The sequence below is a fragment of the Scyliorhinus torazame genome, chromosome 1 (genome assembly GCF_047496885.1).
Source record: "Scyliorhinus torazame isolate Kashiwa2021f chromosome 1, sScyTor2.1, whole genome shotgun sequence".
Taxonomy (NCBI): Eukaryota; Metazoa; Chordata; class Chondrichthyes; order Carcharhiniformes; family Scyliorhinidae; genus Scyliorhinus; species Scyliorhinus torazame.
The window spans coordinates 237,101,503-237,553,355 of record NC_092707.1 but is presented as its reverse complement, the minus strand read 5'-3'; the positions used below and the strand labels follow the sequence as shown (position 1 = coordinate 237,553,355).

At 47.0% G+C, this 451,853-nt stretch overlaps 2 protein-coding genes across 2 annotated transcripts; both read right to left on the bottom strand.

Annotated features, from left to right (window-relative positions):
* Positions 1-19,103: 19,103 nt before the first annotated feature.
* slc22a2 (solute carrier family 22 member 2) lies at positions 19,104-114,357 on the bottom strand. The gene is made up of 11 exons (XM_072503643.1): positions 113,903-114,357; positions 113,113-113,216; positions 112,872-113,026; positions 109,009-109,177; positions 108,807-108,921; positions 93,008-93,108; positions 73,307-73,521; positions 41,283-41,391; positions 40,018-40,130; positions 26,413-26,512; positions 19,104-19,682 (listed from the first exon to the last, which is right to left on the bottom strand). Exons 1-11 carry the CDS (start codon positions 114,311-114,313, stop codon positions 19,583-19,585), a joined length of 1,692 nt encoding a protein of 563 aa, XP_072359744.1. The 5' UTR covers positions 114,314-114,357; the 3' UTR covers positions 19,104-19,582.
* A 68,590-nt stretch (positions 114,358-182,947) lies between these two features.
* Positions 182,948-450,926, bottom strand: igf2r (insulin-like growth factor 2 receptor). The gene is made up of 48 exons (XM_072503630.1): positions 450,671-450,926; positions 408,372-408,502; positions 400,689-400,813; positions 397,105-397,203; positions 391,720-391,849; positions 390,769-390,886; positions 387,723-387,837; positions 382,294-382,453; positions 371,948-372,143; positions 362,578-362,681; positions 360,723-360,887; positions 358,342-358,503; positions 357,399-357,542; positions 348,512-348,646; positions 328,609-328,753; positions 325,328-325,505; positions 317,272-317,387; positions 315,244-315,406; positions 313,359-313,535; positions 305,999-306,097; positions 304,238-304,339; positions 302,240-302,414; positions 301,460-301,630; positions 299,273-299,416; positions 293,843-294,021; positions 290,028-290,115; positions 275,321-275,530; positions 271,509-271,639; positions 268,613-268,716; positions 268,057-268,187; positions 254,122-254,321; positions 252,423-252,549; positions 251,506-251,640; positions 236,553-236,815; positions 236,062-236,283; positions 232,156-232,299; positions 231,704-231,865; positions 223,222-223,429; positions 222,415-222,567; positions 222,104-222,338; positions 216,836-216,972; positions 215,044-215,161; positions 214,212-214,358; positions 211,336-211,520; positions 207,501-207,687; positions 199,899-200,057; positions 186,735-186,804; positions 182,948-184,302 (listed from the first exon to the last, which is right to left on the bottom strand). Exons 1-48 carry the CDS (start codon positions 450,790-450,792, stop codon positions 183,877-183,879), a joined length of 7,497 nt encoding a protein of 2,498 aa, XP_072359731.1. The 5' UTR covers positions 450,793-450,926; the 3' UTR covers positions 182,948-183,876.
* Positions 450,927-451,853: the final 927 nt, after the last annotated feature.

Sequence of the window (451,853 nt, the reverse complement as noted above, 5' to 3'; positions counted from 1 at the left end):
AGCCAGGCAGCCAGTGAGCCACCACAAGGCCACCAGCGACCTTAGGTCATTGAGGGGAGCAGATGCAGGGGTGACTCGAACCCCAGAGGCATGATGTAGGGGACCCGCAAAGAGGGAGAGCACAGAGCCCCCAAAAGTGTAAATCCGCTTCTTAATGGGGTGCCGATCATACTGGTCGTTATGTCCTGGATAGTATTGAATTTCTAGAGTATTACGATCCCAAACCAGTCACCAACATTTGCTAGGATACTGTGCAGGAACCTCATTATAATTGTTATAATTTGTAAAACTGTGAGGAAAGGATACCTTGCTCCAGAAATGATTCCACACAAAAATAGGGATATGTTATATTAAAGCAAACTTAATTATTAACACAATATTAAACCACCTGAACATCACAAAAATATAGCTTAGAATTACTGGTTAAACAATGCTTAACAAAAAAAAGAAGCATTAACTTCTATGTGTTGTCCATGGTGAACACCATGGACAACACTGCCAGGAGCAGCCGGAAGTGCCGTAAAACATTTCACAATCTCCTCAGGACGGCCAGGGTGGGTCGACAGCAATGTGCCCCTGGCACTAACCCTCGGCCCATGCACCCGTAACCCCACAACTCCCCTCCTCCCCACCCGAAGGCTGACTGAACCCCCACCCTGCAACACTTTCCAGCGCCCATACGGCTGGCATGACCAGGTGCCGTGGCCACAAAGGCCATCTGCTACCTACCCCTTGTGCTGCATGCGTCCGACTGCCTAACACCATGTGCTTTCTGTCTCCTTCCCCCCCCCGCCCCCAGAAGAAATCGGCCCACAACGGGCCGAGAGAGGGAAAAGACCTGCGGCCCCTCACCACAGCAGAGTAGCGGGCACTGGATGTGATCAGTGGGCCTGGGAAGAGGGCAGTCACCGAGTCGGCATCACGCGAGCAAGTGAGACCCTCGCTGAGTTGCTGGACCTCTGGCACGTGTGTCGCCACCTCCACACCCATCGCCACCCCACCACCACCCTCTCCAAATCACCTCCTTCTACCACCACCACACCACCACACTCCCTCCACATCAAACCAACCCTCTCCACCTCCACCACCACAACCGCCACCCCAACCCACGATCCCATCATGAGACTTGTCTTGTGTCTTGCAGGATCTGCTGGCGATGAGGCTGGGTAATGAGGTGGGCTCTTCTGGTGCTCCTCGCCCCCGACACCAAGCACAATGCCCATGAGGAGAGCAGTCCAGGGAAATGAAAGTAGCTTATTGTCACAAGTAGGCTTCAAATGAAGTTACTGTGAAAAGCCCCTAGTCGCCACATTCCAGCGCCTGTTCGGGAGGCTGGTACGGGAATTGAACCATCCTGCTGGCCTGCCTTTGTCTGTTTTAAAAGCCAGTGATTTAGCCCTGTGCTGAACCAGCCCCTGAGATGACACTGACTTTCCATCACGGCTGTCTCCAACACTCTCCACCATCCTAGAGACACTCACCTCGTTTGGGCATGTTGGCGAAGAGGCTCCTGAGACACCATCTGGTGCGCACCACACACATGCAGTGGTTCATCAGATGGAGGTAGGAACCATCGAGGGGCAGACGGTTGGTGGACGGCCTGACCCCAGGGACTAGCTGCCGTCCAAGCGGGTTTATGACTTCTGAAAGAGTAGGCCCATCTGTAGTGGAAATGCAGTCACAGAGCCAGGGACTGTACGAGTGGATGTTGGCAACCATCCAGCGCCTGCAGGTGCAGTTAGAACATAAGAACATAAGAACTAGGAGCAGGAGTAGGCCATCAGGCCCCTCGAGCCTGCTCCACCATTCAATGAGGTCACGGCTGATGTTTTGTGGACTCAGCTCCACTTTCCGGCCCAAACACCATAACCCTTAATCCCTTTATTCTTCAAAAAACTATCTATCTTTATCTTAAAAACATTTAATGAAGGAGCCTCAACTGCTTCACTGGGCAAGGAATTCCATAGATTCACAACGCTTTGGGTGAAGAAGTTCCTCCTAAACTCAGTCCTAAATCTACTTCCCCTTATTTTGAGGCTATGCCCCCTAGTTCTGCTTTCACCCACCAGTGGAAACAACCTGCCCGCATCTATCCTATCTATTCCCTTCATAATTTTATGTTTCTATAAGATCTCCCCTCATCCTTCCAAATTCCAACGAATACAGTCCCAGTCTACTCAACCTTTCCTCGTAATCCAACCCCTTCAGATCTAGGGTTAACCTAGTGAATCTCCTCTGCACACCCTCCAGTGCCAGTACGTTCTTTCTCAAGTAAAGAGACCAAAGCTGAACACAATACTCCAGGTGTGGCCTCACTAACACCTTATACAATTGCAGCATAACCTCCCTAGTCTTAAACTCCCTCTAGCAATGAAGGACAAAATTCCATTTGCCTTCTTAATCACCTGTTGCACCTGTAAACCAACTTTTTGCGACTCATGCACTAGCACACCCAGGTCTCTCTGCACAGCAGCATGTTTTAATATTTTATCATTTAAATAATAATCCCTTTTACTATTATTCCTACCAAAATGGATAACCTCACATTTGTCAATGTTGTATTCTATCTGCCAGACCCTAGCCCATTCACTTAGCCTATCCAAATCCCTCTGCAGGCTTCCAGTATCCTCTGCATGTTTTGCTTTACCACTCATCTTAGTGTCGTCTGCAAACTTGGACACATTGCCCTTGGTCCCCAACTCCAAATCATCGATGTAAATTGTGAACAATTGTGGGCCCAACACTGATCCCTGAGGGACACCACTAGCTACTGATTGCCAACCAGAGAAACATCCATTAATCCCCACTCTTTACTTTCTATTAATTAACCAATCCTCTATCCATGCTACTACTTTCCCCTTAATGCCATGCATCTTTATCTTATGCAGCAACCTTTTGTGTGGCACCTTGTCAAAGGCTTTCTGGAAATCCAGATATACCACATCCATTGGCTCCCCGTTATCTACCGCACTGGTAATGTCCTCAAAAAATTCCACTAAATTAGTTAGGCACGACCTGCCCTTTATGAACCCATGCTGTGTCTGCCCAATGGGACAATTTCCATCCAGTTGCCTCGCTATTACTTCCTTGATGATAGATTCCAGCATCTTCCCTACTACCGAAGTTAAGCTCACTGGCCTATAATTACCCGCTTTCTGCCTACCTCCTTTTTTAAACAGTGCCGTCACGTTTGCTAATTTCCAATCCGCCGGGACCACCCCAGAGTCTAGTGAATTTTGGTAAATTATCACTAGTGCATTTGAAATTTCCCTCGCCATCTCTTTTAGCACTCTGGGATGCATTCCATCAGGGCCAGGAGACTTGTCTACCTTTAGCCCCATTAGCTTGCCCATCACTACCACCTTAGTGATAACAATCCTCTCAAGGTCCTCACCTGTCATAGCCTCATTTCCATCAGTCACTGGCATGTTATTTGTGTCTTCCACTGTGAAGACCGACCAAAAAAACCTGTTCAGTTCCTCAGCCATTTCCTCATCTCCCATTATTAAATCTCCCTTCTCATCCTCTAAAGGACCAATATTTGCCTTAGCCACTCTTTTTTGTTTCATATATTTGTAGAAACCTTTACTATCTGTTTTTATATTCTGAGCAAGTTTACTCTCATAATCTATCTTACTCTTCTTTATAGCTTTTTTAGTAGCTTTCTGTTGCCCCCTAAAGATTTCCCAGTCCTCTAGTCTCCCACTAATCGTTGCTACTTTGTATGCTTTTTCCTTCAATTTGATACTCTCCCTTATTCCCTTAGATATCCACGGTCGATTTTCCCTCTTTCTACTGTCCATCCTTTTTGTTGGTATAAACCTTTGCTGAGCACTGTGAAAAATTGCTTGGAAGGTTTTCCACTGTTCCTCAGCTGTTTCACCATAAAGTCTTTGCTCCCAGTCTACCTTAGCTAGTTCTTCTCTCATCCCACTGTAATCTCCTTTGTTTAAGCACAAAACACTAGTGTTTGATTTTACCTTCTCACCCTCCATCTGTATTTTAAATTCCACCATATTGTGATCGCTCCTTCCGAGAGGATCCCTAACTATGAGATCCTAAATCAATCCTGTCTCATTACACAGGACCAGATCTAGGACCGCTTGTTCCCTCGTAGGTTCCATTACATACTGTTCCAGGAAACCATCGCGGACACATTCTAGAAACTCCTCCTCAAGGCTGCCTTGACCGACCTGGTTAAACCAATCGACATGTAGATTAAATCCCCCATGATAACTGCTGTACCATTTCTACATTCATCCATTATTTCTTTGTTTATTTCCTGCCCCACCGTAATGTTACTGTTTGGTGGCCTGTAGACTACTCCTATTAGTGACTTTTCCGCCTTACTATTCCTGATTTCCACCCAAATGGATTCAACCTTATCCTCCATAGCACCGATGTCATCCCTTACTATTGCCCGGATGTCATCCTTAAATAACAGAGCTACACCATCTCTCTTACCATCCACTCTGTCCTTCCGAATAGTTTGATACCCTTGGATATTTAACTCCCAGTCATGACCATCCTTTAACAATGTTTCAGTAATGGCCACTAAATCATAGTCATTCACGATGATTTGCGCCATCAACTCATTTACCTTATTCCGAATACTACGAGCATTCAGGTAAAGTACACTTATGTTGGCTTTTTTACCTCTGTTCTGAATCTTAGCACCTCGATCAGTAACCTCTCCTAAGTTGTATTTCCTCTTAACTTTTCTCCTAATTTTCCTTGTCGTTGAACCCATATCTTCATGTAATAACCTGCCGCATCGCTTACCATTAATGTTTTTACTTCCTGTTTTATTTGCGCCGATTGGGCATAAAGGGGTCCGTGGCGGACTGAATGCACCTGTGCACCGAGATCTGTGAGATTCCTGACAGGCCTCACTCAGCGCCTGTGGCATAAAAGTTCAGGGCGACCGTCACCTTGACGGCGGCCGGGTGTGGGTGTCCTCCCCCACCCCCACATGCCAGGTGTGCCATGATCTTGCAGATTTGTCACGCTGTCTCCCTGCTCAGCCGGAGTCTTCGAGGGCACGCCTGGTCTGACAGGTCTTCAAATGTCAGGCACTGCTGGTACACTCAAGGTTTGATGCGAGCTTCCTTCCCATCTCTTTCTCGGCCAGTTGGGCGGCCGGCACTCCATCCTCACCGGCTGGCTCCTGTTCTTCTGGGGCAGGCTCCGCTGCTGCAGCGTTCTCCTCCTCGGGCAGCGCCAGCTCGTACAACCGCAGTGCATCCCCAGGGCTGCGGGGCCAGGCTGAAGGCCACCATTGCTGATTGGATTCTGAAGTCCATTATCTGCAGGGGGTGAAAGTCAGACATGTTAGCAGGTCCAATGTGCTACACAGTGGCCCCGGTCTGCACTGCAGACCCTGCCCCAACATGTCCCCCTCCCCCTCCTCCCCGTCCCCACACCCAGCCGTTCACTCTGGCACTGTGCCCTCCATACTCCTGGCCCCATTGGTGCCCGGGACCGTGGGGCCCTCTGGCCCTAGAACCCATTCCTGCTGCCACTAGTACCGGGTGCTGGTGTTATCCATGCCAATGATGCACTCGTTGGCCCCCATCTGGCACCTTCCTGCAGGGGCTACGGTGGCCGCATGCTGCCTTGCAGCTGGGTGGCAGCCAGTTGGGGGCGGCGGGAGTTGGTGGTGTGGAGTTGGTGTGTCGGGGGTGGTGAGATGGAGGGTGGGGGCTGGGGTGCGGGGCTGATGGGGTGGGGGCACCCATATGGCCAGTGGCACTCTGCACAACCACGGGCCACGATGGTCAGTGGAGTGTGCAGCAAGATGGCTGCCTTGCAGGCCATGGTAATGGCAGTCCATACCTGGATGCCCTGGTCCCATGGGGGATCACCCCAACCCCATGGCACATCCCCTGGTCACTCCTCATCACCCCCGCTGTCCCCCCTGGGAATGGCAGACGTCCTTCCCCCCAGCCGGCCCTGCCCTGCCTCTCCATGTCCTACCTCCTCGCTCTTCTCATCAGCCACGTTGCCAAAACCCGAAGTTTAAAACCACAAGTGAAACTCCCCCGGTGGAGGTGGAACATCGCAGAGGCCCCGGAGTATAACGGGTCAGGCTTGCTAATGATATGCAAATGGAGTTTACTGTACATGTGGAGTAGAATGTATTGCCGCCGCTGTCAAGGCACCGGAGCATGGCATTTTGAAGGGCGCCCGGTGCCGCCACGATTTTGACTTCACCACCGATAATCCGCCCAATCGCATTCCACGATTCCGGCGTCGGTCGACGGAGAATCCCGCCCTATGTCTCTAATTATCTACTCCCCAGAAATTATAACAAAATTCCATTAAGCCCCTTTTTGTAAAGATAAGCGTGGCTTGAAAAAACAATGATCTCATATTTATTTATTTCCTCAGCACCGCAATCCCAGTACTAACTGCTGCGCCTCATGCTGCCCTATGGTCTCATATTTATGACATCTTAATTGCACCTTCTGCAGCCACAAAGTCTGTCTTTTAAACTCGTATTTTTAAAAATATTACTGCAGCAGCTACATTAACACCCTAACCCAGGTGTTAAAAAACATTATTGCATCAGATACATATAATACTCTAATACTCTAAAGGTGTATGCCAATTTCTTACATTCATCACAGGACTGCACTCATCTAGGCAAGATTAATTATTTTCATTCATGGGATAGACCAGCAAAGATTTCCCATCCCAATTTGCCCTTCAGAAGGTGTGCTACCTTCTTGAACCACTGCAGTCCATATAATGTAGGTACACGCACAATGCAGATCAGGACTGGTTCCACGATTTTGTCCCAGTGACAGTGAAGGAATGACAATATATTTCTATGTCAGGATGGTGAGTGGCTTAAAGGGTGGTGGAGGGAGTGAATGTTTGTGGAAGGGGCGCCAATAAAGCAGTCTGGGTGGTATCAAGCTTCCCCAGGCAAGGAGAGAGTATTCCACCATGCTCCTGACTTGTGTCTTGTGGCTTTGGGGGATCAGCAGGTAAGTTACTTGCCACAGGACTCCTAACTTCTGACCTACTATACTACACATAGTAGTTATATGGCTAGTCCAATTCAGTTTCTGGTCAATGGTAACGCCCAGGATGTTGACAAGGGTGGATTCAGCAATGTAATACCACAACATCAAAGGCGATGGTTAGATCGTCTCTTGTTGGAGGTTGTCATTGCCTGACACTTGTGGTGCGAATATTACTTACCACTTGGCAGCCCAAGCCTGGACAGTGTCCAGGTCTTGCTGCATTTGGACATGGACTGCTTCAGTGTCTGAGTCGTGAATGGTGCTAAACATTGTGCAGTCATCCGCAAACATCCCCACTTCTGACCTTATGATGGAAACTATTAAAGGTGGTTGGGCTTAGGACACTACCTGACAGAACTCCTGAAATAATTCTCTGGAACTGAGATGATTGACCTCCAACCACCACAACCATCTTCCTTCGTGCCAGATATGACTCAACCAGCAGAGAGTTTCCCCCGATTCCCATTGACTCCAGTTCAGCTAGGGCTCCTTGAGGCCATACTCGGTCAAATGCTGCCTTGATGTCAAGGGCAGATACCCTCACCTCACCTCTGGCATTCAGCTCTTTTGTCCATGTTTGAACCAAGGCTGTAATGATGTCAGGAGCTGAGTAACCTGGCGGAACCCAAACTGAGCATCCGTGAGCAGGTTATTGCTAAACAAATGCTGCTTGATAGCGTTAATGACTCCTTTCATTACTTTATTGATGATCAAGAGAATGGTGTGGCAGTAATTGGCCAAGTTGGATTTGTCCTGATTTTTGGGTATGATGCATATTGTAGCAATTTATCACATTGCTGGGTAGATGCCAATGTTGTAGCTGTACTGGAACAGCTTGGCTAGTGACGCCTCAGGTCCTGGAGCACAAGTCTTCAGTACTTTTGCCAGAATATTGTTAGGGGCCATAGCCTCTGCAGTATCCAGTGCCACCAACCATATCTTGATATCACGTGGATACTAAATTGTTTGAAGGCTGATATTTGTGATGCTGGGGATCTCCAGAATGGGCCGAGATGGATCATCCTCTTGGCACTTCTGCCTGAAGATTGTTGCGAATTCTTCAGCCTTGACTTTTGCACTGATGTGCTGGGCTCCTCCATCAATAAGGATGGGGATATTTGTGGAGCCTCTTCCTCCAGTGAGTTGTTTCATTGTCTACCACCATTCATGGCACGACTGCAGAGCTTAGAACTGATCCATTGGTTGCTGCTTATGCTGCTTGGCACACAAGCAGTCCAATGTTGTAGCTTCACCAGGTTGACAACTTAATTTTTAGGTATGCCTGGTATAGCTCTTGGCATGCCTTTCTGCACTCTTTATTGAACAAGTGTTGATCCCCTGATTTGATGTCATTGCTGCTGCTGATGGCCCACACATTTCATGGATGCCAAGTCTTGAGTTGTTACATTTGTTTGAAATATATCCCATTTAATACACTGATAATGCCACACAACACGGTGAAGGGTATCCTCATTGTTAAGATGGGACTCCATCTCCACAAGGACTGTGTAGTAGTAACTTCTACCAATATTGTCATGGACAGGTGCATCTGCGACAGGCAGACTGGTGAGGATGAGGTCAAGTATGTTGTTCCTTCTTGTTGGTTCCCTCACCGCCTGCTGCAAACCCAGTCTAGCAGCTATGTCCTTTAGGACCCGGCCAGCTCAGTCTGTAATGGTGCTAACGACCAACTCTTGGTGATGAACATCTCACCTCTGTCCTGGCAGTGGGACAGGACATACCCAGGGGATACTGATTTTGTGGGGCTGTCACTTAACCAGTCTTTGGGACACCTCTCAGAAGTTTGGCACAAGCCCTCAGATGTTAATAAGGAGGACGTGGCTATGTCGGTGCAGGGTGCTCATCCAATTTCTAACAATTGATACATTTGACTGGCTTGCTAGGCCATTTCAGACAGCATTTAAAAGTCAACCACGTTGCAGTTGGACATATAAGAATTTATTTCCCTAAAGAGCAATGGTTTCATCATTAGACTTTTAATTTAATAGATAGAATTCAAATTTCATCATCTGCCATGGTGCGATTCAAACTCCAGTCTCCAGAGCATTACCCTGGATTGCTGGATTACTTGTCCAGTGACAATACCACCCAACTTACCACCTCCCCAAGAAGAAAGTGGAAAGTATTCCATCAAACTCCCGAGCTGTGCTTTGTAGAAAGACCTTGGGAATTGAGAGTTGAGTTATTCATCACATAATTCCCAGCTTCACCTATATTTATCTGTCCGATCCCGTTAATTTTCTCATCAACGGAAACTCCTGGAATGTTGATGAATAATAAGATAATGTTCAGATTTATGTAGCACCTTATAGGCTTTGGATAAGGACATTGGGCTCAGTATTGATGCCCCACACAGCAAATAATCTGGAGATATGCACCCCTAGAGTCCATCCTCCACACCCATCCTCCCAACCCGCTAAGCATTAACTACTCCAAAGACACCTCAGCAGCTTTTACATGGACAAATGTTCCAAGGCTTTGTTAACATCCCGGACCAGACACCAATACTTGTTTGGGATACCAGACTAGAATCTCAAACACTTTTCTTTAATTTTTAAAACTGAGTAAAGGATACTTCACTCCAGGAGTGATTCCACTGAAAATTGGTATATTTTATATTAAAACAAATTTATTCTTAACACAGGATTAAATGCATTAACATCACAGAAAATAGTTTTTCCATTAACAGCTAAGCAATTACTACTACTGATACCTTATCTACCTTCAATTAAACAAAGGCCATCACAGGTCAAAAGCCACTTACAAATAAAGTTATCAAACATAGAGGTACTTGCTGCATCCTTGTATGGAGATTTCTTGAAAGACTGCTTGAAGAGAGAGAGATGCTTTCAGGAAACCCTGCAGATCCTTCTTACTGTGTCAGACTACTGCTTAACCTGCCAGCATTTGGCAAAAGCTGCTGCTCAGCTTAAAGCTCCCAACAGACTCAAAGCTAAGGTGCCTGTTACAGACCTGGCTCCTCCCATTAATTACATAATATTTATCCCACTCAGATCCCATGACCTGTGTACCTAAATCTAAACACAATATCTCAAATTATCTACTCTCCAGAAATCATAACAAAATTCCATTAGGCCTCTCTTTGTAAACAAATATCTGGTTGGTATGAATGATTTCACTTTTACAACATCTTAATTGGACCTTTTGCAGACATGTCGCGTGCCTGAAGGTTAAACCAGGATTTCAAACAAATATTACTGCAACAGCTGTATGCCTTAACCCAGGTTTTTAATAACATTACCGTAACAGATCTATATAATACAATCTATATACAAAGTTCCTACATTCATCACAATGCTTTACAGTTCACCGGTGTGTCAGAAGGTGGCAGACTACAATTAATGACAGTGTAAACATTCCCTGTAAAAGTTGGTGCCTTCAGCTGGAGAATGATTTGGTTTCACTGGTGTTTTCCATCTGGTTGTCGTCCAGTTGTTTTCAGGAAGTATTTAACCATTGGGCCACAGAATGGACAGGCTGCTGACTGGGTGAGCTGCCAGTCTAATGTCCAAAGTTGCGATTTAGCTGCTGCTCTCCCACTCTTCAAATGGGCTGTAAAAATCTTCAGGAGAGCAGGAACTCTGGATTGGCAGGGTTAGGGTTGCTTTTCTCACTTCTCATACTTTAACATGGCATAATATTACATACCCTGAATGAAATAATTACAAAAAATTACACTGCTTGAAAGTCTGCAAATATTTTAGGAGCTATAAAATGCTCCCTATTAAAGGCTCTTTCAAAGAGCCTCAATCATTGATGTTTTATGTTTCTCATATTGCCATGCTCATGGCCTGAAGAATAGAGAAATTAAATGATTCTTTTCTTCATATAATACCTTTCATTACCTCAGGATATCTCAGAATGTTTTGGCAGTTGTAGTCACTTTTATTGAAATGCAAGAACTGTTGTATAAGAAACTTGGGAGACAACATTTCAAAATTACAATTAGCAAGGTCCACTTTTAATAACGGCCAGATTGTGTGTTCTAAGTGTTGATTGCAGGATAAATATTGCCCAGCATACTTTGAAAAGTACAATAAATTCTTTCACATTCTCAGTTTAGTACCTCACCCAAAAGACTGCACCTCCAACCATGTAGCACTCCCTTAGTATTGCGCTGGAGTGTCAGCCTACGTTTTTGTGCTCGAGTCCTGGAGGGACACCACAATGGGATTCATTACAATGTGTCATAAACAAGCTTCCATGGCTGTGACCATTCTCATGCCAGCTAAAAGGACGGTCAATCCAATGCAGTGGGGGGATTTTATGGGACTCCCGTAACCTAAACGATGGGGAATGCTATCCACACACAAACAGACATGAGTAAGGCAGAGCCACAGCTCGGGTCTCCAGTCACCATGACGACCTGGAATACGGTTCACGTCCAGTAACCTGGATTCAGAGGCAGGAATGTTACCACTGACCCTAAGGATGGTTCCCTGCCATCATTCCTCTGTATTCCAGTTCAGCTATAGCCGAAAAGGCACCAATTTACACAGGCTGCAATACTTTTCTGGAGTTTGCCATCTTCAAACAATGAATTTAAAAGGTTTCTGTGGCTTTTGTCCTCTGCAGACCAGATAATAAAGTATCAGATTGACTCAGTGGTGGTCATATTCTTGCTTAAATGAGATGATTGTTAGTTCAGGCTTCACTCCGTGTGCAGCAGTGAGGGAGTACAGCCTTGGCTGAGATCCAGACCCTGTCTGTTCAGTTTGATCCATTAGCACTATTTGAACAAGATAAAAGAATTCTCCCAATTTCCTGGCCACTGGCCAACACCACCAGAACAGCGCTGTTTGAAATATAAACAGAAACACAATAAAGTAATAATTCACTGAGAACAAAGTGAGTGGGGATGCCCTGACAGGGCTCAGAAGAGGCAGAATAGAAGTGTCTAGTTAACATGCTCCAGCCACCATGATTTTTCAAAGAATTTACAGTGCAGAAGGAGGCCATTCAGCCCATCGAGTCTGCACCGGCCCTTACAAAGAGCACCCTACTCAAGCCCATGTATCTACCCTATCCCCATAACTCGGTAACCCCCACTTAACCTTTATTGGGCACTAAGGGCAATTAAGCATGGCCAATCCCCCAAACCCGCACATCTTTGGACTGTGGGAGGAAACCGGAGCACCCGGAGGAAACGCACACAGACACGGGGAGAACGTCCAGACTCCGCACAAACCCAGCCGGGAATCGAACCTGGGACCCTGGAGCTATGAGGCAACTGTGCTAACCACTATGCTGCAGTGCTGCCCAATATGGGAGAGGCTTAAACAAGTGGCCATTTCCTGCACCTTATTTCCGCAAGTTCAGATGAGAAGTGCTGAATAAATGAAAAGTTATTTCACCCTCACTGCGTTGAACAGATTTTGTCTTCATGACTGGGCTCAGTGACGCTGCACATAAAATACAAAGGTGCAAGTCCTAACAAATAATTGATTTCGATCAAAGGACAGTGAAAACAGTCCAGGACAATGCTTAACCCCAGTGAAGTACCATTAGCCCCGACTCTCCTCAGATTCCCACATGGTGCATCAGGACTCAAGTACAAGAATGCCAGAGGTTGTTGGCTACCTGATAGTCATGTGATGAGGGGGTTGCGCTTTACATACAAATTTTCAGAATCACCAGCAGTTTGCAGTTGGTGTTTTATCTCTTACTATTCAGGTAGGACATGTTATAGAGAATTACCCCGATTAAACACAGACACAATGGCCCAAATAGCCTCCTTCCACTGCAAAGGACTGTGGTTTTATGATTGAAACAACAAAAGAAAATCAGATCTTGCCACTTCTACCAATATTGTCATGGACAGGTGCATCTGCAACAGGCAGACTGGTGAGGATGAGGTCAAGTATGTTGTTCCTTCTTGTTGGTTCCCTCACCGCCTGCTGCAAACCCAGTCTAGCAGCTATGTCCTTTAGGACCCGGCCAGCTCAGTCTGTAATGGTGCTAACGACCAACTCTTGGTGGTGGACATCTCACCTCTGTCCTGGCAGTAGGACAGGACATACCCAGGGGATACTGATTTTGTGGGTCTGTCACTTAACCAGTCTTTGGGACACCTCTCAGAAGTTTGGCACAAGCCCTCAGATGTTAGTAAGGAGGACGTGGCTATGTCGGTGCAGGGTGCTCATCCAATTTCTAACAATTGATACATTTGACTGGCTTGCTAGGCCATTTCAGACAGCATTTAAAAGTCAACCACGTTGCAGTTGGACATATAATGACAACGTAATAAGGTGATTCTCTGTTTTGCATTGTAACCAATGACTCCCTGTATAGTATGTCACATTGTTACGTGGTGACACCATCAGAGGCAATTGGGAGATTTTCCCTCCTCTTCCATCTTAGACTGTGAGCAAGCAACATCTCTGCAATAAGACCATAATACATAGGAGCAGAATCAGGCCACTCGGCCCATCGAGTCTGCTCCGCCATTCAACCATGGCTGATATTTTTCTTGTTCCCATTCTCCTGCCTTGGGCTGCTTTAGCACAGTGGGCTAAATAGTGGGCTGGTTTGTAAAGCAGACCAAGGCCAGAAGCACGGGTTCAATTCCCGTACCAGCCTCCCCGAACAGGTGCCGGAATGTGGCGACTAGGGGCTTTTCACAGTAACTTCATTTGAAGCCTACTTGTGACAATAAGCGATTTTCATTTTCATTTTCTCCCCCATAATCCCTGATCCCCTTATTAAACAAGAACCTATCTATCTCTGTCTCAAAGACACTTGGTGATTTGACCTCCACAGCCTTCTGGGCAAAGAGTTCCACAGATTCACCACCCTCTGGCTGAAGAAATTCCTCCTCATCTCTGTTTTAAAGGAGCGTCCCTTCAGTCTGAGGTTGTGCCCTCAAGTTCTAGTTTGTCCTACCAGTGGACATCCTCTCCACATCCATTCTATCCCAGGCACCAGGCATCACAGTGTCCTGTATGTTTCAATAAGTTCCCCCCTCATTCTTCTAAACCCCAACAAGGACAGACAAAGAGTCCTCAACCGCTCTTCATTCCAGGGATCATTCATGTGAACCTCCTCTGGACCTTTTCCAAGGCCAGCACATCCTTCCTTAGATACCAAGCCCAAAACTGCTCACAATACTCCAAATGACGCCACCCCAGAGTCTTATGCAGCCTCAGAAGTACATCCCTGCTCTTATATTCTAGCTCTCTCGTCATGAATGGTAATATTCCATTTGCCTTCTTAACTGACGACTGAACCCGCACGTTAACCATAAGAGAATCTTGAACAAGGACTCCCAAGTCCCTTTGTGCTTTTGATTTCCTGAGCATTCCTTATTTAGAAAATAGTCTATGCCTCCATTTTTCCTTCCAAAGTGCATAACCTCACACTTTACCACATTTTATTCCATCTGCCACTTCTTTACCCACTCTCCCAGCCTGTCCAAGTCCTTCTGCAGCCCACCTGCTTCCTCAATACTACCTGTCCCTCTGCTTATCTTTGTATCATCTACAAACTTAGCAACTGTGCCCTCAGCTCCTTCTTACAGATCATTAATGTACATTGTGATAAGTTGTGGTCCCAGCATTGACCCCCAGAGGGACACCACTAGTCACCGGCTGCCATCCTGAAAAAGACCCCTTTATTCCCACTCTCTAATTCTGCCAGTCAGCCAATCCTCTATCCATGCCAGTATCTTACCCTTAACACCATGGGCTCTTAACTTATTTAACAGCCTCCTTCTCCTTGTGTCTGCATGTGCTTCCTCTGGGTGCTCCAGTTTCCTCCCATAGTGCAAAGATGTTCAGGTTTGGTGGATTGGTCATGCTAAAATTGCTCCCTGGTGTCCAAACATTAAAGTGGGGTTACAGAGATAGGGCGGGGGAGTGGGCCTAGGTGGGGTACTCTTTCAGAGGGTTGGTGCAGACTCGATGGGCTGAATGGTGGGGAGGCTTTGCCCGGGCTGGGGGTGGGTGGGTGGGGGGCTGTAACGGAGGGAACGTGACTTGCCACGGGACTGGGATGGTGTCCAGGCATGGACCGCCATTACCGCAGCCATCTTGCTGCGCACCCCACTGACTGCCCACCTTGGCCCCTGGTTTAGAGTGACACCGGCCGTATGGATGCCCCCACCCCCTGTACCGCCGCACCTCCGCCACACCCCGCCACTCATCCGACAGCCAGCTGCCGGCAGCCCACCCAGGACAACATCCACAGTAGCCCCTCCCGGGGGCCGCGGTGCATACCCCTGGAGAGGGCTGTACCAGCATTTTCTGTTTATATTGACTCTGCCTGATTGTATTATGATTTCCTAAATGTCCTGTGATGAATTCTTTAAAAATGGATTCTACCATTTTCCCAATGACAGATGTTAGACTAACTGGCCTATCATTTCCCACTTTCTGTCTCTTCTTTCTTGAACAGAAGTGTTACATTTGTGGTTTTCCAATCTTTTCCAGAATCTAGTGTCATGTGAGTGTACCTTTAAGAAATGGGTGGTTAAAAATGGGTGTGTATATAAATATCTGTAGAGTACCTTTAAGACATGGGTGTTTATTACTGCAATGATGTCAGAGAGTGGGCGGAGCTGGGCTGTCTGTCAGCTTTTTACTTTCACTTTAGGCTTTTTGCTGCAGGGTGGGTTTGGTTTCATTTTAGTTTTGGAGAAGCTAAAATCACAGCAGGATGTGTATGAATCAGGTGAACTCCATGATACACTTTGGGGTTCTCTAAACCCTGGCCCATAACACTAGGGAATTTTGGAATATTACAACCAATGCATTTACCATCTCTGCAGCCACATCTGAGACCCCAGGGTGTGGGTCTAGAGAACGTGGCAGCTAAAAGTCCAATCTTATTCCTATTACTTTTTCTGTAGTGATAATAATTGTTCTAAATTCCTTCCTCCCTTTTGACTCTTGATTTTTGACTATTCTTGGGATGCTTTTTGCACTTTTTGTGTGAAAACAGATACAAAATGCTCAAAATCTCTATTGCCTCATTTCTCATGATTAATTCCCCATTCTCACCTTCCAAGGGACGATTGCTCACTGTAGCTATTATTTTCTTTCTAATATAATTGTAGAAGATTGCTTTTTTTTATTATGCTCCATTTTCTCCCTCTATTATCTTTTTTAGTCATCCTTTGTGGGTTTCTGAAACTTCCTTAATCTTCTGCCCTACCACTAATCTTCACAGCATTGTATGCTTTTTCTTTCAATTTTATTCCACCCATAACTTATTTAGTTAGCCACAGATGGCGCATCCTTCTGGTAGAGTCTTTCATCCTAATGGCATATATCTTTGTTGAGTGATAAGAAATACCTCCTTAAATGTCTTCCACTGCATCTTTACATTTTGCCTTTTAACTTATCTTCCCAGTCCACTTCAGCCAACTCTGTTTTCACACCTTTGTTATTGCCTTTTTAATTTTAAGATGCTGGCAATAGTCCTACATCTCTCATTTTCACACCGAGTGTGAACTTCTATCATGGTATGATTGCTCTTGTTTACTATGAGGTCCTTCATAAATCCTGTGTCATTACACATCACCAGAATAGCTGAGTCCCTGGTAGGTTCCAAGAAACTGTCCTGAATACACTCTATGAACCCATCCTCCAAGCTACTGTTGCAAATTTGAATTGTCCAATTAATATGAAGATTAAAGTCACCCACAATTATTGCAGTACCTCCCTTGAAAGCCCTGATTATTTCTTGATGTATACTCTTTCGTACAGTTAGGCGGTCTGTAAACTACTCCTACCAGTGACTTCCTGCCTTTGCTATTTCTTATCTCCACCCTCACTAATTCTACATCTTGATCTTCTGAACCAAGATCATTTTTCACTATTGTACTGATCTCATCCTTTATTAACAGTACTACCCCACCTCCTTTTCCTTTCTTGTTTTCCTTTCTGAAATGTCAAATACCCTTGAATATTCTGGTCCCAGGCTTGGCCATATTGCATTCATATCTATGTAATGGCCATTTTATCATATACTTTTATTTCAATTTTTGCTTTCAATTCATCCATCTTGCTATGAATGCTGTGAGCAATCAGATAAAGAGTCTTTAATTCTGTCTTTTTACTAGATTTGCTTACTCTGACCTCATTTGCTGGTATACACATTTGTATCATGTGTCCCTTCCTGGCACACACTGGTTATTATTTCCTGTATCACTACCCTAAACTATTGCTATTTCCTTTCTCTTCAACTTTCCAAATCTCCCCTCATGTGAATCCATGCCAACCCTGCCCACCTCTCTCTCCCCCCCCCCCCCCCCCCCTCCCCAAATCCTCACAATCGCCAGGGCACTGGTAAGTAGTACTGAAGGCTGTCCTAACGGTATAACTCCCTCTTTTCCCCAGTACTGGTGCCAGTGCCCATGAATTTAAACCCATTTCTTCCACACCAGACTTTGACCCATGCATTCAAATTTGATCTTATTTACTCTATGCCAATTTTCTTGTGGCTCAGGTAGGAATCCAGAGATTGTCATCGTTATGGTCCTACCTTTTAAATTAGACCCTAGCTGCTAATACCCATTATCAGAACCTTCTTCTTGGTCCTACCTATGTCATTGGTATCCATCTGAGCCATGATAACTGGCTCCTCCCCTTCTCCAGTCGCTCTCCAGCCCTGAGGAGATATTTTTAACACTGGCACTGGGCAGGCAACACAGCCTTTGGGACATACATTTGACTGCGGAGAACTGTATCTATCCCCCCTACTACACTGTCCCCTACTGCACTACATTCCTTTCTCCCCCCATGGTGCTATGGGCAGTTTGCTCATCTTCCATGCAGGTCTTCCTCTTGTCCAACAAGCTGCAAGAACCTCAAACCTGGGTGAGATTCCTCCAGTGCTACCGCCTGGATCCTCAGACCTACCTCACCCACAGTAACCCCTCCCGGCCCTAACCAAATCTGAGGTAACTAGCCTGAGGGATGTGGTTGCCTCCTAGAATACTGTGTCCTGTACCGTAGATTCACCAGGTTATCAACTCATTTTCAGGCATACATGCTTATGGCATGTTCTCCTCCACTCATTATTGAACCAGGACTGAATCACTGGTTTAACGGTAATGATGTATATGCAGGACATTATGTTACAAATTGCAGTCAAATACAGTTCTGCTGCTGCTGGTGGTCCACAATACCCCATGAATGTCCAGTTTGTAGTTGCTAGATGTGATCTGAATCTATCCCACTTACCACGGTGATAATGCCACAAAATATGTTGGAGCGTGTCCTCACGGGACTTTGTTTCCACGAGGATTGCGCAGCCAATGGCCATTCTTACCAATACTATCGTGAATAAATGTATTTGTGCCCGATAAATTGGGAAGGGCAAGCTTAAGTATGTTTTCCATCTTGTTAGTTCTCTTGCCACCTTCCACAGACAAAGACTGGTAGATGTGTCCTTCAGGACTTGGTACTGGTGCTACAAAGCCCCTCTTGATGGTGAACAATGAAGTATTCAACCCAGAGTCTGTTCATTACCATTCTAATTAATCTTTCTGAACACTGCTGCAAAGCTTCATAATGTTTAGTATAACTTTCTTGCTTTTGCCATGTGTGCTGCTATTAATGAAGTGCTATGTGCTTTTTTAAATAGCCTTCCCTATTTGTCCTGTCATCTTCTAATATTTCTGTACAGCGTAGACAAAAAAACTGAACTGAAATATGGAGACCAAGGATGAGATGGCTGACACTGGGGATTTGTCTTGCTTTGCTTATGCTAGAGCTCAGAGTTTATAAGAGACAGTCCGGCCTCAAGTTGTCTCTCGGTTACACGCGAAGATTGATACCTACTGGGATCTTCATTCTGTTGCCAGCTCACACCTGGTCATCAGACTGTAACATGAAGTAAGGGCCAAGGGACATGGTGACTATTGATGTTAATTTATAAATCAGGTGTCCCTTTTATCATCTTCTGTACAATCCTTTTGAACCTTCTTCATGTTCTTTGTGCAATTAAACTCAATTAATGAAGGGACACAGCTCATCCAGTCATATCATCGGTGACATGAATGTCCAATAGAAACTCAAATCTCTCCAATTTAAAATTCAAAAATGTATTTTCTCAAATGGGTTTTCTTTTACAACAAGCACTGTTTGAGGACTCATTAAATATTTAGGGCAGGTTTCTCCGTCCCGCCGCACCAGAAATCTCGCCGTCAGGATTCTCCGTTTTGCCAACTGGTCAATGGAGCTTCCCATTGTGGGGCAGCCCCAGGCCATCGGCAAAATGGAGAATTCCGATGGCGGAGAATTCAGCCCTTAATATATAGCAGGTAACAGTAGAAAGAACAAACATAGAAAAATGCACTTTTTATATATTAATTGGCCTCTTATCTGTTTTACTTTGAAAGGCCGACATGCATATTAAAGAAAATGAACACTAAACTTATCCTAAATATTGGCGAATCACTAGAATAAATGGATGTTTATTGCACTAAATTGTGAGCAGGTGAAAGCAAATGTGAAATATAAATCTGAGCAAATGCAGTCAATAGCTGTATAATGCTGGAAGCTAATTCATGCTTCAGCAATCATCTTCACCGATGTTGGATCCTTGATATCTGTTGAATGGAGATCAACTGGCTGGTAGTGTGTCTTCAAAATCTTTTTCTTTGGCCTGGAGAAATAATGTGTTATTGATAGAGCCACTTGCAACACTTTTTCTCAATGTAGGACACCAAAACATTAGGACTGGGATTTGGCCATTCAGTCTCTAGCATCTTCTCCCCGTGTTCTTCAATGCTCGTTAAAAGCACTAACTTCTCATCTTCAGTGATTTCAAATTCCATTTCAACTCCACTTACCTCCTATCCTCTAATCTCTTCCTCACAGGCCAGAAAGTTTTAGCCCCATTGTAGCGGGATCTGCCACCGGAGATTTGGCGTCCCAACCAAAGTCCACGGACTTCCTGTGAGACCAGATGATCCGCAACAGGTGGGGCCAGAACAACCTGCCCACAGTTACGATCTTGCCGCCTTGCATGATCTCTCTATTAGCATTGTGTTAATCATAGATGAGGCCATCTCTGATCACTTCCTCGAATAATCTCCACTCACACACCTTGGAAAAATTCTTCCACGAGTCACTTACAGCTGTTGACCATCCAACGTTCCTTTCTGGCCACTTGGTAGCCGATATTCTGAATGGTTACCCTCTCATCATGTACTGACCCCTCACCTTCAATTCAGCTGCCGTCACCCAAACCGTCAAAAAAACTAAATCTTGACTCCTCTGTCCTTGCAAACGACACAACCCATTTCCAACTCCCCTTTCTTCTCCTCTGTCCTTCAACATGTTGTTACCTCCATGTTCCCGCAACTCCACAGTTAAAGCCTAAGGATCAGATTGCTGTCCTTGCCACTGTACCAAAAACAAAGGCATAGATGATATTCCATGTGACGGTGGTGAACTATCCCCCTCATTCTTATTGACCAGTCTTGCAGCCTTCAACACCTCCCTCCTCTACTGCTTCTCCTCCATTGTCTTGTTCCTTGGGACTGCACTCCCCAGTTTCCATTCTCTTCCCACTCCCACAGTTACCTCTGCTGTGCCCCAGGGATCTATCCTGCACTTGCACTTCTTTCAATTTAGCATACTGCATTTGCTGCTCATGATGTGATCTCTTCTGCACTGGGGAGACCAGGTGCAGACTGGGTGACCTATTTAAGGGACACCTCCATTCAGTCTGCAAGCATGATCCCAAGCTTCCCAAGCCTTGCATTTTCATTCTCCAGCTTTCTCTCACTCTGGCCTTTGTATTCTCAGCCACTTACATCATTCTCATGAAGGTCAACATAAGCCTCATCATTCAGTTCAGCTCTTTCAACCTCTTGGACTCAGTATGAAGTTCAAAAATTTTACATCACAATCTCTGCCTGTTTTGTTTAGTTTTTCTTTGCTGGTTAGATATTTTTCTATCTCTTGTTTCTCTGCTTTTGGATGGATGTTGTATATTATTTTGCCATTTACACCTCCTCTAGACACGTCTAATGTCATAGGAGTATCCCTTTAAGAAATGTTTTTGTCTTATTACATGGCTTCAGTGATGTCATTGTGTGGGTGGAGCTGGGCTGTGGCTCTGTGAGTTTTTACTTTCGCTTTGAAATGCTGGAGCTGGTTTGTGGCTCTGTGAGTTTTTACTTTCATTTTCACATTTGGCTGCTGTAGACTCAGATGGAGATGTATTTTGGCCTGTCTCCCTATTTTCAATGCAATTAATTTTTTCCAATTAAGGGGCAATTAAGCATGGCCAATCCATCTACCCTGCACATCTTTGGGTTGTGGGGATAAAACCCATGCAAACACGGGGAGAATGTGCAAACTCCACACGGACAGTGACCCAGAGCCGGGATCGAACCTGGGACCTCGGCACCGTGAGGCAGCAATGCTAACCATTGCGCCACCGTTCTGCCGCTCTATTTTCAACTTTAAAGAGTTATTCCAAGGAAGAAGCCCAATGATTATAGTTACCTGCTGTTTTTGGTAAAAAAAAAGGTTTTTTGGTTTATAGGATCTTGTTATTCAATTGGAACAGTTAAGGGGGAATTCATCAAGAGTTATACATAGATTATTGTAACTATGTGGGCTCTTTATGTTTGTAGTTGATAATAATTCTTACTGTGTGTGTTTATACAAATGTTAACTAAATTCTTAGATTAAAGCTTGTTTTTTTGATTAAAAGCGCCTAAGAACTCTGTTGAATAACACCCGAAAGGCAGGCTCTTGTGCTCATCCTAGCCAAATTCAATAAAATGTTGTAGGTCAGGTGAACTCCATGATGTACTTTGGAGTTTTCTAAACCCTGGCCCATAACACTATGTTTCTTAACTGTTTAGCACACTGGGCTAAATCGCTGGCTCTGAAAGCAGACCAAGGCAGGCCAGCAGCACGGTTCGATTCCCGTAACAGCCTCCCCGAACAGGCGCCGGAATGTGGCGACTAGGGGCTTTTCACAGTAGCTTCATTTGAAGCCTACTTGTGACAATAAGCGATTTTCATTTCAACTTGTCTCATTGTTACTCCTTTTGGATTTGCACCATGAAATCTTTTATTATTTAAATCTCTCCTGCCCTTCACGCTACCTCACTTACCGATTATATTTCTAACTTTTCCCAGTTCTGATGAAAGCTGAACCTCAAACGTTAACTGGACGCGATTCAGTTCTGGGCACAACGGGTGAATCGCGCGCAAACTCCAAATAGGGGTCAGTGCCAGGCATCGGGCTGATCGCGAGTCACCCGACTTGCTCCGCCCAGCATGATCTGGATCTCACCCTCGTTGGGCTTGATCCAGATCTGAATATTTAAATGGGACTTAGGGCAAACTGACGTTGAATAGCGGGATGTTTCTCGGGACTGCAGCCCGTTAAACGAACCGTTCAGCGGACTTTAACTTGAGTCTGCTGAATCGCGCCCTCTGTTTCTTTATCCACAGATGCTGTCAGACCTGCTGAGTACTTCTAGTATTTCCTGTTTTAATTTCAGATTTCCAGCACCTACAATATTTTGTTTTTGTATTTGTGTTCTTTTTGTTGTTGTTATGGTACCAAGTGTTTAGCGATTGCCTGAATTCTCAGTGCATGACATTAATTGTCTTTAAACCACTCAATGGGGTAGTTAGTTCAGTACAGATAGTTCTCTGCACTCCCACCACCCATGTATTAGGGCGTAGGGGTGGGAACCGGACAAGACGTCGTCAACCCAAGGTTCAGGACTGGAGCTCTGGGGCTGGATCTTCCGTTAGCCGACACCAAAATTGTGAAAGGCGATTGGGCGGAGAATCGGTTCCGACGCCAAAATCGTGGCAGGTGCCGATTTGACGCCAAATCGCAATAATCCAGCACCTCGACAGCGGCGTCAATGCGTTCTGGAACGCACATACAGGAGACACCGTTTGCATATCATTAGCGGGCCCAACCCAGCATTCTCCGGGGCCTGTGCGATTCTCCGCCTCCGCAGGGCCGAGTTCCCGACGGCGCGGTTCACTTGTGCTTTTAAAAATCGTGAAACCAGCATGGCGGCTGCAGAGAGATAGAGAGGAGGTACGTAAAATGTCCAACATCGCAATAGTGCGCTGATAGTTGTGCGGCTGGCCGGGGGGCACCTGCCAGGGCCGGGATAGTAGTGGGGGGTAGCCAGCAGGTGGGCTGTGGGGTCGGGCTGGACTGGCACCGAACACCATTGCCGCAGCCGGCAAGGCTGCCATGCAGCTGCAGACATTGCTAACAGCTCATTTTGAACTTAGTGCCACGGGTCGTATAGGTGTTCCCCCAGGCCACCCACCCAGGTGCCCTCTGGTCCCAGCTGACCCATCAGCTGTATGGCCGCGCTCCAGCTCAACCAGTGCCATCTTGTTGGCTGGGATAAGTGTGTGTGGAAGTGTAATGTGTATGTGCGGCTCCAGCTTGTCAGCCTCCTGTGTGTCAATCACGGACCCGGTGAATCCCACACCGTTTTTCATTGGAATCGACTGTGTTCCACACGGCACCGGTGCTAGCCCCTCAATAGTAGTGGAATTGGTCCAGGTGTAGCGCCGGTTTTCCTGTCGTGAAAGTCCACGAATTCTGCGTTGGCGTAAACACTTAGTCTCAGAAATGGAGAATCCCTCCCCTGGTCGTTACTTGCTGGTACTGACTGGAATGAGGTTCGAACAGAGCTCCTTCAACCTCAGATATAGAGATGCTACCACTGAAGCCAAAGGCTCACCTCTTTCTCACCCCTCTCCCCCTTCCAACCTAGTGCTTATCATGTAAACATCTGTTGTTAGTTTTACTTCAGCGGAAACAAAGGACAGATGACAACTGCAGTTTTAACTAAAAAACAGCAGGGGACAGCATCAATGGAATCACACTTTAGCAACACGTCAAAATAAAATATGAATAGTTTAGATGGATTTCAGCACAGCATTTGACTATGTCCCAATTGCACACGGGATACAGGGGAACTTGATAAGGTGGATTCAAAATTGACTTAGCTGGAGGAGACAGAGGATGATGACAGACGGCTGTTTTAGTGACTGGAAGACAGTGTCCAATGGCGTACCACAGGGATTGGTGCTATTGTTTGTCATTTATAGAACTGACATAGATGACTATGTGGGGGGTAGGATCAGAAAGTTTGCAGATAATGCAAAGATTGGCCGGGCGGTTAACAGTGAGGTTGAGTGTCTTGGGTTACAGGAAGATATAGACGGGATGGTCAAATGAGAAGAAAAGTGGCTGATGGAATTTAACCCTGAAAAGTGTGAGGTGATACACTTTGGAAGGAGTAATGTGACAAGGAAATATTCAATGAATAGCCTGACACTGGGAAGTTCCAAGAAAGTCCCCGAATAAGTACATGGCACATCACAGCATTCAATGGGCCAAGTGCTGGAAAATGGAATTAGATACGCAGGACCGTATCTTTCATGCTTCGGTGCAGACTCGATGGGCCGAAGGGCCTCTTCTGCACTGTATTATTCTGCGATGTGATTCTGAATATAAGATGATAAAAGGTGTTGACAAAGTACACGTTGAGTGGATGTTGCACCTTGTGGGGCAATCTAGAACGAGAGGTCATGGGCTGGATTCTCTGCTAGTGGGATTCTCCATTGCGCCAGCAACACACCTACACCCGGGGATTTCCCGACGGCGTGGGGCTACCCACAATGGGAAACCCCGTTAGCCGGCTGTCGAGACGGAGAATCCCACTGCATAGTTTTTATGTTCCACAAACATCCTATCACTGATCTGAGTTCCAGTTAGAAGTTGAGAAAGAAATCAAACATGCCTGTGCAGTGACAGGTGGCACTATTGCCTCAGTATTTGATATTTTCCGCTGATCAACCAATCCATCATATTTAAAGTTCTCAACCTTTTGTTCCAATCCCTTTAGGGCTTTACCTCTCCTTAACTCTCAATGTCATCCAACCCCACGATCCTCTGAGAGCTCTGTGTTCCTCCGATTCTACTCCTTTGAGCATTCCCAACATCTTTCATCCCACTATTGGTGGCCGTGTCTGCTGCTAAATTTCCTTGCTCAAACCCTCTGCCACTTCTTTAGGACTAAGGTCTGGAGAAATTTCTTCCCTCAAAAGGTTTGAATTGTTGGAGTTATCTACCTCGGAGAATGTTACGTTAAGAGGTAAATCATCAACTATTGAATGGCGGAGGAGGTTTGAAGGGTCATGTAGCCTACTCATGTTCCTAATTATTATATTCTTAAAAACGTCCCTTAAAATCTACCTGTTGGACCAAGCCTTTAGTCATCCACACTAATATCTCCTTCTTTTGATAATTTTCCATTTTTGTTTGATTATGCTCCTGTGAAGTGACTTGAGATGTATTATTATATTAATGGGGCTAAATAAATAAAGGCTACTATTGATTTCAGAGTACCTTGAGCTGTAAGCATGGTAAGGAATTGACTTCAGGTTGGTACTGTTGAAATCTGTGATTCAGCAAAGTCCTAGGAAAGTTAACATGTTGCAGATGCGGTGTTGCAGAAGCTGAAGGTTAAAGGTATCTGGCATAGCAAGGGATAGTGTGGGACTGGGAAACAGTCCGCCCACAGTGTGGCGTAAAGAGACGCATGACTTGAGACAGAGTTACTTGGGGACTAGATGGAGACCTGTGTAGAAACAAGCATGGAGTTAGCTCATAGTTTGGGCTAGACCCTGTATATGCGTAAAAGGTAAAGTCACCACAGTCCCAGATGACCATAGGCTGTTTTCCCCTTTGAGGTGTAGAACTGACTGGTGGTGATTTAACCTGAGGATCACCAGACCTCAGGTGAGGGGCAAGGTTGAGAAGACAGGGCCTTCATGACACAGTAATGCGTTGTCATTAAATGCTTGATGTTCAACCACCCAAGGCTCAGAACTTGTTCCTGAAGCCAAATTGAACATACAACATAGAACAGAAACCTCCTCCACCATACAGAATTCTTGAGGTACCACTCAACTCATGAATCTAGACATTTTGTATTCAATGCTCAGTGCCTAATACCACATTTGTAAAGATAACTTTGGCAACTGTTGAGTGTAACACATACAAGGTGGGCCTGGGTGAATCCAATATCCCACTGGAGTTCAGGATTCCATCCGGGTCCTTAGGTAACAGCACTGAGGAAATGTGGGTTGTTTTTCCACAGGAAGCAAAGTAGTATTGTCACTGGCCACTTTCCTAAATCATCTACCGGATGGTAAGAGTTCCAGAAGAATGCCTGTGGAACAGACTAGAACCCATAGCATGGGTGGTTGAGGAGCTACAAAGGGAAAACATTAACCATAGGCAGTTCAGAGGGGGAATAATAAAATGGGTGGAAGGTTCATGGCAAGAGCTCATCTGGCCTGAATGCTTTACTTACCGGCTGATATTCTCCACATCCTCAATGGTGTCCGGTAAAGTCAATCCTTTTGTTTCAGGCAAAAGCAACACTAAGCTGCCAGCAATTGAACCAATCACCCCTGGGAATGAATGGACAGAACAAGGAAAAATTTAATGCAAACAGATACTAAATTAAATTTGAGGAGCATTCTCTCAGGAATATTACCGAATTTCTCTGACGGATAGTTGAATTGTACATTAGGGAAATACATTTTTTTTTACAATTTTGGGATCAGAAGTTCAGCTCAGGGTCAAATAGAACACCAAGGTTTTGATCAGTCTCTGCTTATAGCCTCAGACAGTTGCCAAGGAGAGGGATGGAATTGGTGGTGAGAGAATGGAATTTGTGGCAGGGACTGAAGACAAGTGGCTTTATCTGTCCAAGTTTAATTGGAGCAAATTTCTGTTCATTCAGCACTGCATGTCAGACAAGCAATAAGCCAAATCAGAGGCAATGGAGAGTTCAAGGGAGATAGCAGAAGACATCATCAGTGTACATGTGGAAGCTGACATTGCTTTTTTGATGATGTCACTAAAGGGCAGCATGCAGGTGAGATATACAATACGATCCAGGACTTTGCCTTGGGAAGCACCAGAATTAACAGTGTGGGAGTGTGAAGTCAGGACTGTGATGGAATTCTCTCCACTTGCCCGGGTGAGTCCAGCTCCAACAACACTCATGGAGCTCGTAAACATTCAGGGCAAAGCAGTTCACTTGACTGGCACCCCACCCGCAAACATTCACTCCCTCCACCACCGACACACAGTGGCAGCCGTGTGTACCATCTACAAGATGCATGGCAAGAATTCATCAAATTCCTGAGACAACACCTTCCAAACCCACGACCTCTACCATCTAGAAGGACAAGGACAGCAGACACACGGGAATACCACCATCTGGAGGCTTCCTTCTAAGTCACTCATCATTCCTTAATTCCTCCACAGTTTCTCAGTCTTTCGCCGTTAAAATAAATTCCAATTTATCTTTTATTGATGCAAAGTGAATAACCTCACACTTGCCGAACATTGAATATTGTCTGCCATTGTTATGCCCACTGGCTTCTTGGAGTCCCTGTCAAACTCCCTCTTCCCAATTGCAAAACTTACTGTGCTTTCTATGTTTATCTGCAAACTTGTATTTACAACTCTCTAGTCTTTCACATAAATTATTCATTTTATATATGGCAAAAAAGCCTCAGCCCCAGTACATGCACCTGGGGAACATTGCTTGTCTCTTGCCAATCCTAGCAAGCTTCCTGTATCCCTATACTGTCCCCAAACACTTATCAGCATGTGTAATAATGTTCCCTCTAATTCTATGTGCATTTATATTTGTTAATCATCTCATCAACCTTTATGAAATGCCTTCTGAAATGACGGCCAAATGGACAACATCCAGAGATACTCCCCTATCCACCATGCTGGTTATCTTCCCAAAGATTCGGCTATGTGAAGTAGAGCAGAAAACCTTGGGTCCCTTGACAAGGGGACAGGTTTGTGCAGCCAAACTTTTCAGGCTTTGGAAGATGACAAGGGTATGTTTGCATGTACTTTTGGTCATTTTTCCCTCCAGAATTAGTCTGCGTGTGTTTGTGAGACAGATGTTATTCTCTATGTTGAAGAGGAGGACTCGCCATGGTTACTGTTAGATCTTCAATCCTGGTATGATCAAATTGCTTTACAACTTCATCGAAGTTTTTGCTATCAAAAACGAACATATTAAATATTTCTATCGCTTGTGGACCTGCCACAGTGAGCAGCACTACTGGGCGCCTGCAGACCAGGGGCTGCAACGTAGAGTGTGAATTGCTGTTTAAAAACACGCCAATCCTCATCTACATTACCAGTGACTCAAAGCTGGTTTGGTGCCTTCAGACTTTCCATCCTGGACTTCGAAGATTAGCAATGCATTGAGTACGAGCTGCCGGTAGTTCACGAGGTTAAAAGATTTTTTTCCTTCTCAGCAGTTACCTTTCGCTGTTCGGATCTTCAAAGAATCTTGTTTTCTTGTTAGATCTTCAAGCCTGGTACCATGTTACGTTCTGATGCTTGGCTACTTGGAATAAATGCTCTAAAGAACGTCTAGTTCTAGACTAGTTAAAGTTTTAGTGTTGAACAATTGCGTGGGTAAGATAACTGTAAGAATATTATCAAAAACTAACTCCAATAAATTAATTACGAGCTACTACAAATTGTGACTATCCACTACAAAGACCCTCTACCAACTCCCTGAGATAACAGTGTCACGTGGTTGTTCTCTACTGCTGCATGCTGGTTGGAGGTTTTATCTATCACTATATACATGACTGCTTATGCATATCATCACATCCCCTTTTCTTTGGAAATGTAAGGTTTTATCTGAATTTACTCTACAATATACATGATACGCATAATGTGTTCATTATTCAGATACAGTTCGTCACAAGTTCAATCCTGTCCGATTTTCTTCTGTGTCTTGTCGACCTTCTGTGCATTGGTTGAACCTGTGAGTTTGCTTGATTTTCATTTGTTGTCGAAGATGATACTTGCTGTTTTTCTTGGCTTTGTACATTTTCGTCTTGTTCTGGTTCTGTATGCTGAGGTATCTCTTGTTCTGTTGTCCTTGAAGTGCTTACAATATCATCTTGTGGTTCCATAACAAAAGGTTGCTGAACCTTCAGCAAGGCTCTCCTGTTTCATCTTAGAACTTGCCTGTCTTTAGTAATGATGATATATGATTGAGGTATGATGATTGTAATACCTTAGCACACTTCAACCATCTGTTTCCATCAGGATCTTCCACTCTGACTGTGTCATCTTTTTCTAGTGGTTGCAAACGTTTTGTTATACCTCTTCTGCCTTCTATTTTGAAATGTGGATTTTCTCACAACTTGTTGATTTTTTTGTTCCAATGGGATATATGGTAAGGTTGTTTGAAGCTGTCTGTTCATCAACAGCTGCGATGGAGATAATCCATTTATCAATGGTGCTGTCCTACAACTCAACAGTGCAAGATAAGGATCGCCTCGGCTGTCCATAGCTTTTTTGAGCATCTGCTTCACAATGTGAACCCCTTTCTCCGCCTTCCCGTTTGACTGTGGATACAGAGGACTGGAAGTCGTGTGCTGGAACTCATATGTCTATGCGAACTCTGTCCATTCATGACTGCTGAAACATGGGTCATTGTCGCTCATGACAACTTGAGGTCTTCCATGGTGAGCTAAAATGTTTTTGGTACGCTTGATGATGCACCCAGCTGATGGGTTGGCTAGTTGTACCACTTCTGTAAAGTTAGAGAAACAGTCGATCACTAACAGGTTTTCTTTTCCTGCCAGATAAAACCGGGTCGGAGAATCGCCGGGGGCTGGCGTGAATCCCGCCCCCGCCGGTTGCCGAATTCTCTGGCACCGGATATTCGGCGGGGGCGGGAATCGCGCCGCGCCGGTTGGCGCCCCCCCCCCCCCCCCCCCGGCGATTCTCCGGCCCGGATGGGCCGAAGTCCCGCTGCTAGAATGCCTGTCCTGCCGGCATGGATTAAACCACCTCTCTTACCGGCGGGACAAGGCGGCGCGGGCGGGCTCCGGGGTCCTGGGGGGGGCGCGGGCGATCTGGCCTCGGGGGGTGCCCCCACGGTGGCCTGGCCCACGATCGGGGCCCACCGATCCGCGGGCGGGCCTGTGCCGTGGGGACACTCTTTTCCTTCCGCCTTCGCCACAGTCTCCACCATGGCAGAGGCGGAAGAGACTCCCTCCACTGCGCATGCGCGGGAATGCCGTGAGCGGCCGCTGACGCTCCCGCGCATGCGCCGCCCGGCAATGTCATTTCCGCGCCAGCTGGCGGGGCACCAAAGGCCTTTCCCGCCAGCTGGCGGGGCGGAAATCAGTCCGGCGCGGACCTAGCCCCTCAAGGTTAGGGCTCGGCCGGTCAAGATGCGGAGGATTCCGCACCTTTGGGGCGGCGCGACGCCGGACTGATTTGCGCTGTTTTTGGCGCCGGTCGGCGGACATCGCGCCGATTACGGAGAATTTCGCCCCAGACCCTTTCCTCCTTCCGGCCATGGACTAATGATTTTGCCCATTTGTAATAATAATAGTAATAATAATAATTAATAATCTTTATTGTCACAAGTAGGCTTACATTAACACTGCAATGAAATTACTGTGAAAAGCCCCTAGTCACCACATTCCAGCGCCTGTTCGGGTACACAGAGGGAGAATTCAGAATGTCCAAATTACCTATTGAATCTTTTCACTATTTGAACTGAAATTTCTGACAATTTTCACAACTTTCGATCATGATTGAATATCTTAATTAATACCCGGCCAGTATACCGTCTCCATGGTTCGTCTCTTACATTTTTCTATGCCTAAGAGCCCTTCATGATACTTTTTCAGAATCATTGGTTGTAACGATTTTTGAATTACTATTCTGTTTTGCATTCGCAAAAAAAACATTAGCTGCACTTAGCTCTGCTCTGATATTATAATAGTTGGAGCAGGATCCTTTTGGCCATCCCTCTATGAGATATTTTATTATCTTCTGTACGATTCCATCTTTAGTGGTTTCATCCCTTATAAATTTTAACTTCTCATCTGAGACTGGAAGGGATTCTGCCCTCATCCAAATGTTGGCCTTCTTTCATGTCTGTAGCACGAGATAGTGCATCCGCTACAATGAGATGTTTGCCTGGCGTGTATATTAGATCAAAATCATATCTTTGTAACTTCATTATCATGCATTGTATCCTGGGTGACATCTCATTTAGATTCTTTGTTATTATTGCCACAAGTGCTTTAAGGTCAGTTTCCACTAAGAATGTCAGTAGACCATACACACAGTCATGGAATTTGTTTAATCCAGTGATTAGGCCCAAGCATTTTTTTTCTATTTGAGCTTATCGGTGCTCTGTGTCGGTCATTGACATTGAGGCATAGGCAATTGGAAGCCAATTCTCGTCATTGTCTTGCTGCAATAACACTGCTCCCAAATCATCTTTCGACGCATTGTCGATATCTTTGTCTTCTTCGTAGGATCAAAACGTTAACACAAGTGCCATAGTGAATGCTTCCTGTATCATTTGCCATTCATGTTCATATCTGTCCGACCACTGGAAAACAGTGTCCTTCTTTATTGATTCGCTCAGTGACAGATTAGGAATAAACTTTCCTACAAAATTTATCATGCAAAGCATCCTGAGGACTCCTTTTTTGTCTGTAGGACATGGCATGTTTAAAATCCCCTTGATTTTTCTTGGTCAGGTTGTACACCTTGAGTAGAATGTTTGTCTCCTAAGAATATGATTTTTTCGACACCAAACTGACATTTGGCTTTATTCAGTTTCAGTCCATATGTTTTGATGCTTCTCAGCTTTTCGTCATGCTCTTCGCTTGTTGAGCCCCATACAATAATGTCGTTGACGTATACTCTGACTCCTGGAATGTCTTCAACAGCGTGTTCCATTGCGTGTTCCATTCCATTCCTATGGAAAATTTCAGGTGCTGAAATAATACCAAATGGCATTCTGAGAAAACAGTATCGCCCAAATGGAGTATTGAAGGTGCACAACTTTATGTTCTCTTTAGGTATTTAGTTGGTTAGATTATTTGCTGCCCTATTTGCTTATTTTGTTTTATGGCTGTGTTTGACGTATATATATATATAAATGCCTCAATAAAATATTTCGGTAAAAAAAACTGTGTTCTCCTCATTAACTGGAGTTTCCAAAAACCCTGTGATGCATCGAGCTTGCTAAAACATGTCACTCCTGACATCTCACGTGATTTCTTCTCTTCAGAATAGGATAGTGCTCCCTTTTAGTGTTTAAATTGAGGTCCTTCGGATCCATAGATACGTCGATCATTATTACTTTTCTTGACGCAAACCATGGAGTTCACCCAGTTTGTTGGTTCTTCGATGTGTTTTATCCCCCCCCAGTTTCGTCATTCTCAAGTCTTTCCTTTGGTGGAGTTGGTTCATGTCTTGGTGCATGTATGACTGGTCGTCCATTATCTTTTAACTGTATGCGATAGGTGAATGGTAACACACTGAATCCTTGAAAAATTTCAGGATTTTTTTTAGGATTGCATCCATTGGTATCTGTTGCATAATTATATTAGAGTCTGCAGTGTTGAATCTTTTCACTAGCTCGAGTGCTTCATTTGCTTCCACTCCCAATAAAGATTCATGCTCAGCGTCTGCGGTTTAGAACTTTACTGAATGCACTTTGTTCTTTACACAGACCTCTAGTTCACAAATTCCCAGCGTGTCAATTCTTTTACCGTTATAATCTGTTAATAGTTTTGTGGTATTTAAAACATGTAGCTTAATCTTCATTTCTTGTAAACTGGATAAACTGATTAAATTGGCTCTCGCTCCCGTATCAAGTTTGCCATTGATTAATGTTCCTTTGATCATCAGAGGAACTGTCCAGTTATCTCATTGAACACCTGCATCTGCATTACTGATACTGTAAATTTGCTTTGACGCCTGTTTAACTTGCATGCTGTCACAATGCGTATCTTCACCAGATATCACGGGCGGGATTCTCCCCTACTCGGCGGGTCGCGGGGTCCCAACGGGAGGGAGTGGTGTGAACCACTCCGGCGTCGGGCCACCCCAAAGGTGCGAAATCCTCCGCACCTTCATGGGCTAGACCCGCCCCGGAGTGGTTTGCGCCCCGCCGGCCGGTGGGAAAGGGGCTTGGTGCCACGCCAACTGGCGACGAAGGGCCTTCACCGGCTGGCACAAGTTGGCACATGCGCGGGAGCATCAGCGCGTGCTGGCTTCAGCCCCGCGCATGCGCAGAGGGCTTCACTTCCGCACCGGGAATGGCTGACCAGTACAGCCTCCAGTGTGGAAGGATAGAGTGCCCCCACAGCACAGGCCCGCACACAGATTGGTGTGCCCCGATCGCAGGCCAGGCCACCATGGGGGCACCTCCCGGGGCCAGATCCCCCGCCGCGCCCCCCCCCAAGAACCCGGAGGCCGCTCGCGCCGCCAGGTCCCACCGGTAAGGGACCTACTCCAATTTACGGCGGGGGGTCGGAGAATCCCGCCCCATATCTATGAAAAAAGAGTCTTCAAGATTTATTTCATCAATCACGTTGATTGTCTTTGGTATTTCCGATTTTTTATTAGAAAAACATTGTTTGGCAAAGTGATTTTTGCCTTTGCATCTGGAACAGATTTTACCAAATGCTGGGCATTGCCTTTGCAAATGTTTGTTGCTACATCGCTGGCATAAAATGGAGGTTTGTTTACTCGCTTAAAATGGCCACCGTTGCTGGGATCCTGCGGGTGCATCACAACACTAATGGTGTTGGTTGCCTCTCCGAACTTCATGCCAAAATTCTTCAGGTTTAGAATGCTAATCTGCTGCGCAGCTCGTTTGCTGGCATGGCAAATCTTAATAGCATTATCAAGCTGCAGGTCATTTTCTCTTAACAGCCTCTCCCATACCTTGTCATTACAAATCCCAAACTCTATTTGATCACGGATCAACGACGTTTGCAAGGTAGTAAAATTACATGAATGAGCCTTCAATCGCAAATCGGTCAAAAGACTATCAAACGATTCCCCTGCCTTCTGGGTGCGCATGTGAAAAATATAGTGCTTAAATGTCTCATTTTATTTTGGTGTGCAATGCCAATCAAATTGCTTTACAACTTCATCAAAGTTTTTGCTATCCAGCTCGCTGTCGAAAATAAACGTATTAAATATTTATATCGCTTGTGGACCTGCTGCAGTGAGCAACATCGCTATGCACCTCTCATCAGGCTGTGCCTGCAGACCAAGGGCTACAATGTAGAGTGTGAATTGCTGTTTAAAAATGCGCCAATTCTCTTCTACATTACCAGTGACTCGAAGTTGGTGTGGTGCCTTCAGACCTAGCAACCTGAACTTCGAAGCCTAGCAATGTATTGAGTACGAGTTGTCAGTAATTCACGAGGTTAGTAGAAGATTTTTTTTTCTTTTCAGCAGTTAAGTTATCTTTAGCTGTTCGGATCTTCAAAGATTTTTTTAGATCTTCAATCCTGGTACCATGTTAGAACTTCAACTTGGTACCATGTTACAATCTGGTGCTTGGCTGGTTGGAATAAATGCACTAAGGAATGTCTAGTTCTAGACTAGTTAACGAGTGAGAATTTGGTAATTTGGTGCAGTGAGGTAACCAGGAAAGGTAAGTAGTTAATATAATTTTGCTGTTTTTCAGTTAAAAGTGCAGTGTAGATTAGTGTCTGATTGGCTGAAGCTGCCCCCACCCTAATTGCTGAGAGGCAGTTATCTGGCAGTCACCTGAGGCCTGTTAAGGGGCACAAAGGTACACATTGTTTTCTTCTCTTTGAAGTTTTAATGTGAGTCATCCTAAAGTCTGTATAAAAGACAGACAGAAAGCGCACATTAGTAAGCATTGCGCAGGTCAAGGAGACACAGCCTGAGTGAAAGAGATACAGACCGAGTGAGAATTTGGTAATTTGGTGCAGTGAGGTAACCAGGAAAGGTAAGTGGTTCATCTAATTTTGCTGTTTTTCAGTTAAAAGTGCAGTGTAGATTAGTGTCTGATTGGCTGAAGCTGCCCCCACCCTAATTGCTGAGAGGCAGTTATCTGGCAGTCACCTGAGGCCTGTTAAGGGGCACAAAGGTACACATTGTTTTCTTCTCTTTGAAGTTTTAGTGTGAGTCATCCTAAAGTCTGTATAAAAGACAGACAGAAAGCGCACATTAGTAAGCATTGTGCAGGTCAAGGAGACACAGCCCGAGTGAGAGAGATACAGACCGAGTGAGAATTTGGTAATTTGGTGCAGTGAGGTAATTCGGTGAAGAGTGGGAGAAGGTACTTTTTCCCTACTGTTTTGTTCTCTCTCTTTCTTCGGGCCTAATTTCGGGAGCGGTTCGGAGGAGGAGGAGCAGTCTCTGTGAGTATAAAAACCTAACGGTAACTTCCTGTTTTCCAGTTTTTTTTCCAAAAGTGACGTCAGAGGGAAGCTGTGATCTGAGTGGTTGATAGCAAATCTGCCCCAAATTTAAAAACAAAACACAGCTAAACTCATAAACTTAAATTAAACTAATTAATTAATTAGTGATGGCTGGTCAGGTGATGTGCTTGAGCTGCTTGATGTGGGAGCTGGCAGATCCCATTGCGAGCTGCAGCGACCACATCTGCAGTAAGTGTTGGCTGCTCGAAGAGCTCCGGCTCAGAGTTGATGAGCTGGAGTCTGAGCATCAAACACTGAGGCACATCCGGGAGGGGGAGACTTACCTGGACACTGTGTTTCAGGAGGCAGTCACACCTGTCAGAGTAAGTAGTTTAAATCCTGCCAGTGGCCAGGGACAGCAGGGTGTGACTGCAAGTCAGGCAGGTAAAGGGAACCAGCAGTCAGGAACTCAGGAGCCTCAGCCCTTGACTCTGTCCAACAGGTATGAGGCACTTGCTCCCTGTGTGGATGGCAAACAGGGCTGCAGGAAGGATGTGTCAGCTGACCAAGGCACCATGGTTCAGCAGGCCATTCAAGGGGAGGGAGTAAATAGGCAAGTTGTAGTTGTAGGGGATTCTATTATCAGGGGGATAGATAGTATCCTTTGTGAGCAGGATAAAGAGTCCCGCATGGTATGTTGCCTGCCCGGTGCTAGGGTGCGGGACATCTCTGACCGGCTTGAAAGGATACTGGAGAGGGAGGGGGAGGATCCAGTTGTTGTGGTCCATGTCGGTACCAACAACATAGGCAAGTCTAGGAAAGAGGACCTGTTTAGAGATTTCAAGAGCTAGGATTCAAATTTAAAAACAGGTCCTCGAGGGTCATAATCTCCGGATTACTGCCCGAGCCACGTGCAAATTGGCATAGGGAGGCAAGAATAAGGGAAGTTACCACGTGGCTGAAAGATTGGTGTGGGAAAGAGGGGTTCCTTTTCATGGGACACTGGCATCAGTTTTGGGACAGGGGGGACCTATACCGTTGGGATGGTCTCCACCTGAACCGAGCTGGGACCAGCGTTCTGGCGAAAAGAATAAATAGGGTGGTCAATAGGACTTTAAACTAAAGATTGGGGTGAAGGGAAAGTCAGGGAACCAAGAGGTGAAGTAATCAGTGGGAAGCGTAGCTGCTTAGGAATACAAAAAAGCACGAAAAGACAAAACTCAGGAGAGGTTACGATAGTCCCCATCCCACAAAATATGACACAGTGTATGGAAATGCTCAGTAAACCAAGGTCCACCACACTAAGAAAACAGAAAGGGACGGTCAATAGAGAATTAAAGGTGCTATATTTAAATGCGCGCAGTGTACGGAACAAGGTAGATGAGCTTGTGGCCCAGATTGTGACTGGCAGGTATGATGTGGTAGGCATCACAGAGACATGGTTGCAGGGGGTTCAGGACTGGCATTTAAACATCCAGGGATTCACAACCTATCGAAAAGACAGGGAGGTGGGCAGAGGGGGCGGGGTTGCCTTGTTAATTAGGAATGAAATTAAATCAATAGCACTAAACGACATAGGGTCAGATGATGTGGAGTCTGTGTGGGTAGAGTTGAGGAACCACAAAGGCAAAAAAACCATAATGGGAGTTATGTACAGGCCTCCTAACAGTGGTCAGGACCGGGGGCACAAAATGCACCACAAAATAGAAAGTGCATGTCAGAAAGGCAAGGTCACAGTGATCATGGGGGACTTCAATATGCAGGTGGACTGGGTAAATAATGCTGCCAGTGGACCCAAGGAAAGGGAATTCATTGAATGTTTACAGGAGGGCTTTTTGGAACAGCTTGTGATGGAGCCCACGAGGGAACAGGCCATTCTGGACTTAGTGTTATGTAATGAGCCAGACTTGATTAAAGATCTTAAAGTAAGGGAGCACTTAGGAGGCAGTGATCATAATATGGTAGAATTCAATCTCCAATTTGAAAGAAAGAAGGTAGAATCAGATGTAAAGGTGTTACAGTTAAATAAAGGTAACTACAGGGGCATGAGGGAGGAACTGACGAAAATCGACTGGGAGCAGAGCCTAGTGGGAAAGACAGTAGAACAGCAATGGCAGGAGTTTCTGGGAGTAATTGAGGACACAGTACAGAGGTTCATCCCAAAGAAAAGAAAGGTTATCAGAGGGGGGATTAGGCAGCCATGGCTGACAAAGGAAGTTAGGGAATGCATCAAAGCAAAAGAGAAAGCCTACAATGTGGCAAAGAGTAGTGGGAAGTCAGAAGATTGGGAAGGCTACAAAAACAAACAGAGGATAACAAAGAGAGAAATAAGGAAAGAGAGGATCAAATATGAAGGTAGGCTAGCCAGTAACATTAGGAATGATAGTAAAAGTTTCTTTAAATACATTAAAAACAAACGGGAGGCAAAAGTTGACATTGGGCCACTCCAAAATGACGCTGGTAATTTTGTGATGGGAGACAAGGAAATAGCTGAGGAACTAAATAAGTACTTTGCGTCAGTCTTCACAGTAGAAGACATGAGTAATATCCCACCAATTCCGGAGAGTCAGGGGGCAGAGTTGAATATGGTAGCCATCACAAAGGAGAAAGTGCTAGAGAAACTAAGAGGTCTAAAAATTGACAAATCTCCGGGCCCAGATGGACTACATCCTAGAGTTCTAAAGGAGATAGTGGAAGAAATAGTGGAGGGGTTAGTTATGATCTTTCAAAAGTCACTGGAGTCAGGGAAAGTCCCAGAGGATTGGAAAATCGCTGTTGTAACCCCCCTGTTCAAGAAGGGAACAAGGAAAAAGATGGAAAATTATAGGCTAATTAGCCTAACCTTGGTTGTTGGCAAGATTCTAGAATCCATTGTTAAGGATGAGATTTCTAAATTCTTGGAAGTGCAGGGTCAGATTAGGACAAGTCAGCGTGGATTTAGTAAGGGGAGGTCGTGCCTGACAAACCTGTTAGAGTTCTTTGAAGAGATAACAAATAGGTTAGACCAAGGAGAGCCAATGGATGTTATCTATCTTGACTTCCAAAAGGCCTTTGATAAGGTGCCTCACGGGAGACTGCTGAGTAAAATAAGGGCCCATGGTATTCGAGGCAAGGTACTAACATGGATTGACGATTGGCTGTCAGGCAGAAGGCAGAGAGTTGGGATAAAAGGTTCTTTTTCGGAATGGCAACCGGTGACGAGTGGTGTCCCGCAGGGTTCAGTGTTGGGGCCACAGCTGTTCTCTTTATATATTAACGATCTAGATAACGGGACTGAGGGCATTCTGGCTAAGTTTGCCGATGATACGAAGATAGGTGGAGGGGCAGGTAGTATGGAGGAGGTGGGGAGGCTTCAGAAAGATTTAGACAGTTTAGGAGAGTGGTCCCAAGAAATGGCTGATGAAATTCAACGTGGGCAAGTGCGAGGTCTTGCTCTTTGAAAAAAAGAATAGAGGCGTGAACTATTTTCTAAACGGTGACAAAATTCATAATGCTGAAGTGCAAAGGGACTTGGGAGTCCTAGTCCAGGATTCTCTAAAGGTAAACTTGCAGGTTGAGTCCGTAATTAAGAAGGCAAATGCAATGTTGTCATTCATCTCAAGAGGCTTGGAATATAAAAGCAGGGATGTACTTCTGAAGCTATATAAAGCATTAGTTAGGCCCCATTTAGAATACTGTGAGCAATTTTGGGCCCCACACATCAGGAAGGACATACTGGCACTGGAGCGGGTCCAGCGGAGATTCACACGGATGATCCCAGGAATGGTAGGCCTAACATACGATGAACGTCTGAGGATCCTGGGATTATATTCATTGGAGTTTAGGAGGTTGAGGGGAGATCTAATAGAAACTAACAAGATAATGAATGGCTTAGAAAGGGTGGATGTAGGGAAGTTGTTTCCATTAGCATGGGAGACTAGGACCCGGGGGCACAGCCTTAGAATAAAAGGGAGTCACTTTAGAACAGAGATGAGGAGAAATTTCTTAAGCCAGAGAGTGGTGGGTCTGTGGAATTCATTGCCACAGAGGGCGGTGGAGGCCGGGACGTTGTGTGTCTTTAAGACAGAAGTTGATAAATTCTTGATTTCTCGAGGAATTAAGGGCTATGGAGAGAGAGCGGGTAAATGGAGTTGAAATCAGCCATGATTGAATGGTGGAGTGGACTCGATGGGCCGAATGGCCTTACTTCCACTCCTATGTCTTATGGTCTTAACATTCCATTGTTGAACAATTGCGAGGGTAAGATAACTGTAAGAATATTATCAAAAACTATTAACTGTAATACATTAATGACAAGCTACTACAAATTGTGACTAACCACTACGAAGACCCTCTACCAACTCCGAGAGGTAACAGTGTCATGTGGTTGTTCTCTACTGCCACCTGCTGCATGGAGGTCTTGTCTATCACTATATACATGACTGCTTATGCATATCATCACAGTTACTGGAAGGTCTTGGAGAGGGAATGGGGTCTCAGATTGGTCCTTCTCTCAAGAATGGGGATGTTTACACAAAAAGGTTACAGAAGTGTTTGTTTTTTAGTGAATTGATATCTTAGCTCTCTGTGACCATTTTTGACGTATTGGAACTTTTGAGAATTGCAATTATATTGCAGAGATATAGTGTGATCTGGTGTGAAAGCAAATTATAAAAACGCAGCATTAAAATAGTTAAATACAAGATCATCACCGAAAACTACAAGAGGCAGCCCGATCCAGGTTCCTGCCAGTCTGTACACGATGAATGGGGCAGCAATCCCTCCAATATCACACAGTGATGAGCACACTGAAACACCAAAGTTCCTGTTAAAATAAAATGCATCTTTACTGCCACACAAAGTATTTCCTTTTCATTTCGCAGGTATTGAATGCATCAGCAGATCAGGTTTCACCATTTTGATATAGTTCAGGAGAATGGATCTGTTATATATGGAGGTTATTGTAGTTGTGGGCAATGTCTCTTTAAGAACAGAATCACATGACATGTGTGACATCATCGGCTACTTCGCAGATTTTTGCACTTAGTCTAGTTCCAGCCTTTGTACAGTGAATACCTATTTAATAAACCTCTGTTAATGTTGCATTCAATCCATGTGTGTCTGCAAACTTTGGAAGGAATAACAGGAATGCGGAATATTTGGCTAATGGTAAAGTTCTTGGAAGTGTGGATGAGCAGAGGGATCTAGGTGTCCATGTACATAGATCCCTGAAAGTTGCCACCCAGGTTGATAGGGTTGTGAAGAAGGCCTATGGAGTGTTGGCCTTTATTGGTAGAGGGATTGAGTTCCGGAGTCAGGAGGTCATGTTGCAGCTGTACAAAACTCTGGTACGGCCGCATTTGGAGTATTGCGTACAGTTCTGGTCACCGCATTATAGGAAGGACGTGGAGGCTTTGGAGCGGGTGCAGAGGAGATTTACCAGGATGTTGCCTGGTATGGAGGGAAAATCTTATGAGGAAAGGCTGATGGACTTGAGGTTGTTTTCGTTGGAGAGAAGAAGGTTAAGAGGAGACTTAATAGAGGCATACAAAATGATCAGGGGGTTAGATAGGGTGGACAGTGAGAGCCTTCTCCCGCGGATGGAAATGGCTGGCACGAGGGGACATAGCTTTAAAATGAGGGGTAATAGATATAGGACAGAGGTCAGAGGTAGTTTCTTTACGCAAAGAGTTGCCCTACCGGCAACAGTAGTGAACTCGCCAACATTGAGGGCATTTAAAAGTTTATTGGATAAGCATATGGATGATAATGGCATAGTGTAGGTTAGATGGCTTTTGTTTCGGTGCAACATCGTGGGCCGAAGGGCCTGTACTGCGCTGTATTGTTCTATGTAATCTATTTCTTTTATGCAGTTAGCCCAAAGAGACAACAGGATCCATTCTACAAATGCACAGTTTAATCAATAGTTGAATTAGAGAACTTCTGTTAGTGTAGAGAATATCAATACAGTACACACCTCATAAAGGTTGGGTACAGTTCAGTATTTACAAATACCACCATTTCGATGCTCATAGTGATCCCTAGCTTACCCACAAAGGCTATTGCTGTTGACAACCAGCTGATATCTGAAATTGAAATATAAATAGGAGAGTGGTTAGCATTTGCAGGAATAAATCTGAAATATTCACATTTTCAATTACAATGTAATCATTTCTAACTAACCGTTGTTCCGAGATTTTAAATGGATTAATTAGCACTGCTAATGTTAGCACTGCTAATGGTTGGAACTGCTGCCTCACAGCGCTAGGGACCCGGGTTTGATTCTGGCATTGGGTAACTGTGTGCAGTTTGCACTTTCTCCCTGTCTCTGCGTGGGTTTGCTCCGGGTGCTCCGGTTTTCTCCCACAGTCCGAAGATGTGCAGGTTAGATTGGGTTGCAGGATTCCGGGGATAAGGCGGGGGAGTGGGCCTAGATAGGGTGCTCTTTCAGAGGGTCGGTGCAGACTTGATGGGCCAAATGGCCTCTTTCTGCACTGTCGGGATTCTATAGGTTCAAATTATCTGTTTGCAACTTGCATTTCCTCTTTGGATTGTCAAAACCTACAGACTGGTAACATGCACTGTGTCATGTGTAGCGAGTGCACGTTGGTGCAGCGCAAATCGGAGAGACAGAAGCATCCTCAAATCAGTTTGGACAGACGCTTGCTGTACAGCTCGGTCAACAGCTAAGAGCCTTCAGCGAGGAGTGGATGGGATGTTAGTTCTCTTCTGACACCAAAGCGATTTGTTACTAAGTTCAAAAAGGGTTTGAGTTCTCCAAACCGTAGAGTATTTGGACAATTAAAAAATATGTCCACTCCTGCAGCCAAAACTCGCCAAATGGCCAGTTTTTAAATTCATTTTGTAATCGCCAAAAGGCCATTTCGTATACGAGTGTATACCAGCCAAATGCCTGACAATAAAGTCATATTTTTTAACCTCACCAAACAGACTACCGATTATCATTAGAAGAGGAAATTAAGAGTTCCATCAATTGGCGAGCCAGAGAATTGGCGAGCCAGCCAGAAGCGCTAGAGGGAAGAAACCGAACACCGAAACAGCGGACCGGCAGACTGGAGGTCAGGGGTGAAATTCTCCATTATCGGCGGAAAGTCCGCCGATCGGCGCAAAGAACGGCGCAAATCCCACTTGCGTCACGTCATAAAAATGGGCCGATAGTCTGCGGCCCGAAATGGGCTAGCAGCGACGTAACGGGATCCGCGCTTGCGCAGTGGTTCACGCCGTGCAGCGTCATACGCGCTGCACGGCGTGACGGCTCATAAGGCCGCGCAGCTCCCCCCCACCCGACCGGAACAGCCGACCGCAACACCCGACTTGATGGCTGGCCGTCGCTCAGCCCCGAGGTTCGAGTCACGCGATGTGGAGGCGCTCCTGGACGCGGTGGAGCAGAGGAGGGACGCCCTGTATCCCGGGCACGGCCGCAGAGTTGCCCCACGCCACAGCCGGCGTCTGTGGAGGGAGGTGGCAGAGGCCGTCACCGCTGTGGCCCTAACACCACGGACAGGCACCCAGTGCCACAAGAAGGTGAACGACCTCGTCAGAGCAGGCAGGGTGAGCCTCCCCCATATCCCCCCTCCCCCATATCCCCCCTCCCCCATATCCCCCCCTCCCCCATATCCCCCCCTCCCCCATATCCCCCCCTCCCCCATATCCCCCCTCCCCCATATCCCCCCTCCCCATATCCCCCCCCTCCCCCATATCCCCCCTCCCCCATATCCCCCATATCCCCATATCCCCCATATCCCCATATCCCCCCTCCCCCATATCCCCCCTCCCCCATATCCCCCCCTCCCCCATTTCCCCCCCTCCCCCATATTCCCCCCTCCCCCATATTCCCCCCTCCCCCATATTCCCCCCTCCCCCATATCCCCCCTCCCCCATATCCCCCCTCCCCCATATCCCCCATATTCCCCCCTCCCCCATATCCCCCCTCCCCCATATCCCCCCTCCCCCATATCCCCAAGTGAATCCAGCCCTAACCTTAACCTCTGCAATGCACGCGCAACCGATGGCGTGCATTCATATACCTGCCTAACACTGTTGCCTTTTACCCCTGCCACCACCCCCCCCCCCCCAGGAGAAGCGCGCACACAACAATAGGGAGCATGTGAGGACTGGAGGAGGGCCCGCTGATGAGAGGCCACTGACCGTACATGAGGAAAGGGCCCTGGAACTGGCTGGCGGACCTGAGGACCGGGAGGTTGCTGATGCAGAGGTCGGGGCCCCACGAGCAAGTGAGCCACCAACAGCCCGTCCCCATATCCCCCCTCCCCATATCCCCCCCTCCCCCATATTCCCATATCCCCCCTCCCCCATATCCCCCCTCCCCCATATCCCCCCTCCCCCATATCCCCCCTCCCCCATATCCCCCATATCCCCCATATCCCCCCCTCCCCCATATCCCCCCTCCCCCATATCCCCCCTCCCCCATATCCCCCATATCCCCCCCTCCCCCATATTCCCCCCTCCCCCATATCCCCCCTCCCCCATATCCCCCCTCCCCCCTCCCCATATCCCCCCTCCCCCATATCCCCCATATTCCCCCCTCCCCCATATCCCCCCTCCCCCATATCCCCAAGTGAATCCAGCCCTAACCTTAACCTCTGCAATGCACGCGCAACCGATGGCGTGCATTCATATACCTGCCTAACACTGTTGCCTTTTACCCCTGCCACCACCCCCCCCCCCCAGGAGAAGCGCGCACACAACAATAGGGAGCATGTGAGGACTGGAGGAGGGCCCGCTGATGAGAGGCCACTGACCGTACACGAGGAAAGGGCCCTGGAACTGGCTGGCGGACCTGAGGACCGGGAGGTTGCTGGTGCAGAGGTCGGGGCCCCACGAGCAAGTGAGCCACCAACAGCCCGTCCCCATATCCCCCTCCCCCGTATCACCTGATCACTGCCTGATGTCTAACCATGCATGCTTCATTGTGTATCGCAGGACCAAACGTCCAGGCACCCATCCCCGCAGATGCAGACCGCCCGCAGGATGCCCCTCGGAGACCACAGGAGACGGAGAGACCCGCACCCTCCAGCATGCGACGCCCGCAGGATGCCCCTCGGAGACCACAGGAGACGGAGAGACCCGCACCCTCCAGCATGCAACGCCCGCAGGATGCCCCTCGGAGACCACGGGAGACGGAGAGACCCGCACCCTCCAGCATGCGACGCCCGCAGGATGCCCCTCGGAGACCACAGGAGACGGAGAGACCCGCACCCTCCAGCATGCGACGCCCGCAGGATGCCCCTCGGAGACCACGGGAGACGGAGAGACCCGCACCCTCCAGCATGCGACGCCCGCAGGATGCCCCTCGGAGACCACGGGAGACGGAGAGACCCAAACCCTCCAGCATGCGACGCCCGCAGGATGCCCCTCGGAGACCACGGGAGACGGAGAGACCCGGACCCTCCAGCATGCGACGCCCGCAGGATGCCCCTCGCACACCACGGGAGATGGAGAGACCTGGAGCAACAGGGAGACGACACCCCCGTCACGTGCGGGAGCGACCACCCAGCGATGAGGGGGGCAGCCACAGGCCCCCGTCACATCCGAGCCAGGACACCACTACCCAGGACACCACTATCCAGGACACCCCTACCCGGGACACCACTACCCGGGACACCACTACCCGGGACACCACTACCCGGGACACCACTACCCGGGACACCACTACCCGGGACAGCACTACCCGGGAAGACGAAATACCGGACAGTGACTCAGAGTGGATGGGTGGAGACGAACCCCCACCCCAAAGTGCCATGGACTCAGAGTGGGACGAAGAGCACGACACAACGCCACTGCTGTCACCAACACCCTCCACCATCGCAGAAACACTCACCACGGTTGGGCACTTTAGTGATGAGGCGTCTGGTACACTCACTGGTGCGCACAACACAGCCGTCCCGGTACAGCAGGTGGAGGTAGGAGCAGCAGAGGGACCGGGCGGTCGGAGGGCAGCCCAGGCCAAGCGAACATCTGCCGCCCAGATGGATCCCGGGTTCCTGCAGTTTCCACACCCACACATAGATCCGATGCAACCACCGACACGGAGACGAGCGAATAGGGTGACGGGTGGCTTGCGGCGGCTGCGGTCGCAGGTGGAGGAGTCCACCCGCGTCCAGGAGCTGGGAGTGGTCCCGGTCATGCGTGCCACCCAGGCTGACACCGCACGGGTGGCGTCCGCGGTGGAGGCAATGGGTGCGACGGTGTCAGACATGGGGAACGGTTTGCGAGGCCTGGGGCCTTCCGTGCAGGCGGCGTCTGTGGCCCAGGAAATGGCTGCCCTCCCACAGGAGGCCATGAGCCAGTGCCAGCGCCAGATGGCAGAGGCGCTCAACGCCATAGCCCAGTCTCAGCAGGCCATGGCCCAGTCTCAGCAGGCCATGGCCCAGTCTCAGCAGGCCATGGCCCAGTCTCAGCAGGCCATGGCCCAGTCTCAGCAGGCCATGGCCCAGTCTCAGCAGGCCATGGCCCAGTCTCAGCAGGCCATGGCCCAGTCTCTGCAGGCCATGGCCCAGTCTCTGCAGGCCATGGCCCAGTCTCTGCAGGCCATGGCCCAGTCTCTGCAGGCCATGGCCCAGTCTCTGCAGGCCATCGCTGAGGGCATCGGCGCCAGTGGCCATGTGCGAGCTGGCGTCGCACTGTCGCAGACAGGGTTCGACAACCCCCTGGGCTCCATGGCTGCAAACCTGCAGACCCCTGTCGATACCAGCACGGGCCTCCAGGACTGGCAGCGCCAGATGTCGGGGGCGCGTCGGATGGCCAGTCCGTTCGCATCCCCCACCCATGTAGAGGCCTGGGGGCCATCGGGCACCCCGAGGGAGGAGGAGGTGGTGTGGTCCATCCCGGCTCCCTCTGTAGGGGAGGTCCCAGTACACAGCGACACCTCGGACTCCCCCCCTTCCGTCCCAGGTGCATCGGGTGGGCAACGGGCAGGACAGGCTGGCAGCTCGCCATCCCAGTCGCCCGGGCCGCAGCCTGGCCCATCTAGGCCAGGACGCCCCAGGAAACGGCCGCCAAAGGGATCCAGTGTCAGAGGGCAGGAATCACAGGAGTCCACCTCCAGTTCTGCTGTACCGTCTGGGGAACCACGTAGACGTAGTCAAAGGGCCCGTAAGGCCAAACAATTAGACACTGAGTAAGTTGGCACGGGTGCAGGGCACAGATGAGTTTTAGGGGCTAGGGCACGTGCATGAACTCCTTTGGTTATTAAAGTCAATGTTACACCTACCGAAGCTGCCTTTGTGCTCTGTCCAAAGTGTGCGGGGGTGTCATGTACGTTGAGCGCAAGTGTGTGTGTGAGGGGTGGTCTTACCTCAGCCCCAGGTGAGTCTGCCCCCTTCCCCCTGGGCCGCCATCAACATCCCCCGGGCAGAGGACGGGACCGTGCGCTGCAGTGTCACAGCCGCATGCAGGGATGGTCCGGGTGGATGGTGGTACTGTGGCCATGGGTCAGACATAGTCCAGCGATGTAGAGCCAGGAGCTCATCGGAGGCGGGTTGTCATCATTCTCCATGGCCTGCGATAGACACGCGTCCACCCGCAACTGGGTGAGCCCGGCCCGTTGTGCCGCCGGTGGATCGGCAATTGGGGGTGGGGGGGTGGTGTGCATGCGGGTGGGGTGTGTGGGGTTGGGGAGGGGGGTGAGGGTGCTGGGTGGGTGGATGGGTGGGGGGGTCGGCTGTTGTCATGGTGTGCGGTCTGTGGCCATACTACCCGATTCCCACGCCCATCTAGTCAGTGAAGCGGGCGTCTATCAGTCTGTCCCGTGCCCGCTGGGCCAGCCGGTAACGGTGGACAGCCACCCGCCTGTGTCTACCCCGTCTGCCCTGACCATTGCCCCCATCCCCCTCATCTGGGGAGGACTGGGCCTCTTCCTGCTGCTCCTCCACTCCGCCCTCCTCTGCCTGCGGCACATCGCCCCTCTGCTGGGCTATGTTGTGCAGGACGCAGCACACCACAATGATGCGGCCGACCCTATCTGACCGATACTGGAGGGCGCCCCCAGAGAGGTCCAGGCACCTGAAACGCATCTTCAGCACGCCAAAGCACCTCTCGATCACTCCCCTTGTCGCTACATGGGCATCATTGTAGCGGTTCACCGCCTCATTGCGTGGCCTCCGTATAGGCGTCATCAGCCACGATCGCAATGGGTAGCCCCTGTCGCCCAGCAACCAGCCCCTCAGCCGGGGATGGCGTCCCTCGTACATGCCGGGGATGGATGACCGCGACAACACGAATGAGTCATGTACACTGCCTGGGTGACGGGTGCAGACGTGCAGGATCATCATGCGGTGGTCGCAGACCACCTGTACGTTCATTGAATAGGTCCCCTTCCTATTAGTGAACACAGCCCTGTTCTCTGCAGGTGGCCGCACGGCGACGTGCATCCCATCGATCGCGCCCTGGACCATGGGGAACCCGGCAACGGCAGAGAAGCCCACGGCCCGGGCATCTTGGCTGGCCCGGTCCACGGGGAAGCGGATGTAGCGGTGCGCCATGGCATAAAGGGCATCTGTCACTGCCCGGATGCACCGATGTCTGCGATATGCCGGACAGGTCCCCACTCGGTGCCTGGAATGACCCCGTTGCATAAAAGTTCAGGGCCACCGTAACCTTGACGGACACGGGGAGAGGGTGTCCCCCGCCAGTGCCACGTGGTGACAGGTGTGCCAGCAGGTGGCAGATGTGTGCCACGGTTTCCCGGCTCATCCGGAGTCTCCTCCTGCATTCCCGGTCCGTGAGGTCCTGGTATGACTGCCGGGGCCGGTACACACGGGGCGCCCTCGGGTGCCTCTGTTGCCGTGGGGCCGCGACGTCCTCCTCCCCCTCCTCGTCCTGTCGGTCAGGTGTCCCTCCAGCCTGGGCGGCTGCCGCCTGCCCCTCTGCGGCAGCATGCGCCGCCTCTCTGGCACGCTCCTCCTCCTCCTCCTCATCCAGGGCAACATAGACATGAGCGGCTGCCACCACGGCGGCCAACATCGCTGGATGGTCTGAAAACATGACGGCCTGGTGGGGGGGAGGGGAACGACGACATGTCATCATTGCCCATATCCCCTCCTCCCCCCAGCCAGGTGGCATGGACCGCATGGGTCCAACTGTTGGAGGCTGGCACCTGGCCAGGTGGACCAACTCATTTGCCCTCCCATCACCCACCCCGGCACGGACCCCAACCCCCAACCTCCACCCCGGCACTGACCCCCTCCCCAACCTCCACCCCGGCACGGACCCCCTCCCCAACCTCCACCCCGGCACGGACCCCCCCCCCCCAACCTCCACCCCAGCACGGACCCCCCCCAACCCCCAACCTCCACCCCGGCACGGACCCCCTCCCCAACCTCCACCTCGGCACGGACCCCCTCCCCAACCTCCACCCCGGCACGGACCCCCCCCCCAACCTCCACCCCGGCACGGACCCCCCCCCCCAACCTCCACCCCGGCACGGACCCCCCCCCCCAACCTCCACCCCGGCACGGACCCCCCCCCCCAACCTCCACCCCGGCACGGACCCCCCCCCAACCTCCACCCCGGCACGGACCCCCCCCCCCCAACCTCCACCCCGGCACGGACCCCCTCCCCAACCTCCACCCCGGCACGGACCCCCTCCCCAACCTCCACCCCAGCACGGACCCCCCCCCCCAACCCCCAACCTCTACCCCGGCACGGACCCCCCCCCCCAACCTCCACCCCGGCACGGACCCCCCACAACCCCCTACCTCCACCCCGGCACGGACCCCCCCCCCCCCCCAACACGGACCCACCCCCAACCCCCACCCCGGCACGGACCCCAACCCCCAACCTCCACCCCGGCACGGACCCCCTCCCGGCACTCCCCCGGAGCCCAGCCTACTCTAACCAGCCCCCCCCCCCCCCCCCCCGCCGCACACACACACACACAAGCCGAGACACACCTCTCCTCACGCAATCAGTCTGCGGCCACGCCATTTCCTGCCCAGAGCCAACCCCCCAGGCCGTCACTCACCTCCTCGCTGGTCGGCGTGAGCCTGGAGCACCGGGTCACGCCGATGAAAAGGAGGTTTGATTGACGTCGACGTGAACGGTCATCACGTCGACGGGACTTCGGCCCTTCCGGAAGGGAGAATATCGGCAGGCCGAAAATCGGCTGCCTTGCGCAGACCCGTGACATTCTCCGTGGCAGCGGCGCCATTAACGCCCCGCCGACTTTTCTCCCTTCGGAGACTTCGGCGGGGGCGGGATTCACGGCGGCCAACGGCCATTCTCCGACCCGGCGGGGGTCGGAGAATGACGCCCCAGAAATCCACTTTAAAGCGTGCAGCCGATAAGAGTCGGTTGACCTTCTACGCGATCGGAAACAAAAATAAACGTCCAGGTTGGTATCGGCCCAAGTCCCAGTTTAGGGAAAAACGACCCAATTAAAGGACACAAAACAGACCTGATGGACCTTGGTAGTAATGGGTCAGATCCGAAAGAGAAACGAGATTATGGCAAGTTCACAATATGATCGCAACCCAAAAAGCAAGAAAGGACGAGCAATCTGTGAAGAGTTAAAGTCAGAAAAATTTAGACTTGAAAAACCAGGAAGTTTTGAAGAGGCCGAGAGACTCAAACATGAAAATGCCGATTCTAAATCGAAAAACGCCGAGCTCCAATCAGAAAATGATGAGTTTGAATCGAAAAATACCGAGCTTAACTCATTACTGACAGAACTTCAATTGGAAAACACAAAGCTTAAAGTAGAAATTGGCGAACTTACATCAGGCGTAAAGGAACTTCTAACCCAGAATAGGGTTAGGGAGACATTACCAGGTAGACCCCTGACCCGGGGTGAACGTGTTTTCAATGGGTCTTCGATGAGCCCACAACCGAGCCCACCCCCCCAAGCATTGGTAGACCCCGCACCAGAATTCCCGCCTGTGACCACAGGTTCTCCCATGGTGGCTTCATCCTCTCCCGAAATTGAAGTAATATCACAGGAGTGCGTAAAAAGCGCAGCCGCACAAGGCAGTCCTCAAAACGGATTTGGAATCCTCTAGAGACTCTAATGGAGAAAGTAGTTTGGGAGACAAAAAAAAAAATCACGTCCCAAAGGGAAACCCCCCCAAGGTATGGCTTGCCCCTGTAAAGAGAAAATGGCTTAAGACCGAGGCAGCAAAGACCACAGAAGCAGACCAAGATATTACCCGAGCCACGTATGAAACACGGATGTTCCATGACCCCGCTGATCTGGAAAAGATTGCTAAATGGTCCAATGAATTACCTCATTCCAAGAAAGGGGGAACAGCGACATGGGAACAGCTTGAGTATTTACAACCTTCACCCAGGTTTTGTTGGTAACAGTCCCTGAGCGGGACAGCAGACTGCTTGCTGCTGATGTTAAAACAGCACGTGGTGATGACGAACAGCTCGAAGCAGGGTGGACTGCGGTTAAGAAGTGGCAGCTATAATACCACCCGCCAAAAATTGATTGGGCAAAAATCACCGCTTGTATTCAGGAAGGGACAGAGGAAGTAGTAGAATTTGAAGAATAATTCAGAGCAATATGGAAGGAGCACGCAAGTGGATAGAGCTGTGAAGAAGGCCTATGGTGTGCTCGCGTTCATTAACAGAGGGATTGAATTTAAGAGCCGTGAGGTGATGATGCAGCTGTACAAAACTTTGGTAAGGCCACATTTGGAGTACTGTGTACAGTTCTGGTCGCCTAATTTTAGGAAGGACGTGGAAGCTCTGGAAAAGGTGCAAAGAAGATTTACCAGGATGTTGCCTGGAATGGAGAGTAGGTCTTACGAGGAAAGGTTGAGGGTGCTAGGCCTTTTCTCATTAGATCGGAGAAGGATGAGGGGCGACTTGATAGAGGTTTATAAGATGATCAGGGGAATAGATAGAGTAGACAGTCAGAGACTTTTTCCCCAGGTGGAACACACCATTACAAGGGGACATAAATTTAAGGTGAAAGGTGGAAGATATAGGAGGGATATCAGAGGTAGGTTCTTTATTCAGAGAGTAGTGGGGGCATGGAATGCACTGCCTGTGGAAGTAGTTGAGTCGGAAACATTAGGGACCTTCAAGCAGCTGTTGGATAGGTACATGGATTACGGGAAAATGATATAGTGTAGATTTATTTGATCTTAAGGGCAGCACGGTAGCATTGTGGATAGCACAATTGCTTCACAGATCCATGGTCCCAGGTTCGATTCCGGCTTGGGTCATTGTCTGTGCGGAGTCTGCACGTCCTCCCCGTGTCTGCGTGGGTTTCCTCCGGGTGCTCCGGTTTCCTCCCACAGTCCAAAGATGTGCGGGTTAGGTGAATTGGCCAATGATAAATTGCCCTTAATGTCCAAATTGCCCTTGGTGTTGGATGGAGGTGTTGAGTTTGGGTAGGGTGCTCTTTCCAAGAGCTGGTGCAGACTCAAAGGGCCGAATGGCCTCCTTCTGCACTGTAAATTCAATGATAATCTATGATTAATCTAGGACAAAGGTTCGGCACAACATCGTGGGCCGAAGGGCCTGTTCTGTGCTGTATTTTCTATGTTCTATGTTCTATGAATGGAACTGCCAGAGGAGCAGGAGACTTGGGTCACGAGTACTTCAGACTGTTGAAATCTGCGTTTGTTGCCGGTTTAAAGCCGGTGGGGTCTATTGCGCTAAAAATGTTTTTCTGATTGGGATCAAGTAGCAACATCATCCGTTGTATTAATGGACCATTGTACCAACTTGACCGAGATACGGGAGCTGTCCCACTTTCTCAATGCAATCCTCCAAACGTGGGATAGGATAAGAGTCTTGGAACTGCATTAACCTTTCTATAGTCCACACACAACTGTTGGGTACCGTCTGCTTTAGGTACCATCACTATGGGTGAGCTCCATTGGCTGCAACCCACTTCAATTATGCCATTTTTAAGCATACTCTCAATCTCTTTGTTACCCTGTGCCAATTTTAAAGGGTTAAGTCTGTATGGATGTTGTTTGATTGGAACAGCATTTCCCACATCTACGTCATGTATAGCCATTTTAGTACTTCCCAATTTATCTCCACAAACTTGCCCATGTGATATCAATAACTCATTCAGGTCAGTTCGTTTTTCCTTTGGAAGGTAACTCAACAATTTATCCCAATTTTTAAAAACATCCTCATTTTCCAATTTAATTTGAGGCATGTCAAATTCACAGTCATCTGGATTTGGTTCGTCACTTTGAGTTAGAATCATTAAAACCTCCTTTTTAGCTCCTTCCCTTTCAAAGTACCTTTTAAGCATATTCACATGACACACTCAGTGAGTCTTCCTTCTATCTGGTGTTTTTACCACATAATTCACCTCACTTAATTTCCTTTCAATCGGATAAGGTCCACAAAACCTTGCTTTTAAAGGCTCACCTATCACTGGTAACAATACTAAAACTTTATCTCCACTGACAAAACTATAAACTTTCGATTTCTTGTCCGCTACCCGTTTCATCACATTTTGTGCAACTTTTAAATGTTGTCTAGCCAATTCACCTGCTCTATTTAATCGTTCCCTAAAATTTGACACATAATCCAATAAAGTAAGTTCTGATTTCTCACTCATCAATTTTTCCTTAATCAATTTAAGTGGTCCTCTTACCTCATGACCAAAAATTAGTTCAAAAGGACAAAATTTGGTTGACTCATTAGGAGCATCCCTCATTGCAAACAATACGAATGGAATTCCTTTATCCCAATCCTCTGGATAATCTTGACAATAAGCCCTCAACATTGTCTTTAATGTCTGATGTCACCTTTCTAATGCTCCCTGCGATTCTGGATGGTACGCAGTTGATATAAATTGTTTTACTCCTCAGCTATCCATAACTTCTTTGAATAACTGTGAGATAAAATTTGATCCTTGATCCGATTGTATTTCTTTGGGTAGTCCATATCTCGGAAAGAATTTAAGTAACTCCTCCACAATCTTCTTAGCTGTAATATTACGTACTGGAATGGCCTCTGGAAACCTAGTAGACACATCCATTACAGTCAAAAGATATTGATTCCCACTTTTTGTTTTAGGAAAGCGGTCCTATGCAGTCAATTAGGAACCTTGTAAAAGGTTCCTCAAATGCTGGAATGGGTATTAAGGGCATTGGTTTTATCACTGTTTGAGGTTTCCCTATCACTTGACATGTATGACATGATTGACAAACTTTAACTACATCTTTATGTAGTCCAGGCCAATAAAAATGTTTCTGGATTTTAGCTTCAGTTTTCCTTATTCCCAAATGACCTCCCACTGGTACCTCATGTGCAACTCGCAACACCTCCTTTCTATACCCTACTGGCAATACCACTTGAACTTCTGCCCACTTTTTATCCACTTGCATCTGTAAAGGTCTCCATTTTCTCATCAAGACATTACTTTTACGGTAATAACACTCTGGTATACACTCAGATTCCTCTTCCGTATATGCTTTCTGATATACCCGTTTTATTTCTACATCTTTCTGTTGTAACTCTGCCAATATTCCTTAACTAAAAGTATCCGCATCATCCTCCACCTGTTCTTGTTCTTTTTCAACTATCTGATCAAAAATCATTTCTGATAATTGCACTTCAACCTCATCTTCACTCTTTGGTTTCTCCTCTTGACTTAACCTGTGACTTTGCGGCCTTGTTACACAATCCGGAAAAATCCCAGGATATTCGTCCTTCAACACTTCAGTTGTCTGATTTTCCACTGGCTTATCAGCCACCGTAGGCATCACTCCCACCTGCGATCCAGCTATATCATTACCCAAGATAAACTGTGTTCCTGGACAAGGCAGTTTCTCTATTACTCCTACTACCATTTCACCACTCTTCACTGGATTTTCCAACCTTACCTTATATAATGAAATGCTACTCCTCTCACCCTGAATTCCACATATTACCACCTTTTCTGGCAACATTCTTCCCAAACTACATAACTCCTCATCTCTTACCATTAAAGATTGACTAGCTCCCGTATCTCTTAAAATTGTGACTTCTTTACCTGCTCCTCCTGATACACATGAATACACTTTACCCACACAAGTAAATTCTTTAAAGACATCTGGCACCTTCTTATTGTCATGTGAGAGTACTTTAAGACATGGATGTTTAAGCAATGTACCTTTAAGAAAACAGTGATGTCAGAGAGTGGGTGGAGCTGGGCTTTAGGTCAGCCATTTTGCAGGTTTTTAGTTTCAGTTTAAAAAGCAGCTTGTGTGTGACTGTGTGTTTCCAGAGAGCTGCAAGTTTTGAAAAGAGTTGGGGAGTGTCTGTGTTTTGCAGTGAGCTGGATCTCTGCCATGAAAGACTATCTCTGGATCATTTGGGTGATTTAAACTTATAATAGTGAAGCCTTTAACCTGATGTGATTTTGTTTAAAGGTGTTAAGTCTCTTGGAAGTTTGAAGGAACATTTTAAGGAATTATTTACTGTTGCAATATTTTCTGAGTTATCTTTGAAGTAAGGGGTGTTTATAGATCTAATGTTTATTTAAGATGTTAAGTTGAGTTCATGGAATAAACAGTGTTTTGTGTTTAAAAACCCACGTGTCCATAATTGTATCCCACACCTAGGGAAAAAGCCATGTGCTCGGAAAAGCAATGAATACATAAAAGAGAGAGGTTGGTTGAACTCCATGATACATTTTGGGGTTTTGAAAATGCCTCGTCCATAACAATTGGGGGCTCGAGGGGGATAAAAGTCTATCTATTGGATTGGCTTTTGTGAACTTAAAGACAGTGAAGGATTGTTGCTTTTTCGGTGTGGTATTTTAGTTTAAATGGGGAAAGTGTTGTGAACAATGGCTCTTTCAGAGGCTCAGATGTTTTTGGGGGTGGAGAATGTCACACGTAGTACTTTACGGACAGAAACGAAAAGCAGACTGTTAGATTTGGCAAGAACATTGCAGTTAACATTACCTGACAAAATGCGAAAAGATGAGGTAATTATGGCGGTGGTTAAGCATTTAAAGTTGCCTGAGATAGAGTTTGACACATTGGAAATGGCAAAAAATTCAGTTGCAAATTAAACAAATGGAACATGAGAAAGAATTAAAGCGGCTGGCATACGAGAGTGAGAGAGAGGAAAAAGAAAGAGAAAGAGAGAGAGACGAAAAAGAAAGAGAAAAAGAGATAGAGGAAAAAGAAAAGGAGAGAGAAGAAAGGAGAAAATAAAGAATAGCCCTAGCAGAGCAAAAATAAAAAGAAAGGGAGATACAGATCAGAGAAAAAGATAAAGAGAGGGAGTTTGAACTTCAGAAAATGGCCATGAAACATGACAATCAGTTAAAATTGGCAGACGTAAAGGGAAACGTACAGTTGGATGATAGTGATGATGATAGTGAGAAAGAGTGTCATAGTCGAAGGCTTGGTGGGAATCTATTTAAATATGTCCAAGCATTGCCAAGGTTTGGCGAGAAGGAGATAGAAGCCTTTTTCATTTCATTTGAGAAGGTAGCTAAACAAATGAAATGGCCACAGGTCATGTGGGTGTTACTGATTCAAACACAGTTGGTAGGTAGAGCAAGTGAAGTGTTTGCATCACTACCAGAGGAGGTATCTAGAACGTATGAGGAGGTGAAGAAATCTATCTTAAGTGCATATGAGCTAGTGCCTGAAGCTTACAGACAAAAGTTTAGAAATTTAAGGAAATAATTTGGTCAAACATACATGGAGTTTGAAAGGCTCAAACAGAGTAATTTTGATAGGTGGATAAGAGCTTTGAAAATAGACCAAACGTATGAAGCTCTCAGAGAAATTATACTTTTGGAGGAGTTTAAAAATTCAATTCCTGATGTAGTGAGAACTCATGTGGAAGAACAGAGGGTTAAAACTGCGAGATTAGCAGCAGAAATGGCAGATGATTATGAATTAGTTCATAAATCAAAGCTTGGTTTCCAACATCAGTTTCAGCCTGTGAGGGATAGAAACTGGGGACATGAGAAATACTCAAGTGGTAAAGGTAAAGGTGATCTGATGGGAGACAATAAAGAGAGTGTACCTCAGATTAAAAAAGAAATCCAGGAGGGTGGAAAAGAAATGAAAAGTTTCAAATGTTTTCACTGTAATAAACGAGGCTATGTAAAGTCACAGTGTTGGTGGTTGAAGAAAAGCACATGGAAGGCTGATGTGGTAAAACAGGATAAGATAGTGGGGTTTGTTAAAGTGGTAAAGGAAAGCCCAAGGGAAGCGAAGGAGGTGCAAACGATTGTACAGCCTGTTCAAGAAGTAATTGTTAAGAAGGTGCCAGATGTCTTTAAAGAATTTTCTTGTGTGGGTAAAGTTTACTCATGTGTATCAGGAGGAGCAGGTAAAGAAGTCACAATTTTAAGAGATACGGGAGCTAGTCAATCTTTAATGGTAAGAGATGAGGAGTTATGTAGTTTGGGAAGAATGTTGCCAGAAAAGGTGGTAATATGTGGAATTCAGGGTGAGAGGAGTAGCATTTCATTATATAAGGTAAGGTTGGAAAGTCCAGTGAAGAGTGGTGAAGTGATAGTAGGAGTAATAGATAAACTATCTTGTCTAGGAATACAGTTTATCTTGGGTAATGATATAGCTGGATCGCAGGTGGGAGTGATGCCTACTGTGGTTGATAAGCCAGTGGAAAATCAGTCAGCTGAAGTGTTGAAGGACGAATATCCTGGGATTTTTCCGGATTGGTCGCAAAGTCACAGGTTAAGACAAGAGGCGAAATCAAAGAGTGAAGATGAAGTTGAAGTGCAATTATCAGAAACGATTTTTGATCAGATGGTTGAAAAAGAACAAGAACAGGTGGAGGATGAGTCGGATATTTTTAGTTGAGGAAAATTGGCGGAGTTACAACAGAAAGATGTAGAAATAAAACGGATATATCAGAAAGCATATACGGAAGAGGAATCTGAGAGTATACCAGAGTGTTCTTACCATAAAAATGATGCCTTGATGAGAAAATGGAGACCTTTACATATGCAGGCGGATGAAAAGTGGGCAGAAGGTCATCAAGTGGTATTGCCGGTAGGGTATAGAAAGGAGGTGTTGCGAGTTGCACATGGGGTACCAGTGGGAGGTCATTTGGGAGTAAGGAAAACTGAAACTAAAATCCAGAAACATTTTTATTGGCCTGGACTACATGAAGATGTAGTTAAATTTTGTCAATCACGTCACACATGTCAAGTGATAGGGAAACCTCAAGCAGTGATAAAACCAGCGCCCTTTCTGCCAATTTTAACTGACTGTTATATTTCATAGCCATTTTCTGAAGTTCAAACTCCCTCTCTTTTTCCCTTTCCTCTCTTTCTCTTTCTTTTTGTTCTGCTAGGGCTATTCTTTCTTTGTTTCTTTCTTCTCTCTCCTTTTCTTTTTCTCCAATCTGTATCTCCCTTTCTCTTTCTTTTTGTCTCATTGCATATTCAAGTTGCTTTAATTCTTTTTCATGTTCAAGTTGCTTAATCTGCAACTGGATCTTTGCCATTTCTAATGAGTCAGACTGTATCTCAGGCAACTTTAAATGCTTAGCCACCGCCATAATTACCTCATCTTTTCGCATTTTGTCAGGTAATGTTAACTGCAATTTCTTTGCCAAATCTAAAAGTCTGTTTTTAGTCTCTGTCCGTAAGATACTGCATGTGACCGTCTCCACCCCTAAAAACTCCTGAGCCTCTGAAAGAGCCATTGTCCACAACACACTCCCCACTTAAACTAAAATACCACACCTGAAAAGCAACCACAATATGCTCACCCCTCACTGTCTTTAAGTTCACTAAGCCAATCCAATAGATAGACTTTTATCCCCCTCGAGTCCCCAATTGTTATGGGTCAGGGTTTAGAGAACCCCAAAGTGTATCATGGAGTTCACCTGACCCACAACTTTTAATAGATTGTGATATGGTGAGCACATGGCCCACTCTACAGGTGTGGTACAGCAGAAAATGGACAGTGAACATCTAAGCAACCATTAATTCAAATACGACCCCAAAGACTACAACACTAAGTGACCCTGTAAGCTGTCCTTTTAACATCCAAAAGACTTAACAAACCTTCAAACAGGAGCACATTAGGTTTACATTCAATAGTGAAACCTTTTACAATTCTGGGTTCACCAAGTGATCCATAGATAGTCTTTGGATGGCAGAGATCACCGTACAGCTCTTTCTTTAAATGTCAGATGCAGCTCACTGAAAAAAACAGACACACCCAAGCTTTTTCTCAAAATGAAACTAAAAAGCAGAAGTAGAGCTCGGCTCCACCCACACTCTGACATCACTCCAGTAACATGAGCAGCTCTTAAACACCCATTTCTTAAAGGTACTCTCACATGACAATGACCTATACATATGCCAAAGAATCCAACCTCTCTAGTTGTTGGGTATGCTCTTTCATTCCTACCCACTCCAAAGGGGGTAGTCTCTTTCAGCCGATTCCTTTCACTACTTCAAAAACAGCGGAATGGTAAATTTTCCAAAACACTGCCTGTTCTTCCTCCTCTCGCGAAGGAGCAGTCACATATGCGAGAAATAGATACCTGATTGATGTAGAAAGTATAGTCAAGAAATGGCGGTCTTTGTGGGTTACTTGCTGACTGCCTTCTCAGAGTGGTACCAGCACATATAAAATCAGAACCTCCCCCCCCCCCCCCCCAAAATAGGCCTTCCAGTCACCTCCACAAAGAAGGAGTCCATGTGTTTGACAAGCCAGCGACATGGGGGACAGGAACTGGGATATAGTAACTGCATTAATTAATTTGATGTGAGTAAGGCTCAAGTATGTCTTCAAACACAGAGAGGAATTTCCACCCAAGGTAGGTCAATTGGTGCTTACCTATTCAAAGGTCTTCATAACTATACCAGCGGTGGTAACTTTTCCGAGCACTGGTACCCAGAGATAGTTACCCACTTTTCCTCCTATAATGGCAGATATTTCATCTGCGGCCACAGAGGCTCTCCTTGGCTTCCACAGTGCTGAACAGGATTGTGTTATTTGGGATATGTTGTTCCCCTTATCCGTCCTTCGTCTTCCCTTCCAGATATGAAAATGGAGAGGGCCTTTGTATCCAGTGTAAAGACCTGGGGCTGGATTCTCTGTTATTGGGACTATGTCCCCACACCGTCCTAAAAACTGTGGATTTTCATGGCAGAAAGACTGGCGTGAAATGGCCACATATTACTAGCCCTGAAGGGGGTTAGCGGGGACCCGGCATAAAACCAGCAGCTTTTTCTGCAGAGACGGGCCCCCACACTTCCGGATCGGAGGCCGCGAATGCGCAGGGCGGCGTCCTCCAGTGGCCGCGCCGTGTTCCATGGCGGACTCAGACTGCAGAGCTGGACATTAAAAATAGACCCCCAGGGCAGCATGGTGGCGCAGTGGGTTAGCCCTGTTGCCTCACGGCGCCAAGGTCCCAGGTTCGATCCCGGCTCTGGGTCACTGTCCGTGCGGAGTTTACACATTCTTACCATGTTTGCATGGGTTTCACCCCACAACCCAAAAATGTGCAAGGTAGGTGGATTGAACACGCTTAATTGCCCCTTAATTGGAAAAAAATGAATTGGGTACACTAAATTTTTTTTTTTAAATAGACACCCCGATCGGCCGCGTGACCGGCCCTGGCCGCCCGCACAAACATTGCCCGGGACATGTAAAAGCACCCCCCCCCCGCCCTCCAATTGGCCCGCCCCTGACAAGGGCAGCCACGGACTGAGTCCGCAGCCACCACGCTAGTTTCCCGGCCGACAGGATTACATTAGCTCCACGCCGTTGGGATTTTGGCAGGTCGGGGGCGTAGAATGGCGGAGTGGGCCTCCAGCAATAGCTCCAGATAGGTGTTATGTGGCGCGGAGTACGCCGCTTTTCGGGGCCCGCAGAGCCGGGGTGCAGAGAATCCAGCCCCTCATGTTCACTCTTAGAATTTCTTACAAGGTTGATATACATTAATCAAGATACGTTTCAAGCTCAAAACTGATGTCATACTGCAGCAATTAAGATCCAATGGGTGTCCAAGAACTTATCACCTAAGTGACAGACATTCTGTTAACCAAACTGAAGGGTTACTGCTCAAGGGAGGAGCCAATAGGACACAAATAAGGTGTCATGATATGCAGACACACACATAATGATATACAGACAAGCAGCTAATGGACACAGAGAACAGGACATGACCAATAAGCAGGCAGGACACTCAGGGGTGGGATCTGACTATAAAAGACACGAGGCACTCACACTCCACCTCTTTCCACTGATGAACATCTAGAGAGTCAGTCAAGGGTGTTGTTACAATCTCACACCTCCACCATGTGGCTAAGAGCTAGTCTGGTTCAGTCAGACAGAGTAACCACACTTAAGTTAGCAGAGAGTCAAACTCACAGAGAACTGTGCTAACTGCTATTAGTTCAATAAACCTGATTGAACTAACTTCAAGGTCTGGAGTATCTTTCTGATCTAAGCTGCATCCAGTTGCAGCCAGTGTTAGACCAGTGTACCTAACACGACATGATACCAGGAGACTACTAATTTAAGGAGGCTTACCTCAGTCCGTTCCGTGACGACCAGCAAATATATCCCGGCACCATGGAGAAGATTCAGGGTCGTCACCAGCTCAGGACCTCCGCCAATCTCAGTGCCAACTGGCGGACATTCAAGCAAAAGTTTTTGCTGTACATCGAAGCCTCAGACCTCGTGGGTGCGTCTGATGCAAGAAAGATTGCGTTTCTCCTCTCAACAGCGGGTGATCAAGCCATTGAACTCTTCAACTCGTTTAACTTCACCGAAGGCCAGGACAAGACAAAGTTTCAGACCATCCTGGACAAGTTTGACAGTCACTGTGAAGTGGACACCAATGAAATCTTCGAGCGCTACATATTCAAACAACATCTTCAAGGTAAAGATGAATCTTTCAATGCCTTCTTAACTAACCTCCGCCTGCTAGCGCTGTCCTGCAACTTTGGTGATATTGCTGACTCCATGATCAGAGACCAAATCATGTTTGGAGTTCACTCTGACCCTCTGAGAGAGCAGCTCTTAAAAATCAAGCATATGACCCTGCCGGTCGCGATTGAAACATGTACAGTGCATGAGCACGCAAAAAATCGGTATGCCCAGTACAAATCAGCTGAAAATGAGAAACTTGCCTCCCACGAGGCAGAGAGTGTGCAGGCCATCGCCCGGATGCAGCGCCTCAACATAGAAGACAGTGGCCATCTCGCACGCTTTTCCCGGATCCCCACACATGCGCGATGCGAACGGGATAACAATGCAGCCGACACCCACACTGCACAGGTGCAGACTGCACTGCGCATGTGCGCCGACGTCATGACGTGCCCACACTGCGGCAACGGCCACTTAAAGGGACACTGCCCTGCAAGAGGCAGGCGATGTTTAAACTGCGGGAAGCCTGGACACTATGCAGCCTTGTGTAGGTCTGCATCACCAGTCATCAGAGGGCGCGTCCAGAATGTGCAACGGCGGTTACAGGATTCTGATCCTGGCAGTACAACGGATCCAGAGGACGAATGCCTGGAGTCCGCCTACCGAGTGGCCATCATTACCACACGTGAACATGCCACACCTAACTCATCTCGCATTCAGTCCATCCTCGCTGTGGATTCGGAGGACGAATGGTGTGCGGTGATGCAGGTCAACAGTGGCTCCATCCAGTTCAAGCTGGACACAGGTGCTTCTGCCAACCTCCTCTCACAGGCAGACTTCAAACGCATCAAGAAGCCCCCCAAGGTCCATCCAGCAGCTTGCCAGCTCCTGGGCTATAACGGTAATGCCATCACGGCACTGGGGTCCTGCCATCTACTCGTCTCCAACCGGAGTACCCATGCACGGCTAAGGTTTGAAATTGTCAAGCTGGACAGGGCATCCCTACTGGGCGCGCATGCCTGCAAAAAGCTAAACCTGGTGCAGCGGGTTTATTCAACAACATTCTCCAACGTGGATCTTCAAACTGGCATTGACAACATCCTCGTTCAGTATCCAGATGTGTTTGACGGGATGGGCACTTTGCGATATCGGTACAAGATCCTACTGCAACCTGATGCCAAGCCAGTGGTCCATGCACCACACCGGGTCCTGGCTCCGCTGAAGGAGCGCCTGAAGGAACAGCTCAAGGAGCTGCAGCAGCAGGGGATCATTTCCAGGGTAACCGAACCGACTGACTGGGTCAGCTCGATGGTGGTGGTTAAAAATCCCTCTGGAGACCTGCGCATCTGCATTGATCCCAAGGATCTCAACCAGGATATAATGCGTGAACACTACCCCATCCCGAAGCGGGAGGAACTCACCAGTGAGATGGTTTTTCACGAAGTTAGAGGCATCACATGGATTCGGGCAAAGCCAGCTGGATGAGTCCAGCAGAAGGCTCTGCACCTTCAACACACCGTTTGGCAGGGACTGCTATAACCGTATGCCATTCGGCATCATCTCGGCATCAGAGATATTTCATCACATCATGGAGCAGATGATGGAGGGCATCGAAGGGGTTTGTGTGTACGTGGACAACGTCATCTATTGGTCCACGGCCCCTGAGGAGCATGTTTCCCGTCTCCAGCAGGTATTCTGCCGTGTTCACGCCAATGGCCTGAAGATGAACAGGTCCAAATGTTGCTTTGGCATGTCGACATTCAAGTTCCTAGGTGACCAGATCTCTCAGCAGACCGTGAACCCCGACACAGACAAGGTCAAGGCCATCGCAGCCATGAAGGACCCAGAAGACAAGAAGGCGGTATTGCGCTTCCTGGGCATGGTCAATTTTCTGGGCAGGTTCATCCCAAACATGGCCTCACACACCACGGCCCTATGAAACCTAGTGAAAAAGTCTACTGCCTTCGAGTGAAAGGCGGCCCATCAGGCAGAGTGGTTGGAGCTGAAAGCCAAGCTCACCACTGCACCTGTATTGGCAGTTTTCGACGCAGGCAGGGAAACAAAAATCTCGACAGATGCGAGCCAGGATGACATCGGTGTGCTCCTGCTGCAACGCGATGACACTTCATCCTGGGCACCGGTTGCCTACGCATCAAGGGCAATGACGCACACCGAACAAAGGTATGCACAAATCGAGAAGGAATGCCTGGGCCTTCTCACTGGCATTCTCAAGTTTCACAACTATGTCTACGGCCTGCCGACATTCACAGTCGAGACGGATCACAGGCCCCGGTCCACATTATCCACAAGGACCTTAATGACATGACGCCTCGGTTGCAGCGCATCCTCCTCAAACTCAGAAGGTACGACTTTGACCTGGTCTACTTGCCTGGCAAGGAGCTCATCATTGCCGATACACTGTCCCGCTCCATCACCGTGCCTAGTGAACCACTAAACGTCATCCGGCAAATTGAGTCATAGGTTGAGTCACAAGTGCAGCTGTGTGCTAGCACCCTCCCGGCATCTGATGAGAAGGTGATTCGTATCCGTGAGGAGACAGCCAAAGACCCCCTCTTGCAGTGTGTTATGCAACACCTAGCCAATGGCTGGCAAAAAGGGCAGTGCCTTCAATTTTTCAATGAAAAGGACGACCTGAAGATGGTTGATGGCATCCTCCTCAAACTGGACCGAATTGTAATATCACACAGTCTTCAGAGCTTGGTGCTCCGTCAAATCCATGAGGGCCACCTGGGTGTGGAAAAGTGCAGACGTAGAGCCAGGCAGGCTGTCTACTGGCCCGGGATCAGCCAGGACATCGCGAACATGGTCCTTGACTGTGCGGCCTGTCAATGCTTCCAGCCAGCGCAGAGTAAGGAGACACTTCAGCAGCATGAAATCGAAACCTTTCCGTCGTCCAAGGTTGGCATCGACCTCTTTCATGCAAATGGTCCTGTTTCATGCGGGTGCAATTGTGAGACTAGCTGAGATGAAAAAGGAAGCATACATAAGATCTAGGCGACTTAAAACTGTTGAAGCTTTGGAGGAATATCGGGAAAGTAGGACAAATCTCTAAAGGGATGGATGTTTAAATACTCCAGGTCAAGTTGGCATAAGGAAGGGGGAAGTTTTGGGTATTCTAAAAGGCATTAAGGTGGACAAGTCCCCAGATCCGGATGGGATCTATCCCAGGTTACTGAGGGAAGCGAGGGACGAAATAGCTGGGGCCTTAACAGATATCTTTGCAGCATTCTTGAGCACGGGTGAGGTCCCGGACGACTGGAGAATTGCTCATGTTGTCCCTGTGTTTAAGAAGGGTAGCAGGGATAATCCAGGGAATTATAGACCTGTGAGCTTGATGTCAGTGGTAGGCAAACTGTTGGAGAAGATACTGAGGGATAGGATCTATTCACATTTGGAAGAAAATAGACTTATCAGTGATAGGCAACATGCTTTTGTGCATGGAAAGTCATGTCTTACAAACCTACTAGAATTCTTTGAGGAAGTGACAAAGTTAATTGATGAGGGAAAGGCTGTAGATGTCATATACATGGACTTCAGTAAGGCGTTTGATAAAGTTTCCCATGGCAAGTTGATGGAAAAAGTGAAGTCGTATGGGGTTCAGGGTGTACTAGCTAGATAGATAAAGAACTGGCTGGGCAACAGGAGACAGAGAGTAGTGGTGAAAGGGAGTGTCTCTGTAGTGAAGCACTGTATTAGGAGATGTAAGGTAGGACCTGCACTACAGGTTCGCCAGTAGCTCCTGCCGGCTGGCTCCGCCCACAGAGAACTGTATAAATATGCATCACCTCCAGTGCCCTGCCATTTCGCCAGCTGCAGCAGGAGGCCACGCATCTGACTGTAATAAAGCCACAGTTGTACCCAACTGTTGTCTTTGTGCAATTGATCGTGCATCAATTTATTAGTCAGATTTTCCACAGAATTGATATCAGAATCAAGCCCGATCACCTGCAGCTGGATCCGCACTCGCCCGATGCCAGAAAAGACTTTACTCACTGGCTAGCATGTTTTGAGGCCGACATCAAGGCTCAGAAGATAAACGTCCTGTACTCCAGACTGAGCTCCAGTGTGTTCCCGTTGATCCAAGACGCCACAAATTACACAAAAGCAATGGAACCCCTTAAGGAACACTACGCGCAGAAGGCGAGCATGCTCTTTGCCAGGCATGTACTCGCCACCCGCTCGCAACTACCTGGTGAGTCCATCGAAGACTTCTGGCGGGCCCTAATTCCACTCGTCCGGGACTGTGACTGTCAGGCCATTACGGCCGCCGAACACGCAAATCTCCTCATGCGCGATGCCTTCGTGACGGGGATTGCGTCGGACCGCATCCGAGAACGATTACTGGAAGGGGCCACGCTCGAACTGGCGGAGACAAAAACCTTGCCGCTCTCCATGACGGTCGCATCCCATAATGTACAATCGTACCCCTCCCGCCGCGCTGCCCACCCTTCTACTCCTTCCTACCCCTCCGGGACCCCGCCGACGACCTCCTCAGCCGGGGCCCTGCCTTCCCAATACGTCTGCGGCGCACACCGATCCATGCACCCCGGGGGTCCCCGCTGCTACTTCTGCGGTCAGCAGAAGCACCCCCGCCAACACTGCCCGGCCCGCACTGCAGTTTGTAAAGCCTGCAGTAAAAAGGGCCACTTCACGGCGGTGTGCCAGGCCCACGCAGTCACTGCGATCGTGCCCGCTATCGCCCCCTCCCCCACGCCAGACGCACAATGGCAGCCAACATCTTCTCCTCCCGGGTCCATGTGCGACCAATGGGCGCCGTCATCTTGTCCCCCTTCGGCCACGTGCGCCGCATGGGCGCCGCCATCTTGTCCCGACCCCGCAATGTGCACACCATGGGCGCCGCCATCTTGTCCCCCACAGGGTCTTCGGACATCCCGACATCGGATCCGCACACACTCGCCACCCAAAACATCCGATGGCTATCCGCAGCTCGCTTCGATGACGCTGGACCAATCACACCCGCACAACCTGGCCATCGCGTCGACGACGGTTAAAATCAACGGCCACGCGACCTCGTGCCTGCTGGACTCCGGGAGCACCGAAAGCTTCATTCACCCAGATACGGTAAGGCGCTGCTCCATCGCGGTCCACCCTGCCAAACAAAGGATCTCCCTTGCCTCCGGATCCCACTCCCTCCCGATCCGAGGCTTTTGTCCAGTCACCCTCACGGTCCAGGGCGCAGAATTTAGTAACTTCCGCCTCTATGTCCTTCCTAATCTCTGCGCTGCACTCCTGTTGGGCCTCGATTTCCAGTGCAACCTCCAGAGCCTCACCCCACCTTACCGTCTGCGGCCTCGCGACCCTCAAGGTCGATTCCCCCTCCCTTTTTGCCAATCTAACTGCGGATTGCAAGCCCGTTGCCACTAGGAGCAGATGGTACAGCACCCAGGACAAGACTTTCATCAGGTCCTAAGTCCAGCGGCTGCTAAAGGAGGGTATTATCGAGGCCAGCAACAGCCCCTGGAGAGCCCAAGTGGTGGTGGTTAAAACTGGGGAGAAACATAGGATGGTCGTGGACTACAGCCAGACCATCAATCGGTACACGCAGCTCGATGCGTACCCACTCCCATGCATATCTTATATGGTCAATCAGATTGCGCAGTACCGGGTCTTCTCAACAATTGACCTGAAATCCGCCTACCACCAGCTCCCCATCCGGAAGTCGGACCGGCCAGACACTGCCTTCGAGGCGGACAGTCGCCTCTACCACTTCCTTAGGATCCCTTTCGGTGTCACAAATGGGGTCTCGGTCTTCCAAAAAGAGATGGACTGAATGGTTGACCAGTACGGTTTGCGGGCCACCTTTCCATACTTAGATAATGTCACCATCTGCGGCCTTGACCAGCAGGACCACGATGCCAACCTCGATAAATTCCTCCGCACTGCCACTCTTCTCAACCTGACCTACAACAAAGAGAAGTGTGTTCAGCACGACCCGGTTAGCCATTCTTGGCTATATAGTCCAAAAAGGACTTCTCGGGCCCGACCCCGACCGCATGCGCCCCCTCATGGAACTTCCCTTCCCCCACTGCCCCACGGCCCTCAAACGCTGCCTGGGCTTCTTTTCCTACTTCGCTCAGTGGGTCCCAAACTATGCGGACAAGGCCTGCCCACTCATTCAGTCCACCCAATTCCCCCTCGCGGCCGAGGCACAACACGCTTTCGCCCGCATCAGAGCAGACATCGCCACGGCCGGGATGCGCGCAGTGGACGAGTCACTGCCTTTCCAAGTAGAAAGCGACGCTTCAGACGTCGCCCTTGCCGCCACTCTAAACCAGGCAGGCAGACCCGTGGCATTCTTTTCCCGCACCCTTCATCCCTCCGAAATTCGACACTCATCCGTTGAGAAGGAGGCCCAAGCTATCGTTGAAGCTATGCGGCATTGGAGGCATTACCTGGCCGGTAAGAGATTCACTCTCCTTACGGACCAACGGCCGGTAGCCTTCATGTTCAATAACACACAGCGGGACAAGATCAAAAATGATAAAATCTTGAGGTGGAGAATCGAGCTCTCCGCCTATAATTACGAGATCTTGTATCGCCCCGGTAAACTCAACGAGCCCCCAGACGCCCTCTCCCGAGGTACATGTGCCAGCACACAAGTGGACCAACTCCGGGCCCTACACGACAGCCTTTGTCACCCGGGGGTCACTCGGTTGTACCATCTGGTCTAAGCTCGCAATCAGCCCTACTCCGTTAAGGAAGTAAGGACAGTCACCAGGGACTGCCAGGTCTGTTCGGAGTGCAAGCCACACTTCTACCGGACGGACCGTGCGCGCCTGGTGAAGGCTTCCCACCCCTTTGACTCCTCAGCGTGGATTTGAAAGGGCCCCTCCCCTCCACCAACCGTAACACATGCATTCTCAGTGTGGTCGATGAGTACTGAGGATTCCCCTTCGCCATCCCATGCCCCGATATGACGTCTGCCACCGTCAGCAAGGCCCTCAGCACCATCTTCACTCTGTTCGGTTTCCCCGCCTACATCCACAGTGACAGGGGATCCTCATTCATGAGCAATGAGCTGCCTCTCGCTGGCAGGAGATCCTCCCTGACGCTCTGCACTCCATCCGGTCACTATTGTGCACCGCCACTAATAACACACCTCATGAACCTGTTTTTACCTTCCCCAGGAAGTCCACATCCGGGGTGTCGCTCCCGACTTGGCTCGCTGCTCCAGGAGCGGTCCTTTTCCGTAGGCACGTCCGACTCCACAAGGCGGACCCCTTGGTGGACAGGGTTCACCTGCTCCACGCCAACCCTCAATATGCCTCCGTTGAGTTCCCCAACGGTCGCCAAGATACTGTCTCACTCGGGGATCTGGCACCGTCAGGTTGCACCCCAACACTGCCCCACCGCGCCGCCAATATTGGCCCCACCAGACCACCCCCCTCCCCTTTTCCGCACAAGAGGACGAAGAGGACTTCTGCACGCTCCCGGAGTTCCCCGATGACTAGCCAGCATCAGCACCGCCACCACCGCCATCGGTGCCACCTCCACCACCGCCAGCACCGACTTCGCCGCCACCGTTACGCCGCTCCCAACAAAGCACCAAAGCACAGGACCGGCTGAACCTTTGACGGACTCCGGACCGTCAACATGGACTTTTCTTTCCCTACCACTGTTCATAATTGCACTAATTGTATATAGTTTCACGTCACCCCCGCCGGACTCATTTTTAACAGGGGGTGAATGTGGTGAACCACTGTAATAGGAGATGTAAGGTAGGACCTGCACTACAGGTTCGTCGGTAGCTCCTGCCGGCTGGCTCCGCCCACTGAGAACTGTATAAATATGCATGACCTCCAGTGCCCTGCCATTTCGCCAGCTGCAGCAGGAGGCCACGCATCTGACTGTAATAAAGCCACAGTTGTACCCAACTTTAGTCTTTGTGCAATTGATCGTGCATCAGTCTCAAAATGGAGAAAGGTGACTAGTGGTGTTCCACAGATATCTGTGCTCAGACCACTGTTGTTTGTGATATACATAAATGATCTGGACGACGGTATAGGTGGTCTGATTAACAAGTTTGCAGATGATACTAAGATTGGTGGAGTTGCAGATAGCGAGGAGGACTGTCAGAGAATACAGCAAAATATAAATAGATTGGAGAGTTGGGCAGAGAAATGGCAGATCGAGTTCAATCCAGCCAAATGCGAGGTGATGCATTTTGGAAGATCTAACTCAAGAGCGGAGAATACGGTCAATGGAAGAGTCCTGGGAAAATTGATGTACAGAGAGATCTGGGAGTTCAGGTCCATTGTACACGGAAAGTGGCAACGCAGGTCGATAGAGTGGTCAAGAAGGCATACAGCATGCTTGCCTTCATCGGACGGGGTATGGAGTACAAGAGTCGGCAGGTCATGTTACAGTTGTATAGGACTTTGGTTAGGCCACATTTGGAATACTGCATGCAGTTCTGGTCGCCACATTACCAGAAGGATGTGGATGCTTTAGAGAGGATGCAGAGGAGGTTCACCAGGATGTTGCCTGGTATGGAGGGTGCTAGCTATGAAGAAAGGTTGAGTAGATTAGGATTGTTTTCTTTGGAAAGACGGAGGTTGAGGGGGGACCTGATTGAGGTCTACAAAATTATGAGAGGTATGGACAGGGTGGATAGCAACAAGCTTTTTTCAAGAGTGGGGGTGTCAATTACAAGGGGTCACGATTTCAAGGTGAGAGGGGGAAAGTTTAAGGGAGATGTGCGTGGAAGGTTTTTTACACAGAGGGTGGTGGGTGCCTGGAACGCTTTGCCAGCGGAGGTGGTAGAGGCGGGCACAATAGCATAATTTAAGATGAATCTAGACAGATATATGAACGGGCGGGGAACAGAGGGAAGTAGATCCTTGGAAAATAGGTGACAGGTTTAGGTAAAGGATCTGGATCGGCGCGGGTTGGGAGGGCCGAAGAGCCTGTTCCTGTGCTGTAATTTTCTTTGTTCTTTCTTTGAAACAGACGGGCACTGGGCAAAGCTGCCTGCCCGCAACCACATTCTTCTCCGTTTCCTTCTGTTGTTTTGCCACCTCCTGATACCTCGACTCACAAGGCCACCAATCAGGCTTCAATCCCGCCCATCAAGGCGCTGTCGTCCCCACCACCACCTCTCCGGCGGTCGACCAGGATCAGACAAAGCCACAGAGACTGGACTTATGAACATTTGTTCTGTTTGCTATGTTCTGTTTTTCGCATTAGACACCTGTTTTCACATGTACATATGTTCACATCCACTGCATGTATATATGTTAACATTGGCCTATTCTTGTAAATACCTTCACATGTGTCATCCAAACATACAAAAAAGGGGAGATGTCATGATATGCAGACACACACATAATGACATACAGACAAGCAGCTAATGGACACAGAGAACAGGACATGACCAATAAGCAGGCAGGACTCTCAGGGGTGGTACCTCACTATAAAAGACACGAGGCACTCACATTCCGCCTCTTTCCACTGATGAACATCTAGAGAGTCAGTCAAGGGTGTTGTTACAATCTCACACCTCCACCACGTGGCTAAGAGCTAGTCTGGTTCAGTCAGACAGAGTAACCACATTTAAGTTAGCAGAGAGTCGAACTCACAGAGAACTGTGCTAACTGTGCTATTAGTTCAATAAACTTGATTGAACTAACTTCAAGGTCTGGAGTATCTTTCTGATCTAAGCTGCATCCAGTTGCAGTCAGTGTTTGACCAGTGTACCTAACACGACCGAAGAGGTTGAACCAAAAACAAAATCCTTTAAAAAGAGTGCCTCTTGCTACATGCCTTTGTTCTAAACCAGCTTTCTTTTGTGTATGTCCAGTCCTTTGTTTGTGCTTATGCTTTGCAATGTGTTTCCATGTTGTCGATGTATTTTTTGATGTTTATTTTCTAAGGTTTTATTCTTTGTAATCGCCAAAAAGCCATTTCGTATACGAGTGTATACCAGCCAAGTGCCTGACAATAAAGTCATATTTTTGAACCTCACCAACCGAACTACCGATTCTTATTAGAAGAGGGAAATAAGAATCCCATCAAGTATATGTGCGCAATTTTGGCGCCGGCATCAAATGGGTCCCGGGCGTGGTTCACCGGGCCACAGGTCCAGTTTCGTACTCGGTCCGGGCGCTGGGACATGAAGCAAGCTGCCACATGGACAACATGTGCTGCCGAACGCAGGAGCCACCAGAACACCGGACGCTCCAGTCTAGGTTCGCCCACAATCCTCGTCGCCGCCTAGAGAGCCACGCCAGTCACCGTCACCTCTGCCTGTCGAAGCCCAAGAGGCTGAGATGCCTGACGCCTCATCGGAAGATTCGGATGACTCGAACATGGACACCAGCCCGTCCGCCGTGGTCTTCCAGTCGCCTGCAGCGCCGACACCATCTCCGGCTATGCCATCCCTGCCTCGATGATCCACTCGAAAACGTTGGTCGACGGTACGTTACACAACTCCCAGACCCATTCCATCAACACCAGACCGCCATCCACTCCCAAAGCGGACAAGAGGGCCTCAGCCCGAGGACATGGACCTTTCTTCAGATTTGGGAGGGGGGGCAGGGTCGAGAGGTGTTACGACCCCCTTAGGGACCAAGGACTGTACTCCACTCATTTCCCCCCTTACACAGCTGAATATCAGCTCCTCTGGTTATTGGGGACTGGGTTTCCCCTTAACAAGAGAAATCCACACAGTATAAAAACCCTGAGCGGGAAGAGGAGTTGTAGTCTTTAGTAGTTTTGTGTAGAATGTCATAGAATTTACACTGCAGAAGGAGGCCATTCAGCCCATCGAGTCTGCACCGGCTCTTGGAAAGAGCACCCTACCCAAGGTCCACACCTCCACCCTATCCCCATAACCCAGTAACCCCACCCAACACTAAGGGCAATTTTGGACACTAAGAGCAATTTATCATGACCAATCCACCTAACCTGCACATCTTTGGACTGTGGGAGGAAACCGGAGCACCCGGAGGAAACCCATGCACACACGGGGAGGATGTGCAGACTCCGCACAGACTGTGACCCAAGCCGGAATCGAACCTGGAACCCTGGAGCTGTGAAGCAATTGTGCTATTCACAAGGCTACCGTGCTGCCCAACCGCTGTAATAAACCTGTTGTTAAGTCCTATCCTACCGTGTGTTCCTGTCATCTCTCCAGTTCGGGTTCTACACATAGCACAATGCATTGCAGCCTCTTACCACATTACTGGAACCAAGTATTCATCGGGAGGAGTTCTCCACACCCCATCCTCAAGGCGGGTTTTTTCATGGCTCGCTATCGACTGCTGACGGGATGTTCTGGTCCCGCTGAACTCGATGCCGATTTGCGTTCCTTGCTTGCGCTGCTGTCGGGGAACCTGCGGCGGGGCTCGATTGTGACAGGACCAGAAGATCCCGCTGGCAGGAAGGAAGGGCTGGAGAATTCCGCCCAACGTGTTTGCATCGATACTTGACAAGAACGGTACCAGAGATGAGTGACTTCAGTTATGTGGAGAAATTGGAGAAGGGAGGATTATTCCCCTTCGAGTAGGGAAGATGAAAGGGAGATTTAATAGTGTTATTCATAATTGTGAGGGCTTTTGATGTAGTAGAGGGGAAAAACAGTGAGCGGAGTTCTCCGGTCCACCAGCTGCATGTTTCTCGGCAGTGCCTTTTTCTGATGCGGGATTCTATCTTCCCGCCGCTTGTCAATGGGATTTCCCATTGTAACCATCCCACGCGGGGTTCGCTGCTGGCGGGAAAATTGAATCGCAACGACCGGTGAATTCCGGCGAGTAGCAAAGATTTAAGATAATTAACAAAACAACTTGGTTTTTTTCATACAACTACTTCTTAAGATAATAAAAATGACTACATTTTTATGAATTAAAATGAATATGTACATGCCTTGAATATGTTCAGTGATTGTAATGCGCTGTCTGAAAGGGTGGTGGAAGCAGATTTGATAGTAAATTTCAGAAGGGAATTAGATAAATACTTGAAACGGAAATATTTGGAGGACTATGAGAAAATGGCAGAGTAATTGGACATCTCTTAGAGAGGATGGGTTCAACTACCTGCGTTCAGTGCTGAATGATTATATCCTAATCACATGGCAGACACCTAATTAGGTGCATTAGTCTGGGACTAGAATCCCAATGTAAACCATGGTACTTACTCTCAGGAATGAACGCCGCTATCAGACAGGAGCCTCCTGCCAACAGGCAACCTGCTGCAAAGGGGAGGCGCCGTCCAATCCGCTCAATGGTTAATAGGATGATGATTGCTGCCGGTATTTCTACCGCTCCTGAGATGAAGAAGTCAAGGAAAATATTTCCTCCCAGCGTTCCCAAACGCATGACAAGACCTTGGTACACCAAAGTTATCGCAAACCTGTAATGGAATTGCATGTGAGTTAGTCCAGTGAGATTAACGTACAGAATCAAGTTTGATCTAATGGAGTGTGTGTCATTGTTAAGATCACCATACCATATCCATAGAATCCCTACGGTGCAGAAGGAGGCCATTCGGCCTATCGAATATTGGAGTATTGTGGGCAGTTTTGGTGTCCTTATCTGAAGAAGGATGTTCTTGCTATGCATGAGTGCAGCAAAGGTTTACCAGACTGATTCCTGTGATGGCAGGACTGTCATAGAATTATAGAATCATAGAATTTACAATGCAGAAGGAAGCCATTCGGCCCATCGAGTCTGCATCGGCCCTTACAAAGAGCACCCTACTCACATGTGGAGAGACTAAATTGGTTAGGATTATATTCATTGGAGTTTAGAAACATGAGAGGCGATCTCATAGAAACTTACAAAATTCTAACAGGATTAGACGGGGTAGATCCAGAAAGAATGTTCCTGATGGTGGGGGAGTCCAGAGCTAGGGATCATAGTTTGAGGATAAGGGATAAAACCTTTAGGACTGAGGTGAGGAGAAATTTCTTCACCCAGAGAGTGGTGAATCTGTGGAATTCACTTCCACAGAAAGTAGTTGAGATGAAAACATTGCATAATTTCAAGAAAGAATTAGACATAGCTCTTGGGGCTAAAGAGATCAAGGGATATGCGGGGAAGGCGGGATTATGAAATGAAAATGAAAATGAAAATCGCTTATTGTCACAAGTAGGTTTCAAATGAAGTTACTGTGAAAAGCCCCTGGTCGCCACATTCCGCGCCTGTTCGGGGAGCTGGTACGGGAATTGAACCGTGCTGCTGGCCTGCCTTGGTCTACTTTCAAAGCCAGTGATTTAGCCCTGTGATAAACAGCCCCTGATTAGGGTATTCAACTTGATGATCAGCCAAAATCATAATGAATGGCGGAGCAGAAGTGAAGGGTCGAATAGCCTCCTTCTGCTTCTATTTTCTATGTATGTTTCTATGTACGTATGAGTCTGCACTAACTCCCCGAAACAGCACTCTTCCGAGGCCCACTCCCGCGTCCTATTCCCGTAACCCCGCGCATTGAACAAGGACAATCCACCTAACCTGCACATTTTTGGACTGTCGGAGGAAACCGGAGCACCCGGAGGAAACCCACGCAGACATGGGGAAAACATGCAAGCTCCACACAGACAGTCACCTGAGGCTGCAATTGAACCCGGGTCCCTGGCGCTGTGAGACAGCAGTGCTAACCACAGTGCCACCGTGCCATCATTGCTAAGATCATCATGGCCTGGATTTAACCTAGGGGCACCTGAAGTCAGTGCAGGTGGGAGCCGATGTGAAACCCACTCCCAGCCGAAATATTATGATGGGGATGCATGGGCAGGGTCTGTCAGATGGCAGGGGATGTGGGGGAGGGGGGGGAAGGGAGGAGCAATGGGGATAGGGGGGAGCAATGGGAGGGAGAAATGGGGAATAAGGGAGAGGAGGGAGCAAAGGGGGAATGAGGGGGAGGGGAGAGCAATGGGGGAATGGAGGATCCCAGGGTGGAAGACACCGGCGGTTGTCAGTCTCACACCCTCCCCAATTCCTTACAGATATTACACACAATGGACGATATATTGGACCCCACGGAAGCTGCTCTAGTGGTGCTGCTGGCGGGCTAGGTGGCCAGACGACAGAGAAGACAGCGGTGTCGGCAGAGACTCGAGGCAGCGGCCCATGTGCAGTGCCCTGCCCCACATCCTAAGGACCTGGCAGCCCATCAGGCCAGGGAGGGACCCAGAGGGGGAGGCCGGTGACGGCCCAATGTGTACAGGCGTCACTGGTCTTTTGAACAGATGACAGACAGCTCCGCCTCAACAAGGGACAGTGCGGCAGCTGTGCAATGTTCTCGGACCTGGCAACACGTGGAGGAGGAGAATACCCTCTCTTGGTGGCCATCAAAGTCACCGCAGCCCTGAACTTTAACACCTCAGAATTATTCCAGGGCTTGAGTGGGGACTTGTTTGGCATCTCACAAGCTACAGCCCATGAGTGCATCCATGAGGTCAAGGATGCCCTGTTTTCCCGGGCAGCGAACTATATAAACTTTGACATAGGGCTTTAAAATAAATAGTGGGGGTGAGGATTCAATTGTATAAAAAATTTGAAAATCAAAGTTAAAGATGAGAGTGCAGGTTAATGATGAGGACTTTAGACGAGTTAAAGGGGCCAAGGGCTCAAGAGAGGTTAGTAAAGTTTCCACAACATGTAATAGAACAGAGAAAATAAAGTAAGCGGCAGGAATCTAACTTCAGAAACAGCAAATAATGGACAACTATGAGAAGGGGAGTGGTCAATGCAGGACTGAGGGCGTTGTACCTAAATGTGCGTAGTACACAAAACAAGATAAACAAGCTTATTGTGCACTTTGAAATTGGCAGGTACGATGTGGGTATCACAGAGACTTGGTTGCAAGTGGATCAGGGTTGGGATCTAAATTTCCAAGGATATGTGTCAAGGACAGACAGATGGGCAGAGGAGACAGGGTTACATTGTTAGTAAGAAATTAAGTTAAATCGAAGCAAGAAGCGAAATAGGGGCAGAAGGCATAGAATGTGTGTGTGTAGAGTTGAGGAATCACAAAGGAAAAAGACCCTGAAGAGAGTTATGTACAGGGCCCCTAACAGTAGTCAGGATGTGGAGCAGAAAATAAATCAAGAAATGGAAATAGAAAAAAGAAAGGAAATATTACAATAATCATGGGGACTTCAATATGCAGGTGGACTGGGAAAATCAGGTTGTTAGCGGATCCCAAGAAAAGGAATTTGTGCAATGTCTACAGGATGGATTCTTGGGCAGCTTGTGGTAGAGCCCACTAGGGAACATGTAATTCTGGATTTGGTGATGTGTAATGAGACAGACCTGATTAGGGAACTGTGGTATTATCAGGTATTACAGTACCCAAGAGGCCGAAGACCATTGGTTAAACCTAGGCGTTTACCATTGGCTGTTGGTATGTAGCTCCGCCTTCACAGGTGGGGTATAAGAACCGGTGCCGTCCCAGCAGCCCTCACTTTCTGTACCGAAGCTGCTGGGGAACAGTTCTAGTCGATTAAAGCTTTCAGTTATGTTACAACCTCGTCTTTGAGTGTAATTGATCGTGCATCAATTTAATCGACTACACTTAAGTTGAAAGAATGGATCTTCGAATCAAGCCGGAGTGTCTACAACTCAGCCCCCATGCGGAGAACTCGGCGGCGATATTTAAGCACTGGCTGGCGTGTTTTAAAGGCTACCTCGAGACGGCCGGAAGCACCCCCTCAGGAGAACAGAAACTGCATCTCCTGCACTCAAGAGTAAGCCCTGGGATCTTCACCCTCATCGAGGAGGCGGAGGACTACGATGCTGTGATTGAACTGTTAAAAGGACATTATAGCCGCCCTGTAAACCAGGTCTACGCAAGTCACCTGCTCGCAACTAGACGGCAAAGCCCCGGGGAATCACTGGAGGACTTCTACCGGGGCGTTACTGGTGCTGGGCAGAAACTGTGGCTGCCCGCAAGTTTCGGGGAGCGAACACACGGAACTTCTAATCCGGGATGCCTTCGTAGCAGGAACGAGCTCCTCAGAGATCTGCCAAAGACTCTTAGAAAAGGACACCCTGGGACTGAGAGAGGCACGAGCCCTGGCACGGTCCATGGATGTTGCCTCCAGAAATGCGCAGTCCTATGCGCTCGACCACGCGGCGGCCCCCTGGGCTGTGTGGCATCCCGCAGCGGCAGCCCCACTGACTTTCCCCGTGTCCTCGCAGGCCTGCGCTGTAAGACGGCCCGCTAACTCCCTCGGGCCCCGCTGTTTCTTCTGCGGGCAGGCGAAGCATCCCCGCACGCGCTGCCCGGCCCGCACCGCCACCTGCAAAGGGTGCGGCAAGAAGAGCCATTTCGTGGGGGTCTGCCAGGCATGAGCCGTGGCCGCGGTCTCCAGCGACTCCGGGCCACCGCGGTAATCTTCCCCCCGGGCCCCAGGCGGCCAGCACTCACCGCCACCCCCCCTATCCTAGGGCCACATCCAACCCACGGACGTGGCCATTTTGCCCCTCGGACACCACGCTGGATGGATGGGCACCGCCATTTTGTCCATCCCCGCCACCATTTTGTCCATCCCCGACCACCATGTGCGATCCATGGGAGACGCTATCTTGGATGGGGCCCCAGCACGGCCGACTACACGCTGCCTGATCACAACCCGCAACTGCTCCATCTGGCCTCGGTGACGGTGGACCAAAATCGACCTCGGACACTCGCAACTGCAACGACGACGGTGTTCATCAACGGCCACGAGACGTCTTGCCTGATGGACTCTGGGAGCACGGAGAGCTTTATACACCCCGACATGGTAAGGCGCTATTCACTTGTTACCCACCCTGTAAACCAAAGAATCTCCCTGGCCTCCGGGTCACACTCGGTGGAGATAAAGGGGTTCTGCCGTGCAGACCTCACTGTCCAAGGCAGGAAATTCAACAATTTCCGCCTTTATGGCCTGCCGCACCTATGCGCGGCTAAACTCCTGGGGTTGGACTTCCAATATAACTTGCAAAGCCTCACCTTCAAATTCGGTGGCCCTATACCTCCCCTTACTGTCTGCGGCCTCGCAACCCTTAAGGTCGACCCGCCTTCCCTGTTTGCGAACCTCACCCCGGATTGCAAACCCGTCGCCACCAGGAGCAGACGGTACAGTGCCCAGGACCGGACCTTCATCAGGTCTGAGGTCCAAAGGCTACTGAGGGAAGGGGTCATCGAAGCTAGCAACAGTCCCTGGAGAGCTCAAGTAGTGGTGGTGAAGACCGGGGAGAAACATAGGATGGTCATTGACTACAGTCAGACCATCAACAGGTTTACGCAGCTGGATGCGTCCCCTCTCCCCCGCATATCCGACCTGGTGAACAGGATCGCGCAGTACAAGGTCTTCTCCACGGTGGATCTCAAGTCCGCTTACCATCAGCCACCGCTCCGCACTAGTGACCGCAAGTACACTGCCTTCGAAGCAGGTGGGCGGCTCTACCAATTTTTAAGGGTTCCCTTTGGTGTCACTAATGGGGTCTCGGTCTTCCAACGCGAGATGGACCAAATGGTTGACCGATACAGCTTACGTGCAACGTTCCCGTATCTGGATAACGTCACCATCTGCAGCCATGACCAGCAGGACCACGACAGCAACCTCCGGAAATTTCTCCAGACCGCGAAAATCCTTAACTTAACGTATCATAAGGATAAATGCGTATTTAGCACCGACCGCCTAACCATCCTTGGCTATGTGGTGCGAAATGGAGTTATAGGCCCCGACCCAGAGCGCATGCGCCCCCTTATGGAATTCCCCCTCCCTCACTGCCCCACGGCCCTGAAGCGCTGCCTCAGGTTTTTCAGTTATTACGCACAGTGGGTCCCCAACTACGCAGACAAAGCCCGACCCCTAATCAAGTTCACAACCTTCCCCCTGTCGACGGAGACCCGCCAGGCCTTCTGCCGCATGAAAGCAGACATTGCGAAGGCCACGATGCGCACCATCGACAAGTCCCTCCCCTTCCAGCTCGAGAGCGATGCGTCCGACGTAGCTCTGGCCGCCACCCTCAACCAAGCGGGCAGACCCGTGGCCTTCTTCTCCCGTACCCTCCATGCTTCAGAAATTCGCCATTCCTCAGTTGAAAAAGAGGCGCAAGCCATAGTAGAAGCTGTGCGACATTGAAGGCATTACCTGGCCGGCAGGAGATTCACTCTCCTCACTGACCAACGGTCGGTGGCATTCATGTTTGATAATGCACAGCGGGGCAAGATAAAGAATGACAAGATCTTACGGTGGAGGATAGAACTCTCCACCTACAACTACAAGATCATGTACCATCCTGGGAAGCTAAACGAGCCTTCCGATGCCCTGTCCCATGGCACGTGTGCCACTGCACAAGTTGACCGCCTCCGAGCCCTCCACGAGGACCTCTGCCACCCGGGGGTCACTCGTTTTTTTCCACTTCATTAAGACCTGCCCTACTCCATCGAGGAGGTCAGGACAGTCACCAGGGACTGCCAAATCTGCGCGGAGTGCAAACCGCGCTTTTACCGGCCAGAGAGGGCGCACCTGATAAAGGCTTCCCGTCCCTTTGAACGCCTCAGCATGGACTTCAAAGGCCCCCTCCCCTCCACTGACCGCAACACGTATTTCCTGAACGTGATTGACGAGTACTCCCGGTTCCCATTCGCCATCCTCTGCCCCGACATGACCGCAAACACCGTCATCAAGGCCCTCCAGGGTATCTTTACACTGTTCGGGTTCCCTGCGTACATACATAGTGATAGGGGGTCCTTCTTTATGAGCGACGAACTGCGTCAATTCTTGCTCAGCAAGGGCATCGCCTCGAGCAGGACGACCAGTTAAAACCCCCGGGGAAACGGGCAGGTAGAAAGGGAGAACGGAACGGGCTGGAAGACCGTTCTACTGGCCCTACGGTCCAGGAATCTCCCAGTCTCCCACTGGCAAGATGTCCTCCCGGAGGCCCTCCACGGCATCCGGTCGCTGCTCTGTACAACTACCAATCAGACACCTCATGAACGTCTCCTTGTCTTCCCCAGGAAGTCCTCCTCCGGGACCTCGCTCCCAACCTGGCTAGCGACACCCGGACCCATCCTGCTTCGGAAGCACGTGCGGGCGCACAAGTCGGGCCCGTTGGTCGAGAGGGTCCACCTGCTGCACGCTAACCCCCAGTATGCCTTCGTGGTGTTCCCTGACGGCGGGCAAGATACAGTCTCCCTCCGGGACCTGGCACCCGCCGGAACCACACGCGCACCCAAACCATTACACCCCCCACCCCCCACAGCACCTCACTGGAGGGTCAGTCCTCCCGCCACTCCTACCTAGGCCATCCCACCCACCGACGCCCCCTACAGGCGCCCCCCTCTCGGCCCAACCGTTGGCCCCACCAGCGCCGTCTAGGAGTGACGAAGCTTCCATGGAGACCGACGCCACGCTCCCGGAGTCGCAGACGGCCGGAACCCCACCAGAAACACCACCAAAGCCCAGACGATCCAGGAGGATGACCAGGCCACCCAACCGACTGATTGTTTCACTGTAACTATAACCGTAAACGTACACTGAATGTATATATCTTCCACGCTTGTAAAATATTCTCGACAACTCTGTAAAGAGGTATCACGGTACCTCCATATCTGATCATACCATGTAGATGCAATTGTAACCACTGGCCACCACCCCCGTTGGACTCTTTTTTTAACAGGGGGTGAATGTGACATTATCAGGTATTACAGTACCCAAGCGGCCGAAGACCATTGGTTAAACCTAGGAGTTTACCATTGGCTGTTGGTATGTAGCTCCGCCTTGACGGGCGGGGTATAAGAACCGGCGCCGTGCCAGCAGCCCTCACTTTCTGTACTGAAGCTGCTGGGGAACAGCTCTAGTCAATTAAAGCCTTCAGTTATGTTACAACCTTGTCTTTGAGTGTAATTGATCATGCATCAGGAACTTAAGGTGAAGGAACCTTTAGGTGGCAGTGACAACAATATGGTAGAATTTACCCTGCAGTTTGAGAGGGAGAAGCTGCAATCAGATGTAATTGAATAAAGGTAACTACAAAGACATGAGGGAGGAGCTGGCCAGAGTTGATTGGAAGGGGAGCCTAGCAGGTAAGACAGTGGAACAGCAATGGCAGGAGTTTTTGGGGGTTATTCGAGAAGCACAACAAAAATTCATCCCAATGAGGAGGAAACATGCAAAGGGGAGGACAAGGAATCCATGGCTGACAAAGCAAGTGAAGAACAGCATGAAAGCAAGGAAAAAGCAGACACAATGGCGAGGATTAGTGGGAAGCCAGAGGATTGAGAAGCCAAAGAAAACAGAGGACAACTAAAAAAGCAATAAGGGGGGAGAAGATGAATTTTAAATTACTAGTGTAAGCTAGCTAGTAATTTAAAAGAAGCTTGCAAGACTTTTTTTGATCTATAAAAGGTAAGAGAGAGGCAAAAATGGACAGCAGATCACTGGAAAGTGAAACTGGAGAAGTAATAATAGGGAACAAAGAAATGGCAGAGGAACTGAATAGTTACTTTGCACCAGTCTTCACAGTGGAAGACACCAGTGGCATACCAGAACTTCAGGGGAATCAGGGGCCAGATGTGAGTGGAGTGGCCATCACTGAGGAGAAGGCTCTGGAGAAACTGAAGGATCTGAAGGCTGATAAATCACCTGGACAAGATGGACTACACCCCAGGGTTCTGAAGGAGATAGCTGAGGAGATTGTGGAGGCATTGGTGGTGATCTTTCAGGAATCACTGGATGCAGGGAGGGTCCCAGAGGATTGGATAATGGCTATTGTAACACTAATTAAGAACGGAGGGAGGCAGAAGAAAGGAAATTATAGGCCGGTTAGCCTGACTTTGGTTGTTGGTAAGATTTTAGGTCCATTATTAAAGATGAGATTGCAGAGCACTCGGAAGTGCATAGTAAAATAGGACAGAGTCAACACGGCTTCGTCAAGGGGAGGTCATGTCTGACAAATCTGATAGAATTTTTTGAAGAGGTAACGCGGAAGTTAGACAAAGGAGAACCAGTGAACATGATTTATTTGGATTTCCAGAAGGCCTTTGACAATATGCCATATAGGAGGCTGTTAAATAAGATAAGAGCCCATGGTGTTAGGGACAAGGTACTGGCATGGATAGAGGATTGGCTGACTGGCAGAAGGCAGAGAGTGGGGATAAAGGGGTCCTTATCAGGATGGCAGCCGGTGACTAGTGGTGTTCTGTAGGGGTCAGTGTTAGGACCACAACTATTAGACCATAAGACATAGGAACAGAATTATGCCACTAGGCCCATCGAGACTGCTCCGTCATTAATCATGGCTGATAATTTTCTCATCCCCATTCTCCTGCCTTCTCCCCATAACCCCTGATCCCCTTATTAATCAAGAACCTATAGACAGAGTGGATAGTCAGAGGCTTTTTCCGAGGGTAGAGGGGTCAATTACTAGGGGGCATAGGTTTACGGTGCGAGGGGCAAGGTATAGAGGAGATGTACGAGGCAGGTTTTTTTACACAGAGGGTAGTGGGTGCCTGGAACTCGCTGCCAGAGGATGTGGTGGAAGCTGGGACGATAGTGACATTTAAGGGGCATCTTGACAAATGCATGAATAGGATGGGAATAGAACATAGAACAGTACAGCACAGAACAGGCCCCTCGGCCCTCAATGTTGTGCCGAGCATTGTCCGAAACCAAGATCAAGCTATCCCACTCCCTGTCATTCTGGTGTGCTCCATGTGCCTATCCAATAACCGCTTGAAATTTCCTAAAGTGTCCGTCTCCACTATCACAGCAGGCAGTCCATTCCACACCCTAACCCTGGGGAGAGTTCACTGAGTGAGGGCTAGACTCTGGGGAGAGGTCACTGAGTGAGGGTCAGACCCTGGGGAAAGGTCACTGAGTGAGGGTCAGACCCTGGGAAGAGGTCACTGAGTGAGGGTCAGTGACTGACCCTGGGGAGTGGTCACTGAGTGAGGGTCAGTCACTGAGTGAGGGTCAGTGACTGACTCTGAGGTGAGTTCACTGAGTGAGGGCCAGACTCTGGGGAGAGGTCACTGAGTGAGGGTCAGATCCTAGGGAGAGGTCACTGAGTGAGGGTCAGTGACTGACCCTGGGGAGAGGACACTGAGTGAGGGTCAGACTCTGGGGAGTGGTCACTGAGTGAGGGTCAGTGACTGACCCCGGGGAGAGTTCACTGAGTGAGGGTCAGTGACTGACCCTGGAGAGTGGTCACTGAGTGAGGGTGAGTGTCTGACCCTGGGGAGTGGTCATTAGTGAGGGTCAGTGTCTGACCCTGGGGAGAGGTCATGGAGTGAGGGTCAGTGACTGATGCTGCGGAGAGGGTCAGACCCTGGGGAGTGGTCACTGAGTGAGGGTCAGTCACTGAGTGAGGGTCAGTGACTGACCCTGGGGAGAGTTCACTGAGTGAGGGCCAGACTCTGCGTAGAGGTCACTGAGTGACGGTCAGACCCTGGGGAGAGGTCACTGAATGAGGGTCAGTGACTGACCCTGGGGAGAGGTCACTGAGAAAAAAAAAGGGCAGCATGGTAGCATTGTGGATAGCACAATTGCTTCACAGCTCCAGGGTCCCAGGTTCGATTCCGGATTGGGTCACTGTCTGTGCGGAGTCTGCACATCCTCCCCGTGTGTGCGTGGGTTTCCTCCGGGTGCTCCGGTTTCCTCCCACAGTCCAAAGATGTGCAGGTTAGGTGGATTGACCATGATAAATTGCCCTTAGTGTCAAAGATTGCCCTTAGTGTTGGGTGGGGTTACTGGGTTATGGGGATGGGGTGGAGGTGTTGACCTGGGGTAGGGTGCTCTTTCCAAGAGCCGGTGCAGACTCGATGAGCCGAATGGCCTCCTTCTGCACTGTAAATTCTATGATAATCTAACCACTCTCTGAGTAAAGACCCTACCGCGGACATCCCTCCTATATCTCCCACCCTGAATCTTATAGTTATGCTCCCTTGTAACAGCTACATCCACCCGAGGAAATAGTCTCTGAACGTCCACTCTATCTATCCCCCTCATTACCTTATACATCTCTATTAAGTCGCCTCTCATCCTCCTCTTCTCCAAAGAGAAAGCCCTAGCTCCCTCAACCTTTCCTCATAAGACCTATCCTGCAATCCAGGCAGCATCCTGGTAAATCTCCTTTGCACCCTTTCCAATGCTTCCACATCCTTCCTACAATGAGGTGACCAGAACTGCACACAATACTCCAAATGTGGTCTCACCAGGGTCATGTATAGTTGCAGCATAACCCCGCGGCTCTTAAACTCAAACCCCCTGTTAATAAACGCTAACACACTATAAACCTTCTTCACGGCTCTATCCACTTGAGTGACAACCTTCAGAGATCTGTGGACATGAACCCCAAGATCTCTCAGTTCCTCCACATTCCTCAGAACCCTGCCGTTGACCCTGTAATCCGCATTCAAATTTTTCCTACCAAAATGAATCACCTCGCACTTATCAGGGTTAAACTCCATCTGCCATTTTTCAGCCCAGCTCTGCATCCTATCAATGTCTCTTTGCAGCCTCCAACAGCCCTCCACCTCATCGACTACTCCACCAATCGTGGTGTCATCAGCAAATTTACGACCCACCCTTCAGCCCTCTCCTCCAAGTCATTGATAAAAATCACAAATACCAGAGGACCCAGCACTGATCCCTGTGGTACTCCGCTGGTAACTGGTCTCCAGTCTGAAAATTTTCTATCCACCACCACTCTCTGCCTTCTATGTGTTAGGCAGTTACTTATCCAATTGGCCAAATTTCCCTCTATCCTACACCTTCTTACTTTCTTCATGAGCCGACCATGGGGAACCTCATCAAACGCCTACTAAAATCCATGTATACGACATCAACTGCTCTACCTTCATCTACACACTTAGTTACTTCCTCAAAGAATTCAATCAAATTTGTGAGGCAAGAACTACCCTTCACGAATCCATGTTGACTATCCCGGATTAAACTGCATCTTTCCAAATGGTCATAAATCCTATCCTTCAGGACCTTTTCCATTATCTTCCCGACCACCGAAGTAAGACTAACTGGCCTATAATTACCAGGGTCATTCCTATTCCCTTTCTTGAACAGAGGAACAACATTCGCCACTCCCCAGTCCTCTGGCACTATCCCCGTGGGCAGCGAGGACCCAAAGGTCAAAGCCAAAGGCTCTGCAATCTCATCCCCTGCCTCCCAAAGAATCCTTGGGTATATCCCATCTGGCCCAGGGGACTTGTTGACCCTCAGGTTTTTCAAAATTGCTAATACATCCTTCCTCAGAACATCGGACTTGTTGACCCTCAGGTTTTTCAAAATTGCTAATACATCCTTCCTCAGAACATCTACTTCCTGCAGCCTACCCGCCTGAATCACACCCTCATCCTCAAAAACATGGCCCCTCTCCTTTGTGAACACTGAAGAAAAGTATTCATTCAACGCCTCTCCTATCTCTTCTGACTCCATGCAAAAGTTCCCAGTACTGTCCTTCACCGGCCCTACCCTCATCCTGGTCATTCTTTTATTTCTCACATAAGAGTAAAAAGCCTTGGGGTTTTCCTTGATCCGACCCGCCAAGGACTTCTCATGCCCCCTCCTAGCTCTCCTCAGCCCTTTTTTCAGCTCATTCCTTGCTACCTTGTAACCCTCAAGCGGCCCTACTGAACCTTGTTTTCTCATCCTTACATATGCTTCGTTTTTCCTCTTGACAAGACATTCAACTTCTTTTGTGAACCATGGTTCCCTCACACGGCCATTTCCCCCCAGCCTGACAGGGACATGCCTATCAAGGACACGCAGTATTTGTTCCTTGAACAAGCTCCACTTTTCATTTGTGCCTTTCCCTGACAGTTTCTGTTCCCATCTTATGCTCCCTAATTCTTGCCTAATCGCATCATAATTACCCCTCCCCCAAGTATAAACCTTGCCCTGCCGTATGGCCCTATCCCTCTCCATTGCAATAGTGAAAGACACCGAATTGTGGTCACTATCTCCAAAGTGCTCTCCCACAAACAAATCTAACACTTGGCCCGGTTCATTACCCAGTACCAAATCCAATGTGCCCCACCCCTCTTGTCGGCCTATCCACATATTGTGTCAGGAAACCCTCCTGCACACACTGTACAAAAACTGCCCCATCCGAACTGTTCGACCTATAGAGACTCCAATCAATATTTGGAAAGTTTGGAATAGAGGGGTACGAACTCAGGAAGTGTAGAAGGTTTTAGTTTAGATGGGCAGCATGGTCGGCACAGGCTTGGAGGGCCGAAGGGCCTGTTCCTGTGTTGTATTTTTCTTTGTTCTTTGTCTTAAAGACACTCCATGATTTGGCCTCCACAGCCTTCTGCAACAAAGATTTCCACAGATTCACCACCCTCTGGGTGAAGAAATCCCACCTCATCTCTGTTTTAATGGAGCGTCCCTTTAGTCTGGGATTGTGTCCTCTGGTTCTAGTTTTTCCTACAAGTGGAAACATCCTCTCCACTTCCACTCTATCCAGCGTATCAGCCATGATTGAATGATGGGGCAGACCCAAAGGGTCGAATGGCCTAATTCTGCTCCTATATCATATGGTCTTATGGACCAGGCCCAACAAGATGCCTGGGCAGCAGGATTCTCCACCGTCAACGGAATGCCCCAGGTCCAGGGGATAATAGACACCACACATGTTGCTTTGCATTCATCTTGCCATCTGGGAAGTCGTCGATATCAACAGGAAGAGGTTCCACTCCTGGAACGTTCAGCTCGTGTGTGAACACCACCTCAAGATAATTGCCACATGTGTGCATGTTTCCCAGGGAGTGTGCACGGCAGCTACACGCTGGAGCAGTCAGACATCCCTGGCCTCTTCGAGGAGCACCCCAGGATGGCAGGTTGACTCTTGGGGATAAGGGGTACTTGCTAAGGACCTGGCTAATGACGCCAGTAAAGAGGCCGGTGACCGATGAGGAGTCCCGATACAACTAGCCCCTCATGGTCACCTGGGCTGTCATTGAGCGGTGCATTAGATTCCTCAAGATGCAGTTCCAATGTCCCGACTGCTCTAGGCGCAGTACATCGCCCAGAGGGTCACCCTCTTTGTGGTGGTCTGCTGTGTCCTCCACAGCAGCGGAACGACGTGCTGGAGGTGAAGGGGGAAGAACATGTGGCCACCTCCGAGGAGCAGGTCGAGGGCAAGGAGCACCAGACCCTTCGGGGGGGAAGCTCGGGAAGGACAGGCCCCAGCAGCAAGGGTCCGGCAAGCCCAGAAGGCCAGTGGGTCTTCATCCTCACCTGCTGCACATAGGACATGCCTCAACCCTCATTCCCCCCCCTCCCCACCGACCCAACCCCTTCCCCTGTCGCTCAGCCTTCCCCCTCCCGTCCCCTACCCATTCCCCATCCCCTTTTAACCCCCCCCACCCGCCTCTTCCCACCTTGTCCCACCATCACAGGGTCTGTGTAATTGCACTCCAGGGCGGTGTGAATGTCGCTCACAGGGGTGGGTGGCTGGGGGTGCAGCATGGAAGAGGCATCCAGGACTTCCATGTCCAAGGAGCTGGGCATAGGATTGAGGTCAACGTTTTGGAATGTTATACACATGTGTCCTCAACTGCCCCAATTCCTCGATCATGCCGCCCCACACTCCCGACTCCCCCCCCCCCCATCCCTTCCCCCCAACACCCCTCACCACCTTACCCACTTCCCCCGTGCCCTCTCAGGGATTCTCGCCCAATGGCCCCCAGAGGATGCTCGCCAGGGGCATTGAAGACCATGGGACGCAGTAAGCAGCAGGCTGCATCCACCTATGTTGTCCATCCTGGGACACACCTAGGAGCAGTGGGAGATGAACACCCGAGCAGATCTTTTTGGAATGCTTCCATTGGAGTGGATGGGATAACCACCTCAACAATTCTGTCTGGTAGCTCTGCATTTAAATAATCACAATACATACCTTTTCTCTGTATCTGCTAACAAAGTGGATTCTGTAGGTTGTTGTCAAAATGGCATGAACACTAGTCTCTGAATATGGCAATTTAACCTCATTTTGATCCAGCCTTGCAAGGTGGTCCATATATTTTGGGTGATGCTTTCAGAGTTCTGTTAATCCTGATGCATTCAGCCTATATAGACCTTCATTTCTAATTTTGACAGGAGCTTTAATAGAGTTCACAATCATGAGGAGTCTAGACAGAGAAGATAGGAAGAAACTGTTTTCATTGGTATGAGGGTTGAAAACTAGAGGAAAGTAGCATGAGACGATAGGAAAAAAGAACCAGAGGCAATATGAGGAAAAACCTTTCTACATAGCCAAGAATTAGGACCTGGAATACCCTGACTGATAATAAGGCAGACTCAATCATGGCTTTCAATAGGAAATTAGAAAATCATCGATAGAAGTATCAAGAACTCTTACAGAAGGCTGGCACAGACATGGTTAGCCGATGGTGTCCTTCTGTGCTGATATCGTTCTGTGATTCAATTGCTAGGCAAATCTTTACGGGTTCAGACACACTTGAATCAAGAAACAATGGTCGGGATTCTCCGATCCAGCGCCGGGTCGGAAAATCGCCGGGGGGGGGGGGGGGGGGGGGGCGGGGGGGGGACGTGAGAATCACGTCACACAGCTCCGAGGCCAAGCCGCCGATTCTCTGGCGACCGGAAAATGTGCAGCAATTACGCTCGCTGGTCGCAGCCGCGCCGGTCGGAGGCCGTTGAAAGATCCCCCGCCCCGGCGATTCTCCATGCTTCGATGGGTCGAGTGCCCTCCGAGTTCCGCCGGCGTGGGATACGTATGGTCCTACCCGGCGGGACCTCGGAGTTCTGGCTGCGGGGGCCGTCCTGGTGGGGGGGGGCGGGGAGATACGACTCCGGGGGGTTGCCTCCATGGTGGCCAGGCCCGCGAACGGGGCCCTACTGATCGGCATGCAGGCTACTTCCGGGGGGGGGGCTATGTTCCTCCGCGCTGGGCCCCTGTAGGGCTCTGCCATATTGCCCGGGGGCCGGCGCGGAGGCGACAACCCATGCACATGCACGGACCCGTGCCGGCCGTGGTGTGCATGCACGGACCCGTGCCGGCCGTGGTGTGCATGCACGGACCCGTGCTGGCCGTGGTGTGCATGCATGGACCCGTGCCGGCTGTGGTGTACATGCACGGACCCGTGCTGGCCGTGGTGTGCATGCATGGACCCGTGCCGGCTGTGGTGTACATGCACGGACCCGTGCCGGCCGTGGTGTGCATGCACGGACCCGTGCCGGCCGTGGTGTGCATGCACGGACCCGTGCCGGCCGTGGTGTGCATGCACGGACCCGTGCCGGCCGTGGTGTGCATGCACCGACCCGTGCCGGCCGTGGTGTGCATGCACGGACCCGTGCCGGCCGTGGTGTGCATGCATGGACCCGTGCCGGCCGTGGTGTGCATGCACCGACCCGTGCCGGCCGTGGTGTGCATGCACCGACCCGTGCCGGCCGTGGTGTGCATGCACGGACCCGTGCCGGCCGTGGTGTGCATGCACGGACCCGTGCCGGCAGTGGTGTGCATGCATGGACCCGTGCCGGCCGTGGCGCGCCGGCTTTCGAGCGCCGGAGCAGCGGACAGCACTCCGGCGCCGTACTAGCTCCCTAGGAAGGGGTGAATGCCTGGGCCTGGAGGTCCGTTGACGCCGGAGTCGCTCGCGTCGGTTTTGACACCGGCGTCAACACTTGGCCAGGATTTCGGAGAATCCTGGCCCAGAGCTCTGCATGCTGTTGAAACATTTTGAATTTGGATAGTGTGGTGGTATGAATTAGGGGTAATACGGTACACCACGTGTCGACAGGCTATTGGTGGAGGGATGCCTGGTCCTGATAGGATCTGCCACCTACTGGACTCCACCCAGAAATGCCGGTATAAGAACCCAGTTTTTCCCTCCATTTCCCTCAGCAGCTGCATTCTGTAACCACGCTGCTGGGGATAAAGTTCTGCTTGATAAAGCCTTCAATTGACATTACCTCAACCTGCCTCGCGTCATATTGACGGTGCTACAGATAGTAAGCCAGTTGCATCCCAATTCAAACTGGGGAATTTTGCAGACATTCTGACAATATCACTTTGACCTCCCTTCTTCAGTAGATGAGTGTCACTTTAGCTGATTTCTCATTTTTTCCAAAGCTTGTAGCAGGAAAGCACCAGAGTAATGGCATCGCACCCTGAGGGCCTTCTATTTATCATAGATTATCATAGAATTTACAGTGCAGAAGGAGGCCGTTCGGCCCATCGAGTCTGCACCGGCTCTTGGAAAGAGCACCCCACCCAAGGTCAACACCTCCCCCCCATCCCCATAACCCAGTAACCCCACCCAACACTAAGGACAATTTTGGACACTAAGGGCAATTTAGCATGGCCAATCCACCTAACCCGCACATCTTTGGCCTGTGGGAGAAAACCGGAGCACCCGGAGGAAACCCACGCACACACGGGGAGGATGTGCAGACTCCACACAGTCAGTGACCCAAGCCGGAATCGAACCTGGGATCCTGGAGCTGTGAAGCAATTGTGCTTTTCCACAATGCTACCGTGCTGCATTACTTGAGCATTCGCTCAGTGCTGTGTCGTCAAACCTTTCTTTCCAGTCGTGCTGCAGTGTTTTCAACATGCTCCGACGCTGGGACTTTGTTGCAGACTGACAAAAATATCTCAGGGCTTCTCATGCCATGCAACATGATAGAAGACCTTTCGCCATGTTGTACCTGTACTTAATCTTGCTGGCACCTGTCTTTTTTTAAAGTCCTTTTATTGGATCTGCATTTATAATATAGTAACATTGCGAGGAACATCACACAGTAATAACAAGATATTTACAGAGTGGGTATATGAGGCAGAAAGAAATGAAAAAATTAGGAATACAGACATACATATACAAAGGTAAGGTGTGCACAAATGAAAGGGCCCTCACTTTGGGCCCTCAGTGATTAGTTGCCACAACCATGCCGTATTAACTTTATACATGTTGTTTCCTGGTATTAAAATATACCAGGGATGTGGCGGCACGGTGGTGATTAGTAATGGAACTCTGGCACTGAGGACTCGAGTTTGAATCCCGGCTCTGGGTCATTGTCCGTGTGGAGTTTGCACATTCTCCCCGTGCTTGCGTGGGTTTCGCCCCCACAACCCAAAGATGTGCAGGTTAGGTGGATTGGCCACGCTAAATTGCCCCTTAATTGGAAAAAAAGATTATTGGGTCCTCTAAATTTATATATTTTTTAAATATACCAGGGATGTGTTTGGTGCTGCCTGGGCGCACCTTGTTGCTGGTGTTGTAATCACACCCACATCTTTCCTTACCCTTCGCCGCCCTGCTCCCCTGCCTTTCCTGCCCTGTATCCTGGTTGGTGTCCTTCCCCCTTTCTCCTGCCCCTTCCTACCCTACTCCCCTCTATTCTTTCTCCGGTGTCCGTTTTTATCAAGGCTTTCCCCTCCCCCCACCCCGCTGCTGCCTGTCTTACACATGCTGATCACCATGTCATGTTATTATAATTATACATTTAATACCTTAGGCACTGTCCAAGACACAAGGCACCAATCACAAATTTTGCATTCATTTGTTAAGACTAGACACATGAAAACAGTTCTACATAGGTATAAAGCTTGGAAAACAGAGCTGTGTGTGTATTCTGTTCAAAGCAAAAGTGAAAGCAATTTTGGATCACATGACTCATTTTCCTTCTAGTGATGCCATGCTGATATCCCTTGAAGACATACTGCAGAATTTCATAGAATTTACAGTGCAGAAGGAGGCCATTTGGCCCATCGAGTCTGCACCGGCTCTTGGAAAGAGCACCCCACCCAAGGTCAACACCTCCACCCTATCCCCATAACACAATACTAAGGGCAATTTAGGACACTAAGGGCAATTTTGGATGCTAAGGGCAATTTATCATGGCCAATCCACCTAACCTGCACATCTTTGGACTGTGGGAGGAAACCGGAGCACCCGGAGGAAACCCACGCACACACGGGGAGGATGTGCAGACTCCGCACAGACAGTGACCCAAGCCAGAATCGAACCTGGGACCCTGGAGCTGTGAAGCAATTGTGCTATCCACAATGCTACCGTGCTGCCCTTGTTATATCAGCACATGGAAGTTATATCAGCACTGAATACTGCTAGACACAAATCTTATCTCAATCTCTGAAACGGTCCTACTTCCTTGCATTTTGCACACAGCCCTGTAATTTCTTCTACCTTAAGGAGATTCATTCCTTTTAAGGTTACTTTCAGGCTGTGCATTCCAGATAGTCAGAAATGAAATGAAATGAAAATGAAAATCGCTTATTGTCACAAGTAAGCTTCAAATGAAGTTACTGTGAAAAGCCCCTAGTCGCCACATTCCGGCGCCTGTTCAGGGAGGCTGATACAGGAATTGAACCGTGCTGCTGGCCTGCCTTGGTCTGCTTTCAAAGCCAGCGATTTAGCCCTGTACTAAACCAGCCCCTCAGTGAGTAAACCAGAACTCAGTGAGTAAAGAAATTCTTCATTTCTACCCTTCCATCTCCAGTTCACCCACCCTGGCCTTTTTGTGAATTGTTTTAAATATGTCCTCGAGTTACTGAGGCATCTGACAGTGGGAGCCATTTGTCCCCATTTTCTCCAACAGAAGTCCTTGTAATTAAAAAATATATATATTGCTTTGATATCTCAGCATTGCATTTATTAACTTTGGTGATTACAAAGAAATTTGGGGAACTGAAATGAGTTGTGAAGCTTCAATCGTGAGCATACCATACAAAGGGAACAAGCACAATGGTCAAATGTTTTTTCCTCATTCATTGCTCTTATGTTCTTAATATTAGTCGTTTATTCTTTTTTCTAATTAATGTACATCAGATTCTTTGAAAGAGTAGATTATTTTTCCCAGTGAGTCTCCCAAGATTAAATATTTACAGAAATAAAATCTTACCAGTTAAACATCAAGATAAGGGTGTGTTTCCTTATCTGAGGTGTCCGTACTAAGTCTACAAAAGAAGGGCGGTCCAAGTCCTCACTGCACTCTTCAACTATCTAAAGCAAGAAGAAAAAAATCATACCTCAATTCATAAATGTTCCATTATATAAAGCCCCAACCAATATAAAACAATGTGCCTGGTGTTCAACTGACTATTGCCAAACTGCAATACTGACCATCAGTTATAACCCAAGAGGTTGGTCAACATAAACTCATATTCCAAAAAGAGTTGAAGTTATCCCCAAAGAAGAATCAAGCAAATATAATTGTTCATTTAACTTTAATATTTACAAAATCAATCAGTCTGACAAGTGTTCTGAACATGTTCTGTTTCACTCTGAAGAAATGAAGAGCATATAGAGGAAATTTACGAGGATTTGCCAACTATCGCGAATTTTAGTTATGAGGAACGATTGAAATGTTTTTGAAGTTGTTTTCTTTGGAACAGAAAAGGGCAGGTGAAGATTTAATTGGGATGGATAAAATGATGAGGGGTTTAGATAGAAAATATAGGAAGGACATCTCTCCCTTAGAAGAGATCAATAACCACAAGCCACAGATATAAAGTCATTGGCAGAAGGCTAAGAGGAGAGTTGAGGAGGATTCTTTTCACCTAGAGGGCATTGACATTCATGACCTGAAAGAGTGGTAGAGGCAGAATCGCATTTAAAATTACTCGGAAATGCACTTAGAACCATTGAATTCCTACAGTGCAGAAGGAGGCCATTCGGAACATCGAGTCTGCACTGGCCCTCTGAAAGAACACCCTACCCAGGCCCACTCCCCGCATAACACCATCTAAACTGCCCATCTTTGGACTATGGAAGGAAACCAGAACGCCCAGAGGAAATCCACGTATACAGGGGGAGAGCGTACAAACTCCAAACAAACAATTACAGGAATAGGCCGGAATTGAACCCGGGTCGTTGGCACTGTGAGACATCAGTGTTAGCCATAGTGTTAACGTGCCATGGTGGCACAGTGGTTGAAGTAACATACCCAACAAGGCAATAGACCAAGTGCTGGAAAGAGGGATTGGGTTGGATATTCAGCCGGGACAGACATAATGGGCCGAATGGCCTCCTTCTGTGCCATAAATGTTCTATGTTTACCTGATGACTGATGATGTTTCTCTATAATAGTCTACAGCTTCAGTAGCTTCTAATTCCAACTGTCTATGGAATTTTCCATCTGAAAATAATTACTCCTTTGAAAGAAAACAGAAGAAATGTACTAAACAGAGGTCTTGTTGTGCAGTGGGTAGAGTCCCTGCATCTAAACCAGAAGCTTTGGGTTCTAATCCCATCCCAGGACTTGATGGCAAGGAAGGTGCATGCATAACGCAGCCAAGCACGTTGTGTGTCAACCTGCAAATCCTTCCAAACATGCCAATGGCTGTCGGTAAGTGCAGGAGAGACTCCTAGTCAGCCATGTTTGATGCAGAGTGGCACCCTTCAAGCTATGCAAGCCCCTGGCAACAGACTAGCGACCTGTTCCAGGAATTACTCGTGGAAACAGACAAAAGTCTGCCTTGGTGCACCTCCACTTGCGGGAAGAGAATTGGAATTGGAATGTAATAAGTTGGACAATAATATTATGTACATAATTAAAGCTTTCAAGATACACTATGAAACAGCTGAGCAAATGTGTGGTGACATGAGACCTCAAAGAAGGTAGTCAAATGCATTGCTTAAAAGGAATTACTTTATATAAATAAGTAATTAAGTTCAAGAATAACAGTAACTCAGCAAAACAGTAGTAACAGTATGAAAGCAGACAGTCCACGATGAGGGTGTGGAACCACCTGAGGAGACCTTTAGGAGGTTGAGGGGAGATCTAATAGAAACTTACAAGATAATGAATGGCTTAGATAGGGTGGATGTAGGGAAGTTGTTTCCATTAGCAGGGGAGACTAGGTCCCGGGGGCACAGCCTTAGTTTAAAAGGGAGTCACTTTCGAACAGAGGTGAGGAGAAATTTCTCTCAGCCAGAGAGTGGTGGGTCTGTGGAATTCATTGCCACAGAGGGCGGTGGAGGCCGGGACGTTGAGTGTCTTTAAGACAGAAGTTGATAAATTCTTGATTTCTCGAGGAATTAAGGGCTATGGAGAGAGAGCGGGTAAATGGAGTTGAAATCAGCCATGATTGAATGGTGGAGTGGACTCGATGGGCCGAATGGCCTTACTTCCGCTCCTATGTCTTATGGTCTTATGTCGGTGTTAACACCGCTGTGTGAGAACCACGGGTACGAGCCGGGGGAGACAGATGGCATGTACAGGAGGTGGAGAGCGGTGGGGCTGGTGAGGGCGAGGGGTTTATTATTGGAGGAGAGGTTTGCAAGTTTGGAAGAGCTGCAGGAGAGGGTAGAGCTCCTGCAGGGAAGTGCATTTAGGTATATACAAGTGAGGGACGGAAGGTGTGGAAAGGGCTTCTCAGGCTGCCGAAGTATGCCCTATTGGAATGGTTGCTGCTTTTGGACGTGGAAGGGGCGGGTAGGATTGGGGACATGTACAGTTGGCTGGGGGAGCAGGGGTGAACACAAGTGGCTTGGATCATGGAGAAATGGGAGGAGGAGCTGGGGGGGAGATAGGTTGGGGTCTATGGAGTGAGGCGCTGCGCAGGGTGAATTAGACCTCCTCGTGTGCGAGGATGAGTTTGATATAGTTTAAGGTGGTACACATGACTCAGACGAGGATGAGTGGGTTCTTCCAGGGGGTGGCAGACAAGTGTGAGAAGTGTGGGCGGGGACCAGCAAACCACGCACACATGTTCTGGGGGGGTGAGAAATTGAAGAGATGCTGGGAGGGAGTGTTCGGGACGTTAACAAAGATTGTGGGGGTGGAGACCGGGTCAGACCCTCTGGTGGCGATTTTCGGGGCATCGGAAATGCCAGAGCTGATGGAGGGGAGGAAGGCTGATGTCGTGGCCTTCGCCTTCTTGGTTGCCCGGCGAATAATTTTGTTGGAATGACGGTCAACAACAGCGCCGGGGGTGGCTGCCCGTCGAGGGAACCTGTACAACTTCCTCCGGTTGGAGAAGATTAAGTTTGAATTGAGGGGATCAGCGGAGGGCTTTGACACACGATGGGGATTGTTCTCAACCTTGTTTGAGGATTTGTTCGTCATGGGGGGGGGGAGAGAGGTGTGAAAGAGGAGAAAACCGTGACAGACTGTAAAATTGTGAGTTGGGGAGAATGTTCCCCAGATTATTTATGTTTTGTGCTTTTTGATATATTTGGAATAAAACACATTAAAAAAAGAGTATGAAAACTAGCACGGTACCACAGTGGTTAGCACTGTTGCTTCACAGTGCCAGAGACCCGGGTTTGATTCCCAGCGTGGGTTTCTGTCTGTGCAAAGTCTGCATGTTTTCCCCGTGTTTGCTTGGGTTTCCTAAGGGTGCTCCAGTTTTCTCCCACAAGTCCCGAAAGACGTGCTGTTAGGTGAATTGGACATTCTAAATTCTTCGTCAGTGTACCCGAACAGACGCCGGAGTGTGGCGACTGATACACCATCAATAACACACGACGAGTGATGAACGTAACTGAGGCTTTGATACACTATACAGCAAGCCTCCTGCCTCTCCGGCCGAACTGGGTCGGAGGTGGAGATTTGCCACATTTCTACATAAGCCCGAGGGGAGGAGCCACAGGCGGAGCCAGCCTGGACAAGCCCAGGCATGCACAATATAATACAGTACATGTAATGCAATAACGTGGTTTACCACATTGACTATGGGCTTTTCACGTAACTTCACTGTAGTCTTAATGTAAGCCTACTTATGACAATAATAAAGATTATATGTGACCAAAAAATGACCAAAACCCGCACATGCTCAGAACCCTCAACAGATGCCGATAAAACATGACAAAGAAGAAAGGCTTTAAGAACACTCTGCATTCAAAATGACACTCTGTAACACATGTCCCTGCTTAAATTTCAATCCCTCATCGTGACAGGAATACAACAAAAATAATGTCTTGACTATACCAAAGTCTGTCAGGAGCTTAGCGACTGCGTTGCGACTTATACCATACCACTGGTGAATCTTCTAACGGTTGATCTGGTGTCTCAGGTAAAGAGGTAGATTTAGAATGTGAACATGAACTTTCATCTTCCACACGCCCTCCCCCCTCCCCCCACCCCAGTCCCCGGCAGAGTCAACTAGCAAAACTGGACAACCAAAAACAACTTCCTGGTGAATTCTCACAGCAGCATAACCATCTGCCATGTTATCTGTAACAGTTGTTGAGTCTGAAACTTTACAGGACATAACATAAATGAATACAGTCTTGGTGTCTGCAAAGAACCATGTTGCACTCTCATGACCCAAGGTACTGGGCCACTTTGGTTTAAAATTGTTCCTGGTAAACACCCCTGGTAGCGACCAAAGTTCCGAATGTAAAGCTGATGATCTGGTTTGAACTGTCTCTCTTTGGGGTGGCTGTCATATCCCTCCTTCTGCTTCTCTTGTCTTCTGCTCACTTTTGCTCCGAGATCCGGACGAAGCAGATCCAGATGAGACCGTGGCCTTCTACCTAACAACAATTCCGCTGGAGAGAGCCTGGTTGTGAATTGCGGTGTGGTAAGATACTGGAATAAAATTCTTGAGAGCTTCATATTCAAAATATCACTGCCATTCTCTTCACTCGCTCCTTCAGAGTTTGAACAGCTCGCGAAGGCACACCAGGGGCGTCATTCTCCGACCCCCCAGAGGGTCGGAGAATGGCCGTTGGCCGCCGTGAATCCCGCCCCCGCCCCCGCCGAAGTCTCCGAAGGGAGAAAAGTCGGCGGGGCGTTAATGGCGCCGCTGCCGCGGAGAATGTCACGGGTCTGCGCAAGGCAGCCGATTTTCGGCCTGCCGATATTCTCCCTCTCGGATGGGCCGAAGTCCCGTCGACGTGATGACCGTTCACGTCGACGTGAATCAAACCTCCTTTTCATCGGCGTGACCCGGTGCTCCAGGCTCACGCCGACCAGCGAGGAGGTGAGTGACGGCCTGGGGGGTTGGCTCTGGGCAGGAAATGGCGTGGCCGCAGACTGATTGCGTGAGGAGAGGTGTGTCTCGGCTTGTGTGTGTGTGTGTGCGGCGGGGGGGGGGTGGTTAGAGTAGGCTGGGCTCCGGGGAAGTGCCGGGAGGGGGTCCGTGCCGGGGTGGAGGTTGGGGGTTGGGGGGGGGTCCGTGCCGGGGTGGAGGTTGGGGGTTGGGGGGGGTCCGTGCTGGGGTGGAGGTTGGGGGTTGGGGGGGGTCCGTGCTGGGGTGGAGGTGGGGGAGGGGGTCCGTGCTGGGGTGGAGGTTGGGGGTTGGGGGGGGTCCGTGCCGGGGTGGAGGTTGGGGAGGGGGTCCGTGCTGGGGTGGAGGTTGGGGAGGGGGTCTGTGCTGGGGTGGAGGTTGGGGAGGGGGTCCGTGCTGGGGTGGAGGTTGAGGGTTGGGGGGGGTCCGTGCTGGGGTGGAGGTTGGGGGTTGGGGGGGGTCCGTGCCGGGGTGGAGGTTGGGGGTTGGGGGGGGTCCGTGCTGGGGTGGAGGTTGGGGAGGGGGTCCGTGCTGGGGTGGAGGTTGGGGGTTGGGGGGGGTCCGTGCCGGGGTGGAGGTTGGGGGGGGTCCGTGCTGGGGTGGAGGTTGGGGGTTGGGGGGGGTCCGTGCTGGGGTGGAGGTTGGGGAGGGGGTCCGTGCTGGGGTGGAGGTTGGGGGTTGGGGGGGGTCCGTGCCGGGGTGGAGGTTGGGGAGGGGGTCCGTGCTGGGGTGGAGGTTGGGGAGGGGGTCTGTGCTGGGGTGGAATTTGCGGGTTGGGGGGGGTCCGTGCCGGGGTGGAGGTTGGGGAGGGGGTCCGTGCTGGGGTGGAGGTTGGGGGGGGTCCGTGCTGGGGTGGAGGTTGGGGGTTAGGGGGGTCCGTGCCGGGGTGGAGGTTGGGGGTTGGGGGGGGTCCGTGCTGGGGTGGAGGTTGGGGAGGGGGTCCGTGCTGGGGTGGAGGTTGGGCGTTGGGGGGGTCCGTGCTGGGGTGGAGGTTGGGGAGGGGGTCCGTGCTGGGGTGGAGGTTGGGGGGAGTCCGTGCTGGGGTGGAGGTTGGGGGTTGAGGGGGGTCCGTGCCGGGGTGGAGGTTGGGGAGGGGGTCCGTGCTGGGGTGGAGGTTGGGGGTTGGGGGGGGGTCCGTGCCGGGGTGGAGGTTGGGGGTTGGGGGGGGGTCCGTGCTGGGGTGGAGGTTGGGTAGGGGGTCCGTGCTGGGGTGGAGGTTGGGGAGGGCGTCCGTGCTGGGGTGGAGGTTGGGGAGGGGGTCCGTGCTGGGGTGGAGGTTGGGGGTTGGGGGGGTCCGTGCCGGGGTGGAGGTTGGGGGTTGCGGGGGGTCCGTGCTGGGGTGGAGGTTGGGGAGGGGGTCCGTGCTGGGGTGGAGGTTGGGGGTTGGGGGGTGTCCGTGCTGGGGTGGAGGTTGGGGAGGGGGTCCGTGCTGGGGTGGAGGTTGGGGTTGGGGGGGTCCGTGCCGGGGTGGAGGTTGGGGAGGGGGTCCGTGCCGAGGAGGGTGATGGGAGGGCAAATGAGTTGGTCCACCTGGCCAGGTGCCAGCCTCCAACAGTTGGACCCATGCGGTCCATGCCACCTGGCTGGGGGGAGGAGGGGATATGGGCAATGATGACATGTCGTCGTTCCACTCCCCCCCACCAGGCCGTCATGTTTTCAGACCATCCAGCGATGTTGGCCGCTGTGGTGGCAGCCGCTCATGTCTTATGTTGCCCTGGATGAGGAGGAGGAGGAGGAGGAGCGTGCCAGAGAGGCGGCGCAGGCTGCCGCAGAGGGGCAGGCGGCAGCCGCCCAAGCTGGAGGGACACCTGACCGACAGGACGAGGAGGGGGAGGAGGACGTCGCGGCCCCACGGCAACGGAGGCACCCGAGGGCGCCCCGTGTGTACCGGCCCCGGCAGTCATACCAGGACCTTACGGACCGGGAATGCAGGAGGAGACTCCGGATGAGCCGGGAAACCGTGGCACACATCTGCCACCTGCTGGCACACCTGTCACCGCGTGGCACTGGCGGGGGTCACCCTCTCCCCGTGTCCGTCAAGGTTACGGTGGCCCTGAACTTTTATGCAACGGGGTCATTCCAGGTACCGAGTCGGGACCTGTCCGGCATATCGCAGACATCGGTGCACCAGTGCATCCGGGCAGTGACAGATGCCCTTTATGCCATGGCGCACCGCTACATCCGCTTCCCCGTGGACCGGGCCAGCCACGATGCCCGGGCCGTGGGCTTCTCTGCCGTGGCCGGGTTCCCCATGGTCCAGGGCGCGATCGATGGGATGCACGTCGCCGTGCGGCCACCTGCAGATAACAGGGCCGTGTTCACTAATAGGAAGGGGACCTATTCGATGAACGTACAGGTGGTCTGCGACCACCGCATGATGATCCTGCACGTCTGCGCCCGTCACCCAGGCAGTGTACACGACTCATTCGTGTTGTCGCGGTCATCCATCCCCGGCATGTACGAGGGACGCCATCCCCGGCTGAGGGGCTGGTTGCTGGGCGACAGGGGCTACCCATTGCGATCGTGGCTGATGACGCCTATACGGAGGCCACGCAATGAGGCAGAGAACCGCTACAATGATGCCCATGTAGCGACAAGGGGAGTGATCGAGAGGTGCTTTGGCGTGCTGAAGATGCGTTTCAGGTGCCAGGACCTCTCTGGGGGCGCCCTCCAGTATCGGTCAGATAGGGTCGGCCGCATCATTGTGGTGTGCTGCGTCCTGCACAACATAGCCCAGCAGAGGGGCGATGTGCCGCACGCAGAGGAGGGCGGAGTGGAGGAGCAGCAGGAAGAGGCCCAGTCCTCCCCAGATGAGGGGGATGGGGGCAATGGTCAGGGCAGACGGGGTAGACACAGGCGGGTGGCTGTCCACCGTTACCGGCTGGCCCAGCGGGCACGGGACAGACTGATAGCCGCCCGCTTCCACTGACTAGATGGGCGTGGGAAATCGGGTAGTATGGCCACAGACCGCACACCATGGCAACAGCCGACCACCCACACCCCCCACCCATCCACCCACCCAGCACCCCTCACCCCCCCTCCCCAACCCCACCCACCCCACCCGCATGCACACCACCCCCCCCCCCCCCCCATTGCCGATCCACCGGCGGCACAACGGGCCGGGCTCACACAGTTGCGGGTGGACGCGTGTCTATCGCAGGCCATGGAGGATGATGACAACCCGCCTCCGATGAGCTCCTGGCTCTACATCGTTGGACTATGTCTGACCCATGGCCACAGTACCACCATCCACCCGGACCATCCCTGCATGCGGCTGAGACACTGCAGCGCACGGTCCCGTCCTCTGCCCGGGGGATGTTGATGGCGGCCCAGGGGGAAGGGGGCAGACTCACCTGGGGCTGAGGTAAGACCACCCCTCACACACACACTTGCGCTCAACGTACATGACACGCCCGCACACTTTGGACAGAGCACAAAGGCAGCTTCGGTAGGTGTAACATTGACTTTAAATAACCAAAGGAGTTCATGCACGTGCCCTAGCCCCTAAAACTCATCTGTGCCCTGCACCCGTGCCAACATACTCAGTGTCTAATTGTTTGGCCTTACGGGCCCTTTGACTACATCTACGTGGTTCCCCAGACGGTACAGCAGAACTGGAGGTGGACTCCTGTGATTCCTGCCCTCTGACACTGGATCCCTTTGGCGGCCGTTTCCTGGGGCGTCCTGGCCTAGATGGGCCAGGCTGCGGCCCGGGCGACTGGGATGGCGAGCTGCCAGCCTGTCCTGCCCGTTGCCCACCCGATGCACCTGGGACGGAAGGGGGGGAGTCCGAGGTGTGTCGCGTGTACCGGGACCTCCCCTACAGGGGGAGCCAGGACGGACCACACCACCTCCTCCTCCCTCGGGGTGCCCGATGGCCCCAGGCCTCTACATGGGTGGGGGATGCGAACGGACTGGCCATCCGACGCCCCCCCCCGACATCTGGCGCTCCCAGTCCTGGAGGCCCATGCTGGTATCGACAGGGGGTCTGCAGGTTTGCAGCCATGGAGCCCAGGGTGTTGGCCAACCCTGTCTGTGACAGTGCGACGCCGGCTCGCACATGGCCACTGGCGCTGATGCCCTCAGCGATGGCCTGCTGAGACTGGGCCATGGCCTGCAGAGACTGGGCCATGGCCTGCTGAGACTGGGCCATGGCCTGCAGAGACTGGGCTATGGCGTTGAGCGCCTCTGCCATCTGGCGCTGGCACTGGCTCATGGCCTCCTGTGAGAGGGCAGCCATTTCCTGGGCCACAGACGCCGCCTGCACGGAAGGCCCCAGGCCTCGCAAACCGTTCCCCATGTCTGACACCGCCGCAACCATTGCCTCCACCGCGGACGCCACCCGTGCGGTGTCAGCCTGGGTGGCACGCAATGACCGGGACCACTCCCAGCTCCTGGACGCGGGTGGACTCCTCCACCTGCGACCGCAGCCGCCGCAAGCCGCCCGTCCCCCTCTTCGCTCGTCTCCGGGTCGGTGGTTGCATCGGATCTATGTGTGGGTGGGGTAACTGCAGGAACCTGGGATCCATCTAGGCGGCAGATGTTCGCTTGCCCTGGGCTGCCCTCCGACCGCCCGGTCCCTCTGCTGCTCCTACGTCCACCTGCTGTACCGGGACGGCTGTGTTGTGCGCACCAGTGAGTGTACCAGACGCCTCATCACTAAAGTGCCCAACCGTGGTGAGTGTTTCTGCGATGGTGGAGGGTGTTGGTGACAGCAGTGGCGTTGTGTCGTGCTCTTCGTCCCACTCTGACTCCATGGGCACTTTGGGGTGGGGGTTCGTCTCCACCCATCCACTCTGACTCACTGTCCGGTATTTCGTCTTCCCGGGTAGGGGTGTCCTGGGTAGTGCTGTCCTGGGTAGGGGTGTCCTGGGTAGTGCTGTCCCGGGTAGGGGTGTCCTGGGGTAGTGGTGTCCCGGGTAGGGGTGTCCTGGGTAGGGGGTGTCCTGGGCAGTGGTGTCCTGGGTAGTGGTGTCCTGGGTAGTGGTGTCCTGGCTCGGATGTGACGGGGCCTGTGGCTGCCCCCCTCATCGCTGGGTGGTCGCTCCCGCACGTGACGGGGGGTGTCGTCTCCCTGTTGCTCCAGGTCTCTCCGTCTCCCGTGGTGTGCGAGGGGGGCATCCTGCGGGGCGTCGCATGCTGGAGGGTCCGGGGTCTCTCCGTCTCCCGTGGTCTCCGAGGGGCATCCTGCGGGCGTCGCATGCTGGAGGGTCCGGGTCAATCCGTCTCCCGTGGCGTGCGAGGGGCATCCTGCGGGCGTTGCATGCTGGAGGGTCCGGTCTCTCCGTCTCCTGTGGTCTCCGAGGGGCATCCTGCGGGCGGTGTGCTTCTGCGGGGATGGGTGCCTGGACGTTTGGTCCTGCGATACACAATGAAGCATGCATGGTTAGACATCAGGCAGTGATCAGGTGATACGGGGGAGGGGGATATAGGGGAGGGGGGATATGGGGACGGGCTGTCGGTGGCTCACTTGCTGGTGGGCCCCCGACCTCTGCATCAGCAACCTCCCGGTCCTCAGGTCCGCCAGCCAGTTCCAGGGCCCTTTCCTCGTGTCCGGTCAGTGGCCTCTCATCAGCGGGCCTCCTCCAGTCCTCACATGCTCCCTATTGTTGTGTGCGCGCTTCTCCTGTGGGGGGGGGGGGGGGGGGGGGGGGGGGCGGGGTGGTGGCAGGGGTAAAAGGCAACAGTGTTAGGCAGGTATATGAATGCACGCCATCGGTTGCGTGTGCATTGCAGAGGTTAAGGTTAGGGCTGGATTCACTTGGGGATATGGGGGATATGGGGGACATGGGGGAGGGGGGGATATGGGGGAGGGGGGATATGGGGGAGGGGGGGATATGGGGGAGGGGGATATGGGGAGGGGGGATATGGGGAGGGGGGATATGGCGGAGGGGGGGGTATGGGGAGGGGGGGGATATGGGGGAGGCTCACCCTGCCTGCGCTGACGAGGTCGTTCACCTTCTTGTGGCACTGGTGCCTGTCCGTGGTGTCAGGGGCCACAGCGGTGACGGCCTCTGCCACTTCCCTCCACAGACGCCGGCTGTGGCGTGGGGCAACTCTGCGGCCGGTGCCCGGGATACAGGGCGTCCCTCCTCTGCTCCACCGCGTCCAGGAGCGCCTCCACATCGCGTGACTCAAACCTCGGGGCTGAGCGACGGCCAGCCATCCAGTCGGGTGTTGCGTTCGGGTGTTCCGGTCGGGTGGGGGGGAGCTGCGCGGCCTTATGAGCCGTCATGCCGTGCAGCGTGAACCACTGCGCAAGCGCGGATCCCGTTACGTCGCTGCTAACCCATTTCGGGCCGGGAGACTATCGTCCCATTTTTATGACGTGACGCAAGTGGGATTTGCGCCGTTTTTTTGCGCCGATCGGCGGACTTTCCGCCAATAACGGAGAATTTCGCCCATGGTGTATACTACTCCTTGAAAACATTCTTGAAACAATTTACTGTAAATGTAGTGCCATTGTCCAAAACACATGAATCTGGTACACCATGCGTTGCGAAAATTTGATGTAGCTTCTCAATTATCACAGAATCTCACGATATATTCTTCCAACTATTTAGATTGTGTATTAACAACAACCAAATCATGTGGTTCATGACAGATCTCGCAAAGTCCACGTACAGTCTGGACCACTGCCTATCAGGCCACTCCCAAGGACGAAGTGGTGCTGGTGACTCCATCTTCTGGTTTAGCTGACATGAACGGGATTTCACCTTGTTCTCCAAGTCCTGATCCACATTAGGCCACCAAACATACGATCTGGATGGACATTTCATTCTAGAAACACCTGAATGAGCCTCATGAATTTCATCTTTGACTTTCAAATGACCAGGGGGCAGAACAACCACTCTTGACCCCCAGAGAATGCAGCCAATCTGCACAGTTAACTCATTCCTCCATTTCACATGAGATTTTCATAGAATCATAGAATTTACAGTGCTGAAGGAGGCCATTTGGCCCATCGGGTCCGCACCGGCCCTTGGAAAGAGCACCCTACCCAAGGTCACATCTCCATCCTATCCCTGTAACCCAGTAACCCCACTTAACCTTTTTGGACACTAAGGGCAATTTATCATGGCCAACCTACCTAACCCACACATCTTTGGACTGTGAGCGGAAACGGCACCCGGAGGAAACCCACGCAAACACGGGAGAAGGTACAGACTCCGCACAGACAGTGACTGAAACAAGGAATCGAACCTGGGACCTTGGAGCTGTGAAGCAACTCTGCTAACCACTATGCTACCGTGCTGCCCCCATTAACTCATCATCTTCTATGATAGTCTGCCATGTACAGAAATCTTTTAACTTGTGACAGAAAAGAATATCAGTCCGTTCACTGCTTAATCTGCTTTGCGCTTACTGGAGAATGTGCCTGTCTTTTGAGTAACAAAATTGTCTTGGATGGCAAATCCGGTAAAGGGAGACAACTCAATGCATCCGCATTGGCGTTGTCTTCCCCTGCTCTGTACATAATATTGTACTGATAAGCTGACAATGTAAATGCCGAGCGTTGCGTTTTGCTGAAGCCCATGGGAGGAATACATTTCAACTCACTGAAAAGACTCATCAATGACTTGTGGGTCGGTGTAGATGGTGAATGAATAACTATGGAGGTACTGATAGAATCTTTTCACCATTATTGAAACTTACAGAATACTGAGAGGTCTAGATAGAGTGGATGTGGAGAGGATGTATCCACTAGTAGGAGAAACTAGAACCCGAGGGCACAGCCTCAGACTGAAGGGACGATCTTTTAAAGCAGAGATGAGGATGAATTTCTTCAGCCAGGATGGATGGTGAATCTGTGGAACCCTTTGTCGCAGAAGGCTGTGGAAGCCAAACCACTGAGTGTCTTTAAGACAGAGATAGGTAAGTTCTCGATTAATAAGGGGATCAGAGGTTATGGAGAGAAGGCAGGACAATGGGGACGAGAGAAATATCAGCCATTATTGAAAGGCGGAGCAGACTCGATGGGCCGAGTGACCTAATTCTGCTCCTATGTCTTATGGTCTAAAAAATGACGGTTAAACCCTCTTTGCCTAACTGTGAATATCCATTTTCAGCCTTTGTCAGCATCCTAGATGCAAAACCGCTGGGTTTTCGGACCCGTCCTCCATTAAATGAGAAAGTACTGCCTACACACCATAGGATAAAAGTAAATTCCCTGGATCAAAATGGACCAGTCGATTAGCCTATTGTACAAGCGCTTTCATATTCTTCTGTGCAAACTCCCACTTCCATTTGGTTTCTTTGTGTAGAAGTAAGAACAGGGGAGCCAACACTGTAAACAAAATCACAGAATCACAAAAAATACAGCACAGAAGAGGCCCTTCGGCCCGTGGAGTCTGCACCGACGTATGAAAAACATCTGACCTGCCTACCTAATCCCATTTGCCAGCACTTGTCCCATAGCCTTGAATGGTATGCCGTGCCAAGTGCTCATCCAGGTACTTTTTTAAAAATATATTTTTAAAAGTTTTTTAACAAAACAATTTTTCCCCCTTACAAACAATAAACCCCCCCCCCCCCCGTAACAAAGTAACACAAAATTGCCCTGAGCAAGATATATACATGGTAAGATGATATATTTACAGAGCTTTATACACTGGCTCTCGCCCAATCGTGCCAGTTTCCCCGACCCTCCATGTTATCCCCCGCTCATCCGTCCGCTCAAGCAATCTCTCATTCCCCCCTTCCCCCCCCACCCCCCCCCCCCCCCCCCCCCAACCAGGGTTGCTGCTACTGCTGACCGACCTTCCTCAAACGCTCCGCGAGGTAGTCTAGGAATGGTTGCCACCGCCTGTAGAACCCCTGCACAGACCCCCTTAAGGCAAACTTAATCTTCTCCAACTTTATGAACCCAGCCATGTCGTTTATCCAGGCCTCCACGCTAGGGGGCTTCGCCTCCTTCCACATTAGCAAGATCCTTCGCCGGGCTACCAGGGACGCAAAGGCCAGAATGCCGGCCTCTTTCGCCTCCCTAGGTTTGGCAGCGCCAACCCTCCTCGGTCCCTACTGCATTCCAGGAACCCTCTCCTTACCCTCGGGGTTTTGTTCGCCCACACAAACCCCATAATACTCCTACCTACTCTCTTGAAAAAGCCCTTGGTAATCATGATGGGGAATCCAGGTACTTTTTAAAGGATGTGAGGCAACCCGCCTCTACCACCCTCCCAGACAATTAATTCCAGACCGTCACCACCCTCTGGGTAAAAAGATTTTTCCTCAAATCCCCCCTAAACCTCCTGCCCCTCACCTTGAACTTGTGGCCCTCGTAACTGACCCTTCAACTAAGTGGAACAACTACTCCCTATCCATCTGTCCATGGCCCTCATAATCTTACACACCTCGATCGGGTCCAGCAAAATCAACCCAAGCCTATCCAACCTCTCTTCACAACTTAAATGTTCCGTCCCAGGCAACATCCTTTTGAATCGCCTCTGCACCACCTCCAATGCAATCACATCCTTCCTATAATGTGGCGACCAGAACTGCACGCAGTGCTCCAGCTGTGGCCTCACCAAAGTTCTGTACAACTCCAACATGACCTCCCTGCTTTTGTAATCTATGCCTCGATTGATCAAGGCAAGTATCCATATGCCTTTTCGCCGTCCTATTAACTTACCCTTCAGAGATCTATCGACAAAGACGCCAAGGTCCCTTTGTTCCTCTGAACTTCCCAGTGTCATGCCATTCATTGAATACTTTCTTGTCACATTACTCCTCCCAAAGTGTATCACCCCACACTTTCCATCTGCCACATTTCTTCTCATTTGACCATCCTTCTATATCTTCCTGTAACCCAAGACACTCAACCTCACTGTTAACCACCCAGCCAATCTTTGTGTCATCCGCAAACTTACTAATCTTACCCCCCATATAGTCTTCTATGCTGTTTTAATTATGAATAATAGGGGACCCAGTGCAGATCCCTGTGGTACGCCACTGACTTCCAGTCACTAAAGCAGCCTTCTGTCATCACCCTCTGTCGCCTACAACTAAGCTTATTTTGAATCCACCTTATCAAATTACCCCGTATGCTCACCGGTTATCTTATGAGGAGCTTCTGTTACCTACTGTGTACTTGATAAAGGCTCAAACTGCCTTTGTCAATTGTCTAATTATCAGTGAAGGACTATCCTCCTTTTGGGACCAAGGGTCCAATGGATTTTATTGAGGTTGAGGAGCTAAAAAATGCTATGCTTGGTGGAGGATGTTTCAAACCACGTAAACCATTTTATGACATGCCCTGTGATCCAAATGTTGAACCAGGCAAGTGCACAGTTCATCAGGACACAATTGATTAAACAGTCAACTACAAGTTAAGTACAAAACCTGGAGGCTGGGATATTTCCTATTTGGCTCCAAGCCAAACATTGTAGTACAATGCAGGATGGATGGGGCTGGCTGGACATAGACTGGAAAGTCCATCAGTTCTTCAGGAAGTAGCAGCGTTTTATCTGGTTAAACTCCAGCAATATCTCAATGCCCCATTGAGGATCCATCAGCTTGACTCTTGCCAACCCACATCTAGGCTTTCTGAGCTGATAGAAATGGAGTGTCCCTACAGAAAGAAATATGTGGAATCCACATCAGACATTCTCCATCTAATGGATTTTCTATTTGCTTGGTGGAGGTAGGTTAGCACTCATGTCAAACGCCCAGCTAATTAATGCAAAAACTTTGAAAATATTACTATATTTTTGACCAATTGTGTGAGATATTCATGTTAATCACCTCAAAATCTTTTGAAAAAAATTTCCCATTCATTTTTGCCATTTTCTGTATAACATTCATGGCTTCTGTGTTTTTCTTCTGAGATAGCATCCACCTGGGAGACTCTGGGATCAACCTGTAAATGGAGCACAATCAAGTTTTTTGCTATGTCTGATGTACTTTGACTACTGTCTCAAATAACACCAGTCGTTCTGGACATTACCAATAGTAGGTCAGGAAGAGGAAGCTTGGAATGGTAGTCACCAGTTGCAAATTTCTCCAGTCCGGTATAAAATAAGCAACAGCCGAAAGTAGCATCATCCCCGTACTGAAGCACATTTGGTATAAAATTCCCACTGTTTTTCTGTACTCTAGTCCAACAAGTTCTGTAACTGAAACAAAAACGTAATAATAATAATAATCTTTATTGTCACAAGTAGGCTTGCATTAACACTGCAATGAGGTTACTGTGAAAATCTCCTAGTCGTCACACTCCAGCCACTGTTCGGGTACACAGAGGGAGAATTCAGAATGCCCAATTCACCTAACAAGCATAGCTTTTGGGACTTGTGGGAGGAAACCGGAGCACCCGGAGGAAATCCACACAGACATGGGGAGAACGTACAGACTCCACACAGACAGTGATCCAAGCCAGGAACCGAACCCGGGACCCCGGCCATGCTAAGCAATAGCACCAACCACCGTGCTACCGCGCCACCCAGTGCTACCGTACTGCCTGTCATAATATACACCAGTATATTATGGTGCAGACACACACACACACACTGATGGACATGCAGTGGGACCAATCAGCATACACAACACCGCAGCCAATCACCAGTGAGAGCACACGCACTATAAAGACAGGGGACAGGAGAGTTCCCGCTCATTCTAGTAGCAGCCAGCTCGGAGCACAGAGCTCACAGCCTGCATCACAGACATTCACCATGTGCTGAGTGCATCACCTGGTTAGGACTAGGCAAGGGTCAACAGTTAAAGCTGGTATTACATTTACCCACAGTTCAAGTATGTTAATATAGTTAACCTTATAATAAAATAGAGTTGCACCACTTCCAGTGTTAGTGACCTGTTTGTGATCCAGAACACCCAACACATCATGGTACAAGGAGTGGTTGCATACTAGCACTTCTGAGACCCACCTGCAATTAATCAGCATTCCGGCATCCTGAAGTATGGAGAACATCAACCCGCCACCGCCGCTCCGCATCGCTGGCAATCTCGGGGTCAATTGGAAGATTTTGCTCTGCTCCTCTCCACGGCCGGGCAACACGCCATCCACATCTTCAACTCCCTTACATTCGCAGACGACGAGGACAAGACAAAGTACAAGACGGTTCTCCTCAAATTCGATACACACTTCAGCATAGAGGTCAATGAAAGCTTCGAAAGATACCTGTTCCAGCAGCGCTTGAGGGTAAGGACGAGCCTTTCCAATCCTTTTTAACACACCTCCGCATCCTTGCGCAGCCCTGCGGCTACAGGCCCTCCTCCGACTCCATGATACGCGACCAGATCGTATTTGGTGTTCTATCAGACCCCTGCGTCAGCAGCTCCTCAAAATTAAGCAACTCACCCTAGCGACTGCCATTGAGACCTGAGTCCTGCATGAAAATGCACCACCCGGTACTCCCACATACAGGCGGCTGAAACGGCGTGGCAAGGTTCCCACGAGGCAGAACAGGTCCAAACAATTGAATACCTCCAAGGCTGCAGCCTGGATGAGGGCGGCCATTTTGCGCGCTTTTTGCGGCCTCCCGCGCTTGTACGCGCCAAACGAGGTGACGTGGAGGAACGTGATGCGCAGGCACGCACCACGCAGGACCGCACCGCGCATGCGCGGTGGCGCAATGAGCGTACTGACGTCACGACGTGCGGCAACTGTGGCTCCGCCCATTTAAAGCGGCAATGTCCTACAAAATCGCGACAATGCCTACGATGTGGCAGACTTGGCCACTATGCTGCCTGCTGTCGAGCAGCTCAGCCTGTCAATTTGCATCGCTTCAGCCAGCCTCGCAGGAACGTTCGGGCAATTCAACCCACGTTCACCGAGTCTGATTCCGACTCCCCGCAGATCAGTGACACCGAGGACCAGAGGGAACCTTTTTGAGTCGCTGTTATAACAAAGAACAGGCTGTCCCCGAATCAAAACCACCATCTGCTGTCGGTGCACAGCATTGATCCAAACAACGAGTGGTGTGCCACCCTGACGGTCAACCGATGCCAGATACGATTCTGCCTGGACACTGGTGCTTCCGCTAATCTCCTAGAGTGGTCAGACTTTCAGACCCTTGGGGTTAAACCAACCATTCTTCCGTCGACCTGCCAACTAGTGGACTACAATGGCAACGTCATTCCTGCTACCGGCTCATGCCAACTCGAAGTGACGCACAACTCGCGAAAAGCCATCCTTCCCTTCGAGATCGTGGGCTCCTCGAAGGACTCTGCTAGGCGCACAGGCGTGCAAACTCCTAAAACTCGTCCAACGAGTACACTCTCTCTCTCTCTCCAGAGGACACGTCTGCCTTCTAGGATGCGGACTTCAGGGCACAACTCAACGCCATCATCGACCAGCACCGCAACGTTTTCGAAGGCATGGGCACGCTTCCATACACTTACAAAATCCTGCTCAATCAAGATGCCACGCTTGTGGTTTATGCACCTCGCAGAGTCCCAGCACCCCTCAAGGACCGCCTCAAGCAGCAGCTGCAGGACCTCCAGGGCCAAGGAGTGCTCTCCACAGTGATGGAACCAATCGACTGGGTCAGTTCCATGGTGTGCATAAAGAAACCTTCCGGCGAGCTCCGGATCAGCTTTGACTCAAAGGATCTGAATCGCAACATTATGAGGGAGCATTACCCTATCCCCAAGCGCGAGGAGATCACTTGCGAGATGGCTCGGGCCAACATCTTCACCAAACTTGAAGTATGTTAATATAGTTAACCTTATAATAAAATAGAGTTGCACCACTTCCAGTGTTGGTGACCGGTTTGTGATCCAGAACACCCAACACATCACCGCCCACTGCTACCCACCTTTATGGTTTGGTTCTTACCACAGAGAGGAGGGAGATTTAGTGAGATGCGAATTTACAGCTTTGGGTAATTGGAATAAGACAATGAAAGTGCAATTGTCTGTTCTGAATTTTATACAAGGTATTAAACAGCAAAATTTGCAGATGAGGAACTCAAACCAAACATCACATTGAGGGCTAATGGTTATTCAATTCATTAGAACCTGAATGTCACAGACCTTTGAATGTTAAGTCTATTCTGCCCATGGGCAAAGATTTCAAATATTTTTCTGACTTGAAAAGTGCCGATACACACCCACCCAAATAAGAGTGTTCCAGTGAACGAGTTTGACCTAAGAATCCATTTCCGACACTCTACAGCCCTCTCTAAGGCACACTTGTCTTCTGATGCTTGGATGATGGCATTTGTCTCTGGACTCGGCAGGAAAAGCTTTCATGTCCCCAATTGCCATTACATTTCCAGAAAGTTAAGTTAATTTGAATTGACTTTTTTTAAACCCAGTGTGACATAACTGCAACTAAAAATCCTAATGGTGTTACAATTTATTAAATAGTCACATAAGTGTGGCAACTCACCAAAAAGGACTTGGCATCATTAGTTAACATCGAAACATATAGAAGCACTTGGTATCAACAAGTACCACAACACAAGGAGCATTTGCTTATTATTGGAAGATTATATACTAGAACAAAGTATAGCACGGTGATGGCTGTTATTGTAATAAAAGTTAGTGTTGGGCAGCATGGTGGCGCAGTGGTTAACACTGCTGCCTCATGGCGCCGAGGTCCCAGCTTCGTTCCCAGCTCTGGGTCACTGTCTGTGTGGAGTTTGCACATTCTTGCCGTGTTTGCATGGGCTTCGCCCCCACAACCCAAAGATGTGCAGGGTAGGTGGATTGGCCACGCTAAATTGCCCCTTAATTAGAAAAAATGAATTGGGTATTCTAGATATTAAAAAAAAAATAAACAAAAGTTAGTGTTACTACTGAGCACCTAAAACATGTTATAACATGAGGTAGGAGCATAATTCTTACCAAAGACATATGCGCACAACCAACTCCCTTTGCTGAATAAGCCTTGTAAAGTTCGGAAAATCAGAAACCAATTGTAATTTGGAAGGAATGATACAACAAGTCCCAGTACTGAAGTCACAAATGTTGCAAACAAGAAGCTCGATTTTCGACCAAATCTAGAAAGGAAAGAATTTTTAATTAGCAAGAAAATACATTGCTGATACGTTCAAAACCTTTGATTCGTGGATGACAGTATACATACCTGTCCGCCGCGTAGCCCATGATTATCGTTCCAAGCGTAAACCCGAAGTTTAGACAAGCTTGAGTCAGGTCCAGTTTCCAGGCATCAGCACACACCAGTTCAAACTGTGCAAATGGTATTCATGAGTGGTTTCATGTTTGAGAGATATAGGAAGACACAGACTACTTATTGCATCTTATATTCATCAACTCATAGAATCATAGAATTATCTAACACAGACGATGACCATTTGGTTCTTCCTGCATGTGTGACTTCTATGGTAGAGGTATAGATTTTGAGCCATCATAAAGAGAGAGTGAGGAGAAAAGGTAAAAAGGCTTGGGAAGAGAATTCTGAGTTTAGAACCTTGTGAGCTGAAGGCCTAGAGATACAGGTAAGCACAAGACCATAAGATGTAAGAACAAAGTAGGCCATTCGGCCCATTGAGTCTGCTCCACCATTCAATGTGATCATGACTGATCTGATGTGATAATTCTCAACTCCACTTTCCTGCTTTATCCCCATCACCCTTGATTCTCTTACTGATTAAAAATCTGTCTATCTCATCCTTGAACCTCGACAGCTCCCTGCGGTAAAGAATTCCACAGGCTCACTATCCTCCTGAGAGAATAATTCCTCTTCATCTCTATCTTAAATGGGTGCCACATAACTCTGGGATTATGCCCCCTGGTCATAACTGTATCAACTGTGGCATTTCTCTCCCACTGTTCAGATTTGAGATGCTTCTGTTGTCTACTGCTAACCTTCCAACATAATCAGCATTTGATCTCTGACCAGAATTAAAATGTACCTCAGTCACAATGCTGGAGGGTGAGCCATTTTCAAACACCCACCCATCCTGGCATGTTGTAAGTGGTAAATCCCGGGCACCATTCTGGACAAACTGCAGTGGATTTTCACAGCTGCCTGAGGAGGAATTCCAGTCTACATCGTATCTCTCACACTGACTGTATGAGGAGCTGCCGGACCGTCCCAGAGGCAGTGTGTAATTCTTCTCCTGTTCCAGAGACCAGCTGCAATTCTCTCTCAGCTCAGAGACCCCAGGACTCTGACACCAATGGTCAGGGGTAACTGCTAAAAAAACAAATCCAACATACAGATAGGCGAACGCCGCCGAGGACAAGCACACGAGAAACAAAATTAACTTCTGGTATACCCCAAATCCTCCTACTTCCTCTAAAACATCATCAAAGGTCGGCATTGCAATGTATCTATTCAACTGGTAAGTCGAAGGAGTGAGTTGCTACTGATTGATCGTCCTGCTTGTCTACTTGCATTATCAGATAAATTCCAGCAATGCAATGTGGAAGATAGGTCTGCCAATCATCTGTGTAAACTGAGGAGTTAGCCAGGTTAGTAAATGAGTGAACAAATGAAATGTGACAGTGAATTATTCAGTGTGGTTACAAACTAACACCGGTAACCATTTATCAAAACTTCAACTTTAATACACAACTAAAACATCCCTACGCTTTAGTGATTTAAAGATGTTGTCGTGTTGGGTGTTCCGCTATACAAATGAACCAACACGGTTGTAGATGGTACAACTCTGTTTTATTACTCTTGATAACAACATCTGTTAACTCATGGCTGTGGTTCGTACTTTACCCGTTAACCTGTGGACCCAGCCCTAGCACTACCTTAGAGAGGCACTCAGCACATGGTGTATGTCTGAGTGGCACGCTGTGAGCTCTGTGCTCTGAGCTATCTCCTGCTGGAAAGCGCGGGAACTGTGGTGTTCCCTGTTTTATAGTGCGTGTGCTCTCACTGGTGATTGGCTGTGATGTTGCGTGTGTGTTGATTGCACCATGATATGTTTATATGAATATCATGACAGATGTTCGGCAGAATTCTCCGTTCGAGAGACTAAGGCCGGGAGTCTCCAATCCCGCAGCCAAGTTCTGACGCCGGAGTGAAAAGCGACGCCAACCACTCCGGCGTCAACGGTCCTCGATCATCAGGTATGCTCCCCTTCCTAGGGGGCTAGGTCGGCGTCGGAGTAGTCTCCGCAGATCCAGCCGGCGTGGCACGGCCGGCGCGAGTTCGCACATGCGCGCTACGGCCGGCGTGATTCCGCTCATGTGTGTGGGTTCCCGTCTCTGCGCCGGCCCCCGGGCAATATGGCAGAGCCCTACATGGGCCCGGCGCGGAGGAACATAGGACCCCACAGAACCAACCCGCCCACCGATCAGTAGCCCCGATCGCGGGCCAGGCTACCGTGGAGGCCCTCCCCGGGGTCGGATCCTCCCGCCCCCCCATCAGAACACCCCCCGCACACAGAGCTTCCAGGTCGTGGACCATACGTGACTCACACCGGCGGGACTCGGCCGAACACGGCAGCCACTCGGCCAGTCAGGGCCCGGAGAATCGCCGGGGGGGGGGGGGTGGGGCTCTTTCAACGGCCCCCGACTGGAGCGGTGGCGATCTCGCGGGAGCCGGAGAATCGGCGATCCGGCGTCGGGGTCGGAGAATCCCGGCCTAAGTGCCTCTGCCAGCACTGAATCGCTTGAGCTCTACAGCCCCAAAAGTGGCATTGGTCCCGGAGTGATTCAGGACATCCTAAACGGCTAAAACTGGTGCCACGGGGAACTAGTACAATTCCAACTAATGTTGACAGGTGGTTCACTGGGGTCGGAATTGGCACTCGAGAGCCTGACAAATTGCAGCCGCATATAAGCACCCCACTCCCCACACACTCTTATTCCAGCCAAGAAGAAGCCTCCCCGAAGAGCGCACCGAGGTTCGCTGATGCTGAGCCAAGACACTGTTGGATGCCATGGAGGAGAGGTGGGACAGCATATTTCCCAGGAGTGGGAAGGGGGCCGATACCCACAGACATCAACTGGGCCTGGCACAGGAGGCCATGAGCGCCTTGGGCCCCACCGCCAGGATCGGCCAGCAGGAAGGCGCAGCACAACCTCCTCCAGGCGGCTGGGTGGGTAACCACCTCCCTGCCCCTTGCTCCATCCCCATCCTACACACCGCACACCTATAACCCCATCCCCCCCACCAGGCGGACTGGTAGGCAGTGAGGGTGAGCAACCCTCCAGGCCAGCCAGGGTGTGCCACCCCCACCACTGTGCCCCTGGCACCAACCCCCATCTTATATACCCGTAACGGTCTCCCCCCCCCAACTTAGAGAGCGATGAAACAACCACCCCTTCCTCACGGAGAGGGCAATCGAACCCCACCGCCGGCAGGCAGTGCGCACCCCACCCTGCACCGCATGCCTACACCCATGGAGCTGTCCATGGCCGGGTGCCCCGCACACACAGACCACCAGGCCCAGACCCCCGCAGTTGCCCACGTCCGAGTGTCTTACACTGTCCCTTATTTGTCCCCTCAGGGGAAGGTGGCCCACAACTGCCTTGAGCAGCACAAGACTGGAGGCGGCCTGCTGGGCATGCAGTTCCTCACTGCCGCAGAGCAGAGGGCATTGGACCTGGTCGGTAGAATCGGAGAGTGGGCAGTGGTCGAGGCAGAGGTCGGCATCAGAATCCAAGTGAGCCCACAATAAATAGCGATGACCTTGCGGCATGTGTGGCAGCCCCCACCCCCCCACCCCCCCCCCCCCCCCACCCACCCACCCCACCTCCATGCAACTTGAGGTTTTTAATTAATATACGGAATGTGGGCGTAGCAGTTAGGCCAGCATTGATTGCCCATCCCAGTTGCCTTCAGAAGGTGAAGGCGAGTTGCCTTCTTGAAATGCTCCAGTCCCTGAGGTGCCACAGTATTGTTAGGGAAGAAATTCCAGGATTTTGCCCCAGCGACAGTGAAGGAACAGCAATATATTTCCAAGTCAGGGTGGCGGGTGCCTTGAAGGGGAACCTCCAGGTGGTGGGGTTCCCAGATATCTGCTGCTCTTGACCTTCCAGATGGTCGTGGTCGAGGGCTTGGAAGGTGGTGTCTGTCATGATATGCAAACATGCAACCAATGAACACTCAGAGGTGGCATCACCACAAGGGGGCATGACGTAAACACTATAAAAGGGATGAGGCACTCACACCCTGCCTCTTTCCACAGTCAGACATCTAGAGAGGTAGACAGGGTTGATCAGCAGCATCACACCCCAGCACGTGGCTTAGAGCAAGCTGGTACAGTTACACTGAGTTACTACAGTTAGATTAGCAGAGAGGCAAACTCATTTGAGAACTGTGTTAATAGTTCAATAAACATGTTGAACTCATTTCAGAGTCTGGAGCATCCTTTAGTTAAGACTGCATCAAGTAGCAGCCTGTGTTATCCGAAGCAGCATAACAAAACATGATACCAGGAGTGACTGTTCAATCTACTTAGTTCAACTCAGCAAGATCCGTAACAACCAGCTACTGAATACAGGCACAATGGACAAGATTCAGGCTCCTCATCAGCACAGGACCATCGGCAATCTTAGTGCCAACTGGCGATCATTCAAGCAGAAATTTCAACTATACGTGGAATCATCCGACCTCAATGGCACGACCGATGCTCGGAAGGTAGCTCCTCTACTCACCGCTGCGGGTGACCATGCGATAGAGATCTTCAACTCCTTTCACTTTTCCGAAGGGCAGGACAAAACGAAGTACCAAACCATCCTGGACAAATTCAACAGCCGCTGCGAGGTGGACACCAACGAAATCTTCGAGCGCTACATCTTCAGGCAGAGGATGCAAGGTAAAGACGAATCCTTCAACTCCTACCTAACTAACCTTAGACTGCTAGCGCAATCCTGCAACTTTGGTGATATCACTGACTCCATGATCAGAGACCAAATCTGGAGTCCACTCTGATCCTCTGCGAGAGCAACTGCTGAAAATCAAACACATGACCCTGCCAGTCGCGATTGAAACGTGTACTGTGCATGAGCACTCTAAAAATCGCTATTCACAGTACAAAACGGCAGAAAGTGAAAAACAAGCCTCCCACGAGGTGGAGAGTGTTCAGGCCATCTCCCGGATGCAGCGCCTCCACACTGACGAAAGCGGCCATTTCACGCGCTCTTCCCGGGGCCGACGCATGCGCAATGCGATCGGGAACATGAAGCAGCCGAAAACCGCACTGTGCAGGTGCAGACATCCGAGAACCGCACTGCGAATGCTCAACAATGAACTGAGCGTCATGACACCGACGTCATGATGTGTGCGAACTACGGCACTGCCCATTTTTAAAAAACTGCCCTGCAAGAGGCAAACGCTGTTTAAACTGTGGGAAACCAAACCACTATGCAGCCCTGTGCAGAGCTGCACCACCAGTCAGGAGCCAGCGCTCCCAATTCCGACAGCAGCGCATCAGAAGTGTGCAACACCGAATGCATGACTCGGATCCAGGCAGTGCGACGGATCCAGGTGATGAATACCTGGACAACACTTACCGAGTGGGCATTATTACGAAGTGCGAATACGCCACGCCGGACACATCGCGAGTCCAATCAATCCTGGCCGTGGATTCCGAGGACGAATGGCATGCAGTGATGAAGGCCAACCACTGCCCCATCCAGTTCAAACTGGACACAGGTGCCTCCGCCAACCTGATTTAGCAGGTGGACTTCAAGATAATCAAGAAGCTCGCCACAATCCTTCCAGCTGCCTGCAAACTCCTGGACTATAATGGAAACGCAATCAAGGCACTTGATTGGGGTCCTGCCATCTGCAGGTGTCCAGCCGACACACACAAGCAAGCTTACGCTTTGAGATTGTTAAACCAGACAGGGCGTCCCTGCTAGGTGCGCACGCCTGCAAGCAACTGAACCTCATTCAAAGGGTCTACACCACAACGCCGTCCCATTCGAATCTTCAGGCCGGCATCAACGACATCCTAACTCAGTACCCAGATGTATTTCGCGGGATGGGCACGCTGCCGTACAAGTACAAGATTCTACTGCGGCCTGATGCCAAGCCAGTGGTCCACGCACCACGACGTGTCGCTGCTCCGCAGAGAGCACCTGAAGGCAGAGTTCACGAGTCTACAACAAAAAGACATCATCTCCAAGGTCACTGAACCAATCGACTGGGTCAGCTCGATGGTGCGCGTAAAGAAGCCTTCGGGGGAACCTACGCATCTGCATTGACCCCAAGGATCTAAACAAAAACATTATGCAGGAACATTACCCCATCCTGAAGAGGGAAGAAATCACGAGTGAGATGGCACACGCGCACTTCTTCACAAAATTGGACGCATCCCAAGGATTTTGGCAAATCCAACTTGAAGATTCCAGCAGAAGGCTCTGCACCTTCAACACGCCTTTTGGCAGATTCTGCTGCAACCGAATGCCATTTGGTATCTTCTCGGCATCAGAGATTTTTCATTGCATCATGGAACAAATAATTAAGTTATAAACCTTTCCAAGGATACTTGGATGGTTCTTAAAACAACCTTTGTTTTAAGGAATAGAAGGGGTTTGTGTCTACGTTGGCAATATCATAATCTGGTGCACAACTCCAGAGGAACATGTGTCGCAACTCAAGAAAGTATTCCGATGCATACATGAACATAGCCTCAAGCTAAACAGGTCCAAGTGCTGTTTTGGGACATCCACGCTGAAGTTCCTGGGCAATCAGATTTCGCAACACGGTGTGCGCCCGGACACAGACAAAATTAAAACCATCGAGGCAATGAAAGGCCCCGAGGACAAGAAGGCAGTACTGCGCTTCCTGGGAATGGTCAATTTCCTTGGCAAGTTCATCTCGAATTTGGCCACACACACCACAGCCCTACGCAATCTGGTGAAACCAGTAGCATACGCGTCACGGGCAATGACACCCACTGAGACCAGATATGCACAGATTGAGAACGAGTGTTTAGGTCTTCACACCGGCATCCTCAAATTTCATGATTATGTCTACGGCTTGCCAACATTTACTGTTGAGACGGATCATAGGCCTCTGGTCCACATCATCCACAAGGACCTGAACGACATGACGCCTCGTTTGCAGAGAATTCTGCTCAAACTCCGGAGGTATGATTTAAATTTGGTGTACACACCTGGCAAGGAGCTCATCATCGCCGATACATTGTCCCGCTCCGTCAACTCACCCAGTGAATCACTGGAGATCATCCAGCACATCCAGAATTGCAGGTACAACTGTGTGCAAGCACTCTCCCGGCAACAGATGAGAAGATCGTTCTCATCCGGGAAGAGACGGCCAAAGATCCCCTGTTGCAGCGAGTCATCCATAACCTCAACAATGGCTGGCAGAAAGGGCAATGATGCGCGATCAATTACACTCAAGACAAAGTGATTTCGTAACTGAAGGCTTTAATCTACTAGAACTTGTTCCCCAGCAGCTTCGGTACAGAAAGTGAAGGCTGCTGGGACGGCACCATCTCTTATACTCCGCCTTCAGGGCGGAGCTACGTAATACAGCCAATGGTAGACTCCTGGGTCTAACCAATGGTCATCAGCCTCTTAGGTACCGCAATGCCTGGTACTACCACATTCACCCCCTGTTAAAAAAGAGTCCGGCGGGGGTGGTGGCCAGTGGTAACAGTCGCCTTTAGCATGGTATGACCAGGTATGGAGGTACCGTGGTGTCGAGGATATTTACAAAGTGTTCACAGTGACGCAATCAGTCGATCGGGTGGCCTGGTCGTCTTTCTGGAGCGTCTGGGCTTCGGTGGTGATTCTGGTTGGGGTCCCGGTGGTTGCGACTCCGGGAGCCTGGTTTCGGCCTCCCTGGCAGCTTCGTCACCCCTAGGCGGCGCTGTTGGGGCAAACGGTTGACATGGGGGGGGGGCGCCTGTAGGGGGCGTCGGTGGGTGGGCGGGCCTAGGCAGGAGCGGCGGGAGTACTGACCCCTCCCACTGCTGTGGGGGTGGGGGTGGGGGTAATGGTTCGGGTGTGCGTGGGGTTCCGGCGGGCGCCAGGTCCCGAAGGGAGACTGTATCTTGCCGGCCGTCAGGGAACGCCACTTAGGCATACTGGGGGTTAGCGTGCAGCAGGTGGACCCTCTCGACCAACGGATCCGACTTGTGCGCCCACACGTGCTTCCGAAGCAGGATGGGTCCGGGTGTCGCTAGCCAGGTTGGGAGCGAGGTCCCGGAGGAGGACTTCCTGGGGAAAACAAGGAGACGTTCATGAGGTGTCTGATTTGTGGTTGTACAGAGCAGCGACCGGATGGCATGGAGGGCCATCGGGAGGACTTCTTGCCAGCGGGAGACTGGGAGATTCCTGGACCGTAGGGCCAGTAGGACAGTCTTCCAGACCGTTCTGTTCTCCCTCTCTACCTGTCCGTTTCCCCGGGGGTTGTAACTGGTCGTCCTGCTCGAGGCGATGCCCTTGCTGAGCAGGAATTGACGCAGTTTGTCGCTCATAAAGGAGGACCCCCTATCACTGTGAATGTATGCGGGGAAACCGAACAGTGTAAAGATACCCTGGAGGGCCTTGATGACGGTGGTTGTGGTCATGTCTGGGCAGAGGATCGCGAATGGGAACCGGGAGTACTCGTCAATCACGTTCAGGAAATACGTGTTGGGTTCGGTGGAGGGGAGGGGGCCTTTGAAATCCATGCTGAGGCGTTCAAAGGGACGGGAAGCCTTTATCAGGTGCGCCCTCTCTGGCCGGTAGAAGTGCGGTTTGCGATCTGTGCAGATTTGGCAGTCCCTGGTGACGGACCTGACCTCCTCGATGGAGTAGGGCAGGTTGCGGGTCTTGACAAAATGGAAAAAGCGAGTGACCCCCCGGGTGGCAGAGGTCCTCGTGGAGGGCTCGGAGGCGGTCCACTTGTACGGTGGCACATGTGCGCAGGACAGGGCATCAGGAGGCTCTTTTAGCTTCCCCGGGCGGTACAAGATCTTGTAGTTGAAGGTGAAGTGTTCTATCCACCACCGCAAGATCTTGTCGTTTTTTATCTTGCCCCGCTGTGCATTATTGAACATGAAGGCAACCGACCATTCGTCCGTGAGGAGAGTGAATCTCCTGCCGGCCAGGTAATGCCTCCAATGTCTCACAGCTTCTACTATGGCTTGTGCCTCTTTTTCGACCGAGGAGTGGCGAATGTCGGAAGCATAGAGGGTGCGGGAGAAGAAAGCCACAGGCCTGCCCGCTTGGTTGAGGGTGGCCGCCAGAGCTACGTCGGACGCATCGCTCTCGACCTGGAAGGGGAGGGACTTGTCGACGGCGTGCATTGTGGCCTTTGCAATGTCTGCTTTGATGCAGCTGAAGGCCTGGCGGGCCTCCGTCGACAGGGGGAAGGTTGTGGACTGGATTAGGGGTCGGGCTTTGTCCGCGTAGTTGGGGACCCACTGTGCATAATAGCTGAACAACCCGAGGCAGCGCTTCAGGGCCTTGGAGCAGTGAGGGAGGGGGAACTCCATAAGGGGGCGCATACGTTCAGGGTCGGGGCCAATAACTCCATTTCACACTACGTAGCCTAGAATGGCTAGACGGTCGGTGCTAAACACGCATTTATCCTTATTGTATGTCAGGTTAAGGATTTTTGCGGTCTGGAGAAATTTGCAGACGTTGGTGTTGTGGTCCTGCTGGTCATGGCCGCAGATGGTGACGTTATCCAGATACGGGAACGTTGCGCGTAAGCCGTACCGGTGAACCATTCGGTCCATCTCTCACTGGAAGACCGAGACCCCATTAGTGACACCAAAGGGAACTCTTAAAAAGTGATAGAGCCGCCCATCTGCTTCGAAGGCAGTGTTCTGGCGGTCACCATTACGGAGGGGTAGCTGGTGGTAGGCAGACTTGAGATCCACCGTGGAAAAAACCTTGTATTGTGCAATCCTGTTTACCAGGTCGGCTATACGGGGGAGAGGGTACCCGTCCAGCTGCGTAAATCTGTTGATGGTCTGGCTGTAGTCAATAACCATCCTATGCTTCTCCCGGTCTTTACAATCACTACTTGAGCTCTCCAGGGACTGTTGCTCGCTTCGATGACCCCTTCCCCCAGCAGCCTTTGGACCTCTGACCTGATGAAGGTCCGGTCCTGGGCACTGTACCGCCTGCTCCTGGTGGCGACGGGTTTGCAATCCGGGGTGAGGTTCGCAAACAGGGAAGGCGGGTCGACCTTAAGGGTCGCGAGGCCGCAGACAGTAAGGGGACGTATAGGGCCACCGAATTTAAAGGAATTTGCAAATGGCATTGGAAGTCCAGCCCCAGGAGTGTAGCCGCGCAGAGGTGCGGCAGGACATACAGGCGGAAATTGTCGAATTTCCTGCCTTGGACAGTGAGGTTTGCTAGGCAGAACCCCTTTATCTCCACCGCGTGTGACCCGGAGGCCAGGGAGATCCTTTGTTTTACAGGGTGGGTTACAAGTGAACAGCGCCTTACCGTGTCAGGGTGAACAAAGCTTTCCGTGCTCCCAGAGTCAATCAGGCAGGACGTCTCGTGGCCGTTGATGAAGACCGTCGTTGTAGCTGTTGCGAGTATCCGGGGTCGACTTTGGTCCAGTGTCACCGAGGCCAGATGAAGCAGTTGCGAGTTCTGATCGGGCAGCGTGTAGTCGGCCGTGCTGGGGGCCTGGGGCCCCATCCAACATGGCGTCTCCCATGGGTCGCACATGGTGTCCGGGGATGAACAAGATGGCGGCGGCGATGGACAAAATGGCGGCGCCCACCCGTCCAGCGTGGTGTCCGGGGGGCAAGATGGCCACGCCCATGGGTCGCACGTGGCCCTAGGGTGGCGGTGAGCGCTGGCCGGTCGGGGCCTGAAGGAGGAGTTGCCGCGGCACGCCGGAGTCGGTGGAGACCGCGGCCACGGCGTGGGCCAGGCAGACTCCCACAAAGTGGCCCTTCTTGCCGCACCCTTTGCAGGTGGCGGTGCAGGCAGGGCAGCGCGGGTGGGGATGATTCGCCTGCCCGCAGAAGAAACAGCGGGGCCCGGCGGCGTTAGCGGGCCGTCTCATAGTGCAGGCCTGCGGGGTCAGGGGGAAGGTCTGTGGGACTGCCACTGCAGGGTGCCACGCAGCCCAGGGGGCCGCCGCGCAGTCGGCCGCATAGGACTGTGCGTTTTTTTAGGCAACGTCCATGGACCCTGCCAGGGCCCGTGCCTCTCTCAGTCCCAGGGTGTCCCTTTCTAGGAGTCTTCGGCGGATATCTGAGGAGCTCATACCTGCTATGAAAGCATCCCTGTGCTCGCTCCCCGAAACTTGCGGGCAGCCACAGTTTCTGCCCAGCACCAGTAGCGCCCCGGTAGAAATCTTCCAACGATTCCCCGGGGCTTTGCCGTCTCGTTGCAAGCAGGTGACGAGCGTAGACCTGATTTACAAGGCGGATATAATGTCCTTCTAGCAGTTTGATCGCGGCATCATAGTCCTCCGCCTCCTCGATGAGGGTGAAGATCCCAGGGCTTACTCTCGAGTGCAGGAGATGCATTTTCTGTCCCTCTGTGGGGGTGCCTCCGGCCGTCTCGAGGTAGCCTTTAAAGCACGCCAGCCAGTGTTTAAATATTGCAGCCGAGTTCTCCGCGTGGGGGCTGAGTTGAAGGCACTCCGGTATGATCCGGAGATCCATCCTTCCAGCTTAATTCTAGTAGATTAAATTGATGCGCGATCAATTACACTCAAGACGAAGTGATTTCATAACTAAAGGCTTTAATCTACTAGAACTTGTTCCCCAGCAGCTTCGGTACAGAAAGTGAAGGCTCCTGGGACGGCACCATCTCTTATACTCCGCCTTCAGGGCGGAGCTACGTAATACAGCCAATGGTAGACTCCTGGGTATAACCAATGGTCATCAGCCTCTTAGGTACCGCAATACCTGGTACTACCACAGGCAATGCCCTCAATTCTACAACGTCAAGGACGACCTGACACTGATCGACGGCATCCTGCTCAAGCTGGACAGGATAGTCATCCCGCTACGTCTCCAGAGCATGGTGCTGCGGCAGATTCATGAGGGACACCTGGGCGTAGAAAAGCGTAGACGCAGGGCCCAGCAAGCTGTCTACTGGCCCAGCACCAACCAGGACATCACGGGCATGGTCCTGAACTGCGAAACCTGTCAGAGGTTCAAACCAGCGCAGAGCAAGGAGACGCTCCAACCACATGACCTAGAGACCTCTCCGTGGTCCAAGGTTGGCATTGACCTATTCCACGTGAATGGTCACGACTATATCTTAATCATCGATTACTTTTCGAACTATCCTGAGGTGCTGAAGCTGCCAGTCCTCACCTCACAGACCATCATCAAAACGCGTAAAGAGACATTCTCACGGCTTGGCATCCCGAACACCGTCATGAGCGACAATGGCCCGTGCTTCCACAGTCGAGAATGGTCCACGTTTGCCAAGAGCTACAATTTCAGGCATGTCACCTCCAGTCCGCACTGTCCGCAGTCCAATGGCAAAGTCGAAAAAGGGGTTCACATCGTTAAGCAGCTCATCCGCAAGGCCTCGGACTCCGCTTCCGACATACACCTTGCACTGGTGTACCGGGCGACTCCCTTGTCCACTGGCTGTCACCAGCTCAACTGCTGATGAACAGGGACCTGCGGACGGCGCTTCCAGCCATACACCTGCCGAACCTTGATCACCTCCCGGTGCTGCAGAAGATGCAGCAGCTTCACAACAGCCAGAAGCAGGGCTATGACGCACATGCCACTGATCTGGACGTGCTATCCCCGGCAGACACGGTCAGGATCAAGATACCGGATGGTGGGTGGTCTGCTCCGGCTGTCGTTGTTCGACAGGCAGATCCTATGTCATACGTATGGCTGATGGCTCCATTGTGCGAAGGAATCGAAGGGCACTGCGAAAGGTTGCTTGCCCACAACCACTTTCCCCTCCATTTCCACATGTCGAATTGCCACCTCCAGACACCTCGAACCACGAGGCCACCAGTCGTGCTTCCCACTCGTCTGTCAAGACACCGTCATCCCCTCCACCACCTCTCCGGCGGTCGACGAGGATCAGACACAAGCCTCAGAGACTGGACTTATGAGCATTTGTTTTGTTTGTTCTGTTCTGTATTCCTCAGTCAGTCACATTAGACAGACACATTCACATGTATATACATCTAAAAAAATAAAGTGGGCGATGTCATGATATGCAACATGCAACCAATGAACACTCAGAATAAGACACAACCAATGGGCAGTCAGGACACTCAGAGGTGGCATCACCACAAGGGGGCATGACATAAACACGATAAAAGGGATGAGGCACTCACACCCTGCCTCTTTCCGCAGACCGACATCTAGAGAGGTAGACAGGGTTGATCAGCAGCATCACATCCCAGCACGTGGCTTAGAGCAAGCTGGTACAGTTAGACTGAGTTACTACAGTTAGATTAGCAGAGAGTCAAACTCATATGAGAACAGTGTTAATAGTTAAATAAACACGTTGAACTCATTTCAGAGCATCCCTTAGTTAAGATTGCATCAAGTAGCAGCCTGTGTTATCCGAAGCAGTATAACACATTGTCTAAGGAACATTAGCAAGTTACTGCAGTGCATTTTGTAGATGGCACACACGGCTGCCACTGTTCATCGGTGGTGGAGGGTTTGAATTTTTGTGGAAGGGGGAGCAATCAAGTGGGCTTTGTCCTGGATGATTTTGAGCTTCTTGAGTGTTGTTGGAGCTGCACTCATCCAGGCAAGTGGAGAGTATTCCATTACACTCCTGACTTGTGCCATGTAGATGGTGGATAGGCTTTGGGGGGTCAGGAGGTGATTTACTCGCCGTAGGATTCCTGACCTTTGACCTGCCCTGGTAGCCACAGTATTAATACGGCTAGTCCAGTTCAGTTTCTGATCAATGGTAATCCCCCGGATTGTGGGGGATTCAGTGATGGTAATGCCATTGAATGTCAAGGGGCAAGGGCCTGGACTTGTGTGGCATGAATGTAACTTGCCACTTGTCAGCCCAAGCCTGGATAATGCCCAGGTTTTGCTGCATTTGGGCCTGGACTGCTTCATTATCTGAGGAGTCGCGAATGGTGCTGAACATTGTGCTGTCATCCGCAAATATACCCACTTCTGGTCTTATGATGGAAGGGAGGTCATTGATGAAGCAGCTAAGATGGTTGGGCCTAGAACACTACCCTGAGGAACTCCTAAAATGATGTCCTGGAGCTGAGATGATTGATGTCCAACCACCACAACCATCTTCCTTGGTGCCAGGTATGACTCTAACCAGCGGAGAGTTTTCCCCCTGATTCCCATTGACTCCAGTTTAGCTAGGGCTCCTTGAGCCCATACTCGGTCAAATGCTGCCTTGATGTCAAGGGCAGTCACTCTCACCTCACCTCTGGCATTCAGCTTTTTGTCCATGTTTGAACCAAGGTTGTAATGAGGTTAGGAGCTGAGTGATCCTGGAAGAACCCAAACTGAGCGTCCGTGAGCAGGTTATTGCCGAATAAGTGCTGCTTGATAGCACTGTTGATGACTCCTTCCATTACTTTGCTGATGATGGCGAGCATACTGATTGGGCAGCAATTGACTGGGTTGCATTTGTCCTGTTTCTTGTGTACAGGACACACACTTGAGCAATTTTCCACATTGCCGGGTATATGCCAGTGTTGTAGCTGTACTGGAACAGCTTGGCTAGGGGTGCGGCAAGTTCAGGAGCACAAGTCTTCAGTACTATTACCGGGATATTGCCGGGGCCCATAGCCTTTGCAGTATCCAGTGCCTTCAACCGTTTCTTGATATCACGTGAAGTGAATCGTATTGGCTGAAGACTGACATCTGTGATGCTGGAGAGGTCTGGAGGAGACCGAGAAGCATCGTCCACTCAGCATTTCTGGTTGAAGATTGTTGCGAATGCCTCAGCCTTGTCTTTTGCACATTTGTGCTGAGCTCCTCCATCATTGAGGTTAAGGATATTTGTGGAGCCTCCTCCTCCAGTGAGTTGTTTAATTGTCTGTCACCACTGAGTCCTGAAGAACATAACTGCCAGACTGGATCTGCAGCAGATGGCATGAGAAACAAGAGGCCTACTTGGCCTCACCCCCTGTTAGCAAATAGAGATAGTTTTAAGTCAGCTATATTTCTATTTTGTGGGTCTTAGGAAAAGACATGGCTTTAAGTTTTAAACTTAATTTATATTTCTACAGTTGCGTGTTAAGGAAACTTGAGTTTTAGTTTCACTTTAAAAGATGTCTGCATTTTAATGAGGTTCTACAATTCTAAAGTGGTGGAAAACGACACGATTGCCCAGAAACCCAATGCCCACAAAGACACCAGAAACAGTTTTCCAGTTCAATTTGAAGATGCCCAGAAATAAGCAGCTTTTCGGTCTTGACGGTAGAGGATTAACAAAAATTCCAAAACTGCATTAATGCAGAGGAACTTGGTGCAATAACCATCACTGGGGGGAGAATATTGAATAAACTATTGGCATTAAAGGCAGATAAGTCTGCGGGACCTGATGGCCTGCACCCTAGGGTATTAAGGGAGGTGGCAGCAGACATTGTGGATGCCTTTGTTATGTTATTTCAGAATTCCCTGGACTCTGGAAGAGTCCCGATGGATTGGCTCCACACTAATTTGACGTGCCTGTTCAAAAAAGGAGAGAGGCGAAAAGTAGGAAACTACAGACCGGTTAGTTTGATCTCTCGTGGGGAATTTGCTGGAATCAATTATGAAGGAGGAGATGATTGAACATTTGGAAAGACAAAGCTCAATCCACCATTGTCAGCATGGTTTTAGGAAGGGTAAGTCATGCTTGACAAACTTGCTGGAATTCTTTGAGGGCATAACCAGCAAGGTACATAATGGGGAACCTGTGGATGTGGTATATCAAGACTTCCAGAAGGCGTTTGACAAGGTGCCGCATAAAAGACTGATCCAGAAGGTGAGATCACAGGGGATTGAGAATTGGCTCACTGACAGAAAGCAGAGGGTCGGGATAATTTGGTCTTTCTCTGTTTGGTGAACTGTAACTAACGGGGTGCCGCAGGGGTCAGTCCTCGGACCTCAAATGTTTACAATTTATATAAATGATCTGCAAGCAGGGACAGAGTGTAACATAGCAAAATTTGCGGATGATACTAAAAAAGGTGGGAAAGCAGGCAGCGAAGAGGAGGTAGAGATTTTACAGATGGATATAGATAGGCTACGAGATTGGACCAAAATGTTGCAGATGGAGTTTAGTGTGGATAAGTGTGAGGTTATCTATTTTGGCTGAAAAAATAGAAAGGCAATTTATTATCTAAATGGAAAGCAGATTCAAGATGCATCTGGACCGAGGGAGCAGGGTGTCTTTGTTCAAGAATCGCAGAAAGTCGGTATGCACTTACAGCATATAATTATCATAGATTATCATAGAATTTACAGTGCAGAAGGAGGCCATTCGGCCCATCGAGTCTGCACCGGCTCTTGGAAAGAGCACCCTGACCCAAGGTCAACACCTCCACCCTATCCCCATAACCCATTAACCCCACCCAACACTAAGGGCAATTTTGGACACTAAGGGCAATTTATCATGGCCAATCCACCTAACCTGCACATCTTTGGACTGTGGGAGGAAACCGGAGCACCCGGAGGAAACCCACGCACACACAGGGAGGATGTGCAGACTCCGCACAGACAGTGACCCAAGCCGGAATCGAACCTGGGACCCTGGAGCTGTGAAGCAATTGTGCCATCCACAGTGCTACCGTGCTGCCCTAATTAAAAAGGTAAATGAAGGGTGGCACGGTGGTGTAGTGGTTAGCACTGCTGCTTCACGGCACCGAGGGTCCAGGTTCGTTCCAGGCTCTGGGTCACTGTCCGTGTGGAATTTGCACATGCTTCCCGTGTTTGCGTGGGTTTCGCCCCACAACCCAAAGATGTGCAGGGTAGGTGGCTTGACCACGCTAAATTGCCCTTTAATTAGAAAAAATGAAATGGGTACTGTAAATTTAATTTTAAAGAAGACAAATGGAATGTTAGCATTCATTTCAAAAGGACTGGAGTATAAAAGTGTTGTTGCAATTGTATAGGGTGCTGGTGAGACCACACCTGGAGTATTGTGTCCAGTTTTTGTCTCCTTATTTGAGGAAGGATGTGGTGGCATTGGAGGCAGTTCAGAGGAGGTTCACCAGATTAATTCCAGGGATGAAAAGGTTGGCATATGAAGAGAAATTAAACAGTTTGGGCTGAAACTCGGTGGAGTTTAGAAGGACGAGAGGGGATCTGATCGATGTATATAAAATGCTAAAAGGGATTGATAAAGTAAACGGAGACCAAATGCCCCTTGTGGGGCAAACTAGATTGAGAGGTCACAGATATAGGTTGAGAGGCGGTAGATATGGAACTGAGATGAGGAGGAACTACTTCTCGCAGAGGGATGAATTTGTGGAACGCGCGGCCCCATAGCGCGGTGGAATCTGAATCATTAAATGGTTTCAGGAAGGAGAGATATGTTTGATTTTAAAAATGGGTTAAAGGGATATGGGGAACAGGTGGGGAGTTGGATTTGAGACCAGGAAGAGATCAGCCATGGTCTGATTAAAAGATTCACAGGGCTGAATTGCCTCCTTCTACTCCTATATTCGCAGAATCTACTGGAAAAGTGTACTACAGATCCAAAACTTAAGAACAGAAAGGTCCAAAAACCAGGGAAAGAGCCAGAAGGGAGTCCCAAGAAGATGTTCTAGACTTCCGGTTGCGGCCATGCCTGGGTAGGTCGTACGTTCGGCAACTCCGCCGTGAACGGACTTTTGGGCCCTTTCAAGGAGCCTCAGCGGCACTTGGACGACGATTCCCGGTGTGGGAAGGCAGCAGTGGTTCCTCCAGCACTGTATGGAGTGGACCAGGAGTGGAGCGGTCAAAAAAGCGGCACTGGAAAAGAGAGGAGAGCGGGTGCGGAAAAGCAAGATGGCGGCGGGTGGAGACCAGGCAGCGTGGGCCCAGTGGTCACGGGAGCAGCAGGAGTTTCTGAAAAGCTGCTTTGCGGAGTTGAAGGCGGAGATGTTGGCCTCTATGAAGGCGTCGATCGAGAGGCTGGTGGAGACCCAGAGGGCGCAGGGGACGGTGATTCAGGAGGTGCAGCAGAAAGCCTCTGATAACGAGGATGAGATCCTGGGCCTGGTGGTGAAAGTGGAGGCGCACGAGGCGCTGCACAAAAAATGGCAGGAGAAGTTCGAGGACCTGGAAAACAGGTCGAGGAGGAAGAATCTGCAGATTCTGGGTTTCCCTGAAGGCGTGGAGGGGTCGGATGTCGGGGCATACGTGGTTACGATGCTGGACACGCTGATGGGCGCGGGAGCCTTCCCGAGGCCCCTGGAGCTGGATGGGGCACACAGAGTTCTGGCAAGGAGGCCGAGGGCGAATGAGCCGCCGAGCACTGTGGTGGTGAGGTTTCACCGTTTTACCGACAGGGAGTGTGTCCTGAGGTGGGCGAAGAAGGAGCGGAGTATCAGGTGGGAGAACGCTGAAATCCGCATCTACCAGGACTGGAGTGCAGAGCTGGCCAAGAAGAGGGCAGGATTCAACCGGGCCAAGGCGGTTCTCCATCGGATGGAGGTGAAGTTTGGGCTGTTGCAGTCGGCGCGGCTGTGGGTCACGCATCAGGACCGACACCATTATTTTGATATGCCGGACGAGGCGTGGACCTTCATCCAAAATGAAAAGCTGGACTCGAATTAGTGGTTTGCAGCACGTTATGGGGATGCTGGGGAGTGGGAAGGGGCGATTTGATTTGATGTGCGTGTTTTCTGGGTATGTGTATTGATTTGGGAGGAGCTGTTCACCGTGTTTGAAGGGGGACTGGGGGCCGGAGGTCCTGGGTCTTTGGGGGTCGGGGAGAGGCTGCAGGAGAAAGGAACTGCGCCACAGAGGGTGGGCACAAAAGGGGTGGGTGTGGCCAGACGCGGGGGGCGGTACCGGACGGGAGCTCGCACTGGTTTGTAGGGGGAGTGGGGTGAGGGGGTGCTTTGAGAGGGAATTCAATCGGGGGATCGTCAGCAGAGGCGGGAGCGGCCGGGGTCAGCAGGAGTCAGCTGACTTACGGGGAGTGCAATGGGGGGAGCAGGGGGGCTAGGCAATTGCCTGGCCGGGGGAGAGGGCGTTTGGGGGGAGGGGTTCTGGGTTGCTGCTGTACTGACTGAGGGGGAGCTGGAAGTAAGAGGGAGAGTCAGGGTGGGGGTCCTCCACCTGGGGGGGCTGGAGAGTGCGGGAGGCGTGGGCACGTGGCTGGCCTAAGAAAGGAGATGGCTAGTCAGCGGGGGGGTGGGGGTGGGGGGGATGGGGGAGGGTAGTTCCCCGATCCGGCTGATCACGTGGAACGTTCGAGGCCTGAATGGGCCGGTCAAGAGGGCCCGGGTGTTTGTGCACTTAAAGGGACTGAAGGCAGATGTCACTATCTTGCAGGAGACGCACCTGAAGGTGGTGGATCAGATCAGGCTGAGGAAGGGATGGGTGGGGCAGGTCTTTCACTCTGGGCTGGATGCGAAGAACAGGGGGGTCGCAATCCTGGTGAGCAAGCGGGTGACTTTCGAGGCGGTGAGTATTGTGGAGGGTAAAGAGGGCCGTTATGGGATGGCGAGTGGTAGGCTGCAGGGGGCCCGGGTGGTGCTGCTGAATGTATATGCCCCGAATTGGGACGATGCAGGGTTCATGAAGCGCATGCTGAGCCGGATCCCGGATCTGGAGGCAGGGAACCTGATAATGGGGGGGGGGGACTTCAATACGGTACTGGACCCGGCACTGGATGGATCTAGGTCGATGTCGGCCTGGAGGCCGGCTGCGGCCAAGGTTCTGAGGGGGATTATGGATCAGATGGGGGGAGTGGACCCGTGGAGGTTTGCCAGGCCAGTAGCGAGAGAGTTCTCCTTCTTCTTCCATGTGCACCAGGCCTATGGATGCGGCGGTTCCTGGACCAATTGAGGTTCCCGAGGGTGGAGGAGGGACAGGTCGAAGGTTTGGGGGCCCCGATCGGGATGGAGGAGCTGGTTAAAGGGTTGGGGAACGTGCAGGCGGGCAAGGCCCCGGTGCCGGATGGGTTCCCGGTCGAGTTCTATAGGAAGTTTGTGGAACTGTTGCGTCCGTTGCTGGTGAGGCGAAGGAAGAAGGATTCTTCCCCCGACGATGTCTTGGGCACTGATCTAGCTCATCCTCAAGCGGGACAAGGACCCGCTGCAGTGTGGCTCGTATAGGCCGATTTCGCTCCTCAATGTGGACGTTAAGTTTCTGGCTAAGGTACTGGCCATTAGGATTGAGGATTGTGTCCCGGGAGTGATACACGAGGACCAGACGGGGTTTGTGAAGGGCAGGCAATTGAATGTAAATGTGCAGAGGCTCCTGAATGTGATCATGATGCCCTCGGAGGGGGGGGAGGTGGAAGTGGTGGCGGCAATGGACGCGGAGAAGGCCTTTGATTGGGTGGAGTGGGAGTACCTGTGGGAAGTAGTGGGTAGGTTTGGGTTCGGGGAGGGGTTCATAGGGTGGGTCAAATTGTTGTACCAGGCCAGCGTGGTGAGCGTATCGACAAATTGGCTGAGGTCAGAGTACTTCAGACTGTACCGTGGGACGAGACAGGGGTGCCCCCTGTCCCCCCTGCTCTTTGCCTTGGCAATTGAGCCGCTGGCCATGGCACTAAGGGAGTCTAGAAACTGGAGGGGGTTGGACCGGGGAGGGGAGGAGCATCGGGTCTCATTGTATGCGGATGACCTGCTTTTGTATATTGCGGATCGAGTGGAGGGGATGGCAGAGGTCATGCAGACCCTTAGGTAGTTTGGAGACTTCTCGGGATACAAGCTCAATGTTGGGAAGAGCGAGCTCTTTGTGGTGCATGCGAGGGGTCAGGAGAAGAGGCTGGAGGAGCTGCCGCTCAAGAGGGTGGAGAGGAGTTTCCGGTATTTGGGTATCCAGGTGGCCAAGAGTTGGGGGGTCCTGCATAAGCTCAACTTGGCGCTGTTGGTGGACCAGATGGAGAAGGACTTTAAGAGATGGGACGTGTTTCCACTCACCCTGGCGGGCAGGGTGCAGTCCGTTAAGATGTGGTCCTCCCTAAGTTCTTGTTCGTGTTCCAGTGCCTGCCTATTCTCATCCCCAAGGCCTTTTTCAAGCGAGTGAGCAAGAGCATTATGGGGTTTGTATGGGCAAGTAAGACCCCGAGGGTTAAGAGACTGTTCTTGGAGCGCAGTCGGGGGGACTGGCACTGTCGAATTTGTGTAGCTATTACTGGGCAGCTAATGTGGCAATGATTCGGAAATGGGTAATGGAGGGATAGGGGGCGGTGTGGAAAAGACTAGAGCCGACTTCATGTGTAGGTACTAGCCATGGGGCACTGGTGACGGCACCGTTGCCGCTACCGCCGACGCGGTACACCACGAGCCCAGTGGTGGCGGCGACATTGAGGATCTGGGGGCAGTGGAGACGGCACAGGGGGGCAGGTGGGGGCCTCAATCTGGTCCCCGATACGGAACAACCATAGGTTTGCACCGGGCAGGATGGATGGCGGATTCCTAAGTTGGCATCGGGCGGGAATTAAAAGGATGGGGGACTTATTCATTGATGGGACTTTTGCCAGTCTGAGGGCGCAGGAGGAGGAAAATTGGGTTACCCCCGGGAAATGCCTTCAGGTATATGCAGGTTAGGTCGTTTGTGAGGAGGCACGTAGGGGAATTCCCGCTGCTGCCTGGCCGGAGGATACAGGACAGGGTGATTTCGGGCGTGTGGGTCGGAGAGGGGAAGGTCTTGGCGATATACCAGGAGCTGCAGGAGGTGGAGGAAGCCTCGGTGGAGGAGCTGAAGGGCAAGTGGGAGGAGGAGCTGGGTGAGGGGCTGGATGAGGGCCTGTGGGCTGACGCCCTGGGCAGGGTCAATTCCTCCTCGTCTTGCGCCAGGCTCAGCCTGGTCCAGTTTAAAGTGGTGCACTGGGCGCATATGTCAGGGGCGAGGATGTGTAAGTTTTTTGGGGTAGAGGACAGGTGTGTGAGGTGTTCGGGGAGCCCAGCAAACCACGCCCATATGTTCTGGGCATGTCCGGCGCTAGCAGGGTTTTGGAGGGGCTTCGCAAAGGCTATGTCCAAAGTCTTGGACACTCGGGTAAAACCGAGCTGGGGGCTAGCAATATTTGGGGTGTCAGACGAGCCGGGAGTGCAGGAGCCGAAAGAGGCCGGAGTTCTGGCCTTTGCCTCTTTGGTAGCCCGGAGAAGGATCTTACTAATGTGGAGGGACGCGAAGCTCCCAAGCGTAGAGGCTTGGGTCAGTGACATGGCGGGATTTCTCAGGTTGGAGAGGATAAAGTTTGCCTTGCGAGGGTCTGTGCAGGGGTTCTCCAGGTGGTGGCAACCGTTCCTTGACTTTCTCGCGGATCGTTAGGTGGAGGTCAGCAACAGCAGCAACCGGGGGGGTTCTTGTTTTGGTTTATGTAAGGGGCGTTTGCCCCATTTTGTTCTTAATTTGTTAAATTGTTTAAGGGTTAGAGGATTAAGTTGCTTTGTTTGTGGGTGTATTGCCCTTTTTACTTTTCTTTTGTATATTTTCTTTCCTTTTTGGACTGTTCTGTAAAAATTATTGAAAAACTTTGAATAAACATATATTCTTTTTAATGATTTTCTAGTCAAAGGGAAAGAACAGGAATTTGGGAAAAGGTTTTGTTAAGTGAGGTTAAGAGTGAGAAGAAGAGGATTCAAATTAAAAGACAGGGTTGCAGGGTGAGGACCTGGAATCATAGAATCATAGAATTTACAGTGCAGAAGGAGGCCATTCGGCCCAGCGAGTCTGCATCGGCCCTTGACAAGAGCATCCTACTTAAGCCCATGCCGCCACCCTATTCCCGTAATCCAGTAACCCCACCTAAACTTTTTGGACACTATGGGTAATTTAGCATCGCCAATCCACCTAACCCGTACACCTTTGGAGGAAACCCATGCAGAGACAGTGTGGTAATCACCGCTGTTGTACATATTAGACGATGTGTGGTAAGACCCTGTACTACAGGTATGGGGGTAGTCCCTGCCTGCTGGCTCCGCCCAGTAGGCGGAGTATAAATATGTGTGCTCCCTATACAGCAGCCATTTTGCCAGCTGCTGTAGGAGACCACACATCTTAGAGTAATAAAGCCTCAGTTGTATTCAACTCTCGTCTCTGTGCAATTGATTGTGCATCAATTTATTACTCTAAGATTTTCAGAAGATGGACCTGTGCATCAAGCCGGATCGCCTGCAGCTGGATCCGCAATCAAGCCAAGAAAGACTTTCAACACTGGCTAGGCTTGTTTCGAAGCTTACATCAGGTCTGCACCAGACCCAATCCCGGGAGCTCAGAAGATCCAGATACTCTACTCGCGGCTGAGCTCCAACGTCTTTCCCCTTATCCAGGACGCACCGAACTACGACAAAGCCATGGCGCTACTGAAAGAGAATTACGCCCAGCAGACGAACACGCTCTTCGCCAGACACGTACTCTCTACTCGCAGTCAACTCCCTGGTGAGTCTGTAGAAGATTTCTGGCATGGTTTAATTCCCCTGGACAGAGACTGTGACTGTCAGGCCGTCACGGCCACGGAACATTCGAACCTCCTCATGCGGGACGCCTTCGTTACGGGGATAGGGTCAGACCTCATACGCCAGCGACTTTTAGAGGGGGCCACGATCGACCTCACAGCAACTAAAAAACTGCCGCTATCGATGACGGTCACCTCGCGTAATATTCAGGCCTACACCCCTAGCCGCACGGCCCACCCCTCCTACACATCGTGAACTCTGCATACTCTGCCCCACCGGGGCCTCACCCAGCCAATGTGACACGCGCCAACCAGCCAACCCCGGTGTCCCCAGATGTTACTTCTGCGGGCAACAGAAACACCCCCGCCAATGCTGCCCGGCCCGCACCACCCTTTGCAAGGCCTGCGGCAAGAAGGGGCACTTCGCTGCGGTGTGCCAGGCCCGCTCAGTCACCGCTTTTGCCCCGACCCCCCTCATGGACGGACAATGGGTGCCGCCATCTTCACCTCCCCGGATCATGCGCGGCCAGTGGGCGCCGCCACCTTCGCCCCCTCAGACCACGCGCGGCCAGTGGACGCCACCATCTTCTCCCCCTCAGACTACGCGCGGAAAGTGGGTGTCGCCATCTTTTTCAACCCCCACCACGTGCGGCCCATGGGTGCCGCCATCTTGTCCAACCCAAGACCATCAGGCGCCACCATCTTGTCTTCCCCACGGCACATGGGCACCACCATTGTTCCAGTGTGGTGGTATGTTTTAGGGGTAATACGGTTCACCACGATGCCGACAGGCTATTGGTAGATGGATACCGGGTCCTGATAGGATCTGCCGCCTACTGGGCTCCACCCAGAAATGCCGGTATAAGAACCCGGATTTCCCCCAGCAGCTGCATTCTGTAACCGAGCTGCTGGGGATCAAGTTCTGCTCAATAAAGCCTTTAATTGATGTTACTTCAACCTGCCTTGCATCATATTGACGGTACAACAATTTATTGAGCAGACTTAAATGAAAAAACGACGTAGGAATATGGAGCTCCGCATCACCCTGGAGTGCCTGCGCATCGCACCCCAAGCAGCTAACTCGACCTCTATCTTTAAACATTGGCTGGCGTGTTTTGAGGGCTACCTCCGAACGGCCCCCGGCAAACCAACGGACGAACAAAAGATGCAAGTCCTCTATTCCAGGGTGAATCCCGACGTCTACTCACTTATCGAGGACGAGGACGATTTCCCCGATGCCATCGCCGCGCTGAAAGACATCTACATCTGGCCCGCCAACCAGGTTTTTGCACGCTACCAGCTCGCCACACGACGGCAATTTCCAGGAGAATCGCTGGATGAGTTCTATAACGCCTTGCAGATCCTGGGAAGAAACTGCAACTGCCCGGCGGTAACGGCGACACAGAGCTCCTGGTCCGCGATGCGTATGTGGCAGCTTCATCCCAGATCCGCCAGAGGCTTCTGGAGAAAGAATCTCAGGGTCTCCCAGTAGCTCGGGCCCTGGCGGCATCCCTCGATGTGGCCTCGCGTAATGCCCACGCCTACGCCCCCAACCTCTCTGCAGCCCCTTGGGCTCCATGGACCCCCGCCGCGATTGACTCTCCGGCACCCCCCCCATCCCCGCAAACCTGCGCTGCCAAAACACCAGACCAACCGGGGGTACGAGACGCCGTGTCTTATTGACTCTGGGAGCACGGAGAGTTTCATTCATCCGGACACGGTAAGACGCTGTTCCCTCGTAATTCGGCCAAGCACCCAGAAAATTTTCCTGGCGGCGGGGTCCCACTCCGTTGAGATCAAAGGGTTCTGCATCGCTAACCTAACGGTGCAGGGGAGGGAGTTCATAAATTATCGGCTGTATGTCCTCCCCCATCTCTGTGCGCCCACACTCCTAGGTTGGACTTCCAATGCAACCTCCAGAGTTTAACATTTAAATTTGGCGGCCCTATACCCCCACTGACAGCCTGCGGCCTCGCGACCCTTTAGGTTGAACCGCCTTCCTTGTTTGCGAACCTCACTCCGGATTGCAAACCCGTCGCCACTAGGAGCAGACGGTACAGCGCCCAGGACCGAGCATTCATCCGGTTCGAAGTCCAGAGGCTGCTGAAGGAAGGCATCACCCAGGCTAGCAACAGTCCCTGGAGAGCACAGGTGGTAGTCGTTAAGACCGGGGAGAAACAGAGGATGGTCAGCGACTATAGCCAGACCATCAACAGGTACACACAACTAGACGCGTACCCTCTCCCCCGCATATCCGACATGGTCAATCGGATTGCACAGTACAAGGTCTTTTCCACCGTGGACCTCAAGTCCGCCTACCACCAGCTCCCCATTCGCCCCGGTGACCGCAAGTACACTGCCTTCGAAGCAGACGGGCGGCTATACCACTTTTTAAGGGTTCCATTCGGCGTCACGAACTGAGTCTCGGTCTTCCAACGAGAGATGGACCGAATGGTTGACCAGCACGGTTTACGGGCCACGTTCCCGTATCTCGACAGCGTCACCATCTGCGGCCACGACCAGCAGGACCATTTCCCGGGGGTAACTCAAACTTCTCATCCAGTGCCCCTCGGCTCGCAAACGTTCCGTCAATGAACAGGTCCCCCATTCTTCTGATCCCCGCCCGATGCCAGCTCTGGAACCCCGGGTCCATCTTCCCCGGGGCAAACCGATGGTTACCCCTGATCGGGGACCACACCGATGCTCCCATTGCACCCCTGTGCCGTCTCCACTGGCCCCACATCCTTAGCGTTGCCGCCACCACCGGGCGTGTGGTATACTTTGTCGGCGAGAGCGGCAGCAGTGCCGTCACCAACGCCCCCAGACTCGTTCCTTTGCAGGACGCCATCTCCATCCTCTTCCATGCCGCCCCCTCTCCCTCCATAACCCACTTGCGGATCATCGACACATTTGCTGCCCAGTAGTAGCTCCCCAGGTTTGGCAGCGCCAACCCTCCTTGGTCCCTACTCCATTCCAGGAACGCTCTCCTTACCCTCGGGGTCTTATTCGCCCACACAAACCCCATAATACTCCTGCCTACTCTCTTAAAAAAGGCCTTAGTGATCACGCTGGGAAGGCACTGAAACACAAACAAAAACCTCGGAAGGACCACCATTTTGACCGACTGCACTCTATCCGCCAGCGTAGCATGTCCCATCTTTTAAAATCCTCCTCCATGTACTCCACCAACCTCGTCAGATTCAGTTTATGTAGGGCCCCCCAACTCCTGGCTATCTGGATCCCCAGATACCGAAAGCTCCCTTCCGCCCTCCTCAGCGGTAGGTCCCCTACCCCTCTTTCTTGGTCCCCCACCTGTAATACAAAGAGCTCACTCGTCCCTACATTGAGCTTATAGCCTGAAAACTCCCCAAACTCTCTTAGAGTCTGCATGACCTCCACCATCCCCTCCATTGGATCCGCCACGTACAGCACCAGGTCATCCGCATATAGCGACACCCGATGCTCTTCTCCCCCTCGGACCACCCCCCTCCATTGATTAGACTCCCTCAATGACATGGCCAATGGTTCGATCGCCAATGCGAACAACAGGGGGGACCCCTGCCTCGTCCCTCGGTATAGCCGCAAGTACTCCGACCTCCGCCGGTTCGTCACTACACTCGCCACCGGGGCTCTGTAAAGGAGCTTAACCCAACTGATAAACCCTCCCCCGAACCCAAACCTACGCAGCACCTCCCAGAGGTACTCCCACTCTACTCGGTCAAAGGCCTTCTCCACGTCCATAGCTGCCACTATCTCCGCTTCTCCCTCCACCGATGGCATCATTATCAAGTTTAAGAGCCGCCGCACATTGGTGTTTAGCTGCCTTCCCTTTACAAATCCTGTCTGGTCCTCGTGAATCACCCCCGGGACACAGTCCTCGATCCTCGTGGCCAGCACTTTTGCCAGCAACTTTGCATCCACCTTAAGGAGCGAGATCGGCCTGTACGATCCACATTGCAATGGGAAGAAGTGCATATTCAGCACAAACCGCTTGGCCATCCTCGGCTATGTGGTCCAGAACAGAGTTCTGGGGCCCGATCCCGACAGCATGCGTCCCCTCATGGAGCTCCCCCTTCCCCACTGCCCCAAGGCCCTCAAACGCTGCCTGGGATTCTTTTCATACTACGCCCAGTGGGTCCCAAACTATGCGGACAAGGCCCGCCCACTCATCCAGTCCACCCTTTTCCCCCTGACGGCCGAGGCTCAACAGGCCTTCAACCGCATTAGAGCCGATATCGCCAAGGCCGCGATGCACACAGTAGACGAGACGCTGCCCTTTCAAATGGAGAGCGATGCATCAGACGTAGCGCTAGCCGCCACCCTCAATCAGGCAGGCAGGCCCGTGGCATTCTTTTCCCGCACACTTCATGCCTCCGAAATTTGGCACTCATCCGTCGAAAAAGAGGCCCAAGCTATCGTTGAAGCTGTGCGGCATTGGAGGCATTACCTGGCCCCACAGGAGATTCACTCTCCTCACTGACCAACGGTCGGTAGCCTTCGTGTTCAATAACACACAGCTGGGTAAGATCAAAAATGATAAAATCTTGAGGAGGAGGATCGAGCTCTCCACCTACAATTACGAGATTTTGTATCGCCCCGGCAAGCTCAACGAGCCCCCAGACACTCTATCCCGAGGTACATGTGCCAGCGCACAAGTAGACCGACTCCAGACCCTGCACGACAACCTTTGTCACCCGGGAGTCACACGGTTGTACCATTTCATAAAGGCCCGCAATCTGCCCTACTCCTTCGAGGAAGTACGGACAATCACCAGAGACTGCCAGGTCTGTGCGGAGTGCAAACCGCACTTCTACCAGCCGGACCGCGCGCGCCTGGTGAAGGCCTCCCGCCCCTTTGAACACCTCAGCGTGGACTTCAAAGGGCCCCTCTCCTCCACCGACTGTAACACGTATTTCCTCAGTGTGGTCGATGAATACTCCAGATTCCCCTTCGCCATCCCATGCCCCGACATGACGTCTGCCACCGTCATCAAAGCCCTCAACACAATCTTCACGCTGTTCGGCTTCCCCGCCTACATCCACAGCGACAGGGGATCCTCATTCATGAGTGATGAGCTGCGTCAGTTCCTGCTCAGCAGGGGTATCGCCTCCAGCAGGACAACCAGCTATAACCCCCAGGGAAATGGACAGGTGGAGAGGGAGAACGGGACGGTCTGGGGGGCCATCCAACTGGCCCTACAGTCCAGAAATCTCCCGGCCTCCCGCTGGCAGGAGGTCCTCCCCGATGCACTGCACTCCATTCAGTCGCTATTATGCACCGCCACTAACGACACACCCCATGAACGTCTCTTTGCCTTCCCCAGGAAGTCCACATCCGGGGTGTCGCTCCCGACTTGGCTCGCAGCTCCAGGACCCGTACTCCTCCGTAGGCACGTCCAACTCCACAAGGCGGACCCGTTGGTTGAAAGGGTGCAGTTACTCCACGCTAACCCCTAGTATGCCTATGTAGCGTACCCTGACGGCTACCAGGATACTGTCTCCCTCAGGGACCTGGCACCAGCAGGTTCCACACACACACACACACCCCTCCGGCCCGGCTCTCCCCCCCCTCCCCCGGCGCACCCAGCAGCAACCCCCCCAGGATCATCCGTCCTCCCCTGCCCACGCCTGAGGATGAAGAGGATTTCGGCACGCTCCCAGAGTCACCAAGGATCAGACCAACACCGGAATCGCCGCCACCACTGCGTCGCTCCCAACGCCACATCAAGGCCCCGGACCGGCTAAATCTATAATTGGTTCGGGACTATCAAACCACCTTGTACTGTACTTCAGAAAGAAATATTTTTTCGCTTCTGTATATTAAACTTGCTCTGTATACAGTTCTCCACCACCCCCGCCGGACTCAATTTTAACAGGGGGTGAATGTGGTAATCACCACTGTTGTACATATTAGACGATGTGTGGTAAGACCCTGTACTACAGGTATGGGGGTAGTCCCTGCCTGCTGGCTCCACCCAGTAGGCGGAGTATAAATATGTGTGCTCCCTATACAGCAGCCATTTTGCCAGCTGCTGTAGGAGGCCACACATCTTAGAGTAATAAAGCCTCAGTTGTATTCAACTCTCGTCTCTGTGCAATTGATTGTGCGTCACACAGGGAGAACGTGCAGACTCCACACAGTTAGTGACCCAAGCCAGGGACCTGGGTTTGATTCCCGCTTGGGTCACTGTCTGTGTGGAGTCTGCACGTTCTCCCTGTGTCCGCGTGGGTTTCCTCCGGGTGCTCCGGTTTCCTCCCACAAGTCCCGAAAGACATGCTGTAAGATGATTTGGACATTCTGAATTCTCCCTCTGTGCTGTGCCGAAATGTGGTGACTGGGGGTTTTCACAGTAAATTCATTGCAGCGTTAATGTAAACCTACTTGTGACACTAATAAGATTATTCTTGGCATGGCTGGATATCTGAGAGATTGCATAGAAGTTGAAGCTTGAATGCATGTGGCACTCCAGGGAAAAAGAACATCAGAAGGAGAAGATGAAACTGTGGTGGTGAATCCTTGGTGAAGACATAAGAGAAAGCGTTGTTTGGGAGAAGACTCCAAGGTGCGCTCTTTAAGAGTGGAGATTAGAAACCCTTGTGTGAAAGACTCAGAAACAAAGAAAACAGGAATAGGCCATTTGACCCATCGGGCCTACTCCACCATTCAATGTGATCATGGCTGATCCGTTATTTCAATGCCATACTCCTCCTCTCTCCTCATAGTCTTTGAGGCCTTTATTGTCAAGAAATCTATTTCTTCCTTAAATACATACATTGGCTTGGCCCCCGCAACCTTATATGATAGCGAATTCCATGGGTTCACCACCCTCTAAGTGAAGAAATTTCTCCTCATCCCAGTCCTAAATGGCCTCTTCTATATCCTGACTGTGACCCCTTATTCTGGAACTCCCAGCCAGGGGAAACACCATCCCTGCATCCAGCCTACTCAGCCTTGTCAGGATTTTCTACGTTTCAATGATATTGCCACTCATTCTTCTAAACTCCAGTGAATATAGGCCTACTTGACCCAATCTCTCTTCACACAACAATCCTGCCATCCGAGGAATCATCTGGTGAACCGTTGATGTACTCTCGGAGTTCCAGACAGAGTTCCCATGATACCAGTTGGCTAACACTGTGACAAGCGTCGGGGGTAGGGGAGTTGATGAGAAATCCATGGAAGGTGTCCGAGATACTAAGATGCAATGATAGAGATCCAGAGTGAAGAGTGGTGATGATTTCACTATGGCTAGAAGAACTAATAGAAAAGTGGGTGAGTGGCAATGGGGGTCAATACTTAAGAGTCCAAGCTTGACGAGCTGGCAGTACTACCAGGAAAGGTTCAATGGCTTCATGTTGGTGGTCAAGGTCAGTGGTGATGTTTACGTTTCAGCAAATATCTCAAAATATGCAGTGGCGAGTGGCATTTTCCACCAACAGGATGCTGCTGTCAGGCCAATAAGATGCTCTTGCCCACCATGCAATTTAGCAATGTCACGTATATATTTTAGTGTCAGTGCTCAGCTATACTCCCCAGATATTGACTGATTGAATTAAACTGCACGTTCCTTCACTCGTTTATAATAGGTAGAGTAGAGACTGGACTCAATCAGTCTGCCTGAAAACTTCAAAACATTATTAGGCAACACCTCCCCTAAGGTCTAGCATCACTCCCTTATATAGTTGTATTTGTAGCTCCCTCTAGTGGCTACTCTCGACACTACATTAACCCTTGTAATGCTGATAGTTATGATGTGGAGATGCCGGCATTGGACTGGGGTGAGCACAGTAAGAAGTCTTACAACACCAAGTTAAAGTCCAACAGGTTTGTTTCAAATCACTAGCTTTCGGAGCACTGCTCCTTACTCAGGTGAATGAAGAGGTATGTTCCAGAAACATATATATAGACAAAGTTAAAGATGCTATGAATGCGAGCATTTGCAGGTAATTAAGTCTTTACAGATCCAGGGGTAGGGGTGTGGTATTAGAGGTATTACAGTACCTGATAGGCTGGAGCACCATTGGTGGAAACTGTATGCTTTCGATTGGTTAGGATGTATGGTAGCTCCGCCCTGCGAGGCGGGGTATAAGAGCCCGTGCCGCCCCAGCAGCCTTCATTCTGTACCTGAGCTGCTGGGGGAAACATCTAGCTTATTAAAGCCTTCAGTTGGACTACAACCTCGCTTTAGTGGTCATTGATCGTGCATCAATTTAATAAGCTAGTTTTTTAAGAAGAAAGGATGGAGCTCCGAATCAAGGCGGAGTATCTGCAACTCAGCCCCCACGCGGCGAACTCAGCGGCAATCTTCAACTACAGGCTGGCATGCTTTAAAGGGTATCTCGGGACGGCTGAAAACACATCCACGGGAGAACAGAAACTGCAAGTCCTGCACTCAAGGGTGAGCCCGGAGATTTACACCCTCATCGAGGAAGCAGAAGACTTTGATGCAGCAATAGAGCTGCTGAAAGGACATTATATTCGCCCGGTAAACCAGGTCTACGCCCGGCACCTGCTTGCAACAAGGCGACAAACCCCTGGGGAATCGCTGGAAGAATTCTACCATGCACTCCTGGTGTTGGGGAGAAACTGCAGCCGCCCGCAGGTTTCGGCGAGCGAACACACTGACCTCTTGGTCCGGGACGCTTTCGTGGCAGGTATGCTATCCTCACAACTCCGCCAGCGACTGCTAGAAAAAGACACTCTGGGTCTCAAGGAGGCACGGGCCCTTGCAGGCTCCCTGGATGTGGCCTCCAGGAATGCCCGCGCTTACGTTCCCGACCGCGTGGCAGCCCCCTGGGCAGCGTGGAACCCCTCAGCAGCCGACCCCGAGACTTCCCCCATCCCCCCACAAGCCTGCGCTGCAAGGCGGCCTGACAACCCCGGGGGGCCCCGCTGCTACTTTTGCGGGCAGGCCAAGCACCCCCGCCAGCGCTGCCCGGCCCGGGCATCCAGCTGCAAGGGATGCGGCAAAAAGGGCCATTTTGTGGGGGTATGTCAGGCCCGTGCGGTTGCCGCGGTCTCCGGCGGCGAATGCGGACCGCAACCACAAGCCTCATCACGCTCCCCGTGCGGCCAGCGGTCGCCGCCATCTTCCTATTCCAGGGCCACGTGCGGACCACGGGCGCCGCCATCTTGTTCCGCGGACGCCACATTAGAGGGATGGGCGCCGCCATTTTGTGCACCCCCAGCCATGTGCGACCAATGGGAGCCGCCATCTTGGATGAAGGCCCAGGACCCCAGCTCGGCTGACCGTGCACTGCCCGAAGAGAACTCTGAACTGCTGCGATTAGCCCCGGTGTCCCTGGATCAGTCCCGGCCTCGAACACTCTCAACTGCGACAACGGCCATATTCATCAACGGGCATGAGACGTCCTGCCTAATCGACTCTGGGAGCACGGAGAGCATCATACACCCCGACACGGTAAGGCGCTGTTCTCTCCTCATCCACCCCGTTAACCAAAAAATCGCCCTGGCCTCCGGTTAACACTCAGTGGAGATAAAGGGGTTTTGTGCAGCAAACCTCACAGTCCAGGGAAGGGAGTTCAAAAATTTCTGCCTCTGCATCCTTCCCCACCTCTGCGCGGCTACACTCCTGGGTTTAGACTTCCAGTGTAACCTCCAAAGTCTAACCTTCAAATTCGGCGGCCCTATACCCCCCTTACTGTCTGCGGCCTCGCGACCCTCAGGGTTGACCCGCCTTCCCTGTTTGCGAACCTCACCCCGGATTGCAAACCCGTCGCCACCAGGAGCAGACGGTACAGTGCCCAGGACCGGATCTTCATTAAGTCAGAGGTCCAAAGGCTACTGAGGGAAGGGTCATTGAAGCCAGTAACAGCCCCTGGAGAGCTCAAGTAGTGGTGGTAAAGACCGGGGAGAAGCATAGGATGGCCATCAACTACAGTCAGACTATCAACAGGTTTACGCAGCTGGGCGTGTACCCTCTCCCCCGCATATCCGACCTGGTAAACAGGATCGCGCATTATAAGGTCTTCTCCACGGTGGATCCCAAGTCCGCCTACCACCCCAGCTCCCCATCCGCACTAGTGACCGCAAATACACTGCCTTCGAGGCAGATGGGCGGCTCTATCACTTCCTAAGGGTTCCCTTCGGTGTCACCAACGGGGTCTCGGTCTTCCAGCGCGAGATGGACCAAATGGTTGACCGGTACGGTTTACGAGCAACATTCCCGTATCTCGATAATGTCACCATCTGCGGCCACGACCAGCAGGACCACAACACCAACCTCCGAAAATTCCTCCAGACCACAAAAATCCTTAACTTTACATACAACAAGGATAAATGCGCGTTTAGCACCGACCGTCTAGCCATCCTCGGCTACGTAGTGCGAAATGGAGTTATAGGCCCCGACCCTGAACGCATGCGCCCCCTTATGGAGTTCCCCCTCCCTCACTGCTCCAAGGCCCTGAAGCGCTGCCTAGGGTTTTTCAGTTACTACGCCCAGTGGGTCCCCAACTATGCGGACAAGGCCCGTCTCCTGATCCAATCCACAGTCTTACCCCTGTCGATAGAGGCCCGCCAGGCCTTCAGCCGCATCAAAGCAGACATTGCAAAGGCCACGATGCACGCCATCGACGAGTCCCTCCCCTTCCAGGTCGAGAGCGATGCGTCCGACCTAGCCCTGGCGGCCACCCTCAACCAAGCGGGCAGACTAGTAGCCTTCTTCTCACGTATCCTCCATGCTTCCGAAATCCGCCACTCCTCAGTCGAAAAGGAGGCCCAGGCCATAGTAGAAGCTGTGCGACATTGGAGGCATTACCTGGCCGGCAGGAGATTCACTCTCCTCACTGACCAACGGTCGGTTGCTTTCATGTTTGATAATGCACAGCGGGGCAAGATATAAAATGACACGATCTTGCGGTGGAGGATCGAACTCTCCACCTACAACTACGAGATCTTGTATTGTCCCGGGAAGCTAAACGAGCCTCCTGATGCCTTGTCCCGCGGAACATGTGCCAACGCACAAGTGGACCGCCTCCGTGCTCTCCACGAGGACCTCTGCCACCCGGGGGTCACTCGCTTTTTTCACTTTATCAAGACCCGCAACCTGCCCTACTCCATCGAGGTCGTCAGGACAGCCACCAGGGACTGCCAAATCTGCACGGAGTGCAAACCGCACTTCTACCGGCCAGAGAAAGCGCACCTGATAAAGGCTTCCCGTCGCTTTGAACGCCTCAGCATGAACTTCAAAGGCCCCCTCCCCTCCACCGACCGCAACACGTACTTCCTGAACGTGATTGATGGGTACGCCCGGTTCCCATTCGCCATCCCCTGCCCCGACATGACCGCAACTACTGTCATCAAGGCCCTCCATAGCATCTTTGCACTGTTCGGGTTCCCCGCTTACATACACACTGATAGGGGGTCCTCCTTTATGAGTGATGAACTGCGTCAATTCCGGCTCAGCAAGGGCATCGTCTCGAGCAGGACGACCAGTTACAACCCCCGGGGTAACGGACAGGTAGAGAGGGAGAACGGAACGGTCTGGAACCTCCCAGTCTCCCGCTGGCAGGAAGTCCTCCCGGATGCCCTCTACTCCATCCGGTCACTGCTTTGTACCACCACCAACAAGACACCTCACGAACGTCTCCTTGTTTTCCCCAGGAAGTCCTCCTCTGGGACCTCGCTCCCGACCTCGCTGGCAGCACCCAGACCCAGACCATCCTGCTCCGAAAACATGTGCGGGCGCACAAGTCGGACCCGTTGGTCGAGAGGGTCCATCTGCTCCATGCTAATCCTCAGTACTCCTACATGGCGTACCCAGACGGCCGACAAGATACGGTCTCCCTATGAGACCTGGCGCCCGCCGGAACCCCACGCACATTCCAACCACCAGTCCCACCCTCCCTCCCACCAGTGCACCTTATAGGAGGATCGGTCCTTCCGCCGGCCCCGTCTAGGCCCCCCCACCCACCGACGCACCCCGCAGGCACTCCCTCCCCAGGTCAACCATTTTCCCCACCAGCGCCGTCTAGGGGTGCCAAAGCTGCCATGGAGATCGAAGCCACGCTCCCGGAGTCACAGACGCCCGAGCTTCCACCGGAATCACCACCGAAGCTCCGACGATCACAGAGGACGACCAGGGCCCCCGATCGACTGATTGCTTGATTTAAAATTGTAAACTGTAAATGTAAATCATCAATTGTAAATAGCCATCAGAATTGTAAATAGCTACAAAACACTGTGCGGAGGTATTAGGATACCTCCATAACTAATTCTACCACGTTGCCATGTTTGTAGTATCAGGCCACCACCCCCGCCAGATTTTTTTTTAACAGGGGATGAATGTGGTATTAGAGGTATTACGGTACCTGATAGGCTGGAGCACCATTGGTGGAAACTGTATGCTTTCTATTGGTTAGGATGTATGGTAGCTCCACACTGCTAGGTGGGGTATAAGAGCCCATGCCGCCCCAGCAGCCTTCATTCTGTACCTGAGCTTCTGGGGGAAACATCTAGCTTTTTAAAGCCTTCAGTTGGACTACAACCTCACTTTAGTGGTCATTGATCGTGCATCAAGGGGTAACCCCAGATTAAAGAGGTGTGAATTGTCTCAAGCCAGGACAGTTGGTAGGATTTTGCAAACACAGGCCAGATATTTTAGTAAGCTCAGGGAAGGTGGTAAAAGAAGGGGAGGGGTGGCATTGTTAGGCAAGGACAGTATTACGGTGGCAGAAAGGACGTTTGATGAGGACTCATCTACTGAGGTAGTATGGGCTGAGGTTAGAAACAGATGCAAAGATGATTCTGGATAGGAGCGAAAGCAACAGGGTAGTTGTTATGGGGGACTTTAACCTTCCAACTATTGACTGGAAACGCTATAGTTCGAGTACTTTAGATGGGTCCGTTTTTGTCCAATGTGTGCAGGAGGGTTTCCTGACACAGTATGTAGATAGGCCAACAAGAGACAAGGCCATATTGGATTTGGTACTGGGTAATGAACCAGGACAGGTGTTAGATTTAGAGGTAGGTGAGCACTTTGGTGATAGTGACCACAATTCGATTACGTTTACTTTAGTGATGGAAAAGGATAGGTATATACCGCAGGGCAAGAGTTATATCTGGGGGAAAGGCAATTATGATGCGATGAGGCAAGACTTAGGATGCATCAGATGGAGAGGAAAACTGCAGGGGATGGGCACAATGGAAATGTGGAGCTTGTTCAAGGAACAGCTACTGTGTGTCCTTGATAAGTATGTACCTGTCAGGCAGGGAGGAAGTGGTCGAGCGAGGGAACCATGGTTTACTAAAGCAGTCGAAACACTTGTCAAGAGGAAGAAGTAGGCTTATGTAAAGATGAGACTTGAAGGTTCAGTTAGGGCGCTCGAAAGTTACAAGTTAGCTAGGAAGGACCTAAAGAGAGAACAAATAAGAGCCAGGAGGGGACATGAGAAGTTTTTGGCAGTTAGGATCAAGGATAACCCTAAAGCTTTCTATAGATATGTCAGGAATAAAAGAATGACAAGGGTAAGAGTAGGGCCAGTCAAGGACAGTAGTGGGAAGTTGTGCGTGGAGTCCGAGGAGATAGGAGAGGTGCTAAATGAATATTTTTCGTCAGTATTCACACAGGAAAAAGACAATGTTGTCGAGGAGAGTACTGAGATTCAGGCTACTAGACTAGAAGGGCTTGAGGTTCATAAGGAGGAGGTGTTAGCAATTCTGGAAAGTGTGAAAATAGATAAGTCCCCTGGGCCAGATGGGATTTATCCTAGGATTCTCTGGAAAGCTAGGGAGGAGATTGCTGAGCCTTTGGCTTTGATCTTTAAGTCATCTTTGTCTACAGGAATAGTGCCAGAAGACTGGAGGATAGCAAATGTTGTCCCCTTGTTCAAGAAGGGGAGTAGAGACAACCCCGGTAACTATAGACCAGTGAGCCTTACTTCTATTGTGGGCAAAATCTTGGAAAGGTTTATAAGAGATGGGATGTATAATCATCTGGAAAGGAATAATTTGATTAGAGATAGTCAACACGGTTTTGTAAAGGGTAGGTCGTGCCTCACAAACCTTATTGAGTTCTTTGAGAAGGTGACCGAACAGGTGGATGAGGGTAAAGCAGTTGATGTGGTGTATATGGATTTCAGTAAAGCGTTTGATAAGGTTCCCCACGGTAGGCTACTGCAGAAAATACGGAGGCATGGATTCAGGGTGATTTAGTAGTTTGGATCAGAAATTGGCTAGCTGGAAGAAGACAAAGGGTGGTGGTTGATGGGAAATGTTCAGACTGGAGTCCAGTTACTAGTGGTGTACCACAAAGATCTATTTTGGGACCACTGCTGTTTGTCATTTTTATAAATGACCTGGAGGAGAGCGTAGAAGGATGGGTGAGTAAATTTGCAGATGACACGAAAGTCGGTGGAGTTGTGGACAGTGCGGAAGGATGTTACAAGTTACAGAGGGACATAGATAAGCTGCAGCGCTGGGCTGAGAGGTGGCAAATGGAGTTTAATGCAGAAAAGTGTAAGGTGATTCATTTTGGAAGGAATAACAGGAAGACAGAGTACTGGGCTAATGGTAAGATTCTTGGCAGTGTGGATGAGCAGAGAGATCTCGGTGTCCATGTACATAGAACCCTGAAAGTTGCCACCCAGGTTGAGAGGGTTGTTAAGAAGGCGAACAGTGTGTTAGCTTTTATTGGTAGAGGGATTGAGTTTCGGAGCCATGAGGTCATGTTGCAGCTGTACAAAACTCTGGTGCGGCCGCATTTAGAGTATTGCGTGCAATTCTTGTCGCCGCATTATAAGAAGGATGTGGAAGCATTGAAAAGGGTGCAGAGGAGATTTACCAGAATGTTGCCTGGCATGGAGGGAAGATCTTATGAGGAAAGGCTGAGGGACTTGAGGCTGTTTTCGTTAGAGAGAAGAAGGTTAAGAGGTGACTTAATTGAGGCATACAAGATGATCAGAGGATTGGATAGGGTGGACAGTGAGAGCCTTTTTCCTCGGATGGTGATGTCTAGCACGAGGGGACATAGCTTTAAATTGAGGGGAGATAGATATAGGACAGACGTCAGAGGTAGGTTCTTTACTCAGAGAGTAATAAGGGCGTGGAATGCCCTGCCTGCAACAGTGGTGGACTCTCCAACACTAAGGGCATTCAAATGGTCATTGGATAGACATATGGACGATAAGGGAATAGTGTAGATGGGCTGTAGAGTGGTTCCACAGGTCGGCGCAACATCGAGGGCCGAAGGGCCTGTACTGCGCTGTAATGTTCTATGTTCTATGTTCTTTGTTCTAGATGGTGGGGGATGGATGTCATGCGACATGAATCCCAGGTCCCGGTTGAGGCCGTACTCATGTGTGCGGATTGGCTATAAGTTTCTGCTCGGCGTTTCTGCGTTGTCGCGCGTCCTAAGGCCGCCTTGGAGAACGCTTACCCGGAGATCAGAGGCTGAATGCCCTTGACTGCTGAAGTGTTCACTGACTGGAAGGGAACATTCCTGCCTGGGGATTGTCGCGCGATGTCCGTTCATCCGTTGTCGCAGCGTCTGCATGGTCTCGCCAACGTACCACGCTTCAGGACATCCTTTCTTGCAGCGTATGAGGGAGACAACATTGGCCGAGTCGCACCAGTATGTACCGCGTACCTGGTGGGTGGTGTTCCCACGTGTATTGGTGGTACCCATGTCGATGATCTGGCATGTCTTGCAGAGATTGCCATGGCAGGGTTGCGTGGTGTCGTGGTCGCTGTTCCGAAAGCTGGGTAGTTTGCTGCAAACAATAGTTTGTTTGAGGTTGCGCGGTTGTTTGAAGGCAAATAGTGGGTGTGTGGGGATGACCTTGGCAAGATGTTCATCTTCATCGATGACGTGTTGAAGGCTGCGAAGAAGATGTTTCTCCGCTCCGGGGAAGGACTGGACGACGAAGTGTATTCTGTCGGTTGTGTCCTGTGTTTGTCTTCTGAGGAGGTCGGTGTGGTTTTTTGCTGTGGCGTGTTGGAGCTGTCGATCGATGAGTCGAGCGCCATATCTCGTTCATACAAGGGCATCCTTCAGCATCTGTAGATGTCTGTTATGCTCCTCCTTGGCTGAGAAGATCCTGTGTGTACGGAGGGCTTGTCCATAGGGGATGGCGTCTTTAATGTGTTTAGGGTGGAAGCTGGAGAAGTGGAGCATCGTGAGGTTATCCGTGGGTTTGCGGTAAAGCGAAGTGCTGAGGTGACCATCCTTGATGGAGACGAGTGTGTCCAAGAATGCAACCAATTTTGGAGAGTAATCCATGGTGAGTCTGATGGTGGGATGGAACTTATTGATGTCATCTTGTAGTCGTTTCAGTGTTTCTTCACCGTGAGACCAAAGGAAAAAATGTCATTGATGTATCTGGTGTATAACGTTGGTTGAAGGTCCTTTGCGGTGAGGAGGTCTTGTTCAAACTTGTGCATGAAGATATTGGCATATTGAGGTGCGAATTTGGACCCCATGGCTGTTCCGTGCGTCTGGGTCTGGATGAAGAACTTGGTGTCGAAGGTGAAGACGTTGTAATCCAGAATGAAGCGGATGAGTTGCAGTTTTGCATCTGGAGATTGGCAGTTGTCGGTGTTGAGTACTGAGGCTGTTGCAGCAATGCCGTCGTCATGGGGGATGCTGGTGTAGAGTGCCGACACGTCCATTGTGACGCGGAATCCAGTTCAACTGGTCCATGGGTGCTGAGTTTCTGTAAGAGGCCCGTTGTGTCACGACTGAAGCTGGGTGTACCTTGCACGATGGGTTTCAAGATTCCCTCGATGTAGCCAGAGAGGTTCTCACACAGGGTCCCATTGCCTGAAACGATAGGGCGGCCTGGTTATTACAATGAAATGCCAGATGGAGTCATTTGCTCTGCCATTGGCCAGAACGTTGGCAAACATTCAATTCACAACTAAACAGTGGTTTTAGCCAATGGATGAACAATAGTTAAGGCCCCCCAATGAAGATTAGAGATAGTGGTCATGTTATCTGCCAGTTTAGACTTTATAGGACAAGATATCCAAGTACCAACTTTGGAAATTGGATTTCAATTGAAGCAAGGAAGAGAATCTCACAAATCACTCTGATGCAACTTACAGCAATAATTTACGATAGCTTTGGCACCTCGTCAAATAATGTGCCCTGTGAGCCAAAAACACTTTGTGTTTAACTTTGGTGCGGTTTAATGCAGAAACAAAGGTTGTAAAAGGCTGTGAGAACAATGCAACCATTTGGAATACCAAACTTCCAATCAGGAATTTCAGATTACAATTCTCTTATTTCCACCGAGTTTTAACACTTGTGCTTTGACCTGTTTGCCCATAACACTGGTGCCAGAATTGCTACTTGAAAAGTAGTATTGAGATCATCGCCTAGTCCACGCTATACTAAGCCCAGTTGGCATTTGCACCTTTTGATTATACTTTTCTGCCTAACACTTGAGAATTTAACATTTCAAGCTGTTCCTCCTGCCAACCACCACCACTCCTCCCGCGCAAAACAAAAATCAGAGCGGAAAAGGTGTGGACGATAGGCACTAAAAATTAAATAAAGACCGAAAAGCTAAATATGTCTCTACATCTCAAACTGAAGCAACCTAACCTGTGCTACGAAAAAATGAATAGGTACCACACTCCCACTGATGTTTGTGTTCAAAGGTTTTAAATGAACCTCTAGACTTGTATCATCTTCCCAATTTTCAAATTATGATACACAAGGAAGTCAAGGGACGAGGCAGGAAAGTGGAGTTAAGGCCACAACCAAGTCTAACAGGCTTGATAGGCAAATGGTCTACTCCTGCTCCTATAATTGCATGATCTGTGGGCAACCTGAAGCAGAATAAAGTATTACGTACAGGATATGGCTACTGACCAGCTCAGTATGAATGTACAGCATGGGATATCACAGGCGATTTAATTCAAAACAATTATATTTGGCCTGAATTATGAAGCATGACTAAGGATTCCACTAGTAATACATTAAAAAGTGAAAACATTGTGAATAGACATCTATAGATCATTCATCAGGGCGCTTTCTCTGCAAATTACACAATGTGCACAGAGGTAGTTCAAAACAGTTTTTTGCACAATAATTTGCCACATAACAGGGCAGGCTATTAAGAAACATGCTTTACCACTAAGCCTTCCTCATTCTTTTCATAGAATATCTTGCTGATATACCTGAAACTGGACAGCCAGAAGGAAATCTTGACATAAGTCTTCAGGAGTTCTCAATGTAATCTTGATGCCTGTACTAATCCCTGAGAATCCCCACTCCTGCCCCAACTCCTTCACTTCTCAACCCCTGAAGAGGACATTAAGGACAAAGCAGGACAGATTGTCAGTATGTAAAAAGGCCTACAAAAACAAGTCAGAAAGAAGATGCAGATAAATTACACAGAAATAATATCTAAAATTTTGTTAACGTGCCAAATTAATTGGATTAATGTATCATTGTGCTAATAATATGTCTAGCGGTTTTCCAGTGGCGGCCATGGGGGGAGTGGTCGTACACAGGGCAGCTCCTGCTCGAAAGCGTAGAACTGAGCTCTTTTTACCCGAAAACAGGAGAAATTTCGACGGGAAAGTGCAGTTGAAGGTGTGCAGGAGAAGTTCCCCCCCCCCCCCCCCCCCCCCCCAAGAGTGGTAGGTGAAAGACCTGGCCAAGGCGTTGGAAGAGCCCTGTGGCACAGCAGCTATTGGAAAGATGGCAGAGAGGGAAGGGTCGGCGCAGGTTGGAAAATCCCAGATGGAGCAGTTGATGGCTTTTATTAGAGAAGACTTTCGTCAACAAAGAAAGGAAATGCAGGAGGACCGATCGAAGGAACGGCTGCACCCCTGAAAGGCTCGATGGAAAGGGTCGAGAAGTCTTTGGAGGCACAGGGGTCGCCGATCCGGGAAATGGAGAGGGCGATGTTTGATCACAGTGATCGGGTGGTGGTATTGGAGGTGAAGGTAAGGCTCCTGGGGGACCTTTACAAGTCGTTAAGAGCAAAGATGGAAGAGCAGGGGAACAGGTCAAGAAGGCAGAACCTGCATATGGTCAGCTTGCGGTGGGCCAGGGAGAAACAGAACTGTGAATGGGAGGGGAACAAGGTCTCAATATACCAGGACATTGGATTGGAGCTGGCAAAAAGGCATACTGGATTCAACTGGGCCAAGGCAGTGCTTTATTGAAAGCTGATTGGGTTTGGGGTGCTCTACCCGTCAAAATTGTAGGTGACCTTCAAAGGCCAGGAGTATTATTATGAAACCCCAGTGGCGGCCAATGACTTTATTAAAGAGCATAAACTGGGGAAAACTGAACTTTGATGGGAGAAGTAGGAATTAGCACATCAGAGTTTGGTGGCTAAGGGCAGTGTGGGGGTTGGAAGGTAGGGGTTTCTTTTCTTCCTAGGTGGAAGATTTCCTTTGGGTCGACTATTTGTTGCGGAATAATTGTAACAAATGTGAAAGTGTACAAACTCAGCAATAGCATGATGGGAAAAATAGCCAACTTATGTAACCATGTATAAGAAAGCTGTGTCAGCTAGTGCCAAGACCAGACCCTGACAAACTAGACAAAGCTAAGAATCCACATAATTGTATCATACAAGGCCAGAAGAGGGAAAATAGTGCCTGACCTTAGTAAAACCTGATAACAAAGCCACGATCTAGGAATGCCCTAATAACACAACCTCCTCATGACCTAGGTCCATCTGCGTCAAGGCATCATGAAGGCAGAGGTGAAAAACAAAATAGGACCACGTCTTAAATCCTCTAAAGACAAAATACTGCAAATAAGCCGAGTCAGGGTCTTTCCATGACAACATGGTTGGTCAGAGGTTATGACTGTATTGACATTTTTGAACAAGGTCTGTTTTTGTAAAATGATACAGCTTTTGTATAAATATTGAACGTTTTCTCCATGTCTTTGCGTTCTTGAGAAAGAATGAGCAGGTTTGCCTTAACAGCTCTCTCTCTCTCTAACCTGTAGCCATACTGCATGCAGACTTTGGTCAATAAAGACAAAGTTAGTTTTATCGAAACCAAGTTGTAAAGTTGTTTTCTTCACAGTCTTGAAGTAGGAAAGATTTTAAAAGACGACAAAATTATCTTCTCCAGACTGGCGAACCCTTCCTCCAAATACAGATCCCTCACCTTGACCAGCCCCACTTCCCTCTACCTCCTGTATATACTATCCATCTCCCTCGGCTCAAACCCATGATTCTTGCACAGCAGCGTTAGCACCGACATCCCTTCCACCCTAAAGTTTTTCTCAGCTGATTCCATATCTTCACCGTGTACTGCACCACTGGGCTCCCGGAATACTTACTCGGAGCCATTGGCAACGCTGCCGTCACCAGAGCCCTCAAACTAGACCCCTTACAAGATTCCTCTGCCATCGTAACCCACTCTACCCCTTCTCCTTCCCACCACCACCGCACCTTGTCCACATTCGCCGCCCAATAATAATGAAGCAAGTTCGTCAATGCCAACCCCCCTTGCTACCTCTGCCTCTGTAGCAGAGTCCTCCTCACCCTTGGCCCATACAAAGTCCGAGATGATCATGTCCACTTTCCGAAAAAAGGCCTTTGGTATAATGATCGGGAGAGCCTGAAAGGTAAACAAGGACCACAGGAGAATATTCATTTTCACCACTTGGACCCTCCCCACCAGTGTTAAGTGCAGTGTATCCCACCTCCTAAGATCCTCCCTGGCCTCAACCACTTATGGAGTCCCATCCATTCCTTCGCTACCTGAATCCCTAAATACCTAAACCTGTCCCTCGCTACCGTAAATGACATCCCCCCCTAAATTAGCCGCTATCCCAGCTCATTCACCGGGAATACCTCGCTTTTCCCCTACATTCAGTTTGTACTCGGAGAACCCTCCAAAACTCCCCAACAGGCCCATAATCCTTCCCATACTCTCCAATGGATCTGAAACATACAGCAAGAGGTCATCGGCATAGAGCGACACCCATTGCTCCCTCGGTCCCCTCATAATCACCCGCCACTCCGCCAACCTTCTGAGAGCCATCATCAACGGTTCTATAATCAGCGCAAGCAGCAATGGCAACAGTGGGCTCTCCTGCCTCGTACCCCTCTTAAGTCAAAGCTTTGTGAGCTCTTATCATTCGTCCTCACCCTCGCCCCATGTGCCACATACAGCAACCGCATCCATGCCACAAATCTCGGCCCAGACCCAAACCTTCTCAAAACCTCGAACAAATACCGTCACTCCACTCGATCATGCGTCCATGGACCCACCACCTCCGGTACCAGAGCCCCTGACGGATTCATTACCACATTCAACAGCCGTCTTATATTACTCACGAGCTGCCTGCCATTCACGAAGCTTGTTTGATCTTCTGCAACCACCCCGGCGACACAGTCCTCCATCCTCCCTGTCAACAACTTAGCCAATACTTTCACATCCGTGTTCAATAGTGATATGGGTCTATACAACACACATTCGGCCAGATCCTTTCCTATTTTTGAGATTAGTGTGATCAACTCCCCCTTCTCCAGTGCTTCATTAAACACCCCCAACAGATGTAGTGCCAGGTCCGTTGCGAATTCCTTATAAAATGCGGCCGGGTACCCATCCGGCCCAGGGGCCTTCCCCGACTTCATACTCCTGATACTATCCAGCACCTCCCTCAGCCCCAGAGGCTCCTCCAACACCTGCCCCATGTCCCCCTCCTCTCGCCCCAAGTCCGCCTCGTAAAGTCCCTGGTAGTACTCCCAAAATGCCTCATTTATCTTCCCTGGCTCTGACACCACCTCTCCAGCCCCAGTCCGTATCTGCAATATTTCCCTGGACGCAGCCTGCTTCATAGAACATAGAACATAGAACAATACAGGCCCTTCGGCCCACGATGTTGTGCTGACCATTTATCCTAATCTAAGATCAACCTAACCTACACCCCTTCAATTTACTGCTGTCCATGTGCCTGTCCAAGAGTCGCTTAAATGCCCCTAATATCTCTGACTCCACCACCTCTGCTGGCAGCGCATTCTTCACTCCAGTGAGAAAAGCCCGAGCTCCCTCAACCTTTCTTCATAAGACATGTCCTCCAGTCCAGGTAGCATCCTGGTAAATCTCCTCTGCACTCTCTCCAAAGCATCCACATCCTTCCTATAATGAGGCGACCAGAACTGGACACAATATTCCAAGTGTGATCTAACCAGGGTTTTATAAAGCTGCAGCAAAACCTCGCGACTCTTAAACTCAATCCCTGTTAATGAAAGCCAACACACCATACGCCTTCTTAACAACCCTATCAACCTGGGCAGCAACTTTGAGGGATCTACGTGCGTGGACCCCAAGGTCTCTCTGTTCTTCCACACTTCCAAGAATCCTGCCTTTAATCCTGCATTCAGCAGTGCACCAGCATGCGGTTCACCTTCTCCCCATACTAATATTGCATCCCTCTTGCCCTACGCAGTTGCCCTACCGCCCTCCACATTGTCAGCCTGTCAGATTGCCCCTGCAACTTTTTCCTGCTCGCCAATCCTTCCACGGTGGCCACCCTCTAATATTCCCTGTCCATTTCCACTATCTTTCTCATGAGACAATCATGTTCTTCCCTCCTTTCCCTATCCGCACGAGCCTTGAACAAAATAATTTCCCCCGGACCACTGCACTCAGTGCTTCCCACAAAATGCACGCCGACACCTCCCATTCTGATTCAACTCCACATACTCCTTAATTGCCACCCGCACCTTATCACAAAAACCTCCATCCGCCAACAGCCCCAAGTCAAACCTACACTCTGCTCTTGTCCCGATCTGAACCGATTCTCCAGCCAATGGGGTGCATGGTCCGCGATAACGATCTCGGCATACTCTGCCCCCTGCACCCCAACCAAAATCTCCCGACTCACTACAAAGTAGTCAATCCTCGAATACACCTTATGGACATGTGAAAAGAAGGATGCTCCCTTCCCCCTGGGTTCTGAAAACGCCATGGGTCTACCATACCCATCCTCTCCATAAACCCCCCCCAGCTCCCTCGCAATTCGTACCCTACCCATCGACCTGGGGCTCGACCTATCCACCCTCTGCTCCAGGACACAGTTAAAATCTCCTTCCATGATCAACTGCTGCGTAGCCAAATCCGGGATTGCTGCCAGCAACCCTCCCAGAAAACCCAAATCATCCCAATTTGGGATGTACACATTTACCAACACCACCGATGCCCTTCCAATACCCCACTCACAATCACATATCTCCCACCCGGATCCCTCACCTCCTTCGAATTCACAAATACCATTATTTTGCTCATTAAAATCGCCACTCCCCTCGATTTCAAATCAGACCCCGAGTGAAAAACCTGCCTGACCCACCCCTTCCTTAACCTAACCTGGTCCTTCACATGGAGGTGCGTCTCCTGCCGAAAGACCACCCCGGCTTTCAGACTCCCGAGATGCGCGAACACCCGTGATCTTTTAACCGGTCTACTCAGTCCCCAGATGTTCCATGGTACCAGCCTAACCGGAGGTTTACGCCTCCAATCCCCTCTACCATCTGTCATCTTCCCTACTTAACTCCTGCCCCCTTAATTCCACCCTATACCTAAGCCCATCCCAGAAGGTCCCTTTCTCCACCCCTAACTGACCATGTTAAAAAAACAATTTAATCTATTTCTTACTGCAGTAAATTTAGGAGATCATTGTGGCGAATGATAATTACTGATAATTCCCCAGTGCACTGTGTTGTTATTAACCCTGTGGGCTCTACCTATGGGCGATTGAGTGGCTTCACCCACAGGGCATATGTTGGGGCATGTACAGGCTCCGCCCATGGCTCCACCCCCTTTACAAGAAGTATAAGAGCTGCTGACCTGCGGGGCCGCCTTCAGTGTTGTACCGGTCACAGGCAGGCTCAGTTCTAAACTGATTAAAACCACAGTTTACTTCTCCACGTGTCTTCGAGTGAATTGATGGTCGCATCAATCATTCAGATTCGCACAAGGTAGCGATGCTCCGAGCAGCAGCAGAACCCGAAGCAATTGCTGTGTTTAAGACGTTTAAAATTGCAAACGATAAAAATAGTAAAAATTTTAACAAAGTAATTTGATGATTTGATGAACATTGCACCCCCAGAAAGAATGAAATTTATGATGGCTATGTGTTTAGCTCATGTTTATAGAAGACAGAAGCGTTCATAGATCATTTCACCACCGATTTAAAGTTAAAAGCTGAAACTTGTATTTTCTTCTGCAGTGAATCTTCCATGATTCAGGACCAGATTGTGTTTGATGTCAATGAAAATAAGCAGAGGGATTTTTTTAACTGAGGGAATCGGAGCTGTCTTTGGAACAGTTAAGATTTGTCAGGCTCACGAGTTAGCAGCACAGCATTCTAAAATGTATCTCAGTAATGGTGGTGTCTTCTTGGATTAAAGCACTCAGATTGCCGCCCATTTTCCAAAAAGGCAGGAAACCTCTGAAAAAAGGCAGGATAGTTCCTGCAGCTCCTCGGACACCAACAAACAGGTAAAAGATCAGGGCAACGTATTTCTACGTAAAAAATGTGGTCAGAGGCACAAATTAAGGCAGTGTTCAGCGTTTGGCAAGTTTTGTTGCAGATGCAAAGGAAAAAAAAAACTTCTCAGAATTGTTACTCTAAGCTCAACCCCAGATCAATCAGCACAGTGGAAATCAGTTTGTTGGAGCAATAACAGAAGAATAATTTTTTGGAGACATCAAAAGATACTCCAGCACTTAAAAAAAATGCAAACTGATACTCCTTTTAAAATAAATGCGGTTGAGGACGACAAATGACTGCTACCGCGTGAAGTGAACAGGGCAGTGGTGCAATCAAAGTTAGACATTGGTTCCAAAGCCAATTTAATCAACTTGACGGATTCAAAAAAATCTTAAAATTCAGCCTGTTAGAAGAATTCACAAAATATCTGAGATTATAATGGTTCAAGCATTAAATGTTATGATGCTTGTGACCTGTGTGTGGTGGTGAAGAACACAGTTCATTCTGTCCCATTCTGTATTGCATCCGAGGGCTTGGATTCATTATTAGGTGATCAGTCCTGTGAAGAAGGTCTAGTGCAGTTGGTATACAGCATCCATAAAGGATTGGATCAACACTCCGATGATTCAGAGAACATTCTCAGTAAATTCAGTGATGTGATCACTGATTTTAGTGCACTACCATTTGCCGAGACACAATTTAAAGATGATGCATTATCTAAAGCACTGATACAATTATTAGTGAAAATTGCCAAAAGATGTAGATCTGCATGCCAATCTTATTTCTACTCTACCACCTGTATCAGATATGAAACCACAAGTTATCAAGATAGAAGAGCCTGCCAATGGAGTAAATTCCATGGTGTTAAACAAAAAATGGTGATGCTCATATAGGCATGAATCCCAAACATCTTTTAAAACATTTCTTTTTTTATATAATAGAGTGCCCAATTCATTTGTTCCAATTAAGGGGCAATTTAGCATGGCCAATCAACCTACCATGTACATCTTTGGGGTGTGGGGGCGAAACCCATACAAACACAGGGACAATATGTAAACTCCACACAGACAGTGACCCAGAGCTGGGATCGAACCCGAGACCTCAGCACCGTGAGGCAGCTATGCTAACCACTGCACCACCGTGCTGCCCTCGATCCCAAAGATCTTAACGAAAAAAGTGTATATATTGTAAAACAATTACAGAAAGCAATGGATAGCCAATCTGATCAATATCTCTCAAAATTTCATTACAAAGTGTCATCGTCACATGGTAGATCGGCAGCAGAGTTACTCATGAATAGAAGGTTGCGTAACACACTTCCATACTTGGCAAAGAAGGAGAAGAATGCAGTGGTACTGCAGGAACTGCAAAGTGAAACAAGAGCATTATATGATAATGTGTCTGGAACTTTACCACCTCTGAGTAGTGATGACATTGTGAGAGTAGAAGATTTAGGCAACTGGTCGAGAAAAGCCATTATGCTTGAAGAAGTAGCACCTTGTTCCTCCAATGTACAGACAGAGGAAGGATGGTTTTATGAAGAAATCATTGCGCACTCTTGAAAACCAGAGAAGACTTTCACAACGTGCTGGATGACGAATGTACATCAGAATCAACACAAGCTGCAGTGTCAGATAGTTCAGCAGTTCCCGAGCACGAGAATGTCATGGAGAACATTGAATCTACAAGTTCTCAGCAGCAAGGTCAAACTTTGAGAAGATCAACCAGAGTCAGAAGAAAACCTGATCGACTCAATTTGTAGATTTGGGCTGTTTGTACATACCATGCTTGATATATATATATATATATATATATATAATATATATATATATATATATATATATATACACACACACACACACACACACACACACAACTCACAGGCTAATACCACATGTAAATATACAGATGATAATATATTAATTTATTCCTTCAAAAGGAAAGGGGATGTGATGTCATGGTTGTGTTGTAATTCACCGACTGACTAGGGAGCTGGGAGAGAGGTTGCTTGTGCATGTTCATACTATTATTCATCTGTTGTTTGTATATATTTGACCCACAGGTAATGTTAATAAATTGTTTAAAGCCTTAGCTACAAGTTGTTTTGTAATATAAATCAGGCATCCAACAAGATTACACCTAGATGTCTCTGCATCTTAAATGTTTTCCTACCGATTTTTGTATCATCAGCAAATAATAATAATCTTTGTCACAAGTAGGCTTACATTAACACTGCAATGAAGTTACTGTGAAAAGCTCCTAGTCGCCACTTTCCGGCGCCTGTTTGGGTGCACAGGAGAGTTCAGAATGTCCAAATTACCTAATTGCACATCTTTCAGGACTTGTGGGAGGAAACTGGAGCACCTGGAGGAAACCCACCAGACACAGGGAGAACATGCAGACTCCGCACAGTGACTCAAGCTGTGATTTTGAACCTGGGACCCTGGCGCTGTGAAGCCATAGTGCTAACCACTATGCTACCGTGCTGCCCACTAACTACAATACACACTGTTCCTTCAGTCATTAATGTAGATTCTAAATAGAAGCCTCAAGCAGTGATCCCTGCGGTACAACACTAGTCATTTTTGTCATCTGAAAATGACTCAATTTATCCCAATACCATTTACTCTTAGTTTGCTAAGCCTCGATCCATTCATATTACCCCCAATACAATAAGCTTTACCCCGTTTAACTTTGATTTAACACATCAGATATGCCTTTTTGAACCTTTCTTCACCTGCTTGTTACTACACCTACTGGCTCCCCTTGCCTCACCCTGTTTGTTACATCCTCAAAGAACTCCAATATATTTGTGAAACATGATCTTCCTTTCATAAAACCATGTTGACTCTGCTTGATAGTATTTTGATTTCTAATGTTCTGCTACCTGCTTAATTGATTGCAGCATTTTCCCCAATTACAGGTTAGGCTGTCTAGTCTTTAGCCTACTGCTTTTTGTCTCCCTCCCATCTTAAATACAGATGTTATATTAGCAGTTTACCAATCCACTGGAACCTTTCCATAATCAGGAATTTTGGGATTAAAACCAATGCACCACTCCCTCTGTAGCTACTTAAAAGACCCTCAAAATTGGCCTTAAGATCCCAGGGAATTGACAGCTTTTAGACTCATTAGTTTTTCTAATACTTTTCCTCTGGTGAGGGATTATTTTCCTCCATCTCTTTTGCACTTGATTTCCCTCCTGCGCTTGGGAAGTTTTGCAGGTTCTACCTTGAAGACAGATACAGGGCACCATACAAACAACTGTTCGGAGTCTCTGTCATTTCATCTCATTACCCATTATTGATTCCCCAATCTCATCTTCTAAAGGTCCAATTTTTACTTTAGCTACTCTCTTCTTAATACTTGCAGAAACTCTTACTTTGTTTTTATATTTCTTGCTAGTTTATTCATCTTCTAATTAACTATAGTCACCCGTTGCTGGTTTCTAAAGTTTTCCCCAATCTTGTGACGCATCACTAATTCTTGCAGTATTGTGTGCCTTTTCCTCTTTTTGGTACCATCCTTAACCTTAGTTAGCTGGGATGGTGCATTCATCTCGTAAAATCATTCTTGCTTAATGGAATATATATTTGTTGAGAGTTATGAAATATCTTCTTTAATGCTTGCCATTCCTCATCTACCATCTTCTTACCTTTTAAACTATTTCCCCAGTTCACCATAGTTAACTGTGTCTTCCTACCTTTAGAATTGCCTTTATATTTAAGACAGTAGCTTCAGACCCTTTCGCAATCTCAAACTCAATGTGAAATTCTACCATCATACGATCACTTTTGCCTACAGGATCCTTTACTTAGAGATGATTAATTGATCCTGCCTCAATACCAACAGGTCAAAAAGAACCGGCTCCCCGATTTGTTCCAGAACAAATTGTTCTAAGAAACTGCCCAAATACACTTGTGAACTCATCATTAAGGTTACTTTTGACAATTTGATTCACCCAATCCACAAGATTATTGTGGTACCTTTGTCATGAGTCTGCAAGGTCTCCTTAAAATGTGGTAAGAACGGTGTAAAAAGCCTTGAGAAACAGAACATATTTAATATATTTATTACATTAGACTACAAACAAATATCATGAAATTCCTCAAAGGTGGATGATTTTCCAAGATTAAAACTGTATTTATCACAGCAAATAGTAACTAATCCTGATATTTCCACTCATGAAGACCTGCTTCCAAGATCACTTAAATTCATCTTGCAGAATCTCTAGAAACCGCAATTGCAATATTGGTTGTCGATCAACCACTCAATAATATGCAATGTGTATGATTAATGTGGTAATATCTGTACAGAGTTTAAATGAGGATGGATATGTTTATGTAATGAATATCCATATCAAATACCCCAATGAATTGTATTTATTTCAGTCAAAAGGTTCATTATCTTTTACCAAGACACAAATTTTTATTACGCCAATACGTGGTCCTCAGTTGTTTCAAACCACATCTAAAGACAATAGCACCAACATGGATTGTGCCAAGTTTGAAACACAAGATGACATGAAGACAGCCTCCCAGCCTTGACAACCCTGCTTAACTTATTATCAAGATACATTACTCTGACCAATATTTCATATCGTTACAATCCATTTTGTTGTAATGAGGTAATCAAAGATGGAGATTATTGTAGAAAGTGGAGACACAAATAAGAACAGCTGCAAACCAAAAAATCAAGTCCAGATTATCGGCGAGACACCTGTATAATAGGAAAGAAAGAGAAATGGGCAACCTATGGGTTAGCTGAAAAATAACATTTGATGAATGGGACTATCGTCTAGATTCAAAATGGGGTCCTGAAAGCAGAGCGAAGCAAGCATCAACAGGAAGTTCCACTGATTTATGCTGCATTAAAACAGAACTTAACAGTACATAGAGCATGTGAGAAATGAACATTCGATGTTGTTTTTACATGTATAAACTCTGGTTCACAATTAAGATGTCAACAATGAAGCATGATGGGAAAATTAACATGTCAAATTCTGAGTAAGCTATAGTGAGCGAATTATTATAACGATGTACCAGGATGACCTTCGGGGAAGAACGGGATGTACACTAACAGAACTTGCTAAGCAAGGGGGAGATAGCAGGTGCAAGCAGGGGGCCTCGTTCTTATCTTTAACTGCCGGTCCAAGGATGTACCAGGAGCGGACAGAAATCACCATGCAAGGGGGAGACCAAATAAGGGATCACTAATAAGGGAACTGCCCTGTCTATAGTTTGTGGGATGTGTTTCTCACAGATTGTTTCCCACGGATTGTATTTTCATGGATTGTATATAACAAAGTGATGCTGTGTGAATTCTTTGTGTCTGCTGTTGCTTACTGGAGGCACCCGCTCTTGCAAGATCGATAATAAATACTTCTTCAGAATTTGACTAAGTGTAAATCTTTTATTAAGTGAGCGGTGTTTCTCACAATTGGGGGCTCGTGGCCGGGATAGTTTTCATTGATCGGGGGGACGGCTCAAGAGGAACCGAGAAGACGCACCCCGTTATTTTAAACGGTCTCGTACTTCATCTTGAGTAGTCACCCACGGTCAACTGAACACGTTCCTAGGGTAGTCATTCTGAAGAAGCAAGTAACGGATTATAGTGGCAGGCACGCCGTGAGTGAAAGTCAGGCAACTCTGTGCACGGAGCAAGGTAAGAAAAACGGCTTTTAAGTATTACCTTGTTGACTTGGGTTCGTATCTAAACATCCGCAGGGGCGGGTTGATGATATAAGGACTCTGGAGTTTTGTAGCGCACAAAGACTCCATGAGACGAATATAGTGAAGTCGATGAGGCTTTATTAAGCGTGTCTGTTCCCCAGCAGCTCGATAGTAAACTGGCCTGCGGGGGAAGACACCGGCTTCTTATACTCCGCCTTCAGGGCGGAGCTTGAGGTCAACGGCCAACCAGGACCCGGGATCTGTCAGCCAATGACATTAGGGCTTCCAGTCCCACATGACCCCCAATACATACTACCACATTCACCCCTTGTCAAAAATGAACCCGGCGGGGTGATGCTTCGTATGGTGGTAAGGGTTTACAGGGCTGGTCCTGGGAGGATAGAACATTCACATGGTAGTACAGTATTGGACAGTTTTGTCCTGTTGCAACTATTTACAGAGGGTATAGGAAAAAAAAACAAAATGTTCTTTGAACAGTCCATCTTTGTTTTACATCGACGCCACGAGTCGGTCGGGCGGTCTGGTCGTCCGTGTCGATCGCCTCGGCCCCGGCGGTGGTGGTGGTGCTTGTACCAGTGTTGTCGCCTCCAGGAGCCGTACGCTTTCAGCTGTCGGTGCAAAGGGGAGGGGGACTGATCCTCCTGGGAAGGGGGCGGTCGCGGGGTGCGGCGGTGGCAGGAAGGGGGGCGGTTGGGTTGATGGTGTCGGGGGGGTGTGCGTGGTGCCGACGGGCGCCAGATCCCGCAGGGAGACCGTGTCCTGTCGGCCGTCGGGGTACTCCACGTAGGCGTACTGGGGGTTTGCGTGGAGGAGGTGAACCCTTTCGACCAACGGGTCCGCCTTATGTGCCCGCACATGCTTTCGGAGCAGGATGGGTCCTGGGGCCGCCAGCCAGGTCGGCAGCGACGTTCCAGAGGAGGACCTCCTAGGGAAGACAAGGAGACGCTCGTGAGGCGTTTGATTAGTGCTTGTACATAATAACGACCGGATGGAATGGAGAGCGTCCGGGAGGACCTCCTGCCACCGTGAAACTGGGAGATCCCTGGACCGTAGGGCCAGTAGGACGGCCTTCCAGACCGTGCCGTTCTCCCTTTCTACTTGCCCGTTCCCCCGGGGGTTGTAGCTGGTCGTCCTGCTTCAGGCTATGCCCTTGCTGAGCAGGAACTGGCGCAGCTCGTCACTCATGAAAGAGGACCCCCTGTCGCTGTGGACGTATGCGGGGTAACCGAACAGTGTGAAGATGCTGTTCAGGGCTTTAATGACTGTGGCCGCGGTCATGTCGGAGCAGGGAATGGCAAAAGGGAAGCGGGAGTATTCGTCCACTACATTAAGAAAATATGCGTTGCGGTCGGTGGAGGGGAGGGGCCCTTTGAAATCGAGACTGAGGCGTTCAAAGGGGCGGGAAGCCTTAATCAGGTGCGCTCCATCTGGCCTGAAAAAATGCGGCTTGCATTCCGCGCAGATGTGGCAGTCCCTTGTGACTGTACGGACCTCTTCTAAAGAGTATGGGAGATTGCGGGACTTGATGAAGTGGTAAAACCGAGTGACCCCCGGGTGGCAGAGGTCCTAGTGGAGGGTTTGGAGGCGGTCAATTTGTGCGTTGGCACATGTGCCGCGGGATAGGGCATCGGACGGCTCGTTCAGCTTTCCGGGCCGGTACAAGATCTCATAGTTGAAGGTGGAGAGCTCGATCCTCCACCTTAAGATCTTGTCATTTTTAATTTTGCCCCGCTGTGCATTATCGAACATGAAAGCTACCGACCGTTGGTCAGTGAGGAGAGTGAATCTCCTGCCGGCCAGGTAATGCCTCCAATGTCGCACAGCTTCCACTATGGCTTGGGCTTCCTTTTCCACTGAGGAGTGGCGGATTTATGAGGCGTGGAGGGTTCGGGAGAAAAAGGCCACGGGTCTGCCCGCTTGGTTAAGGGTGGCCGCTAGAGCTACGTCGGAGGCGTCGCTCTCGACCTGGAAGGGGAGGGACTCGTCGATGGCGCGCATCGTGGCCTTTGCGATGTCCGCTTTGATGCGGCTGAAGGCCTGGCAAGCCTCTGTCGACAGAGGGAAGGTTGTGGTCTGTATTAGGGGGCGGGCCTTGTCTGCGTACTGGGGGACCCACTGGGCGTAGTACGAAAAGAACTCCAGGCAGCGTTTCAGGGCTTTTGGGCAGTGCGGGAGGGGAAATTCCATGAGTGCGCGCATACGTTCGGGGTCGGGGCCTATTATCCCATTGCGTACTATGTAGCCCAGAATGGCTAGCCGGCCGGTGCTAAAAACGCACTTGTCCTCGTTGTATGTGAGGTTCAAGGCTTTGGCGGTCTGGAGGAATTTTTGGAGGTTGGCGTCGTGGTCCTGCTGATCGTGGCCGCAGATGGTTACATTGTCGAGATACGGGAACGTGGCCCGTAACCCATGTTGATCAACCATCCGGTCCATCTCCTGTTGGAAGACCGAGACCCCGTTTGTGACGCCAAAAGGGACCCGTAGGGAATGGTATAATCGCCCGTCTGCCTCGAAGGCTGTGTACTTGCGGTCACTTGGGCGGATGGGGAGCTGATGGTAGGCGGACTTGAGGTCCACGGTGGAGAAGACTTTATACTGGGCAATCCGATTGACCATGTCGGATATGCGGGGGAGAGGGTACGCGTCTAGTTGTGTGTACCTGTTGATGGTCTGGCTATAGTCAATGACCATCCTTTGTTTCTCCCCTGTCTTCACTACTACCACCTGCGCTCTCCAGGGACTATTGCTGGCCTGGATTATGCCCTCCTTTAGTAGCTGCTGGACTTCGGACCGAATGAAGGTCCGGTCCTGGGCGCTGTACCGTCTGCTCCTAGTGGCGACGGGTTTGCAATCCGGGGTGAGGTTCGCAAACAAGGACGGGGGTTGCACCTTGAGGTTAGCGAGGCCGCAGATAGTGAGTGGGGGTATGGGGCCGCCGAATTTAAACGTAAGGCTCTGTAGGTTACATTGGAAATCTAATCCCAGCAAGGTGGGGGCACAGAATTGGGGAAGGACGTTAAGTTTGTAGTTTTTGAACTCCCTCCCCTGCACCGTTATGGTAACTATGCAGAATCCCTGGATCTGTACGGAGTGGGATCCTGCAGCTAGGCAAATCTTTTGTGTGCTGGGATAGGTGGTCAAGGATCAGCGTCTTACCGTGTCGGGGTGTATAAAGCTTTCCGTGCTCCCGGAGTCGACTAGGCATGGCGTCTCGTGGCCGTTAATTAGGACCGTTGTCGTCGTCGTTTGGAGTGTCCGGGGCCGAGCCTGATCGAGCGTAACCGAAGCGAGCCGTGGTTGTAGTAGTGGGGTGGGGTCCATTGTTGCCATCCGGGGGGGGGGGGTAGGGGGTTTGCCGCGACGGGTACGTACGGGGCCCAATGGCCTGCCGCGCGGTCGGGGCCGTAGGCGCGGGTATTACGCGCGGCCACGTCTAGGGAGGCTGCTAGGGCCCGTGCCTCTGAGAGTCCTAGCGACTCTTTTTCTAGAAGTCTTTGGCAGATTTGGGAGGATTGCATACCTGCCACAAAAGCGTCGCGCATTAACATGTCCGTGTGCTCGTTTGCATTCTCCGACGGGCAGCTGCAGGCTCGTCCCAAAATCAGCAGCGCGGCGTAGAACTCGTCCATTGATTCTCCGGGAGCTTGCCGTCTCGTCGCGAGCTGGTAGCGAGCGTAGATTTGGTTAACTGGGCGAACGTAGAGACTTCTGAGTGCTGTGAACGCCGTCTGGAAATCGTCGGTGTCTTCAATGAGGGAGAAGATCTCCGTGCTCACCCTCGAGTGCAGGACCTGCAGTTTTTGTTCGTCTGAGACCCGGCCGGTGGTCGTTCTGAGGTAGGCCTCGAAGCAAGTCTGCCAGTGTTTGCAGGCTGCTGCCGCGTTCACTGCGTGGGGGCTGATCCTCAGGCATTCTGGAATGATCCTGAGCTCCATAGTCCTTTTTAAACACGCTTAATAAATTGTAGCGCACAAAGACTCCATGAGACGAATATAGTGAAGTCGATGAGGCTTTATTAAGCGTGTCTGTTCCCCAGCAGCTCGATAGTAAACTGGCCTGCGGGGGAAGACACCGGCTTCTTATACTCCGCCTTCAGGGCGGAGCTTGAGGTCAACGGCCAACCAGGACCCGGGATTTGTCAGCCAATGACATTAGGGCTTCCAGTCCCACATGACCCCCAATACATACTACCACAAGTTTATATCTAGACATCCGTATATGTGTATGGGCGGATTGATGATATAAGTGCTTTCAGGATTGTGATTGTTGTGACAGGGTCATAACTTGACACTTTACTTAGAAATAAGTGAAAGTTGAGTACATTACAATGGGAAGTAAAAACTCGAAACAAGGAGACGGCGTTGATAAGAGAATCCCTAAGAATATCCCATCAGAAAGCCCAGTGGGTCAGATGTTAGTGAATTGGGATTCTGAGAGTTGTACAAGAAATAAGGACAGGAAAACAATGATAAAATTTTGTTGCTTCATATGGGTCAAAGAAGCAATCCGTAAACACTCAGTCTTTTGGCCGAAATACGGTTCGGACGAAGATTGGGTGTACCAAATTTTGAATATATATGTCAATGATAAAAAAACCTGTTCCGATTATGAAGTAAGCTACGCGAGTTGTTGGCTTCCCGGCAGGAACGCCACCCGAATATATCCATTAATCCCACAGGGCGAAGACGTTCGCACAGCCCCTCTTAAACAATGGGACGTCTTAGATAATTTGCCACCCCCTTATAAGAATAAGTCAAACGACAAGGACTCGCCAAATGACCAACAAATGAATAAAGGCAAATCAGAGAAAGTCCCTAAAGAAGAAGGAGGGAGTAAAATGATATTAAGATCCACAAAAGGACAGATAAAGGAACCAGAAATAACGAAACTGAACCCCCTTCGGGAAGTCCCGATTGGAGATGGAGACATAGGATTTGTAAATTCTCCCTTAAATTCAGGAGAAGTCAGAGCATTCAAAAAAAGAACAGAAAACGAAAATGATGGTTGCAACTGTAAATGAGGTAGTGAGCAAACACAGACAGACAGAGAGATACAGAAAGAGAGACAGAGACAGAGAGTGAGAGAGATACAAAGACAGAGAGAGAGAGATACAGAGAGAGAGAGAGACAGAGAGAGAGAGAGAGAGAGATACAGAGAGAGAGAGACAGAGAGAGAGAAATAGGCACAGAGAGAGAGAGATACAGAGACAGAGAGAGAGAACGGAGAGACAGAGACTGAGAGAGATACAGAGAGAGAGATAGAGAGAGACAGACAGAGATACAGAGACAGAGAGAGACAGAGAGATACAGAGAACAGAGAGAGAGAGAGAGAGAGACAGACAGAGAGATACAGAGAGAGAGAGAGCCAGGCAGAGAGAGATACAGAGACTGAGAGAGATACAGAGAGAGAGACAGAGAGAGACAGAGAGAGATACAGATAACAGAGAGAGAGAAATACAGGGAGACCGAGAGAGACAGAGAAAGAGACAGAGAGAGATACAGACAGAGAGAGACAGACAGAGAGAGATACAAAGACAGAGAGAGACAGAGACAGAGAGAGAAAGAGACAGAGAGATACAGAGACAGAGAGAGAAAGAGACAGAGAGAGAAAGAGACAGAGAGAGACAGAGAGAGAGATACAGAGAGAGAGAGAGAGACAGAGAAGGCTGCAACATGCCTGGAGTCACTGTTTCAATACAGAGAGAGAGAGACAGAGAAGGCTGCAACATGCCTGGAGTCACTGTTTCAATACAGAGAGAGAGAGAGAGAGACACACACACACACAGAGAAGGCTGCAACATGCCTGGAGTCACTGTTTCAATACAGAGAGAGAGAGACAGACAGACAGAGAAAGCTGCAACATGCCTGGAGTCACTGTTTCAATACAGAGAGAGAGAGACAGAGAAGGCTGCAACATGCCTGGAGTCACTGTTTCAATAGAGAGAGAGAGAGAGACAGAGAAGGCTGCAACATGCCTGGAGTCACTGTTTCAATACAGAGAGAGAGAGAGAGAGACAGAGAAGCCTGCAATATGCCTGGAGTCACTGTTTCAATACAGAGAGAGAGAGAGAGAGACAGTTTGTTACAGAGAAGGCTGAAAATACTGAACTATCACCCGTGGGAAGGCTGAAATAAGAACCACCGCCACCGCAGGCGGAGTCTCTAAAATCATTCTGGAGCAAATAGTTCCCCGATACGGGTTGGTAGAAAATATAGACTCGGACAGGGGAAGTCACTTTACCTCGAAGGTCTTATCAACCGCAGCGTCAGTTCCCTGTCCGGCAAAGTTCCCAATATAGCATACAACCCTGCCAACCGCAGGGGCCCGACAACCAGGCATTTCAAAATAATTATTATAATTAATAAATTAATCAAATTTGATACTACTGATTCAGTATTAATAAATTATACAATATAATACAGTCAAACAGTTGATTGATCAGTAACATTTCAATAATAGTATGGGAATGAAAGTACAACATTCTGCAATTTGACATCTTCTGGATTATACACAGAAGCTTGTTGAAAGGGTTGGTTTTCTTGCAGAGACAAAAAGAGGCGTATAGCTTGGAATGATGCCATTCGCATCTCCAAACTTAAAAAAAAAAAAAAATATATATATATATATATATATATATATATATTTGTCACTCAAAAGGACTGGGAGTAAAAGTTGGATTGCTGCCAAGTTCCCGTTATCAGGTGTCCTTGAACGATCTGTTCTTTTTAATCAAAGTCGTTTTAAAAAAAAATTTTTTTTTTAAATATTTTATTGAAAACTTTTGGTCAACCATCACAGTACATTGTGTATCCTTTACACAATAATATAACAGTATAAATAACAATGACCTGTTTTATAAACAAAGAATAAATAATATAACAAAAACGAAAACTAAAACTAAATGGCAACTGCCTTGTCTCAGATAAACACTCTCCAAAAATATGATTTAACAGTCCAATATACAATTATTTATAGCAACGACCTATACATATTATACATATATATTAACAACCCTGGGAGTCCTTCTGGTTCCTCCCCCCCCCCCCCCTCCCCCCCCCTGGGCTGCTGCTGCTACCTTCTTCTTTTCCATTCCCTCTATCTTTCTGTGAGGTATTCGACGAACGATTGCCACCGCCTGGTGAACCCTTGAGCCGATCCCCTTAGGACGAACTTAATCCGTTCCAGCTTTATAAACCCTGCCATGTCATTTATCCAGGTCTCCACCCCCGGGGGCTTGGCTTCCTTCCACATCAACAGTATCCTGCGCCGGGCTACTAGGGACGCAAAGGCCAAAACATCGGCCTCTCTCGCCTCCTGTACTCCCGGCTCTTGTGCAACCCCAAATATAGCCAACCCCCAGCTTGGTTCGACCTGGACCCCCACTACTTTCAAAAGCACCTTTGTCACCCCCATCCAGAACCCCTGTAGTGCCGGACATGACCAGAACATGTGGATGTGATTCGCTGGGCTTCTCGAGCATCTCGCACACCTATCCTCTACCCCAAAAAATTTACTGAGCCGTGCTCCAGTCATATGCGCCCTGTGTAACACCTTAAATTGAATCAGGCTTAGCCTGGCACACGAGGACGATGAGTTTACCCTACTTAGGGCATCCGCCCACAGCCCCTCCTCAATCTCCTCCCCCAGCTCTTCTTCCCATTTCCCTTTCAGCTCATCTACCATAATCTCCCCCTCGTCCCTCATTTCCCTATATATATCTGACACCTTACCGTCCCCCACCCATGTCTTTGAGATCACTCTGTCCTGCACCTCATGCGTCGGGAGCTGCGGGAATTCCCTCACCTGTTGCCTCGCAAAAGCCCTCAATTGCATATACCGGAATGCATTCCCTTGGGGCAACCCATATTTTTCGGTCAGCGCTCCCAGACTTGCGAACTTCCCATCCACAAACAGATCTTTCAGTTGCGTTACTCCTGCTCTTTGCCATATTCCAAATCCCCCATCCATTCTCCCCGGGGCAAACCTATGGTTATTTCTTATCGGGGACCCCACCAAGGCTCCAGTCTTTCCCCTATGCCGTCTCCACTGTCCCCAAATTTTCAAAGTCGCCACTACCACCGGGCTTGTGGTGTATTTCTTCGGTGAGAACGGCAATGGGGCCGTCACCATAGCTTGTAGGCTAGTCCCCCTACAGGACACCCTCTCCATCTCTTCCACGCCGCTCCCTCCTCTTCTCCCATCCACTTACTCACCATTGAGATATTGGCGGCCCAGTAGTACTCACTTAGGCTCTGTAATGCCAGCCCCCCCCTATCCCTACTACGCTGTAAGAATCCCTTCCTCACTCTCGGGGTCTTCCCGGCCCACACAAAACTCATGATACTCTTTTCGATCCTTTTGAAAAAACCCTTCGTGATCACCACCGGGAGGCACTGAAACACAAAGAGGAATCTCGGGAGGACTACCATTTTAACCGCCTGCACCCTCCCTGCCAGTGACAGGGATTCCATGACCCATCTCTTGAAGTCCTCCTCCATTTGTTCCACCAATCGCGTTAAATTTAACCTATGCAATGTACCCCAATTCTTGGCTATCTGGATCCCCAAGTAACGAAAGTCCCTTGTTACCTTCCTCAGCGGAAAGTCCTCTATTTCTCTGCTCTGCTCCCCTGGATGCACCACAGACAACTCACTTTTCCCCATGTTCAGTTTATATCCTGAGAATTCTCCAAACTCCCGAAGTGTCCGCATTATCTCTGGCATCCCCTCCGCCGGGTCCGCTACATATAACAACAAATCATCCGCATATAGAGATACCCGGTGTTCTTCTCCTCCTCTAAGTACTCCCCTCCACTTCTTGGAACCCCTCAATGCTATTGCCAGGGGCTCAATCGCCAGTGCAAACAATAATGGGGACAGAGGGCATCCCTGCCTTGTCCCTCTATGGAGCCGAAAGTATGCAGATCCCCGTCCATTCGCGACCACACTCGCCACTGGGGCCCTATACAACAGCTGCACCCATCCAACATACTCATCTCCAAAACCAAATCTCCTCAGCACGTCCCACAGATAATCCCACTCCACTCTATCAAATGCTTTCTCGGCATCCATCGCCACCACTATCTCCGCTTCCCCTCTGGTGGGGGCATCATCATTACCCCTAGCAGCCTCCGTATATTCGTATTCAGCTGTCCCCCTTCACAAACCCAGTTTGGTGCTCATGGACCACCCTCGGGACACAATCCTCTATCCTCATTGCCATTACCTTGGCCAGAATCTTAGCGTCTACATTTAGGAGGGAAATAGGTCTATAGGACCCGCATTGCAGCGGGTCCTTTTCCTTCTTTAGGAGAAGCGATATCGTTGCCTCTGACATAGTCGGGGGCAGCTGTCCCCTTTCCTTTGCCTCATTAAAGGTCCTCATCAATAGCGGGGCGAGCAAGTCCACATATTTCCTGTAAAATTCAACTGGGAATCCATCCGGTCCCGGAGCCTTCCCCGCCTGCATGCTCCTAATTCCTTTCACTACTTCCTCTATTTCAATCTGTGCTCCCAGTCCCACCCTTTCCTGCTCCTCCACCTTGGGAAATTCCAGCCGGTCCAGAAAGCCCATCATTCTCTCCCTCCCATCCGGGGGTTGAGCTTCGTATAATTTTTTATAAATTGCCTTGAACACTCCATTCACTCTCTCCGCTCCCCGCTCCATCTCTCCTTCCTCATCCCTCACTCCCCCTATTTCCCTCGCTGCTCTCCTTTTCCTCAATTGGTGGGCCAGCAACCTGCTCGCCTTCTCCCCATATTCGTACTGTACACCCTGTGCCTTCCTCCACTGTGCCTCTGCAGTACCCGTTGTCAGCAAGTCAAATTCTACGTGTAGCCTTTGCCTTTCCCTGTACAGTCCCTCCTCCGGTGCCTCCGCATATTGCCTGTCCACCCTCAGAAGTTCTTGCAGCAACCGCTCCCGTTCCCTACTCTCCTGCTTTCCTTTATGTGCCCTGATTGATATCAGCTCTCCTCTAACCACTGCCTTCAGCGCCTCCCAGACCACTCCCACCTGGACCTCCCCATTACCATGGAGTTCCAAGTACTTTTCAATGCACCCCCTCACCCTTAGACACACCCCCTCATCTGCCATTAGTCCCATGTCCATTCTCCAGGGTGGGCGCCCTTCTGTTTCCTCCCCTATCTCCAAGTCCACCCAATGTGGAGCGTGATCCGAAATGGCTATAGCCGTATACTCCGTTCCCCTCACCTTCGGGATCAACGCCCTTCCCAAAACAAAAAAGTCTATTCGCGAATAGACTTTATGGACATAGGAGAAAAACGAAAACTCCTTACTCCTAGGTCTGCTAAATCTCCACGGGTCTACTCCTCCCATCTGCTCCATAAAATCTTTAAGCACCTTGGCTGCTGCCGGCCTCCTTCCAGTCCTGGACCTCGACCTGTCCAGCCCTGGTTCCAACACCGTATTGAAATCTCCCCCCATTACCAACTTTCCCACCTCTAGGTCCGGGATGCGTCCTAGCATACGCCTCATAAAATTGGCATCATCCCAGTTCGGGGCATATACGTTTACCAAAACCACCGTCTCCCCCTGTAGTTTGCCACTCACCATCACGTATCTGCCCTCGCTATCCGCCACTATAGTCTTTGCCTCAAACATTACCCGCTTCCCCACTAAAATAGCCACCCCCCTGTTTTTCGCATCTAGCCCCGAATGGAACACCTGCCCCACCCAACCTTTGCGTAGTCTCACCTGGTCTATCAGTTTCAAGTGCGTTTCCTGTAACATAACCACGTCTGCCTTAAGTTTCTTAAGGTGTGCGAGTACCCGTGCCCTCTTTATCGGCCCGTTCAGCCCTCTCACGTTCCACGTGATCAGCCGGGTTGGGGGGCTTTTTACCCCCCCCCCCCTTGTCGATTAGCCATCCCCTTTTTCCAGCTCCTCACCCGGTTCCCACGCAGCTGTGTCCCCCCCCAGGCGGTACCCCCCCGCCCATCCCACCCCATGCCAGCTCCCCCCTCTCCCCAGCAGCAGCAGCCCAATAATTCCCCCCTCCCACCCCCCCCGCTAGATCCCCCACTAGCGTAGTTACACCCACCATGTTGCTCCCAGAAGTCAGCAAACTCTGGCCAACCTCGGCTTCCCCCCGTGACCTCGGCTCGCACCGTGCGACGCCCCCTCCTTCCTGCTTCCCTATTCCCGCCATGATTATCATAGCGCGGGAACCGAGCCCGCGCTTCCCCCTTGGCCCCGCCCCCAATGGCCAACGCCCCATCTCCTCCACCACCTCCTGTGGAAGAAAGAAAAGTTACCACATCGCAGGATTAATAACATAAAACTCCTCTTTCCCCCCTTATTACCCCCCTCTTCGCCCCCCACTTTGTTTCAAACGTTCTTTTTTTTTTTAATAACCCGCTCATTCCAATTTTTCTTCCACGATAAAAGTCCACGCCTCATCCGCCATCTCAAAGTAGTGGTGCCTCCCTTGATATGTGACCCACAGTCTTGCCGGTTGCAGCATTCGAATTTTATCTTCTTTTTGTGAAGCACCGCCTTGGCCCGATTAAAGCTCGCCCTCCTTCTCGCCACCTCCGCACTCCAGTCTTGGTATACGCGGATCACCGCGTTCTCCCACCTACTGCTCAGAGTTTTCTTTGCCCATCTAAGGACCATCTCTTTGTCCTTAAAACGGAGGAATCTCACCACTATGGCTCTAGGAGTTTCTCCTGCTCTCGGTCCTCGCGCCATCACTCCGTATGCACCCTCCACCTCCAGCGGACCCGCCGGGGCCTCCGCTCCCATTAGCGAGTGCAGCATCGTGCTCACATATGCCCCGACGTCCGCTCCCTCCGCACCTTCAGGAAGACCAAGAATCCTTAGGTTGTTCCTCCTCGCGTTGTTCTCCAGCGCCTCCAGCCTTTCCACACATCGTTTATGGTGTGCCTCGTGCATCTCCGTCTTCACCACCAGGCCCTGTATGTCGTCTTCATTCTCGGCAGCCTTTGCCTTCACGACCCGAAGCTCCCGCTCCTGGGTATTTTGCTCCTCCTTTAGCCCTTCGATCGCCTGTAATATCGGGGCTAACAGCTCCTTCTTCATTTCCTTTTTGAGTTCTTCCACGCAGCGTTTCAAAAACTCGTGTTGTTCAGGGCCCCATATTAAACTGCCACCTTCCAACGCCATCTTGGTTTTTGCTTGCCTTCCTTGCCGCTGCTCTAAAGGATCCACCGCAATCCGGCCACCTTCCTCTCCTTTTTTCATCCGTATCCAAGGGGCATTCCCTTCTGGTTCACTGCACAGTACTTTTAGCCGTTAAAATTGCCGTTGGGGCTCTTATTAAGAGCCCAAAAGTCCGTTCCACCGTGAGCTGCCGAAACGTGTGACTCAGCTGGTCATCGCCGCACCCGGAAGCCCGTTTTGTTTTTTTTAAGACCAGCTTCCACATCGTTTGAAGTTTTAATTTCCAGGCTAATTCTAAACATTTATTTTAAAATATCAAACACAATAACTTATTAAACATAGAAGTTTTCTGTAGATGAATTCGTCGATTCTATTAAAGAAGGCACTACTAGAAGTTTGGAGATAAATTGGGACTTCCACACTCCTTGGCACCCCTCCCCCTCATCGGGACGGGTGGAAAGGATGAATCAAACTCTTAAAAATCATTTGTAAATAAATGATAAAAATAATACTAGAAACTAGGCTCCCCTGAACAAAATGCTTACCGATAGCCCTTCTTAGAAAAGATTTGGGGTTATCCCCATACGAAATGTTGTTCGGATTGCCATACATTGGAACAATGGGAGAATGGCCCATTGCAGAATGTAAAGATATCTATGTAAAGTAGTATATACTGGCACTGTTCCTCATTATCATTCCTCAGGAGACAAGGGCTGCTAGCGCAGACACCTCCCCTAGAATTCGCAGTCCACAAATTTAAACCAGGAGATTGGGTACTGGTGAAATCGTGGAAAGAAACCAAGCTTCAACCCACTTGGGACGGACCGTTCCTGGTTTTGTTAACCACAGAAACTGCCATACGAACCGCGGAAAAAGGTTGGACTCATTACAGCAGAACGAAGGGTCCCGTTAAATCACCACCTGAACTGGAACAATGGCATGTGGAGGCCACTGAGGAACCATTAAAGACAAGATTGAAAAGACAGTAAATCCTGAATTGTTCAATAATATGACGAAACGACAGCTAAAATGGACTTTGCAATGTATAATAATATTAATGATGTGGGAGTTCGGAATCGGTCATATGATTACATTGACAATCCCAGGAAGTCGGTACCCTCAGGTAATACGGACTGATCTGTGCACCCTCAGACTGCGAGTCAGCGGGGAATGGAAAGGAGTTTAGGGTAGATTCTCTTCATTATCACCGAGGGGGGATGATTACGGAGAGGGAGGGTTGGCTGAAAAGGTTCTGCCAATTGCCTAGAGGGACACCACCGGTCGTCTACATTCACCAGATTAATGGTTATTCCCCCTCAACGTGCAATGCTGGAACTTGTCACCCCGTATACATCACCGTAAAACACACGGCCTGGATTGAGACAGGCAATAGGGTTTGTTCACTTAGAAATGAGATATTCGAGGTGATCATGAGAAATGGCAAGACTGAATGCTGCTTCAGTATTTTATTAGACCAGGTAGCAACTCCCACTAATGACACTAGGGGCGACACGGCGGAGAAAGAACAGGGAGTCAAAATAATTGAAGTAAAAGATTTAGAGCAAGCCTTTGAGATAGAGACCGGCTATGAGGAACAGAATGCGTGGATTGAGTGAGGTATTCGTCCCAGACGCAGAAGAAAGACAATGGTTATGCTTGCGCATCAGGTAGACCACAGGCCCATATGGAGCCCTTTCCACTGGGGTGGACAGACAATAGAGGGAGCATGGAATGCATGATGGCCTTGTACCAAGATGCGACAGCCTGGGGCAACAAGACCTGCACTGCCCTATCTCTGATGTTTCCTCCTGTTAATAAGAAACTATCAGCAAACCCTCCCTCCTTCTTGGTTACCGTGACGCATCACAAATCGTGTATAAGTCGTTCTGATACGGGGCTAAGTAAAGATATGGGAGACCTCAAGACTTGTATTGAGACTAAGAACGTGACCACCCAGGGCAATTATTCATCACTAAAAATACCACGTGCGGATATATGGTGGTATTGCGGAGGAAAGATTCTAAGACCCACTCTACCCCCCCAATGGAAAGGGACATGCGCATTAGTTCAGCTCGCCATTCCGTTCAGTATAGCCTATGAAAGACAAGTGGAAAGGGGAGTGTAAAAGGGGAACGATCTAAACGGGGCATACCCATCTCATTTGATGGACAGTATTTATCTGGACCCCGTTGGCATTCCCAGAGGAGTACCAGATGAGTTCAAAGCCCAAAATCAGAGTGCAGCTGGGATCGAGTCCCTCTTCTGGTGGGTTACGATCAATAAGAATGTGGATTGGATAAACTATATATACTATAATCAACAGAGGTTCATCAATTATACCAGGGACGCCGTGAAGGGCATAGCAGGCCAACTGGATGCAACCAGTAGAATGGCCTGGGAGAATAGATTGGCTCTGGATATGATTTTAGCTGAGAAAGGTGGTGTATGCGTTATGCTCAAAGGACAGTGTTGCACGTTTATCCCCAACAACACAGCACCCGACGGATCGATTACCCGTGCGCTACAAGGGTTAACCACTCTGGCTGTGGAAATGGCAGACAACTCAGGGGCAGACACATCCATGACTGGGTGGCTTGAATCATTGTTTGGGAAATGGAAAGGGTTAATTGTATCCATCCTCACCTCCATCATCGTGGTGATAGGAGCATTGGCGGCAATAGGCTGCTGCATCATCCCGTGTGTCAGAGGCTTGGTGCAGAGGCTCATCGAAACAGCCTTGACCAAGCAGATGCCCCTGGGTCAGGATACCATTTGCCTACTAGAAAGTGGGGAGACTGAAGGGGAGGATGGCCCCATAGAAAGGGAAGTTGAGAGGATGTTGGACAATGTTGGGGTAGATTAGAAGAGGCTACGAAGTGTAAAAAGCAACAACAGTAAAAAGAAAAAAAAAATGGGGATTTGTGAGAAATGAACATTGTGTTGTTTTTACATGCATATACTCTGGTTCACAATTAAGATGTCAACAATGAAGCATGATGGGAAAATTAACATGTCAAGTTCGGAGTAAGCTATAGTGAGCGAATTATTATAACGATGTACCAGGATGACCTTCGGGGAGGAACGGGATGTACAATAACAGAACTTGCTAAGCAAGGGGGAGATAGCAGGTGCAAGCAGGGGGCCTCGTTCTTATCTTTAACTGCCGGTCCAAGGATGTACCAGGAGCGGATAGAAATCACTATGCAAGGGGGAGACCAAATAAGGGATCACTAATAAGGGAACTGCCCTGTCTAGAGTGTGTGGGATGTGTTTCTCACGGATTGTTTCCCACGGATTGTATTTTCATGGATTGTATATAACAAAGTGATGCTGTGTGAATTCTTTGTGTCTACTGTTGCTTACTGGAGGCACCCGCTCTTGCAAGATCGATAATAAATACTTCTTCAGAATTTGACTATGTGTAAATCTTTTATTAAGTGAGCGGTGTTTCTCACAGAGCATACAGTGCAGAAGGCCAGTCGGCCCATCGAGTCTGCACGACCCACTTAAGCCCTCACTTCCACCCTATCCCATAACCCAATAACCCCTCCTAACCTTTTTGGACACAAAGAGCAATTTAGCATGGCCAATCCATCTAACCTGCACCTCTTTGGACTGTGGCAGGAAACCGGAGCACCCAGAGGAAACCCACGCAGACACGGGGAGAATGTGTAGACTCCGCACAGACAGTGACCCAGCAGGGAATCGAATCTGGAACCGTGGTGCCGTGAAGCCACAGTGCTAGCCATTGTGCTACCATGCTCCCCTAAATGTAAATAAAGCAATGTAGATAAATAACTTATAATTGACATAATACCATTGTCTGGGAATAAGGTTCAGCTGACGATGTGCAATTATTTGGGGTGGAGGGTGAAAGTTAAAGGTTGTTTGAGCAGAACGTACATGGATGCATTCAAAGCTCGTTGTTGCAATTCCCAAAATCTGGATCACGTCACTAACACTAACAAATGCATAACCTGCTCCCATCTGAACACAACTGGACCGCATAGAAAGGTGCAACTGTTTTTTTCCACCCCATCAAAATATTACCCAAAACTGCATGAAATTAATTCAGGCTTTGTAAAATTGAATGTGCCGACAACTATTTTATTAAGAAAATAAATTCAGAAATTCGGGTTTCAAATGCTGCAATTTGAGTTTTGTTCTGTTCTTAAAAATGTCTTAGGGTTTGAGAAGATGGGGCATTTTTGTGAATGCACTGTAGAAATTACCAGACAAAATGTTACATGAAGCACAAGAATGGGAATATTTTCAACTTTTATTGAAATGGTTGTTGTGCTTCATATTACAACAAAATTATCAAACCTTTTGTAGAAACAAAAATCACATATCTTTGATTTGAAAATAATTAAAAAAATCTTTGAACCCAAACCTGAAATAGATACAAAAAAAAGAACACCTGCCCAACACATTGTTGCACTTTGGTACCAACCAAATATGGACAATAATATTGTAGAATATACTTTAGAGGAGGGACATGCAAAAGGACTAGAGCTGACACATCTTTAACATATCCTGTCAACTTTTATACCTGCATGTAGCACAGTTTTCACAATATTATATAGTCTTTTGTCAAATGTTTCCTTTCTACATATGAATCAGAAACAATTTTTCCAAAAAATAGTTCTGTCCAAACCCTCTGCATTTCCCTACATCACTGTACCTTTTCCTGGTTGGGAGGATGAACAAAGTACCAGTATTTACTCATTCTCACCACTTAACTTCCAATAAATATTAATGCAAAAAGAGCAGTGCTTCATGGAAGCTAATCGAAGATACTGAGCTGCAAAGTAACAGATATTATTTTACTCTGTTCCCCTTCCTTTTTGTTGTCAAAAGTGTCAGGTCAAAGTTAAAGAAAGCATCACAGAGCTCTTTGCAATACATGGGTGCAATAATTATTGCCCCAAAGAAATGGCCATGTGCACAAGCTTTATTATTTAAGATATAAATACCCTTTAGGCAGTTGCTAGGAAATCAAAGATTTGTCTCTTTACACATCATTGTAAACAATCAGGAGTGTTTATGCAGTTCCCTTCTTGCGTTTAATTTGCAAAAATCAGCAGGGTTATTTAAACATTCAGCAGAGTAATGACAGGCAGGCTCCTCCCATCCAGGTCTGCTGGGCTGGGTGTCCCATCAGGCTGTCAATAGATAGGCACAATGGTTAAACCTTTAGCATGTCCTCATCACTGTCATCATGAAATGTTAGGTTTGTGGAGTCATTTGCCGGCTTATTTCGCTTCGTTTGCGGTTTTGATTTTCCTTTTCCCTCCTTCCTTTCACTATGTAAGCCAAGCAAATCTTCATCACTCTCATCATGAAAGTGCTTGTTCTCTGAATGCCACTGCTTAGGTTTGCCCGTGGTCTTGGTCGAGTTGATTTTCACTTGTGGCATTGTCAAAACCTCATCTTCACTATCCTGATCATCCAACGGGAATGAACTGAAAACATCAGCATTTACAGCTTTAGTGACATGGTTCAAGCCATTTTGCTGGCACTCTTTTGCTGGTTTCAGTCCACTCTCAGACACTGTGATTTCTTCCATCAACCATTCGGTCTCATTTTCATCACCCTCCTCTTCCCCGTTAATCTGATTGAGGGGGAAAAAAAAAGAAGTTAAATTACTGCTCATCCTTGTTTTACAAAGATACTTGAGCATTTTGGAGCACTATTCCAGCCTTGCCTTTCAATGTGTGCTAGAATTCTAATAAAGCAGCCTCAACTAATCTCATTTTAATTTAACTTCTTCTTGGTTTATTTTGATTTTCTGACCACCCCCCACCGCCTCAATAACTGCAAGTCTCATTACCATATTGATCTGCCCTACAATAGGACAACACGGTGGCACAGTGGTTAGCACTGCTGCCTCAGTGCCAGGGATCCAGGTTCAATTCCGACCATGCGTGGAGTCTGCACATTCTCCCAGTGTCTGCGTGAGTTTCCTCCAGGTGCTCCGGTTTCCTCCCACAGTCCAATGATGTGTAGATTAGGTAGGGTTACTCCGATAGTGCAGGGGAGTGGGCCTAGTGTGGTGCTCTTTCAGGGGGTTGGTGCAGACTCGATGGGCAAAATGGCCTCTTTCTGCCCTGTAGGGATTCTAATACTGGTGCCAATCTGGTTTACATAAAGTTCATCCACACCCTGTTTCAACAGTTTTTCTCTTGCCCCTGAACCTCTGACTTCTAGTTTCTGAAGTGAGTCTGGAATTTGTGACATGGTGACTTAGATGATCATGTTATCACAGCAAAGGCTGACACAAGTCAAAAGATAACAATGGATTTCTGATTTAGTTGCCTGGTGGTACAGATCTGGAGGGTTGTTGAAAAAAGGCTCATACTATCAAAGCTTTCCAACTTGCACTCACCAGAACTCAAGAATGCTAAATGTAAAGGGAACAACCATTGATACTGCACAAGAAGAGTGTGCTGGTTGGTTGGCAAGAGAATCAGAGTCCACTTGCCAACTAACCAGCACTTTCTTTTCATGCAGTATAAATTGTTGCTCCCTTTACAGTCGCGAGTTGTCCTGATGAGGCAGGATTAAAGGCTTTGACAGCATGCATCTTTTTTGATCAAAATGAATGGGTTTGTGCTTAGAAAGGAAGGAAGATTAACATCAACGGTTTGTGCCTGAATCTACAATACTAGGCCAGCGGAACAAGGAAATTGGCTCAATGTAGAATTTGAGTAAGGGGGGGGTGGGGGTGCGCTGGTGAGATCAGGAGCTGGATCCTGGTTTGCTGATCCAGCTCCCGTTCTTATCCCACAAACCTGGATCAAGCTCCCAATCTCTCCCTCCCCCCCCCCCCCCCCCCCCCCCCCCCCCCCCGCAAACCTGGATCCAGCTCTCGATCTCCACCTCCCCCTCCCCCGCAAACCTGGATCCAGCACCTGATCTCCATCTGCAAATCTGAACCTGCATCCAGCTCTTGAATGCTCCCAACATTTCTATAATCTCAGCGACCATAATACTCGAGTGCCAAATCTAACTAAATTTTCTTGTTCAGTTGGGTCTAGTATTGTAGATTCTGGCCCAACCCCTTTTAGTGTTAAACGTTCTTTACTTACTTTCCAAGCATAAACTCAATATGACCTTTTTACTTGGTTACCTTGTGTGCCAGTTTTGGCTGTGAGAATATACTCACCTCAGTCAGCACACGAGTTCAAACCTCACTTTAGAAACGTGAGCTTGTCATCTAGGCCAATTTAGTGCAGTATTGAAAGAGTGCTGCAATATCAGAAGTTTAGTCTTTTGAATAAGGCACTAGGCTCTACATTATCATCTTTATTTGTTTAGCTGAACAGTAAAGGTGGACAGGGTTTTGAAGAGCAATGCTCTGATAATTATTTACCTCAACCTGAAAATCAAAAATAAAATCAGTCGATTTATATTTTCCCTGTTGGATTATGCTTTGATAAATTGCCTGCTTCTCTGGGCTGCAGAACAGTAACACACTTCAAAGTTAATGTAAAGCAAATTCCCGCGGATGCTTGAATCTGAAACCAAATGAGAAAATGCTGGAAAATCTCAGCAGCTCTGGCAGCATCTGTAGGGGGAGAAAAGAGTTAACGTTTCGAATCCAGATGACCCTTTGCCAAACTTTGGACTCGAAACGTTAGCTCTTTTCTCTCCTACAGATGCTGCCAGACCTGCTGAGATTTTCTAGCACATTCTCTTTTGGTTTCAACGTTAATATAAACCATTTAGGATATTTAGAATGCAGGAGTCAAATTCTGTCACCGAGTCTACTAAAGATAAACCAGCTTTTTCACTTTTGCATCATTTATTGTAGCCTTTACACCTCCTTACCAGAAAATTGTAGCTTTTTACCTCCTTGTCAGTTATGCTTGGTGCCTTTCTGCTTCCACTTACTAATTGGTACCTCAATATATTTCAAATATACCCCCTTAAATATCTTGGTTTCAGTGCAATGGCCAAGACTGTCTTCTATACTCACCTTAAACACATTATTTCTTCCAACTTGAGCAAAGTGTACACAGGAAATGTATAATAAAGCTTTACCTTTGTGTATTTGTATGCAACTCCAGATCCCCTCCTGCAACAACCAGTCACTTTCTGTAGAATAATTTCCCTGGAAAAATTAAGAGAATTCTTAACAAATGAGTTGTAAAGGGGGGGGGGGGGGGGGAAACAAGCCTTACATTCACGTCCGATCTTCAACACTACAAATAAAAGAACATGGCTTTATAATTATTGCAACTTGCATTCTATAGCGTCTCAGCAAAAAAAAAAAAAAAAGGTGCTTCAAAGGAGTATTACCAAATGAAATTTAAACATCATGCACATCGGGAGATATTTGTCCAAGTGACAAAGGGCATGGTTTAAGGATTGTCTTGAGTGGCAGAGAGGCAGAGGGAGGAATTTCCAAGTTTAGGCATTAGGCAACAGAAGGTATGGCCACCAATAATAGCAGGATGAAAATCAGGGATATGCAAGAGGCCAGAAATGGAAGAGCTGAGATCGGAGGGTTGCAAGGCTGATAGAGGGTACAGAGATAGGGAGGGACAAGGCTGTGGAGGAACTTACAATTCAAGGGCACAGCTTGGATCAAGAGCCAATGTGGATCAGCAGGCAGAGATGATGGGTGAGGGGCTTGGTGCAAATGAAGATACTGGGAGCAGAATTTTGGATGAGTCCAAGCTTACAAAGGGTGCAAGGTGTGAGACCAGTCAGAAGAGAATTGGAATAGTTGGGTCTCCAGGTAACAGATATGCTTGAGGTTTTAACAGTTGGTGGACTGGGGCAGTGGGTGCAGATTGACAGCGTTAAGAGTGGAAATAGGTTGCCTTGGTAATGGCAAGAACACAAAGGTGGAAGCTCAGATCAGGTCAAATAAGACAACGGTTTTGAACAATCTGCTTCAGTTTCAGAAGGCAACAGGGAGAAAGATGAAGTGACTGGCTAGGGATTTGAGTTGGGGGGAGATGCATATTAAATTTGGAGAACATTTCTGCTCATTTATTACTGGATTTTGGTCAAAAGAAGTGGCAACGAGGTCGAGCTGGTGTTGTTAATATATGTGTGGATGATTTTGCCAATGGTGTAATCACGAGAAATAGGAGGCGGCCAAGGATAGATCCTTGTGGGGACTCCGGAGATAACTATGTACAATTGATAAATTCTTTTCAGATTTTCTTACACTGCAGAATAAATCTCCTGAGCTTTAACCAGTGCCACTGGAGTCTACAACTAAGTCCAGAAGTGTACAGACTGACTTGTGATTCAAGGCTACTTTATCGACAGTAAAATTAAAGTGGAAACTCCCCTACAGAATTATGGTGAAAACCAGCACCCTGCCATGCTTTTTGGTAACCTTTAAAGAACAGTTTCCATTTACATATTTATTTGTTGCAAAATATTTCATGTATTCTTTGACGACATTACGAGTGCAGTGGACAATGCGGAACCGATGGGTGTGGGTGTATCTGGATTTCCAAAGGCATTCGACGTGTTATGGGCCAGGGTTTAGAGAACACCAAAATGTATCATGGAATTCATCTGACCCACGACTTTTAATAGATTGTGGTTATGGGGAGCACAAGGGCCTACTTCACAGGTGTGATGCAACAGAGATCTAAAGTACTTTTTAAACAAAACTATGTTTATTTATGAATCCGGTTAACACTTTATAAACCCACAGTAAACATTTTAACAACTATCAACACCAATAATCCCCACAGATACGATATTCAATAAGTAACCCTTCATAACTTTCCGAACAATATCCATAGGACCAAAAGATCCTTTTTACAGAAAGACAGCAGGGTTAAATTCTCTACAGAAGCAGGTATTACTTTGAAATCTCAAATGATTTGGTCTGTAGCTTGAAGAGTGGGATCATTATACAGCTGCTTGCTTTGCCTGCAGCTATCCAGCTCTGAAAACAAAACTAAAACACACTGTAGCTGCCTGCTCAAAAACGAAAGTGAAAGACAGCCAGCCCAGCTCCACCCACACTGACATCACTACAGCTATTTGATAAACACCCAGTTCTTAAAGGTACTCTCACATGACACAATGTGCCACGCAAAAGGCTTGCATAAGAAAAGGGTGCATGGCATTACAGTTAATGTATTAGGATGGATAGAGGATTGGTTAACTAACAGAAAGCAAAGAGTGGTGATAAATGGGTATTTTCTGTTTGGCGATCAGTGGCTAGTGGTATGCCTCAGGGATCAGTTTTGGGACCACAATTGTTTACAAAGATGATTTGGAGTTGGGGACCAATTGTAATGTGCCAAAGTCTGCAGTGGGATATAGATAGTTTAAGTGAGTGGGCAAATGGAGTACAATTTTGGTAAATGTGAGGTCATCCATTTTGGTAGGAATAACAGCAAAATAGACTATTATTTAAAATGGTAAAACATTTCAGTATGCTGTTGTGCAGAGGGACCTGGGCGTCCTTGTATATGAATCGCAAAAAGTTGGTCTGCAAATGCAGCAGATAATTAAGGCGGCAAATGGAATTTTGTCCTTCATTGCTAGAGGGATGGAGTTTAAAAGCAGCGAGGTTATGTTGCAGCTGTATAGGGTGCTGCTGAGGTCACACCTGGAGTACTGTGTACAGTTTTGGTCTTCTTACTTGAGAAAGGATGTACTGGCACTGGATGGGTGTGCAGAGGAGATTCACTAGTTTGATTCCAGAGTTGAGACGATTGGCTTACGAGGAGAGACTGAGTAGGCTAGGACTATAATCATTGGAATTTAGAAGAATGGGGGGGGGGGGGGGGGGGGGGGGGGGGGGGAGATTATGAAGGGAATAGGTAAGATAGAAGCAGAGAGGTTGTTTCCACTGGCAGTTGAAACTAGAACTAGGGGCATAGCCTCAAGGTAAAGGTGAGCAGATTTAGGACTGAGTTGAGGAGGAACTTCTTCACCCAAACGGTGGTAAATCTGTGGAATTCCCTTCCCAATGAAGCAGTTGAGGTTACCTCATTGTATTTTTTTTTTTTATAAATATTTTATTGAAAATTTTTGGTCAACCATCACAGTACATTGTGTATCCTTTACACAATAATATAACAGTATAAATAACAATCACCTGTTTTATAAACAAAGAATAAATAATATATAACAAAAACGAAAACTAAAACTAAATGGCAACTGCCTTGTCTCAGATAAACACTCTCCAAAAATATGGTTTAACAATCCAATATACAATTATTTATAGCAACGACCTATACATATTATACATATATATTAACAACCCTGAGAGTCCTTCTGGTTCCTCCCCCCCCCCCCTCCCCCACTCCCCCCTGGGCTGCTGCTGCTACCTTCTTCTTTTCCAATCCCTCTATCTTTCTGTGAGGTATTCGACGAACGGTTGCCACCGCCTGGTGAACCCTTGAGCCGATCCCCTTAGGACGAACTTAATCCGTTCCAGCTTTATAAACCCTGCCATGTCATTTATCCAGGTCTCCACCCCCGGGGGCTTGGCTTCCTTCCACATCAACAGTATCCTGCGCCGGGCGACTAGGGACGCAAAGGCCAAAACATAGGCCTCTCTCGCCTCCTGTACTCCCGGCTCTTGTGCAACCCCAAATATAGCCAACCCCCAGCTTGGTTCGACCTGGACCCCCACTACTTTCGAAAGCACCTTTGTCACCCCCATCCAGAACCCCTGTAGTGCCGGACATGACCAGAACATGTGGGTGTGATTCGCTGGGCTTCTCGAGCATCTCGCACACCTATCCTCTACCCCCAAAAATTTACTGAGCCGTGCTCCAGTCATATGCGCCCTGTGTAACACCATAAATTGAATCAGGCTTAGCCTGGCACACGAGGACGATGAGTTTACCCTACTTAGGGCATCCGCCCACAGCCCCTCCTCAATCTCCTCCCCCAGCTCTTCTTCCCATTTCCCTTTCAGCTCATCTACCATAATCTCCCCCTCGTCCCTCATTTCCCTATATATATCTGACACCTTACCGTCCCCCCACCCATGTCTTTGGGATCACTCTGTCCTGCACCTCATGCGTCGGGAGCTGCGGGAATTCCCTCACCTGTTGCCTCGCAAAAGCCCTCAATTGCATATACCGGAATGCATTCCCTTGGGGCAACCCATATTTCTCGGTCTGCGCTCCCAGACTTGCGAACTTCCCATCCACAAACAGATCTTTCAGTTGCGTTACTCCTGCTCTTTGCCATATTCCAAATCCCCCATCCATTCTCCCCGGGGCAAACCTATGGTTATTTCTTATCGGGGACCCCACCAAGGCTCCAGTCTTTCCCCTATGCCGTCTCCACTGTCCCCAAATTTTCAAAGTCGCCACCACCACCGGGCCTGTGGTGTATTTCTTCGGTGAGAACGGCAATGGGGCCGTCACCATAGCTTGTAGGCTAGTCCCCCTACAGGACGCATTCTCCAATCTCTTCCACGCCGCTCCCTCCTCTTCTCCCATCCACTTACTCACCATTGAGATATTGGCAGCCCAGTAGTACTCACTTAGGCTCGGTAATGCCAGCCCCCCCTATCCCTACTACGCTGTAAGAATCCCTTCCTCACTCTCGGGGTCTTCCGGCCCACACAAAACTCATGATACTCTTTTCGATCCTTTTGAAAAAAAACCTTCGTGATCACCACCGGGAGGCACTGAAACACAAAGAGGAATCTCGGGAGGACTACCATTTTAACCGCCTGCACCCTCCCTGCCAGGGACAGGGATACCATGTCCCATCTCTTGAAGTCCTCCTCCATTTGTTCCACCAATCGCGTTAAATTTAACCTATGCAATGTACCCCAATTCTTGGCTATCTGGATCCCCAAGTAACGAAAGTCCCTTGTTACCTTCCTCAGCGGAAAGTCCTCTATTTCTCTGCTCTGCTCCCCTGGATGCACCACAAACAACTCACTTTTCCCCATGTTCAGTTTATATCCTGAGAATTCTCCAAACTCCCGAAGTGTCCGCATTATCTCTGGCATCCCCTCCGCCGGGTCCGCTACATATAACAACAAATCATCCGCATATAGAGATACCCGGTGTTCTTCTCCTCCTCTAAGTACTCCCCTCCACTTCTTGGAACCCCTCAATGCTATTGCCAGGGGCTCAATCGCCAGTGCAAACAATAATGGGGATAGAGGGCATTCCCTGCCTTGTCCCTCTATGGAGCCGAAGTATGCAGATCCCCGTCCATTCGTGACCACACTCGCCACTGGGGCCCTATACAACAGCTGCACCCATCCAACATACTCATCTCCAAAACCAAATCTCCTCAGCACCTCCCACAGATAATCCCACTCCACTCTATCAAATGCTTTCTCGGCATCCATCGCCACCACTATCTCCGCTTCCCCCTCTGGTGGGGGCATCATCATTACCCCTAGCAGCCTCCGTATATTCGTATTCAGCTGTCTCCCCTTCACAAACCCAGTTTGGTCCTCATGGACCACCCTCGGGACACAATCCTCTATCCTCATTGCCATTACCTTGGCCAGAATCTTAGCGCCTACATTTAGGAGGGAAATAGGTCTGTAGGACACGCATTGCAGCGGGTCCTTTTCCATCTTTAGGAGAAGCGATATCGTTGCCTCTGACATAGTCGGGGGCAGCTGTCCCCTCATTAAAGGTCCTCATCAATAGCGGGGCGAGCAAGTCCACATATTTCCTGTAAAATTCAACTGGGAATCCATCCGGTCCCGGAGCCTTCCCCGCCTGCATGCTCCTAATTCCTTTCACTACTTCCTCTATTTCAATCTGTGCTCCCAGTCCCACCCTTTCCTGCTCCTCCACCTTGGGAAATTCCAGCCGGTCCAGACAGCCCATCATTCTCTCCCTCCCATCCGGGGGTTGAGCTTCGTATAATTTTTTATAAAATGCCTTGAACACTCCATTCACTCTCTCCGCTCCCCGCTCCATCTCTCCTTCCTCATCCCTCACTCCCCCTACTTCCCTCGCTGCTCCCCTTTTCCTCAATTGGTGGGCCAGCAACCTGCTCGCCTTCTCCCCATATTCGTACTGTACACCCTGTGCCTTCCTCCACTGTGCCTCTGCAGTACCCGTTGTCAGCAACTCAAATTCTACGTGTAGCCTTTGCCTTTCCCTGTACAGTCCCTCCTCCGGTGCCTCTGCATATTGCCTGTCCACCCTCAGAAGTTCTTGCAGCAACCGCTCCCGTTCCCTACTCTCCTGCTTTCCTTTATGTGCCCTGATTGATATCAGCTCCCCTCTAACCACTGCCTTCAGCGGCTCCCAGACCACTCCCACCTGGACCTCCCCATTATCATTGAGTTCCAAGTACTTTTCAATGCACCCCCTCACCCTTAGACACACCCCCTCATCTGCCATTAGTCCCATGTCCATTCTCCAGGGTGGGCGCCCTTCTGTTTCCTCCCCTATCTCCAAGTCCACCCAATGTGGAGCGTGATCCGAAATGGCTATAGCCGTATACTCCGTTCCCCTCACCTTCGGGATCAACGCCCTTCCCAAAACAAAAAAGTCTATTCGCGAATAGACTTTGTGGACATAGGAGAAAAACGAAAACTCCTTACTCCTAGGTCTGCTAAATCTCCACGGGTCTACTCCTCCAATCTGCTCCATAAAATCTTTAAGCACCTTGGCTGCTGCCGGCCTCCTTCCAGTCCTGGACCTCGACCTGTCCAGCCCTGGTTCCAACACCGTATTGAAATCTCCCCCCATTACCAACTTTCCCACCTCTAGGTCCGGGATGCGCCCTAGCATACGCCTCATAAAATTGGCATCATCCCAGTTAGGGGCATATACGTTTACCAAAACCACCGTCTCCCCCACGTGATTAGCCGGGTTGGGGGGCTTTTTACCCCCCCCCCCCCCTTGTCGATTAGCCATCCCCTTTTTCCAGCTCCTCACCCGGTTCCCACGCAGCTGTGTCCCCCCCCCAGGCGGTGCCCCCCCGCCCATCCCACCCCATGCCAGCTCCCCCCTCTCCCCAGCGGCAGCAGCCCAATAATTCCCCCCTCCCACCTCCCCCCGCTAGATCCCCCACTAGCGTAGTTACACCCCCCATGTTGCTCCCAGAAGTCAGCAAGCTCTGGCCGACCTCGGCTTGCCCCCTTGACCTCGGCTCGCATCGTGCGACGCCCCCTCCTTCCTGCTTCCCTATTCCCGCCATGATTATCTTAGCGCGGGAACCGAGCCCGCGCTTCCCCCTTGGCCCCGCCCCCAATGGCCAACGCCCCATCTCCTCCACCTCCTTTCCTCTCCCCACCAACTCCTGTGGAAGAAAGAAAAGTTACCACATCGCTGGATTAATAACATAAAACTCCTCTTTCCCCCCTTTTTACCCCCGTCTTCGCCCCCCCATACTCGCCCCACCACTTTGTTTCAAACGTTCTTTTTTTAATAACCCGCTCATTCCAATTTTTCTTCCACGATAAAAGTCCACGCCTCATCCGCCGTCTCAAAGTAGTGGTGCCTCCCTTGATATGTGACCCACAGTCTTGCCGGTTGCAGCATTCCGAATTTTATCTTCTTTTTGTGAAGCACCGCCTTGGCCCGATTAAAGCTCGCCCTCCTTCTCGCCACCTCCGCACTCCAGTCTTGGTATACGCGGATCACCGCGTTCTCCCACCTACTGCTCCGAGTTTTCTTTGCCCATCTAAGGACCATCTCTTTGTCCTTAAAACGGAGGAATCTCACCACTATGGCTCTAGGAGTTTCTCCTGCTCTCGGTCCTCGCGCCATCACTCGGTATGCTCCCTCCACCTCCAGCGGACCCGCCGGGGCCTCCGCTCCCATTAACGAGTGCAGCATCGTGCTCACATATGCCCCAACGTCCTCTCCCTCCGCACCTTCAGGAAGACCAAGAATCCTTAGGTTGTTCCTCCTTGCTTTGTTCTCCAGCGCCTCCAGCCTTTCCACACATTGTTTATGGTGTGCCTCGTGCATCTCCGTCTTCACCACCAGGCCCTGTATGTCGTCCTCATTCTCGGCAGCCTTTGCCTTCACGACCCGAAGCTCCCGCTCCTGGGTATTTTGCTCCTCCTTTAGCCCTTCGATCGCCTGTAATATCGGGGCCAACAGCTCCTTCTTCATTTCCTTTTTAAGCTCTTCCACGCAGCGTTTCAAAAACTCGTGTTGTTCAGGGCCCCATATTAAACGGCCACCTTCCGACGCCATCTTGGTTTTTGCTTGCCTTCCTTGCCGCTGCTCTAAAGGATCCACCGCAATCCGGCCACCTTCCTCCTTTTTTCATCCGTATCCAGGGGGGATTCCCTTCTGGTTCACCGCACAGTACTTTTAGCCGTTAAAATTGCCGTTGGGGCTCTTATTAAGAGCCCAAAAGTCCGTTCCACAGGGAGCTGCCGAAACGTGCGACTCAGCTGGTCATCGCTGCACCCGGAAGTCTCATTGGATGTTTTTAAGGCAAAGATAGATAGATTTTTGAACGGTAAAATAATTAAGGGTTATAGTGAGTGGACGGGTAAGTGGAGCTGAGTCCACAAGATGATCAACCATGATCCTATTGAATGGCAGAGCAGGCTTGAGGGGCCAGATGGTCTACTCCTGTTCCTAGTTCTTAAGTTCTTACTAATGGCATAGTGGAAACATTCGCCTTGTTATATTTCCCTTCCTTGTTTTGGATTAGTTTTGGATTATGAGTTTTCACATTAAATGTGCATGTTTAAACATGCAAGGTGACAAGTGCAGAACACACCAACATATTTTTAAAAAATCACTTGACAACAATCCAAAATTAGCTTTTATGTGTCTATAATCTTCACCAGGTATCAGTTGTCTAGATTGTATACTGACTATTCTTACAGAATCATATAGTCATGCCTCAACACCCAAAACCCAGTAATCACATAATGTTACTTATTTCCTATTAAGTTACTGAAAAACAAGGCAGAAATGGTTCAAATCTAAGATTACAATACAAAATGGACAAAGTCAAATTGTCAGGATAGAGAAGTCTAATAAGTTAAAACAACTGGATAGAGTAACAAGAGGAAAATGGGCAAGGAAAAGTAGCAAAGTTAATCAATGAAAGAAAATCAAGGAACAGATTGACCCTTTTGAAATGCTGGAATAGGTTACAAACAAGAACTACTATAGCAGGTATTTTACACTTAGATTTGTGAAGGCAAAGGTTTGTCCACACTTTGGTTAATCAGTAAAATAGAAGTGACATTGCAGTGGTATTAGCTTATTGTAAATGGATTTAATGAACAGCATTGCAAGATCCAATTCAACTTATTGAAGAAATGGGGGAATCCTGTCTGGGACTCTGCTCGACTCAAATGTTAGTCACATTTTCAAATGGAATTAGATCAGGTCAAGGGGATAATTCAGCCTTATTATTGGGAAGCCAATGGAGTGGACAGGGAATTAATTATAATGTATGTGAATAGGAGTATAATTATTAATAAGGGGTCAATAGGAGCCACTCTGTCCTTTATGCTTTTCATTAAATTTTGGAGGATATTAAATTTGAAGATACTGCTAACCCTTTCACATTTCTGTCAGGGGATCAGTAGATTGTAAGCATTTTTCCACAATTAAATGGGTTTATAAACATTCAATAACATTTAAATGTAGAGAAATAACATTATCCGCATAAGGCCATGTTATGTCGGCATCCATTGTCAAGTTGGCAAGTCATGTTGCAGCCGCATGGAAACTTAGTTTGGCCACACTTGGAGTATAGTGTTCAATTCTGGTCGCCACACTACCAGAAGGATGTGGAGGCTTTAGAGAGGGTGCAGAAGAGATTTACCAGGATGTTGCCTGGTATGGAGGGCATTAGCTATGAGGAGCAGTTGAATAAACTTGGTTTGTTCTCACTGGAACGACGGAGGTGGAGGGGGCGACGTGATAGAGGTCTACAAAATTATGAGGGGCATAGACAGAGTGGATAGTCAGAGGCTTTTCCCCAGGGCAGAGGGGTCAATTACTAGGGGGCATAGGTTTAAGGTGCGAGGGGCAAGGTTTAGAGGAGATGTACGAAGCAAGTGTTTTTTACACCGAGGGTAGTGGGTGCCTGGAACTCGCTGCCGGAGGAGGTGGTGGAAGCAGGGACGATAGTGACATTTAAGGGGCATCTTGACAAATACATGAATAGGATGGGAATAGAGGGATACGGACCCAGGAAGTGTAGAAGACTTTAGTTTAGACGGGCAGCATGGTCGGCGCGGGCTTGGAGGGCCGAAGGGCCTGTTCCTGTGCTGTACTTTTGTTTGTCCTTTGTTCCATTAGAAGTAAAAGAGGAAAGCGACTTTGATCAAGTCAAAGGTCAGTAATAGATGCTTTCTACAATACAAAGTAGTTATTGAGTAATCAAGTGGGTCTAATAAACCTCAATTGAGTAATTACGTACAAAAAGCAGTGTATATTATTTGAGACTTCACTCTAAATTTGTCCCCATTTTCATGCCCATATGGGCTGAGCATTCAATTTCAAGGAAAGTGCAGTGAAATTAATTACCTCAACATATTTCTTGTGACATGTTGAGAGAGTTGGTGTTGGGATCACTTTGGAAAATGTAGGTTCAGAGAATGAATGATTGAGGTTTAAGTTATAAAAGGACTGACTATAGTTGATTTGAATAAATACTCATATGAAAAGCTATGATTGGATTTGAGGACTTGTAGCTGAGAATCAAGTTGGATAACAGAAAGTATATTTATTTCAAGTATTGTCAAACACTAGTATTTCGCGTGCGTGGATATCCCTGTCTACGGCAAAGATTATCTGCAAGTTTGAATGGGGAGCCTTACATCAAATCAGGGATGGACAGCGAGAGGGAGGGGGGTGGATGAAATATCTAACTATGAGTTATGGATAGTCATGGTCATCTGCACTTAATGGAAAATGAATTTTCCTGGCCCTCCTGAAATTTGTCATTTCCCCCCCTCCCTCACCATTTCTTGCTGAATAGTTAAGGAGATTAGGAGCTGGGTTTAAAAAAAAATTGTTCTTGGGATGTGGACGGTGCTAGCTAGGCCAGCTCTAATTGCCCTTTTACCAAGTGGCTTTGCTAGGCCATTTCTGTGGGGGACAGTTAAGAGTCAACCACATCGCTGTGTGGGTTTGGAGACGCATATAGGCCAGACCGGGTAAGGACGGCAGATTTCCTTCCCTGAAGGACATTAGTGAACCAGGTAGGTTTTTACGATAATTGGCAATGGTTTCATGGTCATCATTAGGTAATTTGAACATTTCTGAATTCTCCCCGTGTACCCGAACAGGCACCGGAATGTGGCGACTCAGGGCTTTTCACAGTAACTTCATTGCATTGTTAATGTAAGCCTACTTGTGACAATAAAGATTATTATTAGACTATTAATTCCAAATTTTTTTTTTTTTAATATAAACATTTTATTGAGGTATTTATGGTTTTATAACAGTAACAGAAGAAACAGTGTAAATACAATTATAAACATAGTGCAAAAGCCATCTTCCTCTCTCACAGGTCCCACCTTTTCTAGCCTCCTATTCTACACTAAACTACACCCCTCCCTCCCCCACTGCTGACGGTTAATTCTCCCTAAATTAGACGACGTACAGCTGCCACCTCCGGGCGAAAGCTCACATTGACCCTCAAGGCAAACTTGATTTTCTCCAAACAGAGAAAGCTAGCCATGTCAGATAGCCAGGTCTCCGACTTTGGGGGCTTCGAGTCCCTCCATGCTAATAATATCAGTCTCCGGGCTACCAGGGAAGCAAAGGCCAGAACGTCTGCCTCTTTCTCCTCCTGGATTCCGTGGTCTTCCGACACTCTGAAAATCGCCACCTTTGGACTCGGTGCCACCCTTGTTTTCAATACTTTGGACATGACCTCCGCAAACCCCTGCCAGAATCCCCTAAGCTTCGGGCATGCCCAGAACATATGGACATGGTTCGCTGGTCCTCCCGCACATCTTGTGCACCTGTCTTCCAGCCCAAAGAACCTGCTCATCCGGGCCACTGTCATGTGAGCCCGGTGAACGACCTTAAACTGTATCTGGCTGAGCCTGGCACATGTAATTGATGCGTTGACTTTATTCAACACATCCACCCAGAGACCATCCTCCAACTCTCCTCCCAACTCCTCTTCCCATGTGTGTTTCAGCTCCTTGTCTGAGTTTCCTCTGACCCCATACGCTCCTTATAAATGTCCGAAACCCTCCCTTCTCCCACCCACACTCTGGAAACTACCCTGTCCTGTGTCCCCCTTGGTGGTAGGAGTGGGACGGTTGAGACCTGTCTTCGTAGGAAGTCTCGCGCCTGCAGGTACCTAAATTCAGTCCCTCCCGCCTGTTCAAATTTCAACTCCAGTTCCCTCAAGCTGGGAAAGCTGCACTCTATAAACATATCGCCCATCCTCGCTATTCCTGCTCTCTGCCATCTCCGGAACCCTCCACCTAGCCTCCCCGGGGCAAATCGGTGATTAATGTAAATTGGGGACCAGACTGATGCTCCCTCTGCTCCCACATGCCCACCTCGGGGCTGGTGGAGTAGCATGCTGGCGGGAACGGCAGAGGCGCCGTTTCCAATGGCCCCAGACTAGTGCCCTTACAAGATGCCGCCTCTATTCGCTCCCCCCACCCACTTCCTAATCATGGATATATTCGCCACCCAGTAATAATTACTAAAGTTTGGGAGTGCCAGCCCGCCCTCCCTCGGCTGCGCTCCAACATCCCCTTTTTAACTCACGGGGTCTTCCCCGCCCATACAAAGCCCGAGATCACCTTCTTGACCCATTTAAAAAAGGAACAAGGAATAAAGATGGGGAGACACTGAAACACAAACAGGATTCTCAGGAGAACTGTCATTTTCACTGTCTGTACCCTCCCAGCCAGATTAAGCTTGTGTAGCCGTTCGCATTCCCGCGCCACCTGGATGCCTAGGTACCGGAAGCTTCACCCTACCACTCTAAAACGGCAGCTCCCTAACTCCAAATTTTTATTGAATTCAAATTTTACCATCTGCCATGGTGGAATTCGAACACTGGACCCCAGAGCATTACGCTCGGTCTCCTGGATTACTAATCCAGTGATAATACCACTATGCCACCACCTTCCCATCGTGCTCCATGTTGCACTGTCCAGGGCGAGCACTAATAAGGCCAACTGCATTTATTCTCTCTTCCAATCCATTCAGAAGTTAAGCAGGTAGGGAGGGAGTGAGGGTGCAGTGTTCCAGTTAAGTGTTTGCATTTAAAAATTTTGAATAAAATCCAACAACTTCATCACTATTTTATTCATACCTTCTTTCCTGCTTGTAAAGTAATAAAACGAGTAGGCACACAGTCAGCACCACCAAAAGCACACTGAGAACTGCCCCCACAGCTCGGCTTCTTCCAGACAAACCCATGGCATCGCTTCCACTCTGTGACTTATCATCTGGAATCACAGAATTGACAGACCTGCATAGGTAGGAAGAGAAATGAGTTAGGCAGTTCACACTGAGGACTTTTCTTTGGTGCATCCAATTGTTAAAGCTCCTTGCCTGCACTTCCTCTCCACGTCTGCATTATAAAGTTTTCTTGATGAACAAATACTTCTGCAAACTGCAACAGCCTTGGAGCAAGTACTTTATCTTGTACTTCAGCCTTTTCAATTCTGGAGTACATCAGCAGTAGGTTCAAAGTGCACAAAACACACTTGTATTCATGCAGCACTTTACATGGGCTCAAAATATTCCAAGCACTTCACTCAATGAAGTACTTCTCCAGAGTACTCCCTGTTCTCACACATGAAATGCAGAACCAATCTGTATATCGCAGGGTTCCACAAACAGCAATGTGAAACTGACCAGGTAATCATCTTAGCGAGTGAAGTTAGTTGAGGGAGAAATATTGGCCAAGTCTCCAGGGAGAACTGCAGTGCTGGTTTCAAATAGTAGCACGAGATCGCTCGAGTCCACTTTAGAAGGCAGGCATGCCTTCGATTTAACATCTCATCTGAAAGATGGCACCTCCAATAATAGAGCACTCACTCCCTTAGCACTGCACTGGAATGCCAGTCTGGATATGCGGTGGAGTTTCTGGAGTGGACTTCCGGTGTTGACCATGGGGTGGGTGGTCTCACACAGGGCGGCTCCTGTTTGAAGGCACAAAAAAATAGCTCTTTTTACCCGATACTGGGTGGAACTTTGATGAAAAGGCGTAGAATGTTGGAGGATTAGTTTCCCCCAGGAATGGCATGTCTGCTGGTCACCAAACCCAGCAGAAAACAGTGAGAGATTTGGCTGAAAAGTTGGAACAGATGTGTGCTGCAGCAACAGCCAGTTAAACATGCAGGTGGGGAAGGGCTGATGCAAGCTGGAAGGCCCCAGATGGAGGAGCTGATGGCTTTTATTAAGGCGGAATTCCATCAGCAGAGGAAAGTAACACGTGAGGATCGTGCAAAGGATATTGAAGAAGTGGTGGCATCCCTGAACAGGACTTTGGAACGGGTGGAGAGGTGTTTGGAGGTGCAGGGGTCATAGATTCGGGAGATCGAATGAGTGATCTCGGACCACAGCGATCATGTGGTAACACTGGAGACACAGGTGGGGCTCCTAGGAGACCTTTGTAAAACGTTGAAGGCGAAGGTGGAGGAGCAGGAGAATACCTCAAGAAAGCAGAACCTGCGAATAGTAGGCCTGCCTGAAGGAGTGGAAGGTGTTAGTGCCACGAGGTACGTCTCGAAGGGGTGTACCTAGGGTAGGGTGCTCTTTCCAAGAGCCGGTGCAGACTCGATGGGACGAATGGCCTCCTTCTGCACTGTAAATTCTATGTAATCTATGCTGGCAAGGCAGGTGACAGAAGGGGTGCTAGATAAGGCACCTGAAGTGGGCCGAGCACACAGGTCCCTGAGGCAGAAGCAGAGAGCTGGGGAGCCGCTGCGGGCGTTGATCGGGAGGCTCTAGAAAGTTGTGGAGAAAGAAAATATTCTGCGATGGGCCATGTAGAAGCGTCCCTGCGACTGGGAGGGGAATTGCATCCAAATTCATCAGGACATTGGAGCAGAGTTGGCGAAGCGACGGGCAAGCTTCAACAAGGCCAAGATGTGGCTGTACCGTGGCAGATCAGGTTTGCGGTGCTCTACCCGGCAAAATTATGGGTGCTGTTTGGAGGCTAGGAATATTACTTCGAGACCCCAGAAGTGGCCGAAGACTTCATTAAGGAGCATAAACTGGAGGAAAACTGAGTGGACAATGTTTGGGAACCGTGGTGCTGGCACTTTGTAATGGTTAGGAGCATGTTTGAAGTGGGGGTAGGGAGTGGGGAATGTTCATCTTTTTTTTGGGGGGTGGGGGGGGGGGTCTGCTGTTGGTATTGTAAGGGGTGAACATTTTATGTGGGGATGGATGTTCCCTTCCCCCCCTCCTGTTTTCTGGAACTGTTCGTGTTTAACATTTGTTTGTTTGCTTTTGGAGAAGGCTGCCTGGAGTTCAGGAGCAGTCTTTGTTTGTGTGGGAGAGGGCAAGGTCAACAGGGAGCCTTCCTCCTTGAGCTGAGGAGTGGGGGGCTGGGGGGGGGGGGGGGGGGGGGGGGGGAGAGGAGGTCATTGGTAAGTGTCTTTGGGCAGGGCTGCTACGCTAGCAGGTTATGCTGGTGAACGGAAGTGAGGTGGTGGGGGAGAAGGCCGAGGGGGGTGGCCAGGAAGAGGTTGTTGCGACGTACAGGGGGTAAAAGATGACATGGTCATGGACAGAGAAAGGGGCCATCTGGGATGGGCTAGGTATAGGGTGGAATTAAAGGGACGGGAGTTAAGTGGGGACGATGACGGACGGTAGAGGGGACTGGAGGCACCAGCCTCCAGTAAGGCTGCTAGCGTGGAACGTCCAGGGACTGAATGGGCCGGTTAAGAGGTTCGTGCACCTCAGGAGCTTGAAAGCTGGGGTGGTCGTTCTGCAGGAGATGCATCTGGAAGGTGAAGGGCCAGGTTAGGTTAAGGAAGGAGTGGGTTGGGCAGGTTTTTCCACTCGGGGTTTGAGTCGAAATCGAGGGGAGTGGCGATTTTAATGAGCAAAAAAATGGGATTTGTGAATGCGAAGGTGGTGAGGGATCCAGGTGGGAGATATGTGATTGTGAGTGGGGCATTGGAAGGGGTACCGGTGGAGTTGGTAAATGTGTATGCCCCAAATTGGGTGATTTGGGTTTTCTGGGAGGGTTGCTGGCAGCGATCCCGGATTTGGCTACGCAGCAGTTGATCATGGAAGGAGATTTTAACCATGTCCTGGAGCAGAGGGTGGATAGGTCGAGCCCCAGGTCGATGGGTAGGGTACGAATTGCGAGGGAGCTGGGGGGGGGGGGGGGGTTTATGGAGAGGATGGGTATGGTAGACCCATGGCGTTTTCAGAACCCTGGGGGAAGGGAGCATCCTTCTTTTCACATGTCCATAAGGTGTATTTGAGGATTAACTACTTTGTAGTGAGTCGGGAGATTTTGGTTGGGGTGCAGGGGGCAGAGTATGCCGAGATCGTTATCGCGGACCATGCACCCCATTGGCTGGAGAATCGGTTCAGATCGGGACAAGAGCAGAGTGTAGGTTTGACTTGGGGCTGTTGGCGGATGGAGGTTTTTGTGATAAGGTGCGGGTGGCAATTAAGGAGTATGTGGAGTTGAATCAGAATGGGAGGTGTCGGCGTACATTTTGTGGGAAGCACGGAGTGCAGTGGTCCGGGGGAAATTATTTTGTTCAAGGCTCGTGCGGATAGGGAAAGGAGGGAAGAACATGATTGTCTCATGAGAAAGATAGTGGCAATGGACAGGGAATATTAGAGGGTGGCCACCGTGGAAGGATTGGCGAGCAGGAAAAAGTTGCAGGGGCAATCTGACAGGCTGACAATGTGGAGGGCGGTAGGGCAACTGCGTAGGGCAAGGGGGATGCAATATGAGTATGGGGAGAAGGCGAGCCGCGTGCTGGTGCACCAGCTGCGGAGGTAGGCTGCGTCCAGGGAAATATTGAAGATACGGACTGGGGCTGGGGATGTGGTGTTGGAGCCAGGGAAGATAAATGAGGCACTTAGGGAGCACTACTAGAGACTTTATGAGGTGGACGTGGGGGGAGAGGAGGGGGACATGGGGCAGTTTCTGGACAAGCTGGAATTTCCACAGGTGGTGGAAGCAAAGAGGCAGGTGTTGGAGGAGCCCTTGGGGCTGAGGGAGGTGCTGGATAGTATCAGGGGTATGAAATCAGGGAAGGCCCTTGGCCGGATGGGTACCCGGTGGAATTTTATAAGGAATTTGCAACGGACCTGGCACCACATCTGTTAGGGGAGTTTAATGAAGCACTGGAGAAGGGGCAGTTGCCGGAGATGATGGCAGTAATCACACTAATCCCCAAAAAGGTGAAGGACTGGGCGGAATGTGGGTCGTGTAGGCCAATATCACTATTGAACACAGATTTGAAAGTATTGGCCAAGTTGTTGGCAGGGAGAATGGAGAAGTGTGAGGGTTCTGCAACCATGAGTGGTTGCAGAAGATCGAACAGGCTTTGTGGGGTGTATTATAAGACGGCTGTTGAATGTGGTGATAAATCCGTCGGGGGCTCTGGTACCGGAGGTGGTGGTCTCCATGAACACGGAGAAGGTATTTGATCAGGTGGAGTGGCGGTACTTGTTTGAGGTTTTGGGAAGGTTTAGGTTTGGGCTGAGATGTGTGGCATGGGTACGGTTGCTGTTTGTGGTGGCGAGGGAGAGGAAGAATGATATGAGCTCACAAAGCTTTGACTTACACAGGGGTATGAGGCAGGGGTGCCTACTGTCGGCGTTGCTGTTTGCACTGGCCATAGAGCCGTTGGCAATGGCTCTCAGGGGGTTGGTGGAGTGGCAGGGGAGTATGAGGAGACAGAGGGAACATCGGGTGTCACTATGCCGATGACCTCTTGCTGTATGTTTCGGATCCGTTGGAGAGTATGGGAAGGATCATGGGCCTGCTGGGGAGATTTGGAGGGTTCTCGCGGTATAAACTGAATGTAGGGAAAAGCGAGGTATTCCCGGTGAATGAGCTGGCACAGCGGGCTAATTTAGGGGGGGGAGAATGCCATTTACAGTAGCGAGGGATAGGTTTAGGTATTTCGGGATTCAGGTAGCGAGGGAATGGACGGGGCTCCGTAAGTCGAACTTAACCAAGCTGGACGATGCTGCCAGGAATGAGCTTAAGAGGTGAGATGCACTGCACTTAATGTTGGCGGGTAGGGTCCAAGTGATGAAAATAAATATTCTGCTGAGGTTGTTGTTTATCTTCCAGGCTCTCCCGATCTTTATACCAACATCTTTTTTCAGAAAGTAGACACGATATTTCGGACATTGTATGGGCGGGGAAGGTGCCGAGGGTGGGGAGGACCCTGCTACAGAGGCAGAGGTAGTAGCGGGGGTTGATGTTGCCGAACTTGCTTCATTATTATTGGGCGGCGAATGTGGACAAGGTGCGGCGATGGTGGGCAGGTGAAGGGGTAGAGTGGGTTAGGATGGAGGAGGAATCTTGTAAAGGGTCTAGTGTGAGGGCTATGGTGACGGCAGTGTTGCCAATGGCTCCAAGTAGGTATTCAGGGAACCCGGTGGTGCAGTACACGGTGAAGATATGGAATCAGCTGAGGTGGCATTTTAGGGTGGAAGGGATGTCGGTACTAACGCCGCTGTGTGAGAATCATAGGTTTGAGCCGGGGGAGATGGAGAGTGTATACAGGAGGTGGAGGGAAGTGGGGCTGGTCAAGGCGAGGGATCTGTATTTGGAGGAAGAATTCACCAGTCTGGTGGAGCTAAGTGAGAGGGTAGAGCTGCCGAGGGGGAGCACGGTAGCATGGTGGTTAGCACAATTGCTTTACAGCTCCAGGGTCCAAGGTTCGATTCCCGGCTTGGGTCACTGTCTGTGCGGAGTCTGCACATCCTCCCCGTGTGTGCGTGGGTTTCCTCCGGGTGCTCCGGTTTCCTCCGGGTGCTCCGGTTTCCTCCCATAGTCCAAAGATGTGCAGGTTAGGTGGATTGGCCATGCTAAATTACCCTTAGCGTCCAAAATTGTCCTTAGTGTTGGGTGGGGTTACTGGGTTATGGGGATATGGTGGAGGTGTGGGCTTGGGTAGGGTGTTCTTTCAAAGAGCCGGTGCAGACTCGATGGGCCGAATGGCCTCCTTCTGCACTGTAAATTCTATGAAATTCTATGAGTTCAGGTATCTGCAGATTAGGGACTTTGCGCGAAAGGTCTGGAGGGGATTCCCTAGGTTGCCAGGATACACCCTGTTGGAGTGACTGCTGCTTCCGGATGTGGAAGGGGTGGGAAGAATTGGGTATCTATTCACAAGTGGCTGGGGGAGCAGGGAGGCGATTGGGTGGTGAAGATCAAGGAGAAATGGGAAGTGGAGTTGGGAGGGGAGCTCAATTGGAGAGTATGGAGTGAGGCAATGCGAAGGGTAAATGGGACCTCCGCTTGTGCAAGGATGAGCCTGATACAGTTTAAGGTGGTGCATATGACTCAGGCGAGAATGAGTGGGTTCTTTCAGGGGGTAACAGATGAGTGTGAAAGGTGTGGCGTTTATTCACTTAAACCTGTTTTAATACATGTTTCATAGATTTCATAGAATTTACAGTGCAGGAGGCCATTCGGCCCATCGAGTCTGCACCGGCTCTTGGAAAGAGCACCCTCCCCAAGGTCAACACCGCCACCCTATCCCCACAACCCAGTAACCCCACCCAACACTAAGGGCAATTTTGGACACTAAGGGCAATTTATCATGGCCAATCCACCTAACCTGCACATCTTTGGACTGTGGGAGGAAACCGGAGCACCCGGAGGAAACCCACACACACACGGGGAGGATGTGCAGACTCCGCACAGACAGTGACCCAAGCCGGAATCGAACCTGGGACCCTGGAGCTGTGAAGCAATTGTGCTATCCACAAGGCTACCGTGCTGCCCCAGTTTGTAATAAAATAACTTTTAAAAAGTCTCTGGAGTGGGAATTGAGCCAACAATCTTCTGATTCAGAGTGCTGCACACAACAACACTATGAAGATCTTAAACAAATTGATAATTTCCCCTGGAAAGCAAAGAATTTCATTCTTACACTTTCATATTTTGCATTGTGCTGGTATTGTTTACAATGTAGACATTGTGGTATATAACTTGGTGGCTCAACACAACATCAATCACGTGGTTATGAAGCCTTCATTTGTGAAAATGTATCTTTCCTTCGGGCCGAAGCATGGAATGTGGAAGGCCATTATCTCAATGTCCTCCTTTTATCCCCACTATGGACTCTACCCATTTATTTAATCATTCGCGTATGAGCTTTACGATGTTTCTTCTGAAGTAGTATTCACAGATAACCTTAGAAACAGTCAGCCATTTTAAGGGCTAAATTTGTACTTAATAGGCTGTTGAATTTAGAAATGTTAGTTTGCACAAAGGAATTTTTTTTTTTTTTTTACAAGCGGGAATCTCCATTTCTCCAACATGATCTGGACTTCTGACTTGTTCGTGCTTTTTATCTACCCACCTCAGTTATTCTACAGGTCAGTCAGAAAGTTGTCCTGCAGACTTCTTCTTATATGTATCTTCCCAGTTGTATCAAATGTTTTAAAATAATGAAAGTGACCTGGGGCTCAAAATGAATCATAACTCTTGAAATGCAGAGGAGGCTTGAGTTTGATCTTAGGCTGTTAAGTGCATGTTTTTTGCAAAACAAAATTCTCAAATGAATATATATGCTGGATGAGATGAGACTTTGAACTTTTGAAAGCCTACATAGAATTCTCAACGTATCAAGTTGGCTGTTTGCAGTTCAATTAAAAATTCAGCAACAAGCCAAAAACGTAAATGGATAAATATTGAAAATCAGTCCCCTGCAGCTTAAATCTTTAAAGCGCTGGAGAAACTCACGTAAGTGCACAGACTGTTGATGTGTACCAGGTAAACAGGTACTGGCAGTCGGACGTCTCATGAAGGAAATCTGGTTTCCCTTCCCCTGTTGATTCACTGCAGTGAATTAGTATGGTGGAGGAAGCATTCTTGGATTTATCACGGCCACACACCGAGTTAGAAGAGAAAACTACATCCAGGTCATCATCTGGAAACAAAAAATAAACAGCAATGCAAAATCATACCACAAGATCAATATGACCTCCACATTATAAACAATCATGTGTTGGGAGCACTGTTAATAAACAGGCCACAAAGATACATACTAGCGCATGGATTGAAGGGAGGAACAACTGGATTCAGAGCAGGAAGGGGACCAACGGAATATTTGGTACAGGAATGATTAAATGAAGGTTAAGATTAAACTTTTGACAGAGTGAAGCAAAAATTAACACTCTGAAAATTGGAATTGGTTGGAAAAACATGATATTCATTAGGATGTTTTACTGTAAAGATATTACATGAAACAAAGCCTATAAAGTGCAATAGGATGAAGGTGTATGACATTATCATTTTTCTCAAAATATTGGGCTGGATTTTAAAAGCACCGATGAAGGTACTCAGCAGGGCTTAATTTGCAGCAATGACATTTTACCTTCAGTAGTGTTCAGTGCATGGTACTGGACCGCAACGCTTGTTCTGTACCATGCACTCATCAGGCTGTTCGATCAGTCAAATAAATTAAATCGACACCCCACCCAAAAGAGGAAACTAAAACAAAATCACTTTAATTTGGTTTATGTAAAAAGTTAAGATCAGGACATTCATGTGGGGTAACAGCTAAAATATTCTGAGTTTCAAAAACATTTTAATTTCTAATAATAGTTGAAAATTCAATTATAAACTTATTTTTACAGGGTCAGTTGTTGTTCATGAAAGTTTTATGAATCACATTGGTGTTAAAAACCCAGTTACGCCTGATTGAGCAAGTTGTAACATTTTAAATGGTTTGAAATGGCAATGTGGGAGGTGGGAAGGTTGACATTCTCACTAATTTTAGCAATTCCTGGCCCTGAGGGTGGCACAATGCCACTTGTGTCAGAGCTGAGTGATAGACAGCATATCTCTAGGATTTCTGCACTAACCACACGTGCCTGACATTTTCAATTACAATCGGTTTCAATGACGGCAAATGGCAACAGATTTGTCAACTATCCCCACCTCACAATACCCCCAGCAAAATCCAGCCCAATTAATTAATTGACATATGGCTTGGATGACTAATGTTGCATGTCAATTTTACATTGACTTTGAACCCAATCTCTTAAGATAATTAAATGTTCTGCACATATATTTGGAAGATACGTCAAGATGATGATAGGTATGGATTGAAATCAATTGCAAAGACAGACACTGGGAATCATTAGCCAAGAAGATCTTGCAAAATAAAAACACCAACATGAAACAGAGCAAACTGTCATTTATTTGGGGTACACATTAGATGGGCAAAGTAGAAATGAAGTTAAAAGGAGGAAACCAATTGTAGCACAGATGTTTCTAAAGCGTTTTTATGCATCATAAAGTCAAGCTGGGCGAGATGTAGAATGTTTAAGATGTGTGGTCAATGATATTGAGTGCGCGAAAACAATACTTCGAAAAATGTTGGATGCTACAGATGTTACAGAAATTTAGTTGGATAGAAAGACTGGTTAATAAAAACCTGAGTTAGCAGAAGACATTTAAGAAAGCTCATTAAGGGAACAATCAGGAGTATATTTTTCAGGAATCATGGGAAATTATTGGGATTGTTACTGCCTGGGAAAACAGGAAGCAGAGCAAGGAGGAAGGCAAAGAACATTTCTTGGTGATGTGATGGACAGTGCAGTTGTGTAAAGACACAAAACTGTAGAGTGCACTAGTCATCAGCCTCCAGACCAGAAGCAAATTATAGGTTAGACAAGCTTTAGATAAATAAGCCCAAAGGTCATTTTAGAAATCAATGGCCTGTACACCATTTTTAATATGCTTTTGGCTGAGTTGAGATCAATTCTAGTGCTCAATTGACATTCTGGGCTTTTAAGATAAATGACCATTTGCAATTCATTCACTCTTTAAAAACAAAACTCTGCACTTGACTGTCACCCTCGAGCAGTCGTCTTTGCTTTTATTGTGCCATTAACTACAAGTTGACAAGAGTAGTTTCTGTCAGCAATAAGAAAACATTTCCTCACAGATGGTGGTTAGCCTTTGGAACAGTTTACTTCAAAAAAAATTGTTCATGGGATGTGGCGTCGCTGGCTAGGCCAGCATTTACTTAGTTGACCTTGAGAAGGTGGTGCGAAGTCACATTCTTGAATCCCTGTGGTCTAGGTACACTCAAAAGTGCTGTTAAGGAACATCCAGGAGTTTGATACAGTAACAGTGAAGGAACAGTCAAGGGGCAAGTAGTTTAGATCTCAAATTAAACAAATACCATAGGAAACGCACGCGTTGTAAATGATAGTCAGAACATGGAAGAGAGAACACAGCATTGTTTCCGGACATCGAAATTTTCTATATTCCCTGGACTCTCAAATCAAAGGTCCAGGAAACTGCAGTAAACCTATTCCTGCTTACTCCTAGCTAATCTCTCCAGGTGGAAATGTGTTCCTCTGTTGCAAATTTGTTCAACTCGGTCTTAAGGGACTATAAAGAATCCAAAATCCATACAAACCCCATGCTTAGGATAGCCAGGTAAGGAACATGGAGATAAGCAGACATAGCGATATTCTATCCTTATATTCCCGGTGACAGATTCCTTCAACCACCATCAGCTCCTGATCTGTGTTCATTCACAAACTCTATATAAGGAACTTACTTGTGCACTAATATCAATTTCTACATGTTATAGAAAGCCACTTGTGTCCACTGCACATTCTAAAATTCCCTTTTCCATGTGGAACATCCTTCAGTCCTTCTCTGCTCCTTAGTTGCCCTTTTCTCCACAAGCAACATGTATACCTTTCTCTATCTCTGACCAAAGCTTCCATCTCTCTATCACAATTCATTTGCTAGGATTCTTCTCCTGCTGTCCGAGGATGGGATCCTTTCTGAATAGCCGATAACTTTTCATTGTTTCAGTTCGCAGAATTTCGGTTTGATTGTTACCTTCTTACCCTTCATATAATCCAATCTATTTCATGTTTTTTTTTATTGCAGAAAAGTATCGAGAAAAATTAATATTTGGATAATTAGACAGTTTTTAATTAGATAGTACAAGCAGGTTGATGCTAAACAAGTTACAAACACACCAACAGCAAAGTGAGACTTTTAATTAAACAATAATGGTTATAGAAAAAAAGGACATGCATTTAGGAGTGTATTATATAATATATAGTTCTATTCATGAACTCAGACATCTCAAAGTACTTTGCAGCCGAGTAAGTAATTTTGAAGTATAGTCACTGCTGTAATTTTGGAAACGTAGCTGCCAGTTTGAACACAGCAAGACCTCACGAACAGTAATGTGATCATGGCTGGATAATCTCTTTTAGTTATGAGGGAGAAATGCTGGCCATGACACCAGGGAGAACTCCCCTGCTCTTATTCAAAACAGGGCTTTGGATATTTTACATCTAGCCGAGCTGACTGTGCCTTGGTTTTTGTGTGCCATCCGAAAGATCGCATATCTGATACTGTACTGAAAGTGTCAAGAGAAATTGTGCTGAAGCCTGGATATTTTACAGAGTGAAATATTCGAGGAAGGTTACAGCAGGTTTATATCAACTTTGTTGTAGGAGGTCAATGGCAGAAGCCGATCTTTCAGGAAACAAACTATTAAAGAAACCAAGGAAATTAATGACTAAGAAGTATTTACCTTCAAGATAGTATTTTGCTTTAGACGCTATGCCAATGCGCCTGAAGTAAGGCTGGTTAGTTTTGACCTGGCAGATATTGGATCCTTGGCACGGAGTATGTTCAGGATCCGCGATTCCAGAAAGCTGAATATCGTAGATATACGAGTCACCATTTGATCTAATATCACCTAAAGCATGGTACAACCTGTAACACAGTATGCTAAATGTGTCATCTGTAGTCTTCAGTGCGAAACCCGATCAGCAGAAACAATCTGTACACTAGAGTTCTAAAAATGGGTCAAATACGTTAATCACGTGAAGATTATTCAGACCATTCAGAGCCAAATTTTGTTCCAATATTTAATGGTTTACAGAAACATTTTTTTAAAAAAAAAAAATGTATTTCATTCCAAACTTATTCAAAAAATACAAAAACATAAATAATCCTGGGAACACTCTCCCCAACTCAGTTTTACAGTTTTCCCCCTTTTTCAACACCCCTCCCCCCCCCCCCACAATGAACAACTCCTCGAACATGGTCACGAACAATCCCCACCATGCCTCAAAGCCCTCTGCTGAACCCCTCAATTCAAAATTTATTTTTTTTCAACTGGAGGAAATCATACAGATCCCGTAGCCAGGCCACTGCCCCCGGCGGAGTAGCTGACCACCATTCCAGCAGAATTCTTCACCGAGCAACCAGAGACGTGAAGGCCATGCGTCAGTCTTCCTCCCCTCCATCAGCTCCCGCATATCCAATATCTCAAAAATTGCCACCATTGGGTCCGGCCTGACTTCCACAATCTTTGCTAACATCCTGAACACTCCCTCCCAGTACCTCTCCAACTTCTCGCAGCCCCAGGACATGTGTGCGTGGTTTGCTGGTCCTAGCCCACACTTCTCACACTCGCCTGTCAGCCCCCAGGAAGAAGTCACATCCTCATGAGTCATGTGCACCGTGTACCACCTTAAACTGTATCAAATTCATCCTAGTACACGAGGAGGTCGAATTCACCCTAAGCAATTCCTCACACCACAGCCTATCTTCCCCTCCCCCTCCTCCCATTTCTCCTTGATCCTCACTTTTTGCATACCCCCCTACTCTCCCAGCCATCCATATATGTCCCCAATCCTACACTCCCCTTCCACGTCCAGAAGCAGCAACTGTTCCAAAAGGGCACATTTCGGCAGCCTGGGAAATCCTTTCCACCTTCCTTGCAAAGTCCCTTACTTGTAAATACCTGAATTCACTTACCTTCAGGAGCTCTGCCCTCTCCTGCACGCAGCTCCTCCAGGCTTGTGAACCCCTCTTCAAAATACAAATCCCTCTCCCTCACCAGCCCCATCTCTATACATACCATCTGTCTCCCATGGCTTAAACCCTTGGTTCTCTCACAACAGCGTTAACACCGACATTCCCTCCATCCTAAAATGTCTCCACAACTGGTTCCACATCTTTATCGTGGACCGTAAAACCGGGCTCTCAGTATATCTCCTCGGTGCCAGAAGTAGTGCCACATGGCCCTCAGGCTGGACCCACTACAGGATTCTTCCTCCATCCTAACCACTCTCCTTCCCACCACCGCCTCACTTTCTCTACATTTGCTGCCCAATAGTAGTGCAGCAGGTTTGGTTACGCTAACTCCCCCTCTGCCTCTGCAGCAGGGCCTTCTTCACCCATGGCATCTTCCCCACCCATATAAACTCTGAAATGACTGTGCCCAACTTCTGAAACAAGGCCTTTGGAATTAAGATCGGGAGCATCTGGGATATAAATAAGAACCATGGCAGGACATTCATTTTCACCATATGCAACCCAAAACTCCATGAGCTCATCTGGTCATGGATATGGTCCATACACTCGCCACCGGGGCCACGTACCGCAGAAGCACCCATACCACAAATTTTGGCCCAAACTTTCCCAGGACCTTGAACAGGTACCGCCACTCCACCCGATCAAATGCCTTCTCCCCGTCCATAGACATCACTACCTCCAGTGCCCATCGTCTCGATGGGGTCATGATCACATTCAATAGTCGCCTTATATTACTCCAGAGTTGCCTGCCCTGCACGAAACCCATTTGATCCTCTGCAACCAACCCCGGAACGCATTGTTCCATCCTCCCCACCACTAACTTAGCGAACACTTTCATGTCTGTACTCAACAATGGTATGGGCCTGTATGACCCACACTCCAGCAGGTCGTTCTCTTTCTTTGGTATTAGCGTAATTGTGGTCTGTGTCATCGTCTCAGTGAGCTCCCCCTTCTCCAGGCACCTTGCTAAATGGCCCCAGGAGGTGTGGTGCCAGTTCTGCTGCAAACTCCTTCTAAAATTCCACCGGGGCCTTCCCTTCTTTGAGTTAAACGCAGAGTGAAATATCTGACCCAACCCATCCCTTTCTCTGCCTAACCTGATTCCCTCATCCGGAGGTGCATCTCCTGCAGAAAGACCACCTCTGCCTTCAAACTCTTTGGGTGTACAAAGACCCGAGACCTTTTCACTAGCCCGTTTAGCCCCCGCACGTTCCATGTTCTCCGCCTTATCAGAGGTTTGCGCCTCCACTCCCCTACCGATTCGGTCCTCTTTAATTTCACCCTAAACCGGGCTCATCCAAGATGGCCCCCTTCTCCGCCCATAACCACGCTTCTCCTCCAACACTGCCATGTCGGATCTCCCCATCGCCCCCCCCCCTCGAGGTTTACCGAAACATAGCCAAAAGACATTTTTTTTTTAATTTCTCACTGTCGGGATTTACCTTATTTTAAGAGTAGACAGTGTGACAAGACACAACAAAACAGGTCTTCTTCACAGCAACTGCTTTCAAAGGTTCATGTGCACAAACAAATGAAAGTTGAATGAAAAATATGAAACTAATCAAAATGTACAACACTTACTTAGAATAAATAGCTGACAAATTGACTTTTTGGCCAGTTGTTGGGCTTTTAATGGCTCCATCTACCACATAAACCTCTTGTGGTTTTCTGGCACATGCTGCACGAGTCTCCCATGTGATTAAAAATTCGCATTCCTTTTCATCAAAGCTGTGAGGAAAAACATTTGAGTATTGCATTGGGCAGGCACATGGATGTACACCATTCGAAGCAAAGATTAAGAATCCACAAAATGTATTCAGCAGAATGTAAACATGCAAAACAAATTGAGATACGATTGCACAATTTTGGACTCAAAGATTAAAGTGCTGGCCAAAGTGAAATGTTTTGCTCCTCACCCCAAATAGGTTTCCCCTTCAAATTTCCTCCAAAATTCACACCAGTTACCAAGGCACAACCACTGAAATACTTGGGGCCGCATTTCTGGGAAGCAAAATCTAACTTCAAGTGGTTTATTCACGTTGAATGATCATTCGATTTAGGAAAAGTATGTATCATGCAACGCAAGATCATTTATGTTGAACCTGAATGTAACAATTGAGTGGATTCCATAAAGTTTATTGGAAATACTATTTTGCTGTGAAGTCTTCACCGCTGAGCTTAGTGACACCGCTACCTTTTCTCAGGGTGGGTGGGCAGCCAATGCCCATCACTTTCTATGTGTAAAGGAGCAGTCTAGATTAATTTGTATTTCAAATATGCTACCTTCCTTTACTCCTGCCTTGGTCTGCTCTCCCAATGTTTCAGAAGAAGTCAGTGATCTATGGAATCATGGAGATCCCATTTAGATAGCAGATTATAATATTTCAAATAATTGGAGTAAAGGTCTCCTCACCTTTTCAACTCTGGTGCTCCACCTGTTGACGAGCATTGCATTTGTATAGCAGTCTTTGCATGCTTGCCTGTGCTACATGCAAAATAGCCATTTGAATAATTCACAAAAAAATATTTGTCTGGAAAAAATAGGGGAAAAAAGCTAAAATTAACATGTCGCATACTCTTCACGGCATGCGTTACATTGAGCAGTGTTCATTTGTCCGTTTTGCCAATTCTACCGTACAATTTAGATCCCATTATTTTGACTCCAAATATCACCCTTGTTTAGAAAACTGACCCGAACCCAACTGACTGATGTGACCACAGGACAACCAGAGCAACCAATTATCTGTTTCTTTTGTAGATTAAGCCAAGAACTACTGCACGTTAGAACTTGCCAAATTTCCATGGGCCTGAACTTCTGCAGAGTGGCAGAGTCAGATTTCTTTATGGTCTAATATTATTTGGGTATTGATGTAACCCAGCAGGAACCATCTGAAGTTTGCAATTTCACATGGCTCCCAGTGCAGGGCAATTGCTCATTGGAACTTTACACTTCCTGGACAATTGTCCAGCAAACCTTATCTGAGAAATTATGGGATGCTGTTCCCTAGCACATCTGCAGGATACCCTCAAACACACTTCCCTGGAGTTTGGAAGCTACAGGCTTCTGCATCCCAATTCTTAGCAAAAGTGATATCACTTCATTGACATTATTTCTAAATATGCATGCGCAAAAATTGGTGCAGACACAATTAAGCTTAATTAACATAATATTCTGTTAACAGTCACTAAATGGAAAGTAGCGATGCCCTCCAATATGACCTTTCAAACTAAAGGGATGAGCTTAGTGTGATGCAAGGACATTTGGAACACAGGTAAAACATTATTGGGACACCGGTAAAACATTAATTTTGCTAAACTGCAATTATGCAGTATACATCACATCACCCTGCTCTTTCCACTTAGAATGTAAATGACAAAGGGAAAAAAAGTAGCTTGTCCTACGGATCATTTTGAGATGAATTTAAGGGGCAATTTAGCGTGGCCAATCCACCTAGCCTGCACATAATTGGGTTATGGGGACGAGACTCATGCAGACAAGGGGAGAAAGTGCAAATTCTACACGGACAATGACCCGGGGCTGGGATTGAACCCGGGTCCTTGGTGCCGTGAGGCAGCAGTGCTGACCACTGTGCCACTATGGTGCCCCTGATATATATTTATACAACAAAGTCAAGATGATCATCAATAACAGAGAACATGCATTAGGTCTGTAGTATAGAGGTGGCTGAGTCAAGGAACTGTGAAGTGTTCTGTCTGCATAGAGTGCAGGCTTGGGGATTTGATTTGGGCTCTAGGACAGTCAAATGGAAGGAAATGGCATTTGCACAAAGAGCCAGCAAGCAAAGTCCGAGAGATAACATGGGAGAGAGAATGAATGAGAGAAATTAAAAATTAGGAAGATCTCAAAAGTTTCCAGAGTCTGTAACATCACCTGTTCACAGCATATATCTTAGAGATATTTTGCCTTAAGTGGACTGTACTTGAAAGGTTAAGGAAATAAAAATGTATATTGTGACTAGGGGGAGGTAGTGCACATACGGGTACCTGTTTTTTTATTAAATCTAGAAAGTACATGGGTTTGGATGTCTGCTTCAAAATAGGATCACAGGCTGGAGATTCTGACTTTTAAAAATATTACATTATTTCAGGAAATGTAATCGTTTAATTTTATGTAAACTCGTACGAGCACTGCACTGTGTATTAATACTGCACTGTGTATTAATACAAGTGACAAGACATCATACCTTGAATGTCCATTTTTTGGGTGTGAACAAGGCTTAATACCTGGGTCTGACCATTTTTACTCTTTCTGCACATGCTGGCATGTGCAGGGCAGCCAGTGGGTCCTTCATGAACTCCTTGACAGAGATTCATGTAATACCTAAAAGATAAAATTGGAATGAATTCATAACACAAGGAATAAGAGAAGTAGGCCACATCTTTCAAGTCTGTTCAGAATCTCACAATTACTTCAGCTTAGGAGGCAGCCATTTGGCCCATCATGTCTGTACCAGCTCCCCAAACAAACATCATGACAAAGTCACATTCCCCTGCAACCTTGCACATTGTTAAGCATCTTTTGACGTCAAATATTCCCAGGATAAGGAGTCCGTCTTTATTCATAGGGTTGTGAATCTTTGTAATTCTGTACCCAGAGGTTTTGTAGAAAGGAAAGTATTTGACAAAATTATTACACGATTTATGTTATAAACAGGGTGGATAAAGGGGATCCAGTATATGTAGTCTATTTGGATTTCCAAAAGACATTCAATAAACTGGTGCACAAAAGGTTATATTTGGGTTAATATATTAGCATGAATGGAAGACTGGATAACCAACGGGAAGCAAAGTGTCAGGATAAATCAACTGCACATCCAGTCAAAATACATGAGAAATAAGATGTAATTTGGTCCTTCAAGCCTGCTCCGCCATTCGATCAGATCATGGCTGATTGGATTGTGGCCTGAATTCTCTTGCTGGCCCCGGTATCTCTAGGCTCCCTTGTAGATCAAAAATCTGTGTAACTCAGCATTTACCCAGTCAAGATCCCTCAGAACCTTATATGCTTTGATAAGACAACCTCTCATTATTCAAAACTCCAAAGAGTACAGGCCCAACCTTCTCCCTCCTTCTTCATAAGACAACGCCTTTCATCCCAGGAATCAGCATAGTGAATCTTTCCTGAACGATTTTGAATGCAAGTACATTAGTAAGAGACCAAAACTGATATTACTCTAGGTGCATTCTCGTCAATGCCCTGCACAGTTGTAGCAAGAGTTCCACATTTTTATACTCCCCCCCCCCCCCCCCCCCCCTTCCCTCCCCCCCTGCAATAAAGGCCAATATTCCATTTGCCTTCCTAATTACTTGTACTTGCATGCTAGTCTTTTTGATTCATGCACGAGGAGATCCAGATCCCTGTACCGCAGCAGTCTATTTAAATATTCAGCTTTTTTATTCTGCCTGCCAAAGTGAACCTCACATTTTCCTATTCCATCTTCCAAATTTCTGCCACTCACTTAACCTACATACCCATTTAACCTATGTGCCCAGTGACCCCCTCACAACTTGCTTTCCTACCTTTGTGTTGCTGCAAATTTGGCCACAATATACTCAGCCCCTTCATCCAAGTTATTATTATAGATCTAAAAAGTTGATCCTCTGCACTGCACTGGTCAGTGTGCCAACCTGAAAATGGTTCATTTATCCCAACACTTTGCTTCCCGTTAGTTATCCAGTCTTCCATTCATGCCAATATATTAATCCAAATATAACCTTTTGTGCACCAGTTTATTGAATGTCTTTTGGAAATCCAAATAGACTACATATACTGGATCCCCTTTATCCACCCTGTTTATAACATAGATAAATCGTGTAATAATTTTGTCAAACACTTTCCCTTCCACAAAACCTCTGGGTACAGAATTACAAAGATTCACAACCCTATGAATAAAGGCGGACTCCTTATCCTGGGAATATGCTCCCCATCTCCGCATCTACCCACTATGATCTAGGGGGACAATTTCAGCAGATACATGGGAATACCACCACCCGGAAGTTGCTCTCCAAGCCACTTACCACCGTGACTTAGAAAGATATCGCCATTCCTTCACTGTTGCTGGGTCAAAATCCTGGAACTCCCTCCTTCACCAACACTGTAGATGTGCCTACCACGGACTACTGTGGTTCAAGGTTGGTCACCACCCCCATCTCCTCAAGGGCAATTAGGGATGGGCAATGAATGCTGGTCTAGCTAGCATTGCCCACATCCCTTGAATGAAGACAAAATAAAAATCCTCTCAGTATTATTCAATTGGATCCCTGTGATTCTTCTAAATACCAGAGAGCACAGGTTTATTCTACTCAATCTTTCCACACAGGACAACCCTCTCTCCTCCCAGGACCCAAACCAGCAAAAATTTATTGCATTTCCTCCAAGACAACAATATCTTTCCTTGGGTACAGAGACAAAAAGTGCACCTACACAGTAAATGTATTCTCACAAAAACCCTGGACAATCCCAGCAAGACTGTTTTACTCTTGTACTTCAACCTCCCTGCATTAAAGATCAATCGCACATTTGCCTCCTTAATTGTTTGCTGTTCTTTCATGTCAGTCATGTTTCTTGTACAAGGACTCACCATTTCAAACGTTGCGTTTCTATTCTTACTACCAAAGTATTACGATACATTATACTCTTATCTTCCACATTCACCTTATTGTCCACTCACTTAATCTAGTCACATCCCTCTGCACACTTAGTCACGTCGAAGATTACTTCACCACCTAGCTCAGTATTGTCAGCAAACTTGGATATATTATACAGAATCCATTCATTTAAATCATTGATATATATTGCAAATAGCTGGGGACTCCCCACATAGATGTTTGTAGAACTCAACTAGCACCAGCCTGTCAACCTGAAAATTACCCATTTATTTCTGCGGTTTTATGTCCTTTAACCAATCCTCTATTCATGCTAATATATATCCCTAACCCTCAACTGGTGTGGTACCTTACCAAATGCTTTTGAAAATCCAAATACACTACTCTCACTGGTCCTCCTTTATTCAGCCTGCTAGTTAGGTTTAACTATGCTGACACTGATATGATTTCCCAAGTGATTAGTTACCATTTGCTTAAAATGGACTCCAGTATGCGACAGAACAGAGAGAAACTTGTATAAATCGGCAGAAATGTCGAAAACTAGAGAGCACAGATTTAAGGTGATTGATAAAAGGGCCATGAGAATGGACGAGGCTCCATAAGTGGAACTTAACAAAGCTGGTGGAGGAGGCTAGGGAAGATCTTAAGAGGTGCGATACACTGCACTTAACGCTGGCGGGGAGGGCCCAAGTGGTGGAAATGAACATTCTGCTGAGGTTCTTATTTATCTTTCAAGCTCATCCGATCATTATACTAAAATACCTTTTTTCGGAAAGTGGACACGCTCATTTCTGACTTTGTATGGGTGGGGAAGGTGCCAAAGGTGGGCAGGACCCTGCTACAGAGGCAGAGGCAGCAGGGGTGGGGTGGGGGGTTGGCATAGCCGAATTTGCTTCATTATTATTGGGTGGCGAATGTGGACAAGGTGTAGCGGTGGTGGGAAGGAGAAGGGGAGAGTGGGTTAGGACGGAGGATGAATCTTGTACGGGGTTTAGTTTGAGGGCTATGGTGACGGCAGCGTTGCCAATGGCTCCGTGTAAGTATTCAGAGAGCCCATTGGTGTAGTCCACAGTGAAGATATGGAATCAGTTGAGGAGGCATTTTAGGGTGGAAGGGATGTCGGTGCTAATGCCGCTTTACGAGAATCATGGGTTTGAGCTGGGGGTGTGGATAGTGTATACAGGAGGTGGAGGGAAGTGGGGCTGGTCAAGGCAAGGGATCTGTATTTGGAGGAAGGGTTCGCCAGTCTAAAGGAGCTAAGGAAGAGGGGGAGTGAGTTCAGATATCTGTAGGTTAGGGACTTTGTGCTAAAGGTCTGGAGGGGGTTCCCTAGGTTGCCTGATAACACCCTGCTGGAATGACTGCTGCTTCCGGATTTGGCAAGGGAGGGAAGAATTGGGGATATATACAAGTGGCTGGGGAGCAGGGGGTGAAGATCAAGGAGAAATGGGAAGCGGAGTTGGGAGGGTAAATCATTTGGGGAGTATGGAGTGAGGCATTGTGTAGGGTAAACAGGACCTCCTCCTGTGCAAGGATGAGCCTGACTCAGTTTAAGGTGGTGCACAGGGTTCATATGACTCGGGCGAGAATGAGTGGGTTCTTTCAGGGGGTAGCAGATGGGTGAGAGATGTGTGGGTGGGGGCCAGTGAATCACACGCACATGTTTTGGGGTTGCGAAAAATTGGGACGATTCTGGGTGGGAGTGTTCACGGTCTTAGCCAGGATAGTGGAGGAGGAGGTGGACCAGGACCCTTTGGTGCCGATATTTGGAGTCTCAGAGAAGCTGGAGCTCATGGAGAGGAGGAAGGCCAATGTCGTGGCTTTCGCCTCTCTGATTGAATGGTGGCGAATTTTGGAGTGGCGGTCAGCATCACCACCGGGGGTAGTGGCTTGGTTGGGTGATCTATACGACTGCCTGCGATTAGAGAAGATAAAAAATATTTTCCTTGGTGCTTATTCGCTGTGACCTGTTTTGATACACATTTGTAATAAAATACATTTTGTTAAAAAAAAGTGGCCATGAGAAAATGGTCATCCATTGCATGGTTAAAATCTGGAATGCTCTGTCTGAAAGGGTAGTGGAGCCATATTCAATTATGGCTTTCAAAAGGTTTTAGGGAATACTTGTAGGGCTATGGACAAAGGATGGATGGCTTGCTGGATTGCTCTTGGAGAGCTGGCATGAGCTTGAAGGTTTTATACATAGAAGTTAGTTTTTAAAATAAACAATTTTATCAACAGCATTTTTTCTCAAATCTAGAAATCATTTAGAAATTTTATGTATTAGCATTTATTTACACTGCCAAAATAAATGTCAGCAAAGTGTGTCTTTTTAAAAAAAAATAGAAATTTACTTTCCAAATTGTTTTTCTCTCAGGTTTGATTTTTCACAGGTAGAGCATCATTCGGTATCATGCTCAGGTTATTATTAGAGTGTTCAAGATGGAAAGACGCATTATCTGTACAATATCTGATCAAGGCATAATCGCAGCTAAATTCGACCTCAACAGGCATCGGCAGATACACAAACCCAGCATAAGGTGGGGGCTGGCCATTAGGAGAAACAACTATCATTTTCCTATTTCAAAAACAGGTCACGAACGAACTGCAGCTCCAGTTTTTGACCCTTCCTGACATTCATTAAACAGTAAAAACAAGAAATCAAACCTAGTACCCTCCTAAGCCTGCAAGGGTCAGCTACTCAGTTATCAGGCAGCGTCCAAAGTTCAGTATATATTAAAATAGTATTGAATTTGAGAAATAAGATTACAACAATGCAAATACAGTGCAAGCACTATACTAAAGCAGAAGCAATCTCTATAAATGGTGAGAAAATTCTAACTTACGTATAACCATCAGACATGAACTTCCATGATCCGGTAAGGGAAGAAAGCATTCTCAAATCATAGGTCTTATGACTGTGAACTAGCTTGCATTCCATCTGTTTGGGTGGACAAACTGTGCTCGTCTTCCATTCAAATGTTGTTGAGCAATCAAGGGTTTCGCTCAGCACTTCTGGGCTCCCATCTTCAACGGCTTCATTACATCTGAAGATGATTGTCGATCTTCGAGTTGCAGTTGCTGAAACCATTGAATTTAAGCAGTTTAATAACAAATCATTAGCTCATCTACAAAAGCTCTGGTGTTTGTTACATACCATTACTACAGAAGCCCCATGCTTTGTCCCTGTCATAGTCATCGGTTGTTCCACACCACAGGTATCCATCTGTTCTCCCTTCAGTCGTACATGCATCGTAAGATTTCTTGGAAAACTTAAATGGGAATCTGCAAAGCTCTCCTCTTTCAGTCACTGTTAAATACATAGAGGGAAAAGCACACGAGTCACCCCAAATATAAGAGCTAAAGTCGAAGCTGGCTGATGTAACGCAATCCCATCTGTTGCTGTTTAAACAAATGAACTCTGCCATTGTCTGTTTCGCTTCATCTTCCTGTAGACCATTCACTCTTTCTCTTTATTGTGGGCTTCCAGTACCCACCCAGGTGGGATCCTCATGCATGAGCGGAGGCACTGACCATGTCCATCCATTCAACTATAGAGATCATAATAATCCAGTCAGAACGTGGCTCCATGTGAGATTCACACAGGCATTTCCAGCAGGACAATGCTACATGAACTGGAAATCACCAAAATTTAGTTCCTTTCCCCAGCCCAGAACACCGATGCAATTTGCAGCTTCCTCTATTCCTGCCCTGCTACGGTCGGCTAATTCAGAACAACCCAAGAAAATGGGGTACGCTGGTACTCCAAGGGTGACATCTTTACCTAGTCAGGATTCAGGCAAAATAACTGCATAACATGTCACTTTCAAGCATACATGTCACTTTCAAGCACAAGGTGACTGATTGTGTACCAAAATACATTTAAAGAATTATGATTCACACTATTTGCTTCAAAGTATTCTTGACACTTGGTAAAAGAAATTAAATTAACTTTACCAATTACCTTTTGGGCACAGATCACTACTGCTGTAGTGCAAAATTAAGGCCTGCTCCTGGTGTTTGTATTCCAGGGTCATTGCTTTTGGATTACCGAATGAAGCTGCTTCATCTCCTGAGACCAAACAGACAGCACTGTCTTTACATTTGTTGCCAGGTACATCGGTCACTGCTGCACATATATTAAGGTAATATGTCCTCTTTCCAGACTGAACCTGAAGGATCAAGAACATTTGTCAATTATTTCAAGAGCACCATGATAGCAAATTATAATATCATTCTGCGCAAAAGAGAATTATTAAATGCGAATACTCCTTGCATGTTAAAAGTAACAAATCTGGACTTCCGGGTGCGGCAATGACCAGCTAAGTCGCACGTTTCGGCACCTCCCGTTTCAACGGACTTTTGGGCTCTTATCAGGAGACCCAACGGAAATTTTCAAAGGCTAAACCCAGTGTGAGGCGACATAGGAAGGAGTCCCCCCGGGTGTGGATGGAAAGAAGTGATAGTAGTGGCCAGATTGCAGAGGATCCTCTGGAGCAGTGGCAGAGAAGGGAAGGCAAGATGGCGGCTGAGGGAGCCCAGTTGGTATGGGGCCTGGAACAGCAGGACTTCCTCCGGCGATGTGTGGAGGAGCTCAAGGAGGTGGTGCTGGCGCCGATGCTGCAGGCGATTGAGGGGCTGAAGGAGACGCAAAAGACCCAAGAGATGGAGCTCCGTGGAGTGAAGGCAAAGGCTGCCGAAAATGAGGATGTGATACAGGACTTGGTGGTGAAGACGGAGACGCACGAGGCACTACACAAGAGGTGTATGGAGAGATTGGAAGCCCTGGAAAATAGCTCGAGGAGGAAGAACTTAAGAATCTTGGGTCTTCCCGAAGGGGCAGAGGGAGCGGACGTTGGGGCGTACGTGAGCGTGATGCTCCATACTTTAATGGGAGCCGAGGCCCCGACGGGCCCACTGGAAGTGGAGGGAGCGTACCGGGTCCTCGTGCAAAGACCAAAGGCAGGGGAAATACCGCGAGCAATAGTGGTGAGATTCCACCGCTACAAGGACAGGGAGATGGTCCTGAGATGGGCTAAGAAGACACGGAGCAGCAGATGGGAGAACGCAGTGATCCACGTCTACCAAGATTGGAGTGCGGAGGTGGCGAGAAGGAGGGCGAGTTTCAATCGGGCCAAGGCGGTGCTCCACAGGAAGAAAGTGAAATTCGGAATGTTGCAGCCGGCAAAGCTGTGGGTTACACACCAGGGCAAACACCACTACTTTGAGACGGCAGAGGAGGCGTGGACATTCATTCAAGAGGAGAAGTTGGACTAGATTTGGGAAAGGATGTTTGGAATGAAGTAGCGAGGTGGTGGCAAGGAATTGTAAATCAGATGGGGGAATTTTTTTCCCCTCGAAGGGGGGGACACACGAAGAAATGTGGGCGCCGGTGGGGAAGGGGATGGGGAAGGAGAGAGGGAGCTGCGCCATTAGGGGCGGGGCCGAGAGGGAAGCGCGGGCTTTGTTCCGCGCTATGGAAACTGTAGCGGGAAAAGGGGGCGCAGGAACGAGGGGGCCTCACACGCAGGGAGGCTAAGGATAAACGGGGGAAGCTGAGGTCAGCCAGAGTTTGCGGACTCAGAAGCAATATGGGGGGGGGGGTGCAATCAAGCTAGAGCGGGATCTAGCAGGGGGGGGGGGGGGGGGATATTAACTGGGTTGCTGCTGCTAAGGGGAAGGGGTAGCTGTTACGGGATGGGATGGTCGGGACGGGAGGGCGCCGTCTGGGGGACAAGCGGTTGCGTGGGAACCGGGTGAGGAGCTGGTTAAAAAAGGGGATGGCTAGTCGACGATGGGAGGGGGGGGGGGGGGGTAAAGAGTCCCCCAACCCGGTTGATCACGTGGAATGTGAGAGGGTTGAATGGGCCGATTAAGAGGGCAAGGGTATTTGCGCACCTAAAGAAGCTAAAGGCAGATGTGGTTATGCTTCAGGAGACGCATCTGAAACTGGCGGATCAGGTCAGATTAAGAAAAGGATGGGTGGGACAGGTATTCCACTCGGGCTTGGATGCGAAAAATAGAGGGGCGGCAATACTGGTGGGGAAACGGGTATCGTTTGAGGCGAAGACCATAGTGGTGGACAGTGGGGGTAGGTACGTGATGGTGAGTGGCAGATTGCAAGGTGAGGCGGTGGTGCTGGTGAACGTATATGCCCCGAACTGGGATGATGTGAACTTTATGAAGCGTATGTTGGGGCGCATCCCGGACCTGGAGATGGGAAAGTTGGTAATGGGGGGGGACTTCAACACGGTGCTGGACCCAGGGCTGGACCGGTCCAGATCTAGGACCGGGAGGAGGCCGGCAGCGGCCAAGGTGCTTAAGGGCTTTATGGAGCGGATGGGAGGAGTGGAGCCCTGGAGATTTACTAGACCGAGGAGTAAAGAGTTTTCCTTCTTCTCCCACGTCGATAAAGTGTACTCCCGGATAGATTTCTTTGTCCTGGGAAGGGCGCTGATCCCGAAGGTGGCAGGAGCGGAGTACTCGGCTATAGCCATTTCAGATCATGCCCCACTTTGGGTAGATCTGGAACTAGGTGAGGAAAAGGAGCAACGCCCACATTGGAGATTGGACATGGGACTGTTGGCGGACGAGGGGGTATGTGGAAGGGTGAGGGGATGTATTGAAAGATACCTAGAGGTCAATGATGACGGAGAGGTCCAGGTGGGAGTAGTCTGGGAGGCGCTGGTGAGAGGGGAGCTGATCTCCATAAGGGCCCATAAGGGGAAACAAGAGGGTAAAGAAAGGGAGAGACTGATTGGGGAGATTCTGAGAGTGGATAGGCAATATGCGGAGGCTCCGGACGAAGGGCTATACAGGGAAAGACGGAGGCTACACACAGACTTTGACTTGTTGACCACGGGTAAGGCGGAGACGCAGTGGAGGAAGGCACAGGGAGTACAGTATGAATACGGAGAGAAGGCGAGCCGACTGCTGGCCCAACAACTTAGGAAGAGGGGGGCGGCGAGAGAGATCGGAGGAGTTAGAGACGAGGAGGGAAGGATGGAAGAGAGCGGAGAGGGTGAACGGGGTATTTAAGGTATTCGACGAGAGGCTGTATAAGGCCCAACCCCCAGTAGGGAAAGAGGGAATGATGCATTTCCTAGACCAGTTGGAGTTCCCGAAGGCTAAGGAGGAGAGGACAGGACTGGGAGCGCAGATTGAGGTAGAGGAGGTGGTAAAAGGAATCGGGAGCATGCAGGCAGGGAAGGCCCCGGGACCAGGTGTGTTCCCGGTGGAATTTTATAGGAAATATGCGGACCTGCTGGCCCCACTCCTGACGAGAACCTTCAATGAGGCTAAGGAAAGGGGGACACTAACCCCGACGATGTCGGAGGCGACGATATCGCTGATCCTGAAAAGAGACAAAGACCCGCTGCAGTGCGGGTCATACAGGCCTATTTCCCTCCTGAACGTAGATGCCAAGTTATTGGCCAAAGTGATGGCGACAAGGATAGAGGACTGTGTCCCTGGGGTGGTGCATGGTGACCAAACAGGATTTGTTAAAGGGAGGCAATTGAATACCAATATACGGAAGTTGTTGGGGGTGATGATGATGCCCCCACCGGAGGGAGAGGCGGAGATAGTGGTGGCTATGGATGCAGAGAAGGCATTTGATAGAGTGGAGTGGGACTACCTGTGGGAGGTACTGAAGAGATTTGGATTTGGAGAGGGGTTCATTAGATGGGTTCGACTCCTGTACGGGGCCCCGGTGGCAAGTGTGATTACGAACAGGCAACGATCCGACTACTTCCGACTATATAGGGGCACAAGACAGGGGTGCCCCCTGTCCCCGTTACTGTTTGCGTTGGCAATTGAGCTATTGGCCATAGCGCTGAGGGGCTCTAGGAAGTGGAGAGGGGTACTTAGAGGAGGAGAAGAACATCGGGTGTCATTATACACTGATGATCTGCTGTTCTATGTCGCGGAGCCAGTGGAGGGGATGCCTGAGATAATGCAGACACTCAGGGAGTTTGGAGAGTTTTCGGGATACAAACTGAATATGGGGAAGAGTGAACTGTTTGTGATGCACCCCGGGGAACAGGGCAGGGGAATAGACCAGCTGCCGCTGAGGAGGGTAACAAGAGATTTCCGGTATTTAGGGATCCAGGTGGCCAGGGACTGGGAAACCTTGCATAAGCTTAACTTGACACGACTCGTAGTGCAGATGGAGGAGGACTTTAAGAGGTGGGATATGGTGTCCCTGTCATTGGCGGGCAGGGTGCAGGCGGTTAAAATGGTGGTCCTCCCGAGGTTTCTTTTTGTGTTTCAGTGCCTCCCCATACTGATTACAAAGACCTTTTTTAAGAAGGTGGGCAGGAGCATCATGAGCTTTGTGTGGGCCGGAAAGACCCCAAGGGTAAAGAGGGGGGTTCCTGCAGCGCAGTAGAGATAGAGGGGGATTGGCACTGCCGAGTCTGAGTGATTATTATTGGGCTGCTAACGTGTCTATGATATGTAAGTGGATGAGGGAAGAAGGAGTGGCGTGGAAGAGGCTGGAGATGGCGTCCTTTCGGGGAACTAGCTTAAAAGCACTGGCGACGGTGCCACTGCCGTTCTCCCCGAAAAGGTACACCACAAACCCAGTGGTGGTGGCGACTCTGAAGATTTGGGAGCAGTGGAGACGACATAGGGGAGTGACGGGTGCCTCAGTGTGGTCCCCGATAAGGAACAACCACAGGTTCGTCCTGGGAAGGCTAGACGGGGGATTTCAATCTTGGCAGCGAGCAGGAATTGCGAAACTGAAGGACTTGTTCTTGGACGGGACGTTCGCGAGTCTGGGAGTACTGACAGAAAAATACGGGTTGCCACCTAGGAACGCATTTCGTTATTTGCAAGTGAGGGCATTTGTGAGGCAACAGGTGAGGGAATTTCCGCAGCTCCCGGCGCAAGGGATCCAGGACAGTGTGATTTCGGGGGCATGGATGGGTGACGGTAAGGTGTCCGATATATACAGGGAAATGAGAGACGAGGGGGAGACGATGATAGAGGAACTGAAAGAGAAATGGGAGCAGCAGCTGGGGGAGGAGATTGAGGGGCTGTGGGCAGATGCCCCAAGTAGGATAAATTCCTCGTCCTCGTGTGCCAGGCTCAGCCTGATCCAATTCAAGGTACTACACAGGGCGCATATGACGGGAGCAAGACTGAGCAGGTTTTTTGGGGTGGAGGATAGGTGCGTGGGAAGCCCTGCGAACCACACCCACATGTTTTGGCCATGTCCGGTATTGCACGGGTTCTGGGTGGGTGTGGCAAAAGTGATTTCAAAGGTGGTGGGGGTCCGGGTCGAACCAAGCTGGGGGTTGGCTATATTTGGGGTTGCAGATGAGCCAGGAGGCGAGAGAGGCCGATGTTTTGGCCTTTGCGTCCCTAGTAGCCCGGCGAAGGATTCTACTTGTGTGGAAAGAAGCTAAACCCCCGGGCGTGGAGGCCTGGATAAACGACATGGCAGGGTTTATAAAATTGGAGCGGATAAAGTATGCACTAAGAGGTTCGGCTCAGGGGTTCACCAGGCGGTGGCAACCGTTCCTCGACTATCTCGCAGAGCGATAATGGAAAATAGGAAAGACAGCAGCAGCAACCCGGGGGCGGGGGGGGGGGGGTGCATTCGGGTCTTCGGGTTTTTTTTTGTGTTGTTACATATTTGCTGTTCATATTTATCTTCTCAATGTTACTATTTCTTTCTTTTTGTTTCTTATTTTGTTGGCACTTGCCGTTAGTTAATATATTATTTTAAAAACGATCAATGTATATACTGTTACAAAGTTGTAAAAATGGAAAATTCTTGGTTGATCGATAAACTTTTAATAAAATATATATATTTTTAAAAAGTAACAAATCTGGCCATATTCCCAAGAGCACTTGTTTCATTTAAAGTGTAATCAGAAGCAGGACTGGCAGAGTATATATTTTAAATGCAGGCTTAAATAAATTAATATTCATTGTAAAGTTCCCAATTAAACAGAAACATGCAATGCTAGCTTCCTTTAAGTGATATTGACTGAGGGGTATTACTTACTTGGCAGAACAATTAATTTACAGGAAGAAGTCTTGTAACACCAGGTTAAAGTTCAACAGGTTTGTTTCAAATCACTAGCTTTCGGAGCGCTGCTCCTTCCTCAGGTGAATGCCTGGGAGGAAGGAGCAGTGCTCTGAAAGCTAGTATTTGAAACAAGCCTGTTGGACTTTAACCTGGTGTTGCAAGACCTCTTACTGTGCTCACCCAGTCCAACACTGGCTTCTCCACATCACAATTAATTTACAGTACAGGTTTGGCATTAGTGCACAGCACTTTCAATTTTGCATCAACTCCTAAAGCAGGTGTCAAGGCAAAATTACTCAGACACTTTACCAATATGGAGCCGGCTTCCAGCTTGGGCTGCATGCAAGGCAGTAGGATCAGCAAACTCACATTTATAGCACCTTTCAAGACCTCAGCATGCCACAAAGCACTTTACAAGCAATGAAGAATTTTTGAAGTGTAGTCACATTGTCATGTGGTAAACAAAGCAATCAACTTGCACACATTAAGCTTACTCAATGACACAACCAGATTTATTTTTAAAGTGGGGTTAATTGAAGGATACAAATTGGCCAGCAGTCCCCTGCTGCTCTTCAAAATAGTGCCATATATTATATAAAAGAAATATAATAATCGTGTCAAAATAGTGTCAACGTCTGGGGGGATAATTGGATCCTAGGTTCATGTGTCATCAGATACTACAGCACTGACCATGATTGCACGCTGGTTAGCTGGTTCATGATGCAGAGCATAGGCCAACAACGCAGGTTCAATTCCTGTACCAGCTGAGGTTATTCATGAAGGCCCGCCTTCTCAACCGTGCCCTTGCCCAAAGTGTAGTGATCCTCCGGTTAAATCACCACCAGTCAGCTCTCCCCCTCAAAGACGGAAAGCAGAGTATGGCATCTGGGATCGTGGAAGACTTATTTTACAGTGCAATACACAGTACTCTTATAAGCTCTTAGGGGGCTTCCCATGGCTCATTTACAATTTTACCTGTCAATCTCAAAACCACAGGAACAGATCCCCTTCCAAGTCACTAAATTGATCTACCTCTAGCTAAATGTTTCCACATTTGCCTTTTACTTTCCCTTCTCCTTAATAATCAAAACCTAACATTACAATTACTGTTCCCCAAGTGATCACTCATGCTCAATTTCTCTCTCCAAAACTAGATCCACCACTGTTACTTACCTTGTTGACCTGGAAACCAGATCAAGAAAACGTCTGTACATATTTCAGGAATTCTTCCCTCTTTCTGCTTTACACTGTTTTCTCCCCAGTTTTATCAGGAAGTTAAACATTCTCAGTGCACCCTTGTGCAATTATAGAATCATAGGTAGAAGTTACAGTGCAGAAGGAAGCCATTTGGCCCATCGAGTTTGCACCGGCTCTTGGAAAGAGCACCCTACTTAAGCCCATGCCTCCATCCTATCCCTATAATCTAGTAACCTCAACCAACCTTTTGGGATATTAAGGGCAATTTATCATGGCCAATCTACCTAACCTGCACATCTTTGGACTGTGGGAGGAAACTGGAGGACCCGGAGGAAACCCACGCAGACACAGGAAGAACATGCAGACTCCGCACAGACAGTGATCCAAGCCGGGAATCGAACCTGGGACCCTGGAGCTGTGAAGCAACTGTACTAACCACTGTGCTACCGTGCTGCAAATTTACTCCTCTATTGCCTTCCCATTATTTGGTGACCTATAGCATAGGCCAAGTGGTGTAATAGCTTTTCTATACTTTCTCAGTTCTAAACAAATAAATTCTGTTGCTGAATCCTCAAATACAGAACTCTTTTAGTGCTTTCTCATTGATCGATATTGCTCGGGTGGCACGGTAGCACAGTGGTTAGCACTGTTGCTTCACAGCTCCTGGGTCCCAGGTTTGATTCCTGGCTTGGATCACTGTGTGGAGTCTGCACGTTCTCCCGGTGTCTGTGTGGATTTCTTCCAGGTGTTCCGGTTTCCTCCCACAAGTCCCGAAAGACGCCCTGTTGGTGATTTGGACATTCTGAATTCTCCCTCTGTGTACCCGAACAGGCGCCGGAATGTGGCGACTAGCGGCTTTTCACAGTAACTTCATTGCAGTGTTAATGTAAGCCTACTTGTGACATTAAAGATGATTATTATTGTCCAGCAGTGGAGTCATGAGTGGAGCTGCTGTGAAGCTTGGGATTGAATGTTAACAGTTGAGGTCCCTTAAATGATCATGTTTTGTTCTGGGGCATTAAGACAGGGTCAGAGCAGGGAAAAGGTTTGAGAAGCACTGCATCTGCCCTCTACTTAGCCACACCCTTAGTTGTCTTCGTTCTCTCTGTAGTCGAAGAGATCCTCCATTTTTGTGGTGTCTACAAACGTTAATAATGTCTCATGCAAAGTGCCAGCTCGCCACACTTAGTCCTATAATCAATGTGATTACCTGGTATCTTCCACCTGTCAAAGGAGACAGATTGAACGTGTAATGTAACTGCTCATCAGTTAGTGAACAGCCAGATGCAATCACTGAATCTGGACAGACCAGTGGAGTTGCCCATTCAAAGACAAAGCTGCAGTCTGATTTTCGCATCATCTTTGGTCTTCCCTGGAAAGAAAAATTGCCACAGTATGGATTACCGTTTGAGCACTTTGCATTTAACACCATCTTTCCAAATTGTTACAACATACTATGTAATTACGTAGTCATTTAAAAGGGGGAAAACAACACAAAAGCTAAGCTTTGCAAATGGACTGGCTATCTCATACAATTACGAAGCAAGTCCATCTCAGTCATTGTTTACAAATGACAATACACGCCTTTTACTGTTACCTGCTCTATTTTGGTAAACTCTAGAATTTACAATCCATTTGTAGAACAGTCAACAGGTTTCTTACCAAGTCTATACCTCTGACGCAATGAAATACAATGAGAGAGTCATAATTCAAATTGGCTTTGCAGGTGGTGTTGCTATTAAAAGACATGTAGACTTCCTCAGTTGCTGAATTAATTTGTGGAGGTCCAGAGATATAACCAATTGCCTAAAATGAAAAAAAGCAAATTATTGAAATCAAGATTTCAGCATTAATTTTTTGAAGCCTCATTTACTTCAGCTGCATTACTTTGGTCTGAATACTTCTTCAAAAAAATAAATGTAAAAATAAATGTTTAGAAGATTAAAAAATATTTCAAGGAAGATAACCATTTTGTTTTCCTGTTTTGAAAGGAAGAAACTAGCTAACTCTCCACATCTATGTAAATAACCATCATCCCCAGTGGAAAAAGCTAAAGACAGTCCCTTTAACAACTTGCATTTATGTAGGGTCTTTAACATAAAACATCCCAATGCACTTCTCCGGAGCGTCAAACACAATTTGACACTGAGTTACAGATATGCTAAATTGGATGATCAAAATCTTGAACAATGAGCTATGTCTTGAGGAGCATCTTAAAAGATATATAAATCCATATTTAACATAGAGAGACAGAGAGAGATAGCAAGCACAAGCATGCATGCGTGCTCAGGGTCTAGGCCGAAGGCACAGCTGCCAGTGGAGTGGTGAAAACATGATATGCTCAAGAGGCTGTAAATGGATCAGCTGCCTGATTTGAGCACTAAGGCTGGATAAAGAGGGGAAAGGTCATGGAGAGATTTGAAAATAAGGGTAAGAATTTTATCAAGACAATTCTGGATATGAAGCCTTTTGGTCAGCGAGCATAGGTGTGGGAAGTAAGCAGGACCTGATGTGAGTTAACCTATGTGCAGCAAAGCTATGGACGAGCTTAAAGTGAAGGACAGTGGAAGTTGGGAAACTGGTCAGGAGAGCACTGGAACTGCGGATCTAGAGATAACAAAGACATGGACAAGGCTTTCAGTGGGAGAGTTGAGACATCAACAGGGATGGGTGAGGTTACATGAAGTGGAAGTAAGCTGTCCTGGGGATAGAAGATATGGGGTTGGAAGTTCAGCTCAGAATCAAATAAGATACCAATGTTGTGAATAGTATGGTTTAGCCTTAAATAATGATGAAGGAGAGGGATTAGTCAGTGGCCTGGGAGTTCACAACAGGGAATATGCAATTCATTCTAGTCTTCCCAAATCATAGCCTTGTCAATCAAATCACCCAATTCTAGCTTAGAGGGACACAGCGATATTAAGTTTCAAGGGAGTAAGACGAGGCTGGATGGCCTCTACTTTAACGCTAGGAGTATTTCAGGTAAAACAGATGAGTTAAGAGGGAGGGATTGACATGTGGAATTGTTAATATAGTCGCCATCACTTAGACATGGTTGAGGGAGGGGCAGAATTGGCAGCTCAACATCCCGGGATATAGAATCTTCAGGCGAGACAGAGGAGCAGGTAAAAGAGGAGGATGCATTGCATTATTAGTTAAGGAGTCAGTTTCCGTAGTAAGGAGAGATGATATCTTGGAGGGGGCATCAAATGAAGCTTTGTGGGTAGAGCTTAGGAATAAAAAAGGGACAGCCAATTTGCTAGGTGTTATCGGCCAGGGTTTAGAGAACCCCAAAAAGTGTGTCGGAGTTCACCTGACCCACAACTTTTAATAGATTGTGGTTATGGGGAGCACAAGGGCCTACTTTACAGGTGTGATGCAACAGAGATCTAAAGTACTTTTAAAAGCAAAACCATGTTTATTTATGAATCCAGTTAACACTTTATAAACCCACAGTAAACATCTTAACTATCAACACCAATAATCCCCACATATACAATATTCTATAAGTAACCCTTAATCTTTCCTTGCAACATCCACAAGACAAATACCCTCTTCAACACAGACATCAGGTTTAAATTCTCTACTGAGAGCAGTTATCACTTTTAAATTAGCAAGTGATTTGAAGACATTCCTTTCATGCAGAAACAAATCAGAATTATACCTGGTTTTGCTGGATGCAGCTCCCAATCTGCAAAACGAAACTAAATATACCCTGTAGCTGACAGCCCAAAGCAAAAGTAAAACAGACAGACAGCCCAGCTGCACACTCACTCTGACATCACTGCAGCTATTTGATAAACACCCATTTCTTAAAAGTGCACCCACTACAGCTATTTGATAAACACCCATTTCTTAAAGGTACTCTCACATGACATAGATGTTTATTATAGACCTTCAGATAGTCACAGGAAATTGACAGCATGGGTTAACGGACTACTGACATGATAATCATTTTGTTGAGCTATTGGAAAATTGCTTGGGTACTTGCATCCAAAATCCAGCAGGAATCAATAACCTACAAGGGCAGAAAAGCCAGTTGGGGGAAAAGTGAAAAGTTCAAGTGTTGTATGATTGCCTGTTTATCTGCAGGAAATAAACTAATGAGAGATAGAATTAAAAACTATAATGCAGTTTTAGTTTAAAAAAAAAAAAAGGCTACTCGATATATTTTAAATAGAACTTTTAGATAAATAGATCTACAATTCATCCACTCAAAACAGCACCACACAGAAAGTAGCACTGCAAGAAACTTCACAAGAAAGAGGCAGTGAAGAAATTAAATAGTGACGGAACAATATTTAGATGAGAAATGGATGGTTGAAGGGAGCAAGGATTGCCATACCCATTTCTTTTGCATCCTGCTTCATGAATATTTACTCAAATAAAAATCAACAGGATACAGAACATCAAAGCATCAGCTGCTACCCTAAACAAATTCACAAGTAACGAAGTGCAGAGGAAGGAAGGAATTGCGAACTGGATTTGTCAGCCATATATAGAAGTAATATATTTATTGAAGAACAAATGAAAGGTAAAAATATTTGCACAAGAAGGGACAATGATGTGTTGCTCCGAGACAGCGTGGGAATTCCAAACATCAGGTCTGACATGGACACACACATCCAGGATGAAGTGTCACCTCAATGCCAGAGTTCAGAATTTCAGAACTGATGGACATGAAGGCAATCCGACACATCAGGAATGGAAAGTAGTTTTTAAAAAGAGTGAACATATTTTGGAATCTTTAAACCAAAAGCAAAATACTGCAGATGCTAGAAATCCGAATTAAAAACATTAAATGTTAGAAATACTCAGTATCTGGCAGCATATGTGGAGATGGAGCTAATGTTTCAGGTTGGCTTTTGGAATCATTAAAAAGTGGAAAAGTCTCAATAAGGAGAAAACAGGTTCAAGATGTCCCAAAGTACTTGACAGTCAATGAAATAGGTGAAGTCACCGAAGTCCCAGATGACCAGAGGTTGCTCGTTCCTTTGAGGGGAAGCTGACTGGTGGTGATTTAACCCGAGGATCACACTTCGGGCGCAGTGTCAGTGAAATACTATTGAAATGTAATCTGGGAAGCAAAGCCCATAACTAACAGACAGTTAGATCCCACAAGTAGGAATGTGGCAATGACCAGATAATCTATTTTTAGGTGTTGGTTGAAGGGTAAGCACTGACCTGCTCTTGGTCCAACAGTGCCAAAAGATTTATTTTTTACTTCTCCCTAAGGGGGAGGCCAGGGCTTCAGTTTAACAAGTCAGCCTAAAGTGCACCCCCATAGTGCAGCATTCCATCAGCTGGAGTGTGGCTTGAACACAACCTCCACCCCTCGATTTAAAAATGACTTGGGCAAATGTAAAATGTAGCAAAGAGAGAACTGTTCTGATATTCAGCCAGAAGCCGTAGCTAAAACCACAATATAAACTGAGAAGCCCGTCAAAATAGTGTTTATATCTGTACAGTTGAATCTTAAGGACATTCCAATATACCACATTTTCAGATTTAGCATTACGAGAACATGTATAACTAACAATGTACAGAGAGTTGCACATTTCAACCTACCACAGGAGGCCCATTCACAGGATCCATGCAAACAGCAGAACCAGGGGGACAGGTAACCCCTGGGACCGGATTCAACGGCTGGCAAATATTGATGTAAAAATCAGGAGAGTCATCATGACCATCACCAGCAATATCTTCATCCTCTGCAGAATAGTACCCAGTCTTCCGGATCAGAGGACTTAGGTCAATAATCGAGCTTCCATTCTTCACTGAGCATCTCACCTAGCCATCAACCAGAAAGGGCAAGAATATGTCAGCCAAGTTACTTTATAATAGGAAAGAAAACATAGTTAGTTTATTTAAGGAACAGAACCATTCCTACTTATCTAAGCAATTTTCATTTAAGTGACAAAAGTGAAAAATTCACCCAAGTTAACGATTAGAGATTGTGTGTGAATAGGTTTAAAGAAACAAATTGACTGAACTATTAAAAAGAGAAAAATGTGCCTATTTCTAAGTTACTGCTGATAAAGTTGCTGTAAAAACTCTACCTCATGTTCACAGGCCAGCTGGGTGTGCCAAGAAAAATAATGAGTGCACGTCTTCTCATCCGAAGCTACCAGAACAGGTCCACTACCTGCTCCCGCTACAGGGCCACAGACAAAGCTGAAGATGCTTCTGTGATGCAGATTAGGGTTGCTGGCGCAGGCATCACCCCGGTCATAAGTGAGCCTCAACACTTGATCTACATAAGTCACTTCTTTGTTGACATGTCCTGCATTGATTACAGTCTGACCTTCGTGAATACACACACCTGCAAAGTACATGAACATGATTACTTTTAAAATTAAACATCAGATCTTAAAACAAGAGTTCCCAAATATGTTAACTGCCTTAAGTCTGAAATGTTTCCTGCATTAAAATGTAATATTCAGTGCACAGTACCACATCACATCAGTCAAGGGATTGCCTATATGCAGGACAGGAAAGTGTATACCTGCATCAGCAGCTTGGACCAGAAGACAGTGTCCAAGCCTATTGCACATGTATATGATGAATGTACTCTCCAAAATGGGGTTTGGGGAGGAAATATACAGACTTCTCTACACAAATATCAGTGGCAAATAACAGATTTTCAGGCAAAATTGAAGTTAGTGGGATTTTCAGGGCCAGTGGCAGTTTGAATATGAAATCTGCAGTAAGTAGAGTGGCACAAAACAGCGGTTTATAAATCTGCAGTAAGTAGAGTGGCACAAAACTGTGGTTTATCAGTCAATGAAGTATTTTCCAAGGCTGGGATATCAGCATTTGGCCACTGCTCTTTTGATCTATACATTAATCATTTGAACATGAATATATGTGGCATGATTTTAGCTTGCACAAGACAAAACTCAATGTAGTAGGCACCCAGGAACAACAAAATCCCCTATTATATAACTAAGAGGCCGTTAAAGTTGAAACCCATGGAAATAAAGGCAAATATTGACCTGGTTAAGAACTTGGATGAGCGGGAGACAATAATAGGTTATAATAGACAGGTACCCCAACTGTCAGGATGCAATTAAAGGTGTTCTGAAGAGATTAGTATGGGGGCCTTAACTGTTCACAGTATTCCTTAATGACTTATGATTAGATAGAAAGCCACTTTTCAACATTGCCGATGACAAAAAGATAGGCAGCATTGTAAATAGTGTAAATGGAAGCATAAAGTCACAAGGATTTTGACAGATCTAAGTGGACAAAACTGGATTTCAATGTGGACAAATGTAATGTCATCTACTTTGGACTAAAAAGCATAAAATGGGGTACTTTTTGAATAATGTGTCTAGAAACAACACAACTCCAAAGACACTTGGGAATCCTGGTATATAGTTCATTAAAATCCCGAAAGACCTGCTTGTTAGATGAATTGGACATTCTGAATTCTCCCTCTGTGCAGCCGAACAGGTGCCGGAGTGTGGCAACTAGGGGATTTTCACAGTAACTTCATTGCAGTGTTAACATAAGCCTACTTGTGACACTAATAAAGATTATTAAAATACTATTCACAGAAAATAATGAAAAGGGCCAAAAGATGTCGGCCTTTACAGCTAGAGGCCACAAATACAAGTTGGTAGCTTCAACTATATAAAGCCTTGTTGAGACCACACCTGGAGGACTGTAAGCAGTTCTGTACACACACCAAGAAAGATGCAGAGGCCTTGGGGGCAGTGCAGCATACATTTACCAGAATTATACATGGATTCCCAGGTTAAATTAAAACAAGGAGAGGGGAAATTAGAAAGCTAATGAGGAATATGTTCAATTACTTCAGGATATTGAGGAACAGATAGAGTAGATGGAAACCATTTCCACTGATTGGGGAGATAGTAAGCACAGTCTAAAAATTAGGTCCAGATATTTCAGGAATGAAATTAAGGGAACATGAAGGGTAGAAGATAATTGGAACTCTCTTCCATGAATAGCAATGGGCTCTAACTCAATTGCTAATTTTAAATCGGAGATTGATATTTTGTTAATCAAGGCATGTAGGGGACAGGAAGGTGGTGCAGTGGTTAGCACTGCTGCCACACGACACCGGGATTCTATCCCGGCTCTGGGTCACTGTCTGTGTGGAGTTTGCACAGTCTCCCCATGTCTGCGTGGGTTTCACCCCCACAACCCAAAGATGTGCAGGGTAGGTGAATTGGCCATGCTAAATTGCCCCTTTAACTGGAAAAACTGAATTGGGTACTGTAAAACTTTTTAAAAATTAAGGCATGCAGGCTGAAAGCCTATGGAATTGGGTTGCAGGTTAGCCATGATCTCATTGAAAGGCTGAGTAGGCTCAAGGGTTCAAATGGTCTACTTATTTTGCTTTTATTTTGAAAAATACTTTATTGGAATCGCTTTCAAACATATACACACGGGGAAAGACAAAAACAAACAGTGGCAACAGCAAACAGCCACAACCCCCTTACACAACCCTCCAGAAATCCACCCCACCGCACTGCCTTTTTTTAACCTTTTAACGCTCCCCCCCGCCCACTCAATACTCCTTAAAGAAGTCGATGACAGCTTCCACCTCAAAGAGAACCCCACCTCTGCACCTGATGGTGAACTTGATTTTCCCCAAGTGCAGGAACTCTGCCAAATCGCTCACCCATACCCCCGTGCTCGGCAGCTCCAAGTCCAGCCAGCACAAGAAATTCCGTCTCTGGGCTATCAGGGAGGCAAAGGCCAATACATCGGCTTCTCACCCCAACTGCGTTCTCTGATCCTCCGCCACTCCAAATATTGCCCCCTCTGGACTCTGTCACCCTCCCCAAAATCTTCAACATTATATCTGCAAATCCTGTCCAAAGCCTAAACCATGTGGACATTGTTCACCGGCCTTCCTGCACACACCTATCCCCCATCCCTGGAAAGAATCAACATCCTGGATACCATGTGGGCCTTATGTACCACTTTGAACTGGATGAGACTTAATCTCATGCACAACGGGGATGCATTTACCCTCCTCAAAGTCTCACTCCACTCTCCAGTCCCCAAAGCACCACCCAGCTCTTCCTCCCACTTGGATTGGATTTGTTTATTGTCACGTGTATCGAGGTACAGTGAAAAGTATTTTTCTGCGAGCAGCTCAACACATTAAGTACATGAAAATAAATGAAAAAAGAAAATATATAATAGGGTAACACAGCATGTACAATGTAACTACATAAGCACTGGCATCGGATGAAGTATACAGGGTGTAGTGTTAATGAGGTCAGTCCATAAAAGGGTCATTTAGGAGTCTGGTGACAGTGGGGAAGAAGCTGTTTTTGAGTCTGATTGTGCGTGTTCTCAGACTTTTGTACCTCCTGCCCGATGGGAGAAGTTGGAAGAGTGAGTAAGCCGGGTGGGAGGGGTCTTTGATTATGCTGCCCGCTTTCCCCAGGCAGCGGGAGCCAGAAGCAAAGGAACCTCCTTCCTCATGAAGTCCTAACATGAACCCATTCCCCTTTGGCAACTGGTATGTCCCCTCCAGCTCTACCAAGTCTGAACACATCCCTCTAACAAACAATTTCTACAATATTCTATCCCTACCTGCTATCATCCCCAGAACCTTGTATCCAACCCTGCCTGGGCAAACCTTTGATTGTCACAAATCAGCACCCACAGGTACATGCCTTCCATTCTAAAATGCTGCCGGCACTGGTTCTGCACCGTTACCACCACTGGGCTTGTGGCGTATCTGCCTGGCAAAAACAGAAGTGGCAATAGTGCCCTCAAACTGGTCCCTTTACACAAGGCTGCTTCCAGTCGCCCTTACACCGACCACCCATTTCCTAACTATTGCAATGTTTGCTGCCCAACAATAGTTTTGCAAGCTAATTTTCCTATTTTGTGGGGTGTAATGACAACTTGAGAGATAAGGTCACAAAGGCATATTGGTGTTATCAATAAAAGCATGGAGGGGGACTTCCGGGTGCGGCGATGACCAGCTGAGTCGCACGTTTCGGCAGCTCCCGGTGAAACGGACTTTTGGGCTCTTGATAGGAGCCCCAACGGCAATTTTGACGGCTAAAAACACTGTGCGGTAAACCAGAAGGGAATCCCCCCTGGATACGGATGAAAAAAGGAGGAGAAAGTGGCCGGATTGCAGTGGATCCTTTAGAACAGCGGCAAGGAAGGCAAGCAAAAACCAAGATGGCGTCGGAAGGTGGCAGTTTAACATGGGGCCCTGAACAACAAGAGTTCTTGGAATGCTGTGTGGAAGAGCTCAAAAAGGAAATGAAGAAAGAGCTGTTGGCCCCGATACTACAGGCGATCGAAGGGCTAAAGGAGGAACAAAAGACCCAGGAGCGGGAGCTTCGGGTCGTGAAGGCAAAGGCAGCCGAGAATGAGGACGACATACAGGGCCTGGTGGTGAAGACGGAGATGCATGAGGCACATCAGAAACGATGTGTGGAAAGGTTGGAGGCACTGGAGAACAACGCAAGGAGGAACAACCTGAGGATTCTCGGTCTTCCTGAAGGTGCGGAGGGAGCGGACGTCGGGGCATATGTGAGCACGATGCTGCACTCGTTAATGGGAGCGGAGGCCCCGGCGGGTCCGTTGGAGGTGGAGGGAGCATACCGAGTGATGGCGCGAGGACCGAGAGCAGGAGAAATTCCCAGAGCCATAGTGGTGAGATTCCTCCGTTTTAAGGATAGAGAAATGGTCCTTAGATGGGCAAAGAAAACTCGGAGCAGTAAATGGGAGAACGCGGTGATCCGCGTTTATCAAGACTGGAGTGCGGAGGTGGCGAGAAGGAGGGCGAGCTTTAATCGGGCCAAGGCGGTGCTTCATAAAAAGAAGATAAAATTTGGAATGCTGCAACCGGCAAGACTGTGGGTCACATACCGAGGGAGGCACCACTACTTTGAGACGGCGGATGAAGCGCGGACTTTTATTGTGGAAGAAAAACTGGAATGAGCGGGTTATTAAATAGAACGTTTGAACAAAGTGGTGGGGCGAATGTTGGGGGCTAAAAAGGGGGGAAAGAGGAGTTTTATGTACTAATCCTGCGATGTGGTAACTTTTCTCTCTTCCACAGGTGGTGATGGGGAGAGGAGGGGAGGTGGAGGAGATGGGGCGTTGGCCATTGGGGGCGGGGCCAAGGGGGAAGCGCGGGCTTGGTTCCCGCGCTATGATAATCATGGCGGGAATAGAGAAGCAGGAAGGAGGGGGCGTCGCACGGTGCAAGCCAAGGTCACTGGGGGAAGCAGAGGTCGGCCAGAGTTTGCTGACTTCTGGGAGCAATATGGGGGGGGGGGGGGGAAGAGTAATTACGCTAGCGGGGGAACTAGCGGGGGGGGGGGGGGAAATTACTGGGTTGCTGCTGCTGGGGAGAGGGGGGAGCTGGTATGGGAGGGGATGGGCGGGGGGGCACCGCCTGGGGGAGATACAGCTGCGTGGGAACCAGGTGAGGAGCTGGAAAAAGGGGATGGCTAATCGACAAGGGGGGGTAGGAAGCCCCCCAACCCGGCTGATCACGTGGAACGTGAGAGGGCTGAACGGGCCGATAAAGAGGGCACGGGTACTCGCACACCTGAAGAAACTTAAGGCAGATGTGGTTATGTTACAGGAAACGCACCTGAAACTGATAGACCAGGTTAGGCTATGCAAAGGATGGGTGGGGCAGGTGTTCCATTCGGGGCTAGATGTGAAAAACAGGGGGGTGGCTATATTAGTGGGGAAGCGGGTAATGTTTGAGGCAAAGACTATAGATGCGGATAACGGGGGCAGATACGTGATGGTGAGTGGCAAACTACAGGGGGAGACGGTGGTTTTGGTAAACGTATATGCCCCGAACTGGGATGATGCCAATTTTATGAGGCGGATGCTAGGACGCATTCCAGACCTAGAGATGGGAAAGCTGATAATGGGGGGAGATTTTAATACGGTGTTGGAACCAGGGCTGGATAGGTCGAAGTCCAGGACTGGAAAGAGGCCGGCAGCAGCCAAGGTACTTAAAGATTTTGTGGAGCAGATGGGAGGTGTAGCCCCGTGGAGATTTAGCAGACCTAGGAGTAAGGAGTTCTCGTTTTTCTCCTATGTCCATAAAGTCTACTCGCGAATAGACTTTTTTGTGCTGGGAAGGGCGTTGATCCCGAAGGTGAGGGGAACGGAGTATACGGCTATAGCCATTTCGGATCATGCTCCACACTGAGTGGACTTGGAGATAGGGGAGGAAACAGGAGGGCGCCCACCCTGGAGAATGGACATGGGACTAATGGCAGATGAGGGGGTGCATTGAAAAGTACTTGGAACTCAATGATAATGGGGAGGTCCAGGTGGGAGTGGTCTGGGAGGCGCTGAAGGCGGTGGTTAGAGGGGAGCTGATATCAATAAGGGCACATAAAGGGAAGCAGGAGAGTAAGAAACGGGAGCGGTTGCTGCAAGAACTTTTGAGGGTGGACAGACAATATGCGGAAGCACCGGAGGAGGGACTGTACAGGGAAAGGCAAAGGCTACATGTAGAATTTGACTTGCTGACTACGGGCACTGCAGAGGCACAATGGAGGAAGGCACAGGGTGTACAGTACGAATATGGGGAGAAGGCGAGCAGGTTGCTGGCACACCAATTGAGGAAAAGGGGAGCAGCGAGGGAAATAGGGGGAGTGAGGGATGAGGAAGGAGAGATGGAGCGGGGAGCGGAGAGAGTGAATGGAGTGTTCAAGACATTTAAGAAAAATTATATGAAGCTCAACCCCCGGATGGGAGGGAGAGAATGATGAGCTTCTTGGATCGGCTGGAATTTCCCAAGGTGGAAGAGCAGGAAAGGGTGGGACTGGGAGCACAGATCGAGGTAGAAGAAGTGGTGAAAGGAATTAGGAGCATGCAGGCGGGAAAGGCCCGGGACCGGATGGATTCCCAGTCGAATTCTATAGAAAATATGTGGACTTGCTCGCCCCGGTATTGACGAGGACCTTTAATGAGGCAAAGGAAAGGGGACAACTGCCCCCGACTATGTCTGAAGCAACGATATCGCTTCTCTTAAAGAAGGAAAAGGATCCGCTACAATGCGGGTCCTATAGACCTATTTCCCTTCTAAATGTAGATGCCAAGATCCTGGCCAAGGTAATGGCAATGAGAATAGAGGAATGTGTCCCGGGGGTGGTCCACGAGGACCAAACTGGGTTTGTGAAGGGGAGACAGCTGAACACGAATATACGGAGGCTGTTAGGGGTAATGATGATGGCCCCACCAGAGGGGGAAACGGAGATAGTAGTGGCGATGGATGCCAAGAAAGCATTTGATAGAGTGGAGTGGGATTATTTGTGGGAGGTGTTGAGGAGATTTGGTTTTGGAGAGGGGTATGTTAGATGGGTGCAGCTGTTGTATAGGGCCCCGATGGCGAGCGTGGTCACGAATGGACGGGGATCTGCATATTTTCGGCTCCATAGAGGGACAAGGCAGGGATGCCCTCTGTCCCCATTATTGTTTGCACTGGCGATTGAGCCCCTGGCGATAGCGTTGAGGGGTTCCAAGAAGTGGAGGGGAGTACTTAGAGGAGGAGAAGAACACCGGGTATCTTTGCATGCGGACGATTTGCTACTATACGTGGCAGACCCGGCGGAGGGGATGCCAGAAATAATGCGGATACTTGGGGAGTTTGGGGATTTTTCAGGGTATAAATTGAACATGGGGAAAAGTGAGTTGTTTGTGGTGCATCCAGGGGAGCAGAGTAGAGAAATAGAGGACCTACCGCTGAGAAAGGTAACAAGGGACGTTCGTTACCTTTGGATCCAGATAGCCAAGAATTGGGGCACATTGCATAAGTTAAATTTAACGCGGTTGGTGGAACAAATGGAGGAGGATTTCAAGAGATGGGATATGGTATCCCTGTCACTGGCAGGGAGGGTGCAGGCGGTTAAGATGGTGGTCCTCCCGAGATTCCTCTTTGTGTTTCAGTGCCTCCCGGTGGTGATCACGAAGGCTTTTTTAAAAAGGATTGAAAAGAGCATCATGGGCTTTGTGTGGGCCGGGAAGACCCCGAGAGTGAGGAAGGGATTCTTACAGCGTAGCAGGGATAGGGGGGTGCTGGCACTACCGAGCCTAAGTGAGTATTATTGGGCCGCTAATATTTCAATGGTGAGTAAGTGGATGGGAGAGGAGGAGGGAGCGGCGTGGAAGAGATTAGAGAGGGCGTCCTGTAGGGGGACTAGCCTACAGGCTATGGTGACAGCCCCATTGCCGTTCTCACCGAGGAACTACACCACAAGCCCGGTGGTGGTGGCTACACTGAAGATTTGGGGACAGTGGAGACGGCATAGGGGAAAGACTGGAGCCTTGGGGGGGGGTCCCCGATAAGAAACAACCATAGGTTTGCCCCGGGGGAATGGATGGGGGATATGGAATGTGGCAAAGAGCAGGAATAACGCAACTGAAAGATCTGTTTGTGGATGGGAAGTTCGCGAGTCTGGGAGCGCTGACCGAGAAATATGGGTTGCCCCAAGGGAATGCATTCAGGTATATGCAACTGAGGGCTTTTGCGAGGCAACAGGTGAGGGAATTCCCACAGCTCCCGACACAAGAGGTGCAGGACAGAGTGATCTCAAAGACATGGGTGGGGGATGGTAAGGTGTCAGATATATAGAGGGAAATGAGGGACGAGGGGGAGACTATGGTAGATGAACTAAAAGGGAAATGGGAAGAAGAGCTGGGGGAGGAGATCGAGGAGGGGCTGTGGGCAGATGCCCTAAGCAGGGTAAACTCGTCGTCCTCGTGTGCCAGGCTAAGCCTGATTCAGTTTAAGGTATTACACAGGGCACATATGACTGGAGCACGGCTCAGTAAATTTTTTGGGGTGGAGGATAGGTGTGCGAGGTGCTCGAGAAGCCCAGCGAATCATACCCATATGTTTTGGTCATGCCCGGCACTACAGGGGTTTTGGATGGGGGTGACAAAGGTGCTTTCAAAAGTAGTGGGGGTCCGGGTCGAACCAAGCTGGGGGTTGGCTATATTTGGGGTTGCACAAGAGCCGGGAGTGCAGGAGGCGAGAGAGGCCGATGTTTTGGCCTTTGCGTCCCTAGTAGCCCGGCGCAGGATATTGCTAATGTGGAAAGAAGCCAAGCCCCCGGGGGTGGAGACCTGGATAAATGACATGGCAGGGTTTATAAAGCTAGAGCGGATTAAGTTCGTTCTAAGGGGGTCGGCTCAAGGGTTCACCAGGCGGTGGCAACCGTTCGTCGAATACCTCGCAGAAAGATAGATGGAATGGAAAAAAGGCAGCAGCCCAGGATCGGGGGGGGGGGGGAACCAGAAGGACTCACAGAGTTGTTAATATATATTGTACAAGATGTATAGGTCGTTGCGACAGATAATTATATATTGGACTGTTAAATTATATTTTTGGAGAGTGTTACTTGTGATAAGGCAGTTGCCAATTAGGGTTAGTTTTCATTTTTGTTATTTATTATTTATTCATTTTTTGTTTATAAAATAGGTCATTGTTATTTGTGTTGTTATAATATTGTGTAAAGGATGCACAATGTACTGTGTTGGTTGACCAAAAATTTTCAATAAAATATTTATAAAAAAATAAAATAAAAGCATGGAGTACAAAAGGAAGTTATGCCAATTTTTAACAAAACTATGTTTAGGTACCAGCTGGACTATTGTGGCCAACTCCGAACATACTTAAAGAATGTCAAGGCCTTGGGTAGGCCTACACGCCAAGAATGAAGGACTTAAATTATGTGGAGATGCCAGAGAATTTGTAGTAGTTCTGTGAGAAGGTTAATGGAGCAATTTACCAAATTAAGTATGGTTTTGTTGAGTAAAAAAGGAGAAACTGTTTCCAATGACAGAAAGGTCGATTACAAGAGGCCAGAAGTTCATGATTGATAACAGAGCCAGGCGTGACATGCTGAAACATTTTTAATGTCACCGATTGTGGCTATCTGGAATGTACTGCTTGAAAGAGTAGTGAATGCAAATTCAATGACTGTCAAAAGTTAATTAAATAAATAATTGAAGGCTTAAAAAATTCACTGCACTACAGGGAAATTGCAAGTGGGTGATACTGATTGGATAACTCTACTAAAGAACGTCAAGGGCACAATGTCTAATTGGCCTCCCCCTGTGAGATATCAGATTATGATCTTACTTATTACAGAGGGCTGATCTTTCACTTAACTAACCAGGGTGGCACAGTGGTGACCACTGACAGTGCTGAGGACCTGGGTTCATTTTTTTTTAAACTGTATTTTATTCCAAACATATTAAAAAATACAAAAACATAAATAATCTGGTGAACATTCTTCCCAGCTCACAATTTTACAGTCTGTACATGTTTTTCCCCCTTTTCGCCCCCTCCCCGTGATGAACAATTCCTCAAACATGCTCGTGAACAATCCCCACCGTGTGTCACAGCCCTCCGCTGATCCCCTCAATTCAAACTTAATCTTCTACAACCGGAGAAAGTTGTGTAAGTCCCATAGCCAGGCCACCAAACCCGGCAGCATTGTCGACCGCCATTCCAGCAAAATGTTCACCGGGCAACCAGAGAGGTGAAGGTCACGACATCAGTCTTCCTCGCTTCCATCAGCTCCGGCACTTCTGATACCCCAAAAACCGCCACCAGAGGGTCCGGCCCGGTCTCTACCCCCAGAATCTTTGTTCGGAACACTCCCACCCAGTACCTCTCCAACTTCTCGCAGCCCCAGAACATACGCGCGTGGTTTGCTGGTCCTCGCCCACATCTCGCTCACCTGCCAATCCCTGGAAGAACCCACTCATCCTCGTCAAGAGTCATGTGCACCCTGTGTAACACCTTAAACTGTATCAAACTCATCCTCAGTGTATAAAACTCATCCTCACACACAAGGTCAAATTCACCCTGCGCAGCTCATCACTCCACAATCTATCCCCCCCCCCCCACCCCCCCAACTCCTCCTCCCATTTGTTCTTAATCCTCACCACTTGAGACTCCCCCTGCTCCCCCAGTATATGTCCCCAATCCTACCCTCCCCTTCCACATCCGGAAGCAGCAACCATTCCATATTTTGACAGCCTGGGAAGTCCTTTCCACACCTTCCGCGCAAAGTCCCTCACTTACATGTACCTAAATGCACTTCCCTGCAGGAGCTCTAGACCAAGCTCTTCCAGATGTGCAAGCCTCTCCCAATAATAAATCCCTCGCCCTCACCAGCCCCACCTTTCTCCACCTCCTGTACATGCCATCAGTCTCCCCCAGCTTGAACCGGTGTTTCTCACACAGCGGTGTTAACACCGACAACCCCTCCTTTCTAAAGGTCCCCTCAGTTGGTTCCACACCCTAATCGTGGACTGTACAACCGGCCTCTCAGTATATCTCCTCAGTGTCAGCAGTAGCGCCGCTGTCACCATGGTCCTCAGGCTGGACCCTCTACAGGACTCCTCCTCCGTCCTAATCGGCTCTAAACCCTTGCACCCCCCCCCCCCCCCCATTCTCCCCCGGCCAACCATGACGGCCATCTCTCCCACCTCACTTCCGTTCACCAGCATTACCTGCCAGCGTGGCAGCTCCTCCTATCTATCTCCTCCCCCACCGTTTCCTCCTTGATCTGTGTGAATGGCTTTCCTGTGGACCTCGCCCTCCCCCACCCAAACCCACAGGTCACCTCCTCCAAGTAAAAATCACCATCACAGGTGGCTGGAGTGTCATAGGGCACAGTTGCCCCCATACAAACTTATTGTCCCTTAGGAAATAATCGCCAAAGCGCTCTATCCATCTCGGAGGCCTTGTTCAGCAGTCCCTCCGCCACCAACCCCAGCAGTATCTTCGAGACGTATCTCGTAGCACTCATGCCTTCCACACCTTCAGGCAGGCCAATGATACACAGGTTCTGCCTTCTGGATCTGTTCTGCTGTTCCTCTGCCTTTGCTCTTAATGACTTGCAAAGGTACCCCAGGAATGCCGCCTCCACCTCCAACACCTGGTTGCTGTGGTCAGACATCACACTCTCCCAGATCTGCGACCAGTGTCTCCAAGCACTTCTCGACTCTCTCCATCGAGCCTTTCAATGGTGCAACCGCTCCTTCGATCGGTCTTCCTGCATCTCTCTTCTTTGTTTGCGGAACTCCTCTCTAATAAACGGCATCAGCTGCTCCATCTGATGTTTTCCAACCTGCGACAACCCTTCCCCCTCCGCCATCTTTCCAACTGAGGCTGCCGAGAAGGCTTTCGACCGGGTGGCGTGGGAATATTTGTGGGAGATGCAGGGGTAGTTTGGTGGACTGGGTCCGGTTGCTGTACAAGGCACCAGTCACAAGTGTGCAGAGGAACCGGGTGAGTTTGGGATATTTCGGGCTTCATCGCAGGACAAGGCGAGGTGCCCGCTCGCCCTGTTGAGTTTTGCCTTGGCAAAATTTAAGGGATTGGAAAAGGATTGTGCGTGGGGGCATCGAGCACGGAGTTTCTCTGTACGCGGATGACCCTTTTGTTATATCTTTTGGACCCACTGGGTGGCATTGGCAGCATTATGGGGATTTTGGAGGACTTTAGCCAGTTCTCCGGGTACAGGTTGAACATGGGAAAGAGCGAGATGTTCCCGATTGAGACCAGAGAGCAGGAGAGGTGGTTAGGGGAGCTGCCGTTTAAGGGAGTGGGGGTGAGCTTTAAATACGTGGGCATTCAGGTGACGCAGGGCTGAGCACAGTTGCAGAAGTTAAATTTTACTCAGTTGGTGGAGGAGATGAAGGGGGACTAAGGTGGGGTGTGCTGCCAATGTTGTTAGCGGGACAGGTGCAGATAGTGAACATGACGGTGTTGCCAAGGTTCCTGTTGGTATTTCAGAACCTACTGATTTTTGTCCCGAAGTCTTTCTTTAAAAAGGTCAACATGCTGATCTTTGGGCTTGTATTGGCAGGGAAGACCCCGCGGGACAAAAGGGCTTTTTTTGGAGCATGGGGGGGGGGGGGGCTTGGCAACGTTTTGGGGCAGCGGCAGGCAGGGATTAAGCAATTCGAGGAGGACAGATTATTGATTTATTGGATTTGGTGCCTTTAACGGTGATCCCGGAGTGTGATAGGGAATGGAATTATTCAGAAAGTCATGGCTGGAAAAATAGTCCGAGTTTCAGATAATCTATGGCCAAGTTTACAGAAATTGTTACATAAAAAGTTGCATAATGTAATGAATAAGATCATTGTATTCCAGTACATTTAGTAGTGAAAATGTATCAAATACTTAGCAACAGCAAGGTTAATGCAAGCACCTTATCTTTGTGAGATTGGCCCACGTGGCTGGTGCACGTAGACACTGAATTAAATTGATGGACATTAGTAAATCTTAAGTAATAGACAATGTTTGATTAATAAATCATTTTCTAAGTGACAGACATTTATTTGAATAAATCAGGTGGTCTCATCTGAGAATTAGAAACCAATGAGGGGATTTGACCATCGATAAGAATTTCTTTAATAAGAGTAAGACTTTGTGGTTAAGGTTTTGTTCCGAATTTATGCTTATGAATTTCTGAACCATCTATTGATTTTTCTCTGAATTCTCTTTATACTTTCCTTAACTATTCGCTCTGCTCTGACCAGTTTTATGTATTAATTTGAACAATGTTTTTGATTCAATTTTATGCGTGTATCAATGTGAATGATTAGCAATAAAGTTGCATTTTGGACACCTCCAATCAACCAGACTTCAGACACTTATTTGAAAATAGAGATTGGATAGGGGATCTGTTTGTAGGGGACAGTTTTGCGAAATAGAGGGCCTGGAGGAAGAGTATGAGCTGCCCTGGGGGAATGGTTTCAGGTACTTGCAGGTTCGGGATTTTATGAAGTGAGAGGTGCCGCACCTTCCCAGATTGCTGCCCTTGGGGTTGCAAGACAAGGTGCTGTCGAAGGGGGAGATACAGGAGGGGAAGGTATTTGAGGTCTACAAAGAGCGGATAGAATGGGAGGGGGCCCCAGTGGGGAATATAAAGTGGAAGTGGGAGGAGGAGCTGGGCGAGGAGGTGGAGGCCGGGACATGGGGAGGAGGCCCTGCGAAGGGTGAACGCGTCCTCGTCGTGTGCGAGGCTAAGCCTCATTCAGTTTAAAGCAATTCACAGGATACATGACAGCTGCACAGATGAATAGGCTTTTTGAGGGTAGGTGTGGGGGGTGCGCGGGGAGGCCCGCAAATCATGTCCATATGTTTTGTGATGTCTGAAGCTAAAGGGGTTCTGGCAGGGGTTTGCAGACACAATGTCAGAGGTGCTGGGGGTAAGGTATGAGGTAGCGATATTTGGGGTGTCGGAAGACCCGGGAGTCCATGGGCGAGAGAGGCTTATGTCTTGGCCTTTGCCTCCCTGAAGCCCGGAGATGGATTTTACTTGGGTGGAGGGACTCGGAGCCCCAAAAGTGGGGGTCTGGGTGAGCGACCTGGCAGAATTCCGGAGACGGGAGAAGGTCAAGTTCGTCTTGAGGGGGTCAGTTGATGGGTTCGCTTGGAGGTGGAAGCCGTTCATTGACTTCTTTAAGGATTGAGGTGTCAGCAAAAGGGAAGGGGAGGGCTAGAGGGGGTTAAAATCGGGAAGGCAGGACGGAAGAAGGAGGCATGATTGGGGAGCAGGGAGGTGGCAATGGGTGGTGAATATTTATAATGTTGTATAATTTGATTTCTACTTCGGTTTGCTTTTTATGAAAATGCCGGAATAAAACACCTTTAAAAAAAAAAATATATGGCACTGAGCCATGTAAAGAGATTAGGTTAGATGAAGAAAATCTTGGTCAGAGGTAGATTTTGAGGAATGTGAGGTTGAGGAGTACGGAGGAATTCCAGAGCTTGGGGCCCAAGCAACTGAAGACATGACCACCAATGAAGGACCAACTATGTTTGGGAATTGTCAAAAGGTTGGAATTAGAGGAATACAGATATCGGGGGGGGGGGGGAAAAGAGAGAGATACGTTGGAGGGGTTCACAAAAAGGTAGGGAGGGGAAATTCCCAAAAGGAATTTAATATAAGGATGAGAATTTTGAAATCAATATAATGTAGGCATCTCTCCAATACATACCAACGTCGTCGCCTAAACATCCTGTGTTTTGCACCTTATTGCATACATTAAGACGAACAAACTTTCCCCTGATTTTCCGGTCATACACAATGTAGCCTTGATCATTTTGTAGCGGGTTCAGGTTGAATAAATGGCCTGAACAGATAAATATGCAGAATTAGAAACAACATTTGCAGGTCATTTTTGTAACAAATTCATGTACAATCTTCAGTTAGATAAGTGAAGTACAATATTTTAATGTGATAACTGAAGAAATATCAGCTCATAAAATAGTAAAAGGATTCCTATGCAAGACAATGCCACGGTGAAACAGAAGGTTCTAAATTTATCTCTAAAGAAAACATTTTGAATATAGAGCACAGCCAACAAACCCTGCCGTTTGGTGGATGGTATCTGACTAAGTATTAAAAGTGAGGTAGCACCCGGCTTTAAAAGAGCCAACACATTGCAGATGCTGAAAAACGAAAACAAATGCAGATAATATCCAATTGCCCAGTCAGGATCTGCGGTGAGAACTTTAAGAGTTCATATTTCAGATGTGGATCAAGTTCTGGTGAAAGCTGCACACAAAACATCAATTCATCCGTTCTCTCCACAGCTGCGAACTGACCTCAAATGTTTCCAATTGTTGCTTCTTGCTTAGGATTGTCATTTTTATTTACCCTGGGTGCTATCTAGGAGCAGGGTAGTCTCAATATGGATTTTGTTCATCAGGTTAGGTTTCCAATTAACAATCTTTTTCATTTATCTCCTGTTGTTTTCTGGGCTTTACATTACATTTTCCAATTCAGATAATCTATTGCAATTAGATAGTTTAATTGTCGACAAGAGTTCAGTGTGGAGCTTAGATTTACAGTAAATTTGTCGTTACTTGGCCAATTGAGAAGTGATGCTGCCCCATAATGCATATTACTGACCTGTAAGTGGATTAGTCACAACACAGTCATTGTGGACGTTCTTGGTCACAGGGCAAGCGACAGCTGTAAACCACAAAAACGTATACTCGCAATCTTGAATGGCAGTGATCAAATCTGGCTTTGTGTTCTACAGAAAGATAGATTACTTTTAAAAGGTACATCGTATGACCATACAATGCCAGTAAACATTTGGTGACTAAAGTTATTTTTATACTAGTTAGGTCAAAACAGGTGACAAAGCTTTCTAATGTGTATTTACATATTTGACACTTACGAGATTTACTATCATATTACAAGTCAATTATTTGGGACAAGACTCTGTCCAAGTTCAGTGTAGCTCAGCATATTCCACTTACACAGGACAAAATTTACTTTGAACAAATCCAATACATCAAAATAAAGTCAGCTATCCTGAACAGAAATATCTGGCACGTATTTAGCTTCTTCACTGTCTACATGTCTGACCTATTCTGTGAAAAGCTACACCTCTCACGGCCTTTCTACACTGCACAAAAGTGATCAGGGGACTTGTCTTGAACTTCTCTACACTTTTCTTCTTCTAATGTTCTTTTTTTGTGCTTTCAAACCTTTATTTTTCCTCTTGCATCAAAAAATACCCATTGGTATATTTAAGCATATGGTATGGTAACCTGTAGCTTTATAAATTCAGTTGAAATGGATTTATCATATAAAAGCATTTTCATTAAGTAGAGGAAGAATACAAAAACAAGAATGCTAAACCTTTATAAAACATTTGTTAGGAATTAGCTGGGATATTGTGAGTTTTTTTTTCTTTTAATGTTCCTGATCTTTGCTCGACACCTGCAGTGGAGTAACGGAACAGTGTGTGTATAACAGTATATAGAAACAAATAATCCATTACTGCTGGATAGTGGTATTTATCTTCTTAAAGGCTCATTTTAGTCTGCAGTTCACAAGCTCTGCCTAATACATTGAACATCAGTGAGTGAGCCCACAGCATTGGACTATGCCCATTCCACCACAAGCAGCTACAGGAGGCATAATCTGCAGGAAAAAATGCAACTCAAAAGTTACTTTGACAGCACCTTGCTTTCTTATGGCCTCTTATGGGAGGTCAAGAACAGTAACACTGAGGGAACACATTCCCATGTCTCTCAGAATTCTGAACTGGACACTTTGCCACTGAATCAGTACCCTGGAACTTAATAATGGCCTTATGGGAGTACTGTCCCACAATGATATCAGCAGCTTGAGTAGAAGGCCAACCAACAACTCTCAGAGAAATTAGGATTGGGTAAAAAATGTCATTTTGCCCAGCATCGTCCACACCCAGAGAATACAGAGTAATTTACTTTAAAATGAAGGGTGCTGAGAATCTAACCAAGTGAGTGTTTGTCTGTGCGCGCCTGTATGCGATGTGCAGTGTTCCCTGTGACATGCATCTATATTGTCATGATGATTACCAGAGGACAATGGTATATATCATGGTGGTGACTCCTGGGCATCGACATGAAAGTATAGGTTGTCAAAGGTTAAACATTCAAGCTATAAGTTAAACAGACATGACTTCAAGCATTACACATGAAACAAGCAAAAATGAAGTCAAACAAGGGCCGAAGATGGAACTCCCATAATATCATTCTATGTGTCCTATAGTTTTTTTGTTCCTTACTTTTACTGAACTCAATAGAAATCCTGTTCCCAAGCTATGACTTACAATTGCATCTTTATCACATTTGAAGCGTATGATTGTGGTCTTGTTGCGCCTTCCATCAGGACATAGGTCACCATTTTGATACTGTAGGACAAGCAGACCATGTGCTTCCCACCTTGGCCCTGCGACTACATCACCAAGGCTTGTGTACTCGCTGCCATTCTTCAGGCAGGCGGCTGCATTCAAGGGACACGCCCAGCTGCCTACAAAAGGTGAAAAACAAGTCAAACTATTCCATGATTAAATAAAAATGCAATCCACTGAATAATTTCAGAAAAAAACTAACCAACATCAATATACCAGACGAATCCTAACTATATGATGTGTTCTTGTGGAGAACAGAGCTGGATTCCAATCACAATGTAGCTCAGACACAAGTTCTCATTCTCAATTCTTACTCAAATCCTCGCTAAATTATTTCAGCAAGTCTCTCAAAAACGTGGCCGCTACCTACAGATTTGCATTCCAGAATTGCACATTCCCATCAGATTTTGGATAACTTGAATTTCCAAATTAATAATGCAACACTTCAGCCTTAAACTGGTGCACACAGCACAAAAACATAAAATAAAGTTTGGGTCACCACTCAAAATCCGCGCAACACCTTCCTTGCCATTCCAGATATCGCAATAAAAAGGGATTTTTACATTATTTATCTTTTTTAGGTTTTATTTGACAGATTATTTATCTTCCAGTAAACCTTAGCAAGGATCATAATCAGAATTATTATGGCTCAGGAGGATAATTAGCCCATCATGTCTATACCAACTCTCTAAATGGGTATGATGACTTTTTCCCCCGTTATTCAAATAATCATCTAATGCTCTCTTGAACGCCTCAATTGAACCTGCCTCCATCACACTTTCATGTAGTGCATTCCAGACCTGAACCACTCGTTATGGAAAAAGTTCTCGTATCACGGGTGCAACAAACTGTTACTGGGTCATTCCTTTACTGGACAGACAACCGGTGAAAATGGAGGTGGACACTGGAGCAGATGTTTTGTTGGGACCAGAAACTGTTCACCAGGAAAAACTATGATATATTGCCTTAAAACCCTCAAAGATAATACGAAAAACCTATACTGGGGAAGTGGTTCCTGTGCATCTAAACGGACCAACCACAGATCTGTCCCTGCACATGGTTAAAAGTAAGCATCCATCCCTAAGAATATGGCTGCCATGATTGAACGGTGGAGGAGATCCGATGGATTGAATGGCCTAATTCTGCTCCTATGTCTTATGATCTAAACTGGGCCGAGGTGAATCTCATGTCGGAATCCGAAGCAGGTTTACCGAAGGTTTTAAAGAAATATGCCACTGTCTTTAATAGAGAACTGGGAAGCATGAAAGAGATCTCAGTTAAGCTAAGGAATAAGGATGAAAGCCAAGCAAGATGTTTAAGGTTAGGTCTGTGATACACCATCAGGTCGAGGCAAAATTAGAGAGGTTGGTAAAGACAGGTGTCTTCAAACCTGTTAATGCAGTGATTGGGCCACACCAATAGTACCTATGATGAAGGAAGATGGTTTGATACATATGTGGCAATTTTAATAATAATAATAATCTTTATTAGTGTCACAAGTAGGCTTACATTAAAACTGCAATGACGTTACGGTGAAAATCCCCTAGTCGCCACACTCTGGCGCTTGTTCGGGTACACAGAGGGAGAATTCAGAATGTCCAATTCACCTAACAAGCACGTCTTTCGGGACTTGTGGGAGGAAACCGGAGGAAACCCATGCAGACACGGGGAGAACATGCAGACTCTGCACAAAGTGCAGATAAGCCGGGAATCGAACCTGGGACCATGGTGTTGTGAAGCAACAGTGCTAACCACGGTGCTACTGTGCTGCCCATCTAAAAAGTACTCAATGTTTCAAGTCACTATCAATCTAGTACTGTGTTCAGAACAGCACCCTCTATTTTTAATTGATGATATATTTACTGGATTGGCTGGAGGCCAGCTTTCAGTAAAGTTAAGCTTAGTCAAGCTTATCCCCGTATAAATGTGGATCTAGATTTACAATAATATTTGACAATAGTGACACACAAAGAGCCATCCAGATATAAAAGACTTCCACTTGACATCATGTCCACACCAGTGTTGTTCCAATGTGCCAAGGATCAAATTTTAAGTGGACTAGGAGTCCAGTGCTACTTAGACGATATCTTAGTTACTGGAAAGAATGAAGAGCATCTTCAAATTTAGGTGTGAAGATCCCAGCCCAGACCCCAACATTTGTTAGGATACCAGACAAGAACCACAAACAATTTTCTTTAATTTTTAAAACTGAGGAAAGGACTTCACTCCAGGACTCCACTAACTGATAGGTATCTTTTGTATCAAAAACTTTCTTCTCAACACATCACCCCAGAAAATAGCTTTTCAATTAGCAGTTCAGCAATTCTGAAAATAAAAGGAAATCCCTTTTGCGACTAACTTATGCCTTCTCTATCTCCAACTAAGCAAAGCCCATCACAGGGCTATTTGCTGTACACTTATAGTGATTTCTTGATAGGTTGCTTGGAGATACCCTTTCAGGAAACAGCCTGAAGATCCTTATATCTATGTCAGACTACTGCTTAACCTGACAGAATTTGGCAAAAGCTGCTGCTCAGCTTTAAGCTCCCAACAGACTTGAAGCTAAAACTGTCTGCTATAGACCTGGGTCCGCCCATTAATTACATCTTTATCCTACTCAAATCCCCTAACCTGCTTACCCAAGTCTAAATACAATGGCCAGAATTCACCAGTTATAGGGCCGCACGGTGGCGCATGGTTAGCATTGCTGCCTCATGGCGCTGAGGTCCCAGGTTCGATCCCAGCTCTGGGTCACTGTCCCTGCGGAGTTTGCACATTCTCCCCATGTTTGCATTGGTTTCGCCCCCACAACCCAAAATGTGCAGGGTAGATGGATTGGCCACGCTAAATTGGAAAAATTAATTGGGTACCCTAAATTTTTTTTATTAAAAAAGCATTCTCCAGTCATTGCATTTACTTTTCCAGCTGCCCCCCCCCCCCCCAGGGGTTTCCCGTCAGTGAGGGGCGGTTTCAATGGGAAATCCCACTGACAAGCGGTGGGAAGATAGAATCCGCCGCTGCTAGTGAATGGCATGTGGCCAAGAAACACGTGGCTGGTGGACCAGAGAATCCCACCCAATGTCTCAAGAAAATTGTCTACTTGCCAGGGAATCTCCAGCAATCATAACAAAATTCTATTAGGTCTCTCCTTGCAAAAGCATGGAATGATTGATGATCACACTTTACGGCATCTTAATTGCACCTTTTGCAGCCAGAGAGTCTGGATACCTTAACCTAGATTCTTTAATAGCATTACTGCAACAGATATATATATATATATATATATATATATATATATATATATTATATATATACACACACACCCAAACTCAGGCTTTTAAAGTATTACTATTAAAGTACAATCAATATATATATATATATATATATATATTTATATATATATATATATATATATATATATATATTATATATATATATATGTTGCAATTTCTTAAGTTCATCACAGATGACACACTACAGAGCCTAGAAGATTACGGACTAAGACTACAGAAGGATAAAATGTGAATTCTTCAAATCGTCTATTGAATACCTGGGGCATATCATAGATGCCACAGGACTACATAAATCACCTTTAAAAGTAAAAGCCATAACTGAGACACCTGCACCTCAAAATGCAAGTCATCTTTAATCATTTTTACGCTTATTAAACTATTATGGAATGCTTGTCCCTAACCTATCAATTTTTCTCAAGCCTTTACGTAACCAGTGTCAAAACAGGAAATGGAAATGGATGGATCAGTGTGAGAAGTTCCTCATACAAGCTAAAGAGGCATCACTAAAGTCAAAAGTCCTGACACACTTTGATCCGAAGTTACGCTGGCAATGCATCACTATGGGGTGGGAGCAGAGATTTCTCACATAATGCCCAGTGGTGAAGAGAAGCCAATAGCATTTGTATCAAGATCCTTGAACAAATCAGAAATGAACTATGCATAGATAGAGAAGGTAGCTCTAGGTACAATTTTCAGTATTAAACATTTTTACCAACAGCCATGTGGAAGGAAATTAACTTTACTAATGGATCAACAACCACTGATCACAATACTTGGGCCGTCCATCAGTATTCCACCTCTAGCAGCGAATCGGATACAGAGATGGGTATTGCTGTTGTCAGCACATACATAAATGATTAAATGGTAAAATATATTTAGTCAATCAAATCTCCATGGAACACTGATGGACTCTCTAGATTACCTTCACCTAACGAGCAGTCAACGAATAGTTTGAGCGGTGATATTTTCTATTTCAAAGTCGAGAATACCCCTGCAATCGTAGGACAAGTATACCAGAAATATTCCACTACTGTCAGAAGTCTTGGCAAGACCACAGGAGTTGAAGCCATATGTTACCGAATGATTTGCACCATCTGTACAGGCTGGTTGCCTCCTCGAGGGAATGAGGGTAATCATTTTTAAGGAAATGCGTCCTAAACTAGCTTCATGAAGGTCATTGTCGGATAGCAAAGATGAAGGGGATAGCCAGAAACTATTTTTGGTGGCCAGGACTCAACAATGAAATTGAGGCGAAGGTTGTGTTTGGCTTGTGAGAAGGTTAAGACAGCTGCCGCCATTAGCATTGTTACATCCATGGGAATGAGAAGGGCCATGGCAATGAGTTCATATAGATCATGCTGGACCATTTGAAGGATGAATGTTTTTCATTGTGGTAGATGCACACTCAAAATGACCTGAAGTTGCCATTATGGTTGGCACGTTAGCACAGTGGTTAGCACTATTGCTGCAAAGCGCCAGGGACCCAGGTTCGATTCCCAGCTTGGGTCACTGTGCAGAGTCTGCATGTTCTCCCAGTGCCTGCGTGGGTTTCCTCCAGATGCCCCCAAAAATCTTTATTATTGTCACAGGTAGGCTTACCTTACACTTCAATGAAGCTATTGTTAAAATTCCCCAGTCGCCACACTCTGGCGTCTGTTCGGGTGCACTGAGGGAGAATTCCACCTAACAGCACATCCTTCGGCACTTGTGGGAGGAAACCGGAGCACCCAGAGGAAACCCACACAGACACAGGGAGAATGCGCAGACTCTGCACAGACAGCGATCCAAGTGGGAATCGAACTCAAAACCCCGCCGCAATGAAGCAACAGTGCTAACCACTGCGCTACTATGCCGTCCAATTGACTTGCATCTCAAATCTGAAGACATAATTAAAGGACTATATGCCTTATTTATTTTCTGCAAGTCCTTTACTATGTAAATCTCAAACTAATATGAAGACTATGTCGTCCGAGAACAAAAGAAAGATTGGGCAAGATTTTTGCAAACTTTAGTTCCCCTGAACAACATGTTAGGGACAATAGATCAGAGTTGAATTCAGACTATCTAAAGGAGAACATAATCCAACATATCCGACCCGCTCATCACCCTGCAAAAAATGGCTGGCTGAAAGGTTTGTTCAGACAATGAAGCATTCATTGAAGGTAACTCGTGAGCAAGGATTATTGTCTAAAATGGCTAAGCCAATTCCAGATGTCATACAGGAATACAAAACATTCAACTCAAAGTTCTCCGGCATTTCTCATGGTAAAAGGTCAGTTCCGCACAGCCTTTGATTTGCTGAAGCTGCCCAAGAGGAATTGCTGAGAAGAAACAGTTAAATCAGGTTTTGCACAGTGACAGTGGTTAGCACTGCTGCTTACGGGGCTGAGGACCAGGGTTCGATCCCGGCCCTGGGTCACTGTTCTTGTGGAGTTTGCACACTCTCCCCATGTCTGCAAGGGTTTCACCCCCACAACGCAAAGATGTGCAGGGTAGATGGTTGGCCATGCTAAACTGCCTCTTAATTGGGAAAAAATAATTGGGTACTCTAAATTTGTAAAATGAAAATGAGGTTTTGCAGCTTGAGAACAGGGCTTAACGCTATGTTTTAGGGGATGTATTGGTACTGTACCACCAGTGAGGAGTGGATACCTGCCATCATCCACAGACAGACCATTCTCCTACACTATTCAAACTCAGGATGATTTAGTCTGGAGGAGACATCCCGATCAACTCTCAGCAACAAAAACTAATTTGCTAGAGACAGAGTCAACTGAGAGTCTGCAACAAACTGCTAAGTGAAGGCCTAGACATTCCTGAGAGCCTGACAATAGCAGAAACAAATTCAGAAGACTGTACCCCAGTTGAGGACACTTCAACACAGTCAAGCTGCTGACATGACGTTGACTCTGGTTGAACAGTTATGGACAATATCCAAACTAAACCAAAAACACCAGTGGCTGTAGTCTACACAAAAAAAGCAAACGCCTGAGGTTCGCCAACAACCACACAGAAATCGGTGTCCTCCGAAAAGTCTGAAATTTACTGACTGTTGTGTTTATTAATTGCTCGTATTTCAAATTGCAAATTTTGATTAAGTTATATTGTGCGGGAACCTCAAATGTAAAGGGGAAGAAAATGCTGTGCAATCATGTTTGTTCCTCGTTGGAAGAAGGTCACTTTACAAGTCCGATGATGTGCTGCATTGGCTATGTCACCAGCTGTTTGTGCGGACAAATGGGCAGTCTATCCTGACAGCTTGTAGAGTAAACATCTTTCCAATAAAGCTCTTGTTTGTTTGTACCTTTGTGGTCTGCAAACCTATCCTTTAAGAATAGCACACTTGGTTCTATACTGTCCTCACAATTTACAATACTTCGAAAGTTTTGTGTCACTGCAAACTTTGAAACTGCACCCTGCACACCCAAGATCGCTGGCTTTGAAAGCAGACCAAGGCAGGCCAGAAGCACGGTTCAATTCCCGTAACAGCCTCCCCGAACAGGTGCCGGAATGTGGCGACTAGGGGTCACAGTAACTTCATTTGAAGCCTACTTGTGACAATAAGCGATTTTCATTTCATTTCATTAGCAAGGATCCCAATACCGACCCCTATTATTCAGCTAATTTTTCATCCATACATTGCAGCTGTCCCTTTTATTCCATGGACTATAACTTCTCAAGTCTTGTTGGTTGTTGATTATGGAATGCCTTTGAAAGCATTTTTTTTTATTCGTTCATGGAATGGGGGTGTCGCAGGTTTTGCCAGCATTTATTGCCCATCCCTAATTGTCCTCGAGGGGGGAGTTAAGAGTCAACCACAATGCTGTGGGTCTGGAGTCACATGTAGGCCAGACCAGGTAAGGATGGCAGATTTCCTCCCCTAAATGACATGAGTGAACCAGATGGGGTTTTCCGACAATAGTTTCTTGCTCATCATTAGACTTAATTCCAGATATTTAATTGAGTTTTAAATTCCATCATCTGCCATGGTGGGATTTGGACCCAGGTCCCCAGATCATTATCCTGGGTCTCTGGATTACTAGTCTAGCGACAATACCACTATGCCACCACCTCCCCTACATCAAAAGCATTAACCTCACCTGTTCTCAAAAAACAAAACTCCAGCAAGTTAAACACGGTTTCCCCTTTGGAAATCCATGCTGACTCTTCCTAATCAACAATCAACCCACATTTTTCCATTCGACTACTAATTCTATCCGGAAAAGCTGTTTCTAGAAACACCCCGCCACTGAAGTTAAACTGACTGCTCTGTAATTGCTTATCCTCAACTTTTTTGAACACGAGTGTAATATCTGCAATTCTTCAGTCATCTGGTACTTCACCCCAGTCCAGGGAAGACTGAAAGATTTTGGCTAGTGTCCCTGCAATTTTCACACCCACGTTCTTGAATCTCCTTGGATACATCTCACCCGGTCCCAGTGCCTTGTCAACTTGAAGTACCAACAGTCTATCCAACTTTCTCTCATTAATTTTAAACCCGTCTAGAGGCAAGAGCTTCCTCCTTTGTCACCGTGGCCTAGGTGGCATCTATCTCATTATTAAAGACAGATGCAAAGAATGCTCACTGCCTCCATGTGTAAATCCCCTTCAATTCCCTAATTGGCCCCATTGTTTCAGTATTTATGATGTGGAGATGCCGGTGTTGGACTGGGGTGAGCACAGTAAGAAGTCTTACAACACCAGATTAAAGTCCAGCAGGTTTGTTTCAAATCACTAGCTTTCGGAGCACTGCTCCTTCCTCAGGTGAATGGAGAGGTTGGTTCCAGAAACATTTATATAGACAAAGTCAAAGATGCAAGACGATACTTTGAATGCGAACATTTGCAGGTAATTAAGTCTTTACAGAGCCAGAGATAGGGGCAACCCCAGGTTAAAGAGGTGTGAATTGTCTCAAGCCAAGACAGTTGGTAGCATTTTGCAAGCCCAGGTCAGATGGTGGGGGGGTGGTGAATGTAATGCGACATGAATCCAAGGTCCCGGTTGAGGCCGTACTCATGTGCGGAACTTGGCAATAAGTTTCTTCTCTGCAATTCTGTTTTGTCGCCTGTCCTGAAGACCGCCTTGAAGAATGCTTACCCAAAGATCAGAGGCTAAATGCCCTTGACTGCTGAAGTGTTCCCCGACTGGAAGGGAACATTCCTGCCTGCCGATTGTAGCGCGATGTCCGTTCATCCGTTGTCGCTGCGTCTGCATGGTCCTGCCAATGTTCCAAGCTTCGCGACATCCTTTCCTGCAGCTGCAAACAATGGCTTGTTTGAGGTTGCACGGTTGTTTGAAGGCAAGTAGTGGTGGTGTGGGGATGATCGTGGCAAGATGTTCATCTTTATCGATGACATGTTGAAGGCTGCGAAGAAGATGGCGTAGTTTCTCCGCTCCGGGGAAGTACTGGACGACGAAGAGTACTCTGTTGGTTGTATCCCGTGTTTGTCTTCGGAGGAGGTCGGTGCGGTGTTTTGCTGTGGCGCATTGGAACTGTCGCTTGATGAGTCGAGTGCCATATCCGTTCGTACGAGGGATTCTTTCAGTGTCTGTAGATGTCGGTTACACGCCTCCTCGTCTGAGCAGATCCTGTGTACACGGAGGGCTTGTCCATAGAGGATAGCTTCTTTAATGTGTTTAGGGTGGAAGCTGGAGAAGTGGAGCATCGTGAGGTTATCCGTGGGCTTGCGGTAAAGCGAAGTACTGAGGTGACCGTCCTTGACGGAGATGTGTGTGTCCAAGAATGCAACCAGTTTTGGAGAGTAGTCCATGGTGAGTCTGATGGTGGGACGGAACTTATTGATGTCATCGTGTAGTCGTTTCAGTGATTCTTCGCCGTGGGTCCAAAGGAAAAAAATGTCATTGATGTATCTGGTGTATAACGCCGGTTAAAGGTTCTGTGCATGAAGATGTTGGCATATTGAGGTGCGAATTTGGCCCCCATGGCTGTTCCGTGTATCTGGATGAAGAACTTGTCGTCGAAGGTGAAGACGTTGTGATCCAGAATGAAGCGAATGAGTTGCAGAATTGATTCTGGAGATTGGCAGTTGTCGGTGTCGAGTACTGAGGCTGTTGCAGCAATGCCGTCGTCATGGGGGATGCTGGTGTAGTGCCGAGACGTCCATTGTGAAGAGGAATGTTCCTGGTTCAACTGGTCCATGGGTGCTGAGTTTCTGTAAGAAGTCCGCCGTATCACGACAGAAGCTGGGCGTTCCTTGTACGATGGGTTTCAAGATGCCCTCGATGTAGCCAGAGATGTTCTCACACAGGGTCCTCATTGCCTGATACGATAGGACGGCCTGGTATGTTGGCCTTGTGTATTTTCGGGAGGCAGTAGAGATGTCCAACATGGGGAGTATGTGGGATGAGAGCACGGAGGGTGCTCTGAAGGTCTGGATCCAAGGTCTTGATCAGTCTGTTGAGTTGGCGAGTGTGTTCCTTGGTCGGATCTGCGGTAACTGTCTGTCGTGTTCCTGGTTGTTGAGTTGTCGGTACACTTCTTTGTAGTAGTCCGTTCTGTTCAGTATGACGGTGGCCCCTCCTTTATCTGCTGGTTTGATGACGATGTTGCGGTTGGTCTTGAGAGCACGGGTGGCGCAGTGTTGTGCTTGGCTGACTTTCGGGGCTGTCTTGTGAATGCGACTGATGAATCAGGCATTGACGCGACTCCTGACAGCTTGAGCATACGTGTCGAGTCTAGGGCAGCGACCTTCTGGAGGGGTTCAATTTGACTCTTTCCTCTTCGGTTGCTGCACCGCAGATCTCTCGGTCTGCAGTCCTGGTTCATTGGTTGTCTCATTGGGTTTGCTGTCAGCCTCTTGTGGTCTGTGGAAGTACTCCCAGAGCCCCATTCGCCTGATGAATTACTCAGTGTCTGCCGCGGGACTGATGGGGTCCATTTTGGTGGTGGTGCAGTAATTGAGCCCTCTGCTGAGGACTTCGATTTCGTCTGGTTGAAGGGTGTAGTCTGACAAGTTGACAGTAGATTTCCCTGTATTGTTTTCTACTGTGGTACCTGGGAGGCTTGGTTGCTACTGGTGCTGATGCAGTGTTTCTCAAGCTTCCTGTTCTTAGTATGCATATAGGTGGCATAGTGTCATTGTCTCATCGGTTTGCCGGTGTTCCGCAGCTGGTCTGCTGCGTCCTGAGCACAAGTTGAGAATATGGACTCTATCTTGGTTTTGAGGTTGCAGCGTCCGCTGTAGAGCTGGTGTACGAGGTGGTTGAGGAGTGAGAGAGAGGTGCGACGGCAGAGTCTCTCAGCGTAGTCTGTGTTGTAGGTCAACTAGAGTGGGTTTGTGATCTGTAGCCCTTTCGTGATGTATTTAGACATAGGAATTCTCCTTCACATCAGCTGTCAGTCTTTTCTCATAACATTGTTTCTCTAATCTTTTTCTTAAACCTCCATTCTGAACTTTGTAATCCTCTTGTTTCTCTTTTCGAAAAAATTAATAAATTTAGAGTACCCAATTCTTTTTTCCAATTAAGGGGTAATTTAGCGTGGCCAATCCACCCACCTTGCACTACTTTGTGTTGTGGGGGTGAGATTCATGCAGACACGGGGAGAATTCACAAACTCCACAGGGAGAGTGACCCGGGCCGGGATCGAACACAGGTCTTTGGCACCGTGAGGCAGCAGTGCTAACCACTCTTTTCTTGTTCTCAATTGTATTTTCTACCCGGCACCCGTCATAAGCACAGTTTTCATTATCTTAATTTCTACTTCCTTTCTCATCCAGGGAGCTTCGATTTGTTTACCTTACCATCGCCTTTTGGAGGGAACATATCTTAGCTGTGCCCGAACCATTTCTTTTTGAAGTTAGCCTATTGTTCAGCTATCGTTTTCGCAGCCAAACCTCCGTTCAACCTTCTAGCTGGCCCAGCTCCATTCTTGTCCCATTAAAGTGGGCTCTCCACCAGTTAATTATTCTTACTCTGGATTTGCCCATTGGCCTTCTCTTCCATGTTCCTAAACCTTATGATACAATTTTCACCCTCTTAGCCTCTCCTAATTGTTCCCCCACTGACATTGGATCTCCTTGGCCCTCATTTCCAACCACCAAGTCCAACACTACATCCTTTCTTGTTTCACTGGACCACATACAGTTATAGAAAAATTTCCTGAACAATGTAGGAACATTTGCCCCTCATACCTTTCACAACAATTACCCCAATGTAGACTTGGACAGTTGGCACAATTACCCCAATGTAGACTGGGACAGTTGTAAAGTCCATTATAACTATTCTGTATATAATGTTTGCATCTCTCCAAATTCCTGCAGATTTGTTCCTCTACATCCTTCCCTCTAGTTGCTAATTTATAGACTACACCAAGTAATGTAATTGCACCCTTTTTGCTCCATAGCACTAGTCAAATTAATTTGGTCCTTGAACCCTCTGCGACATCTTTTTCCAGCACTGCAATGCTTTCCTAAACCAATACTGCCTTTTCCTACCTTTTCTGAATACCTTGCACCTAGGAATATTTAACACTCAATCCTGCCCTTCCTTAAGCCAAGTCTCTTATTGCCACAACATATTTACAGTGCAATTTGCTATCTTATTTACTAAATTCTGTGCATTCACATACATACATAGTAACCATGATTTGGACGTCATTACTTTCTCCCTTATTCCAACTCCACCTATTAACTTACTGTTCTCCATACCAGTGCTATCTGTCTCTCCCAGTATTTTGTGAACCCTGGTATCCTTCTCCAATATTTTATCTTGGTTCTCACACTTGTTGACAGCACTAGCAAAACACTCCACCAATGAACGCATGTCCAGGAGGCCCCTGCCCAGCCCCATCCAGGTGCCATCTTCCCCAGAGCTGGTCCTAATATTGCACAAATCTAAGGCCCTCCCTCCTTCATCATCTTTCCAGCCATGCATTCATCTGCTTTATCCTATTTCTGAACTCACTTACACACAGAATTGGGAGTAATCTGGAATTTACTATATTTGAGATCCTGCTTGCTAATTTTCTACCTCTCTAAATTCTGATTGCAGGACCCCACCCCCCTTCCTACCCAAATCGTTGGTACCAACGAGGACCATGACCTCTGGCTCACCCTCCCTCAGAAGAATGTCTTGTAGTCACTCGGTGACATCCTTGACTCTGGCACCAGGCCAGGAAACATATCATCCTTGAGTCACACCTTTGGCTAGAGAAAGGCTGCCTGTTCCCGGAACTAACAATCTTCAATAAGATAGAATCCATTTCAGCAAACTGAGTGCAATTGGCATGAAAAAAAAAAATGAGGGGAAATAACAGAAGGGCAGGAAGAAAGGACATTGCATTTATACAGCTTCTTTTACCACCTTGGTATCCCAAAATACCAAACAACCAAATAATTACTTTAAGTGCAATGTAGGAAATGCAGCAGAAAATTTGCACACAGCCTGGCTCCATAACCAGCAGAGATATCTGTTTTAGTGATGTTAGATGAAGGGTTAATTATTGAGCAGGACATCAGGATGCCTTTAATAATGGAACGATACAGCACAGAAGGTGACTGTTCAGCTCATTGAGTCTATGACAGCTGCTTGGAAGACTTCCAGTTTGGTCCCTGTTGCTTGCTCCTTCCCATGCCGTGCTATTCTCTCCTATCAGCTGCACCATTCTTTCATACAAAACATTCAAGATACCAAGCTGCATAAATGCAGTTTCATCTCACTTCTTGTCCTTTTGGTTAAATATGTCTTCTGGTTATCAACCTTTCTGCGAGTGGAAAGTTCTTCCTTATTTACTCCAACAAGACCGGTCATTATTTTGAACATCCCTACCAAAATCTCCCCTAGACCCTCTGCCCTAAAAGTAAATAACCCCAACTTCACTTGTCTCATTGGTGAAGTCTTTCATAACTGGTACGATTCTAACAAATCCAAATCTTTCCTGTTTTCCCTTTCTGCAGTTGCACCTAGAGTGCCAGCTTAGTTCTAGTTTGGTTGTCCACTTGTCAATGCAAATAATGGGAGGATACAAATATTTCTTTTATTCTGTAATTATCCTGCAGGATAAGAACAAGCCCAAAGATACGCAACCATCTTCTCTTACCTCTCCCTTCTATGAGTTTAAAAAAAAAAAATCAAACACCAAATTCAAAAGATGGAGATTACCACCTTATTTAGTCAGCTTCTACCTGCACTGTCAGACTTGCTTTCCTACCCTGTACCATGAACTGTCATTTTGCCCATGGCATGTTAAATTATTTTACTGTAGTACAGGCACTCTGAACAGGTTTAAGAGTTTGCCACTGTAAATTCCTAAAGAGGGTAAGTCGTCAAATCTTGCTGAAACCAAGGTAAATTAACTTTTATTCTTCAGGCAGAATATAAAAATTGAACTTTTAAACTAGTTTGTATTAGTTCTCAAACAGGGAATTTATGGAATTGAACTTTCCTGTTCCTTTGCTCCACCTTGTCCGAAAATTTCAGAAATACTTATGGTCACCAACTTTGATCAATTCATGGAATGCATTTGCACTTTACTTTAATCCAAAGAATGGCTTTGCACCAAATGCCACGTGGTTATATACTCCTGTTGGAGTGCACTCACCATTTTTTGGGACTAGTGACTTGCAGATGTTGATGTAATACTTCTGCACACCATTTGGTTGCTGTTCAATCTCCCAGTTCACTCGGGACTGTGATAAAGGAGTGAGATCATAGGAATTTCCATCACTATCCCTGAAAGGTAAGATTGGAGTGTTAAATTAAACAATCTTGCAATGGCTTTTTTTGTGTCTTTCCTAAACTACCAATAAGGATATCACAGCTGCAGTGAACGCCAGGCCTGCAACGTAATTAACCTTTTATAGATTCACATCACGGTACAATCGAACACATCAGTAAAGAAATGGAAACAATGAACATGAAAAATGCATTGTTAGGCATTCTTCCGATTGTGAACGTGATCACATTTCTCCCCTGGATGAACCATTGCTTGCTGTTATATTACCCATTGCATGCCCTGGGAATGCACTGCAGCACCAACTTGGTTCTGTTCGCAATTCATACATCAATTATGTTTTAGCAATTACACAAGCTATTTTAACATCTACTTCACTAAAAGTTTATCAAAAAAGCAAACCTATCTCAAAAATCAAACATACCTCAACGTGCAATCAATGGATCTGAAGGGCAGGCATGCATATGACGTATGCCATTCAAACAGGTATGTGCAGTCTGGAGTTTCCCTCAAATATACTGGCTTGCTCTGAGAGAGGAGAGGAAAAAATGCAAATTTACATATATTCCCACATTTTAAGCGCGAATTATAATTGAGGGATGTCATTTTATAATGTATTTATGCCAACTACTTTTAAGGACAGTATTGGCATTACATTGTTTCTTTCCCCTCCTATGGTCCTGAACAATCCAGACATCATCCACAGAACACAAAATAAATGATCGTTTTTCTGAAGGACAACATGTTATGTTATGAATTTACACCATAAGAAATAGGAACAGGAGTGGGCTGTTCGGCCCAGAGAACCATAGAAGGGGAAAGAAACAATGTAAATGCCAATACTGCCCCTAGAGCCTGCTCTGCCATTCAAAGAGATCATTGTTGATCCAGCATTCCTCACATCCACTTTCCTGCCCTTTTCCTGTTACCCTGGATTCCCTTACTCATCAAGAATCTATCTCAGCCTTAAATATACAACAGGAATCTGCCTCCACAGCTCTCTGTGACAAGGAGTTCCAAAGACTCTCAACCCTCAGAAAATAAATTCCTCCTCATGTCAGTCTGAAATGGGCACCCCTTTATTCTGAGATATGCCCTCTGGTCCTAAACTCTCCCATGAGGGGAAACACCCTCTCAGCATTTACCGTCAGGTACATTAAGAATCTTACCATCCTGAGAATTTTAAAATTGATGCCCAAAGGGGAAAGCAGTGTCCTGTGTTAATGTCACTGGACTGGCAACCCAGAGACCCAGGTTCATACTCTGGGACACTGGTTCAAATTCCACCACATCAACTGGTGGAATTAATTTAAGCCATTAAATCTGGAATTAAAATGCTAGTCTCAGCACTGGTGACCATGTGCCCATCGCTGTAAAAATCTATTTAGTTCACTAATGGCCTTTAGAAAAGGAAATCTGCTGACTCCAGACTGGCAACAATGTGGTTGACTCTTAAATGTCCTCTGAAGTGGAACAGCAAGGTATCAAGTTGTATTAAACTGCGATAAAGTCTAAAAGAACTGTACTGACCAACCAACTTCGACCTAGACACCGGAAAAGACAATGGCAAACCCAACCCTGTCAATTGAACAAAGGGCATGTGCCAAAATTGGGAGAGCTGTCCCACAGACGAGTCAGGCAAACTTGGAATCATACCTTACAGACAATGTCCCAGATATCAATATCACCATCCCTAATTACGTCTTGCCCCACTGTCCAGACAGGCCCGAGGTGACGGCACAGTGGTATACTGTCAGGAGAGAGTCCAAAACAGTCTCAGGTCAAACATGGGCAAGGAAACCTGCTGCTAATTACCACCTGCCAGAGTCGATCGCCCCATTTCTGACTAAGCTCGCCGAGTCCTGAAGAAAGCAGCTGCTAGACTGTTTCAGTGCAGGTGGGGAGAGAACAAATAAGAGCGAAAATCCTGCAGGAGCTCATCCTCACCAATTCACCTGTCGCAGGCAGTATGATAGTTTTGGCAGAAGTGATCATTTAGTGTGGAGACAAAGTCCTGCCTTCACATGAAGGACAGCATGTTTTGCATTATGTGGTGCTACCACCATGATAAATGGAATAAATTTTGAACATATCTAGCAACTCAAAACCAGGCATCCATGAGGGGCTGTGGGCCATCAGCGGCAGCAGAATTGTACACAGCCACAATCTGTAACCTCAATCTAACATCAAGCCGGGGGATTAACCCTGGTTCAATGAAGCGTGCAGGAGAGAATGCCAACACGAGGCATACCTCTAAAAATGTGGTCAACCTGGTGAAACTACAACACAGGACTACTTGCGTGCCAAACAGCAAAAGCAGCAAGCGACAGACAGAGCTAAGTGATCCCACAACAAACGGTTCCGAGCTAAGATCTACAATCCTGCCACATCCAGTCTTGAATGGTGATGAACAATTAAACAACTCACTGGAGGAGGCACCTTCACAAATATCCCCATTCTCAATGATGGGGGAACTCAGCACTTAAGTCCAAAGGACTAGTCTGAAGCATTTGCAACAATCCTCAGGACAAAATGTGCAAAGTGAATGATGCATCTCAGCCTCCTGCTGGGATCCCCAACATCACAGATGTCAATCTTCAGCTAATTTGATTCACTCTATGTGATATCAAGAAACTACTAAAGACACTGGATTCTGCAAAGGCCTTGAGCTCTGGCATTTACCAACAATCGTATTGATGACTTATGCTCCAGAACTAGCTGTGTTCCTAGCCAACCAGAGGGAGGACCCTCATCGCTGGAACAAAATCTAACCCAGTTTCCAGTACATCTAGGCTCACATTTACAGTAAAATCGCACATGCCATTACACCACAACATTCTGAATCAATTTGAAGGGGCTACATGGCATGTCAGCTTTGTATGCTGCTGGACCAATTTGCACATGCCACTAAGGCAAACACTCAACTCATGAGCATGCCATACAAGAAACCATTTTGATTAAAACAGTTTAAAAAAAAAAAAATAGAATTTAGATTAAAACGTGGATCTAAATACTCCATGATAAAGTTCCACTAAATGTCAAAAATGCAACTTTAATATCCATGGACATAATGTCAGGAGATTTCTTCTTCAGATAGGAAGCGTTTCTAGAGATGTGAAAAATCAATCTTTTTTTCTTGCAAGGCATTGGTTTTAAAATTAGACAACACAGAATGCACGTTTTGAATTTTAAAAATGTTTGAAGGAAACATTCCGCCTTAATATTCAGGAATGAGTTTTAAGGCTGGCGATGCACTGGTAACCTTCATGCAACAGAATATTAATTGACAGCTCTAAATCACACATTAGTATTTCACTGACCTCAGTTTGGCTGTGATCACAGTAGAACAGGATGGCTGTTGACCGTTCATAAATATTATGGCAAACATCACCTCTTGTGTAGTTTATCATTATCAATCCATCTTCATAGGTTAAGTTCTGGGTAAAGCGTCCTTTTAGAAGGCATAGCAAACAATAACATGATGTTTTAAAATGTAAACTTTCAATTACAATTCAGACACTGCACTGCTAAAATAGCCAGAATGAGCTGCCATTTAACAGGATAAAATTTGAATTGTCCTGCTAATTAATCACATCAGACAACTTAAGTTCTGTCTGCAGTCAAAAGAAAATTGCAATTGTCCTCTGAATTAATACCATTAGGAACTTCAGTTTCCCTAATACAGACTGGGATAGTAAATGAGCAGGAGTTTCCAGAGTGTTCAGAAGACCTTTTCACACCATTATTGTTAGTCTAACAATGAAGGAGGCATTGCTGGATTTGGGGACCAAGTCGATCAATTGTCAGTAGGGGCACATTTAGAGGATAGTGGTCATATCATCATAAGGTTTAGGTTGGCTCGTAAAAAGGGACAAAGAGAATTCAGTGTAAAAGCAATTAATTGGGGAGAGCCAACTTCAACGGTTGCAAATGGATACAGCCCAGGGAAAATAGAATCAAAGATTGTCAGGCAAAACTATGAAGGCAGCCCACTGTTCTGCTAAAGAGAAAATATTTCAGGTACAATCAGGGTACATTCCCATGACAGGGAAAGGTAGGACAAACAAGTGTAAAACTTCCTTGAATAACAGATAGGGTAAGAAGCTGAAAAATGATCGATAGGACAGTTATGAGGAAACTACAATCGAGATCCAGGCTGAATTATAGTAGGTTCAGTGGAGAAGTTTTAAAAAAAAGCAAAGAGAGTATGAGAAGAGACTGACAGCCAACACAAAAGTGAATCCAAAAGTTTTCTATAGGTATAAAAAGAGCAAAGTGTGGCAGCAGGAAGAGTGGCGCGAGTTAGGGACCTAGAGATGGTGGGGCATAGTCAAGGCACTAAATGATTACATTGCATCCATCTTTTTTTAAAAAAGCAACAAATGGTTAGAATCTGAAATGTACTACCCTAGAGCACAATGATGGAGGGAAATTCAATCGTGACATTGAAAGGGGAATTGGAAAATTATCCATAGAGAAAACTATTTGAGGGTTACAAGGAAAAGGCGGGGAAGTGGGAACAGCAAGTTGCTCAAAAAGCCTCGTGTAGTAAATACCGAATTCATGATTCTTATTTTGCCTTTCACAGAACTGGTTTATAAAGAAACCAGAGAACATGTTTCTGCTCTGAAGAATAGCCATGACGACTCGGAACGCTAACTCACTTTCTCTCTCTCTCTCTATGCACAGATGCTGCCAGACCTGCAGAGTTTTTCCAGTGTTTTCTGTCATGTCCAGATTTACAGCAACTGTGGCATTTTGCTTTTAGTTAAGTTTCTACACCTGGTCAGTTGAAAATGGAGAGACCATGGAGCTATATCAAGTGTGAGAAAAGGTGTGCAACAGCAAAATGTCAGAAACTGAAAGTAGCATCCAAAAGCGCTGCTAGTACTCAGAAGATAGAGAGAGAAATAGTGTTAATGATTCAGGCCACTGACTTTGCATCAGAAGTGTACAGGTTATGCAAGCAAAGATTAGACATTAGAAGGATTTTCATTTCCCAGATTATCACTGATCTTTTGAACATGTTGCTGACCCAGGACGTGGATACAGCTTCCTGTCGAACACCCTCTGCAAACTTGAGCACATTTTAACTTTGCTGTTCACATCCTTACTCACCCCAAATCATGCACACAATTCTCTCCTATATATGGCCTGCGTTGGCTTTCGAATGGAGATTTATTTTAGAATTCACATCCTTTTAAGTCACTCCATTACTGTGCCCTTCCTTCTGCCTTGAATCTCTGCCCTCCCCCAGTTCTAGCCTCTGGCCTTCTGCAATTTGCAGTGGAATTCTTCCCCCCTCCTTCAATAATTTATCACTCCTCTGTTGAGATGTTCTTTAAAACTTACCTCTTAAGTTTTTGGGGTCTCCTGTCCTAATATTTCACATTACTCAGTGTCAAATGGTACTCAATGACCCTGCAGCATTATGGGATGTTTTACTAATTTAAAATCACTATATAAATTTAAGTTAATTGTTGCCGGACTAGGTCCTGGAGAAAACTGGTCTGGTTGCACATAAAATGGTATATGATGGGGATGGGTAATAACCTCATTGCCATTATCACCTGGCGTTCACTTTTTAAATTGCTTTCAGGGGCTGGAGAGGAATGATCCAAATGAATTGTATTCCCCCTAATTTGGTCACGGGAATGCTTGCTTGTCATTTCTCCCAGGTGATTAAATGGGTGCTGGTAGGTGGTGAATATAGGAACAGGAGTAGGCCAGTCAGCCCTTCGAGCCTATCCCACCATTCAATGAGTTCATGGCTGATCTGTGACCTACCTCCATATACCTGCTATTGGCCCATGTCCCTGGATACCTTTGATTAACAAAAAACTCAGATTTAAAATTAACTGATCTAGCTTCAAATGCTGTTTGTGGGAGAGAGTCCCAAACCTCTAACCCACTTTCAGTGAAGAAGTTTTTTCTGACATCTCTCCTGAACGGTCTAGCCCCAACATTTAGACTATACTGGGGAGCCAGGTTTGCCTGGTTGAAACTCAGCTGAATGGGACATATTCAATAAGCCAGCTGGTCTCTTTCTGACAATTTTTCTCTTCTGTAAATAAGAAAAATGGCACACAAAAGACAACTAGTGGAAATGAACAGGAAGTTCAGAAACAATTTTTTTGGTCGGAGTGCAGATAATCTGCATGACATTCAAAAAGCAAACTCATGTTTATTGGTGAATTTGTATTTGGGGAAAGCTGAATTCTGATTTGAATCCTGCGTTATCTATAGGGGGGGGGGGGGGGAGATCACTACACTGATTTCAATTTAGTGAATCTGGACTTCATGGTGGCATATACATTCTAATTATATTCAGCTATGGAACTAAACTCAGCCTCAACAAAAATTATGAAGAAACATTTCTGCAGAAATGCAAAATGTTGAGTACTTTTATACATTTGACTTTGCCCATTTGCAAGGTGCTCTGCTCAGGTTGGCTCATACAGAAAATTACTTGGGAACCCTGTAGCTACAATATCATCCTCTTAAGATCACTGGTCACTTGGATCTCTCAAGTCGTTCTGGACTCAAAATGATCACATGAAACAAGAATAGGAAAATTAAAATTTAGAAAAGCACATATTTTTACCGCTTTAGTATTAGGTGACAAGGACACATTACAAAGGGGAGATGAAGTAGCTAACAGAACACAACATCGCAAAGAACATGGCCTTCGTAAAACTGATGAAATCAAGGATAGCGATGAATACATGATTATCAGTCTTGGGTATTGCCAAGATATCTCAATAATTATTGCTTTGGTCATATGGCTCTGTATTACTTTAGATTTCTGCTGGGAAGCTGGTATTGCAAAATGTCAATATTATCGGTACTAGTGCTTCTGTTTTACCAACATACAGTCACACTTGGTGTATTCAAATAAACACAGCTTAATCAAGTTAATTTACGCTATAAACTACCAAAACATTTCTTGACATACTCTGCAAGTATCAAGAGCGCTCCCAGGGAGAGAAGGGGATTTTAAAATCAATTGCTTGCCTCCAGTTATTTAATCAGAATATTGCTTATGTCGAGAGAAACCTGGGTATGTAGACTCCTTCCTAAAAAAAAAGAAACATTTAATTCATATCACTTCATATTGAAAGGGGAAACATACCTGCTACCTTACTGAAGGTAGTCGTTGTCTGACATGCTGATACTGAATCTGCCCGACTGGTTGAAGCTGCTCCACAGTTAAAGCTCAATTGGTCACATACTCTGAAGTGATATATATATTCATCAACCTTCACCACCTGATCCTCATTGGCAAGTGGGTGCAGATCGATCACAGAACCATATTTGGGATCCTTAATTTGGCAGTTTTCACCTTGGGAAGAAAGCATATTTATGGTTAAAATGTCTTGACTTGACAATATTAAAAAATATTCCAAATAAGACCTGTTCACTGCAGCTAAAATAAAAAATTCTCTAATGGTTATTGGAATCACTGTTTAACTATGCATTTAGTAATTCCTTCAATATCCAGAATATTCAACTTCTCCAAGGAAGTACCATCCTAAGTGAGTGGTGGTAATATATCATACCTCAGCCTTCAAAGCATTTGACAAAGTTTCACACGATTAATTAAAACCTAAGCGTGGGGGTTCAAAGTAAATATTGGGGATAGAGAAGAAATTGCCTGAAGGGTAAAAGACAGCAGATCACTTCCGGTGGCAACCATGAGCTAATCGCCTGCACAAAAGGTGGCACGAACCTGGAAACTCATTTTTGCACCTTTCTAACCCGATGAATGGGAACCAAAAGTGAAGTAAATAGGATTGACCTGATCCTCATCAACGGCACTATCAGGTGGGAATGTTGGCAGGCTGCCGGGCGAGATGCAAATGGAATAAAAATATACAGAGCAAGCCCCCGTGTCGGAGTCAGTGGGCCCAAGTGGCGGCACAAAGTCGAACATAGCAGACCCTGGAGAGGCTTCCCATCCCATTCCTCGGAGAGGCTGATGGAGTTCATCGCAAAAGCACAGGAAAGCAGCTAAGGAGGACCCGTTATGATGGAAATGGCTATTGAAGCATCAGTGGCCCCCCTCCGTGGCTTGATGGACAGGGTGGAGCGGTGGCTGGAGTCACAGGGAGAAACAATCCTGGAATTGGAGGGGACGATCACAGAGCAGGACTAGCATGGAGCAAGATGGATAAATTACCTCATTAGAGGCCGAAATAACCATGCTAATGGCACCCAAAGAATATTGTCTGTGGATGTGAGGTTGGAGGCAGGCCGGGCCCAGCGCTCCCCTCATACAGGTTGGAAATGGCTCACCTCGCCAACGAGGCTTTTTGTGAAAAGACAGCACTGGCCATCGGTAACTATGTGAGCTGCGACCAGGATGGGGGAAGTCTCATCCGCCACATTATGGAAAGAACTGAAGGTGGCGATTATGGGAGGGAAATCAAACAGGACCCACAGGGAATTTGGAGGAGGGCGAGAAGAAAGAGGACAGTGTGCACTTAGACAGCGGTTGATAGACTTCATTTTGGAGGTGGATTGGCAGAGAGGGAGATGGGTTCCAGGTGTACTTCTTCAAAATGTTTGTAGTAGTGCTGGCACCACACTTGCTTGGGATATTCAACGAGCCATGAGGGGGGCCTTGCAGCCCACATTGGCACAGGCTTTGATCTTATTGATTCTGAAGAAAGACAAAGACGCGGTGGAGTGTGGGTATCTCACTTCTGATCACCAATGCAAAGGTTTTAGCCAAGCTTCTCCATGGATGCAGAGAAGGCCTTTGACCAGGTGGAATGGAAGTACCTCTTTGAGGTACTGGAACGGTTTGGGTTTGGGCCAATATACATCTCGTGGGTGAAAGAGTTGCACACTGTTCCCACGGCAGGCATCTGGGCGTACGCCATGAGCTCAGATTACTTCCAGTTGTACAGGGCACAAGGCAGAGATGTCCGTTTTGCCCATTGCTGTTCACTCTGGCAATTGCATTCAGGTCATCAGGTGAGTGGAGAGGCATTGAGAGAGGAAGCAGAGAGCAAAGAGAGTGTCCCTCTATGTTGACAATCTACTGCTCTATGTCTCGGACCCACTAGCCAGCTTGGGAAGGATAATGGAGCTCCTGAAGGGAGGATGAAGCCTTCTCAGGATACAAACTAAACCTGTGTAAGAGTAAATTCTTCCCGGTTACCCCCCAGGAGGGGGAGCTAGGAGTACTGCCATTCAGGTTGGCCCAAACTAAGTTCAGGAACTTGGGGGATCCAGATGGCCCACGACTAGGCAGGGCTCCAAAAACAGAATCTGGCTAGCTTGGTGACCTGCGGATGTGCGACTCACTCCGCTCTCCCTGGCGGGAGGAGTGCAGATGATAAAAATTAAAGTCCTATTGAGGTTTCTGTTTGTGTTTCGGTCACTCCCCCGATTTTCTTCCCCAATAGTTCTTCGCCACGGTGGATAAACTGATCTCGGCCTTCGTGAGGTCAGAGAAGAATCCCAGGATTCGCAGCGGAAACGGCGCTTGGGGGGTATGGCACTGCCAAATTTTATGGTCTACTACTGGGTAGTGACCATGAAAAGGGTGCAGATGGAGAAAGCATCGTGTGGAGGGACGTTCTTGTGGCAGCTGGGTGCTGCCCATCGCCCGCTCTCCCCAGCCAGGTTTTCGAAGAGCCCAGTGCTGGTAGCATTGTTGAAAGTCTGGAACCAATTCAGGCACCATTTAAGGTGGAGGAGCATATCCGCCTCAGCACCAATTTGTGGCAACCATAAATTAATCCCACTCGGAATGGGTGGAGGTGGTGAGGTTTAAGGACATGTATGTGGATGGTAGGTTTGCAAGTCAGAAGGAGTTGACGGAGAAATTTCAACTCCCGAGAAGGAATGAGTTTCTCTGCACGGAGGCCCCCTCATTTCCACAGCTATCAAAGGACACCTTGCAGGACAGAATGCAGGATGATTGGCAGAAGAGAGATTTCAGACATATCCGGGTGGCTGCTGGAGGAAGAAAGGGCCCCGTTGGTTGAGACAAGGGAGAGGTGGGAGGAGGAATTGGGCCTTGAGCTAGCAGGGCGGCTTTGGAGCGAGATCCCACACACAGTTAATTCCATCTCCACTTGTACTAGACTGGGCCTGATATAACTGAAGGCAGTGCATTGGACACAACTGACCAAGGCACGCATGAGTGGGTCTTCCTTGGGGTGAAGGAGAGATGCGAGGGATGCCAGAGAGGGCTAGTGAACCACTCCCACATGTTTTGGTCATGCCCAAAGCTGGCTGAGTTCTTTGAGACCATGTCGGGAATCGTGGGGGTCAAGGTGGAACCCTGTCTGCTGGTGGCGATGTTCAATTATTCAGACTTGCCAGAGCTGGTGAAGGGAAGGGGGCAGACATTTTGGCCTTTGCCTCTCTGGTAGCCCGGCGACAAGTCTTGCTTGGTTGGAGATCGGCAGTGCCACCTAGGGCGTCGGACTGGCTGACAGACCTGGTTAGGATTGGAGAAAATCAAATTTGCTGTCAGAGGGTTGGAGCAAGGTTCCACTCTAAGTGGAAGCAGTTCATAGTCATCTTTAGGGATCGGTGCGACTAGCAACATTTTGGGGGGTGGGGGTGGGTGGTGGGGGTGGAGAAAGCACAAGTTTTGTCGTCTTTGTTTGTTACATTTGGAACAAAAATATATGTTTAAAAAAAGACAGGTTTTACATGGGGAAAGAAATGATAATGAGTGGGGTGCCCCAAGAATTGGGCTGAGTCAACTTCATTTTATAATTTACATTAATGACATGTCTTGCAAAACTCAAAGCAAACTTTGGCTCTCAGATCCAAATAGTCCAGATGGTCAGATCTCAGACTGGATTAAAAATAGAAGAGGAAGTAGAATCTGAGAAACAGATGTTTCGCTACTGTGGCAGGGGCCTGATTGGAGGATTCAAGCACTGAATTCAGAGAAAGATGGTACGGAGTCAACAATACGCTCAAGGACTTTAGAGGGCAGCAGGGGTTCGAGATGAGCAGCATGGTAACACAGTTGCTTCACAACTCTAGGGTCCCAGGTTTGATTCCCGGATTGGGTCACTGTCTGTGCAGAATCTGCACGTTCTCCCAGTGTGCGCGTGGGTTTCCTCCGGGTGCTCCGGTTTCCTCCCACAGTCCAAAGATGTGCAGGTTAGGTGGATTGGCCATGATAAATTGCCCTTAGTGCCCAAAAATGTTAGGTGGGGTTACTGGGTTACAGGGATAGGGTGAAGGTGTGGGCTTAAGTGGGGTGCTCTTTCCAAGGGTCGGTGCAGACTCGATGGGCCGAATGGCCTCCTTCTGTACTGTAAATTGTTTGGGATGGTAGTTTACAAAGATTCTGGGATCAAAGGCTGGCAGTTTGAGGAGTGGTGTGACGACTGGAAAGTTAAAAGGAAAGGACAATGCCATAAAAGAAAGAACCATTAACAATATCGGCTAACATGGTAGCCAAGTTTTCAGCAGTTAGTAGGAATAGGTTCAAGGGATCAGAAAGTGGATGTCATGGACAAGATAAGCTTGGAGAGGGTTTGAGGGGAGATAGGACAGAAATGAGAGAAAGAAAGTTACAAGTTCAGGATAGGTGGTTTGTCCTGTTGGGCTAAAGAGTGACACAGCGGAAGCACCCATTGGATGGTCTCAATCTTTGTGACAAATTGTTCATGAACTCATGAGGGAAGAGTTCAGGTGGCAGAAAGGGGTTTGTGAATGCAGTTTGTAGTTAAGAAAAGACGCTGCAAGCTAATTTTCCATTCCAGGTTGATCCTGGAATAGTGAGCAATAGATAAGTGCAGGATGCAATCATGTTTTATGCAATCCAGCTAAATATGGCAGTGGATGGTCATGTGAGAGTGCCTTTAAGAAATGGATGTTTAAGCAATGTACCTTTAAGAAAACAGTGATGTCAGAGAGTGGGTGGAGCTGAGCTCAGATCAGCCATTTTGCAGTTTAGTTTCAGTTTTGAGGAAAAGAGCTTGGGAGTGTCTGTGTTTGCAGTGAGCTGGATCTGCTGTGATCTCTGCCATGAAAGACTATCTTTGGATCATTTGGGTGATTTAAACTCAAAAAAGTAATGCCTTTAACCTGATGTGTTTCTGTTTAAAGGTGTTAAGTCTCTCTTGGATGTTGAAGGGAATAACTGAAGGATTATTTAGTGTTGTAATATTTTTGGGGTTATCTTTGAAGTAAGGGGGTGTTCAGAGATCCAATGTTTATTTAAAAGGGGTTAAGCTGAGTTCATGGAATAAACATTGTTTTGTGTTTAAAAACCCACGTGTCCATAATTGTAATCCCACACCTAGGAAAAAGGCCGTGTTCTCGGAAAAGCAACAAATACATTAAAGGGGGAAGTTGGTTGAACTTCATGATACATTTTGGGGTTCTGAAAACGCCTCGCCCAAAACAATGGCCAGACCAGTCATTCACCAACCTGTCAAGTCTCTTGGATTTAAGGGTACGGAGAGGAGGGCTGTATCAGGGGAGTTACAGGGTGAGAGTGAGGAATGGTTTTATTGGGGGCTAAAGCTAATGTAGCTGCAGGGCTGCAGTTGAGAAAACCAGCAGCCACAGAGGCTGTGGCAAATGGAGGGCCAAAGGCCATACAGTTGGAATTTCTGACGGTGCAGTTGTAAGTGAACTGGAGGATAGATTTTTTTTCCAGGGACAGATTCAGGCGACAGTACAGTTAGGATGTGGAACGGCATGCAAGACAAGTGATCTTATCTTTGACTGATACAAGAGAGAAGTAAACGCAAGAGGAGAGAACGACAATTTGAGATGGAGGTTAAAAATCATAGAATTCGATACTTCCGGTGGCGGCGATGAGCGAGTGAGCCGCACATTCGGTGGTTCTCACTCCGACGGGATTTGAGGACCTGGTTCCCCGGTTTTGCGGGACTGCGGAGCGCTGGAAAGATGGCCACGGAGATGCTGAGGAACGGGCAGAGCTGCATGGAACCGCGGGAGAGCAGAAAGCAGCGAAAACGGGAGAGGAAAGGACAAAGGCAAGGTGCAGGCGAAGCTGACCCGGGAGCAAAGATGGCGGACTATGGACCTTGGACCCAGCGATCCAGCAGGCGCTGGAAAACATGCTGCAGGTGATAAAAAGCAGTTTTGAATCGTTGAAGCGGGATAACTTGGACCCACTTCAGAAGGCAGTGGATCAATTGAACCAGAGATTGGATGCCCAGGACAAAAAAGTTAAGGAGCTGGGGGAGGCGGTGGAGGAGGTGGACGCTCAGACGATTGCTGCGCTAGAGGTCGATGGGATGAAGGAGAGACAGAGAAGACTGTTGGACAGAGTAGAGGAGCTGGAACATAAGAGTCCGCAGACAAAATCTGAGGATCATCGGCCTCCCGGAGGGGGTGGAGGGAGCTGATGCCACAGCGTTTGTGGTGGACCTGTTGATGCAACTGATGGGGGCGGACGCCTTTTCGTGACCGCAGGAGCTGGAGGGGGCACAGAGTACAGGCTAGACAGGTGCATCCGGAGGGCCCCCCCCGTCCAATGGTGATTAGGTTCCACAGGTTTGTGGAAAAGGAGCGGGTGCTGCAGTGGGAAAAGAGCGCTAAGAGCAGCACGTGGAATAACAGTGTTCTTCGCATTTATCAGGACCTAAGCCAGGAGGCGGCCAGGCGTCGAGCAGCCTTTAAACAAGTTAAGGAGGTGTTAAAAAGCACGTGAAGTTTGGTTTGCTCTTCCCGGCTCGTCTTTGGGTCACTCATCAGGGCCAACAACACTACTTCTCCGAGCCCGAAGAAGCGATGGGCTTCGCGAGGGATCAGGGGCTAGTCCCGAAAAAAGGACCCACGGACGCAAGCTAAGGGTCCGAGAGTTATCATTTGGGGGGATGCTTACTGTGCCTGGACTGATGGTCGACTGTTTACGGTCTTAAAGGTGGCACGTGGGCAGCACGGTAGCATTGTGGATAGCACAATTGCTTCACAGCTCCAGGGTCCCAGGTTCGATTCCCGGCTTGGGTCACTGTCTGTGCGGAGTCTGCACGTCCTCCCAGTGTGTGCGTGGGTTTCCTCCGGGTGCTCCGGTTTCCTCCCACAATCCAAAGATGTTCGGTGGATTGGCCGTGATAAATTGCCCTTAATGTCCAAAATTGCCCTGAGTGTTGGGTGGGGTTACTGGGATAGGGTGGAGGTGTTGACCTCGAGTAGGGTGCTCTTTCCAAGAGCCGGTGCAGACTCGATGGGCCGAATGGCCTCCTTCTGCACTGTAAATTCTATGATTCTATGTGTTGTATTTTTGGGTAGCTTTTGCCTACAGGGGGGAAGGGGGGGGGGGGGAGAAAAAAAGAGAGGATCCCCCTCTCGTATGCTCTTTTTTCCCTTTTCTCTTTTTTCTGCTGTTGTTGATTCCTTTTGTCGTGTTCTCTGGGTGTGCTGGAGCCTTCATTGTAACATAAAGGTGGCCGGTAAGCAATGGGGATTAAAGATGTTGGTTGGGGTTTTTTTGATGTCTATGGTTTTTATGTTTGGTATTGGGTGGGTGATATACGGGTACTGTGTTACTGTGTTGCTATTTTATTAATGCTCAGAAAGGGATGTGGGTTAGCACTTGTGTACACAGCTGGAACTGTATTGTACCTGGAGCAGCCTCGCGGTGCTGTTTGATGTTTCCAGCTTGTTGTTTGATCTTTCCCATCTTAGTGAGACTGCTCCAGTGGGTCGGAGTGGGGGACGGTGTGCTGGGGAGTGGGAAGATGAGGTCAGGGAAACAATGGGAGTGAGACAAGGGGACGCCGGAGCGATGAGTCACCGGGCTAGCAGATTGGGGGGGGGGGGACTTTATTAAAAGAGTGCTGGGGAAGATTCCAATCCTAGACTCACGCAAGTTGATGATAGGGGGGACTTTAATACGGTCTTCGACCCGGGGCTAGACCGGTCATGTCCCAGAACGGGTAGGCTCCCAGCAATGGCAAGGGAGCTGAAAGGGTTCATGGAGCAAATGGGGGCAGTGGACCCCTGGAGAGCCAGACAGCCGACGGGAAGGGGCTACTCGTTCTACTCGCATGTTCATAAAGTATACTCTAGGATTGATTTCTTTATCTTGAGCAGGGACTGTGTGGGGGAGGTAAAGAATACGGAATACTCGGCAATCACTATTTCGGACCATGCCCCACATTGGGTGGACCTGCAGGTCGGTGGGGCGAATTACCAACGCCCGCAATGGAGGTTAGACGTAGGATTGTTGTCGGAGGGGGGGATATGTGAGAGGCTGCGGAAGTGTATGCAAAATTACTTACAGGTGAACGATACAGGGGAGGTCTCAGCACCGACCCTGTGGGAGGCGCTGAAGGCAGTAGTGAGGGGGGAGCTGATCTCAATTTGGGCTCACAGGGACAGAGCAGAAATGGTTGAGGAGATTCACTGGATAGACGAGGAGCATGTGGGGACCCCAGGGGAGGACCTACTCAGGGAAAGACGGAGACTGCAGGCGGAACTGGGGGTGCTATCCACGAGTAGGGCCGTGGAACAACTTAGGAAGGCAAGGGGAGTGGTGTATGAGCATGGGGAGAAGGCCAGCAGATTGCTAGCGCAGCAACTCAGGAAGAGGGAGGCGGCCAGCGAAATAAGTAGAGTGGTGGACGGGGGAAGGGGAGCAGAGTGGAGGACCCGTCAGGACTGAATAAGGTATTTCGGAACTTTTATAGTAAGCTTTACACTTCAGAACCCCCGGAAGAGCCGGAGAAGATGAAACGGTTCCTGGACAGACTAACCTTCCCAAAAATAGGCGGGGGACTAGTGGACGGGCTGGGGGCCCCGATTAGAGTGGAGGAGGTACTGGGGGGCCTAAAGGCCATGCAGTCGGGGAAAGCCCCGGGACCGGATGGATACCCAGTAGAGTTTTACAAAAAGTTCTCGGAGATAGTGGGACCGGTCCTGACTAGGGTTTTTAATGAGGCGAGGGATAGAGGGACCCTGCCTCCAACGATGTCGCAAGCCACCATCTCGCTGATATTAAAGCAGGACAAGGACCTGGAATCCTGCGGGTCATACAGGCCAACCTCCCTGATCAATGTGGATGCCAAGCTCCTGGCGTCTGGAATTGTGGACTGCGTACCGGAGGTGATTGGGGATGACCAAACAGGGTTTGTGAAAGGCAGGTAGTTGACAGCCAACTTGAGAAGATTGCTTAATGTGATCATGATGCCCCCGACGGGCAAGGAGGTGGAGGTAGTGGTGACAATGGAAGCTGATAAGGCCTTCGACCGGATGGAGTGGGACTATTTGTGGGAGGTACTCGGGCGGTTGAACCTTGGATGACGAGTGATATTGTAGGCCTCGTCAAAAAGAAAAAGGAGGCATTTGTCAGGGCTAAAAGGCTGGGAACAGACGAAGCCTGTGTGGCATATAAGGAAAGTAGGAAGGAACTTAAGCAAGGAGTCAGGAGGGCTAGAAGGGGTCATGAAAAGTCATTGGCAAATAGGGTTAAGGAAAATCCCAAGGCTTTTTACACTTACATAAAAAGCAAGAGGGTAGCCAGGGAAAGGGTTGGCCCACTGAAGGATAGGCAAGGGAATCTATGTGTGGAGCCAGAGGAAATGGGCGAGGTACTAAATGAATACTTTGCATCAGTATTCACCAAAGAGAAGGAATTGGTAGATGTTGAGTCTGGAGAAGGGGGTGTAGATAGCCTGGGTCACATTGTGATACAAAAAGACGAGGTGTTGGGTGTCTTAAAAAATATTAAGGTAGATAAGTCCCCAGGGCCGGATGGGATCTACCCCAGAATACTGAAGGAGGCTGGAGAGGAAATTGCTGAGGCCTTGACAGAAATCTTTGGATCCTCGCTGTCTTCAGGGGATGTCCCGGAGGACTGGAGAATAGCCAATGTTGTTCCTCTGTTTAAGAAGGGTGGCAGGGATAATCCCGGGAACTACAGGCCGGTGAGCCTTACTTCAGTGGTAGGGAAATTACTGGAGAGAATTCTTCGAGACAGGATCTACTCCCATTTGGAAGCAAATGGACGTATTAGTGAGAGGCAGCACGGTTTTGTGAAGGGGAGGTCGTGTCTCACTAACTTGATAGAGTTTTTCGAGGAGGTCACTAAGATGATTGATGCAGGTAGGGCAGTAGATGTTGTCTATATGGACTTCAGTAAGGCCTTTGACAAGGTCCCTCATGGTAGACTAGTACAAAAGGTGAAGTCACACGGGATCAGGGGTGAACTGGCAAGGTGGATACAGAACTGGCTAGGCCATAGAAGGCAGAGGGTAGCAATGGAGGGATGCTTTTCTAATTGGAGGGCTGTGACCAGTGGTGTTCCACAGGGATCAGTGCTGGGACCTTTGCTCTTTGTAGTATATATAAATGATTTGGAGGAAAATGTAACTGGTCTGATTAGTAAGTTTGCAGACGACACAAAGGTTGGTGGAATTGCGGATAGCGATGAGGACTGTCTGAGGATACAGCAGGATTTAGATTGTCTGGAGACTTGGGCGGAGAGATGGCAGATGGAGTTTAACCTGGACAAATGTGAGGTAATGCATTTTGGAAGGGCTAATGCAGGTAGGGAATATACAGTGAATGGTAGAACCCTCAAGAGTATTGAAAGTCAAAGAGATCTAGGAGTACAGGTCCACAGATCACTGAAAGGGGCTACACAGGTGGAGAAGGTAGTCAAGAAGGCATACGGCATGCTTGCCTTCATTGGCCGGGGCATTGAGTATAAGAATTGGCAAGTCATGTTGCAGCTGTATAGAACCTTAGTTAGGCCACACTTGGAGTATAGTGTTCAATTCTGGTCGCCACACTACCAGAAGGATGTGGAGGCTTTAGAGAGGGTGCAGAAGAGATTTACCAGAATGTTGCCTGGTATGGAGGGCATAAGCTATGAGGAGCGATTGAATAAACTCGGTTTGTTCTCACTGGAACGAAGGAGGTTGAGGGGCGACCTGATAGAGGTATACAAAATTATGAGGGGCATAGACAGAGTGGATAGTCAGAGGCTTTTCCCCAGGGTAGAGGGGTCAATTACTAGGGGGCATAGGTTTAAGGTGAGAGGGGCAAAGTTTAGAGTAGATGTACGAGGCAAGTTTTTTACGCAGAGGGTAGTGGGTGCCTGGAACTCACTACCGGAGGAGGTAGTGGAGGCAGGGACGATAGGGACATTTAAGGGGCATCTTGACAAATATATGAATAGGATGGGAATAGAAGGATACGGACCCAGGAAGTGTAGAAGATTGTAGTTTAGTCGGGCAGTATGGTCGGCACGGGCTTGGAGGGCCGAAGGGCCTGTTCCTGTGCTGTACATTTCTTTGTTCTTTGTTTTGTTCTTTGGTTGGGGTTCGGGGAGGGACTGGTTAATTGGACTAATTCAGACTATTGTACCAGGCCCCAAAAGCTAGCGCAAGGACAAACAGGATAATGTCAGATTACTTCAGACTACATCGCAGGACCAGACAGGAATGCTCACTCTACCTGTTGCTGTTCGGGCTGGCCATAGAACCATTGGCGATTGCGCGGAGAGCTGCAAAAGGGCGGGGGGGGGGGGGGGGGGGGGGGGGTGCGCACACAGGGTCTCTCTCTATGCGGATGACCTGCTCCTGTACGCGTCGGACCCACTGGCCAGGATGGAAAATATACCGGAAACATTGAGGAAGTTCGGCCGGTTCTCAGGGTACAAATTAAATATGGCCAAGAGTGAGATGTTTGTAGTGCAGACAAGGGGCCAGGAGAATAGGCTGAAGGAGCTTCCATTTAGGCGGGTTGGGGAAAGTTTCTAGTACTTGGGGATACAGGTGGCATGCGACTGGGGCAGGTTACACACATTAAATTTGACTAGAGTGGTGGAACAAATGAAGAGGGAGTTTCGGAAATGGGATGCACTCCCGCTGTCACTTGCGGGAGGGTACAGACGGTAAAGATGACAATCCTCCCTTGATTCCTGTTCATCTTCCAGTGCCTCCCGATCTTTATCCCACGGTCCTTCTTCAAAAGGACCGGCAAAATCATCATGAGCTTTGTCTGGGCGGGAAAATCCCCACGGGTGAGGAAGGCGATGCTTGAAAGGAGCCACAGCGAGGGGGGACTGGCATTGCTGAATCTGATCAACTACTACTGGGCGGCTAACATAGCCATGATAAGGAAGTGGATGGTGGGTACGGGGTCCATCTGGGAGCAGGTGGAGGTAGCTTTGTGCAGGGGCACCAGCTTGGCAGCCCTGGCCACGGCTCCCCTACAGCTTGCGCCGGCCAGGTACTCCACCAGCCCGGTAGTGGGGGCGGCCCTGCGGATTTGGGGCCAGTGGAGAAAGCATGCAGGGGAGGTGGGTGCGTCGGTCTGGGCTCCAATTTGTGATAACCATCGATTCGCCCCTGGGAACATGGATGGAGGGTTTCGAACATGGCGGCAGGCGGAGGTGAGGAGGGTGGCCGATATGTTCATGGAGGGGAATTTTGCGAGTTTGAGGGAGATGGAGGAAATGGGCTGGAAAGGGGAAATGACTTTAGGTACTTACAGGTGCGGGACTTTGTACACAGACAGATCCCATCCTTCCCACACCTCCCGCCAATAAGGATCCAGGACAGAATAGTCTCTAGAGGAGAAGGAGGAGAGGGTAGAGTCTCGGATATTTACAAGGTGCTCACGAAGGGGGAAGAGTCTCAGACGGAGGAACTTAAACTCAAATGAGAGGAGAGGCTCGGTGGGGAGATGGAGGACAGGGTATGGGCGGAAGCCCTCAGTAGGGTAAACTCAACCACAACATGTGCCAGGCTCAGCCTGATTCAGTTTAAGGCTGTTCACCGGGCCCACATGACGGTGGCTCGGATGAGCAAATTCTTTGGGGTAGAGGACAAGTACGCTAGATGCGCGGGAGGACCAGCGAACCACGTTCACATGTTTTGGGCATGCCCTAAGCTTAGGGGGTACTGGGAGCGATTTGCGGGGGTCATGTCCCGAGTGCTGAAAACAAGGGTGGTGATGAGTCCAGAGGTGGCAATTTTCGGGGTTTCGGAGGACCCGGGAGTCCAGTGGGAGAAAGAGGCAGATGTTCTGGCCTTTGCTTCCCTAATAGCCCGGCGGCGAATACTGCTGGCATGGAGGGACTCAAAACCCCCGAAGACCGAACTATGGCTTTCGGACATGTCAAGTTTCCTGGGTATTGAAAAAAATCAAGTTCGCCTTGAGGGGATCTGTATTGGGGTTCGCCCGACTGTGGCAACCATTCATTGGCTTCTTTGCGGGAGAGTGAGCGTCAGCAGGGGGCGGGGGGGGGGGGGGAATAGAGTAGGAGGGATAAATAGGCGGGTAGTCTATGGAAGAAGAGCGGGTATGTGCATTATGGTTTGGTTGAAGTGTTGGTTTTCCGTTGATGTTTGCATATTTATGTCACTGTTTACCACGCCAAAAAATACCTCAATAAAATTGTTTGTTTAAAAAAAAAAAAAATCATAGAAGTCATTCAGAGCAGAGGCTGCAGGAGGAAAACACTGTTGAAAGCTATTTTTTTTAAAAAACATCAGAGAGTAGAGAACGATGATATTGAAAATAATGAGAGTGGTGGAACAAAGCCAAGATACGCAAACAGGAAGAAAGTTCAAGGGGAATAAGTGGTCGGACCAAGGTGTGGTTTGGTAATAAGTGCGACATGACAGTATGATGAGGCAGATGATGAAAGATACAGTCAGGCAGGGATGCTTCATTAAGGGGAAAGATATCATCACCCATCATCCAGGTTTCTGTTATGGCCATGATGCTGATGTAATCATCCATAATACGTATATGGATGACAACGCTCTTGGGAACAAGTGACCAGAAATTCAGGAGATATTCATGGAGGGTGAAGAGAGCTGATCTATTGGCAGAGCCAAAGGGTTTGCAGTGGGAGGGGTAAATTGGACAAGGAGGATATTGGTATGGCCCAGTAGGTAAATGGTAATTAGTCCAATCCATTCAATATGGCACTTAGTCACAGATTGAGAACAAGTAACAAATTTCATTCCCTCTTCTGTACAGTAGGAAGTGATTTTAATTGACCTTCGCTTGTGCATTGCAGGGAGACGAATGAACACCAGAAAAACATGATTAACTAAGCTGTAATGCTCACCTTCCCATGTCAAGTAGCCTGCCAACATCTCAGGTTCAAAGTGAAGAATAGTCACTTAAGCAGAATACCAGTGAAACTTCCAAGAGTTTCCTCTCCAAATTACATGAGTAAGAACCCTGGGCAGCATTTAAATATTTTCAAGGTGATGAAACTAGAATATTCCACTTTGGTGAATTGCACATAGCAAACAGTTCAATATTCCTTCCAAAATCCCGAAAGACGTGCTGTTAGGTGCATTGGACATTCTGAATTCACCCTGAATTCTCGAACAGGCACCGGAGTATGGCGACTAGGGGATTTTCACAGTAGCTTCATTGCAGTGTTATTGTAAGCCTACTTGTGACAATAATAAAGATTATATCGAGCATCTTCCAAAGGACTCTTTTAAATTAAAAAGGATATGTATTGAATTTCACTTTTCAGCACTGTTCCAATCTACACAAAGCCAATTTAAATCCTTGTAAGTTTCACTTCCATTTTTGAGATGGAATTTTCCCCTCATGTCCCAGTTACACCATAAATCACTCTGACTTCAACTCCATTTGTAGCTTTAAGGGAAAGATCAAAGATTGGCAGGGCTGAGCTGGATGCTGATCAAAAAGGCCACAGAAAGCCAGCACAAGCTGCCATTGATCTTTGATTTGGATACTGCCTGACTGGGTTCTGAAGATTTCCTATGGAGTTGTTTCCTGATGGGACAGGAATAAGTAGCATTTACAGACAGGAATACAATTAAACTATGGTAGATTCTCGTCATGTGTTTCCCAGGTCCACCTATATTGACAAATACCTTGGGCTCTACGAATTGGACATGCAGATGGAGTTCTCCACACAAAGAGAAATTCACACTCATTCTTTTCCTCAAATATTGGGGAACCCTGCAGAGAAAGAGAATACAGCAGTTACCATAAATTTCAGAAAGGTTACTATCAAAGGTGGTTAGGAGCACTGCCCAAAAATAACAAAACAGAAACTTATAAAATCAAAATGTGAAAAGACTCTCGGGGAACAAGAGCTCCCCAGTGAGGGGGATGGGGCAATTAGTAGTTGCGCCTGTACAAAGAGTGAACCAGCAAGAGAAGGATGCAGTGGTGAACTACTGCTGCTATGTACATATTGTTGTAATGTTTTCTGTTTGACTCTACAAACTCACGCTGGATTCTACGTGGCCCTCACAAAACCTTGCAAACTTGAATTAGATAGAGTTGAAAAGGAAAGAACCAGAGCTATTGGGAAAGAGATGGGCAGTGGGACAAATTAAAGAGTTGACACAAGCATAATAAGCCCAAGAACCTCCTCTTGTAATAGAACCATAGAATTCCTACAGTGCAGGAGGAAGCCATTCAGTCCATTGAGTCTGCACCAACCCTCTGAAACTCCCCGCCCTATCCCCATAATGCCACAACTCCACATAACCTGCACATCTTTGGATTCAAAAACAGCTTCTTCCCTGCTGTTACCAGACTCCTAAACCACCCTCTTATGGACTGATCTCATTAATACTACACTCCTGTATGCTTCGCCCGATGCCGGTGTCTTTGTATTTATATTGTGTACCTTGTGTTGCCCTATTATTTATTTTCTTTTCATTTTACTTTCTTTTCATGTACTAAAATGATCTGTTTGAGCTGCTCGCAGAAAAATACTTTTCACTGTACCTCGGTACACGTGACAATAAACAAATCCAATCCAATCCAATCCGGGGCAATTCAGCATGGCCAATCCACCTAGCCTATACAACTTTGGACTGTGGGAGGAAACCAGAGCACCCAAAATAAACCCACGCAGACACGGGGAGAACGTGCAAACTCTACACAGACAGTGACCCAGGACATGAATTGAAGCCAGGTCTCTGGCGCGGAGAGGCAGCAGGGCTAACCACCATGCCGCCAAATGAACCTAGAGGAGAACTCAATTCCCCTTCCTCAAAAGCAAAAAAAAGGAAGAAACCCAAAAGATTATATTCATATACCCAGGAAGAAATTAAGTTTGGCAAAGCTTAGAATCAGTTTGATACAATGATACATTGTTAAAACACAGAAGCATAGAAAATAGGAGTAGGCCATTCAGAACACCTGCTTCGTCATTCATTATCGTGGTTGATCATCCAATTCAATAACCTGTCCCCGCTTTCTCCCCATATCCTTTGATCCCTTTAGCCCCAAGAGCTATATCCATCTCCTTGTTGGAAACATATAACGTTTTGGATTCAACTGCTTTCTGCAGATGTGAATTTCACAGGCTCACCACTCTCTAGGTGAAGAAATGTCTCCTCATCTCTGTCCTACATGGTTTCCCCCATATCCTTAGACTGTGATCCCTTATGCTGGACTCCCCCACCATCAGGAACATCCTTCCTGCATCTTCCCTGTCTAGTCCTGTAGATCCCCTGCTTATTCTTCTAAACTCCAGTGAGATCCTCCCTCATCCTTCTAAACTCAGTGAATATAATCCAAACCGACTCAACTTCTCCTCGTACGTCAGTCCCACCATCCCAAGAAATCAGTCTGATGAACCTTTGCTGCACATTCTATAGCAAGAACACACTCTCTCAGGGGAAAAGGAGACCAAATATTCACACAATATTTCAGGTGTGGTCTCACCAGGGCCCTGTACAATTGCAGGAAGACATCCCTGCTCAGATACTCAAATACTCTCACTATGAAAGCCAACATTACATTTGCCTTCTTCACCACCTGCTGTACCAGCATGTTTACCTTCAGCGACTGGTGTACAAGGACACCCAAGTCTTGTTGCAATTTCCCCCCTCTCAATCTATAGCCATTTAGATAATAAACTGCCTTCCTGTTTTTGTTATCAAAGTTGATAATCTCACAATTATCCAAATTATACTGCATTTGCCACATTTTGCCTCACAGCTCACCCACCCACCCAGCTTGGCGTCATCTGAAAATTTGGAGATATTACATTTAGTTCCATCATCCAAATTAATATATATTGTGAATTGCTGGGATCCGAAGCACTGATCTTGCAGTACCCCACTAGTCACTGCCTGCCATTGGAAAAAGACCCATTTATTCCTACTCCGTTTCCTGTCTGCTAACCACTTTTCTATCGATCTCAATACACCAAACCCAATCCTACGCGCTTTAATTTTACACACTAAACTCTTGTGGGATTTTGTCAAAAGCCTTCTGAAAGTCCAAATAAACCACATCCACTGGCTCCCCCCTGCCAACTCCACTAATTACATCCTCGAAGAATTCCAATAGATTTGTCAAGCATTATTTCCCTTTTGTAAGTCCATGCTGACTCTGTCTGGTCCTGCCACTGTTTTCTAAGTGCTCTGCTATTAGATCTTTTATAATGGACTCCAGCATTTTCTCTACTGCTGACATCAGACTGACTGGTCTATAATTGCCCGTTTCTCTCTACCACTCTTTTTAAATAGTGGGGTTACGTTAGCTACCCTCCAATCTGTAGGAACTGTTCCAGAGCCTATAGAATATTAGATGACGACCAATGTATCCACTATTTCTAGGCCACTTCCCAAGTACTCTGGGATTTATAGGCCTTCAATCCCATTAATTACCCCAACACCATTTCCTAACCAATACTGATTTCCTTCAGTCCCTCCCTCTCACTAAACCCAATGTTCCCCAATATTTCTGGTATGTTATTTGTGTCCTCCTTTATGAAGGCAGAACCAAAATATGCATTTGGTTAGGCAAACAGTTCTTTGTTCCCCATTATAAATTGCAATTTCTGTCTTCACCAATCTTTCTCTCTTCTCGTAATTTTAACTGCCAGTTTCTATGTTCCTTGCAAGCTTACTCTTGTACTCCCATTTTCCCCCTTCTTAATCAATCCCTTTGTCTGTCTTTGCTGAATTCTAAACTGCTCCCGGTCAGCAGGGCTATTTTTTCTGGCCAATTTGTTAGCCTCTTCCTTGGATCTAATACAGTTTCTAATTTCCCTTGTAAGCCATGGTTTGGTCACCTTTCCAGTTTTATTTTTTGGCAGGGTCATTCAAGTGGAATCTAAAAATATAACCTCAAATCTTCCAGATGGTTTTATTACTTCTCTGCCATGAGAATAGTACATCAGGAAGATTATGTTCTGTCAGCGAATTTTAAAAAAGCCTGCTCATCCTCTTTTATTGTTGGACAGAGTGTACAGAGGACAGCAGTACTAAAAGTGTTATATTAAAAACAATAAATATGCTTTTAGAACACCAAAATGAACCATGTTAATACTACCGCAGTAGTATTTTTGCAAGTCACTAAACCATAGCTGTCATACCTGGATTTTGTGAGTCTAGGCAAGTCAGCTGTGTTCTGAAGGAAGTGTACACATTACAGCAGGCAAACAAACTAATGCAGATTTGAATAGCTTGATTCAGAGGTTCAAGAAAAGTTTTGCGTTTGAATGTCAGGCACCCATATATCACACACAAGCACTTCAAATAACTATAATAAGATCAGATCTTCCCAAAGATCAGTCTCTGACTGTTAATAGCAAATAATAGCTCATGTTGAATTATTCATTGCATATGAAAATAATAGTGTATTTCTTGCAATGGTTAAAACATTGTTAGCATGACCATTATTAGTCTTCATGTATTTTTTAAAAATACAAACTTACTGTGATTTCATCACACTGGAAGAGAATGCGTGTGGAATATTGCTGATGGTCATTGCATTTATCACCATTCAGATAGACAGTACTGAGGGAACCATCAGTCCCAGCCTGTGGACTCATCTGAATATAACCCAGATTCTGGCTTTTGTCAGCATACTTTACACAAGATCCTATAGTACCACCTGTAGAGCAACATAATTAAATTTAAAATCCATCCTCTTGTTTGCACACTTTTTTTCCACAGACGGATGAGATCTTTTCAGAATAACGGCTTGCATAAGCTGGTGGAAGCTGCAGATCCCAAACGTGAGAGCGGTTTGTGACAACCATTAGTTTTTGCTGCACAGGGTCATAAGATAACAAACGTATACAAGTATTGCATATTCTACCATTAATCTAAATGTAGCCCACATTATCCAACTTGGGAAACATTGAATAAATTGAAAATATATTTTCCATTGCGCTACACGACTTCTAGAAAAGTACCATCTACCTTTGGATATTCAACAGGCAGAAAGGGATTGCTTCTACAAAGAAAGAAAAGTAATATCCAAACACAGCAAATCAAAGAAATAATCGATCGGAGGGATGAACAGTAAGAATATAAATGAACCACAATCCAAGTATGTGGAAGATCAATCTTAAAGGTACATGCTACACTGAAGTCACAGCAAGAAAGATTAACCAAGGGCCAGCATGCTTGGATCTTAGTAGCTTAGCAAAATGAAGCAAGAGTGACGTCTTCCATCATGGAAAGATAGGAAATAGGAGGCGGCTATTTGGCCCTTCAACCCTGCTCCGCCATTATGATTGCGGCTGATCATCCAACTCAATAACCTAAGAGCCCAGGGCTGGTTTAGCTCAGTGGGCTTGACAGCTGGTTTGTGATGCAGAACAAGGCCAGCAGCGCTTGTTCAATTCCCGTACCAGCATACCCGAACAGGCTCCGGAATGTGGTGACTAGGGGCTTTTCACAGTAACTTCATACTTGTGACAATAAAAAGTTATTATTAATCCTGCTTTCATAGATTATCATAGAATTTACAGTGCAGGAGGCGGCCATTCGGCCCATCAAGTCTGCACCGGCTCTTGGAAAGAGCACCCTACCCAAGGTCAACACCGCCACCCTATCCCCATAACCCAGTAACCCCACCCAACACTAAGGGCAATTTTGGACACCAAGGGCAATTTATCATGGACAATCCACCTAACCTGTACATCTTTGGACTGTGGGAGGAAACCGGAGCACCCGGAGGAAACCCACGCACACACGGGGAGGATGTGCAGACTCCGCACAGACAGTGATCCAAGCCGGAATCGAACCTGGGACCCTGGAGCTGTGAAGCAATTGTACTGTCCACAATGCTACCGTGCTGCCCCAAATATCCTTTGATCCCCTTCGCCAAGTGCTATATCTAACTGCTTCTTGAAGACATATAATATTTTGGCCTCAACTACTTCCTGTGGTAAACAATTCCACAGGCGGCCAGCCGCCTACTGGCACACCAGCTGAGAAAACAGGCGGCCACATGAGAGAAATGAAAAAAAATGAAAATCGCTTGTCACGAGTAGGCTTCAATGAAGTTACTGTGAAAAGCCCCTAGTCGCCACATCCCGGCACCTGTTCTGGGAGGCTGGTACAGGAATTGAACCGTGCTGCTGGCCCACCTTGGTCTGCTTTAAAAGCCAGCGATTTAGCCCAGTGTGCTAAACCAGCCCAGAGAGAGAGAGAGAGAGAGAGAGAGAGAGAGAGAGAGAGAGAGAGAGAGAGAGAGAGAGAGAGAGAGAGAGAGAGAGAGAGAGAGAGAGAGAGAGAGAGAGAGAGTGCAGAACTGGGACGCGAAGGGGCAGGTGGTCACGGCCCCAGAGGAGATCAATGGAGCCTTTGCGGCCTTCTACTGGGGACTGTACATCTCCGAGGGGGATTCGAAGCGGTGGCAGTTGCTGGATGGGCTAGACTTCCCTGCTATTTGGGGGGGGGGGGGGGGGGGGGGGAGAAAGAGACGAGGACTGGAAGCATCACTGGGTCTGGAAGTGGTCAAGGAATGCATCAATTCCATGCATTTAGGGAAGGTATCCGGACCGGATGGGTTCCTGGTGAACTTCTACAAAGTTCACGGCAGTACTGGCCCCGCACCTGCAGAGTTCAATGATTCGTTGTTCAGCAGGGTCCCTGCTGCCCATGCTGGCATGGGCCTCAATCTCACTGATCCCAATGAAAGCCAAAGACCCAGCAGAGTGTGGATCATACAGACCCATATCACTCCTGAACACTGACGCTAAAGTCCAGACAAACATCAAGGCGACTGGAAGATCAGACTGGGTTTGTCAAGGGTAGACGGCGGCAACATCAGACGCCTGTTGAATGAGGTCATGACCCAACCGGGGAGGAGACACCAAAAGTGATCATCTCCTTGGATGCAGAGAAGGCCTTCGACTGGGTGGAGTGGAAGTACCACATTAAAGTATTGGAACTGTTTGGGCCAGTGTTCACCTCCTGGGTGAAACTGCTGTACGGCACTCCTACGGCAAGCATATGGCCAAACCACCAGCTCAAGCTATTTCTGGCTGCACAGAGGCCTGAGGCAGGGATGCCCATTGTCCCTGCTGCTGTTTGCTCTGGCAATGGAGCTCAGATTAGAGGAGGGTTGGAGAGGCATTCAGAGAGGAGACCCTCTTTATGCGGATGACCTGATTCTCTGTCTCAAACCCCTTAACCAGCATGGGTAAGATAATGGAACTCCAAGTTCGGAGCCTTCTTAAGATACAAACTTAACCTGAGCAAAATCTTCCTGATAAACCCCCAGGATGGAGAAGTAGAGCTGGGGTACTATCGTTCAAATGTTTTGTTATGCTCTTGACGTAGCATAAGCTGCTTCCTTGATGTGCACTCTGACAAAGGAAGGTTCAGACTTGGAGATAGCATTAACACGTTTATTAAACTATTAACAATTCTCCTACTTGGATTCGACGCTGCTCTTAATCCTGCTATAGCTACTCAGACTGATGAACCAGTCTGCTACAATCCACGTGGTGGGAGTGATGTTCAATCAACCCTGTCTGTACTCACTCTTCACTGGAAAGAGGAAGATCCTGTGTGTTGTGTCCTTTTTATATGGGTTGGTGTAATGCCCTCCTGTGGTAATGTCACCCGTGTGTGTGTCGTGAATGCCCATTGGTCGTGTCCTATCTTACTGACCTATTGGTTGACGGTCTGTGTGTCGTGTCTCTGGTGCTCCCTCTAGTGTCTAGCTAGGTGTAGTGTATGTACATTAAACCTTTGTGTACTTAGTGATGTATATCACCACACGGTCCAAGCCAAGTTCAGATACCTGGGATCCAGATAGCCCACAACTGTGCCTGGCTCCACAAGTGAACCTGTCTAGCCTGGTGAAGGAGGCAAAAGGGGACCTGCGGAGGTGGTACTCACTCCTGTTCTCCCTAGCAGGGAGAATGCAGACAATAAAGATGAACGTTCTGCCAAGGTTCCTATTCATATTTAGATCATTCCCGATCTTCATCCCCAAATCCTTCTTCACTAAGGTGGACAAACTAATCTCGGCCTTCGTGTGGATGGAGAAGAACCCCAGGATCCGCAAAACCGATCTGCAGAGGGGGCAGTGTTCAGGAGGCCCAGCACTGCCGAACCTCCTATTCGACTACTTGGCAGCAAATATAGAAAAGGTGCAGGGTTGGCCGGGGAGGAATGGGTACAGCTGGAAGAGACCTCCTGTATTGGGGCGTCCCTGCAGGCACTGGCCTTCACCCCACTCCCATTTTCCCTCAGCCAATAACTCTACAGGCTGGATGGTGGTAGCCGTAAGAACCTGGAACCAGCTCAGACACCACTTCAAACTTAGACATGTCCGTCGCAGTCCTATCTGCAAAAACCATCGACAAACTGGATGGCATGTATAAAACCTGGAGAGGGTCAGAGACTTAGATGACAGAACAACAACCTTGGGGAACTAACGGAGAAGCTCCAGCTCCCAGGAGGGAATGAGCTCCGATATCTTTGATTGCGGGTCTTCCTCTGCAAGGTCCCATTGTTACCCAGACACACCCTGCTGGACAGATTGTTAGCACAGGAAGAATTGGGGGGAGGGGGAGATGGAAGGGGTAAGTGCACAGACATGTACAGACTGCTAAAGGAGGCAAGGGCCCCATTGAACAAAACGGGAGGTAGGGTGAAGAATTGGGCATCAAAATAGGGGGAGGGCTCTGGAGAGCGATACTACACAGGGTGAACTGCACCTCCTCGTGCACAAGGCTGAGCCTGACACAGCTAAAGGTGGTGCACGGGGCACACCAGGACACGCATGAAAGGGTTCTTCCCAGAGGTGGAAGATCCGAGTGGTGTCAGGGGGTCTAGTTAATCACATCCACATGTTCTGGTTCTGCCCAAGGCTGACCAGATTCTGGACCACCTTCTTCAAGATCATGTTCAAAGACGTAGGGCGGAGCCATGTGGCAGTCTTTAAGGTGCCAGAACAGCCAGATTTCTGAGAGGTCGGATGGAGATCGGCAGCACCACCCAAGGCCTCAGGCTGGCTGGATGACCTGGCGAATTCCTGAGGCTTGAGAAAATAAAATTTGCCATCAGGGGTCGGATGAAAGGTTCCACTTCTGGTGGAAGCAGTTCACCTTCAAAGACCAGTTTGTGACCAGCAGCTGGGCGCAGAGCTAGTGGTATGGCGTGGGTCACGAAGGTTGGCCGGCGGTCAAAAGTGGGTCCCAGGAAAAAAAGTTTGGAAAACACCGGGTTAGGTTACGGGGATAGGTCGGGGGCCAAGGCCTAGGAAGAGTGCTCTTTCCGAGGGTTGGTGTAGACTCGATGGGTTGAATGGCCTCTTTCTGCACAGTAGGGATTCTATGGATAACGTTGGAAGATATGAATTTATTCCCTGTCAGGTAGAATTCGGAGGGAGCTTGACAGCAGTAGATACCGAAAGGGTGCTTGCACTTGTGGGTGAGACTGGAACTAGGAGACACAGCTTTAAGAATAAGTGATCTCCCTTTTAAGATAGAAATGGGCCATTTTTTTTCCCAGCTATGTGGAACTTCTTTCCCCAGAGAGCAGTTGAAACTGGTTTTATTCAAGATAGAGATATAGACAGATTTTTTTTAAGGGGAGGTGGGGCCTCAGATAGGTAAGTGGGGTTCGGACCACACCCAGATGTACCATGGTCTAATTGAATGGTGGAGCACACCTCAAGAACTGAATGTCAACTCTTGTTCCTAACTTCTATACTGTTATAATAAGCATAAACTTATTGATTAGGGCTCCTTCCGAAAAAGGATTTTTCATTTCCAAAATTTTTATTCCTATTGATATCTTACTGCACCCGAGTGCTACACTGCATCAAGAAATAACACCAGATACGTTATTCATCAATGAAGACAATGATCTTTGCTCTATCTTTATACACTGACCTGGACAGCCCTCAACTGGAGGCAAAGGTTTGCAAACATTTAGATAAAATGTACGTTTTTTTCGATCTTCAGCTGTGTCTACTGCAACCCAAGGATCTCTGTCCCTTGCAAGGTCACTCAGGTCATATTCATTACCTGCTGCATCTGAAACAAAAATCAAATCATCTGATAGTACGGAGTGAATTCACCAAACAATTCTTTGATTCAAAGAGAAATGTTTTATCTACTGATGAACATCATATTGTTTGGCAATACAATAAATTTAGAATATAAATTAATTTTTATACAGAGGTTCCCACTTGAGTTCAGCAGTGATTCAGCAAGATTAAACCACACTGTTCTCACAAGGCACACAAACGCTTAATTGCCTAGATTTTGCAATAAGAGCGATGGTGTGACTAACAGAGCTAACCATTATGGACTAAATTGTGCAGCAACGGACAGCAAGCTCAGCAGCGCAGTTAAATGCAGAAAATAGGAAGTTTATATACAACTTTCTCTGCTCCTCCACAAATTTGGTACACTGGCACCTTGCCAAGAGATTTGCCATTAAAACAATGAAGTGAAGTACTAACCCTATATAGTCACTAAAGACAACAGGAAACGGTAGGGCATGGCCATCCTAACTATAAGCAAATGTTTTATGGTGTCAAGTCCTAACTACTTACAAACAACCTCTTTGGTATTGAAAATCTACTTTTACCTACATGGAAATTTTATTCCTTCTGGTTTCATCATTGTTGAGAGTTAAAAATAAGTCACTTTAAAAAACTTTAGGCGGCATGGTGGCGCAGTGGTTAGCACCGTTGCATCACGGCACCGTGGACCCAAGTTCGATCCCAGCCCTGCGTCACTGTCCGTGGGGAGTTTGCACATTCTCCCAATGCCTGCGTGGGTCTCACCCCCACAACCCAAAGATGAGTAAGTGGATTAGCCATGCTACATTACCGCTTGATTGGATTTTAAAAAAAAAATAACTGGGCGCTGAGGATTCTTCAATCTTTGGTCGAGGAGTTCACATTGGTGCTTGCCCACTTCATACATGCCCCAGATTTGCTGCAGCTGAAAGGGATTTCTAATAGCCACAGGTTGTCGCACAAAAGTCCACTTAAAGACGGTGAGCAGCTGTGACTATAACTGAGTGCCATTCGTTCATGGCTGACAGCAAAAACGGGACCAGAATGTGTACTCATTCAGTACACTAGGCACATTTTGTCACACAACCTGGTAGCAAAGTTATGGACCAGTCATTTATGATACTTCTGCATTCTATCAAGCATGATATTCATTGTCAATGGAGGAGCTTGCATTTTCTCTGGCAAGGAAACCATACCTGCCAAGGAGACACAAGGCAACAATATCTGATACTTGCACTATTGATGCACCATTAAGCAAGTTACCCAGTTTCGCAAATACCCTTTTGAGCTATTAGGTCAGTCTCCTGCCACATTTTATAGATATGTTTATTGCGGAGGGCTGTTTCAAGATATTGTCTGTTGAGAGATTTCAAAGCAGTCCTACAAACAAAACTACACACTTATATGGGAAGAAAAGCTACTTACAATCTGGCAATGTTTTTTAAAAATATGTATTGGTGAACTTTAGAAAATACAAGTTACAAGTGTTAAAAGCAGTCCTTCAGCTCATGCCAAGCTGCTCAGCCCAAGGGGAGGCACCTAACCAACCCTGTGTTAGCGGCCATTTGCTAGCTGAATTTTCCAATGGGAACATAGTGTAAATGTCAGGCACTCCGAGGCGAGGGAACCGTCAAATTGGCAATTCAGCAGATTAAAGAAAGGAGTCTATACTGTAACCCCTCCCCACACCAAGCTAAATGAAAGGATAACATTTTTAAAAAACTGCTGTGTAAATTTCTATTTACATTACATTGTGACCTAAATGCCTGAACAAAGTTATGCATGGATTCTCCATACATTTTTATAAATTGATGCTTTTATTAAACACTCCAACAAATAAATGGCGGTTCCACCTGTATTTGCAAAATGTTTCAACAGTATGAAATAAAATGGAAAGTAAATTTTTCCATTACTTTGCAATGTAGCAAACCTCAACAAATCAAATAGCTTTTAAATTATTTGGATGTACTAACAACACTATTTACTAGTCCCAATGGCAGACTACTTTGGTGAATGAATGAATTTTACAGGATTAAAATCACTTACTTACCACTAACAAGGCAGTTCACAGGAGCCGGAAAACAAGCCAATGCAGTATAAAATTCAAAGTAAGTGTCATGAATTCGTGAGGAGGCACTAATTTCTTCTCGCAGAAACTTGAGCTTCCCAGGATATGAGTTAGTGTCACAGACAAAACGGATAATAAATGTATCCCGAAGTCCTGCAGGTTACAATAGCAACAATTTTTCAGATTCTGGAAGCATTTACATCACAAGTCAAGTTCTCAACTTGTACAAAACCAAAAAATTTCTCTTGTTGGATATATCCAAAAACACGGAGGGCAGTGTTAACCAGCACATTTAATTGATACCAGGATTCATTCATATATATATTCAAATTTAAGTTGAATTTCTAGTAGCCCAATGCTAATGGATGAGTGTATTAACAGACACAACAGACTGGGAAGGGGGGGGGTTCAGAACAAACAAAATGATTAACTATGAAGACGAGGCAACTTGGAGGACAGGCCAGTTAGTTGGTAGGATTAATGGATAAAATTTCCAAATGTGGGGAAATGCAAAATAATAAAGGAAATGGGATAACATTTGTAACAAATTAATGTTGCCTAATAGAAATTGATCATGCCAGCACCATTTTAGCCACACATACTAATTTTGTAGAAAGGACGAGAAGGTTATGCCGAGAGTTAGAGAAAAAAGGGTGAAGGGGCTTGAATGGAGCATTAAACTCTCATGGACCAATTGGGCCGAACAGTCAATTTCAGTACAGTTTATATAATATTCTGCAACTCTGTCTGAACAAGCCCTACCTGAAAGTACTTCCAGTGCACCCTTGTACATGAGAGTTAGAAGACCGTCAGTGGAAACCTGCAGTGAGGTTTCCAATCCAACCAGACGTCTTGGTTTCTGTCCATCCATTTCACATCCAGTTGCTGGCTTGTTGCCTATTTTCCCACATTCTTTTAGACCCTGGCAGATGTTAAGCTTTAAAAGAAGTGGATTAATCTAGGTTATTAGGCCAGAATAGGTACAAAATACATTGTTTTGGCAAAACAGCAAGAAAAATTGGTAGTAGAGTTCAGCCTTTTTCCACAAACAAAAGCATTAAACTAGCCAGGAAATTAAATTAGGTGTGCTGCTGTATGAAACAGGACTGAAAGCAGATGAGGAATGAACAAAAAGCAGAAAATGCTGGTAATACTCAAATGACAGTATCTGTGGAAAACAGAGTTAACATTTCAGTGTCAATGACCCCTGACTACATCTAGATGCAACAGCTTGTAGTTTATACAGGAAGGAATGAGTGGCAGGAGGGAAACATTCAGCAAATTGTCACTGCCATTTGTTCTACACTCAGCGTGATGCCACCACCAAACACCGCTTTCCCTCAATCACAGATTCCTCAAGAGGCCATTCCCATTGTGAATAATGCAGTGGCGCTCCTCAGCAGGTGGTAATGGGAACAATGTTATTTTTGGTAACATATTAATGACCTGGACAATAAGTTTGCAGTTCACACAAAATTCAAATGCAGTATGCAATAAGGAGGATAGTGAGAGACTTTAAGAGAACAGACTCGTGACTGACACATGACAGATGAAATTTACTGCAGGGTTGCGCAAAATTATACATTTAAGTACAAGGGAGGGAAGGAAATTTAAACTAAAATACACAATTTTAAAGGCAGCGAAGAAGAGAATCATAGAATTTACAGAGCATAAGGAGGCCATTCGGCCCATCGAGTCTGCACTGGCTCTTGGAAAGAGCACCCCACTTAAACTTAAACCCACGCTTCCACCCTATCCCAGTAACCCCACCTAACCTTTTTGGAAACAAAGGGCAATTTAGCATGGCCAATCCACCTAACCTGCACAACTTTGGACTGTGGGAGGAATCCAGAGCACTGGGAGTAAACCCCCGCAGACACGGGGAGAACGTGCAGGACTCTGCGCAGACAGTGACTCAAGCCGGGAATCGAACCTCGGACCCTGGAGCTGTGAAGCAACAGTGCTAACCACTGTGCTACCGTGCCACCCTCCACTGTGCTACTGTGCCGAGATAGTGGTTTCATATTAAATGTAGAAGTTGAAAAATGCTCCCAGGGTGCCCTGCCCCTCTAAAGATTGCTCAAGAATAGTATCTCATCAAAAGACTCGGTGTTAAGTTCATGATATGATGTGAAAGTTATGTACTTAACTGATAAATACACACTAAACTCCCCTTGTCCATTCCAGCACAGGTATGCTTTTAACAGCATGAGAAGTCTTAATTTCTGCCTAACCACCTCTCTGGCACTGAAAATTAACTTCAATGTGGAATTTTAATTTTCAGATCGAATTAGGAATGGTTTTAATTAAAATAATTTTATTTTATGCCCTTTATTCTCCCTTTATCTAATCTTTCTTTACTCCTCTATTTGATACTTTTTGTACCTGAATGGACATTAAATATAAAATTTTCTAACTGACACATGACTCAGATATATGCTGCTTACCCTTACCCACAGGTCCCAAACGCTTTGTAATGTTCACTGCTGATAAAGGTACCACCAGTGCAAAAGCCATTAGAAAGTCATGGGGAAAATGTAAATGAACAGCATTCTCAAAATCCAGCCCATTTTACTTGAAAGTGATTCAAAGACAGATATATGGAGAACCTGCCATATTGTAGCCAGTTGACTAACTTAACATAAATGTTTGACATTCTTTATCCCACTCAAAGTACACGTGCCTCAGAATAGTATTTCATATCTTCAATATTTAAAAATAAAAATATAATAGAAAACAGTTAATGTTCAGCATTCTAACCTTAAATGTTACATGGTTCCCAGTCACTGAGTAACCTGTGTCGGAAGCCAGGGGCAGAAAGTTAAAGACAAAACCAGTATTAGGATCTTTTGCGGTGCAGTTCTAGAAAAAAAAAAAAAAAAATCATACAGATGCTTCAATTCAGCAACTCATTTACAAAAATACACCATTTTATGTAGATCGTCATTAACATTACCAGAGATCACCGTCACTCTGGAGCATCAATGCGTATTGGAATTTTGCATCAAAATTAAATTAATCATCGGTTACATCAATGAAAAGGTGAACGAGTTAGGGAGCTGTTGGGGAAGAGTTACGTAATGGTATGGATCAAGAAGGCAGCAAGTCAGCCTTTACTTTTTAAAACAAGTATGAAGTCTCAACACTGCCATGTGTTAAACATCAAACTTTCTGCTGATCAAGGACAACTTGGAGAATTTAGCACGTTTTCTTGGATGCAGCAGCAAAATACAATTCATATACCTGTTGCAGATTAATCTGCTACTAGATAAGTTTACATTTGAAGGGCTGGATTCTTCAGCTGCGCCCGCCGCAAGATCACCACGGCAGGACGCATTAAAGGTCCATTGACGCCAGGCGGGAATCTCCAGTCGCCGGGCGAGCGCGGCCGGAGAATCCTGCCCGAAGAATCTATGCCGTGAAAACAATGAATCTGTATTAGAACTAGCCAATATGCAAATATTTAAAACATGGTTAAAACATGGACCATTCCTCCACCCATAGCTCTCCTACCTACCCTTGCGGCTGGTACAAGAGTAGATAGAGGATTAGGACCAGACTATTCGCTCCTTTAATCTGAGAAATCGCTACTTGGATACAGAAAGTATGCAGGTTTGGGTGTAAAGTGATGCCTTCCTGTGAAATTGAGGAATCTGTTAATTAAGGGTATAGAGAGTCCACTAACAAACTGCATTTATACAAAACTTTAATATAGTAAAGCATTATCAGGCAAAGGCTTTAAAGTACAAAGTAGGAGACAGGTGGATGGCTTCACAAAAAGGGAATTATAGGTCTCAGGGGCCTAGGCAGCTGAATGCGCAACCACCAATGATGAAGAATATCAGGATGCGCAAGAGCCAAAGTAGAAGGTGCCAGTGATATCAGACTGTTGTAAGGCTGGAGAGTGTTAGAGACAGGAAGGGGAAAGGCCATGGGGCTAAAGTAAGGTGGTGCAACAATGGGAGTCAATGTAGGTCTGAGAGCACAGGTAGATGTGAACCGGCCTTGGTGCAAGTTAGAATGGAGGCAGTATACTGTAAATAAATACATAATTCTGAAAGTGGTTAAACACAGAATGCAGCAGAGTGGTTAACACTGTTGCTTCACAGCGCCAGGGACCCGGGTTCGAATCCCTGCTTGGTTCACTGACGGTGCGGAATCTGCACGTTCTCCCGTGTCTGCGTGGGTTTCCTCCGGGTGCTCCAGTTTCCCTCCCACAAGTCCCGAAAGGTGTGCCTGTTAGGTAATTGGACATTCTGAATTCTCCCTTGGTATACCCGAACAGGCGCCGTAGTGTGGCGACTAGGGGTAACTTCATTGCAATGTTAATGTAAGCCCACTTGTGACACTAATAAAGATTGTTATAACAGCCTTTAAGAAACATTGGGCAAACATTAAGTTCAGAGAAAATCACATTTTCCTCAAAGAATATTTCATTGTAAGAATGATATTCTCATGGTAGGATTGGTATTCAAATCGTAACAAAACAGATTTTTAGTCAGCGCAATCACTTTTGTTTACCTCTTTTGTTTCTTCAGTTGTAATAGGACACGCTGCTCCAGTTTCCCACAAAAAGGTCACCACACAGTCCTTGAAATCAATAAACCTTGGGCCAGTGGACTATAAAAAATGTACATAAAACCAATTAGCACACTGACCACACAAGGAATATGTTACTATTTCCAATACACTGTCATCCTGACATATCATACAAGAAATGATTTCCATTTATACCATTGGAAGACTGGATTCGATCCAAGGGATAACTTTCTGACTTGGCACTTCTGCCGGGACCTTGCCTACCTGAAATTTCAATGTTTTGTACACCATTTTCCAAACATTTGTGACCACCCGATTGAGAGTGCTTTTCCACTGGTGAAGCATTTCCATCCAAATGAGTAGGATGATTAGTTTGGTGGAGTATAAACTCCTTTTAAATGTATGGCAAACTCTCACTACCACCTGCACTGGAGATTCAACATTGAAACGAAGCTAGAGCGAAAAAGAAATTTTGTGCAGATGGGGGACCTGGGTATTTTGGAAAAGATAGAGATGAAGTGGACTTGTGTTATCTTCAAAGCTTTCTACATCTTTCCTAGCTATGCATTACTTGAAAAAAAAGCATTTTAGAAGAATACAATTCAGACAGAATTATTATATACATTGTTGGCATTTCCCATCAATTACAAGAATTAGAACTTAGAAAATGCAATATTAAAGCAATAAACATTACTTGTGATGGGATTGTGAAGAGGCACAAGGCCACAATCACAGTCAAAGCTAAAATAATTGTCTGTAGGTTCAAGCCTCGCACTAGAACTAGAGTACATAATCTTAGTTTACACTTTGGTGCCGCAATGGCAATATATAGCACTGACAGAAGCGGCATCTTGCATATGAATGTTAAATTAACTCTTACCAACTTTTACAGATGCACCATAGAAAGCATCCTATCTGGCTGCATCACAGCTTGGTATGGCAACTGCTCGGCCCAAGGCCACAAGAAACTTCAGAGTCGTGAACACAGCCCAGTCCAGCACATGAACCTGCCTCCCATCCAGTGACTCCATCTACACCTCCCGCTGCCCGGGGAAAGCGGGCAGCATAATCAAAGACCCCTCCACCCGGCTTATTCACTCTTCCAACTTCTTCCAACAGGCAGGAGATTCAAAAGTCTGAGAACACGCACGAACAGACTCAAAAACAGCTTCTTTCCCGCTGTTACCAGATTCCTAAACGACCCTCTTAAGGACTGACCTCATTAACATTACACCCGACTTCCGGTTGCGGCTATGCCTAGGTAGGTCGCACGTTCGGGAGCTCCCGCCGGGAACGGACTTTTGGGCTCTCCAGAGGGGCCCCAACGGCAATTGTTCGAGAGCTGGTTTCAATCGGGCTAAGGCGGTGCTTCATCAGTAGGGGGTGAAGTTCGGTATGTTGCAGCCAGCGTGATTGTGGGGAGAGAGAGAGAGAGAGAGAGAGAGAGAGAGAGAGAGAGAGAGAGAGAGAGAGAGAGAGAGAGAGAGAGAGAGAGAGAGAGAGAGAGAGAAGAGAGAAGAGAGAAGAGGGTTGCTGCTGCATTGGCCAGAGGGGAGCTGGAAGTAGGGGAGGTGGTCGGGGCGGGGGTCCGCCGCCTGGGGGAATAGTGGGTGCGGGAGGCATGGGCACGTGGCTGGCCTAGAAAAGGAGATGGCTAGTCGGGGGGGGGGGGGGGGGGGGGGTAGCCCCCCCAATCCAGCTGATAACTTGGAATGTGAGGGGCCTGAACGGGCCGGTCAAGAGGGCCCGGGTGTTCACGCACTTAAAGGGACTGAAGGCAGACGTGGTTATGCTCCAGGAGACACATTTGAAGGTGGCAGATCAGGTTAGGCGGAGAAAGGGATGGGTAGGGCAGGTCTTCCATTCAGGGCTGGATGCGAAGAACAGAGGGGTTGCAATACTGGTGGGGAAGCGGGTGTCGTTTGAGGCAATGAATATTGCAGTGGATTTGGAGGCCGATATGTGATGGTGAGCGGTAGGTTGCAGGGGGTGCGGGTGGTACTGGTGAACGTATATGCCCCGAATTGGGATGATGCCGGATTTATGAAACGCATGCTGGGTCGGATTCCGGATCTGCAGGTAGGAAGCTTGATAATGGGGGGGGGGAAAAAGACTTCAACACGGTGCTGGACCGCTCTAGGTCCAGGACGGGTAGGAGGCCGGCTGCAGCCAAGGTGCTCAGGGGGTTTATGGACCAGATGGGGGGAGTAGACCCATGGAGGTTTGTCAGGCCACTGGCCAGGGAATTTTCCTTCTTCTCCTACGTCCATAGAGCCTACTCCCGGATAGATTTTTTCATTTTGAGTAGGGCGCGAATCCCGAAAGTGGAGGGAATGGAATATTCTGCCATAGCCATCTCGGGCCACGCCCCGCATTGGGTGGAGCTGGAATTGGGGGAAGAGGGGCCAGCGCCCGCTGTGGCGCCTTGATGTGGGACTGTTGGCAGATGAGGTGGTGTGCGGGGGTGCATTGAAAGATATTTGGAGGCCAACGACAACGGGGAGGTGCAGGTGGGGGTAGTCTGGGAGGCGCTGAAGGTGGTGGTCAGGGGAGAGCTAATCTCCATTAGGGCCCACAGGGAGAAGAGAGAGGGGAGGGAGAGGGAGAGGTTGGCGGGGGAGATTTTAAGGGTGGACAGGAGGTATGCAGAGGCCCCCGAGGAGGGGCTACTCAGGGAGCGATGGAACCTCCAGACGGAGTTCGACCTGTTGACCACAAGGAAAGCAGAGGCACAGTGGAGGAAAGCGCAGGGGGCGACGTATGAGTATGGGGAGAAGGTGAGTCGGATGCTGGCACACCAGCTTCATAAGAGGGAGGCAGCGAGGGAGATTGGTGGAGTTAAGGATAGAAGGTGGAATACGATGCGGAGTGCGGTGAGAATAAACGAGGTATTTAGGGACTTCTATGGGGATCTGCACAGGTCTGAGCCCCCAGCGGGGGAGGAGGGGATGCGACGATTCTTAGATCAGCTGAGGTTCCCAAGGGTGGAGGAGGAGGTGGTGGCTGGTTTGGGGGCGCCAATTGGGGTAGAGGAGCTGATTAAAGGATTGGGGAGCATGCAGGCAGGGAAGGCCCCAGGGCCGGATGGGTTCCCGGTTGAATTCTACAGGAAATACGTGGACCTGCTGGGCCCGTTGCTAGTGAGGATTTTCAATAAGGCGAGGGAGAGGGGGACCTTGCCCCCGACAATGTCTGGGGCGCCGATTTCTTTGATCCTGAAGCGGGACAAGGATCCACTGCAATGTGGGTCGTATAGACCGATCTCGTTCCTCAATGTTGATGCTAAGTTGCTGGCAAAGGTGCTGGTTACGAGAATTGAGGACTGTGTCCCGGGGGGTGATCCATGAGGACCAGACGGGATTTGTGAAGGGTAGGCAATTAAATACAAATGTGCGGAGGCTCCTCAATGTGATTATGATGCCCCCAGTGGAGGGGGAAGCGGAGGTAGTGGCAGCTATGGACACGGAGAAGGCCTTTGACCGGGTGGAGTGGGAGTATCTTTGGGAAGTGTTGCGGAGGTTTGGGTTCGGGGAGGGGTTCATCAGCTGGGTCAGGCTGCTATATAGAGCCCCGGTGGAGTGTGTGGATACGAATCGGCGGAGGTCGGAGTACTTTCGGCTGTACCGGGGGACGAGGCAGGGGTGCCCCCTCTCCCCCTTGTTGTTTGCACTGGCAATTGAGCCTCTGGCCATGGCACTAAGGGAGTCCAGGAAATGGAGGGGACTGGTTTGGGGGGGCGGGGGGAGGAGGAGGAACACCGGGTGTCATTGTATGCTGACGACCTGTTGCTGTATGTGGCAGATCCAGTGGAGGGGATGGCGGAGGTCATGCGGATCCTAAGGGAGTTTGGGGACTTTTCGGGGTATAAACTCAACGTGGGGAAGAGCGAGCTCTTTGTGGTGCATTCAGGGGACCAGGGAAGGGGGATAGACGAGCTACCGCTGAGGAGGGTGGAAAGGAGCTTTCGGTACCTAGGGATCCAAGTAGCTAGGAGTTGGGGGGCCCTGCACAAGCTCAATTTGACGTGGTTGGTGGAGCAGATGGAGGAGGATTTTAAAAGATGGGATATGCTGCCACTCTCACGAGCGGGTAGGGTGCAGTCGGTCAAAATGACGGTCCTCCCGAGGTTTCTCTTTGTGTTCCAGTGCCTTCCCATTATGATCCCCAAGGCCTTTTTCAAACGGGTAAGTAGGAGCATCGTGGGTTTTGTGTGGGCGAATAAGACCGAGGGTGAAGAGTGTGTTTCTGGAGCACAGCAGGGACAGGGGGGGCTGGCACTGCCGAATTTGTGCGGCTATTATTGGGCAGCCAATGTGGCGATGATCCGTAAGTGGGTAATGGAGGGAGAGGGGGCAGCGTGGAAGAGGTTAGAGATGGCGTCCTGCATGGGCACGAGCCTGAGGGCGCTGGCGACGGCTGCCGCTTTCGCCGACAAGGTACACCACGAGTCCAGTGGTGGCGGCGACGTTGAAGATCTGGGGGCAGTGGAGGCGACACAGGGGCGAGGTGGGAGCCTCGGTTTGGTCCCCGATTAAAAGGTTCGTTCCGGGAAGGATGGATGGGGGGTTTCGGAGCTGGCATCGGGCAGGGATTAGAAGAATGGGGGACCTATTCATCGATGGGACGTTTGCGAGCCTAGGGGCGCTGGAGGAGAAGTTTGGGTTACCCCCAGGAAACGCTTTCAGGTACATGGAAGTGAGGGCATTTGTGAGGCGGCAGGTGAGGGAATTCCCGCTGCTCCCGGCACAGGGGATTCAGGACAGGGTGATTTCGGGTGTATGGGTTGGAGAAGGCAAAGTTTCAGTGATTTACCAGGAGCTGAAGGAAGAGGAGGCAGCCTCGGTGGAGGAGTTAAAGGGCAAGTGGGAGGAGGAGCTTGGGGAGGAGAAAGATGAGGGTCTGTGGGCTGATGCCCTGAGTAGGGTTAATTCTTCCTCCTCTTTGCCAGGCTCAGTCTAATACAGTTCAAAGTTACTCACAGAGCGCATATGACAGGGGCGAGGTTGAGTAGGTTCTTTGGGGTGGAGGACAGGTGTGGGAGGTGCCCGGGAAGCCCGGCAAATCACGTCCATATGTTCTGGTCGTGCCCGGCGCTGGATGGGGTTTGGAGGGGTTTTGCGAGGACTATGTCCAAGGTGGTGAAAGCCCAGGTCAAGCAGAGCTGGGGGTTTGCATTATTTGGGGTAACGGACGAGCCGGGAGTGCAGGAGGCGAAAGAGGCTGGTATTCAGACCTTTGCGTCCCTGGTAGCCCGGTGGAGGATTTTGCTATAATGGAAAGATGCGAAGCCCCCTAGTGTGGAAGCTTGGATCAATTACATGGCAGGGTTCATCAAGCTGGAGAGGATAAAGTTTGCCTTGCGAGGGTCTGTGCAGGGGTTCCTCGGGCAGTGGCAACCGTTCCTAGACTAGATGCGGAGCGTTAGGTGGAGGTCAGCAGCAGCCCAGGGGTGGGGGTTTCTTTTGGGGGGGGGGGGGGCTTCCCTATTGGTGCTTTTAAATGTCATATGGGGGGTTATTGTATATGGGGGAAATCCAATGTATAATTTTTGATTGTTGTGTTCTTGTTTCTTTCTTTCTGTTGGGGGGGGGGGGGGGGTTGTTGAAAAATTTGAATAAATATATATTTTTTTTAAAAAACATTACACCCGATGCTTCACCCGATGCCGGTGTTTATGTAGTTACATTGTATACCTTGTGTTGCCCCATTATGTATTTTCTTTGATTTCCTTTTCTTTTCATGTACTTAATGATCTGTTGAGCAGCTCGCAGAAAAATACTTTTCACTGTACCTCGGTACACATGACAATAAACAAAATCAAATCAAATCAAAATGAGACCCCATCCACCCTGTACATGTGGATGCAAACAAAGCCAATACACTATCCAAAGAACAAGAATTCTGGCCGAGATTTCTCCTTCAGATAATTATATAATCTAATTTGTTGCCTGTAGAATATCACGTGTAGAAATTGACTGTTGCATTAATTTGCTTAACAACCGTCAGTAAGAAGTCTTACGACACCAGGTTAAAGTCCAACATGTTTGTTTTAAATCACTAGCTTTCGGAGCACTGCTCCTTCCTCAGGTGTGTCCAGAAACATATACATTATTTATATATATATATATATATATATATATATATATATATATACACACACACACACAAAGTCAAAGATGCAAGACAATGTTTTGAATGCGAGCATTTGCAGGAAATTAAGTCTTTACAGATCCAGAGATGGGGTAACCCCAGGTTAAAGAGGTGTGAATTGTTTCAAGTCAGGACAGATGGTAGGATTTCGCAGGCCAGATGGTGGGGGATGAATGTAATGCGACATGAATCTCAGGTCCCGGTTGAGGCCATACTCATGTGTGCGGAACTTTGCTTTCAGGACTCACGACAACGCAGAATCGCCGAGCAGAAACTTAAAGCCGTCTTGGAGAAAGCTTACCCGGAGAACGCTTACCCAACGCCGGCATCTCCACATCATAACAGTCAGTAAAGTAGCTTATTCATTATGAAGTGCTTTGGGACATACCAAGAATGAGAAAAGGAACTAGGTCAACTCTCTTTCTATAACATAAGGAAGTGCCATTAGAATGAGAAGTCACATTTTGGGGAGCAACAACAGGCTTGGAGTATCACAATGGGATTTTCGCAGAGTGCTAATGCAGAACTCTACGAAGTCTTTTTTTATAGACTACTTCCTCAGGCAGGAGATACAAAAGTCTGAGAACATGGATGAACAGATTCAAAAACAGCTTCTTCCCCACTGTTACCAGACTCCTAAACTACCCTCTTATGGACTGACCCGATTAATACTACACTCCTGGATGCTTCACCCGTGCCGGTGTCTATGTATTTACATTACGTACCATGTGTTTGCCCTATTATGTATTTTCTTTTCATGTACTAAATGATCGGTTTGAGCTGCTCGCAGAAAAATACTTTTCACTGTACCTCGGTACACGTGACAATAAACAAATCCAATCCAATCTGGCTGGTAGCTGAGGCTGTCGCATTGCTTACCCTAACTGAAGGATGACACTAAGTTACTGGTAAACATACTAAACAAAATATTTAGCAAATGATGTTTAAATGTTCAGGGCTGAGGCAGGCAAGTTTAGGATCTTAGGAAAATTGGTGCACATTATCAATTAATGCAAATAGTAAATAACCAATTAGAAAGAAGAGATTGAAGGGATACGATTATTAGGGGAAGCAAACTAACTGAAAGGAAAACAAAGACAAATCTGCTGTAAAGGAAAACTCTCCTCCTTAGGGCAACCAGCAATTGGTAAAATCTGGAACGGACGAGATGGCAAGAGGGAGATTTCCTTACCAGTTCTTTTGAACAACTCAAGTGAATACGGGTAGTGTAAGAGGTTAGATGACCATCTGAATTGATACAAGCAGAACCATTTGTATATTCCAGAACAATCCGTCCATCTTTTTCGAGCTTGGGGCCATTTTTGGCAATTCCCAGATTGCTAATGGATACTTTTTCATAAAGTGCATCCTAAAGATAAATCAAACTTTATATAAGCAATTATACATGTTAATATGCAAGCTTATGACAAGTTTGCTAAGCTATAAGGGAAAATCAAACTTATAAATCAGCATTTTCAGAGAATGTCACCGAAAGTAAATTGTGAATTGCTCAACTATTGTTAACATTGAAATAGAAGGGAACTTCTGAATAGTTGGATATTTCAAGTGGATTGAAATACCAATTTCGAATTCCACTCAGATGTGAAAAACATTTAACACACTTGATCCCGTTACAGGAGTCATGAATAATCTGCCAATCTGCACCGCTGATTCTGGGAGGTCGAGCACTTCCAGAAAAGGGTCAAGAATAGAAATCAAGTCACCCAAGACCGTACTGAGGAATAGGTGGAGCCTGAGAAGTTATCATTCCCACTGATGTCTGAACTGATACATGACACTGAATAACTGCTTAATTTTCAGATGAACAGCAAGCAAGATGCCCCACCCAGTCAATTGCATTAATAAAGTTTTTAAACATCAGGTTTACACCAGATAGAGCTCAATACATTGGTATGGAGCCACGGCATTTATCACCTGGCGATGATCTCTCACTCAGAACCATGTTATTGCAAACTGCTCATCAGTTAACAATTCCTGCACTTGCAGCTGGCAGTAAATCATACAACTAATATTTTGTTGGGACGTTATTACTGCAATATGAAGATACAGCAACTTAAAATCTTCTCAATTTGACCAACAGTTTATGCTTGAAGTACTACGGGCACTATTCTCTCCCCCCACGCCGGGTGGGAGAATCGCCAGGGCGTCGCGTGAATCGCGCCACGCCGCCCCGACCCCCGCACGCGATTCTCCCACCCCCCGGAAACTAACGGCGCACGATTTGCACCGGGCCACTCGGAGAACCGGCAAGCGGCGATTCTCCGGCCGGATGGTCCGAGCGGCCGGTATGACACGCAAGGTTCCCGCTGGCACTGTCCACCCCTGGTTGCTGCCGGCGGGAACTCTGCCGGGGGGGGGGGGGGGGGGGGCTGTTTGGGGGGGCTCCTTCACCAGGTTGGCTTCCGATGGGGTCTGGCACACCAATCGGCGGGCCGGCCTCTCTTCCCTCACACACCCCCCACGCCTACCTCCTTCCATGCGCGGCCCCAGAACACCGGCTCCATGTTGGAGATGGGCCGGCGTGCGCAAGACGTACTCCGCGCATGCGCAGGATGGCGCGGCCCAACTGCGCATGCGCGGGTAGGCGCGGCGCCCATTTGGCACCACATAAGGACTCTGGAGCGGCGTGAATCACTCCAGTGCCGTGCTGGCCACGTGGGGGCCAGAATAGGCCGTGTCCGGGCCCTGTTTGCACCGTTGTGAAACGCGACGGCGCGAACACCTGGCCTCAATATCGGAGAATCGCCCCCATCACCCTTCCATTCATGATACAAACATCCATCGTGGATCCACCAAATACAATATTTATCCAATAGACCAGATCTTGCATCACCATGCTTGTGTACAAGTATTTTTGAAGTGCCTCCATTGAACACTTGTTTAAATATTTTTTCTATAATGGAAAATTAAACTTGTTCAACTTGAACTTCATGCATGTTAAAGTTCTGCTAAATATATTCCCAATTTTGTTCACTTAGTTTAAAACTGAACAATACAGAAAGTTGACAGTTGACATTATATACAACTTGTATAGGTATTTACATGTACGCCCTTACTATCTCTCTTTCATAATGCATCTGGCACACAGCTGCATATCGATCACATCCTTTAACTGGATTCAGAGGTCGACAGACATTGATATAATACTTCTTATGGTTACTCGATGATGTGTCCATGGCGAACCAGTTACTTCCATCGCTGTCTTCAGACTTTGATAAGCTGAGTGGAAGGGATTTCAGAAACCACAAAATAATCACGTCATTATAACAACTTGCATTTATCCAGCGCCTTTAACAATAAAGCTTCTTGCAAAGTTATTCTGAAGCATAATCATACAAAAATTAATGTCTCCTTTCTGCAAGTTGGAATGTTTCCTTTGGAAAATCAAACTTTTATTCCATTGCATTTTAAGAAACAAGCTAATTTGCAGGCTACCGAATGAAAACAATTTAAAAACTACAAACTCTTATTTTTCACCAAAATTGTAGTGGTTTGACATGTAACAGTTCACATGAACATATCAGGAATAAACCACAGGACCATGGGGTAGAATGCAAACCTTTCCAGCTGGTATCCATGATCTTTCGAGATAATTGACTTATCATTTCTTTACCTCACGTGAAGTAGAATTTCAAGGCACCTAATTGCTGAAACCATCCTTCAGGGTATGAGATAAGTCATATTCAGAGGGTGGTGAACCTGTGAAATTCTCAACTGCCAAAGACTGTGGAGGCCAAGTCACTGAATATATTTGAGGAAATAGATAGATTTCTAGACTCTAAAGATGTCAGGGGCTATAGGGAGAGTGCAGGAGTATGGCGTTGTTAGGTGAGCCGTGATCATATAGAATTGTGGAACAGTCTCGAAGGGTCAAATGGCCTTTTTCTGCTCTTATTTTCTATGTTTCTATTTTTCATGCCATTGTTGTCAACATTTTAACAATGAATGCACAGAACAAATTTAACTTTGGTGAAAAAAACGGCTCCTGCTTTGAAGTGACACCCAAAAGAAAATCGGGTGTCAACTGGCTGAGTGGGCTTCTGAGCCAGTAAGAGAGGTGGTCTTTTTCAGAACATCTCACTTGACTTTCCTCCACTGTCAACTCGGGCCTTCTGACTTCAGGCTACATCTGTACCAATTCTGAGCACGGTGCTGTATAAGAGCCCATTGCACAGCCAGTTTTGAGAGAATGTATGCAAAATGATTAAGCAGAGATTGTAAGCACTTTCACACACAAGTTGCTTAATTAAAAAGGTGATTACTTGCAAATTCATCAATTTTTTTAACCCAAGGAGTAATTGCTGCGGAACAATTTATTTCAGTCAGATGGGCAAATGATGCATTTTTTAAAAAAAATTAAAACTGCATTCTTTAGATATTTAATTCGATTTTTCTTCAAACCTCGTGCTTCTCAAATTCAGCCCAGATTCAGCAAAATTGTAAATATTTATTAGATGAAATGAATCCACCATCAGGCAAAAGAAAGTTCAATTCCACCTAGGCAAGCACGTGCCTGCAAGCACAATAACTTAATTAAGAAAAAAAATCAAATGGAAAATAAATTGGGTGCACCCACAGGTCTATCAGGCATTGCCAAAACTGCAGCAGTTTCAAAGTGCAGAATTGCAGTACTACATTATTGCCACAATGGGGGCTCAGTGAACTTTCAGAACCCGTTCCAGGCACTTCAGCACTCCTATGACAATACTTGACTTGGGGGAGGGAGAAAGAGAGAGAGAGAGAGGAAGTTGGCCTGGTCTGGCCTAGATGTGATCTTTCAGAGGGTGAGTGCAGACTCGATGGGCCAAATGGCCTCCTTCTGCACTAAGGATTCCGCCACAGGAAGGGAAGGAAGCAACCCCCAAATTGGCAAGATTATTTCTGTAATTATTTGAATTGAAAGACTTGTACAAGAGATTAAGTTAACACAGGTAGACTTTATTCTGACAATCCCCCACTCTGCAAGAAAAGCTTGTTCCTAAAAATTGCAATTGCATTTATCAATATCTATTTTTGAAGATGGAACGTTTAAGCACAACTTAAATATACCAATATAAAAAGTATCAAAATGCTGCATTTCTCACCTTGACAAATCATACTGTTGGTTTGTAACTCTGTTAGTCACCATACATTCTAACGGCATTTCAGGGCAAGCATATTGTGTGTACCACTTGAAATTATAGGTGTGCTCATCTTCCTCCTAATTTTAAAATGCAGCTAAGTGTTAACTTCATAATTGTATTATTCATCACTTCATTCAAATGAAAAGTTTTGATTTCAGAATAAAACTATTTAGGAACTAAGGTGCAAAACTTGCCATTTTCTTAGCATCGCCTATCCAAATACAGAAAAAAATTACCCTTTCATAATAAAGGAACATGGAATGTCCTCCTTCTGAAAACAATCATTCTTTCATCCCCGCATTCAGATTTCAGTGGCCTCCAATTGACATTCCTCTTAGTTAAATCAATCTTGTCTATTCAATCACTAATTCAGCGATTCGCCAAGTTGACAAATTTATCTCACCAATTCAAAAATGCACCAAGATCCATGGTCAAACCTATAATTCCCAGACTTCCGGTTGCGGCTATGCGGAGCTAAGCCGCACGATTCGGCAGCTCCCGCTACTACGGACTTTCGGGCTCATTGGAGGAGCCCCAACGGAATTTTGTTAACGACAGCCCGTGGGGAAGTGAAGAGAGAGGTCCCCCTCCAACTTTTATGGACCGGACCAGAAGTGCAACGGCCAAAAAAGCGGCACTGGAGCAGCGGGAGAAGCAAGGGAAAAAAATCGAAATGGCGGCGGCCGGGGACAAAGCGGAGTGCGGGCCGGAGCTGCAGGAATTCATCAAGCGCTGCTTCAAGGAGCTGTGCAAGGAGATGCTGGCGCCTATGCTGGCGGCAATTGAAGGACTAGGGATAACCCAGAAAGTCCACGAGGTGAAGATCCAGGAGGTACAGAAAAGAGTGAGTGAGAATGAGGACGAGCTCTTGGGCCTGGCGGTGAGAGTGGAGCGGCACGAGGCGCTACACAAGTGGGCGGGAAGACTCGAAGACCTGGAGAACAGCTCGAGGAGAAAGAATCTGCGGATCCTGGGTCTCCCAGAAGGAGTGGAGGGGGCCGATGCCGCGGCATACGCGGGCACGATGATCGGGGCGATGATGGGCGCGGAGGCCCCTTCGAGGTCGCTGGAGCTGGACGGGGCACACCGGGTGCTGGCGAGGAAGCCCAAGGCAAATGAGCCTCCAAGGGCGATGGTGGTGAGGTTTCACCGGTTCACGGACAGAGAGAGGGTCCTGAAATGGGCCAAGGTGGTGCGGAGCAGCAAGTGGGACAATGCAGAGATCCGAATATACCCGGACTGGAGCACGGAGGTTGCTAAGCGGAGAGCAGGTTTCAACCGGGCCTAAGCGGTGCTGCATCGGAAAGGAGTGAAATTTGGAATGCTGCAGCCAGCGCGACTGTGGGTTACATATAAGGACCAACACTACTACTTTGAAACGCCTGAAGAGGCGTGGACCTTTATACAAACTGAAAAGTTGGACTCTAACTGAGGGTTTGTGAGGGTGGGGGGTGTTTGAGGGTTGATGTGTGATGGTTGTTGTATATAGGGGGTCAATCACACGCAGGAAATGTTATATGGGCAGGGGGAAGAGAGACAAGGCCGCAACAGGAGCTGCGCCAGAGCGGGGCAGGTTTTGGAAAGCGCGGGGTTTTTTCCCGCGCGCGGGAAGAAAGGCGGAAGGGGGACTTCCGGTGACGGCGGGCGGGAGGCAGCCGCACATTGGAGGGTTCCCGTTCAGAACGGCATTTTCGGGGATGGAAGCGGCTGGAAGTCCGTTGGAGAGGGGAAAGGTCACCGCGGGGTCAACAAAGAAGATGGAGGCTGGAGCACCAGGTGAGGCCGCAGTGCTTACAGCTGAAGAACTAACTAAGGTGATGGCTGCGGAATTCCAAAAGCAGTTGGCACAGATTGAGAAATGTATCGAGATGGTGAGGAAGGAGATGTGGGAGGTTTTGAATGTGCTGGTGGAGGAGGCGGTTTCCCCAGTGAAGATGGCGGTGGCGAGCGCAATGGCTGAGGTGCGAGAGCAAGGGGAGGCGTTGAAGGAAGTGGAGGAGACGGTATTGCAGCACGGTGATCAACTTGCGTTGATGGGGAAGGAGATGCGGACGGTGATGGACACGAACAAGAATCTGCGAGGAAAAATGGAAGATCTGGAAAACAGATCCAGGCGACAGAATGAGGGTCATGGGGCTGCCCGAAGGAGTTGAAGGACCGAAGCCGACTGAGTATTTTGCCGCGATGCTGACAAAACTACTGGGGGAGGGGGAGGACCCCTCCCAATATGAACTGGATCGGGCTCATCGGTCGTGGAGGCCTGTACCAAAGGCGAGTGAGCCGCCAAGGGCAGTGACTCTGTGCTTCCGTAGGTACAGTGTGAAGGAGAAGGTCCGGAGCTGGGCCAAGCAGAAGCGGGTGGTGCAGTGGGCTGGAGCTGGTATACGTGTATACCAGGACTTTACGGTGGACTGGCGAGGAGGCAGGCTATGGCATTGTATATCCAGCAAAGCTGAGGGTGACTTACAAGCTCAGGGACTTTTATTTTGGAACGGCGGAAGCAGCGGAGGAGTTTGCGAAGGCAGAAGGACTGTGGCAGAACTGACAAATTGAGGAATGGTCATGTGCCGATGTAACCGCATGACTGTATTTTCTTCTTTTTTTTTGTATCACTGCGCGCGGGGGTAGAGGCTAAAGGAGCCAATGTGGTATATATTTGGACAAGGGAAGGGACGGGACTTTCATTCGAAAGGAGGGCTCTTTGGGGTGTAGGTGGATATGCGGGATGTGTGCGCTAAAAGGGGATCTTTGGGCTTTCCTAGGGCCGGGCAAGTGGGAAAGGGACCCGGGCGGGGGCCTCCACGCTGGCCGGTTTAAGCCAGCCAGTGAACGGGAGTGAGGTTTGGGGGGGGGGGGGGGGAGCAGCTGCGGCCATCGGAGCCTGACCGAACAGGGTCCGAGTGGTCTAGCCGGGGTGGAAAGTTGGGGGGAGGGAACAGAGGTTGGGAGGAGGAGGCAGTTGACGGGAGGAGCTGGAGACTTTTTTGGGGGGGGGGGGGGGGGGGGTACAACTGTGTGGTATCATGCACAGTACTCTCTTAAGAGGCTGGATGGCGTTGGTTGGGTGGGTGGGTGGGGAGCCGTGTAGATTAAGGGTGACTACGGGTAATCCCTGATTCCTTTTTGTCATTTGTTTATGTAAACATACGGGTTGAGGTTTGGGGGTTGGTGGGCGGATGGGATCGTTGTTATTATGGGGATTGACATATCTTGTTGATTATTGTTTATTGTTGATGGGCGTAAATGTGGGAGAAAACTTGAAAAAAGAGAATAAATTGGGAATGGGACACAGAAGAGGTGGTCGGGACAGAGGTCCCCCGGCTGGGGGACTGGAGGGTGAGGGAGACGCGGACACGGGACTGGCCCAGAAAAGGAGATGGCTAGTCGGCGGGGTGGGGGGGGGGGGGGGGGGGGGGGGGGGAAAGAGAGAGGAGGAGATCCGGCTGATAACGTGGAACGTTAGGGGCCTAAATGGGCCGGTGAAGAGGGCTCGAGTGTTCGCGCACTTGAAGGGACTGAAGGCAGACGTGGCTATGTTCCAAGAGACACACCTGAAGGTGGCGGACCAGGTCAGGTTAAGAAGGGGATGGGTAGGACAGGTATTCCACTCGGGACTGGACGCGAAGAATAGAGGGGTGGCAATTTTGATGGGAAAGCATGTGTAATTTGAGGCCAAGACTATTGTAGCGGATAATGGAGGGAGATATGTGATGGTGAGCAGTAGGTTGCAAGGGACGTGGGTGGTGTTGGTAAATGTATACGCCCCGAACTGGGATGATTCTGGATTCATGAAGCGCATGTTGGGGTGCATTCCGGACCTGGAGGTAGGAGGCCTGATAATGGGAGGGGACTTCACTACAGTGCTGGACCCAGAACTGAACCTCTCCAGATCAAGGACGGGAAAGAGGCCAGCAGCAGCCAAGGTCCTTAGGGGGTTTATGGATCAGATGGGGGGGGGGGGGGGAAAGAGAGAAAAGAGACCCATGGAGGTTTGCTAGACCGCAGGCCAGGGAATTTTCTTTCTTCTCCCACATGCACAAAGCCTACTCCCGGATAGATTTTTTTGTTCTGGGCAGGGCACTCATCCCGAGGGTGGAGGGGACGGAGTATTCGGCCATAGCCGTTTCGGACCACGCCCCGCACTGGGTGGAAATGGGGCTGGGAGAGGAGAGGGACCAACGCCCGCTGTGGCGGCTGGATGTGGGACTGCTGGCAGATGAGGTGGTGTGTGGGAAGGTGAGGGGGTGTATTGAAAGGTACTTGGAGGCCAACGGCAATGGGGAGGTGCAAGTGGGGGTGGTATGGGAGGCGTTGAAGGCGGTGATCAGGAGAGAGCTAATCTCCATCAGGGCTCATAGGGAGAGGACAGAGGGCACGGAAAGGGAGAGGTTAGTGGGGGAGATTTTGAGTGGACAGGAGATACGCAGAGGCCCCGGAGGAAAGATTACTTGGGGAAAGACGACGGCTCCAGACAGAGTTTGACCTGTTGACCACGGGAAAGGCGGAGGCACAGTGGAGGAAGGCGCAGGGGGCGACCTACTAGTACGGGGAAAAGGCGAGTCGGATGCTGGCACACCAGCTCCGTAAGAGGACGGCAGCGAGGGAAATAGGGGGAATCAAAGATGGAAGGGGAGCCACGGTTCGGAGTGTAACGAAAATAAACAAGGTATTCAAGACCTTCTATGAAGAGCTGTACAGATCCCAGCCCCCAGTGGGGGAAAGAGGGGATGAGACGATTCCTAGACCACTGAGGTTCCAGAGGGTGGAGCAGCAAGAGGTGGCTGGTTTGGGGGCACCAATCGAATTGGAGGAGCTGAGCAAGGGTTTGGGGAGTATGCAGGTGGGGAAGGCCCTGGGGCCGGATGGGTTCCTGTTGGAGTTTTACAGAAAGTACGTAAACCTGTTGGCCCCGCTACTAGTGAGGACCTTTAACGAGGCAAGAGAGGAGGGGACCCTGCCACCGACAATGTCGGAAGCGACAATTTCCTTGATTCTAAAGCAGGACAAGGACCCACTGCAATGTGGATCGTAAAGGCCAATTTCGCTCCTCAACGTGGACTCTAAGTTGTTGGCAAAAGTGCTGGCCACGAGGATTGAGGAATGTGTCCCGGGGGTGATCCATGAGGACCAGACGGGATTCGTAAAGGGCAGGCAATTAAACACTAATGTGCAGCGGCTCTTAAACGTGATAATGATGCCATCGGAGGAGGGAGAGGCGGAGATAGTGGTTATCATAGAATTTACAGTGCAGGAGGCCATTCGGCCCATCGAGTCTGCACCGGCTCTTGGAAAGAGCACCCTACCCAAGGCCAACACCGCCACCCTAACCCCATAACCCAGTAACCCCACCCAACACCAAGGGCAATTTTGGTCACTAAGGGCAATTTATCATGGCCAATCCACCTAACCTACACATCTTTGGACTGTGGGAGGAAACCGGAGCACCCGGAGGAAACCCACGCACACGCGGGGAGGATGTGCAGACTCCGCACAGACAGTGACCCAAGCGGGAATCGAACCTGGGACCCTGGAGCTGTGAAGCAATTGTGCTATCCACAAGGCTACCGTGCTGCCCCTAAAGTGGCAGCTATGGACGCAGAAAAGGCCTTTGACCGAGTAGAGTGGGAGCATCTCTGGGAGGTGCTGCGTAGGTTTGGGGGAGGGTTTATCAGCTGGGTTAAGCTCCTTTACAGAGCCCCGGTGGCGAGTGTAGTGACGAACCGGCGGAGGTCAGAGTACTTTCGGCTGTACCGAGGAACAAGGCAGGGGTGCCCCCTGTCCCCCCTGTTGTTTGCATTGGCAATCGAACCCTTGGCCATGTCATTGAGGGAGTCTAATAAATGGAGGGGGGTGGTCCGAGGGGGAGAAGAGCATCGGGTGTCGCTATACGCGGATGACCTGTTGCTGTACGTGGCGGACCCAATGGAGGGGATGGTGGAGGTCATGCAGACCCTAAGGGAGTTTGGGGAGTTTTCGGGCTACAAGCTCAATGTAGGGAAGAGTGAGCTCTTTGTAATACAGGCAGGGGACCAAGAAAGAGGGGTAGGGGACCTACCGCTGAGGAGGGCAGCGGGGAGTTTTCGGTATCTGGGGATTTAGATAGCCAGGAGTTGGGGGGCCCTACATAAACTGAATCTGATGAGGTTGGTGGACCAATTGAGGTTGGTGGACCAATTGGAGGAGGACTTCAAAAGATGGGACATGTTACCGCTCTCGCTGGCGGGTAGAATGCAGTCGGTCAAAATGGTGGTCCTGTCTGTGTTTCAGTGCATTCCCATCGTGATCACCAAGGGCTTTTTCAAGAGAGTAAGTAGGAGTATTATGGGGTTTGTGTGGGCGAATAAGGCCCCGAGGGTAAGGAGACGGTTCCTAGAACGCAGTAGGGACCGAGGAGGGTTGGCACTGCCAAACCTAGGGAGCTACTACTGGGCAGCAAATGTGCCGATGATCCGCAAGTGGGTCATGGAGGGAGAGGGGGCGGCATGGAAGAGGATGGAGATGGCGTCCTGTAAAGGAACGAGCTTGGGGGCATTGGTGACGGCACCGCTGCCGTTCTTGCCGTCAAAGTATACGAGCCCGGTGGTGGCGGCAACGTTAAGGATCTGGGGCCAGTGGAGACGGCACAGGGGTGCAGTGGGAGCCTCGGTGTGGTCCCCAATCAGGGGTAACCACCGGTTTGTCCCGGGGAAGATGGACGGGGGGGGGGGGGGGGGGTTCCAGGGCTGGCATCGGGCGGGGATTAGAAGAACGGGGGACCTGTTCATTGACGGGACATTTGCGAGCCTAGGGGCACTGGAGGAGAAGTTTGAGTTACCCCCAGGAAATGCTTTTAGATATATGCAGGTGAGGGCTTTTGTGAGGCGACAGGTCAGGGAATTCCCGTTGCTCCCGGCACAAGAAATTCAAGACAGGGTGATCTCGGGTGTATGGGTCGGGGAGGGCCAGGTGTCGGCAATACACCAAGAGACGAAAGAGGGGGAAGCGCTAGTAGAAGAGTTGAAGGGTAAATGGGAGGAGGAGCTGGGGGAGGAGATCAAGGAAGGTCTGTGGGCTGATGCCCTGGGTAGGGTTAATTCCTCCTCCTCGTGTGCCAGGCTCAGCCTGATACAATTTAAGGTGGTTCACAGAGCACACTTGACAGGGGCGAGGTTGAGTAGGTTCTTTGGGGTAGAGGACAGATGTGGAAGGTGCTCAGGGAGCCCGGCGAACCATGTCCATATGTTTTGGTCATGCCCGGCACTGGAGGGGTTCTGGAGGAGCGGCGGGAGCAATATCTCAGGTGGTGAAAGTCCGGGTCAAGCCAAGCTAGGGGCTAGCACTATTTGGAGTCGTGGACGAGCCGGGAGTGCAGGAGACGAAAGAGGCCGGCATTCTGGCCTTTGCGTCCCTAGTAGCCCGGCAAAGGATCTTGCTAATGTGGAAAGAGGCGAAGCCCCCTAGCGTGGAGGCCTGGATAAACGACATGGCTGCGTTCATAAAGCTGGAGAGGATTAAGTTTGCCTTAAGAGGGTCTGCGCAGGGGTTCTACAGGTGGTGGTAACCGTTCCTAGACTATCTCGCGGAGCGTTAAGAGGAAGATCGGTCAGCAGCAGCAGCAACCCTGGGGGGGGGGGGGGAACGTCTTGGATGGGGGGGGGGGGGGGGGGGGGGGGAATGGAGGATTGCTTGGGGGGATGGATGAGCAGGAGATAACATGAAGGGTGGGGGAAACTGGCACGTGCGGGAGAGAGCCAGTGTATAAAGCCATGTAAATATACCATTTTGCCATGTATATCTTGCTCAGTGCGATTTCGTGTTATTTTGTTACGTTGGGGGGGGGGGGGGGGTAATTGTTTGTAAGGGGAAAAAATTGTGTTGTTGAAAAACTTCAATAAATATATATATTTTTTTAAACCTATAATTCCTTAACAAGATCTTGACCTGGAAGAAGTCATCGGGGAACCATAGTAAACAGATGTCTGTAGTGAAATGATATGGTGTTATAATATGACCTCATCTGTGCAGTCTAATAACTGACCTCAAATTCTGGATGCCCTTTGCCTGCATCCCGATCACACAGGAATGTTAGGAGGGTAGATCGTTGAGTGTGCTGCCCATTGTTGTATTGTGTTCCATTTGTGTAGGCCAGATGTATAATCCCATCATAGTATGACAATCTGGAGTTGGACACTCCCAGGCTCCAAAAAGTTTTATGCCTAAGGATCAAGCAGAGCATTAAAACCCATTGAATAAAATTGGGATGATCAACTTTAGCTTTATGCCAAATACACAATGCAGCTAGAAACTGAATGACAAGGATGGATTTCAACTACTGTTTTTGGCCCTTGCAACCGTATAAACACAGGGATGGGAAAGATAACAAAATATAGTTTAAGTCTTACAGGAACAGTAGAAATACAAACCTCATGCATGTTTAACATAACATCCAGGGTGTTGCTTCAGATTTAATATGAAACAAAATAAGACACCAAGCCAAATACAGAGATTGATCAATGATTTGGACAGAGGTATGTTTTTAAAAGGAGAAAAGCAAGGTAGAGAGACAGGGATTTAGAGGTGGGAATCACAGGGCTTGGGGCGGAGGTAGCTGAAGACAGCCAACAAATGGTAGAGTAACTAAAATCAGGGATACTCAAGGCCAAAATTACAGGTGCACATATATCAGAGGATTGCATGGTCTGTAGAATATTAAAGGTAGGAAGGGGTCAGGCTTTTAACATTCTTATCCATGTTTTCAAACCGACGCTGCTAAATTGTCAGTCAGTGCTTTGCAGAAGCACAGGGGTATGGATGAACGGCACCTGGCGAGTTAGGATACCAGCAGCAGGCTTTTGGATGACTTCAAGGTTATAAAGTAGAATATTGGAAGCTGTCCAGGAATTCATTACAATAGTCAAGACTGAAGGTAACAAAGGAATGGATGAGAGTTTCAGCAGAAGAGATGAGGTAGGGGTGGATACAGGCACTGTTAGAGGTGAAAATAGATTACCTTAACGATGGCATGGATGTGGCGTTGAAAGCTCGTCGGGGTGGGGGTTAAACTTCAGTTGCCAGGGATGGGGGTGGAATTCATGGGCAGAGTGTGGAGTTTGTGACAGGGTAAAAGACAACAGCTTCAGTCTTCTCAATATTTAACTGGAGTCAATCATTTCTCATTCAATCCGACAATTCAGTGGAGATGTTAAGAGAGGTGGTGGTGAGTTAGAGCTAGATGTCACCAGTGTACACTTGGAAATGTACTCTTTGCTACTCAGCAATATTATCTGAAAACATGTACATGAGAAATAGGAAGGTACAAGCATAGATTCTCGAGGGACCAGTGGTAACTGTGCAGGAATGGGAAGAGAAGTAAGTAATTGCGATTCTCTGGTTACAAATAAACATAAGAATGGAACCAGTTGCGTTAAGTCCCACTCAGTTGGACGATGGCGGAGGCTGGTGTGATCAACTGTACCAATGGATGTATTTGAGATTGATGAAAAGTGTCCCTTTGTCACAGTAAAATAGGGTGTCATTTGGATCCGGCTGTCGTGGGGGAGGGACAGGATGACCCATGGCAATCAACAAGATGTTAGTCAGAAAATTGCAAAAAATAAAGTGAGCAAAGTAAACTGAAAAGAAAGGATGATGGTTTATTTACTATAGCTGGAAAGCAGAGGGATACGGAAATAATGCAGCAGAAACAAAAAGGAAATAACAATTCTGCAGCACCTGCAGGAACTAATGCAGAAACTTAAAATTAAGGCCGACACCCTTGGTACTCTGCCTAACGTTCCTGGATGGGAACATCTATCGAGCAACCCAGCTTGGTCTTCAAAATAGCGAACATATTTAAAACATTGGGTTCTGATACTTCTGAAAATTGCAGGTTGTATCTTTTCTATGGGACTATCCTATGTTTAATGCAAAGGAAGGTGTCTTGCTTGTAGAATTGGTACTGATGCAGCATTAGACCTGGTACTGTAAAGGTGCAACTCCTGCATGAGCATAATTCACTAGTATTTCCAGTACCAGCAGAAAACATGCTTGCATTGGGAGTTGTGTGACCAGTCTTTTATTTTTGTACCAACACTATCCTTTTAAATTCTGTTCCAATAAAGACAGCATTCAAGTTGGGAAAATTAAGAATCATTTCAATGCAGACCAGGATGGAAACCTGCTTGGAAGGATTCAGATTAGGGAAGGCGGTGGCACAGTCACTGGATTAGTAATTAAGAGACCCAGGGTAATGTTCCAGGGACCCAGGTTAAAATACCATCACTAAAGATGGTGACATTTAAATTCAATTCATTAAAAAATCTGGCGTTAGGAGTCTAATGATGACCACAAAACTTTTGTCAACTGTCATAGAAACTCATCTGATTCACTAATGTCCTTTAGAGAAGGAAATCTTCTGCCTGGTTTGGCCTACATGTGACCCCAGATACACATCAATGTGGTTGACACGTGCAAGCCACACAGTTCAAATGCAATTAGGGATGGACAATAACTGCTGGCTCAGCCAGCGACACCCACATCCCCTGAATGAATGAAATACGGAATCTGCAGGAACTATGGGCACGAGGTCAGGAAAGGACAATACGTTCAAAAACTTGAGGGGAAAGGATGTTAGAGTTGAGGCAGTAGTTTGCAAGGACACACTAGTCAAGTTTTCTTTTGAGGAGGGAATGATGATTGCAGATTTGAAGGAGAGGGGGATGGAACTAGAGAAGAAATAACATTTACTGTCAGCTAACATGGGAGTCGAGAAGAAAAATTGGGTGGTCAATAGTTTAGCCGGAAAAGGGTAGGGAGAGCAGGAAGGGCATTTCATGGACAAGATGAGCACAAAGGCGGCAAGATTGGAGACAAACTAGAGAAGGACACAAGTTCACAGCTAGGGCAGGAGGGCCTCAGAGGAAATCTGGTCCAGTCGGCTTGCAGGAAGGACGGGCAGTACAGAAGCGGTTCAATCTTAGTAACAACTCAATCATTCGTCACTGAAGATGAAGATGGAGGAGACAAGAGCTTGCTAGAGAAAAGGGGTCACCTTTGTATCCCAGGATGATCCTGATGGCCCAGCCAGATCTGGCAGTGAACGGCTACACCAGTTTAGCAGGTACTCCAGGGTAACACTAAAAACCAACCCTAAATTCTGTAACATTTTTATAAACATTGTCATGAAGTACCACTTCCCTATATTTAGAAAAAGTGGTTTACAATACTAAACTCCTATATTTACAATATTCAATTCATTCATTCTGCATTTAGTGCACCAACATTCATGAACTGAGCCATGCAAACACTCTGGTTACTTACACTGGATCTTCCTGACAAGCACCAGAATTTGCCTCACAGACACCAGATGCGTTGCCACAGACATTTATATAGAAATTGTACTTCTCAGATTTAATTTGATAAGTGCCATTTTGCTTGGTCAGAGGCGAAAGGTCAAATAAGAAACCTAAAAATTAAAAATAAGTAAATTCAAGGCAACTAATAAATGGTTTTAGTTACACAATCTTACCTCCAAAACAAGTGGAAACTAAACTAGTGACCAATGTACCAATCACTAGAAAATCTGTTAATGGTATGAAAATTGTATTAAGTTTAAGGATATACAGTTGAAGAGCATTAAGTACCTTAAACAGACATAAAGAGAAACCTCTGGGACACTGAATAAGGGGCAGGCAGATATTTGTAATGCTACATTCAAAACGATTGGTGCCTGGTTTCCTATTTCACCAACTGGTTTCAGAATTAATTAACTTGGTAGTAGAAAATAGTTTTCATGCTTCACCTTTAGGCAACCAAGATATTGTTTCCCTCAGATAAAAGATTGTAATTGGAGTTAGAAGTGAAGAATTACTGAAACCAAATGTAAATTGTCAGGTATGATTACCCAACATTCTCCAAATCCCAACCTTATGACCAGTGAAAAGGTGAAGTGCATATGTGGACATGGGTTATGGCCATACCGAAGATAAAGAAAATTGTGACTTTGGCATTATGGCTTCGTAACAGTAAAATAAAGTCAGAAGCGAAGTATTTTGTGAGCTGGCTGTTTGGATCTACCATTAAGCTGCATGGATAACATTTATACAAAATGATCCATCAGATGCCTACGAGGCATGGCCAAAATAGAGAGATTTCAAGAGACCATTATTTCATACATTATGGGACTTGAACGGAATTCCTAAAAATTGCAGAAATCCAATTTGGAGATTCGTTACTCGGTTTCCACTTAAATTGCTGGATTGAAATGTCGCATGTGGATAGGATTCTGGTCTGAACTGGCATTCGGTTCTCATAGAGACACCCTTTAAACGTCTGCTGCTTTCAAAATATTCCTGGGGAGGCAGTCATTTCCAGCTGTTCTGATATCACACATGGGACATTCCAGTGTGACAAAGACTGGAGGATTCAACAATTGTGGCCTTTCGGAATCATTCAGAAATGGAGCACAGGTGTCAACACAAGAGAGCTACGACAGAAAGGAGGAACATGAAGGCGCTTTTAGCAGATCTGAATATCACAGCAGCTAACAGGATTTGAGTAACAATAATAGAGGAACAAACCCTCAGAATGCCTGCAGAAGAGTTGACAGGTGAAGCTTCATAGAACAGTACAGCACAGAACAGGCCCTTCAGCCCTCGATATTGTGCCGAGCCTTGTCCGAAACCAAGTTCAAGCTATCCCACTCCCTGTCATTCTGGTGTGCTCCATGTGCCTATCCAATAACCGCTTGAAATCTCCTAAAGTGTCCGACTCCACCATCACAGCAGGCTGTCCATTCCACACCCTAACCACTCTGAGGAAAGAACCTACCTCGGACATCCCTCCTATATCTCCCACCTTGATTCTTATAGTTATGCCCCCTTGTAACAGCTACATCCACCTGAGGAAATAGTCTCTGAACGTCCACTCTATCTATCCCCCACCATCACCTTATAAACCTTTACTAAGTCACCTCTCATCCTCCTCCACTCCAAAAGCCCTAGCTCCCTCAATCTTTCCTCATAAGACCCATCCTTCAAACCTCAAAGCATCCTGGTAAATTTCCTTTGCACCCTTTCCAATGCTTCCACATCCTTCTTATAGTGAGGTGACCAGAACTGCACACAATACTCCAAATGTGGTCTCACCAGAGTCATGTACAGTTGCAGCATAACCCCATGGCTCTTAAACTCAAGCCACCTGTTAATAAATGCTAACACACTACAGGCCTTCTTCACGGCTCTATCCACTTGAGTGACAACCTTCAGAGATCTGTGGACATGAACCCCAAGATCTCTCAGTTCCTCCACATTCCTCAGAACCCTGCCATTGACCCTGTAATCCGCATTCAAATTTTTCCTACCAAAATGAATCACCTCGCACTTCAGGGTTAAACTCCATCTGCCATTTTTCGGCCCAGCTCTGCATCCTATCAATGTCTCTTTGTAGCCTACAACAGCCCTCACCTCATCCACTACTCCACCAATCTTGGTGTCATCAGCAAATTTACTGACCCACCCTTCAGCCCTTTCCTCCAAGTCATTGATAAAAATCACAAATGGCAGAGGACCCAGCACTGATCCCTGTGGTACACCGCTGGTAACTGATCTCCAGTCTGAAAATTTTCCATCCACCACCACCCTCTGTCTCAGATGTGACTCAGAATATAATTTTGTAACACTATGCAAGAAGATGGGGGGCAGGCTGTTTCAGGGTTATGTTTGTACAGGTGTTTTACTCTCTCTTATTGTTTTGTACTATTGTGTATTATATATAATGAAAATAAAAATATATTTAAAAAAATATAATGTTGTCAACTTCCCAAAGCGGAACAGGTTTATCAAAGTCACGCCTGAAGCAAACCCAGAAATTGATAATACTCATCAGTCTAAGGAAATTAGTCAAAAGTAGTTGTTCTAATCTGACAAAAAGTGCAATTAATTGTGTTGTGTTTGATAGTCATTACTCCTCGACAATCTATGGAACAGATTGGTTAAAATGTTATCAAGATTTACTCAGTCATGAGGAGCCTAGTCAGTTCAGGAAGTGTAAAAATTCTACTTGCTTCAGGTTCCGGGATGATAACAAGAGCTCACTTAAAAGGTGGTGATTCCATGCAAAATAGCTGGAGTAAGTCACTTCAGTACTGATATTGTCTCCAGTGAAATACCCATGCTGAAAAAGGCATAAATTAAACTGGATATGGAACATGTTAAAGCACTTATTTTTAGTCAGTGGTTCTGCAGTTTACCCAATAAGGGCATTCTTGCATCCCCTTGACAAATTTGTCATTTCTAATCAGAAATTGGTGGTAACGGTATCAGGCAATAAGAATCACAGAAGGAAAGCAAATAGTCTCCAAATTACACAGAATTTTCTCACCCTTCTCATCATAGTTTAAAAATCCGACCAAACGGTGTGGTTGATGATGAGCACACAAGGTTCAAAGAGATTAGTGCAAAATGAGACATGTGTAAAACGTATCCTTTGTAAGTCTTCCAATGGCATAGGACTTTAATGAGTAGCCATGGATTTAAAGGTGTGGCACAAGGAAGGAAATATTTTCATTTTACAATTTATAGACATGCCAAACAGATTCAGTCTTTCTGCAGTAAAGCATGGGAAGGACGAAAGGGTGAGTGTAGAAAAATAACAGAAAAATGGAAAGGGAACGGACTTGGAGCACTGCTTAAATTCGGACTGACAATCAGCAATTGGAGGAGGAGGGGATTTTCTAATGAAGAGTTTGGAAAGGTGTTAAAATATAAACCTTGTGGTGATGAATACGCAGCTGAAAGACCTTTCAGCAAAGGACTCAGTGAAAGGTATCACTGTGATTGATGAGATGCTCCATATGATTTTAGTCAAATTAATAAAACTGCAAATTATGTAGAGAAATTTGTACTCGGTTTCCAGCGTCGAGGGACCCAAAGGACATGAAATTAATCATTTTAATGGCTTTTCTAATGCCAATCTTCTGAATGGGCAGCTGGTTTTATAATATCCTTGGTGGGTGAAAATGTTGCCCATTGTCAATTGTCGTGAAAACCCATGTAGTTCACTAATGTCCATTAGAGAAGGAAATCTGTCATCCTTACCTGATCTGGACTACATGTGACTCCAGACTCATAGCAATGTGGTTGACTCTTAAATGCCCTCAGAGATAGGCAACAAATGCTGGCCCAGCCAGCGACACCCACATCCCATAAACAAACAAAGGGGGGAAAAAAAGGAAAATTACAGGTGGAGGGCAGTGATTGATGTACCAGGAGTACATACAAAGAGATGTTTGCGACTGTTGGGCCGGATCCGGGGGCTGGATACATCACCACCCCCAGTAATGACATTTTGATTTAATTACTTAAGTTTCCTCACGATTTCAGTTACAGTGTCCCACTTTTATGTTTAATTTAGTGATTTTGAAAGTATAAAGAAACTTGGGTTGTGTTTTGTGTTACAGTGCCCCTCACGAGGGCTGTCAATTAATTAGTTTAACTTTAATTGACATACAAGAGACTTGTGCCACTAGCTCATTGGTCCAGGGGTAGGATGCTTGCTTTGGGACTCATTGTCTGAATGTACAAGAAATCCAGGTGCAAATTGCCAGATGAGCCCTGCTGTGCAAGAATCAGGCAATAATTAAGTGTTGAGTTCATAATCTTACTGGTAGGTCATTACATATTGAAGTTGCTGTGCGTTTTTATTCTCCCCCCCGCCCCCCGCCCCACCATGTGCATCTCAACACTTTTTTAAAGTTTTGTTTTGAAGGACTTTTCCCCCCTAGAGAAAAATGGACTACAGGGACATCAGGTACAAGCTAGGGATGAGGCATATATTTGTGATGCTACATTCTGTAAATAAGCCTAATATGGAGCAAAACGTTTTCCGGTTTCTACTTCAATTGGCTTCAGAATAAATCGACAAGCTCTTTGGTTGCAGAGTACAGTTGAAGGGATTATTAACCATTGTGAAAGCAGTCTAAAAATATGCCTAAATGCAGCGCAGGACAAATACACATCTTTTCCAAAGGCCACATACTAAATTAGAAATCTCCTACCTATGAAAGGCCTAGGTGTGCTGTCAAGACACTATTCACTCCATCGACAGACAAGCAATTGCATTATGGTGCAGAACACACAAATTCACCTGTGTTCTCTGAAAGAGTTGGTTCAGAACGTGAAGCCCTGAACATGACTTTTTTTTTTTACTTGCACGACCTATTATTTTCCAAATCTAAAAATGCATTTTGAAAAAGAACCCTACAAATCTTAGAAATCTGAACAGCAAATTACTTCATGTAGGTTAGTCAAACTTTCCTGCTCCTGAAACTTAGAACAAGGACAAAGAACAAAGAAAAGTAAAGCATAGGAACAGGCCCTTCGGCCCTCCAAGCCCGTGCCGACCATGCTGCCCGACTAAACTACAATCTTCTACACTTCCTGGGTCCGTATCCCTCTATTCCCATCCTATTCATGTATTTGTCAAGATACCCCTTAAATGTCACTATCGTCCCTGCTTCCACCACCTCCTCCGGCAGTGAGTTCCAGGCACCCACTACCCTCTGCGTAAAATAATTTGCCTCGTACATCCCCTCTAAACCATGCCCCTCGCACCTTAGACCTGTGCCCCCTAATAATTGACCCCTCTACTCTGGGGAAAAGCCTCTGACTATCCACTCTGTCTATGCCCCTCAATTTTGTAGACCTCTATCAGGTCGCCCCTCAACCTCAGTCATTCCAATGAGAACAAACAGAGTTTATTCAACCGCTTCTCATAGCTAATGCCCTCCATATCAGGCAACATCCTGGTAAATCTCTTCTGCACTCTCTCTAAAGCCTCCGCATCCTTCTGGTAGTGTGGCGACCAGAATTGAACACTATACTCCAAGTGTGGCCTAACTAAGGTTCTAGACAGCTGCAACATGACTTGCCAATTCTTATACTCAATGCCCCGGCCAATGAAGGCAACCATGCCGTATGCCTTCTTGACTACCTTCTCCACCTGTGTTGCCCCTTTCAGTGACCTGTGGACCTGTACACCTAGATCTCTCTGACTTTCAATACTCTGGAGGGTTCTACCATTCACTGTATATTCCCTACCTGCATTAGACCTTCCAAAATGCATTACCTCACATTTGTCCGGATTAAACTCCATCTGCCATCTCTCCGCCCAAGTCTCCAAACAATCTAAATCCTGCTGGCTGTATCCTCGGACAGTCCTCAACGCTATCCGCAATTCCACCAACCTTGGTGTCGTCTGCAAACTTACTAATCAGACCAGTTACATTTTTCTCCAAATCATTTATATATACTACGAACAGCAAAGGTCCCAGCACTGATCCCTGCGCAAAACCACTAGTCACAGCCCCCCAATTAGAAAAGCACCCTTCCATTGCTACTCTCTGCCTTCTACGACCTAGCCAGTTCTGTATCCACCTTGCCAGCTCACCCCTGATCCCATGTGACTTCACCTTTTGTACCAGTCTGCCATGAGGGACCTTGTCAAAGGCCTTACTGAAGTCCATATAGACAACATCCACTGCCATACCTGCATCAATCATCTTTGTGACCTCTTCGAAAAACTCTATCAAGTTAGTTGGACACGACCTCCCCTTCACAAAACCATGCTGCCTCTCACTAATACGTCCATTTGCATCCAAATGGGAGTAGATCCAGTCTCGAAGAATTCTCTCCAGTAATTTCCCTACCACTGATGTAAGGCTCACCGGCCTGTAGTTCCCTGGATTATCCTTGCTACCCTTCTTAAACAAAGGAACATTGGCTTTTCTCCAGTCCTCCGGGACATCACCTGAAGACAGTGAGGACCCAAAGATTTCTGTCAAGGCCCCAGCAATTTCCTCTCTTGTCTCCTTCAGTATTCTGGGATAGATCCCATCAGGCCCTGGAGACGTATCTACCTTAATATTTTGCAAGACGCCAAACACCTCGTCTTTTTGGATCTCAGTGTGACCCAGGCTATCTACACACCCTTCTCCAGACTTAACATCCACCAAATTCCTTCTCTTCGGTGAATACTGATGCAAAGTATTCATTTCGTACTTCGCCTATTTCCTCTGGCTCCACACAGGTTCCCTTGCCTATCCTTCAATGGGCCAACCCTTTCCCTGGCTACCCCCTCTTGCTTTTTATGTACGTGTAAAAAGCCTTGGGATTTTCCTTAACCCTATTTGCCAATGACTTTTTGTGACCCCCTTCTAGCCCTCCTGACTCCTCAAGTTCCTTCCTACTTTCCTTATATTCCACACAGGCATCATCTGTTCCCAGCCTCCTAGCCCTGACAAATGCCTCCTTTTTCTTTTTGACGAGGCCTACAATATCTCTCGTTATCCAAGGTTCCCGAAATTTGCCGTATTTATCCTTCTTCCGCACAGGAACATGCCGGTCCTGAATTCCTTTCAACTGACACTTGAAAGCCTCCCACGTCAGATGTCGATTTACCCTCAAACATCCGCCCCCAATCTAGGTTCTTCAGTTCCTGCCCAATATTGTTATAATTAGCCTTCCCCCAATTTAGCAGATTCACCCTAGGACCACTCTTATCCTTGTCCACCAGGACTTTAAAACTTACTGAATTGTGGTCACTGTTCCCGAAATGCTCCCCTACTGAAACTTCTACCACCTGGCCAGGCTCATTCCCCAATACCAAGTCCAGTACAGCCCCTTCCCTAGTTGGACTCTCTACATATTGTTTTAAGAAGCCCTCCTGGATGTTCCTTACAAACTCTGCCCCGTCTAAGCCCCTGGCACTAAGTGAGTCCCAGTCAATATTGGGGAAGTTGAAGTCTCCCATCACAACAACCCTGTTGTTTTTACTCTTTTCCAAAATCTGTCTACCTATCTGCTCCTCTATCTCCTGCTGGCTGTTGGGAGGCCTGTAGTAAACCCCCAACATGGTGACTGCACCCTTCTCATTCCTGATCTCTACCCATATAGCCTCACTGCCCTCCGAGGTGTCCTCCCATAGTACAGCTGTGATATTCTCCCTAACCAGTAGCGCAACTCCGCCACCCCTTTTACATCCCCCTCTATCGCGCCTGAAACATCCAAATCTTGGAACGTTTAGCTGCAAATTCTGTCCTTCCCTCAACCAGGTCTCTGTAATGGCAACAACATCATAGCTCCAAGTACTAATCCAAGCTCTAAGTTCATCTGTCTTACCTGTTATACTTCTTGCATTAAAACATATGCACTTCAGGCCACCAGACCCGCTGTTTTCAGCAACATCTCCCTGTCTGCTCTGCCTCAAGAGCCATACTGGCCCTATTCCCTAGTTCTCCCTCAATGCTTTCACCTTCTGACCTATTGCTCCAGTGCCCACTCCCCTGCCATACTAGTTTAAACCCTCCTGTGTGACACTAGCAAACCTCGCGGCCATGATATTTATGCCTCTCCAGTTTAGATGCAACCCTTCCTTATCATAGATTATCATAGAATTTACAGTGCAGGAGGCCGCCATTCGGCCCATCGAGGCTGCACCAGCTCTTGGAAAGAGCACCCCTACCCAAGGTCAACACCTCCACCCTAACCCCATAACCCAGTAACCCCACCCAACACCAAGGGCAATTTTGGACACGAAGGGCAATTTATCATGGCCAATCCACCTAACCTGCACATCTTTGGACTGTGGGAGGAAACCGGAGCACCCGGAGGAAACCCACGCACACACGGGGAGGATGTGCAGACTCCGCACAGACAGTGACCCAAGCCGGAATCGAACCTGGGACCCTGGAGCTGTGAAGCAATTGTGCTATCCACAATGCTACCGTGCTGCCCGTGCCCTATACAGGTCACATCTGCCCCGCAACAGCTCCCAGTGGTCCAGATAACGGAAACCCTCCCTCCTACACCAGCTGTTTAGCCACGCGTTTAGCTGCTCTATCTTCCTATTTCTAGCCTCACTGGCACGTGGCACAGGGACTAATCCCGAGATTACAACCCTGGAGGTCCTGTCTTTTAAATTTCTGCATTGCTCAATGAACTCCTGCTGCAGAACCTCATGCCCCTTCCTGCCTATGTCGTTAGTACCAATATGTACAACGGCCTCTGCCTGTTTGCCCTCCCCCTTCAGGATTCCCACTACCCGTTCGGAGACATCCTGGACCCTGGCACCAGGGAGGCAACATACCATCCTGGAGTCTCTTTCACGTCCACAGAAGCGCCTATCTGTGCCCCTGACTATAGAGTCCCCTGCTACTATTGCTCTTCTGCGCTTTGACCCTCCCTTCTGAACATCAGAGCCAGCCGTGGTGCCACTGCTCTGGCTGCTGCTGTTTTCCCCTGATAGGCTATCCCCCCCGACAGTATCCAAAGGGGTATACCTATTCGAGAGGGGGACAACCACAGGAGATTCCTGTACTGACTGCCTGCCCTTTCTGGTGGTCACCCATTTCTCTGCCTGTACCTGTGACCACATTTATATACGCTTTCCGCCACCTGCATGCTCATAAGTGCATCCAACTGCTGCTCCAACTGAACCATGCGGTCTGTGAGGAGCTTCAGTTGGGTGCACCTTCTGCAGATGAAGCCATCCGTGATGCTGGAAGCCTCCCGGACCTGCCACATCTCAGTCAGATCACTGCACCCCTCTAATTGACATTGCGTCAATTAATTAGTAAATTTAATTTAAAAGTTTTTTTTTTTTTTAAAGTTACTGTTAACTGTATGTTTCCTAGCACTAGATTTCTACTATAAATGTGAAAGCTAAATACAGTACTCTCCGATCTCTGGCTTAGATACCCCTCTAGGGTGAATATGCACACCCATAATTCTGATGAAGCATCTGCACACATGAAACAGGCTTTCCCCACATCAGATGATGAAACATGCTGTGTATTTATAGTATTCGCTATATTTATCGTTGTTTTAGGATGTTGATTCCAGTTTATCATTGGTTGAGGAAGTTATTTCCAGTTAAACACAAGGGAGACCAAATTCACCAAAATCAGTGAGCAACCAAGATATTTTAAATTAAGGGGCTTTTCTGGGTGGAGCACCAATACAACTACAACTGCTGTTGATCACTAGAAATTTTATCAGAAGTAGTGTTGTGATAAAATTATTCCACTGGCGGTTAGCTGAGGTGCGAGTGGGTGTGGAAGAATTTGTGGCTTCTACATCCTTCGACCATTTTTAACGCCTCCTTTTCGGTTGAATGACTTTTCTTGACTGACTAATTGTTTCTGATTACAATTGCAGCTCTCGTATTTTGGGAACATAACACCATAGTTAGGTTAGTAATTTGATATACCACGTTTTGCAACCGCAACCTTTTTGCACATCCCAAAGCACCACAATGCTATTTGAATTCTATTTGTTCAAACTTATCAATGCATACAAGATTAAATCCCAGTTTCTAAAAATAAAATTCCTGAAAATAGCCACGTTGAATGAATGACCTGGAGAAGCCCAAACTGTTCGCCTTCCAGCAAACATTTTTTTGGAGGGTTGTGAAAGAATAGTGGTCAAAACTCTGAGCAATTTTGAAAGAGTAGATTAGGAGAAACAGTTTCCACTGGCAGGAGGGTCAGCAAATCAGAGGGCCCATCTTTAAAATAACTGAAAAACAGCTTGGGGGAAATTTCTAATCATAGAGTTATGATCTGGGAATGTGCGTCATGCTCACAATATAGACATTTTAAAACAACATGGAGAATAGACAAACAAAATGGAATTGAGGTCAGGTGACCTTTTCTTTCCTGTCAATACACATGAATTTCCAAAAGGTTGATTTAATCTTCATGTCTGGATAAATCCTTAAACTTTCAGGAGATACCTTTGAGAAGGCTTTAAATGCAACAGAGCTTTCCTGTGGTCAACAGGTGGCCTTCAAATAATTAAAGAAACATTTTCCCACATACTGTTTGCAATCTTTGAGTGGAGGTAAAATCCAGAGAATGAATGTAAAGAAAACCTATTCTATCAGAGGTGTATGAATGGGTGAAACTTGGATCCCATTGTTTAGTCGTGGCCCAACCATCAAAAACCATTTTTGGGGACCATGGACAGAAACACTCTGGTTACATGACAGAAACTGGGCTTCACATCAGGACATTTAATAAAGTACTTTTGGAGCAGCAAAGGAAAAAGATCCAGACCAAAGAAACAAGGCCCTGCCTAAGAACCATCAGTGGGCAGAGAATTTGAATTGGTTTTGACTTCTGTTTGAAGAACCTACCAGAGATTTGCTAGAGATCTTTGATTGTATCACAATTGGAGTGGAAGAGAAATCCTGTTATGTAAACAATGAAGCAGTGAATTTATAGTCATAAACCTCCTGACTCTATTTCTCAGTGGTTCAAAAAGGAAGTACAGACCTGCACATTTCAGGAGAAACACATGAGACAGAGGACTTTTAAACCTTTAAGATCTAAGTGCATGCTACTTTTAGTAGTCACAATGTTTTCTTGAGTGCCTCGGAGTGCATGAGTCGGTGAGTGGAAATAGGCAGTCAGTCCATAGAATTACTAGTGCAGAAGGAGGCCATTCGGCCCATTGAGTCTGCACCACCCTCTGAAAGAGCACCCTATTTAGGCCTACTGCCCGCTCTATTTCTGGAACCCTCCCGGACCCCCATTTAACCTACACATCTTTGGAAACTAAGGGGCAATTTCTCATGGCCAATTCACCAAACCTGCACTTCTTTTGACTGTGGGAGGAAACTAGAGCACCCAGAGGAAACCCACATACACACTGAAAGAAGGAGCAAACTCTACACAGTCACCAAAGGCCAGAATTGAATCTCTGGCGCTGTGAAGCAGCAGTGCAACCACTGTGCCACCATGCCGCCCATGACACAATTACATGGCACTATTACATAGTTGGAAGCAAATCTCAGGTTCAAATATGACACCATGATTGCAAACAGTCAGGTTTCATCTCAACGTTGCTAAGGAGCGAGATGGAATCAGTAGCTAGGGAACTAGCTTCCCAATATTTAATTGGAGGAAATTTCTGCTCATCTAATACTGATGTCCAATAAGCAGCCTGATAATTTAGCAGCAGTGAAGGAGTCAAGCGGGGTAGGGCTGAGGTACAATTGGTTGTTGTTAGAGTACAGGTGAAAACTAAAGTTGGCCCATTAGGGGCCAAAGTGGCAACCTGCGTCTAGAGCCGAAAGATGTAGGTGAGGCATTAAATGAGGATTTTACATCTGTGTGGAGAAGGACAATGTACATATATAAAGCAGGGAATGGGACTGTAATGGTTAAACAGATCAGAGAGGGAGGTGCTAGCAGTTTATCCTTGGCTACTGTGAGGCATGAGAGAAAATTGCAGTGCTCGAACTTTAATTTTCAGATCGTCTCTGGCCACAGGAGATGTGCCAGAGGACTGGAGGACAGCTAATGTGGTACCATTATTCAAGAAGGGAAGTAGGAAGAAGAAAAAAAGAACCCAGGTAATTATAGCCAGTGAGTCTAACATCAGTGGTAGAAAGATTACTGGAAAAGATTTTGAGGGACAGAATTAATCTCCACCTGGAGAGGCAAAGATAAGGATAGTCAGCATGGTTTTGCCAGGGGAAGACTATGCCTATCAAATTTGATTGATTTTTTTGAGGCGGTGACTAGGTGTGTAGAAAAGGGCAGTGTAGTTGGATGTCATCTACAAGGACTTCAGTAAGGCTTTTGAGAGACTGATCAAGACGGTACGAGACCATGGTATGCAGGACAATTTGGCAAAATGATTCCAAAATAAGCTTAGTGGCAGGAAGCAAATAAGTGTTTTTATGACTGGAAGCTGGTGTCCAGTGGTGGACTGCAGTGATTGGCGCTAAGTCCCTTGCTGTTTGTAGTGTACATTAATGATCAGCACATGAATATGGGGGGTATGACCAGCAAGTGCATTTTTTTTTTTAAAAAGCACAAAATTGGGGGCGTGGTAAATAGTGAGGAGGAAAGTCTTAGATTGGAGAATGATATAAACAGGCTGATCAGATGGGCAGAACAATGGTGAATGGAATTTAACCCTGAAAAGTGTGAGGTGATGCATTTTGGGAGGATTAACAAGGCAAGGGAATACACAATGAACGGTTGAACATGGAAATACAGACGATCAGAGGGACCTTGGGGTGTATGTCCAAAGATTCCTGAAGGCAGAGGGCAGATAGGCAAGGTGGTTAAGGAGGCATTTGGGATACTTGCCTTTATTAGCTGAGGCATAGAATAGAAGAGCAGGGAGGTTGTGATAAAGCTGTATAAAATGCTTATTAGTCCACAGAATACTGTGCAGTTTTGGTCACTATACTATAGGAAGAATGCAATTGCACTAGGTACAGAGCAGATCACCATGATGTTGCCTGGGCTGGAGCATTTCAGCTATGAAGAGAGGCTGGGGTTGCTTTCCTTAGAGAAGAGAAGGCTGAGGGAGAGCTGATCAAGGTGTACAGAATTATGAGGGTTAGGGTAGATAGGAGAAACATGTCTTCTTAGTACAGGAGTCAATAACCAGGGGGTATTGATTTATGGTAAGGGTCAGGAGATTTGCAGGAAATCTTTTTCATCGAGGGTGGTGGGTATCTGGAACTCATCTACAAGGGTGGTAAACACGGGAACCCTCAACATTTAAACAGGCACTTGATGTACCATAGCATACAAGGCTGCAGATCAAGTGCTGGAAAATGGGATTAGAATAGGTAGGTGGCTGATGGCCGGTACGGACACGATGGGCCAAAAGGCACTTCCTGTGCTGTAAAACTCTATGACTGTGCATCTATTACAATGTCTTAGGACAATGTCACCGAGGAACAGCATGTAGATAATACATTTGAGGGGTTCTAGCATAGATCCTTGGAGGAGCACCAGGGGTAACAGAGCAAGAACAAATAGAGAAACCATTGATATGATTAGATAAGAAGGAAACCAAGCGAGAACAATTCCACCCAGCTGGACAATTGTGGAAAGATATTGAAGTTGGGTCGTACTGTCCCCTGTGTCAAGATGCGAGACTTCCGGGTGCGGCGATGACCAGCTGAGTCGCACGTTTCAGCAGCTCCCGGTGAAACGGACTTTTGGGCTCTTGATAGGAGCCCCAACAGCAATTTTGACGGCTAAAAACACTGTGCGGTAAACCAGAAGGGAATCCCCCCTGGATACGGATGAAAAAAGGAGGAGAAAGTGGCCGGATTGCAGTGGATCCTTTAGAACAGCGGCAAGGAAGGCAAGCAAAAACCAAGATGGCGTCGGAAGGTGGCAGTTTAACATGGGGCCCTGAACAACAAGAGTTCTTGAAATGCTGTGTGGAAGAGCTCAAAAAGGAAATGAAGAAAGAGCTGTTGGCCCCGATACTACAGGCGATCGAAGGGCTAAAGGAGGAACAAAAGACCCAGGAGCGGGAGCTTCGGGTCGTGAAGGCAAAGGCAGCCAAGAATGAGGACGACATACAGGGCCTGGTGGTGAAGACGGAGATGCATGAGGCACATCAGAAACGATGTGTGGAAAGGTTGGAGGCACTGGAGAACAACGCAAGGAGGAACAACCGGAGGATTCTTGGTCTTCCTGAAGGTGCGGAGGGAGCGGACGTCGGGGCATATGTGAGCACGATGCTGCACTCGTTAATGGGAGCGGAGGCCCCGGCGGGTCCGTTGGAGGTGGAGGGAGCATACCGAGTGATGGCGCGAGGACCGAGAGCAGGAGAAATTCCCAGAGCCATAGTGGTGAGATTCCTCCGTTTTAAGGATAGAGAAATGGTCCTTAGATGGGCAAAGAAAACTCGGAGCAGTAAATGGGAGAACGCAGTGATCCGCGTTTATCAAGACTGGTGTGCGGAGGTGGCGAGAAGGAGGGCGAGCTTTAATCGGGCCAAGGCGGTGCTTCATAAAAAGATGATAAAATTTGGAATGCTACAACCAGCAAGACTGTGGGTCACATATCGAGGGAGGCACCACTACTTTGAGACGGCGGATGAAGCGTGGACTTTTATTGTGGAAGAAAAACTGGAATGAGCGGGTTATTAAAAAGAACGTTTGAACAAAGTGGTGGGGCGAATGTGGGGGGCGAAGAGGGGGGTTAAAAAGGGGGGGAAGAGGAGTTTTATGTACTAATCCTGCGATGTAGTAACTTTTCTCTCTTCCACAGGTGGTGATGGGGGGAGGAGGGGAGGTGGAGGAGATGGGGCGTTGGCCATTGGGGGCGGGGCCAAGGGAGAAGCGCGGGCTTGGTTCCCGCGCTATGATAATCATGGCGGGAATAGAGAAGCAGGAAGGAGGGGGCGTCGCACGGTGCAAGCCGAGGTCACGGGGGGAAGCAGAGGTCAGCCAGAGTTTGCTGACTTCTGGGAGCAACATGGGGGGAGTAATTACGCTAGCAGGGGATCTAGCGGGGGTGGTGGGAGGGGGGAATTACTGGGTTGATGCAGCTGGGGAGGGGGGAGAGCTGGTATGGGAGGGGATGGGCGGGGGGGCACCGCCTGGGGGAGATACAGCTGCGTGGGAACCGGGTGAGGAGCTGGAAAAAGGGGATGGCTAATCGACAAGGGGTGGGGGGTAGGAAGCCCCCCAACCCGGCTGATCACGTGGAACGTGAGAGGGCTGAACGGGCCGATAAAGAGGGCACGGGTACTCGCACACCTTAAGAAACTTAAGGCAGATGTGGTTATGTTACAGGAAACGCACCTGAAACTGATAGACCAGGTTATGCTACGCAAAGGATGGGTGGGGCAGGTGTTCCATTCGGGGCTAGATGCGAAAAACAAGGGGGTGGCTATATTAGTGGGGAAGCGGGTAATGTTCGAGGCAAAGACTATAGTGGCGGATAACGGGGGCAGATACGTGATGGTGAGTGGCAAACTACAGGGGGAGACGGTGGTTTTGGTAAACGTATATGCCCCGAACTGGGATGATGCCAATTTTATGAGGCGGATGCTAGGACGCATTCCGGACCTAGAGATGGGAAAGCTGATAATGGGGGGAGATTTTAATACGGTGTTGGAACCAGGGCTGGATAGGTCGAAGTCCAGGACTGGAAGGAGGCCGGCAGCAGCCAAGGTACTTAAAGATTTTATGGAGCAGATGGGAGGTGTAGACCCGTGGAGATTTAGCAGACCTAGGAGTAAGGAGTTTTCGTTTTTCTCCTATGTCCATAAAGTCTACTCGCGAATAGACTTTTGTGCTGGGAAGGGCGTTGATCCCGAAGGTGAGGGGAACGGAGTATACGGCTATAGCCATTTCGGATCACGCTCCACACTGGGTGGACTTGGAGATAGGGGAGGAAACAGGAGGGCGCCCACCCTGGAGAATAGACATGGGACTAATGGCAGATGAGGGGGTGTGTCTAAGGGTGAGGGGGTGCATTGAAAAGTACTTGGAACTCAATGATAATGGGGTGGTCCAGGTGGGAGTGGTCTGGGAGGCGCTGAAGGCGGTGGTTAAAGGGGAGCTGATATCAATAAGGGCACATAAAGGGAAGCAGGAGAGTAAGGAACGGGAGCGGTTGCTGCAAGAACTTTTGAGGGTGGACAGACAATATGCGGAAGCACCGGAGGAGGGACTGTACAGGGAAAGGCAAAGGCTACATGTAGAATTTGACTTGCTGACTACGGGCACTGCAGAGGCACAATGGAGGAAGGCACAGGGTGTACAGTACGAATATGGGGAGAAGGCGAGCAGGTTGCTGGCACACCAATTGAGGAAAAGGGGAGCAGCGAGGGAAATAGGGGGAGTGAGGGATGAGGAAGGAGAGATGGAGCGGGGAGCGGAGAGAGTGAATGGAGTGTTCAAGACATTTTATAAAAAATTATATGAAGCTCAACCCCCGGATGGGAGGGAGGGAGAGAATGATGGGCTTCTTGGATCGGCTGGAATTTCCCAAGGTGGAAGAGCAGGAAAGGGTGGGACTGGGAGCACAGATCGAGGTAGAAGAAGTGGTGAAAGGAATTAGGAGCATGCAGGCGGGAAAGGCCCCCGGACCGGATGGATTCCCAGTCGAATTCTATAGAAAATATGTGGACTTGCTCGCCCCGGTATTGACGAGGACCTTTAATGAGGCAAAGGAAAGGGGACAACTGCCCCCGACTATGTCTGAAGCAACGATATCGCTTCTCTTAAAGAAGGAAAAGGACCCGCTACAATGCGGGTCCTATAGACCTATTTCCCTCCTAAATGTAGATGCCAAGATCCTGGCCAAGGTAATGGCAATGAGAATAGAGGAATGTGTCACGGGGGTGGTCCACGAGGACCAAACTGGGTTTGTGAAGGGGAGACAGCTGAACACGAATATACGGAGGCTGTTAGGGGTAATGATGATGGCCCCACCAGAGGGGGAAACAGAGATAGTAGTGGCGATGGATGCTGAGAAAGCATTTGATAGAGTGGAGTGGGATTATTTGTGGGAGGTGTTGAGGAGATTTGGTTTTGGAGAGGGGTATGTTAGATGGGTGCAGCTGTTGTATAGGGCCCCGATGGCGAGCGTGGTCACGAATGGACGGGGATCTGCATATTTTCGGCTCCATAGAGGGACAAGGCAGGGATGCCCTCTGTCCCCATTATTGTTTGCACTGGCGATTGAGCCCCTGGCGATAGCGTTGAGGGGTTCCAAGAAGTGGAGGGGAGTACTTAGAGGAGGAGAAGAACACCAGGTATCTTTGTATGCGGACGATTTGCTACTATACGTGGCAGACCCGGCGGAGGGGATGCCAGAAATAATGCGGATACTTGGGGAGTTTGGGGATTTTTCAGGGTATAAATTGAACATGGGGAAAAGTGAGTTGTTTGTGGTGCATCCAGGGGAGCAGAGTAGAGAAATAAAGGACCTACCGTTGAGAAAGGTAACAAGGGACTTTCGTTACCTGGGGATCCAGATAGCCAAGAATTGGGGCACATTGCATAGGTTAAATTTAACACGGCTGGTGGAACAAATGGAGGATTTCAAGAGATGGGATATGGTATCCCTGTCACTGGCAGGGAGGGTGCAGGCGGTTAACATGGTGGTCCTCCCGAGATTCCTCTTTGTGTTTCAGTGCCTCCCGGTGGTGATCACGAAGGCTTTTTTAAAAAGGATTGAAAAGAGCATCATGGGTTTTGTGTGGGCCGGGAAGACCCCGAGAGTGAGAAGGGATTCTTACAGCGTAGCAGGGATAGGGGGGGGCTGGCACTACCGAGCCTAAGTGAGTATTATTGGGCCGCTAATATTTCAATGGTGAGTAAGTGGATGAGAGAGGAGGAGGGAGCGGCGTGGAAGAGATTAGAGAGGGCGTCCTGTAGGGGGACTAGCCTACAGGCTATGGTGACAGCCCCATTGCCGTTCTCACCGAGGAACTACACCACAAGCCCGGTGGTGGTGGCTACACTGACGATTTGGGGACAGTGGAGACAGCATAGGGGAAAGACTGGAGCCTTGGGGGGGTCCCCGATAAGAAACAACCATAGGTTTGCCCCGGGGGGAATGGATGGGGGATATGGAATGTGGCAAAGAGCAGGAATAACGCAACTGAAAGATCTGTTTGTGGATGGGAAGTTCGCGAGTCTGGGAGCGCTGACCGAGAAATATGGGTTGCCCCAAGGGAATGCATTCAGGTATATGCAACTGAGGGCTTTTGCGAGGCAACAGGTGAGGGAATTCCCGCAGCTCCCGACACAAGAGGTGCAGGACAGAGTGATCTCAAAGACATGGGTGGGGGATGGTAAGGTGTCAGATATATATAGGGAAATGAGGGACGAAAGAGAGACTATGGTAGATGAACTAAATTGGAAGAAGAGCTGGGGGAGGAGATCGAGGAGGGGCTGTGGGCAGATGCCCTAAGCAGGGTAAACTCGTCGTCCTCGTGTGCCAGGCTAAGCCTGATTCAGTTTAAGGTATTACACAGGGCGCATATGACTGGAGCACGGCTCAGTAAATTTTTTGGGGTGGAGGATAGGTGTGAGAGGTGCTCGAGAAGCCCAGCGAATCATACCCATATGTTTTGGTCCTGCCCGGCACTACAGGGGTTTTGGATGGGGGTGACAAAGGTGCTTTCAAAAGTAGTGGGGGTCCGGGTCGAACCAAGCTGGGGGTTGGCTATATTTGGGGTTGCACAAGAGCCGGGAGTGCAGGAGGCAAGAGAGGCCGATGTTTTGGCCTTTGCGTCCCTAGTAGCCCGGCGCAGGATACTGTTGATGTGGAAGGAAGCCAAGCCCCCGGGGGTGGAGACCTGGATAAATGACATGGCAGGGTTTATAAAGCTGGAACGGATTAAGTTCGTCCTAAGGGGATCGGCTCAAGGGTTCACCAGGCGGTGGCAACCGTTCGTCGAATACCTCGCAGAAAGATAGATGGAATGGAAAAAAGAAGGCAGCAGCCCAGGATCGGGGGGGGGGGGGGGGGGGGGGGGGAAGAGAGGAGGAACCAGAAGGACTCTCAGGGTTGTTAATATATACTGTATAATATGTATAGGTCGTTGCGACAGATAATTATATATTGGACTGTTAAATTATATTTTTGGAGAGTGTTACTTGTGACAAGGCAGTTGCCAATTAGGGTTAGTTTTCATTTTTGTTATTTATTATTTATTCACTTTCTGTTTATAAAATAGGTCATTGTTATTTGTGTTGTTATAATATTGTGTAAAGGATGCACAATGTACTGTGTTGGTTGACCAAAAATTTTCAATAAAATATTTATTTAAAAAAAACTGTGTCAAGATGCATTTTTCTGAGATGGGTAAACTATCAGATGAACTAGCATTTGAAAAGCAAGAGCCCAAGGACCAGTCTAGCACTAGTCGATACAATATTTGAATTTGTTACCATTTGGTGGCAAGTGTGGGTATCTGGTAGAATCATGGTAATGAAGCTTGCTGAAAAATACATTAGAATTGCTTTTGGATTGGGCAGCACGGTGGCACAGTGGTCAGCATTGTTGCCTCACGGCATTGAGGAACCGGGTTCGATCCCGGCTCTGGGTCACTGTGTGCACATTCTCCCCGAGTCTGCATGGATCTCACCCCCACAACCCAAAGATATGCAGGGTAGGTGGATTGGCCACGCTAAATTGCCCCTTAATTTGGAAAAAAAGAATTGGGTACTCAATTTAAAAAAAAGAATTGTTCTTGCATATGCTTTGGCTGAGCTTCCAACAATATCAATACTGGACATTCAGTGGCAAAGACTCTTAGTTATAAATGACCCAAGAACTGCAACCATTTTAAGCTGTAGATCATTGTTCAAGCTTGCTTACATTTGTGCAGGAAAAATTAATTCAGAAATCCAAGACGCAGTCCAGGTTTCAGAAGCTTACCTGCCTCTGGATCTGAAACCCTGCAATGATCTCCCTGAGTTTTTGATAAAGCACAAGCAGCAGCTGTATGCCATTCTATTTCATGCAAACACACATCAATTCCAGACTTCAGAATAGGAGGACTCTCCAGATCCCCTGTGGAGGAACACAATGCCCATTAGAAAAACAGCAACCTCATTTTAGAATATTTTCATTTTCCACAAAGCCAGTGCATTTCAAAGAAAAATGCTTAGCTATTTTTTTTAAAAACTAAAACCTTGCTATGATATTAGTACTTTAGAGTCACATGCATTTGGAGAGTTGAATGGTTGAATAATTACTCATAGGTTGACTTAAATAGGCTTGAGGTTCACTTTAATACATCAGTTTCATTGTTAAAACCTTTAGAAAAGCTTCACCCCATTGAACGAGTGGAGTGGGTGGATTTTAATGGCATATTAAGTGCATAATTGATTTTCAACAACCTCTGGGCTTGAAAAGGATTCATTTCGGAAGACAATTTCTCCATTTTGTTAGATTCCATTTAATTTTTAATTAACTTTTTGATATTTGATTTCTACCTTAATCTAACCAGTATGCACCAAATGTCATATTTCTCTCCATCAGGATCAAATTTACATCAGGAAGGTTTGAATCCACATGAGATGGCAATCTTTGGGGACAGCTTTCTTCAACGTCTTTACTACATCCCACAAAATTCAGGCCAATGGTTTCTTCCTGCGTTCTTTGCTCCAAAAAGGCTTCTGAAATTAATTCTCAAATTCTCAATGGGGCAGAGACTTCTGTTAAGCTGTATCCTGGAAACTGCAAATGCTCAGTGCAGATTCATTATTGGGAATTTACTGCACATGCACAGGCGATTAAAAGCTCAGATTAAAATTGTGACGCTGAAATCTGGTTTTTGAGGTTTCTCCAATTTATGGTGTCACATTTCTGATTTGGGCAACTCTTTCTACATTTCGGAGACGTCTTCAAGTATTCTGGTTTTGAATGACAGCAGTAAATCCTTTAATGGGATGCTATCAAAGGACTTGAATTATGTATCATTTGAAATTGTCTGCGCTCTAGAAGTAGCTGTGCCCTTAGTCAAGCTGTTCTAGTACAACAACACTGGCATTGGTGTATTAAAGTGAACCTCATGCCTATTTAAGCAATAAAAGATTCAAATCCATGGGGGTCTTCATTAGCACTGCATTGAAGCTCAGCATGAGCTAGGAGGTCAACAAGAAAATAGACAGTTGAAAGAACAGTTAATCATCAAATACCAAATGCAAGGGGTACATAACCCTTCAGCAGCATGAAGAAATGAAGACTGCCTCAAGAAGTAGAATGGAGGAACAGCAAAAGGTTGGAAAGACTGCTGAATTGCAAGAAAACACAAGACTAAGCAAATGAACTGTGCAAAAAACTGTTGAAGGACCTTTGCATGTCATAGTGTTGTTCAGGTCAAAGTGTGTTGCTTTGGAAGGCTACCAGAGAAGCAAAATGAATTTAATGTCACTCAAAAAACATGGAGAACCAGTTGGCAGAGAAGATTCAGCAATATTCAATATTCCAAGAGAAAGCAAAGAGGTACAAGAAAGACTGCAGAGCTGAAGAAAACAGTTGAACATTTGGAAGAAAACTTGGAAAAACATTACGTTTCCAAAGATATGCATGAAGAAATGGAAAGCAAAAGTTTGTTAATGATTTGTGTGTAAATGATGAAGTGTGGAAAAAGTGCAGAGGCTGAACTGCAAAGTGAAAGACTGCATTAGGAATTGGAAAATATGAAGAATTCCTTCGCACAGGAACAAAAGCTTGCAGTTCCAACTGACAGTCAGGAAAAAAAAAAAAGTTCTCTCTAACAGCATGCCGAATTAAAGAGATGAACATAGATATTGCTAGGCTGAATAACCAGCTAAATGAAAAAAAAAGAGAAGGCATTCATAGAATCCCTACAGTGCAGGATGCCATTTGGTCCATTGAGTCTGCACCCACCCTCAGAACACCTACCTAGACCCACTCCCCTGCCCTATTCCCATAATCCCACCTAACCTGCACATCTCTGCACAATAAGTGACAAGTTTCTTTTAGCATGGCCAATTCATCTAACCTGCACATTTTTGGACTGTGGGAGGAATCACCCAAGGTCAGAATTGAACCCGGGTCCCTTGTGCTGAGGCAGCGGTGCTAACCACTGTGCAATCTGGAATTGAAAGGAAAAGCCGGAGAGCTTTCCAAGCGGTGGGTGTATAATGAAGTAATGAGTATCACAATCACAGAACTGAAAGACAAAACTAAGGAGACGGATCGGGCCAACAGCGAAACTAAAGGACAAGCACACAGCTCTACTGCAGGAAGAGAATGGAAAAGAAAATAAGATCTGTAAATCCGACGCTGAAGATCAAAGAACTAGAAAAAATACACCGATGCTTCATACTCACTGAGAACAATTTAGTTGTTAAAAATGACATGGCTGAAATGAAAATCAAGAACTGAGAACACCAAGAAGTTAAACAGTTACAAGAGAAAGTAGAAGCTCCCATAAAGGAGTATGAAATGTCTCAAAAATAACAGTGAAATTTAAAACTCTGAGCTCAAAGGATAGCACAGTGGAATCCGGCTCTGCTAAGGAGAAATCTTTCAGTGTGAAGAACCAACTCTCACATCAGGAAGATGAGTTTGATGAAAAATTATAACTTGAAGTGTTAGAAGTCTCTATTAAGAATTGTGTCCAAAGCCTGGAACAGGAAAATAAGTTGCTGATAATTCAGAACAGTTGGCTGGATGCAGAATTATCAACCAAAACCAATGACATGTTGGAGCTTCATTGTGAGATGGGAAATTAAATTCTTGAACTTCGATCAAATCTAACAACATGAACGAGATGTGCAGTATGGAAGTGCAAATCTGGACTTTAAAACCAGACAAGGGAAATAGGAAGGACCAGGTTGAAAAAGAGTTGAAGTGTTACAACACCCTGGGCTAGTGCGCGGTCAATTCCAGCCTCACGTGCCCAAGTCACAACACAAGTGAATCGACCAATAATTCTTAAAAATATCCATGGTCTTGGCCCATGGCTGCCCAATAGTTAGTCGCCAGCTTTGTAAATGGAAACACAATTACTGTTTATTTACAACTATCAGGAAATATGCAGTAAACAACTCTTAATCGATAAGCTAATACCTACTTTAACTACACACACACAAAAAGGGTAAAAATCATAAATGGAGGGGAGGAGGAGTCTTTTTGTTCAAGATGATGATTTTAATCACACTTTTCTTCACAGCAAGCATGCAGATTAAATTCTTGTGTTCGTATACTCTGGTTTAAAAATGCATTACTCACAGCTTTTCCTGGAAAGGTCGCTTGCTTTCAATTTGTGGTTTTTCTTCAGGCCACTATTGTCAGAAACTCAGCCCCCCATAAGCACTCTGAAGAGGAGAGCCAGGTGGATCTTTCCCAAGAGGAGAGCCAGCTGGATCTTTCCAAAGAGGAGAGCCAGCTGGATCTTTCCAAAGAGGAGAGCCAGCTGGATCTTTCCAAAGAGGAGAGCCAGCTGGATCTTTCCAAAGAGGAGAGCCAGCTGGATCTTTCCAAAGAGGAGAGCCAGCTGGATCTTTCCAAAGAGGAGAGCCAGCTGGATCTTTCCAAAGAGGGGAGCCAGCTGGATCTTTCCAAAGAGGGGAGCCAGCTGGATCTTTCCAAAGAGGGGAGCCAGCTGGATCTTTCCAAAGAGGAGAGCCAGCTGGATCTTTCCAAAGAGGAGAGCCAGCTGGATCTTTCCAAAGAGGAGAGCCAGCTGGATCTTTCCAAAGAGGAGAGCCAGCTGGATCTTTCCAAAGAGGAGAGCCAGCTGGATCTTTCCAAAGAGGAGAGCCAGCTGGATCTTTCCAAAGAGGAGAGCCAGCTGGATCTTTCCAAAGAGGAGAGCCAGCTGGATCTTTCCAAAGGAGGAGAGCCAGCTGGATCTTTCCAAAGAGGAGAGCCAGCTGGATCTTTCCGGAGAGGAGAGCCAGCTGGATCTTTCCCAAGAGGAGAGCCAGCTGGATCTTTCCCAAGAGGAGTGCCAGCTGGATCTTTCCGAAGAGGAGAGCCAGCTGGATCTTTCCGAAGATGAGAGCCAGCTGGATCTTTCCGAAGATGAGAGCCAGCTGGATCTTTCCGAAGAAGAGAGCCAGCTGGAACTCTGAAAAACAATGCAGTTAAATTGAATCTAATCACCACTTGTCATTCGGCAGAGCACAGACTTTTGGCCCAATTCATTGGCCACAAGCCAAATCAGAGTCCCAACCCATCTCACTGTCGGCCAGTCTGCAGTCAACATGCAGGAAGGACATGGCAGGCGCCATGGAAAAAGAAAACCCGTCCACCTGATGAATGAACAAAGTGAACTTTCCTTCCAGAAAGAATGGGATTCTTCTTCTCTTCGCCTCCCTGTCTTGAGAGACAATGGGTACATACCAATGGGTCACTGGTTGTGTCTGGCTATAAACCAGCGCCTGGCTCTCTCTTTGCAGTGTCGTCTCATACTTTGCTGGGTGCTGCGTCTCTTCACCTCTTTTTCACTCCCTCTTTCATTGCTATCCATCAGTTTTGATGATCTCTGGCAACTTGCTCCCAATGCTAGTGGTCCACCTCACAGGACTCAAGTCATGTTTTCAGATGTCTTTGAAGTGAATGGATTGGTAGCAAGTGGGTCTGATGTCAGTGGCGTACTCACTGGAAATCTTACCATCCTCCATGCGGCTCACATGTCTAAGCCATCTCAAGCCCCACTGGCTTAGTATGGCGTACATACTGGGGTTGTTAGTTACCCAGAGGATTCTATGTTGGAGATGCGGATGGCGTCCTGCCACCTGATGCTGAGGATTCGTCGGAGGCAGCGAAGATGGAAAAATGTTGAGGCATCGCTCTCAGCTGGCATACATTGTCCAGGCCTCACTGCTGTAAAGCAGGATACTGAGGATGCAGGCTTGAAACAGTCAAACGTTGTGTTCCGTGTGAGTATACCATTTTCCCACACCCTTTTGCTTGGTCTGCACATAGCAGCAGACAACTTTCCTACGTGCCTGTTAATTTTTGTTTGTTGGTAATGGTTGAGCCCAAGTAGTTAAACTCTTGGGCCACTTCCAGAGTGTGGTCACCACTGTTGAAAGACGGAGCATTTCTAAAGCTCTGTCTCATGGTGTTCATTTTTTGGAGCTTGATGGTCAAGACAGATTTGTTACAAGCAGTTGCAAGCCTGTCAATAGGTCGCTGCAGACAGTCCTCTATGTGAGATGTTAATGCATGATAGTCAGCATAGAGGAGTTCCCGAATGAGAACTTTCCGTACATTTGTCTTAGCTCTAAGATGGTCAAGCGGTTAAACAGGATGCCATCTGATCTTGTGTGAACTAAAATTCCTTTTGAGACTTAAACACATGGGAGAGCAGCAGTGAGAAGAAAATGCCAAATAGTGTGGGTGCAAGGGCACATGCCACTCAAGATGGGGAAGGGGGCTGATGAGGCACCATTGTACTGGACTGTGCCTTGCACATTGTAATGGAACAAAGTGATGATGCTTAATAGCTTTGGCGGACATCCGATCCTTGCTAATAAACTGAAGAGACCATGTCTGTGGGCGAGGTCAAAGGCTTTGGCAAGATCTATGGAGGCGACAGAGGGGTGCCCATTATTCACGGCATTTCTCCTGTAGCTGGCAAAGGGACAGCAACATGCTAATAGTGGATCACTCTGCACAAAAGCGACACGGTGCCTCAGGGTAGACACGATCTGCCAGCTTCCCACGTCTATTTAAAACAACTTCGGCAAAGGCACTCTCATCTGTGCTGAGCAGGGAGATTCCACAGCTAATTGTTGCAGTCACCACCTTTTCTTGTAGAGGGTGATGCAGTAGGCATTGAGCATTGCCTGTGATACTGCTCCCTTATCCTAGCAGAGACAGCACAGTTTATGGAATTTTCAGAGTACAGCTGGCTTGGAACACTTAATTGTTTCATGGGTAATACCATCCTTTCCAGGCACCGTTCTGCTGACGAGAGAATCAATGGGGCAGAGCTCTGGTTCAGTTGACTATTTGCCTAGTTCGCCCACGACTGGCAGAACTGCATTAAGGGTGTCATCAGTGACTATGTTTTCTCTGGACTGCTGTTCTACATAGTGCTCCACCCAGTGGTTCATTTTCTTGCTTTCGTCAGTGATCGTTTCTCCTGATTTAGACTCGAGGGGGCAATCTCCTTGATGGGTGGCCCAAAAACTCTCGATGCTGTCATACAGTCCAAGGGGCTCGCTGAATACGACAGCATAGATGTTGCCAATAGTCATTTGTACAGCACCCAGCTATTCTTTGCACGGTGCTTCTGGCAGCTTTATGTGCTAAAGATATTTTCTCACAGGGTGCTGCTTATAGTTCAGCAGTGCAGTACGCTTGGAGACTATGACTGATTCCATCTCTTCAAAGCGGGCTTGAAACCAGTCTGCATTCTCTTCTCGCGGATACCAAAAGGTACTCATTGCTGAGTTACAGAGGACATCTCTAATGTGGGCCCACTTGGTTTCTGCATCCCCTTCCTGTAACAGTAGGGAGTGAGTATTCTGTAGTATCGATGCACGGGTGATCATTTTTCTTGGAATTATGTATCTTCTATGGTTGGTGTCTAACTTTACTGCACATGGGGAGTGGTGGTTGGTGTCACAGTCCACACTGTGGAAGCTGCATATGGTTAGAACACAGTTTATAATGCTCTCCTGGTGATGAGGTCCAGCTAGGGTCATCGGCATGAACTTGGATGTCTCTAAAACCTGGTAACAGGGTTTGGTTTTGGTAATGTAGAGGCTGTCAGATGGACAGTATGCGTTCAGAGCCATTAGTGGGTGGCTCTATCAGGCTGAGCAAGGAGTTGCTGATGGCAAAGTCCACTCCACGCTGTCTTGGCTCTTTGGGTCTCCTCCCAGCCACTAAAAAAAGTGTAATCTTGCTCCCTTAGTGATCCTCTTGCAGGGAGGTGCGACTCCTGAATTGCTGCAATGTCCACATTAAGTCTGTACAACTTATTGTTGATAATAGCAGTATTCTGGGCGTCGCCAGATCTTCTGACAGGCCCAGACCCATGGTTCTGATGTTCCAGTTTGCAAAGGGAAGGACTGGTACCTTCTTCTGTTTTTGTCACATTGCTTGGTGCAATGTTACAGTCCACTTGTTGAGCAATAAACCCAAGCACCAAGCACCTAACTGGAGCAGATGGACTGTGGCAGGACAGCACCTCACTGACTGGAGGCTGCCCAGTTTGAGGCAGGTGGTAGCTGTCCAATGAGTTGAGATGATCTCTCCCACCATCAGAGGCCGTCCGTGGCATGCATTCTCTACAGCAATTGAGCTGGGCTCCTAACTCGCAATTCCTCCTGTCGTGTTGTTTTGGTCGCTGTGAGGCGACGATGGAGTGTCCTCTCCATGGCACATGCCTGGGCAGAATATATGGGGGTTTTGGGCTGCACAAGCATCAGAACCGACACCCCCCCCGGCCTTCCTGGTGGGTCTGAAGGAATGCAGAACATGCCGTTTGGCACCTGTTTGGCTGCAGGAGCTGCCAGAACGTGCCAAAGATGACACATGACCACCTTACAGGGCTCCACTCGGGTTTACTCAGTTAGCCCCTCCCGAGACGCCATGGGTAGTGGGGTTCATATCATTGAGCGGGGCCCTGACAGGGAGTTGTCAGCCAGAGCCAGCTGAGCCTGGGTTACACGAAGGCAAGGTCGATACTCTCTGAAGTAGCTCCACTTCACAGTCACTACCATTAAGAAACGGGATAAGTCCATGCTATCCAATCAAAGGCGACGGATCATCGACAATGAAAAACATCAACATTGTAGAGTACAAGAAGCAAATCAGATGCTGAAACCGGAGCATTACAATTAAGAAATTTCACCTCAGAACCAAAGCCAGCTCAAAGCAACTGAAAGTACAATTCTTCCAAATGGTAAGAGAATGAAGTCTGGAAAGTTGTAAAGCCTTCAGACCATCTGAATTTGTAAAGTCGGGGCTGGTGGTGTGCGTGTGCACGCGCGGGGGGATATTATATTGGAAGCTTATTCAGCTAAGGACTTGGGAAGGGTGTTCGAATTAGTAACGGTCAATGTGGGACCAAGGAAACCATCTAATACACATTGTGTAGAGAGTCACATAATGGTAGACTGTGCATAGAGAGTCTGAGAGAAGTTGGCATGAACATAGCACCTAGACAGGGCTATACCTTGGAGATATGTATACTGTTACATTAACAATAAACAATTTATGTTCAACCATACAAGTCTACAGACTTGTTAGTGAGACACCAAACAACATTACAATATTCCTCACAGGTTCTGTCCCCCATGTTCACTACTCCTCCAATCAAAATACACAGAGGTGACCCATCTTGAATTCTTTTGCCCGTCATTGAGTTTACATGGGCTATTCGAGAGATTTCCAGGTAGAAGCTGCCTGCAATCCCAGAGTATTTTGAACCATGACTGGATCATTAGACCCATCCCAGTATTGCTAGACTAAAAGCAGCACTTCTCAATGTTATCATCAGTGCTGGTAAATCAATGTCTCAATTTGGCACAATACAATACACCACTGCTCCACAAAACCTCCACCTCACTGAAATTGCAGAAAATCAGCTAATCTATTTTCAGTAGACTGGGCTTGGAAAAGTGCATCTGTTTTCAAATGTTACTATAGATGGTTCCACTTTGATGAAAAGTATAATAAAACTCCCAAAATCTGTAATGTAATACCCACATTAAAAGTGTGTTAGGAACATCGACAGCACCTTCTGGTACATTCAAATTCCCCCAGCAGTTTCCAATACTGGACAGGGAGCCACCTAAAACAGGATCACGGCACACTAACTTACCGGGTGTACATATAAAAGTGATGATCGTTTGGCTTTGATCATTTCCTCTGCATTTATCACCACCCGAGTATATCAGTTGAATATTATTGCCTTCCTTTTTAGGGGATGAAACAAATTTTCCAAGGTTCTTCTTTTGACCTTCAACTAGATGACAACATTTAAAACAAAATAGTAATGGGTTAATTTGAATATCTTCAATTTTTAAATAACTTGGCTGTGTTCAAACAAAGAAATCTCTGCAGTGTTCTTTCCACAACAATGTACTATTTTACTACATATAGGAGAGCAAATATATTTAAATATATGATCAGCTTTTCCTGTACAATATGCAGTGAACAGATAGTGGACTGAAAGTCTAAGATATATTTTTCTTCAAGCTGGTGAAGGAAAGCCCCATTTCTGCAGCTTAGAAATAGAAAATGCTAAAGAAACAGATTACCGTGGACCTGTACTGATAAGGTTTACTGATATAGAATGTAGACTCCATCAGAATATTGATGAAAGATGCCCTGTCTGTACTGACCTGCAGTGTGTTTGCACATTTGCTCGTTACATCTTGCATTTGCAATTTGTCCATTATACTTGCATCTCTTTCTTCTAAACTGTGCCCTAATTGAGGTACAACATCCTTAAAGTAAATACAAGGCTACCATTTAGAAATGGGCTTCCAACTTGAACAAAACTTCAGGAAGTGCCACCCAGAAATATAAACGTATCTGCCCTCTCCACAGATGGGAGCTACATTATTGTTTCCAATATGTTTTTGTACCTATATTTTCGCAGTGTGTTTAATGTCAAATGCAGTCATTTATTTTTGGGGAGCCCTCCATCTAGTGCAAAACACTACAATACATTTTCAATCAATTTTAGTGCCTGCTCAATACAATGATTATGCAATGAAGCACAGATTTTTTGTAAAAACACAAGTGGCTTATTGACTTACCAACAGCACAGATTGCTGCATCATCAGGACATCCTGCAGCTCCACCATCCTGAAGCACTTTGTGGCACACATTAATATAGATTTGCTTCCCATCAGATTTCACGAGGCTACTGTCCAATGCCTCCCAGTTGTGGGTATTGTCAGATTCAGGAACTTCTTTTGCTGCATATTAACGCAATCCCAACATTTTTTTTTTTAAAAAAGGTATTAGCTGTGGCAATTCAAACCAACACAAATTCATACTGAAAGTGAATCATCACAGCCTGTTGCATAACAGCTTAAACTTGAGCACATCTTTCATGTACAACAGCAGTCTTCATCTGTAAAACATGCTTAAATTATAGACCACTTAATGGTCACCTCTCAGATCCAGCTTCATATTCAATCATTTCACCAGGATTAATTTTATGTTGTCAAATGACCAGTACATTCAAAGGACAGAGAGAGTGAAATATTGGGTGGAATAAACAGACAGGGGAAAACATTCAAGGATTTGATACCTTTGCAAAAAAATAAACCACCAAGCCTGGATGAAATATATTCAGAGTTCTTAGAAGGGAGGAAATTGCAGGGTCAGATCATATTTCAATTCCCCCGTTACAAAAGTGGAAGCAGAGGATTAGCGAACTGGCAATAATGAACCACGTTTAAAAGGGAGGAAGGGATAATCCGCATAATTATAAGCCAGTTAACCTCCTTTGAGGACAGAAGGGAAAGGTAAATTGCTTCCAAGTTTGCTTAGTGACAGGAAGCAAAAGGTAATGATTGACAGGTATTTACAACTGGAAGACTTACCAGTGGGATTTTGCAGGGCCCTGTACTCAGCTCCTTGCTTTTTGTAGTTTCTATCAATGATTTGGACTCTAACGTTACAGGGCATGATAAAAAACACAAACACTGGCCACATAGTTGGCAGTGCGGAGGTAAACTTTAGGCTGCAGCAAGATAAAGATAGTTTGATAGATTCAGCAGAAAGGTGGAAAATGGAATTCTATTCTTAGAAGTGAGGGGTAAGCAATGCATTTTGGGAGGCGCAACAGGGCAAAGGAATTCACAACAAATAAGGACAACAATCAATTGGACCAGAGGGACCTTGGAGTGTACATCCACAGATACATAAACAACAGGTTGGTAAGGTAGTTAAGGAGATATATGGCATGCTTTCCTTTATTTGCCAAAGCATAGAATAACAAGAACAGGGAAGTAATAATGCTAATAATCTTATTGTCACAAGTAGGCTTACATTAACACTGCAATGAAGTTACTGTGAAAAGCCGCTAGTCGCCACACTCTGGAGCCTGTTCGGGTACACTCAAGGAGAATTCAGAATGTCCAAATCACCTAACAAGCACGTCTTTCGGAATTTGTGGGAGGAAACCGGAGCACCCGGAGGAAACCTTAAGACCACAGCTTGAATACAGTGTGCAATTCTGGCCACCACTCCAGGGATTATAGTGGAGAGCGCAGATATATGGGAATGTTACTAGGGTTGGAAACTTTTAGCTATGAGAAACTGGGGTTCTTTTCCTTGCAACAGAAGTTGTTGAGGGGTTACTTAATTTGATACGGACCCTGGAAGTGGACAAGATTTTAGTTTAGACGGGCAGCATGGTTGGCGCAGGCTTGGAGGGCCGAAGGGCCTGTTCCTGTGCTATATTTTTCTTTGTTCTTTGTTTGAGCTGCATAAAATTGGAGGGCTCAGATAGAGTAAATAGGAACAACCAATCTTCTATCCCAGCAGTGGTCAAAAGCCAGGGGCCATAGGTTTAGGTTGAGGGAAGGGAAGGAAACATTTTTTAGCCAAGTGTGTTAGGAACCTGGGCCTTCAAAAAAGTGTGTAGAGGCAGAAATTCTCCACATGTTTAAAAAAGTACTTGGATGTTCACTTAAAGAGCCAATACCCGCAGTGCTACAGAACCAGTGCAACAGAACAGAACAAGAAAATGGGATTTGGCAAAGTAGGTTTCCGTCGACTGACATGGACACTAAGGGCCAATGTCACCTTCTGTGTTGTAAATTTTCTATGATTCCATATTTCTAAAAAAATATTGCGAGACGGAGTGAATAATTTAAAAGTAGCCTGCTGTACAAATTTTAAACCTGCATCAATAGGAAACATGGAAGTATACCTAAACTGAAAACAGAATTTTGGAATATTTATTGGGCTCTCCTTTAGATCAAAACATCCTATTTCTCCTTTTGTACACTGCAGTGGCACTTTGTCCAGTACATAACAGTCAAATCAACAGAATTAAAATTTACTTTTGATGTACTAATTCACAACATCAAGAACTGACAGTAGACAAGTACTACAGGCAAACAGACCTTTGTTAAGGGTTGATTTTATTCATTTCAAAATGGCTGAAACTAGGAAATCTCACCTGCATATCGAGTTAAAGGGGAAAGGTCATATCGTTTCCTTCCATCCGATGTCCGACAGAGCAAGTCTTCTTTTTCTTTCACACAGGCATACTTTGTACCCCAGTCAAAAATGTATGTGCAGTCAACCTCAGCACTGAATTCTGGTTTACCCTTCCCTTCATCAACTGTAGAAAAGACATAAATACAGTAACTAATGCAGGTTTAGGCTATTCAGCAAACAGATTCACAGCAAAGGTTTTCACCTATTGCTTGTCCACATACATACAACACATTCAATTTAAACTCTTGACTTGCTAAAATATACAAAATCCAGTTCACCATATGTTTAGAGAAATACAATACTATAATAAAATGATAACTAATGCACAAGAATATTAAAAAGCTGTTTTTTTTTTAAAGAAACATGTCGATAAATCTAGGGCCAAATTAAACAGAACAAAAGAACTAGGAGTAGGCAATTCAGCCCCTCGAGCCTGCTCTGCCATTCAATATAATCATGGCTGACCTCATCTTCGCCTCAACTCCAGTTCCTTGCTCGTTCACCTTCAACCCATCACTAATTACAAATCGGTCTATCTTCTCCTTAAATTTACTCAACGTCCCAGTATCCGCTGCAATTTGGGTAGTGAATTCCATAGATTCGAGAGAAATAATTTCTCTTATCTCGGTTTTGAATCTGCTACATCTTATCTTAAAATTATAGCCTCTCGTTCTTGATTGACCCACAAGAGGAAGCATTCACTCGTGTCTACTTGTCAATACCTATCATCTTATATACCTCAATTAGATCTCCTCTTATTCTTCGAAACTCAAGAGTGCACAGGCCTAAACTGCTCAATCTCCCTTCCCAAGACAAAGACAGAAATTGAACAGGGGAAGAGGATCTGGTAGATTAGACAATGCATCAAGCTTGTAGGACTGATTAACGTGTTCAAAAGCACATAGCTTTCTGTAATGACCTCCCATCCTTAGTAAATTCATAAATTCTCACCAACTTTAAAAAAACATTTATCCAGAAGGTGCAACATTAAATTTCAAAAACAAAGAATTTATGAGAAATCTCTTCTCAGTGGTGAGAATGTGGAAACTGGAGTAATAGAAACATACAGCATTGGAAGATTTAAGAGAAGGCTTCAGGCATCCATGAGAGAAGAGGGTCAAGGAATATGGGGCCAGTGTGGGAAGAAGAGTGGAAGAAAGCTTCTGTTTTGCATAAAAGCATGTCAATTAGGTCAAATGCCTAATTTCTATGCTGTCGATTCTCCAATTGTATTTTCATTCCCTCCAACAACTTAACTGATGATATACGAGCATAAATGGTCTGCTTGAGCTGCATGTAGAAAAATACTTTTCACTGTACCTTGATACACGTGACAATAAGCAAATCCAAATCCAACAATCAGTAACATTGGCTTAGTCTAGCACACAAATCAACCCAGATGGAATAAATTTGAAACTGGCAGTTAAGATTGTATCTGGATAAAACCAGCTAAAATACTGATCATTAGGATCTCAGGCTGGAAAGTAGAAATATTCTGTTCAACAACAAATGAATATCAAATGCCCAACCTTCTCATTGGTTCTACATTTTGGACTCCTAACCTACCAAGCAACCACAAAAAAAAATAAAAAAAATTAACTCAGGCATGTAGAAAATAGGCACAAATAAAATGGAAATTTAATTTTGACTGGGAAACTTAGTATTAGAACAAGCTTGACCAGTTCACAGCAGCTAATTGAAGTGTCATCTCAATAATGTGTAACAGAATAAACTAGAGATAAAATAAACCTACCTCAAGTTTGTATATTTGGTATATGCCTATAAAAAAAGCACATATTTTGTATTAACCTTACCAGCTGATTCATTACAGCGAAAGTTTATTATAGTCATTCGCCGGAATCCAGAACTGCATGAATTGCCATCAGGATATGTCAGCGTCAGATCACCATCCGAATACCTGGTGTACAAATAAAAATACCTGAACACACAATCTAAAGAATAAAGGTATTGCATTTCAAATTACAGCAACATTTCCAAGCAGGAAACAGGCTACTTAACATATTTCTATACTGTGCAACCAGCGCAAGTACAATTAATATTGCACATCAGAATTAGACAATTAATTCTAAAGTTGTTACGGAGTTATTTATCTCTGTGGCAGAGATACCTCAAGGGTCCATGAAACACTGGCAATCTCCTATGAATAAGTTAACATTGCCTGATTTTATTTTTTCATGGGATGTAGTCATCACTGGCAAGGCCAGTATTTGTTGCTAATCCCCAAATGCCCTTGAAAGGAGTGGCTTGCTAGTCCATTTCAGAGGACAATTAAGAGTTAACCGCGTGGCTGTAGGTCTGGAGGCCAGGCTGCGTTTGACTGGCAGATTTCCTTCCCCAAAAGATATTAAAGAACCAGATGGGGTTTTTATGACATTAAATGACAGTTGTTATAGTCACCATTACGGAGAGTAGCTTTATATTTTTGAACCAGCTGCCATGGTGAGAGTTTAACCCATGTCCCCAGAAAATTAGGCTGGGCCTCTGGATTACTAGTCCAGTGACAATAGCACTGTGTCAGCATCTCCCCACTGCAACTAGTTTTACATGGTCTCGGAGTAAACAAATCAAGGCTGCAATTCAACAGCCCAGGCAAAGCTTTTCATCCCAGTTTTACATCACCATGTTACTTAATTTTATTTAAAACAGAATTTTGACCCAATTTTCTTCACACCACTACTACTAACAAATCAAGAGCTATTAATCTATTGGGTCTGTTTGCACGCTAAGAAATCACTGATGATGCAATGATGATGGTAGGTCTGCTAGAATCTATAATTAAATTCAGCTGAATTTCATTTAAAACAAGTTTGTTCAAAAAGGAACTTATTAATAAAACTACTTATAGGTTTAAACACTGAATGGCCCAACATATTTCATAACTAAGGATTCCACAATTTTATCTCCCAGATAAGAGTGGTGCGGTGCCACAGTGGTTAGCACTACTGCCTCACAGCACCGAGGACCCGGGGCCAATCCCGGCCACAGGTCACTGTCTGTGTGGAGTTTGCACATTCTCCCCGTGCCTGCGTGGGTCTCACCCCCACAACTCAAATAGATGTGCAGGGTAGGTGGGTTGGCCAAGCTAAATTGTCCCTTAATTGAAAAAAAAAGAATCAGGTACTCTAAATTTATTTTTAACAAATTTTTAAAAAATAATAAATTTTATTACCCAAATTTGATCCCGAGGCTTGAATGAACTTTGAGGATCTACGGTCCAAATTAAAATGTAGAACCGCAAAAGTTAATAATCTGAGGATTACTATTTGGACCATGCACAAATTGGCATAGGGCAAACAGGTTCACGTGTGTGGCATAGGTGTATGAGGCAGGGATTTCAATTCACAGGTCACTGGTAGTAATTTGGGAAAATTAATTTGGTCCATTCCACATGAACAAGGGTGGAGCCACTGTCCTGGTGAACCAAATAAATAGGGTAGTGCTTTAAAATAATGGTGGGGTGTGGGGAAGAAAAGGGTTCAGCTAAGGATGATTGACAAGTCTAAAGAAAATGGTCAAACCAGTAGAAATTGGTGATGTGTAAAGATTCAGTTGTGAGTCAGGAAAGGGCACACAACACACAAGACAGGAGCCATATAGCCCATCAAGCCTACCCCACCATTCAATATGATCATGGTTCGTCTTGAGCTTCCAATTCCACTTTTCCACCAACTCCCCATATCCCTCGATTCCTAGACCCCCCAAAATTAAATATATTCAACAATGGACTATCCATAATCTGCTGGGGTAAAGTATTCTAAAGATTCACAACTTTGAGTGAACGGATTTCTCCTAATCTAATAAATTTAAAGGTTTCATCAGGGATAAATCTAAGAAGGTAAAACTAAGGGTTCTTTAGGAGGATTATAGATGAATTAATGGAACAAAAGTGTAATGGCTGCACGGTGACCAAGATTGGAAACTAAATATTTCAAGGTACTTCACTTTTAGAAAAGATGAAAATATGGAAAAAGTGGCGGGTAGCCCCGAGAATAAATAGCAAATAAAACTGCATCAAGGAAGTCAGAAAATTATGATGTTGATTCAGGTGAGTGTACTTTCAGGTCCTCCTAACGCAATACAAATCAGATAATTAGAGGAATGTGTAACGGGATTAATGTAACAATTGTGGGTGACTTTAATCTTCAGATACATTGGACAAGCCAAATTCACAATACGTAGATTGCAGAAAAGTTGATGCAAGGCTTTCAAGTCTTCTCCAAAAGACTGTCAAAAAATCAACAAGGGAACAAAATATTTTGGATCTAATGTTATGTAATGGTTAATTAGTAACAAACCTCCTCTGGAGAAGACCGATCACAATAATATTTCATAATTAGAGTAGTATACTTCAGATTAAAACTACGGTTTTAAATTTAAACAAAGGTATGAGGGGTAGGTTTGCAGAGGTAAATTTGGAAATTTAATTGTGACAAAGGCAAGCAATGGCAAAGATTTAAAGAAATAATTCATGTTTCTCCAAGAGCATATATTCCTTCACTGAGTAAAAACAAAATTGGAAAAAATAGCTCCATCCCTTGTTAATCAGGTGGTCAATTAAAAAACGGAGAATATTCCAAATAGTAAGCTTAATTTTGGGATGGCTTTTAGAAATCAAAAGGTGATAATTAAGAATATGCCAAATAGTAAGCCTGATTTTGATGACTTTTACAAATCAAAAGGTGATCAAGACCAGAGGACTGAGGAGAAGTAGGCCATTTGGCCCATTGAAGCCTGCTCTGTCATTTAAAATCATGGCTGATCAGATTGTTGTCTCAACTCCACTTTCCTGTCTAGTACCCTTTACTTCCTTTGTCTATTAAAAAATCTATCCAACTCAGCCTTGAATAAATTCAATGAACCAACCTCCACTACTTTCTGGGGAAGAGAATGCCACACACCAAGACCATCAGAAGAACATTCTCCCCATCTGTCTTAAAGGAGAGACCTCTTATAGTGTTCCCTATTCCCAGTCTCTCCCATAAGTGGAAACATCCTCTCAGCATCCATCCTGTCAAGCCCCTCAGTTTCTAGTATGTTTCAATAAGATCACCTCTCGTTTTCTAAACTCCAATGGGCATAGGCCCAAAAAATAAGAGGAAGAAAATATGTCAGGAAACTGGCATTAGTTTATGCAGGTTGCAAGAGCTTCTACAAGTATTTGAAAAAGGAAGAGGTCAGCAAAAGTAAAGATGGATTCATTGGAGATAGTAAAGGAGCTGGCATAATTGGGAACAAAGAAATTACGGCATTAAATATTGTCCAGCTGTCTTCAACATGGAAAACAAAAACAAACCTGGAAATAGTGGGAACAAAATGTCCAATGACCACAAGTAATTTAAAATAATTTTTAACAATACTGGAAAAATTATGGAACTAAAAGCCAACATGTTCCCTGGTCCTTCAGGTGTTAAAGGAATAGATGGCTGAAAAGGTAGTGATCGCATTGGTTTTCATTTTCCAGAATTTCCCAGATTCTAGAACATGTCATCATCCAATATAGAGCCACGGTCTTCCAATCAACAAGAGGGAGATAGGGCAGAGGGTTCATGAGAAAGACACTTAAGTCAACAATCTGCCACCATCTTAACTGGTTGACAACAAACGCCCACAGTTTGCAAGGCCAAGATCTAGCTCATAAGCAAACACAGCTAGCACCAATATCTCACTCCCCCACAGCTGTCTGAAAGAATGAATCGCCATGAACACAAGAGAATATTGCTGATGAGATGAGGAGCAATTTGTGGATGTAGTTATAATTGGATTTCAAAAATTTTTGATAGGATGTCCCACAAGAGGTTGTGCATAAGATTGTAATGAGATTGGGGGATAATATTTTAATATGGATAGAAGATCAATTAGCAGACAGAAAAACAAACTGGGAATAAGCAAGTCAATTAGTGGGCTGCTGCAAGCATCAGTGCTTGAGGCTCAGTTGTTTACAATCTCTATGAATTAGAATGAAGGGAACAGTGTTAATAAAATTAGTTGGGGCAATAAATTGTGAGAAGGAAGCAGAAGTTGCAAAGGAATACAAACAGATCAAGTAATTGGCAAGAAGGTGGCAGATGGAATATAATGCGGGGAAATATGAAATTATCCACTTTGGTCAAAAGAACAGAGAAGTTGTACTTTTTGTAACAAAAGGCAGGCATGAGAAAATATTGGGTGCATGTCCTTGCACATAAATCAAACAAAGTTGCAAAGCAGGTGTAGCAAGTAATTAGAAAAGTAAATATTATGTGAGCCTTCATTGTAAGTGGGTTGGGCAGGTCAAGAAATTCTTCTGGCCATTATATAGGCCTTTTGCAAAACTACAGCTGGAGCAATGTAAACAGTTTGTGTCTCCCTGCTCAAGGAAGGCTATACTTAAGGTGGTGCAATGAAGATTCAGTAGACTGATTCAGAGGATATTGGGGGGGGTCATTCTGTGAGGAATGTTTTGCAGAATGAGCTCATTGAGAGAAAAATGAGGTGATCTTGTATATAATTCTTCAAGAACTTGAACAGATCAAAGAATCCCTTCAGTGCAGGAGGCCATTCGGCCTATCGACTCTGCACCAAACCTTTGAAAGGGCACCCGACCTAGGTCCAATCCTCCACCCTATTCCTGCAACCCCACCTCTAAGGGGCAATTTAGCATAACCAATGCACCTAACCACATCTTTGGACTGTGGGAGGAAACCGGAGTATATGGAGGAAACCCAAGCAGATACGGAGTGTGCAAACTCCACAAAGCCAGTCATCCAAGGTCGGAATCAAACCCAGGCCCCTGGCATTGTGATGCAGCAGTGCTGGTCACCGTGCAGCCCTAAGGTACACAGACACGCACAGGCTGTTTCCCTGGTGGAGGAGTCTAAAATTAGGGTCGTAATCTCAGGATAAAAGGTCAGTCATTAATGACAAAGACATTTCTTAACTCGGAAGACTGTGAATCTTTGGGATTCACTACCCCAGAGGGCAGGGGATGTTCCAGTCACTGAGTACATTAAAGACTCAAGAGATCAATTTTTGGATACCAAAGAATCGATGAATATATGGATAGGGCAGGAAAGCGTCCCATTCATCTGTGTCAAGTATGAGTCAGGAGGGTCAGTGCAGACTCGATGGGCCAAATGGTGGGATTCCATGGAAACTATTAGCTTTGCTGTTGAAACTAGTATTCAACACCTATGTGAGCCAGATTTTCTGAATGGAGAGGTTTTAAGATGAAAGGGACTGAATACAACAGTGATAATGTCTTGTAAACTTGTGCCTCAGCACCAGAATGCTCACACCCATGTTCTACCCTGGGCTCATCAATCTGTTCACTTCATTTGTTGTTTTCCAGGCATAGCTTAGGTCAAAGTTTTCCAAAGTCAAAATAAACAGTGAATAGAATAATCTGGAACTCCCTCAGTCAAAGCACTGCATGAGCCACCGCAAGGAGGTGTATAATTTCCCAAATATAACACTCTCAGTATGTACCAAGAGTGATGATGTAGAACATTTCCACCATCTAAGAACATAACTAGGAACAGGAGTAGGCAATCCAGTCCCTTGAGCCCACTCCGCCATTCAATGCATTCATGGCTGATCTCATCTCCACCTCAACTCCACTTTTCTGCCCGTTGTCCAAACCCCTTCAACCCATTACTAATTAAAAATCTACCCCCTGGGCAGCATGTTGGCAAGAGTGGTTAGCACTGCTGCCTCATGGCACCGAGGTCCCAGCTTCGATCCCAGCCCTGGGTCACTGCCAGTGTGGAGTTTGCAGTCTCCCAGTGTCTGCGTGGGTTTCACCTCCACAACCCAAATGTGCAGGGCAGGTGGATTGGCCATGCTAAATTGTCCCTTAGTTGAAAAAAAATGAATAGGGTACTCTAAATTTAAAAAACAAATCTACCTCCTCAATCCACTGCACTCGGGTATGACCCTTCGAAAAAAATAATTTTTCCTCACCTCAGTTTTAAATCTGCTACCCCTTATCCGAAAACTATGACCTCTTTTCTAAATTGCCCCACAAGTGTTAGCATCTGCTCTACGTCTACTTTATCAATGCTTATCTTATATACCTCAAATAGATTGCCTGTCATTCTTCTAAACGCAAGAGTATATCCCAAAACTGCTCAATCTCTCTTCATAAGAGAAACCCCTCATCTCTAGAATCAATCTAGTGAACCTCTTCTGAACTGCTTCTAATGCAACTATACCTCCCTCAAATAAGGTACCAAAACTGTACACTTACTCCAGGTGCGGTCTCACCAACGCTTTGTACAGTTGCAGCACCACTTCCCTACTTGTATATTCTATTCTTTTAGCTACAAATGCAAAATTTCCATTTGTCTTCCTTATTACCTGCATACTAGTTTTCTACGATTCATGCATGAGGACACCCACATCCTTCTGCACCGAAGCACTCAAGTTTCGTTCCATTTAGATAATAAGTGGCCTTTCAACTTTTCTGACCGAAAGATAACCTCACACTTATCCACGTTAAACTCCATCTGTCACATTTTGGCCCAATCACCTAAGCTATCTATATCCATTTGAAAATATCTCATTTCCTCATTGCAACTTATTATCCCACTATTTTGGTGTCATTTGCAAATTTGACTATAGTACCTTCTATCCCTGCATCAAAGTCATAAACATATATTGTAAATAGTTGGAGTCTGAGGACTGTGGCACTCTGCAACAATCAACGTCCCTGCATTTTAAGAAAAATCTTTTTATTCCCCTCATTTTCAACATTTCCATCAATAAACAACCAAAGAAAAAACAAACAAATAAATACAATAGTGCCCCCCCACTCGATATACAGACCAAAACATCCACCCGTACATTCCAGGTTAAAAAAAAACCCACAAATCAGTCCGCAAACAGTATAACCAAACACAATAATACTGCCAACCCCCCTTCCACCACTGCCCACCCCCCCCAATGTTCAATGGCAACCAATTCTTGGGAGTGCATAATAAACAACCCCCAAGAATTGTGAAATCCTTCCTTAATCCCCTTCAGCTGAGACTTCATCTTCTCAAGAGTCAAAGAAATTCAAGTTGGTCTCTCTCTCTCTCTCTCTCTCTTTCCTCCCCCTCCCCCCGCCCCCCCAAGCAGTAGCACAGGATGGAGAAGCTGACCTTCACCCAAACAGGACCCACATCCGGACAATCAGCGAGGGGAAGGCTAAAACATCTGCCCCCGCACCCGCCTGCCGCCGGGGCTGGTCCGATCCCCGCAAAGGCTTCTAGGGGCCCCGGTTCCAAGTTTACGAGCACTACCCCGGAGATGACCTTGAAAAACCTCCCTCCAACAAACCCCTCACATTCCACGTGACCATCCTAATCACTCACCATCACCCCCCTATCCACCATCCTCAACTCCAGGCCCTGCCCACTGGGCTTGGCCCGCCCCATCCCATTGTTACCATAGAGCCCCTCCCAGAATCCTCCCATCCACTTCCTCTCAAAAACACCTCGGCCAGTATCGGTCCCCTCCCCCAACTTCACACCTCCTAGGCCCGTCGAAACCTGTTCTACCAGGCTGATGGCCGCAGCCCCTCCACCCACCACACTCCCGTTCACTGGCCCACCTCCGCATCCTTGCGCAGTCCTGTAATTACAGGTCCACCTCCGACTCCATGATACGCGACCAGATCGTTTTCGGTGTTCAGTCGGACCCCCTACGCCAGCAGCTCCCCCTAGCGATTGCCATCGAGACCTGCGTGCTACACGAACACGCCACTAGTCGGTATTCACACATCCAAGCGGCTGAAAGCAAGGTCCCCACGAGGCAGAACGGGTCTAAGCAATCGAGCAAGTCCAGGGCCTCAGCCTGGATGCCATTTTGCATGCTTTTTGCGGACTCCCGCGCTTGTGTGCACCGAACGAGGGGACGAGGACGTCGACGAACATACTGTGCAGGCACGCACCACGTACGACCGCACCACCCATGCGCGGAGGCGCAGCGAACGTACTGACGCTACAACCTGCGGCAGCTGTGGCTCCGCCCACTTAAAGCGGCAATGTCCTGCCAAATCCCGACGATGCCTGCGATGTGGCAAACTTGGCCACTATGCTGCTTTATGCAGATCAGCTCAGCCTGCCAACTCTCATCGCTCCAGCCAGCCTCGCAGGAATGTCCGGGCCATTCAACCCACAGTCACCGAGCCCGATTCGGACCTGCTACCCGATATTGACACCAAGGACCCAAAGGCGCCTTTTCCAGTCGGTATCATTACAAAAAACAGGGTGTCCCCAGAGAAAAGAATCTTGCCTCTATCGGTATACAGCATCGATCCGGACGATGAGTGGTGTGCCACCCTTACAGTCAACCAGAATTCGTCACCCACCTCAGACTAGATTCATGAACTTTTCGAATTTATGGACTCTTTGAACTGTTTCGTTGTTTTGTTTGAACGTTTCCCTGGTTTGTATATAGTGTTGATCTTGTTACTCTTGTTGCATACTGCTTCTCTGCACCAGGCACCTTCCCATGTAAATAGCTTAGTTCTCAGGGACATAGTCCTGTAAATATGTCTTCGCACCCCACACGTAGTTCGGAACATTATCACCACACACTATTTATTGCCACACACATACATTCTTTTATTTAAAAAAAAGGGAGGGGGGGGAGAAAGAGTCATAATCTACACCAGTATATCATGGTGCAGACACACACTGATGGACACACAGCAAGAACAATCAACACGCACACCGCAGTCAATCACCAGTTAGAGCACACTCTAACATCGTGTTAACCCACAGTGAAAGTATGTTCAACAGTTTCTAGCTTAATAAAATAGTGTTGTTCTATTTTAAGTGTTGGTAGCCTGTATGTGTTCCACGGATCCAGAGCACCCAACACATCAGAAGTATGAAAGGAATTTCCAGATGATTGTGAATCCAGATTATATGTACAAGTATTCTGCATTTGGAACATGAACCTAAAATCTAAACCTCAGGACATCTCAAGAGTGCTTTACAGATAATGAAGCTCTTTCCAAGTGTAGTCACTGTTTCAATGTTGGAAATGCCAATATGATAACATTATCTCTTTCGATTCAGGAACTTTTGCTGAAAGTCACTCCTGTCAATTTCCAGAATCTCTGATCAGGCCCAGCATTTACAATGGAACTGACATCTTGAACCAAATCAATCAACTGAAACAAGACAACTTACATACCTGAGGGTCTGATTTTTATATCGTCCTGCAACCTTATGGAAAGGTTCCTCTTTTTTTGTTTGACATGATGCTACAAAACCCTTTGCATCACTGCAGCCCCCAGAATTGATCGGTCCACACACGTTCAAGTAGTAATAGTAGTCATCAGTGGCGTCATCGCTCTTCTTGGGCACAACAACATATGGATTGCTAGAGTCTGGATAGAAACAATGAAACATGCGAAGGTATATATATTATATATTTAAAACTATGGCACCAAAGAAAAGCCATTAAAATGAGCAACAAAATGGCTGTCATCTTAAATCCACTTGCTTTAAACAACATGTAAAACGCAGCCTGCAACAGGCAGAGAAAATAACTAATGATCTAAATCCTTCAAAGCCTTTTTTTAAACCAACAATTTGTCAAATGTGCCTGGGACCTCTCAATTACTTAAAGCATTCATGCAAGTGCCTTTACACTAGATTTTAAAGAATGGCTCAAATAACTAACATTTTTGAGAAGTCTCTCAAAAATCTCAGAGCAAACTTTATGATTATCCCTTGTGAAAAATCTAGAGCTGAAGGTATTTGGTCAGATGTCAAAAGTTTTAACTTGGGAATTAGTTTATTTGACTTCAAAATCCATGCATTACTGTTCACAATTTGGTATTTGCAGCCATTACCATATCCTGCTCTCCCAAGTGTTGTAATGTTGATGGTTCAGTTATCCCCATTTGCAGGGTTATAAGTATTTGTTTTGTTCTTCTGTAAAAGGAGATGTAAATTATGTTTACCCTACCTGAAAAGTAATGCACCATTATGGAAATTCAAATATTCAGATCAGGAATTTCTGCTAATTGTCTGCTACAACCAAACCAGTGTAGAAGACGGAGACATTTTAAGCTCAGGTTATGCTGGAAAGTTGTGAAGTTTTATGAACTACACTGGAAGCTGGCCCCTCTTACAAACCACACCCCCAGGTTGAATTAATGGAATGGAGTGTTCCTGCCAATTGCCCCCAAAACTGACCAGTGGGTAGCAATGAAATTAAATGATAGCAGAATTTTATTTAAAAGGTGTTTTCAGATATTTAAAATTGGGTTACCCATTGATGATGTGCCATCACCAAGGTTACTTACTATGATCAACTCATTTTGATCGAGATTGTTAAAACAGCAACAGGTTATCACTCTGTACATTAAGGATTATTTTTTAAATTGCAAGAATAAAAAAAGCATCATATAAAATTGCCCACTTGATTCATGGTAGATTCTGCTTCCGATGATAAGCAAATAAACAAACATAAGGACCCGGTGGAATGTGGGTTGTATCGGCCAATATCTCTGCTAAATTTGGTTGCCACGATCCTAGCCAAGGTGTTGGCACTTAGGTTGGAGGACTGCCTCCCGAAAGTGATGGGGAGCATCAGATGGGGCTCGTAAAGGGTAGGCAGTTGTCTTTGAACGTGCAGCATTTGTGAAGTATGGTGCTTTCCAAAAGAAGGGAGGGAGTCGGAGGTGGTGCTGGACATGAAGCCATTTGATCATGTGGAGTGGCGTTATTTGTTTACGATGTTGGAGAGATTTGTAATTGGGCCTAAGTTTGTGGCATGGGTTAAATTGTTATATCGGGAACGAGAAAGCAAGTGCCCGCTCGAATGAGGTGAATTTGGGGTTTTTTTCAGTTATAAGGGAACGAGGCAGTCGTGCTCCATACCACTCCCCCTCCCCCCCCTTGTTTGTGCTAGCGATAGAGCTTTTGGCCATAGCGCTGAGGTGCTCTGATAAGTGGAAGGGGATAGTGAGTAGCGTGTCTCTGAATGCTGATGATTTGTTTTTGTTTTTTAAAAATATTTTAAAGTTTTTACAATAATAACAATAACATGGTATAATAAACATTTCCAATCCCATCCCAATCTTCACACACCCCAACCATAAAATAACAATCCGGCCCTTTCCCCCTGGGAATACTGCATCTGCTGACATTTTAATTTTCCCCGAGAAAGTCAACGAACAGCTGCCACCTCCGGGTGAACCCAACCTTTGACCCTCTTAGGGCAAACTTTGTCTTCAAGACTGAGAAACCCAGCCATGTCACTAACCCAGGTCTCTACACTCAGGGGCTTCGAGTCCCTCCACATTAACAAGATGCGTCTCCGGGCTACCAGGGAGGCAAAGGCCAAGACATCAGCCTCGTCCGACACTCAAGATCGCCACTTCCGGACTCAGCACCACCCGTGTTTTTAGTACCGTGGACATTGCCTGAGCAAAACCCTGCCAAAACCCTCTGAGCTTCGGGCATGCCCAAAACATGTGGACATTATTTGCTGGGCTTCCCGCGCACCTGTCCTCTACCCCGAAAAACTTGCTCATCCCAGCCACTGTCAGATGTGCCTGGTGGACTACCTTAAATTGTATCAGGCTAAGCCTGGCACACCATGAGGATATATCAACCCTGCTTCAGGCATCCGCCCACAGACCCGCCTCTATCTCTCCTCCTAGCTCGTCCTCACACTTGCTCTTAAGCTCCTCCACCGAAGTATCCTCCGCCTCCGAAAGCTCCTGGTAAATATCCGATACCTTCCTCTCCCACCCAGGTACTGGAAACTACTCTGTCCTGTAGCCCCTGTGGCATGTTGATGATTTGTTGTTGTACATTTCCAACCCGGGTTCTTTGGCGGGATATAGTGTGGCTGCCGAGGAGATTTGGAGCTTTTCAGGTTTATAAGTTGAATCGGGAAAAGAGGGAGTGTTCTTGGTGTCCTCTCTGGGGGTGGGAGCTGTTTTTTTTTTTGGGGGGGGGGGGTGGTTTCAGGTGGCAACTACTCACTTTCGGTACTTGGGTGTGCAGGAGCTCGATATTGGGGCAGGCTCCGTAAGTTGAATTTCACAAGTCTGGTGAGGCAGGATCAAGGGAGCACAAGTGGATAGCACTGTGGCTTAACAGAGCCAGGGTACCAGGTTCGATTCCCCACTGGGTCACTGTCTGTGTGGTGTCTGCACGTTCTCCCAGTGTCTGCGTGGGTTTCCTCCTGGTGCTCCGGTTTCCTCCCACAGTCCAAAGACGTGCAGATTAGGTGGATTGGCCATGATAAATTGCCCTTAGTGACCAAAAAGGCTAGAAGGGGTTATTGGGTTACGGGGATTGGGTGGAAGTGAGGGCTTAAGTGGGTTGGTGCAGACTCGATGGGCCGAATGGCCTCCTTCTGCACTGTATGTCCTACGTTCTACGTTCACTGGGATGGGACAGCCTTCCCTTATTGTTGGCAGGCCGGTGTAGGCGATAAAGATGAATATTTTGCTGCGGTTTTTATTTCTATTTCAGTGCCAGCTGGTCTTTTTGGCAAAAGTGTTTTTACGGGAGTGGAATAGGTGATTTTGTCGTTTGTTTGGGCAGGTAAGGGAGAGAGAATTCAGAAGACGGTGCTTTAGAGAGGTGGGCAGTCGGGGGTCCTGGCTCTTCCAAAACTGTTGTATTATTGGGCGAAGAAAGCAAAAAAGGTCCAGGGTTGGTGTAGCGAGCCTGAAACCTTGTGCGTGAAGGTGGAGGCAGGCTCTTGTAAGGGGTTGGGGTCGCGGGCACTGGCAATGGCACCGCTCCCATTCGCCCCAGGGAAATATTTAGGTATATGCAGGTGTGGGATTTCAATGAGGTTTTCCCGACTTTTCCAGTGGAGTTGCCATCCTCTCCGTTGGAGGGGGTGTTGTAAGTGATGTCATGTCAGCGATCTTGCACGTGGGTTTAATGCTCAATTCTCTGGGGGCCATATTTGGGGCATCGGACTTGCCGGGGCTGCAGACGTGAGCCGGGGGGGGGGGGGGGGGGACAAGAGATCTGGGGTCTTTGTTGCTTTTGCTTTGTTGTATGTTTAAATTGTTAAAAATATTAAAAACAGAGGGCAGCACGGTGGCGCAGTGGGTTAGCCCAGCTGCCTCACGGCGCCGAGGTCCCAGGTTCGATCCCGGCTCTGGGTCACTGTCCGTGTGGAGTTTGCACATTCTCCCAGTGTTTGTGTGGGTTCGCCCCCACAATCCCAAAATGTGCAGGTTAGGTAGATTGGCCACGCTAAATTGCCCATTAATTGGAAAAAATGAAGTTTGGGTACTCAATTTTTTTTTTTTTTTTTTTAATTAAAAACCTGAATAAAATATTTTCCCCCCAAAATGTAAATAAATGATAAGTTTGAACCAAAACCTTACTGTAGCAAACCAGCACAATTTCAAATTGTGCCCAGATTGATTGCGCCCAAAGTATAAAATCTAACCCTCCGTATTTAAAGTCCAAAGTTTAGAATTACACAAAATGTACAAAGATATGCCGGCCATTCAGGCCAACTGGTCCATACCAATATTTTTGCTCCACTCAAGCCTTTCCTCATCATTTTGCAGCTAATCGATCACCAAACCTACTATATTCCTTTCTTCCTCTTAGCTGATCCTAAGTGCAATTATGCTATTCGCTTCAACCAGCCAGTGGCAGGCAGTTCCAAATTCGCTCCACACAGTTTTTTCTGAATTCTCCGTTACATGACTATCTTATATTGATGGCCTTAATATTGCTGTTCTCCACAGCGGCTTTGTGGCTCAAAAGTAGAGATTCTCCCAGAAGTTCTGGGTTTGAGTTCCACTCCAGGACTGATGGCCAAAGAAGGTGCATTTATAATGCAGTAAAACAGGTCGAGTATCAAGCTACAAATCCTTCCAAAACCTGACAATGGCAGACAATAAGAGTGGAAAAGATGTTTGGCTGTGATGGAAGAAACGTTGGAGCCACTACCATCATTAGAACCCAAAAAAAAGCTGGAAAATCTCAGCAGATCTGGTAGCATTTGGAGGGAGAGAAAAGAGCTAATGTTGAGAGTCCAGATGACCCTTTGTCAAAGGCCCCTTGAAGACATGTTGTTGCAGAGTTTCAACTAGCGCCAAAGAGTCTGCTGAGACTGGATTGTGGCAGCCCTGAGATCACCTATACTTTGTTGGCTGGGAACTTGCTTGACGTCCATGAGAGTTCTCCTTTTGATTGCAGTGACTGTCTCTCTGTCCAATCAGCCACAAACCAGTCAACATTTCTCTTACCTCTTTTCCCAAAATGCAGTGAATGTAGAGGTATAGATTGTGTTGAACCTGATTAAGCATGTTGAGGAACTCTTGGGTTCTTTTTGGGTCAGTGGTCTGGTAAATGTTGATCCATGAACACCTTGCATCTTGGTGTGGTGTAGTTTGCTTGGCTGAAGCTACATAATCAGAGAATGTGGGCAGGTGTGGTTTGGAAGTAGCTGTTTGTCAAGAATCTGTAGTAGCAGCATAACTCCAATAACCTCCATTTTTACTCATCTTGTTGATTCCCTGGTGCCCTATGCATGTTGACCAAGCTGTGTAGTCGGTGTCCACCATTGCATTGAAGTCCCCAAGAAGATACAATCCCTAAAGCTGGGAATTTTGCTGGTAGCAGCATTAAGTACCTCATAGAATTAATCCTTGACGCCTGGGTTGGAAGTCCGCGCAAAGATGTACAGTGGTTAACACACGTGTTGACGAGTGAAGAGTAAGAAGTCTTCGTGAGCCTTCCGTGGGGTGTTTAAACACTGCAAGCAGAATGTTAATTCCCTGCAAATTGGCCAAATTTCCCTCTATCCCACACCTCTTTACTTTTTTCATAAGCCGACCAAGGGGAACATTATCAAACGCCTTACTAAAATCCATGTATATGACATCAACTGCTCTACCTTCATCTTCACACTTAGTTACCTCCTCAAAGAATTCAATCAAATTTGTGAGGCAAGACTTACCCTTTACAAATCCGTGTTGACTATCCTGGATTAAGCTGCATCTTTCCAAATGGTCATAAATCCTATCCTTCAGGACCTTTTCCATTAACTTACCGACCACCGAAGAAAGACTAACTGGCCTATAATTACCAGGGTCATTCCTATTCCCTTTCTTGAACAGAGGAACAACATTCGCCACTCTCCAGTCCTTGGATAGCCCATCTGGCCCAGGGGACTTGCCGACCCCAAGGTTTTTCAAAATTGCTAATACATCCTTCCTCAGAACATCTACCTCCTCCAGCCTACCCGTCTGAAGCACACCCTCATCCTCAAAAACATGACCCCTCTCCTTGGTGAACACTGAAGAAAAGTATTCATTCAACACCTCTCCTATTTCTTCTGACCCATGCACAAGTTCCCACTACTGTCCTTGACCGTCCCTAACCTCACCCTGGTCATTCTTTTATTTCTCACATAAGAGTAAAACGCCTTGGGGTCTTCCTTGATCCGACCCACCAAGGACTTCTCATGCCCCCTCCCAACTCTCCTAAACCCTTTTTTTTTTAGCTCATTCCTTGCTACCTTGTAACCCTCAAGCTACCCAACTGAACCTTGTTTTCTCATCCTTACATACTCTTCCTTTATCCTCTTGACAAGACATTCAACCTCTTTTGTGAACCATGGTTCCCTCACACGGACATTTCCTCCCTGCCTGACAGGGACATGCCTGTCAAGGACACGCAGTATTTGTTCCATGGACTTGATAGAGTTTTTCGAGGAGGTCACTAAGATGATTGATGCAGGTAGGGCAGTGGATGTTGTCTACATGGACTTCAGTAAGGCCTTTGACAAGGTCCCTCATGGTAGACTAGTACAAAAGGTGAAGTCACACGGGATCAGGGGTGAGCTGGCAAGGTGGATTCAGAACTGGCTAGGCCATAGAAGGCAGAGGGTAGCAATGGAGGGATGCTTTTCTAATTGGAGGGCTGTGACCAGTGGTGTTCCACAGGGATCTGTGCTGGGACCTTTGCTGTTTGTAGTATATATAAATGATTTGGAGGAAAATGTAACTGGTCTGATTAGTAAGTTTGCAGACGACACAAAGGTTGGTGGAATTGCGGATAGCGATGAGGACTGTCTGAGGATACAGCAGGATTTAGATTGTCTGGAGACTTGGGCGGAGAGATGGCAGATGGAGTTTAATCCGGACAAATGTGAGGTAATGCATTTTGGAAGGGCTAATGCAGGTAGGGAATATACAGTAAATGGTAGAACCCTCAAGAGTATTGAAAGTCAAAGAGATCTAGGAGTACAGGTCCACAGGTCATTGAAAGGGGCAACACAGGTGGAGAAGGTAGTCAAGAAGGCATACGGCATGCTTGCCTTCATTGGACGGGGCATTGAGTATAAGAATTGGCAAGTGATGTTGCAGCTGTATAGAACCTTAGTTAGGCCACACTTGGAGTATAGTGTTCAATTCTGGTCGCCACACTACCAGAAGGATGTGGAGGCTTTAGAGAGGGTGCAGAAGAGATTTACCAGAATGTTGCCTGGTATGGAGGGCATAAGCTATGAGGAGCGATTGAATAAACTCGGTTTGTTCTCTCTGGAACGAAGGAGGTTGAGGGGCGACCTGATAGAGGTCTACAAAATTATGAGGGGCATAGACAGAGTGGATAGTCAGAGGCTTTTCCCCAGGGTAGAGGGGTCAATTACTAGGGGGCATAGGTTTAAGGTGAGAGGGGCAAGGTTTAGAGTAGATGTACGAGGCAAGTTTTTTACGCAGAGGGTAGTGGGTGCCTGGAACTCGCTACCGGAGGAGGTAGTGGAAGCAGGGACGATAGGGACATTTAAGGGGCATCTTGACAAATATATGAATAGGATGGGAATAGAAGGATACGGACCCAGGAAGTGTAGAAGATTGTAGTTTAGTCGGGCAGTATGGTCGGCGCGGGCTTGGAGGGCCGAAGGGCCTGTTCCTGTGCTGTACATTTCTTTGTTCTTTGACAAGCTCCACTTTTCATTTGTGCCTTTCCCTGACACCTGTTCCCATCATATGCTCCCTAATTCTTGCCTAATCGCATCATAATTACCCCTCCCCCAAGTATAAACCTTGCCCTGCCGTATGGCCCTATCCCTCTCCATTGCAACAGTGAAAGACACCGAATTGTGGTCACCATCTCCAAAGTGCTCTCCCACAAACAAATCTAACACTTGGCCCGGTTCATTACCCAGTACCAAATCCAATGTGGGCCCCCCCCTCTTGTCGGCCTATCCACATATTGTGTCAGGAAACCCTCCTGCATACACTATACAAAAACTGCCCCATCCGAACTGTTCCAACCAGTATTTGGAAAGTTAAAGTCACCCATGACAACTACCCGGAGACCTCCACACCTATCCATAATTTGTTTTGCAATTTCTTCCTCCACATCTCTATTACTATTTGGGGGCCTACAGAAAACTCCTAACAACGTGACCGCTCTTTTCCTATTTCTAACTTCGGCCCATATTACCTCAGTAGGCAGATCCCCTTCGAACTGCCTTTCTGCAGCCGTTAAACTACCCTTGATTAACAATGCTACTCCTCCACCACCACCTTCCCTACTCTTACTGAAACATCTATACCCCGGAACTTCCAACAACCATTCCTGTCCCAACCATGTCTCCGTAATGGCCACAACATCGTAGTCCCATGTACCAATCCACGCTCCAAGTTCACCTACCTTATTCCGGATGCTCCTTGCATTGAAGTAGACACACTTTAACCCATCTTTCTGTCTGCCGGTACTCTCCTGCAACCTTGATACCCTCCTCAGTACCTCACTACTCTCAACACTTGCTTCTGGACTACAGCTCGATTTCCCATCCCCCCGACAAATTAGTTTAAACCCCCCCGAAAAGCTCAGGTGCTGCCTCTTGACTTTTCTCTTGCCAGAGAACGCAGTGCTTCTCTTCAAGGCATCCATTTTGAGCGAGACTAGTTTCTTGCAGCGCTGCAATATTGACATTGAGCCTCCCAAATTTGTTGCTGATCGCAGTGGTTTTGGATTTGTCTACCTCATACGCTGCAGGATAGGATGTCCCGAAGCGTGGTACATTAGTGAGACCATGCAGACGCTGCGACAATGGATGAACGGACATCGCGCGACACTAGCCAGGCAGGAATGTTCCCTTCCAGTTGGGGAACACTTCAGCAGTCAAGGGCATTCAGCCTCTGATCTTTGGGTAAGCGTTCTCCAAGGCGGCCTTCATGACGCAGAATCGCCGAGCAGAAACTTATAGCCAAGTTCCGCACACATGAGTACGGCCTCAACCGGGACCTTGGATTCATGTTGCATTACATTCATCCCCCACCATATGGCCTGGGCTTGTAAAATCCTACCTACTGTCCTGGCTTGAGACAATTCACACCTCTTTAACCTGTGATTATCCCTCTCTCCAGTTGCTCTGTTTGGACCTGTAAAAGACTCGCATTCAAAGTATCGTATTGCATCTTTGACTTTGTCTATATATGCACGTTTCTGAAACCTACCTCTTCATTCACCAGAAGAAGGAGCAGTGCTCTGAAAGCTAGTGATTCGAAACAAACCTGTTGAGATTTTAACCTGGTGTTGTAAGACTTCTTATTGTATTCAATTTAAAATCAGTTGGGCTCACTTATGCTAGAAGCTACATATATGCATAAGCTGTCCTCTGCAGACAAAATTAGTATGTCCAAAAATTGCACCTTTTTTGAATAAACAAAAGCATGGTTGACAATAGCTCCTTCCTGCATTTGCCATGGCAATGTTTTATCCAATCAGAGCCAATTTGCGAACCAATCAGCTCCCCTATTCTCATGCACTATAAATTGTCGGTCCCTGATGACTGCAAGATGGAAAAGATTCAACAGTATGCCTCTTTTTTGGCAATCCTCAAACCTCTCTAGAGTACATCTCAGAATCCAAAAAGAACATCTTTCTATCTAATTTTAGTTCACTGTACAGGTTTTTGATCACTGCATTATCATTTCAATTAAGAAAAAGAGGTGCACAAAAATCACCAAATGTCTGTGAGCTTTCAGCAAGTTGGTAAAACAAAATTTACATCCCTAAGCCTACACAAGAAAGCACACTGCACAGACCAGGAGAGGTCCAGATTTAACTTCTAAGATATTTTCAATATTCTTCAGTCAGCAAGAGGGGAAGAAAAGCAATAGCTCCTACTCTATCCTGCTGTATGTGCGGAGATGTCAGCAACAGCTTACCAACATACCAAGTGGACCCATGGCACTCACTTCAGTTCATACACAATGGTCACTCACTCACGACACCAAACAGTGATTAGCACCATACCAACAGAGAAAGCATTCAACCCTTTCCTAGCCCCACGCACATATATGTTTCTCTCAAGATTTAAATCCGTACTGTTCCTGAAAGACGTAGTTTGTTTTTATATATATATAGTATTTTGCTTATTTCAATTAAATATAGGTTAATAACTTACAGCGTACATTTCTACCAGTATTTATTTCACTGCTCTAGGCACTCTGGTAATGCCAACTATTACAGTTGCATTGCCAATGATAAAGTTCAATTAAGAAGTACTTTTCTCACCAGTCAATGTGAGGGGAGTCAGGTCAATGGCGATGTCATGCTGGTCACTCATAAGCTTACAGCTATGACTTTCTAGGTAATCTCTGGGACAGGCATATTCAGTAACCCATTCAATTTCATAGCGACAGTTAGTACCAGCAATTAGCTTGGGCTCTGTACCCTATTAAAACAAAAGCATATTTTTCATTTTTACATCAAGATCATAAAATTAAAAATGCAAATTCTACAACAGTTCATAACAATGCTTGAAATTATTGTAAATGTTTAAAAAGCTTTCATGGGCACTGACATCAAACCAATTTTAATATTAGTTCTAATAAGTTAAACAGGCCTTGCATTTATAATGCAAGATGGGCTTTGAACGTTCTCAAATTCAGAAATATGGCAAACCTTAAGATCTCTAAAAATTCAAATCCAAGAGAAGAGATGGAAGAGAATGTCTAGCCCACTGCCATCCAAAGCAGCAAGTTTAGAAATGGCTGGATTACAGAGGCAGACTTGTACCATAAAAAAATAAAACAAAATGAAAAACATTTGTCCTGAATTTAAGAATTTCAGCTTCATCTTTCTGCAGAGTATTAAACTGGCATTGGCAATTTAAGCAAATGTTCACTTCTCCACAATGTCACAAGTAACACTCAGTGCTGTGTTTTTGAAAGATTCTACCTTTCAAATTCAAGTTTGTACAAAATTCACAATTTTAAATACCAGGATTTAGTAATTGCATATTACAAGTCTACATAACTTCGCAATTTAAAAAAATTAATTTAAATGAACAATGGTGATGTTCTGTAGAAACACCACAGAAAGCATAAAAATTTAATTAAAACAAATTTAAATGAATTTAAATGCCCACGTAAAGAACAAAGGCTAAGAAATCAAATGAAAGACCTTCACCCGAATGCATGAAGCATTCAGAATTAGTTAAGTAACAGCACAAAACAGCAATAAATGTGTTTGATTTGATCACCATTAAAGAGGCAGAGGGCAAACTTTTTGCCTGATATGGGACTGGAAATGTAGGTGGGTGGACCAGTAATGCTGCTTCACCAGCCACAGAATGCTGGTACCACCTCCGAGCCATTTTCCTGCAGGCCAGATTGAAGTCGGAATTGCTACCCACTTACAAGCAGTGGGTAGCTTGTAATTAAGGCCAATGCTCACAGGCCGACTGGATTTCTCTAGACAGCCAGTGTGTCTGGATAGTGTTGGGAGAACAGAAGCTGCCTGGAGGGTGGTGCCTAGAGAAGGGAATAATAGGTTATTCGGATCGCAAGAAAGGATCTCGATTCTGAAGACTGTCTCGAGGATATGCATTTTGAAGATAGAATTTCTGACCTTTACTCTGTTGGCTGGATTTTAAACTGGAATCCATAGAGATAACTTTTTTTGAGTCGGTACAAAACTATTTTGCATTCTACTAAATTGGGATGAAGACAATCAACTGCTGATGAAGTGCGAGAGACCCAATCTCCTGACTGTTTACCCACATAGACTTTGCACATATTCCTGAGATGAGACATCACAATTCAATTACCTCTTCTGAAATAATAAATGCAGCAGATACAAACTAATTAAGCCTCCCTGGAATATGCAACCAGCAAGATTTTTCAAGGGAGCCCCTGTCAAAAAGGGGAAGAGGAAGAAGTGAAAGGACAATGCTGTACTGAATCAGGCAGCTGGAGTCGTATGCCTTCTCTCTGCAAGTACTGCACCTGGTTTGAGAAGTGACCAATTTATGAAAACTGCAAATCAAGATCTTTTAAAACATAGAAATCTGTTCTGTATGACTGCACCCAAGAAAACAGCTGAGCCAAACTGCCGCAACATTGAATTATTGCATCTGGACCATCACAAAACAGCTAACCAGATACTCCATTTTTTCTTTTTTTGACTGTAAAATCCTGACAAACCTATCCTCTTCCTCAGCCATCTGTAATTGTGCATGTATGGGCCCAGAGAAATGAGACCACATGAATGGCATTGCGTTATGTTGAGTAGCTCAGGAATAGTTTCAAAAACTTGTTCATCTAAGAAAACCAGAGTCATTTTGGACTACTAGGACACAAATAATGGCACATTTACAGAATTGGCAAAGCACATCCTCTCCAAACTCTTAAAAATAATAAACCCCATTATGTATGGTCAAACGAGGAGTGGGAGAATAGGAGAGTAATTTCACCCCACTCACCTGGTTGCAATAAAATCAGGAAGTAGATTCAATATTAGTGGAAACTAGGAATAACGAGGGTCAAAAACACTGGAAGGAGAAGTTTATATACCCACTCATGTTAGTTATGCTGTTGGGCAGGCTATTATGCCTGCGGTTACTGGGGCTTGTATCAAAGACAATATAATCACTTGGGACATAACATAGAACATACAGTGCAGAAGGAGCCTTTCGGCCCATCGAGTCTGCACTGACCCACTTAAGCCCTCACTTCCACCCTATCCCCGTAACCCAATAACCCCTCCTAACCTTTTTGGTCACCAAAGGCAATTTATCATGGCCAATCCACCTAACCTGCATGTCTTTGGACTGTGGGAGAAAACCGGAGCACCCGGAGGAAACCCACGCAGACACGGTGAGAACGTGCAGACTCCGCACAGACAGTGACCCAGCGGAGAATCGAACCTGGGACCCTGGCACTGTGAAGCCACAGTGCTATCCACTTGTGCTTCCGTGCTGCCCAATCACACCTTATCCTTTATATAGATTGGGCAATCAAATGAAATCGCCAAAGGTTGTCTGGAAGATAAGTTTATCGAATACCTGCAAAGGCTTCCTGGAACAATTCATTATGGAACCAACTAGAGATAAAGCTATTTTAGATCTAGCATTGTATAATGCATTAGGGTTATTTAGCTACTCTCAGTAAGAAATTCTCTGGGGGGAAAAATTGTGATAATATGATTGAATTGTATGTCCAGAGTGAGAGCATCATCATACACCAGTCCAAAATAAGAATCTTAAACTGAAACATACACAAGGGAGAGCTGGCTACAATTGATTGGGTAAATAGGATAGAAGAAATGGCAGTGAATGAACAGCGGAAAATATTTCAAGACTGATAATAATGAAAATACATTCCATTAAAAAGCAAAAACAAAATCTGCGGTTTACTAGGGAAGTTAAGGATAGTATGAAAATCAAAAGAGGCTTAGAACATTGGGAAGGTAATAAGCCTGGGAAGTTTATAAATCAGCAAGGTACGGCCAAGGAGTCGGTAAAAAGGAAATGACTAAGCTATCCAGGGATATAAAAGCAGATTGTCTGCACTTTTTTTTTTTTTTAATACATACTTGTAAAGACTCTTACAAAGTAAACACTGGTCCTATAGGGGCAGAGACAACAAATTATGGGGAATGAGGATATCATAATAATCGCTTATGGTCACAAGTAGGCTTCAATGAAGTTACTGTGAAAAGTCCCGTAACTTCATTGAAGCCTACTTGTGACATCTTATATGCCTGTCTTCACAGTGTCTGACTTCACAGTAGAAGGGACACATGTTTAAATATGTACATGCAAATAAAGAGTAGGCCAGTCAGCCTCACGAGCTGGCTCCACCATTTGATAAGATTGTGGCTGATCTTTGACTTTGTTGTCAGTCAAAAATCTAATTCCAAATCACAAGTCAGAAAATAGAGGATAACAAACAGGCATATAAAAGTGTGGAATTTAAGGTTCTTAATATCAGCACAGAAATGGTATTAGAGAAACTTAAAGGCAACGAGTCCCTGCCCGTCTTGTAGAGATAGTGTATGCACTGGTGAACATTTTCCAAAATTCCCCAAATTCTAGAGTGATCCCAGCAGATTGGAAGTTAACAAAATAGTGTACCACCATTATTCAAGAAAGGAGAAAAAACAAGAAACTACAAATCAATTAGCCTGAGTCATCATAAAAATGCTGGAATCTCATAGCAGTTTTAAAACACGCAACTATAAAAAGTTGTAGTAAGATCAGGCAGAATCCAGAAATCATGTTAGACTGTAACGGGTAGTGTAGATAAGGGGGGGGGGGGGGGGGGGGGAAAGAGTAGATGCATATTATAAGGTGCCAAATCAAAGGTTAATATGCAAGATAAGTGCCCATAGAGTTGGGGGTAATACATTCACATGGATGAAAAATTGGTGAACGGACAGAAAGCAGAGAGTAGAGATAAAACGGGAGTACTGTCAAGTTGACAGGCTGTAACTAGGAGTGCCATAAGGATTACTAGGCCCTCTTCTATGTACAATCTATATTAATCACATAGATGCGTATTAAAGTTGACTAATAAAACAAAGCTGGTGGGAATGTAAATTGTGGGGAAGACACAAAGTGGCTGCAAAAAGAATTCAAACAGGCTAAATGAATGAGCGACATGGTGGCAGATGGGGTATAAATGTGGGAATCTGTGAGGCTGTAAACCTTTGCAGTAGCAGAAACAATGTTTTTTTTAAAAAAAAAGACATGAAACTTTCAAATGTTGATGTTGAGAAATAATTGGGTATACGTCCAAGGTGGCAAGTTGGTCTTTATTGCAAGGACATTAGAATACAAGAATAAAGAAGTCTTGTTAAAACTGTATAGAACTTTGGTGATTCCACACCTAGGGTACTGGGTTCATTTTTGGTCTTCACATCTAAGAAAGGAAATAATTGTATTGGGGGTGGTAAAGCAAGAGATCACTAGATTGGTTCCTAGGATGAGGCACTAGCCCATGATAAGAGGCTGGGTAAATTCAGCCTTACAGGCTGAGAAGTGATGTCATTGAATGATAGAAGATTCTGAAAGGGATTGACAGGGTAGATGCAGTGAGGTTGGTTCCCCTGGCTGGAATTCAGAACACAGGGACATAGTCTCAGGCTAAGATGTTGATCATTTAGGATGGAGATGAGGAGAAACTTCAGAGGACTGTGAATCCTTGGAATCTTCTATCTCGGAGGGCTGTGGATGCTCTACCACTAAATGCATTCAAGGCTGAAACCAATTTTTGAGCTCCCAGAGAATCAAGGAATTTGGGGAGTAGGAGGAAAGTAGAGCGAGATAGAAGTTCATTCATGATCATGAATGGCGTAGCAGGTTTCAGAGGCCATTTTGTCCACTTCTGTTTCTCATATTTCTTAAGTTCCTATCTTATTAAGAATCCAAAACTCCGAAAGACAAGGTCACTAAATAATTCTGGAGATATTTATCACTTCACAACAATAAACATCTTGTAGAAGTACGATGTTCTAGTAGGGAAGCAGAATTAGGCAGGTATCAAATGGTTTTATAAATTAACAGCAATCACTTAAAATCTTCAACAAAAATCCTGCCTTCAACTTGTGATGGTGGAGTTGATGAACAAACAAAATTGTGCTTTTCCTCCATCATCCTCACTCACACTGAAAAGACAACTTTTTATTTTAATATAAACGTTTTCCGCCCGTCTACAAACCTCTCTTCTTCCAGAAGGACAAATTAAGGTAATGGTGACTGCAGGTCTATGATCGCCACAAAATGCTGGTGCCTTCTCATCTCCAATATATTCTTTGGCATAGTGAAGTACTAACCTGAAACAAATTGAAGGATGTGTTAAAAATCTCACTAAAACTTTTTGCACTATTGTACAAGGTGATGATAAAATAACTTTAAATTTGGAAAGAGGGTTCTTGATGTGAAGACCAAGGCAATTATTTGAGAAAAATTAAAGCCATAAATGCTGTTTTTTTTTGATTTGCAAAGTTAGCACAATTCTTTCACTTTACAATTCTCTCTCTTTCAGGAGAGATTGATTTCTCTTTGGTTTGCAGTTCCATAGATACCAGTTCTCCAATGTTATACTGAGAATACCATTACGACTTTACAGCGAGAACAAAGGATATTTCGGTGTATGTTGCATCAACTGGTGTAATCCAGTCCTCACCACCTAGATCACACATACAAACGTTTGACAAGAGTCACCAGATACCCAGAAGTGGGTAATTTAGGACATTTTCTCAGAAGTGCTGAAGCCGAGCTTAACACCTCTTCAGCCATCCCAGCCGAGATAAGCAAATGACAGTCCTGATATTTAAGTTGTACTTTGCTTGAATAGTCCCAATGCTCACTTGCTAAAACGTGCTTAAAAAGAACATGAGTGGGTTTAAAGTTGCCTTTCCAAAAGTTTACCGAATCTCTCAAAAGTACCAATATTGAATGCAGAAGTGGGTAAAAATAATGAAGCTGCAGAAAGCCTGACACTGCATTTGTGACTGCTTAGATATTCTACAATGTAGCAATAGTGTAAGAGGTCACCAGGACCTTGCAAGGTGAGAAGTGTATGAGAATGTTCCTTTGTGTGAAAGAGAGGAGAAATTTTTTTTTTTTTTAAAGCACAGAGAAAAAGTAAAAGAGAGTGAAAAAATATATCAAGAAGCAACTGACAAGATTTCATTGGTCGTGGTTCCAGGCCCAAGGACCAGGTAGCAAAATGCATTCTCAACAGATGTATAATGATAAAAGTATTAATTGAAGAAGTGTAATCTCTCCGTACAAATTTAAAAATACCATCCAAACTAGAAATCTTCAAAAAGCTCATTGCATTTCTAGAAACATTTGAGAACATGTCATGCCCAATATATAAATGCAAAATACAGAGGATTTTCGAACGGTAACCCTGTGTTCGGTCCTAAATTAAGTTTACGACTTTCATTTTTTTTGCGTGTTTAACATAGAAAAATCATCAAGCCGAATCAAATTTACTTCAGATCAGTGTTGGACAGGCTGGATTTAATGGGAGAAGTAATGGCGATTGGCTGAGGAACCTCCAGTGCAAAAGCCCACACATAGCCCATGGGGAAACAGTGTTTGGCGCTGACCATCACAAATCCAATACATTTACACCTTTCATCATGAACTATGCAGTTCCAGGTAATACAAGATATAATGAACATTAAAGCACAGGAACAGGCCCTTTGGCCACCAAGACTGCCCACCAAGACTGCACTGAACCAGATTTGTTACTTAGACCTACTACTTATTGCCCACAATCTGTATCCCTCCATTCATGGGTCTATCAAAATACATATAATGTTGCTATCATACCTGCCCCACCACTTCCACTTGCATCACGTTCCAGGCACTCTGCGTGAAAAACTTTCCCCTGCACATCCCCCCCTAAACTTTCCCCCTCTCACCGTGAACCTATGCCCCCTTGTAATCAAGTCTTCCACCCTGGGAAAAAGCTTCTGACTATTCGTAATTTTGTGGACCTCAATCAGGCCTCCCCTCAGCCTCAGTCTTTGCAATGAAAACAATTTGCATTTATTCAACCTCTCTTCATAGCTAACATCCTCCAGACCAGGCAACATCCTGGTAAACCTTCTTTGCACTCTCTTCTTGGCTATATTTGTCTTAGTTTCAAGCTCTTCCTCAGTCTCTACACTTGGTGGACTGCTGCTTCGGTTCTCACTCCCCTGCCATACTACTTTAAATCCTCCCGAACCACATTAGTAAACCTCCTGGCCAGAATATCGGTGTCCCTCCAGTTTAGGTCTAACCCATCCTTCTTGTACAGTTCCCACCTTCCCTGGAAGACATCCCAATGATCCACATATCTGAAGCCCTCCCCCGTACACTAGCTCTTTAGCTATGTGTTCAACTATAGTATCTCTGTTCCTAGGCTCACGAGCGCAATGTGGCTCATTATCTTGGACATCAAAATTCATTAGCCAAGCTACTAGAATTGTTGGTGACAAGCTGATAGCTATTCCTGCTCGAGGAACCAACTGCTAGTTAACAACCAGATAACTAATAAGTATTGCCATGGAATACATTGTCAATCATTTTTGCGAGGTGTATTACTTTAGCATCTCAATTTGGAACCCATACCCATTTAGAGAGCATTTGCAACCTGACCTCTGCCTGCACCCAAAATATACTCCAGAATGAACATCTATGCATATACCTTGTATTTGAATCTCAAAAAAGTGGAATAATTTTCTCACCACCACCCCAATATCAACTCCATATTTATTTCCTTTTCTTTTGATCTGTACATCTATTATGGTAGGTTGGAGGCAATGTTTACCTTTCTAAATAGAGAAGGTTAAGACTAATGGAAAATAATGTTAATAAATATATTGAATAAAGTTTGTGATCATTGACCCAAAGATAAAATGCAGCTTCAATGAGAAAAGTTGCCGAGCAATTACCTGACCAAAAGTATCTCAGAATTACATAAGAATGCAGGGTTCTAAATGTGTTAACAAACCTAATCTGGTGTTCTTTCAGTTGAACATCCAACATCAAGAAATTAAATGATAAATTTAGAATCATTTAAGTACTGTAATTTTCACTTAATTATACACCAAATGGCTCACTTAAAAGGATGATTAAGGTTACAGTGGAACTTTCACACAAAATGATTTCAACGTCATCATCAGCTCTTAAGTTTAAAATATATTTTGCTAAGTGTATGCAATCAAAGGTGGCACTTGGAATTCTAAGATCTACTCCCATACCTGTCTTTACCAACTAGTTTCAAAGCATCTTTTGGTTGGCCAACATCAAATGCAGTGGAACCTTTCAATAAGCAGGCACTGCTGCCAGGTTTACATGCGGAGGTCTTGCCTGAAGGAGCTGGCAATTAAACAGACAAGAGGTTATTAAAATTAGAACTGAATACTCTTCCCAGGCACGACTTAACCTAGTATTTAAAGTATTTACAGCATAGAAATGGGTCATTTGACCTTTTGCAAGCAATAATTGAGTCTGAACCGAGTTAGTAAAAGAAAACTTGACTTATTGCAAAGCAATTATGTTTACAATATACATTAGATCCCAGTTGGGTCTGCTCTGTCATTTCCATACCTGGCCGATTTCATACAGATCTTAAAATCACGAGTGATCTAGGGCAGGGAAGCTTGTATTTGGCAACACTCAAGGGGAGACAGATTGCTCCAACCCCATAGGACTCGTGCGGGTTGTAACATGACCCAACAGTCCCACACCAAACAAAGCAAAATGAGTGAAAGAAGAAGTGTAACCTAACTTACAAGTTTAACCCAACTTCCATTTTTCAATTCTATCCCTCCATAAATAAACCAATAGTGTGTTTACTTTTTTAAACAACCTTATTAACCTGCATCACTACTTCTATGGTGTGTCTGCACTGCAGGATCCTCTGTTCCTCTACCCTATTTGGACAATAAAATTCCCTATCCAATAAATATCTCTTCCTTAACCTCAATACATGCAGATGCAATACAGTCGGACCAGTGATTTCATCTTTAAGTTTAAGTAGTTTATCAATTTTTGCCCTTACTACCTTAAATGGCTTCACTTTATTTTGCAATTCATGAAGTGCTCAGTGGTTCAGCACAATTGCAATTCAGTGGCAAAGTAAATGGGCTACAAAGTTTATAAACTAAATGCATGCTATAGAAATTAATTGAAAAGAAAGGTTAACTGACCTATATCTCTACAAATGTTGATATACAAATCCTCCTCCTCAGGGGAATCAACCAAATAGCCTCCTGACATCTTTATGAGTGGATTTAGATCATGTTTCTTCCCAGCTTCATCAAAGACGTAACATGGAACCTTAAAAAATGTAATTACGTGATCATTAATAAACATGCTTTTACAGATTAAATAAGAAACATCTAGGAAATATTTAGCAAACATGAGACAATCAAGACCAACGAATAAACAAATATAAAACAAACAATTGCTGATTTGATTAGTACTCATCCCCTGCAGGAATCCAAATCCAACAGCTTCACATTGTGAGAAACCAGTGTAATACCTGCATTTTTCCATCCATTTCAAGTGGACCAAAATGAGGGAAACAGGCCTTCAATTTTCTATGTACATTCCCAACGAATATCCCTCCCCCCAAAAGGCAGCCTGATCGATTTTGAGCAAACTAATGTCGATAAAACAATTAATCATGCAGGTGTGGGAAGGGTGTGCGAGACCAACCAATTTGCTGATGGGTACAGAGAACCTTTTTTAAAAATAGTCATTCACTGCCTAATTTTCTTCATTGAGGAATGAGAAAGTCTTCAAGCAATGATGAGAGGGTAGATGGGCCTCAGTGCAGCAAAGCACACAAGTGGTGCAGAACAAAGAGAGCTCAAAGTTAAATGCCCGGTGCTTGTATATCAGTGTCTGCTGTACATGCGGTTTTACACTGTTGGGCATTTTACTATTACCAATATAGACCGACCTGCCACATCAGAAGCTGCACATTTTAAAGAAAAGTTCTAAAATACTATTCACCTAAGCTTGGGTGTGGATTATTACAAGTTCTATCCCTCAGATTATTCCTTTGTGAATGACCAAAATTGTGTTGGGTTGGGGATGGTGCAGGGTGGAGGAAGAGTACTAGGGTTTGTGCAGTACTTGTGAACATAAATCAATCACTAAAAACTGATGGACAGTGAAAAACATTACAAATGCACAAGTCCACATTTTTGCTTGGAGTAGAAATCAGTACACAATAGAGAAAAGGTGAATCCACAATTTTTATCTTAAGTCGAACACAAATTTATCGTGCTCAGCAGAGTTGCCTAAATCCCTCTAAATATAGAAATGCTCCTTCTCATGAAATAGTTCTTGCCACCTCCAGAATACTAATTCTCCATTTGAAAGGCAAGTGGCCATTAAATCACTCTGGGGTTGAAGCAGAATGAGACAGAACACAGAAATGGGGTACTGTATTCAGCAGGAAGCCAATAAGTCTCTAGGCAGGTCGACAAAGCAAAATACTGTGCATGCTGGAACCAAAAGTAAAAACCCAAAATACTGGCAATACTCAGGTCAGGCAGCTTCTACAGAGAGAAATAGGTCAGTGACTTGCATCAGAACTGGGAAAAGTTAGAAATTTAACAATGTTTGAGTAAAAGGGGGAGATGGGGGGGAAAAAAACAAAAGGTTTGCGATAGGGTGGAAATCTGGAGAGGACAAATGTTGGTGCAAGGCAAAAAGCAGTACCCTGACTACATTTCCTCACACACTGCTTATTGCAAGGGCACCATTCCATTTTCCTAGTTACTCCAGTCTCAAACAGAAGAGGCAACACCTGCTCTGTTCCACCTCCTCACCAAAGGTCCAAAGCAATTTCTCATTGGAAACAGAAATGTACAGGTGCTTCTCTTTATGTAGTATATCGTCTTGCTGCACACAAAGTAGCACTTCTAATTTGGGCGTCCAAATGCAGATTGGGTGACTGCACTGTTGAACACTTCCATTCATTCACAAAGGTGACCCCGAGCTTCCAGTCGCCCAATATTTTCATTTTCTACCTTGCTTCCACGCTGATTTTTTGTCCTCAACTTCCTATGGAGTTCCAACAAGGCTCAACACAAGCTGAAGAACAGGTTGTCTTTCAATTGGGTACTTTACAGCCTTCCAGACCGACTAAGCTCAACAATTCTGCATCATAACTTCTGCCCCCATTTTTTTTATTTTGCTGATTAATTTTGTTTTCCTCGGCTGGTTTATCTCCCTTTATTTTGCTTTGCTTTTGGTCAGATGTTCAAGATTCTGTGATTCATAGCTCCTCTGGACACATCTTTTGTTCCTTTTTGTTGTCACATCAACTTTAGCCTTGCACCATCATTTACTTTCTCATTTATCTCTACGATCTCCCACACCATCAGGCGCCTTCTGTTGTTGTTCTTTTTCCCACCCTTCCCTTTACGCTTACTTAAAACTTGTCACGCCTCCAATTTTTCTCCATTCTGATGGACTGTTATTTACCCGAAGTGCCAAATTTCTCTCTCCAGGGATGCTGCCTGATCCAGAATAATACCAGCATTTAAAAATGAACAGTATCATTGTCCACCAAACGCAAGGATGGAAGGTTCTCAGTTTAGAAGTATTCAACTTTATAATTTGATTTTAAAAAATCTGATCTGATCAAGTTGAACAACTAGAAAAGGTAAAACTCAAAATTGTTTTGTCACGGTCATTGCTTCACTGATCCTCAAAACCCGTGTTTGCTAATAAAAGAACACTGCAGATGTTTGGCAGGATTCAGATAAACCCCTCATTACTGAACCCGTTATATTCCAAAGCAGTACATTTGAAGATGGCTTACTCCATGTTGAAGTTTGTCCATGACCATATTCCAGAAATTTGGATAAGTAGTCAGTCCTCTACAACAGGCATAGTCAAACTCGGGGCGCGACTCGCAGGTGGGTCGCGGGCGGGTGTCGAGAGGGTCGCGGAGCCGTCCATTGCGCCGTTCCCGATAGCACAAATCCACACGCAGCAGCCGGCTTTTAATAATGCCGGCTGCGAGCGGCCTTCAAAATAGCCAGGAACAGATTTTTAAAATTTGGCCGCACTGCGCATGCTTGCGCAAAACTATGCACATGCGCGCTGATGATCGGGCACGCATGTGCAGTGCGGCCGCTTTTTTTAATATGGTCGCAGCCCACACAAACACGGGGAGAACGTGCAAACTCCACAAGGACAGTGACCCAGAGCCGGGATCGAAACTGGGACCTCGGCGCCGTGAGGCAGCAGGGCTAACCCACTGCGCCACCGTGCTGCCCTCACAATTCCAAACCTATTTTGTTCCTAGTTATCATCCTGACTCGTCAGCATAACAGACCCGATGATAACCGTACCATGTATTCAAGTGTGTATATATGGGATGGGTCATGGCGATGTGTAGGGGAAAGAACATGAACTCCTGAAATTGCTAGCATTCCGTACCCACTGGATATTCCACTCCATTTCATGACCGTGATTCAGATTTCAGCTCTAAGAACATTCCACTCCGAATTAAAACCACATGATTAGCATGTAAATTAACATAAATAGGACAACACACTCACCAAAAATGCATGTATAGAGTAGGTTACTGAAAATAATTTAATCCCTTTAGCGGCTCATGTAGTTTACTGCCTTAAGCAGCTTTAAAAGTTATTTAAAAACATCATTATGTCTCAGCAGTTAATCAGAAAAGGGGATCTGTTAGCACTGAAGTAAGGAAAAGCATGGGGATTGCACGTGGAATTCAGTGTTTAGTGTAATTCCTCATTCAGCAAATTCAGAGCTTGGAATGTTCTTTGACAACAACGGAGGGAATAGAGAAAACCATCTAAAATAGATCACAACACCAAGATATTCCTCAGCTATAGAGCTGGAAGATATAATTAGCATCTCTGTTCAAATAAAAAGTTGGTTTTTTTTTTTTAAAACATACCTTCAGGTATATTTTGATCCCTTTGAAAGGCATTCAAGCCTCTACCAAATGGCACATACCTAAACGGAGAAGAAACTCACCAACTAAGTGGTCCTCACGCCTAAAACTATCTAACTTTTAACCAATCCAAGTTATGTTCAATATCATTCATTACACCACATAATTTTAACTTTAAAAAGTGCTATTTTATTAGCTCAGAAATACTCAAAACGAGCCTCGGTGTGGTTCCCGATCAGGGGTAACCACCGGTTTGTCCCGGGGAAGATGGACGGGGGGGGTTCCAGGGCTGGCACCGGGCAGGGATTAGAAGAATGGGGGACCTGTTCATCGACGGGACATTTGCGAGCCTAGGGGCACTGGAGGAGAAGTTTGAGTTACCCCCGGGAAATGCTTTTAGATATATGCTGGTGAGGGCTTTTGTGAGGCGACAGGTCAGGGAATTCCCGCAGCTCCCGACACAGGAAATTCAAGACAGGGTGATCTCGGGTGTATGGGTCGGGGAGGGCAAGGTTTCGGCAATACACCAAGAGATGAAAGAAGAGGGGGAAGCGCTAGCAGAAGAGTTGAAGGGTAAATGGGAGAAGGAGCTGGGGGAAGAGATCGAGGAAGGTTTGTGGGCTGATGCCCTGGGTAGGGACAATTCCTCCTCCTCATGTGCCAGGCTCAGCCTGATACAATTTAAGGTGGTTCACAGAGCGCACTTGACGGGGGCGAGGTTGAGTAGGTTCTTTGGGGTAGAGGACAGATGTGGAAGGTGCTCAGGGAGTCCGGCGAACCATGTCCATATGTTTTGGTCATGCCCAGCACTGGAGGGGTTCTGGAGAGGAGTGGCGGGAGCAATATCTCAGGTGGTGAAAGTCCGGGTCAAGCCAAGCTGGGGGCTAGCAATATTTGGAGTAGTGGACGAGCCGGGAGTGCAGGAGGCGAAAGAGACCGGCATTCTGGTCTTTGCGTCCCTGGTAGCCCGGCGAAGGATCTTGCTAATGTGGAAGGAGGCGAAGTCCCCTAGCGTGGAGGCCTGGACAAACGACATGGCTGGGTTCATAAAGTTGGAAAGGATTAAGTTTGCCTTAAGGGGGTCTGCGCAGGGGTTCTACAGGCAGTGGCAACCGTTCCTAGACTGCCTCGCGGAGTGTTAGAGGAAGGTCGGTCAGCAGCAGCAGCAACCCTGAGGGGAGGGGAGGGGGGAAACGAGAGATTGCTTGAGGGGACGGACGAGCGGGCGATAACATGGAGGGTGGGGGAAACTGGCACGAACGGGCGAGAGCCAGTGTATAAAGCTCTGTAAATATATCATCTTACCATGTATATATCTTGCTCAGGGCGATTTTGTGTTATTTTGTTACGGGGGGGGGGGGTTTATTGTTTGTAAGGGGAAAAAATTGTTTTGTTAAAAAACTTTAATAAATATATATATATTTTTTTTAAATACTCAAAACGAGATAGGAATATATTTTATACAATCGCATATACTTAACACCACCCGTATGAACATGTTGAGAAGTGTTTTACACAACAATGAACATAATCTACTCTTCCGCCAGTTTTCTTTATTTATTGCAGCCGTATTGGGGATTAAACGTCAGGTGGGGATTTTAACAATTTGAAATTAACCAATGTAGGGGTTTGCATTTACCTCTTTTTTAGGGTTGAAGGTGCTCTTCTTGCAAGCTACAAAAGTCTTCCATTCGAAGTAGTGCACACAGTCGGAAGTCGCCACAAACTCAGGGCTACCCTGATCAAACAATTAAAATAAATTAGGATCACAACAAAAGCTGCTTTTTTTGGGTCAGCAGTTTGATATACAAATCAACAATAAGAAAGCATTAAACACATATTAATTTAATACCAGCAAATGGGCAACAGCAGAATCCTTACAAAATGTGCAACAGCTCTGATTAAATGAATGGAGAGGCAGTAGCCTAGTGGCATTGGCATGGACAAGTAATCCAGAGACGCAGGGCAATTCTCTGGGGGCATGGGATTTAAATCCCACCAGGGCAGATGGTGGAATCTGAACTCAATAAAATTCCAGAATTAAAAGTCTAATGAAGACCATGAAACCATTGTCGATTGCCGTGAAAACTCATCTGGTTCACTATCGTCCTTTAGGGAAGGAAATCGGTCATCCTTACCTGGTCTGGTCTGCATGTGACTCCAGACCCACAGCAATGTGGTTGACTCTTAAATGCCCTCAGGGATGGGGAACAAATGCTGACCTGGCCAGCAACGCCCACATCTCATGAATTGATAAAGACATTTACAGTCAAGACAAGCATTGTGATTTCTAATAATTTCTCAAATTTCTGAAGGAGAACATTTTCCATTTTTGTTCTCTATACAGTAAAGCCAGCAGTGTCAGCCAAACAATCCCTATTGAATAAATGTAATATTATTCATCTCCTCCAGCCAAATCATTCTAATGTCCTCCGTATGAGGTTAGTTAGTAATTTTTTATTTTTTTTCCAAAATAAATTTAGAGTGCCCAATTAATTTTATTTTTTTGAATTAAGGGGCAATTTAGCGTGGCCAATCCACCTACCCTGCACATCTTTGGGTTGTGGGGGCAAAATCCACGCAAGCACAGGGAGAATGTGCAAACCCCACATGGACAGTGACCCAGAGTCGGGATCGAACTTGGGACCTTGGCGCCATGAGGCAGCAGTGCTACCCACTGCGCCACCGTGCTGGCCGCTAGTCAGCAATTTAATTCCAGTTAGAGGCAGTTTTGTGCCGTGGATTCCGATCCATTCCGAATTTGGTCGAGCATGCAAAAACAATAGCAGCGCGACTACAAAAGCAAAAATACTGCAGATGTTTGAAATTTGAAACAAAAACAAAAAATCTGGGTATGAAAGATCACAGACCTGAAAGGTTGAGCAGAATCTTCTGCCCTTGCTGGTGGGAAGCTTGGAGCAGGAAAGTCATGTATTTAGGCGGGATGGTGCTTACCAGAACCCTGCCTTCGGCAGAATTAAGTTCTGGGCGATGAAAGACACTCAGTGCCTGATCAAGGGACCTGACATCGGGATGCGGGGGGCCCACTGAGAAATACTCTGGTGCCTTAACTGCCGAACATCCCCCCCCCCCCCCCCCCCCCCCCCAACCCACCTACCCATCGCCTCCACTTCGTAAACCCACATCTCCCACCACATTACTTACCTGTGCCATGGTCACAATATATATTAATGATTTTGGCATGGGAACAAACTAACAATTCAAAGTTTGCAAAATATACCAAGCTGGGTGGGAGGGTGACCTGTCGCGAGGATGCATAGATCCTTCAGCAGGATCTGACAGGTTGGGTGAGTGGCCAAATCTATGGCAGATGCAGTATAATTTGGATAAATGGGAAGTTATTCACTTTGGAAGTAAAAAGAAGGCAGATTACTATCTGAATGGCTGTAAATTGGGAGAGGGGAGTAGGCAGCGGGACCTGGGTTTCCTTGTGCACCAGTCGCTGAAGGTAAACATGCAGGTGCAGCAGGTGGTAAAGACGGCAAATGGTATGTTGGCTTTCATTGAGAGGTTTCGAATACAGGAGCAAGGATGTGCAATTATACAGGGCCTTGGTGAGGCCACATCTAGAATATTGTGTGAAGTTTTGGTCTCCTTTTCTGAAGGAGGACGTTCTTGCTCTCAAGGGTGTGCAGCAAAGGTTTACCAGACTGGTTCCGGGTATAGCGGGACTGACGTACGGGGAGAGATTGACTGGGTTAGGGCTGTTTTCACTGGAGTTCAGACGAATGAGGGAGGATCTCAGAGACATAAAATACTAACAGGACTAGATTGGGTGGATGCAGGGAGGATGTTCCCGATGGTGGGTGTGGCCAGAAGCAGGGGTCACAGTCTGAGGATTCGGGGTAGACCATTTAGGAGAGTTGAAGAGGCATTTCTTCACCCAAAGAGTTGTGAGCCTGTGGAATTCATTACCACAGGAAGTAGTTGAGGCTAAGACATTGAATATATTCAAGAGGCGGTTAGATATGGCACTTGAGGCGAATAGGTTCAAGGATTATGGGGAGAAAGCAGGATTAGGCTATTGAGTTGGACAATCAGCCATGATCGTGACAAATGGCAGGGCGGGCTCGAAGGGCCGGGTGGCCTCTTCCTGCTTCTATCTTCTATGCTTCTACGTTTCTATGTATCCTGGGACTCCAACCAATGCTTTTCCTGCAGCAGGCCACAATCTCCCATGATGCAAATGAGCACAAAGGTTGCCAGGCTCCGATTGGCCAGCAACTCTCAGAAGGCAAGACTGCCACCCCAGTATCGTGATTTCAGGGAAAGACCCACTACTGGCCTCGTCACTGCCTGTTTGGCAGGCCCTCCCAAAAAGAGGTCCCCAGCCGTCACTGGAGACACATGGTGCCTCAATAAGATTCTCCCCCACAAACTCGACCTCTCCATTTCTCTACCTCGGACTCTCGCCACAGATTCTGCCAGATCTGTCAAGTAGCCCAGCATTTTCCAATTTTATTTTATATTAAAAACAATTTCAATTTGGGCAATTACATCCTGGTGACACTTGGCCTGCCTTGGCTAAAGATGCTGCAGATGCTGTGCAACCAATCTCTTCCAAATAGTTGAAATCTATTTCTAAACTTTGCTATTCATGACACATTTGACTCAGCACGTGCAGCTCAAATTTCTATGTGAATCTAGTAAAAGGTAAATCATTTCAACTTCATGGTTACTTAAAATCAGCCGTGATCGAAATTTATTGCAAACTGATCCTCATACAAGAGATCAAATTTCAGAAGACTCTGGCTTGAGCTTCACACGTCAGAAACTCCTCCTCATGGAAGGCACAGGTTCTAAAATGTCTGCCAGAAATGCATAAAGTCTATCATGTGAATTCTGTTTTGGTTTTATTTCAATATGAATTTAAAAGCTTTACCTTTTACCTAAATTTATGTCCACGATTTCACATACCACTAGTGTTCAGCAGCCTCATCCAAAATAATCAGGTGTGGGGGTGGGGCAGAATATTGCCACAATAAAATATTTTTGCCATTATAAAAGCTATTTCAGGATAGAAATAATAATGCAAACTGCAGCTCTGACAATAAAAACACTGATGATACATTGATGTTATCTTTAAAACCTACAGTTTATATTCAAACAGATCAACCTCAACATCCAACTTAAATGCTGGCTAATGTTCCAAACTGATATACAGCAGTTATATGAAGGTAACACAGCAAACCACATACTCACCAAAGATTTCCCACATAAGAAATTAATGCTACTTTGGACGGTCTGAGCAGAGTTTTGTTCTGTACATTTCTGTGTAGTGTTGTACTCGAAATGATGCACACCGCTGCTTCGGAGAGCAAAATCGCCTATATGAAGTAATAGACACATTAACTAAATTAATTCAGCCTTATCAATATAAGAGTTAAACTTACATTCACTCAGCATCTTGAAAGCTGAAAAAAATCATCTGATGACCAACGCTAGGCTCAGCAAAAGGAGCCTCCCAATACCTTGGGTCCCTTCCATTCAGAGTATGCTGATTTATGTGCACAACATGAATGGATAAGACAGACAACCTTGTATCTCTGTTTTGAGATTAAACCTCTTTAGCCTCATTGGACATGTCTACCACAATCTGCTAGCTGAATTTTGTACAAGTTTATTCCTGCTTAAGCAGTTTAAGATTAAAACAAAAGTGAGTTTAAACAATAATTGTTGAGAAACAGCTTTTTATAAGACACAGCAAAAATACCCAGATCACCACCTCAGTCATGCAATTTTGGTCTGAACACTCTTATCAAGCAGTTTATAACCAGGGGAACCATATACCAGTTAATTGGTTAGTAGCATTTATGAACCAAGGTAAAATTCATAAGCATGACACATATAGGTTAAAAGTGCAGACAGTACAGATTTGGCAAAAGCAAATAGTGTTTGACAAATACAAGAGATGTTTGAGGAATGCACAGTTGGATAAAGAAAAGGCTAGACTGTGCCTATGGTTTTTCAGAAACCATTCATATCATAGAATTTACAGTGCAGAAGGGGGCCCTTCAGCCCATCGAGTTCACACCAGCCCTTGGAAAGAGCACCCTACTTAAGCCCATACCTCCACTCTATCTTTGCAACCCAAAGTCACCTAACCTTTTAGCACTAAGGGGCAATTTATCATGGCCAATCCACCTAACCTGCACATCTTTGGACTGTGGGAGGAAACCATCCAGTACGGTTTCACAAAATAGCAGTTCATCAGTGAACAAACCAGAAACAAAAAGGGAGGGTAAATAGATATTAGTCAGGCGAAGAGTTGGAGGTGGCATTCCATACGGATCAATAGTGGCTTGATTGGGGGGGGGGGGGGGGGGGGAGAAAGAGAGACGGGACACTGGTGGATGTCCATAAACAAGAGACCACAGGAGTATAAGAGTAGGCCATTTAGTCCTTCAAGCCTGTTCTGCCATTCAATTGAGACCATGTATGATCAACTCCAAATACCCATCTTTTCCCATTCCCTGAATTTCTGGCCAACAAAAATTTATTAATCTCAGATTCAAAATTAACAATTAATTGAGAATTAACAACCTTATATAGAAGAGAATTTGAAAAGTACAATCTTGTGTGAAGTGTATACTAACCTGAAAGGTCTGGCTCTAATTTATAATGCTATATTCCAGATTCCTGGTTTAGATTGAACATCCTAGTTTTGGATTTAGCTAAATCACTTGCAGACTCAGGTTTAAATGTCTACCATATTATGCTCACTCTTGCCGGAGGCGCCTTCACTATGAGAATAATTAACCCTTTCTCTCATTCCACGGTGCTAGATCGAAAATTGCCCATTCCTAGTTAGCTCCTTGACATAATGATCGAGAAACTTATCTTCTATACATTCAATAAACTTGGCTCCAGATTATTACTGCAAATTTTGTTTTCCAGACTTTGATTAATGTCCTCCATGATTACATGTGCCTCTAATTTCCTGATTTATCCTCTGTCGTACACTAAAATTACTGTTTGGAGGCCTATAACAACCCAATGTTTTTGGCTTCACATCAATTGATGTATTTGATTTAGTGAGCCTCGATCCTTTTTCTACTGTCATTATCCCATCTTTAATCAGGGCGACCCCTCAACCTTTTCCATTTTGTTCAAAGTTGAGTATCGTGAAATATTTAGTTCCCAATCTCGGTCACTATGCAACCATATCGCATAATGGCCATTGGATCAAACCTATTAAATTTTTATTTGTATAATAATTCATCTGATTTGTTGTGAATGCTTCACATTCGGCTAGTGCCTTTAGTTGTGACTATTTTCCAATTTTACCTAAGTCACAAGTGTCCTTTTACCTTTGTTACTTCGGGCAACAGTGGTTAGCACTGCTGCTTGTGGCGCCGAGGATCCAGGTTCGATCCTGGCCCCGGGTCAGTGTGTGTGGAGTTTGCACTTTTTCCCCGTGTCTGTGCAGGTTAGGTGGATTGGGCACACTAAATGGCCCCTTAATTGGAAACATAATAATTGGCTAGTCAAAGTTTTTTTTCAAAACAACTTTTGTTACTTTCATTGTCATTTTCTGATCATTCTACTTACTTTAAATCAGAATGCTACTCTGTTCTAGAGCCTTTATATTTCCCTCCATTTACCTTTTCTTGAATCCTTCCACTCATCCATTAAATATCTGTCTACTGCCCGAGTTATTTGATTAACTAGGTCACTGGCCAAGTCTAATTTGAGTGGAAAAGCTCCATTCTTCCCTAGTACTGGTGCCAGTGGCCATTAGAAACAAAGCTGAAAGAGAAGTTATGTGCATTTAAGCACTCCTACAGTCATTCCTCATTTTAGTTTAACTGTTCTCTATAAACCGGATGCGCAGGGTTCCAAAAATGTTATTTACAATTACAATTCATTGTCAAGGCCATCAATACAGCTGATATCAGGAATGTTTGTGTGAAGTGTGTGAAATGAGCTCAAATCATAAAACATCACGAATGGTGTCCAAATAGCGGAGGTCATTCAGAAAAACCTATAAGTATTGTTGAATTGCCATTTAATATTTCCAGTGCACAGCGCATTGAGCTATATAGTCAAAAGATGCGAGTGCAAGTTGGAGAGACTACTGCTTTAACTACCCTTTGTCAGACCACACCAAGTTCTGTTGGCCATTTTCTACATAGTTCAGCTATCTGAATGTGCGGGCAATGAATATCTTGATTATGAACCTAAACATTTTTAGTAAATTACAGAATGTTTCTTCCAAATATTGGAAGATTCTCTTGATAAAAGAAAACCTATCGAAAGGAAGTGACAAAAATATATCTGGACCTGAAATTCACTACTAGTGCTTAAAGACACGTGTTTTTATTTACCCTTCAGTAAATCTATTTGCACTTTTGGCATTGTTCATGTAGTCTGACTCTGAAGCAGAGTTGCGCTATTGAACAACCTGGTCTGTCCCTTCAATATTCTTTACAGGATGGAATTTACAATTGTTTTGCCTCTGCAATGGAGTGCGACACAAGGCATTTGTGTCTCCAGTTGCACATTTAGATTGTGTAAACAAACCCCAATGCTGTCCCATATGAATTTAACAGCAATAGTCTTTCTTTCCCTGAAGGAGCAACACCTACATTTCTAGCAGAAAAATACTAGTTCATTTTTGTTCGGTACAGCATTCCTGTCCATGTAAAACTGCGCATTCTCTAACTTATGATGCCTCAGGAAACTTATATTTTTTGCTTTGACAAGTTGTGGGCTTTGCTGAAGATGCCAGCATTTATTGCCCACCTCGAATTGCTCTCGAGAAGATACTGGTCAATCGCCTTCTTGAACTACTTTTCTTTGGCAGACCCTCGGAGTCGCAGATGAATTGCTGCCATGTTAAAAATGGCCAGGTGACTGAGTCCAATGCACGACCTACAAGTCTCAGTCACAGGTGGGGGGTAGACCGTGATTGGAGAAGCGTGTGGCTGAGGAGAAGCGTGTGGCTGAGGAGAAGCGTGTGGCTGAGGAGAAGCGTGTTGCCATGTGCTCCTTATGCAAGGCTTCAGCTTGCTCTCAGCGATAATTCTGCTTTCCACATGCTTTTCCTCCACTTTGGATGGTCTTGGGTCAGGGATTCCCAGGTCTTGGTGGGGATGTTTCCCTTTTTCAAGGAGGCTTTGAGCCCATGCAGTCCATGCGTTTGTAGGAACATCCAGTGTTGTTCAGGAAGGGGTTCCAGGTTTTGGACCCAGAGAGTGATGGAATGGCAATATAGTTCCAGGTCAGGATGGTGTCTGCCTTGGAGGAGAACTTGCAGGTGATGGTGTTCCCATTAATCTGCTGTCTCTGATTCTTCTAGGTGGCAGTGATTATGAAAGGTGCTGTTGAGGAGCCTTGGTGAATTGTTGCAGTGAACTAGTAGATGGCACACACTACTGCCACAGTGAGTCAGTTGTGGAGGCAGTGGAAGGTGGGGAACCAAACAAACAGGCTGCTTTGTCCTGGATGGTGTTGAGCTTCTCAAGTGTTGGAGTTGCACTCATCCAGGCAAAAATCCATCCGTATGACGATCTCGCTGAAGGCAAGCATGCAGGTGCAGCAGGTGGTGAAGACGGCAAATGGTATGTTGACCTTCAAGAGGATACGAGTAGGGCAGCACGGTGACACAGTGGATTAGCCCTGCTGCCTCACGGCACCGAGGTTCCAGGTTTGATCCCGGCTCTGGGTCACTGTCCATGTGGAGTTTCCACATTCTCCCCATGTTTGCTTGGGTTTCGCCCCCACAACCCAGAGATGTGCAAGGTAGGTGGATTGGCCACGCTAAATTGCCCCTTGGTTGGAAAAAATGAATTGGGTAAAATTTATATTTTTAAAAAGAGGATACGAGTACAGGAGCAAAGATGTCTTGCTGTAATTATACAGGGCCTTGGTGAGGCCACACCTGGAAAAGCATGTGCAGTTTTGGTCTCCTTATCCGAGGGAGGATGCTTTTGCTATAGAGGGAGTGCAGCAAAGGTTTACCAGTTTGACTCCTGGGATGGCAGGACAGATATTCGAGTAGAGATTGAATCAGTTGGGATTGTATTTGCTAGAGTTCAGAAGAATGAAGGGGGAATCTCTTAGAAACCTATAAAATTCTAACAGGACTAAACAGAGTAGATGCAGGAAGGATGTTCTGGATGGCAGGGGTGCCCAGAATCAGGGGTTACGGTCTATGGATACAGGGTAAATCATTTAGGATTTAGATGAGGAGAAATTTCTTCATCCAGAGTGGTAAGTCTGTAGAATTTGCTATCACAGAAAGCAGATGAGGCCAAAACATAGTACATTTTCAAGGAGGAACTAGATATAATTCTTAGGGCTAAAGAGATCAAAGGATACGGGGGTAAAGCGGGAACAGGTTACTGAGTTGGCTGGCTATCAGCCATCATATTGAGTGGTGGAGCAGATTCGAAGGGCCAAACTGACTCCTGCTCCTATTTTCAATATTTCTATGGCATTACTCAAGTAATGTTTAAAAGTTGTGTTGTGTCATTGGGTTCAGGTAGTTGGAAGGAGCTAGTACTTTAAGCAGAAGTCCCTCCCTGGACTCCAATACACTCCCGATTTCTGTTCTTTCACTGCACCCAACCCACATATCTGACTACCTGATAAACAAAACAATGCACAGCTGCAATTCACTAGAACAATCATGAGGTCTTTATAGATGTGTGAAGGAAAACAATTTCTTAACACAACATTGTGTTCCTGCGTTTGTGATCCCTCCCTTCTCTCTGCTTGCATCAGCTCCCCAAACTCCATCCCTTTCCACCTTTGAAGCTTTTATTATTCTGCCTAGAAGTGCAATTTACCACAAAGGCAAACTGAGGATAGAGGGGTTTTGGAAAAAAAATTGTAGAAGAATTGGAGAAGGCAAAAAGAATGTGAAAGGGACAAAGGGAAAGACCAGGAGTCAAAGAAGAGAGAGGGGGCTTGGGTCGGTAACGGGTGTGGGGTTGGGGGCGACGACAACAAAAGAACAGAGCAATTGGTTCAGAAGGAGATTCATTTCTGAGTTTTGGAGCACCTACATCCATCTGACAAGAATTGAAGGAGGACAATGTATTTTGGAAACATTGGAGATAGAGGATACTGATTATACAGAGCAAACGTTAGATGGTTTATAAGGGGCATACTGACACAGGTTAGAGAAAGTGAAGAGCATAGGAAATAAATAAATAAAAAGCAGCTATGAGAGTGAATTCAAGAGCAGGATTCCATATCAACAAGGACAAGAAAAACAGTTTTTCATTTTAGTCTGAGCAGTGATATGGAATCCAATGTCTTGCAATAAACACTGCTATAATTCTCTTGATTTAACAAATGGAAAGATTAACCATCCTTTCAATATACTGTATAGTTTGCACTGTTTGAACGATTCCTTACTAAGAGGCCCTGAATCATTGCTGCCTTGCTGAATAGCGATCAGCTGCTGATTACAAAGTAGGCCGAGGGGATACGTTGGAAATATTGGTTTATTTGCATAGATTGGATTATCACTTCTTAAAACATTACTTTCAGGCTAACCAGAACAATTTTTGTTTTGCCAGTGTTAGATCTTCAGGGGATAGTGAGGGGAAACAAGTTTTCTTCTAATATTTTTAAAATAATCTTTATTGTCACAAGTAGGTAATTAAGTTACTGTGGAAAGCCCCTAGTCACCACATTCTCGTACCTGCTCGGGTACACAGAGGGGGAATTCAGAATGTCCAAATTACCTAACAGCACATCTTTTGGAACTCGTGGGAGGAAACCGGGGCACCCGGAGGAAACCCATGCAGACACAGGGAGAATGTGCACAGACAGTGACCCAAGCAGGGAATCGAACTTGGGACCCTGCTGCTGTGAAGCAACAGTGCTAACCACTGTATTACCGTGCTGCCCTTGAATGACTGACCACACTGCGCTACAAACCAGGTTTTAATATGGTGGGTGCATCTCACTTTCAGCGAAAAGGTCAGCTTTTAAAGCTAAACTGCAACTGAGTGAAACTCAGAATTGTGGTTGATGTCTCATTTTAAAAGAAAGGAAGTGGACCTTCCCAAAAGTGGCAGAATCTGTTACAAACTTAGTAGTCTTGCAACCGGTTGTGAATTCTATATTGGTTATTATTTGAGACATAGACCTATATTCCAAGTGAAAACAAAATGCTGGAAAACATTGAGCAGTATATATCTTTATACTATATAGGTCAGGTAGTGACAGTACTGAATTCGGAGGAAAAGCAATTTATTGAAAATGTTAATTGTTTCCCTCTACAGATGCTCCCCTACCTGCTCAGAATTTGCCTGTGCTTTATTTTTCTTTCAGATTTCCTGTACTTGCTGTGGTTCACTTTCGTTTTAGTGCTAAGTTCCACGTGTTGTGCAGAGAAATCATTTCATGCACTTTTATATCTTGGATGTGCAGCTGTAGAAATGGCGTGGAGGTGATTCTTTATAATCTGGTCAGCTGTGTTTCAGGTACTGGCAGTGGCAGTTGTATCACAGCTGTTCGGTGTTGAATTCCTACGCTTTTGATTTCAGCTCTCATAAATATACTTGTGACCATCTGGTGGAGTTTCTGCCTGATACATCATGAGGGTAATTCTTTGCTTTACAGTTTGAATGGAAAAGGGCACAAAAATCTAGTCCATCTTTTGGTCACCAGTTTAGATCGGTTCAACTGTAGATGGGACATTGGGACATGGTCAACAGCATTGTGTTTCTGTCTATAAACATTCTTATTTGACAGCTTTAAGTAGAATTGTATGCTCCACGAGTGGAATTCCAATTCATTAAACGCCATTTAAAAAATCAAATCAGTGTGCAACACCAACATTCAAAATAATGCTTCTGAGAGAATCAAACATGAAAATGTACTTTTGAAAATAAACTTATACAATGCAAAATCTGTTACACTCACCTACTGACTGGTTGGTCTTTTGTGAAGAATTGAAAGCACAGATGGCACTCAACTTCCCACAATTTAGAGGGGTGCATAGGTTTATTTTGTAAATTATTCCCTTTTCAGAATCTATCGCCTCCCAAGTATACCTGAAAGAAAGAAAGTAATGTTAATTCCAGGTACAATTCCACATCTCCCCCATGTTATTCCATGTTCTTATGCATTCAGTACAGGTTTTTCTAAAAATTAAAACTGCGATTACTACAAAATTACACAAGTTTAATATTTTTGGGGTCAGCTTGGCCCATTGGCAGCACACGCCCCAAGAGTTTGGGTTCAAGCCGCATTCCAGTTGCAAGCACATAATCTGGACGCTATTTCCATGGAGTATTGAGACAATGCTGCCTCCTTTAGACAAAACTGCAAACCAAAGCCTCGGTGGATGTAAAAGATTCCTTGGCATTTTTCCCAAAAAACAAGGTGTCCTCTATAATATTCACCCTTGACCACAGCCAAAAACAGATACTAATAATAATCTTTATTAGTGTCACATGTAGGCATACATCAACACTGCAATGAAGTTACTGTGAAAACTGATCAACTCCTCATTTAATGCCTCTGGGGCCTCCATGGGTGCAAATTGGCTGCTGCATTTGTACACAAAACAATGGACCAATGGCAACTTCAATGGCCTGTTTGTGTCTCTGGCCCTCTCCCTTATTGCAAAATTATCCATCTTCAGTTCTTCACAAAGTCCTGCTGCTTGCTTGCTGGCACCTACAAAAAGGAATCTTTCCTCCATGATTTCACACCCAAAGCATGGGCCTACAGGGCATGTGACGTCAGTGTACGTACCGGCTGCGTGACCTTTCTACTGCCGCTTCTGGTGGGAAGACTCCAACGTTAGCGTTTAAAGGCCAGTCACAGCTGGCATTCGAAAAGCCGGTCAAAGCCGTTGGGTGCTTCTCCAGAGATCGGGAACTCCGCGGCGGCGATCCTTCCGACTCTCCCCCTCTCTTCTTCTCCTCTCCACCCCTCCAATCGTCCTCCACAAGACCCACTCACGGGTTGCGACCCTGGAGTTTGGAAACCCCTGATCTAAATCATGTGTATACTGTTCTACTAACCTGAAACAAGATGTGCAGGGAAGAGATGGTCGAGTGAGGGAACCATGGTTGTCAAGAGAGGTTGAATGTCTTGTTAAGAGGAAAAAGGAGACTTATGTAAGGCTGAGGAAACCAGGTTCAGACAGGGCATTGGAGGGATACAAGATAGCCAGGAGGGAACTGAAGAAAGGGATTAGGAGAGCTAAGAGAGGGCATGAACAATCTTTGGCGGGTAGGATCAAGGAAAACCCCAAGGCCTTTTACACACGTGAGAAATATGAGAATGACTAGAGCGAGGGTAGGTCCGATCAAGGACAGTAGCGGGAGATTGTGTATTGAGTCTGAAGAGATAGGAGAGGTCTTGAACGAGTACTTTTCTTCTGTATTTACAAATGAGAGGGGCGATATTGTTGGAGAGGACAGTGTGAAACAGATTGGTAAGCTCGAGGAAATACTTGTTAGGAAGGAAGATGTGTTGGGCATTTTGAAAAACTTGAGGATAGACAAGTCCCCCGGGCCTGACGGGCTATATCGAAGGATTCTATGGGAAGCAAGAGATGAAATTGCAGAGCCTTTGGAAATGATCTTTTCGTCCTCACTGTCAACAGGGGTGGCACCAGGGGATTGGAGAGTGGCGAATGTCGTGCCCCTGTTCAAAAAAGGGAATAGGGATAACCCTGGGAATTACAGGCCAGTTAGTCTTACTTCGGTGGTAGGCAAAGTAATGGAAAGGGTACTGAAGGATAGGATTTCTGAGCATCTGGAAAGACACTGCTTGATTAGCGATAGTCAGCACGGATTTGAGGGGTAGGTCTTGCCTTACAAATCTTATTGAATTCTTTGAGGAGGTGACCAAGCATGTGGACGAAGGTAAAGCAGTGGATGTAGTGTACATGGATTTTAGTAAGGCATTTGATAAGGTTCCCCATGGTAGGCTTATGCAGAAAGTAAGGAGGCATGGGATAGTGGGAAATTTGGCCAGTTGGATAACGAACTGGCTAACCGATAGAAGTCAGAGAGTGGTGGTGGATGGCAAATATTCAGCCTGGATCCCAGTTACCAGTGGCGTACCGCAGGGTAATGGAACCTACCCACCTCGACAGATCCTGGTTATAGCTTTGCTCATCCACAATTCCAGAAGGCAACTACTGCTACTTTTTATGGTGGAAAAGCACAAAATGAGGACAAATTTTATTTAAACAATCGCAAGTGATGATGGCCTGGAACTTACAAGGTGGTGGAAGCAGAAACAATGATTTCAAGAGGAAATTAGGTAGGCATGTGAGGAAACTAAACTTAAGAGCTATGGGGTTAGAATAGGGGATGGGGCTGATTGTATTATTCTTCAGAAAGCTGCCATGGCCTCGATGGGCCGAATGATTTCCTTCTGTGCCATAATGACTGACTCTTGTCCAGCAACTCATTTGATGGTCTGATGTACTGAATGGAGAAATGAGGTACCTCACGCAATAGATCTTAAATAGGCAGGAAGAGATGTGTTCCATATTCTGGGACTCAGACACAAATCACACTTCAGGTCATTCCTCATCTTCCATTTATGGAGCAGGTGGCCACATTGTTCATGCCCTGTGCAGATTCAGAGGAGTGCTGTCCACTGTCTTCAAGAGAGGTCTCATCGAGAGACCTCTGCTGTTGGTTCAGTGATGAAGCTTTTTTTGTTAAATGGTACATGTGCCCCATGATTCTGTCCATGTGGCTAGCCGTTTGATACCAGTTGCATGAATATTAGCTGCTGTTTTACAAAGTGGTTAGTATGAATCTCCAGAACTTGGTAGGTTGTTCACGTCTCTGTGAAGGGGAAGGTTAGTACTATGCACAACCTTTATCATGTCAACACACGATGGGCATTCACAGAAATCTGGGAGCTACTGACAACCTACATGTCATCTTCTAATTCATAAAGAACTTGCTGGCTAAACTATCTGGCTAATTTTACCGAGAAGGCAAATGAATGCTCGAAAATGACCTTCTGTGGCGGTGGACATCCGAGGGAGAGCCTGGAGGGGCGTGTGATGCGGGCTAGCCCGAGAAGAGGCATGGCTGATTGGCAGAGGAGGGTGGCAGGGAGCCCCCCAACCAGGCTGGTCACGTGGAACTTGCGAGGGTTGAACGGGCCGGTTAAACGGTCGCGTGTGTTCGTGCATCTGAAGAACTTGAAGGTGGACCTGGTGTTTTTACAGGAGACACACTGAAGTTGGGGGACCAGGCGAGGCTGAGGAGGGAATGGGTGGGGCAGGTGCTCCACTCAGGGGCTGGATATGAAGACGAGGGGAGTGGCGGCGTTGGACAATAAGAGGGTGGTGTTTTAGGTACAGAGCATTGTGGCTGATCGGGGCGGGGGGGATGGTAGGTATCTGGTGGTTAATGGGCAGCTGAAGGAGATGCCGGTGGTCCTGGTAAATGCTTATGCCCCAAATTGGGATGATGCGGATTTTATGGATGATTATTTGGGGGGGGGGGTTTGGACCCATGGAGGTTCGGGAGGCCGATGGCAAGAGTTTTCATACTTCTCCCATGTGCACCGGGTGTATTCCCAGATCAACATTTTCGCCATGGACAAGGCATTGCTGCCAAGGATGGCCGTCTTGGGGTATTCGGCGATTGTGTCCTCTGACCACACACTGCATTGGGTGGATTTGCGGGTGGTTCAGTGGAGGTCCAACAGCTGAGATGGAGGTTAAATGTGGGGCTGTTGGCGGATGATGGGGTGAGTGAGTGGGTGAGGGCTGTCATACGGGGCTATGTGGAGGGGAACAGGGGAAGTCACAGCCACCACATTGTGGGAGGCACTAAAGGCTATAGTCAGTTGGGAATTTGTTTCGAGTCGGGCGCATAGGGAGAGGGTGGAATGGGAGGAGAGGCAAGGCTGGTCGATGAGATTTTGAGGGTGGATAGGAGATACTTGGTGGCACCGGAGAAAGAAGAGACAGACTCCAGATGCAGGTGCGAGTTAGTGTCTACGGGAAAGGCAGTTGAGCAGTTGCAGAGGGCCAGTGGCAGTTTACAAGTAGGGGGAGAAGGCGAGTAGTATGTTGGCCCATCAGTTGAAAAAGTAGGCAGCGACAAGGGACATGAATAGAGGGAAGGCCCCGGGCCCGGTCAGTTTCCCAGTCGGGTTTTATATAAAGTTTGGGGCAGAGCTGGGGACACTGCTGGTGAGGGCTAATAATAAGGCAAGGAAGAGGGGGAAACTCCCCCTACTTTATCACAGGCTTCCATCGCCCTGGTTTTAGAAAAGGAGAAGGACCCGGAGCAGTGTGGGTCGTATTATTGAATGTCGATGCCAAGCTTTTGGCAAAGGTGCTTGCATTGTAGATTGAGGACTGTGTACCGGGGTTGGTTGGGAAGAATCAGGCAGGTTTTATGAAAGGAAGGCAGTTGTCGATGAATGTGCGGACGTTACTTAATGCAATTATGATGTCCTTTTGGGGGTGGGTGGGTTGCTGTAGAAGGCACCGGTGGGATGAACCGAGTAAATTCATGGTACTTTGGGCTACATTGTGGGATGAGACAGGGATGCCCGCTCTCCCCCATTGTTTTTCGCCTTGGTGATGGCGCTCAGGGCGTCACTGTACGTGGACAACCCATTATATATTTTGAGCCCGTTGGGCTGCTTGGGGGAGGGGGATTATAGGGAATTTGGGGACACAAATTGAACATGGGAAAGAGGGAGGTGTTTCTGATCAATGCCAGGGGGCAGGAAAGGAGGTTTGGGGAGTTACCGTTCAGGGTGGTGGGGACAAGCTTTCGATACGTTGGAATCAAAGTGGCACAGAGCTGGGCCCAGCTGTCAGGCTGGTGGGGACAAGCTTTAGATACCTTGGAATCAAGGTGGCAGAGAGCTGGGCCCAGCTGCATAGATTGAACCTAGCCCGATTGGTGAACTTGGCCCGATTGGTGGAGGGGATGAAGATGGATTTTAAGAGGTGGGATGTGTTGCCGTTGACGCTGGCTGGGTGGGTGCAGACAGTGAAAATGACAGTGCTGCTGAGGTTCCTGTTCGTGTTTCAGAATTCTTTGTCCCCAAGTCGTTTTTCAGAAAAGTCAATGGGTTGATCTCGGGGTTTGTGTGGGCGAGGAAGGACCCACGGGTGCGGCAGGCTTTTTTGGAATGGAGGCGAGGAGGGTTGGTGTTGCCAAATTTGATAATTGGGTTGCAAACATTACGATGGTGAGGAAATGGGCCGTGGAGGAGAGGTTGGTTTGGGGATGGGTGAAGGCTGCACCGTGTTGGGGAACGGAATTGGGGCCTTTGTTGTTGGCGTCTTTGCCATTCTCGCTGGCCAGGTACTCAGTTAGCCCAGTGGTGGTGTTGGCTTTGAGGGTGTGGGGGCAGTCTAGGCAGCACTTGGGGTTAGAGGATGTGTCATTGTGGGCGCCTATTTATGACAACCATAGGTTTGTGCTAGCAAGATTGGAGCGAGGTTCCGGGAGTGGGAGCAGATGGGGATTGAATACTTTAGGGACTTGTTTACAGGGGGCTAATTTGCAGGCTGGAGGAGTTGGAGGAATTGTATGAGTTTCCCAAGGGGAATGGGTTTAGGTACCTGCAGATTCAGGATTTTGTGAGGAGGGAGGTGCTGTCCTTCCCGGGTCTGCTGCCTGTGGTGCTGCAAGATGAGCTCTTGTCGGAGGACGAATTAGGGGAGGGGAAGGTGTCGGATATTTACAAGGAACTGATGGAGCACGAGGTTGGTCTGTTGGAGGATATGAAGTGCAAACGGGAGGAGGAGCTGGGAGAGAAGGTGGGGGCTGGGACATAAGCTGACGCTTTACAGAGAGTGAACATGGCCTCTTCATGTGAGAGTGTAAGCCTCATCCAGTTCAAAGTGGTACATAGGGCTCACATGACGGTGGCGAGGATGAGCAGGTTTTTTTTGAGGGGGTGGAAGATAAGTGTGGCCGGTGCGCAGGGCACAAATCTCATCCACGTGCTGGGCATGTCCAAGACCGAGGGGGTTCTCGGGGGAGGGGGGGGGTTTAAAATGAGAAGGCGGGGCGTGGCTGGAGATCGGTGTCCGGGGGGGGGGGGGCTGGAGGGGATGTTCTTCGGGTGTTCTTTTGACATTGTATTTTTATATTTTTGTTGAAAAGCCTTAAATAAAAAAAATATTTGAAAAAGAAAATATCCTTCTGATCAGAAAGTCTTGAAAAAAACCATGTCAATCAATGACCAATCAAGAAAATTGGTCCAGCATTCTGCATTTATTATTGAAGGTCTATTGGGAGCCAAGTGCAAGATTTTGTTGAAGTAATTTACAACACAAATGATTCCAGAAGACAGCAAAGCCATTCTAACTTGCTTATCCAAGTAACTGTAAATCATGACTCAGACTGAAAGCTTAATAGGGAACCGCACCAGGCCTCAATTGAACAAAGTACTTAGTGCAACTGTGGGCTTTTGCAAGAATATACATGAACAGTCACCAAATGACCTGCAAGTCTCCCCCCCCCACTTCTTCCTTGAATTGAAGCCCTAACCCATCCTTATCCACACTGTCTTTCTCCTCCATCTGACAGAAAGTGTGTTTTTTTATAGTGAAGAACTTTTCCTTTGACTCCACTCACTTCCTCCAAATAAAAGAGGTTATTGTAGAAACCCATGTGGACCCGAGCCCCTTCTGTGTAGTGTGTAATATTCTTTTTTTTTAAAGTTTAGAGTACCCAATTATTTTCCCCGATTAAGGGGCAATTTAGCATGGCCAATCCACCTATCCTGCACATCTTTGGGTTGTGGGGGCGAGACCCACACAGACACAGGGAGAATGTGCAAACTCCACACAGACAGTGACCCTGCGCCACAGTGCTGCCTGGTGTGTAATATGCTTGTTGCCTGCTCTCAACACCCACTGGAAACTTCCTTCAGCTTTGCTTCCAATTCCCAGCCTTTCCTCACCTACTTTCTTCCTTCAACTTCGCCATCTCTATTTTTGGGGATAAGCTGTCCATCAATATCCACTATTATCCCCCCCTACTCCCAGTTATCTGCATTACAATTCATCCCACCCTGCATCAGAAAAGGACTTTTCCACTTCCACTATATTTATGTTTTCCTACCTCCTCAACTGCAGCTGACGAGTCCTTCAACTGCTTTCATCCCAGTTTCTGCACTTCTGTCCTCACCCATTCTCATTTCTCCCAGAACCACAATGGGATCGCTCTTGTCCTCACCATCCACATTCAATGGATTGTCCTCCTCCATCCCCAAAACAATAATCTCCCCTTCTCAGCATTCCAAAGAGACTCCCTCCAAAAGGCTTGGTCTACTCTTCCATCACCTCAACACCCCCTCTATTCTTCCCCCAACCCCTCCAGCCATCTTCCCATGCAAACATAAAATTGCAACACCTGCCCTTTCACCACCTATCGCCCTGGGTCTCAAACACCTCCTTCCAAATTAAACAGTCATTTACTACACTTCTTCCAATTTGATACATTGTATGAACTGCTCACTTTGCATTCACCATTAAATTGGTGACATCAAATGCAGATTGGGCGATTGTTTTGTTGAAAACCTCCATTCTGTTTGCAAATACAACCCTGATCTGCCGGTCACTGGCTTCCATTTTTCTGTCCCACTCTAACCCATCTTGAATCTCCCTACACTATTCCAATGAACTGGGGCTGGTTTAGCAGTGGGCTAAATAGCTGGCTTGTAATGCAGAACAATGTCAGCAGCGCGGGTTCAATTCCCGTACTGGTCTCCCCGAACAGACGCCGGAATGTGGCGACTAGGGGCTTTTCACAGTAACTTCATTGAAGCCTACTTGTGACAATAAGCAATTATTATTATTATTATGAAGTTTGAGGAACAGCACTTCTCTTTCAATCAGGTACTTAACGTTCCGGACTCCAATTTCAACAACTTCAGGTCGCTGTTCCTTTCATTTCCCCCTCAGACAGCGGGTAGTGGGATTATATCAGCTCATCCAGGCCGATCTTTTATTATTTTCTGGTCCAATTACCCAGTCCTTTTCCTCATTTATTTCCTCAACACTATACAACTCCAAAAACAAATATCAAGTATAGTATTAGATTGAAATAAGAGATGTGAAGTATGTCTGAGAATTGGGGTAAAATAGAATGAGAGCTAGCCAGGAATATAAAAACAGATTGCAAAAACATTTGCAAGTATATACACAAGATAGAAGCTGAAGTAAACATTAGTCCCCGAGAGGCAGAGATAGCATAAATCTTCACAGGAATGAGGAAATGGCAAGGAATTTGTGACCGTCTTCGCAGTAAGGCAAATTACCAACCAGAAATACAGGGTAACCTAGGGCTTAATAAAAGTGAGGAAATTAGGATAATTGATATTAGCAGAGGAAAAGATACCAGAGAAATTAAAATCTGATCAATTCCCAAGACCTGATGGCCTAAGCCCAAGGATTCTAAAAGAAGTAGCTGAAGAGATCATAGATTATGATTTTTCAAATCCTTTAAGAAATGGTCTGAATATGGAGTCACCTTCCTTCATCAGCTATTTCAACAGGATACTCTGAAACCATTTGAACAGATCAGAGGGGAATTCGGTCTTCCAAATACTGACTTTTAAAAAAAAAGATAGCTAAAGATAAAATAATTTCTTTTAAAACATGAAGACCTGAAATCCATCCCAATAGTCATATTTTGTAAACATTCAGAGAGGTGTCAAACAAAGAACAAAGAAACGTACAGCACAGGAACAGGCCCTTCGGCCCTCCAAGCCCGTGCCGACCATGCTGCCCGACTAAACTACAATCTTCTACACTTCCTGGGTCCGTATCCCTCTATTCCCATCCTATTCATGTATTTGTCAAGATGCCCCTTAAATGTCACTATCGTCCCTGCTTCCACCACCTCCTCCGGTAGCGAGTTCCAGGCACCCACTACCCTCTGCGTAAAAAACTTGCCTCGTACATCTACTCTAAACCTTGCCCCTCTCACCTTAAACCTATGCCCCCTAGTAATTGACCCCTCTACCCTGGGGAAAAGCCTCTGACTATCCACTCTGTCTATGTCCCTCATAATTTTGTATACCTCTATCAGGTCTCCCCTCAACCTCCTTCGTTCCAGTGAGAACAAACAGAGTTTATTCAACCGCTTCTCATAGCTAATGCCCTCCATACCAGGCAACATCCTGGTAAATCTCTTCTGCACCCTCTCTAAAGCCTCCGCATCCTTCTGGTAGTGTGGCGACCAGAATTGAACACTATACTCCAAGTGTGGCCTAACTAAGATTCTATACAGCTGCAACATGACTTGCCAATTCTTATACTCAATGCCCCGGCCAACGAAGGCCTATTTTACCAATGAAGAACTATTTTAGATAGTTACATGGGTAAGATGGGTATAGAGGGTTATGGGCCAAGTGTGGGCAACTGGGACTAGCTTAATGGTAAAAACTGGGCAGCATGGACTGGTTGGGCCGAAGGGCCTGTTTCCATGCTGTAAACTTCTATGATTCTAAGCATGCCGTATGCCTTCTTGACTACCTTCTCCACCTGTGTTGCCCCTTTCAATGACCTGTGGACCTGTACTCCTAGATCTCTTTGACTTTCAATACTCTTGAGGGTTCTACCATTCGCTGGTGGAAAAGTAATATCTTGTATATATATCAGACAATGGTCTCTATGGTGCCCTAGCAATTCATTACACATTAAGAAAATGAGAGGTTGGACTGCAATAAGAGATACCCATAGAAGACTGGAATTCTGAAGCCCATCTGGAAGCTCATTACTAGGTACCTCAGAACACCACATATTACTGTAAAAATTGGTTTCTCCCCCACAAGATATTGCAGGAGATACTACAGGGAACCAACTGGTCATTGCTTACACACATTCTGGTCATGCCCAAAGTTGAGAGCATTGGGATAAGATCTTTAAAACTTTGGCTGATGTATCATGGATATCCCACAAACCCCCCGCACCCCCCACAACTGCTTTATTAGGTACAATTCCAGAAGAGATGGAAGGAATAAAACCAACTATATTTTACAAATTTTGCTTATAGCTGCCATTAAGGGCATCACTCTCCATTGGCTGAACCCATATCCCCAACCTATGAAACTTGGTTATCCAAAGCCAGAGAGCTATTCGAGATGGAAAGAATCATGCAAGAATTTTGCTTACTTAAAGCGAAAGATTATTTCAAAGGTGGATCCCAGTAATGGAATATCGTTCACAAACTAGGCCACAGAGAGCCCCCCCCCCATTATAATATTTTATTTCTCCTCTTTTTAAAAAAAAAAGTACATTTTCACTGTACTCTATGTAAGGGAGCAACTTTTAAATGGACCAGTTATCAAATTCTTGTTTATCTGCTACATCAACACTTGCCTGTATGTGTAACTTGATTTGCTAAATTTGAAGTGCTTTGTAATATTGTTTCTTTTATATTTCTGTCAACAATACTGAAGATTAATGTGATAAACAATTTCAACTCTTTTACAATGCCAATCTTTTGTTTCTGTACGGAGAATAGAAAAATAAAAACAAGAAGTTCCCAAAAATAACTCCCCATTTCTGAAACAGTCTCAGCAGATTAGAAATCAGCAAATACAACTCTGCTATTCAAGAAAGGAGGGAAAGGAGAGAGAACTTAAGACCAGTTAGCCTACCATCAGCTGTCAGTGCTGGAATCTATTAAGCCAACATTACAATAAGAAAATCATAGTATGATCATACAAAGTTGGCACAGTTCGACAAAAGGAATATGTGTTGACAAATTTAGAGTGCTTTGAGAACATAAATAATAGGGTAATGGGGAACTAGTAGAAGTCATATGCTTGGATTTCCAAGAAATTTGATTAAGTGCCTCACAAAAGGTTAATACGCAAGAAAAGGACTCATGGCACTGGGGGTAATAGGTTAGCATGAATTGGAGATTGGTTAATGAACAGGAGCAAAAACTAGTAATAAACAGGGCATTTTCAAGTTAGCAGGCTGAACTGGTGAAGTGCCACCAGGACTAGTGTTTGAGGCCTCCGATATATACAACCTGTATTAATGACTTAGTTGAAGAGACCAAGATATTCCATGACTGGGATCCACCAGGTCGGGAGTGCTCTCTGTGGTTTAGTTTGTGAACGATATCTAAGCTTACTGACAAAGTCAAGTGGGAATGTCAGCTGTAGAGGACACAAATAGGCTGCAGAGGTATAGATGGGTTAATCCAAAGGTGGCAGATGGAATATAATGTGCAGAATTCACTTTGGTGGCAAGAATAGAAAAGCAGAAACCTTTTTTAAAAAGGGATCAACTTGCAAATGTTAAATTTCAGGAGGGACTTGAGTGCACCTGGTCATGGAACATAATGTTAACATGGAAGCAAGGAAAATGGCACAACAGCCTTTTGTGAAAGAGGGTTGTCGTACAACAATAAAGAAAGTCTTGCTACACAATTGTACAGGGCTCTGGTGAGAGCACATCTGGAAATTACAGCGCACACTTTTGGTTCGGTATTTGAGGATATACTTGCATTGGAGATGGAGCAGCAAAGGTATACTAGGCTGGTTCCTAGGATGAGGAGATTGTGCTTTGATGACAGCGGAGTAAATTGAGTCTATAATCTCTGGAGTTCAGAAGAATGCAGGGTGATCTCATTTTAACATACAGATTCTGAAGGGACTTGGCAGGGTAGACACAAGAGGTAATTTCCCCTGACTGGGGAATTTAGAACATCGGGGTGCAATCTCAGGATGATGGGGCTGTCGTTTCAGACTGAGGTGGGGAGAAATATCTTCACTCAAACTACTGCAAATCTTTGAATCTCCTCACCAAAGAGAGTTGCAAGGAACAGTGGACCATTCAGCCCCTTGAGCCTGTTCTGCCATTTAATTGGTTGATCTGATAGCAACTTCAAATCTGTATCCCTCCTATCCCTGTTACGCAATCACCCTCTTGCTTCCCAAGAAACTATCCACCTCCATCTTAAAAATATTCAGAGAGGATACTCTATCATTGAATATATTTCAGGCCGAGGTGGGCAAATTTTTGATTTCCTCAGGGAATCAAGGGATGTATGAAGTGGGTGGGAAAGTGGAGGTGAAAGCACAAATCAGCCATGATTGTTTTGAATGACAGGACAGGCTCAATGGAGAAAATGGGCCTACTCCTTCTCTTATTTCTTATGTTCTTAATACTTTGTACTCATGGTACTTTGTACTTCAAACTTTATTTACTTGCAATCTGTCACGACTGCCAGTCGTGCAATCCAACACAAACAGATGAAAAATTTAATTCCCAAGGTCTATTTTTTTCAAATGCTGAATCTAAAAGGAGCTAGAAATTTCCTAGGCCAGTAGGAAGAATCTTTCCTATTTAATCGTGCTACAATGGTGCACTTTGGATATTGCATCAGGTGTTCTGCTGGCAGGTGTCAGCCGGTGCTGACTTTATAGTATCTCAGATACCGATCATTATTCAAATAGCTGCAAAAAGTCAATATCTCTGCAATTGCAATAGCCTTTGTCTAAGCATCTACAATCCTACATTTTTCTATTTGACAGCAAGAATCTGAATGATTTTGTACAATATTTTTTAATATGGGATGGCAGTGGTCTATAAAAACATTCCTTTAAATAAATGCTTTTCATCGGTATACAAAGCAGAACTAAGAAATTTACACCATTTCTTGTGCATCAGGTGTGGTTTTATATTGATCTTGACTGATCACCCAGCAACAGGGCAGTTTTATTATGACCAAAACAGAATCAGACACATCACACAAGCTGCCCAGAGTTTTATCCACTCCTTTGCTACTGCAATTACTTGTTACAAATTGCATGCGACAAGTTGCTCGACTCAGCGGATCGGTTTCATATTAAGCCCTATGCATATTGAGCAGACTAGAGCTTATTTTCAACTCATAGTAAAGTAAAATTTCTGTATCATTCAACCCAATATCATTCTCAAATATAAAAAATATTAGTTTGCTAGCTGTTACTATAAAAGAAATACAATAAACTGCGTTATCCCATGCTCTACCATTCTCTGAGCACGAGAATTTCTGATGTTCATGATACACATTTTCACGTTACTAACCCGAAACAATGAAGTTATCCAAAACCCATATCTGTACATGCCATTTTGTACTTTAACGCTTTAATGTATTGAAGATTAGAAGTAAAGACTATATATCCCGAGTACTTGCATATTAGTTCATGCCACAAGTATTGCACTGCATTCCATTGGTAATTGGAGCTCTTCCTTATCTGGCATTTTTGATTAACCTTCACCACCCATTCCCTGTGCATGCCAGAAAATAAAGATTTTACTGTATTACTTTAGATTTAGTTTGCAGCAACCAGCTTTCCCAATTGTTCAATTCAATATCTATAGGTTTAGTTATGCTTAGCTGCTTAAACCAAACATGTTCATAATACTGGTGCTAAGTGCAACAGCTTTGGTTTCTCCCACTTTAAGTTGCAGATGACATGAAACCCAGGAAGTAAACATGAGGGAGGTAGCAATAGACTTGAAGAGGATATATATAGGCTGGTGGGATGGGCAGGTACTTGGCAAATGAGCCCCGAGGGTGTTTACACATTATCTTTGAAGGTGGCAGGACAGGTTTTCAAAGTGGATAATACATACTGGATGAGCTGAAATTTCCTTCAATTAAACATCAGAACTTTTCAGGAGCAATTCCAAACTTCCTGCCCTAGCCATCAACTTCATCCCTCTCTCTCTCGCAACCTCGATGTCATATTTAGGCCCCAAGATGAGATTTCAACCGTATATTACACCGCAACAAAGGCTGTCTATTTCCACTTCAGTAATATTGCCTGGCTCCATCCATAAGACCCCAAGACAGAGGAGCATAATTAGGCCACTCGGCCCATCGAGTCTACTCTGCCATTCAATCATGGCTGATATTTTTCTCATCTCCATTCTCCTGCCTTCTCCCCATTATCCTTGATCCCCTTATTGATCAAGAACCTTTTCTACTCGGTCTTAAAGACACTCAGCGATTTGGTCTTCACAGCCTTCTGCGGCAAAGAGTTCCACAGATTCACCATCCTCTGGCTGAAGAAATTCCTCCTCATCTGTTTTAAAGGATCGTCCCTTTAGTCTGAGATTGTGTCCTCTGCTTCTAGTTTTTCCTAGAAGTTGAAACATCCTCTCCACGTCCACTCTTTACAGGCCTCGCAGTATCTTGCAAGTTTCAATAAGATTTCCCCTTATCCTTCTAAACTCCAACAAGTACATACCCAGAGTCCTCAACCATTCCTCATACGACAAGTTCTTCATTCCAGGGATCATTCTTGGAAAGGGTCCAGATGAGGTTCACAAGGCCAGCACATCCTTCCTTAGATACGGGACCCAAAACTGCTCACAATACTCCAAATGGGGTCTGACCAGAGCCTTATCCAGCCTCAGAAGTAAATCCCTGGTCTTGTATGCTAGCCCTCTCAGCATGAATGCTAACATTGCATTTGCCTTCCTAACTGCCGACTGAACCTGCACATTACCCTGAAGAGAATCGTGAACAACGACTCCCAAGATCCTTTGTGCTTCTGATTTCCTGAGCATCTCTCCATTTAGAAAATAGTCTATGCCTCCATTTCTCCTTCCAAAGTGCATAACCTCACACTTTTCCACATTGTATTCCATCTGCCACTTCTTTGCCCACTCTCCCAGCCTGTCCAAGTCCTTCTGCAGCCCGCCTGCTTCCTCAATACTACCTGCCCCTTTACAGATCTTTGTATCATCTGCAAACTGAGCAACGGTGCCTTCAGTTCCTTCTTCCAGATCATTAATGTATATTGTGAAAAGTTGTGGTCCCAGCACACCACTAGTCACCGGCTGCCATCCTGAAAAAGACCCCTTTATCCCTATTCTCTGCCTTCTGCCAGTCAGCCAATCCTCTATCCATGCCAGGATCTTACCCTTAACACCATGGGCTCTTAACTTATTTAGCAGTCTCCTATGCGGCACCTTGTCAAAGGGCTCTGGAAATCTAAATAAATCATGTCCACTGGTTCTCCTTGGTCTAACTTCCTTGTTGCCTCCTCAAAGAACTCGAACAGATTTGGCAGACATGACCTCCCCTTGATCAGTCACAGCTCATCTGCTCACGAAACAATTGTTCACGCTTTTGCTCCAACTCTACTCTTCATTAATCTAATGCATCCCTGGCTGGTCTCCCATGTCACCCATAACTGCTGCCTGTGCCTCAGCTCACATAAAACCCATTCACCCATGCTTACTCATCTACACTGGCTCTCTTAAGCAATTAACTTGATCTTAAAATTCTTTTTCCCCCAAATCCCACCATGGTATTGCCCTATCTTTACAATCTCAAGCTCTACAACCTCAGATATCTGTGCTCCACTAATTCTGGCCTCTTGAGCATACCCTATTAATTGCTGCAATATTAGTGGCTATACCTTCAATTGCCTGGACCCTAAGCTCTAAAATTGCCTGGGCCCTAAGCTCTAAAATTCCCTCCCTGCTTTCCCTTCACTTTCAGATATTCCTTAAAGCTGGACTCTTTATCCAAGCTTTGTCATCTGACCCAATATCTTATGTGGCTCAGTGTCATATTTAGTTTTAATGGGACGGAATTTTACAGCAGTGAGCCCTTCTGGTTCTGCTGAAATCGATGGACTTTTCAATGACTCGCTACATTTTTCAAACTTGCCCCATTGCATCAGGGCCGTAAAAATCTGCCATACCGTTCCTGCAAAGCACCTTAGGATATTTATTACATTTAAAGGTTTTATATTTAAAAAAGTGATGTTGTAGTTTTATAAATAGAGGCAAACCAGGAAGTTAGGTTAAGCCAAAATAAACTCCTGTTCAGTGTCAGCTTTAAGTACTGTGTCCAATTCTACACACTACAAATTAAAGGTGAAGGCTTGCGAGGGCACAGAGATTTATTAGAATGGTTCCAAGGATGAGGGGTTAGCTATTTGGTTAGACTGTTGAAGTTGGGGTAGCTCTCGAGGATAGTGAAGGCCAAGATATTGGATAAAGGTATTTAAAATGATGGGTTTAAACAGATTAACCAATGGAAATGTCTCCAATGGCTGAAAGTTCATTGACCAAAGAGAACAAATTTAAGGTGAATGGCAGAAAAACAAGAGGCCTCATGAGAATTAGTTTTTGTGCAATGGGTGGTTAGGATTTGGAATGTGATGGGGTGGTGGTGGATACAGATTCTAGAGTAGGGAATTCAATAAATATTTGATGGATGAAAGGGATATGGGTCAAGAACAGGGAAGGGGTGGTGGTGGATACAGATTCCAGAGTTGCTTTCAGAAGGGAATTCAATAAATATTTGACGGATGAAAGGGATATGGGTCAAGAACAGGGAAGTGAGACTAACTCAATTTTTCTTCAAAAGAATCATGGCTCGACTTCCGGGTGCGGTGATGACCAGCTAAGTCGCACGTTTCGGCAGCTCCCGGTGGAACGAACTTTTGGGCTCTTAATAAGAGCCCCAACGGCAATTTTAACGGCAAAAAGCACTGTGCGGTAAACCAGAAGGGAATCCCCCCTGGACACGGATGGAAAAAGGAGAGGAAAGTGGCCGGATTGCGGTGGATCCTTTAGAGCAGCGGCAAGGAAGGCAAGCACGAACCAAGATGGCGTCGGAAGGTGGCAGTTTAATATGGGGCCCTGAATAGCACGAGTTTTTGAAACGCTGCGTGGAAGAACTTAAAAAGGAGATGAAGAAGGAGCTGTTGGCCCCGATATTACAGGCGATTGAAGGGCTAAAAGATGAGCAAAAGACCCAGGAGCAGGAGCTTCGGGTCGTGAAGGCAAAGGCTGCCGAGAACGAGGGCGATATACAGGGCCTGGTGGTGAAGACGGAGATGCACGAGGCACACCATAAACGATGTGTGGAAAGGCTGGAGGTGCTGGAGAATAATGCGAGAAGGAAGAATTTAAGGATTCTTGGTCTTCGAGGGTGCAGAAGGGGCGGACGTCGGGGCATATGTGAGCACGATGCTGCACTCGTTAATGGGATCGGAGGCCCCGACAGGTCCGTTGGAGGTGGAGGGAGCATATCGAGTGATGGCGCGAAGACCGAGGGCTGGAGAAATTCCCCGAGCCATAGTGGTGAGATTCCTCCGATATAAGGACAGAGAGATGGTCCTCAGACGGGCAAAGAAAACTCGGAGCAGTAGGTGGGAGAACGCGGTGATCCACGTATATCAAGATTGGAGTGCGGAGGTGGCGAGAAGGAGGGCGAGCTTTAATCGGGCCAAGGCGGTGCTTCATAAAAAGGTCAAATTTGGAATGCTGCAGCTGGCAAGACTGTGGGTCACACATCATGGGAAGCACCACTACTTTGAAACGGCGGATGAGGCGTGGACATTTATTGTTGAAGAGAAATTGGAATAAGTGGGTTATAAAAAAGAACGTTTGAGACAAGGTGATGGGGCGAATATGGGGGGCGAAAAAGGGGGGAGAGATGATTTTTATGTTGTTAATCCTGTGACCCGGTAACTTTTCTCTCTTCCCCATGTTGTGGGGGAGGGAGGGAGGGAGGAGGAGCTGGGGGCGTCGGCCATTGGGGGCGGGGCCAAAAGGGAAGGGCGGGCTTTGTTCCTGCGCTATGATAATTATGGCGGGAATAGGGAAGCAGGAAGGAGGGGGCGTCGCACAGTGCGAGCCGAGGTCACGGGGGGAAGTCGAGGTAGGCCAGAGTTTGCTGACTTCTGGGAGCAACATGGGGGTGCAATTACGCTAGTGGGGGATCTAGCGGGGGGGGGGGGGGTTTTACTGGGTTGCTGCTGCTGGGGAGAAGGGGGGGACACGGCTGCGTGGGAACCGGGTGAGGAGCTGGATAAAATGGGATGGCTAGTCGACAAGGGGGGGGGGTAGGGAGCCCCCCAACCCGGTTGATCACGTGGAATGAGAGAGGGCTGAACAGGCCGATAGAGGGCACGGGTACTCGCACACCTAAAGAAACTTAAGGCAGATGTGGTTATGCTACAGGAGACGCATTTGAAACTGATAGACCAGGTCAGGCTACGTAAAGGATGGGTGGGGCAGGTGTTTCATTCGGGGCTAGATGCGAAAAACAGGGGTGTGGCTATATTATTGGGGAAGACCATAGTGGCGGATAGTGGGGGCAGATACGTGATGGTGAGTGGCAAATTACAGGGGGAGGCGGTGGTCTTAGTGAACGTATATGCCCCGAACTGGGATGATGCCAACTTTATGAGGCGCATGTTAGGACGTATCCCAGACCTAGAGGTGGGGAAGTTGGTAATGGGTGGAGATTTTAACACGGTGCTGGAACCAGGGCTGGACAGATCGAGGTCCAGGACCGGAAGGAGGCCAGCAGCAGCCAAGGTGCTTAAGGACTTTATGGAGCAGATGGGAGGAGTAGACCCATGGAGATTTAGTAGACCTAGGAGTAAGGAGTTTTCGTTTTTCTCCTATGTCCACAAAGTTTATTCGCGAATAGACTTTTTTGTTTTGGGAAGGGCGCTGATCCCGAAGGTGACGGGGACGGAGTATACGGCTATAGCTATTTCGGATCACGCTCCACATTGGGTGGACTTGGAGATAGGGGAGGAAAAAGAACAGCGTCCACCCTGGAGAATGAACATGGGACTAATGTCGGACGAGGGGGTGTGTTTAAGGGTGAGGGGGTGTATTGAAAGGTACTTGGAACTCAATGATAATGGGGAGGTCCAGGTGGGAGTGGTCTGGGAGGCACTGAAGGCAGTGGTTAGAGGGGAGCTGATATTAATCAGGGCTCATAAAGGAAAGCAGGAGGGTAGGGAACGGGAGCGGTTGCTGAAAGAACTTCTGAGGGTGGACAGGCAATATGCGGAGGCACCGGAGGAGGGACTGTACAGGGAAAGGCAAAGGCTACATGTAGAATTTGATTTGCTGACTACGGGTACTGCAGAGGCACAGTGGAGGAAGGCACAGGGTGTACAGTACGAATATGGGGAGAAGGCGAGCAGGTTGCTGGCCCACCAACTGAGGAAAAGGGGAGCAGCGAGGGAGATAGGGGGAGTGAGGGATGAGGAGGGAGAGATGGAGCGGGGAGCGGAGAGAGTGAATGGAGTGTTCAAGGCATTCTATGAAAGATTGTATGAAGCTCAGCCCCCGGAGGGGAAGGAGAGAATGATGTGTTTTCTGGACCAGCTGGAATTTCCCAAGGTGGAAGAGCAGGAGAGGGTGGGACTGGGAGCACAGATCAAAATGGAGGAAGTAGTGAAAGGAATTAGGAGCATGCAGGCAGGGAAGGCCCCAGGACCGGACAGATTCCCAGTTGAATTTTATAGGAAATATGTGGACTTGCTGGCCCCGCTACTGATGAGAACCTTTAATGAGGCGAGGGAAAGGGGGCAGCTGCCCCCAACTATGTCAAAGGCAACGATATCGCTTCTCATAAAAAAGGAAAAAGACCCGCTGCAATGCGGGTCCTATAGGCCTATTTCCCTCCTGAACATGGACGCTAAGATTCTGGCCAAGGTAATGGCAATGAGGATAGAGGACTGTGTCCCAGGGGTGGTCCATGAGGACCAAACTGGGTTTGTGAAGGGGAGACAGCTGAACACGAATATACGGAGGCTGCTAGGGGTAATGATGATGCCCCCACCAGAGGGGGAAGCGGAGATAGTGGTGGCGATGGATGCCGAGAAAGCATTTGATAGAGTGGAGTGGGATTATTTGTGGGAGGTGCTGAGGAGATTTGGCTTTGGAGAGGAGTATATTAGATGGGTACAGCTGCTGTATAGGGCCCCGATGGCGAGCGTGGTCACGAATGGACGGGGGTCTGCATATTTTCGGCTCCATAGAGGGACGAGGCAGGGATGTCCTCTGTCCCCATTATTGTTTGCACTGGCGATTGAGCCCCTGGCAATAGCATTGAGGAGTTACAGGAAGTGGAAGGGAGTACTCAGGGGAGGAGAAGAACACCGGGTATCTCTGTATGCGGACGATTTGTTGTTGTATGTGGCGGACCCGGCGGAGGGGATGCCAGAGATAATGCGGATACTTGGGGAGTTTGGAGAATTTTCAGGATATAAATTGAACACGGGGGAAAGTGAGTTGTTTGTGGTGCATCCAGGGGAGCAGAGCAGAGAAATAGAGGACTTACCGTTGAGGAAGGTAACAAGGGACTTTCGGTACTTGGGGATCCAGATAGCCAAGAATTGGGGTACATTGCATAGGCTAAATTTAACGCGGTTGGTGGAACAGATGGAGGAGGACTAAGAGATGGGACATGGTGTCCCTGTCACTGGCAGGGAGGGTGCAGGCGGTTAAAATGGTGGTCCTCCCGAGATTCCTTTTTGTGTTTCAGTGCCTCCCGGTGGTGATCAAGAAGGCCTTTTTCAAAAGAAGTGAGAAGAGTATCATGAGTTGTGTGTGGGCTGGGAAGACCCCGAGAGTGAGATGGGGATTTTGCAGCGTAGTAGGGATAGGGGGGGGCTGGCACTACCGAACCTAAGTGAGTACTACTGGGCCGCCAATATTTCAATGTGTGTGTAAGTGGATGGGAGAAGAGGAGGGAGCGGCGTGGAAGAGGTTGGAGAGGGCGTCCTGTAGGGGGACTAGCCTACAAGCTATGGTGACGGCGCCGTTGCCGTTCTCATCGAAGAAATACACCACAAGCCCAGTGGTGGTGGCTACACTGAAAATTTGGGGGCAGTGGAGGCGGCATAGGGGAAAGACGGGAGCCTCGGTGCGGTCCCCGATAAGAAATAACCATAGGTTTGTTCCGGGGAGAATGGATGGGGGATTTGGCTATGGCAAAGAGCAGGAGTAACACAATTGAGAGATCTGTTCGTAGATGGGACGTTTGCAAGTCTGGGACCGCTGACCGAAAAATATGGGTTGCCCCAAGGGAATGCATTCCGGTATATGCAACTGAGGGCTTTTGCGAGGCAACAGGTGAGGGAATTCCCGCAGCTCCCGACGCAGGAGGTGCAGGATAGAGTGATCTCAAAGACATGGGTGGCGGACGGTAAGGTATCAGACATATATAGGGAAATGAGGGACGAGGGGGAGATTATGGTAGATGAGCTGAAGGGGAAATGGGAAGAGGAGCTGGGGGAGGAGATTGAGGGGCGGCTGTGGGCTGATGCCCTAAGTAGGGTAAACTCATCATCCTCGTGTGCCAGGCTAAGCCTGATTCAATTTAAGGTGTTACACAGGGCGCATATGACTGGAGCACGGCTCAGTAAATTTTTTGGAGTAGAGGATAGGTGTGCGAATTGCTCGAGAAGCCCAGCGAATCACACCCACATGTTCTGGTCATGTCCGGCACTACAGGGGTTTTGGGTGGGGGTGACAAAGGTGCTTTCGAAGGTGGTGGGGGTCCAGGTCGAACCAAGCTGGGGGTTGGCTATATTCGGGGTTGCAGAAGAGCCGGGAGTGCAGGAGGCAAAGGAGGCTGATGTTTTGGCCTTTGCGTCCCTAGTAGCCCGGCGCAAGATATTAATGTGGAAGGAAGCCAAGCCCCTGGGTGTGGAGACCTGGATAAATGATATGGCAGGGTTTATAAAGCTGGAACGGATTAATTCGGAATTCTTCCTCAGTGTACCCAAATAGGCGCCGGAATGTGGTGACTAGGGACTTCATTGCAGTGTTAATGTAAGCCTACTTGTGACAATAAAGGTTATTTATTTATTTTATTTGAAGTATATTACAAACCAGCAAAACGTGACGTAAAACTTGACAGGTAGAGATGGAATGAGCACAAATTCGTAAGAAATATAAACATTGTAAAATGAAATGGAAAGCTGCTTGAACTGTCCAAAAAAGGCAAAAGTAAACATGAATCCCTTAGAGGCTACGACAGGAGAAATTATAGGTGAGGAAGAAAATGGCAGAGACTTTAAATAGTTTGCATCATCTCCACAACTGAAGACACAAAGCATACCAGAAATAGCAAGGAACCAAGTTGAATGAGTGGGGAAGCTAAAATAATTCAAGAAAAACTACTGGAGAAATTTCTTGGACTCAAAAATCAACAAATTCCCTAGGCCATGTGGCCTAGATACTAGAGTTCCAAAAGAGGTGGCTCCAGAGATGGTGGATGCATTGGTTGTGATCTTCCAAAATTCCCTGGATTGTGGAACAGTTCCAGTGGATTGAAAGTTAGGAAATGTAGCAGCACTATTCCCAAAAGGGGAGGAAACAGGGACTATAGGCAGTTAGTTTGACATCAGTTGTCAGGAAAATGCTAGAATCCATTATTAAGGTGGTAAAAACAAGGCACTTAAAATGGCAGCAACAAATTGGTTTTACCAATAGGAAATGGTATTTGAGAAGTTTGAACTTAATACATCTGCCACTGAAGTTGGGCAGTGGCAATGTTTTTATCCCCTTTTTTGGTCTATTTGCTTCTTTGTAAATATATATTTTTTAAACTAATATATGCATTTCAATGCAACTTGATACAAGATTGATACAAGATTGGCCTGAGGAAGGGTCACTAACTTAATTTCTGGGATGCAAGGACTGTCCTTTTGCGGACATAATGGGTAGGATGGGCTCTACTCTTTAGCTTAGAAGGTGGTCTGACAGGCATTATAGGAAGGATGTGGAAGCATTGGAAAGGGTGCAGAAGAGATTTGCCTGGTATGGAGGAAGATCTTATGAGGAAAGGCTGAGGGACTGGAGGCTGTTTTCATTAGAGAGAAGGTTAAGAGGTGACTTAATTGAGACATACAAGATGATCAGAGGATTGGATAGGGTGGACAGTGAGAGCCTTTTTCCTCAGATGGTGATGTCTCGCACGAGGGGACATAGCTTTAAATTGAGGGGAGATAGATATAAGACAGATGTCAGAGGTAGGTTCTTTACTCCGAGAGTAGTAAGGGAGTGGAATGCCCTGCCTGCAACAGTAGTGGACTCACCAACACTAAGGGCATTCAAATGGCCATTGGATAGACAGATGGACGATAAGGGAATAGTGCAGATGGGCTTTAGAATGGTTTCACAGGTCGGCGCAACATCGAGGGCCGAAGGGCCTGTACTGCGCTGTAATGTTCTATGTTCTATACAGAGCAGTTGTTTCCCCTGGCTGGACAGTCTACCCCTGGAAGACAATCTCAGGTTAAGGGCGGCCATTTAGGATTGAGGTGGAGAGAAATTTCCTTACTCATAGGGTTAGGAATCTTTGAAATTTTCTACCCCAGAGAGCTGCAAATGCTTGGTTAGGGGTACATTTAAAGTCAGTAGATATTTGGAATCTTAAGGCAATCAAGGGATATGGTGATTAGGGAGGAAAGTAGGATGAGGTTGAAGATTAGCCATAACCTGAATGAATGGCAGAGCAGACTTCAGGGGCCATATGGACTATTCCTGCTATCATGTGAGAGTGCCTTTAAGAATTGGATGTTTAAATGAAGAAATGAAGCTGATCATATTACTGAAGTGATGTCACGGGGGGGGGGGGGGGGGGGGTGGTGGCTGAGCTCACTTCTGCTTTTTGGGAGTTTTAGTTTCAGTTTGAGGAGAAAGCTGGGAGTGTCTGCATGTTTTGCTAAGAGCTGCAGGACGAAAACACATAGCTGGTCTGTTGATGTCTGCAAATCCAAAGACTATAACCTCATGTCTGTTTTGAAGGTTTGAAGCCTTTTGGATGTTTAAAGGAACAGTTTGCAGGATTGGGTATTGTTGTATTATTTTTGGGGTTATCTTTGAAGTAAGGGGTGTTAAGAGATCCAATGGTTATTTAAAAGATAAATTTGAGTTCATGGAATAAACATTGTTTTGTGTTAAAAACCACTTGTCCATTATTGTAATAATACACCTGTGGAACAAGCCGTGTGCTTCAAAAGCAACAATCCATTAAGGGGGGGGGGGGGCGTTGGTTCAACTCCACGATACATTTTGGGGTTCGGAAAACACCTCTCCCATAACACTGCTCTTATTCCTCATCTTATGAAATTATAGCTGGAAGAGGAGGCTATGCAAATATAATCAAGTGCAAGCAGCATTGTTTTTGGATATTGTGTGACCATACCCACAAAAAAGACAAATTTCAGGATACTGAATCTTTGTTTCAGGTTGTTATTTAGTGCAATCTGTTGAAGAAATATTCAAGGCTAGAGGAGCTTTGGTTCTGAATCGTTGAGCTGGAGAAAGAGCTGCAGACACTACGATGCATCAGGGAGGTGGAAAGTTACCCGGACATTTTATTGCAGGAGACAGCTGGACTCATTAGAATCAGGCCTTCTGATTTGGTCAAGAGGATGTGAGACGATGTGTGACTGAGGGAGGCAGGCAAGGGGACCCAGAAGGTAGAAGTGGAGGAGCCTTAGACTTTGAAATTGTCCATCAGGTTTGAGGTTCTTTCAGCTTGCACAAAAACAAAGGCTGCAAGGTGGACAAACAAACTGACAATGGCACCATGGTACAGAAACCACTCGAGTGGACAAAGTTAATAGAAATGCAGTGGTAGTTGGGGGCAATATAGTCAGGGGGATAGGCACAGTTCTCTGCAGCCAAGAAAGTCCAGGGCATCCATTTGGGTTTGGAGACCAACTTGCAGTGAGAGTGGGAGAATCCAGTGATCATGGGCCAAGGACGGAAAGGACGAGGAAAGAGGTTCTGCTTGGGGGATTATGAGCACCCGAGGGTAACCTGAGCCAAGAGCAATCAGCATAGGGTAAATAATATTGAGAGAGATGAATGCATGACTCAAAGACTGGTGTGGGAGAAATGAGTTTTGATTCATGGGTCTGGAGCACCAGTAGAAGCTGTACCACTGAGATAGTCTTCATCTGAACCATGCTGGAACCAGTGTTCCAGTGAATCATAACTGGAGTAGAGAAAACAGTTAGGTTTAAAAACTGACAAGTCTCCGGGATCAGATGGCCTGCATCCTAGTAGCTACAAAGACAGTAGATGCATTGGCTATAATCTTTCAAAATTCCTGAGATTCTTAAAGGGTCTTGGCATTTTGACAATCCCTAATGTAACACCTTTATTCAAGAAAGGAGAGCGCGACAGAAAGCAGATTTCCAAAAGACATTTGATAAAGAGTCACAAGATTACATTACATGGCACAAGGGGTAACACATTAGCATGGATAAACAATTAGTTAGCCAACAAAAAAAACAAAACAAAAAAGAGTAGGGATAAATGGGTCTTTTTTTAGGCTGGCAAGCTGTAACTAGTGGGGTGCCACAGGAGGCAGTGCTGGGACCTCCCAACTATTTATTATCTTAATCAATGATTTGGACGAAGGGACTGAATGTATGGTAGTTAAATTTGCCAATAGGGTCAAGGTAGGAAGGGTCAAGGTAGGAAGGAAAGTAGGTTGCGAAGAAAAGGTCTACAAAGGGATAGAGATAGGTTAAGTGAGTGGCAAACATTTGGCAGATGGTGTATAATGTTGGAAAATGTGAAATGTGTCCACTTTGTCAGGTGGAATAGAAACAGTATATTATTGAAAATGAGAGAAATTGCAGAACTCAGTGGTACAGAGGGATCAGAGCGTCCTGGTGCATGAACCACAAAAAAAAGTTAGTCTGCAGGTATTTAGCTATTCAGAAGACAAATGGAATGTTGACATTTATTGCAGGGAGAATGGAATATACAAGTTGGGAAGTTTGACTGCAGCTGTACAGGACCTTGGTGAGGCACATCTGGAATTTGTTGCACAGTTTTGGTCTCCTTATTTGAAAGACGACTAATTACAATAGTAGTTCAGAGAAGGTTCACGCAAGTCATCCCTGGCATGAGGGGCAGATCTGAAGAAAAGTTGGGAGTTGGATCTATGTCCCCTTTTAAGAATGAAAGGTGATCTTATTGAAACGCAAGATCCTGAGGGGACTTGATAGAGAATTTATCAGGAGGATGTTTCCACTTGTGGGGGGTCACAGTTTCAAGAATAAGAGATCTCGCTCTTTTAAGGGAGGTGCAGAAAATGTTTCCCCTCAAGAGTCAATGGTATGTGGCATCCTCATACCAGAAAGCAGGGGTCACTGAAATTATTCAGAGTTAGATTTTGGATAGACAAGGGAGTCAAGAGAGGGGTGGGAAAAACAGAAAAGTAGAGGGGCCAGCCAGATCAGCCATGATCTTATGGAATGGAAGAGCAGGCTCAAAGGGCTGAATGGCGTCCTCCTGCTCCTAGGTCCTATGTTCCTACTGCTTCAAGCCTAACTTGGCAATGAAACCCTCTCCCCCTCACTTTCTACATCTCTCCATCACAATCTTTCATTCCCATTGAGGTTTTATTTACTTCTACTAGGGTCTGAACTGCTCGGAACTTTAAGCTCGTGTAAAATTTTAATTTCAAAATCATAAGAGGTCTGGGCGGAGTAGACAGGGAGATGTACTGCCACCTGTGGAAGTATAGAGGATGAGGGAGCATAGATGTAAAGTAATTGGAAAAAGCAAAGACTTCACAGAGCAAGTGATTAAGGTCTGAGATGCACTGACTGGAGTGTGAAACCAAAGAGAAAATGCTGGAAAATTTCAGCAGGTCTGGCAGCATCTGTGGGGAGAGAAAAGAGCTAACGTCGAGTCCAGGTGACCCTTTGTCAAAGCTAAAGGGCAGAGAAAGTGGGAAATATTTATACTGTGGATATTTATACTGGACTCTTTTCTCTCCCTACAGATGCAAGAGTCATCTGGGCTCAAAACGTTAGCTCTCTTCTCTCCCTACAGATGCAGGGTCATCTGACTCGAAGCATTAGCTCTTTTCTCTCCCTACTCATCTTTCATTCTCACTCCACAGTATAAATATTTCCCACTTTCTCTGCCTTTTAGCTTCGACAAAGGGTCACCTGACTCGAAAAGTTAGCTCTTTTCTCTCCCTACAGATGCTGCCAGACCTGCTGAGATTTTCAACCATTTTCTCTTTGGTTTCAGATTCCAGCATCCGCAGTAATTTGCTTTTATCCACTGACTTGAGTGTGGCGGAGACAGGTTCAATCAAGGCATGCAAAGGGAACCCGATTGTTCTCTGATAAGGAAGAAAGTGCAGACTTACAGGGAGCAGACCAGCAATTGGCTCTAAGTGAGTTGTTCATTTGGAGAGCTAGTGCAAACACGATAGGCCAAATGGCCTCTTTCTGCAGTGTAACAGCTCTGTGAATTTGCAAATATGGAAAGTACTGAAAAGCAGGTTTTCCGATGTGCAATTTTGAACGAGGAATCATTGGTCTACAGGCCCATAATCCATCTGAACTCCTAAATTAATTTTCAGCAGCTGTCCCAAGTCCCTCAATGATACAAAAAACATTACAGCTCAGGACATGCCGCTCATTGATGTATTGAATACCAAATTAGTAAAATACCACAATGACTTGATGGGCAGAAACTTTTTCCAAGTTTTCACTGGCTGCAGTTTAGCTATAAAGACTTGCTTTCCAACTAATAGAAAGTCCAGATTCTGCGCAGTAATCTTTGTGGGAATAGCACTCAAACAAGAACTCCTGTTGCTAATATACAGATATGGCAACATGGATAATTGCAAACAATTTTTCTTCTAAAAAGTGATTACTAATCATTTATATCCGTCTAGCTAAAACGTGTAAGCTTTTTAGCACTACTCTTTCCAAAACCTATGATGGGGTAATGGTTTTAAGATAGATAGATCAGAGTATTTGCTAAATTGCAATATAAGCACAGAACTTCTAGCCATTTGATCCTACTTTCTCAAATAATCAGGTTACTCTGTACCATTTTGAACAGCCAGTGACTTTTTGAGGAGAATGAAGCCGATTACACTTCTACATAGAAATGATAAAACGTAATAACATTAAATGATTGAGCAGCACAATCTCAATCTAAAAAAACAACAAAGAAATTGAACACAAACAGCACTCGAGTCAACCGTGGCATTAAGCAGAAATTATCCTGACTCAGCCAACTGAGGGGACCAGTGGCCAAACCAGATTCCGGAGGTACTGCACAGTACTTAACCTGAATATATCAAGGCCACCTAAAGTGGCTATGATTCTATCAGAGCTTGCAAAACTAAAAGACCTTACATTAGAACAAATTGGTGTATTCAGGGAATTGGAACTACAAGCCAAGGTCCTTTGTAAGCCATTAATAAAGACCAGAAATTATAGACATTTTAATGTTATGATCCCAATAGAGACGATTAACATTCAGAGAAATTCGAGCACCACATTTACGAAAAGAATTAAGCCACAAGATCCACTGATTTTACTACACAAGAATCAAACTAATAAAACTGAACACCATCTTGGATTATAAATTGAACTTTACAACTTAAAATTTAACATTGGAACGATCTGCCTGGACTGTACGCAGAACACTTCACTGTACCGTTGTACACGTTACAATAAATCTAAATCAATTGAAATCTTTACGTGAGCCTTCCCCATTCCACGAGCCACCAGCCCACGACTCGACCTCAGAAAAAGTAATTAGCTACTTATCGGGTTCTTGAAGGTTCCCTCACTTTCTGGAACAAAGTCCTAAGTTTTCCATAGCTATCTTTTACAGTTAAGATTTCTTGGACCTTAGTATAATAATAATCTTTATTGTCACAAGTAGGCTTACATTAACACTGCTTACATTAACACGGCAATGAAGTTACTGTGAAAAGCCCCTAGTCGCCACACTCCAGCACCTGTTCGGATACACGGAGGGAGAATTCAGAAAGTCCAAATTACCGAACAGCATGTCTTTCGGGACTTGTGGGAGGAAATCGGAGCACCCAGAGGAAACCTACGCAGACACAGGGAGAACGTGCAGACTCCGCACAGACATTGATCCAAGGTGGGAACCAAACCTGGGACACTGGCTCTGTGAAGCAACAGTGCTACCCATTGTGCTACCATGCTGCCCTAGTATTTGGTACGGTAATCCCTTGTATATCTTCAACCCCATCACAATTGGGATTCTTCAGTTCAAGCATAGGCCACCCTTCACGCTTGCTCAGTGTCTCCACATCAGAAATACCCTTCATTTCTGATGGACCTTTTTCCACTTATCATAGAATTTATAGTGCAGAAGGAGGCAATTCAGTTCATCGAGGCTGCACCGGCCCTTGGAACGAGCAGCCTACTTAAGCCCACACTTCCACCCTATCCCTGTAACTCCACCTAACCCAATTTGGCCACTAAGGGACAATTTAGCATGGCCAATCCATCTAACCTGCACATCTTTGGACTGTGGGAGGAAACCGGAGGTCCGGAGGAAACCCACGCAGACACGGGAAGAACGTGCAGACTCTGCACAGACAGTGACCCAAGCCGGAATCGAACCTGGGACTCTGGAGCTGCGAAGTAACAATGTTAACCATTGTGCTATCTTGCCGCCCATTTCTGGTCAACCGCTGCCTTGAAACACTTGGCAGACTTTGTCTGTCTGATATTAAGCTGAACTACTTGTTTTCACGGAGGGTCACTGTAGATTTCTTCCTCCAGTTCCAAGCGAGGCAAATCTCCCAGCCTCTATCTTCACTGAATCCATCTTCAAACTAAGCATAAGCTTCAACCCACATTGCACACGATGAATGATAAAGTTAGTACTTTCTCTGTTTAAGATGCATGCCTGGCTAACGTTTATCTCTTTGCTCACTTGACTCCTTAAGCTGCAGCTGTGTGTTTCCAAACTGAACTATTGACTGCTTGCTCCTAAGAAAACGAATGCAAATTAAACAAAAGAACCTTCCTAGGCCCACAGCTCAACTCCATAACAACGCGAGGATGTTTTGAACAGAAAGATAAAATGCTCTTACCTTCAAAATGACGCATTAGATTTTGTGACTCACGTAATCAATTCATATGTTTAATGGATATAATCATCCTCTCTCCAGACTCCCTAGTTCCACTAAGGAACTCCCTTATTTACAAAAGTGCTTTTTGTGCCTTTTGTCCATCTACTACACTCAATTTTAAACAAGGGTTTAAGCTCAGAGCAGTAAGGTGGCACTGGCAGTGGTCAGCACTGCTGCCTCATAGCACCAGGGACCCAGAGTTCAATTCTGACCTTGGGTGACTGTGTGGAGTTTGCACTTTCTCCCTGTCTGCATGGGTTTCCTCCGGGTGCTCCGGGTTCCTATCACAGTCCAAAGACGTGCAGTTTAGATGGTTTGGTCATGCTAAATTGCCCCTTAGGTTGGGGTTGCCCCTTAAGTTGGGGTTGAAGGAATAGGGCAGGGGATTGGGCCTAGGTAGGGTGGTATTTTCAAAGGGCAAGTGTAGACTCATGGGGCAAATGGTCTCCTTCTGCACTGTAAGGATTCTATGAGTACTGTATATAGTAGAAGTAAAATAAAATTCTGACGAGACAAACAATGCGAGGGCGCAGAGGAAGTGATCGTCAAGTTAATCTTTTTTGTATCCTATCAAAAAATCAGAAGTTACAGATGTCTCCTCAATATTACACAACATTTCACTATAAACCACAGATTCAACAGCACTTACAACAAAAGTACAAACCTAAACTGTAACTCAGGCCTTCAAACGAGTTAAAAAGACGCAATCAGCATAAAGTACTATTCATAGAATCCCTAAAGTGCAGGAGGCCATTTGGCCCATCGAGTCTGCACCAACCAGTTGGTGGGCAGCACGGTAGCACAAGTGGCTAGCACTGTGGCTTCACAGGTTCGATTCCGCACTAGGTCACTGTCTGTGTGGAGTCTGCACGGGTTTCCTCTAGGTGCTCCGGTTTCCTCCCACAAGACATGCAGGTTAGATGGATTGGCCATGATAAATTTCCCTTAGTAGCCAAAGAGGTTAGGAGGGGTTATTGAGTTGCGGGGACAGGGTAGAAGTGAGGGATTAAGTGGGTCGGTGCAGACTCGATGGGCCGAATGGCCTCCTTCTGCACTGTATGTTCGATGTTCCAAGTTAACCCTCTGAACGAGCACCCGCACCCAGGAACCCCCCCCCCACCTATCCTCGTAACCCCAACCCCACCTAACCTTTAGCATGACCGATCCACCTAACCTGTATATCTTTGGACTGTGGGGGGGAAACCCACACAGACACTGGGGGAAAGTGCAAACTCCAGTCACCAGAGGCCAGAATTGAACCCGGGTGCTGGCGCTGCAAGGCAGCAGTGCTAACCACTGTCGCTCATAAACTATTTTCCCTCAATTGTCAAAATTTTGTTATATACATATTATTGTAGCAACGAGTAGCGAGATCATTTGTTATAACATTTAACCAGTGGCAAGATAAAAGCATAGATTTTTAATTACACACAATCGTACTTTTTCTTTAAAAAAAATTCCCTCGAGTATTAAAAGGGCAGACACATTGCACATAAAAACATTAAACAGTTTAACCGATGCTATGAATCTAATAGCTTAAGGAGGCATCAAATTATGCTGGACAATCAAGCTCAGGATATCAACCTTCAAATGCACTGTTAAAATGCTACTTTAAAAAAAGATGCTTTTAAATGTTCTAGATGCTTGCAATGTGTTTAAATAAATAGTTTAACACTGTGCAGGGACAAAATGTATCGACTGAAACCTTGCAGTAGCAAGATCATAGATTGGTAGGGTCAATTAGCTGTTACGGTGTTTGTAGCAGATAACTTAAAAAGGGTCAGCTACACTTTTCTCTTTCCAAGATCCACCTCCACAAATAATAGGTATTTTCCAAGTAGCATGTGGAAGCTTAGCAAAGAGTGATGATTCTACAGAATCGCATTGTAAATCATTTCATTTGTTGAAGAAAATCGTCACAACAATTTTATTCCGACCATTACTGAACACTTTATATGACTTGTCATCGGAGGTCTATCACCATCGGTTTTCATTTTCTAGAACCTTTTACTTATTACACTAAGTAAGCTGGACACAAAAGAAAACTTGCCTCTCTGCCATAACCACATAACCATATCATACTGTCAATCAGCGAGTAATACCAAGACTATTTGAAATTAAGAGCCATTGTACACAAAAGAAAAGAGCAAGGCAAATGGAAGGAAAGCTTTTCCCACCAGTCCAAGCACGATTTAACTAAACACCAAGAGTGATCAGCACTGAGCTCGGTTGCTGTACGTCACCATCCTCCAGGTTAATTCAGAACAATTCAAACCTCCGATTGACTGAGTTAACTGAATCAGGCATTCCATTAAGATGAAACTCGGAGTCAAAATTCATTTAACACCAGGTATCGTTTACATTTTTATTTAAACAAGTCCAGCATAACAGGAAAGCCTCAGGATTGAGGGGTGGGGAAAAGGGGCAGGCTAAAGGAATTCAGGAGAATCAGGAGTCCCTAAATTGTAGTCTTGTGTTGTCACTGTTGGCTCAAGACAAGCAGAGGGTGCGTAACAGTAAATTTGATCTTTCGGATAAAATTTCCTGTTTTTAAGGCCAGAGGCATGTGTAATCAAGGCCTAAAGTAAATATCTATTACAGGAGATTCAAGTTGCAAGCATATTATGCAAGCAATTCTGACAAATATCTTTTACCACCAGACCCTGAACTTACCCGAGCTCCTTATAATAGCTCCACTGCCAGGCACAAGAGGTGCAAGCTTTTTGCACTGTTTTGTCTTTGGATTTGTCTTGAAAATGATTATAGTGTCAAAAACAGAAAACCACCATGTCTCCCAGATTTTTAAACAAGCTGTGCCTAAAGAATGACCAATGGATAGTCTGAAATGTAATTTTCATACTTAAGGTGCAAGTTGAGGCATTTTCCCTGGACCCTGACTGACAACACTGCATTGTTCTTTAGATGGTAGCCATGATGTGGAGATGCCGGCGTTGGACTGGGGTGAGCATAGTACGAAGTCTTACAACACCAGGTTAAAGTCCAACAGGTTTGTTTCGACGTCACTAGCTTTTGGAGCGCTGCTCCTTCCTCAGGTGAATGAAGAGGTATGTCCACAGAGAGCACCCCACCCAAGCCCACACCTCCACCCCATAACCCAGTAACCCCACCTAACCTTTCTTGGACACCAAGGGCAATTTAGCATGGCCAATCCACCTAACCTGCACATCTTTGGACTGTGGGAGGAAACCGGAGCACCCGGAGGAAACCCACACAGACACGGAGAGAATGTGCAGACTCCGCACAGAGTGACCCAAGCCGGGAATCGAACCTGGAGCTGTGAAACAACAGTGCTAACCACTGTGCTGCCATGCTGTCCAAAGTGTTTTTTAGTCTCCTTCTAACTCGAGTCAAGTTGATAATTGAGCACTTGAAAAAAACCGAGTTGTGAATTGATGAAATCTTTCCTAAAGGGGCACTGACAAAAGTGAGTTCCTCAATGACAGTGGGCAAAAATATTAATGAGCCATACAACAACACAAAAACAGGTTTAATTCTTGGCTGCTGTGCTAGCCTCACTGTTCCCATTGCCACCCCCCTGACTGATCTTAAGAAAAGTGGAACAAACAGGTTTCACTTATTCCTCCTCTTCCCAAATGGGATGCACGTGTGGATGTGATCTGACCTGGTCGCCATTTCCTGTGGATAAAATAACCTGCTAACAGTCACCCTTTTTAGCTGATTCTCTAAAGCGTAACCACTTGAGCAAGGCACTGAAGGACTGACACCATCAGGTGAACAGTACCCCAGCGTTTAGACATGGATCACAACCAAAGAATGAGGAGAAACAAGCTACGAAGGAAATACATTAAATACTAAATAAAGATCTGAGACAGGAAATCAGCAGACTATTGACAAACAATAGGAAATGTCAAGGATGGTCTAGCTATCGCTGAACACTACCCGCACTGCAATCATTGAATCCATAGAAACCACAGTGCAGGAGGCCGCCACCCGGCCCTTGGAAAGAGCACCCCATTTAAGCCCACACCTCCAACCCATCCCCACAACCCAGCAACTCCACCCAACCTATTTGGACATTGAGGGCAATTTAGCATGGCCAATCCACCTAACCTGCACATCTTTGGACTGTGGGAGGAAACCGGAGCACCCGGAGGAAACCCATGCAGACACAGGGAGAACGTGCAGCATCCGCACAGACAGTGACCCAAGCTGGGAATCGAACCTGGGATCCTGAAGCTGTGAACGGTGCTGCCCACTTTCAATCACTTGAAAATCTGCATAGCAGAGCTTAATAGAAGAAGCCAATTGTAATGGTGAATAAACTCAAACACTGGTTTCCTTTTCCAAAAAGGGCCAACTGAATTCAGAAAGATCAACAGTTTAGTCCAGCTGCCGGTCTGAAGCAGAAACAAACCAAAAGAGGGAGAAGGATTGAAGCCGGAATCTCCTGCTAACAGGCAAACCTGAGAGAACAGTCACTATTGTGCCACACTCCCGCTAACAGGCAGGCTCTGGGTTCAACAAGACAGACAACAGACAGGCATTATTTAGCTTCTATAAATTGATAAACAGCCCAGAATGTTCAGATGGCACATCACTTAAATTACTTTGTGGTTAAGCACTTTTACCAGCAGCTCTTATCTCAAATTACTGTTCATCAGGATAAACAATCCATTCATGTAGTTTTGCACAACAAGAATTATAACATGAAAGCTGATGTCGATCCAGTTAGCTAGTACCTCAATACTGTAATAGGCAAGCATACATGTCTACAATAGTGGGCCACAATAGTGTGAACATGTTACATTTGATAGGATTTTATAGTATTTCCCTGATAGTTAGCATCTCAAAGCTGCAGTTATAAAATACAAATTAGATACAAATAGCTTTGTAGATAAAAGTGCAGTGAGTTAGGTCAAAAACACACCTTACTGTGTGTCCAATAAGATCAATATAGCCGTTACCTTTCGTCAGAAAAGGGTGGATAGCATGTTTGCTGCAGCATTGGAAACTGCATGGGGAAACCAATTACCTGCACTTTAGCCAAAAGATTTTAAATGACAACTTCAGATCAGACAGTACTTGTACTCCAGCCGGTGCCAAGCCCAGTGGTGTACCACCACCTTTCAAACTCTCTCACACCTTCATTTCAGTGAACTTATAAGTTCTGCTGATGACCTATTGGAGAAATACTGTTAAGCGGCTTCGCAGGAGAACAACAATTATTGCAGTCCAACCGAAAATTTAAGGGTGACAGTTTTATGACTCAGCAACCACAGATCTGGGTGGTTAACATATTTGTATCGCACTTTTTAACCTAATGAAACACTCCAAGGTGCTTCACAGGAGGCATTATAAAATCAGATATGATACAAGGAGGTATTAGGTCAGATAGGTAGGTTTTAAGGATGAAAACAAAGTAGACTTGGGGAGTGGAGTCAGGAAACAGTTTTGAAGGGGATGCTCAAGAGACCAGAAATAGAGGGTGGCATTTATCACGGAGTTGTGTGGCTGGAAGAGATTAATCAGAGAGACTGGGCAAGGCAATGGAGGAATTCGAAAATAAGGACGTCAATCACAACAGTCACAATGGCCTCCACAACCCAAAGATATGCAGGGTAGGTGGATGGGCTATGCTAAGTTGCCCCTTAATTGGAAAATTTAAAAAGGAATTCACTAGCCTCATCTCAATTTAGTTGGAAGCAGTGTTCAAGGTCAGCTCAATCATTCCTTTCTTTCAAGAATGAAGCACCAAACTTTTCCATGGCTTTCCTCATGCTTAGTTCAATCATCTGACACTAAAGGCAAGTCACATCGTAGTGAGGTTACACTCCTATGGTGCCAAGGAAAATGTTATGCACAGCCTCATCAACTGGATCACAAGCCTATATGGAAAAACAGAAATCACAACAACAGGAATGGTGGCATGGTTGCAATGTCTCCTGACACTCCTTATTCATGCTACACTTTAACCTTTCTGGTTAGCAGAAAACTGTAAGCAATCAACCTGTGAAAAGGTCCCTCCAGGGCAGCATAATGAATGGAGAACATTGTCCATTTGTCTCCATTCATGATACAGTGCAGGAGTTTTACCTGTTTTTAAGTCACAAGGACCGACAAAATAGTTGCACCATCTGGGCAAACAGCCCAGTTATAACAGGAGAATAAAGTGCACTTCAACAGGAAGTGACTGCACCACAAGTAGCAGATGCTCAGAGGTTAGTTTCAAACCTCTCAAATCTCCGAATAAGACGCTTTGGGTAAAACAAAAATACATTTTATAAAAGTACTAGAACGTGTTTCACAGTGAGTGCAGTAATTTACATTGGAACACAGCACCAATTTTATGTGAGAAACCAGTAACACCAAAGAAATGGGTAAGAAGTGAATCATTTTTGGTGGCGCTGGTTGAGACAAAATTCTCAGAATAAGGCCATGATATTATACTACATCAACCTGAACCAAAACAAGCATGGCTTCCATTCAAAATTTCATCTCTGACAATGAAGTACTCCCTCAGAACTGCAGTGAAGCATTGGCCGAGACCTATACTCGAGACCCTAATAGGTCATGAAACCACAATATTTAACAGTGCAACACACATGGTCATAGCTCACATATCAATCTACGCGAAAATTTAAAAAAATTCCAGAGCATGCTTACAGTCAGTCACAATAAACCTCCAAACAATCTGCTGCACATTTCATGACTGCAAAAGCCAACAAAAACAAAAGTCCTGCGTCATACTAGTGCCCTAACAGAATAATAATAATAATCTTTATTAGTGTCACAAGTAGGCTTACATTAACACTGCAGTGAAGTTACTGCGAAAATCTCCTAGTCGCCACATTCCGGCACCTGTTCGGGTACACGGAGGGGGAAATTCAGAATGTCCAATTCACCTAACAAACATGTCTTTCTGGACTGGTGGGAGGAAACCGGAGCAAAGCCGCGCAGACACGGGGAGAATGCTGCATCGAGCCTAAATGTGATGTCACAGAATTATAAGTTGACATATTATTGGTCTGACTTTTGCATAGAGACTACTGGTGATACGGACAGTACTCAGCATTATTAGGGAATGAATAAAACAGCAACTTCCGTACGCACATGCAGAGCTAAACTACAATTTGTACAGCATCTCCGTTTATAAATTTCTTCACAAGATCTTCCCTCACTAACAGTTTCCTGACGTACGACCTTCCGAGTTCTATACTCTTCCAATTATGCCCAATTTTCCTTGCTTCACCACTGTCAGTCATGCCTTCAGCTAGCAATGTCACAAGCTCTGGAATTCGACTCTAAACCTCTGGACCTCTCAATAATATTCCCAGAACGGGCCTTGGTGCTATATAAATGCAAGCTGTTGTCGAGGACAAGATATCCAAGCTTTGAATAAAAAATTATTACAGCAGTAAAACTCCTGGGCCATGTGATTTTGTACATGGGGGAAACCTTCAAGGAATCTATTTATACTGTGAACAATGGCAGTCTGCTTGTAGCTGACATAAGTTAGGGGGCTGCAACGTCCTCGGAATGGCAATCAGCATTGATTGCATTGCCACTACGTTACCCACTTGCAGCAAATTACTTCTGTGCCTGACTTTCCCACTCAGGCCAGGCGAGATTCAGGCAGCACAGGACGCCCCCATGGACCCAGCAGTGAAGTCCAAAAGAGTCGGAATGAAGGAGGCCAGGCCCCTTTTTCACAGCACTAGCTGCCGTAAAGCAGGCAAGTTTAAATGTCCCATCAGGAGAGAAGAGAGATTCTGGAGGTTCTCAAGGGGGGTTGGTGAGTGTGGAATACCTTTGGTGAGTCCCCTGGGGATTGGTTTGATTATTTTAGTTACTCAGTAGTTCCAAGAGGTTTTATTTATTTTTTTACATTTTCAGAGTATATTAGCGTAAGCTGTCAGAAACATCAGATGCTAGCAATTTAAATCATATTTTCGGATGGTTTGCAGCACAGTACAATTGGCCTGGGGAATTTAGCAAATTGACGTGCAAACGCTTCCCTTGGAAGTTCTGAGAGGGGTTCCCCAATGCAACTTTGGGGCACCCCCCAAATTCAATGCTAGGGAGACCGGGGGTTAATTCCCACTGTTTATTCGTATTTTTATTCCTTTGGATTTTCAACTTTAAAGCCTAAAATTGAGGTAAACTAAAATAATTTATTCAGCACCATTTTTATACTTTACTATGCAATAGAGTTATCTGTTGAACAGTATTCCATTGAAAATAAGCTTTCAAACTATACTCCACTCAAATGCAAAATTATAGGCCAATCGCAACTGATATTTCATGTCATTGAAAGCTACTTTTGATCTAAAACTTATTATTAAATTATGCAGTATATAAATAGCCGTTTAGTAGAACTGAACTTGGAGTACTGCTGAACGAAGACATGTTGTCACAGCTTTTCATCTTGCACTCAAGATAGATATGCAAAAATACTAATTGTAAAGGGAAAAAGAATTTATACTGCATAAAAGAGTGATTGGTTAGCAAGTGGACTCCGATTGGTCGAGGCATTGCCATGAAGAATGCACCAGGGAACAGTTAACTGGGAAGCTTGTGTTTAAATTCAAGTCAGGAAGGTTGACTCTGATCGGTCAAGCCATTGCAATGGGGAATGGCTGTCCGATAAGCTTGTGTTAGTTGAAAAAAAGCACAATGTGTGGACATGTTCTGTCGGAAAAGGACAGGGTCTTGTGTATAAATATTTGTAGCTTTTAGCAACACTATGACTAAATCTGAAATTGGTTGTCAGAGAAACTCTTAGTACAATGAGAATTGTTTAGCAAGTGCCAGCAGCAGAGTCACATCTAATGCTGGATACTGTTTTGATGCACCGCAAGCATGGGTTGATTGGGCACAGTCAGTACTTTGTTGAGAACAGCTGAAGAGACTTGCTGTTGACAAGACCGGCCAGTTGTTAGGATGCATGGCACACATACCTGCCATCATGCTGGCACTGAAATTCATGTACCACATTACTCATGTGCGTGATAAATAGAATGTTTTTTTGGCTGGTCAGCAACATCCTGTTGGTGGAAAATACTATGTGTTGGTTGTTTTGGCTGGACAGCAACATCCTGTTAGTGGCGAATACCATGTTGCTGCTGCTACATGATAGCAGCATGAAATGGGGAGATTTACTGTTGCTCAAATTCCTTTAGATACCTTACCCTTTTAGAGTAATCAGAGGTAGACTGGGCACTTATCAGGTTGAGAGTTCTCGGGATATATGGCAATAATCTGATCAGGATAGCCACTATCCCACAGGGTGGCTTTGACGTGCCTATTTCAGCAACACGTTTGCACAGTGAGCAAATGGCTCTGATTCTATTTACGAGGTTGTTGATAGAACCAATCTTACAGCACATGGAACTATAGGAATCCGAACATGTATATTGACCAGTGACGGTAGGTTTGCCATTGGCAGACAACTGGCATGTTCAGGAAATGGGGCTCATTTGACTGCTCCATTTCAAATGCCGATCAACATGTGGAAGGAAATTCTTAGGATGCAGTTGCTGATTCAAATACAGCATCTGTATCATCTACACATCGGCATAAGGGGTCAGGGGGCCATGACATCAAAGACTAGTTTCTCATGGAAATTGACAAAGATGTTGGCGAGAGCTGGGCCTAGAGTGGTTCCCATGGCAATACCATCTCTTGGGCATGCATGTTGTCGTTAAAACTGAACTCAAATGCACGAGTTGCCAAGTTTGTACGTTCAATTAAAGACTCAAAGGCAACACATATAGATCACCATAGAGATAAGGGCCAGATATCTCTGGCTTCCTTGAGTGGGTCATTGGTGAATAAGCTAGCAATGTCGAACAAGCGTATGGACACAGCATTGCTATTGATACGCATGTCATGCATAGTCTTCTCCAAGGTGAAGGATCCTTGCTCATGTAAGTGGAAAAATTTAGCTTGCTCAGAAGTGGTTGTAGCTCCCCAACCATTTGGCTAATTCATGTTGTGCAGAACCAGTCACAGATAGGATAGGAGATAAAGAGACATCACTTTTGTCTGTCTTGGGCAGCCCACACATATGCAGGTGTAATGAGCTATGGGGACAAACCCCATCATATACACCATCCAACATCTTGATGTCAACCTGGTTACTCTTACACAAGTCCAACATAAGTTTTGTAATTTGCTTTTAAGCAAGTTGCCTGATCATGCTTAGTTACAGGTCCAAAGGAAACCAATTTTAACTTTTCATTAAGAATGGCTTGCATTTTGTTGATGTAGTCACACTTGTTAATAGCTAATTCCTGCCCCTTTGTTAAGTTTATAAACATGTATGTCTCGGTTAGCCTAGAGGCCTTGCAACACGACCAGACATGTGGTATTGCATGTGGAAATCAATCAAGACATTCTATATTCTGCAACGTGCGTGTGCTAGATCAGCCAAGCACATGGCAGCACCCCTACCGATCAACACTCTTCTCAAGCAGTATAAATTCTTGTTCCCTTTACAACGGTTATTCTTCAAGGTGTGCAAGACAAAACTTTATCGGTATGTCCCTTTTCCGCAATAGCCAGTACATGCTGTGTTTCCCCTGGATCTCGTGGCAACAAATTCAGCCTCACCATCCAAAACTAGGAATACGTCTCAAATTACAAAACTGTGGTAGGAGGACTATTTGGAAAAAATAGGAGTACAAGAGAAACTCAACCGTGGGACATTTAGAGGCTCTCAAATTAAGACAAAACTTTGGGGGCTGTACAACATCCAAAATAAAAACAACACTGGCACGACTCAGCAAGCCAAGCATCATCTGCAAAGTGACGAAAAAGTACATTGAAACCTGGAGAAGCCTTGGTGAGTTGCTGCAGTGCATCTCGGATGCGGTACACACTGTTTTTACCATTCACTGATGACCAAGGGAGTGAACATTTTAAGGTTGTGAATTGAAAGGGATGCCAATCGAACAAGCTGCTTTGTCCTGAATGGTGTTGGGCTTCTCGATTGTTGAAGCTGCACTCATCCACACAAGTGGAGTGTATTTCATCACACTCCTGACTTGTGCCTTGTAGATGGTGATGATGCTTTAGGGAATCAGGGGCACGATACCTGCCTCAGAATTCCCAGTGAATTAATTCACTGTCTATTGCCTCTAACCTGCTCTTGTAGCCACATGTCATGTGGCTGATCCAGTTAACTTTCTCCTTAATCGTAACCCCAGGATGTTAATGGTGGGGTTGCAATGGAAATGCCATTCTTCTCAGAAGGCTACAATGTTAAAAACTCTTGAAGTTGGCCATTGCCTAACACATGTGGCACAAATATCACATTCCACATAGAACATACAGTGCAGAAGTAGGCCATTCAGCCATCGAGTCTGCACCGACCCACCTATGCCCTCACTTCCACCCTATTTCCCTAATCCAATAAACCCTCCTAAACTTTCTGGACACTAAGGGCAATTTAGCATGGCCAATCCACCTAACCTGCACGTGTTTGGAGGAAACCGGAGCACCAGGAGGAAACCCACAGACACAGGGAGAACATGCAGACTCCACACAGACAGTGACCCAGTGGGGAATCGAACCTGGAATCCTGGCACTGTGAGGCCACAGTGCTAGCCACTTGTGCTACCATGCTGCCCAATTGTAAATCTGAATGTTGCCAGGTTGTGCCACATGCAGAGATGGACTGCTTCATTATCGAGGATGCTTTTAATTCACAGTCTATTGTGAATCAAACACAAGATCTACAACAGAAACAGAGATGCAATTCCCATTGTGCACGACAAATGGAAGTTACACACGTGCAGAACTGGAGAGAATAAAAAAAAGTCAGATTTAGCCCAGAGGTTTGATTTAGCCTAAAATGTGTGATTAGTTAATAAGAAGGCACAGAGAATAACATATGGATAAAAAACAATTGGTATGTTGACGATGCCTCAATGTCCCAGTTTGCAACCACTGAAGTATTCTAGCACTGGAGTCACATGGCAGCTAAGTTGCCTACAGCAAGGTCTGGCAAACAGCAAAGTGACGATGACCAGTGTCATTTGGCTCAATGATTTTTGGTTGAGAAATAAATGTTGTGCAAGGCACCGTGAAATGGGTGTCTGACCCCCTTCAAAAACAGGGTTAACTGCTCCTGGGTGGGGTGCAGGCAGCCAGAAACAGCACCTCCGGCGGTGCAGCATTCCCTCACGGTTACATCGTCTGAAGATTGGCACTTTGTGGCTGACCCAAAGGCGAGACCAACCATGTTTCCCACCGAGCCAGGGCAGACTCTTCAAACACCCGCAAACTGCGGGGGTGGGCTGTTTGATGTTTCCAAGCTGACGGAAAGGATCTTCCCCATGACCTGGGTTCCCCCGCCCCTGTGTTGGGAGCAGCTCCTCGTTTGGGGCCGAGCTCCACGCAGGCACTTGGCAGCGGGCCCGCAGCAGCCGGAGAGCGGCGGGTTGCGAGCAGAGGTGCCCGGGGCTCCGGGGAGGGAGGGTGAGCAGCCCGTGAAATGGGGGAAGGGGGTGACAGCGCCGCACTCACCCGCACAGCTCCGGGTACCTGACAGGCTCGGCCGCCTGCGCTCCGCTCCACACACACCAAAGGACGAGGAGAAGCCACCTCGCCGCTCCCAGAGAGCCCGAGCACAGCATTCGGGCCCACATGTTTGCTCGTTGCTGAAGAGACAAGCGAGCGGCGCCTCCCTCCCGCCGGCTGAACCAAACCAACTCAGACCGGGGCCTCCTTCCGCAGCGGACACCCTCCCCGTCACATGACTGATCCGGGGGCCGGCCTCCTCACCACCACCACCCCCGGTCACGTGACTGATGGGGCAGTCACATGACTGAGAACCGGCCTCACCCCCGTCACATGACTGCACTGGGGGGGCGTGGCCCCACCCCGTCACATGACTGAGAACCGGCCTCACACCACCATCACATGACTGCGCTGGGGCCGGCCTCGCACCCCTGTCACATGACTGATGGGGGGGCGGGGCAGGCCCCCCGGTCACGTGGGCCGGACTTGATTTGGTTGATCCGGAGGGAGTGAGGCGCCGCTCGCTTGTCTCTTCAGCAACGAGCAAACATATGGGGCCCGGCCGCTGGGCTCGGGCTCTCTGGGAGCGGCAAGGTGGCTGCTCTTTGTCCTTCGGAGCGGAGGGCTGCCGAGCCTGTCAGGTACCCGGAGCCGTCCGGAATGCGCGTGTGCGCTGAGGGAGGCAGCTGGAGCTCCGGGTCCGCTTGGCTGTTGGGCAGGTGGCTCTTCACCTCCAGGGACTAACATTTGTGAAGGTGGTCAGTGTTGGCTCAGTCAGACATGACCCGCTCATCTGGCAGTAACTGAGCTGGCCCAGATATTAATATAATAATCTTTATTGTCACGAGTAGGCTTACATTAACACTACAATGAAGTTACTGTGGAAAACCCATAGTCGCCACACTCCGGCGTCTGTTCGGGTACACAGAGGGAGAATTCAGAATGTCCAATTCATCCAACAGCACAGCACGTCTTTCGGGACTTGTGGAGGAAACTCCGCGGAGCCCCCGAAGCAAACCCACACAGATTTATATGCATTGGCGTATTCAAGTGCGTAGATGCATGGGGTTGACAAAAGCTGAAGCAGTAGCCACACTTCCTTCACCTGTATTGGAGGCCAGAAGCTAGGTACATTCACAGTGGTAGATTTACAGTTAGTGGAGGCTTAATTTTTGTGTATTCTGCTGTG

Excerpts from the sequence above, each read along its gene's own strand:
- igf2r (XM_072503630.1), bottom strand. The coding sequence starts at position 450,792 with ATGTGGGCCCGAATGCTGTGCTCGGGCTCTCTGGGAGCGGCGAGGTGG. Across the intron at positions 290,116-293,842 it reads TCCAGTGTGATGAAATCACA|GGTTCCCCAATATTTGAGGA; the intron begins GTAAGTTTGTAT and ends CTTTCTCTGCAG. Across the intron at positions 222,339-222,414 it reads ATGGGGCTTCTGTAGTAATG|CAACTGCAACTCGAAGATCG; the intron begins GTATGTAACAAA and ends CAATGGTTTCAG.
- slc22a2 (XM_072503643.1), bottom strand. The coding sequence starts at position 114,313 with ATGCCGACCTTTGATGATGTTTTAGAGGAAGTAGGAGGATTTGGGGTA. Across the intron at positions 109,178-112,871 it reads GTTGTGCGCATATGTCTTTG|TTACAGAACTTGTTGGACTA; the intron begins GTAAGAATTATG and ends TTTTTGTTTCAG. Across the intron at positions 73,522-93,007 it reads CTTATCTTGATGTTTAACTG|GTTTGCGATAACTTTGGTGT; the intron begins GTAAGATTTTAT and ends ATTCCATTACAG.